This window comes from Loxodonta africana, chromosome 8 (genome assembly GCF_030014295.1).
Source record: "Loxodonta africana isolate mLoxAfr1 chromosome 8, mLoxAfr1.hap2, whole genome shotgun sequence".
NCBI lineage: Eukaryota > Metazoa > Chordata > Mammalia > Proboscidea > Elephantidae > Loxodonta > Loxodonta africana.
Window position 1 is genome coordinate 8,764,898 of NC_087349.1, and position 565,794 is coordinate 9,330,691.

General features: G+C 45.9%; 2 protein-coding genes, 2 long non-coding RNA genes and 1 other non-coding gene across 7 annotated transcripts; 2 read left to right on the plus strand and 3 right to left on the minus strand.

Moving 5' to 3' along the window:
* Window positions 1-37,829: 37,829 nt before the first annotated feature.
* Window positions 37,830-424,336, minus strand: TMEM178B (transmembrane protein 178B). Its single transcript, XM_010599766.3, has 4 exons — window positions 423,431-424,336; window positions 282,705-282,818; window positions 78,753-78,890; window positions 37,830-43,335 (listed from the first exon to the last, which is right to left on the minus strand). The coding sequence occupies exons 1-4, from the start codon at window positions 423,810-423,812 to the stop codon at window positions 43,085-43,087; spliced, it is 885 nt and encodes a 294-aa protein (XP_010598068.2). The 5' UTR covers window positions 423,813-424,336; the 3' UTR covers window positions 37,830-43,084.
* A 55,813-nt stretch (window positions 424,337-480,149) lies between these two features.
* LOC135232216 (uncharacterized) lies at window positions 480,150-487,553 on the minus strand. The gene is made up of 2 exons (XR_010322586.1): window positions 485,264-487,553; window positions 480,150-481,215 (listed from the first exon to the last, which is right to left on the minus strand). It is a non-coding gene; the product is annotated as an uncharacterized LOC135232216 (long non-coding RNA).
* MRPS33 (mitochondrial ribosomal protein S33) lies at window positions 485,345-494,095 on the plus strand. 3 transcript variants are annotated; one of them, XM_003420211.4, is made up of 3 exons: window positions 485,345-485,449; window positions 490,546-490,787; window positions 493,740-494,095. In XM_003420211.4, the coding sequence occupies exons 2-3, from the start codon at window positions 490,573-490,575 to the stop codon at window positions 493,843-493,845; spliced, it is 321 nt and encodes a 106-aa protein (XP_003420259.1). In that variant the 5' UTR covers window positions 485,345-485,449; window positions 490,546-490,572; the 3' UTR covers window positions 493,846-494,095. The 3 variants fall into 3 exon arrangements, with proteins under 3 accessions (XP_003420259.1, XP_023394929.1, XP_023394930.1); XM_023539161.2 differs by lacking the exon at window positions 485,345-485,449 and adding an exon at window positions 487,592-487,713; XM_023539162.2 differs by lacking the exon at window positions 485,345-485,449 and adding an exon at window positions 489,777-489,906.
* An 843-nt stretch (window positions 494,096-494,938) lies between these two features.
* On the plus strand, window positions 494,939-516,419 carry LOC135232215 (uncharacterized). Its single transcript, XR_010322585.1, has 3 exons — window positions 494,939-502,380; window positions 506,718-509,171; window positions 509,537-516,419. It is a non-coding gene; the product is annotated as an uncharacterized LOC135232215 (long non-coding RNA).
* Window positions 499,245-499,351, minus strand: LOC111747731 (U6 spliceosomal RNA). Its single transcript, XR_002783686.2, has one exon. It is a non-coding gene; the product is annotated as a U6 spliceosomal RNA (small nuclear RNA).
* Window positions 516,420-565,794: the final 49,375 nt, after the last annotated feature.

Sequence of the window (565,794 nt, forward strand, 5' to 3'; positions counted from 1 at the left end):
TGGTGTGACCACTTTCATGATGAGATTTGATGTTATGTGACCACCCCCATGATGGGATCTGCTGTGAGCTAATCAGTCGAAACGGAATTTCCTTGGGCATGTGGTCTGCATTGAATAGAAGTGGATATTCTGGCAAACCTTGTGGGCTTTTGTTCGTTCTGGATGCTGCAGCTGGCTCCTGTTCATCTGATTTCCAGTTCCTGGGACTCGAGCTAACAGCTTACCTCTGGTCTTGCCTGCCTATCTTGGGATTCATTGATCTTCACAGCCTGTGAACAAGAGTCCTGCTCTTCGAACCGCTGATCTTGAGTTCGCTGGCTCAGTGGCTACGTGCATTAGTAGAAGCCTCTATTCTGATTTACAGACTTGGGACTTTCCAGTCTCTACAACCACGTGAGCCATTTCCTTGATGTAAATCTCTCTCTCTATATATACATATTTATACGCTTTACTGGTTTTGCTTCTCTAGAGAACCCAGCCTAAGACACTCACTAAAATAGCCATCCTGTGAGCCAGCCTAGAACGTGCTTCTCTTTGCTATACTGTTTTAAAAAAGAATAAGAAAAGGAAAAAGATCTCATTAAACACTAAAGAAAGTTACTGGTTTTGTGACCTGGAATGCGGAGTAATTTAATGACAAGAGAACTGGAGAGCTGTGTTCTAAATTCTATTCCACCTTTTCCAAAGTAGCAAAAAGGAAAATATACGACAAGAGATTTGATCAGACACTTTACAAAAGAGGACATCTTAATGGCCAATTATCATATAAAAAGGTGCTCAACCTCCTTAGTAATCTGAGAATTGCAAATAGAAATAAAGGTGGGGTACCACAACAGAGTGTCTACAGCTAAAAGACAGATGTTACCAAGTGTTGTTGTGGAGCAATGGGAGCACTCAGACATTCCTGGTGCGAGTACAATTTGGAAAACACTTTCCAGCCACTTTGGAAAACCTCTAGCCAATAACTACTAAAGATGAAGTGTTATTGCTGCGTGCCATGAAATCGACTCCAACTCACAGCGACCTTATGTGACAAAGTACAACTTTCTCATGGGGTTTCCTAGGCTGTAATCCTTAAGGGATAGATTGCCAAAAGAATGAACAAATCTGTCTTGGAAGAAGTGCAGCCAGAATGCTCCTTAGAAGCAAGGGTGGTGAGACTATGTCTCACATACTTTGGACATGTTGTCAGGAGGGATCAGTCCCTGGAAAGGATATCATGCTTTGGTAAGGTGGAGGGTCAGCGAAAAAGAGGAAGACCCTCAATGAGATGGATTGACACAGTGGCTGCAACAGTGGGCTCAAGTGTAACGAGGATTGTGAGGATGGCGCAGGACCGGGCAGTGTTTCATTCTGTTGTGCATCGGGTCGCTATGGGTGCGAACTGACTCCACGGCACCTAACAGCAACAACAGTCTTTAAGGAAGCACATCACCAGGTCTTTCTCCCATGGAGGCACTAGGTGGGTTCAAACCACTAACCTTCCAGGTAGCAGCTGAGTGCTTAACCATTGCATCACCAGGGCTGCTTTTAATGATGGACATGTACATACCCAATGATCCTCAACAGAAACGCATGGACACAGGCACAGAAGGCGTATGGAAGAATGCTCAGAGCAGTACATCTTCATTAGCCAAAAGGGGGAACTAGCCCAAATGGACGTCAATGGTAGAATACATTGTGATGTAATGTTCAAAAATGTCACGGTGTTAGAAGTCAAGGTAGGAAGACAGCTGCCCTAAGGCAAGACGAGAAGGCAGGAGGGGACAGGAAAACTGGACAAATGGACACAGGAAAGCCAGGGTGGAAAGGGGGAGAGTGCTGACACATTGCTGGTGTTGCAATCAATGTCACAAAACTTGTGTATGAATTTTTGAACGGGAAACTAATTTGCACTGTAAACTTTCAACTAAAGCACAATAAAGTTAAAAAACAAAAAGAAGTCAGGGTAGTGGCTATATATGAGGGAAAAGGAGAAGGAGGAGAAGGAGAGGAAGGAGAAGGTGGAGGAGGGGAGGGAGGAGAAGGAGGAGAGTGAGGAGGAGGAGGAGGGGAGGAGGCAGAGATGGAAACAGGAGGAAGAAGAAAGGCGATGATTAGGAGGAGGATAGGTTTTCTGCATCACGTTCTGTTACTTACCTGGGTGGCTACATGGGTGTGTTCCCTTTAAGAAACTTCACTGAGCTGTACACTTAAAATATCTACACATTTCTATATCTGAGCTATGCTTCAATAAAATTTTTTTTTTTTTTAATGCCATGGTCCTGGCACTGTCCCTTACTAAAATTTTTTATCCCTCAGTCTCAGCCCAATACGGTAAGCTTCTTGAGGGCAAGAATCTTGCCCTACTTATCTTTGTATCCCCAGAGTGGGTGCTTAGTCAACGGCAAAAAGATTCAGTCCTCACAACCACTTCAATACAGTCAGGTCTGCCACATACAGCTGCTCAGGATGTGCACTGCACAAGCAGAGGTGCCATTCCCATTCTGTGGTCCTGCATAGGTAGTGCAGGTATTACCACCTCCTTACCCAGTGTCGTAGATGAGGAAACTAAGGCTGAAAGCCCAAGAGACATACCCAAGGTCACAGCTGATGACGGAGCCATACCTGGAACCCAAGTTTCTAAACAGTGACTTAACATAGTGGGCTCAGGAATCAGAAAGCCTTGCACTCCTGTCTTGGCTCTGCTACTTATCAGCTGTTTGAACTTGGGCAAGGCTTTGTTCTTATTTGTAAAACAGAGACAATGATATCTATCCCTGAATCTTTTAATTCAAAGTCATAGGATTTGGGGGGCCTTAAGTTTTTTTTTTTTTTTTTAGGCTTTACCAGGTTGCATTATTTTTTAGTCTTTAGCAATCTTAAAGAAAAACTGTTGTTGCCGAGTCCACTCTGACTCATGGCAACCCCACCTGTATCAGGGTAGAACTACACTCCAGAAGGCTTTCAATGGCTAATTTTTCAGAAGTAGATCTCCAGGCCTTTCTTCTGAGGCACCTCCAGATAGACTTCAAGCCGCCAACCTTTTAGTTAGCAGCCAAGCTTTTAACTATTTGCACCACAACTTTACCAGCCATCAAAGCTGCTAACACTCCTCTCATATGGTAAACTAATAAATTGGTTCTAGTTTATCTTTGTTGTTAGATGCCTTCAAGTCAGTTCTGACCCATAGTGACCCTATGGACAACAGAATTAAACACTGCATGGTCCTGTGCCATCCTCTCAATTGTTATGCTTGAGCCCCTTGTTGCAGCCACTGTGTCAATCCATCTTGTTGAGAGTCTTCCTCTTTTTCTCTGACCCTCAAGAAGCATCAAAAGAAATGGAAGGAATACACAGAGTCATTACATCAAAAAGAATTAGTTGATGTTCAACCATTTCAAGGGGTAGCATGTGATCAGGAACCAATGGTACTGAAGGAAGGAGTCCAAACTGCTCTGAAGGCATTGGCGAAAAACAAGGCTCCAGGAATTGATGGAATATCAATTGAGATGTTTCAACAAACACATGCAGCGCTGGAGGTGCTCACTCATCTATGCCAAGAAATATGGAAGACAGATTCCTGGCCAACTAACTGGAAGAGATCCATATTTATGCCTACTCCCAAGAAAGGTGATCCAACTCAATGTGGAAATTATTGAACAATATCATTAATATCACATGGGAGCAAAAGTTTGCTGAAGATAATTCAAAAGCGGCTACAACAGTGTATTGACAGGGAACTGCCAGAAATTCAGGCCAGATTCAGAAGAAGATGTGGAACCAGGGATGTCATTGCTGACGTCAGATGGGTCCTGTCTGAAAGCAGAGAATACCAGAAGGATGTTTACCTGTGTTTTATCGACTATACAAAGGCATTTGACCGTGTGGATCATGAAAAATTATGGATAACACTGCGAAGAATGGGAATTCCAGAACACTTAATTGTGCTCATGAGGACCCTTTACATAGATCAAGAGGGAGTTGTTCAGACAGAACAAGGGGATACTGATTGGTTTAAAGTCAGGAAAGGTGTGCATCAGGGTTGTATCCTTTCACCATAGCTATTCAATCTGTATGCTGAGCAAATAATCCAAGAAGCTGGACTAAATGAAGAAGAACGGGGCATCAGGATTGGAGGAAGACTCATTAACAACCTGCATTATGCAGATGACACAACCTTGCTTGCTGAAAGTGAAGAGGACTTGAAGCACTTACTGATGAAGATCAAAGACCACAGCCTTCAGAATGGATTACACCTCAACATAAAGAAAACAAAAATCCTCACAACTGGACCAATGAGCAACATCATGATAAACGGAGAAAAGACTGAAGTTGTCAAGGATTTCATTTTACTTGGATCCACAATCAACAGCCGTGGAAGCAGCAGTCAAGAAATCGAAAGATGTATTGCATTGAGCAAATCTGCAGCAAAGGACCACTTTAAAGTGTTGAAGAGCAAAGATGTTACCTTGAAGACTAAGGTGCGCCTGACCCAAGCCATGGTATTTTCAATCACATCATATGCATGTGAAAGCTGAACAATGAATAAGGAAGACAGAAGAATTGACGCCTTTGATGCGCTGTTGGCAAAGAATATTTAATATACCGTGGACTGCCAAAAGAATGAACAAATCTGTTTTGGAGGAAGTACAACCAGAATGCTCCTTAGAAGCAAGTATGGTGAGACTGCGTCTTCCATACTTTGGACATGTTGTCAGGAGGGATCAGTCCCTGGAGGACATCAGGCTTGGTAAAGTACAGGGTTAGCAGAAAAAAGGAAGACCCTCAACGAGGTGGATTGACACAGTGGCCACAACAATGGGCTCTGGCATAACAATGATTGGGAAGATGGCACAGGACCGGGCAGTGTTTCCTTCTGTTGTGCATAGGGTCGCTATGAGTCAGATCGCTATGAGTCAGAGCTGACTGGACAGCACCTAACAACCACTTAATCAAGTTTACTGGAATACATACTTGCCCCTTCTGCGACTCCTTTTCCTCAGCTGACAGGAGCAAACAAATGACCAGCTGAAGTGCGCACTCACAGTGGTTCACCCCATCAGAACCCCTGCTCCAACTGATGACAAACAGCACTGACGTTTTCTCACTACACTTCCCAAAGCAAAGACTGCACACTCAGGATGAGATACACATCTGCTCCCGAAGCATCTGCTTTAAAAGGTTGGAGTTTAAACGTCTCAGCCAGCCCCATCCGTTTAATTGGAATGTAACAAGATTCTTAAACAGATAAGGTAATTTCTCCACACACACAGAGATAATCAGATAGAAGCAGGTGTGACTAGAATCATCAAAACCTGGAGAGAGGAAATCTATCCAGTTCGAGGATTTAATCAGAGGCCCCAGTCTGGATCTTCCACCTCCTTTTCTCCTGAGAGCCTGTGGTTGGCTCGTATCTATTCAATTTCATCTTGGTTTTGCCCGTCAGTCCTGCCTGTTGGGAACATTCAGTGTCCTTGTCTTGGCTTCTATCATATTAACTCTTCCCCCAGTTTTGATTTATCTTCCGAGCCGATTCATATGTTCTTCTATTGTGGTGATGAAAACACAGGCCTGGTTGGAGCCATAACTTTGCTGCAACACAATTCGGCTGATTCCAGAAGAAATGCATGCATCCCCCAACACACACGTGGAATCTCAACACGCACCTCTAATCACACAGAAAAAGAGGACTACAATAACACGGTTTATGAAGAAAATGTTCTACATCCCACTTTGGTGAGTGGCCACCTAAGATACATCTATTGGTCCCATCCCACTCAGAGCAAAGGAGAATGAAGAAAACCAAAGACACAAGGAAAATACTAGCCCAAAGGACTAAAGGACCAAATGAGACTTCACTAGCCTGAGACCAGAAGAACTAGATGGTGCCCAGCTGCCACTAATGACCGCCCCAACAGGGAGCCCAACAGGGATTCCCAAACAGCAGGAGAAAAATGTATTCATGTCAAAAGACCAGACTTAATGGCCTGACAGAGACTGGAGGAACCCCTGAAACGATGGACCCCAGACGCTCTGTTAACCCAGGACTGAAACCATTGCCGAAGCCCACTCTTCAGATAAAGATTAGACAGGACTGTAAAACAAAAATAATACATGTGAGGAATGTGCTTCTTAGTTAATCAGATACACGAGACCAAATGGGCAGCTCCTGTCCAAAAACAGGCTGAGAAGGCAGGATGGGACAGGAACTGGTCGAATAGACACAGGCAACCGGCGGTAGAAAGGGGGAGTGTGCTGTTGCATTGTGGGAATTGCAACCAATGTCACAAAACAATATGTGTATAAATTTTTGAAAGAGAAATTGACTTGAGCTTTCACCTAAAGCACAACACAAAAAAGGTGTCAGAGGCTCAGAGTGGGTGTGAGTTGAGGCGGCATTGAGGGGTGGGCAGAAGGCAGGTAGCAGCATGAGGATGGAAAGGGTACAGGACCCTTAGAAGCACCATGAACAACGGCAACAGTGTTAAGCTGCCTTATTGAGCTGCCATGGTTTACCAGCATTGGGAGTGTCTGGGTGGTACAAATGGTTAAGTGCTCGACTCTTGGTGGTTTGAATCCACCCAAAGGTGCCTTGGAAGAAAGGCCTGGAGATCTTCTGAAAGGTCACTACCTTGAAAACCCCATGGAGGGGGGCGGAGCCAAGATGGCGGACTAGGCAGACGTTACCTCGGATCCCTCTTACAACAAAGACACGGAAAAACAAGTGAATCGATCACATACATAACAATCTACGAACCCTGAACAACAAACACAGATTTAGAGACAGAGAACGAACTAATACGGGGAAGCAGCGATAGTTTCCAGAGCCTGGAGCCAGCGTACCAGTCAGGTACGGCACAAGCACAGAGACCTGCTCCACCCCCCTGAACTAACCCCGGGAGGGGGACCAGCCGGTTCCACGGGCGGCGTGGGACGCAGCCGGTAGGAGAAGTCCCCGGGAGGCAGTGACTGATCTTGGAGCAGAAAGAGCAGCATCCGAGCCGGGGAACCGTCCCGCAGGGATTTGGACTGCTCGCAGGTACGCCATAAACACGGAGAGTTGCTCCACCCCCTGAACTAACCCCGGGAAGGGGACCAGCCGGGTCGCGCGGGCGGCGTGGGACGCAGCCGGTAGGAGAAGTCCCCGGGAGGCAGCGACTGGTATTGGAGTGGGGAGAACAGCGTTCCAGCCGGGACACTTGGTCGCGGCACAAGCACAGGGAGCTACTCCACCCATCTGAACTAACCCCGGGAGGGGGCCCACCTGGTTCACGGAGGCGGCACGGCCACGCGGCTGGAGGGACGAGAAGTCCCCGGGAGGCAGCGACTGATTTTGGAGTTGAGAGTGCACCGTCCCAGTAGGGGAGCCTTGACGCTGGGCGTGGGGCTGGAAGCGGAGGATCTGACCGTGACTCCAGCGGGCCAGACCCCCTGGGGGCAATCTCCACACAGCCAGCACACATAGGCGACGCGCCCGCGGGAATCTCAGATATAACAGTCATTCCAAGCAAGACAAGCAACTCTGGCTATATTCTGAGGTGCTACTCTCCTATCTCTCTGTTCCCTCCCCCACCCTCCCCAGGCGGCTTCATTAACATCTGAATAGCCTGAGCCAGAGGGAGAACTCTGATAGGGATCTGACTGCAGTTTTTTTTTAGCGGATTTTCTGGAAAAACTAGTTTCCCAGTGATGGCTCGGAGACAACAATCCATATCAAACCACTTAAAGAAGCAGACCGTGACAGCTTCTCCAACCCCCCAAACAAAAGAATCAAAATCTTTCCCAAATGAAGATACAATTTTGGAATTATCAGATACAGAATATAAAAAACTAATTTACAGAATGCTTAATGATATCACAAATGAAATTAGGATAACTGCAGAAAAAGCCAAGGAACACACTGATAAAACTGTTGAAGAACTCAAAAAGATTATTCAAGAACATACTGGAAAAATTAATAAGTTGCAAGAATCCATAGAGAGACAACATGTAGAAATCCAAAAGATTAACAATAAAATAACAGAATTAGACAACACACTAGGAAGTCAGAGGAGCAGACTCGAGCAATTAGAATGCAGACTGGGACATCTGGAGGACCAGGGAATCAACACCAACATAGCTGAAAAAAAATCAGATAAAAGAATTAAAAAAAATGAAGAAACCCTAAGAATTATGTGGGACTCTATCAAGAAGGATAACCTGCGGGTGATTGGAGTCCCAGAACAGGGAGGGGGGACAGAAAACACAGAGAAAATAGTTGAAGAACTTCTGACAGAAAACTTCCCTGACATCATGAAAGACGAAAGGATATCTATCCAAGATGCTCATCGAACCCCATTTAAGATTGATCCAAAAAGAAAAACACCAAGACATATTATCATCAAACTCACCAAAACCAAAGATAAACAGAAAATTTTAAAAGCAGCCAGGGAGAAAAGAAAGGTTTCCTTCAAGGGAGAATCAGTAAGAATATGTTCTGACTACTCAGCAGAAACCATGCAGGCAAGAAGGGAATGGGACGACATATACAGAACACTGAAGGAGAAAAACTGCCAACCAAGGATCATATATCCAGCAAAACTCTCTCTGAAATATGAAGGCGAAATTAAGATATTTACAGACAAACACAAGTTTAGAGAATTTGCAAAAACCAAACCAAAGCTACAAGAAATACTAAAGGATATTGTTTGGTCACAGAACCAATAATATCAGATATCAGCACAACACAAGGTCACAAAACAGAACGTCCTGATATCAACTCAAATAGGGAAATCACAAAAACAAACAAATTAAGATTAATTAAAAAAAAAAAATACACATAACAGGGAATTATGGAAGTCAATAGGTAAAAGATCACAATAATCAAAAAGAGGGACTAAATACAGGAGGCATTGAACTGCCATATGGAGAGTGATACAAGGCGATATAGAACAATACAAGTTAGGTTTTTACTTAGAAAAATAGGGGTATATAATGAGGTAACCACAAAAAGGCATAACAACTCTATAACTCAAGACAAAAACCAAGAAAAACGTAACGACTCAACTAACATAAAGTCAAACACTATGAAAATGAGGATCTCACAATTTACTAAGAAAAACACCTCAGCACAAAAAAGTGTGTGGAAAAATGAAATTGTCAACAACACACATAAAAAGGCATCAAAATGACAGCACTAAAAACTTATTTATCTATAATTACGCTGAATGTAAATGGACTAAATGCACCAATAAAGAGACAGAGAGTCACAGACTGGATAAAGAAACACGATCCATCTATATGCTGCCTACAAGAGACACACCTTAGACTTAGAGACACAAACAAACTAAAACTCAAAGGATGGAAAAAAGTATATCAAGCAAACAATAAGCAAAAAAGAAGAGGAGTAGCAATATTAATTTCTGACAAAATAGACTTTAGACTTAAATCCACCACAAAGGATAAAGAAGGACACTATATAATGATAAAAGGGACAATTGATCAGGAAGACATAACCATATTAAATATTTACGCACCCAATGACAGGGCTGCAAGATACATAAATCAAATTTTAACAGAACTGAAAAGCGAGATAGATACCTCCACAATTATAGTAGGAGACTTCAACACACCACTTTCGGAGAAGGACAGGACATCCAGTAAGAAGCTAAACAGAGACACGGAAGATCTAATTACAACAATCAACCAACTTGACCTCATTGACTTATACAGAACTCTCCACCCAACTGCTGCAAAATATACTTTTTTTTCCAGCGCACATGGAACATTCTCTAGAATAGATCACATATTAGGTCATAAAACAAACCTTTGCAGAGTCCAAAACATCGAAATATTACAAAGCATCTTCTCAGACCACAAGGCAATAAAACTAGAGATCAATAACAGAAAAACGAGGGAAAAGAAATCAAATACTTGGAAAATGAACAATACCCTCCTGAAAAAAGACTGGGTTATAGAAGACATCAAGGAGGGAATAAGGAAATTCATAGAAAGCAACGAGAATGAAAATACTTCCTATCAAAACCTCTGGGACACAGCAAAAGCAGTGCTCAGAGGCCAATTTATATCAATAAATGCACACATACAAAAAGAAGAAAGAGCCAAAATCAGAGAACTGTCCCTACAACTTGAACAAATAGAAAGTGAGCAACAAAAGAATCCATCAGGCTCCAGAAGAAAACAAATAATAAAAATTAGAGCTGAACTAAATGAATTAGAGAACAGAAAAACAATCGAAAGAATTAACAAAGCCAAAAGCTGGTTCTTTGAAAAAATTGACAAAATTGATAAACCATTGGCTAGACTGACTAAAGAAATACAGGAAAGGAAACAAATAACCCGAATAAGAAATGAGAAGGACCACATCACAACAGAACCAAATGAAATTAAAAGAATCATTTCAGATTATTATGAAAAATTGTACTCTAACAAATTTGAAAACCTAGAAGAAATGGATGAATTCCTGGAAAAACACTACCTACCTAAACTAACACATTCAGAAGTAGAACAACTAAATAGACCCATAACAAAAAAAGAGATTGAAACGGTAATCAAAAAACTCCCAACAAAAAAAAAGTCCTGGCCCGGACGGCTTCACTGCAGAGTTCTACCAAAATTTCAGAGAAGAGTTAACACCACTACTACTAAAGGTATTCCAAAGCATAGAAAATGACGGAATACTACCCAACTCATTCTATGAAGCCACCATCTCCCTGATACCAAAACCAGGTAAAGACATTACAAAAAAAGAAAATTATAGACCTATATCCCTCATGAACATTGATGCAAAAATCCTCAACAAAATTCTAGCCAATAGAATCCAACGACACATCAAAAAAATAATTCACCCTGATCAAGTGGGATTTATACCAGGTATGCAAGGCTGGTTTAATATCAGAAAAACCATTAATGTAATCCATCACATAAATAAAACAAAAGACAAAAACCACATGATCTTATCAATTGATGCAGAAAAGGCATTTGACAAAGTCCAACACCCATTTATGATAAAAACTCTTACCAAAATAGGAATTGAAGGAAAATTCCTCAACATAATAAAGGGCATCTATGCAAAGCCAACAGCCAATATCACTCTAAATGGAGAGAACCTGAAAGCATTTCCCTTGAGAACGGGAACCAGACAAGGATGCCCTTTATCACCACTCTTATTCAACATCGTGTTGGAAGTCTTAGCCAGGGCAATCAGGCTAGACAAAGAAATAAAAGGTATCCGGATTGGCAAGGAAGAAGTAAAGTTATCACTATTTGCAGATGACATGATTATATACACAGAAAACCCTAAGGAATCCTCCAGAAAACTACTGAAACTAATAGAAGAGTTTGGCAGAGTCTCAGGTTATAAAATAAACATACAAAAATCACTTGGATTCCTCTACATCAACAAAAAGAACACCGAAGAGGAAATAACCAAATCAATACCATTCACAGTAGCCCCCAAGAAGATAAGATACTTGGGAATAAATCTTACCAAGGATGTAAAAGACCTATACAAAGAAAACTACAAAGCTCTACTACAAGAAATTCAAAAGGACATACTTAAGTGGAAAAACATACCTTGCTCATGGATAGGAAGACTTAACATAGTAAAAATGTCTATTCTACCAAAAGCCATCTATACATTTAACGCACTTCCGATCCAAATTCCAATGTCATATTTTAAGGGGATAGAGAAACAAATCACCAATTTCATATGGAAGGGAAAGAAGCCCCGGATAAGCAAAGCACTACTGAAAAAGAAGAAGAAAGTGGGAGGCCTCACCTTACCTGACTTCAGAACCTATTATACAGCCACAGTAGTCAAAACAGCCTGGTATTGGTACAACAACAGACACATAGACCAATGGAACAGAATTGAGAACCCAGACATAGATCCATCCACATATGAGCAGCTGATATTTGACAAAGGACCAGTGTCAATTAACTGGGGAAAAGACAGCCTTTTTAACAAATGGTGCTGGCATAACTGGATATCCATTTGCAAAAAAATGAAACAGGACCCATACCTCACACCATGCACAAAAACTAACTCCAAGTGGATCAAAGACCTAAACATAAAGACTAACACGATAAAGATCATGGAAGAAAAAATTGGGACAACCCTAGGAGCCCTAATACAAGGTATAAACAGAATACAAAACATTACCAAAAATGATGAAGAGAAACCCGATAACTGGGAGCTCCTAAAAATCAAACACCTATGCTCATCTAAAGACTTCACCAAAAGAGTAAAAAGACCACCTACAGATTGGGAAAGAATTTTCAGCTATGACATCTCCGACCAGTGCCTGATCTCTAAAATCTACATGATTCTGTCAAAACTCAACCACAAAAAGACAAACAACCCAATCAAGAAGTGGGCAAAGGATATGAACACACATTTCTCTAAAGAAGATATTCAGGCAGCCAACAGATACATGAGAAAATGCTCTCGATCATTAGCCATTAGAGAAATGCAAATTAAAACTACGATGAGATTCCATCTCACACCAGCAAGGCTGGCATTAATCCAAAAGACACAAAATAATAAATGTTGGAGAGGCTGCGGAGAGATTGGAACTCTCATACACTGCTGGTGGGAATGTAAAATGGTCCAACCACTTTGGAAATCTATCTGGCGTTATCTTAAACAGTTAGAAATAGAACTACCATACAACCCAGAAATCCCACTCCTAGGAATATACCCTAGAGATACAAGAGCCTTCATACAAACAGATATATGCACACCCATGTTTATTGCAGCTCTGTTTACAATAGCAAAAAGTTGGAAGCAACCAAGGTGTCCATCAACGGATGAATGGTTAAATAAATTGTGGTATATTCACACAATGGAATACTACGCATCGATAAAGAACAGTGACGAATCTCTGAAACATTTCATAACATGGAGGAACCTGGAAGGCATTATGCTGAGCGAAATTAGTCAGAGGCAAAAGGACAAATATTGTATAAGACCACTATTATAAGATCTTGAGAAACAGTAAACCTGAGAAGAACACATACTTTTGTGGTTACGAGGGGGGGAGGGAGGGAGGGTGGGAGAGGGTTTTTTTATTGATTAATCAGTAGATAAGAACTGCTTTAGGTGAAGGGAAAGACAACACTCAATACATGGAAGGTCAGCTCAATTGGACTGGACCAAAAGCAAAGAAGTTTCCGGGATAAAATGAATGCTTCAAAGGTCAGCGGAGCAAGCGCGGGGGTCTGGGGAGCATGGTTTGCGGGGACTTCTAAGTCAATTGGCAAAATAATTCTATTATGAAATCATTCTGCATCCCACTTTGAAATGTGGCGTCTGGGGTCTTAAATGCTAACAAGCAGCCATCTAAGATGCAGCAATTGGTCTCAACCCACCTGGAGCAAAGAAAAATGAAGAACACCAAGCCCACATGACAACTAAGAGCCCAAGAGACAGAAAGGGCCACATGAACCAGAGACCTACATCATCCTGAGACCAGAAGAACTAGTTGGTGCCCGGCCACAATTGATGACTGCCCTGACAGGGAGCTCAGCAGAGGACCCCTGAGGGAGCAGGAGATCAGTGGGATGCAGACCCCAAATTCTCATAAGAAGACCAAACTTAATGGTCTGACTGAGACTAGAGGAATCCCGGCGGCCATGCTCCCCAGACCTTCAGTTGACACAGGACAGGAACCATCCCCGAAGACAACTCATCAGAAATGAAAGGGACTGGTCAGCGGGTGGGAGAGAGATGCTGATGAAGAGTGAGCTAATTATATCAGGTGGACACTTGAGATTGTGTTGGCAACTCTTGTCTGGAGGGGGGATGGGAGGATAGAGAGAGAGGGAAGCCGGCAAAATTGTCAAGAAAGGAGAGACTGAAAGGGCTGACTCAAGACGGGGAGAGTAAGTGGGAGTAGGGAGTGAGATGTATGTAAACTTATATGTGACAGACTGATTGGATTTGTAAACGTTCACTTGAAGCTTAATAAAAGTTATTATAAAAAAAACAAAAAATACAAAAAAAAAAAAAAAAACCCCATGGAGCAGTTCTACTCTGACACACGTAGGGGCGCTAGGAGCTGGAATTGACTCCATGACAACTGGCGGTGGTGGCGGCATTTAGCACTGACCGAGCGGTGGTCCCCACAGGCCTTGCAGGAGAGAACTGTGGCTACAGGCAGAGGCCTGGGACCACGTGGCTTGGGTTTGCATCCTGACTCCAGCACTTACCTCTCTGCCTGGAGATCCCCATCTGAAAATGCAGGTGGTCCTGGCACCACTCGGGGGTTTGTGGTATGAGGTAGGGAACTCCAGTGGCTATAACAGATAAACCTGCACGTCTGAGTGGCTTAACGTGATAAAGGCTGACCAGGGACAGGGGCCACTTAAGGGCAGGACCGAGGAGCACCTCCTGGGTGTGGCAGCCAGGGTGTCATCGGCAGAGTGGGTTTGCTGGCACGGTGAGGAGTGAAAGGCTGAATGTGGCGGGCTGGAGAGTGAAGGGGAGGTGACAACACGGAAAACAGCCTTGAAGACCTTGGCTTAGGAGGGAAGGAGAGAGATGAGCTACAACTCGAGAGTGACAGAAATGTTATTTTCCTTTCTTCCTAAAACACTGGGAGACATTGGAAAATGTTTTTCGGCCTTGGGGAAGAAGGCAGACACACGGCTGTAAGTGCTGGGGAGAGGTGATGGCTGATGGAGCAGGGCTCCAGCCAAGGGAGATGGGGAGGGATCAGGTCAAGCGCTCAGGGGAGGGGCTGACCTGGAGGATGAAAAACATCATCTTTTCTCCACTTTGAGGATGAGAGGTGAGGGCACTTGCAGGCCCACGTCCCTCCCTGGGTGGTGCAAATGGCTAAGTGCTCAACTGCTAGCCTAAATGTTGGCAGTTCAAACCCACCCAGAGGTACCTCAGAAGACAGGCCTGGCACTCTGCTTGTGAAAGTTCACTGCCTTGAAAACTCTGCACACATGGGGTCGCCACGAGTTGAAATTGACTCAACGGGCACTAACAACAACAACAGGAGTGGAAAGTGGAGGGAGTTCATGTCTGAAGCCTCATTTTCCGCTGCCCAGTGGGGGTGAGGTTATTTCAGGGAGCAGGAGAAAAACTGCCTGCAGACTTTACATAATGCTATTGGCTCTCTAGGTGAAAGAACATGAATAATCTCATTTATATCAATAACGAAAATATGAATGATGTGGATAAGGAGAATAAGTCTCAGAATGTGGATCCTCTGGATTCTAGAAGGTTCTGATGGAAGCAGGCTCTCTGCTGACCGCAGGGTTTCCAGTGGAGCCAGAGCTGAGAAGGTAGCCTGGAAGAGTGACAGCTGACCATACACCATGGGAGCCACCCACCTCCAAGAGGAAGAGCTCTGCATAGATGGATGTCCATCTCAGTATAGGTGGGTGTGAATGCGGACTTTCTAAACGCAATTTCTGACCTTGCAGCCCCATAAACAAAACTGTGGAGCCCTTCCCCTGCCTCACAAACAGTAGGACACAGGTGTTCTAGCAATAGCAAACATCAATAGATAGGTGGATGGATGGATGGATGGATGGATGGATGGATGGATGGATGGATGGATGGATGGATGGATGGATGGATGGATGGGGAGAGAGACAGATAGACAGATACTGCTGAGTCAACGAATTGTTGCCCAGTCCCGTGTCATCCTCACAATCACCAGCATTTTCTGGTCCATTCTTGCAGCTACTGTACCAATTCATCTCACCAAGGGTCTCCCTTGCCCTTGCTGGCCCTCTGCTTCACCAAGTATGATGTCCTCCTCCAGCCACTGAGCCCTTCCGATGATGTGTCTGAAGCAAGCAAGTCAAGCAATGTTCCATTGTGATTTAAAAGTTTTTCATTGGCTAATTCTCAGAAGTAGATCACCAGGTCTTTTTTTTTTTTAAGTCTGTCTTAGTCTGGAAGCTCTGCTGAAACCTGTCCACCATGTGTGGCCCTGCTGGTATTTGAAATACTGTTGGGGTACCTCCCAGCATCACAACAACAGGTAAGCCACCACAGTACAACAAACTGACAGGCAGGAAGTGGAGCAAACAATAGCAACTATCTTTCAATCTTTCTCCTCCCTTTATTTTCGGCATGGATCAAAGGCATGTATATTTACCTCGTTGAGACCAGGATGGTTACTTATTTTCAAGTCTGCCTTTTCTCAATGTCATAGAATATCTGGTGGAGCTTATTCATTCCTTCTCTCCAAAGCCTGAGGTCTTTTCATAGCTACCATGTCCTTGGCCAGAACGCTTGGAGGGGAGCCTTGGGCATACCTAGTGGTAAGCCACCTGCTCTGGGTGGAGGGTGGATCTATTCTAGCCATAGGCTTTGTGATCTGGACAAAAGAATTGAGTTTGAGCCTGTCAAATTGTCAGTCAATACTAAATTTGGCGGGCCAGCTGAATTCTAGCAGAAAATCATGCAAAATAAGGTTTAGCAATTGGGGAAAAATTAGCCCACAGGAAAAAAAAAAATTGGATGAAATTCAGTAGGGCTGTGTGGCCATCGCAACCCCGGTGGCAGAGTGATTAAGAGCTCGGCTGCTAACCAAAAGGTCGGCAGTTTGAATCCACCAGCCGCTCCTTGGAAACCCTATGGGGCAGTTCTACTCTGTCCTGTACGGTTGCGGGTTCTTACTCCAGGGCTGCAACTAGCTATGCAACCTTGGAATCCAGGGGCCACTTCTCAGCCAGAAAAGAGAGAGTTACACCCAGGGCTTCCAACAGATTCATTCCAGTTTGAACCCCTGCTGAGAATTTGCATTTCTAACAAGTTCCCAGGCAATGCTAAGGCTGCTGGTTAGGAACTAATTCTGAGAACCACCAGTAGAGCAGTGGTTCTCAAAATTTATTACATGTAAGAATATTGAATATTCCATGGACTGCCAAAAGAACGAACAAATCTGTCTTGGAAGAAGTACAACCAGAATGCTCATTAGAGGCAAGGATGGCGAGACTTCGTCTTCCATACTTTGGACATGTTGTCAGGAGGGATCAGTCCCTGGAGAAGGACATCATGCTTGGCAAAGTACAGGGTCAGTGGAAAAGAGGAAGACCCTCAACAAGGTGGATTGACACAGTGGCTGCAACAATGAGCTCAAGCATAACAGTGATTGTAAGGATGGCGCAGGACAGGGCAGTGTTTCGTTCTGTTGTGCATAGGGTCGCTATGAGTCGGAGCCTGACTTGAGGGCACCTAACAACAACTACAACAAAGAACCACTTGGGGATCCTGTTAAAATGTAGATTCTGATTCTGTATCTGGGATGGAGATGCAAATTCTCAGCAGGGGTTCAAACTGGAATGAACCAGTTCGAAGACCTGCTTGCACCACACCAAAGAGTTTTCAGCCAGAAGGGGTCTTTGAGAAGAAGAAGCCAATCCTTCATTTTATAAAAAGGTTTCTTCTAACTTTGGGAGCTCTGGTCCTCAAAGTCCACTTCCCCAGAGCTTCCTGACCCTCCAATAAGCTCCCCACCCTCCAATAAGAATCAGTTGCACCTGCCCATCCAGTCCTGCAGGACCAGGCCCACCAATAGACGCAGCTCTGGCTTCATTATGCCTTGCTTGTTCACCTGCTGGGTCCTCTTCCAGATTACCAGCGCCATACAACAGGACCGTGTGTTTTGTGTCTCTGCATTGCCAGGGAGCCCTGGTCGTGCAGTGGCTAAGAGCTTGGCTGCTAACCGAAAGGTCGGCAGTTGTAATCCACCAGCCACTCCTTGGATACCCTATGGGACAGGTCTACTATGTCCTAGTGGGTCACTATCAGTTGGAATCGACTTGATGCCAACAGTTTTGGTTTGTTTTTATTATCGTGTCTGGTACCTAACACGGGTTTAATAAATTCTGGTTGAACAACAATAAGAAGAAACCCTGCATTTTTTTGTGTATTATGGTTATCATATTTCCCTACCCCAGGCACTCTCTTTTATACACAGTCTATCATGGATTGAATTCTGTATGCCAAAAATATCTGTCAACTTGACTAGGCCAAGATTCCCAGTATTGTATAATTGGCTGCCATTTTGTCATCTGATGTGATTTCCCTATTTGTTGTAAATCCTATCACTATGATGTAATGAGATGGATTAGCAGCAGTTATATTGATGAGATCTACAAGATTAGATAGTGTCTTAAGCAAATCTCTTTTGAGATATAAAAGAGAGAAGCGAGCAGAGAGACATGGGGACCTCATATCACCAAGAAAGCAGAGCCAGGAGCAGAGCGTGTCCTTTGGACCTGAGGTTCCTGTGTGGAGAAGCTCCTAGGCCAAGGCAAGATTGATGAGAAGGACCTTCCTCCAGGGCCGACACAGAATGCCTTCCCCTGGAATTGACATCCTGAATTTGGATTTGCAGCCTACTGGATGTGAGAGAATAAATTTCTCTTTGTTAAAGCCATCTACGTGTGGTATTTCTGTTGTAGCAGCACTAGATGACTAAGACATAGTCTTAGGCTGGAGGAGTGGCAGCTGACCATGACCCATGGGAGCCAGCCACCTCCAAGAAGAGCTCCACATCAGCGAATGTCTTAGATTGTGTGTAAATTGAACATAGTAACCAGATCTTTGAGCAGCCCAAGCTATTGCTGTTGTTAGCTGTCTTTGAGTTGGCTGCCAACTCGTGGTGAGCCCGTGCACGATGGAACAAAATGCTGCACTGTCCTGTGCCATCTTCATAATCTATTGTGGATCAGTCCCTTGAGACCCACAGGGTTTCCACTAGCTGATTTTCAGTGGGTCACCAGGCCTTTCCTCCTAGTCCATCTTAGTCTGAAAGGTCCACTGAAACCTGTTCAGCATCACAGCAACGCACGAGCTTCCAGGGACAGACAGGTGGTGGCTGCGCACGAGGTACATTGGCCAGGAATTGAACCTGGGTCTCCTGGGTGGAAGGCGGGGATTCTACCACTGAACCACCACTGCCCCCAGCCCAACTATTAAAAAAAAAACAAGCAAACCCTGTACCCTAGAGTTGGGGATTCTACCACTGAACCACCACTGCCCCCAGCCCAACTATTAAAAAAAACAAACAAACCCTGTACCCTAGAGTTGATTCCGACTCATAGCGATCCTATAGGACAGAGTAGAACTGCCCCATATGGTTTCCAAGGAGCGCCTGGAGGATTCGAACTGCTGACCTTTTTGTTAGCAGCCGTAGCTCTTACCACTACAGCAGCCCAGCTATAGGAAGAAAAAGTCCATCGTGCTTGGACACGTTAGGTCTGGTTAGAGAAACTGAAGATTGCGCTGGCTTGTTTTTAAAGCCACGTCACTTTATGCTTGTGGTCAACCCAGCGAGCTGTTTTCCTGTGGATTTCTGCCACCTGCCCCCCCCGCCCCCGTTCTGCATATGTGCAATTGAACTTGAACCCTAAACATAGGACTTTACGTTCCCTTTGCTTTAGCCCAAGGTTAAATCCAGTCAAAATCACTTTAGCTTTGATGTTGTCAGTGACTGCATTAGCAAGACTTCCTGCCTTCAGGTCTTTGCCTCGATGCTCTTTTCTGGTTCCCTCCCACACTTTGACAATGACATTGAAAGGATCGAGAGCAGGAGCACCGCTGCCATGTCGTCCCCCAGCCATTCATGAAACTTAGGGCTCATCAACCGTAAACTGAAAACGCGCTCCAAAACGTGACCATCCAGCCCTTATTTCACCACCTTATCCACAAAGGTCTTTCATAAGACTTTTTTTTTAAGATTGGCTAAGATGCATAGATGGCACTGGGTTGGGTTAAGATGCATACTGACTTAATATACACTCGTTGTTGTTGTGTGCCTTGGAGTCAATTCTGCCCCATAGCGACCCCATGCGAGAGAGGTGACGGAACAAAACTGCCCCATAGAGTTTCTTAGGCTGTAATCTTTATGGTAGCAGATCTCCTGTGGAGCTGCTGAGTGGGTTTGAACCACCAACCTTTCGATTAGCAGCCTAAGATTTAACTGTTGTGCTTCCAGGGCTAGTCCTCCCATCTGCTAGCCAAGTAATCCATTAAACTACAAATAGAACAAGGCTTGCACGGCACAGCTCCTTAGCAGGCATGTGCTGGCCTGGGTGCCGATGGCCCTCTTTTCTACATTCTCACCATCTCCCTCCCCGTTTAAATAAATCCAGTCTGGACGATGGCCTGGCATTGATATTGAGCTGACTTTCCATGTACCCTATCTAATGGCTATATGCAATTTTATTTATCTCTTTCATGATTACTCAAAAACGACCAACTTTGCCTTCAAGATCATAGTACAAGTTCTTTAAGGATCCCAGGTTAGAGTTATTGAAAATAAACCTTGTTGAGTGTGCCCTTAGTAAGCCTGGGAGAGCTATTCTGGATGCCCACTTAAGTGACCCAAAACCCATTGCTGTCGAGTCAATTCTGACCCATAGTGACCCTATAGGACAGAGTACAACTGCCCTACGGGGTCTTTAAGGGTTTATGGAAGCAGACTGCCACATCTTTCTCTCGCGGAGCAGCTGATGGGTTTAACCACCAATTTTTCAGTTAGCAGCCGAGCACTTAACCACTGTGCCACCAGGACTCCTTACTTAAGTGACAGGGGCCTGTAACTGAAGAGCTTGACTGTCATTTCTTCTGGTTTCTGCCTGATGCCGCAGGGTCAGGCAATAGGACAGGACAATGCTGTGTCACCTGTTAAACACCCACCTGGTTAGGACCTGCTCATCCTCCTCTCAGGACACTTTCAACCTTTCCCTTGTTGACCTGAGAACCTATACGTGTCGGGGTTTTTCTGATCTTTCAGTGCTGAACACATGAAGGACATTAATGACACCCATGGTGCCAAGATACCAAGAACTCAGAAGAATCCTTACAGCTGAAACATGTAGGAATCAGAAGAGCAGGCACAGGGAGGTTGCTCTCTTGAATAGAAGGTTCTGGAACCACGACGTAACTGAAGAAATCTGGATGGGAGAATTTTGCCTCTTTTTCCCGTGAGCCTTGTTCAGAATGCAAGCCTTGGATGTGAGCTATATTTTTGCTGCCATGATGTGTCAGACATAATGTGATCAATAAAACATTCTCAGATTTGGAGAACCGGGCCAAGCTTTGTCTTTCCCACTGACTTCTAGAATTCCCAAAAGCTATAAACATTCAAAAAGGGGCCCAGTAACAGGCTCTTTTTAGGGTAGAGGATCTAAGTTGGAGACTTTAAAAAGTACTTTAAAGATGAAGTAGTCGAATTGCCCCTTTTATAGATAAAGAAATCGAAGCCCAGGAGGCTCAATGCCTTGTCCACGGTCACCTGGTCAGTGTAGAGTGGAGCAGCCATGGACCAGGCCTTGGAGCCCAGTGCTCCTTCACTGTCACCTGCTGCTGCTGCTTTTTTCGCCCCATTCTCCCACCCCTGGTCATCATTTCCCTGACCCTCTACTTCTGTCCTTTCCAATTGGAAGGTGATTTCTCTTCCTGCACCATAGTGAAAGGTAACAGGGTTGGAAGTGTTCCGGCCTCTGCTAATATTCAGCCACATTTTCTACTGGTGGAATGTGTACCAATTGTGGAGTCAACACTGACTCACGGTAGCCCCACGTTAAGTCAGAGTAGAACTGTGCTCCACAGGGTTTTTAATGGCTGATTTTTTTGGAATTAGATCTCCAGGACTCCTCTGAGGCACCTCTGGGTGGATTTGAACCTCTGACCTTTCAATTAGCAACGGGAGGTGTTGATAATTTGCATCACCCAGGGACTCAGCAGAAATATGGAAGGTGGTACATTTAGAGACAGAGAACCCAGTCGTGTGAAAACAGGGTGGGGAGGGCTCTGAGGAGAGGCCAGAGATGTCACAATTGACCACAGATGGAGGGACACAGCCATGGAGTGCGACTGCAGAAAAGCTAGAGAGACACCAGGGTCTATTTATAGAAGGGTGGCATGCGGAGTCCAGGAAGCGAGCATCAGACTACGATCGACATTTGCCAGATCTCCACTGAGTATAACACACAGTGTTTCACACTCTGAAAAGTGTGAGCCCGGGGAGGGGCAGCCCTGCCACGGGAAGTCAGCCATTCCTGAGGGAAAGCACCGTGACCGGAAGTCATTCCTGAGGGAGAGCACCATGACAGGAAGTCATTTCTGGGGGGAAGTACTGTGACAGGAAGTCATTCCTGAGAGTCAGTGTTAAGGAGTTTGGATTACTGAAGGCAGGAGAGAGCTGAAGGCAGCAATTTCCATGGATTCTCCTCCATTGTTTGGGTGCTTGAGCTATTGTTGTTAGGTGCTGTCAAGTAGGTTCTGACTCATAGCAACCCCATGTACAACAAAACAAAATGCTGCCTGGTCCTCTGCCATCCTTAAAATCATTGCTGTGTTTGAACCCATTGTTGCAGCCACTGTGCGAATCCATCTGGCTGAGAGCCTTCCTCTTTTTCGCTGACCCTCTACTTTACCAAGCAAGATGTCCTTCTCCAGGGATTGAACAGGTAGGAGGAAAGGAGAAGGGAGAAAAGGGGAGCTGTAGTAGTCAGAAATTTCCCTCCAGCCCGTTGGCCTCTCAGCAAAGAATTCCAGAAGCCAATTCTGTCCCCTCTCCCTTCAGTCAAGGCTAAGATCCCTGCCTAAGGTCTCTCTCTGGAAGATCTAACCGCCTTCCATAATCAATTCTTATTGATTGAGGATGGCTTCTCCAACTGTGCAGGCCTTCACCGGGTGAGTTCCCACCTCCACACCTGGTCATGGGGGCTTCAGGAGCAAAAAAAGCTGAGCAGTCTCAGGTTCACACTGGAACCCCACACTGACGACAGCAGCCTCATGGCCTCTGCCTGGTTTCTGAGCTTTGTTTCAGCTGTGATGTGGAAGATTTTCTCCCTTAGTCCATAGCAAGTTCCTGTGGGCGTCTAAACCACTGCTACCTTTCCGCCAGACTTGAGCTGCTTTAAACAACAGCACAGTGAGTATGAGGGAAATATATGGGCCAACCAGAGGCTCATTGTTGGCCCAAACAGGATTCTACTGGTTTTCGACATGTATTAGATAGTAATTCCACATTTTGGAGAAAGAAAGTGATGACTTTGAAACAGTTATTCTCTGTCATGTCTTTGTTGCCCTTCTACAGAAATTTTTTAGCTTCTTTTAACTACTTTTTAGAAAAGAAAGAGGGGAAGAGAGGTAGAGAGAAGAGAGGAATGAAGGAAGGATGGAAGGAAAGGAGGAAGAAGGAAAGGAAGGAGGTGTGAGGGAGGGATGGAGGAAGAAAGAAAGGGAGGAAGGGAAGGAGGAAGGAAAAGAGTAAGGAAAGGGAAAAGAAAGGCAACTAGAGGAGAAAGCACCTGATAGGGGTCGCATACTAGGCTCTTCCAAGCCAAAGATAGGATGTGGGAAAGTCCTTGAGCTGGCTCATCTCACCTCAAAAGAAACCGGGGCGGGGGGGCGGGGAGTGGGAAACTAAAGGACATATCATCCCAACTGCAATGGGAGAACTTCAAGAAGAAAAGTCTCAGTGGCTGGCCTTGGGGCCAGGTAGTCCTTGCCTCTTCATAGGAGCATGGGCTTTACTTGCTCTGGTCCCAGAGCTTAGGGGCTCTCTAGAAAGAGTTCTGGGACACACAGTGACAAGGAAATGCTGGAATAGTAGAGAACAACCTAGTCCTCAAGTGGGTGCCACCAGAATTGTAGAAGATCAAGTATGTCAACCAAAGGGGCTATGGATGGCTGGGCACACAGACTGAGTGGTCAACCTCACCTGAGACTGAACATTGGCTCCATCATCTCCCTTCCCTCAACCAGGGTGAACTCAAATGTGTCCAAACACAGGTCCACGTGCGCTCTGGAAACTGCTAGTCTCTCACAGATCTAGCTCCACACCTGGTGCTTTTCCCTTAATACCATAATACCTCAACAAGATGGATTGGCACAATGGCTGCAACAATGGGCTCAAGCATAACCACAATTGTGAGGATGGTGCAGGACCAGGCAGTCTTTTGTTCTGTTGTACATAGGATTACTATGAGTTGGAATCAACTCTACCACACCTAACAATAATAACCTTGTACATCCTTGCACACCAACACACAGAGATGGACCTCAGTTGTTTTAATACCGCATGGTATTCTGCTGTGTGGACATAATTTGTTCCTGCCACTTCCCAAGAATGAATGTCAAGATGTTTACAGTTTTTGCTCTGACAAACACCACTGCAATAAGTATCCTTGTACAAATACTAGTATTGAGTATAACTGTGGGGAAATTCCCAAAAACTACTGCTGGAAGTGCCATTAACATGTTGATATTGTCAAACTGTCCCACCGACATGCCCAAGCAGGCTTCTTTCTGATAAGGAGTCTTGAATAAATGAGGAAGACGCTAAGAACGTCTTTGCTTGTTCTTTAACTCTATATAGAGGCATTGTTGGTGCTATTTTGGGGGTCCTTGGTCACAACTCCACCAGCAATGAGAGCACAGCTGTGCTCCTCACAAAGGGCATCTGTCAGAATCTGCCTTATTTTTGCAACGTGGTTGTATGCTGCCTCCATTTCTAGGCGACTTGCTTCCCTCAACAATGACCCATTTGTACTGAGTATGTAGCTGGTTTCTCAACCCTGACGTCTGTTCTTCAACACATTTTGAGATTTGATATGTTGATTTCCAGCAAAATCTGTGAGATACAAACCAAGAAATTAGGATCTTACACTCTCAGTTATTTGTCTGGGAAGAGTGCTGAGTAAACATGGTTTTTATTTTTATTATTTAGTCTTTAAACATTTATTATGGGAAATTATAGACATACATAAGATGGGAAATAGTGTGATTAACCCCTGTGTACCTGCCACCAGCTTCAATAATTATCCATTCACGACCCCTCAAGTTTATCCATACTCCCCCAGTGCTCTGCCATCTATATTACTTTGACGCAAAACCCAGACGTCGTAAGATTTCATCCATAACTATGTCAGTGTCTACCTCTAAAATGCAAGATCTTCTTTAAAAGACATAGTCACATTATCAGGAACACACCTAAAATAATTAACAATAATTTTTTTTTATTGTGTTTAGGCGAAAGTATACAGAGCAAGTTAATTTCTCATTAAACAGTGTGACAGTTAAGGTTGTGTGTCAACTTGGCTGGGCTGTGATTCTCAATGGTTTGGCAGTAGTATGATTCTGTGATCACTTTCATGATGAGATTTGATATAACGTGATCATCTCCATGATGGGATCTGCCGTGAGTAGCCAAACAGTTGAAAGGGAGTTTCCTTGGGTATGTGGCCTGCATGGACATTCTGTGGAAGGCCTCATGGGCTTTTGCTTGCTCTGGATCCTATAGCTGGCTCCTGTTTGTCTGATTTTCAGTTCTTGGAACTTGAGCTATTCGCTTACCTGCCGTCTTGCCAGCCGATCTTGGAATTCATCGACCTTTGCAGCCCGTAAGCAAGAGCCCTCCTCTATGACATGCTGATTTTGGGTTCATCAGCCCCTGTGGCTACGTGAATCAGGAGCTGCCTCTACCCTGACCCATGGACTTGGAACATTCCAGCCTCTATAACCATGTGAGCCATTGTCTTGATATAAATCTCTCTCTATATGTGTGTATTTATACACTTTACTGGTTTTGCTTCTCTAGAGAAACCAGCCAAAGACAGTTAATACACAAATTATTTTGTGACATTGGTTGCCAACCCCATGATGTGTCAACACTCTCTCCTTCTCCTCCCCAGTTTCCCTGATTCAATTCGTCCAGTTTTCCTGTTCCTTCCTGCCTTCTCATCTTTGCTTTTGGGTTGGTGTTCCCATTAGTCTCACATACATGATTGAACTATGAAGCGTGCTCCTCACGTATGTTATCATTGGAAATAGACCTGTCTAATCTTTGACTGAAGGGTGAACTCAGGAGTGACATCAGTACAGAGTTAAAAGCGTGTATGGGGTCCATACTCTAGCGGTTTCTCTAGTTCCTAGCCTGGTCTTTTTTTCTTTTTTTGTGAATTTAAATTTTGTTCTACATTTTTCTCCCGCTCTGTCAGGAACCTGTATTTTGATTCCTGACAGAGGAGATGGTAGCTGGGCACCATCTAGTTGTTCCGGGCTCAGTGTGGTGGAGGTTGTGGTAGCTGTGGTCCATTAGTCCTGTCTTGGAGGAAGTATAACCAGAATGCTCCTTGGAAGCAAGGATGGTGAGACTATGTCTCACATACTTTGGACATGTTATCAGGAAGGACCAGTCCCCGGAAAAGGACATTATGCTTAGTAGAGTAGAGGGTCAATGAAAAAGAGGAAGACCCTTAATGAGATGGATTGACACAGTGGCTGCAATAATGGGCTTAAGCATAACAATGATTGTGAGGATAGCGCAGAACTGGGCAGTGTTCTGCTCTGTTGCACACAAGGTCTCTATGAGTCGGAACCAACTTGATGGCACCTAACAACAACAGCAACAGTCCTTTGGACTAACCTTTCCATTGCGTCTTTGGTTTTCTTCATTCTCCTTTGTTCCAGCTGGGATGAACCTAGTAGATGTATCTCAGATGGCTGCTCGCAGGCTTTTAAGACCCCAGACGCTACTCACCACAGTCACACGTAGAACATTTTCTTTATAGACTATGTTATGTCGTTTGAGCTGGATGTCCCCCGAGACCACGGTAGCTCGGTCTCTCAGGGCCTTTGGGTTTGTCTATGAAGAAGCTTCTATGACTTTGCCCTGGTCAAGTTGTGCTGATTCCCCAATACTGTGTACCGTCTTACCCTTCACCAGATTCACCACTTATCTAGTGTATTCCCTTCCCCTCCCCCCCTCGTGACAACCAAAGATAACAATAATTTTTTAACATACTCAAAGGACCCAGTTAGTGTTCAAATTTCTAATTGTTTCTAAAAGTTAAAAAAAAAAAAAAAAAGCATGATTATAAAATGTTAGAAAAGCAAATATTTGGGGCAAGGAGAACTGAGTTCAAGTCTCAGACTTGTCTCTTTCTCTCTGGGTGGCTTTAGACAACTCCCCTTTGCTCCTTTTCTTAGAATTGCAGAGCTGGAAGAGACTGATGAATCCACTTCCTTTCTGATGATGCTGCAGATAAGAGGGAGGGAATAGATGAAAGCCACTGCAACAGCTAAAACTAGACTGAAGTTCTGACTTGTGTATAACGTGACCAGATCAATACATGCCCACTGAATTCCATAAAAGTTACGAAATCTGCCTGTCCCATCCCCATGAAAGAGAGATGCTAGGGCCGGCGGGGTCCTTATCTTTTCCTGGTTGCAGACGAGTGCTTTTCAAAATGAAGTAGATACAGGAGCTGCTTTCGGTTTAAGGCACATAATCTTTTTTATACAATTTGTTTAGGTGTTGTTTAAAATATACACAGCAGAATATACACCAATTCAACAATTTCTACATGTACAATTCATTGACATTGGTTACATTTTTTAACTTGGGCAACCATTCTTCACCCTCTTTTTCTGAATTGTCCTTCCCCTGTTAACATAAACTTACTGCCTTCTAAGCTTCCTATCTAACCTTTCAAGTTGTTGTTGTCAGTTTGATCCCATAGTTCTTAAAAGAGCACAAAGCTCAAGGCCAACATTCTTTACTAAGTAAGCTGAACTATTGTTTTGCTTAAAGAAGACTTCAGGGGACATTTTTGAATTAAGGTTTAAAGATTATCTTAGGGCAATAGTTTCAGGGGTTGATCCAGCTTCAATGGCTCCAGAAAGTGTAGTCCATGAGAATTTGAAATTCTGTAGTTTCCCCATTTAGATCAGGATTCCTCTATAGAATCTTTGATGAACACGTTCAGTAATCGTAGCCGTGCACCATCCAGTTCTTCTGGTCTCATTGCAAAGGAGGCAGTTGTTTTTGGAGGCAATTAGCCACACATTCCATATCTCCTTCCTATTCCTGACTCTCCCTCTTCCTCTATTAGGGTACGCAATCTTAATACTGTATTTGTTTAATACCAACAGATACTCCTTTAAAATAACAACACATTAGTTAGGTTACTGGAAATGGAGAAGGGGGAAAGGGAAGAAGAAAGAGGTGCCAACAATGCTGTGAATCAAGCAATGCCATTGGTAGCTCTATGACAAAATAAGACCATGTATGCATATATAAATTATAAAGGGCCTTGAAGGCTGTGAGCAAAATGAGGGTCTCCAGATGGTCCTAAGTCACACTTGCTGTTATTTCCCATTGAGTTTCTGTTAGTAGCAAGCAGACTTCCATTCTAAAGGAAAAAAAAAAAATCTCTATCAAAGCCTAGAAGACAAGGAGAAGGAAGGGAAAATAGTCAAATCAAGACAGGTTGTTAGGTGCCATTGAGTCAGCTCTGCCTTGTGGTGACCTTATGTACAATAGAACAAATGTTGTCTGGTCTGCACCATTTTCACGATCATTGGTATATTTGAGTCCATTGTTGCAGCTCTAGTGTTAATTCATCTCACTGAGACCTGCCCTCATTTTTGTTGGCTCTCTATTTTACCAAACAAGCTCAGAAAGTGAAAGCTAAGGCTATTGGCCGTTGGAAACCCAAGCCAAGCGTCCCAACCTCTGGTCAAGTAAAATTGTGATGGTGTGAGTACAGAGAGTGTTTTCCCTACTCAATAAAAATATGAATCTGTAAAAAAAGATAGAAAAGATTAGGATTTATGGATGGAATCTAAAGGGGCTTCTAAAGGGAGGATTTAAGGAGGTTTAGGGTTTTGGGAAAGGAGCAGTGGTTAAGTGCTTGGCTGTTAATCAAAAGGTTGGCAGTTTGAACCCACGGGAGAAAGATGTGGCAGTCTGTTTCTATTAAGATTTACAGCCTTGGAAACCCTATGGGGCACTTCTATTCTGTCCTGTAGGGTCGCTGTGAGTTGAAATCGACTCGATGGCGATATCTTGGTTTGGTTTTTAGGGTTTTGGAGATATAAGCCACAGGAGAAATGAAAGCACGTGACGGTGGTTAAGAATGCAAGTTTTGGGTCCAGATAGATATGAATTTTGAATCCTGGGTTTGCTACTTGGCAGCTGTGTGGTCCACGGGGGTGTTACCTAACCTCTCTGAGCCCATTTCCTCATCTGCGAAGGTGGCTGGTGCCCATGCTTTCTGTGCGGGGTCGTGGCGAGATGTGGATGAAAGCATGCAGTAAAGGGCCTGGCATGACACCAGCGCAGGCTCAGTAAACAGAGGGTGTTGAGGGAAAAGCACCCTTGTGCTGGTGTGTTAGGAGTTAGGGGATGTGTGTCAAGGCAGCAATTGTACTGAGCTTGATCCTCAGTGCACTTCTGGGCCTGGTGAGCGGAGCTGGGCTCCCTTCAAGCCAAAATTTGTAGATGACTGAAGTAGGAAGACAACGAGAGATCGAAGGATGAAACATTCAGTGCAAGGAGGAGTGTGTTTTTGATTTATTAAGCTGGTATGTAAAAGTACTTAAGTTATCTATGATTATGCAATTTTTACAACATGATTACAATTATTTCAACAAATAGCAGTTAGAAAGGCAATGTGTCAGGATGCTGACAGTGGTTCTCATGAGGTGTTGGGATTACAGAGGATTGCTTCTTCTTTCTCCCCTTTAATATTATTGCGTTTTCCCTCCTTTCTTAAATGGAAATACTACCTAAAGGCAGAATCCCTTGTCTACTGTTGGTCAAGTTCCTCGTGCAGGTAAGATGGCAGGTCAATATTTTTCCTCTATAATGGCTAAAAGTCATTGTTTATTTTAATGTCAGAAAATTCTTCAGTATCGGAGGAGCTGGGCTCTTCTAGAAGAAATTGTCCCTTCCAGAACATGCAATATTCCGTAAGATGAATCCACACTTGGCCTTCAAAATAGCTAAGGATAGATTTTATTTTTGCTTAGTCCTAATTTTAGTGTAGATGAAGCTCAGTCCTTCAGCATTTGAGAGTTATATTAAAAGGTAGACCTCTGGGGCTGGAAACCAAATCTTCAAGCTTGGATAGCTCCAGCACTTTCTGAAGGCCATTTTATTTTCATGGCCATTTGGTTCAGAATTAACGAGAACTTTTTTTTTACTTTGCATAGACATGATTTCATATTCTAAAGAAGCACCTTTTGGGGATTCTTCCCACTCACCTTGTAGATAGAGATTATCAAAGTGAATCTTTTTTTTTTGTTCCCAGCCCATTACTGTTCTAGTCTATGAACCTCAGAGATAATTATCTTTTAAGGCCCATGATGTTAGAACATTTATCAAGTTGTTTATACTACCAATTTATGATGGTAAACACCCAAGGAATTTGGATACCGTGGGAAGGATTAAGAAAACCAAGCTCAAAGACGCCACTGGGAGGAGGGCACATGGAATGAGAAACGCTTCCTTGTTTTCGTTGAACAGTCTTATTTTTCCATCTTTTAAAATGTTTCCATTTTATGTTCAAGCAGAGGTCATCCTCCTTGTGAACAGGGTCCTCAGACAATAACTGCCTACTATGTTTACAATTTCAGCGAGCTCTCAATGTCCCCAAAGTTTTTAAAACCTATGCAAGGACTGCTGATCCCTGAAGTATACAATAGAATCACATTGTCACAGAAGGAAAACCATGTGCTCTAATGCACGTGGCTAAAACCTTTGGTTGGCCTGGCACTCACAGTGCCAGATAAGCTGGCTCCATTCAAAAATGAACATAGATGTCAGTCTCAGTGGTCCATTCTCCAGGCTGAAGGGAGACAAAAAAAAAAAAAAAAAACCCATTGTCGTCGAATTGATTCTGACTCATAGTGACCCTATAGGATAGAGTAGAACTGCCCCATAGAGTTTCCAACGAGTGCCTGATAGATTTGAACTGCTGACCTTTTGGTTAGCAGCTGTAGCTCTTAACCACTACACCACCAGGGTTTCCAAAGGGAGACAAAGCACTCTCGGTTGTATTGCATAGGTCCAACCCTGACCTAGAACTTGAGCAATGGTGAGATTGAGAGTGAACAATGGGACATCAGTGTCACGACGTGGTGAAAACCTAATTTTGGATCCCACAGTTGGTATAAACAGCAAGGCAGGACAAAGTTACAGCGGATACTTAGTGCAGAATGGACTCTGTGGCTTCCTTCCCTGTTCTTCCTCCCTCTACCCGGTGCTCCCTGAAGTCTGGCCCAGGGTCTCCCTTGCCAGACTTTCTGCCCTCCACAACAACCCAGGTCCTGAGGAAACCCCAAGAAAAACACAAAGTCCGTCCAGAAGTGTTGAGGGCCACGGCAGAGACACGGCATGGTGCCAAGGGTCAGGGCAGGCACTTAGTCCAGATGGACATTTAGGAGCGAAAACCTTCCTGGAGGAGAGCGCCCCTTGGCGGACTCCCCCACACAGCATGGGCTTTAGGGGACTTGGCTACGGTTCCTGGAGCTGCCTTCTCCAACCACGTAGCAGCTCTCCCTTTGGGGATTTCTGTGCCTGGAGGTGCTGGCGCTGCGGTGGGGTATGTTTCCCCAGACGTAGCTCTCCTAAACTCAGAGGACTGCAGAGTTCACCACAGACACAGGATCAAAGTCGTGCTTCACTGGGGAAAAGGAGGACCGGCCCTGCGTCTCGTCTCTGCGGGGCATCCAGGCATTCCGCTGGGATCTGCTGGCGACCCACTCACCCCGGGTCTACATGCAGTAGCACAGGATCCACAGTACCTGGCTCGGGCACCTTCCCACGCTCACACACCCCTGCTCCAGCCACAGCCAACCAGTTGCTGTCGAGAGGTGGCTCCACGTGTGTCAGAGTAGACCTGTGCTCCATGCGGCTTTCACTAGCTGATTTTTGGGGAAGTAGATCGCCAGGCCTTTCTTCCAAGGCAACTCTGAGTGGGCTCGAACCACCAACCCTTCAGTTAGCAGCTGAGCACATTAACTGTCAGTACCACCCAGGGACTCCCCGAGCCAGGGCAGGTGTTTAATGCTACCTCCTCCCTTTGAAGGCACAAGGGCTGAATGGCCTTGGCTCACTTCTAAAACCAGTGGTTGTGTTCTTTTATTCTTCCAAGGGACGTTACTACCACGGCGAGGGGGACCCTTAGGTTTTTGGTCTCCTATTTCTTCGAGTTCTTCTTGCCCTATTAAACTCCCCCTTCACCCATCCTATAAGGCACTTACCTTTGACCTGCACTTACCTCTGAAATGCTTTACTGTTTATTTGTATACTAGTGCTCCTGGATCAGACTAGATCTGCGAAGTTCTTCTTTATAGTGCCCAACACTGTCCACGTCCCTGACAAAGACTGCTCCCTATGGCCTGAGCACCATCAGGAAGGCTGTAAGCACACTCCTTGATCACTATCCGAGACCTCAAGAGTTGCAGGGACCTACCTCTCATCTGGGAACCCTCCCCCCACCTCAGAGGTTGTTGTTAGCTGTTATCAAGTCGGCCCCAACTCATGGAGACCCCATAAATGATGGAATGGGTCAAAACCCTGCCCTGCCCCGTGCCCCACAATCAGTTGGGGATCAGACCGTTGTGATCCATAGGGTTTTCACTGGCGGACTTTCAGAAGTAGATCGCTAGGCCTTTTTTTCTAGTCTTAGTCCAGAAGCTCTGCCGAAACCTGTTCATCAGCAAGGAATCGAACTCGTCTCCCACATGGAAGGCGATAACTCTGCCCCTGAACCACCACCATCTCCATCTCCCTCGGGTATCCCACCTCGAATAGAAATGCCCCTTTTAGGCTGCCCAACACCTGTGCTTAGCTTATGCTTGGAAAACTGCCCGCTGTGGTGGACGGCGGAGCATACCGCCCAGGAGAGAGAATAAAGAAGCTCCAACCTGTTTTCTGCACCCACCTGGGATCCTGAGGCAGGGGCTGCAGATGGAAAGAAGCAGGGCCAGAAGGTAGATTCTGGTGGGGGTGATGGTGGGGGAGCATCAGACGGTCTCCAGGGCAACAGCAGAGCCACGTGAGCTGTGGTGTCCAAGCTCAACAGCAGTCAGAAGGGTCCACATTGGACTGGGTGTGCCCGTTCTTTCCTGCCGGTTCTACAGGCTCCTGGCTACCCATGTCCACTCACCGAGTTACTTTTCCACTTAAATCAGGCAGAACTAGTTTCTTCGGCTTGAACTAGGAGCACTAACTGAGGTAGTGCCCTTCAAAGAGCATCTCAGAGCCCCTGGATGGTATAACTGGTTATGCGCTCAACTACTAACAGAAAGGTTGGCAGTTCAAACCCACCCAGAGGCACCTCAGAAGAAAGGCCAGGTGATCTGCTGGAAAATCAACCATTGAGAACCCTCTGGAACATAGTTCTATTGTGCCACACATGGGGTTGTCCTGAGTTGGAACCGACTCCATGAAGCCTCCCATCAGCTTCCCTCCCTCCTGGTTGTACTACCTGGACGTGAGCTGGAAACTTCTAAAGGTACATGAGCAGAAAGGAGCTGTGACTCTGAGTTAGGGACAGAGATGATGAAGACAGAGGAGCACTTCTCTCTTCAATGAGCCCTAAGAAATAGGTCGAGGGGTTAGAATGTAACTAGTAATTTCAGCATCTCTTAAGGAGACAGTCATTAATGCCAGCAATAGGAGAAAAGTAACAGCTTCCCTCTTTTTCTCTTCCGAATCTGTCTCCATTATTTATTTTTTTTCTCTCACCCAACTCAAAAATATGTACCTTTGGCCTGCACATGATTGAAATGTCTTGCCATTTTCTTCAGGACTACGGTTTCCAGCCTGCTATTTTCTTATCTACATAGGAGTTGCACTATTTCTTCCCACAAAACCCGGGGAAAAAAGCCTTGTTCTCCATCAAATCCTGCACAGCCCCGCCCCTCCTTTCCCCAAGCAGACACAATTGCTTAAAACACACAACATGATCTTCTTTATTTAATTGTTTAATCAGTTTACATTCCACAACTGACAGGTTATTTATTTTTATTTTTTTCCATGAACAAGTCATTTAGTTAATTACCAGACACTTTTTTTCCCCTCAATCGATGGAAATACAGTATTTCTGCCAATTTGAAAAACAATATTACAAGATGCAGTCAGTTTCCGCGAAGTCTCCGGTTTGCTCTCTGCTTTCTTGGTCCTTAAAAAGTCACGGGACCCTGGAAATTTCCCTTTTCGTCCCCCTCCTTCTCCCCTCTTGAAGTCGCCTCTCAGGGGATCACCTGTCTGGTGAGGCTCACCTTTCCTGTAATTGATTCATTGTGAGAAGGAACAGACAGTACAGTAGATCTGATAAGATGTAGCATTCTTGTTAGGATTAAACAGCACATTTATTCACATCGTATCAGAACAAATTAACATCGTATTTAATCTTATTTTAGCACCAATAACCACAGGAATGGCTCCCTCAAAGAGCAGAGGATTTGTTACAATCCTGCAGTACACACCACGGCTTGTCTAACCAATCAGAAAGCACTATGCAAATTAAAGGTAAATAAATTCATATTGACTGAGCAATCATCTGGTGGACCATAAACACTCCAGGTGTCTGAGAGTTTTGCCGGCGATGGTCCCTGACTAATGGCCACATATAAAACATAACCAAATCGGCTCATCTTTTTTTTTTTTTCTTTCTTTCTCCCTCTGCAACACGGGGCTCAGAAGGCTATCTTTCATAAGAATGGAATTTTGTCTTACCAGCTTTTTGAAAAGCTTTGAGAATGCCCAGGGGTTGGCTGCTTACATATTATTCTGTTCTTTGCACTAAGATCTCACTTCTTATCTTTTTTTCTCCCAACAAAAGAGACTCCTTCAACCATCAGGAAGGTCTCCAGGCAGGGAGGAGAACTAGGAATGGTGGACAGAGTCCCCGGGTAGGGACAGAACACGTCACAGCCACATCCTAGGAGACCGGATCCACCTGTGGCCACTGCCCTTCCTAGTGTGTCTCCTTTTAACACTCGACTTTAAGATAAAATTTTCAGGAAATCAAGGGATTTCGAAAAAGCACCAAGTACTGATGAGATGTCCCTACCTAGCAGGTGGCTGGACCAGATGATAGAAGGTGGTGGAGACAGTTATTCTTGGCAGAGAGCCCTGGCTGCCCCTCCCCGCTGTGGGTGCCCCTCCCCATCGCGGGATGAAGGGTAGAAGCTCACGTTCCTGTGGATGAAAGGACTCCAGGAAGTCCTTTCAACAGGCAGTCAGGAGCAGGGCCATGTTGGTGTGTGGACACCCCCTGGGGCAGATGGGACATCTAGTTCACTTCTGCCTCCCAACACAAGGTCTTCCCTCCACCTCAGCAGGTGGAGCAGAACCTCTCCTGTAGACCAGCACCAGCCTCCACCCTCCGCCAGCCGTGCAGAGTGGCCCCCGCAGTGAGGAGGCCCTCAGCCAGCCTCCCAGTGAAGCATCTACATGGCAGCCCTGTATGGCAGCCTGCAGCCATGTGCTAATCACCATCACGAAGAACAGAAGACTATAAAGTCCCAACTGAGATGTTTCCTAAGAGTAAAATTCACATTGGACTTTGAAGACTTTGTTGGAAAAATAAAAGAACATAAAATATCTCATGAGTAATTTTTTTATACTGATTACCTGTTAAGGTGATGCAATTTTGAATCTGTTGCATTAAAAAAAATTACTAAAATGACTTTCACCTCTTTTGACTTTTTTTTTTTTTTGAATGTCGCAGCTGGAATACTTAAGATTGCATATATGGCTTGCATCATGCTTCTATTGGATGGGCTGGTCTCAATCGCCTTCCCCAAGCTGGTCACAGAGATTGACCCCTGGGGACGTCAGACGGGGAGTGTCTGGCTGGGTGAGCCCATACCCTGGGGATGTTGGTTCACTGGCCAACTTGGTGGGCTTCCTCCTCTGGGACCTGGGGAGGCAGCTCTTTGTCCTATAGGGTTATCCTTCCTGCTCCCCCCTCCTCCCTCCTGTGACATCAGGGCCAGTGCCTGGGGCCCTGCTCTGCCGCCGAGGGTGTGCTGGTGGTTCCACCATTCCCCCCCGCAAAAGGACCCAGTCCAGATCCCTTTCCTTCTTCACTGTTCCTTTAGCTGACCTGTCCTCCCACCCCGCTGCCCGCCATTGCCTTCCTCATTCTTAGGTGGTGGCAACCCTCAGCCAGGCTCCCTGCTCCTGGCATCCTTGGCCAGTTTGTAGAGCAAGTCAGAGATTCCCAAGCAATCCCCATGCCTCAGCCTCTGGTCCTCTCTCTCCACCCCCTGTCCAGCAAGGCTCTGTCAGCAAAGATCACCCGCTGAGGGCATCCAAGTGAGAGGGAAAAGGCGTGGGAGGGTGAGAAGGTAGATAAAGGCTTTGGGCTCAGAGTGCGAGCTGCCTGTTGACTTGAGGTCAGTTTCTCTGGAGTAAAGAGTGAACGAGAGCAGCAGGGAAGGAAACTCTCTCGATTAGCCTCGATGCAGGGAGTACGCACAGCACAGGCTGGGAGACCCCCTAGAACAGCAGCAGAGTGGACGAGGGGACAAGGTGCCCTTCCGAGCCCCGGGAGCCCCTCCTCCTCCTGTTTGGCTGAGGGACCTGTGAGGCCCGGAGAGTGGTGACTGTGACGGGCTCCTGCTGTGACCCCAGGTCTTGGCACTGACCTTTGCAACATCCTTCACCTTTCAGACTTCCCTGCTTTCACTTTTGGGAAAAGATATTTTACTTTAAAGGCAAAACCCTCTGTAACAGAGAGCTCCAGAGCGGACGCTAGTGATGACCAGAAACAACCAGAAAAATCCCCTGTGCTGATGGCTTTCCTCTCTCCCAGCCTCATCCGGAGTCAGGGTTTCTGAGCAGTCCACATAAGCCCTGAGGAAACTACACAGTCCCTTCTGCTTAGTCTCCATTTCCCTCCCCTTCTAATTTCAGTTTCCACTTCTATTTGTCCATGTTTACAGAGAGTCTCAAATCGCAAAAGAACCACAGGTAGAGATGGGCAAAGAGCCTGGAAATGAGTTCCTGAAGCTCTTTATGTGAAAGCCATCATCACACACACAAGGACACAGACGCAGACACACGCAGACTAGGAGGGGACTTGGAAAGGAATGGCTTAACCAGAGGGCGGAAGGGAGACAGGAGAAGAGAGAGGTTTCCCAAGGAGCAATGCCCATGGTCTTGGGAAGGAAGAGCAGGAGATACAATTGCTGAGGGTGGTGGCTGTCAAGAGGTGGCAGGTTTGGAGGTGCCAGGTTTGGGTGACTCCTGTACCACCCCCTTGCTTCTCAACACTGAACAAGCCCCCTGCAGCTGGGCTGTTCCCAGCACCAGATGGGCTCCATCTACCTAGATAACAATGACTTGGATGGCCCTTGGAGAAGGCACTCCATAGAATTTCCAGTGTCTGTCTGTTTGGAAGCAGACCCTCAGGCCTTTCTTCTGAGGCACCTCTGGGTAGACTAGAACCTCCAATCTTTTGGTTAGCAGCTGAGCACGCTACATGTTTGCACCACCCAGGGACTCCATTTGAAACCTAGGATTCGGTTTATCCCAAACACGATTACACCCAGAACCTGTCCCATTGAACATACCACCCCAAGGTCTTCCTATGGGAAGCCCTCCCCTATGCCTGGGATGAAGCCACCTGCTTTGCCAACTGACAAGGAAGGCCCCAGCTCCTGAAACTTATTCTCAGGGGAAACCTAAAAGTGCACTAAACTCCTTGGGAATATGACTTGCTTCCACCACTTGGGCATGTAAAGCTAGAATAATGTTAGGAGGACGGTGGAAAAATAAGGCATCGGCCACGTGCCCTGGCTAATCGTGAACTGCTTGGGCTCATATTTGCGATTTGCCCCATCCGGTTTACCCATACTATCACCTCTAGGGATAAAATTGAGGGAATAAAAGGACATGCCCTTTGCAAAACGGGCTTTGGACAAAACGAAGGAAACCCGGGGAAGGGTGACATGAATTTAGGAGCTGACTTGTCTGGGGCACCTGAGCCAGAGTGGAACCCCAAGTGCTCAAGCTAGATAGGCACAGTCCCGAGCCAGGGCCAAGACACCCTCTCCCTCGGGATTATCCGTGTAGCAGCGAGGCACAGGAAGGATGTGGAAGAGTCCCGCTCTGGACACGGCCCCGGGCTCTGCGCTGCAGGGTGGTTTGAGAGGTGCGTCATTTCACGACACGCCATGTTTGCACATCGCTTGGCAGTGTCTTTGTCACCCTTCATAGCCGTGAGGTAAAGTGTTAGCATATCCTCATTCTGCAATGAGGAAGTTCAAGTATGGAAAGGACACAACACCCAGGGTTGCGGCAGGTGCGCGCAGAGCTGAGATGCAGTGTGCGGTGACCACGTCGTGTGAGGGTGGCTTACTTAGCAAGTGGTTTGGCTTCAGTGCTCCTCTGCCTATTGTTAGGTTGAGATGGCACCAAAAAAAAAGAAAAAAACAAAAAACCAAGGAGTTGAAAAGAGACCCCAAAGTAGGGATCCTTTAGCCCCACTCCCCACCTGCCCCTAACCTCTAGCATTCAGCTTTCAGGGGCTTCTTGGCTATCCTCGGGGATTCTGAATCCTATCTCCTGCTTCCAAGGACACAGAGTCAATGCCATGTGGACTGTGTGATCTGGGCCATGGACAGCCCTCCTGGCAGCCCAGAGACCCTCACTGATGGAGGACCTTTGGGGTTACGGCCATCATGATCAGCTCCCCCACAGATGCCCACAGTGATAGAATTATGAACAATCTCTTAGGCCTTTTTGTGTTTTATTTTTCTAATTTTTACAATGAGCATGTATTACTCAGGGGAAAAAATGCAATAGCCTGTAAGTACGTCTTCTAAGAGCTAAGGATAATGTTTCAGAAACATTTTGCACCACAGCAGCCTCACCGGGAAGGGGGTAGAGAGACCCCAGGGTTGACCGCTTTGAGGGACATCAGCATCACTTTGTGTACATGAACTGGGGCGGGGGGGGGGGGTTCTTTACAAATTGGTCCCTGACTCAATTGTATACAGCTGGGAGTCAGCAGAGAGGAAAGACAGCCTGGCCGGTATACGTCAATCATCTCCACCTCTGGTTAAGCCTACTCACCCTGACTCAGCATCTTTCCCTGGGAAGGGCAGAGAGTGTCCATTGGGACACTTAGTCCCAGGAGCAGAGGGAGGGGTCTAAGCAGCACAGTGGCCTCAGTTAGCTACAAAGATGAACCAAGCATCCAACACAAACTCCACCAGCAGGGGTGGATTAACCAGTAAGCAAGGTATGCACAGGCTTAATTGTGTTTACTTACTCATCTGCAGTGCATAATCTCACATGATGAAAACAGGTGAAAATGGGCACTATAGATGAGTAAGCACAAATAAGGCCGTGCACACCTTGCTTACCCACTCTTCCCACTTACTTGGGAATCGTTTAATTAACTCAGAATAAGCTAGGCAAAGACAGACCATTCTAAATGCCCTTGAATGAGGTACTTGGCTTCATTACTCTGAATTTGACTCAGGTGGGTAGGTTTAGAGCCTTAGGGAACACATCCTCTCACCAAATCAGGCCAAAAACAGGGGGTGCTTTTAGGCCTCCTGACATTCCTGTGGATGAACATGATGCGGGGCCCAGAGCCCAGTCTCAAACTCTCACCACATCCTCTTCTCCTTCCCAAATGAAAGGCAAGCATTGCCAGATGGAGCTACTCACTGCCTACAGGAGAAAGACCAAGACGGCACCAGGGCCAGCCTGCTGTGTGATTGAGAAAGACTTGGTCTTGGTTTGGTAGAGTGGTCCAGCCCCTGCCTTCATGATCACTGAAGCTGAAAGGGTAGAGTTGTTGGATGGATGGGGCTTATGGGGGGGCTGAAGCTGAAAGGGTAGAGTTGTTGGATGGATGGGGCTTATGGGGGGGCTGAAGCTGAAACAGGCCCATTTTTTAATATTTTGATTCCAGGGAAGCCTCAGACTCCCTTATGAAACCAACAGCTGCAACCAGCAAGGGGGCTACTTGGAGTCCATGGGCCTCTCTAGAGAAGAATGACTTAACTACATTAATGGCCCACAGTTGACGGAAAAGAGAAGTAGATGTGAATGGAGAGAGAGAAGTGAACAGAAGAAATCATAACTCCCCCAATGAGGAGACAAAGAAATGAGACCCCTCTCCAGGCAGACACCCCACTTTCCTGAATTCCCAACCTAGTAGGGAGGGAAGTCAAAGTTGGAATGGGTTCCATACTCAAGTTGGACAACTTGGAGCTCCAAACACAAACATGGTCACAGAGTTCACATGCACACGCCTGTAAGGAACCTGAACTTGACCTGGGGTGGGGCCTGGGTGCTTTGATGAGGTCCTGACCCTAAATTTCTAGAAGGCTGGGTCCTACTTGGGTTTGGAGTTCACAGGGTCTGGCCTAGAGAGCTGCACAAGGTGAGGCCCCTTTCTCTTCTCTCCCTTCCCTCCTTCCTCAGACACTTCACAGCAGGAAAGCCAGAGTAACTGCTTGGGGTGGCATTCCATCTGTGGCCTGGCTCCTCTGCTGGCCAGGGCTCACTTCGCTACAGGGCCTCTATCCTGGCCAGCCAATGGGCAGTGTTTTGGCCCCCAGAGTGGGCATCTGTGTGCCCATCTGGTCTACTATCACAAAGCCCCCCAAGCCCTTCCCTGCTGAGGGTGAGCTGAGCCCAGGTGGCTCCTCTGTCCCTAGGAGGCTCTTCACCCTTCAGGGATGGTCATGTCTGGAAGGGGTGCAGTAGGCTTTGCTGAAGGTCTGCTATAAAGGTAACTTGATCCACCTTTGGCAGGTAGGAATAAAAGAAGAGGGTATTCTTGATGCCTGAGAGCCAGTGTCCACACCTGGTTACTCAAGGAAAGTTTCAACGGTTGATACCAAATTGCCCCGTTTAGATCTTTTTTCACTTTCCTGTAACTGGAAAGAGCTGGAATTTGGGTCTGGGCCCAGACAAGGCCTCTGCCCACAAACAGGTACGTGTGGACAAATGGTTCTCCTCGCCTTGGCAGAGTGCATCCCAAGACACTGAGTGAAAGCACCGGCCTCTCAGTCCGAGATACTTCTTTTCACTCTTCCTCCAGCCTGAGAATGCCTTACCCCTTACGGAGGAAAACTACTTTTCAAAGAAAATAAGAAAGAACAATTTCCTTGTACAATTGAAAAGCCGGGGTTTCCTGAAAATGATTTCCCTTCTTCATAGGATAAATCCATCGTTTACAAACAGCCCCAGGCCCTCAAGTGGAAGCCAAGTGTTGCCACTCTCAATCTCCCAGCCCGCCCACACCTGGCCAGTGTCCCTGGTATGGCAGTCTTGAGTGGTACACCCCCACCTGCATCCAGGTACAAACTTACACAAACAGACATAAGGCACACCTCAGAGGTGCACGTGCCCTGAGCCCTGCATATCCAGTGTGTCTCCCACAGAGCCAGCAGAGAGCAGAGGAGGGGACAGAGGGGCAAGGTGAGCGGTCAGGAGGTGGGCAAAGGTGCGGTGGGTGGGAAGCTACGCTGGGAGACGGGTGGGGGGGAGGAGTGCGGGGTGGTAAGGAAAGCTGTGGGGCTTGTGAGACTTCCTAGAGCGTATTTATTTATGAAGCAGCTGAAGTCCCTGCTACCTGGTTGGTGCATGGCTAGGTCAGCTCGGGGACCTGGCCTCGTCTCTCCGAGGCTTGCTCTCACTGGCCGACCCCGCCCCTAGAGCTGCACAACCCCCTGCCAACGGCTCCGCTCACCAGCACCTGCAGTACCAATTGGCTCCACCAGGCTGAGACCATGTGGGGGAATTCATCCCACCTGTGTTTGGGTCCCAGCCACTGAGACGGCTATTTTGGGATGCATGGCCTTGAACATCAAGAGGAAAAGGCGGAAGATGGAAAGAGTCCGGAATTCTCCATGAATTTACACAATATCATACAAATGCAAGCCCATGGGGAACGGAGTTCCTTTCTCTGTATGTGGCCCATTTTCTTTTACCTGTACAGAAAGGTCACCCAGAGGAAAGGGGTAGCTGTCCAGGGAGAGAGGATGGCTCCCAGTGACGGGGAGCAAGAGGTCTCGTTTGGCATACGTACTTGTACGACAGCAACCAGGGAGACGCGCCTCCTCAACCTTGCACCCCTTCTTCTGTCGTGGTTTTTGTGCCCAGCCGTGTCTTGCATGTCCAAAGTTAGAGCACTCAATCCTGTGGAGTCCCAGAACTGTGACATGAAGAGCCCCAGGGTCCTCAGGCCCAGTGGCTTTTTCCCCCTTGGTTCTGCCCTCTGGAAATTTGAGCTGTACTAAAAATAATAGAAAAATGCAAACCAAACAATAAAACCCCACATCCACCACACGCACACACACACTCACACCAAGGATCCATAGCTGCAGAATTGGCACCCACTTAGGCTTGCCCATCCTGGTACCTCCCAGGTCTCTGAGCCTCCATCTTGGGGCATGAAACCACCTCACATGACAGTGAAAACAGTCCTGATGCAATATTCCATTGAAAAGGTAGAGGAGAAAAGAAGGAAAACCACCCAACGTGGTCACACACATACACACACACACACATACACATATCACAGCATTACTCCAAGGCTCCTATCTGCCCAGGGAGTGCAGGTGGGGGTCGGGGTGGGGCAGCCTCTTGGTGAACCTGGGTGTAAGGCAGCTGGAAGATAAGACGGGGTCTTCTGAGCATCCACTGAGGTGTCCACTTATTGATGTGCATCTTCTCTCACCTCTAAAACTTTGTTGGAAAGTTTGGCAGCAAAGAGAAAACTCCCTTTTCAGTTTGCTTTCTCTTCCAAGTCTTGTTTGTCGCTGGTGGGCCAGGAAGGACATCAGAACAGGAAGAGCAGGAAAAGACGTGGTTCTGAAGTGGCCTCAGAGGTGGGGGCTACGTTCTATGGACTAAGGGCTTTGTTTCTTGGTGACAGGACTGGTGGGGATGGTGTCCTCTCCTGTTGGCTCAATGGATGGCACGTCCTTCTCTACAATTGGGCTGCTTCAGACAACGCCGCACTGTCCCTTCTCAGCCCGCCACCCCATTCCTGTGAGTGACAGGAATGGAGAGGCCATTGAGGGGGTGACGTTCACTCTGTCTTCAAGAAACGATGAAGCCAAAAGTTAAGAATGGGTAGAAGAGCCACACGACGGGAAAGCTTTCCCCATCTCGGTGATGAGTCAGCACAAACTTGGGCGGAGATGCGGGTGCCGGAGCCAACTCAACGCTACCTTGGCCCTGGCATTGTTTTGATTTAGTTTTGTTTTATATATGTATATTATATATATATTTATATATGTGTGTGTGTGTAGTTTGAGCATTCGTTTTTTTTTTTTTTTTTAGCACACTGTCCCATTCTCAGGTCTGGATTTAGGGCAGTTGGTCCTCGGGACAGGTTGGACAGAAGGGGCCAAGGTGCAGAAGAACCCCGAGATGAGAGTGAGGCCCAGGCCCCCCCATGCACAGAACATGGACCATCCGTAGCCGTGGCTGATGTCGTCGGGGAGTCCGTACAGGTAGCGTGGGTAGCGGGAGAGCTCAAAGTTGATCCCAGCCACACAGGTGCACAGTGAGATGATGCAGAAGGTCCCTGCAGGACAAGGGGGTGGGGGACATGGGGGGCAGCAGAGGAGAGGGAGAGAGAGAAGGGAGGACCATTACTTTTTCAATGTATCATATATATGTGTATCATATATACAACTCATATTAACCTCCAATGCAAATACTGCTAAAATAGTTTCTATATGGCATAGAATTATAACCCAGCTCTAACCAACAGATATGGGATGTACTACAATAAGCTTTGGTCAACGTTCGCTGTGGCCTGTGCGCCTTATGTAAACTGATAGGGCAGCAACGACCTAAGGAAGCATGTTTAGTTTGGGAAGGCAGGGCTGGGTAGATGGAAGAAAGAGGAGGGAGAAGAATATTCTTTAAGGAGAGGGAACAAGAGCAGGTCTGTTATGCCACATATTTATTATAAAACCGCTTGCCTCCTAACCGGTGAGTTGCTTTAAGATCCAACCTTCTTTCTTTCAGGCCCAGGCTCAAGAGTGTGTGACAAGTCAAACAGGTAGTGTTATGGATTGAACCATTTTCCCTCAAAAATATCTGTCAATTGGCTAGGCCATGATTCCTAGTATTGTGTGACTGTCCAGCATTTTGTCATCTGATATGATTTTCCTATGTGTTGTAAATCCTATCTCTACGATATTGATGAGATGGGATTGGTGGCAGTTATGTTAATTAGGCAAGATTCAATCTACAAGATTAGGTTGTGTTTTAAGTCAATCTCTTTTGAGGTATAAAAGAGAGAAGTAGAGAGACATGGGGGAACTCATACCACCAAGAAACAAGAGCCAAGAGAATAGTGTGTCCTTTGGAAGCTCCTCGACCGGGGAAGACTGATGACAAGGACCTTCCCCCAGAGCTGACAGAGAGAAAGCCTTCCCCTGGAGCTGGCACCCTGAATTTGGACTTTTAGCCTCCTAGAGTGTGAAAGACTAAATTTCTCTTCGTTAAAGCCATCCACTTGTGGTGTTCCTGTTGTAGCAGCACTAGATGATTAAGGTAGAGTAGCGGCAGATGTGCCTAACATTTATTGACGTCTCTGACCCAGAACTGTGCTAAGTGTTTGACACCCACGGAACCTTTAAATCTCGCAAAAGTTCTGGGAGGTGGGCTGTATTGTTTCCCCCCATTTTACTGATAAGGAATTCGAGGCCCAGAGAGGTTAAGTAATTTGCCTGAGATCTCACAGCTAAGAACTAGTAGAGCCAGGTTACAAACTCAGGCAGGCCGGATCCAGGGTTTGCACTCAGCCACAAAGCTATTTACGGTGGGTGTCAGGCCAGGTGGGTCCTTCAGGGTCTCCTGCTGGACACATGGGTTCACGTTGAATCTGTGATGTCATGAGGTGTGGTGAGAGCAGGGGGTCTCCCACCACAGCCCTGGGGGGCTTGTTAGAGCTGCTGGGCCCCATCCCAGAGTTTTGGATTCTGTTGGTCTGGTACCGGGCTTGAGAATCTGCATTTCTAAGAAGTTCCTGGGTGAGGCCAATGTTGCGGGTTCAATGACTCTCTTTTGGAACAATCTGGTTAGGAAAAAGCCTTTACTAAACAAGAGGAAACTTACCTAGGCCAAGGGTCAGGTCACAGCAGAAGTACAAGCAGGTAATAAATGTGAAAAACACGCCATTTTACAAATAACCAAGAGAAAATAAAACGCACGGTGACACAGCGTAGGCTATCATATCAGCAAAGATTTCTGCTTTGTTTTGTAACCTTCACTTCCAGAACGGGGAAGGGTACAGTATCCGGGCAATCTCAGACACCCAGGGGGAGTGGAAGCTGGCGTTTCCTGACTGGAAGTCATCTTTAAAATATCCCAACCTTATGACCTGGCGATTTCCTTTGGGCTAGGAGAATCAGCCCACCTGGGGACAGAGGTTTAGACACAGAGATGTCTCGTGGTACGTGAGCGGTGGTTGGGCAGAAGCTGGGGTGAGCTTCAGGCTCTGGGCGAGACGGATGAGTCACTGGTGCAAAGACCACTAAGGCCGAGGGTAGAGGGTGGACTGGAGGAGGAGACAGTTAAGAGGCTGCCGCAGCGCCCGCCCAGGGAGATGGAGGAGCACTGCGAATAGTCACCTGGGGCTGCCAGGAGGGGCAGACCTGGGGCTCCTGTGGGCTTAGTCAGCTGTTGTTTGCAGACAATGGAAAGCCAGGGGTCAGGGCTGACCTGGGCCCAGGTGTGGTCTACACAAAAGGTGTGTGTGTGCTTGTGTGAGAGTATGTATGTACTGTGCGTTTGTGTGTGTATGTGTTGGGGTGTATATGTGTGTTGTGTGTGTATGCATATGTGTGTGCACATGTGTGTATAGATGTGTATACTTGTATATGTGTGGGGGATGCATGTATGTGTGTGGGATATTATGTACGTGTGTGTGTATATACATGTGTGTATTGTTTGTATATAGGTGTGTGTGTGGGGGGTATGTGTATACATGTATTGTCTACATGTATGCACATGTGTGTATCGGTGTGTATGGTATGTATACATATGTATATATGTGTGCAGTATGTATATATGTGTGTTGTATGTGTGTGCACTTGTGTGTATAAGTATGCGTACATGTGTATATTGTATGTGTGTGTATATATGTGTGTGGGTATGTATACACGTGTATGTACTATGCATGTCCATGTGTGTGCACATGTGTATGGTGTGTACATGTGTATATTGTGTATGCATGTGTGGGGGTATGTATATATGTGTACATGTATATGCGTGTGGGTATGTATACATGTGTATGTATTATGCATGTTGATGTGTGCATCTGTGTATGGTGTGTACATGTGTATATCATATCTGTGTGTATGTGTGTGGATATGTGTATATGCATGTGTGGGGGTATGTATACATGCGTACATGTATATGCATGTGGGTGTGTATACACGTGTATGTATTATGCATGGGTATGTGCGTGCACATGTGTGTATGGTGTGTACATGTGTGTATGTATATGTGTGGGGTGTGGGTATATATATGCATGCATGTGTATATGTCTGTAGGGTATGTATGTGTGTGTGAGTGTGGCAGTGCGGTGAGCCCAAACTTGAGCTGTCCTTGGGATGCTCAGGGCACTTGGAACGTGGATCTGGAGCCCCATAGAAAGTTCTGAACTAGATATGTGGGTGGGAGCCATCCTTTCAGGATGGGACTGAGGTCCCCCAGGACTTCATGTACATGGTATCTACACAGGATTAAAGAAAATGGAGACATTTCTTCCCATCAAAAGCTGCACTGCCTCCTGGTTCAGCCCAGTGATTTGTTTAGGGAAGGAAGGCTGACCTCAAGGAAGTCTTGATTTCCCAAGCTGCCAGTAGCTGAGAAAGCTTGACTGCCACTATTTTAATGGCAGTATCCTGTAGGGAGGGGACAGGACAAAAAGGATGTGGCTGATAAATGGAGGGTGAAGAGCCAATTGGGAACGGCCCAACTTGTTGGCAACATACATACATCTTGTAATAGGGGATCTTCCTGCCCTAACTTGCTGTCATTTGTTCTATGACTTTGGAGCCCTTTAAGTTTTGTTAGCTCTTGTCAATATTCTCATCGAGGGGAGACAACGCTTATGACTCCCACCTAGTCCTCTATGGAACTTGTCAGGAAGTTCTTATAACAGAGGGAAGAACTGGAAAGGTTTTGCTAATTTCCATGCACACTACTGTTTTCTGTTATGAGCAAGGATTTGTATTTTATTTTCCACTTATTAACTCAAAATTGAAAATATATATTGATAATTGTAAGTATACATGTGCAGGCACTTGGTGGATCCTCAATAAATGGACTAAATGGATGATACGTGTCCGTTGTTGTTGCTGTTGTCAGCTGCCATGGAATTGGCTCCCAACTCATGGTGACCCCATGCACAACAGAACAAAATACGGCCCGGTCCTGTGCCATTCCCATAATCCGTTGCAGACTGGACCATTGTGATCCACAGGGTTTTCATTGGCTGATTGTTGGAAGTAGATGACCAGGCCTTTCTTCCTAGTCCATCACAGTCTGGAAGCTCTGCTGAAACCTGTTCATCACCAAAGCAACACTCAAGCCTCCGATGACAGACGGGTGGTGGCTGTGCATGAGGTACATTGGCCGGGAATCGAACCCAGGTCTTCTGTACAGAAGGTGAGAATCTACCACTGCCTTGTGTCCATTGTTAGGGAGCACCAAATCCTGAGCACTTAAACGGTAATGCACTTTCACAAACATTGCCTGTAGCTGCTTGTGCCAAGCAAAGCCCCAGGTGCTGGGGGTGGGGAGACAGAGAGATGGGCGGGACAAGGACCCTGCCTGACCCAGCTTACTGGCTACAGTGATGAGCCCAACACTCTGACCTGTAGGTTGTCGACTCTCTGGGAAGCGTGAAGGTGTACAGCTGCCCCCACTGACCCTCAGAGGTTCCAGGAATCCTCTGGAAAGTAAATACCTGTTGCAGTCAAGTCAATTCTGACTCATATCAACCCTACAGGACAGAGCAGAATGGCCCCATTGGGTTTCCTAGGCTGTAACCTTTATGGAGGCACACTGCCACATCTTTCTCCCTCAGAGCAACTGCTGGGTTCAAACCACCAACCGTTCTGGTTAGCAGCTGAGCGCTTTAACCACTGTGCAACCAGGGTTCCTTCTGAATACAGCTCCTAAAGGCCCCAGGTGGGCAAGATGTCTCAATGAAAGGGTGGACGTGGGTACCACAGCACTGGGAGTCATCCTCCTCCCATCCACCCAGAGGACACCAACCAGGGTGAGACAGCAAGGCTTGGTAAAGGCTGGTGGGCACCTTCAAGGGGTTACTGCTCAGTCACTGCTGTGACAACCACGAAGTCCTGCCCCCACCGCCATCGGCCGGGCTGCTGGGGACAGGTGTTAGAATCTGCCATTTTGCTCCTCATGAGTCTCACTGATAGACACGTCAGGGTGCCCAGAAGGCAACAGTGAAAATGTATGGTCATAATAACACCCATGGCTTGGGGTTTAGGCCGATCCCAATCAGGTGCCAACACTAATTATGGTCACTGTGTAGCAGTTAGCTGCCCCCAGCCCCTCCCCTGCAGGCGGGAGGCTCCGCTCTGTGCCCCTAGACCCCACGGTGTGGGCTTGGCTATAGTGGTACAGGGGCTGCTGAGGAAGCAGGCTAGGCTTGATGTCATGCAGGGAGGGGGTTCCTGTGGCCGTGCACCCCAACAGGCAGGACAGCTCATGAGCAAATATTTATTGAACTTCTACGTTTGTGCCAAGAATTATGCTAGAAGCTAAGAAGCGAAACGGAAGAACAAGACATGATCCCTGGCCTTAGGAATCTTTAATTAAATCTAAAATAAAAAAGCTAAAAATAAAACCAAGCTGATAACCTAGCAGGGAATATGAGACGTCTGTTGAAGAGAAGATCAGAAGTGAAAATAGCACCAGACTGGGGACAAAGGGGCCTGAGTGCATGACCAGCTCAGAACCACTGGTCTCCCATCTGTGAAATCCAGAGGAGTCAACGGCAAGGTCCCTTCCTAGCTGCATCTTCTCGAGGAAAATAATGAATTATATGAGGTTGTAAAGGTTCTTTCTCTGATACAGACAATAAAGACAACCAGGATTTTGTAGGCAATAAAGAGGAAGGGGTGAGACCCCTGGTCTGGGTACCGCCCTCCTTCCATCTCGGTGCCCACTGTCCTGGGACCCCATGCCAGCGCCGAGAAGGCCCACCACACGCCACCTCCAACTCTGCAACGCCACTGCCACCACCCTCACCTGAGCCGCCCTCACTGCCCACATGAGGCCCATATGGCAGCCAAACCCAGACCAAACCCACTGCTATCAAGCTGAGTCTCACTCACGCTGTTGTTAAAAAAAAAAAACCAAACCAAACCCACTGCTGTCGAGTCGATTCTGACTCAAAGCAACCCTACAGGACAGAGTAGAACTGCCCCATAGAATTTCCAAGGAGCGCCTGGCGGATTCGAACTGCCAACCTTTCGATTAGCAGCCATAGCACTTAAGCACTACACCACCACGGTTCCCATGTTGTTGTTAGGTGCTGTCAAGTTGGTTCTGACTCATAGCAACCCTATGTACAACAGAACAAAACATTGCCCAGTCCTGCACCATCCTCACAATCATTGCTCTGTTTGAGCCCATTGTTGCAGCCACTGTGTCAATCCATCTCATTAAGGGTCTTCCTCTTTTTCACTGACCCTCTACTTTACCAAGCATGATGTCCTTCTCCGGGGACTGATACCTCCTGATAACACGTCCAAAGTATGTGAGATGGAATTTCACCATCCTTGCTTCTAAGGAGCATTCTGTACTTCTTCCAAGGTAGACGTATTCATTCTTATAGCAGTCCGTGGGCCATTCAGTATTCTTTGCCAACACCATAATTCAAAGGCATCGATTCTTCTTCACTCTTCTTTATTCACTGCCCAGCTTTTGCATGCATAAGAGGTGATTGAGAATACCATGGCATGGGTCAGTGGACCAAAGCGACATCTTTGCTTTTTAATACTTCAAAGAGGTCTTTTGGAGCAGATTTGCCCACTGCTGCTTCCATGGGCATTGACTGTAGAGCCGAGTAAAATGAAATCCTTAACGACTTCAATCTTTTCTGTTTATCATGATGTTGCTCATTGGTCCAGTTGTGAGGATTTTTGTTTTCTTTATGTTGAGGTGTAATCCATACTGAAGGCTGTGGTCTTTGATCTTCATTAGTAAGTGCTTCAAGTCCTCTTCACTTTCAGCAAGCAAGGTTGTGTCATCTGCATAACGCAGGTTGTTAATGAGTCTTCCTCCAATCCTGATGTCCTGTTCTTCTTCATATAGTCCAGCTCCTCATATTATTTGTTCAGCATACAGTTTGAATAAGTATGGTGAAAGGATACAATCCTGACGCACACCCTTCCTGATTTTAAACCACACAGTATCCCCTTGCTCTGTTCGAACGACTGCCTCTGATCTACGTACAGGTTCCTCATAAGCACGATTAAGTGTCCTGGAATTCCCATTCTTCACAATGTTAACCATAATTTGTTATGATCCACACAGTCGAATGCCTTCGCATAGTCAACGAAACACAGGTAAACATCTTTGTAATAGTCTCTGCTTGCAGCCAAGATCCATCTGACATCAGCAATATCCCTCGTTCCACGTCCTCTTCGGAATCTGGCTTGAATTTCTGGCAGTTCCCTGTTGATGTACTGCTGCAACCGTTTTTCAATTATCTTCAGCATAATTTTACTTGCACGTGATATTAATGATATTTATTTAATTTCTGAATTCCGTTGGCTCATCCTTCTTTGGAACGTGCACAAATATGGATCTCTTCCAGCTGGTGGGCAGGTAACTATCTTCCAAATTTCTTGGCATAGAGGAGTGAGTGCTTTCTGCATTGCATATGTTTGCATCTGTTTGTTGAAGCATCTCAGTTGGTATTCTGTCAATTCCTGGGCCTTGTTTTCCATCAATACCTATAGCGCAGCTCAAACTTCCTCCTGCAGTACCATCGATTCCTGATCATATGCTACCTCCTGACATGGCTGCACAACAACCAATTCTTTTTGATACAGTGACTCTCTGTATTCCTTCCATCTTTTTTTGATGCTTACTGCATCATTTAATATTTTCCCTGTAGAATCCTTCAACATTGCAATTCGAGGCTTGAATTTTTTTCTTCAGTACTTTCAGCCTGAGAAATACTGAGTGTGTTCTTCCCTTTTGGTTTTCTAACTCTAAGTCTTTGCACCTTTCATTATAATACTTTACTTTGCCTTTTCCAGCTGCCCTTTGAAATCTTCTGTTCAGTTCTTTTACTTCATCATTTCTTCCATTCACTTTAGCTACTTAATTTTTAAGAGCAAGTTTCAGAGTCTCTTCTGACATCCACTTTGGTCTTTTCTTTCTTTCCGACCTTTTTAATGACCTCTTGTTTCTTCAAGTATGATGTCCTTGATGTCATTCCACAACTCGTCTGGTCTTCGGTCATTAGTGTTCAATGAGTCGAATCTATTCTTGATGTGGTCTCTAAATTCAGGTGGGATATACTCAAGGTCGTACTTTGGCTCTCGTGGACTTGCTCTGATTTTCTTCAGTTTCGACTTGAACTTACATATGAGCAACTGATGGTCTGTTCCATAGTTGGCCCCTGGCTTTGCTCTGACTGATGATATTGAGCTTTTCCATCGTGTCTTTCCACAGATGTAGTCGATTTGATTCCTGTGTATTCCATCTAAGAAGGTCCACGTGCATAGTTGCTGTTTATGTTGTTGAAAAAAGGTATTTAATGAATAAGATGTTGGTCTTGCAAAATTCTATCATGCCATCTCCCACATCGTTTCTATCACCAAGGCCATATCTTCCAATTAGTGATCCTTCTTGTTTGTTTCCAACTTTCACATTTCAATCACCAGTAATTATTAATGCATCTTGATTGCTTGTCTGATTCTATAGGACAGAGTAGAACTGCTCCATAGATTTTCCAAGGCTGTAATCTTTAAGGAAGCAGAATGTCACATCTTTCTCTCATGGAGTGGCTGGTGGGTTTTGAACTGCCAACCTTCCAGTTAGCAGCTAAGTGCTTTATTGCTGCACCACCCAGGCTCCTATATGGAAGCCAGTGATATTTACAACTTTAATTAGATCATGTCTGTTCCACTTAGAACCTGTCAGTGGCTTCCTAGTACTCAAATCCAACTCCCTGCCATGGCCATGAGGCCTACAGGTGTGGGGCCTGCCTGCCTCTCTGACCTCAGTCCTCACCTAGACCTCCTCCCTACATGCCAGTCAAGCTAGATGTCATCTATCTCTCAAACACACCAAGCTTGTTCCCACCTCAGGGACTTTGCACATGCTGTTCCTTTTGCCTGCAATGGCCTTTGTTGTCTCACTTGTCTCAAATCTCAGGCAAATGTCATCCTCTTGGAGAGGACCCCACCAATAGTTTCCAAACTATGCTTCAAGGAGGGGTCTCAGAGGCCGCCACAGGGAAAGGAAGAGGAAGAGGAGATGCCGGCCCTCTCTTCTCTCTCAGCCAGATCTGTTCCCCTGTGGTATTCCACAGGAAGGTTGGATTCCATGTTTGGCAACCCTGGTCCGGCCCATCCGGCTGTGGGACCTGGAGGACGTCCCTTGAGGCTGCCCTCTATCTTCTTGCAGGTCCAGGGCTGTGGCAGAATCAGCTCACTGTGCCCAGTAAGCCCTGCTCACCCAGCCACCTCCTTCCTGCTGGTCCTGGAAGGGAACTCGGGCTCCTCAGACCCGGTCTCCAGGCAGCTGCGTCCAGTGAACAGGCTGCAATGAGAGAGGAATGCCCAGAACCCTCCTCCACATGGTCTCCAGCCAGGAAGTCCTGTGGGTGGAGCTGTGACAGCAACCCCGTAGCCACGGACTGGGCGCTCCGACTACAGCATCTGTGTACCCCCAAGCCCCTCGTCTGTAGCAGCTACTGAAAGCCCACCGTGTGGGAAGGCAGGACGGGGTTGGGATGGACTAGATAAATGGAAACGCCTCTGGTCACACACACCTCCTTCTCTGACGATCACACCATGTGAAGCCTGTCAGAAATTACCCCCAGAAGTCACCTTTCAGCCGTCACCTGCTCTGGACCTGGCAGCACACCTGACTGGAGGGTGGCTGTCGCCTTTCCTGGGTGGGCTGCTCCCCTACCTGCCCCCCACTCCAGGGACAGCCAGGATGGAGTGAGGTGAAAGAGAGGTGCTGTTTTCCTGCCCTGTCAGCCAGCTCCTCGCCCTAACGCCAAGCACCCTCCTCCTGCCCTCTCACTAATGCTGCTCCAGGTGCCAAGCATCAGCTCCTCATTCTCTCCCCCGCTGCGGCTGCCTGGCTGCTGGACAGTCTCCTCCCGCATGGATACCCTGTGCCTGGCTGCCTGCTGCCCCTCAACCCGGACTCTCTCCTGCCTCTCGTCTGGAGAAGTCCCCCGTCTGCTGCAGCGGCCTCATCCTGCCCTTCTCCTCCCAGACCCTGTCTGCTCTCCTCACCTCCACCTCTGATCAGAACCACCCCGACGCGCGGCTGATTCACAGCCTGGCTTTCCCCCTAATGCCTCCCTCTCCAGGATGCAGTGCACTCAGGGCGTGCTCGGCTGCACACAGATCTTCAAACCCAAACCCAGACCATGTGTGCAGAGTGGATCTGTGCTCCATAGGGTTTCATAGGAGTGACCTTCAGAAGCAGATCACCGGGCCTTTCTCCCAAGGCGCCACCATCATGGGAGAAGCCACGGCAGTGAGGCCCCAGCTGTGGGCCCAGGGGAGAAACAGCATCAAAATGCAGCCTCGGAGGTGGCAGAAATGCTCTTCTGCTTTCAAGAAGCCATAGCCTAGGAAACAGAGGCCCCACCAGGCTTCTTGTGGGATCCGGGTGGTCACAACTCAGGGCACAGGCATCATCCCAAAGCTCTGCTCCTCATGTGCCGAGTGGTGCCCAAACTGCACCACAGCATCGTTTTCCATGTGGAATTCCACGGGAAGGACGGACTCCATTCTGTGCCCCGGACGTGGCAGCTGTGGGCTTGGCTGTGGCCTGCCTGGTCTGCTGGGGAGGCAGGTTAGCCACAATGGGATGCAGGGAGGGGTAATTCCTGTGGCTGCTCTGCTTGAGGAACCAGGGACAATGTGTCCCCCACCCCCACAGGACGCCCTTCTGTGTCAATGAACGGCTGCAACCATTTTTGAATGATCTTCAGCAAAATTTTACTTGCACATGACATTAATGATATTTATTTAATTTCCACATTCCATTGGATCACGTTTCTTTGGAAGGGGCACAAATACAGACCTCTTCCAGTCAGTGGGCAGGCAGCCATCATTCATATTTCTTGGCATAGATGAGTGAGTGCTTCCAGCATTGCATCCTTTTGTTGAAACATCTCAATTGGTATTCTGTCAATTCCTGGAGCCCAACAGGTCTCTGCTTGGTCAGAGCCCAACAGATGGCTGCAAACTTGTCCCCAAAGAAACGCCCGTGTGGACACACATGGCAGAGACGGCCTCCATCTGACACAGCCCCCTCGCCTGCAGCAGCATCTAGTCGGGGGAGCTGGTCTCAAGCCACATCCGCTTCTGTTGGATTACACACCATTGTATCACCAGCAGTCACCAGGCTGGTGCTTTAGGGGTCAGCGGGCATGAGGCAGGGCGGTGATGTGGTGGGGAGGAGGGACGGGCCCTGGTTTAGAACAAAAACCATCACTTTACAAACTCTGCAAATCCTCCAGGTAGAGATGCTACCACCTTGGAGACCAGAAGCCACACCTCCGGGGCCAACTGTGGCTTGTGTACCAGAGGCTGCATCTGTCCCCTACAAGGCTACTCTACATCTGGACGTGTGGATCCCAGTAACGTAACACCCCAAGTCAGGTACCGGATGGGCAGGTCCAATCAGGCAGGCGGGCATCGGTCCTAAAGAGGATACTTCTAGACCACTACTGCATAATCCAGAGACCCTGGGTGGTGCAAACGCTTAAGCAGATCAGCAGTTTTGAACCCACCCAAAGCTGCCTTTGAAGAAAGACCTGGCAATCTACTTCCAAAAGGTCACGGCCACGAAAATCCTATGGAGAAGTTCTACTCTGCACATGTCAGGTTGCTGTAAGTTGAAATAGACTCCATGGCAACTGGTTTTATGGTATAACCCAGAGTCCTGCCCCTTGGTTTTACATATCCACGGGCTGGCCACCAGCTCTGGAAGTACAGGTGAACACATAGTAAATGGCTTATCAATATTACAGTACCAAAACCAAAAAACCAAACCCAGTGCCGTTAAGTCGATTCCGACTCATAGCGACCCTTTAGGACACAGTAGAATTGCCCCATAGAGTTTCCAAGGAGGGCCTGGTGGATTCGAACTGCCGACCCTTTGGTTAGCAGCAGTAGCACTTAACCACCACGCCACCAGGGTTTCCATTATACTACCATGCACAATAAAGTAAGAATATTGGTGTTCCCAGGCTTGATGGCCCTTGCAGTGCAAACAGGCATCTAAGCTGGGAAACCAGGGCTCCCGGGGGTCCCGAGGTTCTTCTCCACTTGCCCTCTGTCACCTGCATTTCCACGCCCATGCGCACTTGACACCCATCAGACCGTCTATTCTTTGGGGTGCATGTTTGGATTTGATAACAAGATCAGTGACCCTGGCCGCCTCTATGCTAAAGACAGAGGCTTTACAAGCTGGTGGCAACATCCAAAGGGCTGACCAGCTGGAAGAGGGCCTGCTGGTGAGCATCCACTTTCTGTGATGACGGGACTTCACAGAGGCTGAGTGCCACACCCTGTGTCCTCAACAGAGCCTGACGTTTCCGTTTTCCGCCCTGTCCACACAGTCCTCGCAGTTACCCCTGTTGTTAGCCTCAGTTTTCCTTTAGATATCCTTGATGGTCCAGTTCAAGTCCTGAGCCTCCCAAAAGCCCTCCTTGAGGACGACCGGCACCAAAGAAGCCCTACTTTCTCTGAATGCCTGAAATTGTTATGACTGGAAACAGTCAAGCTGACAATGGATTGCTCTCTGTTCGTGTTCACTTTCTCAAGGGCTAGTAGAGCCGTGCTGTCTCTTTTGGTGTTACACAGAGTACTGAGCATTCAACTGACACCTCTTGAAGAAATGGGATTTCTAGGCTCTGGAGGTTTTAAGTGGAAATATAGACTTTGATGGGGAGGAAGGAGTTGGCACGTCTGGTTCTCTCATCCTTCCTTCTTCCCAAACTGCTGTGTGGTTGGGGAAGTGTGTGTGTGCATGTGTGTGTAAGTGTTTACGTGTGCATGTGTGAGCGTTTATGTGTGCATGTGTGTGTGTGTGAGCATGTGTGTGCACGTGTTAGTGTGTATGTGAGCGTATGTGAGAGTTTATGTTGTGTGTGCATGTGTGAGCGTGCATGTGTGCGTGTTTATGTGTGCATGTGTGAGCGTTTATGTGTGCATGTGTGTGTGAGCATGTGTGTGCATGTGTCAGTGTGTATGTGAGTGTATGTGAGCGTGTATGTTGTGTGCGCCTGTTGGAGTGTGCATGTGTGCGTGTATATGTGTGCATGTGTGAGCGTTTATGTGTGCATGTGCATGTGTGAGCATGTGTGTGTGTGCACGTCAGTGCGTATGTGAGTGTATGTGAGTGTGTGCACGTGTGTGTGCATGTGCATGTGTGTGAGCGTGTATGTGTACGTGTGTGAGCATGTACGTGTGCGTATGTGTGTACACACACATGCATACACCCCTTCCTTTTTTATTTGTGCAGAAATTCAGCATTGGAATAACACCCTCTCAATGGCAAGGGGTTTTGGTCTGCAGGGTTATTTTGAAGAGTGATAGTAATAAATGTGAAAAGCCTTAGTGAAGTTAAAATTGCTTTCTATAGGTAAGATATAATATTAGAAATGGAAAGCTTTCAGTGAGGTTGGAGAAAAAATGTTCTTGAGGACAAGAAAAACCGTGGCTGCTATTTTCAACTCCATCAGCCGCTCCACTCTTCCCCAGCCCCTCCTGGGGTGAAGGCTGCTCTAGGGAGCACTTGCTGCCAACAAGGAAGTGCAGATTCAGGTTTCTCCATTCTGTGCGTTTTGTTGGAACCAGAACAATGGAACCTGGAAGGATCTCAGAATACGCTCCCGTGACAGCCCCTCTGTGGCTGGGGAACTCAGGAATGGAACTCAGAGAGGCTCCAGCCTGCAGTGGGGTTATGCTGTGGTCCTGGTGGGTTTATGGAGAAGGCCAGGAGGCCCACAGCTGAGCCAGGAGGGAAGAGGAACTAGCCCGAAGAGAAGGGGTGGGAGTGGCTATGTCAAGTGGCTTGGGGACTCATGAGCGCTACAGAGTCCTGCCTTGGGTTCTTCTGGAAGGTGGAGGCTGCCCGGATGGTTGCCCTGTACTCGTCTACGAAGCACCTCAACCCAGGGGACTGTGATAGCTCTACTTCCATTACTGTTAATCTGTACAGCACACTTTCCCTTCTTTCTTCTTTCCGTTAAAACGCCACCACCATTCCTTCTCATGGGGAAGCCATTCTCGGTCTCCATGATTAGTTCTGGGACAGGTACTGGACTCAAGCTAGCCTCAGTTTCAGCATTTCCTCTACCTCTTGGGTTACTGTGACATGAGATATATGTATTTCAGCAAACCTAACCAGTTGCCATTGAGTCGACTCCGACTCACGATGACGCCATGTGTGTCAGAGTAGAGCTGGGTGCCGCAGGGTTTTCAATCGACGATTTTTCAGGAGAAGACCGTCAGACCTTTCTTCTGAGGTGCCTCTGGGTGGACTAGGACCACCACCCTTTTGGTCTGTAGCTGAGGGCATTAACCATTCGCACCACCCAGGGAATACATATATATATATATATATACACCACAGTTTTATGCAAATAACATGCATGTTATATATATTTTTTGCCAACAGCGCCCACCCACCATGAGGTATTTTCCTAAGCGTGCTATGCCAAATTTTTCACAGCAACATGAAAAAAAAATATTAGCATAATGCACTTACAAAAATACATATGTGCATTCTTTGAGTAAAAATACAGTGTATAAGCTATGACATTTCCAGTCAGCATCTGATCTCTACATGATACCGCAAAAACTCAACTACAAAAAACAAATAACCCAATTAAAAAATGGGCAGAGGATATGAACAGACACTTCACTAAAGAAGACATTCAGGTAGCTAACAGATACAATGAGAAAATGCTCACAATCATTAGCCATTAAAACCCAAAAATCAAACCCACTGACGTCGAGTAAAATTCTGACTCATAGCGACCCTACAGGACAGAGTAGAACTGCCCCACAGGGTTTCCAAGGAGCACCCGGCGGATTCGAACTGCTGACCTTTTGGTTAGTAGCCGTAGCACTTAACCACTTGCCACCAGGTTTTCCTATCAGCCATTAGAAAATGGCAAATCAAAACTACAATGAGATTCCATCTCACTCCAACAAGGCTGGCATTAATCCAAAAACTGCAAAATAATAAATGTTGGAGAGGTTGTGGAGAGACTGGAACACTTGTACACTGCTGGTGGGAATGTAAAATGGTACAACCACTTCGGAAATCGATTTGGTGCTTCCTTAAAAAACTAGAAATAGAACTACCATTTGATCCTACAATCCCACTCCTTGGCATATATCCTAGAGAAATAAGAGCTTTTACATGAACAGATATATGCACACCCATGTTTACTGCAGCACTGTTTACAATAGCAAAAGGATGGAAGCGACCAAGGTGCCCATCAATGGATGAATGGATAAATAAATTATGGTATATTCACACAATGGAATACTACATATCGATTAAGAACAATGATGAATCCATGAAACATTTCACAACATGGAGGAATCTGGAAGGCATTATGCTGAGTAAAATTAGTCAGCTGCAAAAGGACAAATGTTGTATAAGACCACTATTATAAGAACTCGAGAAATAGTTTAAACAGAGAAGAGACTATTCTTTGATGGTTACAAGACGGGGGAGGGAAGGAGGGAAGGGGAAGGGTTTTCACTAATTAGATAGTAGATAAGAACATTTTAGGTGAAGGGAAAGACAACACACAATACAGGCAAGGTCAGCACAACTGGACTAAACAAAAAGCAAAGAAGTTTCCTGAATAAACTGAACGCTTTGAATGCCAGTGTAGCAGGGGAAGGGGCTTGGGGACCATGGTTTCAGGGGGCATCTAAATCAATTGGCATAATAAAATCTATTAAGAAAACATCCTGCATCCCATTTTGGAGAGTGGTATCTGGGGTCTTAAATGCTAGCAAGCACCCATCTAAGATGCATCAATTGGTCTCAACCCACCTGGAGCAAAGAAGAATGAAGAACACATAACACACAAGGTAATTATAAGCCCAAGAGACAGAAAGGGCCACATAAACCAGAGACCAGATGAACTAGATAGTGCCCGGCTACAACCGATGACTGCCCTGACAGAGAACACAACAGAGAACCCCTGAGGGAGCAAAAGAGCAGTGGGATGCAGACCCCAAATTCTCGTAAAAAGTCCAGACTTAATGGTCTGACTGAGACTAGAAGGACCTTGGAGGTCATGGTCCCCAGACTTTCTGTTAGCCCAAGACAGGAACCATTCCCAAAGCCAACTCTTCAGACAGGGATTGGACTGGACTATGGGACAGATGAGGATACTGGTGAAGAATGAGCTTCTTGGATCAAGTAGACACGTGAGACTATGTTGGCATCTCCTGTCTGAAGGGGAGATGGGAAGGTAGAGGGGGTCAGAAGCTGGCGGAATGGACACAAAAAGAGAGAGTAGAGGGAAGGAGTGTGCTGTCTCATTAGGTGGAGAGCAATCAGGAGTATATAGCAAGGTGTTTATAAATTTTTGTGTGAGAGTCTGGCTTGATTTGTAAACTTTCACTTAGAGCACAATAAAAAAAATACAGTGTGTATATTTGTGTGTATACACATACATAATTTTTACGAATCTGCAAGACTTCTTTAAAGTGTTATAAAGCAAAGATGTCACCCTGAGGACTAAGATGTGCCTGACCCAAGCCATGGTGTTTTCAATCACCTCCTGTGCATGTGAAAGCTGGACAGTGAATAAGGAGACTGAAGAACTGGTGCCTTTGAATTGTGGTATTGGTGAAGAATAATGAATATGCCATGGACTACCAGAAAAATGAACAAATCTGTCTTGGAAGAAGTACAACCAGAATGCTCCTTAGAAGGAAGGATGGTGAGACTATGTCTCACATATTTTGGACATGTTATCAGGAGGGACCAGTCCCTGGAGAAGGACATCATGCTTGGTAAGTAGAGGGTCAGTGAAAAAGAGGAAGACCCTCAAGGAGATGGATCGGCACAGTGGCTGCAACAATGGGCTCAAGCATAACAACGATCGCGCAGGACCGGGCGGTGTTTTGTTCTTTGGTCCATGGGGTGGCTGTGAGTTGGAACCAACTGGATGGCATCTAACAACAACAACATGCGAATTATGTATATACACACACACATATGTTTATATATGTGTATATAAATTATATCATTAGAGTAGCAATCCCAAGTAAAGATAAATAATTTGATGACAGTCTCAAAGCTCAAGTGACAGAACAAGTATTTGGTTTAGCTGCAGAGTCTCCAACTATTTCATTGCAGATACATCTGAGAACCATACCTCTACCTGCTTCCATTGGCCTCACTTAAAAAAAATACCCCCGGGGAGGCAACCCTGGCCCAGTGCACTCTTGGCTCCCTGACCTTGGACAGTTCATGCTTTGTAGAACTAGAATTTGGAAAGCTCTGAGGTAGGTGGCCTGCGGTGAGCGATGAGCCGTCTATGTAGGGTGGGAAGGAGAATTCTGGAAAGGACATGAACGAAGGCTGGGGCATCACATCTTTTTCAGTGAGAATCTTTGCAGCTTTCTATCTGTCTGGGCTTTGGCTCAGAGCTGAAGCTCGTGGGATCCAACTGGCATCTCTGAACCGAGGGTGGTGTCTACAGCTGTGCAGAAACCAATGTTCTCAAGCTGTGATTAGTAAGCTTCCAAGAGTGAAGCCGTTAGAGCTGCCGTCTTCCTGCCCCTGCTTCTCTCTTCTCGCCTTCTCTTCCTAGGCCAGCACCTCCTGGTGGACAACAGAGGTCCATGGAACAAACCTGGAGAACCTCGAGGGCAGAGGGCAATCTTGCCTTGGGCTTCTTGCTGGTGAACAACAATGCTTGCTGTAATACCAAACCCACTGCAGACCTTCTCTGCACTTCCACTTCCTGGCTGCCCTGGTCATTATTCTTCCTGGGAGCCATACAAGACTTTTGCAGGAAAAGCCACATCACCCCCCAAGGGCCAGCATGCTGCCAGTATAAGCAGGTTTATCCTGGCATTTGAATTCCTGCCTTGATCGTCACAGGCTCTCCTGGACCAGTGGTGCACCACATTGGTCTGCACCAACTTCCTGAGAGGAGAGCTGCAACAGAAGGGGACGTGGCTTTAGTGGAGCACACACTCCACCAAGGATCAGGGGACCAGTTGTGCTCATCTCCCCTGAGTGCCAGCCATCTCTCGGGGCCCTGATGCCCTCAGCCATAAAATGTAGGGGTAGACCGGATCTTCAAGGTCCTTTCCAGCTAAGTGATTCTGTGACAGTAGGTTTTGAGGTAAGAAGGTGCCATTCTCCCTGAATTGACCCAGAGCAGTGCTATGAATTGAATTACATCCCCCAAAATATGAACTCCAACCCTATCCCCTATGGCTGTGGATGTAATCCCATTCGGGAGTAGGTTGTTCTTTGTTTTGTGAATAAGGCCATGGCAGCGTAGGGTGTGCCTTAGACCTAATCATTTTTGAGATATACAAAGAGCAGGCGAGGCACAGAGGGAAGCAAGCACAAATGGGGGAAAGATGGATGGCGTGCAGGGATCACAAAGGGACAAAGGACACTGGGCTAGAGAAGTTAAGACAAGGATCTTCTCCAGAGTGGACAGAGACACAGTCTTCCCCTAGAGCCGGCACCCTGAATTTGGACTCCTAGCCTCCTAAACTGTGAGAAAATAAATTTCTGTTCATTAAAGCCACCACCTTGTGGTATCTGCTTTACAGCAGCACGTTAAGTGCTTGGCTGCTGACCGAAAAGGTTGGAGGTTTGAACCCACCCAGCGGAGGAAGACCTGATGGCCTGTTCTCATAAAGATGACACCCAAGAAAACCCTACAGGGCAGTTCTACTTTATCACATGGGGTTGCTATGAGTCAAAAATCGATTCGATGGCACCCAAAATCAACAGCACTAGGAAACTAAGACAGGTTGGCTGCCACTTGTCACTCATAAGTCACTTGGCGAGAAGGGTCTGCTCCTCACCTCCTGACCTGCACAGCAGGGCCATCAGATGTCATTATCTAACATCTGTGTGCATGTGAGGCTCAGCTCTAAGGTGCCTGGATTTTAAACATGGAAGGGCTGGGATCCAGCTGTTTAAGCATCTGAAAGAAATTGGCTCTTGAAAGAAATCTCTCCAGCTTCAGCCCTATCTGATGCAAGCCAGTGCCATGTTAATTAGTAGGGGAAGAAGCTTGGGGAGGTAGCCAGAGATCAGGCGAGCCTGCCACCGGTTTGGTTGATGTTTCCATATGGATGGAAACATTTTTCTGCTTGGCCCTGGCCATTCTTTGAGATGGAAACCTGTACCCAAGTGATTGGCTTGTTGTCACCTTGCTGATGGGTCACGGGACACACACACAGCTTATAGGCATCACACACTTATACGTAATGTTTATAATCAGACAGGCATGGTTCCCAATGCTTTACAAAGGTTAACTCTTTTAATCTTCAAAACAGCCTTATGAGGTTTAGATAAGGTGAGAGAGGCACAGAGAGGTAAAGTAAATTGTCCAAGGTCACACAGCTAGAAAGCACTGTAAAACCCATGCTTTACTCACTTGTTGAGCTGTCTCTCCTTACAGCCATTATATAGGCATGCGTCTTGCTTCCTCAGCTGGGCTGAAGCCACATGGGCAGACAGAGTAAGCAGAGAAGCTCTCGTCTGCCCCAGGAGGGTCTGCACACAGATGGTCAGATTGGGAGAAGAGGCCCCATCTTCATCAAATATGGCCCCAATGAGATTCTGGGCATTCTTCTGACTCATGGTCCAGGTAATAAAACCCATGGCTGGCTTTGTCAGAGAATGGGGAGAACCTATCACCACCTGTGCTTGGCTTCTCATCGTTCGTGTCGCCGAGGCAGGTGTCTACCCATGGTGGGACATGAGTTTCCTGGGTGGGGAGGATGGTGAGGTCGAGAGAGGAATGAACCAAGATCAGAACATCAGATCTCTTCAGTGAGAATCACTGTAGCTTCCAGACAAGCCAGACAAGAACCCCAGTGTACAGGGTCAGCCGGGGGTCTGAAGAGGATCTCAGCCTATCAGAGATGTTCCCCCTCCCTTCACCTCCCACCCTAACCCTACCAGCTTGTAACCCTTTCAGCTTCAACTCTTGGGGACTTTGGGGGATGATAGTTATTCACTCCTCTTCCTCTGTTGTTAGTTGTCATTGACTTGGCTCCAACTCATGGTGACTCCATGTACAATGTAACAAAATATTGCCCTGTCCTGGGCCATCTTCACTCCTGAGTCCATTGTTGTGGCCACTGTGTATTTTGAGTAACTTCCAACCTGGGGGGCTCATCTTCCAGAACTGGATCAGACAATATTCCGTTGTGATTCATTGGGTTTTCAATGCCTGGTTTTCCAAAGTAGATCACCAGGCCTTTCTTTCTAATCTGTCTTAGTCTGGAAGCTCTGCTGAAACCTGTCCACCATGAGTGACCTTGCTGGTATTTGAAAAATCAATGACATAGCTTCCAGCATCACAGCAATACACAAGCCACCAGGGTATGACCAAGTGCCAGACAAATGGTGACTACTTCGCTTCCCTTATCCTCCTTCTAAATTCAGAATCTAATGAGAAGAGAGCCAGGGGAGGCAGACAGGGATAGAAAGAAATACCAGCTTTATTACTGACAAGGATGGATTAGCAACTGAGGCTGGGCCCATGGCCACAATGAAGCTCACCAAGACTTCCCCCAGGCTTCCGTTTTAGGACCATTTGCCTAAGGGGACGATGGTTCTGCAGAGCACATCCACTCACCCAGAAGTGTTGGCTCTACTGGTGGGCTGAGAAAGAAGGACAACTGTCCCCAGAGGCCTTGCCTCAGGAATGTTCGCTGCAGGGGCAGGAGAGAGGGCAGGTGGTGCTGGGCCCCAGTGGCTTGCTCCCCACCCAACCTCACCAGCAGTCACTCCTCCTTCCTTAGGAAACAGGACCTTGAGAGGTGGGGTCTGTACCCTCCTGAGAGAGGAGGGACGCTTCCTCCTTGCAGGCCCCACTGGGTGTGCTGAGGGAAGGAGAGAATCGTCTTCCAACTTGCCTGGTCCAGACCAGCTCGGGGACCCAGGAAGCTGTAATCCAGAGGTTTCTGGGAAGCATAACATCAACAGAACTCGTTGGTGAATGTCCAGAGCGCAACTGTGGGGGGTGTTTTAACTAATTAATATTTTTAATAAATTATAACCCAGGAGAGTATCAAGCCTTCAAAGAGAGGCTTCTGGGGTTTTAAGGCGGGGGTAGGAAGGACTCAGCTACTGGGATTCCTTCCGACAAGACCCGGGAGGAGAGCGCACTTGATTCCCATTTTAACTTTCCATAAAACTGCTTCAACAGTTTTTAAATAAAAGAGATTTTTTTCTTTTTTTTGGTTCTTCATTCACAACATAGTTACATAGAGATATATAAAACCCAAAATGTATTAATGGCATGTGAAACCCTAAACTGGCATGAATAAATATAGACTTGGCACACTGCTTCGGGCGAGTCGCCAACTCTTGGCCTAGGAGTCATTTCCCTTGACTTTTTTTTAAGCCAGTCGCCATGGAGCCGACTCCAATCCATGGCAGGCCCCATGTGTCAGAGTAGAAATGTCTCTGTAAGATTTTTTTTTTCCCATCGGGTTTTCAACGGCTGATTTTTCAGAAGCAGATGGCTAGGACTTTCTTCCAAGGCACTTTTGGGTAGACGCGATAAGTAAGGATTACTCTTTTTGCCACATGAGCCCCAAGATACTGCCATCGAGGTGGCCATTGTCATGGTCCAGAGAGATGCCTGTGGGGGAGGAGTTTGGTTTCGGTGGGATGATCGGGAAGCTTCTGGAACACATCAACTGTCATTCGAGCCTTGACGGAGGCCCAGAGCTCCACAGGCTCAGAAGGGGGCACAGAGGGAGAGACGGGGCCATCTGCTGGAGGAGAACACTGTCATGCCGCCATGACTACAGCCTCACTCAACTCCAGGCTGAGGAAAGTGGCCTTTAGCCTGGGAGCAACAGGGGGCACGGACAGTCCTTAATCAGAGAATTCACACGGGAATAAGTACTTTAGAAAGACAGTATGCCGTAAAGGATGAATTCAGTAGAAAGCAAAGAAACTGATGTTGGTGGAATGCCTGTCTCTGCTAGGTGCCGTTCCTATGTTGTTGTTGTTCAGTGCCGTGGGGTCTGCCCTCACTCCTAGTGACTCCATGTACAACAGAACAAAACACTGCCTGGTCCTTCGCCATCCTTACAATCGTCATTATGCTTGAGCCCATTGTTGCAGCCACTGTGTCAATCCATCTCGTTGAGGGTCTTCCTCTTTTTCGATGACCTTCTACTTTACCAAGCATATTTATGACACTGATCATATATATGTTGATAAGTTAATTGTTACTTGGGAGATTGCTCTCCATGACAACTAAAAACCCAGGCTTCAGAGTCAAACAGATTTGAGTTTGCGTCCTGGCTCCAGGAAACCTGTGAGCTTGGTCGAGGTACTTGATTTCTCAGAGGAAGCGCTGGTAATGGCAGAGAAGGTAAGAATCCGTGATAGGCTGGGCACACGTCAATAAAAATGTGTTGTCGTGCATTCTGGGACAGACACTCTTCTAAGCATTTCACCCATCTCCATTCATCGACTTCCCCCACCAACACTGCCAGGCAGGTACTGTTTTACAGATGGTGAAACTGAGGTAAAGGATTAAATAAACCAAAACCAGTTGCCATCAAGTTGCCTCCAACTCATGGGGACCCCATGTGTGTCAGAGTAGAGCTGAGCTCCACAGGGTTTTCAGTAGCTGAGTTCCATAGGGTTTTCAGTGGCTAATTTTTTTCAAAGTAGATAGCCAGTCAGGCTTTCTTATGAGGCACTTCTGAGTGGAGCCGACCTGCCAACCTTTTGGTTAAGTCATTTAGGGATATATTTGCACAAGGTTACAGAAATTTGATTCAGACCCACAAACCCAGGCCTTCTGATTCCAGAGTGGATTTCCTCACATATGGACCTGAGACTGTTGTGAACACGTTGGTGGTAAAAGACACTCTCTTTTTGCCTTCTTGACCCCCCTGTCTCCTGCCTCACCCCAAACAAGCAACCACCTGCTCCCTGCTAGAGGAGAGGAGGAGGACCCTTCTGGCTACAGATATAAATGAGTATGTGTACCCCTGTTGAGAGCTCACGTTTACTTCTTCATCCCAGGTGCCTCCCCCAGTATGCCTTCCTCCCCTCACAGGCCCCAAAACACATGAGAGGGAGTTGGAATTATCCCAAGATCTCAGATGAAAGAGTCACCATTCACTTAACTCCTGACTCCAAGCTTGGTCCCTGGCTCTCTGGGCTTCGTGCATTGTCCACAAAATTAGGGTGGTGCAACGAACCTCAAAGGGTCGCTGAGAGATTAAAGGGAACGATCTTTGCACAGTGTCTCCTGCTGACCCAGCACAGATGCTCTGACATGAATGCTTCCCTTCCTCCCTCCTGCCTCTCCTGCCTGCCCCCTAAGGAGGGTGAAGGTCAAAGGAGGCCTTCACTTTCCTTCAACACCCATAGTGTCCCTACATCATAATTGGCCCCTTTTCCCCCTTGTCCCTGGGTGGTGTAAACAGTTAAGCGCTTGACTACAAGTCGAAAGGTTGGCAGTTCAAACCTACCCAGGGGCACCTTGGTAGACAGGCCTGGTGATCTGCTTCCAAAAGGTCACAGCCTTGAACACCCAATGGAACAATTCTACTGTGCACACACGGGGTTTCCATGAGTTGGAAACTTGATGGCAACCAACGACAACAACGACCGTGCTTGTCTGGTGACGGGCACCTTCCTTCCCCCAATGGCGGAGGGCTAACTGAGGATTTCTCATGTCCTCTCTTCTGCTGAAAAGACGCAGAATTCTTGCTGTTAACAATCTGCATTTTAAGAATATCAGTCATTAAAAGGAAAACAGCTGACTTATCACACTCATGGGTGTGGGTGTCCAACTCTTCTCTGAGATCGTGCTCATCTCTAAGGCAGGGATAGTCTTATTCTACTTCATCCTAGCCCTTCCTTAGCAGGTACTTAACAACCAGTTGTCCATTCACTGGACCACAAGCACTGGGCAGGGTCGACTGGTTCACTGACGTGGTGATGGTCTGGCCTCGGTCACAGCCTTGATCTTGGGATGGCTTCTCCCAAGAAGGCAAGCATATTTTCCAAACCCCAATTCCAGACACGTGGTGATACGGCTTTGACCTAGGAGAGCGTGGCTTAGAGTTGGGAGGACTCTAGACTGTCAGAGGGAGGCAGGGCTTTACATGGGCCCCATTCCCCAATTCCTGTGCACGTGGGGAGAAAACGCAAGGCACTGCCCACTCACACTAGGCGCCCAGATACTGTGAAGACACACAGGTATGTTTGCGCTATGGATTGAATTGTATCCCCCAAAAGTCCTAACCCTGGTACCTGTGAATGTGACCCTGTTTGGAAATGGGGTCTTTGAAGTTATCAGTTAACATGTGTTTATAGGGGATTAGGGTGGGTCCTAAACCTAATCCCTTCTGGGTAGTATTTTATTAAAAGGGAGCACAGACAGACACGGGGAAAACAGACGCCATGCAATGGAGACAGAAGGATCTACAAGATCAGGAACGCCAAGGGTTGCCAGCCACTACTAGAAACTGAAAGAGACAAAGAAGGACCTTCCCCTCGCACTGCTGCTGTGAACTCAGACGTCTAACATCCAAAACCGTGAGAAATAAGTTCCTGTTCTTCAAAGCTACCCACAAGTGATATTTGTGTTATGGGGGCACCAGGTAACTAAGACGACCTCTGGGGCAGAATTCACTGATGCTGCAGACCAGCTGTGTCACCCCTCCAATGTGATGCTCCGAGGCCTCCCCAGAATCCCTGTCCCACAGTACACCCAGGCCTTCGGGACATGGCCAGCCCCATACAGTGCAGACCGCAGACAGCCCAGGCCTGCCGGGCTCCCCACCCCATCCACAGGGCCTTACCCAGAGCTAAGTGCAGAGGCTGCCCTGGGTGCGAGGGTGAACCAGGCTTTCCGATCTGGGCCTTTCTCCCCGTCAGCCCCCTGGCACATTGCGGCACACCTGACTGGCCCTCTGATGCTGCCTTGTCTCTAGGCCCCAGTGCCTGGCCTGGCCTGCTTGGGCTGGTACCGTGTTCCCTGGTCCCACCCCATCCTCCAGGCCATGCGACATGGCCTGGCGAGCCGTGGGGGCACCCAGGAGCCTCTCAGAGACAGAGACACCTCTATTGCCTCAGGTCCCAGGCCACTTCACCTGTCCTCACCCCAGGACATAAGAGGGTCCTCCTCCACACTCAAGCCTGCTCCTCCCTCGTAACCGTTTCCTTGGGAGCAGCTTTTAACCAGATCGGAGGGGCCTTCTCCATTTACTTCAGACACCACTGTTTTGTGTCTTGTGACTCGCTTCAAGGGCCAGAAGCTTGCCCTAAGATTTCCCTCTCTCTAAAGGTGGCAAACCTCTGTGAGAACATCCTAGAAGAGCGGGAAGGAGGGAGGCTTTGGAAGTCGCTTAGGTAGGTTTCCATGGTGCTCAAGGGTGTGGAGGCTCCGCCACATTCTGGGTCTGTTTCCACGGAAAACGCTGCTGGAGAAATGGCTTCTGTCTCCACAGCCAGCCCAGCCGGAGCTGGCCTCCAGTGCCCTGCTCTCCCTCCGCCCTGGCCAGCCCTTCTTCCAACTCCATGGGCTGATGGTCCACGGGGGCAGGGACCCCAACTCTGATGGGGTGTCGTGGCTTCGAGAGGAGGAAGCTTGGGGGTCAGGATCCCAGCCTGAGCCTAGACTGGACTTGGTAGGGGCTGGAAGCTGTGGCGGTGGGTCCGCCACAACGAAACAGGAGCCACTGACGAGTCACACGTGTAGGCTGACAGCCCAGAGCTTCTGTGAACTGGATGGGGCAGGCAGGCCGGATGGACGCCCCTTGCCCCCGCTGTACTGCAGCCTCCCAGGCCCTACAGGATCTGCCTCCTTTCTGATTCCAGCCACCCAGTCCTCGCCTGGCTCTGCTCCTGCCAGCTGTCCTCCAGCTCAGTTCTCAGCCAGACACCTCATTCCAGCCCAGGCCCTGGCACCTGCGGGTCTCTTTCTGGAATGCTCTGCCCCAAATCCTGTGGGTTCATTCAAGTCTGCTCAAAGGCTACCAGCTGGGAGAAGGGAACAGCCTGCCCTGCGCCCACTCCAAAACGGAGCTGCTGAGCACTGTCTCCTCTGCCTTGGTTTTCTCCACAGCTCTCATCACCTGGCATTGCCTCACCTGTCCCTGACCTTTCCTTTTTGTCTGTCTCCCCACTGGTGCGTGAGCTTCACATGAACTTTCTCCTGTTTCCCACACGTCCCCAGGGCTCACACCGTGTCTAGCACTTAACGGGTTCTCGGTATTTATCTATTTCCACCACCATCTGTCAGTGCGCCCTACTGTGGTGGTCGGCATGTCGTTGTGATGCTGGAAGCTCTGCTGCTGGCACAGGGGCGGATTAACCAGGGAGCACCATTTGCACCGGCTTATAGTAAGCCAGGTACACACAGGCTTAATTGTGTTTACTTACCAATCTGTGGTAAACAATTCACAGGGGTTTCACATCTGTGCTGTGATGAACACCAGGTGAAACTGTGCACTATGGATTAGTTGTTGTGGTTAGGTGCCATTGAGTTGGTTCCAACATATAGTGACCCTATGTACAACAGGACAAAACGTTGCCCGGCCCTACAGCATCCTTACAACTGTTATGCTCGAGCCCACTGTTGGAGCCACTGTGTCAATCCTCCTCTTTGAGGGTCTTCCTCTTTTTCGCTGACCCTCTACTTTACCAACCATGATGTCCTTCATCAGAGACTGGTCCCTCCTGATAACATGTGTCCAAAGTATGTGAGATGTAGTCTTGCCATCCTTGCTTCTAAGGAGCACTCTGGCTGTACTTCTTTCAAGACAGATTTGTTCGTTCTTTTGGCAGTCCATGGTACACTCAATATTCTTTGGCAACATCACAATTCAAAGGCATCAATTCTTCGGTCTTATTCATCGTCCAGCTTTTGCATGCACATGAGGCGACTGAAACACCATAGGTTGGGTCAGGCTCACCTTAGTCTTCAAGGTGACATCTTTGCTTTTTAACACTTTAAAGAGGTCTTTTGCAGCGGATTTGCCCAATGCAATGGGTAGTTTGAGTCCATGACAGGTTAGCAAGTAAGTACAATTAAACCCATGCATACTTTGCTTATTGGGTAATCTGTCCCTGCATCAGTTTTTCAACTACCAGCGGGGACATCCATGGTGGACAAGTTTCAACAGAGCTCCCAGACTGAGACAGACTAGGGAGAAAGGCCTGGTGATTTACTTCTAGAAGTCAGCCAGTGAAAACCCCCTGGATCACAATGGTACATTGTCCAATACAGTGCTGGAAGATGAGCCCCCTGGGTTGGAACACACTCAAAATACACAGTAGCCACAATAATGGACTCAAATACGCCAACGATTCTGAAGATGGCCCAGGACTGCTCTATATTTCAATTCTGTTGTACGTGAAGTTGCCAGGAGTAGGAGCTGACTCAAAGGCAGCTAATGGCAACAGCGTTTATCTACTTACTTACTGAATGAGTGAGTGAATGAATGGACAGGGTGGTGATTAACAAAGACAGTCTCAGTTCAGATGACTCCCCATGGCCTGTGGTGTGTAGTGTGTTGTAGGGTGTTGGTAGTGATGGCTGGCACTGCTCAGTGTCACTTAAGGTAGGTCCTGAAAAAAGAGGCATCTCAGTTGCTAAAATAATAGTATTTCAAAGTTCTTGAGTGGGTCCAGGCATTGGTTTAAGCCCTGTACACGAGCTAACTCCATAATTCTCATGACTATGCTTCAGGTGGAGCCCTGGTGGCACAGTGCTTAAGAGCTCGGCTGCTAACCAAAAGGTCAGCAGTTCAAATCCACCAGCCCCTCCTTGGACACCCTATGGGGCAGCTCTACTCTGTCCTATAGGGTCACTATGAGTCAGAATCAACTCAACAGCAACTAGTTTGGTTTTGAGCATGCTTGAGGTAGGCACTATTATTATTCGCTTTACAGGTGAGAAGATAGAGGCAAGGAGTGAAAGGTGGTCAGTAATTTCCAGGGCCCCACAGCCAGGACGCAGCAGAGCTGGGGTTCAGATCTGGTAGCTTGGCTCCAAGTTCTGTGCTCATTACTGCTGCCCAGCTCCGCCTCTTTCTTTCTTGTCTAGAAAACAAGAAGTTAAATATCTCCATTTGACAAAAGGGTTCTTTCTGCTTGGTGACACCTCATTTCCAACAGCATCCCGAAGTAGGAGTGAAACAAGATAGTCATGGCCTCAGAGGCAGTGGGGTTGGAAGGGATGTGGAGGCTCTCCTGCCTCACCCCAAATGTCACAATATAGGATGCTGCACCAAGAGGCTTGTCCAGGGCAGCTCCAGCCTGGGAGTTGGACAGGCTGGGTTGAGGTTGGCTTTTTAGTAGCTGTAGGGATTGACTTGTCCCCCCAAACTGTGTGCCATCTTGGCTAGGCCATGATTCCCAGTGTTGTGTGATTGTCTCCCATTTTGTCATCTGATATATTTCTATGTGTTGTAAATCCTACCTCTATGATGTTAATGAGGTGGGATTCCAAGTAGTCATGTTAATGAGGCAGGACTCAATTTACAAGATTAGACTGTGTCTTAAATCAATCCCTTTTGAGATATAAAAGAGAGACGCAAGCAGAGAGACATGGGGGACCTTCTACCACCAGGAAATAAGAGCCAGAGTGTGAATCTTTTGAACTCAGGGTCCCTGTGCTGAGAAGCTCATTGACCAGAGGAAGATCGATAACAAGGACCTTCCCCCAGAGCTAACAGAGAAAGCCTTCCCCTGGAGCTGGTTTCCTGAATTTGGACTTCTAGCTTCCCGGACCATGAGAGAATAAATAACTCTTGGTTAGAGCCATCCACTTCTGGTATTTCTGTTATAGTAGTACTAGGTAGCTAAGACAGTAGCTATTCGACTTCGGGAAAGTGACTTAGCCTCTCTTGGCTTCAGTTTCCTCAAACGTAAAGATAGAATAGCACTATCTACTTCTTAGAGTTAAATTAAATTAAAAGTAGCCTCAGCAATATTGTTGTTAGGTTCTGTCGAGTCCATTTTGACTCATAGCGACCCCATGTGATAGAGTAGAACTGCCCTATAAGGTTTCTTAGTTTGTCATCATTATGGGAGCTGATCACCAGGTTTTTCTCCTAAGGAGCTACTGGGTGGTTCAAATCATCAATCTTTTCAGTTAGTAGCCGAGCATTTAACTATTGTGCCATCTAGGACTCCTTGGCCAGAGTATTAACGTACAATATGTATTAGAAGGCAGAGATACATAAACTTCTTTCCAAACACACAGCGTGTTAGTGGAAGATTTAGGAAATGTCTGTGGACTTCTTGTCTGCTAGTCCAGAATTTCTTTGGTCCTGGACTAGTTCTCCATGATAAACCCATAACTCCCCTGCCAACTGGATGACTCGACTTCTTGAACATGGGCTTAACCCACCAGTGAGGAGGTGGGGAATGGAATGAGCTCACGGGCACGGATATCAAAGACACGTGGCTGGGCTCTTCCCGAAGGAATGCCCTGGGTGCCTTCACCGCCTCCCTGCTGTCCAACTCCTTCCAGGGTCTTCTCTGTCTTAACATTCCCAGCTGGGGATTCCAGGACAAAGCAGCTCTCTGCTCTGGAGACTACGTGACGCTCTGGCTTTGTGAATCTCGGCTTAGGATTTTGAAATAAAGGTTAAAAGTCAAAAAGTCAAGAGAAGCGTTGTGATGTTCTAGTGAAATCCTCCCTGAAACAACAAAGGCAGGCAATGAGACGAGTTTTATGCACTGTAAATCAGAATCAACTCCACGGCAATGGGTTTGGGATTTTTTTGGTATGTCAGAGTCGCTATTGATGGGTCAGGGTGAGCTGTAGACACTTCTCTGCCTATTAGAACAGACTTCACTTACGGTATCCACATAATAGCAATGTTGTTGTTGTTGTTAGGTGCCGTCGAGTCGGTTCCGACTCATAACGACCCTATGCACAACAGAATGAAACACTGCCTGGTCCTGTGCCATCTTTACAATCGTTGTTATGCCTGAACTCATTGTTGCAGCCACTGTGTCAATCCACCTTGTTGAGGGTCCTTCTCTTTTCTGCTGACCCTGTACTTTGCCAAGCATGATGACCTTCTCCAGGGACTGATCCGTCCTGACAACATGTCCAAAGTATGTGAGACGCAGTCTCGCCATCCTTGCTTCTGAGGAGCATTCCGGTTGTACTTCTTCTAAGACAGATTTTTTTGTTCTTTTGGCAGTCCATGGTATATTCAATATTCTTCGCCAACACCACAATTCAAAGGCATCAATTCTTCTTAGGTCTTCCCTATTCATTGTCCAGCTTTCATATGCATATGATGCGACTGAAAATACCATGGCTTGGGTCAGGTGCACCTTAGTCTTCAAGGTGACATCTTTCCTCTTCAACACTTTGAAGAGGTCCTTTGCAGCACATTTACCCAATGCAGTGCGTCTCTTGATTTCTTGACTGCTGCTCCCATGGCTGTTGATTGTGGACCCAAGTAAAATGAAATCATTGACAACAAGGAATGCCTGGAGCCACTAGGAGCTGGGAGAGAGGCCTGGAACATATTCTCCCTCAGAGCCTCAGAAGGAACCAACACAGCTGACACCCTACTTTGGACTTCCAGCCTCCAGAACTATGAGACAATAAATTTGTTCTTATAAGCCATCCAGCTTGGGGTACTTTGTCACTGAATCAAAGGACAAGCCCCCAGACCAGCCGCCCAATGCCTTGGCCTCTTCATTTCAGGTCACAGGCTTGCTGTCAGTTGTTGCATCTTTGTCAAGGTCTCTGTCCCTCAGAAGGGTGGACGTCATGCTGAGCATTTGGGGTCACCTCCCAGCTGACCTGCTCTCTGGTGCATTTGGCGGTGGTGGGGGGACAGATGCCAGACACCTGGATCTCATCGGTCTGCAAATCACTGCAGCCATCCCAACACAGCAGTCTGAGCTTCTTAGGGTGGTCTCTTCCCTCCCCCGACCCACTGAGGAAGAGTAAAAGGGACACTGGTTGCAGGTGGTCGGAGAAGGAGCTTGAATGGCTTCCTCTTCCCATTACCACCCAGCCCCCAGTCCTGGCCACCTTGCCTACATGTGAGAGGCACAGCAAGGAATGGAGAAGGGGTGGGGTGAGGGTCTGGGACCACAGGCATCTGGCTGGAGGCTGAGAGCCGAGCTTGCTAGTTAGTGTGGGATGCAGTGTGTGTGGCTCAGGGGCTCAGGACACATGGTGCTAGGAGCCAGGGTGGCCAGAACAGCTGACCTAAAAACCCTTGTCTAGAAACATAAGAAGGTCAGCAGGGTGACCTCTGAGGTCCTTTGATTTCTGATGTTCTTTGAGCCCCAAGGTAAAGACAGGCAACTCTTCACCAATTCATGTATAATTCATACACTGCTTCCCAAAGGAACTTGAGACATTTTACAAGCGAACTGCAGAGATGCTAACCAAAACAATAAATAAATAAAATCAAACCTGTTGCCATCAAGTTGATTCCAACTCACAGGACTGTTCAAAAAAGATAAAAAGAGGAAAAGGAATCCCCCGGAAGGGGAGACGATTAGACTTGAAGCAGAAGATACGATACTTCCTTGAAGAACTGCTGCTGTTGAGACAAAACAAGACCCTTTCTCTCTGTTGCACATACTGCACTTTGCTACAGCATTCGTTCAGCAAATGTTTATGGAGAGTGCTTTACACTGGGGGACCTTGGAGAGCCTGGCAGACAAGGTCCTGGAGCTCATCTACATGGGGACAGAGACGATGACCAAGCACAGAATGTTCAGAGCATTTCGGATTTTGGTGTCTCATCCCATTCTCCAATGAAGGGGACTGGGGATCCTTGGGGAAATGCCTGATTCTAGGACTGGGACAGAACAAATACAAGATAAGCCTGGGGCATCTTGTAATGCTAGAAAGTAAGGACTCGTAAAACCCACTGCTGTTGAGTCGATTCCAACTCATAGTGACCCTACAGGACAGAGTAGAACTGCTCCATAGGGTTTCCAGGGAGTGGCTGGTAGATTTGGACTGCTGACGTTGGTTAGCAGCCTGAGCTCAACCACTTCACCACCAGGGCTCCAGGAAGTAAGGAAGCGCTCAAAAAACCCACATTGAAGGGGGTATGTCACAGGGGCACAGTGGTAACTGACAGAGCTCCCAGTGGCCAAAGCTGGGACAATCTGAATGACAAAACAGTATAGTATTCCATTATCACTCAAAGTATAAAATACATATCCATGAGTCCATACTGATACGAATAAATGATTGAATAAATTAATAAATGGAGAAGAGACATATCTCCTGTGTTGAAGGATTCCAAATAAGTTATGTGGCTGCACCACCCTCAAGGTGAGGGGATACCCCCATCCCTCACTGGTGGGCTGCACACAGTGAACCTCCAAAGAGCCCAGTATGGAAAGGAGGGGGAAGAGTAACTTTACAGTGGAGAAACCCGACCAAAGCTACCTCTGCCAGGTGATCAAGGTCAACAACTGCAGTCATAAATCAGGTGGATGGCACATGCCCTTGATATATGATGAAAATGGCACTTTGCTTTTGCCTCCGTGGTTTTCATCCTAAAAACCCGTAATCTCAGTCTAATCATGAGAAAAACATCAGGCCAATCTCAAAAAAAGCATCTTACAAAACGCCTGACCAGTCCTCCTCAAAACTGCCAAGGTCATCACAAACAAGGAAAGTCTGAGAAATTGTCACAGCCAAGAGGAGCCTAAGGAAACATGAAGTCTGCATTTGCAGTCTGTTAGGTGGGATCCGGAGACCAAAACCGGACAGCATGTAAGAACTAACAAAATCTGAATAAACTATGGACTTCAGTTAAAAAAAAAAGTATCGATATTGGTTCATTAATTGTAACAAAGGGAGGCCTGATGGCACCAGGGTTAAGTGCTCAGCTGCTAACTGAAAAGTTGGTAGTTAGAACCCACCAGCGGTTCCACAGAAGAAAAGACCTGGCGATCTGCTCCGGTAGGGATTTCAGCCTAGGAAACCCGATGGGACATTTCTACTCTGTCCTACAGGGTCGTTATGATTCGGAATTGACTTCAAGGCACAGAGCAATTGTATTAAGCATACCATACTAATGTTGGATGTCAACAACAGGGCCAACTGTGTGTGTGTGTGAGGGAGAGAGATATGGGAACTCTGTACAATCGTCTCAATTTTTCTGTAAATCTAAAACTGTTCTAAAAAATAAAGTCTATGAAAAACAACAACAACAAAGAAAGCACTGCCCTAACTCCAGCTGCATAAGGCTTGAAAAAGAGTCACAAGAGGCTGGAGGAAAAAGAAAAATCATCACAAGTAGTCCTGGCTGGGCAAGGTGGGGTAGGACAGGCCAGGACTGGACAAGGCGGATGGGGTGGAGGGGATGGGTACAGGGGGTGGGTTGGAGGTGGTAGGGGCGGAGTGGGCTGGGCAGAGTGGGGCGACCAGGCTGGGCAGGGCTCAGGCCTCAGTATTTTAAAAGCTCTCCAGGTGACTCTGACTACAGTAAGGTTGAGAAAGGTGCCACAGCAAAGATAAGCAAAGCTTTCACCCCAGCCCTGTGGGAAGGGCCTCAGATGCCTGATCAATCCTGGGCTTCCGGAAGGTTCCTCAGCAGTGGGGGGCAGGTCTATCCACACACGCCCTAGGAGAGTTCCATCCAAGGTCTCAGGTGGGTGAGACACACCCCGATGACCCCACTTGCCCAGCGGCTGGCCCAGCAGTGCTCACTGGTCTCTGGGTGCCCTGTATTGTCTGATTAGTGGGGACCAGCCTGGCGGGAGAAGAGTGAGGGCCAATTAGATCATCTCTCTCTGGTTCTCCCAGAGGTGAATTAGCAACCCAGGAGGACACTGTTGGTGGGTGGCTAAGTCCCGGAGACTTAGCACCTGGGCAGGTACGAGCCTTGTCCCCCACCTGAGGAGACAGGAGGGCAGAGAATGTGTGCTGGGAGACGCAAAAGCCTCCAAAGGAGGAGATGAAAGCTGTCAGTCCAGGGCCTCTGGGTTCCTGTTGGCCGGAGGTCTGTTTGCTCACGTGTTCTATCTACAGGCTCACAAAGCCTGGTGGTCTTCGTCAGAACACTGACTACACACCCAGGCCTCCACTTTTATCTTCTTACACTGCAGCCCACGTAAGATTCTGCTTGGGGGCGGGGAGGAGGAAGGGTCTGCTGCTCACGGCCGGTGCCCAACTGGCTGGCCCCGTGTGACCCTTGCCTTCACAGAGGGCACAGAGAAGGCAGGTGCACCTGGAGTCGTGGCCTGTCTCTGAGAGAGGCCAGAAGGAGGGCGTGGGGACCCCCATAAACAGCCCCCTTGCCTTCCTCTGACAGCCTCTGCCAGAACCCCAGTAGTGGGCCCCATGGAAGGCAGCTCCAGCACAGGACATTGACGGAAGGCAGAGAGTCTGGTTGGCCTGGGCATCTCCTTGCAGAGCCCTGCTTGTCTTTGGCTGTGCCTCAGGAGAGTGAGGGTGACCCTCAGGCCCCAGCTGGACCCTGCAATTCTCCGCACTCCCACCTAGGGCTCACTCCTTGCCAGTGATCTTTGTACACCAAGAGCAACGGCTCCTCCCCTCCCCAGTGTGGCCTGGAGATGGAGAAACAGCATTGCCCCCTGCCCACTTCCCACCTCTGCCTCTGCTTGGACCCCAGAGCTGATGCTTCACAGCAGGGCACGTGCCTGTGGCTCTGGTCTAGAGGATATTTATCTCCATGTGTAAGCCTCACTTTTCCTTCTTTCCACAGACACTTCTAATTCCCTCTGTCCTAGCCCTATTCCCCCTGTATCTAGTCCCACACACTTCATCCATCTGCGTTCCCCTGAGGGATGGACTGTGACAGGCACAGCCCAGTGGTTAACTTCAGCTTTGGACCCAGATGCACACCAGGAGACTCTAACCACATGCTCACTCTTCATGGATCAAGGAGGCAATGAAGACTGGATCAGCGTCTCCTCCCACGGCGGCACCTGTTCCCTCAGGGCCCTTTCAATCTTCTATGTTCAGTCCCTGTGTCAGGACTTGGGGGTGGTTCTGTGGCCCTGGCCGTGACAGGGATGAGGGAGGGCCCACTCCTGACCCACCACCTTCACACTGCCTCATGTGAAGATGGCAGTGACCTTGGGCCCTGCATCACAGGGGAAGGCAGGCCTTGAGGGGTACCTGCCAGACACGCCCAAGTGGAGGGCCTGCATGGACCATGGTGGGGCACTTCCTGGGTCGCTACTTCCTCCTCACCAGCCATCTCTGCCAGCACCATAACCAATAGTCACATGGCCATCATCTTTCTTCATAGTGGGCAGTCAGGTCCCAAGAAGTGACCATGTCCATTTTCCTTTGCATCACCAGCAGTGGGCACAGTGTTCAGTGGCTGAGGGGGTGCAGCAATGTTTTTGAGTACATGAATGAGTGAAGGAATGCAGGTGAAGACCCCACTCCAGTCCCGGCCCTCAGGTGTCAGGTCCTCTGGGACCCTCCCCTAACCAACCCACTGAGGAGCCCAGCCTTGGCCTTACCTCCCATGAGGAAGAGCAGTCCCGCCACATACTGCATAAGGCCTCGGTCCCAGCAGCAGCCCAGCACCCCGATGACCCAGCCGAAGAGGATGATGGCCACCGCCATGCCCATAAAGCCAGCCGTCATTCTGCGCAGGTCTGAGGGAAGAGGAGTGGGAGTTAGCATGCAAGCCAGAGACTCTGGTTGGGGATTCAGCCCCGATGGGGGACAGGAGCAGGCGGGCCCACCAGGAGTAGGAGGGCAGCCTCCCAGACGGGTTTATACAACCTGTCTTCCTGTGAAGAGATGATCTCATGGTGACTACATGCCAGTGTGAGAAACACGATGATAATAATAATAGTGGCCATTCACTGGACACTCCCTTTGTGCCGGGCACAGCGTGGCGTCTTTCCCCTGCATGCGTCTCTACTTTTTTTTTTTGATTGTTGTAAAATATACAAAACGTAAAATTTTCCCATTTTAACCATTTCCAGTGTACGATCCAGTGGCATGAATCACCCTTACCACGTTATGCTATCATCGACACTGTTTCTTTCTAAAACTGTTCCGTCACGCCAGGCCCAGTGCCCTGACTCCCATTCCCTCCCTCCCAGCCCTTGGTCACCACTAACAAACCTTGGTCTCTTTGTGTTTGCTTTTTCTAGATATTTCATATAAGTGGGATCATATAGTATTTGTCCTTTCATGTCTGGCTTCTTTCACTCAGCATAATGTTTTCAAGGTTCATTCATGTTGTAGCGTACATTAGGACTTCATTTCTCTTTATAGCTGAGTAATATTCCACATTTGGTTTATTTGTTCATCTGTTGATGGGCATTTCAACCTTTTGAGGCAGATACTGTGGAGAGGGTCTTTATCTCTGATGGTTAATGTTAGGTGTCAACTTGGCTAGGCCATGATTCTCAGTGGTTTGGCAGATATTATGTAATCATCCTCCATTTTGTGATCTGATGTGAACAGCCTGTCAGTTGGAAGGGGAGCTTCTTTGGGGGTGTGGCCTGCATCCAATGTATATGGATGCTCTGGGAAAGCTTGTACTATCTCTCTCGATCCTGCACTCATCTCAGGGTTGACCTCCAGTTCTTTGGGAAGTCTTCCACCTGCCTCCTAACCTGCAACCCTGTGAGCCAGCAGCCTATCGCCTGCTCTGCAAATTTTGGGTTCGTTAGTCCTTGCAACCACGTGAGTCAGGAGAAGCAGTCAGCCTGCCGCCTGACCCACAGATGTGGGATTTGCCGGCCCCCACAATTGTGTGAGCCATTTGCTTGAAGTAAATCTCTCTCTGTATATTTATATGTACGGTTCAGTGGCTTTGCTCCTCTAGAGAACTCCAGCCTGATATAATCTCTATCTGAAAAACGGAGCTCAGAGTATCTTGCTGAAACCCATTCCACTAGTAATTGGTAGAACAGAGATTCACGCCCATGATGCTCCCCAAAAACTGAAGGAGGCTTCAAACCTTCAGTAGGACAGGGTAAATAATGAAGGAATGAGATAGGAAGATGGAGCCAGATATCACATTCACTCAAAATTTGGCTCATGAGGTCCTTAGGAATGCCATTTGAACTTAATAGCGTATCTGAGCTGAAAGCATTAAGTAGGATTTTGTGGGTTTTAAGTCTTTGTCAATTTTTGGTGGCACTTAGGTCAGTTCATACTGCCCCTCTGCATGTCGATGGCCCCTTCCTCCCCATCTGCATTAACCCATGTGCCATTTCAGGAGTAAGAAGCCACCTTCCGTATTCTCTGTGATGGCACACAGTGCTCACAGCAGTATCTTGTACCCAGGAACCTACAAAGCATGTATTTCTTGCCCATCCCTTCCTGCCTCTCTAGAAAAAATAAGAGGGGAGAAGAACCTAACTCGCCTAACTCTGAGGCCTTGGAAAAATACTATTCAGGGTTCGCCTAAGAATAATCCCTTTGAGAAGAACCAGGAACTGAGTCTGACTCTGAGGCAAAGGCCGAGATACAGAAAAATCTCACCACGGTCTCAGGCTTGAGTCCATTATCTTTATTCCACGGCCCCAACACTTAACATTTTAATGTTTGAATTTAGAAAGACGCCTTCTAAACTCTTTTGAAAAAGAAGAGCATTTCATTCCGCGTGGTGGGAAGAGTGGGCAGGAGGGGCTGACACTAACTTGGGGAGGGTGGAGCGGAGACAGGAGGGCCATTAAATAGAACCAGAATGAGCAGCCCTCCCTCGCAGAGAATTCTGATTTTGAAGTTTACCCTCCTATTAACATTTAAATTGCAAGGTATTGCTTGCAAGTCTACACAGGAAACCAGGATATCTGCATTTAAATATACACAAAATGTGTACCTACGGGTCCTGAGTGTCTTTCTCTTTGCTCTTTAAAGACCTTGGCAAAAAAAAAAAAAAAAAAAAAGTGATGATGATTGGAATTTTTTTCCCCATTAAAAAAAAAAAGAAATGGGGAGGGTATGCCTGGATTAGACCTTCCCGGATGGTGAAGACGGTGAGAGGACCAGGCAAACAAGGCGTTGGTGGCCGCACGAGAAGTGCCAGGGCCCCTTCCCCTCAGCCCTGGACACGCGGAGGGAGAGCATCAGTGCCCCGGGAGCTAGCCATAGCTCAGGAGTTCATCCGTCCCTCAGGAGTCCAGGTCACAGGAATGGGAGAACACAGCATGGTGTTGAGGACAGAACCCAAGTGCTTTTGTGCCCAGGGTCAGCCAGCCCGGGAGTGAGAAGCAGAGACACGTGGTCTGCAGCGGCCACGCTGATCATGGGGTCAATTCTGGACAAGTAGATTCACAGAAGGGGGGTGTTCCAGGGACCGGTGACGGTGCTACAACCATCTGACAGTGTTAAGTTTCACCTGAGCCCTGTGGTCCAGGATAGATAGAGAAATTCCCCCACCCTGTCATTTTATGTTCCGGAAAACAGCTGACCAAGATGGCCCTAAATCTCCCCTTAGTTTGACAAAACCTTCAGCAGCTTCTTCCTGGGCCTGATCTCCCCCTCTCCTGGCCCTCCCAGAATCCAGGGGGGCACATTCCATCCGCTCCTAACAGTGAACTCAGGAGCACGCTCAGTCCATGGCGTCGTCGTCGACACACCCCAGTGCTCGCCCTCCCAGCTCCCTCAGTACTGCAGTACTTTTCCACCCACTACTCCAGCTACTCCTGTCCTTAAAAGCCCTCCCGCCCAGGCTCTCCCCCATTGCAATATCTGCCCCACCCCCACCCCCCACCGTTTGCAATAATCCTTTTGAAAAAGTCATCCTTGCTTGTTTTAAGGTCCCTGGGGGGTGCAACAGTTTGCACTGCACTACTAACTTAAAGTCGGAATTGACTTGAAGGCACTGGGTTGCTGGGTACTAACTTAAAGGTTGATGGTCTGAACTCACCCAGCAGCACTGTGCAAGAAAGGCCTGGCAATCTGCTTCTAAAAGACTGCAGCCAAGAAAATGCTATGGCGCTCTTCTACTCTGTGACACATGGGGTCACCATGAGTCTGAGTGGACTTGAGGGCAACGGGGTTAGTTTTGGTTTGCTTGTTTTATCGCGGCCTGGTGCAATTTTCTTTGGAGGAAGTTGGGGTTTGGGGTTTGGGGAACCACAGAGAAATTCAACAGATGAGGATGGAGGCACAGATTCTAGTATCCAGGCTGCCAGCTTTCAGGCCCCAACCCTGGACACACAGGCTGCGTAAAAGAGGGCTGTTTCCTCAAGGTTAAGGAAGAGGAGAGAACAGCAGTACTTACTTCCAAGAGGTATTAAACCCAAAGCCCCAAACCCTTTGCTATGGAGTAGATTCCGACTCCTAGCGGCTCTACAGGACACAGCAGAGCTGCCTCATACGGTTTCCCAGGAGCAGCACGGTGGATTCGAGCTGCCGACCTTTTGGTTAGCAGCCATAGCTCTTAACCACTACACCACCAGAGTTCCCAAGAGTTATTAGGAGGGTAAAATAATTAATACTTGTCAAGCGCTTAGAACACTGCCTGGTAACGCAGCTGTCTTTTTCTCAGACCCCAGATCCTTTGCATTTGCTGGTCACGAGCACGTAGGGGAGTCCCTGTGTGTAGTGAGCAGCTTGGCTGTTAACTGAAAGGCTGGAGGTTTGAATCTACCCAGAGGCCCTCAGGAGAAAGAGCTGGTGATCTCCCAAAAAATCAGTCATTGACAACCCTATGGCACCCAGTTCTACTCTGACACACATGGGGTCTTCAGGAGTCGAAGCTGACTGGAGGACAACTGTTTAAGCATATAAGGAGATGAGTGACCTGTTGGGGTAAGACCGTTCAGTAAAGATTTGGCACCCAGAGGGAGCAGGCTCCTGTGAACTGTTCTTTTGCCCCTCAGGTACTGGGAGAGGCCGGTGGGATGAGGGCGCTGTTTATCTATTTACTGAGACTGAGTTGTGTCCACCCAGGAGTGTTGATGCTTCCTACTCTCCCGGGACCAGAACAGCCGGAGGGGCCAGGGGCTACAGAGGCCGCGGGAACCCTGGGCTCCAGGAGCGAGTGCGGCACCGATCAGGAAGGAGGCGGCCCAGGGGGAGGGGAGCAGGCTGCACTGCAGGGAGGGCGTCCGCCGTTCAGTGAAAACAATGCAGCTGGCGAAGACGCCCGCGGGAGGCTGTGCCTGTGACTTTCCTACTGAGTGTAAGCTGGCTCAGCAGGATAATGTAGTTTTAGTTAAGAACCTATTCTTACGTGAAAAGAGTTCCTAGGTTTCCACGAGAAAGTGCCTGACTTGGGGCTTTGCGGCATTACTAGGTCCTTGGGACCTGTGCTCTGCCTACCCCTCCACCCCTCCACCCCATCTCCCTTCAGGCTCCCGTCCCCCTGGGTGGTCCCCCTCCTCCTCCACAGCCCCATCCCTCTCCACGACCCTCATCCCCCCTCCATGGTCCCCTTTCCCCTCTGCGGCCTCCTCCATGGCCCCCTCCCCGTCACCTTCCTCCTCCATGCCCCCCTCCCCTTCCCCCGTCCAGCTATAACAATCTGCGCTTCCCTGCAGGGGCTCTTGCCTCCCTCTCTGCCCTGAGGACACTGTGATCCCTGCCTGTATGGCTCCCCAGCTCCCCATGCCCCACTTGGCAAGCAATCTCATCATCCTTGAAGATCGCCCAACAAAGCTGGTGTCTTGGTAGCACCGGGAACTTTAGCTGACAGGGACACCGGGGCCTCTCCTGGGCTCCTGTCTCACTGTTGATGTCACCACGCTAGCAGGGACCACATTGCTGTAACTCTTTGTGGACGTCCCCTCCTTTCAGTCCGTGCACACTTTCTCAGGGCTGTGATCACATCTGGTTTCTTGTGTCTTCTCAGCCTCCAGCTCATTGTGCAACACACACACAAACTAAACCTGTTGCCGTGGAGTCCATTCAACTCAAAGCGAGGAGAACTGCCCCATAGGGCTTCCAAGGAGTGGCTGGTGGATTTGAACTGGTGACCTTTTGGTTTGCAGATGAGCCCTTAGCCACTGTGCCAAGCGGTGCTCGATAAACGTTTGGTGAAAGAGACACTTACTACAACGGTGTCCACAACAGCGTCACAAGGGTGATGCAACCTGCCTCAGTGACTCAAATGTCAAAGTGACTTGAAGTCAATTTCTCTCCCCTCTAGCCTGGTACAAACTCCAGGTTCCACAGAGCAGGTACCGTGGGGCCCTTTACTGTAAAGTTTAATGAGCACCTATGAGGCCCCACAGACGAGAACCTTCATTTTCCCCAACAGAGCTGTCTGCACTGGTCCCAAAGTCAGAAAGGTGGTGTGGGAGGCAGTTGCTGCAGAAACCAGAAGTGGTTTCTGGGTCAGAAGACAGACTGGAAGCTTCCGCCTCCTCAAGCCTACCTCCGAATTAGAGAGCCACCATAAATAGGATATTACGTGGTGCCGCCATACACGCATCACAGCCATTGTCAAAACAATGGAAGGCAAATTGCAAAATGTGTATTTGCATGATGAGAGCTAGGTCAGCAGCTAAAGCAAGTGCGCATGGAGAAGAGAAAGAAGACGAGGAGGGTATCAGAACCGAGACGCATAGTCCCAAACCAATAAAACGACAAGAATGGCTCCCTTAGCCTGCTGCCACGTTTCTCGGCCAAGAGCAGAAACTGCAGAGGGCATGGTGAAGAGGAACCACGGCTCAGCCAGCCAAACACACTGGGCAGCCCATCGTGGACCCGCTCTCTGTCCCCAGCTGTCCCTGCTGATCAGAATGAAGGAGCTAGGCCAGTGCAACCTGCTGTCCCATCCTGAGCAGCTTCCATCGCTCCTTCCGTGTCAGGTATTCTCACAGCTGCTCTGAATGCCAAGTGCAGGAATCTGGGGCAGCCTGGGAAGAATGGGCCTGGGGAGTCCACACAAAGCGCTCAGAAGACAGAGCCTCTGACGCCTATGGGTGCCTTATCGGGGATTTTCCTTCCAGAAAAATGCTGCAGGCACCTGGGAATTGGTAGATGGCAAGGAATCAGAGAAGTTTAGGGACCAAAAAGCCAAACCCGTTGCCGTTGAGTCAATTTCGACTCATGGCAACCCCAGGTGTGAAGCGTAGAACTGCTCCGTAGAGTTTTCTTGGCTGTGGTCTTTACAGAAGCTGATTGATTGCCAGGCCTTTCTTTGGCAGTGCTGATGGGTGGGTTCGAATTGCCAACTTCTAGGCTAATAGTCAGAGGTTGGCAGTTCGAATCCACCTGGCGCTCCTTGGAAATCCTATGGGGCACTTCTACTCTGTCCTATAGAGTCGATATGGGTCAGAACGACTCGACGGCAACAGGTTTAGGTTAGTAGTCAAGCACAAACTGTTTGCGTCACTGGGGAGCTTAAGTCTAGGGTCAAAGCCAAAAAAAACCAAAGCCAGTGCCGTTGAGTTGATTCCAACTCATAGCAACCCTATAGGACAAGGTACAACTGCCCCATAGAATTTCCAAGGAGCGCCTGATGGATTCGAAACGCTGACCCTTTGGTTAGCAGCCATAGCACTTAACCACTACGCCACCAGGGTTTCCAAGTCTAGGGTAGCGGGTGATGTATAGGAATGAACATTTATCGTGCATTTACTATGCACCAGACATCGTGCTGGGAGGTTGGCACAGGCCATACCAATCAATCCTGCCACCAGCTCTATCAAGGAAGATGCTTCTCTTGTCATTTTGTAGATCTGGACACTGAGGCTCAGGGCATTTCCGCTGTCCAAGGTCACATGGCCAGTCTGAGGCAGGCCTGGGTCTGCCCTTGCCTTTTCTATTCCTCAGTGTTTTTCAGGGTCCAGGCCACTTCAAACCTCAGGAGGGAACTTTACATTCAATATAATCCAACGGAATATGACTCAGCTGTTAAAATGACTCTTGTGAAGAACGTCAGTAATAGACTATTAGACAGAAAATAATGCAGAAGTCATCACGTTCTACATAACCCTTTCATGGTGGTGGTGTGAATGGTTTGTGCACGGCCACTAACCTAAAGGTTGGCGATTTGAATTCAGCCAGTGAAACCGTGGAATAAAGGCCTGGCAAACGGCTTCAGTACCGATTATAGTCAAGAAAACCCTCTGGAGCAGTTTTACTCTGTAACACAAGTAGTAGTCGCCATGAGTTGGAACTGACTCAACGGCAATGGGCTTGGTTATTTTTGGTAATGTGTGTGTATATATGCACGTCCAGGCACATATACTCATGTAGGAAAAACAAGAAGTACACCCAATGTTAGCAGGGTGCATTTCTGGGTTTTGTTTGTTGTTTCTGCCACGAGAATGTGTTACTGTAACAGTGAGATTCTGAGTTCTCAGGGGATTGGAGCTTTATTGTTTTTAAAAGCTCTATATTTAGAGCTTCCAATCTCCCGAGAACTCAGAATCTGAGTGTAGGTACGAATAAAGACCCTTAGTGATACAGTGGTTAAAGTACTTGGCTGGTAACCGAAAGATCGGCAGTTCAAACCCACCAGCAGCACTGTGGGAGAAAAGACCTGGTGATCTGCTCCCATTAAGATTACAGCCTAGGAAACCCTATGGGGCAGTTCTACCCTGTCCTATAGGGTCGCTATGAGTCAGAATAACTCCACAGCACGGGTTTTGTTGTTGTTGTTGGGTCCTGTGGAGTCCATTGTGATTGACCGAGTAGAGAGAGTAATCTTTATGGAAGCTGACCGCCACATCCTTCTCCCGCAACAGCAACAACAAGGTGTGCAGATGAAGGCAGCTGCCCTGGCCTGCATTGTCATGGAGCTCCGTTCCCGCAGCCTGGCCAGACCCCGTCTAGCCATTTTGCCTTAGTGAGGATATAGTACCACAGCACGCTTTGTGTTTTCTCTTTAACAGTGAACGCTGAAGGCTTGCTTTGTAGGCGGAAGCGGTGCTGCCCTGCTTTCTGGCTGACAGTGTGTACTCCGGAAATGTTTGCCGATGGAGGTAAGATCCTCTCTTAGTTATCTAGTGCTGCTGTAACAGAAGTTCCACAAGTGGATGGCTTGAAGAAAGAGAAATTTATTTTCTCACAGTCTAGGAGGCTAGAAGTCCAAATTCAGGGCGTCAGCTCCAAGGGAAGGCTTTCTCTCTCTGTTAGCTCTGGAAGAAGGTCCTTGTCATCAATCTTCCCCTAGACCAGGAGCTTCTCCTCGCAGGAACCCCGGGTCCAAAGGACGCGTTCTGCTTCCAGCACTGCTTTCTTGGTGGTGTGAAGTCCCCCTGTCTCTCTGCTCGCGTCTCTCTTTTATATCTCAAAGAGATTAGCTTAAGACACTATCTAATCTTACAGACCTCATCGATATAACTGCCACTAATCCATCTTACTCATCATAGTGATAGGATTTACAACACATAGGGAAATCATATCAGATGACAAAAAGCTGACATTTTGTCATACAATACTGGGAATCATGACTTAGCCAAGTTGACAGATATTTTCGGGGGACACAATTCAATCCATGACAGCCTTCTTACCCAGCAACTCCATGGCCTGCCACCCTGGTTGATTGCCAGGAATGGGGCTCGAAGATGCCATTGCCCACAGCTGCTGTTCTTTTTTGCACATGGAGTTTTCAGCTAGAGAGACACAGACCCTCAATACCCGGCCTCCGACTACTCCCCATGCTTATGGGACATGGTGCTTCGGGGCTACCCCAGAACCTCAAATGATTCACACACATGCCCCTACAGTATCTTCTTGGCTGTAATCACTACAAAAGCAGATCACCAGGACCCTTCTTCCAAAGCACTCTTGTGTGGGTTCGAATCACTAACGTGTAGGTTAGCAGCAAATTGCAAAATGCTTGAGCCAATACACTTATGTAATTACACATTATATACACAGACAAATGTGTATGATTATATATTATATGTACGTATTATGACAATGACCAATGCGGGAAGCATGTCCTGAGCATTTCCGGTACTTTATTACATTAATCTTCCCAACAAACTTGTGCGTGTATCATTCCCCTTTTACCGACGTGGTGACAGCTAGTTTGCCCCGAGTCAGGCGGTTTGTCAGCAGCAGGGCTGGGAAGAGGATCTGGGTCTGATTCCCAGACCCAAGACTTCAATCCCTGTGCCCCACAGCCGCCTGCAGTTACTGATCAAACGAAGTCAGTGAAAGCCCTCCGTAAACTGTAAAGTGCTAACACCAGCAACCATTTACGTTTACCTCAAGGCCACAGGGCAGAGGAACAAATAGTGTCCCCGGGGGGTGTTACTGGTGTCACCTGCATGTACTTGGCATTTCAGGGCGGACTAGTCACTCTGAGCAACGTGGGGAATTTAAGGCCAGGGCTCTTCCCCTGAAAAATCTTTTTAAATGTTGCAGTTCTGGCAAAACCTGTTTTCTAATTTAGAAGCAGGACACTGAAGGGGCCTAGAGAGCATGGTGTTCCCTTTGCCCGAATGTGGGCAAAGAGGCTTTCCAAGGCCGTGTGCCCAGGACAAAGGAGTGGGTGATGGGGCGGGAGCAGGGGTGATTTGAAGCAGCTGGACCGCGGCATCCGGGAGAAGGTCTGGCTCTTACCCCTCCACCGTTCTGTCTCCTGAGGGGAGTCACATGATTCTGAGGTCCGTCTGCCTCCTTTCTGAAATGCAGATGAAAGTACCCTTCCTGCCTAGAGGTAGATCAGATGACTCTGCTCTGGTGGCTGGTATTCTCAATTTCTTCTGCAATAGACTGGCCTGTCTTTAATTATCTCAAGAGATGGGGCAAAATTCAAAAACAGAAAGCATGATATTAAAGGACTGATAATGCCTCATGGAGTCATTTTTGAAGGGTGCTGAGTGACTATTCATCAAATCTATGATTAAGAGTTGACGCACCACTCACAAGCTGGGAGTCAGTGTGGGCATTAGCCTCCGAGAGCCGCTGTAACAAAGAATCACACACCAGGTAGCTTAAAACAACAGAGATGTATTGTCTCACAGTTCTGGAGGCCAGAAGTCTAACATCCGGGTGTTGACCATGTTGATTCCCTCTGAGGGCTCTGGCGGAGCATCTGTTCCATGCGTTTCTCTCAGCTTCTGGAGACGGCCGGCTACCCTTGGCTTGTAGGTGCTTCACGCCGATCTCTGCCCCTGTCGTCACTTTGCCGTCTTCTCTCGTGTGTGTCTGTGCCTCTTCTCCTCTCTTATAACCGCTGAATTGCTGTCAAGTTGATTCTGACTCATAGCGACCCTATAGACAGAGTAGAACTGTCCCCTAGGGCTTCCAAGGAGCAGCTAGTGGATTTGGACTACTGACCTTTTGATTAGCAGCCGAGCTCCTCACCGCTGCGCCACCAGGGCTTCTCTCTTTCATAAAGACCCTGATAATAAAGGATTAGAACCCACCCTACTCCAGTATGACCTCATGTTAACTGATAACATTTTCAAAGACCCTATTTCCAAACAAGGTCATACCCACAGGTACCAGGGCTTAGGACTTGGACATATCTTTTGAGGGGACACAATTCAACCCATAACACCTGGACAAGGGATACGAGAGGCTCCTCCTCCTCTTCCTCCTCCATGGCCAATGTTCCCTTCTTCCCGTCGCTGTCCTCTCCCCTGTGAAGGGGATGCTTGCTTGTAACCAGCGGTGAGGGGGTGAGCGTGATTGTCTTCTCCTGCCTGAGGGCCCACCTCTGTGGCTCTGCTGACTTATTTTGGACACTATCTGTGACCAGGCTTCTTTGCAGATGGTCAAAGTTCATTCCAATAGAGATCTTGTCAAGAAAAAAACCTCTGCAGAAGAAAACTAGGAGCCCCTGGTGGTGGACATGGTTAAGATGCTTGGCTGCTAACCGAACGGTTGGAGGTTTGAGTCCACCTGGAGGTGCCTCAGAAGAAAGGCCTGGTACTTCCAAAAAAACAGCCCTTGAGAACCCTGTGGAGCACAATACGACTCTGACACACATGGGGCCGCCATGACTTGGAGTCGACACAACGGCAACTGGTTAGAAGGAAACTCAAGTTTATATACTACCCCTCATTTGAAAAAATTTCATCAGCAGTGATTCCCTCTTTGGATCATCCTATATTCATTTATTCAGTCATTCAATCCAGGTTTATCAAGCAACTGCTATGTGCAGGAGATACTGCCAGGAACAAAACCAAGTCCCTGGCTTCACGAACCTTACCTTCTAAAGGGGGATAAAACCAAAAAACCCAAACCCATTGCTGTCGAGTAGATTCTGACTCATAGCGACCGTATAGGACGGAGTAGAACTGCCCCACAGGGTTTCCGAGGAGTGGCTGGTGGATTCGAACTGCTGACCTTTTTGTTAGCAGTTGAGCTCTTAACCACTATACCACCAGGCCTCTTCTAGGGGGATAACCAAAAAACCAAACCCACTGCCACCAAGTCAATTCCGACTCATAGCGACCCTATAGGTCAGAGTAGAACTGGCCTGTAGAGTTTCCAAGGAGCGCCTGGTGGATTCAAACTGCCGACCTCTTGGTTAAGAGCCATAGCACTTAACCACTAGGTCACCAGGGTTTCCAGGGGGATAGACAGCCTGTATACATATATGTCAGGTCCTGATGAATGCTACGGGGAAAATATAGTAGGTATTATGGATTGAATTGTATACTCCCAAAATATGCGTTGTAAATCCTAACCTCCATACCTGTGGTTACAATCCCATTTGGGAAGGGGCTGTCTTGTTATGTTAATGAGGCTGTATTAGTGTAGGGTGTGTCTTGAGTCAATCTCTTTTGAGATATAAAAGAGCAGATTAGGCAGGGAGTTGGGAGAAGGTAGATGCCAGACCACAGGAAGATCACCGTGATTGCCAAGGAATAGAAGCTGAAAAGAGACAAGGACCTTCCCCCAGAGCCCACAGAGAGAAAGCCTTCCCAAAGAGCCGGGGAAATAGAACTTCTAACCTCTTAAACCCTGAGAAAATAAACCTCTGTTTGTTAAAGCCACCCGCTTGTGGTATTTGTTACAGCAGCACTGGGTAACTAAGACAGTGGGTAAATGGATGAGGAGCAATTGGGTGGAGGTGAGGGGGGCTGCTATTTATACAGGGATGTCGGGAAAGCTTTCTCCACTACGGAGAAGTCTGAGCAGCCACCTGAAGGAAGTGAGGGAATGGCCCTGCAGGTACCACTGGGAACAGCATTCCAGGCAGAGGAAACAGCAGGTGCAAAACACTGAGGCAGGAGGCTGCTTATCATGTGTGGAGATTTTGCACACTTCCTATAATCCTGTGTGGTACTTCCCTGCTCATAATGTTTATCACATGCTGGCCTGAAGGCTCGTGATAAATCTGAGTGATCTTTTGGAATCAGGAAGTACTTGCTGTAACAGCTGAAGTCTCTTCTAGGACGTAAATAAATGCTCTGATTTTCCATTGTGGTAAGAGCAGGGAGATTTCTGCTCAATTCAACTGCCTTTGGGGCTCAACTTACTTGGCTAATCACTCCCCAGGGACTTCTTGCACCATACTTAAGACTGGACCTTCTCCGGAAGGCAGTGGCAAACCACTGAAGGAATCCAAGCAGGGGAATGACTGATTTGGCTTTTGTTTTCTCTAGAAAGGTCATGATGGCTCCTTAGTGGAGGACTTATTGGGAGCGGGGGGTTCTAGAGACCAGTCAACCCCTTTAAAAAAACAAACTCATTGCCATCAAGTAGATTCTGACCCATAGCAACCTATAGGACAGAGTAGAACTGCCCCACAGGGTTTGCAAAGAGCAGCTGTTGAATTTGAACTGCCGACCTTTTGGTTAGAAGCTGAGCTCTTAACCATTGCGCCACCGTGGCTCGTCAACCCCTTAGGGTGGGAAAAATATGATGATCTGTATTATAGCAGGAAGACCAAGATGAGGGCCGGATTTGAGAGGAAAGCTGTAGAATCGACAGGAATTAGCAACCGATTGGATGTAAGAGATAAAGGAGAGGCGTGAGTCACTGATGACTCCCAGGTCCCTGGCTTGGATGATGGGAAAATGGTGATATCATTGACCCAGGTACAGAATAAAAGGGGATACATGGGGTGTTGTTTCTCTGTTTAGGTTTTTTATTTTTAATGTTTTTGGAGGTGGGGTGGGAGGAAGGATGGAAAGGACAGGTCTTAGAAGAGAAAGATGCTAAACTCAGTTTGTTAAGTGGCTAATGAACATTTAGCTGGAGATGTCCATTATGACACTGGCTGTATGGATCTAGAGAGTGGGAAAGAGATTAGTGCTTGAGATACGGTTTGAGAGTCATCTAGCTAAAGCTGTAGGATCGAACGCCTGCTGCTCCAGTGATGGTGTAAAAAGTAAGATGAGGAGAAGACTAAGGAGAACCTGAATGCCAGCATTTAAGGGATGAGAAGAGGAAGAGAGAGACAATAATGCATGACCAAGAAGGGTAGAGCAAGATCCAGGTGTGAGGGTATTGAGGAGTGACAGGAAGAAAGGGTTTCAGTGGTATCTAATGCTGCTGAGCTCCAGTAAGACATAACGTCAAAAAACATTTAACAACGATTTGCTGAGCACTGATTGTGAGCTAGGCATTGTGCTAGCAGTGAGGAACACAGTAGTTAATAAAATCAGCACGGTCCCTTCCCACATGAAGCTTACTAGATTTACAACTAGGAAGTCCCTGGTGACCTTGCCAAGGGCTCCATGGAGGAAGTCAATTTCACTGGTTACTGGGAATGAATGGGAGGTAAGGAAGTGAAGGCAGCTCGAAGTTACAGAAAAGTTTAGCTCCCCCAGGAGATCGCTGGTCTGCGCAGCTTGGGTCCCTGTCATGTTCTCCCCGCTGTTCCACCAGATCTCGGACATCTATGCAGCCTCCTGAAGAACTGAGACCACCGTGTCCTTTTCTGTGTGCCTCTCCCAGCATCTCACAAGTTCTAGGTGTTCCACATTTCCATAGAGTGAATGAAGGCGCCTGCTTCATTTACTGAGTCCTTGAATGACAGGAGCCCACCAGTCTCTCCCAGAAGCTCAGTTCCCAAGGAACAAAGAGCCTTCACTGACTTAGCACTTACAGTGCCAGGCACCTTGGTAACACACAGCTCACTCACTGCTGGGCGATCAGAAAGCCCTTTCTACTCGTTCTGTTGAGAAGTGATGCCTAATGCTTTCATTTTTGTGTTCCTCAACGTTTGCCATTTTGGACGGTTTGCTTTCTCCGCTGCGAGTGTCTTACACAACTGGACACACTTTTTACGCTCCATGTGTAGTCAGCCACTTTTGAATGTGGCTAGTGTTTTGCTGTTGGGTCTTTTGTTAAATGCTTGTTATGTACTTGGTGTCTGGTTCTACAGCAGCCAAGCCCCCCGCCCTTGTACCCCGTGTGCCCCTTTGTCCCTACACCCTCCATCTCCTCTTATTCAAAGCCAGGTTGTCAAGCCTGTTCCAGCAAGGTGCAACTAATGAGGCCAAGGTCAAAGACAAGTAAGTACAAACCCAGAACAAAATGGGAAACACTGTGGCGAAAATGTTTTTGCGTTCTCCCAAAGGAATTGGTGTGTTTGATTTATCTCCTAGTTGGAAAAAATAACTGGATCGTGGATTTTTTTTTTTTAAGCATGATAGGTAAAATATTTAAGGCAAGATGTTTCTCCCAGTGGTTTCTAACGCAACAGTAGACAGGTTGTTTATCTGGAGTTAGCTCGTCAGGTCTTTACCCTCCTACACCCTCATTCCCGGCAACCCAGAACAATTCTCAAGGACAAGCTCATTTCTGCCTTCTGGGGATACTGCCATGGTTGCTAGGGAAGGACAGAAGAGTCAGGGCCTTCTGTGCTCATAGGATTTGGATGTAGAGGTAGGAGGTGTCCGTGGACTCCTGGCTGGACCTCACGGGTCTATCCTGTGAGTTTCAAGAAAACCACTACTGGCCGTGTCACCAAATATTCTTGTAGAGGTTACAACAAGGGAATGCATTATCATCCCTGCTCAAAAGGCTCAGGACCAGAGAAGATAAGGCAAGACTCAAGGTGTTGAAACTGGAGGGAGGTTGAAACCTGGCTCCTTCTGCCTCACCAAGGAAATTAAAGGGAGTGTTATAGACTGGATTGTGTCCTCCTCTCTCCCCCCTCCAAAAGGATCTGCTGAAGTTCTAACCCCTGTACCTGTGAATGTGGCCTTGTTTGGGGAAATCAGTTTTTTTCTTGCAGATGTCATCTGCTAAACTAAAGAGGTCATAGGGTGGGACCTAGTCCTAATCTCTTCTCAGTGGTGTCTTATAAATGGGGAGAGCAGGCTCATGAGGAAGGCGCCATATGAGGTTTCGTCTACAAGCCAAGGAACGCCAAGAAACGCCCTGGGCTGCCAGAGGCTCAATGAGACAAGGAGGGATCTTCCCCTCGAGCAGAGAGCACAGCCCTCCCAATGCCCTGAATGTGGATATCCAGGTTCCAGATCTGTGAGAAAATAAATTTCTATTCCCATAAGCAGCCCACTTTGTGGTATTTTACTGTGGCAGTCTTAGGAAACCAAGACAGAGAGGATCCTCTTATGGAAAGTGGACTGTTTACATTTATCTAAATCTATAATATTAACTTGTACTTCAGCTGCATTCAAATGTATTTGTAACCTATATAAATCAGAACTAAGTTTCTACTAACCGATGTCTATTAAATCTACATCAGTAGGGCAGGGCTTTCTGCGGGGTTCTAGTCCACATTTCTCAAGGCTTTCTGGACATGTCAACAGGGTGTGCTGCTGTAACAGAAATACCACAAGTGGATGGCTTTAACAAAGAGAAATTTATTTTCTCACAGCCTAGGAGGCTAGGAGTCCAAATTCTAGGTGCTAGCTCCAGGGGAAGGCTTTCTCTCTCTGTTGGCTCTGGAGGAAGGTGCTTGTCATAAATCTTCTCAGCACAGGAACCCTGGGTCTAAAGGACACGCTGTTCTCCTGGCTCTTGTTTCTCGGTGGTATGAGGTCCCCATGTCTCTCTAGCTCTCTGCTTGCTTCTCTCTTTTATATTCAAAAGAGATTGGTTTAAAACATAACCTAATCTTGTAGAGTAAGTCCTCCCTCAATAACATAACTGCCTCTAATCCTGCCTGAGTAACGTCATAGCCCATAGAGGTTAGGATGTACAACACATAGGAAAATTACATCAGATACCAAAATGGTAGACAATCACACAATCCTGGGAGTCAGGGCCCAGCCAAGTTGACAGATATTTTGGGGGGACACAGTTCAGTCCATAACATGTATTGATACCCAGCCTTTTCCACTCCCCAGCTGCTTCTGGCTCTGAACCTCCGAAGCTGAATTTCTCACTTCCAACCTCAAAGTGCTGCTTCTGTACTGAGCGGATGGTGTCATCGTCCTCATGGCCACGTGTCCCCAAATCTCATGATGTCTTGAGCCCCACTCCTTTCTTGCCCCTTCATTTCTGATCAGACGCCAGGCGCCCCTAGCTTTGCCTCCAGGATAATTAATGCTTGCCTTCCAAGGGCCTGAAGCCCTGGTGGTGCAGTGGTTAAGAACTCAGGGTGCTAACCAAAAGGTCAGCAGTTTGAATCCACCAGCTGCTCGTTGGAAACACTAGGGGACAGTTCTATTGCTGTGAGTCGGAACTGACTCACTTGAAACGAGTTAGTTTTTTTAATACCTGTGATTATAATCCAATTTGGGAATGGGTTTTCTTTGTCATTTTAATGAGGCATTGTTAGTGTAGAGTATGTCTTGAGTCAGTCTCTTCTGAGACATAAAAGGAGATTAGGGGAGCAGAGATGGGGGAACAGAGATGCCAAGTCACATGAAGATCACGAAGGAGCCAAGGAACAAGGAACTTCCCCTAGAGCAGACAGAGAGAAAGCCTTCCCCTAGTTTGGACTTCTAGCCTCCTAAACTGTGAGAAAATAACTTTCTGCTCGTTACAGCCACCCACTTGTGGTATTTCTGTTACAGCAGCACAAGATGACTAAGACACCATCACTGTTGAATTGATTTTGAATCATGGTGGCCCCAAGTGTGTCAGGGTAGAACTGCAATCCATGTATAATTTACCCAACTTTAGCACTTTGGAAAACTCCACAGGGATCATTTAATTGTCAAAGTTAGATAGTCTTTATGCTGAGATGTCATTACTAAATATATAAATATAAGTTTATAGTAGCATATTGTATTTATGAGTATTGGGGAATGGGATGGATGGATGGATGGATGGATGGATGGATGGGCGGGTGGGCGGATGGGCGGGTGGGCGGATGGGCGGGTGGGCGGGTGGGCGGGTGGGCGGATGGGCGGATGGGTGGATGCGTGGATGCACGCGTGGACAGACAGATATAGATAGATAAAAGCTAGACACTAGCTATGTGTATAGCAATTCTATGTCTCTATATAGCAAATTAGTTTTGAGAAATACAAGTCGTTTGCAAATACTCTCTAGTGAAGTATTAATTTCCAAATGTTATAGGCTGACCAAACGTATCCTTCTGTAAGAAACATATTGCAGGCATTAAACCCCCACTGTGGAAACTGAAACAACCTAAGCTATTTCAATAATTGGGAAATGGTTAAATAAATTATGGTATACTCACATTACGGGCTATTATGTAGTCATAAAAATGATGTTTCTGTAGAAATTAAATGATGTTGAAAAAAAGCAAGGTACAAAATTGTATATTCTGTCTGCTCCCAGATACATAACAAAAATCATTATAAATAACAACAATAATCAAAACCAAGATAAAAACCAAAAGAAAATATACCAAAAGGATAATAGTGAGGGAGAGGGATTATAGGTGACTTTTTTATTCTGCAACCTTTCCTGTAGTTTCCAAATTCCTAGCAATAAGCCTGCATTGCTTTTCAATCAAAGTGTCCTTTAAACACAAACACAGAAACAAACATCCTTGAGCTTAGGTAAATGTGGGGACACAGGAAGTCGGAAGTGTGGGAATATAGAATATCGGGAGTACAGTTATACAGGAAGTCAGGAGTGTGAGAATACAGGAAATTGGGAGTGCAGTTATACAGGAAGTTGGGAGTGTGGGGACACAGGGCGTTCAGAGTACAGGGATACTGGAAGCTCAAGTGGCTCTTTTCAGCTCTCTCCAACCAGAAGTTGTCCTTCCCTTGAGGCATGTGGTTCCCACAGCCTAATCGCAAAGGCTTCCTCATCAACAGCTTCTGTTAACCAAGCACAGTGAGCAGCTGCCTGCTACACACTCTGGATGACTTGACTTACAGGCAAGGTGACCCTAGAATACCAAAGAAAAAGGCACCAAGATCTTGCAAAAGAACAGTGGGTTTTCCTGTAACAACTCTGTCCACGACTGACAATGCGTACTGGTAGACGTCTTTATTTAGTTTTTCAAATTCTAGAGACCATTATATCATTTCTGTGCTAGGCATCTTTGAGTTGGGCTCTTTCAAGAAACGATGCATACACAGGAATCTCTGAAAGACCCATCAGTGTGACAGTTACGGATGTCTGGACAGATGTCGGGAGTCGGGGAGAAAGAAGAGTTGTGATATGAAAAGTGCACCTGCTGTAAAAGTCCAGATGTCAAACAGAGGATTCTAGCAGCAAAAAACTGCTCTGAACCTGGCACCGTGCTTGGCACACAGAAGGTGACAAAAAATATTCTTGGTTGACTGACAGGCAATGTTTGTAACAGGAAAGATCATAATGGCACCATAGAAGGGCGCTACCAGCTGTGCTCCTTTGTGACATTCTGAAGCTGAGCACTTGTCCAGAGATCCAAAGAAGAGCCAAAGACCTCACCAGTTACAGTAACGCTCTGTAATCACAGCTCTAAGCTGAGAACCTGGAGACCCAGAAGGGTCTGGAGACTGACTGCTCTTGCCAGCCATATGACTTTGGTCACCTCAGTTTACCCATCTGTGAAATGGGGTTCATAACAGTACCTCATTCAGACTGTGAGGGTTGGAGGGGTACATGCATGGCCCCTATAGATGCTCCCACGAAGGTGAGCTATTGGAGAAACTTTGCCCTGGGTGAGCTGACTTGCTCTGGGTTCCACGAATCACTCCACTTTGTTGGCAACGCCCTGTCTCTCTCTGTTCTCTTCATCTGAATCTGTCCAAATACTCTTTAGCAAAATGGGCTCAGATAAAATAAAACCCAGAGTTTTCCACACTCTAAATGCATAAGTTAAGTGAATGTCTTTGTCAACAAACAGCATAAATTGTTGTCAACTAACTCATTGTGCTACAAGTCTCGTGGGCCCGTGACTCAGAGGCAGACATGTAAGGGACAATTGTGCTGCTTGGGAATGGCCTTGATTCTAAGTCTGCGGCATGCTCGGAGCCAGATGTGGGCCCATTTATATCTGACTGGGGCTGAAACAGAGCATCCTACCCTGGGTCAGACTTCACGTTGAGTCTCTGTACTGCTCTCCTCCTTAGAGTCTGATCTTGAGTGCTCCTTACCAATAACAGCATTCATTGAGCACTTATTGTACGCCAGGCACTGTTCTAAGTACTCTGCATCAATCACCTCATCTGATCTTCATGACAACTTATGCTTCTGAGAAGGCTGTATGGTCCCCTCTGAAACCACTTCTTACTGAAAGAGGACAAGCTGGCTCAATCAGAGCCTCTTTTGGGGATATAGGGGCCACTCGAGCTAGCCCGAAACCCAAATAACACTGAGGCACTGTTCCTATGTGGTCCACCTCGGAAGCCCTGGGACCAGGGAGCCTGGGTAGCTGAGCACACAACTTCCCTCAATACTTCATCCCCTGCAAACACCCATGATCAAAGACGATCTGGACTGACCTCCTCTTGGCAGCCCAGAAGAGACCCACCAAGGAAACCCACAAAAACCAAGAGATGCCAGATTCTGTAAGTTCAGCAGCTGGTAGAGCCAGTTGTAAGAAAAATGTAGGCCATTTTAAACTAAATTCATTTAGTTAGTTTGCCATGATTGTTTTATTCACCCCTGAGCATTGGTGCCTCCAACACGGGCTCCGCCAACGTGCCTAGTGAATGGGTGAGGTGTCTGAGCCCTACTTTTAAACTGAATACACCAAACACGGTAATTTTGTGAACAACCCAAGTTATGTTGTTGTTAGGTGCCGTTGAGTTGGTTCCGACTCATATCTGCCCTATGCACAACAGAGCGAAACACTACCCGGTCCTAAGCCATCCCTACAATCATTGTTATGCTTGAGCTCATTGCTGCAGCCACTGTGTCAATCCACCTCGTTGAGGGTCTTCCTCTTTTCCAATGACCCCATACTCTGCCAAGCATGATGTCCTTCTCCAGGGACTGATCCCTCCTGACAACATGTCCAAAGTATGTAAGACACGGTCTCACCATTCTTGCTTCTAAGGAGCATTCTGGTTCTACTTCTTCTAAGATGGATTTGTTCATTCTTTTGGCAGTCCATGGTATATTCAATATTCTTCGCCAACACCACAATTCAAAGGCGTCAATTCTTCTTAGGTCTTCCTTATTCATTGTCTGGCTTTCACATGCATATGATGTGATTGAAAATACCATGGCTTAGGGTCAGGTGCACCTTAGTCTTCAAGGTGACATCTTTCCTCTTCAACACTTTAAAGAGGTCCTTTGCAGCATGTTTTTTTTTTTTTTTGCAGCACATTTGCCCAATGCAATGCATCTTTTGATTTCTTGACTGCTGCTTCCATGGCTGTTGATTGTGGATCCAAGTAAAACAACATCCATGACAACTTCAGTCTTTTCTCCGTTTATCATGATATTGCTTATTGGTCCAGTTGTGAGGATTTTTGTTTTCTTTATGTTGAGGTGCAATCCATACTGAAGGCTGTGGTCTTTGATCTTCATTAGCAAGTGCTTCAAGTCCTCTTCACTTTCAGCAAGCAAGGTTCTGTCATCTGCAGGACGCAGATTGTTAATGAGTCTTCCTCCAATCCTGATGCCCCATTCTTCTTCATATAGTCCAGCTTCTCGGATTATTTGCTGAGCATAGAGATTGAATAGGTATGGTGAAAGAATACAACCCTGACGCACACCTTTACTGACTTTAAACCAATCAGTATCCCCTTATTCTGTCTGAACAACTGCCTCTTGATCTATGTAAAGGCTCCTCATGAGCACAATTAAGTGTTCTGGAATTCCCATTCTTTGCAATGTTATCCATAATTTGTTATGATCCACCCAAGTTATACATAAAATATTTTTATCTCCCAAGGCCAAGAGAAGGACTTTGAATCAATACATGGAGCTTCAAATGAGAGCCAAATGATTTTTATATTTTTATTTTTCCACAAATGTTCACTTTGTGCTGAAAAATATTTTCATGGTGGTTCATTTTCAATGTGATAGAAGTAGCAACAGTGATATGCAGATGACACAACCTTGCTTGCTGAAAGTGAAGAGGACTTGAAGCACTTACTGATGAAGATCAAAGACCACAGCCTTCAGTATGGATTACACCTCAACATAAAGAAAACAAAAATCCTCACAACTGGACCAATGAGCAACATCATGATAAACGGAGAAAAGACTGAAGCTGTCAAGGATGTCATTTTACTTGGATTCACAATCAACACCTATGGAAGCAGCAGTCAAGAAATCAAAAGACACACTGCATGGGGCAAATCTGGCACAAAAGACCTCTCAGGATTTCAAAGCAAAGATGTCACTTTGAGGGCTAAGGTGCGCCTTACCCAAGCCATAGTATCTTCAATCACCTCATATGCATGCAAAATCTGGACAATGAATAAAGAAGATCGAAGAAGAATTGATGTCTTTGAGTTACGGTGTTGGCAAAGAATATTGGACATACCACGGACTGCTGGCAGAATGAACAAATCTGCCTTGGAAGAAACACAACCAGAATGCTTCTTAGAAGCGAGGACGGCAGGACTTTGTCTCGTATACTTTGGACATGTTATCAGGAGGGACCAGTCCCTGGAGAAGGACATCATGCTTGGTAAGGCTGAGGGTCAGCAAAAAAGAGGAAGACGCTCAGTGAAGTGGACTGACACAGGGGCTACGACAGTGGGCTCAAGCATAACGACAATTGTGAGGATGGTGCAGGACCAGGCAGTGTTTCATTTTGTTGTACACAGGGTTGCTACGAGTTGCGACTGACCGGATGGCACCTAACAACAACAAGCAACAGCAACGAAGGATGGCATGGTATAGTCCTCTTAACTTTTCAGAGTTTCTCAGAGTTAGTATCGAAAATCAGGTCGGGAGGTCAGGGTTAGGACCTGGCTCAGGGGAGGCCCTCACAGACACCCCCAAACCCCTTCCCATTGGGTGGACTCCGACTCACAGCAACACCGTGTGAGTTAGAGCTGTGCTCTGTAGGGTTCCCAGCGGCTGGTTTTTCAGAAGCAGATCACCGGGCCTTGCTTCTGAGGCACCTCGAGGTGGACTCGAACCTCCAACCTTTCAGTTAGCAGCCGAGCACATTACTGTTTGCACCACCCAGGGACTCCACAAGTCACCTCACCACTCTGCTGTGCCTTGGTCTCTGGTGACTGGGTTCCCGGTCAGAGTGTATGGGTAGATGACTACAACCCATTTCTACCCTGAGTTGACAAAAAGAAAAGTCCCAAGGACACAGTCTCAAGGGCAGCAGTGAGAGTGAGGGCAGCAGACGGGGCGTGGGGTCCTTACTGGGGAGGGCGCCTGTGAGGGCCTCACTGGGGAGGTCTGTCCCATGTACAGGAACAAGTGGGTCCAGGGTGTTAGCAGAGGCACCAAGAGAGAGCTTATAACCCAGACCCAGTCGCCTCTAAAGACCACCGCCAAGTCAAAGCAAGCTGCTCGGGATAGAAATGCATGCCCCCTTCACGCTGGGAGAAGTCAGGACATGTTCCAAAAGGTGGGATGGGGACATGGGATGAGGTGGGAGGAGGAGATCAAGGGTGTCCAAGACAGGCAGGTCAGCAGATGGTGGTGGTCTCCTTCTCGCACTGCTGGGCCCAGGATGGAGCAAGGGCAGGGATGGCCCCGAGGCACACGTGTCCCCAGGGCTCAGAGTTGGAGCTCGACCACAGCTCACACACCACGTGAGCAAGGGTGAGTGAAAGGAGCCAGAGCTGGACTCCCACGTGGTGTTAATTAACAGAATTGTGATTCACCCATAAAGGCCCAGCAGGAGCGATCGTTGGTCTGATGGAATCCCAAGAGCATGAGCTATGGAATCCCTTCTAAAATAGAAATAACACAAGGACACGAAGACAGCAGATGAGGGCAGCATGTGTGTTTGTGGACTGCAGGGGCTCTGTGGTTCTCTTTCTTGAAGAGAACTGTATCACAGCGACCAGAGGTGGAGCAGAAACACCCAGCCCTATCAGCTCTCCTGAGAAAGCTGTCAGTGGCTGCTGAGTCAGGTCCTGACTCCTGGGGACCCCCGCACAACACGATCTTACCACTGCGACTCATAGGGTTTTCACTGGCTGATTTTCAGAAGCAGACCACCAGGCCTTTCTTCCTAGTCTGTCATAGTCTGGAAGCTCTGGTATAACCTGTTCAGCATCATAGCAACACGCAAGCCTCCGCCAACTTACAGGTGGTGACTGCACACAAGGTGCATTGGCTGGGAATCAAACCCGCGTCTCCCTCACGGAAGGGGAGAATTCCACCACTGAACCACCACTGCGCCCCTAAGAAAGCAGAGGGTGCTAATAAGCAAAGAAATTAATAAACCTTCCCAATCTGTGTTGAACATTTACCACGTACTCGGCATTTTCCTTACACTTTCCTGTGTAATCCTCACAACAGCCCTGCTCCAGATGGAATTGTGCCCCCCAAAAGAGATGCTGAAGTTCTAACCCTGGGAACCTGTGAACGTGGGGGTCTTTGAACTGTTATCAGCTAAGTTTACATGCGGCCATACCAGAGTGGGGAGGGGGGTGCCCAGTATGGCTGGTGTCCTTATGCAGGTGGAAGATAGACGCCATGTGACCACAGAGGCAGAGGTGAGTGATGCTGCCACAAGCCAAGGAATGCCTGGGGCCACCAGGAGCCAGAAGAGACAAGGAAGGATCCTCCTCCACAGCCATGGTGAGCCTGGCCCTGCTGATGCCCTGGTTTGGACTTGCAGACAAACTGTGGGAGAATACATGCCTGTCCTTACAAGACACTAGCTTGTGGTGCTTTGCTGCAACAGCCCCAGGGGGCTCACACAAACCCCCATCACCTCATTTCACAAATGAAACAGCAGCACAGAGAGGTTAAGTAACTTGCCCAAGGCCACACAGCTAAGAAGAATCAAAACAAACACTCCATCTTCCTTCCTTAGACACTCAATAGCTATCTTATGGCTAAAAAAGAAAGAAAAGCTCTAAAGCAGAGTTCCCAAGGGGCCAAAATAAAACGCAGCTGAGAGGAGTTAGTTTCCTCTCCTCCCCAGATGTCTGTGGCTCACCCGCGCCCCACACAGTTGTTCTGTGGCAAGGAAGTGTAGTGGTCGATCCAGCTCGCAGCCCTACTCTATGCGCAACTGGCTCGCCATTTCCCAGCTCCATATCCTCAGGCTCCTCGCCTTTGGAGGGAGGCCCCAGCTCTTCTACGCCTCTTTGAGGCCTGAGGTATCCTGGGCCTGTGAAACTCCTCTTTCGTGGTCTCCCCCGACAACTGCCACTCATGCCCAATGGGGAAGTCCCTAGACTCACATATTCTCCAGCCTCTTGCTCTTCTCCCCTGTGCCTTGTCGCTGCTTCTCCTGGGGGGGAAACTACCTCCCCTTCTCCTGGATAACACTGCATTGTCTTCCAGAGCCACCTGCAGGCAGCCAACTCTGCCGAGCCTTGGGGACCAGGCTAGATGCAACAGCCTCCTTTCTCTGCCCCACACGTGCCTCTCTGAGCTCCACTACACTGCTGGGTGATGGGGTCTTCACTGCTTGCCCTACCATGCTCACCCATCCGTCCGTTCATCCATCCATCCATCCGTCCATCCATCCATCCATCCGTCCATCCATCCGTCCATTCACCCACCCACCCATTCACCCACCCACCACTTCCCCCACCCCTACCTCCCCCCTCCCCCTCCCCCTCCCCTCCCCACCCCCCACCCACCCACCCACCCACCCATCCATCCATCCATCCATCCATCCATCCATCCATCCATCCATCCATCCATCCATCCACCCACCCACTTGCTCATATGTGTGACGACGATGTAGAATTTTACCTGAACATTGTGGTCTTGGAAAACTGATGGTTAAAGAAATCCCCACACCCTTTGTTTTCAGGGAAAGTGGCTGACTGCAAAGAACCCATCTGACTTCAGAAAGACTCAGGATGCCCCTTGTTTACCATGACAGGGCCAGACACGGACCCTCCAAATTCCCATGCTTGGCCTCAAAAATGATTAACTGAACTGCTTGTCCCCACTGATCAACTGGAACAAAACGCTTGTCAATCAGACTTTGGAGAAGCTTCTCTCCTTCCCCCAGGTCCCTGAACTGAGCCCACCCTCAGCCTGAGCCAGCACACAGCCCTGCCTTACAGGTCTTTCCTAGAGAGCAGGCTGCCTCAGCATAAAACATGCTGAGTTACTATCTGATGATGCCAACCTCTCATCCCACTCTCCACACCGGGTTCTTTCCAGCCTTGTCTCCTCTCCTCTTTACAAAAGAAAACCCTTTTGCCTAACTCTTGCTAGTCTGATGGTCAGTGCGTTCCCCATTGCAAGAGTTCCTGTCCCCCAGCGATAGCCTGTTTTCCTGAAGACAGCCTCCCCTACTTGACTCCAGATTTGTGCTTTATTTGACAATAAGCTCTGTTGAAGGCGGGAGCTCCCACCACCTGAGGCTTGGTTTCCGTCTCCAGCCTCTGACCCGGGGTTCTCCAGGCGAGGTCCCAGCAGCATCACCATCAGGGAGCTTGTTAGAAGTGCACTTGGGGCCCCATCCAGACCTACTGAATTGGCCCAGCAATCTGCGGCCCTCCCGTTTGGGTACCACTGCTCTGAGACAACTAGACACCAGCCACAGGGGCTTCTGGAGACCTCTGCACTGCATCTTCCTCCCCCAGGGAGGCAGGACCAGACTTCCTGGACCAGCCTCCACTCTGGCTCATCCTATTTTCACCCCTGTCCAGCCCTAGAAACGGTGACAACCAGCGAGGTGACTCTGGAACAAATGAGATCCATGAGCCTTTGGGTCACATGGCAGCTTAAGAAACTCAGGGGTGAGGGCCAGGCTGCCCTCTTCCTGGGCAGTGCCTGTGAACTCTGATCCTCCATCTCTCCTCTGTAAACAGAGACCTCCCTCCCTCCCGGGGTTGGCACACACATCAAATAAGATCATCTATGTGAGTATGTGTACACACACACACACACGTACACCCTGATGGCACCGTGGTTAAGAGCTTGACTGCTAACCCAAAGACCAGTGGTTCAAATCCACCAGCTGCTCCCTGGAGACCCTGTCCTATAGTTCTACTCTGTCCTATAGGGTCAATACCGAGTAGGAAGTGACTTGACAGCAACAGGTTTGCTTTTCGGTTTATGTGAGTATGCTTCTTATGTACGTAGTGGTAGTTACTACTGACAGAATGAGATGTGCTGACCTCAATGAGCACCAAAGTCCCTTCCAGCTCTAAAATTCTATGATTCGGAGAAACTCAACAAAATCCCATTTCAACAAGCAGTACCAAAAAATGTGCCCCTCACAGGGAGCAGGTGGGCCATGATGCAGGTCAAGGCATGAGTTGCCTGGGTTCTAACCAGTCCGGGTGCTTCCACGTGTGTGACATGGGAAAGTTACTTTTTCTGTACCTCAGTTTCCCTATCTGTAAAATGGGTCATTACTAGTACCCACCTCCAGGGTTGTTTGACTATATGTAAGATAATCAACACATACTGCAGCATTCGATAAACGCTGGGAACCATGGCTACTGAGGCATTAATGCGATCGTTAACGAATGGTGCAATTTTCATTCCCGAGGGTCTGAGATTTCCCAACAGTAAACAACCTACAAAAAATAACCTCAGTTAATACAGTTTTGGATTTTGTGACACCTGACTGCACATTTTTGTGCTCTGGACTACGGGGTACTGTTGTATTTGCTTCCGATTTATCCGGCTGGTTCAGACATCAAGAAGGGAGCCCTTTCAAACCCTTCCAGTTAAGCATTTCATGAACCCCACTGTCTTAGAAGCAAGATGGTGAGACTTCATCTCATGTACTTTAGACATGTTATCAGGAAGGTCCAGTCCCTAGAGAAGGACATCATGCTTGGCAAAGCAAAGGTTCAACAAAAAAGAGGGCAACCCTCAGTGAGACGGACTGACTGACACAGTGGCCGCAACGATGGGCTCAAACATACCAGTGACTGTGAGGATGGTGCAGGACCGGGCAGTGTTTAGCTCTGTGGTATACAGGGTAGCGAGGAGTTGGAACCTACCTGACAGCACCTAATAACAACAACTGCCAAAAAGTCCACCCATGGACACTAAATAGCACAGATGTGTCCAGCAGCTTAGAGCAGGGGTCTGGAAGCTTCTTCTGTAAAGGGCCAGGTAGTAAATGTTTTAGGCTTTGCAGGCCATACAGTCTCTGTCGCAGCTTCTCAGCAGTTCCGCTGTAGTAAGAAAGCACCAAGACAATACCTCAAGCCGTAGGTGTGCCTGGGAATGGCTTTCAGGCTACAGTTTGCCCATCTCTGGCTTAGAGAACCAGAGATGAATTCATGAAGTGATGAAATCAAGAGATGATGGAATCATGGTCCCTCCTTTCCCCAGCCCCATTTAAAACACTTCATTTTCTTTGCAAATTCACTATAGCAATCCTAGCTACCAACTCTGATTCATACAGCCTGGGAGTCGTGAATTCTAGAAATACATGCATTGTAACAAAATCCCACTTCGACTTCAGAATTTGAGAGTCATGTGAAGTTCATTCCAGGGTTTTATCTTAACCAGTGCTGTTTGAGGGTTCAGTGCTCTAAAGCGAAACTCTTCTCCGTGTCTGCCTGCACAAAGTACTTTTCTCTCAGCCTCATCAGAACTGGATGCATCTTAGTAAGTGAAAATTTTGGTAAACATCATGCATTTCAGATAATCCTCTATCTTTCTAGGAGTTAATCCAAGCTATGGAAAGGTAACCCTAATACTCCCCAGCATGTTTTCTCCTTTACAGAATGGGAGATTGAGAACTTGACGTAACTAACACCATGATGAACCTGTAAGTTTTGTTTTCTTTTTTTGCCTGCGTTCTCCTTTCTGTATACCTTTGTTAATGACTGTGTTTTGATCTGTCTGGCCACCTGTGACTAACGATACCCCCACATGAAGATTAGAGCCCAGATGTCTGGCAGGTGTATCTTCAGCCTGATAAGGAGATGTCCAGCACCTATCTCTTTAGTCTGATAAAGAGGCTCTTGTAATTATCTTGTAATGAGTAACTCATCCGGCCATGCCATCTGCAGGCTACAAAGACACTTCTAACCTTTGTAAAAACCCTGTACAAGCTCTAATGGAAAACTACCCTTTGGGACTCCATAGAGACAGTCTGTGCTGCTGTCGGGTTTTCTCTTGGTGGATGCCTCCTAGATAAACTTTCTCTCTCCTTCTGACGCGGAGTATGTTTCATGGGCTTGACTGCTCCAGGGCACAGACCCTAATCGGGCAACAGAAACTGGGGCCTTTTGATCTGGTCAGTGTGTACGTGCAGTAATTGTGTGAGCATATTGGGGCAATGACAAATAGTCTTCATAAACCCAGCTGCACCTCTCCAGGTCAGCTGGGGCTGAATGAGCGGTTCCTTTGTTCTGTTGGAAGTCCGTAGGTGGAATTTGTGGGTGGCTGATGGGGTGTCCATTTTCACACCCTGGAGAACGTCGGGGCTTGGTCAAATGCAGGGTCAAGATCGAAGGAAGTTGTTGTTGTTGTTAGTTGCCCCAGAGTCAGTTCTGACTCATGGTGACCCCATGTGTGCAGAGTAGAAGTGTGCTCCATAGGGTTTTCAAGGCATTGACCTTTCAGAAGCAGATCACCAGGCCTCTCTTCCAAGGCATGTCTAGGTGGGTTTGAACTGCCAACCTTTTGGGCAGTTGTTGAGCACGTAACTGTTTGCGCCACGGGAGGACAATAGAAGGCAAGGGAGCCAGATAACGGGTGCAGAGTCAGGGATTTTCGGACACCTTAGGGCAGGAACTTAGCGGGTACAAGCTGGTGAAGAAGATACGGAGACGCAGAGAGATGGAGACCTGAGCCTGGGGCCTTCCTGAGAGTAAGGAGCTGAAAACCTCCGCCTGCAAGGTGTCAGGAAGCCGGACGAGTCTGATTCCAGAGGAGGCCCACTCAGGGCTCTGGCTCTCCTGCAATGTACCGTTAAAAACACAATGTGCAGCGAGCAGATATGGCTAGAAAATGACAGGGTGGAGAGAGGTGGGTGGCACTGTCATCTGCCAACTGAACCTGAACAGCCCCGTTTTAGGAAAACAGATAAAACACAATAAATAATACAGCTGCCTCCTCAGCAACACGCCCCCCCCCGCCAGGCTTCCTTTTAGGAGGACTGAATGCGGCATGGACATGTTGGCACCTGACTCTTCCATTAAGACGTAATCTACCTGTGAGCCTGTCAGCTGCCCGGGACACCGGAAGGCCACCTCACCCCAAAGAGCCCCCGAGGTTTTGGTTTCCACAGCAGCTGTGGGAGGAGGGGCCCCCAACGCTGCCAGTGCTCATGCCTCCCCCTTGAGGAGCGTGGGTCCTGAGGGGTCTGGGGAGCTGCCCTCACCTCTGGGCAGAGGGCAGGTACACACCTGTCACACCTGGGGAAGGATTCTGGCTTCTCAGGAGGCTGACTTTAGTTTGGGGGTGGGTGGGGGTAAAGCTCAATCTAATTATTCTGCACACGGTATCAATCCATTGCCATTGAGTGGATTCCGACTCATAGCGACCCTCTAGGACAGAGCAGAACTGCCCCATAGGGTTTGCAAGGAGCAGCTGGTAGGTTCGAACTGCCGACTTTTGGGTTAGCAGCTGAACTCTTAACCACTGGCACCACCAGGGCTCCACACACGGGTATTAAACAACAACAAAAAAACCCAAACCCACTGCCATCAAGTCGTTTCCAACTCATAGCGACCCTATAAGGTATTAGTCACTTCTGTATAAAGTAGTTCATTTGATCCCCACAGCCTGGGAGACTGACGGAGGGTATGGTTTTCCCGTTCTAAAAACCAGTTGCCATAGAGTTGATTCCGACTCACATGTGGTCCATAGGGTTTTCAATAGCTGATTTTTCAAAAACAGGTCATCAGGCCTTTCTTCTGAGGCACCTCTGGGTGGACTTGAACCTCCAACCTCTTGGTTAGCAGCTGAGCCCCTTAACCGTTTGCACCACTGAGGGACTCCCTTGAGGCAGTTACATATGCTTAGAATTGCTTTTCAAAGCCCTTCTAAAGGCGAGCTGAACCACTGCCTGGCCATTTCAGGTTACAAACTCCTGTACTTTCCTGCCTTGACATGCTCCATTCAATATGTAAATAGCCACACATGGCTGCTGAGCACCTGAAATGTGGCGAGTCCAAACGGAGGTGTGGGCTGAGTGGAAAATACACACAGGACTTCCAAGACGTAGTACAAAGAAAGGAATGTCAATTATCACATTAATATTTTTATATGGATTACATGTCGAAGTGGTAATATTTTGAATATGTTGAGTTGAATGCAATGTATTATTAAATGAATTTCACCTGTTTGCTTTTCAACTGTTTTTAATGTGCTACCAAGAGGTAGCTTCAAGCACTTACTGATGAAGATCAAGAACCATGGACGTCAGTATGGATTCCACCTCAACATAAAGAAAACAAAAGTCCTCACAACTGGACCAATAAGCCACATCACATAAACGGAGAAAAGACTGAAGTTGTCAAGGATTTCCTTTTACTTGGATCCACAATCAACACCCATGGAAACAGCAGTCAAGATATTAAATGACGTATTGCATTGGGCAAACCTCCTGCAAAAGACCTCTTTCAAGTGTTGAAAAACAAAGATGTCACCTTTAGGACTAAGGTGCGCCTGACCCAAGCCATGGTGTTTTCAATCGCCTCCAATACATGTGAAAGCTGGACAATGAATAAGGAAGACTGCAGAAGAACTGATGCCTTTGAATTGTGGTGTTGGCGAAGAATATTGAATATACCAGGGACTGCCAAAAGAAGTATCAAGTCTGTCTTGGAAGAAGTGCAGCCAGAATGCTCCTTAGAAGCAAGGATGGTGAGACTACGTCTCACATACTTCGGACATGTTGTCAGGAGGGATGAGTCCCTGGAGAAGGACATCATGCTTGGTAAAGTTGAGTAGAGGGTCAGCGAAAAAGAGGAAGACCTTCAGTGAGATGGATTAACACAGTGGCTACAACAATGGGCTCATGCATAACAAGGATTGTTAGGATGGCGCTGGACCAGGCAGTGTTTTGTTCTGTTGTACACAGGGTCACTGTGAGTTGGAACTGACTTGAGGGCACCTAACAACAACAACAACAACCTAGAAAATTAAAAATTATACATATAGTTCGTGTTATGTTTCCATTGGGCAAAGCTGGCCTGAAGATACCTGTACGGAACACACAAAAGGATTTCAAATGCAAGTATAGGAAAGCATGCCTGTGTTCCCGTTCTCCGGTTCGGGGTCTTCCCCCCCCCCCGCCCCCGATGATCCCATAAAACAGCACGCTGACAGTGTTCTGCAAGAGCGGTGGGTTCCTCTTTAGGGGGGAAGTGAACACCGAAGGAAACCCCTAAGTGTCTGCTTTCTCCTTTCTGCTCCCCTCTTGCTTGTTGCCCAGAACCCCCACCTGCACTTGCTCATGCTGGTGGTACCTATTCAGTGCCTGCGATACAAGGCTGGCTGGAGATAACTACAGACCCAAACTAGCAGGGCTCAGGTGTCAGTCTCTCTCTGTCCACCTGTCTCCCTCCACACCTGTCCACCTGTCTCTAGGCAACTGCTCATGAATGTCTCTCCCACTCTTTGGTCTCTCCTCCCGTCACTTGCTCTGTCTTGGCGCCTGAGCCGGGCGTCTAATCCCAGCCTGTCGGCACCTGCGCTCCAGGTACGCTGGGCACAAACAAGCAGAGCAGCCTTGATCTCCATCAGACCCAGCTCCAACATGACAGGAGAGACGTCGCAGCAGTGAGAGGCACAGGGACGCGGAGGAGAGGAGTCCCTGCAGGGCACGGGAAGAAAGGAGCCCATGCCCACGCTCCCAGATACACAGACACCCACACCCAGACAGAGGAGACAGGTGAGCGAACAAGCAGGCTCCACGGGAGTCTCCTCCAGAAGCCTTCCTGCCCTTCCGCTTGAGAACTGACTTTTCTGCCCCCAGCATCTGAATGCTGACTCTCCTCTGTGCTACGCCTTGCTTTTAACCCTTCCTTGTCATGCCTTTTTTTTTTTTTTGGAGTGGTCAGCCCTGGAGGGCAGGGCTGTTCCCTATACTTTCTGTGGCTCCCACAGGACGGGAGAATACCTTGCACACAGAAGGTGCTCAATAAATGTTTGCTGTTGTTATTAAGGAACCCCTGGACGGAGTTCCTGGGTAGTGCACACATTTAATGAGTTAACTGAAAGGCTGCAGGTTTGAGTCCATCTGGAGGTGTCTTGGAAGAAAGGCCTGGCAATCTACATCCAAAAAATCAGTCATTAAAAACCCTACAGAGCACAGTTCTACTCTGACACACGTGGGGTCGCTCGTCATGAGTCGGAATCAACTTGATGGTGGCTGTTTTTTGGTTTGGTTGCTCTTAATGAAGGAAAAAGGAGCAAAACTACTACAAGGGAATCCCTAAGGCACTTTACCCGGTGTTACAAAAACTGTCCAAGATTTGGAAATGGATGTACCGTGGAGTCTTCTCCTGCAGTGCTGGGGAGTATCTAGCTGGGTACCTGGGAGAATGGGATCTTTAGGTCTGATCTGCTATGCACTACAGCAAATGATAGAAGCCTTGGTGGCACAGTGATTAAGAGCACAGCAGTTCGAACCCACCAGCTGCTCCTTGGAAACCCTGTGGGGCAGTTATACTCTGTCCAATTGGGTCGCTATTGGGTTGCTATGAGTCAAAATTGACTTGACGGCAAGGGGTTTGGTCTTTTTTTTGGTATAGCAAATGATGGAGCCCTGGTGGTGCAGTGGTTAAGAGATCCGCTGCTAACCAAAAGATCAGCAGTTCGAATCCCCCAGCTGCTCCCTGGAAACCCTATGAGGCAGTCCTATTCTGTCCTATAGGGTCTCGGTGAGTCGGAATCGACTCGTCGGCTATGGGTTTTACAGCAAACGATTAGTATCCCCGTGAGTCAGAATCGCTTCAACGGCAGCATGGATTGGGATATTTTACAACTCTGCCAGGGTAGGTGTTACTGTGTAGAAAACTGGTGACGAAGCAAGTGATACTGCCCAATAACAATGCAAATAAATATTGTCCTGTAGATACAGACAATTTCTGTCCCGGAGAAATGATCACCCCAGTGGTTATTTTTTTTATCGTCCTGTAGTACATTAACCAATTCTGTATCTAACTAGCAGTCCTATTCTCATATATTTTGAATACCTTCCTGCATGGAACGTATGAATATATAAACTGTCCTTTAAAGCTTTTTGAACTAGCTTTACCATCTCACTGGCTCCCTCATTAATTAATGAGCTGAGTGAGCTTTTGAAGCATGTTCAGCCTATTTTGTATGAGAATTGTGTTTTTAACTTTTTGAAAAGTATGCTTGGACATTGTGTAGAATTGAGGGGTGAGGGAGGTCCCCAGTCCATTGCTACCCTAGAAAATTCATTACCTCTTGAGACTTGGATCTTGACTGACTGTTGGCTCACACTTTGGTTCCCCTAACAGTGTTTTCAGGGCCAATGCTAAAGATGGCCTTTCAGGAGGGGGAGGGCCTCGGGCCTTTGGAGAAGCTTTCTTGGAGTAAAAGATGGAAAACAGACCACTGGTACAACTGGTGACCATCCAAGACAAGGCGCAGAGACGATAGGCCAAAGGCAACCACTGTAACACACCATGTCCCTTCACATCCCTGGGCTTAGAATACCTTTTCCTTTTTGCCCTATTGCTCACTCTACAAGGCCCAGCTCAAATGCTACTTGCCCCTGGAGCCCTCCTTGGCGCTCGTGTGCATACACACACACACACACACACACACACACACACACCAAGAAAGAGTTGGCTGCACACTTCTTTGTTAGATGTTGTGGAGGGCCTGGCTCTCCACAAGAACTTAAATGCCTTTTCTCAGAATTGCATGAAAGACCTCACTCCCATGTAGCTGCCAGCTGCCTTAAACAAGAATACGGGTCCAAAAGAGTATTCTGGGAGTGGGTGGGTAGGTTTCCAGCCTTGAACAAAGAGGAGAACAAAGGAAGGTCTAGGAAAGATGAAATGGTCTTGGAAAAGGAGTGACAGAACTGATCCAAGCTAAGGGGACACATATATCTCAAGGCCCAAGTGGAAGCAGTGGGAGAAAGCAGAAACAGGCAGGGGAAGGGCTTCTGGGAGCTCAGGGCAGAGTGGCCAAAGAGACAGGAGGGACACATAGGAATTCCTCTCTAATTCTGTGCCTCGGGTTTCGCTCTCATTATCGGTGAATGGATGCAGGAAGGATCAAAGACGTAAGCAGCGAAGTCTCCCAAGGCTGGTCCTGAAGCTTCAGAACCCCCGGCACATGAGGGTGGCCTGTTCCTCCAGAGTCCTTGCTGAGCGACTTGTAAAGTCACATTATCATCATTGGTGCCCTTGCCTGCCTCGTCCACCATCTATTCCACCCGACAATGGAATCCAGGGAGCAGACACCACCTCCTACATACCTTGGTGTTCCCGGAGCCCAGGCAGGTTTGATCGGGGGAGACAGAGTGCTTTTAGAGTTCCTGAATACGTATTTTTGTTGCCCACTAAGTTTTCTTCCAAATAGAGAAGACCTGTGCGCTTATTTTCAGATGGAGCAAGGAAGGAAGGAGCAGGGAGAATCCCAAGACCCAAAGAAGGATGTAACTTTAAGAAGGAAAATGAAACAGAAAATCCCTGGTTCCTGCAGAAGGGTAGAAGGGGTTCATGGATGCAGATCTGCCCTTGACGCTGGACAGTCTGGAAGCCACCATGCCTCCCTCTCCGGTAGCTCACTGCACACACCAAAGAGGCCACCAGACGACACCTAGAAACCACCTTCCAGGAAATGGCCAAGACACACACCCTAGAAAGGAGGTGTAGACCTAGTCACAGCAGAGGCCCAGGGGACACTGCAAACTCAGTAAAGGACAAGTCATCCTCCTGGGATGTTGTGACTACGGGGACATCTCATTGCCATGGACTCCGAGAGCTGGCCCAGCTCTTTCCCGTGCTGCACTGGGCTAAAAGTTGGGTGGCCTGAGTCCTGTCCTGTTCTGCCCCGACCATTCCAAAAAACCTACACCAAGCCAGCTGCTCCCAAGTTGATTCCAGCTCATGGCGAGCCCATGGGTTATAGAATGGAATTGCTCCACAGGGATTTCTTGGCTGTAATCTTTGTAGGGAGCCCCAGTGGCTCAGTAGTTAAGAGCTCAACTGTTAACCAAAGGTTGGCAGTTCAAATTCACCAGCCGCTCCTTGGAAACCCTAGGGACAGTTCCATGCTGTTCCACAGGGTCGCTATGAGTAGGAATCAACTCTATGGCAACGGGGTTCTTTTTTTTTTTTTTTTTTTTAATCTTTAAAGGAGCAGATCACCAGACCTGTCTCCTGTGGAGCCCGTGGGTGGGTTTCAACCACTATAACCTTTCAGTTAGCAGCTGAGCACTCAACCACTTGCACCACTCAAGGACCTCCACTGATGCGAAACCTTCCCAAAATTAACAAAGAGATCAAAGCCGGGAAGCGGGTGCTGAGCCTGGCTGTCTCGTTCTGAGCATGCTCATTACTGCAGGACGCGTTCTCATTTGGGTGGCTGGGGAGCCAGCATGCTTTCCTCCTGCGGAAAATGCCCTTTGAGCCGCCTCTTCTCAATGCCTCTCCTCTGGAGACGGAGAAGGAGCTTCTACCCAGATACACAGTTGGTGGTAGAGGGAGATGAGCCGTCTAGTCTGCCTCTGGCGCCTCCTAGCTTTGGCACCTGGAGAAGTCAGTTCATCTCTGTCAGCTTACAGAGCCTGAACTGTAAACGGACAGGGCTGGAGTAACGCGATCTGCTCTTGCGTTTACTCAACAGAGGTCAACAGCGCTCTCAGCTACCTCGCAGTGCATTACAGAAGCTGGGAGTCTCCGCTGCGCCACTTCTGAGACCATTCCCCTTGGCAAGGGCGGGGAGGGGGGCACAGCTCACCCTCTCCCAGAGCAACCGCGCCCGCAGCTTCCAGGAAGCGCAGCTTCCAGGAAGCACGGCTTCTCCGTCAAACCACTCTAGCACGTTGCATTTTTGCTCCCCACTTATCGGTCTAATTTGCCTCCCGTGGGCTCTTGCAGATGGCCCCATGGAAAGACCACACGGAGGTAGGAGCAGGCACCCAGCCTTGGAGACCCCGGGCAGGGGAGAAGCATGGGAGAGGAGGGGAGGAGGGGAGCACAGGGGTGGGCTGTTCACACAGCTTCCCGCAGTTAGCCCTGGACTGGCCTCTGGTTCCTGGGAGCATCTGTGGGACCCCAAGGATGGGGCCTGGGTCCCCCTGCCATCCTTGAAGTGCCATAGCACTGGGACCCTGCCTGCGTCCTTGGTGGGCCTAGAAGGCAAACGGTTTGCAGAAGCAACAGGCTGCAAGAGAGCTGGCTCCTCCTTTTCAAAAATGGGCACCCAGAAAGTAAATTTCCACCTCTGGTTGGTTAGGCTCCTGGAGCCCTGGTGGCGCAGTGGTTAAGAGCTCAGCTGCTAAACAAAAGGTCACCACCAGCCGCTCCTTGGAAACCCTATGGGGCAGTTCTACTCCGTGCCATAGGGTTGCTATGAGTCGGAATTGACTGCATTGCAACGGGTTTGGTTTTTTTCCAATGGGTTAAGTCTCCAAGAGTTGCTAGAAAGTTCTAAGCTGTAAGACTCAAGCAAAGGCCTCAACTGTCCTAAAGCTGGCCTCCGACACCACCCTGAGTCCTGGTGGGAGCTTCCCCAGGGAGTCCCCATGTGCTAGAAAACCCGACTGTGAGTCCCCACATGCTAGAAAACCCGACTGTCCACAGTGTGGTGCCTCTCCAGCCTCGCCTTAGTGACCTCTCACCTACCCCCTGCCCCCCTCTACGACCTCCTGACCTGAAGGCGGCCCTGCCTCACATCTGGGGTGTAATGGATTGAATACTGTTCCCCCAAAAATCATGTTAAAGTCCTAGTACTGAAACCTATGCCTGTGACCCTGTTTGGATATAGGGACTTCCTTGTGTTAACGAGGGCATCAGGGAGTAGGGTGGGTCTGAACCTAATCCCTTCTGTGTGGTGTCTTATAAAGAGCAGACCAGACACAGACACACACAGGCGGAGGCAGAGGCGATGTGAAGACCCCTCTACAAGCCATGCACTGCCAAGGAAGGCCTGGGGCTACCCACAAGGACAGACCCTCTCCGAAAGCCAATGCCCTGATTTGGACTCCTAGCCTCTAAAACTGAGACAGTAAATTCCTATTCTTTAAAGCCACCATGTGTGGTATTTGTGTTACGGCAATCCTTGGGGTGGTGGGAGTGTGCCCCCGACCCCCGACCCTGCCCTGAGGCCTGAGAGGCAGGTGTTAGGCTCCCTCTCTTCTCTGCGTTTGCATGGATGGGGAGCCTGCACAGGCTGTGGGAGGCAGGACGGGCAGGGTCGCCCATCCACCCTGAATGTGCAAAGGAGAGGTGTCTGGCACTGCACGTTGGAAACTGGAATGAACCTGCCCACGGGACTCTCTGAAGTGGTGATTAAGTTCTACTTTGTTCAACACAGGGAGACAGCCGTCTTCAGGTGAGGAAAGCTGGGCCGGAGAGACGGAGCCAGAACTGAACCCAGCACCCCTAACACATGCCTCAGCACTGCTTCTGACGTTACCTCGAAGTCACAGGTGGGGTGGAGTCCATCAGTGGTGCAAACAGTTAGGGCTGCTAACCAAAAGGTTGGAGGTTCAAGTTCACCCAGAGGCACCTTGAAAGAAAAGCCTGGCATCTACTTCTGAAAAATCAGCCATTGAAAACCCTATGGAGTGCAGGTCTGCTCCAATACACATGGGGTCGCTGTGAGTCCAAATCCACTTGATGGCAACTGGAAAAATGGACTTTTACCCACTAGCTGGGGAAGCTGGCTACTATTTATAGCATGGTTTCTATCAGAGAACGTGTTGTGAGTGCCAAATCACTGAATTCCAGAGAAAATTTGGAATATGGCTCATTCTAAGTTGGAGACCATTAGGTCTGTATAGGGTTTGCCTGTTTGTCTGAGGGGTGGCTGGGATGGTAGGCTCAGGGAAGGGTCGGTCCTAGAGGTGAGGAGAAAGAAACGTGAGTTCACTTCTCAATGTGATGACACATACAGAGACACTTCAATAGTCGCTGCAATTCAGGGGACTCTGGGACCCCTTCATCAATCCTGTTTGGGGACAATAACATGCTAAGGCATCTGTGATTATTGTCATTTGGGGAGAAAAAGAGAGCCAAGAGGGCAGAGTACCAACAAAACTGAACTTATTTTGTGTTCCCATGAGCACCTTTAGGTACAGGAAAGAGAACAAGAGGGTGGTATCTGTCCCTTGATGCCCCGTTTCTGGGGGGCATCGGAGCCCCTAACAGAGGGGTCTTCTCAGCACAAGGGCCTCCAGGACCCTGACATGAAACCCACGCCAAACCCGTTGCCGTCGAGTCAATTCCAACCCATAGCAACCGTATAGATCAGAGTAGAACTGCCACATAGGGTTTCCAAGAAGCAGCTTGTGGATTTGAGCTGCCGACCTTTCCAGTTAGCAGCCAAGCTCTTAACCACTGTGCCACCAGGCTCCCAAAAATCGCAGTGGGGAAGGGCCTTTTCTAATCTCCTGAAGCCATGCTGACTGTCATTGCCTTCTTCTAAGGGTACTACTTCCAGCGGAAAGTCACTGAAGGGAACAGTAAGTCACTCTGATTTGGGGTAGAAAACTGCATGATCTCTTTACTTCAGTCATCAGTTGAAGTTCCATCTTTCTTACAACCCCCAACCTTCATTGCAGGTGAGCTGACACAATGGTATTCTTGGGGCGAGGGCGAAGGTGATACCACCCCCTTGTTCTCTTTCCCTTACCCAAAAGCGCTCCTGGGAACATGAAATTAGTTCAGTTTTGATGGTACTCCACCCTTTTGGCTCTCTTTTTCTCCCTGAATGACAATAATCGCAGATGTCTTAGTGCGTTGTCCCCAAACAGGATCGATGGAGGGGTCCCAGCGACACCTGAATTGCAGCGACTATTGAAGTGTCTCTGTGTGTGTCATCACATTGAGATGTGAACTCACTTTTCTTTCTCCTCACCCCATTAGCACGTTGTCTCTCGTTTTCCCTCTGCAATGGTGACCTTCAGTCTTGGCATCACATGGACTTCTACTACTAGACTTCTAGGTGGCCACTATGCCAGCTCTCTGGTTAAAAGTTGTTTTGTTCCCCAAGCCCTATCCCACTGTCTCTTCTTTAAGGCCAAATCTAGGGCGGCCTCCTGTCTTTGAACAGATACGGGTATTATGAAGTGAGGAGAAGAGCCCCTGACCAGCCTGGAGGTTGGCTCAACTGTTTCTTGCCTAGTTCTGTCCCTTACTCTGTCTGACGCTCCATCTTCTCTGTTGCATGAGATGCCTGGACCAGGTGAGGTGTTGGTAGGTGCCATTGAGTTGGTTCCAACTTGTAGTGACCCTAGGTACAACAGAACAAAACACTGCCTGGTCCTGCACCATCCTCACAGTCGTTGCTATGCTTGAGCCCATTGTTGCAACCATTGTGTCAGGCCATCTTGTTGAGGGTCCTCCTCTTTTTTGCTGACCCTCCACTTTACCAAGCATGATGTCCTTCTCCAGAGACTGGTCCCTCCTGACAAGATGGCCAAAGTATGTGAGACGAAGTCTCGCCATCCTTGCTTCTAAGGAGCATTCTCGCTGCACTTCTCCCAAGATGGGTGAGTGCTGGAGGCCATTTTGGCTTCAAGAGCTTTGACCTCTAGATCAGCAGGTCTAGTGACTCCCCTCTGGGCAGAGTCGCTGAATCTGTAAGGGGTGCTTGCAGGAGAGAGACTCAGGGGTGGTTGGGTGGGAGTGGGGGTGTCAGTGAGGGAGAGTGGGGGCGTTTGCCTTATCTGACCTTGGAAACAGATTCTCTGTCCTCTTCTTTGGAATGTGGGCTGCAGCCTCCTGGGTGAGGAGGCACACGAGACGACGGGGACAACTGGGTGACAGAGGAGAGGTGTGGGGCTGATAGTGCTGCTCCTTCACTGTGGTGGTGACCCATCTCCCCCACCCCTGCTGCTGTCCATCCCTTGGTGCCCCCTTTCTGGGGGACATCAGAGCCCCCAAGCCTCTCACCTCATCCCATTTGGCAGGGCAAAGCCAGATGCATGGCTGGGAGGACCCCCACACCACCACTGTGACTAGGAGGGTGATGATAATCTATTACCAGTAATGGCGTGTTGTAAATATTCCACCCCCATCTGTTAATTAGCGCACCGCCCCCCCCCCCCTTCTCCAAAATACCAAGCAGCGCTGCGTAATCATGGCCTCTCTCGGGATGCTGCTTACTGCATGTGGTATTTCAGTGCTTTGTGTGGGAGAGGGAATTAATTATAGCTCTCCGGTTCCAACCCGCTCCCAGCCCCCACCCCTGTCTGCTTCTCCCGTTCCCCTGATACCGAAAGCCATGGGTGTCTAAGCCATGTAGACATGTAGTGCTGCTCTGCCCCTTGCAGGGGGAGCAGAGCACGCGGGCCAGGCATTGAACGGGACCTGTAAGATACGGAGTCTGGCTTCAGCCCCATTATAGACTGGCAGAGGGGCTGCTATGGGGTGAATTGTGCCCCCCAAAAGATACATTGAAGTCCTCATCCCCCGTACCTGTGAATGTGACCCTGTTTGGAAGTACAGCCGTTGAAGATGTTACCAGTTAGGTTAATACGAGGTCATGCTGGAGTAGGATGGGTCCTAATCCAGTCTCACTGGCATCCTTAAAAAAGAGAAGAGGTACCAGGGTGCTAAGATGCTGAGATGCCAAGATGCAGAGACGCTGAGACACAGAGAGGCAGAGATGCCGAGACACAGAGACGCTGAGACACCGAGACGCAGAGGGCCATGTGAAGACATAGCCGCAAGCCAAGGAATTCCTGGAGCCACCAGAAGGTGGGAGGGAGGCTTCGGACACATTCTCCCTCAGAGCCCCAGAAGGAATCAATGTGGCTGATGCCCTGATTGGGACTTCTAGCCTCCAGAATGTTAAGACTATAATAAAGTTCTGTTGTTTAAAGCCACCCAGTTTGTGGTAGCTTCTTACAGCAGCTGCAGGAGACTAAGAGAGCCCTTGAGGAAGTCACTGGGTGTCTTCGAACCTCAGCTTCCTCGTCCTCAAATGGGAACAGCACACCAGCTCTGCTCTCATCCAGAGCTTGTGAAGACGATCAAACACAGATCAGGAAACTATGCAACGCTCCGGATGGGTGAGGCTAAATTCTCAAAAACTGCTCCCAGCTTCTGTGGAATTCCTCTGCAGACTGCCCTGGAGAACATCTGTAGCCAGTGCTGGAGACTAAGGACCCAAGCAGAGTTGTTAGATACAAGAAGGCTGATGGTTGTCCCTGCTCAGTCTCGGGACAAACCATGGGAAGCAGGGATGAGGGGCAGCACTGGGTGTGAATGGAGCCGGTAACCGTGATGGACAAGGAGAAGGTTCAAAATAATGAAAGGTCAAAGGCATCTCAGGCAGACCCAGAGCTCGTGGGTAGCACACGTTTAAGACCCAGAGCAAGAAGTTGGAATATGACCAGCATGCTGGAAGAAATTCAGAGTGGAGAGCTGAAGAAGGATTTGGGGTTAGATACGGTGGAGGGGAGAATATATGGAAAAAGGAGCTGTTTATGTAATTCGCCCCGTCCACATCTTGTGGAATCAGAGAATATGTAAAGGAACCAGGCATAGATGCAAAGTGGAAAATGACAGAACCTCCTAAAATACCACAGCCCTCAGGAATGGTGGTGGTGGTGGACAGTAGTAACTGTCGTGGGGGCCGTGTCCCTGAAACAGAGCTGCCATACACGTCATTATTCGGCACAGAGGCGGCGATTTGCCTTGTGTTACCACACAGTGTGGAGAGCGAAGAATTTTATACTAGAAACTATAATCCTCTGCACAGCCCTGAAGCTGGGTATTATTACAACACTTTTACTGGTCAGGAAACTGAGGCTTAGAAGGACGTATCTTGTCCATGACCACACAGGCAACAGGTGGCAGAGTTGGGGTTCCATCCATTCTCTGACTCTCGGGCCACCACGTTGAGCCACCTCTCATGGCAGACAGAAGGGCGCTGCTAAATCCTTTTAGACACAAAGGCTAAGTTTTTCCCAAACAAGTTGCCATTGAATCGACCCCAACGCATGGTGACCCCATGTGTGTCAGAGTAGAACTGTGCTCCCTTGGGTTCTCAATGGCTGATTTTTTGGAAGTAGATTGCCAGGCCTTCTTCCAAGAAGCCTCTGTATGGACTTGAACCCCCAACCTTTCGTTTAGCTGCCAAGTGCATGAACTGTTTGCACCACCAAGGGACTCCAAGTTCTTCCCATCGGCCACATTTCCTCATGGGAAAGCCCAGCCCACCTCCACGTGGCAGCTCTGGAAAAATGCACTCAGCCCAACACTGCCAAGCTGTGGGTCTGCCCTCGTGAGCTGTGGGTCTGCCCTCGTGAGCTGTGGGTCTGCCCTCGTGAGCTGTGGGTCTGCCCTCGTGAGCTGCTCTCTCCTCCTGGATCTCACGGAGGCTCAGGGGACACTATCAGAGGATGCTACCATTCTTACAGGGAACACCCTTGACCTAACTGGGCTGGATCAACCTCACAGTCAAACACCCCAGAAATGCAGCTGCAAGTGACAGAGCCTGCCGATTACCTACTGTTAGAGATTGAATTGTGTCCCCCAAAATGTGTGTCAACTTGGCTAGGCCACCATTCCCAGTGTTGTGTGACTATCTACCATTTTGTCATCTGATGTGATTTTCCTATGTGCTGTAAATCCTATCTCTATAATGTTAATGAGGCAGGATTATCAGCAGTTATGTTAATGAGGCAGGACTCAATCTACAAGATTAGATTGTGTCTTAAGTCAAACTCTTTTGAGATATAAAAGAGAGAAGTGAGCAGAGACATGGGGACCTCACACCACCAAGAAACGAGAGCCAGGAGAATAGTGCGCCCTTTGGACCTGGGGTCCCTGGACTGAGAACCTCCTGGACCTGGGGTCCCTGGACTGAGAACCTCCTAGACCAGGGGAAGATTGATGACAAGGACCTTTCTCCAGAGCCAGCACAGCGAGAAAGACCTCCCCTGAAGCTGGGTCCCTGAATTCAGACTTCTAGCCTCCTAGACTGTGAGAGAATAAATTTCTGTTTGTTAAAGCTATCCACTGTGGCATTCTGTTATAGCAGCACTAGATGACTAAGAGACCTACTGAGACAGAAAGAGGGGTTTCCCCTCCTAGTGTCCTGTCCTCAGAAGGCGGTCAGAACACAAAGTGAGATGGGGTAAATTACTAAGAAGGAAGCTGCCCCTTTGCTAATAAGCTAATAAGCTCTTCCTAAGTCAAGCCAAAAAACCTATCTTTGTACTGTCCCCTAACTGGAGCAGGGCTTCTAACCAGTTTGTTCCTGTTGGAATCCCTGCTGAGAATCTGGATTTCTAACAAGTTCCCGGGTGATGCCCACACCACTGGTTAGGGACCTATTCTGAGAACCACCAGTAGAGCAGTGGTTCTCAAAGTTTCTTATACATGAGAATCACCTGGGGAGCTTGTTAAAACGCAGATTCTGATTCAGTATATCTGGGGTAGAAATGCAAATTCTCAGCAGGGGTTTGAATTGGAACTAACCTGTTTGAAGCCCTAAAGTGGAGCAAGGGCTATAAGCCCGAGGCTGATTTGTCTAGTTAGTCCCATCGCCGCCCAGTTGATTCTGACTCATAGCGGTCCACAGTAGGACTGCCCCATAGGGTTTCCATGGCTGTGATCTTAAGGCAGCAGACTACATCCTTCTTCTGGGGAGCAAAGCTGGTGGGTACAAACTGCTGGCCTTTCGTTAGCAGCTGGGCACTTAACCACTGCGCTGCCAGTGCTCCTTTGTCTAGTTAGACTACCTCAAATTCTCCATACCCAAACAGCTCCCATAAGAGAACAGTACATGTGTCATGTATGTTATACACACACGTTATATATGGATATGTATATATACATCTACACACACATACACACATTACATATATTTATATGCACACACGTTTTATGTATATACAGTGAAACTTGTGAGAGCTGGAAGTCAATGGGGCGGCCTTGTTTTTCCATGTTTGCAAGTTTTCTGCCTTGGACAGGGTACAGTCTTATCACTTTTCTATCATTCTCTATTAGTGGAAAATATTTCAGTTTTCCTTCTCTGACAGGTTTCTACCTTACACAGGTACTGGCTTTTTCAGGTTTTAAAATATATACATACATACAAAATAGATAATATCTTATATAATATTTACCTTATATATTATATATACACACACATTATATAAATATACACACATATATACACACACACATATTTTATGTATATTTACACACACATTATATATATGTTATATATATATAATTTTTATGTATAAGATGTGTATGTTATAGACCACATATAACCACATGCATAAACAACCAGTGGGAATACGAATGAAGGTCCCCTGGGCACATGAGAGCATCTTTTTAGGAGATTTAGACTGTGTGCCTCAGGGACCTCACTACTCTGGAGCACTGGCTGCCGGTATATCCATTAAGCCACTGCAGGAGTGGTTGGTATTGGTGAGGGTGGGTAGAGGCAGAACAAAGTCTGACCCCATGATGCCCAGGACCACAGCGATGGGACACTTTCACATCTTCCAATCCTTCCAGACCCGTCTACGTCAATGTCCACCTTTTCCTGGAAGTCCTCTGGTGCCTTCACTCTTGATCTCTCCCTTCTCTGAGCATCTTCTGCTCTTTGCACTCCTGTTGAATGCACTGACTCTGTAAATAGGATGTTTCTACAGCTCTCCCCAGAAACCCCAGCGGTGCAGTGGTTAAGAGCTACGGCTGCTAACCAGAAGGTCGGCAGTTGGAATCCACCAGCCACGCCTTGGAAACCCTGCGAGGCAGTTCTCCTCTGTCCTGCAGGGTTGCTATGAGTTGGAATCGACTTGATCACTAAGGGTTTTTTATAGCTCTCCCCAGGGGAAAAAGTTCTTGGTATGAATATTTATAACTTTTATAAACAATAAAGCTCCAATCTCTCAAGAACTCAGAACTGGATTGTAGGTATGAATAAGGAGCCCTGGTGTCACAGTGGTTAAGTGCTCGGCTGCTAACTGAAAGGTCGGGGTTAGAACCCACCAGCCGCTCCATGGGAGAAGGATGCGGCAGTCTGCTTCTGGAAAAATTACAGCCATGGAAACTTTATGGGGCAGTTGTACTCTGTCCTGTAGGGTCGCAGTGGGTTAGAATCAACTCAACAGCAGTGGGTTTTGGTTTAATGGCCCTTCCCTTGCGTCTCCTTTAACTCCCCCTTGGTGCTGTTGATACTCTACAAACACCCGGCTGGCTCGGTGACAGGTTAGGGATTGAGGAATTGTTGGTTTCCTGGTTCCCTAAGGATGGAATGAGGGAGAAAAACGTCCCCTTCCCCGCCCAGCATCCAGAAGTGGCCCCTTCCCCAGTGCCCAGAGGCAGAGGAAACGGTGCGAGAGAGCAGGTGTTATCAGCCACACCGAGAGGTCCCGGCACTGACATGCACCACAAAAGTACTGGCTAAACCACTGCCAAAATCCGTCCCCGAGTTTTCCTACCCCCCTGAACAGAAGCTCAGTGTCCCCTAAGCACTCCCCCTCCCTGACACCCACTCCCAGGAACCACTAATGCGCTTTGATCTGTATACATTTGCCTATTCTAGATGTTTCATCTAAGTGGGACCATACCATGCTTGTCCTTTGGTGGCTGACTTATTTCACTCAGCGTGAAGTTTTCAAGGCTCATTCATGTTGTGGCACCCATCAGGACTTCATTCTCTTAATGGCTAAGTTATAGGATATGTTCTTCAAAGGAAACACTATGTGTGTGATATGGGGTTCGGTGCTGAAGGCCAGAGCTGGGAGTTATGCTCCTTACCTCTCAATCCCAAACTATAGGCAGCATCTGTAACCAGTGGCCTTCTGGGGCCATGGAGTTTAAGACTTTTGTTTTGCAACCGACAGGTGTTTATTGTACTTTTCTTTCCACCTTTCTGTATGTTTAAAAACCTTGATCATGAAGAGTTGAATGGAGGACGCTGAGCAGGCAAACAGCGAGCTTCTCCACCTGGCCGGTGAGGCAGCCCCGCCCTTGCCAAGGCGTCCCCCACAACTTGTGCTAAGTGCAGCGCCTGCCACTCCCCAAGCCGCCTGCCTCTCTGCCTTCACCCTTGCAAGGGCTGCCGCCTGAACTCTCTCCTCCTGACCCGCCTCTCAAATCCCATCCATTCTGGAGTCAAGCTCAGCCACCATCTTCCTTTGAAAGCCTCCCCCCACCCACCCCCTGCCACCCAGTTTTCCCAGTCAGATCAAACCTTCCCTTCTCTGACTTCCTGCTGCATTCAGTTTGTATTCTCCGTCAATGTTTGTTTGCTCTTTAAAAAAAAAAAAAAAAATCAATGCCCAGGTACCGGCCAGAGCTGGTACCTGTGTAAACAGCCCACTTGCGATTCTCTTCAGAGGTGTGGGAGCATAAATGTTCTTTCAAGGAAATACGTGCATCAGACAGGTTATGGGAAACGTGGGATTGGGAACTAAAGGTCGTACCTGGGAAATTATGGTCCCAACATTCAGTCCCACACTGTATATACAGTTTCCATCCAAATGGCATTTCAGGATGGGCCGGCGGGGGCCGGGGGGGTGGGAACTTCTGGCTTTGAAGACCCAAAGGCAAGTGAAGCCACACTGTAGGAGCCTGGTGGCCCCGGGAGAGCTGGGGACGCACCCACGCCTCTGGAGGTGAGGGGGCAGGAAGGAGCTTGGATCTCATCCACAGGTAAAAGCATGTGGCTCTGCGGATAGCTGAGGCTCTGCAAACCACAGCAAAGCACTCTGGTGGAAAAGAATACGGTGCTGCTGTTGTTAGTGGCCATCCAGCCTATTCCGACTCACGGCGACGCCGTGAGTGCAGAGTAGGACTGTGCTCCGTAGGGTTTGCAAGGCTGTGACCTTTCAGAAGCAATGACCGGGCCTGTCTTCTGAGGCACCTCTGGGGGGGTTCAAACCACCAACCTTTTGGCTAGTAGTCGAGTGCTTAATCATTTGTGCCACCAAAAAAAAAAGTCTGTATTTGAGAATGGAAACCACCAGAGTTTGTTTATAGCAGCAAAGTGTGGACCTGTGGGTTTGGAGCCCACAGTGTGTGGGGGGCGCTCGCCCCCAAAGCCCAGGAAAGAAGGGAGGGGGCGCAGTGAGGAGAGCTATGCTTCACCTTTAATTCAATTTTGGCTTGCCCTCTCTCAGTCCTTCCTTTAAGCCTAAACGATTTTCTCTTCTTTTTTCTTGAAGGGAATTTTAACTCAAAAGGAAATGGATTTTAGTGCTTGAAGTACTTCTAGGTGAGAAGCACAAATGTCCCTTGGTAGTGATTGCTTGGGCCTAGAACAAGACGTTCCACAGCCATGCGCATGGTCCTTGAAGGCTACCTCTTCGAACTCTGCTCGGTTTCCAAAGCAGCTGCATTTTCAAAAGGAGAAGAAGAATCTCTCATTATTTTCTGGACATCCCACACCAATCTCTGAGGGTTTCCTGCCAGTCCCCTTTGCTAGTCCTGCCTCCTGCAGAAAGACAGAGCTCTCTGGAAATACTCTTTCTCCCCAGAGGCTCTGAATGGTCCCTGCTCAGACCCAAAGGTTTCTGGTAAAACTCCAAACCCCACACAATTGTCTCCACTTTGATTCACCCAGACATCTCCTAAAGACTAATGCCTTTGACGGCAATCAAGGACAATTTTGAAAGTCAAAGGAATTGTCACTATATTGATGACTTTGACAGCGTGGCGCTGGCCGGTGACAGCTGGTGTGATCGGTGCCCTTGTGCATCGTTATTGGCTAATCAGAGCTCTTAAGATCCTGGGACCATTGAGGTATTGCACACCCATCCATCATCCCAGGCCCTAAGTGGTAAATATATTATGGCTCTCACTGTTATGTCTTGCATGCTACTGTGCTAACTTGTGTAGAGAGGTATCCTCTCTTTTCCATTAGGCTGTGTAAATGGAAGGCCAGGCTTGGCTATGACCCAGTTTCAGAACCAATTTAGAAGAAGACCACTCCATGGGTCCAGAGGGGTAATGAGGGGAGTGGATATGACTTATTCAGAAGGGCTAGGTGGTGAGAGAACAGACGCTCTTCCCTTTGAAGCTGTGCATTACCCCTGTGATTGGCAGACGAGGGCCCAGAAACAGATACACATGTTTTTTTACTACGAATTTTCTACTTATACCTCCTGACCCTAGTAAGAGTAGTGGGATCCAGAAAGAAATAGCCACAGCAATGGACTCAAACCTACCAGCTGCGGTGAAGATGACACGGGCCCAGGCAGTGTTTTGTTCTGCTGTACGTGAGGTCGCCATGAGTTCAGGCCGACTCAACGGCAGCTACCAACAGCAACAACCAGAAAGAGTGAGAAACTTGCTGCAAGATCTCAGAGACCGAAGTTCAGAGCGAGGCGTCGGCTCTGGCTGGCTTGAAGGAACCCAGGAGGGCCCTGCTTCTAGACTGTGCTCACCAAGCTGTGGAGACACTACCCTGACTGGGCTCAGTCGGACTGTGGAACCTAGAAACACCTACGGAACCCTGCTGCAGCCAGGAGGAAGGCCACGCAGTCAGCTTGTGTCCCAGAATGCTAACCTGGCTGTGCTTGCGGAACAGGCGGATTTAAAACATCTGTGACCCTTCATATAAATTCTAGGCAACCTGGGACATTTGATTTGACCCGCTTTTGTTTATTTGTGTAGATAATGGGAAGTAAGGGTAAGTGTTCCGGACCCCTACCTCAGGCAGCTCCAAACTGTGTATAAAACCCCCCAGAGCGCAGTTCTACTCTAGCACAAGTGGGGTCCCCACGAGTCAGGGCAGACTCAACAGCAACGGTCCTTTTTATGGGCCATGTATTGTGCCAGGCCCAGGGGGCCAAAGGCAGACATGCGTGAGCTGCGTCTTGCTGTCTAGATTAGTTTCCTGGGCTTACACAACAAAGTACCACAAGCTGGGGGACTGCAACAGCAGAAACAGATTCTCTCACAGTTCTGGAGGCCAGGAGTCTGAAGTCAAGGTGTCGGCAGGGCCGTACTCCCTCTGAAGGCTCTAGGGGAGGATCCTCTATTGCCTCTTCCAGCTTCTGGTAATCCCAGCTCTTCCTTGGCTTGTGGACGCATCACTCTAATCTTGGCCTCTGCCGTCACATGGCATCCTCCCTCTGTGAGCCTTCTGCTCCTTTATAAGGACACCAGGCGTATCAGATCAGGACCCAGCCTGCTCCCGTGGGACCTCGTGCTAACTAACTAACCACATCTCAAAGATCCTATTTCCAAGTAAGGTCACATCTGAGGCTCTGGGGGCTAGGGCTTCAACATATCTTTTTAGGAGGGATATCATTCAACCCCTAACACCGCCCTACAGGAACTTCATCGTCACCTGGTAGCACACCTGAGCTGAAATAATAATGCCACGTGAAGAAACGGCTTCCTGGCTGAAAAGCCCTATATGCCATCTGGGCATACCTCAAGGCCTAACAGACACAACCTCGCCCGACGAGGCACACACCCCAAAGAGTCAGCTGATGAAAGGTGAGCGGGTGTGTGACGTGGGCGGGTACCTGCAGGCGCAGAAGGAGGCAGGTTCCCAGCAGCGGGAGTGAGAGCACGGGCTCCCTGCGGATGGGCGAAGCGGCTGGCAGGACCACCGCGGTGGGGGAATCTGCACGACTTTCTGCTTGTGCGACAGAAGAACAGAGCACGGGTGGGTGGAGAGAGGCCCAGAAACAGAACAGCTGTGGGCAAGACACGTGCTGAGAAACACAAGTGCCAGGCCGCAGGGAACCGGAGCAGGTGGGTGGGTGGGTGGTGGGGTCCACGTGGAGGCCTCTGCTTTCTCTCTACTCAGAGGGGGTCTGCTAAATGTAGCTCCTCTTCGTGGAAACCTTTTCAAAGTCCTAGCTGACCGCAGTGTGAGAAAGACTGGGCATGTGGAGATGACTCCACTTTAGGTGGCAATGGAAGGTTGGCTAACAATTACACGTGACCTCTGTAGACTAACGGAAACCCTGGTGGTGTAGTAGCTAAGAGTTCAGCTGCTAACCAAGAGGTTGGAAGTTCAAATCCACCAGCTGCTCCTTGGAAACTCTATGGGGCAGTTCTATTCTGTCCTACAGGGTCACTGTAAGTCGGAATTAACTCAACAGCAATGGGTTTTTTATTTAGACTAACTAGAAAAAAAACCTGGATACCTAGGAGCCCCCCCTTTCAGAAACGGGTAGAATTTCTTCCCCTGATGGCAGTAAATTATGAGGACTGGGAGGAGCTGATTGATGTTGTTGGGTGCCATGGAGTCAATTCCAACTCACAGGGACCCTATAGGACAGAGCAGAGCTGCCCCACAGGGTTTTCTGGGCTGTAATCTCTATAGAAGCAGATGTCCAGGTCTTTCTCCCACGGAGCCGCTGGGTGTGTTCAAACTGCCAACCTTTCAATTAGCGGCCGAGTGCTTTGACCACTGCACCAGCAGGCACTTAGGTGATCCCAAGCTCTCTTTCTAAGAAGAGTGTCTCAGTTCCCTGAGTTTCCTATGTTTTTCTGTACAATAAAAATAACAGTATGTATTCATCTTATGGTGCTGTTGTAAAAATAAAAGATGGTACCCGTGGAGCGTTTAGCATACAGTTGTAGTTGCTGTGTGCCATTGAGTCAATTCTGACTCATAGTGACCCCATGAGACAGAGTAGAACTGCCCCACAGGGTTTTTTAGGCTGTAATCTTTATGGGAGCAGATAGCAAGGTCTTTCTTTCCTGTGGAGCCACTGGGTGGGTTTGAACTGCCAGCCTTTTGGTTAACAACCAAGTATGTAAGCATTGCACCACCAGGTCTCCTGGCATAAAGTCTGATACCCAGTAAATGCTCGGTAAGACAATATCCATGTTCTTACCTAAGGTTCCTTCCAATCCTGATTTCCTAAGACTCTGTGAAGGCTGTCCAGGCTAGTTTCATCTCCCCCAAAGCAGAGGGGGGCCCCTGGGCGTGCTCAGGAGGACTGGGGATGCCCAAAGTTTCCAGGGAGGTTTAGACTACAGGAACTGACCTGTTCACTCACAGTGTTCTTCCATTGTTGGACACCGCCCCAAGACACAGAACAGACCCCGATGGGCATCTGTTCAACATGACCCACCCTCCTGGTGCAGTTGACCGGCTCTGACTCAAGCTGGGCCATTGCACTTCCTTCTCCTGGGGTTTTGACATTTGGAGCAGATATGGACACTGGGGGCTGCTGGGGCTGAGTTACTGAAGCTGAGCCCTGGGGAGCCCTACACCCCACTGCTGAGTTGGTGGGGACTGCCCTGGCTCCTTCCACCCTTATCCAGGTTGCTTATCTCTCATTCAGCTCCATAAGGGACCCCACACCCTTCATCGGTGCTTAAGTCAGCCAGGGCTGGTGCCCACCGCATGCAAAGGAGACGCTGAGAGATCACGTTTTTGGAAAGAAGATTCCAGAGCTTCCATCATAGTCTCAAGGCGTTCGTGACTTCCTGCCAGGACAGTTAAAATAATAACAGAATATACAATGAAATAGAAGAATGCAGGACCCAGCAGAGTGATAGAGGCAGCTGTATGGACAGTGAGAGTCACAGTTAATTTGACCCAGCGGAGAGCTGAGCTGATGTGAAAGCCTCTGACTTCTCCTGAATTTTAGGGTCCGGGGGATGGTGCTAAGTGTCTGTAGAGCCGCTAAATGACCCTTTGCACTAGAATGCCACCAACAAGTAAATAGGATTTTTAATCAAGGCATTACCAAGAGAGAAGGAAGCTGAAGGAGGACTCAGGGAAGACTAATTAAATCCACTCAGAGCCCAGAAGATGGGGCAAATTTCAGAGCCACTGCAGCCCTTCAAACCCCTATCCAAGTCCTTTCAACCTGCCCATGGGGCCCAGGTCTCAGTCCTGCTGACTTTGATGAATGAATGTTGTCGGAAGTCCAGAGCCACACAGAAAATCTGATTCTCACTTTGCAGTGAAAAGTAGCCCCAGAAAAAGGGTTTGCTCCCTGTATAAGACAGCAGAGCCCAGCTGGGCCCAAAGCAGAGGCGGAATAGTTTTAGCAAGGGTAGTTGCCTTAGAGATCTATAGAGAATAGAACCAGTATATATATAGAACCAGTATACATATGTACGTACATACTCTTGAACATATTTGGCACAGTGGTTAAGAGCTACAGCTGCTAACCAAAAGGTCGGCAATTCAGATCCACCAGGGGCTCCTTGGAAACCCTATGGGGCAGTTCTACTCTGTCCTATAGGGTCACTAGGAGTCAGAATCGACTCAACGGCAATGCGTTTGTTTTGTTCTTTTGTTTGTTTTGGTTTTTGGAACCTAGAAGTTTTTTTCCCCCAACTTCCTCTAATGAGGTGTGAGTTACTTACAAACGAGTTCAAGATTATATATAATGTGTTTCTAAATTTTAACAAATGTCTACTTTTCATAAAGGTACAAATGGTTTGATTGTGTTGGGTATCTCTGCTCATTCCAGCTGTGCTTGGAAAGTCAAGGTCCCACTTGAGGGAACACTCTGATGGCAGAGACCCTAACTAAGCCTATGGAGCCGAAGGGATCTGCTTCAACTTTAAGGGCTGAGTCTTGCAACATGTGATCCCGGTGGAGACAGTGCACGTGCTCAAGAGCTGGCATAATTGGACCCTGAAACATCAGGTATAAGGTCATGAGATTTATCTTTGGTGCAGTGGTTAAGCACTCGGCTGTTAACCAAAAGGTTAGTGGTTGGTACCCACCAGTCGCTCCGTGGGAGAAGGATGTTGCAGTCTGCTCCCGTAAAGATTACAGCCTAGGAAACTCTACAGGGCAGTTCTACTCTGTCCTATAAGGTGGAATCAATTCAATGGCAATGGGCTTAAAGGGTGAAGATTCTCTTTTTGATAGAAAAAAATTGGGGGACCTTCTTGAAAATCCACATAAAGCTAAGTAAGGAGGGCCACTTGGGAGAGAGAATGTTATGCATTCAGCTTTGAACTCAGGGATTCACAAACAAACTTAGAAGGAAGGTTTGGTTTATCTGGGAACAAAGAAATGTGGAAACAGCCACGTAACAGTCCCAACACGCTTCCTAAGGAAAGATAAGGGGACTAATTATGTGTGATGGATTCCCATACCACCTGGATTATCAAAATCCTAGACCATCAGCCAGATCGCAAGCACAACCTGACCAGCAGAAAGTGGAGCTCTGATGACATATTTCAAAACATACAGGGAGATGAGTAACCGTGCTGGTGAACGATCTCCTGCGCACGTTAAAAATAAAAGCAATTCCAAGAGCAATGATTCAATGTCAGTGTGAACGTGAGCCAAGGTGGGGGAGGCATCAGCAACAACCAAGGTCAAGGTTGGGCTGAAGCCTCCTATACTGGCCCCAGCATTGGCACAGCTTGGGGGCACAGAGAAGAGCTTGCTTTCCGAGATCCCAAGTTCCCAAGAGGATGGAGTGGGAGGGTAGGGTGGTGGTGATAAAGACCCCCGAATAGGAAGCAAGAGGGCTTCTGTGGATTCACTTTGGTAGATGTGGGTGTGATTTCTACATTTCTCAAGATACTCGAGATCCATGACATAGAAGAACCTGCCACTTGGCTGAGGCACAATTATGAATTGTGAGTACCATGAGATTTGTGTGTGCGTGTGAGATTCAATGACTTAGCCAGTGAGAAAGGCTAGTCTACTACCTAGCAGAGCCACCTCAGTGCATTGTATTGCTTCCTCTTTGCTATTACACAGGCATTAACACTCATAAAGTGATTATTCTTTTTTAATTGCCTTTCTTGGGAGAAATGGCCCATTAGAGAAATCCAACCGCTAATGCTGGTAACAGATGAGAAGAGGTCTTAGAAAGTGGTATTTTTTATGAAGTAAAAAGTGGGATGTTGAATTTGGCAGCAGATCAGACATGTGCAATAAACAAGCTCACTTTTGCAGAGGAGGAGGGAAATCAGGAAATGTAATTTATGAGTGTTCCAGACAGTGCAAAAAGTGCAATTTACGGAGAACTTTTAATAACAGTGATATTCATAAACTGGTGGCATCTCTAAGGTCTTGAAACATACTCTTTAAGAATCCCGCTATTCAGTCAGCTCCAGGAGGACGACTGTGCCTGGTGCTTCACAAACCCCTAAGCCTGGAGCAGTGCCTGACACACAGTGGGCTGGGACAGCCAGTGGCAAGGGAATGCAGTGGTGGCCAATGGCTCATGATAAGAAATTTGGACATTGATCTAAGTGCAATGGGAAGTCTCTGGACATTTTTACGCATGATGTGACCTCTGTTTTAAAAAGGACACCCTGGCTGCTATGTGGAAACAAATGATAGTGGGAGCACTATAGAAGCAGGTAGACCAGACACCCCTACAAGGAAGGCTACTGAAACAGGCCAAGTAAGGGGTAAGGTTTGGCTGTTGTCAGTTGGTTTGTGATCAGTTGCAGACTGGAGCCAACAGATTAGCTGACGGCCTGGGTGTGGGATGCAGGAGAGAGGAATCAAGAACCGTCTGAACAGAAGGCTGGAGGACAGTGCTATTTACCGAGCTGGCAAGGCTGAGGGAGAACCTACGTTGGGGAGGGGAGTCCAGTTCTGTTGGGGTTTGTTCAGTTTCAGGTAAGTGTTAGACATTGTGTGGCGATGTCAATTAGGCAGAAGACATCTGATCCTGGGGCCCAGAGAGGCAGGTAGGAGATGTAAATCTGTCAAGTCAATTCTGACCCATAGTGACCCTATAGGACAGAGTAGAACCGCAGCATAGGGTTTCCAAGGAGCGGCTGGTGGATTCGAACTACCAATCTTTTGGTTAGAAGCCATATCACTTAACCACTGCACCACCAGGGCTCCTATTTAAAACTAGGATGAATAATACTCGGTTATAGTGAAAAAAAAAAGGAAACCCTGGTGGTGTAGTGATTAAGTGCTATGGCCGATAACCAAAGGATCGGCAGTTTGAATCCACTAGGTGCTCCCTGGAAACTCTACGGGGCAGCTCTACGCTGTCCTGTAGGGTCGCTATGAGTCGGAATTGACTTGATGGCACAGGGTTTGGGTTTTATAGTAAAAATGGAAAATGGTCTAGCCAAGACAGAAGAGAAGCATGTAAAGGTGTTCAGTTTCCCTCAGCTTAAAGAAAAAAATGTATTATCCTCATGGGGAAAAGGAGGAATCTGAATTGTCACTGTCTTAAATGACATGAAAGTCCCTCCGACAGTTGTCAACATACCCAAATTACATAAAACCTCAAAGAGACAGGTGATTTTAAAAATTTGTAGGAAACGTTGGCTACGAAGGCCCTCGTTTCCTTGGTTTCCTCTAAGATATTAGAGGCTCCTGCTGTCTCTAATGAGGCAAGGTTGGAGGGATATCTGGAAGGAAGTAGTGGAAATAGACTTTTAAAATAAAAACTTATAGACAAACGTATTTGAAGCTTGGGAAGAAGAAAAGAAATGTGAAAAATGAGAGTTTCTTCTTCTGAGGAAAAAGCTTATGACAAACTGAGTATGCCACAGGTAAATCAAATGGAAACGACTTCCTCCACCTCCCTAGGGAACCAGTCGACCTCTCTATTCAAGATCAGAGGCTGGAATTGTCTGTTACTTGGCGTAAGGAGGAGCCCGTGGCACAGTGGTTAAGAGCTCGGCTGCTAACCAAAAGGTCAGCAGTTCAAATCCATCAGCCACTGCTTGGAAACCCTATTGGGCAATTCTACTCTGTCCTATAGGGTTGCTAAGAGTTGGAATGGATTTGTCGGCAACAGGTTTGATTTTGGTAGGCTTAAGGATTTGGAGAATTTAAGGGACAGAAGCAAAGCCAAGAGAGAAGAGTCAGCAGGAGCTGATGCCCAATAACCAGAAGACCCAGGTAGGGGCACAGTGCATCACTGCACTGCTTGCAAGGTCATGGTCAACGGTACACTTACCTGCCCAGGCTTCTGGGATCAAGAACACTTCCCTCTGCCTCTTGCACTCCCAGAGGTGTCATGGGATGATGGGATAGCGAAGCGAGTGTACGAATGAAATAGTCCGTGTGGGCATGTGAGATGTGGACTGTGCTTCGGTTCTGGGGGATGGGGAGACAGCGCCAGCTTGGTCATTAGGTCCTCAGCAGGCAGTGTTAGCCTCTGTGACACTCAGCTTCACCATCAGTCTGCCATTGGGTGGTACTATGGTGGTGTGTGTGTTGCTGTGATGCTGGAAACTACATCACCTGTCCTAGTCACCTACTGCTGCTATAACTTTAAAGAGAAATCGAATCTCTCACAGTCTAGGAGGCTAGAAGTCTGAATTCAGGGTACCAACTCCAGCGGAAGGCTTTCTCTCTCTATTGGCCCTGGGGGAAGGTCCTTGTCATCAATCTTCCCCAGTTGAGTAGCTTCTCAGTGCAGGAACCCCAAGTCCAAAGGACGAGCTATTCTCCTGGCTTTTGTTTCTTGGTGGTATGAGCTCTCTCCCCCCACCCTCCTCCTATCTCTCTGCTTCCTTCTCTCTTTCATATCTCAAAAGAGATTGATTTAAGATACAACCTAATCTTGTAGATTGTCCTGCCTCATTAACATAACTGCCTCTAATCCCCCTCATTGACATCACAGAGGTAGGATTTACAACCTAGGAAAATCACATTAGATGACAAATTGGTGGACAATCACACAATCCTGTGAATCATGGCCTAGCCAAGTTGACACATATGTTAGGGGAACACAATTCAGTTTATGACACCACTGGTACTTCCGTTACCAGCAGGGTCACCCATAGTGGATAGGTTTCAATGGAGCATCCAGATTAAGATGGACTAGGAAGGAAAGCCTGGTGATCTACTTCAGAAAATGAGCCAACGAGAACCCTTTGGATCACAACAGAACTGTGTCTGATACCGTGTTGGAAGATGAGCCCGTAGGTTGGAAGGTGGTCAGAATACACAGTGGCTACAACAGTGAACCTGAGCATACTGATGACTGTGACGATGGTGCAGAACCGGCAACATTTCATTACATTATACATGGGGTTGCCATGAGCTGGAGCTGACTCGATGGCAGTTGAAAAGAATACCCAGCTACAGGCCTGTTTTCTTCTAGATATACATTTGAGTCTGAAATTTCCTGGCAAACAGAGAGGTGAAAGTTTCTCTTCACAAATGACACCCGCCTCTAAAAGGCAGAGAGATGACACACTGAGACGACTTGGCTCACAAGGCAAGGATCAGATGAGAAGATCTAATATAGCTGAGACGATTACCACTCATGTGAGAAATTATCTTACGGATCAGGGTGACAAATGCTTTGAATTAATACTTGCTTGTAGAAAGGCATAGAATCCTTACCCCACCCCACTCCCACACACACAACAAAAACAACGTCAACAGTTGGATTTTCACCATTAGAAAGGAAGGGAAGTATCACCCCCCTCCCCGTTTGCTGTTTTTTGTTTTTTAACTTTAATCAAAACACTGGGACCATACATAACACAAAAAAATCTTAGTAGTACTCAGCATACGGCATTGTATTCAACTGAGACACTTGGTAAAATGTGTTTTCAGGTCAAGAAGGCAGAGCACTAATAACAACAAAACATTGTCATGCAAAACCCCCAAGTATAGAATTGAGGGTAGTGAGACTACATCTCATATGCTCTGGACATGTTATCAGAAGGGATCAGTCCCTGGAGGAGGGCATCATGCTTGGTAAATTAGAGGGTTAACGAAAAAGAGGAAGACCCTCAGAGATGGATGGACACATTAGTTGCAACAATGGGCTCAAGCATAATAACAATTGTGGGGATGGCACAGGACCAGGCAGTATTTCCTTCTGTTGTACGTGGGGTCTCTGTGAGTTGGAGGCAACTCAACGGCAACTAACGACAACAACATAGAAATTACACAGACGGGGATGAGGAATATCATTTTCTAAAGGTGCACAAAGGTTCCTACAATTGGATATAAGTAAGATGGGGCCTCCTATTCAATTGTCTTAGAAAGATCTTTACCAAAAAGTAGAACAGGACCAAATGATTCAGTTATTCCAAATGTTTTGCTCTACCATCTACAATATTCAGACTTTTCCTACATCCAGAAGTTTGTGCATCAAAAAACAAAACAAAACAAACCACTGCCATCACCAGGGTTGGAGATTTAAATCTTACCGCCCCCCCCCCCCCCCCCCCCCCCCCCCCGCTGTTGAGTCGATTCCGACTCATAGCAACCCTACAGGACAGGGTAGAATTACAGCATCGGGTTTCTAAGGAGTGGCTGGTGGGTTGGAACTATTGATCTTTTGGTTATCAGCCAAGCTCCTGACCACTACAGTCAGCAAATATCCATAAACTTGACTTTCTTGCTGCCCCCCCATCAGCCACCACAGGACTACAATCAGCTCTAGAGCATCAAAGTCATCAGCACAGACGTGGGGAGATGATGATCACCTATCCCCCCAAATGTGCATTGAAGCCTGAAAATTCTGTCATTGAAACATGCATTTTTAATACTCAACTGAATTTGTTTTCAGGTTCACATCTATGGGTAATGGCAGAGTGCTAAGTATCTTCTTAGCCTATATTTGGAATAGTAAGAACAGATGGGCAGGAAAAGATTTCCAACGTGAAATTCAGTAAAGGGACACTCATTTCCAAATTCGGCAAAAGTAAAAGAATTTTCTAATAGGATCCTAGTACACCTCAACAATCTCCAAATTGATAAAAATAATCTCTCATAGAACTTTCTGTGTTAGTGTGAATCAGAATCTTCACTTCTCACGCGATGATACTGGTAATCAAGAAAGGAAGATAGGGAAAGTGGATGAGAGAAGAAAGGAGACAGACGTAGAGGGCCACATGATCCGCGAAGCTTCACGTGTGTGAAGAAGACCTCATCTGCGTATCACAAGAGAAGTCTCACGCTGCAGAGAACCAGAAGATGACACACAAACCCTCTACTGGGTAAAGAAGTTTTGGGAGACCAGCAAGCCCCTGGGATTAAAACCATAATAAGCTTATGTCATGGATTGAATTATGTCCCCCCAAAAAATGTGTGCATCAATTGGGCTGGGCCATGATTCCTGGTATTGTGTGATTTTCCTATATGCCATAAATTCTGCCTCTGTGATGTTAATGAGGGACAATGGGCAGCAATTGTGTTAGTGAGGCAGGACTCAACTTACAGGATTGGATTGTGTCTTGAGGCAATCTCTTAAGATATAAAAGAGAGAAGCAAGCAGAGACTGGGGACCTCATACCACCAGGAACGCAGCACCAGGAGCAGAGCGTGTTTTTTAGACCCGGGTTCCTGCTCCTGAGAAGCTCCTCAACCAGGGGAAGATTGAGGACAAGGACCTTCCTCCAGAGCTGATAGAGACAGAAAGCCTTCTCCTGGAGCTGATGCCCTGAATTTGGACTTGTAACTGACTAGACTGTGAGAGAATAAATTTCTCTTTGTTAAAGCCATCCGCTTGTGGTATTTCTGTTATAGTAGCACTAGATGACTAAGACAGCTTGTATATCAGTGTTCATCGAAGCACTGTTACCAATAGCCAAAAGGTGGAAACAATCCAAGAGCCCATCAACAGATGAATGGATAAACAAAATGTCATTCATAAATATGGACTACTACTCAGCCATAAAGAGAAATGAAGTCCTGATACATGCTGCGATATAGATGAACCTTGAAAATAGTAAGTTGAGCAAAATGAAGCACACAAAGAACGATATTGTATGGTTCCACTTATATGAAATACTTAGAACAGGCAAATTCATAGAGACAGAAGTAGATAAGAGTTACCAGGGGCTGGGGCGGCGGCGGGGGGGCAGGGGGAGGAGAAATAGGGAGGTATTATTGCTTAACAGGGATGGACTTTCCATGTGGGGTGAAGAAAAAGTTCTGGAAATATACAGTGGTGATGGTTGCCCAAATAATAATGGAGAGAATTTGATGGTTTTGGTTTGCACATTATGAGGCTGCCAGGGGGACTCCATCCAATGCCGAGGATTCTGGGAAGCCTGGCCACGAGGCCCATCCCAGCAGAGGTCTAGTGGGACAGGCTCCCCGCGGCTCTCCAGATTCCAAGTCCTTCCCCTTGGGCTGCCCCTGCCCTGGCAGGGTATGGCGTGCAGCCCCGGGCCTCTGCCTTCGGGTGCCTTGTTTGTGTGCTGTGTGACGGAACGTGGTTCCCTCCTGCACTTGGACGTCCAGGGCTCCCCAGGTGGCAATTCTGAAATGTCACCTGACTGGTGACCCTGTATTCCACTTCCCCGAGTGTGAATGATGCCTGCCAGGCAGGGAACATGGCCAGTGATGTTCTTTCATGTCATCTAATACTTGCACATATTCATATTTTCCCCAAAATGTCCTCACAGCTGGTTTGTCCAAACCAGTATCCAATCCAGGACCATGACATCCGTTGTTATGTCCTTTTAATATTTCAAAATCTAGCGAGTCCCCTTCTTTGACTCTTTGTGAGGACTAGAGGTCCATGGTCCTGCGGAATGCCTCAGGTTCCGGATTCATGTACTCGCTTCCTCACGCTGATGCGTATCCCCTGTATTTCTGATGAACTGCAATACCTAACTAAAGGCCTGAAGGATTAACGGTAAACATTTTTCTCTGGAAAACGTGGAGGTAACGTTGCATAAGTCGGGTTCCTTTACTTTAAACGACATATTAACATCAGACTGGTACACGTCAGTGATGTTACCATGGTTACTAGATTGTTCTCGTTAGGTGCTGTGCAGTCTGTACCAATCACATCGACCCCATGTACAACAGAATGAAACAGTGCCCGGTCCTGCGCCATCCTCACAATCATCGTTATGTTTGAGCCAATTGTTGCAGCCACTGTGTCAATCCATCTCCTTGACGGTCTTCCTCTCTTTTGCTGACCCTCTACTTTACCAAGCATGATGTCCTTCTCCAGGGACTGGTCTCTCTTGACAACATGTCCAAAGTACAGATTAGGCCGATGGTAATCCAATCACTCACTATATGCTAAATTATGTTTTCCTCCCGAGACCAGAAAGTAATCTGTGGAGTGGGTGTAATTCTGGCAGTATAACAAATGTCCTTTTCCCATCAGCTGTGCACACAGTGATCTTCCTACCAACTGCGAATACTTGGCTGAATCAATAATTTCTCTGGGATTTGTGAAATTATTATTTTTTAATTCTTCTACAATTATTAGCTGGCTTTCTTCTGTAAAGTAGAGCACTCCCTAATCATTTGGGGCTCTTTGATTTTATCCTTAAATACGGTTCTTACAGAAGAGACAGAAAGAAAGCTGGCTGAAGCATTTATTAGACTTTATTGAGCGTTAAGGAAGAACAGCCACTACCCACCTGTCCATGTGTCATACTGTGGTGACCTGCGTGTTTCTATGATGCTGGAAGTGATGCCGCCAGTATTTCAAATACCAGCAGGGTCACCCATGGTAGACAGGTTTCACTGGAGCTTCCAGACTAAGACTAGGAAGAAAGACCTGGTAATGTACTTCGGAAAACCAACCAGTGAAAACCGTATGGATCACAACAGAATACTGTCCTATGTAGTGCTGGAAGATAAGTCCTCTAGGCTGGAAGACACTCACAATACACGGTGGCCGCAAGAACGGCCATGAGCAGACCGACGATGGTAAAGATAGCAGAGAACTGGGCAATGTTTCCTTCTGTTGTGCAGAGAGTGGCCATGAGTGGCAGCCAACTTGACGGCAACTAACAATAACAAGAACAAGGAAGAACAAAAGGAAGATACACACTGTATTACAAATATAAGATAGAAACTTGCTTTGGCTCACAAAGGTTAAGACAGGTGCCAAAGACAGTGTGACTTCAGGGCACCTAGCCTTTGGTCCCTGGGTTGTTAGCTCCTGGCTAGTGCCCTGTGGTGGTCTCGTCTGAATTCTTCCAGGTGTGAGGCCAAGAGGGCTGTCCCCTCTGTGGCTCACCCACAGCTTGTCCTCTCTGTTTGCATCCCATGCCTAAGAGTCTTGTCCTTCCCAAGAACTATCTCTTCTCTTAAGCAAGACCCCCTACCCTAATTAATAGAGCAGGGTATTAAACCCATGTAGACCCATCAATACAACATACTAAATAGAGTACAATAACCACAGCCTCTAAGACCCCAGAGTTACACAAACTAACAGGTGCTCATTTCCTCCTGGCTTCCTTCACAGAGCATGTCGGGAGAACCCCTGGAATGTAACTATTGCCTAGTGTAATAAGAAAGAGGATGTAATACAGTTTGCTTCTACCCCGGACCCTTAGTCCTATCTGCTAAAATCAGCATCATAAAAGGTTTCTGCTCTATTTTTAACTCCTTGCCTTTTTCATTTAAAAATAAGGGTCTAACTTTTGACACCCCTTCGCAGGTGCAATCATGATGGACGTGCAACAGGAGGATTTACTCTTTGCAATTCACAAGGCCCATCGCCATGACCCTGAAATTGTGGGCCAGTGTGGAGGGTCCCAGCAGCTTTGAATACGGGCCACGTGGGACGGAGCCTTCCATTGCGTTGGAATCTATCAAGGCTACATAATCGCAGGCATAATTGACACCCATTAATTATTAAAACCACAGGGCGATGGGCGATGGAGCAACATTTAAATATAGAAAGGGGCAAAGAAACTCATCGTACCGCAAAGAAGCTGGGATGCAGCTCGTATATCTGTCTACAGAATCCGGAAGGGAAGTACCTGTCAGACCCACGGAAATGTTAAATTATGAACAAGAAGCAGCACGGAACGATGAAGACAAAGTCCCAAATCCCAGGCCTGGGATTCGGGGACAGGCATCTTAAGACAAACACAAAGTGAATACTGAACGGGACACAGAAGGTGTCAGCATCCTGGGGTTTGTGAATGTGCTCGGTCCACTGCCTCACTCCACTTGGCATGCCGGGAGTCTTAGCAGCAAAAAGTCCCCAGTAATGAGCAGCTGTATCAGGCTAAGTTTTCACAAATTTACTTCAAATACCAGAGAGGAGGACGCAGTCACACAGAGAGGACTGCCTGAAAAGGCAAACACCAGAGTCGAATCAAATGACAGGTTGCTGGTTTGGGAAAGAAGTCCTTGAGATGCCTAAATTGTCATCACAGGAGGTCTTGGGGATAGTGGTCTGCAAGGGGCAGCTGCACAATGGGAGGCGCTCAGGCTCTGTGCCTGGAAAGGCCTCTAGTCTCCATTGTGGGCCCCTCTCACGCTCACACCTCCAGGCCACCTTCCCCCTCACCAGCGCCTGCCCCCACCTCCTCAGCCCACCCTCTCCCTCACCAACACCTGTCTCCTGCCCCCCTCAGCCCACCCTCTCCCTCTCCAACACCTCCTCCCCTCCCCCCCCAGCCCATCTTCTCCCTCACCAGCACCTGCTCCCCACACACACTAATCTCTCCCCCTCTCCCGACAGGGGTACCCCCAGCAGAGCAGATGGAGAAGGCTTGTGTTTGGGAGACAGTATCTAAGAGAGCAGCAGGGTGAGGAACGTGTAGTGTGAGGAACCCTGAAAGGCCCTTAGAAGCAGCACTGAAGTACACCTGAGCTCCACTTTTACACAGAGCAGCTGAGGCTCGCAGAGGCAGAGACAGAGCACCTTGCCCAGAGTCACGGCAGGCTGCCTCGACTCCAAAGTCCGTGCTCTTAGCTGCTTAGTGGTTTCCTTCTCCAACTGCCTCTGAAGGAGGGGACTACCTGCCAAGGTCCTGATGCACAGGCAGCGGCTACAGAAGGGCAGCCAGGAGGCCAGGGTGTTCGGAGCAGAGAGAGGAAGGAGGAGTGGATGACCGGAGATGTCACTGGGGTCACCAGGTGGTGGGACAATCAATGCTGCCCTGTGGTGCTGATGGGTCCAGGGAGAGGAGACAGAGGGCTGGCTGCCAGACTGGTGATGTGGGGTCATTGGATCCTGACTAGGGTGGACGCAGTCAGGTGGGGCGGGTGCGAAAGGCAGATTCTGATGAGTTTAGGAAGGAGAGGATCAGGAGCTGTTAGTCTGAGACAGGCTTCCAGGATCCTTTGCTGCTACAGGGGGGGCAGGTACGGGGATTAGCTGGCAGGGAAAGGTCTCAAGAGGAGACTTTTTTAAGAAGAGAGAAGAAACAGATATTTGTATGCTGCTGAAATGGATTCAGTGGAGAGCTTGAGTGTGTTCCAGGAAATGGGACTGGAGGCGGTGGAGGACAGCGGGGAGGTGGGGGTGGGGAGACAGGCTGATAGGTAGGCAGGTAGGTTGGGCGGGCTTTAGCTGGCAGTCCCGTAGGTAAGTCTACCGCTAATGCGGAGATGTCCACCTGGTCGCACTGAAGAGACCACAGGTGTCTGGGAGACGAAGATCCCTAGCTAGTATCACCTGGTGCCATTAAAGCCCCTCTCCTGCTGACCGTCTGGATGGACTGAGTTGTGTCCCACCAAAATGTGTGTTGAAATCTTAACCCTAGTACCTGTGAATGTGACCTTATTTGGAAACAGGGTCTTTAACGTGAGGTCATGCTGGGTGGGGTGGGGTGGCCCTAATCCTCAAGAGAGGTGTCCTTAGTACAGAGGGGAAGCGGCACAGAGGAAAGGTGCCTCGTAAAGGTGCATCTAAAGGCCGAGGAACGCTTGGGTCTACCTGAAGCTGGGAGAGACGAGGGAGGAAGGGCCTTCCCCTAGAGCCTTTGAAGGGAGCATGGCCTTGCCAACACCCCAAATTCAGACTCCCAGACTCCAGAACCCTGAGACAATACATTTCTGTGCTTAGAAGCCCCCCAGCTTGCAATGTTTTGCTTTAGCACCCCTAGGGAGCTCACGCACCCCCTTTTCTCATTCTCTGTCCTCACGGTCACTTCTGTTGGCCACAGTCTGGCTTGCTCAGCAGTCTGCCACGTGGGGCAAAACAAGAGCTGGTCACAAAAGCAACTGCGTTCCCCATGCACGAAGCAGGTGGTCAGTGTGCCTGCACGGCCTGGCTTTCTAGGCTAACGTGTTAGTTCCTGGACTTGGTGACTGCGTGTCCTCCCAGGGAAGATGGGAAGATGGACCTGCTCCCGGAGGCCTGTGTGAGGGAGCCTGGTCCGGGGGAGAGCAGAGCCCTGGCCCAGGGGAGGCCAGCGTGCACCTCACTGTAGCCACCAAGTGCGGAGAGGGAAACTCCTTTTCTCCTAGAAGACCAATTAACCACCTCTGAGGGGTCACCTGGGCAAGAGCCAGTGAGCGCTATTAAGGTTGGCAAAGGTTATGGAGCCAGGGTCTGCAAGGCCTGCCCTTCCTGTCCAAATCCGTGCACCTCCTTGTCTATTCATGCTGAGCACAAATGTTCGTCATGGGCCCCCCCTTCACTTCAGGTTGACTCAGACAACTTCGTGTGATCCGGGTCCGTCACCGTGACTGGCTAAGGGCTCCTTGAGGGCAGAGGCCACGTGCAGTGTTCCAGGGCTGGAGCATCATCTGGACACCAGCCAGCCCCGCCTCCCCTACTCCAAGCCAACTGCTGCCAGAATAGAAAGCCAGGGGGATGCACCCTCCCAGCCCAGGCATCGCTTCTGAAATGGCTGGCCCTGTGCAAGCCTGACCACTCTCTCCCTTCTCTTGGCTCTCTGGGCCCCCACACTTGGTGTGTCCTACAGTGGGATCTTTCCTTCAGATAAGTCTCTACAAGTCTCAGCTCCCTGGACGTCTCAGTCATCTAGTGCTGCTCTAACAGAAGTACCACAAGTGGATGGCTTTAACAAAGAGAAATTTATTCTCTCACAATTTAGTAGGCTAGAAGTCTGAATTCAGGGCGCCAACTCCAGAGGGAAGCTTTCTCTCTCTGTCAGCTCTGGAGGAAGGTCCTTGTCATCAATCTTCCCTTGGTCTAGGAGCTTCTCCCAGCAGGGACCCCAGGTCCAAAGGATGCGCTCTGCTCCTGGTGCCGCTTTCTTGGTGGTATGAGGTCCCCACTCTCTGCTCGCTTCCCTTTGCTTTTATCCCTTGTAAGATAAAAGGTGGTACAGACCACACACCAGAGAAACTCCCTTTACACTGGATCAGGGATGTGACTTTAAGGGTGCTATATCCCACCCTAATTCTCTTAAACATAATCTAATTTTGAGATTAGATTGAGATTGAGGTGGTCAAGGATTTTGTTTTACTTGGATCCACAATCAACACCCATGGAAGCAGCAGTCAAGAAATCAGAAGAGGCACCGCATTGGGTAAATCAGGCTGCAAAGGACCTCTTTAAAGTGTTGAAAAGCAAATACGTCACCCTGGGGACTAAGGTGCGCCTGACCCAGGTCAAGGTGTTTTCAATCGCCTCGTATGCATGTGAAAGCTGGGCAATGAATAAGGAAGACTGCAGAAGAATTGACGCCTTTGAATTAGGATGTTGGCAAAGAATATTGAATACACCATAGACTGCGAAAAAGAATGAACAAATCTGTCCTGGAGGAAGTACAGCCAGAATGCTTCTTAGAAGCAAGGATGGCGAGAGTACGTCTCATATACTTTGGACATGTTATCAGGAGGGACCAATACCTGGAGACAGACATCACGCTTGGTAAAGTAGAGGGTCAGCAAAAACGAGCATAGCAACAATTGTGAGGATGACACAGGACTGGGCGGTGTTTTGTTCTGTTGTGCATAGGGTTGCTATGAGTTGGAATCAACTCGATGGCACCTAACAACAACAATTTTGCCTCATTAACCACAGGCAGAGATTAGGATTTACAACACATAGGAAAATTACAATCACAAAATGGAGGACAACCACCCAATACTGGTTGACACATATTTCTGGGCGGAGACAATTCAACCCATGACACTGGGCCCCCACACTTGGCATCCTACAATAGGATCTTCCCATGGAACAAGCCTCTCTGGAAGTGCCCCTCTGGCCCTGCTGTGTTCCTGCTGCCCACCCTCCCTTTCTGAGTTTCAGTCATCACCGTAAGCTCCCTCAGGGCTCCACCTTGGCGCAGACCCGTGGAAGACCCGCCACGCCTACCTGGGCTTGCTGTGAGTGCAAAGCCCACCCAGACCCCATTGTTGACTGGGGTGAAGGGAAGTGTGGGCAGCTATGTGCTGGGAGTGGGAGGGACTGAATAAGCACAGGTATGTCCCTTGTTTTGCCTTCACTCAATTTTCTCTGTTCATTTTTTTCAAGCTGTATGATACCATGAGCCTTTTCAGCCCATGGAATATTTCTCCACTTGCCGGCCTATTTCCATTTTATGGTTTATTTAAAAGTCATCTTGAGATGTCAGGTAGGAAGTGATCCTGGCTTCAGGGGACAGATGGGACAGCTCCCTGGGACTCTGCCATGTCTGTTCCCAAGGGAGAAAGGGACAGAATGCATTTGTCTGCACTAAATTTCCATATCCTAGGCTCCCACACAGTCTGCAGGGAGCAAGTCCCATTAGTAACGCACGATGGAAGTGCCTTCCCGCTCAGCAGCGTCTCTCAGGGAAAAAGCAAAACACCTTCCTTCGAATTTTCCGTTTTGCTCAGACACACCAACAGGGAATTAAACAGGAGGTCAGCCATTTTAAACAGCTGGAGAAACCCAGAATCTTCTGGAGCTGCTGCTTTGTGCCAAGGGCAGAGCCAGCAAGGCCAGCAGAACGTCACCTTCGCTGTGGTACTTATTCTCTCTCTCTCTTTCTCTCACACACACACACAAGCACGCACTCACGCACGCACAGAGACTGGCAAGAGAAATGAGATTCCTAGGCAGTATCCCTTTTAGAAATTAAACCTTTCTTTGTTCATCCAACAAACAAATATAGAATGTCTCTTCCTTACAGGGAGTGGGTGGGTCCACTGGGGAAGAAAATGGCAGAGGAGCAACAATTGGTACTTCAAGTTGTGGCTGGAGGGATGTTTACCCCTTTTTACACCTTGACAGGGGGTAATGAATGGTTCAGTGGTAAAATTCTTGCTTTCTATGCAGGTGTCCTGGGTTCGATTCCTGGCCAATGTACCTCATGCGCAGCCGTGACCTGTCTGTCAGTGGAGGCCTGCGTGTTGCTATGATGCAGAACAGATTTCAGCAGATTCCAGACTAAGACAGACTAGGAAGAAAAGCCCAGCCATCTACTTCTGAAAATCAACCAGTGAAAACCCAATGGATCACAACAGTCTTAACCAAAACCGATTATGGGGATGGAGCAGGACCGGGCAGCGTTTCATTCCATTGTGCCTGAGGTCACCCAGAGTTGGGGTCTACTTGGTGGCAGCCAACAACAACCACAGCTTGGAAACCTTAGAGTGCCCAGTCTGGCGAGGGAGGGAGGGAAGGAGGAAGCCTTCCAGGAAGGACAGGAAGTGTCTTCCCCCCTCTCCCCTTCCTCTGCCCTCTGCTGTCTCATGGCACTGCCTGGGGGTGGGGGCCTGGATCGCAGTCATGCAAATCAATCAACAAACACTAAGAGACTTAAGTCAGGAGCTGACCACGGAGGAGCAGCTGCCTACCAGGCTGTAGATTCAATTCCTCGTCAGCAGCCCTCTTCAGGGAACAAGGAGATTGTGCAGTTTTAAGGTCCATAAAACGGATTATGACCCGCCATAGAAGAGTGGCAGAGTCTATTGTGGGCTGGGCAGTTGGAGAGGCAGCTAGAATGAAAATAAAGCAGAGGGAGCCACGGGTCTCATCCAGAGCCCAGAAAGTAGAGGAAGTGAGTGGGAGGGCATCTCTGCTCTGAGAAGGGAGCAGAGGTGAAGCAGGGAAGCGGGAGAGACAGGCAGGAGATACAAGAGGGAAGGAAGAGATGAAGGCAATCAGTGAAGAGCCAAACAAAGTGGTGGCATGAAGAGAAGAGGCAGAAAGCCAGAGTAGCCTGTGGGAGAGTGGCACAGAGAAGAGAAGGGATGGAGGCCCAGAAGGTCTGCACCCACCCCCAGAGCAAACTCTCTCAGTTTATACAGATATGCAGTGCTTGGACCTGCAGAAAAGTAACAGGTCTTAAACACAGTATAACATGCAACCAAGTCAGGAAATGCGCAAGGTTTTAAAAGCAGAACGCCCCAAGAGGAAGGTACTGCGACCTGTGTAGAGTTTATGTTTTGTAGGGGGCGGTGCTGTGGTTTCCCTCTCAGCTGGAACTTGTGGAGGGGCTTCCAGAGCAGGAGAGAAGGGGAGGCAGGAGGAGGAGAGAGGAGATATGTCTCAGGGCTCCATCAGCAGGCTCCCGGGCCTCGGGGGACCAGCAAGCAGGGTATTAATAATAAATGCTACATGCTCTTATTTTACCATGGCTCCAGCAGCACGCACGGCTGGACAGCCATCATTTCTGACCTTACCACGTCCCTTCCCGGTGATGACAAAGGGCCTCCCATTATGAGGCACTCAGAGCTCACAGAAAGGTCCCCCACACAACACTGCATTTGATCTTCAAATGGCTCTGGGAGAGGGGGAGGCAGACGGTGGTTCCATTTGACAAAAGAGGGGAGTGACATCCTGAGAGTTAAATGACATGCCCAAGGTCACACAGGCAGTAGCTGTGGGGTGTGATGGAAACCTGGTCCAGAGACTTCAAACATAGAAGCTTCCGAAAGCTCGGTTCAGAGGTGTATCTCACCACTCCTCCACCATCCTCCACCCCAGCCGCCCTGCTGGGCCACTCTCCCAGGCTGCCAAGCATCTCCCACTGCTCATCAAGCCCCTCCCCCCCACCCCCCACCCCACAGCACTAGTGTCTCTCCCAGCTCCAGACTCTCCCCCCTCTCCTTGACATCCTCCTTAACAAAACTCTATTTCCTTGGGCAGTGATCTCAGTTCTCAGTAAAACTCTGACATAAAGTAGAAACTTCCTGGTGACATTTATTCAGCGCTCCATGTCCAGAACTTTGCACAGGATTCCTCTAAGCCTTAAAATGTTCTTACAAGTTCGGTGATCATCCTTATCCCCATTTTATAGATGATGAAACTGAGGCTGGGGGAGGTTAAGGGAATGTGTCCCAATTTATATAGGTCATAAGGAGCTGGCACTTGAGTCCAGGGAGCTTTACTGTTGCAAGACCATCTGACCAGGACCAGGCATGGGGGCTTTCAAACTGGACTGCCTTGTGTTACAGACGAAGGTATCCTTCATGTCTTCACCAAGGTCACATCCCAACTCAGCTTTCACTCATGTCCTGAGGGAGGGCCCATTTCAACCCAGAATGTCCGTGGGGGAGGTGTAGCCACAGCAATCTATTGTGATGAGGAGGTTCTCCAAGCTACAAGGGACCGTGTTTTACACAGGGCTGAGAAAGTGGCAAATGCCCATCGTAAAGAAGGCAGGGGTGACAGGAGTTCTGAGTTGGGGACTAAAGTCTCCCTGAGTCATCCTCGGCACCATCGCTAGGCCACAGGTGTGTTTTGTTTATTCCTCAGAGTGCTGTAAATGGTTTTTCCATTAGGTACAACCAAGCAGGAGACATTTTCTTCAAATCCTGATTTCTGGCTTCACTGAAAATCAGAACATCTGGTCACAGGAGGCCCTCGAGCTGAAAGGTGGTGAGACGTTACTCTCAGCCTCACTGCCTCTCATCTCCACCCGGGGCTGATGGACAGCTGGCCCTGCACCTGTTGTCCATTGTTCAGGACACTGCCTGGTCGCAGAGCTGTCATCTCAAATGCCATCCCTGGCCCAGCCTTGAATGTGCTCCTGCTTGGGAGAGGTGTTTACCTTGAAAGGGGGTTTTCATGGGTTGGATTGTATCCCCCCAAAAGATACGCTGAAGTCCTAACCCCAGTACCTGTGAACATGACCTTGTTTGGAAGTAGGGTCCTTGAAGATGCTATCAGTTAACATGAGGTCATACTGGACTACTCCAGTATGGGTCCTGATCCAGCCTGAGTAGTGTCCTTGTAAAAAGAAGAATGGGGAAGAGGGCCATGCGAAGAAGCATCTACAAGCCAATGAACACTTGGGGCTACCAGCAGTTGGAGAGACAAGGAAGGATCCCCCCTAGGAATTTCTGAGAGATCATGGCCCTACCAACACATTGAATTCTGACTCCTAGCATCAGGAACTCTGAGACCAAAAATGTCTGTTCTTATGAGCCATCCACTGTGGTATTTTGTTATCGAAGCCTAGGAAACCAAGACAGGGTAGAGCCCCGAAGGCAGGCACGAATGAATTAATCTCTAACAATGCTCAGACACTCAGACAAATTATTTTAGAGCAGGCAAGGAGAGATTACTCTTTGTGGAGCAGTTTTGAAGGTGTTTATAGGACAAATAAAAAGAAGTCACAATTTTTATCGAAGGCAGCAAATATAAATCAATTACTTCTAGAAGATACAAAAAGCATGTAGATACATTGTTGTTGTTGTTGTTAGGTGCTGTTGAGTGACTCATAGCGGCCCTATGCACAACAGACTGAAACACTACCGGGTCCTGCGCTGTCCTTACAATCGTGGTGCTTGAGCCCATTGTTGCAGCCACTGTGTCAATCCATCTCATTGAGGGTCTTCCTCTCCTTTGCAGATTCTTTACTTTACCAAGCATGTTTTCTTCTCCAGGTACTGATCCCTCATGATAACATGTCCAAAGTATGTAAGATGCAGTCTTGCCATCCTTGCTTCTAAGGAGCATTCTGGTTGCACTTCTTTCAAGATAGATTTGTTCATTCTTTTGGCAGTCCATGGTATATTCAATATTCTTCGCGAACACCACAATTCAAAGGTGTCAATTCTTCTTTGGTCTTCCTTATTCATTGTCCAGCTTTCACATGCGTATGATGTGATTGAAAATACCATGACTTGGGTCAGGTGCACCTTAGTCTTCAAGGTGACATCTTTGCTCTTCAACACTTTGAAGAGGTCCTTTGCAGCAGATTTACCCAACGCAGTGCATCTTCTGATTTCTTGACTGCTGCTTCCATGGCTGTTGATTGTGAATACAAGTAAAATGAAATCCTTGACAACTTCGATCTTTTCTCCGTTTATCATGATGTTACTTTTTGGTCCAGTTGTGAGGATTTTTGTTTTCTTTATGTTGAGGTGCAATCCGTACTGAAGGCTGTGGTCTCTGATCTTCATTGGTAAGTGCTTCAAGTCCTCTTCACTTTCAGCAAGCAAGGTTGTGTCATCTGTATAACACAGGTTGTTAATGACTCTGCCTTCAGAAGACTGGCATCATGATTGGAGGAAGACTCATGATACATTAGTGGATGAAAAATACATAAACAGACAGCAGGAGAGAACTGAGGCAACTCATGGTATCTGCTTACCCTTTGGCGGCCCTGGATGGTACAAATGGTTAACACTGTCGAGTCCACCCAAAAAGCACCTCAGAAGAAAGGTCTGGTGATCTCCCTCCAAAAAATCAGCTGCTAGAAACCCTATGGAGCAACAATTGGTCTTTATTCACCTGGAGCAACAGGGGAATCGGAGAGAGAAATGGACTGCAGGTCTAATTGCCTCCATGAACTACTATTTCCTTTGCAATGAGACCAGAAGAAAAGGACGGTGCCCAGCTACCATTACCGAATGTTTTGATCAGGAACCCAATAGATGGATCCTGATCAAAAGGAGGAAAATTGTGGAACAGAACTTCAAATTCTTATTGGAAACCAGACTTACTGGACACAACGAGACTGGAGAGACCCCCCAAATCTTTTGCCTGGAAACAACTTTTGGACTTTGAACCAAAGCTATCCCATGAAGTCATCTTTAAACTAAACTAATTTAGCCCAATAAATAAAGACCGTTTGTGTCTTATCATCTAGTGCTGCTATGACAGAAATATCACAAGCGGATGACTTTAACAAATTTATTTTCTCAAAGTCTAGTAGGCTAGAATTCCAAATTCAGGGCGTCAGCTCCAGGGGAAGGCTTCCTCTCTCTATTTGCTCTGGAGGAAGGTTGTTTTCGTCAATGTTCGCCTGAACTAGAAGCTTCTCTGTGCAGGAACCCCAGGTCCAAAGGACATGCTCTGCTCCCAGTGCTGCTTTCTTGGTGGTATGAGGTCCCCAACCCTCTGGTTGCTTCCCTTGCCTTTTATCTCTTGTAAGATAAAAGCTGGTGCAGGCCACGCCCCAGGGAAACTCCTTTTACATTGGATCAAGCATATGACCTGAGCAAGGGTGTTACACCCCACCCTGATCCTCTTTAACCACAGGCAGAGATTATGGTTTATAACACATAGGAAAATCACAAAATGGACAGCAACCACATAATACTGGGAATCATGGCCTAACCAAGTTGATACATATTTCTGGGAAACACAGTTCAGTCCATGACAGTTTGCCTTAAGCATGGCCCCTACTGAAATGACAACAGTAACTCTAAAGCACAGATGAGAACTCTAAGGGGCAAAGAGTCCAAGTTAAGGGTTGGAAACAGTAGGGTCAGAGAGAGTGAGAATGGTGACACAAGGTGAAGTATGTAACCATTGTCAATGAGCTGGACATGTAAAAATTGTTGAATGGATGTATGTTTTTGTTGTGTTATTAGGAGGGACCAGCCCCTAGAGGAGGACATCATGCTTGGCAAAGAAGAGTGTCAGTGAAAAAGAGGAAGACCATCAATGAAATGGACTGACACGGTGGCTGCAACAGGGAGCTCAAACATACCTATTCTTGAGAGGATGGCGCAGGACCAGGCAGTGTTTTGTTCTGATGTACATAGGATTGCTACGAGCTGGAACCAACTCAATGGCATTAACGACAACAGGGATGTATAATGTCCTGAATAAGTGACCAGCCAGAATGTAGACGCAATAGACTCAGGGAAGAAAGTCATGTCTAATACATTTTGCTCTAAATAATCTGGCACCCAACATCCAGATTCTAGAGGAATCCCTAACTGTTTACAAGCCCAGCGGAGGCAAATCCCATGGGTGTCTCGCCAGCCCGTTCACTGAGTCACAATATTCTGACTCACATTAACATCTGCTCACTCTCTTTCCCAAGCTCTAGTGAGCTGCTTGATTTTGGCCCTTGGGACTCTGCCGATGATTCTGTTGTTGTTGTTGTTAGGTGCCGTCGAGTCGGCTCTGACTCATAGCGACTCTATGCACAACAGAACGAAACACTGCCCGGTCCTGCGCCATCCTTACAACTGTTGTTATGCTTGAGCTCATTGTTGCAGACACTGTGTCAGTCCACCTTGTTGAGGGTCTTCCTCTTTTCCACTGACCCTGTACTCTGCCAAGCATGATGTCCTTCTCCAGGGACTCATCCCTCCTGACAACATGTCCAAAGTATATAAAACGCAGTCTTGCCATCCTTGCCTCTAAGGAGCATTCTGGCCGCACTTCTTCCAAGACAGATTTGTTCGTTCTTTTGGCAGTCCATGGTACATTCAATATCCTTCACCAACACCACAATTCAAAGGCGTCAACTCTTCTTCGGTCTTCCTTATCCATTCTCCAGCTTTCACATGCATATGATGGGATTGAAAATACCATGGCTTGGGTCAGGCGCACCTTAGTCTTCAGGGTGACATCTTTGCTCTTCAACACTTTGAAGAGGTCCTTTGCAGCAGATTGGCCCAATGCAATGCGTCTTTTGATTTATTGTTTTCTGCTTCCATGGCTGTTGATTGTGGATCCAAGGAAAATGAAATCCTTGACAACTTCAATCTTTTCTCCGTTTATCATGATAGCGCTCATTGGTCCAGTTGTGAGGATTTTTGTTCTCTTTATGTTGAGGTGTAATCCATACTGAAGCCTGTGGTCTTTGATCGTCATTAGTAAGTGCTTCAAGTCCTCTTGACTTTCAGCAAGCAAGGTTGTGTCATCTGCATAACACAGGTTGTTAATGAGTCTTCCTCCAATCCTGATACCCCGTTCTTCTTCATGTAGTCCAGCTTCTCGGATTATTTGTTCAGCATACAGATTAAATAGGTATCGTGAAAGAATACAACCCAGACACACACCTTTCCTGAATTTAAACCAATCAGTATCCCCTTGTTCTGTACGAACAACTGCCTCTTGATCTATGTAAAGGTTCCTCATGAGCACAATTAAGTGTTCTGGAATTCCCATTCTTCTCAGTGTTATCCATAGTTTGTTATGATCCACACAGTCGAATGCCTTTGCACAGTCAATAAAACACAGGTAAACATCCTTCTGGTATTCTCTGCTTTCAGCCAGGATCCATCTGACATCAGCGACAATAACCCTCGTTCCACGTTCTCTTCTGAAACCAGCCTGAATTTCTGGCAGTTCCCTGTTGATGTACTGCTGCAGCCGTTTTTGAATGACCTTCAGCAAAATTTTGCTTGCGTGCGATATTAATGATATTGTTCTATAATTTCCAGATTCGGTTGGATCACCTTTCTTGGGAATAGGCATAAATATGGATCTCTTCCAGTCAGTTGGCCAGGAAGCTGTCTTCCATATTTCTTGGCATAGACGAGTGAGCACCTCCAGTGCTGCATCTGCTTGTTGAAACATCTCAATTGATATTCCATCAATTCCTGGGCCCTTGTTTTTTGCCAATGCCTTCAGAGCAGCTTGGACTTCCTTCAGTACCATCGGTTCCTGATCATATGCCACCTCTTGAAATGGTTGAACATCGACTAATTCTTTTTAGTATACTGACTGTGTATTCCTTCCATCTTCTTTTGATGCTTCCTGCATCATTTAATATTTTCCCCATAGAATCCTTCACTATTGCAACTCGAGGCTTGAATTTTTTCTTCAGTTCTTTCAGCTTGAGAAATGCCCAGCGTGTTCTTCCCTTTTGGTTTTCCATCTCCAGCTCTTTGCACATGTAATTATAATACTTTACTTTGTCTTCTCAAGCCACCCTTTGAAATCTTCTGTTCAGTTCTTTTACTTCATGAATTCTTCCTTTTGCTTTAGCTGCTCGACACTCAAGAGCAAGTGTCAGAGTCTCCTCTGACATCCATCTTGGTCTTTTCTTTCTTTCCTCTCTTTTCAGTGACCTCTTACTTTCTTCATGGATGATGTCCTTGATGTCATTCCACATCTCGTCTGGTCTTCGATCACTGGTGTTCAATGCATCAAATCTATTCTTCAGATGGTCTCTAAATTCAGATGGGATATAGTCAAGGTCATATTTTGGCTCTCGTGGACTTGCTCTGATTTTCTTCAGTTTCAGCTTGAACTTGCATATGAGCGATTGATGGTCTGTTCCACAGTCGGCCCCTGGCCTTGTTCTGACTGATGATATTGAGCTTTTCCATCATCTCTTTCCACAGATGTAGTCAATTTGATTTCTGCGTGTTCCATCAGGCGAGGTCCATGTGTGTAGTCACCATTTATGTTGGTGAAAGAAGGTATTTGCAATGAAGAAGTCGTTGGTCTTGCAAAATTTTATCATTCAAATGAATAGCCAATGATTCTGTCTCCTCTAAATGTCCTGCCCGGCCAGTTCCCCAGAACCCAGTGACATGGGGGTTCTAGGCTGTTGGTCCCTGGAGGACAGATACCTTTGCCTTCCCAGCCCTTCTGGGCCTGCTCAAAGGGTTTTCCTCTTAGCCTGAGTCAGTCCTGGTCGTATCTTGACTTCTCCAGGGCTGTTCCAGATGCTGGGAAGACAGTTGCCTGGTTGGGAGGCATGATCTGTCCCTGGTTATTTGTTGGGGGCTCCAGGAGTTAAAAGGTCCCTGGGTGGTACACACAGCTTGTGCTTGTCTGCTGACCCAAAGGTTGGTGGCTCTAACCCACCTAGCAGCACCACAGTAGAAAGTCCTGGTGATCTGCTTCCATAAAGATTACAGTTAAGAAAACCCTATGGCGCCGTTCTGCTCTGTAACACATGGGGGCGCCATGAGTCAGAATGGACTCCACGACAACAGGCTCGGTGGGCTTGACCAGGAGTGGAGGCTACAGCCTGGGTGATTCCCTCCCCACCTCTCCTGTACCTTTCAAACTGTTCCACCCATCGCTGCCAGCTGAGGTGGGGACCTCATGGAGGCTCCCACACTTACTCACTGGTGTCCAGAAGCCGGGCCCAGGCCAGAAGGTCAGGGAAGCTGCTATGATGACCTCACGACACCAAATGGACAACAGAGCCCCCCATCCCAACAAACTGCAGCATCCGTGAACCCCGATACTTGTCCTGATTGAACATTTTGATGGTAAAAGTACCTGGGTGTCTCTGTTCACAGAGCTCTCTTTTTTACTGGACAGACTATTGTCTGGTTAATTAACAGGTCTTTGTAAAAACTGTACACGTGTTATGCTTTCATGCTTATGAGAGAATGGAAGATGAAACAAGCTTTTTCACGGGTGCCATGGGGACAGTGCTTCACTCCAAAGCACAGAGATGATTGGGCTTCAGGCAAAACTGTCTGAACATTTCAAAGGCAGAAGCGTCCCCCTTGTCATTAGTACAGTGTCCTGTGCTTTGTTCTGTGTTCCAAAATTGAGTGGTTTTGTCCCAGCAAATGGATCCCGGCGAGAGTGTCCCCAGCCCCCGGAAAGCTCGTGTCCTGCTGCCAATACCCAAGAATCCTCAGTGTCCCGTTGAGACGGCACATCAGGTCTTAATCAGGGGAGCTGCTGAAAAGCACTCATGGTGATCACCAGACAGAGATGCCTCCCTGGCTTGTGTACTAACTAGCGATGCATTTGTCAGACGCACAGGCACGCAGCAGAGCGGTCTGGGGAGCAGAACTGATTAGGCCATTTCCATGCCCTAAAGAAGCTATGTCTTGTAAGAATCATCAGCCTCCTTGCCTCCCCTTCTCCAAGAAGGATGGGTTTGAAGGTGCCACGAAGACACATCACCATTTGTGGTCTGTACTGTGCTTGTAGTTGGGTTTGCAAATTCCAAGGCCTGTGGGTGCTGCTCGGCAGCTCCATTTGCTGACGAGATGGCCGGACAGGAAGCATGAAGCCTGCTCTGTCTGTGATTCCCAGTCCTGCTGGAGACGCTCAGTGTTACGAGGAAAACAACATGGCGCCGGTGATGATGGCAAACACTCAGCCTCAGTGTCGTGGAGGCAACAAACAGAGGGCGAAGGTGGTGACCCAAAAAGCACACATCAGGCCGAGATGAGACAAGGGCCACACACTCCGGGACACAGGACGCCTTAAGAGAAGCCAGAAACATGGGTATGAAAAACTGCCTGATTTTTAAATACTGACAACTATATATTATATATATTTTTAACCAATAGCCGTCTGTCAGTTCGTCGTATTGTGGTGGCTTGCGTGTTGCTGTGATGTTGGAATCTACACCACCAGTATTTCAAACGCCAGCAGGGTCACCCATGGTGGGCAGGTTTCAGCGGAGTTTCCACACTAAGACAGACTGGGAAGAAAGACCTGGTGATCTGCTTCCAAAAACTGGCCAGTTAATGGCTCACAACAGAACACTGTCTGAGACTTTCTCGCTCCCTTTGAATGCATCATCAGGAGGGACCGATCACTGGAGAAGGACATCATGTTTGGTAAAGTGGATGACCAGCAAGGCCAAGGGAAATGCTCCATGAGATGGAGTGACCCAGTGGCCGCAACGATGGACTCAGACTTACAAATGATGATGAAGATGGTGCAGGACAGGGCAACATTTTGTTCTGTTACACATGGTGTTGTCAAGTAACAAAAATATCTTTTTTAAGTGTAAATGGTGTGTGGACCAAACAAGACATAGCCTGTCCAATCCAGACCCCTGGGACCTGCCATTGTGGCTCAGTCTTTGTTCTCATTCTGCTCGTCCTCAAGGGTGCCATGGACACAGAAAAGTAGGCTTTTCACTTTGAAAGACTGTCCAGGACTGGTTTGCTGGTACACTCTCCAAATGACCTGAAGCTCCATTTGAGTTGCCCATGTACTCCCTGCTTCCTCACCCCAAAACGAGGGGGTGCCAGAGATGAATGGCACCCTAGGGGCTGGCTCTGCTACACCTAAGTAGAGGATGGGCAGAGAAGCCACCCGTCAGGTCACACGGGCAGACGGGGCAGGGCAGTGTGTTGGAGCCCAGCCACTGTTCAGAGCACCCACGTCAGTCATTCTGTCTGCCATGAAATCGTTTCTCATTCTGGAGCATAACCCAGGAAAACGCCCCAGAGTCATCACGCCTTTTGACCTTCTCCTCCCTTCTCTCCGCCTAGAGAAGCTCCACTCTTTGGTTGTTGCCCTTCTTTGAAGACTTTTCCGGCCGAGATGCCCACAGAGATTAATGCTCTCCTTGCTGGCTGCGCTTAGAGCTCCAAAGCATCACCAAATCGTCTTTGCTGTTCTCCTGCACCTTTACCAAGGAGATTAGACAATAACTTGCTCAAAAAAACTGTCCGCTAAAGTGTTCGATTCTGACTTACAGTTACACATAAAAACTGGAACCTAGAACTTGATTCCAACCTAAATTCCAGAAGGAAAAAGTGGTCACGATACTGCACGTTAAGTCCACATCAGTTAAGGATGCTTCTGGCTGCAAGTAACAGGAAAAACTGGCTATAAGTTGTTTGATATCTTACATAACACCACTAAGTCTGGAATGGTTTCTTACTGGGACTTCGAACCAGTTCCTTCCGGTTTAAACCCCTGCTGAGAGTTTGCATTTCTAACAAGTTCCCAGGCGATGCTGCTGGCTAGGGACCAGTTCTGAGAAGCCCTAGTAGAGCAGAGTTTCTCAAACTTTATCATACATAAGAATCACCTGGGGATTTTGTTAAAATGTAGATTCTGATTCAGTATATCTGGGGTGGAAATGCAAATTCTCAGCAGGGGCTCTCACCAGAATGAACTGGTTCCAAGCACCGGTTGTTACAGAATTGGTGCAGGGGCTCAGACACGTAGAATGTTGGCTCAGCATCTGGGGTTTCTCTGCACCATTCTGTCAGGCTTGAGAGTCAGCTGAACAACCGCAGGGATTACATGTGCGCGCTAGCATCCCCAGCAAGAGCCAAGGAGCAGGGGAAAATGCTTTCTTCTTACAGGGTCCTTCTCTCATTTGGAATCAAAGTCCTTTCCAGAAGCCCTCAGAATCTAATTTCTCCTGTTCTCTTGTTAGCTGGAACAGTCACACAGACACCCCCAGATAGCAAGAAGGCGGGAAAGTGAGCATCTGCCAGGGCAGAATGAGGACACCACAGCTGCTGCATACCAATCCCAGTCCATCCCCCACGGCTGTCAGAGGGTCCCTGAGGGTACCCTAACCTCTCCTGAACAGATTCAGGGTTCTGTTAGCTGGGACACCCAAAAACCAAACCCGTTGCCAGTGAGTGGATTCTGACTCAAAACAACACTGTAGGACAGAGTAAAGCTGCTCCCATAGGGTTTCCCAGGCTGTGATCTTTACAGAAACAGACTGTCACATCTTTCTCCCAAGGAGAGGCTGGTGGGTTGGAACCACTGACCATTCAGTTAGCAGCCGAGTACTTAACTACTACACCACCAGGGCTCCCCAGTTAGCAGGGAAGGGATGGTCATATGACTATTAGGTAGGCAAAGCATGCCACGAAGCTAAGTTTACAAAGTAAATATGGTAACCGTCAGTGAGATGGCAAGCACCCAAGAATTCTGAAGGAAATTGGCCCAAACGTGATCTACTAGTATAAATGAGTCCCTGTTCTAGAGATTGGTTTATTGGAAATGCATCCCCTATTCATAAGAAGAACTCCAGGGAGACCTGGAGAATTGGCTGATGGAGCCTAGAAGAAGACGTTAGGAGCCCCTGTGAGTCAAGTTGTTTCAGAAGCCCCCGCAGGAGGAGGTGATCATCACCATTGTTTACCGTCATTACGGCGAGAGTAAGTGAACAACTGAGTAAATGATAATGGATCAATTAGGAGAGACCAGAGCACTGGCAGGGATGGAGTACGTCTGAGAGGTGGGATGAGAGCTGGGCAGTTACTATAGGATAATGGTAAATAGAAATTCAATACGGAGCTTCGACAACACCATCAAGTGAGTTCATTATGCGAGACTCAACCGCATGGAGGGCACCAAGTGGGAAGGCTCCAGGCCCTGGGGCAGAATTGGTAAGATGTACTCTGGAGAGGCAGGAAGAAAGCAGGTCACCAATAAGACAGTGCATGAAAAGCTTTTTATAAGAAGGGATTCTAGTGCAAGATGCCTGGGTTTTGTATGAAAGAGTCTCCCAGACAGAATTTCTTGCAACCATTCCATCCAATCACCAAATGTAGCTACTATTCTTTGAAAAACAGTGGTCACTCTGAGTCAGTAATGGTAGCTGTGACCTGTCTGTGCAGGAGCGTGTACAGAGGTGAGTGTGCACGTGTGTGTGCACGTGTGTGTGTGAGCGTGTACAGAGGTGAGTGTGCATGTGTGTGTGAGTGTGTCTGCATGCATGTGCATTTGCGTGTGTATGGGTGTGTGTGTGCATGTGTGTGCGCGACCATGTGTATGAGCATGTGCCCCTGTGTGCGTGTGTGGATATACGTGTATGCAGGAAAGACTGAACACCTGAGAATGGCTCCTAGTGACTAATAAAGCTCTTCAGGGTCGGAATTCCACATTCATTGATGGCTTTCTAAGCTCCATCTCCCTGAGGTCTAATGTTTATAAAACTATACATTTTAATACAGATCGGAAATCTAAATATTCCCTATCAAGGGAAGAGGAATGTGGCCCCAACAAGGGAAAAATCATGTCTATTGTCTCACTAGAATTCTTTGAGAGAGGAAGTAAAAATGTAAAGAAGGACATAATGTCTTCGTCAATAATAAAAGTTAAGGACAAAAGTCCCCACCCAAAGCGCACCTAACTTATTTAATACTTTTTCATGGGATTGAGGAGATATGGTAGTGTTGGGGTTTCATTTATGAAGAGGTGGTTTAGGGAATAAAGAGTAGAAAGCAAGGGTCTCTGAGTAGACAGGTGGAGTAAAAAGCTGGGTTTCTCAGACAAATACGGGGCCAGTGCTGATTAGGGATATTATAAACAATGTTGAGAGTTTATGTGACACTAGACTCTTCTGGGGAGAGAAGGCCAAGCTACTGAAAACAGATACGGGAAACTCCTAGAAATACCTGTAAAAACCGGAATACACACACACAGGGAAAGATGCATCTTAACGAAGATAAGTAACTAGGTAATGCATTACAATATAAACAGGTACAATAAAACCCTGAGTATCAGTTAAGAAAGGATGGTTTCCTAAGGATACCAGCCCAGGTGCTGCTAAGGACCCAAGTCAATAAAATGTTGGTCGTCATCAAAGCACATACTTGAAATGAGGCAGAAAATCTTGCCTTTCCTTTATGCTCCAGATGCTGTTGTTGTGTGCCATAGAGTCGGTTTCGGCCCACAGTGACCCATGTGACAGAGTAGGACTGCCCTATAGGGTTTTCTAGGCTGTAATCTTTACAGAAAGGAGCCCTGGTGGCACAGCGGGTAAGCGCTTGGCTGCTAACCAAAAGGTTGGTGGTTCAAACTCACCAGCCACTCCATAGGAGAAAGATATGGCAGTCTGCTTCCATAAAGACTGTTGTTGTTGTTGTTGTTATGTGCCATTGAGTCGCTTCCGACTCTTAGTGACCTTGTGTACAACAGAACAAAACACTGTTCGATCCTGTGCCATCCTTACAATTGTTTCTATACTTAGCCCATCATTACAGCCACTGTGTCAGTCCATCTTGTTGAGGGTCTTCCTCTCTTTCGCTGACCCTCTACTTTACCAAGCATGATGTCCTTCTCCAGGGACTGGTCCCTCCTGATAACATATCCAAAATATGTGAGAAGTCTCACCATTCTTGCTTCTAAAGATGACAACTTGGAAACCCTATGGGGCAGTTCTACCCTGTCGTCTAGGGTCGTTATTAGTAGGAATTGACCTGACTGCAATGAGTAATCTTTATGAGAGCAGATCATCAGGACTTTCTCCCACGGAGCCGCTGGGTAAGTTCAGACAACCTTTCAGTTAGCTGCTCAGCATGTAACCATTGTGCCACCAGGGCTCCTTGAAGTTACAGACAAGAACAGTTGAAATGGTTTCCAAGATACACAAGCTGTTGTATGTAGACAGAATTCCAAAAAGGTTGGGAATTTTCAGTCACTAAAACAGAAAATTTTTTCACCCTTTTTTTGTGTCATGGACACCTTTGGGAGCTTGGAGAGCCTATGAGTGTCTTCTCTGTCTTCTCAGGATAACGTTCCTAAATGTATAAGACGGAAGACACCATGTTACCATATCACAAACAAAACCAAGTACAATGCTATCTAGCGATCAAATAATTCTTCCAAAAACAATCTTGTGGTATGGTAATACGTGTACTATTCATAAGGTTTTCACTGGCCAATTTTTTCAGAAGTAGGCCGTCAGGTCCCTCCTAGCCTGTCTTAGTCTGGAAGCTCTGCTGAAACCCACTGTACACAGGGTCGCTCTGAGTCGGAATTGCCTCCACGGCACCCAGCAACAACAATACAGGTACTTCCTTATTAACACAGTAAACAGTAAAAAAAAAAAATTTTTTTAAACAGTAAGGCATGGTGGTATATCCAATAAGTGCCATAATTTCCAAATAATGATGAGTAGAAAGGATGTTTCAACATATCTGCAACAATTATAACATGATAAGAAAATAACTATGATGTCTATTGGTGATATCTGTAAGTGAAGTAAATAGTAACTTTCAACTAGATGTTAGTGAGAATGAAGGGGCAATTTTTCTCATCCCAATTCATGACCCCCGATTCCTCCCACAGGTCCCTTAGGGGCTTGGGGACCCCAGGTTAGGTGCTCCACCCGTAAGAACAAGAGCTGAGAAAAAATATGAGCAATGCTTACAACAAAATGATTAAAGTAGATTTAAAAAAAAAAAAACTTACTTGCTAAGTCCAAAGACACGGAAATGCGTGAGAGAGAACGCATCAGGATCACAAGTGAAGGTGAGTTTAGGACCAAAAGAACAAAAAGAGAAAGAGAGAATTTTACAACCAGCATTATAAAGATGTGTGCCTCATTATTTCAGTAGGTGGTCCCAAAAGCAAATATAAAAAGATCTTTAAAAGGTTTGGACAAATTTGTCAATTTTAGCCATAAAAGGCTCCTAACATGGGAGAGCTGGAGGTGCTTAACTTGTAAGGGTGACTTTAGGAGAGGCAATAGAACCCTCCTTTGAGGATATCATTTGTAGTAGAGGGCAAAGGTGGCGATTCTGGTCTGACCTCGTATGTCAGTATTTCTCCTTAAGAATCAACACTTGCTCTGAATATTTTTTTTCCCAGCTCACCATTGAAACAGATTACAGTATGACCCAAAATAATTGCATAATGTGTATTTCTCCAGATCCCAGTGTCAGCTTCTGAGAACCAAAAACTTGTGCTCCTGTTGTTGACTTAAGGGGTATTTTATGGGCCACAAAATATCACATCTGCAGGCAGCTAGGCAGAGAGCGATTGTAGGGCCCAGAGGAGAAATGAGGGAAGAGGAGGAGTCCTGGTGTCAAGAGTAGCAAGGCTCAAGGGAATCAGGTTCTGAGCCAGAAACTCCGAGAGTAATATCAATGACAGAAAACAAACAAACAAAAAACCCTTTTGCCATCGTGTCGATTCTGGCTCACAGTGACCCTGTAGGACAGAGTAGAACTGCCTTTAGGGTTTTCAAGGAGCAGCCAGTGAATTCAAAATGCCAACCTTTTGGTTAGCAGCCAAGCTCTTAACCACTGCACCAAAGGGCACCTGAAAGCGAGGTGGGAGGCAGATCAGCACCCCAGACAGCTCCGTGGTAGGCAGGTCCTCCCTACAGCCTCTGATCTAACAGGCATGTTCTAACCTGTGCTGGACGTCCTTCTCCCTTGCCCTCTCACCCAGCACAGCCCCACCCCACCTGACTCAAGAATTTAAAGGTCCTGACATTATTAGTCTATTTTTTTTCTCCCCCTCTTAAAGAGAACCATTCAGTGTCATCTGTCCTGGATCTCCGATTCATGTCAGATGCATGACTGATGAAGAGGTTGTTTGTTAGGTGCCGGGGCCCAGTGCTTCTCTGAGGCTCCGTGGTGGGGGAAGACCCTCTGGCCATGGTTCTGTTTTCTCCTCTGATTTTCCATCCCTTTGCCTCCCTTTTCCTCCTGAGTTAGTCACCAAGTCTGAAGAGCAGCCAAAGCCCTGACGATATTGGCAAGGACATTTGATTCCCTGCACTGGGGCTGGAGATGGCCCTGAGAAATGATCAGTATGTACCCTAGGTCTCTCTGCCTTCCCCAGGGACAGCCCTCCATCCCCTCCACCTTCCCCATCAAAGCGCAGACAGCCCGCCAAGGAAGCTCTTTTCCTGCTCTCTGGCTGCGCATGTAGTGTGTGTGTGTTTTTTTTTTCATTAACATCAATAACTTTGTTTCTTCTAAGCAAAACTTAGAAAAAAAAAAACCAAAAACCTCAAAAGGGAAAAGATTTAATCACAAATAGACAGCATCTAGGAGCACAGGATCTCTTAAACCTGTAAAGATATTCAAAATCAGCTCCCAGGAAGGGCGGAGAAGGCAGAGGACCTGGAGTCCCGAGGAGATGAAAGAGGAAGACGCTCAGAGATGTCTCAGGAGGAGGCGGGCACGTGGTAAAGGCACTGAAATAGACAAAGGATGCAGAGACGGGTCTGCAGGAGGTGCACAGGTGAGAACCACAGAAACCACGGAAGTGAAATGGGGAGGAGAGAGAGGGACAAAAGACAGACTGCCGCAGCAGGTCCCTACGGCTGGAGAAGGTTTGACCTTGGGAGCCAGTAAATGGAAGGAAGTGGGTGAATAGGTAGGAAGGGGATACTCAAGAATGCAGGAAACTGCCCCAAAATGAAAGCAACTGAACTCTTGAGTGCACACATACACACACACACACACACACTCACACTCGTGCACTTTCATTTTCCTACCCTAGGATGGAATCGGCCCCTGGGTGGTGCAAATGGCTAACGTGTTTGGCTGCTAATTGAAAGCCTAGAGGTTCGAGTCCACCCAGGGGTGCCTCAGAAGAAAGGTCTGGCGATCTACTTCCAAAAAATCAGCCATTGGAAACCCTGTGGATCACAGTTCTGCTCTGACACTCACGGTCGTCAGGAGTCAGAGCCAACTCCGTGGCAAACTGGTCGGCTGGCTGTCAGTACGATGGGGTTAGTATGTGGATTCCTTACTCCACCCAAACTGTATCACGTTCGAGGCTCTAGGGTTGTGGCACATAGCCACCCACAGACCAAACACAGTCCCATGAAGACAGCCTCCTTCCCTGACACCATAAATGCTTTACCATTCTTTGAGGATAGCTTATTCTAAAACAAACAAAAAAACCCACAGAATTTAGAAGGTTATATTAAACTAAAAACATTATATATGTGCATATGTGTGTGTGTGTATATATATATATACCATTGCTGCTGAGTTGATTCCAACTCATAGCGACCCTATAGGACAGAGTAGAACTGCCCCATAGGGTTTTCAAGGAGCGGCTAGTGGATTTGAACTGCTGACTTTCGCACTAGCAGCCAAGCTCTTAACCACTGCACACCAGGGCTCCAATATATATACAGCACAGACTCATGGAGACTTTATAAACTGTGGAGCAAGAGGGTGGGAAAGAGAGCACTGCCTCCCTGAAGCCTAGAACAGACTGCTCCACGGATTTGGGCTAGTTCCCAGATTCCCTTTGCAAATAATCAGCTGCCCCTACCCTGCTGTGTCACTGGATCCTCCTAACGCTGTGTGGTAGGAAGGGCAGGCTTATTCTTGTTAATGAGGAAACTGAGACTCACAGAGGTAGTGGGACTTCCTCAAGGTTGAACGGCCATGAAGTGGCAAAGCAGCACCTTCTGCATGAAGTCCAAAGGTGCTTGTCCCTCACCGTAACTGAAATGGCTGTAATATCTTCCACGTCTTTCTGGTCTGAGTTCAATCATTCAGTTAATATTTATTAAATGCTAGTTTGAAACAATATGGTACCCAGCTTAAAGGGGGTTGTAGATAACGAACAAAGTGGAGAGCGAACCATGTTGGTGTAGCAAGATTCTCACAGGAGAGGAGCAACGGGCTTACGTGTGAAGTGGGAACAGAAGGCTGAAGAGGCAGCAGTAATAGAGTAACTTCGCATTTAATGTCCAGCTCCTAAATGATATGGGTATCATCTTAAGGATAACCCATCCTGAGGCAAGTTGAAGTACGGAGGCAGACCAGCAGGAAAGAAGAGGATTTATTCTTGCCAAAGGGAATGGCATACGTAAGGCGAAGACCGGAGAAAGACGGATGTGTTCAGGAACTATCAGGATTTCAGTTTTGCTTCAAGATAAAATGTGTGATGAGCCTGCAGAGGTGGCAGGCTGGGGGATGCCAGATCAAAAAGGGGCTCATCTGGCATCAAGAGGTGTGTGGCCACGTCAAACACAAGAAAGTTCCTCCATGGATCCTTGGCCATGTTTGCATGTTAGAGAGCCATTCTGGCAGCAGTGTGGACTCAGCCAACAGCTTGGCAAGGAGGAGGGATTGAGGTGGGAGACCAGCAAGAAGGTTGTGCTATAGCCCCTGGCAACGGATGAAGAAGATGGAGCAGACGCAGTGCGGGGAGGGAGGCAGGGGGCTTTGAGGAGGACACCAGCAGGACTGTGTCTGGGTGCAGGAGTGGGGAGGAGGGTGCCTGGACCACAGTCAATCATTTGAACACCACGGGGAATGCCTCAAGAATAGATGTGGTCTCATACTCATCTTTGATTCTTTTTTCTCACACAGAGCCTGACCCACTTTGGTTGCTCAACAAACTTGTGTTAAATCCTGTTGTTCTCAAGTTTCTTTCTTATTTGCAACTATGCTAGCACCTCGGAGGAGGGACCACCTCGCCTGATTGCTTGTTTTCTATTTCTAGGAACACGAGGCTCAGGATCTAGAGTTTCAGGGTGCTCAAAAAGTTCTTGAATGTAAGAAATTTTCCAGATTAAAAAAAAAAAATGACATGGTAAGGAAAAGTAAAAGGTCCCTGGGTGGTGCGAACAGTTTGCGTTAGACTACTAATCAAAAGGTTGGCAGTTCAAGCCCACCCAGCAGTGCCACAGAAGAAAGGCCTGGTGATCTGTTCCCATAAATATTACAGCCGAGGAAACCCTATGGAGCTCATTTCTACTCTGTCACATGGGGTCGTCTGAATCAGAATTAACTTGATGTAAACTGGTTTGGTTTGGCTTCAGGAAAAGTAAAGCAGACATTTGGACTGACATGAAATGATGCTGGACTTTGAGCAGATTATTTGAAAATAATGGCTAAAATCATTCTCCTCCTTTAAATGTGACTTTGAAGCTCATCCTATCAACAGGTGGAGTCTGTTTCCCCTCCCTTTCAATCTGGGCTGACCTCATGACTGACTTTGAGCCACAGAATGCAGTGAACGTGACCCTGTACTTGACAGCTTCTCCCTTGCACACTTCTGCTCTCTCTGAGCATCCTTGTTCACCGATGAGAACAAGCGGGCTGGCCTGCTGGAGGACCACAGGGAGCAGAAACAAGCCCTCCAGCCTAGGTCATTGAGACCAGCCAGTCCTCAGCCAACCTGGCAGCTGGCTGCAGATGCAGGAGTGAGCCTGTGGAGACCAGAAGAACCACCCAGCTGAGCCCAGCCCACACTGCCAACTTAGAAGCATGTCAGTGAAATAAATGTTTCTGTAAGCCACTAGAGTTTTGGGGGTGTTGGTAACAAAAGCTAAGTATATAGTTTTATTTTAGTGAAAGGAATATGTGAGACACCGTTCCTTGTCTCCTTAAATTGAAGGCAATTTAAAAAGCCGAAACATCAAATCTGTTGCCCGAAGTCCTGATTGTCACCCTCTCTGCTGCATACATTCCACCCACCACCAAAACGGTGAAAAGATTTGCCCAAAAGGATGTCGGCAGGTTAGCAGGACATATGTTACAGTGAAACCCACCTGGAGTTGCACAACTGCCAGAGGGTAGGGCAATTTTTGAGAGACGGACAAGACCCTTGCAGTTTTCAAGTGGCCCGTGGTTAAAGCAATTGGCTGCTAACCAAAAAAGGTTGGCAGTTCAAACCCACCAGGCACTCTGCAGGAGAAAGATGTGGCGGTCTGCTTCCGTAAACATCACAGCCTTGGAAACCCTACAGGACAGCTCTTCTCTCCTACAGCGTTGCTGTGAGTCCGGATCAACTGGACGGCAGTAGGTTTGGTTTTCGTTTAGGGGATGCTTGTTACTAAGCATCGCTCTTTGGGGTCTTGGGACTAGAGCACGTACAAAACTTCCAGGGAATAATCAGAAATGGATAGTGGCAATGAATGGGTAACACTACAAACGTAATCAATGTCACCGAATCGTACATGTAAAAACTGGTGGATTGGCAAATGCTTTGTTATATATTTTTTACCACAATAAAAAAATTTTTTAAATATATGTAATATGTTTCAGCAATCTAAAAACTCGATAAAGACAGATATACGGAGAAAATACAAGCCAGAAATAGAATACTTAAAAAAAAATTCTCGTTTATAAATAAAAGCTAAATTATTTATTTATGAACTAACAACCACATCGATTAGCTATTAAGTAAAGCATATTACTTGTCGACCTTTTCTGTCCCCCGCGTGCCAGTCGCTTTGGGGGCGTGGAAACCCCCGTCCTGTCCATCAGCGATGCCCGCCAGGACGCCCTGCCAGGAACCCACCCATCGCTGTCTGCTCTGGCTTCCGGCAGTTTCCAGAGAGTCACTGCTGCTCCCTAATGCTTGCATTTCTCTGTAACCTAGTTAAGGTTTCATTATCTTAACTAGGCTAAGCATATATATTTTTTCAGACAAAAATCAGCCTTTAGCCCAGGGTTATCGGTCCGTTACGTTGTCTGTAACAGCCCCTTCTATTTCAAATGCCCCCATTCTGATTTCTCTGTAATCTAGTTAAGGTTTCATTAGCTTAACTAGACTGGAGATACGCTTGCCAGTTAAAATGTGCTTCCAGCTGGGAACCACGTACACTCTTGCTGAAACGGCTGCCCTTTCCTCACAGTCTAAATTAGATTAACTCATTTCAGACTGATCTTCCACGCCCCCCCTCCACCCCGAAATTACGATTTGCCAAGATGGCTCAGAAATGCTCTCTTTCTTCCAGAAGCCATTTTTCTTATAACCGTTGCCTTCCCGTCACCACAGCATCCTTCCACGGCTCCCCTGGGAAAAGCCCGGCATTCCTTGCAGGGCCCACGCGCAGCTGCGCATGCTCACAGGTTAAACACGATGTGGTACCTGACTTTTTCGGCTGCGATCTTGGAAAACCAGCACACAATCTGAGCTGTGTGACAAAAGAAACTTTGATTCACTGATTCTCTGATCGTATTTCTATAGTGAAACAAAACAGCCTCAACCTTTAAAAATGAAAAAAAAACAAACAACTCACTATGGCAAAAGCCAAGACTTTAGCTAAGATGAAAAATTAAATTTAAAAACCCGGCTAATAAAAATCTCATGAGGAAGCCCAAAATGCGTGTTGCTGAGGCTAAGTGTGGTTCGATCTGTTGAAATCCCTCCCCTCGCCCCCAACTAGTGCGAATGTTGTTTTTGAAAGTTCTGTGGTAATAGATGCAGACCTTTGGGAATTAGATTTTGAAAGGTTGTGTGACAGAAACTGTTTGTGAAATCATTCTTCCTGGGCAGCTACTGTGACAAAGCAAGATTGTCACAGTGGTTGTGGTGGGGCTGCTTTAATTATGCACATATTTCCCTGGAGTGGGCCTACCATTAGCAGGGGTAGTGGGGTGTGTGTGTGTGTAGGGGGGCACACAAGAAGAGGGAGGGGAGGACGGCAGGAAGGGGAGACCGGGAGACGGCAGATGAGAGAAGGAGGTGTGGGGAGTAGAAGGGAGACAGACGTGCCGGTCTGGTGTGAAGAGCAGAAGGTCTCTTGAGAGCTGGGGGCGGGCCCTCCCTACACACACACACACACACCTGCCTCCTCAGTCACCTTGGCTGTCTCAGGTACAGCATCTTCCTGCACCAAGCGTGATACAGGAGCTTAAAGACAAGTGTTTGTGCACAATGTAGCTCCAAAACACAGGCTGATGTGTCATCTGGTGTTCAACTGGACAAAACGGGATTTCTTCCAACACTGAAGGGAGGACTGGCTCTGTGGGGACACTGAGAGGACAACGTGGCACTGCCCTGAGGGCTCCCGGGGAGCAGTCTTCATCTCATGTGCCATGTTTTCACCTCACAAGCTCACTGCAGAATCCACACACAGCACCGTGCCCTGCCGTGTGTTGTGTTCAAATTCCATGGAAAACCCAGCTAGCACCTGGCCTGGAAGACATCTTTCTTTTTATTATGAGTAATTGACTTTCTAATAGAAATTTATTTTCTAATAGAAAAATATAATGCTATTTGTGTGTGTGCACATATTTTAGTGTGTGTGTATATATATATATACATGACTTTTTCTTCTCTCTTTTTCCACGTGGAAGAGAACACAGTGGACCTCAAAGGAAGAAGGAAACAAAGGGTAGAGGGATGACAGTGTGTGGCTGTGTGTGAGTGTGTGCACAGATACCCATGGCCTATATCTGGGGTGATAAGGACATGGAAGAGATTTAGATAATGACACATGATACCTACTCTTAAAATGCTAATAAACAATATTAATAAGCAATATAGCCTTATACTAAGCTGGTCATCAGTCGAGTCCTGGAGGTGAGTACTATCCTAGGAGAAACTGGGTCTCCAGGTAACGTTTCAATAAATTAGGAAAGGAAAAAGTCTATTGATAACACCAGGATTAATGGATAACTTCCAAGAATTGTTGAAAAAGATATCAAATAGTACCTCGGTCTTTATTTTTAAATACTTCTTTACTGATTTTCTACAGCATGATTTACCCTTTTCCATATTCCTCTATTTTGGTAAATTTAGTTTTAATGAAAATAAATGAATAGAAATTTCACAGGTAAAATATCGGTCATATGCCACAAAACAAAGTGACAGCATGCCCAAATTGCAGATCTTGTTTGGTTAACAACTCTCTTACAGCTTAAAAGTGTCCATCTGATGCAAACAGAGAAAAGACTGAGGTTGTCAATGATTTTATTTTACTTGGATCCACAATCAACGCCCACGGAAGCAGCAGTCAAGAAATCAAACAACACACTGCACTGGGCAAATCTGCTGCAAAAGACCTCTTTAAAATGTTGAAAAGCAAAGATGTCACTTTAAGGACTGACATGTACCTGACCCACGCCATGGTGTTTTCAATCACTTTGTATGCATGCAAAAGCTGGACAATGAATAAGGAAGATGAAGAAGAACCGATGCCTTTGAACTATGATGTGGGTGAAGAATAACGAATATACCACGGACTGCCAGGAGAACGAACAAATCTGTGTTGGAAGAAGTTCAACCAGAATGCTCCTGGGAAGCAAGGATGGTGAGACTTTGTCTCAGGTACCTTAGACATATTATCAGGAGGGAGCAGTCTCTGGAGAAGCACGTCATGCTTGGTAAAGTGGAGGGTCAGCAAAAAAGAGGAAGACCCTTGATGAGATGGATTGACACAGTGGCTGCAACAACGGGCTAAAATACAACGATTGTGAGGATGGCACAGGACAGGGTAGTGTTTCGTTCTGTTGTACTGAGGGTTGCTGTGGGTCAGAGTCAACTCCACGGCACCTAACGACAGCAAATGTAGAAGTGCTGATTAATATAAGACAACCTGTAAGAATACCTCAGTAAATGTTTATAATTCTATTTAGTAATTATTCCCTTCAGTTTTTTTCTTTGCGAGATAAATACTGACTTCCCTATCATGTCAGATCTCTGTTGGCGTTTTCTATGAAACCAAACCCATTCTGAACCAAACCCATTACCTGGTGAGGACAATGACAAAGCTACCTCGTACTAGCAAGATCTAATAGCCTCATCACGGCTCATGCTGTATCAGGGCTACCTTCCCCGCAGCTTGGCAAAAAGAGGACAAGCCCTATAATAGTGCAGCCAGAAAAACAAAGCCACGTCTCTCTGAAGAATCTTTCCTACCAATCTCAAATTGTTGACATTTGGGTTTAAAGAGTTTATCATAGAATTATCAACTCCTTCTCTAAATTTATTTGTTAAGTTTGGGGGATTTTGATAAATAATCTGTTACTTATTCAGGTACTACTGATAATACATTTGTGCCCATTTGACCAGGGTTAGGTTGGAATGTGCCTGACCCAAGCCATGGTCTTCCCAATCTTGTCATTTGCTTGCAAAAGCTGGACAATGAAAAAGGAAGACAGAAGAAGAATTGATGCATTTGAATTGTGGTGTTGGGGAAGAATATTGAATATACCGTTGTCATGCATTGAATTGTGTCCCCAAAAAACATGTGTCAACTTGGCTAGGCCATGGTTGCCAGCACTGGGTGACTGTCCACCATTCTGTCATCTGGTACGATTTTCTGATGTGTTGTAAATCCTGCCTCTATTTTTTCTGATGTTAATGATGGGGATTGGGCAGCAGTTATGTTAATGAGGCAGGACTCAATCTACAAAATTAGACTGTGTCTTAAACCAATCTCTTTTGAAATATAAAAGAGGGAAGTGAGCAGGGAGACATGGGGACTTCATGCCACTGAAGAAAGCAGTGATAGGAGCTGAGCACTTCCTTTGGGCCCACGGTCCTTGTGCCTGAGAAGCTTCTAAACTAGAGGAAAACTGATGACGAGGACCTTCCTCCAGAGCCAACAGAGAAAGAAAGCCCTTCCCTTAGGGCTGGCACTCTGAACCTGGACTTGCAGCCTACTAGACTGTGAAAGAATAAATTTCTCTTTGTTAAAGCCATCCACGGCTGTCTGAGTTATTTTAGATAACTCAGACAATGGTGTACCGCCAGGAGAAGGAACAAATCCGTATTGGAAGAAGTATAGCCAAATACTCACTAAAGGCACGGACGGTGAGACTTGGGCTTACTTACTTTGGACACATTATCAGGAATCAATCTCTAGAAAAGGACAGCACGTTTGGTAAAGTAGAGGGCCCAATAAAATGAGGGAAACCCTCCAAGAGATGGATTAACATAAACAGCCGCAGCAATGGACTCAAACATACCAACGATCATGGAGATGGCACAGGACCGGGCAACGTTTCGTTCTGTTATATATAGGATCGCCATGAGTCGGAGCCAACTCGACGGCTGCTAACCACAGCAACAAGGGCTGAAACGGAGCTCTCTCTTACCTATAAATGGAAAAAAGTGGGGGCGAATTCTAATCAAAGTAGTCCTATAAACTAGAGTGCGTTTGTAATCTTTTACCTACTTCGAGGATGTAGTTTCTTCCCAAGTTCTTTGATGACACATTTGTATGCAATGTGCTAAAGATAACTAGCTCTAATCTCTTCATAAAAGTGGGCCTGCTTCTTTATTGTTAGCCATTAGTTCAAGTCCATTAGTCAGCTAATGGGTCGTAATCAGAGACGTGGCAGGCCTGTCCATCTCTGTAGCTTTACAGCTAAGACCCCTGAGTACTGAAGAGGTGGCTGGCTTCCCAGGCCCTACAGGGGACAGAGTCATGGCTAGAAGCCAGGTGTTCTGATTCCCAAAATCCTGAAATTGTTACCCGCTCTGTGGCTTGCAAACTGGGTTGTGACTCCCAGGTGTCTGAGAGGGTGGGGGCTGGGCCTTCCAGGCCTCTCTTCATTGATCTTACACTTGGGTCTTCCTTCTAAGAGTTTTTTGGGGGGTAGGGGGACTTCATAGATTAAAAAAGTGTTAAAACCACTTTTTTTTCCCTAATTTCAAAGTAAGAAAATAACTTCTAAAATATGCTGAACATATAACTTTTCTTCATAGAGTGAAATTCAAGATGAGGTGAATTCCTTAAAATGCCCTTTAATGAGAACTAGCGATACACGGCCACAACACTGGGGCTCAGAGCTCGGGCCTGGACACCAGAGAGACCCAAGACCAATGCTCTAGACAAGATACTTAACCGCTCTAACACTCAGTGTCCCCATCTGTAAAATGGAGCCATCAAACTCTCTATGTAGGAGCTTAAATGAGATGTCCATGTTGACTCCTGCAGCTATGGATGGGGCTGTTATCAGGCGATGCAAAAACAACCCCCAGACCAAACCCACTGCCCCATAGGGTTTCCCAAGGAGCGGCTGGTGGATTCAAACTGCCGACCTTTTGGTTGGCAGCCAAGTTCTTAACCACTACACCACCAGGGCTCCAGCAAAACCAACCAGTTACCATCAAATTGACCCCTACTCTTGGCGACCCCACGTGTGCAGAGTAGAACTGCTCCTTAGGGTTTTCAAGGCTGTGAACTTCTGGAAGCAGATCACCAGGCCTTTCTTCCAAGGTGCGTATAGGTGGGTTTGAACTGCTAACCTTTCAGTTAGTAGCCCCAAACCGTTTGCATCTCCCAGGGACTCCTCAGGCAATGCCGCCTATATGCTAACGCTAGAGAAGAGGTTTTTAGGCCGGCATCAGAGCGAGCCACTGATATTCTCTGTGTTTGCAAATCTGCTACAACTCAAAGGTTCCTTTCCTCTTGGGATGAATAGGTGAGGTTTTACTCGGCTCCCAAGGAAGTGTGGGAATCCCAGGCCAAGATCGAGGACCCCCTGGGGGGCTAGGGGTCTGGTTGGCGGGGCACAGGGGCGTAGGAAGTGTTCCTGTCACAGCTGCGGCCTAAATCAAGCCTGGTTCCAGGCTGGGCAGCTGTACAAGGTCAGCGGCCTGGGCACCAATCTGGCCTGGTATTCTGTGACTGCAGATGCATCCCACGATGCGCCCGTGGTATCTGGGGACAGCCAGCCCACAGCCTCTGGGGGCCATCTGGCTGTGGAACCCTCCGTGTGTCAGGGCCCAGAGTCAAGTCTGAGGACACAGACACGTCGTTCCGTGTGTCCAGCTCAGCACAGCACATATGTACTGTGCATAGCTTTGACCACACGGCACAGGGCCCAGTGGCCCAGGGAAACATCAGACCCTGGTAGGGGGTGAGGATTGCGCAGTCCAGGGGTCGGGGTAGGGTGCAGGGCAGGGGTTCTGAAAGTGCGTCCCTGCACCAGCAGCCTGAGCACCCCCTGGACGGGCTAGCAATGCAGATTCTCAGGCCTGGCCCCAGACCTGCTGAATGGGACACTCTGGGGGCAGGCCCAGCAACCTGTGTTTTCAGGAGCCCTCCAGGTGATTCCCATGCAGCTAAAGGCTGAGAAGCCATGGCGTAGGGTCTGGTTAGGGGGAGTGATGAAGAACAATCAATAACAGCAAGCGGGCATTCCACCAGGATAGACTGTGGGTATGACAAAAACTCCCTTGCCCTAGAACCCCCCCACCCCGCCACCCCACCCAACGGCGGGCAGATCAATCAAGGTGAGAGAAACTGGAGGCTGACTGGACAAGGAGGGGGCTTTCACACCTCACTGGCTACAGAATGGCAAGTAGGAAAAAGCAGGGCTGATTGAGTCATCCACAGAGAAATGTTCTGTTTAAAGCGGATCCTGAGCTTGCTCCCCTCTCGGTTCAAGAGAGGAAAATTTGCTTAAACCAACCCAGCAGAGATCTGCTTAAATCAACCTAGCGGGGCTGAATGACCAGCTAAGGCCTGTGGAGCAGCCTGGTCTCTGCCCTCCCTGGGATGGTCGGGCAGTCCTGGGCCTTGTCGGAAGGATGAAAGGGGCATCTATAAAACGAGCCCATCCCTCCAGTCCGTCCCAAGAGGTTCTGTACTGGGAAGGTCTAGATGGAGCCCAGGATCATGAATTTTGGATACGCATTTTTAACAAAAGCCTTGTTCTGACTCAGGTGCTCCCTGGAGGACAGCTGGAGAAATTCTGGTTTAACCCTTCCCTTACCCAACAGCAGGGAGGCTGGACCCACGCTACACAACACCCCCATTCCTCTCCTGTGCAAGATTGTTTGGGGTTTTTATTTTTTTTTATTGTGGTGAGTGTACCTAACACCTGTTTGTTTTTACATCCTTGTTCTGACATCCTGTACACCCTGCCACTGGAAGGCACTGGAGAAGTCGGGAGTCACTGCGGAAGCAGAGAGAAGTTCAGGGAAGCCCCAGTATAGGACGGTTCCCAAGGTGGGGTGGAACAGGGTGGTGACAAGGTTCTGGGGCTTCTCAGGGCAGTGGTCTTGCAGTTGTCTGTTTTTCCGAGATAAAAAGGAGGTGTGTGGGAGTTCAGTCCCTGCTCCTCCAGTTGTGACCTAAGTGACTAACAACAGAGCCTCTGGAGGAGGCGAGGGCTGGGAGGGGTCTACACCCAGCCCTGCAGGACCTCTGCCAATGATGGAAAGGGCCCTGCTGGAGGGCAGCCTGCCCACCTGCTGGTCAGAAAAATCCCCCTCACTTGGAGTTGAAGCTCACACTTCCTTCCTTCATGCTTGTAAAGGAGAGAGGAATGAGGGGCTTCCCGAATTCTAGATAGATTCTTTCCTCTTTCAAGAGGAGAGGAGAGATGAGAAATTAAAGAGGAAGCCATAACTGGCTTATCCAGGTAAGGTGGGAGACAGGAGGGGAGGAGACCCTGTCCTTTTTCCGGCTTCCTCTCTCCCTCCTCTACCTCCGGCCCTGGAACCACAGCGTTTACCAAGTTAACATCCCAACGTGGGGAGAAGAGCTGAGAGAAAACCCCATTTTGTTGTGTTTTTTAATTCTTAGATGTCATCTTATTCCTCCATTTTCGTGGCCTTTTGTCTCTGCCAGTTTCCATGGCAACAACAGACAGCAAGCGGTTTGCACCCCTCTCTCCATCTTGTCCACTGACAGCTCTGAATTGGGAGGGACAGCCTGGAAGAGAGAGGGTGGGAGGGGCAGCCTGGGAGGGAGAGGGTGGGAGGGGCAGCCTGGGAGGGAGAGGGTGGGAGGGGCAGCCTGGGAGGGAGAGGGTAGAAGGGCCCTTCCCTCCCTCTACGCTTATGTGTGGACACGTGTAATGTGTGGGTATATGTAATCTGTGGATGCATGCTTGTGTATGGATGTATGTTCGTGTGTGGATGTATGTATGTGTGTGGTTGCATGTTTATGTATGAACGTGTGTTTATGTGTGAGTGTATGTTTATGTGTGGATGTACGTTTATATGTGGGTATATGTTTATGTGTGGTTTTTTATGTATGAATGTGTATTTGTGGTTATGTTTATGTGTAAACACGTTTATGTGTGGATGCATGTTTTATGTGGATGTGTGCTCATGTGTGGGTGTGTGTTTATGTGTGGGTGTGTTCATACGTGGATGGTGCTCATGTGTGGGTGTGTGTTCATGTGTGGGTATGTGTGTTTATGTATTCATGTGTGGATTGTGTTCATGTGTGGATTGTGTTCATGTGTGGATGTGTGTTCATGTGCAGATGTGTGTTTATGTGTGGGTGTGTGTTCACATGTGGGTGTGTGTGTTTATGTGTGGACATGTGTTCATGTGTGGACGTGTGTTTATGCGTGGGTGTGTGTTCATGTGCAGGTGTGTGTTTATGTGCGGGTGTGTGTTTATGTGTGTATGTGTGTTCATGTGTGGATGTGCTCATGTATGGGTGTGTGTTCATGTCTGTTCATGTGTGGATTGTGTTCATGTGTGGAGGTGTGGATATGTATTCATGTGTGGGTGTGTGTTCCTGTGTGGATGTGTGTGTTTATGTGTAAATGTATGTTTATGTGTGAACATACACAGATGTGTCCCTGTGAATTGATCTCCTTCAACACTTACTGGTGCAAGTGGCTTCCTAGGGCTTGTCTTTGTCTCCAATTTGGGGGGAGGGAGCAGTGACTTTCACGTTGAATCACATGTTTGTGAACACACAGATATACAATTCATATGACCTGGAGAAAAAATGAGGAGCATCAAATGATCACTCAGAAGTAACAGTGTCGGGCATCCTGCGTGCCCTGGGAAGGAGAGAAACGGTTTCCTCAGCAGGCACGAGAGGCTCAGGCACTGTCTGTGACCCACCAGCAGCTGCCCGGGCTTCTAGGTGGAGTCCCACGTCAAGGCATGGCATTGCCTTTACTTTATAACTCTAGTGTGTTCTGCTGCATGTGTCTGGTATGTTCTGTGTTTTGTTCAGATATTTCCCCTGGAGTGAAGATGTGCCAACAGGTGGGTATGGCCAGGGTCCTCTGAGCAGCACACCACATCCTTCAACACAGGTGAGTTGTGACTAAGATTAAATATGCGTGATTTTACTCCTTTCGAAAACAGAAATCCTTCTTTAAATAATGATAACGCTACTAATACAGCTACACATACCCAGAATAATAACAGGATTGACAGGTGATATTTCTAGAGCAAACCGTCAAAAGAAGTGAATATCTCAGCGGAAACTGGTGTCCGTGTTAGATTCCTACTGCTGCTATAACAAACTACTGCTAATTTAGGGGCTTAAACAACACAAACCATCTCACAGTCCTGGAGGTCAAAAGTTCGAAATGAGTCTCACCAGGCCAAAATCAAGGGGCCAGCGGGGTCATGCTCCCTCCAGAGGCTCCAGGGGAGAACCTGTCTCCTTGCCTTTTCCAGCTTCTAGAGGCACCTGCATTCCTTGGCTCGTGGCCCCTTCCTCCACCTTCAACACCAGCAGTGTAGCGTCTTCCAGTCTCTGATTCTCTGACCTTTCGTTCCCTTTCCTTCTCTGACTATGAAGCCCTAGTGGATAAGAGCTTGGCTGCTAACCAAAAGGTTGCCAGTTCCAGTCTACCAGCTGCTCCTTGGACACCCTATGGGGCAGTTTTACTCTGTCCTGTGGGGTTGCTATAAGTCTGATCTGATTCGACTCAACAGCAACAGCGTTTCTCTGACTGACCCTCCTGTCCCCTCTTATAAGGGCCCACTTGGATAGAAGCAATATCTCCCCATCTCAAGATCCTTAATTAATCATATCTGCAAAGTTCCTTCTGCCATGAAAGGTAACACTGTTGCGGGTTCCAGGGATTAGGACAGGGACATCTTAGGGGCCATTACTCTGTCTACCATAGCACTTCTCTCATGAAATCATGTCCAGTGATAATCTCATTTTAATTGGATCCTGGGCTTATCCCCAGACTTTGACAGAAAAATCCTTTCCAGCTTGCCCTAAATCCATCTTTGGCCAAAACATCCTGCTTCTAACTTCAAGCCAGGCTGGCAGCAAAGGTCTGGCAGTTCCCACTCGCCTGAGCCTTCACGCCCCAGGGCAGCTCTGGCCAGGCTCTGCAGGCTCCCATGGGTCTGCCCACCTCTCCCCCACCTCACAAGGGGTTCCCCACTTCTGGCTCCACACTTGGAGCATCACAGACAGGTTTCTGCCACAAAGGTGAGGAACCCTTGAAGAAGGGGTGAAGGTCACCTTTCACATTTAAATTTTCTTTCATGAGGCCCACGAATATCCTACTTTTCCATCTGATTGTGTATCTGCGCCTTCTGCTTCAGGAACTTCCAATTTATCTAGGTCTCCTTTGCTAATTTTATCCCTTCTTCCTAGCTCTCTGGCTAAAGTGTAGTCTTGGTTTTCTGACACCCCTACTTGGTCTGAAGGTCCCTGGGTGGCACAGTTTATACTCGGTGACTGATTAAAAGGCTGATGGTTCCAACCCACCCTGTGGTACAACAGAAGGGCCTGTCATCTGCTTCCACTAAGATTAAACCAAAACCCAAACCAAATCTGTTGTCATTGAGTCAATTCTGGCAGGGTTGAACTGCCCCGCATAAAGTTTCCAAAGCTGTAAATCTTTATGGAAGCAGACTGCCACATTGTTCTCCCACAGGGCAGTGGGTAGGTTCGAACCACTGACCTTTTGGTTAGCAGGCAATTGCTTAAGCACTGCACCACCGGGAATCCTCCACTGAGATTTCAGCCAAGAAATCCCTATGGAGCAGCTGTATTCTGTAACTTATGGGGTTGCATCAATGGCAGCAGGTTTGGTTTCTTTGGTTTACTTGGTCTGGTGTCTGAAATCTGTACTTACTCTGGGAGCTGGTTTCCTGGCCCCTTGCTACCTCCAGCACCCTGACTGCTCACCTGGATGCAGGGACCCATCTCCCTGTCCCTTCTCCTTTTTTTTTTTATAAGGACACCACACAGATGCGATCAGGACCCACCCTACAATAGTGTGACCGTGTGATCACAGCTTCAAAGACCCTATTTCTAAACAAGACCACTTTCACGTTAGAGGAGTTAGGACTTCAACGTATCTTTTGGGGTGACACAATCCAATGCCTGACATTCCCCAGAGCACAAATTATTTGTGATGAGCAACAAGTGCCCCCAGAATACACATGCAGTCAAGGACTGCATCTAAAACATAAACAAGTGTGACTTTGTTGATGTACTCCACAAAGTCCCCCCAGAGCTGAGCAGTCCAGACTCCCTGGCCTGAGGCACAGACACCTGGAACCCTGAAAAGGAGTTTTCTTTTTTCTTAACAATATCAGAGAACGGACACTCCCCCTGCCTTCCTTTACTTGCCATCCAATGTCAAGTAGAAGCAGGCGCTCAGGGCTTCAGGTGTTTCCATTATTAATGATTTTAATGAGTTGTTTCTGGCCAGAATCAGAGCATCCTACAACTTGAACCCCAAAGATCACTTTTAGATGCTTCTTTGATTTCTGAGAAGAAAGCAAAGTTGGGAGTGAATACCAGGGAAGGTGGCGAGGAAGCTCAAGTGTGTAACTGACTATTTTACAGCATTTTTCCACAGATGATAATCACCTTTAAACAAAATAGGCCTAGAAGTGAAGGTTTTCACTGCTTCATGACCAAATTCTACTTTCCTTCCCTTTTCTCACGCCTTTAACTCTCCAATTAATTTCTATCACAGAATTAAAAAAATCGGCTTGCATTTTAAAATCTCAAACCATCTTGTGGTGTCTGCTGGATGTCTCCAGAGTACTTCCCACCTCTGTTGTTTGCAATGGAATGATAAGCCTTAATAAGGCCACCAGGGCCTCCTTGTTGTCACAATGACAAAGTGTGCACCAACACGGGAGCACGTATGTACATGGACACACAGAGAGGTATAAAAGCACACACATAAATAACCTGAAAAACGCAGACAGTAACATAGGCTCCACCACCACTCCTTAACTCGGTAACTTTGGGCAAGTTACTATTTCTGAGTCCTATATTTCTCATCTATAAACGGAAGTTAATGATATTGAATACCTCATAGAGTTCCTATGAGAGCTGAGTAAATACATTGCCTGGCAATTAAGTCCAATAAGTGTTTGTTGTTGCTCTTTTTAATGATAATGGTGATGGTGCTGATGGGGTGGTAGCGCTGATGGTGGAGCTGATGATGGTGATGGTCGTGCTGGAGGTGATGACGATGGTGGTGGCGGCGCTGGAGGTGGCGGTAATGGTGGTGGTGGTAGTGATGGCAGAGGAGGTGGTGATGGTGGAGGTGGTGGTGGTGATGGTGCTGGTGGAGGTGGTGGTGGTGATGGTGGTGCTGGTGGAGGTGGTGATGGTGGAAGAGGTGGTGGTGATGGTGGTGGTGGTGGTGATGGTGGAGGTGGTGGTGGTGATGGTGGAGGTGGTGGTGATGGTGGAGGTAGTGGTGGTGATGGTGGAGGTGGTGGTGGTGGTGGAGGTGGAGGTGGTGGTGATGGTGGAGGTGGTGGTGGTGATGGTGGAGGTGGTGGTGGTGGTGGAGGTGGTGGTGGTGGTGGAGGTGGTGGTGGTGATGGTGGAGGTGGTGGTGGTGATGGTGGAGGTGGTGGTGGTGGTGGAGGTGGAGGTGGTGGTGATGGTGGAGGTGGTGGTGGTGATGGTGGAGGTGGTGGTGGTGATGGTGGAGGTGGTGGTGATGGTGGAGGTGGTGGTGATGGTGGAGGTGGTGGTGATGGTGGCAGAGGAGGTGGTGATGGTGGAGGTGGTGGTGATGGTGGAGGTGGTGGTGATGGTGGAGGTGGTGGTGATGGTGGAGGTGGTGGTGATGGTGGAGGTGGTGGTGGTGATGGTGGTGCTGGTGGAGGTGGTGCTGGTGATGGTGGTGCTGGTGGAGGTGGTGATGGTGGAAGAGGTGGTGGTGATGGTGATGGTGGAGGTGGTGATGGTGGAGGTGGTGGTGGTAGAGGTGGTCATGGTGGTAGAGGTGGTGGTGATGGTGGAGGTGGTGGTGGTGATGGTGGTGATGGTGGAGGTGGAGGTGGTGGTGATGGTGGAGGTGGTGGTGATGGTGGCAGAGGAGGTGGTGATGGTGGAGGTGGTGGTGATGGTAGAGGTGGTGGTGGTGATGGTGGTGCTGGTGGAGGTGGTGGTGGTGATGGTGGTGCTGGTGGAGGTGGTGATGGTGGAGGTGGCGGTGGTGATGGTGGTGCTGGTGGAGGTGGTGATGGTGGTGATGGTGGAAGAGGTGGTGGTGATGGTGGAGGTGGTAGTGATGGTGGAGGTGGTGGTGGTGATGGTGGAGGTGGAGGTGGTGGTGATGGTGGAGGTGGAGGTGGTGGTGATGGTGGAGGTGGTGGTGATGGTGGCAGAGGAGGTGGTGATGGTGGAGGTGGTGGTGATGGTGGAGGTGGTGGTGATGGTGGAGGTGGTGGTGATGGTGGAGGTGGTGGTGGTGATGGTGCTGGTGGAGGTGGTGGTGGTGATGGTGGAGGTGGTGGTGGTGATGGTGGAGGTGGTGGTGGTGATGGTGGAGGTGGTGGTGGTGGTAGAGGTGGTGGTGGTGGAGGTGGTGGTGGTGATGGTGGAGGTGGTGGTGGTGATGGTGGTGCTGGTGGAGGTGGTGGTGGTGATGGTGGAGGTGGAGGTGGTGGTGATGGTGGAGGTGGAGGTGGAGGTGGTGGTGATGGTGGAGGTGGTGGTGATGGTGGCAGAGGAGGTGGTGATGGTGGAGGTGGTGGTGGTGATGGTGGTGCTGGTGGAGGTGGTGGTGGTGATGGTGGTGCTGGTGGAGGTGGTGATGGTGGAAGAGGTGGTGGTGATGGTGGTGGTGATGGTGGAAAAGGTAGTGGTGATGGTGGAGGTGGTGGTGATGGTGGAGGTGGTGGTGGTGGTAGAGGTGGTGGTGCTGGTGGAGGTGGTGGTGGTGATGGTGGTGATGGTGGAGGTGGTGATGGTGGAAGAGGTGGTGGTGATGGTGGTGGTGATGGTGGAGGTGGTGGTGGTGATGGTGGAAGAGGTGGTGATGGTGGAGGTGGTGGTGATGGTGAAAGAGGTGGTGGTGATGGTGGAAGAGGTGGTGGTGATGGTGGAAGAGGTGGTGGTGATGGTGGAAGAGGTGGTGGTGATGGTGGAAGAGGTGGTGGTGATGGTAGTAGAGGTGGTGGTGATGGTGGAGGTGGTGGTGGTGATGTTGGTGATGGTGGCAGAGGTGGCAGTGATGCTGGTGATAGTGGTGGTGATGATGGTAGTGATGGTGGCAGAGGTGGTAGTGGTGATGATGGTGGTAGAGGCAGTGATGGTGATAGAGGTGGTGGTGATGATGGTATTAATGGTGATGATGGTGGTAGTAGAAGTAATGGTAGTAGAGTTTTAGAATACGTAGTTCATAGGGCAAGAGAGAGTATCAAAACTGCGCATTTATATAATTTTCATTATTTTTTCAAATACACTGTGCCCTGATATCACCTTCATGATAAAACTGAGATTAACTGTGACAATCATAACTTTACAACACTGGCTCCAAAAATCACAACAGCCCAAGCAGGTAGGTGATAACAGAGACTCACAGTGGTTAACTAGGTGCCCCAGGCCACTCAACTAGAACCAGGCTTCTTTCTGCTCCTGGTCAGCTCCTCCATGGTTTGGCAGTCTATTGCCTGACCCTTCCAGTGAGCTGGCAGGCAGGGGTTCAATTCCCAGTTTTTAACAGATGAGCAAGTGGAGCCTGAGAGCCTCGGCTGTGGAGACAGTACTAGGATGCGAGTTGTGTGGGGGTGGGAGTGGCGGGGTCTAGAGGGGAGAGCAAACCCTGAGGTGGATGAGAAGATGGTGAGGTCAAGGAAGAGAAGCAAACGAAGTGACCACAGGTCCTAGCAAGTGCAGCCCCGGCGAGTCCCCGGGAAAGACAGCTGCATCCTGCCCATCAGCCTCAGCAAGAGTGCCTCACCAGCCTGCCTTTGGCAAGTGATGATTGCTCTTTTTCAGCTGAAAAGACCATCAAACATTTTAAATTACAATTGTCAGCAGTGAGATGGTGTTTCATCATGTGAAATGATCTAAAGCTGAAAAGCATAAAGCCTTCTTTAAAGAGCAAAGTAATGGCTCCCTACAGAGAACTAAACTCGGAGCCCAGAGTGGGGCTCTCCTTTCCTACAGACATCGGGAGGAAGGCAGGGCTTCGAACCAGTTTGAAGCGGTTCAGTCATGGCCAACAGAAACAAGGGCAGCGTACGTGTTGCTAAGCAACCAAATCTCTTACACATCGGCTTTTGACATGAGTAGGCAACAGGCAGCAGTGCCCTGCTCAAAGATGGCAGCTGACCACGCATATTTGTGTGTCACTCTCCAGAGTCCTGCCAATAATCCAATCTCCTGCATTAGACTCCAAAACGTTTCCTGATGCAAATCGAATTATCGGCAGGCCTATGGAGAGTGACACGCAATCAAAGTGGTGCGGTTGGCTGCCATCTTTGAGCGGGGCACTGCTGCCTATTTCCTACTCAGGTCAAAAGCCAAAGCTCAAGAGATTTGGTTGCTTAGCAACATGTACACTGCCCTTGTTTCCGCTGGCCATCGCTGAATTGCTTCAAACTGGTTCGAAGCCCTACCTTGTTTCCGTGGGTCATGATTGAACTGTTTCGAACTGGTTTGAAGCCAAGGAAGAAAGTCACCACAGCTCCCAGCTTTAGAAGAAAGGAGCATGGACTCAGAACCATCTGGTGTACATGTACATACACACGAACACACATGCACACACTCTCAGGCACACACACACGCGATTTTTTCAGCTGTCTCTAACATACTACTTAGAGTACTCTAACATACTCCCCGAAAGGCTAAGCCTACTTGGCAGGAGCAGCCATGCCTCTCTGCTCCGGGCACATCTGTCATGCAGACAGGCTCCCATCACGTTGTGCTAATGGAGGCGAGGTGAGGTCATGGGAAGTTTAAAGGAGAAAAAACAGCAATCCCCAACCACAGGTTGTATTACGCCTGTGCTCACGAGCTTCTCTCACCCAACAGATGTTCCTAATGAGCAGCCGTCTATTTGTGGGTTCCTCTCTTCTGTTCTCCCATAACCACTAAAGGTGCAAATGAGCCACAAATCTGCAAAGTAACAGGCAGCAGGAAGAAAGGAGGCAGGAGTGCCCAAGAATCTGCTTCCAATTGTGCTGGGCCCCACAGACATGCTCAGAACCTTGGGGAAGAGAGGGGTACAGGGGAGGCCAGCAGCTGACCAGTAATGTGGGGACAGAGCCGGGTGGGAGAGAGAGAGAGGGTCAGACATGGGCGTCATATATCTTACTCCCAGCCTGCATCCTCATTCACGTCTCTCCCCAACCACTTTCCCCTGTTTCCAGTTGTTCCTTCTGCCCTGCACCCAGCCGTCAGGAGCTCCTAAATGATGGGAGGTACCTGGGACCCAGGTCCTGCAGCAGTCCTCACTTGATTCCTCAGCACATGGGGCAATGGCATTTTTTGAAAGTCCCAAGCACCAGGAGAACGTGTTCTCCACCCTGCCCTCTACTCCAGCCCTGGGAACCTTCTCAGGATAGTTAGGCCAAGACAAAGAAGGAAGGAGTCATTCATTCATTCATTCATTCATCCAAAAAGTACTTGCTGAAGCACCTACAACGTGTCAGGCAGCATCCCGAGAATAGAGAATGCAGCGGTGTACGAGACAGAGAGGGCGCTGCTTCCATGGAGCTTACACTCTGGAGGAGGAGAGCCCATGAACACAGACAGGAAACAGCTGGCAGGAGTTCCAGAGTTTGGGCAGCCCTCTCCGCTGCCATGCTTGGTCCTTCTGCAGGGTGCCTGTCCAGTGTCACAGAACCAAACCACGAGGAAAGATCTCCTCACCACGCCTTCCCCACATTCCATAGCCATTCTCGAGACCAAACTAACTACCAAAGTCAGCTGACAACCAATGTCATTTCCTGTAGGGCAAAGCACAGCGCCAGAGGCTGAGGAGGAGGGAGGAGGAGTGTCAGGGGTGGTCTGGGTAGAGGCAGGGGGCAGGTGGTGGAGATAGGTGATGATCTCTGTGCCTACCTCAGGAGCTCTTGGAGGATGGGGCTGAGTTGAGGGTTTGGGCAGCATTACCTCCTCCACCTGACTCCTAATAGTACCACTTGTTCCCTCTAGCTGGCCAGACACTCTGGGCCTCCTTGCATTGGCCCCTAATCAGGACTCCGTCCAGGCTGCCCCACCTGAGCACCCAAGCTGACAGGCCTACATCACAGTCCCCAAGGTGGACCAGCCCAGCAGCTCCTGTCACTGTCTGCTATCGATCCCATAGCCACAGAGAAACTGCAGGCATCTCCCGGGAGGCAATGAGAAAGGTGAAACAAAGGGTCCTCCAGACAGTGCGCGTTCCCACCCCTCCTCAGGCCTGCCCTGCAGCGAGAACAATTTTCCAAATCTTCACCAGCTGCCTGGCAGCCTGCCACAGATCAATAAGTCTTCTTAGAGCTCCAACTTGCAAAAATATTTACTGTACCTAATTTAATAGAACCCTCTCCTGGATAAGGAGCTGACACTTTTAATTACCTGGATCAAGAGCTCTCAGTCTGCAGGCCATGGCACATGCGTGGCTCAGAATGCCAAATGGTGCACCTCCCAGGGTGTTTTGCTATTGATGGGTACAGAGCAGGAAGGGGTCCACCGGGTGTGGCCTCTGTGGGGCCAGCTGGGGGTCGGCATAGCCAGAGATGCTGCTAGAGGTTTGTGTCCTAAAGAAACTTCAAAATGCTGTTTCCTTGCTTCCCATCACTCCTCTTCCTCCCTCCTAGAGCTTTAGGAGTGCAGGCTCAGAGCCGTCTAGGGCATACACACACACACACACACACGCACACACACACGTATGCAGACGCAAACACAGACCAACCTTCTCCCCAGTCCAGGAGTTAGCGTGAGCATCTTCTTTGGGACTCTGCCTGGGCGGTGGCCCCCAGGATTTCATCTTCTCCAGCCCCCTGAGGATGCATGACTAAAATAAACTCTCTGGAAAGATGTGACCACAGCCACAGCCACAGTGACAGCAATAATGGCCATTGCTGAGCACCTTCTGAGGGTCAGACATGGCACCAGGCTCTTTGTGTGTTTATTTCTAACCTGCGTGGAGGTGTTACCGTGCCCATTTTTCAGATGAGAAAATGGAGGCTCAGCAACATTATATAACTCACCCAGGGCCATATACCACCGCCAAGCTGCTGAGCCAGGCCTCAGACACAGGTCAGTCTGGCTGAGGCCAAGGTCCACCTCACGTCCACTCTCGCACCCTGAAAAATCCCACACATTCCCAGACAACTCCAGAAATCCGTAATCAGCTCTGTCCTGGGGTTGTGTGGAGGCAGGGTGAACAACTGCCTAGTGGTTTTGGAGACTGCCTCCTTCACCTCTTCCACACCCCTCCCCACCAGCTCTGCTCCTCCCCTACCCTTTCCCCTGTCAGGGGCCCTGGGAGGATATCTGGAGTCCCTGGGTAGAGCAGATGGTTAAATGCTTGACTGCTAATTGAAAGGTTGGAGGTTCGAATCCACTCAGAGGCACTGTGGAAGAAAGGCCTGGGGATCCACCCCCCAAAAATGAGGTCATCATGAGTCAGAAGAGATTCCCACGGCAACTGGTTTGGTTTGCGTGTCTGGGGGGGGCCCACCCAGAACAGCGGATGAGGAGGGTCCCAGCCTTCTCCGGAGGTGTCTGTCGCAGAGCTGGTCCGCATAAGGCATCTTCCGAGGGTCTTCTTGCCAGCACGTCTCCCTATTCCTCCCAGCGGAGTCAGGCCCCTCGGTCACTCTGTAATGTCAGCATTTCTCTCCAATGCTAACTGGCTTCCTTTGGAATCTGAGACGAAAGCAATCCCCTGGCAGGCGTATTCTGCATAACACCCAAAAGTCGGTGGGTATCCAATAAATATTCAGCTCCTACCAACAATTCCCACGCTTGCTAATGACTGTGTGGGCACATTTGGGTTTCACAGGCACAAATGCCAAACAAGGGATTGCTGAGATGAAGAGCTGGTGCTGGGGAGGCAGAGAGGGGTGGAAAAGGGGAACCTCAACTCCTACGGGAATCGTGGGCGTCTGGCCAAGGTCCACCAACTAACACGCGATGGATGGAGCCATCTGAACATGAAGGTTCAAGGCCATTTCCAACACCACAGAAGGGGAGAGCTGGTTGTTCAACCAAGATGGAAAAACGAGGTGCTAGTCCACGGGGGCAGTGGTGGCTCGGTGGTAGAATTCTCACCTTCCATGCGGGAGACTGGGGTTCAATTCCTGGTTAGCACACCTCATCGCAGCCACCATCCGCCTGTCAGTGGAGGCTTGTGTGTCGCTCTGATGCTGAACAGGTTTCAGCAGAGCATCCAGACTATGAGAGACTAGGAAGAAAGTCCTGGGGATCCACTTCCCAAAATCAGCCAGAGAAAACCCTATGGCTCACAACAGTCTGATCTGCAACGGATTGCTCAGACTGGGCAGTGCTTTGTTCCCTTGTGCATGGGGTAGCCATGAATTGGGGGCTGACTGAATGACAGCTAACGACAAATCTGAGCCACCTCTAAGGACTGCTGACCCTCTAGAAGCAGAGGAGGGCAGGGTAGCGAGGAGATGGAGGTAAAGTGACCTGGGAATTTCATAGACGTGGAGGACTTGAAAGGGATGGGGCCCCACAATTCTTCAACCAAGAGCTCTTTGGGGCTCACAGAGGAGATGGCTGCAACTTACTACCACCCAGCGAGGAGGCAGATGGGCAGCAAAGCCCCAACACGGATCAGTTCTCAAATGGTGAATGAAGCACTTGGGCTGGTTACAACAGAATTTAATGTGCAACAATCACTCCAAAGTGGAGACACACTAACTAAACCTGACATGCTTTGCATATCCCAGGTGAGACGGCAGTAGATACATTTCAGTGGGGAAGGACTGTGTTGCAGGCAGGAGACACGCTCTCTGCATTTCACACCTCTACTTCTCCGGGCCAGCTCAGCCACCACCCTCCCTACCACGTACACACTGCTGCTTTACAGACTCTGAAAAGAAAGTCCAGAAGTGGTGCTTGGAAACCCTAACAGACGTTCACCTGTGTTTCTAACTGGATGGTACTTCTCCAAGAGGAGCTAGAAGGGGAGGGGAAGAGAGCCTCTGTGCAGAGGGAAAAAAAACCCAACCCGTTGCCATGGAGTTGATTCCAACTCATAGGGACCCTACAGGACAGAGTGGAACTGCCCCATAAGGTCTCCGAGGCAGTAATCTTTACGGAAACAGGCCATCACATCTTCCTCCCACGGCACGGCTGGTAGGGATCTTTTGGTTAGCAGCCCAGCACTTTCACCACTGCACCACCAAGGCTCCTCCTACCCACCCGCACCCTCCCTCAGTGGATTACATTTCCAGTTTCTTTTGCTCAGCCCGGAAAACCCCAGCCCCATCCTTGACTCTCTTCCTCCCACACCTTCCAGTTAGTCTTTTGGAAAACCCTGCTGGCTCCACCTCCAAACCCTGCACAGGCTCTATCACTCCTCACCCCTCCACTGCTGCCTTCCAGCCAAAGCCCACTCTCTTTTGCCTAGATTATTACAATAGCCATTCCCCCCCTCCCCATTTTATTGTGGCAAAATATATGTAACACAAAATTTGCCATTTTGAACCACTTTTAAGTGTACAATTCAGTGGCATTAATTACATTCAACATGTTGTACAACCATCACTGTTATCTACTTCCAAAACTTTTCCATCACCCCAAAACACACTCTGTACCCCTCAAGAATTAACTCCTCAAGGTCAGCACAACTAGACTAAACCAAAAGCAAAGAAGTTTCCTGAATACAACCAAACACTTCGAAGGCCAGAGTAGCAGGGACAGGGGCCTGGAGAAGATGGTTTCAGGGGACATCTAAGTCAGTTGGCATAACAAAATGCCTTAAGAAAACGTTCTGCATCCCACTTTGGTGAGTGGCATCTGGGGTCTTAAACACTAGCAAGCGGTCATCTAAGATGCATCAATTGGTCTCAACCCACCCAGAGTAAAGGAGAATGAAGAACACCAAAGACACAAGGTAAATATGAGCTCAAGAGACAGAAAGGGCCACATAAACCAGAGACTACATCAGCCTGAGACCAGAAGAACTAGATGGTGCCCAGCTACAAACAATGACTGCCCTGATGGGGAACACAACAGAGGAATCCCTGATGGAGCAGGACAGCAGTGGGATGCAGACTCAAATTCTCATAAAAGGACCAGATTTAATGGTCTGACTGAGACTACAGGGACTCCAGAGGTCATGGTCCCTGGACCCTCTGATAGCCCAAGACTGGAGCCATTCTCGAAGCTAACTCTTCAGACAGGGATTGGACTGGACTATAAGACAGAAGATGATACTGGTGAGGAGTGAGCTTCTTGGCTCAAGTAGACACATAAGACTATGTGGGCAGCTCCTGTCTGGAGGTGAGAAGAGAAGGCAGAGGCGGACAGAAGCTGGCTGAACGGACATGGGGAATACAGGGTGGAGAGGAGGTGTGTGGTATCTCGTTAGGGGAAGAGCAGCTAGGACTACATAGCGAGGTGTGTATAAGTTTTTGTATGAGAGACTGACTTGATTTGTAAACTTTCACTTAAAGCACAATAAATTAAAAAAAAAAGAAGAAAAGAATAACACCCAGCCCCTTGTGACCATTAATCTTCTTATTGTCTCTATAAAATAGCCTTTTAACTGGTCCCTCTGCTACTGACCTCCCATCCCACTCCCCACCCCTCGGTATATACTCAACCCAGGAGCCAGAGTCAGCCTGTTGCCGTTAAGTCAGATTGTGTCTCCCTTCTTCTCAAATCCCTCCAGTGGCAGCCCAATGCAGGTTTGCCCTCAAATCCATCAGTCTCTTTGTATCTTCACTTGCTGATTGATATCCTGACCTCTTATACCAATACCACCCAACCCCCCATTTCACTGTCCTCCCAACACCCAGTGGGCTCTTTCTAAAGGAGAAATCTGTCTGAAGCCCTTCAGTGGGCCTCCTTGCCTCCAGAATGCAGTCAAATTCCTCAGCCCTCCGTGCCTCCTTGGCCCCAGCTCCACCCACCTCGGCCCTGCGGTGCCCTGGTGTCCCCCACCTCGCCCTGCGGTGCCCTGGTATCCCCCACCTGGCCCTGCGGTGCTCTGGTGTCCCCCACCTCGGCCCTGCGGTGCCCTGGTGTCCCCCACCTGGCTCTGCGGTGCCCTGGTGACCCCACCTCGGCCCTGTGGCGCCCTGGTGTCCCCCACCTGGCCCTGCGGCGCCCTGGTGTCCCCCACCTGGCCCTGCGGCGCCCTGGTGTCTCCCACCTGGCCCTGCGGCGCCCTGGTGTCCCCCACCTGGCCCTGCGGTGCCCTGGTGTCCCCCACCTCGGCCCTGAGGTGCCCTGGTGTCCCCCACCTGGCCCTGCGGTGCCCTGGTGTCCTGGAGTCCTCCTGGCCATGGCCTTGGTGAGTGCATTCTGCTTATACCCATTCTGCTTGCACTTTATCGCTTTACCTTGTCAGCCAGAAACAGCCAGAGCCCGGTGCTTCCACCTAAAACCCTGACTTCACTGACATTTTCCAAACCTATATTCTCTTGAGACGTCATCACAGAAAAACCAAGAACCCTTCAACATACTACAAACAAAAGAAAGGACATATAGTCCGGTCACAAACTCTCCCCCACTTCAAAAGGACTGCCTTCGCTTAAATGACAACTTTCCAGAACCTATTCCTTTTTTCCAACTAACTCCCTCAAAAAGCCTCTTACATTAGGAGTCCTGGGTGGTTAACACTGGGCTATTAACTGAAAGGTTGGCAGTTCAAACCCATCCAGAGGCGCCTCAGAAGACAGGCCCGGCCATTTGCTTTGAAAGGTCACAGCCTTGAAAACCCTGTGGAGCAGTTCCACTCCGCACACATGGGGTCGCCATAAGTCGGAACTGACTTGACAGTGATTGGTTTTGGTTTATCTTCCTCAAATCGAAGTCTTTGGCATGTCCTCTTGGGTGCCTGACTTCCTTGCTGCGGCCATTTGGTTTAGTCCCAAAGAAAATCTCTGTCGTCGTTTTTATACCTTGACTCCAGAACCTACCCTTTCGCACCTGTCATTAGGATACTATCTGGTAAGTTACCTTCTTTGTGGAAGTTTGTCTCCCTAACCAGATCGTCTCTGCACTTTCTGAGCTGGGAGCACACCTCCCATTTCATTTCTGTCCCTTTATCAGCTCCCTGCTAAAAGCAGGTCACTTTACACCTGTTTAATTAACGGGGCCAAACAGACCGTGTCGGTGTGAAGGGAAGCCTGTTGAGTACTTCTGGGCCGCAGGCTGGTTTTCTTCGCCCCATGTGTCTGCAGTGGCCATTAGAAAATGTTCTGTAGGATGGGCGGTGTGTTAGCCATTTGGTACAACTAGCTTTTCAATTCCTTTGAACCAAAACACCAAGAACAAATGGCTTCACCTCAATATGCTGCAGGGAGAGAAAAGCTTTATCCCCCAGGACAAGAGTAAAAGGCAGCTCTGCTGACCGGATAAGTATCAGGACAAAGGGAGATGATGTGATACGGTGGTTCCACAGGCTGGCTGATGCTCGTAGAACTATTTCTGAGCGCTGGGAGGAAAGCGGCAACGAAGACAGAGCCACAGGCTGGTGAACCAGAGCCCCAGCTTTCCTCCTCTCGTCTTACGTGGCTGGGTGCCCATGAGGCTGCCCACACCAGGAGAGGATGACTCAACAAGTGAGGTAAGCACAGGGGACTTGTGCTTACTTCCTAATCACATATGAAACTGTTTACTACAGACTAAGATGGAAACCCATGCTTACCTTGCTCACTGGGTAATCTGTCCCTGTCACAGATTGTAAATTTTAAAAGAGGCTTTGATTCTGAAGGAAGGTGCTGTAACGCTGGGAGGGAGACAGGTGTCAGCCATACTTTGAAGCAGAGTCTGTGATGTGGTCTGAAAAAATGTGAAATTGTTCACCACAGACGATCTCGTAAGCAAGGTAAGCACAGGGCTTACCTTGTCTTTTGGATAATCTGCCCCTAGGCCACACCCAGACACTGACACACACCTGAAACCAGGTGAAGAATGGGGAGAGTTTGAGGGGTGCCATTCATCACTCATTTTATCATGGTATGTTTTAACAAAGGAGCCCTGACGGCACAGCAGTTAAGCACTCAGCTGATAACTGAATGGCTGGAAGTTCAAACCTACCCTGCAGCTCTGCAGGAGAGAGACCTGGTGACCTACCTACTCCCATAAGGATTACAGTTTAGGGAGAGGGGAAATCACTAGCTAGATAGTAGACAGGTGTCAACTTCAGTGAAGGGAAAGATAACACACAATACAGGGGAAGTCAGCACAATTGGACCAAAGAAGAAGCATAAAAGTTTCCTAGACACATCCAAACACTTTGAGGGACCGAGTAGCTGGGGCTGGGGCCTGGGGACCATAGTCTCAGGGGACATCTAGGTCAACTGGCATAACATAGTTCATAAAGAAAATGTTCTACATTTCATTTTGGTCTTGGGTCTTAAAAGCTCGCGAGTGGCCATCTAAGATACAACTACTGGTCCCATCCTATCCACAGCAAAGGATAATGAAGAAAACCAAAGACGCAAGGAAGATGTTAGCCCAAAAGACTAAACAACCACATGAACCACAGCCTCCACCAGCCTGAGCCCAAAAGAACTAGACGGTGCCCGGCTACCACCACCAACCGCTCTGACAGGGATCCCAGAAAGAACGGGAGAAAAACATAGAACAGAATTCAAATTCACCAAAAAAGACCAGACTTGCTGGTCTGACAGAGACTGGAGGAACCCCTGAGACTATGGCCCCCAGACACTCTGCTAACTCAGAACTCAAACCACTCCTGAAGCCTACTATTCAGACAAAGATTAAAAGAGAGAGGCCTATAAAACAAAAAATGACACACGTGAGAAACCTGCTTCTTAGTTCAATCAAACATGCAAGACCAGATGGGCAACTCTTGTCCAAAAGCAAGATGAGAAGGCAGGAAGGGAAAGGAACTGGACGAACGGACACAGGGAACCCAGGGTGGAAAGGGGGAGAGTTCTGTCACATTGTGACAATGTCACAAAACAATATGTGTATCAATTTTTGAATGAGAAATTAACTTCAGCTGTAAACTTTCACCTAAAGCACAATAACATTAAAAAAAAATTACAGATACGAAACCCTATGGGTCAGTTCTACTCTGTCACACAGGATGGCTGCAAGTCAGAATCGGCTCAATGGCACCCGATAACAACAACAACATGCTTTCACAAAGCTCCGTGCAAGCTCTTGCTAGATATCTCAGGCTGCAGTGGTTGGAGCAGAGTAACAGATGCTGCGCCCCTCAGGGGAGTTCTAGAATACTCAGCACCAACGCCTCAAGTCCCCAGCCTCCCTATTTCAAGGCTTGGAGGTTGACTGTACAGGCATAATTATAGGCAATGGGCCTAACGACCTCATAGATTGGGGGAACATGTGACTTCATCAAGAGGGAGGGAGTAGAGTAGATAAAATGATCTGAGCATCGGGAGACCTGACTCTAAGCACTAATTCCCTTAGCACCTTGAGCTGCCACAGAACGTCTCGGAGCCTCCATTTTCTCATCTATAGGAGGAAGGGGTGGAAATATCGCTGATCTTGGACAAGCTGGTCTTCAAGGACCTTGGCAGGTCTTTGGGTTCTGTATAGGGAGGGAAGCTAATGCCTCTTGGCCCTACTGTTCAACCTGGGGCTGGTAACTGACGATCGGTGGCCACGTTAGAGAAGATTCATTCACCATAGCAGTTTTAAGCTCTTCTGAACAGAATGGAAACGGCATGCCAGGTATTGCAGCAGGACACAGAGAAAGGTGAAGGTGTGCCTTTTATTACAAAATGTTCGGGCTCACAGGGACTCAAACATGCCCCTCCCCTGGTTCCCAGACCAGGCACCCCCTGCGGGCTCTGGGTTGCTGAGTCCTGACCACGCTAGGTACCCCACCTCCCAGGTCAGAGCTCTTCCTGCTGTGTCCTGGTGGCTTTTATGGGCTTGCAAAACCCTCCCTCAGGACCTAACCTCCCCCAGGAAAAAAAAGAGCCAATTTGTTTCTCTTTCTGTCAGCAGATACTGTGTCTCCCAGCCTCTCTTCAGATTCCCCCACCAAGAAACTCGCATGATGTTTGAAAGGAATCCCACACTGGCATTTCTCTCCACACCAATATGGCAGCTGTGCTTCCAGAACAAAAGCAATGACCAGGAAGGACAATATATCAAAATGTGTTCTCCCTCAGGAACCGACCTCACCCTGCCTTCTCACGGATGGAAGAAATGGGGAGACAGAGGGGGGTCTATGGCATAAATAAACTATAGAAGGTCCAAAGTAGAGACGCAAAATTATCTTCTTGTTTGTATCAGGTCATCCTTCAAGGACTCAGTCTTCCACTTCACAAGCCAGATACATCCTCCCAGTGCTAGGTGGTGCTCAGGTCTGGCCCTGGGATGCACGAGGAAGCCAGTGGAGATGGGGTGACTGGTGTTTCTCCAAAGTGTTATTACCTTTCATTTCAGTGGTCATGCTGAATTATACATACTCTACGTGGGTGTGGTGGGTATTTGGAAACTGTCTTCAGCTAGAACTACAACTTGAATAGAAGGTATCCCTACAAATACAACTGTGCGTTTTAATGAGCTACCAACATTTTGGTCCATTAATTTATGATGTATGTTGTTGTTTGGAGCCCTGGTGGTGGTGGTGGTGGTGGTGGTTAGGCGTTAGGCCGCTAACCAAAAGGTCGGCAGTGCGAGTCCTTCCAGTGGCTCCTTGGAAACCCTATGGGGCAGTTCTACTCTGTCCTATAGGGTTGGTATGAGTCAGAATCAATTTCACGGCAACAGGTTTTTTTTGTTTTTGTTAGGTGCCGTTGGGTTGGTTCTGACTCACAGTGACCACATGTACAACAGAACGAAACACTGCCCAGTCCTGCGCCATCCTCACAATCTTTGCTATGCTTGATCCCATTGTTGCAGCCACTGTGTCAGTCCATCTCATTGAGGGTCTTCCTCTTTTTCACTGGCCCTCCACTTTACCAAGCATGATGACCTTCTCCAGGGACTGGTCCCTCCTGATAATAGGTCCAAAGTATGTGAGACAAAGTCTCACCATCCTTGCTTCCAAGGAGCATTCTGGCTGAACTTCTTCCAAGACAGATTTGTTCATTCTTCTGGCAGTCCATGGTATATTCAATATTCTTCACCAACACCGTAATTCAAAGGCATCAATTCTTCTTCAGTCTTCCTTATTCGTTGCCCAGCTTTCACATGCATATGAGGCGACTGAAAACACCATGCCTTGGGTCAGGCACACCTTAGTCCTCAAAGTGACATCCTTGCTTTTCAACCCTTTAAAGGGGTCTCTTGCGGCAGATTGGCCTGCTGCAACGCATCATTCGGTGGCCTGACTGCTACTTCCATGGGTTATCGATCGTGCATCCAAATCAAAAGAAATCCTTGACAACTTCATGATATTGCTTATTGGTCCAGTTGTGAGGATTTTTGTTTTGTTTATGTTGAGGTGCCATCCATACTGAAGGTCGGCAGTTCAAATCCACCAGACACTCCCTGGAAACCCTACGGAGCAGTTCTACTCTGTCCTATAGGGTCGCTATGAACAGAATTGACTTGACAGCAGTGGGTTGAGTTTGGTTTTTGGTTTGTGAGGATTTTTGTTTTCTTATGTTGAGGTGTAATCCAAACTGAAGGCTGAAGCCTTTGATCTCTTTATTATGTTTCTCTAATTCAAGTATTATATATTTGGTTTAGAAAAATGAAAAAGATAAAAAAAAAAAAGGAAGGAAAAGGTAATTACCTGAGTTTCTGTCCCTCATTAATTTAGCCACTGTTAATATGAAAATGTAAATATTGGGTTCCTTTGTTTACTGACATGTTCCCGGTACCTGGAGGTGCACTTGGCACAGGGGAGGTGAGACAGATGCTCAATACATATTTGTCAAGTGAGTAATGGCTGAACATAACAAACACAGGAGTGTCCATGGATGGACGTCAGGAAGTCTGTAAGCCTTCTGAGTGTGTTGACAGTGCTGGGTGTATGTAAGTGTTTCTGGACAGTTCTACAGTGCTCACTGGGTTGTCAAAGGTATTTGTGACCTACAAAGGTGAAGAATCACTTAGTCATCCCAGGACTGAGCCTCCCAGGCCCTCACATTTCTGATGTTGATGACTGGAGGAGGAGCAGAAATTTTTTCCAGAGCATTCTTCTATGACTAGCCAGCACCACCTACCTGAACCCAAATCAACCCGGGTGGAAAAGCTGCTTGGTTTGAACATAACTCACTTGGGAAAAGAGGAGGAATGGGCACAGCTCTAAGGTCATTTTTCCTGGTAAGGCATTGACCTAGCATGTAGAAAAAATTTCCCATGGCTTTCCCAGGAAGCTCAGGCTTATCCACCCTTCCTCAGGTCCTATCAGGTCAGCTGGCTGGAGGGCAACATTACTGAAGTCACATCAGAAGCCTGGTCCCTGCAAGGACCAGGTAAGGCTGAGGTTCCATTGCTGTTATGTGTCATGGATTACATTGTGTCCCCCAAAACATGTGTTGAAATTCTAACCACTATACTTGTGGATGTAATGTGTTTGGAAGTAGACTTTTCTTTGTTAAGTTAATGAGTCATACCAACGTAGGGTGGGTCCCAAGCCTAATGTCTTCTGAGCTATGTAAAGAGCACATTAGACAGAGACAGGTACCATATGAAGAACACCAAGGAACCAAGAAGGACCAGGGCTACCAACAAGGAGGAAATCAACATGGCCAAGACCCTGATTTGGATTCTTAGACTCCAGAACTGTGAGAAAATAAATTTCTGTTCTTTAAAGCCACCCACCTGTGACATTTCTGTTGTAGCAGCTCTAGGAGACTAAGATGCCTCAGGACAAGTAACCCCCCCCCCCCACAGCAAGGGGGAACGTGAAGAGCTGACTCCGCCCCCTGGGAATGCCCTCCAGTGGATGACAGACAAAGGCACAGCATCCTGCTAGCTGCTGTGAACTGGAAGGGTTAACACGGAGACGAGGGAAAGTTTTCTTCCTCAAGATGCTTCTATCAGCCGGGGGTCGTGCCTTCAGAGTTATGGAAGCCCATTTGGAGTTCTCTCAGGCGTTCCCCTGCATCTGTTTCACAAGATTGCAAGTTGAGGTTTCTTTTCCGGATTTTCATACTTTAGCATAGTCAAGTCAGAGCATTAATTGCTAAGTGTGAAGGGCTTTCTGGTGCCTAATGGAATCTTCAGGAAAGCACACTCTTTAGAGGCAGTTCTATTTATAGGCCATGTGTTCTCCTGGTGTCTCTCATCGTGCAGAACGTGGGTAGGAGGCAGGGATTTTTGCTTCTAAGAAAATGATCACCTGCCTCTTGCACCCACTCCCCACCTGGAGTCCTAATCCCAATTGTGACATCCTAATCATTTCTAAGAGCAATGCTGTGCTGTCACAAAGAGCGGATTAGGACTTCAAATGGACATTCAGGTTGGGAGCTAATCACCATTCCAGAAACAAAAAGCTTGTCTTATGCAAATGGCAGTCATAGAGAATCTGAGAGATAACTGACCACAAACATAATCAACAATAAACAGATTGAAGGCTGAAGCAAGATGGGGGTTTCCAAATTCACAAATTCAAAAAGTGGTGAATGATTTTTTAAGAGGATTTTATATCCTCGCACAATCCTCGCACAAAACGATGATGAGGACATCAACATTTCTCAAAAGTGGGAGCCATCCTGTGCCTTCAATAACACACAGCAGTAAAAATAAAGTGTGTATAGACACACTGCACCTGGAAGGTCATCACGACTGAAGTTGAGCTACTGAGGCCCCCAGCTACTCCCCCTGCATTGGTATTACTCTCCCCAGCATGCCCCTCCACACCACCCTTCAGGTGCTCAGCGAACAGACCCTGAAGGCAGCTCCTTGGCTCCTGGTTTGCTCTCACACTCCACACCCAATCTGTCAGCAGATCTTGTCGGGTCAAAGAACATCCGAAGTCCTCCCACTTCCCATCATCTCCACCACCACCACTCTAATCCAAAACCTGCTGCCGTCAAGTCAACTGCAACTCATAGCAACCCTATAGGACAGAGTAGAACTGCCCCATAGAGTTTCCAAGGAGAAGGTGGTGGATTCAAACTGCTGACCTTTTGGTTAGAAGCCAAGCTCTTAACCACTGTGCCACCAGGACTCTGCCCTAACCCAAGCCACCATCATGCATGAACTCTCACAAGGCTCAGAAACTCTGAGTCACGCTTCTTCTCTCCCAGTGCTCACATCAGCCACAGGCACCATCTTGCCCTGCCCAGCTCACATTCACATACTGCATGAAGATCCTGTAATCCACAAAATCGCCAGCAGGTAATAACTGCACACTTTTTTTTTTGTGCTGAGCCCTTTAATACATTTAATCCTCAAAATAACCCTATGAGTCAGCCTTATCTATCCCCATTTTTCAGATGAGGAAACTGAGGCACTGAGATATGAAGAAATCTGCCTAAGTTTTCACAGCTAGAAAGGTCTTGCTCTAGAGCTTACTGAAGACAAACACAGTGACACAATCAGAAAGACAATCCTTCAATCATGCACTTCAGAAACGGCCTCTGTATTAAGTGTTTTTACCATCAAAAAATACCTAAGTTCCCACTTGTGCTTGACAATGACCTAGACACTAAGCAAATGAGTTCAAACTAATTTGGACACCAAAGGACTAATCAAATGGGCATGAATACTGCAACTGTCAAGCACGTGAGCCTTCCGAGGATTAGAGGTGACATCTGAGTCTTCTGACTTTGGGCCCAAAGCTTAGTGCTACCAATGGCTAGAAGCTTTGGGGGCAAGGATGTCCAATCTGCCAGCGAGGTACTCTCTTCCTCAGGAGAACCTAATGTTAGCCACTGATCTTTGGGATAGGTGCTCAAAAGCGAATTTACTCTTAGGCAACTTGTTCTAAATACGTGGTCCACTAGGGTCGCCAAGTCTCTTGATTTTACGCTATCACTAAGCTTTCTGCTTTGCACTTTGCTTTTGTGGAAATCAGGGAGAATCACATTTTCTGGTGTATTTGACAATTCTCTGCAGTCATCACAGTCACTATTTTTTTTTCCCCTTCAATTGCTTAAAACTTGGTAAAAATTGTTCATTTCTTTTTGGCAGAAAGATCTCAGACTCAAGCTTGGATCCAAGGTAAGCATTTCTGGCACATATGGTTAAAAAAAAAAAAAAAAAAACTCTTTAGCTGAATTAAGACGGCATAGGAGATGCACATTCATTTAGCCCATTTCCAAAAGTTGATTTGTAGCAGTTTAACAATATTTGACAGTATTATTCTTAGCACATGTGGTACAACTGTTGTGTTGCTCTCTATACGGTAACAGCATAAGGCTAAGATGAGCTATGAATCAGACTTAAAATAAAGTAGCAGAATTCTAGGTGTCTCATATAGGCTTCTGAAGGGGAGGACACAGATTTAGTTGTAAAACTACTGGGCAACGTGGACAGACTTGAAGAGAGGAGGGAACATATTTCAGTCCCAGGACGTTTCTATTTCTCATTGAGTGGCTGTTGACGGCTGCCCTACTCCAAGTGAAAATCATAAAATCCAATAAAGCATGTATTCAAGGAAATAAAAACTAAAGAAAAATGCTTCCTCTGAATCCATACATTTGGGGTTTTTTCCCCCCTCCTTCTAAATTCTGTCAAACCAGCTTGGATATGTAGACCCCCAAGATTTCTAGCATGAAAACACTCAATTACTGATTTTTCAGCCCCATTCCCACCCTAAAATGGGCTGTAAGAAAGGAAGGCCAGCCATCATCATAGTTTGTTTATAGACACAACTTTTAATACACTTGGGTATCACTTACACAGGGACTGCCATGCTGTAGGCTCAATGAATTGTTATTGGGTGGATGGATAGGTGGATGAATGGATGAATGGATACATAGGTGGATGGATGAATGGACAGACGGGCAGGCAGGTGGGCGGACAGACGGATGGATGGGTGGACGGACGGATGGGTGGACAGACGGATGGATGGATGGACAGATGGACGGATGGATGGACGGATGGATGTGGATGGATGGATGGACAGATAGATGGACGGATGGACGGACAGACGGGCAGGCAGGCGGGCGGACAGATGGATGGATGGGTGGGTGGGTGGGTGGATGGATGGATGGGTGGGTGGGAAGGTGGGTGCGTGGGAGGGTGGGAGGGTGCGTGGGTGGATGGATGGATGGACAGACGGGCAGGCGGGTGGGCAGACAGACGGATGGATGGATGGGTGGGTGGGTAGATGGATGGGTGGGTGGGTGGGTGGATGGACGGACGGACAGATGGACGGATGGGTACGAATGGATGGATGGACGGATGGATGGATGATGGATGGATGATGGACAGACGGACAGACAGATAGATGGGCAGATAAATGGGTGGGTGGATCGGTGGAAGAATGGATGGACAGGTGGACATCCCATACCACCCCCAGGTTGTGATCTTACTGCTGTCATAATCACAAGATTTGAAAAGAAAGCTTAGTCAAAAAGAGATGTTTTAACTAACATTAAAATATATAGTCGCCTCTCAAACACCCACCCTTTTATTTTAAAGCCAAAATCCAATAAAATAATTAGAAATAAATATTAGGCAGTAGGCAAAACGTTGCTTCTTGGCATTTTGCGCTGTGGATGTTGGCTAGAGTCAGATTCTGCAGCTTTGGACAACCCTATTCAGCCATCCAGTCACCGCTTTTTTCAGTTGCTTGATCTACACCAGGTGAAGTCTGACACTTTGCCGCTAACCCTTAACTGCTGGCAGACACAGATGACCTTCAGTCTTACCCCAGACTCTGGAAAAATGCCCTTTCTAACCCACTTTGAATCATATCTTGGAAGGAAAGAACTCCTAGGACTGGGTTAGGGCTCTGGAGTTTCCAGTCAGCTTGGTGCCAAATGCCTGATGAGAACACGTCTTCCTAAATCACCAAGACTCTTCATCTCGGCATCGAGCATTTCCAGGCAGCTGTCCCGGAACTCTGGCTCCAGGACCAAAGGTCATCCTGGCATTCAGTCCTCCAGGGTCTCCCACGCACCAGCCACCACCGCTCCTGCCACCTGCTCTAGCTGTCCCCGCTAATTAAAGACATGGCCTCAATCTGCCCTGCTTGGCTCCTGTCAGCTAGAAATGGTCCGTTGCTCTCACCAGCTCACCTGCAGCCAAACGAGCAAGCAGGAAAGGTAGGATTACATCCAGGTGGGGCTTTTGTCTGCCCCAGCATGAAGCCCTGTGGCCTCTTTCCTGCTTGGAAGAAGGCAGCTTCCCTGTCTCCTTCTGAAGAAAGAAAATGTCCCCTCCCAATATGTCCTCAGTAATAGCTGTGCTCCAGACCCTGCTTGAAATACACGGGCACTTCTCAAAAACGCTGAGGGAGCAAAATGGGTCTTGTACTGCCTGCCTTGGCCACAGATGGCTTTAACTTGAGCTTCCCCTCACCACGGAGGTGAGCAGGGCAGTCTCTAGAGACGTGGAAGGTACGCACATCACAGTCACTTTGTCTACATCTCTCAAACGCAAGAACACCAAAATTCACTTGGTTTGGAAAGTGGGGTGGACAAGGATCCCCAGCTGAGGGCCCGAGACGCCCACCGCACACACCTTGCTGCTCCTGTACTGGGAAGGTTGCACGAGCCCAGGGGGGCCTACTCACCCCGCAGAGAGCTGTCCAGAACCAGGGGAAAGGCTAGAGTGTGTCACTAACAAAATCAGCCAGCTTATAAACACACAACTGAAGTGCTGGCTTCCATGACAAAGGGAAGGATCACCAGCAGGGAGTCAGGAAAGAAGAGCTGATGAGGAGAGCCTATAACTGCTTCCACAGCACTGCACGAAGGGCAGAGATGGGCCGAGTCCTAGTGCCTGGCACTGTGCTTAGTAGGTGCTCGATAAATATTTGCAGATGACAGAGATGAATATGCAGGCATCTAAAAAATACAAGTGTCTATATATATGTACAGAGCCCTGGTGGCGTAGTGGCTAAGAGCTTGGCTGCTAACCAAAAGGTCAGCAGTATGAATCCACCAGCTCTTCCCTGGAAACCCTACTGGGCAGTTCTACTCTGTCCTATAGGGTCGCTATGAGTTGGAACCAACTCGGCGGCACATAACAACATATATATGTGTGTGTGTGTACACGTGTGTATGCATATATATGTTTGTACATGTATGCATGTGTGTATAGGTATACATGTGTATGTACACGTGTGCATGTGTGTACGTTACGGGTGCACGTGTGTATGTATATGTGTTTATGTATGTATGTGTACATGTGTGGTGGCGTAGTGTTAAGTGCTACAGCTGCTAACCAAAGGGTCGGCAGTTCAAATCCGCCAGGCGCTCCTTGGAAACTCTACGGGGCAGTTCTACTCTGTCCTATAGGGTCGCTATGAGTCGGAATCGACTCGACGGCACTGGGTTTTGGTGTGTATGTGCATATATGTGTATATGCATGTATGTTTGTATATATGCATATGTGTGTATATGTTTATGTGTGTATGTGTGTGTGTATGTGTGTATACATGTACATGTGTACGTATACGAATACATATGTGTATACGTATGTGTTTGTGTTATACGTGTATATGTGTACACACAGATAGCAGACAGAGGCTGTCCTCCAGGCTCTCACAGAATTTGAAAGATCCCCCAGTTCAATGCTCTGGTCCTTGCTCACCATCAATCAACATTCTAACTCAGAGTTAGGTTGCCCAGGTGCCTTGATACCTTCCAAGTATCCCTCTAGGAGGTGGATAACCATCACTAAATATATAAGTTAATAGTAAATTAATACACTGGAAGGCTGATGTTACAACCAGCACTGGTAAGTTTGGTTCATACGAGTTTGCCCTCAGAGCCTGGCCATGCTAGTGAACCAGTAAACAGAGTATCTAGATTTGCCGAGCTGAGACCAGGCCCAGCCTGGGCAGCCAGCCAGTCTCTCCTCTCTTTAATGCCCAGTAATGGCAAAAGCCTGAATTACATATGGCTCTGCTGCGTGCAGTACTGCTATCTCCACCCCTCTCTAGGGTTCAGACGCGACCGCGACCGAGATTCCACCCCGAGCCTCACTCTCCCAGGCCCGTCTGGAAGAGGAGCCGGCGACGCGTCTCCAAAATCAAGGAGCACATTAGTCTGTCTCAGCTGCCAATCACACATCATCAACTCACCAGTGATAAACAGAGCACTTGGCTTTTGATGAGTAAAATTTTATTTTTACATATTGATGACAAGACGGGAGGAATGAACAGGTAATAACTAATTTTGAGGAGGAAAAAATAGTTCTTTTAAAAATAGGTTTTCCTTGATTAAAATAAAGTGAAGGTCCTAGGTAACCTTAAATCTCTCTCTGTACTCAGGTGCTGAGTAACCCCTAGTGCCAAGCTCTGTACCGGTTGACAGGGAGACAGAAGAAACAAATATATGTAAGTATTTGCCTTGAAGAAGCTTACAAGTATGTCAGGACAATAAACATGCAAATGAAAAGGGAAAAAATTTTAATTTAAAAAGAGAATTTAAATGTCAATAAAAGAAAGCAATACAAAGGACATCAAAGAAGTACAGGATTAATTAAATATGAGCTAAGGGCTGAATATCAGATGGTTTTAAGGGCTGAATATCAGATGGTAGGGGGGATGCAGGCTCTGAGGGCCGGGATCGTTACAGAAGGTTTTGTGAGGAAAGTAGACCCTAATCTAGACTGTGAAGAGGGGGAAAGATGTGAAAATGGGAAGAATTGAGTAAGAAGGCATTCTAGATAAGGAAATCAGCACAATCGTGGGTATGGGATAGGGCCTCAAAAGCCCATTTGCTTATAGAGCAGCTCTCCTATACTCTTGTTCTAAATACACAGTCCACTAGGATCACCAAAACTCTTGATTTTCTGCCTGTCACTAAAGCCTTCTGCTTGGCACTTGGCATGTTCTAGGTACATTGAGTCACTTCTCTCAGCTGGAGGTACAGACTGACATTGGCCTGGACTGAGGAGTCCCATAATGGCAGCCTAGAAACTGTAGACTTTGTGCTTCTTGTAATGGCATAGTGTTTGCACAGCAGGTCTGATGGAGGAAAATAGTGTTTGCACGAAATTCATCTGGCTGAGGCATACGAACAGACAGAGTGGGGCAGAAGATGGAGGCCAGGAGATCAACTCAGAGGCACCAGCAAAACCTCAGGTGACTAGACTGAGACTCTGGGGACGAACAGATTGGAGAGATACGTCGGAAACACTAGCAGGCTCAGGCCACTGACTGGACACGCGCCCCAAACAGAGCCTAGCGTCCAAGATGAGCCCTGGCTCTAGAGGCTGAGGAACATCGGAAAGGACTCGGGTTTGAACAGAGAACGGTTTGATCCATTTGAGGCCAACTGAGTCTGAGATCTCAGACAATGTGACACTTAGGTGGAAACAGCCAGCAGTGGTCCATGTTCTGCTGGAACTTATGGAACTGGAGCATGGACTGGGAACATCTGGATGGAGCTGAGAACCTGGCCATGGGGTGTGGCGATCTCCGAGGGAGGATGGTCAGCAGAGGGAAAGTGGACAGACATGAGGCCGTTAATGGAGACATGGAGGGAGAAAGGAAAGCAAGACCAGACAAAGACATGGGGCCAGAGGGACTGCACCCAGCATTGCCAACCAGTGAGGATGCGAGAGGAGGCCCCAGGAAAGGACACATGACCCAAGCCAATCAGTTCCTTGAAGAGGACAGAAGGCAGTCAAAGGGGTCAGGAGGGGTGGTGAATGGAAGAACAGGTACTCAGGGGACCACAATGTAGCAGTGACTGTGACCAGGTAGCAGGCAGCAACAGAGCCAACCAGGGGTCCCAGCCCTGCCCCATCACAAGGGATAACTTCCTGCCCCCAGGACAGGACAAGTGCCCTACAAGCAAGGACCCTGCCTTCTCCCTCTCCTACCAAGCCACGAAGGGGAAGAGGCCTGAAAGCTGCTCCTCTGAGGGTGGGGGCCATATGACGGCTTGCTCTTCCCTGCCATGCTGATTCCAGCTGGCAGGGGTTAAACATTCCAAGACAGGAGAGAAGAGAGAAGGCTCTCCTGGGTTTTCAGGCCTAGAAGCTACGTCTGTGATGTCAGATGGTGGCGATACTCAGTCGAGGAGGAGGCTGGAACGGAAGCACCACAGGCAGCCAAAAGTCTTCTCTTTGTTTGTTTTCACCTCATTGCTCCCAAATCTCACTGGCATCATTTCAGGGACGCTCCATCTAGCTCCCGTCTGCTCCCCATCAGGAAATGGATTGCAACCAGTGAAGTTTGCACTTCCTGATTCTTTGTCTTTTCAGGGGGGTCCTAAGCAAGGGGTGGCCTCTACTTCTTTCTGAAATAAGGCCTTCCCCCTAAGACTCACATCAATAATGCACAACCTGCAACTGAAGACTTTAACACAAAGCATAAAAATATGTCCAGAACCAGGAACTTTAATTTAACGCTGGTGGGAATGCAAAATGGTGCAGCCACTGTGGAAAACAGTTTGGAGGTTTTCCAAAAAGTTAAACATCAAACCACCACATGACCCAGCAATTCCACTTCTCAGTCTACACTCAAGAGACTTGAAAACATGGACTCAAACAGACACATGTACACCAGTGTTCACTGCAGCACTATTCACAACAGCCAAAAGGTGGAAACAACCCACGTGTCCATTAACAGATGAATGGATAAACAAAATGTGGTCTATCCATACAATGGAATATTACTCAGCCATAAAGAGAAATGAAGTCCTATACATGCTATGACATGGATGAACCTTGAAAACATGATGCTGAGCAAAATAAATGAGTCGCAGAGGACATATATTGCTGCAAGTGTGCCAGTGTCCTGGGCAGGATTAGATGTTATGAGGTGAAAGAAGACAGGTAATTAACACAGGGAAGGTCAGGAGAAACATAGGGAAGGAAGGGCCTGACTTCCAGTGAGGGCCCTGTGCTAGAGGGACCACCCCCACCCACCCCTAAGAGCCTAGAGAGTGGACAAAAGGATGTTTCTTTTTCTGGTGAGCTCAGTGGTTGTCAGAAAGAACGTGGTGAGGTCAGAGAAGGAATGAGCCATGGCAAAGCCTTCTATTACTGAAAACATGATGCTGTTTACGTCCTGGTTTTTAAAAAATGACCTCGGTCCCTCCAAATGGACAAAAGGCACTGCGCTTTACTTTGTCTTCTCCCTCAAAGATGCAACCAGCTCGAATTTTGGAGATCTACATTCGAAGCTTTGAAATGCTTATCTACAAAGATCTGGCCCTATTTTGATCAACCTGGTGTGTCTTAATTTTTTTTTTCTTAGTACAATAAGGAGCCAATTCTGCTCAACTGAGACATTTGAGAAGTTTCTAAGAGGCTCCCACCTGCTTCAGAAGCTGCTCGGCCACCCTACGTGGGCCCCCAGGAGAGGATTCAGATTCGCTGTTCCGTTGTTGCTCTACATGACCTGCAGGTGCATCTTCTTAGGGATGCAAATCGTAGGAGCAAATTTAGAAACTGTTTTGGAATATGTGACCTTTGGAGATTGGATCGGCAAGCTGAAGGCAGGGAGGTTATTTACAGAATCCTGATGCTGAAGGAATCCTCAGATGCTCTTGTCTCCAACATGAACTCTCAGGGTTGTTAAAATATCTAGGGGCTGATGCTTGATTGCCTAGCTCAAAGAATTTTTTCTCTCCTATTCTAACTTTCCTCAGGAAACCTGTTCCAGTACTTCCTCACTCTCAGCCACAGGACTATCTTCTTTATGATTGCTCTAAAGTTTCTCACCGAGATCCTACTCTCTCTGATAGCAGAACTCATCAAGAATGGTCCTTAGAAGTGAGGGTGGAGAGACTTGAGCTCCCTTACTTTTGACAGGTCATCAGGAAAAACCAATCCCTAGATCATGTCTGGTAGACTAGAGGGCCAATGAAAACGAAAGAAACTCTCGGAGGGTGGGATTGACACAGTATCTGCAACAATGGGCTCAAACGTACCAACAGTCACGAAGACAGTGCAGATGTGGGCAACGTTTCATGCTATGTTATACACAAGGTTGCCAGGAGTTGGAGCTGACTCAACCACAACTAACAGCAGCCAACATTATGTTAAAGGGCAAAAAGCAAAACCTAAGGTGACTTATAGGACAATCTGGTCCCAGGCAGAGCCATGTGAATGTGTGCAGGAAAAACCATGGAAGGAGAGACACCATTCAAAACCCTTAGTAGCCCTCTCTTGGTTGAGAGATTATGTTGTTGTTAGGTGCTGTCCAGTCGGTTCCGCCTCATAGCGACCCAATGCACAACAGAACGAGACACTGCCTGGTCCTGCGCCATCCTCACGATTGTTGCTATGCTTGATCCCATCGTTGCAGCCACTGTGTCAATCCATCTCGTTGAGGGTTTTCCTCTTTTTTGCTGACCCTCTACTTTACCAAGCATGATGTCCTTCTCCAGGGACCGGTCCCTCCTGATAACATGTCCAAAGTATGTGAGACGTAGTCCACCATCCTTGCTTTTAAGGAGCATTCTGGTTGTATTTTTCCAAGACAGATTTGTTCATTCTTTTGGCAGTCCATGGTATATTCAATATTCTTCACCAACAACACAATTTAAAGGTGTCAATTCTTCTTCAGTCTTCCTTGTTCATCATCCAGCTTTCATATGCATATGAAGCAATCGAAAACACCATGGCTTGGGTCAGGTGCACCTTAGTTCTCAAGGTGACATCTTTGCTGTTCAACACTTTAAAGAGGTCCTTTGCAGCACATTTGCCCAATGCAATGCATCGTTTGATTTCTGGACTGCTGCTTCCATGGCTGTTGATTGTGGATTTAAGTCAGATGAAATCCTTGACAACTTCAATCTTTTCTCCATTTATCATGGTGTTGCTTATTGGTCCACTTGTGGGGAATTTTGTTTTCTTTATGTTGAGGTGTAATCACTACTGAAGGCTGTGGTCTTTGATCTTCATCAGTAAGTGACTCTCACTTTCTTCCTGAATTTTTTCTGTATTCTCCGAGTTATTTTACAATGAAAATGTATTACAGTATTGTTTTAATACAGTAGGTGTTGAACATGCTTGTTCAAATGAACTGAAGTTATTAGGGCTGAATTCACATTCCGATTCCTTGTTGCCATTCATGTAGTCTAGGCCCTTCTCGCTGAAAGACTCTATCAGCCCAGCCAAATCAGGAAGAAAGAAGATGCCAAGCTAAAGTGGGAGACAAGCCCTCTTTCACCTGCTTCTCTGTATTCATCGATGACCTGTGCTCTTTAAGAGGTGAGCAGGGGCGGGGGGGCACAGTGGAAGGATGCCATTTGCTTGAGGGGAAGAAGGGGATGGAGGCTACGTGTAAAGCACTTGATGGATGCTACAGGGATAGAGATCTGGAGGAGACAATCCGTGTCCTGAAGACCCTTCCAAGAAAGCAGACAGGATAACCCAAGTGCATGCATGTCTACAGCACCAGGTGGGAAATGAGGAGTGTAATGAGCGAGAAGCAGAGAGAAAGGGAGCCTGTCTAATGGGAAAGCATCAGGGAAAACAGCAGAGGGCAGGGCACCTGTGATAACCCCAAGAAATGGGTAAGATGTAGACAAGGTGTAGAGAGCACACTTTCTCAGCAGAAGTAACAGTAGGGGAAAGGCCCCATAGGAGAAAAGCACAGGGCGTGATCTGCAAGAGCAAGTGAGGTGTTTACTAGAATGGCAGTGCCTACTCACTGGGTGGTTATGAGACTTGAACGAGTTAATACAGAGGAAGCACACAGAACAGTGCTCTGCACACAGGAAGTGCCCTGCGTGCATAAAGGCAGTGCTACTGCCTTTACGGCTGTTGCTTTACTATGGCTACCATTATTACTACCAGTGGTGTCACCGCAGGGGGTAGGGGGAGACGCAGGGGGTGTGGACCACACTGGGTGACAGCGTCAGGGGGACACCAAAATGACTGTCACATGTATCAGTATACCTATGAGGCTAAAACTCTACGTTAGTTTACCTTCGAATGCCCTCCGGTCATTACTACTCAATTACAACGACGCTTCAATCACGGGGTTCCATCTGCAAGCGCTACCAGAACACACTATTGTTTTCCTCGCTGCTGGTGTTTTTATAGTCACTGACTTTTGTTAAAGTTTCTGGTGTTTCAGCTACAGTATTGTGGTGATTAGTATTTGTGAACCTATATCAATAACCTTCTTGAGAATGAAGCCGTAATTAAAAGAAAAGGGGAAAAAATAAAAAGGCTTCTGCTCAGTTACTAATAATTTAACAAACAATGTTACAATTCAATGTAGAAAGATTTTACAAAACAATTTTGTTGTTAGCATTCACATAATCTAAGAAATATTACATTTAAGCAATTTACAACTATATCACGTTATTCTATGATTAAAACTGATGATAAACTTTACTAAGGATTCTGTATGGTCCAGTACAGAAGGAGGTCCACGGGGGCGGGATGACACCATGAGTTACCACACTGGGTGACACCCACCTTAGTGACACCACTGTTTACCACCATGGCTACTGGCGCTCCTTCTATTATTCCATGCAGACAGAAGACTGGAAAGATGATTTAGGGTCACAGTTTAGAAAGCCCAGTGTGCCATAAAAACCCCAAAACCAAACCCACTGCCATAGGCTCAATTCTGACTCATAGCGACCCTATAGGACAGAGTAGAACTGCCCCATAGGGTTTTCAAGGAGCAGCTGGTGGATTCAAACTGCTGACCTTTTGGTTAGCAGCTGAGCTCTTAACCACTGCACCACCAGGGCTCCAAATGTGCCATATGTGATATTTTTCCAGAAAGCTGATATGATCTGGGTTTTATTTGGGGAACATTAAGCTGGCAATAACATGGGACAGAGTATAGTACAAAGAGACAGGAAGTAGGAAGATCAGATAAATTTTATCATCTGTTGAGAAAGGTAATGAGACTCAGGACCAGGGTGGTGCAGGAGGGCATGGAAGATGCTGACTGCAGTGTTTGGCCCTTAGTGGGAAGCAATCAAGAGGTGCTGAGTGGATAGAAGGAAGAGAGGGGTGCTGGAGACATTGCAATGGTGGAAGGGTTAGGACTTGGCAACAAGTTAGATATGAAAAGTGAGAGGGACGAAGGTGTTGACAAGGACTAGGATGAAGACGAGGGAATAGACGCCTGTGGTTCACAGATGGCCAAGTGGGGGTACTAGAGTAGGGTGGGAAGGGGAGATGATGTCATTGGGAGCATGCTGAATCAAAATGCTGGAGCAGCCCAAGAGGGCTCTGACAGGGAGTTGGAAGAGGGAAGACAACTAGCTGATGAGAGTCCTGGAGAAGACAGTGTGCAAAAAAGAGAACCTAACTTGGAGTAGAACCTAAATTTGGGACTGTCCACCTGTGATGGGCAGAGGTGGGGGGTGGGGTAATGAACAGATCCAGTGGAACAAATTCTCCACCGTCGTCTCCAAAGGGCACAGAACTGCTTCAGAAGAAGGGAGTCCTGCATGCCAGGGCTGCTCTGCCCACCCCAAACACCTGCTCCTACATTCTCCTCCACCTCCATCTTTAACCATCAACACATGGAGTGTGTAAGGTCTGCATAGGTGGGAAGATAAAGAGGCATGTTGTTTCTGCTGCTTACTGGCTGTGTCACCTGGGACAAGTCACTAAACCACTCTGGGCCTCATTTCTTTTATCTATAAAATGGAAACAATGATACCAATACCTCATAGGGCTACTGGAGGATTAAATGGTGAACTATGTCCAACTTACTTAGCAGACTGCTTGGCACATAACAAATGGTAGCTTTTGCCTGCTATTCATATTAAAGGAGACCTTGTCAAGAAATTAGGAGCCCTGGTGGCACAGTGGTTAAAGCACTCAGCTGCCAACTGAAAGGTTGGTGGTTCGAACCCACCAGCCGCTCTGAGGGTCAAAGATGTGGCAGTCTACTCTAGTAAAGATTTATGGCCTTGGAAGCCCCATGGGGCAGTTCTACTCTGTCCTACAGGGTGGCTATGAGTCAGAATCAACCCAATGGCAATGGGTTTGTCAAGAAATATTCTCTTTATTTGGTTTTTACCTCTGCTTTGGGAAGAACATCTCATTTTCTCATCCCCAAGACTTTGTGTCTTAGCTCCCATCAGGTGCTAGGGATGGGTGGAGGCAAAAGAAGAAATCATTGATCTGAAAGCTCTCCACCAAAGACTGGCTGTACATTTTGTATGGCCCAGGGGAAATAACAGAGCAAGGCCAGCCAGGAATTGCTGAGTTCACCTTGCTGCCGAGGGTGGTCTTCTTGTAGAGCCCAGACATACCTCATTGGGGGTGGGTCCTGCCTGGGCTGTAGGATGGCTAGCCAGTCATGTGCACCAAGCTCCCCAAAAAGGTGTCTCGCAAGAACAGGACCTGCATGAGTTCTCAATCTCCCCTTAACTGAAGCACTGTTGTTTGATCCCTACGCATCCCAGGCACAGCGACTCATGGGAGACACTGCAAACACGGTACTTGGCCATGTACCTTCTGGAGGCTACAAGAATTTCGCCCACATAGGCGATAATTCCTGCTAGACACATTTCCAATCCCACAGAAGAGCTACAAGGTCACATGATTGAGGAGGAGGCGGTGTCATGACTGGCAAGGACAAGCTAGCGTTCCGACAACAGTGCTTGCATACATCCAAAGAACAGCCAAGATCTCAGCAGCAGGAGACAGCCGGAATAAAGAGACCACACCTGGAGGAGGAAAAACATGGTTGCAAATTGGTTAGCCATTTAAATGGCCAAATTACCCAAGATATAATTAGAGCAGCATTTCTCTTCCTGGAACTCCTATGTGTGAGTTAATGGACCCTTCTCAGAAAGCCAAGCCTGCACCTATCGCATTTGCTTTCCCCCAGATCATTTAAATCAGGAATCTCTTTTCCGGGCTGGAATTTATGTTGTGTCCTCTGTGCTCTGGGGTCAAGTCTCCATCACGCTGCCTTTGGTCTCTCGGACACACTAATGGCAGGCATCTGTCACGACAGAGAATTGTCTCAAGTCCTTGTGTTCCCAGGGAGGCAGTTAACATTGACCCAGGAAGCACTAGCTGGGAGAGCAGGCAAATGTCACTGGTACCTTGCAGCCTGTCTTAGTTCCCTAGTGCTGCCAGAGCAAAAATACCACAAGTGGGTGGCTTTAAAGGACAGAAATTTATTCTCTTACAGTTCTGGAGGCCAGAAGTCCGAATTCAGGGTATCAGCAGAGCTATGCTTTGTCTCGGTTCTAGAAGATCCTTCTTGTCCCATTCAGGTTCTGTAGCCCTGGGCATTTCTTGGCATTCCTTGGCTTGTAGACCAATCTTCTCATGGTGTCTGTCCGCCCCCTGTGTGTGTGTCTCCACATCTGTTTTCCCTTTTTAGGAGGCACTGCTCAGAAGTGATTAGGTTTAGGACCCACTCTACCCCAGTATGACCTTGTTAACATAAGAAAAAAAGACCCTATTTCCAAACAGGTTCACATTTACAAGTACAGGGGTTAGGACTTCAACAGAACTTTTGTTTCCTTTTTTTCTTTTATTGTACTTTAGATGAAGGTTTACAGAACAAACCAGATTCTCATTAAACAGTTAGTACACATATTATTTTGTGACAGTGGTACCAATCCCACGGCATGTCAACACTCTCCCTTCTCGACCTTGGGTTCCTATTAGCAGCTTTCCTGTCCCTCCTGCCTTCTAGTCCTTGCCCCTGGGCTAGCGTGCCCCTGTAGTCTCATTTTGTTTTATGGACCTGTCTAATCTTTGGCCAAAGGGTGATCCTCAGGAGTGACTTCATTACTGAGCTAAAAAGGTGTCCAGGGGCCGTACTCCTGGGGTTTCTCCAGTCTCTGTCAGGCCAGTAAGTCTGGTCTTTTTTTGTGAGTTAGAGTTTTGTTCTACGTTTTTCTCCAGCTCTGTCTGGGACCCTCTATTGAGACCCCCCAATCAGGACTTTTGGGGGGACACAATTCGATCCATAACACAGTCTGACAAGACTTTTAAGTGTGCCTACCTTCAACTTCTTCATCCGAAAAATGAACATCACAATGCCTGCCTTGGACCCAGGACTCATTTGAGTGCCAACTGAGACACCTTCATTCTGCCCAGGCCTCCCTTCTCTGTGGGGCGATGGCCCCTGGATCCTGTCATGTTCTTTCGGGGCTGGTGCTTACTGGCGGCTTCAGGGCAGCTGTATTTGGAGGAGGACATTGGGGTCCCACCCAGCAAGAGGAAAGGGGCCAACGTGTCCCACACAGTGAGGAGTGGAGCTGTTCCTAGCCTTCACACCCACCCACAAAACATGGCTCCTGGCATAATTAGACACACTTAGCTCGAGGCTGGAAAACCAGGCACAATGGGAACTATCTAAGTTCCCATTTGTTTTTTCATCGCAACCTTTCTGGGCCTGAACAGGAAAAAGAGAAAGTGTTCCTGGCTTTGATTACTCGTTGTTCTCTCCTTTAGGAAAAAAAAATTACAAATATCACCTACCCAGCAGTGAAACACGTATTTGTTTCTCCCATCCCCTTAAAGAGAAGAAAAATAAGCCCCTATTCAAATTAAGAACCTCACTTTTGACACCAGAGCCGGCTTCAACTTTATATACTGTGAGTGTTTATTAGGGTTTAACAAAGAAGAGGAATTTCTTGTAATTAGTCACCGGAGGATACCCACACAACCCCCAAAAATGTAACAGAAGCATATTGACAGTGGCATAAAAGAAAATGCTAATTAAATCCCAGTTTCCTCCAGATCCTGGGAGATCTTTCAGATATAAGCTCACTTCCTGGGTGGCTGGGTATTCAACCACCTGGAGCAAAGCCTTTCGTGTGCAGAGTTCTAGATTCCTCTGCAGCTGCGATCAGCTTGCACAGCCTAGGAAAGTAGAATGGAGCCAACGGTGGATGGGAAGGGGGCTGTGGTCAAGAGCAGTCATGGCCATCTCAGGAATTTTCTAGAAATATAGAATTGTGATACAAGACTAAGAATTGTGGGTTGTAAATAATTAGGAAGAGAGATGAGTAGAGGTGGACAGAGAGAAAAAAGGAGAAGGCTGGGAGAAGGGTCTGGTAGGGGCCGACATGGTGAGGTGGTGCGGGGAGGCACTGGAACCCTGCGTTCTCCTGGCAGACATGGTCAACAACCTTGGTGGGTGTTAGGGATACAAGCTTTGCCCCATCACCTCCAGAATATCAATTAGCACCGGACATTGGGATGGGAGGATCCAAGGAAGTGAGAGATGGAATGAGAAGAAGCAGAAGACGGCCCCCAGGCCTGTGGAGAGGAGGAAACTGGTTCTCACTCTCCTCTAACGGTTCACCAGAGAGGGGGTGGAGGGCAGCCATAGCTGGCTCATCTGTTACAGCCCACTAGGTGGGTGACCCCCTCCTCCCTCACTGCTTCTCATCCATCCCTCGGCGCTTGTTGTTGTATGCCTGAGTCAGTTCCAACTCACAGTGACCCCATGGGACAGAGCTGAACTGACCCATAGGGTTTTCTAGGCCATAATCTTGTAAAAAATTGTTTGTTTTGCATTTTTAAAAAATTTATTTGTTTTGTTGTTGTCATTGTTGAGAATATACACAGCAAAACATATACCATTTCAACAATTTCCACGTGTACAATTCAGTGACACTGATTACATTCTTCAAGTTGTGCAACCATTCTCACCCTCCTTTTCCGAGTTGTTCCTCTCCCATTAACATAAACTCACTGCCCTGTAAGGTACCTAAGTAACCTTTCGAGTTGCTGTTGTCACTTTGATCCCACACAGATAGTTCTTAAAAGAGCATAATGCTCAGGGCAGGCATTTTTTTTTTTTTACTAGTTAAGCTTAACTATTGTTTGGTTTTAAGAAGACTTCAGGGGGTATTTTTAGTTTAAATTTTAAAGATTATCTCAGGGCAATAGTTCTAGGAGGCTGTAATCTTTACAGGGGCAGATTGCCAGGTCTTTTCTCCTAAAGAGCCACTGGTGGGCTCAAATCTATGACCTTCTGGTCAACAGCCAAGTGCTTAATCATTGCACCACCAGGGCTCCTCAGTGCTAGGAGTTGCCAATAAAACAGCCTTTCTTACCGAGGACCACCACTGCCCAGTCAAGGACATACAAGTCCCCTGAGGACACGCCCCATGAGTGGCCGAACAGGATCCAGTGGGGCCACGGCCCACTTAGAGCAGAGGCGGCAGCTCAGAAGTGGCCGGGTGAGGTAGGCAGTGACAACAAAAGCCCGTGTGGGCGACGGTGGTAAACAAGCTAATGAGCATCCATGTGGCTTCTCCGGATCCCTCCAAAAGGAACTGTGGGCTGTGATTTTCAGGTGAAATCTGTTAAATGTTGATACTGCATTTAAAAACAAACAAAAGTAGCCCTCATGTGGACCTCACAGACTTCCAGCTGCCCAGGCTGTGCTGTGGGCGCCATGTGAACAGGACAGGGATTCTTCTGGCTCCTCAGGGCACACCACAGGCTGTTCTCCCCACCACCCCACCTCTTCTCTTTAACCCCAGCTGATCCTGGTCTCGTTATGCAACAGCACCTTACTAAGAACTCTACAAGAGAAGGACATCACACTTGGTAGAGGGTCAGCGAAAAGAGGAAGACCCTCAACGAGATGGACTGACACAGTGGCTGCAACGATGGGCTCCAGCATAACAATGACCGTGAGGATGGCACAGGACGGGGCAGTGTTTCATTCTGTTGTGCACAGGGTCGCTGTGGGTTGGAACTGACTCAACGGCAGCTAACAACCACTACAAGAGCAGCCAAGCAGCAAGAAGGGATCCAGGATAATAACGTGTACAGACCAAAACTGGGTAGATCTTTCTAGGCGTTTATTTTTAAGCTTCTTGAATTTATATTAATGAGTCTCCAAAAGTCTGCATCTCATTAATTTGTTAGGTATGGTGATCAGAATAAAAACAGCAACAACACACACACACACACACAAACTCACGCCAAACCACCTGCGGTGGAGCCAGCTCTAACTCATAGCGACCCCGTGTGTGTCAGAGTAGAACTGTGCTCCATAAGGTTTTTAATGGCTGATTTTTCGAAAATAGATCACCAGGCATTTCTTCCTACGGCACCTCCAGGTGGACTTGAACCACCAACCTTTCAGTTAACAGCTGAGTGTTTAACCATACTACAGTTATGCAAGGCAGTCCCACGGGGGAAATGGAGCGGAGGGCAAACAGGAGCACTCTGCTGCTTCTTACAGCTGTGTGTGAATCTAAAATTATCTCAAAATAAAAATAAGAAGTCTGCCAGAAACTGAGCTTCCTAAAATGCTATCCAAATGAACCTGTGTGCTGTGGAGAGAATGCTCCCTTTCTGTGTCCCTCAGGGCTTCCTGTGTGCAGGCGTTGCTTTGATCTCTGCAGCCCCAGCCCAGCGCTGAGCCTGGCACAGCAGACATTAGGTGCTCGATCAGAGCACCAAAGGATGCATCCTCTCTCCCAAGCCCTGGTCCCTGCAGGCTCATCTAAAGCAGTCTTTCCCCTTGGCTGCAGGGCAAACGTTTAGGGTTTTGTTTCATTTAATTTTTTCTGGGCCTCTGGAAGCCTCAACTGGAAGAAGAGCGGTGTACCCGTCTGTCAGTTGCAGACGCCACGCCAGGAAAGGTTAACGGGAATGCAAACCACCACCATTTGCATCAGGAGGTTAATGGTAACGGGGCTGCAGCTGGACCGACTTCAGATTGCTGGAAATGTGGGACAAAGGTTAACCTCTCTTCTGAGCACGGATTCCCCCTCTGCTCTCTCGTCTGCCTCAGGTCTGGCAGCCAAAATAGCAACTATAATTTCCTCCCACTCTGGCGGCTGCTCTGTGAGTTGGCCCTCTGGACACAAGAGAAAGGGCCAGGGCCGTGTGCTGATAAAACTCTCCCTGCTGGCCACCCACGGCCTGGCGGGCTCCTTCATCACCTCTCCTCTGTCCTCGTAATAGCCCTTGAGCGTCCAGACCCGCCTGCCCTGACTTGAGTGTCCTCCTGATGAAGGAGGCCAGACGTCTCCCTGGGAGCATTGCTGCGGGCCAAGCCATCATGAAAGCCTGGACAAGAGAAACGCAGTGACGGCCAACTGTCCCCAGGGCTGGACACCTCCTTTTCTCCTCTCTGGGGCTGTTGTAAGGAGCCCTGATGGCGCAGCAGTTAAGCACTCAGCTGCTAATGGAAAAGGTCAGCGGTTTGAGCCCAGCAGCCTCTCCGCAGGAATAAGATGTGGCAGTCTGCTTCCATAGAGATTCGCAGCCTTGGAAAGCCTACAGGGCAGTTCTGCTCTGTCCTTTAGGGTCGCTATGAATCAGAATCGACTCAGCAGTAAGATGTGCAGTTTTTGTTTTGGGGGATGACCTCTCTCCTCCACTCTCTGCCCACCTGCTCACACTGATTTCTAGCTGTAATTCCCCTGAGCATGCTGGGGGGCTACTCGTGATTCCCTCCTCCCTCACACCCCGCACACAGGTTTCTGGAGTCTGGGTGCTTTCTTCATGCCAAACGCCTTCTGCAGGGACTGGAGAAGGGCACAAAGCAGGCACCCATCAAGTCCACGCTGGCTCCCAGGAGGGGCTCCTCTGCGCCTTGGGGCTCCCAACCATAGCGTCCCAGTCCGGGTGCAGGACAGCAGGCCTCAAACAGGCCCCCGCCTTCTGGCGCTGCAGCTGCAGAACTAAATGTGCCAGGGGATGGCCGCTAAATCGGGTCAGCGGACAAGGCCCCATGGTTGACTGTTCATAGAGCACCGCTCAGCAGCACCGCCAGGGCGCGTCCCCCAGGATCGGGAATAATTTAGTCAGAGGTGGAATGGGTGGGAATTCACCAGAGGCTCTCTGCAGTCTCCGGGAGAGAAGAAGGGGAAAGCCATCGTGCTTAGCATTTCTTTTTTCTCTTCTCGTTTCTGTGTTCCTTCAAGGAGACTCATCTGCCCCAGGACCCAGCTGGCTCTGCTGTGTCAGGCAGAGGGGAGGGACACTTTGCGAAGGAGTTGACGCAAGTCAGGTGCTGTCCCCACTACAAGGTACTGCACTGTGGTTCTTGGTTAGCAGCTTTGGAAAGCTGGACAGGTGAGAAGGGGAGGCCCTTCCTGAGCCTGAGCTGGTCTCTGCCAACTGCCTGTTTCTTTCTGTCAAGCACCTTTGCATACAGTGTGGCCACGTGGCCAGCCCAGCCTGCAGCACCAGGGGTCCCAGAGGGGTGGTTTCCTACTGCTTCTGGGCTTCGGATCTGAGGTCCTGGCCTCAGGGCAGAAGTTGTGGCTCTCCTCAAAAGGGCGTGTTCTGAATTTTCTGATTCAGGTAGCAGAGAACAGCAGAGTTGTGAAAGGATGGACTCAGACCCCCAAACGACACCTCTGACCTCAGGTTTATCATTGGTTTTATTATTTATTAATAATCATTTCCCAATTATTTCTATGTTATTTGCTTTTATCTTTCCAGTGCCTGGTGGGAAGGCAAGGCCATTACCCACCACATGCAGACCGAGAAGCACTCACCCAAGTCTCTCAACCACCAAGAGCAAGCTCTGGACTCACACCCGGGCACCTGGTCCAGGTCCTCTGTCTGCCCCACTGCATGCAGCCTCCTCCCTTGAGTGGCCTCAAAGTTCACGGGGTATAAAGGCCAAAGGGAAGAATTTGCACCTTCCAAATCAAGGACCGAGAGGGAGAAACAATGTCGTGGCCTCCTGCTCTTGGGATCTCCCACACTTGTGATGGGCAATGTATGCCTGAGTGATCAGAGCCCCGCAAAGGCCTGCTGCTCAGTCTCCACGTGCCAGGCATCACATCACCACAGGTAGCCTGCAGCCACAGGTGTGTGAGCCTGTCAGGCAGCACCTGTGCAAGGCTTCTACTGCTAAAGTAAAACCTGCCCCTGCTCCCCCAGTAACAAACTAGAGAGAAGCAAAGAGGACCTCTGTCATCCACCATGCAAATCAGCCTCGAGCAGCTCTTGGCACGTCAACCGCTAGAGACTGAGTCTGGAAAGCCGACATGTTTGCCCATCTCCACTTCCTGCAACCCACACTGCCACCCCCATAACTATGGGCCCGAAGATTCTGCTGTTGCAGTAAGTGCCTTCTAGTTCCATCCCCAAAGGTGACTGTTTTGCTCAGAAAACCAAACCAAAGTAGAAAACAAGGCAGTCAGGGGTCTTAGGAGCAAAGTAGATTCTTCTAAATGGAAGGGTTGCCAAAGAGTGGAACTCTGAGCAAGGTGTAGTAGAATCCCTGGGGAGGGGAGAGAAGGAGATGAAAATGAGCAGGCAGCTGGGAACCTCTGGGTCTGTCCATGCCTGGGACCACAGAGGACCCCAGGGCAGCCCCTCCTGGGGTTCCCCTCTATAGCAGACCAAGCCCAGGCCTGTTGAAGGCAGAGGGTTCAGTTTAAGATCTATGAGACCACCTTAAGTGTGTGATTCAACCCCAAACCCAAGTGAGTCCTCTGCTCTAGGTAAGAGTCACTTGGGCTCTCCTCATCTTGCCTGCAGAAATTGAACCATCTCTGGGATGGAGGTGGACCTACAGGTCTCTGTAACATTCTCATTTCACAGGACCTTTTTGCCATGACTCTGGACATCTTGGTATTGCAGGATCAACTCTTGCCCAGAGTGGGGTCAGAGAACTCAGTAAAAAGACCTGCAAACAAACCTGGGGGAAAGGGGTACTCAAAGGTGAAACATGGAGTCGGAAGAATATAACCAATGTTATTGTATACGTAGGCATTGATGAATGGATCTATGCTCTGCTGTGTATATTTTCACCAAAATAAAAAAAAGAGGTGCACCACGGTGAAGAAACCAGGAAGGACACTGGTGCATTGGTGATGCAAGGATGCAGGCGCTCGGCAATGACCTTCAGGGCACATGCTTCCTGCCTGAGGCAATGAACAAGCAAGTGTAAGCTCATTTCTCTGCTCCCAAAGATGAAAGGCGCTTGAGGAATGATTCTTCACAGCCTGGTTTCTTAGACAAGATAAAGGGCTCCTGGACAAGAGGCCAAGATGACAGCAGAGAGATAGTCCTGAGAAATTAGAATAAAACCAAAGACGAGGGGATAACGTTGAAGAACGTGACACAGCAGGTCAAGAGAAGGAGGGGAAGCCCAGAAACTTTGTAGCTATGTTCCACATGCAGAAATATTCTGGATCTTCTAAATAAGAACAGAGCTTTGTGCTCCAAAGAACATGTAGGTAGTCTTAATAAATTCTTGCATGGGTGGAGGGAGTCCCATCTGTGCTCTTGGGGAACAGGGACAGCCTGGTGCTAGGAGGCTTCCAGCTGACAGGCTCAGGGGGCTGTTTGCAATCTGATGCAGCAAAGACAGAGAAGGGCTGTCCTTCTGGAATGTTTATCTAAAGAGCTGCTATTGGAAGGGGAAAGGAACAGGTTTTGATAGTTGAAAACACTATCTCTATGAAATGCCAAGGAAAAGACTTTCAGGTGAGGGCAAAAGGAAGTGACCAGAGAATTGTCCAGAGTGGCCGTGATTTTTCTTATGGTAATGGGATGGAACTGTCAGGACTCCAGAGAGAGAGCTTGGCCAAAAGGATTTTTCTGTCCCTGAACTCCCCTCTCCACCACCCTTCTGTCAGTGTGTCATAGTGTGGTGGCTTGCATGGTGCTACAAAGCTGGAAGCTGTGCCACCAGTATTTCAAATATCAATAGGGTCGCCCATGGTGGACAGGTTTCAGCGGAGTGTCTAGACTAAGACAGACTAGGAAGAAAGGTCTGGGAATCTACTTCCAAAAATTAGCCAATGAAAACCCTATGGATTACAACAGAATATTGTCTGATATAGTGCTGGAAGATAGGCCGGAAGGCACTCAAAATACACAATGGCCGTGACAATGGACTTGAACATACCAACGACAGTGCAGGGCCAGCAATGTTTTGTTCTGTTGTAAGTGGGGTTGCCATGAGTCAGAGCGGACTCAACAGCCACTAACAACGACAACAAGTTTCCCACCACCTGGAGGTGGGTTTTCCATTCTCCTAGGGCAGGGCTCTTGCTGCTACCTTGGCGACCAGGAAGAATGACAAAGGGAGTAAGGTGCTCACACGTCTTTTGGTGCCTCCCCTCGGGGCAGGAGTGGGCATTTGAGGTCCATTTTCTTACCTCACTAGAGTGGCACATTCCTCCGTAGTTTCTAGTAGAAACAAAGAAAGCAAGTCAGCATGACTACTACGACTACTCACCCAGGAGAGCTCTCAGAGGAACCTTGTGGTCACATGTGCTCACTCCTTGTGTTACCACCTGGTTTCTCTTCTAGTCAAGGAGAGCACACAGGGAACACACGTGTTGGCTCAATCTACTCAAAAATAACAGACGATAGCCACCGTCTGTTAATTCCAGCTGCTTTAATAAGAAAGGAAGACCTGTCACATGGTGACATCAGAAGGCCTCAGATCACAAAAAGATTTTCCAGAGGGTCTCCTAAAGTCATTTTGGCTGAGGTAATCGAGCACACAACACTCTCCCAGCTGCAGGAGATAAATAGTGCTTTCCCCAAATAGATGATACAACCTTCTTGGAATCCAGCTGGATCAGTAACATTGAGGAGCCTGGGATCTCCTGGAGGTCCACCTCTGTTACCTGTGGAACATCAAATAGATGCCTGACTTATCCTGCTGGCAAGCTGGTCTCCCGAAAGGTAGAGGAAGCAGTTAGGAAAAGTATTATTCTCGACACTATTCGGGCCATGGAGGAGGGGCTGGCGGGCCAGATCTAAGTGGAAGAAATCTCCTGAGTGGGTGCATCTGCATCTCAGGACGTGAACTAGCTGGGTGTTAGAGACTGAATTGCATCCCCCAGAAAGATATGCATAAGTCCTAATCCCTGTATCTGTGAGTGTGACCTTGTTTAAAAACAGGGCTTTTCTTTTGTTATCAGTTAAGTCAAATGAGGTCATATAAGAGTAGGGTGATGGATTGAATTGTGTCCCGAGAAAATGTGTATCAACTTGAATAGGCCACGATTCCCAGTATTGTGTGATTGTCCACCATTTTGTCATTTGATGTGATTATTCTATGTGTTATAAACCCTAAACTCTATGATGTTAATGAGGCAGGATTAGAAGCAGTTATATTAATAACGCAGGACTCAGTCTACATGATTAGGTCGCATCTTGAGTCAATCTAAAAGATAGAATCGAGCAGAGAGGAGAGGGACGTCATACCACCAAGAAAGAAGAGCTGGGAGCAGAGTGTGTCCTTTGGACCCAGGGTCTCTGTGTTGAGAAGGTCCTAGGCCAGGGGAAAATGGATGACAAGGACCTTCCCTCAAAGCTGACAGAGAGAGAAAGCCTATTCCTAGAGCTGGTGCACTGAATTCAGACTTCCAGCCTCCTATACTGTGAGAGAATAAATTTCTGTTTGTTCAAGCCATCCACTTGTGATATTTCTGTTACGGCAGCACTAGAGAACTAAGACAGGTGGGCCCCAGTCCTACTCCTTCTGTGTGGCACTTTATAAAGGAGAAGGACAGGCATGGAAAAAGGAGTCACATATAGGGGGACGAGAGCAGGCGAAGACTGGTCTACAAGCCAAGGAACTCCAAGAAACATCCAGGGCTACAGGAGCTGAGACAAAGAGGGAGCTTCTGCTAGGGTGAACGTGGTCCCGCCAACACGCTGATTTAACTTCTGGCCTTCAGAACTGTGAGAAAATTAATTTCTGTTCTTTAAAGCCACCTACTTTGGTGTTTTGTTACAGCGGCTCTAGGAAACAATGACACTTAGGAAGGGGACACTGCACACAGGTGGGCAGGGTCAGCATTCACAGCCAGTCTACCAACTAAGAAAGCTATGGCTCCTGCCTTCCAAGAACTCTTGGTCTACAAAGAAGGTAAATCAATCTGGGTGTGCTATCAGTGCCATGGGAGAGGCCAAACGGGCCAGAACTGCAGCGGTTTGAGGAAGGGCAAGCAGGCTGTGGGGTGCAATGGCCAGAAAAGTTACGCTAATCCTGAGGTTCACCCTTCAGTCGAAGATTAGACAGACCCATAAAACTAACAATAATACACATAGCTCAACCACGTACATGAGATTAAATGAGCGCACCAGCCCAAGGGCAAGAACGAGAAGGCAGGAGGGGACAGGAAACCCGGGTGAATGGAAATGGGGAACCCAAGATCAAGAAGGGGAGGGTGTTGACGTGTTGAGGGGTTGACAACCAATGTCACAAAACAACATGTGTGTCGATTGTTTAATGAGAAACTAATTTTCCCTGTACGCTTTCATCTAAAGCACAATTAAAAAAAAGAAAGAAACAAAGAAAAGGTAGGCTAGAGAAACGCAACTCGAGCAGACCTGCAGAAGGGGATAAATCAGACAAAGGGTAGAAAAGTATGCGTGAAAGTGAATTGGACATGCCATGCCTGGGTCATGGTTTGAGAATCACAGTGTCAATGTGACAGGGAGGGAACTGAGCTTGGCCCCATGGAGGGTCACATACCAAAAAGAGAAACCAAACCCATTGCCACTGAGTCAATTTCAACTCATAGCGATCCTACAGGACAGAGCAGAACTGCCCCCTAGGATTTCCAAGGAGCACCTGCTAGATTCGAACTGCTGACCTTGTGGTTAGCAGCCACAGCTCTTAACCACTGCACCACCAGGGTTTCCGGAGAGTCATATAGGGGCATAGTCAGCAATGAGAGTGAACCTATAAGGCAGTTCGTACCTTTGAGGAAAAGCCTGTAGGTGGCACAAATGATTTGTGCTCAACTGCTAACCTAAAGGTTGGCCATCTGAACCTCCGGAAGGAAAGGCCTGGTGATCTATTTCTGTAAAGATTACGGCCAGGAAAACCCTACAAAGCCGTTCTACTCTGTAATGCACGGGGTCGCCATGAGTGGGAATCAACTCATAGCAACGACAACACAGCTGTGAGGTATGGGATGAGCCACACCTGCCCTCTCAAAGCACCACTTCCGCCCTCAGGGTGGCCCCCGCAGCCACACCTACTCTAAGTTACCGCCACCCCTCACCTGCCACAGCTGTTGGGACTGCATGATACAGGACAAAAGCTGGACCACACAGATGTTTTCTCCCAGGAATTTGGAAGAGAGTTCTCTGCTGGTCAGCTGCTCCATGGATGCAGAAACTCAGGGGCCATGGGGAGGCCATTTGCCCACAAGAGCAAGAAGAAGCTGGCATCGGCCTACAGAGGGGGAAGAAGGATGAAGCAGATAACAGGGAGAAGCAGAGACGGGCTCTCCAGTCCAGACAGAGGTGCTCACCTGGTCCTCCTGTCCAGGCCGTTCTTCTCTACTGCAGTCCCGTAAAAGCCCTAGCCCAGGTATTCTGCTTCAACTCAAGCCAGACTGACTGAGTTATGTGGCAAGGCCACGGCCACAACAAGGAAAATGGTTAACATTTGACAACGTGCCAGGCACTGGGCCATGTGCTTGTACATCGTTTATCTCATTTCCACCTCAGACTAAACCTGTAGGTAGGTACTGTGGGCTCCTAGTAACCTGCATGAGGCAGTTCAGTTCCTGGGATGATGGCAGGGCCAGAACCAGAACCCAGACACTCTGGTTTGGAAGCCTGAGCTCTCAGTCACACAGCTACACCCCCTGTGCCCTGGAAATGCCAGGCATTGCACAGCCAGAGTGTATGACAAGACTGGAGACCTAGTCCTTCATATAACAGAAGGAACTGAAGATTTCTGAGCAAGGGAAGGCTTGTGCACCAGGTAGACAGGACATGGAAAGGATGATTCTGGGGCTGGGTCCAGTCAGGAGAAGAATGTTCGGAGTTATCTGTGGATGTGTTGAGCCTAACTGGGAAAGAAATACAAACAAGCCTGGGAGGGTAGCCAAGGCCACTGGCCTGGAGGGACGGGCCCGTCAGTCTGCTGGAGTGAGGCGAGGACATGAGGTCAAATGAACAGCTCAGTCAGCTGGCAGGCAAGATAAGGACCAGATGCAGGAGCAAGGCAAGAGCGAAGAGGAGGCCGAATGGGCCAAGAGGCAAAGCCCACCGGCTCCAGTGACAGACAGGCATCACTTTTATGTAGACGCCCTGGGTGGGGCAGCTCTTGGCAAGACCCAACTGGAGCTCATCCCTTCAAAGGCATCAGGAGGCCAAAGGTCAGTCTGCAGAGGGCCAAGGAAAAAGCAGATGGGGAGCAAATGAAGGGGGAGAGAGCTGCCCAGAAATCTGCGGAGAACTGGAAAGAAGGGAGAGCCAGAAGACAGGCGCTGGAGAGGATAACGCAAGCAAAAAAGGTTCCTTCATTCTCCCTGTTACCTTTTTTCCTTTTTAAATATTTTTCTTTTCTTTCTGGGAAAGACAGGAAGCTCTGCTTATCTTTGTAGGCAGAAAGGAAGAGGGTGAAACCGAGGCTGCAACCCACAAGGCATGAAGGGTGGGACAGGGTCGTGGGGAGGGACCTGGACTTCAGAACAGAAGAGTTCAACACGTTATTGGCCAGAATAATACAGAGAATTCCACAGCTAAAAGGTCCAACAGGGTAAACCCTGCGTGTGAGAAAGATAATGAAAGGTGAAATTTCAGCTGAACAACCCCAGTCTCAAAGAAGAACAAGAGTGGGGGACATCATTTAAAGTGAGGGCCGTCTACCTGAGCCCCTGTTGAACAGACAGATACAAATGGGCAAGGGGGCCCTTACCTGGAATAAACACAGCTAGCTAGCTGGCAGGGATCTGGGCTCTCTGTCAGTATGACAAGGGCTCAAAAAATGCTTAACAAAGGATAATGAAGAACACCAAAGACAAAAGGTAAAGATGACCCCAAAACACAGAAAGGGCCACATAAGCCAGAGACTACATCAGGCTGAGACTGGAAGACCTAGATGGTGCCCAGCTACCCCCGATGACTGCCCTGAAATGGAACACGACAGTGAATCCCTGATGGAGCAGGAGACCAGTGGGATGCAGATCACAAATTCTTGTAATAAGACCAGACTTAATGGTCTGAATGAGACTGGAGAGACCCCGGAAGTCATGGTCCCTGGACCCTTTGTTAGCCCAAGACAGGAACCATTCCCGAAGCCAACTCTTCAGACAGCAGTTGGACTGGACTATAAGATAGAAAATGATACTGGTGAGGAGTGAGCTTCTTGGCTCAAGTAGACACATGAGTCTATGTGGACAGCTCCTGTCTGGAGGGAAGATGAGACGCCAGATGGGGACACAAGCTGGATGAATGGACACAGGGAATACAGGGTGGAAAGGAGAAATGTGCTGTCTCATTGGGGGAGAGCAGCTAGGAGAACATAGCAAGGTGTGTATAAGTTTTTGTATGAGAGACTGACTTGATTTGTAAACTTTCACTTAGCGCACAATCAAAAAAAAAAAAAAAAAGCTCAAGACAATTGTAAAAGAGCTTTGGAGCGTTGTTTGGGGGGAAAACAACCAGGAGAAGATGAATCCACTGCTCAAGGCAGATAACTCAGTGCTCACAGACGGCACTAAGAAAGCAAAACTCCTGTTTTGTTTGTCTTTCCTTAGAAAAATGACCTTGGGAGAGAAAAAGGTAAACACCATAAAGAAGTCAGCAAAGCGCAAGAGAGGGGACCGATAATGAGAGAACAGCAGGCTTCCCAGAACAAGTTCAACTCCTCAGGCCCCAGGGAGCCAGCCCCAGGGCAAAGGGTGTAGCTTAGAGGTCTACAGCTGTGCAGTCTTCCAGCGAGCGTGTCCACATTGGGTGGGCGGAGAGGAGGAAGGCACCCCTCAAAATCCCTGACCCCACCATGGGGCTGGCTACTAAACTGGTGATTCATGAGTATTTAGAAGGAAACATGTTGACTGCATTACTAAAAGTTCATAATCGTGCCACGCAACCTCATTTCCCTAATCTCGAGGTTTCCAAATTCATTTATTGATGCGCGTCTCATTCCAAAAAGGATTGAAGACTGATTGAAGGGACACCAAGCACTCGCTGAGACATCACAAGTTACAAGTACGTGAGAAAGAAAAAAGGAAAAACAAGGCTAGGAGAGCTGTAGAAACGGAGCCATAAACCAGACTCACTGCAGCGTGCAGCACGGGGTCTCATCCACGTATTAAAGCGGGTTCCAGTCACTCGCTAAAGACACGCCACTACTTCAGCTCTAAGCTTCCCAGCAGGCAACAACAAAAGAGAAACATGATCAATGATTCTCTTCACACCATCTATGAAATAGAAAAAAGAAGGCAGGAAGGAGGAAGGAAAGCAGTAAAGGAAGAAGGGAGAGAGGTGAGGAGAGACAGAAAGGGGGAAAGAAATAAAGAAAAGAAGTGCAATTACTGCCGAGACTAAACTCAAAAGGAACTTCTCTCGAGGGTCATCATAATGGGACCAGTGCGTAGTCATAATTAACAAAACTTCAAGGACACTCTTGCAAGGAGATGTAATATATTACCTCCAGGAACCCCTCCAACTCGATAGTCTACAATTATTTGTAATTCAAATGTGAGTCAATCTTGTTAAAACAAAAATCATGTGCTATAAAGATAAGGCCATCCCCCAATGTTGGCCTGATTATTTTAAGCAACATTCAGTCCACTGTAGTTGTAGGGCAAGCCAACTACTCATACGAGAAACTCTGGAAGCCTTCCCATCGTTTTCTTCTCAGGGCAGCTCAGGGTCAGACGCTCTCGATCCTGGTCTGCCCAGGGCGCCACACTGGGAAGACTCAGGATCCTTGGGGACAGTGATAAGTGAGATTCCCCGAGGGGGGCACCACAGGGCGCCCGTGAGCCAAGTGGGAAGGGGCTTAGGAAGGTGATGTCCTTGTCTTCAAACAATACTGTACCCAGACCACCCTTGCCAACTCAATGATTACCTTCAGATGGCTCTTCTAAATGATCCCACCACATCCAAGGAATGAAGCTTCATATGTCCTTGTCCATTCTGGTGGAGTCCCTGGGTTGTGCACATGGTTAATGCACTTGGCTGCTAACCAAAAGATTAGAGGTTCGAGTCCATCCAGAGGCTCCTTGGAAGAAAGGCCTGGCAATCTACTTCCAAAAAAATCAGCCATTGACAACCTTATGGGGCACAGTTCTACTCTGGCACCCATATGGTTGTCGTGAGTAGGAGTCGGCTTAACATCAACTGGTCAGAAAGGACAAACTTGACCTTTAATGTCACAGTCAGCCCCGAGAAACACAAGCCCCAAGATCTGTGTCTCTGTTGGGATCCAGTCTCCTTGATGGATCTTATACTCCACTCTCTGAACTATTCTAACCTCCTTGCCTCCCCACTAAATCTCTGCTATAGTCATCTTAGCCCTTTTGGCTACACAGTTTCCAACCACCCTGGACATTTATGAGGAAGTCCTAGAATTAATTAATAGTGACCATTCTGGGCCCTCATGGCTGGTGGCCAGTGTCTTCCAACCCTCATATGAGATTTCAACAGACAGTGGGGTCATTCCTTTATCTAACGGGCCTCCTGACCCCGTATTATGCCTTATGTTGTTCCATCATAAGGTATTTTGGAGTAAGACCATGGCATTCTGTGATAAATACCACTTTCACTTTCAATTCTTGGTAAAGACATAACGGAATGGGAGAAGGTCTAGAGAAGGGCAGCTAACATCATCAGAAGACCAAAAAGGCTGCTTCATAAGGATATATTACAGAAATTAGGAGTCTGCAAGACAGATAAAAACATTAGGAGGAGACAATGTCAAAGTTTTCTAAAAGCCTGGAGAAGGTAAACATGGACTCGTAAACCAAGGTACAGAATGCCAGACCAAGGCACCCTTCCTCGAGCCCTGACACAGACAGATGTAGGACAATTAAAAAGGAATTACCCATAATTGTCAGGAGAGATCAGTCCCTGGAGAAGGACATCATGCTTGGTAAAGTACAGGGTCAGCGGAAGAGAGGAAGACCCTCAGTGAGATGGATCGACGCAGTGGCTGCAACATGGGCTCAAGCATAACAACGATTGTAAAGATGGTGCAGGACAAGGCAGTGTTTCGTTCTGTGATAGACAATGAGTCAGTGTCACCAGTTCCATGGTTATTATGTGTGCTGTTGTTAGGTGCTGTCAAGATGCTTCCAACTCACAGCGACCCTCTGTACCACAGAACGAAACACTGCCTGGTCCTGCACCATCTTTACAATCGTTGTTATGCTTGAGCCCATTGTTGCAGCCACTGCGTCAATCCATCTCATTGAGGGTCTTCCTCTCTTCCGCTGACCCTGTACTTTACCAAGACTGACAATGTAAGTTTAAGAAAGATCTAGACAAAGTCATGGGGAAATCTTTGCAAGAGCCTTAAGAAGAAATTGAACATGTGGTTAAGAGCTACAGCTGCTAACCAAAAGATTGGCAGTTCAAGTCCACCAGGCACTCCTTGGAAACCCTATGGGGCAGTTCTACTCTGTCCTATGGGGTCTGTATGAGTCGGAATTGCCTCAACAGCAGTGGGCAGGAACCTCTGGAGACAAGCTCAACTCTCAAACTGCATGCCACATTGACTACCCACTGCTGAGATCTACTCAGTGTAGGACCCTGGAAGAGTTAGTCATTTTCCTCAAGCCTTCATGTTGTTCATCTATTGTGAGGACTAAATGAGGTCATCTCTGTAAAAATGCCTAACACGGTGCCTGGCACACCAAGACTCAAAGAGTAGCAGCAGCAGCAGAATAGCGGTAATTCTTAGATAATGAGGTTGGATCCAGCTCAACATAACAGTTCTTCCACTCAGTCATTCTGTCATCAATTGATCAACAATTGCCATCTTTCCATAGTCGTGCTCTGCTATCTGGTCCCTCTTGGCCCAACACTTGGGCTTGTCCTTGGGCATTCCAGGTAAGTCCTTTCACACTTAGAAACAGGATCTAGCACTAGAAATTTTCCAATACCAAGATTATTCTGATCACAGAGAAGATCTTTTTGTAAAAAATTAAAATACCTCCACCAATTGCCACGCAATCCCTCACCCATCAGCATCTGGTAAGAAAGCTGTGTGTTGAGAAGAGTGTCAACAAGCTCAGGCTGTGGCTGCCTCAGGAAGGACGTGGAAGGTTTCAACAAATGTTTGGGACATTCCTCTTTGTAATAAGACATGTCAAAAGTGAATGATAGAATGCAAAATGGTACAGCCACTGTGGAAAACAGTTTGGTGGTTCCTCAAGAAGCTAAACATAGAACTGCCATACCAAAAACTGAACCAAACCCATTTGCCATTGAGCCGCTGTGAGAGCTGCCATATGATCCAGCAATCCCAATCCTTGGTATGTATCCAAAAGAACCGAAAGCAGGAATGCAGATAATTGTACACCGATGTTCACTGCAGCACTATTCACAATAGCCAAGAGGTGGAAACAACACAAGTGTCCATCAAGAGATGAATGGATACACAAAATGTGGTAAATCCGTACAATGGAACATTACTCAGCCGTAAAGAGAAATGAAGTCCTGACGCACGCTACAACATGGATGAACCTTGACAACATTATGCTGGGTGAAATAAGTCAGTCAAAAAGGTTTAGCAGCCGAGCATAAGCTGTTTACACCACCTGGGGACCTTGTTTAATAGTCGTAATCTTATGCAAGTAGATCATCAGGCCTTTACTTCACGGCACCGCTGGGTGGATTAGAACCGCCAACGTTTCGGTTAGTAGCAAACCACTTGTACTACCCAAACCAAAAAAAAACCAACCCATTGCCATCAAGTCAATTCTGGCTCAGAGCGACTCTACAGGACAGAGTAGAACCGCTCTATGGGCAGTTATACCCTGTCCTACAGGGTCGCTATGAATCGGAATCAACTCGACGGCACTAGGTTTTTAAGCTAGGCATAGGGTTTCCAAGGAGCAGCTGGTGGATTTGAACCGTTGACCTTTTGGTTAGCAGCTGTAGTTCTTAACCAATGCACGACCACGGTTCTTGCACCATCCAGGGACCTCCTCTGAGTAGAGTCCTTCATTATTAATTCCTTTCCTTCCTTCTCATCCCCATGCAGTTGGAGAGGAAGAATAAGCAATTGGAAATGTTTAGATTATCTGCTGTCTGCCATCCTAAGTGTTCATTTACTTAATAGGCTGTGCCTTGATCACCACCCTAGAAGGGTCTGAGTCTACATTCACAAATATGTTTGAATCTCACTAACATTCCTCCCCAGGGAGTCATGCTAAGTCAATGCCTCTCATCCGATAAGGCTTAAATTGATGCTGTAAACTACCATTTGGACTCCGTAACGGAATTGTAAATGGGGCAGTAATTAATGAATTTCCCAATTATTCTACCCTATTCTGGATTTATTTTTTTTTATTCTGGATTTATCAGGTATTGCATCTTCAGGGCTGTCTTTCACCCTCTGGAATATGGAGCAAAAATCATAGGCAAAGGGGATGAAAAAGGAAAGCCCCATTGATTATAGGCAGGTGGCTTAATACCACAATTTATTCTTCACGATATCCTTGTTTCCATCCACTCTCCAACCCAGGTAGTCTGTTTCTCCCCCTCCATGTGTCCCCACCCCACGCACATACCTTAAATTGCTCTCCTGAGTGCCAGGTCACCAAGGCCCTGACCTTGTCAAACCCAAGGGGCACTTCTCAGGCCTTACATCCACTTCCTTCTTCAAATCCCCTCCTCGGTGCCGAGTTTTCCATCCACTTCTCTGGCTGCTCCATCAAAGCCTAGAGCACCTCACACCCTGCCGTACCTCCTAAACCACTCCTCCACCAGCTCTGCTCCAGCCCAGGGCCGTGGCCAAGTTCCAACCATTCTCATCGCTCCCCTGACCACTGCAATTGTTCCCAAATGGGTGTCCTGGACTCCCAGCTCAACTCACTCGCCCTCCCACCCTCCACTGCAATCTCTCCTCCACCGGCAGGACAGTCAATTGAAAAAGAAAATCTTATCCTATCACTCCCCCACTTGATTTTTTTCACCTACAGAAGAGTACCCCCCACCTGTCATTTTGTTGTACTGGGTGGTTTGTGTGTTGCTGTGATGCTGGAAGCTATGCCTCCAATGTTTCAAATTCCAGCAAGGTCACCGACGGTGGGGAGGTTTCAGCAGAGCTTCCAGACTGAAACAGACTAGGAAGAAAAGCCTGGTGATCTACTTCCAAAAGTCAGCCAATGAAAACCTTATAGATCACAACAGGACACTGTCTGCCTCGCTTGCTCTGTACGTGTCATCAGGAGGGATCAATCACCGGTGAAGACAATCGTGTTTGGCGAAGCAGAGGGCCAACAAGGTCGAGGGAGGCCCTTGGTGAGACGGACTGACAAAACAGCCGCAATGATGGACTCGGACGTGCCAGTGATTGTGAGGATGGCACAGAACCGGGCAACATTTCATTCTGTTGTGCACGGGGTTGCATGAGTCAGAGTCAACGGCAGCTAACAACAACACAGAAGAATATCCAAAGAGGTGCATAGAGCCGACCAGTCCCTCCTGCCTGCCCCATCCCCTCCCCCCAGTTTCCCCAACTCTCTCCTCATTGCCTCCTCACAACACATGCCCTTCCCTCTGCACCAATGCTGTTCCCTGAAGCACCCTTCCCCACCATGCCCACTGACAAGCTCTGACCCATCATTGAAGACTCAGCTCAAGAGTGGCCTCCTGGTAAAGTGACGGACTCCCCAGGTAGAGAGCTCCAAGCACAGAGCACAGCAGGAGCCCTCTGTGACCGTGGGCCACCACTCCTTGAGGGGAGGGTCACCTGTCCCTCTGGGCACCATTCTTCCAACCCCCACCACGGTGGCCCCTGTGCTTCCCAGCAGGCCCTGCGTGCTGGCTGCTCAGACTGAGCTAGGGCTTGGAAAAACACTAGCAAAGACAGACACGTACTCCTTCCAAAAGATCTTTTTAAACTCAAAAGAGAGAGGATGACAAAACCTATCTGCTCACAAGCGTGCTGTTCGTGGAGGCATTCGAAAGGGGAAAAAAAAAAAAAAATCAGCGGGTCTTGTGGATGGCTACAGAACAATCCTACCCTGAGGCGCTATTTAAATTCCACTTGGTGGCTTCCTTTTTTAATTCATTTTTATTCCAGGTGCAACCCTGCAGCTATTTTAAAACTGAGACTTAAAGTTGTACTAACAGCTGAACAACTCAAGCTCTGCAGACCCGGGGCGCTGGCAGTCCCAAAAAGGGGACAATGCACGATGCCTCCTCCCCAGGACAGATTCCCTGAAATAGTTGGCTTTGTGCACTCCACCACTGGGCTTCAAACTATTAACTGTCTGAAGGGTAGACCAAAATGTCAAGGGGACAATGCACCATGCCTCCTCCCCAGGACAGATTCTCCGAAATAGTTGGCTTTGTGCATTCCACCACTTGGTTTCAAACTATTAACTGTCTGAAGGGTAGACCAGAATGTCGAGCAGGGAAACTGGAAAGCAGCAAGCTACAGAAAGTTCTCTGAGTGTAGTCAGCAGACACCTGGGCCGGTTTTCCAGACACCCAGGGGTCTCAGCACAAATGCAAATGCCAGGGCCCACCCCACGCCCCTGAATCACAATCTCTGAGAGCAAAAAAAGTGTAATTTAAAATGCATGGTTTCTGGAAAACTCCATCCTAAAGAAATCTGCCCCAGGAAATTGAGCTTTGTCAGTCCCGGCCTGCCTCTGGCCTGCTTGTCTCAGTAAGAGCCAGGGCTGTTCCTTCTAGCTCACTCATGAAAAAAAAAAAAAACAACCCAAACCGTTGTCATGGACTCGATTCCAGCTGAGCCACCCTATACCACAGAGCAGAAGTTCCGCATAGGGTTTCTAAGGAGCGGCTGGTGGACTTGAACTGTTTGAACTTTTGGTTAGCAGCTGAGCTCTTGACCCGTGCGCCACAAGGGCGCCATTAATTGAAGAAAACGTTGCACTTAGATTACTGGCCTAGCCAGCAGGAGCCCACAGCACCCCAGACAGGGAGCCCCCTAGGCATGGAATCCTGGAAAGCTAGTAGTGTTCAGTCTGCCCACTTCGTTCCCTTGTTCGGGAACAGCACTGAGCCCCTTTGTGAGCGACTCCTTCCTCCTCCTCTCCCCCCCAAATGTCCAGCATCACAAGGACCACCGCTACCTCCTCAGCCACAGTTACGGGTGGAAGGATGGCCATCCAGCTCAGCCCCATAGAGTCCTTCCTTGAGGAGGTGCCCAGGGGGAGGGTGGCCAGGCCCAGGTGCCAAATTTCTTTTTGTTCATCTGCAAAGTCAACGTCCTCTACTGTTATTTGACTCTTCATTATCTTCCTATCTCATCTCTCCAACTAGCTTTTAGGTAGAATTCTCGAGACAGTATCTCACATGTTTATACGTAAAGAATAAGCGTTCAGCATGGTAACAGAGAGCAGACATTTGATAAATACGTGTTGCTTCATTAAGCTCTGTTTTTTTTTTGTTTTTGTTGTTTTTTAAGCTCTGTTTTTATCCTAATATCCCTCTACTCATGATTCTCGACTTCTAATGATCACGTTAAGTCTCCAGGGTGCTAACGTCTGGGGGCTTCTGCCAAATGCCCCCTTTTGCCCACACACTTCCACCTCTGTCACTTGCTAGTCTCCTTGTTGTTCTTGTTAGTTGCTGTTGAGCCAAATCTGACTTGTGGCGACCCCATGTGTGCAGAGTAGAACTGCTCTACGGGGTTTTCAAGGCTGTGACCTTTCAGAAGCAGATTGCCAGGCCTGTCTTCCGAGGCACCCCGGGGGTGGGTTTAAACCTCCAACCTTTCGGCTAGTAGTCAAGCATTTAGCCATTTGCATCACCCAGGGGCTCCACTCTATATGGTGTCCTGGGGCTGTTATATATACTAAAATACTACAAATTAGGGGGCTTACAAGAACAGAAATGTACTCTCTCACAGTTCTGGAGGCAGAGAGTCTGAGACCAGGGTGTCGGCCATGTTGATCCTCCCGAGGCTCTGAGGGAGAATCACCCCCAGGCCTCTCTCCCAGCTCCTGGTGGCTCCAGGTGTTTCCTGGCTTGCAGCTGCCGTGTCACATGGCATCCTTCCTCTGTCTCCCTGTCTGTGTCTCTCCTCTTTTTTAAGGACATCAGTCATAGGATTAGGGCCCACCCCACTCCAGCATGACCTCATGTTAACCTAACTGATAACACTTTCAAAGACCCTATTTCCAAACAAGGTCACTTCTACAGGCACAGGGGTTAAAGCAACGTATCTACTTTATTTAAAGTAACATATCCTCTTGGGGGACACAATTCAATCCACACCAGACTCCTGGGATGCACCCAAGACGGTTGCTTGTGCTCCGCTCCAGTCTGCTTTCCATAAATGATCTTTCCCACACTCCCCACCACTGCCTTCTCCAAACTCACTGCGCCCCTAAGGCCTGGCCCACTGCCATCCCCTCATGTCCCCTTAGCATTTCTAGAACAGTCCACCATGCAGGAAAACACATGGAACATCTGTGAACTTCAGATTCAACCAAACAGAGGAAGAATCATAACTTACTCTAAAACGGGATTCCCTCTACGAAAGCATTGGTCATAGACTTTATCTTTCCGAAAGACCCCTTTAGAGTGTTTGAAATGTGATTTGACGTGCCCACGTGTGGTTTACACACAACTTCCTGTGAACACATCCATCGTGCCTCGAGGACCTTCACAAAGAACTGTTCTCCACAGCCATGCTGTTGCCACACACCAGCCACAGGCCATCATCCACCGAATGACAACAAATTCTGTTCAACAGACAATTAAGTACGGAAGTGCTCTCTCTGGGCTTTCTATATGTTGCAGCTTGTCCATGAACCTTATAATGGAGTTAAAGAAATCGTAGAGTCTTATATATGGAAGGGACACTAATTCAACTATTTGTTGTGTGCCATTGAGTTCATTCCAACTCATAGCGACCCTATAGGACAGAGCAGAACTGCCCCATAGGGTTTTTAAGGAGTGACCGTTGGATTTGAACTGCCGACCTTTTGGTTAGCAGTTAACCTCTTAACCACTGTGCCACCAGGGCTCCGAATTCAACTATTTACATTACGGAAAAGAAGAACCAAACTAAGCAGAGAGGTTTACAACTCCTTTGTCCTATGTCCAAGTCCTAACAATTCTTCAATGAGACCCACCCATGAATGACCCCTCTGGAAGCTGAAGCTGATGCCCCCTTCTTTCCCTGTTGCTGTTGGGTGTCAAGTCAATTCTCAACTCATGGCGACCCCATGTGACAGAGCAGAAATGCCCCATAGGGCTTCCTAGGCTGTAATCTTTACGAGAGCAGATGGTCATGATTTTCTCCCTCGGAGCTGCTGGGTGGGTTTGAACCACCAACCTTTCCGTTAACAGCTGAACTCTTAACCATGGAGCCACCAGAGCTCCTTCCTTCTTTCTGGACAGGGTTCAAAGCACCATCAACTACTGTACTGGAGAGGCGGGGCATAGATCACCTTTTATCAGGTCCACAAGCTCCTGCCCACTAGTGCGGTGTTTCGTGGCAAACTACTCATTTCCTCAACAGTCCATCAAAACAAAGTCATCTGGACGCCCCACAGTCTATATGAGTAAGAACTGTAGCCATATGTACCTTTACTTATTCAAACACTGCTTCCAATGTATCTTCTACTGCGGAGGCATTATGCTTGGACAGGACTCCTTGGATTCTCCGCCATTCCTAGGCCCATATGGACATAGGAAACTTCCAGCAGACCTCCTCGCATGCTTACAATCGGGCAAATAAGTGGATGAAAACAAATGCAGGATCTTTTTCCATTGGCAGTTACTGGTCAATTTGCTGAAATTTTATCTGTCTACATGGCTAAGAATCACTGTTCTATCATTTGTAGAATACTGTAGGTTTTTTAAATTATGCCCTAGGTTGATATTAGAGCCCTGGTGATGCAACGGTTAAGTGCTTGGCTGCTGACCAAAAGATTGGCGGTTCAAACCCACTCAGTGGCTCTGAGGGAGAAAGATGTGGCTATCTGCTCCCATAAAGATTACAGCCCAGGAAACCCTAAGGGGCAGTTCTGCTCTGTCCTACAGGGTCGCTCTGAGTCAGAATCGACATCACACCACAAGAAAGTCAGTCTCAACTTGTTGTTAGGTGCTGTCTAGTCAGTTCTGACTCATAGTGATCCTATGCACAACGGAGCGAGACACTGCCTGGTCCTGCACCACCCTTGCAATTGTTGTTATGCCCATTGTGGCAGCCACTGTGTCAATCCATCTCATTGAGGGTCTTCCTCTTTTTCACTGACCCTCCATTTTACCAAGCATGATGTCCTTCTCCAGGGACTGGTCCCTCCTGGTAACATGTCCAAAGTATGTGAGCCATAGTCTCACCATCCTTGCTTCTAAGGAGCATTCTGACTGTACCTCTTCCAAGACAGACTTGTTCATTCTTCTGGCAGCCCGTGGTATATTCAATATTCTTCACCAACACCATAATCCAAAGGCATCAATTCTTCTTCGGTTTTCCTTATTCACTGTCCAGCCTTCGCATGCATATGAGACGACTGAAAACACCATGGCTTGGGTCAGGCGCACCTCAGTCTTCAAGGTGACATCTTTGCTTTTTAACACTTTAAAAGGGTCTTTCGCAGCAGACTTACATTTGCCTTCATGTCTCTACAAAAATGTCTTGATTTCTCACTCACTTATATCCCAGGAACCCTAAGGGTTTGAAAAGGCTTGTTTCCATAGCATATTTTTGAAATACAAGTTGCTGTCAGCATGTCTGCAAGTCACATTCAAAACTGAAAAAGAGAAGTCAGCCTTCTGCTCAGGGAATGATGACACGGGGAGCCTGCTGGCAGGAGGCCGGGGTAGCTCGCCAGACCACTGGCCTTCAGGGTGCAAAAGAGGCGGTGCCTGCCTAGTGACATCATCCCCACCCCCGTGGCCCTCTCAGGGGCTGCTGGGATGACCCGGAAGTTAGGGTTTCAGAATAGGGGCTTTGTTTTTTCCACTGAGGCAGCGCAGCTGACGTTGAATATAATTTGTAAACTTGACTTCAGCAGGTTTAACCCATTTTTCTTGTTTCCAGGAGCTCAATCCACAGAAATGTCAGCATAATTATTCCTCTATGTTTCAGAACTAAATTACCTATTAAATAAGGGGGGAGGGGGGCTGGAAACGTCAATTATGGCCAGAAAATCCACAAATGGCTTTGTACAAACCTCATTTCAGTGAAAGGCACCCTTGCCTTCACAGGTAAAGGCTGGAATTAAAAGCCACGTAAATCAACATAAAAGTAACAACCTCAGCGACGTTTCTGTGTATCTAACGCCTGGGAAGTGTGGGGGCGTGCGCTAGTCCCTGGGGAGATGTGAGATGCACTACGCATCGCCCTCAGAAAATGGGCCACCAGTTGGGGCGCAGACATGAAATTGAGCTGTCACGTGAGGGTGGATGGTAAGAGGTCAGGGCTGCCTGAGCTACAGGAGTCCATAGGCACCTCACTTGGGTCCGGGGTGTCCTGGGGTGGGGTTGGAGCTGGGTACTGAGCATGGAAGGAAGGAGTTGGGGTGCTGAGCAGGTGGCAGTGTGCCCGAGAACATGAAGGCGATGTGAAATAGGGGCTGTCAAAGGCTGCGATGGAGCAACTCAAAATCCTGCCACTTGCCACCTATGAGACCTTGGGCAAGCTTCTTGAACTTTCTGAGCTTTCACAGCCTAGCTGGACAGTGAGGCTGATGGCTGGGAGCTGCCAGGTCTGGGCAGAGCAGGCCAGCCGAGAGGCCTGGGTGGTCGGCACTGTTCTTTCTGATCCGGGAGCTGTGACAATGCAGTCACTGAAACACAGGGGACACTCAACAGCCAAGGTGGCAGGAGCCACAGCTGTGGTTTAGGAGGCTCGCAGACAGGGTTTCTCTCTCCAGTGTCACGCTGATGCAGCTTCAACTTGAATTTTACTGTGTTTTGGGGAAAAGCCCAGGTTTTAATTAGAAAAGAAGCTTTGAGCAAGGAATCACGAGAGTGGGGAAACGACGTTTGGTGAACATGGAGGCACGATGCTAAATGGCACTCACCTTCACAGCAAAGTGGAACCCACCTTGGCCGTATTCAGATGCTGGGGGCTGGAGGAACACCGTGAGAACCTGCCTCACCTCCAGCTCTGGGTCCCAGGGACGCACCAGGCTTGGAGTCACAGATGTGGGTTCCCTGTGCGTTATGTGGCCTTCTCGGTCACCAAACATCTGTGGACCTCACGTCCTATCTAGTAATATAAAACGTACACAGTGAAACTCAGCTCCCAAAGAAGTTGTGGGGATCAAATGAAATAATGCACATGAACGTGCCTTAAAACTACAAAGGGCCACAAGAACATCGAATATTATTATTTTGAAAGTACTTGGGAGCCTTCTGAAAACAACAAAATGGCCGAAAAGCTGGCCCGCTTCTTCCCGGGAGAGGCACGCCCACTGCAGTCTCAGCGCCCACAGTTTGCTTATACAAACGGCCATCACTCACGGCCCTTTTCTGGGGGGCCAGGCGCCAGACTTGGAGACAGAACAGCACACCAGAGACACTTCCTGAAGGCCTCCAGGTGAAGGCCTCCAGGGTGAAGGTCCCCCTTCAGTGAACCCCCCGCAAGTGAAGCCCCCTCCCAGGGGTGAAGGCCCCCCGAGGTGAAGTCCCCCGGGGTAAAGGAACCCAGGGTGAAGGCCCCACGAGGTGAAGGCCTGAACCGCAGCCATGAAGCCATGGAACTGCCCCTCCTACCCCACCAAAAATGGTGGCCATGGTCTTTTCAGAGCCTCTCACATGGAAACCCCAGGCCTGGTGGGCCCAGCTGCAGTTTTAGCAGATGCACAGTCTTTGGAAACCACTTTTGAAATAAACACTCCCATTAAATGTCAACCCAGTAAACCAGAAGTATGTCTCCACCTCTAGGCCATATTAACCATGACATTAGCAGGTTAAGCACAGACATGGGTGTTAGAAAGACCTGGCTTTGATCCTGGCTTTGGCACTTGTGGAGGAGCCCTGGTGGTGCAGTGGTGAAGTGCTCCGCTGCTAACCAAAGGGTCAGCAGTTTGAATCCACCAACTGCTCCTTGGGAACCCTATGGGGAAGTTCTACTCTGTCCTATAGGGTCGCTATGAGTCAGAATGAACTCGACGGCAGTGGGTTTGGTTGGTTTGAGTTGTCACCTGTAAGACTAAACTAATTGTTTCACCACTCTATGGCTCAACCATTACATTTCAGAACAGTGGTTAAGAGCTTGGCTATTAACCATAAGGCTGGCAGTTTGAATCCACCAGCCGCTCCTTGGAACCTCTATGGACCAGTTCTATTCTGTCCTATAGGGTCACTATGAGTCAGAATTGACTCTATAGCAACGGTATGGGTATACTATAGATGGGTACAAAGAATTGACACCTTTGAATTGTAGCATTGGCAAAGAATATTGAATATACCATGGACTGCCAAAAGAACAAATGAATCTACCTTGGAAGAAATAAAACCAGAATGCTCCTTAGAAGCAAGGATGGTGAGACTTGGTCTCACGTACCTTGGACGTGTTATCAGGAGAGACCAGTCCCTGGAGAAGGACATCATGCTTGGTAAAGTAGAGAGAGAGAAAGTGAAAAAGAGGAAGACCCTCAACAAGATGGTTTGACAAAGTGGCTGCAACCATGGGCTCAAACATGACGACGATTGTGAGGATGGCACAGGACCCAGCAGTGTTTCGTTCTGTTGTACACAGGGTTGCTGTGAGTTGGAACTGATTCGATGGCACCTAATAACAACATAGATAAGGTAGATAGCTGCAGCTGAGTCGACTCTGACTTGTGGTGACATTACGTACAACAGAACAAAACGCTGCCTGGCCCTGCGTCATCCTCACAATCACAGGCATGTTGTCCAGAACAACATTGTGACTACTGTGCCAATGCACCTCCCCGAGGGTCTCTCTCGCCCTCGTTGGCCCTCTACTTCATCAAACATGATGTCCTCTTCTAGCAGTGGATCCCTCCTGATGATGTGTCCAAGGCAATAGTCTGCTATGACCCAAGAGGCTTTCATTGGCTGATTTTCAGAAATAGATTGCCTGGCCTTTCTTCCTAGTCTGTCTTAGTCTGGACACTCTGCTGAAACCTGTCCAGCATGGGTGACCCTGCTGGTATTTGAAATACCAGTGGCAAAGCTTCCAGCATCACAGCAACATGCAAGCCACCACAGTACGACTGACAGATGGGTGGCATAGTGATATCAAATAATTGCGTATAATAATGTTGGTAAATAATTGAACAATGCTTGGCAGTTGGAAGCACACTATAAATGGCAGCTGTTATTATTTACAACAGTTACTACTGTTGACTTGCTCTCATCCACGGCCATCATCCCAGGCCCTCCATACCTCTGCTGCCTGGACGTACGACGGAGGAAGAGACCCGTCAGTGGCTCCTGAGCAAACCTCTTTTAACCGGGGACCCCAATTCATCTTGCCTCTTTGGCAAAACTGGTTCTCAGCCCCCAAGGGTAAGAGATCTTTATCCTTGGCTCAACACCCACCTGATGAACAAAGTGAAAGAATAAATCACAACCTGGACAGGACTTCGCTTGCCTGTCTCCCACATACAACGTCGCAGCACGCGGCTTCACACAGGGATGCCTTCCCTCCCAACTCAGGCTTGTCCTCGCCCGCTGTCTCTTTTGTTGCTTTTCACCTCCATCTGCACTTTGGCCACCTGCCCCCAACAGGTCCTGGCCCCCAGCCTTCAGGAACGCATCCCACTGCCTGCTTGGGTGGCCCCAAGGATGATGCGGGCAGGTCAAGGGAGGCTGCTGGGACAATCCCAGCAGGCAGGCAGTCCATGCAGTGTGCACCAGGGACGTGTCAGGAGGCTGAGCCACCAAATTCTTGGATGGTTCCCCATCATGTTAAAGGGTACCCCACAGCTGAGAGGGGCGCTCTGCCTCCACCTCCAAGCTCTTGTGGTCCTGGTGACCCACAGTCCCTGAGCTCGTCAGGCTGGACTGTGCCCCTAGACCCTTTTCTGACCCCCAGCCCCATACACACATGGGAGAGCCCTGTGCTGGAGCACCACAGGAGGTGGGAGAAGGCTAGGGTGTTACCTGGAAGAATACACCTGTGTCCATGTGTCCGCCTGCTTGGAGGACATCACGGCCACATTCCACAGTCCTGGCCCCACGCCCGATGGAGGAAAAGGTGGAGACAGTGGATGCTTGGGGAGGCCAGGTCAGCAAGTGACCTTCGGGACCCCAGTTAGGACAACTCCCCGCCTGCCGGACCCCCTCTCTCAGAGACAAAGCCCCTTCTCAAGGCCACACTGCTATCTGCACTTGTCCAGGTAACCGGGAGGCAAGGGGACACGATCACGCCAAGGCTACTGGGAAAATACAGGAAGAAGCAATGTCAGCATCCAGATACCAACGGAAATGGAAAATCCCAAAAGACCAGGAGGGAAGGATTATGTATTTTGGTGATATAGGGCCTGCAAGGAGCTGAGGCTGGCTGGAAGCTACCTGGAGTCTCATCTCCAGCCCCACAACGTCTGTCTTTGCTCACCATGAGTCCTGGCCGACTGCCCCAAGGATGGGGAGTGAAAAGGAGCGAGTAAGCTGGACCCCACAGATTTCAGATGAAGAGGTTTCGGAGCTGCATCACTCATGTAAGCCTAATATTTGGATTTCCTTGAAATCGCACGGTCGTCCGCTGCTGTTGAGGCTGAGTTGCTTAGGCAGTCAATTCTGGTTCTAGCTGCCATTTCACATTATGCTAATATAGGAGAGAAGCCGTCCCCCTGGATACCGGAGCAAACTGCCAGCTGAATCGTAGAAATGCTGTCAACTTCTTTTTTTTTTTTTTTCCCAAGTTTTCTGTTTTTGCCTTGCCATTGTGTGTAGCCAAGTGAAACCACAGTAGAAACAAATTATATATATATATATACACACCAAGCATCCATTGGTGGGGCTGGCCTTGCGTCTTTGAGAAAACACTGCAGCTTTCTTCCTTGTTTCTAAAACGGCCCACACGCGTGCCTCCATTTTATTTGAAGTCATTTTATTCATTTCTTTGCTCAAATATGTGTCAGTTTCAGGGAAGCAGCCCTGAGACCAGCAGAGGGAGACAGAGAGCACCCAGCCCTGTTTTTCTACAGATTCCACTTAAAATCACAGCCTGAACCAGAGGACTTTTGCTGAGCCCAAAAGAGAAATATGCAAATTAAGCAGATCCACCAGGCGAGGCCCCTTTTAGAGGATGGCTGGGGAGCCTTGGCTTGCAAACTGGTCTTGGTTTGGGCTCTCCTCTCTTCTCTAAGGCCCCTGGGTGGTGAAAACGGTTTGCACTTGACTACTAACATAGAGGTTGGCAGTTCGAGCCCACCCAGTGGCACTATGGAAGAAAGGCCTAGCTATCTGGTCCCATAAAGATTACAGCAGAGAAAACCCTAGCAGCTCAGTTCTACTCTCGCACGGGGTCGCCAGGAGTCAGGATCTACTCCACAGCTGGGTTACCCTCTCCCCTTGGGTCAGTACCCATGCTGGGGATAGGTTCTCATCTGTAAATTAGGAGAGTGCACTGGATGGCCTCTAAGGTCCTGCTGGGCACGGGCCTTCGTTCGAGGGCTCCAGGCTCTTCTCTGGCCTTAGCTACCTGTGGGACTGAAGATACTACCTTATTTTGCTGGAATCAGGGACATAGCAAGGTTCCTTCCGGAGCAAAGATTTTCTGCGAAGCTTGGGATGCAAAATAATTTCCCATATTGTCAGATGAAGGAGCTCTGGTGGCACAACAGTTAAACGCTTGGCTGCTAACTGAAAGGTTGATGGTTCAAACCCATCCAGGGGCTCCATGGGAGAAAGACATGGCAGCCTGCTTCCATAAAGGTTACAGCCTTGGAAACTCTACAGGGCAATTCTCCTCTGTCCTATAGGGTCGCTATGAATCGGAATCAACTTGACAGTACCCAATAACAACAGCAACATTGTCAAATGGCAGAAGTGACTTTTATGTGCAAGAGTTCAAGGAGACTGGAATGGGCCAGTGCACACACCCTCTCTGCCCTGCCTTTCGGTCTGGAGCTCCCGCCTTGGACTCCACTTTCCCACTAGCTAGCTGGTCCTCACTGGGTCTCCCAGAGTGGGTGAGGACTGGCAGAGAGGCAGAGCCAAGCGAGAGCTCAATCCATTGGCGTTGTGATGATGATCACGGCCACTCAGCTCTTAGCCGCTCGTTTCGCTCTTCCCCGAGGGTTTGGGATTTCCTGTCCCAGTGTTCTGTTAGCTGTGGGACCCTATCTGATAAACAACCCCTGCACGTGGGGCCCTCCTACACACCTACAGTTTCTCTACCTAGTATGGCCTGAGTCCCTGGGTTGTGCAAATGGTGAATGAGCTTGACAACTAACCACAAGGTGGGAAGTTTGAGTCCACCCAGAGGCTCCTCAGAAGAAAGACCGAGTGACCTCCTTCTGAAAAATCGGCCATGAAAACCGTGCAGAGCACAGTTCCACTCCGACACACACGGGAACGCTGTGAGTTGGGATCGACTCAACAGTAACTGGTAAGTCTGTCCTGTTTCCAATCATACTGAAGTTCCATTCATGCGCCAACACCCACTTTTCCTGCAGACAAAGATTCTAATTTCTGCCCCTGCTTCATGCTGGCCCTGTTTGTTTATTTCAAGGGTTGTTGTTGTTTGTCGTTAGGTGCCATCAAGTCGGTCCTGACACATAGTGACCCATGTACAACAGAACAAAACACTGCCCGGTTCTGTGCCATCCTCGCAATCGTTATGCTTGAGCCCATTGTTGCAGCCACTGTGTCAATCCATCTCGTTGCTGGTCTTCCTCCTTTCCGCTGACCCTCTACTTGACCATGCATGATGTCCTTCTCCAGGGATTGATCCTTCCTGATAACATGTCCAAAGTATGTGAGACGTAGTCTCGCCATCCTTGCTTCTAGGGAGCATTCTGGCTGTACTTCCTCCAACTACAAGGGTAGTAAACTCAAAATGCCTTTGGGGGACAATCCAGAAGCCTGAAAGAGTAAGGCTGGCCAAATTGAAGCCAAGAGGGAAGAGTAGGACTGGGGCTTTACACAAGAGAACATGCCCCGCCCCCGCCCCATAAACAAGGCATTCCAGTGAAATTTTTTAAAATTTTGTGCCCCAAGCAAGACGTTTGTGCAGAAATCAGGCCCCCATTCCATCAGCTTTTGACTGCATGTAATTTGTTCATTAAATTTGGATTTCTTTTTAAGTACAGGAATATCCCCACATTGAGAATTTACAATTCTTTTCAAGGCTGGGGCTGAACTGGGATTACTACTTACACTATTACAAAATAATAATCTTTTAAGTTTACTAAATCCTAAACCTTCCTTACCGTAAAGCCTATGTTATCTTTTATTAACTGTTTTAAGCCTAATCTCTACAGCACTTCTCTAATTTTTCAGTGGAAATACTCCTGAGAGTAAAATTATACCTCCAGGGGTAGCCCAACAGGGCCAGGGAGAGTGTAAAAGTTCTCTGATGTCGCATGGATTTATCTAAATATATATATATATTTGTGAATTTTGTATTTTACTGTATATCTTTGTGTTTATTAATTTGAAAATAATGATTTTAAATTACTTACCACCTACTTAACACTTCAAATCTTCACATAAAATGGACACTTTCTAGAAGACACACCCCCTTCCATTTCCCTAGGCTCCCAGTGGGGCCTGGGTCTCCCTCCTGTTTTAGTCGTCTAGTGTCGCTATAACAGAAATACAAGCGAGTGGCTTCAACCACCTGAAATTTATCCTCTCACAGTTTAGGAGACTAGATGTCCAAATTCAGGGCACCGGGTCTAGGGAAGCCTCTCTTTCTCTGTCCGCTCTGGGGGAAGCTCCTTGTTCTTCGGTTTCCTGGAGATGTCCCTGTGGCTGGGCATCTATCTTTCCCCATCTCTGCTTACTCAATCTCCTTTTCTATCTCAAAAGAGACTGACTCAAGACACAGCCTACATAATACTGCCTCATTAGCATAACAAAGAAAACCCATTCCCAAATGGGATTATAACAGAGGTATATAAAAAAAAAAAAAAAAAAAAAGACCATTGCTGTCAAGTAGATTCTGACTCATAGTGACCCTATAAGACAGGGTAGAACTGCTCCATAGAGTTTCCAAGGAGTGCCTGGTCGATTGGAACTGATGACCTTTTGGTTAGTAGTCGTAGCTCTTAACCACTATGCCACCAGGGTTTCCAAACAGCAGGTATAGAGGTTAGGATTAACAACACATATTTCTGGGGAACACAATTCAACCCACAACACCTCCGCTGCATGAATGCTAAGATCACTTGCCTTTTAGCTGCTCTCCAAGAATGAGGTGCAGGGCTGGGTACACACAATGTGGCAGGGTCAAAGGTGACCAAAAGACAAGGAGAGGCAACTTCTGGAATGGCAGAGAATAGAGCTTGGCAAATCCTCACCCCAACAAACAGAGATAAAACTGGGCAAAAGTGTCAAAGCAAACGATATGAGCATCGACATACAATAAACTGAAAAACGTTTATCCGAGAAGAGTGGGGATCTGCAGTGTTTTAGCCTGGGAGGCCCCCGCTCTCAGCCAGCTTGATGATGCAGTCCTTCTGTCAGGGTGAGACAGGATGTGAAAACCAGCAGCTGTGCTGGGGAAGTGGCCCACTTGATGTGGAGCAGACTGCAAAAGCAGCTCTGATGGTACAGTGGTTAAAGGCTTGGCTACTAACCAAAGAGGTCAGGAGTTCGAACTCACTAGCCGCTCCAAAGGAGAAAGATGTGGCAGTCTGCTTCTGTAAAGATTTACAGCCTTGGAAACCCTGTGGGGCAGTTCTACGCTGTCCTACAGGGTCACTATGAGTTGGAATCTACTCAATGGCAATGGGTTATGGGCAAAAGAACCAGTGCCCTGGGGATTGTCAGAAACAAGCAGGATCTTGGTGCCAGACATATGAGGAAAGTCAGTGTCACAACCAGCCTGGCCTTGGGATCCTGGTTGTGGCAAGCAACCAGTCAGCAGAAGAGCCAGAAACTTAACATCTTTTCCTCTGTGGATGTCACCAGCCATGCCAGTCTCTCAGAGAGCAGGGTCACTCTCTGTGCCTTCTAATGGTGACACTGCACTCTCTCCCATGTTTTTGCAGTCACTCCTAGGATTTCCAGCTCCACAGCTTTCCAAAATCTCTCTCTTGTTATCTCAAAGCAGTTTGGGAAGAGGTACCGATAAGTGGTAAAATCCCATTTTTTTGAGCCTTGAGCAAATAGAGATCTTGGAGAAATTCTTTTTTCCCTTAAGAGAAAAGAATTACTAGAAATGATAAAAGGACACCAAGTTGATTGAAATTTCAGAGAGTGGCTTCCCTTGCCACCCAGGAAGAGTAAAAGGTGCTGATCAGCTCCTCGTGTGAGCCCCAGGGTGCTGCTGAGACCCTCAGGTGAAAAGACCAAGAAGCCACCTGAGAGATAATGTGATGTGAAGGCCAAGACCATTAGTAAGTTAAAGAAACCAGAACCGTTAGCCTTGCACAGAGGACTGTGGGCTGGGAAGCATGATAACCAATAGTTAACTACAGTTCAGGGTAGACAAATTAAATTACATCCAGCATAATCAAAGCTCTAATTTTGTTTTATGAGTTTGCTCTGGAGTTTTACTGTCATTATTTTACTGAATAATTATGGCTTAATATGTTAATAGCTTTTACTTAAGCAATAAAATTGCAGGCTAAGTAGTTACTTGGGAACATGCACCTAGTATTGTTGTTGTTAGGTGCCGTTGAGTTGATTCCAACTCAGAGCAACCCCATGTACAACAGAACGAAACACTGCCTGGTCTTGCACCATCCTCACAATCCTTGTTATGCTTGAGTCCATTGTCGCAGCCGCTGTGTCAATCCATCTCATTGAGGGTCTTCCTCTTTTTCCCTGACCCTCGACTTTACAAAGCATGACATCCTTCTCCAGGGATTGATCCACCCTGATAACATGTCCAAAGTACATGAGACAAAGTCTAGCCATCCTTGCTTCTAAGGAGCATTCTAGCTGTACTTCTTCCAGGACAGATTTGTTCCTTCTTCCAGCAGTCCACGGTATATTCGACATTCTTCGCCAACACCGTAATTCAAAGGCATCAATTCTTCTTTGGTCTTTCTTATTAATTGTCCAGCTTTTGCATGCTTATGAGGTGATTGAAAACAGCATGGTTTATTCTTCAAGGAGAACATCTTTGCTTTTTAAAACTTTAAATAGGTCTTTTGCAGCAGATTTGCCCAATGCAATGTGTCATTTGATTTCTTTACTGCTGCTCCCATGGGTGTTGATTGTGGATCCAAGTAAAGTGAAATCCTTGACAACTTCAATGTTTTCTCCATTTATCATAATGTTGCTTATTGATGCACCTAGTAAGTTGTGTCAATAAATGTACATTGCAATGTCTCCAGCTGCAGAGCTTGTGAGGCTATGAAAGCACCCCCTCTCCTCACCCTCTAGAGCTCCTCTGAACTCTTTCTGGTAACATCTTTCATCGTTTCCCTCTGCCCAAATCCCAGATGCACACGTTACATGTTTCCCTTGCACACCTGGCCATGAGTCTTGTCCAAGCCCTCCATCTGTCATTTCTGAATGCATCTCTGCAAGTCCTGTGGGGTGGGTGGCTGGCTGGCTGGCTGGCTGGCTGGCTCGCTCTTTGGTTGTTTGGTTGGTTGTTGGTTTGTTTGGTTGGTTGGTTGGTTCGCTTGATGGATGGTTTGTTGATGGGTTGATTGGTTGGTTAATTGGTTGGTTGGTTGGCTGGCGGATTGATCGGTTGCTTGGTTGGCTGTTTGACTGTTTGTGTGTGTGTGCGGCTGGCTGACTGGCTGGCTGGTTGGTTGGTTTTACTTCTGGTATAGAAGTTTCTGACAAAGAAACTGTATCCTCTTGGTGATAGAGGAGAAGCCCTTCAAGTTAGACTGTGAGTTTCTTGAAATGAAGAACTCATCTTTCCCTGTTGTTGTTCACTGCTTTCGGGCCAGCTCTGACTCATGGTGACCCATATACAACAGAACGAAACACTGCCTGGTCCTATGCCATCTTCAGGGTTGTTGGGATGCTGAAGTACGTTGGTGTGGTTGCCGTGTGTTTTGAGTGTCTCCCAACCTAGGGGGCTCATCTTCCAGCACCAATATCGGACAATGTTGTGTTGTGATCTATAAGGTTTTCATTGGCTACTTTTTAGAAATAGATCACCAGACCTTCCTTCCTAGTCTGTCCTCATCTGGAAGGTCCACTGAAACGTGTCCACCATGGGTGACCCTGCTGGTATCTAAGATACTGGCGGCCTAGCTTCCAGCATCACAGCAACACCCAAGCCCACGCTACACAACAAGCTCACAGGTGGGTGGTGGCCGGCACTCAGCCTTCTACCTAAACTGACAGAAGCAGTGGATGTTTTGGGAAGTATTTCCTGTAGTTCAATCTTATTAAAACTTCCCCAGTGTTTATTGTGTGTCTGTTATTTGTTTACGCTTATACTTTTAATCTCTTATTATGTGCCACACCCCAAGAGAAGCCCTCGGCTGCTAACTGAAAGGTTGTCAGGCTGACTCCACCTAGGGGCACTTCGGAAGGACGGCCTGGCGATCTACTTGTGAAAAATCACCCATTGAAAACTCTATGGAGCACAGTTCCCCTCGGACACACATGGGGTCACCATGAGTTGGAATCGACTCATCAGCAATGGGTGGATAAAAGCCAACATCCCCACTTCCCCCAGACCTTGCCAGAGCCATGGTAGCCCAGGAGTCAGGGAAATTCTAATTCATCTGCAAGGATGGCTCCTGGGATGAGACAAGCCAGGAGAAGTGCGGGCTTCTTCAGAACAAAAAAGGAGCCGAAAGGAAGTGACAATGTTCTGAGCTGAGGGAGAGGGCTTCAGAAGGCTTCCCTACCTAGAGAAACCACTAAAAAAAACTGGGAGCCAAGAAAGCCCAAAAGTACAGCCTCTCCAGCACATACCTTCCAGAGAACTTACCAAAAGCAGGCAGATGCCAAATCACAAGGAGGAGGACAGAGACAGAGGTGTGGAGAAGTAAAAGGAACACAAACAAACTCAGAGAAAGGGAGATGAAAAAGCCATTTGCTTTATGTAAATAATTGCAAAACACGGAGCACAGCAGTGCGCTTGTAGCTGGGAAAGCCATCACTGCGTTTGACAAAGGCAGAGAGATGGAGATCTAACTCACTTACGAGAATGCCCTTACTGGGCATAGAAATGCAATCTCATCAATCAAAAAGTCTGGCCAAAAATACCCTTGAAAGTAAAATTTGTAATCACAGAAATTCTCATCCCGCTTTGCAGTAGAGAACATCGTTAGCTTTCTACTTTGGGAAGGTGAAATGTACGTGACCCACGGAACAGAGAAGTATATCTTCCACTTCTGTCACCTAGTATCTCAGTATCTTGTGACTCTTTAAGGTATTGATGCTACTAACATTGTTAAATCCAGGTTGCTCCCAGGTTGTTTGTTTGTTTGTTTGTTTTTGCCATTAATCACAAACTATATCATTCAAGAGCTAACCTACCCAGCAGCTGGAGCCCTTTGCTAATAAGTCCAAAGAGGCAGGCTTCAGTTCTCCCAAGGGGACCAATTAAATTCATTCCGCTCCTTGGCCATAAACTGTACCACTAACCCCACAGATCCCTGGCCACCCACTCACTGTTGTTTTCAGGGAGGTTGAGTGGAAACACAGACCTAGATTGACACAAAGAATGAGCCCATCAGGTCCCTCACAAAGGCACACCAGGCGGGAGGCTGCCCCAGCCACATTGCTGCTTCCGTCACAGGACGAAAAGCAGAGGAATTTTTCTTCCAGAGATGCTTCTTCTGAATTCCTGGTCTTTCTACATTTTCTATTTTTTTCTGGACTATTACCTCCATATCTGGTCCACTGTCGGAATCGACTCAACGGCATTGGGTGGTTTTTTTTTGTTTTTTTTTTTTGGATAGCCCTGATTCTTTGGTTCAATAGCACAGGTATTTTTTTCTACAATATGGAGGATCTGTGGGTGCAGGTTATACACCATCGAGGTACATCAGAAGCATGGCCTTTTATTACATGCTAAGTCAGGCCCAGGGAAGGACAGGTGACAGTATTTCAGAGGCTTCTTTATGGCCTCTTTCCCCAGGCCTTAAGTCCCCTATTCTCACCCATTAGGACACTGACCACCACCTCCAGCTGCACCTGGTGGTGGCGAAGCTGACTCCTTTGCCTCCATAAAGAAGTACGATATTTTTACACAAGTAACGCGTGCTTCCTATGTTTGTTTGCCAACTGCTCCCTCTCCCTGTGAGGTATTTTGGTAAGTGCACTATGCTAATTTTTTACAGCAACATGTTAAAAAAAAAAATTGGCATAGCAGCACTTGTGAAAATACATTGTGAGGGGAGGGAGTGGTTGGCAAACAAATGTAGAAGGTGCGTGTTATTTGCATAAAAATACAGAAGAAAATTTTCCACTATAGGTTCAGGTCTGATTCCTGGGCTTCAGGTTAAGACGTGGCACCTTTCAACACCCTCACCTCTTACTGGGCTCTGGCCCTGGGTGTTATGGGTTAAGCTGTGTCCTCCACCCCCCAACCCAAAAAAATATGTGTTGGAGTCCTAACCCCTATACCTGTGGATGTAATCTTGTTTGGAAATAGTGTTTTATTTGTTAAGTAGATCATACCCGATGTAGGGTGGTATCTTAGTCATCTAGTGCCGCTATAACAGAAATACCAAAAGTGGGTGGCTTTAGCAAAGAGAAATTTATTTCCTCACAGTACAGTAGGCTAAAAGTCCAAATTCAGGGTGTCAGCTCCAGTGGAAGGCTTTCACTCTCTGTCGGCTCTGGAGGAAGGTCCTTGTCCTCAAACTCCCTCTCGTTGAAGAGCTTCTCAGGAGCAGGGACCCCGTGTCCAAAGGTGCGTTCTGCTCCCGGTGCTGCTTTCTTGGTGGTATGAGGTCTCCCACTTTCCGCTTGCTTTCCTTTCCTTTCCTTTTATCTTTTGAGAGATAAAAGGTGGTGCAGGCCATACCCCCAGGGAAACTTCCTTTACATCGGATCAGGGGGTGTTACAATCCCACCCTAATCCTCTTAACATAAAATTACAATAACAAAATGGAGGACAACCACACAGATGACCAGGAATCATGGCCTAACCAAGTTAATACACACATTTTTGGGGGGACATAATTCAATCCACAATGGGTGGGTTCTAAATCTAATGACTTCTGGGTTATAAAAAGAGCAGAACAGACAGTGAGACACACCTGGGAGAAGACAGAACCATGCAAGGATCACCTACAAGCCCAGAAACACCCCAGGCAACCGACAAGGAAGGAATCAACATGGCTAAGACGCTGATTTGGACGTTGAGTCTCCAAAACTGTAAGAAAATAAATTCTGTTCTTTAAAGCTACCCACTGTGGGTATTTTGTTATTACAGCGGCACTAGGTAACTGAGACACTGAGCATAGCTCTAACTCAGCTTCATTCAACACTTATGCCCCACCTGAAATTGTCCTGTTTCCAAGCCCGGTGGCTACTGCACCCTGTAGATTTCCCCCACCTCCTACCCCCATCCTGACCTTCAAAACATATTTGCTTTGTTGTTCTTGCTGTTACAATTCAATGAGCTGCACATGCTTATGGAATCAAATACAAAAATAACTTTATTTTTCAAAAACCACATTAATATAATTTAAAAGAATTAATTCATTACTTTTCTCTTTTGTACTGTAATTTTTTGAGAATGATTACACATACAAAGTTCAATAAAAGAAATTATTTTCACTATAAAAAAAAACCCTAAAAAAAAAAAATCACTCATAACCCTGCCACCCAGACGTAACCAAGGTTACCATTTTGGTTTATTTCCCTGCAGGCATTTACCATGTGTATATGTATATACTTCCTTATAAAATTCTAATTGAAATGATAATCTACATATAATTTTGTATTCTGCTTCTTTCAATTAACATTCCTTATGTAAGCATTTCTTCATGTCTTTAAAAATTCTGCACAGACATCCCATTTAATGGTTACAGCATAATCTATTATGTGGCTGAACCATGATTTGTTTAACTGCCACCCCCATATTTGAGCATTAAGATGACTGCTGATTTTTAGTGATGAACAATTTGAATAGAAAGCTTTATGTGTATTTTAGATTATTTCCTTAGGATGTTATTGTTGTTAAGTGCTATCAAGTCTGTTCTGACTCACAGCAATCCTATGTACAACAGAATGAAACATTGCCCGGTTCTGCACCATCCTTACAATCATTGCTATGCTTCTTGCAGTCACTGTGACAATCTATCTCATTGACAGTCTTTCTCTTTCTCGCTGACTCTTTACTTTACCACCCCCACACATCTGTCAGTCTGTCATACTTTTGGGCTTGTGTGTTGCTGTGATGCTGGAAGCTATGCCACCAGTATTCAAATACCAGCAGGGTCACCCATAGTGGATAGGTTTCAGCTGAGATTCCAGACTAAGACAGAATAGGAAGAAGGACCCAGCGGTCTACTTCTGAAAAGAATTAGCCAATGAAAACGTTATGAATAGCAACTGAACAGTGTCTGATACGGTGCAGGAAGATGAGCCCCTCAGGTTGGAAGGCACTCAAAATATGACTGGGGAAGACCTGCTTCCTCAAAGGTGAGTCAACCTTAATGGCATGGATGGAGTCAAGCTTTCAGGACCTTCATTTCCTGATATGGTATGACTCAGAATGAGAAGAAACAGCTGCAAACATCCATTAATAATCAGAAGCTGGAACATAGAAAGTATGAATCTAGGAAAATTGGAATCATCAAAAATGAAATGGGACACGTAAGCATCTATATCCTAGGCATTAGTGAGCTGAAATGGCCTGGTCTTGGCCATTTTGAATCAGATAATTATATGGTCTACTGTGCTCGGAATGACAACTTGAAGAGGAATGACATTGCATTCATTGTTAAAAAGAACATTTCCAGATCTATCCTGAAGTACAATGCAGTCAGTGATAGCATAATATCCAATGCCTACAAGGAAGACCAATTAATACGACTATTACTCAAATTTACCCACCAACCACTAAGGCCAAAGATGAAGAAACTGAAGATTTTTACCAACTTCTGCAGTCTGAAATTGATAGAACATGAAATCAGGATACGTTGATAAATTACTGGTGATTGGAATGCAAAAGTTGGAAACAAGGAAGAAGGACTGGTAGTTGGAAAATATGGCCTTCATGATAGAAATGATGCCAGAGTTTGCATGACTGAATTTTGTGAGACCAACAACTTCTTCAATGCAAATACCTTTTTTCATTAACATAAACGGCAACTACACACATTAATGTCAGCAGATGGAATACACAGGAATCAAATCAACTGTATCTGTGGAAAGAGATGATGGAAAAGCTCAACATCTTCAGTCAGAACAAAGCCAGGGGCTAACTTTGGGTCAGACCATCAGTTGCTCATATGCAAGTTCAAATTGAAAACGAAGAAAATTAGAACAAGTCTACAAGAGCCAAAGTATGACCTTGAGGATATCCCACCTGAATTTAGAGACCATCTCAAAAATAGATTTGACGTGTTGAACACTAATGTCTGAAGACTTGATGAGTTGTGAAATGGTGTCAAGGACATCATACATGAAGAAAGCAAGAGGTCATTAAAAACACAGAAGAGAAAGAAAAGACCTAAATGGATGTCAGAAGAGACTCTGAAACTTGTTCTTGAAAGTCAAATAGCTAAAGGAAAAGGAATAAATGATGAAGTAAAAGAGCTGAACAGAAGATCTCAAAGGGCACCTTGAGAAGACAAAGTATTACGCTGACATGTGCAAAGACCTGCAGATAGAAAACCAAAAGGGAAGAACATGCTCAGCATTTCTCAATCTGAAAGAATTGAAACCTCCAGTTGCAATAGTGAAGGATTCCATGGGGAAAATATGAAACGATGCAGGTAGCATCAAAACAGATGGAAGGAATATACGGAGTCACTATACCAAAAAGAAATGGTTGGTATTCAACCATTTCAGGAGAAAGAATACGATCAGGAACCAATGCTACTGAAGGAAGAGGTCCAAGCCTCACTGAAAGCATTGGCAAAAAATAAGGATCCAGTAATCTACAGAATTCCAACTGAGATGTTTCAACAAACTGAAGCAGCACTGGAAGTGCTCATGCATCTATGCCAAGAAATATGGTAGACAGCTACCTAGCCAACTGATTGGAAGAGATCTATATTTATGCCTATTCCCAAGAAAGGTGATCCAACCAAATGCAGACATTATTGAATAATCACATTAATATCACATGCAAGTAAAATTTTGCTGAAGATCATTCAAAAGCTGCTGCACTAGTATTATCGACAGGGAACTGTCTTTACAAGAAGATATGGAACCAGGGATATCATAGCAGATGTCAGATGAATTCTAGCTGAAAGCAGAAAATACCAGAAAGATGTTTACCTGTGTTTTATTGACTACGCAAAGGCATTCGACAGTGTGGATCATAACAAATTATGGATAATGTTGCAGAGAATGGGAATTCCGGAACATTTAATTGTGCTCACGGAGCAAGAGGCAGTCATTCAAACAGAACAAGGGGACACTGCATGGTTTAAAGTCAGGAAGGGTGTGCGTCAGAGTTGTATCCTTTCACCATACCTATTCAATCTGTATGCTGAACAAATAATCCGAGAAACTGGACTATATGAAGAACAGGGCATCAGGATTGGAGGAAGACTCATTAAACCTGTGTTATGCAGATGACACAACCTTTGTTGCTGAAAGTGAAGAGAGCTTGAAGCACTTACTGAAGACCACAGCCTTCAGTATGGATTACACCTCAACATAAAGAAAACAAAAATCCTTACACCCAGACCCATAGGCAACATCATGATAAATGGAGAAAAGACTGAAGTTGTCAAGGATTTCAATTTACTTGGACCCACAATTAACACCCATGGAAGCAGCAGTCAAGAAATCAAAAGGCAAATTACATTGGGCAAATCTCCTGCAAAAGACCTCTTTAAAGTGTTGAAAAGCAAAGACGTCACCTTGAGATCTAAGGTGCTCCTGACCCAAGCCCTGGTATTTTCCATCACTTCCTATGCACGCAAAAGCTGGATGATGAATAAGCAAGACGGAAGAAGAATTGACATCTTTTATTGTGGTGTTGGCAAAGAATATTGAATATACCATGGACTTCCAAAAGAGCAGACAAATGTGTCTTGGAAGAAGTACAACCAAAGGCTCCTTGGTAGCAAGGATGGTGAGACTATGTCTCACATACTTTGGACATGTTATAAGGAAGGACCAATCCCTAGAGAAGTACATCATGCTTTGGTAAAGTGGCGGGTCAGCAAAAAAGACCCCCCCAAAAAAACCCAAGACACTCAATAAGATGGATTGACACAGTGGCTGCAACAATGGGCTCAAGCATAGCAACAATTGTGAGGATGATGCAGGGCCAGGCAATGTTTCATTCTGTTGTGCATAGGGTCGCTATGAGTTGGAACCAACTGGATGGCACCTAACAATAACAACTACTAAGCATGACGCCCTTCTCCAGGGACTGGTCCCTCCCGATAATGTGTCTGAAGTACTTGAGACGAAGTCTCACCATCCTCCCTTCTAAAGAGCATTCTGGCTGTGCTTCTTCCAAGACAGATATGTTCATTCTTTTGGCAATCCATGGTATACTCACTATTCTTCAGCAACGCCATAATTCAAAGACATCAATTCTTCTTCACTGTTATTTACTTATTGTCCAGCTTTCCCATGTATATGAGGTGATTGAAAATACCATGGGTTGGGTCAGGCGTGCTTTTGTCTTCAAGGTGATATCTTCGCTTAGAATAAAACAAACAACATCAACAAAAACCCATTGCCATCCAATCAATTCTGACTCATAGCAACCCTACAGGACAGAATAGAACTGCCCCATAGGGTTTCAAAGGAAAGGTTGGTGGATCTGAACTGCTGACCTTTTGGTTAGCAGCCGAGCTCTTAACCACTGGGCCACCAGGGCTTAGGATACACACATACCTGTTGCTATCGAGTTGATTTCGACACACAGTGACCTTAGTCAAAGAGTATCTAAGACTCCTGGTAAATACAGCCAAATTGATTTCAAGTAAGGCTGTATCAAAGGAAGTCTGGTGGCACGGTGTTTAAACTGTTTGGCTGCTAACCAACAGGTTGGCAATTAGAACCCACCAGCTGCTCCGCGGGAGAAAACTGTGGCAGTCTGCTTCTGTAAATATTATGGCCTTGGAAACCCTATGGGGCAATTCTACTCTGTCCTACAGGGTTGCTGTAGGTCGGAATTGACTCAACAGCAGTAGTTTTTGTTTTTTTAATCTCAGTTTAACCTCCCATCAACACACCAACATGAATCAGAGTTTTCTAATCTTGTTAGGCAAAACATTGATAAGCTGTTACTGTATTAATGTGCATCTGGGATTACCTGGTGAAACTGAGCATCCTCCATGTTTGTTATAAATATATTATTTGTCTTGGGCACCCTGTACAGCGCCCTTTATACATTTATTTACTGGGCTCTGAATCAATTTGCATGACTTGTTACTACATTAAGGAAGTTAATATCTCGTCTGTCATATTTGTGGCAAGTATTGTCCCAGTTTTCTTTCTTTCTTTTTTTTTTTTAATTAATGTCTGGCCTGCACAGTTTTTAATTTCTATGTAAACAACCCTATCAGTCTTCTTTGTGATTTCTCTTAAGCTCAGAAAACCTTTTCCCCCATCAGGGCATCAGATGATATTTACTTCTTTCTTTCTACTTTGTCTAATAGTTTTCCAGTTCCCTGTCCCCACGCCAAAGGCACTTCTAATCACCTTATTTCCAGGCCTTCTAGTACCTGGATTATTTTATCCAAGCTCCTCACTCATCGTGTGCATTCCAATTGTTCTTGCAGGAGGGACAGGGAAGCCCCTTTTAAATGACCTTATACATTTAGGGGAAGATGCAGGCAGCTGGTGTGGCTCCACCGTTAGGTCATATTCTTCCCATTTTGTGCATGGGGTAAGGGCACAGTGCCCAGGTACACACTGTCTTAGTTACCTAGAGCCGCCATAACAAAAAGTACAGTGTGTGCTGTTAAAGAACAGAAATTTATTTTCTCACAGTCTTGGGGGCTAGAAGTTCAAATTCAAGGGCATCAACTGGAAGGGAAGGTCCTTCTTTGTCTCCTTCAGCTTCTAGGAGCTGCTGGCAACTCTTGGTGTTCTGGGCTTGTAGATGCATCTGTCTTAGCCCTGGACATGTCCTTCTGTGTCTGGTCTGCTCTTTTATAAGACACAGCTCAGAAGTGATTAGGTTTAGGACCCACCCTATTCTGGTAATAACTATGTTAATATACCAAAAGAAAAAGTCTTATTTCCAAGCAGGTCACAGTCACAGGAGGTAGGATTTCACCACATAATCTGAGGAAGACACAATTCAATCCACAGCACACACAGACCCCTGCTTCCCCTCTCTCTTTCCCACCCTTCCATTTTTCTGCCTTTCTCACCTAACCTCTGTTGTTGTTAGGCGCCATTGAATCGGCTCCAACTCATAATGACCCTACATGTAACAGCCTAGAAGAGCGCTTGGTCCTAAAAAAAAAAAAAACCCAAACTAAACCCATTGCTATCGAGTCATTCTGACTCATTCCTTAGTAAGTTTCTTAGCAATTTTCTTTTCTCAACTCTAACTTTCTTGTTGTTCTCATTAACTGCTGTTGAGTTGGACACAACTCATGGTGACCCCCCACACACACAGGGATCATACTGCTGTAATCCACAGGGGCTTTGTTGGCTGATTTTCGAAAGTAGAGAGCCAGGCCTTTCTTCCTACTCTGTCATAGTCTGGACGCTCCGCTGAAACCTGTTCAACATCCTACCAACATACAAGTCTCTACCAACAAATAGGTGCTGGTTACGCAGGTGGTGCACTGGAATCGAACCCAGGTCTCCTGCACGGAAGGCAAGGGTTCTACCACTGGACCACCACTGCCCCCCTAAACTTCTTAGGGTTCAGTAAATAATTGTTAACAAATGCCTAGAGGACCCTCTCCCACATGTACCCCTAGGAAGGAAAGAGTTCCTAAAATCTACATAGGCAATTAACCTAGAATTATCCACAGAAGGTATTTTAGTTTGTTTTGTCATGACAACCAATCCACACTTTTCTAGCCTTCAGAGCCCAAGCCTCATGTACACATTTTTTCCTACTGCATCTTCAAGTTCCTTAACTTGCTCTGGGCCTCATCGCTAAAATGATAAAGTTTGATTAGATGATCTCAGATGCCACTTCTGGCTATAAAATTCCCTGATTAGATTATTAACTTAAAGATGTATGCTTTTATTGGAGTGATAAATTCTGCTGTCTCCACATGGGCTTGGAGGACCTGCCATAATTCATATCTGACTGTGCTTTATTAGAAACCAAAGTTCAAAAGGGAATTTGAATCAGGAATGGCTTTTCCTAGCCTACTGTTTACACAGTGAATATGGAAGACTGAAGAAGAATTGATGCATTTAAATTATGGTGTTGGTGAAGAATATGGAATATACCATGGACTGCCAAAAGAAAGAACAAATCCATCTTGGAAGAAGTACAGCCTGAATGCTCCTTAGAAAGGAGGATGGTGAGATTTCATCTCACATACTTTGAACATGTTATCAGGAGGGACCAGTCCCTAGAGAAAGACATCCTGCTTGGTAGAGTAAAGGGTCAGGGAAAAAGAGGAAGACCCTCAAGGAGATGGACTGACACAGTGGCTGCAACAATGGGTTCAAACATAGCAACAATTGTGAGGATAGTGCAGGACAGGGCAGTGTTTCATTCTGTTGTATGTGGGGTTGCTATGGGTTGGAAGGAACATTATGGCACCTGATAACAACAACCATATGACCTAGCAATTCCACTACTAGGTGTATATCTATAAAAACTAAAAGCGGGGACTCAAACAAATACATGTATACACATACTCATAGGAGCACGATTCACAACAGCCAAAAGGTAGAAACAACCCGAATGTCTGTCAAAAGATGAATGGGTAAACAAAATGTGGTACAAAAATACAATGGAATATTACTCAGCCATAAAAAGTAACCAGCACACATCTGTCAGTTTGTCATACCATGGCAGCTTGTGTGTTGTTGTGATGCTGGAAGCTCTGCCATTGGTATTCAAATAACAGCAGGGTCAACCACAGCAGACAGGTTTCAGCTGAGCTTCCAGACTAAGACAGACTAGGGAGAAGGATCCAGGGGTCTACTTCCAAAAAGCATTAGCCAGTGAAAACCTTATAAACAGCAGCAGAACATTGTCTGATACAGTGTAGGAAGATGAGACCCTCAGTTTGGAAGGCACTCAAAAGATGACTGGGGAAGAGCTGCCTCCTCAAAGTAGAGTTGACCTTAATGACGTGGATGAAGTCAAGCTTTCGGGACCTTCATCTGCTGATGTAGTAGGACTGAAAATGAGAAGAAGCAACTGCAAACATCCCTTAATAATCAGAACCTGGAATGTAGTAAGTATGAATCTAGGAAAATTGGAAATGATCAAAAATGAAATGGAATGCATAAACATCGATATCCTAGGCATTAGTGAGCTGAAATGGACTGGTATTGGCCATGTGGAGTCAGACAATCATATGGTTTACTATGCCGGGAACGACAACTTGAACAAAAATGGCGTCGCATTCATTATCAAAAAGAACATTTCAAGCTCTATCCTGAAGTATAGTGCTGTCAGTGATAGGATAATATCCAACACCTAAAAGAAGACCAGTTAATATGACTATTATTCAAATTTATGCACCAACCACTAAGGCCAAAGATGAAGAAGCTGAAGATTTTTACCAACTTCTGCAGTTCAAAATTGATAGAACGTGCAACGAGGATGCACTGATAATTACTGGTGATTGAAATGCAAAAGGCGAAAACAAAGTAGAAGGATCGGTAGTTGGAAAATACGGCCTTGGTGATAGAAAAGATGCTGGAGATCACATAATTGAATTTTTCAAGACCAATGACTTCTTCATTGCAAATACCTTTTTTCAACAAAATAAACGGCGACTCACATGGAATACGCAGGAATCAAATCAACTACATCTGTGGAAGGAAACGATGGAAAAGGTCAATATCATCAGTCAGAACAAGGCCAGGGGCTGACTTCAGATCAGATCATTAATTGCTCATATGCAAGTTCAAGATGAAACTGAAGAAATTTAGAACAAGTCCACAAGTGCCAAAGTACAACCTTGAGGATATCCCACCTAAATTTAGAGACCACTTCGAGAATAGATTTGATGTGTTGAACACTAATGATCAAAGACCAGGTGAGCTGTGGAATGACATCAAGGGCATCGTACATGAACAAAACAAGAGATCATTAAAAATGCATGAGAGAAAGAAAAGACCTAAATGGATGTCAGAAGAGACTCTGAAACTTGCTCTTAAACGTTGAGCAGCTAAAGCAAAAGGTAAAAATGATGAAGTAAAAGCGCTGAACAGAAGATTTCAAAGGGTGGCTCAAGAAGACAAAGTAAAGTATTATAATGACACATGCAAAGAGCTGGAGATAGAAAACCAAAAGGGAAGAACATGTTCAGCATTTTTCAATCTGAAAGAACTGAAGAAAAAATTCAAGCCTCGAGTTGCAATATTGAAGGATTTTACGGGGAAAATATTAAACGACACAGGAAGCATCAGATGAAGATGGAAGGAATACACTGAGTTACTGTATCAAACAGAACTGGTCGAAATTCAACCATTTCAGGAGGCAACATATTATCAGGAACTCATGGTACCGAAGGAAGAAGTCCAAGCTGCACTGAACGCATTGGCGATAAACAAGGCTCCAGGAATCAATGGAATATATCAATTGAGATGTTTCAATAAGTGGATGCATCCTTGGAAGTGCTCACTTGTCTATGCCAAGAAATTTGGAAGACAGCTACCTGACCAACAGACTGGAAGACATCTATATTTACGTCTATTCTCAATAAAGGCAATCCAACCAAATGCGGAAATAATCAAATAATATCATTAATATCACATGCAAGCAAAAGGTTGCTGAAGATCATACAAAAGCAGCTGCAGCAGTGTATCAACAGGGAACTGCCAGAAATTCAAGTCAGATTTAGAAGAGAACATGGAACCAGGGATATCATTGCTGATGTCAGATGGATCCTGAATGAAAGCAGAGACTACCAGAAAGATGTTTACCTGTGTTTTCTTGACTATGCAAAGGCATTGTGTGGATCAAAATGAATTATGGATAACATTGCAGGGAATGGGAATTCCGGAACACTTAACTGTGCTCATGAGGAATCTGTACATGGATCAAGAGGCAGACATTCAAATAGAACAAGGGGATACTGCATGGTTTAAAGTCAGGAAGGGTGTGCATCAGGGTTGTACCCTTTCGCCATACCTATTAGATCTGTATGTTGAGCAAATAATCAGAGAAGCTGGACTATATGCAGAAAAACATAGCATCGGCATTGGAAGAAGACTCATTAACAACCTGCATCATGCATGTGACACAACCTTGGTTACTGAAAGTGAAGAGGACTTGAAGCACTTACTAATGAAGATCAAAGACCATAGCCTTCAGTATGGATTACACCTCTACATAAAGAAAACAAAAATCCTCACAACTGGACCAATAAGCAACATCGTGATAAAGAGAGAAAAGACTGAGGTTGTCAAGGATTTCAATTTGCTTGGATCCACAATCAGCACCAATGGGAGCAGTAGTCGAGAAATCAAAAGACACATTAAAAACATTGCATTGGGCAAATCAGCTGCAAAAGATCTCTTTAAAGTGTTGAAAAGCAAAGATGTTACCTTGAAGACTAAGGTGTGCCTGACTCAAGCCATGATATTTTCAATCACATCATATGCATGTGAAAGCTGGACAACGAATAAGGAAGACCTAAGAAGAATTGATGTCTTTGAATTGTGGTGTTGGCGAAGAATATTGGATATACCATGGACTGCCAACAAAACTAACAAATCTGCCTTTGAAGAAGTACAACCAGAATGCCTCTTAGGAACGTGGATGGCAAGACTACGTCTCACATACTTTGGGCTGTTATCAGGAGGGATCAGTCCCTGAAGAAGGACATCATGCTTGGTTAAGCAGAGGGTCAGCGAAACAGAGGAAGACCCTCAATAAGATGGGTTGACACAGTGGCTGCAACAATGGGCTCAAGCATAGCAACAATTGTGAGGATGGTGCAGGACCAGGCAGTGTTTCTTTCTGCTGTGCATACGGTCACTATGAGTAGGAACCGACTCGACGGCACCTAACAACAACATAAAAAGGAATGAAACACTAACCCATATTACAACATGGATGAACTCAGAAAACCTCAGGCTTAAGTGAAAGCAGCCAGATACAAAAGGCCAGTGTGTATGATTCCATTCATATGAAATGTCCAGAATAGGCAAATCCACAGAGAAAGGAAGTAGACCGTTGATTGCCAGGGGCTCGGGAGAGGAGATGGGGAGCCCCTGCTTAATGGATATGGAGCTTGGTTTGGAGGGGGGTGAAAACGTTCAGGAACTAGATGGAGGGGGTGGTTGCACAATATCGTGAATGTACTAGATGCCACCGAGTTGTTCACTTTAAAGTGGTTAATTTTATGTTCTGAGAATTTCACCTCAATGAATTTTTTATTTTTAAGAGCTACTCTATAAGCTGTGTGGACAAAGTACCGCTGACTAGATCACGTGGTCAGTCGGTTATCTGAGCCGCTAGCTAGCCAACTGTAGAGGTCACCCAGCTGTGGAGGCCAGGCCCTCATGGCTCCCAGAAGCAGCAGAAGCCCCCATGCTGGCCTGGTGTCTGAGGGCCCCACCAGGCCCCCACGCAGGCCTGGCTCCTGCCCCTAAGAGGGAAAGCTGCAGAAGAGATACTATCTCTCACACAGAGAGGAAAGTGAGAAATGCCTGGTACTGAGCGCAGATGGATTTTACTAAGCAAGTGTTTATTTCATGAGGCATCAGCAACACTTTAAGGTTATGTACTGAGTAACTGCAACCGTTGATTACATTAATGGATCACCCCTGGAGAAGGAATCTAATTACACTTTTGAACAAATTGCAAAATGGAGATTAATTTCAAACTTTCCTGGCAGCCCTGTTATTTTTTTCTTGAGCTCGGTGATGGAGCTCCGGGCTACAAGACCCAGATCATTGCAATGAAGCTAGAAACTGGAAAAGGGTTTTGTTCATTCATTCAACCAGCACGCACGGAGTGCCTTTTCCGCGTGTGCCTGCTCTGTTCCAGGTGGTGCGGACACACACACACATACACACGAGTCTCATTCCTCCTGGCGTTTCCCAAAGCATTCATCAACATCAAGGGCCATAAACCCCAAATGTTCCGGAACCTATTTAAGTAGCTGCTAAGCTTCATTTTCTGACGCCGGTTTGAGCTTGTGCCTCCAAGTCTGGAGTGATCAACCCCTTTAGCCCTGAGAGGGAAACCTGAGAGAGGAGGCCAAGGATTAAATGGGGGGAAAGGGGAGGAAAACCAGAGAAGGAGCCTCTGGCCTTCCTGGAGATGGACTGATGTTCCAAGAGGGAAAAGGGAAAGTAAAGGCAGAGGAAATGAAGAGAGACTTTAAAAAGAAGTGCAAATGCTTAATCACTGTTTTTTTCAAATTCAACAACTTTTCTCGTAACCATAAAATGAAAATCTCAAAACCGAGTAATTCTTCTTCGTCAATCAAATTGGCACATATTTGGGGAAAAAGTGGCTTTTCAATGTAGGTGAAATAGAGTCTAAGTGAGTCTTCTCATGTGTTGTCAGTAGAGTTACAAACTGGCTCAACTTTTCTGGGAAGCAATTCGGCAATTTATGTTTAAAAAAAAAAAGTTCATATCCTTTGAGCCATAATTCCTATTGTAGGAATTAACCCCAAACAAATGATCAGAAACATGGCCAAAGGTTTCTGCACGATGACTACCATGAAAACATTACAGTAATAGCCTAAAAGTAGTGTAACGTAAACATTTAACTTTAAAGGAAATTACATATATCCACACAGTAGAATATTATGGAGCCATTAAAATCATGTTTATGGAAAGTTTTGATGACAAGGGGAAATGCTTATGATATAATTATAAACAAAATCAGGGTACAAACATATACGAGGTATGGTTTAAACCTATAAAGAAATGCACAGGAAAACTCCAACACTCTAGGCCTCAATAGGAAGAAGGTATTTTTTGGTGGTGGAATTTTAGGTGATTTTTTTTTTCCAGCTCTTTTATACTTTCATGTTGAATTTTTCTATAATAATCGTGTCCTATTTTGATTATGAGGAGAAAATAAATAAGCTAGGAGAAAAAAAAAGAGAGATAAAATAGGAAGGAAGAGTCCCTGGGTGATAGAAAATGTTTAGCAGTTGGCTGCTAACTGAAAGGTTGGTGGTTCAAGTTCACCCAGAGGTGCCTCCGAAGAAAGGTCTGGCAATCTGCTTCTGAAAAAGCAGCCAAATAGAAAAGCCTACAGAGCACAGTTCTACTCCGACACCCACGGAGTTGCCACGAGTTGGGAGTGAGTTGACGGCACCTGGTTTACTGGGTAATAAGGAAGACAAAGGATGTCTCTCCCCGACTCCATGGGACTGGGGTTGGGTTAAGTAGATGGGCATGGATTGCCATCAGAGACTTCAGGTCTGCAGATGGGCAAAAGCTCGCTGTCCAGAGCAGCCCTCGGTGACAGTGTTGCCCCTCAGACTTCCTCCCTCCTTTCAAGATTAACACGATTGAAGGTTAGGTTTCAATCTCCCTGACAAGTCTTAAATAAACTGCCTGCATCCTCTCTAGGATTTCAAACATCTCTGCCTCCGAGTTGAACCCTGGCTAGTCCTAGATACTTTACACATGGACCCATGAAAATTTTTTTCAAAAACACCATCATACTATAATCAGTTTTTTCCCAAAAAAAATCCATAGGATTGACTGTCATCAATTGACTCTTCTATTTGAGTCTTTCTCTGGAGAGCCCACCCACCGCAGGAGATGAATGAGATCACCTTGCCAGGCTTCTAGAAAGGGTAGCCCGCCCTGCAGCACTTGAGCACATCGACTATAAATACTTAATAACCAGGCGGACAACCATGGCTAACTGATCGATCAATAGTCAGCCTGCAGATGGGATTCCATTTCCAGGCCCTGCCGGGATGGGGTCAGGGGAGTGGAGGAAAACCACAGAGTCTTCCTCCCTCACCTTCTCCGTCCCCCATGGTCACTCTCAGCTGATGGAACCTCAGGGTCCCCAGAGCACGGGCCGAGGCCACGGTGAGACGGTGCTGGAGACATTTTGACCACTGACGTGGAGGGCGCCAACATTTCCTCACTGCTGGGCTTTGGCCGTGAAATTTTAATAAGCTCAATCCCAAAACAGGAAGAGGCGCCCTGGACCATACTGAATTATTCACAGCCGCAGCCGGGGAAGGCTGAGGAATCCCTCTCCCGAGAGTTAGTGATAGTCGAGCATTGGCTATTCCCCCCCTTCACGATTCCCTAGGCGAGGATCCAGTTTAAAAATTAGAAGACAGAGGAAAATCTATCTTCTTAACTCTGAGCTCCTGAATAGTGAGATTTCGAGTTACGTTTCAGTTGACATTTCTATTCTCAAGGAAAATTTTGAGACTTCGGGATTTGAATTGTTGTCGTTGTGTGCTTTGAGTAGATTCCAACTCACAGCAACCCCACGGGACGGAGCAGAACTGTCCCACAGTGTTTCCTAGGCTGTAATCTTTACGGGTCATCACTCATTTCTCAGTTTGTCATACTGTGCTGGCTAGTGGGTTGCTGCAATGCTGAAAGCTATGCCACCCTCATTTCAAACATTATCAGGGTAACTCATGGGGCAAGGGTTTCAGCAGAACTTCCAGATTAGGAAGAAGGACCTGACGATCTACTTCTAAAACACTGGCCTGTGAAAACCTGTGGACAGCGGTAGTTCACTGTCTGTATTGTGCCAGAAGATGAGTCCCCCAGGTTGGAAGGCACTCAAAGTATGACTGGGGAAGGGCTGCCTCCTCAAAGGAGACTCAATCGACTTTAATGACTGGGATGGAGTAAAGTTTTGGGGACTTTCATTTGATGATGTGGCATGACTCAAAATGAGAAGCAGCAGCTGCAAATCCATTAATAATCAGAACACGGAACATACGAGGTATGAATCTAGGAAAACTGAAGTTGCCAAAAATGAGATGGAACACTTGAAGGTAGATATTCTAGGCATTAGTGAGCTGAAGTGGACTAGTGTTGGCCGTTGTGAATGTGTTCTACTATGCCAGGAATGCCAAATTGAAGAGGAAGGAAACCCTGGTGGCATAGTGGTTAAGAGCTATGGCTGCTAACCAAAAGGTCGCCAGTTCGAATCCACCAGGGACTCCTTGGAAACCCTATGGGGCAGTTCTGCTCTGTCCTATAGAGTTACTATAGGGTCACTATGAGTCGGAATTGACTCGACAGCAATGGGTTTTTTACTTTTTTGGGAGGGAGGCATCCTGTTCATTATCAAAAAGAACATTTCAAGATCTATCCTGAGGTGCAACGCTGTCAGTGATAGGATAATATCCATATACCTAAAAGGAACACCAGTTAATATGACTATTATTCAAATTTATGAACCAACCACTAATCCCAAACATGAGGAAATTGAAGATGTTTACCAACTTCTGCAGTCTGAAATTGATCAAACATGCAATTAAGACGCACTGATAATTACTGGTGAGTGGAATTCTAAAGCTGCAAACAAAGGGTTGGTAGTTGGAAAATATGATCTTGGTGAAAGAAACAATGGTGGAGATTGCATGAGAGAATTCTGCAAGATCAACGACCTATTCATTGCAAATAACTTTTTTTCAACAACATAAACTGCAACTATATACGTGGACCTCACCAGATGGAACACACAGGAATCAACTCAACTATATCTGTGGAAAGAGATGATGAAAAAGCTCAATATCATCAGTTAGAACAAGGCCAGGAACCGACCGTGGAACATACCATCAATTGTTCATATGCAAGTTTAAGTTGAGGCTAAAGAAAATTAGAACAAGTCCATGAGAGCCAAAGTATGACCTTGAGTATATCCCGCATGAATTTAGAGACCATCTCAAGAATAGATTTGATGTGTTGAACACTGATGACCTAAGACCAGACAAGTTGTGGGATGACATCAAGGACATCATACATGAAGAAAGCAAAACATCATTAAAAAGACAGGAAAGAAAGAAAAGACCAAAATGGATGTCAAAAGAGATTCTGAAAATTGCTCTTGAACATAGAGCAGCTAAAGAGAATGGAAGAAATGATGAAGTAAAAGAGATGAAGAGAAGATTTCAAAGGGTGGCTCGAGAAGACAAAGCAGTTTTGTAATGGAAATGTGCAAAGACCTAGGTTAGAAAACCAAAAGGGAGGAACACCCTTGGCATTTCTCAAGCTGAAAGAACTGAAGAAAAAAACTCGAACCTCAAGTTGCAATACTGAAGAAATGGAGCCCTGGTGGTGCAGTGGTTAAGAGCTCAGCTGCTAACCAAAAGATCAGCAATATAGAATAGCACAGGAAGTATGAAAGGAATACACAGTCACTGTACCAAAAAGCATTGGTTGATGTTCAACCATTTCAGGAGGCAGCATACGATTAAGACCCGATGGCACTGAAGGGAGAAGTCCAAGCTGCACCAAAAGCACTGGTGGAAAACAAGGCTCCAGGAATTGAGCAAATACCAACTGAGATGTTTCAACAAATGGATGCAGAGTTGGAAGAACTCATTCTTCTATGCCAAGAAATTTGGAAATTTACCAAGCCAATCAACTAGAAGAGATCCTTATTCGTGTATATTCCCAAGGAAGGTGATCCAACAGAATGAGGAAATCAAACAATATCATTAATATCACACATAAGTAGAATTTTGCTGAAGATCATTCAAAAGCAGTTGCAGCAGTACGGGAAACTGTCAGAAATTCAAGCCCAATTCAGAAGAGGGCGTGGAACAAGGGATATCATTGTGATGTCAGATGGATCCTGGCTGAAAGCAGAAAATACCAGAAGAATGTTCACTTGTGTTCTATAGACTCTGAAAAGGCATTTGATTGTGTGGGTTATAACAAATTATAGATGACATCGCAAAGAATGCTTAATTGTGCTCATGAGGAACCTGTACATGTATGGTTTAAAGTCAGGAAAGGTATGCATCAGGGTTGTATTCTTTCACCATACTTATTCCATCTGTATGCTGAGCAAATAATCCGAGATGGACTACATAAAGAAGAATGGGGCATCAGGATTGGAGGAAGACTCACTAACAACCTGCACTATGCAGATGACACAACCTTGCTTGCTGAAAGCAAGGAGGATTTGAAGCACTTACTGATGAAGATCAAAGATTACAACCTTCAGTATGGATTATACCTCCACATAAAGAAAACAAAAATCCTCTCATCTGGGCCAATAAGCAACATTATGATAAACAGAATAAAGATTGAAGTTGTCAAGGATTTCATTTTACTTGGATCCACAATCAACACCCATGGAAGCGGCAGTCAAGAAATCAAACGACGTATTGCATTAGGCAAATCTGCTGCAAAGGACCTCTTTAAAGTGTTAAAAAAAAAAAAAAAAAAAGCAAAGATGTCATCTTGAGGACTAAAGTGTGCCTGACCCAAGCCATGGTATTGTCAATCTCCTCATATAAATGCAAAAGTTGGGCAATGAGTAAGGAAGACCAAAGAAGAATTGATGCCTTTGATTAATGGTGTTAGCAGAGAATATTGAATATACTGTGGACCGCCAGGGGAATGGACAAACCTGCCTTGGAAGAAGTACAGCCAGAGTGCTCCTTAAAAGTGAGGATGGCGAGACTTTGTCTCACATACTTTGGACATGTTACCAGGAAGGACCAGTCCCTGGAGAAGGACATCATGCTTGGCAAAGTAGAGGGTCAGCAAAAAACAGGAAGACCGTCAACAAGATGGATTGACACAGTGGCTGCAACAACGGGCTCAAACATAGCAACGATTGTGAGGATGGCACAGGACTGGGCAGTGTTTCCTTCTGTTGTACATAGGGGTCACTATGAGTCGGAACCAATTGACAGCACTTAACAACAACAAAATCTTGATAGGAGTAGATTGCCAGGTCTTTTCTCCAGCAGTGGCTGGTTGGTTCAAAGAGCTGAACTTTCGGTTAGTAGCCAAGCACTTAACCACTGGGCCACCAGGGCTCCTCATACTAGTTGTGACTATTTCCATCAAGCTGATCCTGACTCATGGAGACCCATGTGTGTCAGAGTAGAACTGTGCTTTGTAGGGTTTTCAGTGGCTGATTTTTCAGAAGTGGGTTGCCCGGCATTTCTTATGCAACATCTCTGGGTAAACTGGAACCATTAGCCTTTCTGTTAGCAGCTGAGCACATTATGACACTAGAAAGCAAGCCCGCAGGCAGGGCTCGCCTTGACTGCCCAGGACCAGAACAGCTCCTGGTAGCAGAAGGAACTCAGTAAACACTATCTGAGTACATGGCTGATACATTGGGGGCTCACTGCAAAGGCTGCTGCTCTCCCAGGCTAGGTGTCTCTTCCTCCTTGGGACATAACCAGTAGCATGGTGTCTACCTTGTCTTGTGGCTCCAGCCTGCCATCCCAAGTTCATGTCCCTGCTCTGTGTGGTCTGCAGACTAAGGGCTCTCGAAGACGCCTCCCTCATTGCTGGGCTCAGCCCCATGCACCCCAAGGAACAACGGACTGGCCCCATGAGGCCATTCCAAGAACCACCAAAGACAACTCCGGCTACCTAGATCCACAGAGCTCTGCCCACTGAGGATCCAGCCCCCCACCCCAATTCCACAGAAACAGAGCCAGGTATGAACCAAACATGCACTGGAGCTCAAACTTTAACCACAGACCTGAGGGTCCTGCTCTTTTCAGTGTAGAGGATTGGCTTTTATTTCCTGGAAATGACAAGATCCCTTGAGGGTAGGGATCAGTGACAACATGGGATGGGGAGAAGGCTAGAGCGGTGATGTGAGACACTGACAATATCTGGGGGTGGGGGTGACAACGAGGGTGCTGGCTCAGAGCTGTCCCCCAGGGATGGTGTTTCCAACCCCTACACTCACAGACAACCTTCTGAAGGAAGAGTGTCAGTTGGCAGCTGTCTGTGCCAACCCACCTCCTTCTCCACCCCCACCTCAAGGGGACACGCCCTGAGCTGCAGGGAGGAGGCAGCGATGTTTCTCTGGAAACGGTGCCACATCCAGAGGCAGATCTAGAAGCCAGGGGTGAGGTAGCAGGATGACACAGGGAATGCAAACGCTGACGTCATCAGCCACTACACCTCCACACCCGTGCAGGCTCCTCACACACAGCACACACCCTCCGACCACACACCTCTCACGGGATGACACAGGGAATGCAAACGCTGACGTCATCAGCCACTACACCTCCACACCCATGCAGGCTCACGCACAGCACACACCCTCCGGCCGCACACCTCTCACGGGATGACACAGGGAATGTGAGTGCTGATGTCATCAGCCACTACACCTCCACACCTGTGCAGGCGCACACACAGCACACACCCTTCGGCCACACATCTCTTATGGATGACATAACCATGTGGATGCTGATGTCATCAGCCACTACACCTCCGCACCTGTGCAGGCTCACGCACAGCACACACCCTCTGGCCGCACACCTCTCACTGGGTGTGAGGCACCCAAGTGAAGAGGCTCGGGGAGCTGTTTCACGGGTGGTCTCATTCCCCCAAGCGAACCCAGAGGTAGGCCTGCGACTGATCACACCGGCACCTGGCCACACCCCAGGAATGCCGGAAGGTCCCAGGTTCCTGGATTTCAGATACGAGTCACCCAGGACACACCAAGGGGTGAGTCATATCACAAAGGGCGCAAAGGAGAAACAATTCACTGAGAAATCTGCTGTAGACAAAGGAAACCCCCCAAGTCCCCTTCAATATCCTTCTCACAGAACCTCTGAATAACCATTAATTTTAACACTGTAGAAGTCTGTTCTATAAGTCTTCTGTTCTCCTGGTGAAGGTTATTTGAAGTATAAGGCGCTTCCTCCAGAGAGGGTGATACTAACCATGTGTCAACTGTCTGAAGCTCACCAAGGATACGAACAATAGAAGTTTCCTAAAAAAAAATTAAATTAATTTTGTATCAGCAGCTGGTTCTGGACTGAGAGCAGAGGGCCAGGGAGTCTGGGCTTTCACCACAGGGTTTAGGGTGTCAGGTTTGGGGGTCCAGTCTAGGAATGACAGATGGAGCCCAGAGGATACCAAGGCCGTTAAGAGGTAAAACTGCCTCGAAAGTAGAGAGATGTGAGCGTCCAGCTTTAAATGAACTCTGATCTACAACCTCATTTGTAAGCTGGTTATTTCAGATTCAGAACCCACTTCCCGGAGAAGTCGCATCTGTTAGAAACAGTGATTGGGCTTCTAGGCTGGTCCACAAAAGCCTATTTAACTCATAATGTAGATGAAATACTATACATTTGCAACAAAATGAAATAACGGAAAAAAATCCTGTTGTGACAACAGCCATTAAATGAAACAGAGAAGCAGGGAAGTGGAGAACAAGTGGTCTTCTTTCTTTTGAACCCTCATGGACTCGTGGATGGAGGGCTGGGTTAACCTGATGGCTGCCAGCAAGTGAGCAAGCCAGGCTTTTCATTTACTTCCGATAAAGAGATGGAGGGTGCTGGCCTCCTGGGGAGAGGAGGATGTAGTCAGAGTCCTTGGGCATAATGAAAAGAAAAAGGGCAGATTAGGGAAGAGAGACACCACAGAACGTGGAGGGAGAAGGGAAAGTAAGGGAGAAGGGAAAGTAAGGAGGCTCACCTGCCAGGTATGAGGGCTCCCTGGGGTGAGGAGAGAGCAGGAATCTTGCTACTGCGAAGGCCTGGGTTCCAGTTCCACCTCTCTCTGTTATTGGCTCTGTGGCTGTGGCTGTGGTACTTGACTTCTCTGAGCCTCTGTTACCTCATAGGCAACCTCAAATGTGTCAGACAGATGCCTTCCTGAGAGACACCAGGGTGCAACACTCAGGCCCCCCACAGAGGGCCTGCTGCTCAGGTTCCTGGAGACCCATGGGCCTTCAGTGGTCAGTCCTCCAGGGATGGTCACCCCTCTAGGGACAGTCACCCCTCCAAGAACAGTCACCCCTCCAGGGATGGTCAGCCCCCCAGGGACAGTCACTCCTCTGAGGACAGTCTCCCCTCTGGGGACGGTCGCCCTTCCAGGGACGGTCAGCCCCTACAGGGACAGTCAGCCCTCCAGGGATGGTCAGCCCCTCCAGGAATGGTCACCCCTCTAGGTATGGTCACCCCTCCAGGGATGGTCACACCTCCAGAGATGGTCACACCTCCAGGGACAGTCACTCCTCTGGGGACAGTCTCCCCTCCAGGGATGGTCGCCCTTCCAGGGACGGCTCAGGTGCAGAGGGCCACCTGCCCATAGTCATGCCCCTTCCTGTATGGGTGTGAAGACCTGGTCATCTTGGCCTGACTCTGAAAGGTCACTCTGGGACCAGAGCACTCTGGGGTGGGGGGTCAGTGGGCTGTCACTGGCCTGTATCACAGTCTGGCCTCTCCTTCTGCCGAGCCTGCTCTGCCCTCCCCTCCCATAGGTGTGGGCCCTCAGGGTGCTCCTCAGCAAACAGCCTCCTATTAAATTCACCTGAGTCTGCATCCCCAAGAGCCCACCCGTGCCAGCCTGGCCCAGAGCAGGTACAGGTACATGATGGGACCCTTCTCTGCTGTCTCTCCTCACCTGCACGGCCCCAGTCAGCTGAGAAGCCTAGTGACTCCACAGGTAGCTCTGGACAGGGCTGCTGAGAGCCCCAGGGCAGAGTGGCAAGGAAGGACGCAAGTGATCGAGGAAACATGCACGTTCCCAACCCCTGAGAATGGCCGGGCATACAAATAACCTACAGGGTTTGGCGTTTAATGTATAAGTGTTTGTAATCAAGAGTTTATCATTTAGAGAGAGTCTGTAAGAAATATGAAGGTTTGTTTGGAACGGCTCTGTCCAACATGGTGGCCAAGAGCCACATGAGGCTATTTAAACTATTTAACATTAAGTAATATTAGAAGCTCACTTCCTTAGTTGCACTAGTCACATGCCAAGTACTCAATCGCCACACACAGCTTGCGGCTACCATACTGGGCAGGGTAGATTTACAGAACAGCTCCATCACGGAAGTTCTGTTAGGTGGCCCTGGTGCGAATGTTGGATCATAAAAGAGGTAAGAACATTTGAGTTGTATTCTACACCAAGCTTCCATGGATGGTTCCTGCGATAAATATGCATGGAGAGTGAAGCAAGACAAGCAGCACTGTATTTCTGGCCAGCGTGTGGCTCCATCCCCCTCACAGAACTCCAACGGGCAAGACTGAGTTCCACGGAGAACTACTGCAGCTAACTTAGCGTGGCCCATAACCATGCAGGCGCTGAGTCCACTATGACCACCAAGCTCGAACAGAGTCAAACGTCAAAGAAAGGCAAAGGAGAGCGTAAAAGGCAGACAGCATCAGCCCCAAAGCCTGGGTAGGGCAGCAACAGCTCCCAGAATCATCTGAAGGGGCCCTTAGCATGCACCCCAGACACTTGCCCAGCCTGGGAACTCGTCACTAAGACCGGACCTGTTGCCGTCGAATCGATTCCAACTCATGGCGACCCTATAGGACACAGTAGAACTGCCCCATAGGGTTTCCAAGGAGTGGCTGGTGGATTCGAACTGCTGACCTTTTGGTTAGCAGCCAAGCTCTTAACCACTGCACCACCAGGGCTCCTGCAGATCAAGAGATTTTGAACTTGAGTGTGCCGAGAATCACACAAGTTCCTGGGACCCACCCCAAACTTTCTGGTTTAATTATTAGGTCTGGGGGGAGGGGCCAAGAATATGCATTCCTGGCAAGCCCCCAGGAAACACTGATGCTGCCTGTCCTTGGCCACACTGTTCTGGGCCCTGAGGGGAGGGACCTTGACCACACACCGCAGAGCTAGACTGCTGTCTCTGTGAAACCATCCTGATTTCTGGCCACCTCACCCCGCCCCTCCCCCATTCTTCAGAAGTAGCCCCACCCTAAACCCAGGGTGAACCCAGACCTCAGTTTCAGATGCAGCACTGAGTGAGATGATCTCCTGTCTTGTTCCAGGCAGAGTGCCCCGTCCCACATACCCCATTCTTACAACAGAGCTTCTTTCTTAGCTCAAATCCAAAACCAAACTCCTTGTTGTCGAGTCGATCCCGACTCACAGCAGCCCTATAGGACAGACTAGAACTGCCCCATAGGGTTTCCAAGGCTGTGACCTTTACGGAAGCAGATGACCACATAGTTCACCCTCGAAGCGGCTGGTGGATTCGAACCACCGACCTTTCGGTCAGTAGCTGAGTGTTAAACCACCACGCCACCAGGCTTCCTCTCTCTCAGCTACTGCTCTCTATTTCTTATTCTAGCTCCCTAACGACATTCCAGATTTCTTGCAGAGCTGGGGCCAGCCTGCCTTTGGCCCCGTTTCCTCGCTGGGAGCTGCATGATCTGAATTTTGTGCTGGGAAGGAGTTGGGAGTCTGGCCGGAAGGCATTCTCTCAGTGCCTGCAGATTAGAAGTTGTTTTCTTCTGGCTGCACATGCCGACGCGGACACCACGAAGGGACCTGGGCACAGCCCCACTGCGTCACTTAGGCGTTCAGTATTCATGGAGTGCCTGTTCTCAGAGAAACCATGCTAGGTGCTGGAGGGCATATTAAAGGGTATTCTGCTTTCCAAATTGGATGAAATAGTTCCAGGTGCCAACCAGGCAACGGCCCGCACTGCTTGTTGCTTAAGTTCATTGAACACAGAACGCAGGCTGGAGCTGCTGGCACGCACCCTCACGGATCCCCACCTCAATGCTTAAGTCAGCTTGCATTCATTGTGGAGGAGAAAAAAGGAAAACAGCCAAACCGCGGTGTCACAGAGGCGTGGCCAGCAATGTAGAGCGAGGGCACGGTGGTGGTGGTGATGATGGTTTGGGACTGGCCACTTCTTGGCCCTCGGTGGGGGTGGGGGGCTGCCCCAGGTGCTGAAAAGCAGGCTAAGTCTGCTAGGGGATTCTCTTCCCAGTCAGTAGCTAAGACTCTCAGAGCTCCCAGCAGGCAGGGGAGGCACAGACCAGGAGCTGAGGGTCCCAGCACACAGGACAGTGCAGCCACAGGGCATCCGGGCACATTCAGATAAACGGGGTCTTGAAGACTGGCTCTAACCACCCCTCTCCCCGGCTCCATCCCAAAGAAGCATCTGCTCTGGTGACAACCTCTTCCCAGAGCCCCGCTCTCCCGGCCTCTTCTCTGCCCGGTGGCTACAGAGGCTGCCCAGGCTCCCCTCCTAGCCTGTGCCCCTCCCACCACCAGGCCAGTGTCCAGGCCCCCAGCTGTGCTGACTGGGCCAGCCAGGGCACTGGGGAGTGCAGTGAGAGAGAGAGAGGGCCAAGTCCCTGAGACAGCCTCGGGGCCCTGGGGCTATGTGAGGACTAAACCTCAGACTCAACTAAGAGTAGGAAAGCCTTTGGGACATCTTCAAGCAGAGAGAGTCGGCACCCAGTAGAATGTCCCTGCCAGGCCGCCAGCTGCCTTGGTCACTGTCTCCGTGATCCTGCCATGTCCAAAACATCCAAGCCAGACACCTGTCCAAGAGGGCCACCTGCCCAGTGATGCCTGCCCAGCCTGCCCAGCCGTGGAGGTGGCATCAAACCTGGGTCAGGAGCAGGGTGCCCAGAGTGTGTAGATGGCGACTTCGCCCACCCTGGAGACCAACTGTGGGCAGGAACGCAGGTGGCAGCACTGGTGGGCCAGGCCTGGGGGACCCAGGGCAGAAGCCCAACTCAGAGTGAGTTCTGCTTTTCAGAACCAGGGAGCTCTGCAGGGGCAGGAAGGAGACCCACACATGGGACACCCCACCCCAATCTCCACCCGAGTCACGGCTCACCAACACAGCTCAGCATCAGAACCTTGCACACAAAGACAATGCACACACACTGTGTGCATGTGCACACACATGCTCACACACACAATACACTCATGTGTAGGCACACATGCTCACACATGTACGCTCGTGTGCATGCATACACACGATCACATGTACACACTTGTTTGCATGTACACATACACTCACACATGTACACACTTGTTTGCATGCACACACATGCTCACACATGTACACACATTTGTTTGCATGTACACACATGCTCACGAGTGTGCACATACACTCATGTGCATGCAAACACATGATTACATGTACAAGCTTGTTTGCATGCACACACATGCTCACACGTACACACTCGTGTGCATACACACACATGCTCACACATGCACACACTCGTGTGCATGAACACACGTTCACACACACACACACACACACACTCGTATGCATGCACGACATGCATAAACACACACCCCCAATGAGGAGTCTCTGGCCTTTGCTCACATGCTGTTTGTTATCTCTTTACCCAGGGACCCCCAGATAACGTTATTCTGTCGCCTGCTCGTCACCGTGCCATGAGGTGAGTGAGCTCGTGGCCAGGTAGGCCTCCCATGGGTGGTGCTAACTCTTCAAAGCCATAGCACAGGTTTACACCAAATTATGCTTTTCCTATTTGAAAAAATATACGGTTTTCTACCCCAGTGGTTGATGATGAGACCACAGTGCGAATTCCTGAGAAATGCATAACCCGAGTTTAACCAAGGTCCAAACATCTGCCAGAAGTTGATACAGGGAAAAAAGGGAAATCAAATTCCCTTCCTTTGGCAATAATTATCTGCTGAGAAAAAATACAGAAATTAAGATATTAGGCCCAAATGATAAAGCCATAACCAATGAGTGTAAAATGAATTTACTTGATCCCATTCACATATTAAGGAGTCCGAGACTCTCAAATCAAGTAAAAAAATCAAGAGTCTGAATTTTTTTTTTAAATCTAATTTCCTAAGTTTGACCATGTTGTTGTTGTTGTTGTTGTTGTTGTTAGGTGCCGTTGAGCTGATTCTGACTCATAGCAACCCCATGTGATAAAGCAGAACTGCCCCACAAGGTTTTCTTGGCTGTGATCTCTAGGGGAACAGATCGCCAGGTCTTTCTCCCACGGAGCCACTCCTGGGTGGGTTCAAACTGCCAAACTTTCAGTTAGCAGCCGAGAGCTTATCCAAAGGTGAGCCACCAGGGTTCCTTAGTCTGACCATTCAAAAAACCAAAGGCCAAACATGCTGCGGTTGAGTAGATTCTGACTCATAGCGGCCCTACAGGACAGGGTGGTGGATTCGAATTGCTGACCTTTTTTGGTTAGCAGCTGAGCTCTTAACCACTGTGCCATCAGGGCTTCAGTTTGACTATAGGAGTTTGCAAATCTCTACTCATTTCTACCTTATTCCCAAAGGGGGTTACGTGCCTACCCCTCCCCCATGTCGTCAATATCTGATCTCAGAAAATTAAAATTCGCATTGACTGTACTTCCCATTATGCCAGCACCCCCACGACACGTGGTACCAGCTTTAGACACAACAGACGCTCACCTGCCCTCTGGCTAAAAATAGCTGTCACCCTTGTCAGGAGTGGCAAACGCATTCCATCTCCTTAATAGTCCATTAGGTGATTTCGAGAAAGAGGCACATGAGTCCCTCACCAATGGCAACCTCAACCTCACCCAGCACCTTGTACCTGAAACCTTCTCATAAGCCAATAGTGGGGAGGGTGTTTATCAGTTACAAATACATCTTCGAGCACCCCAATTCACAGCATAAGCAGCACAATTTGGGGACAAGGACACCGGAGACACATAGGCTCAAGATGCAACAAACATCCCTTCACGTCTTTGCTGATGGTGCTGTGATGGGGCAATCCAACTGAATTCCAGTTATCTACGGCATGTACAAGCAGCCCTCGTGGTGCAGCAGTTAAACACTGCCAGAAGGTTGGCAGTTTGAACCCACCAGCCGCTCAGTAGGAGGTAAGACCTGGCGAACTGCTCCCATAAAGATTACAGCCTAGGAAACCCTGTAGGGCAGTTCTACTCCATCACACAGGGTTGCTGTCTTAGTTATCTAGTGCTGCTATAACAGAAATATTACAAGTGGCTGTCTTTAACAAAGAGAATTTTATCTTCTCACAGTGAAATAGGCTTGAAGTTCAAATTCAGGGTGTCAGCATCAAGGGAAGGCTTCCTCTCTCTGTCAGCCTTCTCATCAATCTTCCCCCAGACTAGGAACTTCTCTGTGCAGGGACCCCAGGTCCAAAGGATGGGCTCTGCTCCTGGCACTGCTTTCTTGGTGGTATGAGGTCCCTAACTCTCTGCTTGCTTCCCTTTCTTTTTATCTCTTGAGAGAGAAAAGGTGGTGCAGGCCACACCCCAGGGAAACTCCCTTTACCTTGGATCAGGGAAGTGACCTGAGTAAGGGTGGTGTTACAATCCCACCCTAATCCTCTTTAACATAAAATTACAATCACAAGATGGAGGACAATCACACAATACTGGGAATCACAGCCTAACCAAGTTGACACATATTTTGAGCGGACACAATTCAATCCATGACAGTCACTATGAATCGATGACCCCCAGCAACAACAAAGAGTTCTACCATGCTTCCCCCAAAGGCAGCCATGCAGTTTATACTGAAATGGTTCTCCCTCTTGCTGAAAAAATGCTCATAAACTCTCTTAATTGTTTGAAGCAATTATACTATATTGTAATTATCGCATTGCCTTGTAATTACTTGCTTTGTGAATGTATCTGTCCACCCCCCACTCTTCTACTCCCCATACTTGAGCTCCTTGAAAGAGCTCCCCGTGGCTTCTCTACCCACTACGAGCCTGGTAGAGAGAGAAACTCATTTGGTTGAACCCAGTTCATTTGAATCGCAGCTGCTGCGCCAATAATGTCTTCCTTCTTAGGCTGTGAATCCTATTATGACCCCCATAGCTTAAGTTAGAGGCATCTTTGAGTGGTGAAATGGTTAATGCGCTCAGCCGTTAACTGCAGGGTTGAAGGTTTGAGTCCACCCAGAGATGACTCAGAAGAAAGGACTGGAGAAAGTTCCTGGAGAGGCCGAGCAGGTTCACCCCGTCTATCTGTGATGCCCACCCTGTCAGGTAGCAATAATCAGCAGGCGACCTGGCCACAGTTATTTTTTTCTGAAATCAATGAACAGTTTTTTGTCGTCGTTGGTTGAATTCTGCTTGTCTCGCTCACACCTAGCCCCATGCTGTGGATGCTTGACTAAAGTCAAACCAAAAAGTCGTCCATCCTGGGAAGGCCCAGTGTATGTAAAAGATAGCTAGGCAACAGTGAGGAGAAGAAAAACGTCTTCAGCCTGAAGAGCCGCCTTCTTCAGAGTTTACCAATTAAGATATCCTGACTATCAGGAAATTATTAAATAACATTTTTTTTAAAAACCTATTTGGCATGTAAGTCTGAACTGAATCTTAAACTTGCAACATGATAAGGAAAAGCTGGACTCTGGTGGTCATGCCGAAGGCAGCAGAGACAACACGGGGCTCAGGACAGTCGGAAAGCGCTAGAGGAAGCAAGTGCAGCCCCAGGGGGTGTCTTCCGGACACAGTCGGGTAGCTGTATCCCCGTGGAGAGAGGAGTAAAAAAAGCCAGCTGACTCCGTGTGCCCATTATTCACCCTCTCGTCATAATTTAAGTCTCTTAGGATCCCTGGCCAAGAAATTCCCTAACCAGTAGACACAGCTCTTTGCTGGGCTGTCACAGGTGAGCCAGGCACCATACTTATCGCCCTAGGGCATGTAGACCAGACCCTACCCCTTAGCCATCCAGCCAGATGCAAATTCCCCATGACACAGCCTGCAGCCTCCAGCTGGTCTCACCCCATACAAATGACATCACCAGGGACTCACAGGTTGCCACAACACTATTCCAAGCTACTTGGAGACATGCTGGAGTCAAATCCCAAGAGCTGGCTCAGACAGGCAGGTGAAACCTTACCTGCCTCCCAGACTAGTGAAATGAAATCATGGTCTACCTGCTAGGTATTTTTTTTGTAAGAAGCAAACTCCTCAAATCTTTGACACAATCAAAGACAACGAAGGCAATTCTGACCCACAGACACTGGCCCTTGAGGGAAATGCCACTCTGTTCTAAGACTGTCCCCAGATCTCAAGAGGCGGCGCCCCGCCTCGGTCCAGACCTAGTGTCAATGGGCACCTCCATCCCCACAAAGGCCGAAGCCGCAGCACGGTCACTGCCGGCGCAGGGGACACGCTGTACTTACGCAGGGCGTGCCACTCATCCTGGCGGATGGTCTTCGTGATGTTGAAGGTGAGGTTCCTGGGGATGGTGGCTGAGGAGTAGTGGTACTTGATGTATGTACACCGCTCAATCTCTCCTGCAAAGAGAGACAAGAAACCAAATAGTTATGAGTTGAACTGTGTCCCTCAGAAAAGGTATCTTAAAGTCTTAACCCCTAGTACCTATAAAGATGGCCTTGATTGGAAACGGAATCTTTGAGGGTGTTATCTGTTAACATGAAGTCATAATGGAGTGGGGTGAGCCCTAATTACATCTGAGTGGTGTCCTTATAAAAGAGGAGAAGAGACCCAGAGAGACACAGAGGGAAGATGGCCATGTGAAGATGCATCTACAAGCCAAGGAAAGCCTGGGCCACCAGAAACTGGACGAGACAAGGAAGGATCCTCCCCTAGAGCCTTCAGAGAGAGCATGGCTCTGCTGACTTCCTGAATTCAGACTCCCAGCCTCCACAGCTATGAGACAATAAATTCCTCATGTGTTAAGCCACTCACTTTACGATGCTTTGTCATGGTAGCCCCAGAATACTAACAAATGGCAATAAGGCAGCACCCAGGGCCGGAGAGTCCCGGATCCATGTTTCTGCCCCAGGAGAAGGGACTTGTTTCACCTTGGGTCTGGGACATCTACACAGTTCATTCAAGGCAGTAACTTAGTCTCAAAAAAGAGCAAGAGAGCAGAACAAAAACCAAAGAGCATCGGTTTCGACAGACAGATACACTCCTGGGATCATTCCAAAGTTGACGATGACAGGAGCTTGCTAGGAAAGTAGGGCCATGTTTGCTCCACCATCTTAAGAAAGTCAAGTTTCAATCAAGAAAGGAAGTTTGGCATTGAAAGGCGTCTACTTTGCACCCATGGACACAGAGAGCCAGCTCCAGCTGCAATCCTGGCATTGTGCCTTTAGCCATGCTGTCTTCTGGAATGGGGGAGAGGGGACTTCTCCCTTTTCTCTGTCCTACCCTCATTCCCAAGGAGCCCTGGTGGTGCAACGGTTAAGCACTTGGCTGCTAACTAAAAGGTCGGTAGTTTGAACCCATCCAGGGGCTCCGTGGGAGAAAAACCAGGCCATCCACCCTTTTGTTTTTTTCTTAATCTTACAGCCTAGAAAATCCCATGGGGCAATTCTACTCTGTCACACGGGGTCACTGTGAATCAAAAAATTGACTCAACGGCACTCAACAACATCATCCTCATTCCCACCCCAACCTGACCTCCGAATACAAAATACTCAAATAATCCCTCATCTCTTTGAACCAATCTCTTCCAAGGTTTCTTGGGGGAAATCGAGGCCACTATCCAATAGGGCCTCTACTGATTCCCTGTTATCAGGCCACATACGTTTCTCTGCTTGTATTTCTAAGACTTCTGTGGCAATGATGAAACTATTGAAACAGTCAATGAATGACAAGTTTCACGAGTTTAGACTCGGCTTTGCTGGTCAGACAATCAAAATGCTCCTGTATCAGAGCAACGAAAAAAAAAAAAAACCAAACCTGTTGCCGTCGAGTCAATTCTGACACCTAATGACCCTATAGGACAGGGTAGAACTGCCCCATAGAGTTTCCAAGGAGTGCCTAGTGGATTCGAACCGCCGAGCTTTTGGTTAGCAGCCATAGCTCTTAACCACTATGCCACCAGGGTTTCATAAGTGTAGTCCCGAACCAGCATAGCATCCCGTGGGAACGTGCTAGAAACGCAACTTCTTAGGCTCCACCCCCAACCTACTGAATCAGAAATGTGGAGGTGGGGCCCAGCAATCTGAGTTTTAATAAGCCCACCAGGTGATTCTGACGCACACTTACATTTGAGAACCGCTGCCTTCAAGAATATAAAGAAATTGTCAATATAGTCACCCATAAACACACCATGTTTACAAACTCCTACAGGAACGCAGGATTAGAAGTTCTCCCCCGGTCATTTCTGGTCTCATGCAGGCATTTCTATCTTAGCTGTCAGATTTTAAAACTCAATGGCAGGGCATCATGGAGAATCGGAAAAGGAGCAATTTTTAAAGTTGGTGTTGTTTTTTGGAGGAGTGAAACACTGCCCAGTCCTGTGCCATCCTCACAATCGTTGCTATGTTTGAACACATTGCTGCAGCCACTGTGTCAATCCATCTTGTTGAGGGTTTTCCTCTTTTTCCCTGAACCCCTACTTTACCAAGCATGATGTCCGCCAGGGACTGGTCCCTCCTGATAACGTGTTCAAAGTACATGAGACAAACTCTCTCCAATCTTTCTTCTAGGGAGCATTCTGGTTGTACCTCTTTCAAGACAGATTTGTTCGTTCTTCTGGTAGTCCATGATATATTCAATATTCTTGGCCACTATAATTCAAATGCATCAATTTTTCTTCAGTCTTCCTTACTCATTGTCCAGCTTTGCCACATAAATGAGGCAACTGAAAACACCACGGCTTTGGTCAGGCATACCTTAGTCTTCGAGGTGACATCTTTGCTTTTTAACACTTTAAAGAGGTCTTTTGCAGCAGATTTGCCCAATGCAATACATTGTTTGATTTCCTGACTGCTACTTCCATGGGTGTTGATTGTGGATCCAAATAAAATGAAATCCTTGACAACTTCAACCTTTCCTCCATTTATCATGATGTTGCTTATTGGTCCAGGTGTAAGGATTTTTGTTTTCTTTATGTTGAGGTATAGTTCATACCGAAGGATGCAGTCTTTGATCTTCATCAGTAAGTGCTTCAAGCCCTCTTCACTTTCAGCAAGCAAGGTTGTATCATCTGCATAAGGCAGGTTGTTAATGAGTCTTCCTCCAACTCTAATACAGCATTGTTCTTCATATAGTCCAGCTTCTCAGATTATTTGCTCAGCATGCAGATTGAATAAGTATGGTGAAAGGATACAACCCTGACACACACCCTTCCTGATTTTAAACCTTGCAGCATCCCCTCATTCTGTTAGAATGACTGCCTCTGAGTCTATTACAGGTTCCTCACGAGCACAATTAAGTGTTTTAGAACTCCTATTCATCGCAATGTTATCCATAATTTGTTATGATCCCCACAGTCAAATGCCTTTGCATAGTCAATAAAACACACGTAAGCATCTTTCTGGTGTTCTCTGCTTTCAGCCAGGATTCATCTGGCGTCAGCTATGACATCCCTGGTTCCACATCCTCTTCTGAATCTGGCCTGAATCCCTGGCAGTTTCCTATTGATGTGCTGCTGCAGCCGTACATTATCTTCAGCATAACTTCACTTGCCTGCAATATTAATGATATTGTTGGATAATTTCTGCATTCCATTGGATTGCCTTTCTTCGGAATGGGCACGAATATGGGTCTCTTCCAGTCTGTTGGCCAGGTAGCCAGCCACCTTCCAAATTTCTTGGCATGGAGGAGTGAGCGTAGATAAGGTGAGTGGTTTTTAAATCTGATTTTGCACCTAAATGGATTTTGATGGTAATCCCTTTTGCACCCCACTGGTTTTCCATTTATAACTGGTGGCCCCTGACTGAATTGTGTAACCCCGGGCTCCCTGTCACTAGGGAGCCCACAATTGGTGGATCATGATGATTTAGACAGTGCCTCCTGAAACTGATGCCGGATTGTAAACCACCTCAGGAAAACTGCCCAATTGCCAGTTATTGGTGGACACTCTTCTGATAGGACAGATACCGTCCAAAGGAAGGGGCAAACTTCTGGGAAAGCACTGTGCTCCATTCTCCTCCGCCCCCGTCCCCTGAGCTAACAAACATACTGACCCCTCTCCCACCACACCTCCTCCTCACTCTCCTACCTGCCAGACCTCCTCCCACCACACCTCCTCCTCATTCCCCTACCTGCCAGACCTCCCCCACCACACCTCCTCCTCATTCCCCTACCTGCCAGACCTCCCCCACCACAACCCCTCCCCACATCTCCACCGGTCCTTCTCCTGCCCTAAATGCTCAACATCTTGAAAAGATCACCTACCAGACAGTCCCCACTTTCTTGGCACACATTCTCACATCAAACCCGTAAGCTTGATTTCCTTCAATTTCCATAATAGCACCACCTCCCATACAGTCTGTTGTTGTGTGCCATACAGTCCATTCCGACTCATAGCGACCCTACAGCACAGAGTAGCACGACCCTATAGGACAGAATAGAACTGCCCCATAAGGTTTCCAAGTAGCGGCTGGTGGATTCAAACTATCGACCTTTCGGTTAGCAGCCTGAGCTCTTAACTACTACACCACCAAGGCTCCATCCCCTCCCCCCATCCAGTCTACAATCTCATGAACTCTCAGCCATCCTGGCTCCTCCCTGGTGTTTCCCTCCTCCTGACACTCATCTGGTCACCAGTAAAAGTACCTGTTCTACTTCAGAAATGCCCCTGGAATCCAGCCTCTCCTTTCCGCGCCCCCCCCGCATAGTCATTGCGCCGATGTTGTTGTTAGCTGCCCTCAAGCTGGCCCCCAGCTCATGGCGACACCATGCACAAGGCAAGGAAACGCTGCCTGGGCCTGTGCTATGCCCATGATCAGTTGTGGATCAGGTCATTGTGATCCACAGGGTTTTCACTGGCTTATTTTTAGATCACAAGGCCTTTCTTCCTAGTCCATCTTAGTCTAGAAGCTCCACTGAGACCTGTTCAGTATGGTAACAACATGCAAGCCTTCACTAACAGGTGGGTAGTGGCTGCGCATGAGATGCACTGGCCGGGGATCAAACCTGGGTCTCCTGCACAGAAGGTGAGGACTCTACCACTGAGCCACCCCTGCCTCATAGCTGCTCTGACACCGATCAGCATTAACAAACAACCGCATGGACTGAGGACTCACTAGGACGGACAGGCTGCGCCAGGGGCTTTGCAGACCTCACGCCATGGCACACACAGAAGGCAAGCTTGTAAGGCGCCCTGCGGTCAGCAGATAAGGCTGAAGGAACCAGCACGTCCAGCACGCCGGTATCCTGCTCCTGGGTTCTGGGTCCACCTCACCAGCTGGAACTCTGTTGTGGATACTGTCTCATCCAGTCCTTCATACAGCCCAGTTAAGTGTACATCGTAACGACCGTCACCCCCGTTTACAAATGAGAAACCAAGCCAGTTGCCATCAGTCAACTCCAACCCTTGGTGACCCCATGTACGCAGGGTAGAACTGCTCCATAGGGTTTTCAGGGTGGTGGCCTTTCAGGACGTTCTTCTTAGGTGCCTCTGGTTGATTCAAACTATCAACCTTTTGGTTTGGTTAGTAGCTGCGTGCTTGAGTGCTTGACCATCTGTGCCACCTAGGGACTCCACAAATGAGAAAACGGGGGCCAAGGAGGGCTGAGAGGCTTGCCCAGGGAAGTGCAGTGCTGGGCAGGACCCAGAACTGTCTGGCTCCAGGGCCTCCTACCAGGAGAGCCTCCCTCTCCAGTCCATCCTCCACACCACAGCTTGCGATCGTTTCCAGAAGAAAGTGAGATTGCGTCCTCAGTCTGCCCGATGCCCCCTGTGGCGCTTATACACAGGCCAACCCCACACTCTTCAGCATGAAGTCCCAGCCAGCTCTCCAACGTCCCTTCTCAGCACCAGCCAGGCGGCTGCACACTTTGCCCCGAATGTGCCTCACCCTTCCTGGACCCTGTGCCTCTTCTCCAACCTGCCTCTGTTTCCCATAAGCTCCTATTCCTCCTGTGTCAGCTCTAAAGACTGCCCTCCCCCAAGCCTCCCCTGCACCGAGGCACCCAGCAGGCATCCTCCCCACACTCCTCACTGCTCCACCCTCAGAGCAGCACACACACCAGTGGGCAGTGACTTATCTATTTACCGCCTCTCCCACCAGATGGCATGTTTCTCCAGGGAGGGGTGGTCCTCCTCACCCGTCTTCACCTCCCCAGCCCTAGCACAGGTGAGCACCAGGAAATGAGCTCTGAAGGAAGGAGGACCGACATGCAGTGCCCTGCTAAGACCAGAGTGGTTAGGAATCCCCCTGCTCAGAGCACATGCAGCAAATAAAAGGAGGTGGCCGCTGCCTAACTCTGCAAGTGACAGCTAACAACTTTCCCCGGTCTGGACAAGGTAAACCAAGAGAGCCAACCAGCTGCTGTGAAGTCAGTTCTGACTCGCAGCGCCCCTGCGTGTGTCAGAGTAGAACTGTGCTCCACAGAGTTTTCAGTGGTTGAGTTTTCAGTAGAATGCCAGGCCTTTCTTCCAAGGTGCCTTGAGTGGACTTGAACCTCCAACCTTTTGCTTAGCAGCCAAGCACTTAGCCGTGGTAAGAAGAGGTTCATCCCCCATAGTGAGGAGAAGAAAAGCCATGTGATCACGGAGCTGCCCCTCTCTGCACTTGGAAAACATAATCCAAGGGCCCCCAGGTCAGTGGTCTTTGAATAAGAGGGAAGGAAGAAAGAGGAGAGGAAGGCAGGGGGAGGATTGTAACATTAAGACCATCAGCAACTGCTGAGACTTGGGCGAGGCAGGGTGCACCCTGGGCACCTGACACTGAGACCCAACTGCCCTTGGTGGCCGAGTCTGCCCCCAGTGGGCACGGGGCTGCCCTGCCAGGGGCACCTTTCCTAACTGGCACAAAGTTGTCATTCGAGCGAGCAGCAGCCCTCCACCCAGCAATTTCAGGATCCAACAAACACGCCCCTGGACCAGCCATGGCAACACTGAAGGAGGCCCCACTGGTGAGGCCAGGTTGGTACTGCACTCATGTTGGGGAAACTCCCTGATTTCTCTCAGCTTCCACCCGAGTGCCACTAGGTGTCACAGGTCCTGGGGTGCAGCTGGCTCCCTTAGCCTCCTCCAACCTGCTCATCCACCTGGGAGGGCAGAGGCCACTGGACACAGACACCAGAGCAGGTGGCCGCCTGGAGTGGTGGACCCTGGCTCTTCACTTTGCTGCAGGGGCTGAACATATTCTGTCTTTGACAGCAATTGACATGAAAGACTGAAATATCACCTAAGAAGGAAGCAAAATATTTACCCGCATACCTGCAGGTCTCGCAGGGGTGTGGGGTTTGGGAAACGCAGGTACCACTTGGGCCTCAAATCCTTACTGCCAGGAGACCTTCCCAACACAGACAGGATTTCTTTCATTGTACAGTGCGGGGACTACCTGACAGCAGCCCACTCCATGGGCCCCTGGCCCAACTAGAGAAGGGGCTTCCCCCCAGAACACCTCACCAGGAGACAGGGGGCGCTCCTCTTGTTTCCATGGCGCACTGTAACCCCTCCCCCACACCCTGCCCCACACTGGTTGCTGGTTAGGGTCCAGCAGGAGGCAGACCTTTCACCCAAGCTGGGGGGCGGGGGAAATCCAGAAATGGACTGCTGACATGCTGTGTGCAGGTGCAGAGGGCCAGCAAAGACGGGGCAGGGGCCCAGGTGACGGAGCTGGAGAGCTGGCTGGAGGGTGGAGGAGGGGTGCTTCCCCGTACCTGGAGAGGGTCACACCTGGAGAGAGACGGTCGCCACCTGGAGAGAGCCATGTGATGGAACCATGGCTTCCCACGAGGGGCACAGCCGACCTGGGCAAAGCACCCCAACCTCTCACTGCTCCCACTTCCACCCTCCTGCCAGACCCCTGTAAGCTGACCCCCACGGGAAGCCAGAGGCCAGGGGAGGCCAGGAACCAGAGCAGGTGGAGTAGGCAGAGATAGAGCAAAGGACAGCCAGGGGTGTTCCGCCCACTGTGCACTTCTGTCCTCCCTTTCTCAGGCCCTTGGCCCGCTCCTGCTTCTCAGAGCCCAACCCTGGCCTGTTCTCAGCCCAGAGATAACACATTCTTCCTTCTCCCTCCACCTTCAAAGTCCACAGGGGCAACAGGAAACCAGGGACAGGACCCGGGAGCAGCTGCTCCAGGCTTGCATCCACTTCTTGGGGCCCAGGCACCAGCAACACAACTCTCACACAGGCCTCAGTGTGGTCCCAGACATAGTAAGTGCTCAGCACATAGCCAGTGTTGTTACCAGTCACTGCTCTGAGACCACTCTACAGGGGCAGGACCCTAGGAACCCAGAAACGACACTAGAAGTAATGTCAGGCCATGCTACAGACACACGTCCACAGCTTCTGAAGCGTACCACACAGCGCTCCAGTGCACGTGGAGGGAGAGTTCTGGGGAGCAGGTAACAGAGGAGACTGAGGCGGGGAGAGAGTGGCAGAGGGGCACCCCGCGTGCTGACGCTACTCCACCTGCGGCTTCCTTCATGGGGACCCACCAACGACTGTACGCACTGCTGAGCCCTCAGGAAAGGACCCGTTATTGGGGGCATGTGTGTGATGCGGAAACCTCCCCTGGAGAGGATGCAGAGGACTGGGGCCCACCCACACACCCTGGCCAGGTGCAGAGGCCTGGGACTCCCTCACCACCCCTCCCCAAGGCTGCAGAGGCCTGGGACCCACCCACCCCCCCCCCCACAGCCAGGATGCAAAGGCCTAGGACCCACTCACCACCCCCCTCAAGGATGCAGAGGCCTGGGACCCACGCACCCCATCTGCAACGATCTCTCCTGCACGGGGACCACAGCATTCCAAAGGTTTCCATTAGAGTGGTTCCTGTGGGCCAAGCCACTGCTCTCAGGCATTCGGGCTTAAAGCTCTTTTAAATGAGGCCCGAGGGGTAGCAACCTAAGTGCACATGAGACCCCAGAGGTGGCGGGTCAGTAACAGAGAGCCCGGAGGAAGCACACACTGTGAGGGAGGTGCAGGGGGCTTCAAAGGCTACCCCGAAACTTCGCCACAGTGCCTGCTGCCAACCCAGAACAGGGAAAGCACCACACACACACACATTAAAGTGTTGAGAGGGAGGCTGGGTATGTGAGGGTCAAATCCATTTAGGAAAAGCTGGCTTGAACAGAGTTAAAAGGAGTCATTGCTGCAGGACTTATAAGAGCCTTTTATGCACACGGTGACTGGTGGAAAGGAGCAGGTTCATCTGCAGATTGTCCCAACCTGCTTTCACCCCGACTGCTTTCTCAATCAAGTGGCCATCTCTGCACTGGCCCGTGCGTTTATCAGCACCAGAAGCCCAGACTCCTGTTTGTATGTTGGTCCCCAGCCCCAGGCCCAGCGGCTGAAGCACAGCAAGCTGGGAGCGTGTTTGGATGAGTCAAGAACAGACCCTAAGACGTTGTTCCAACTGTGATCTACAGGGTGAGTGAAGCACTGGCCCAGGTCTTGCTGGGCTCTTCTCCAAAGGTATGCTCAGGAGTGACGCTGCCCCGGAGCCATGTCTCACATGCCTTGAGTCTGGAATTTTTTGGGTCACAGGAGCCATCACCTTGCCACCCTGCACCCACCTATGGTCCTGATTCCAGCTGTGGGGATGGCTTGGAAAGACTCAGCCTCCCAGGTCAGCTCCCACAGTCACAGAACCTTGCACAGCCCAGAGTACAGGAGAACTAACTCCAGGTGCAGCCTCAGCCAAGGGAGTAAGTCAGAGACCAGATGCCCCTGCCTCTGGAGAGGGGGCTGCAGGGAGCATCCCCTGGACTTGACCTCGAGGCCCCCATCAGCGGAGCCACCCCACACCCTCCATCTGCTCCTCCACTCTGCCCCTGGAAACCCTCCCTAAGGCCCTGCCCCCACCTCTACTTTCAGGGAACCCAACTAAGAGCAACACAGCAGAGAGGCGTGAGCAGAGCTCGTAGTCTAAGAACAGTAAGGACGCCGGTAAGGAACAGGACTTGCCCAACTTCACCCTGAGGCTACTCTGAAGGGGCATGTGGGTACCAACGGCACAGGCAGGTTCTTCTTTCTCTTCCGGCTTCCTGGCTGTTTGCTTTTCCTCTTGACTTCCAGCATCCTGGAGACCCAGGAGACGCCCTGGACCACTTCTGAGAGTGGATGCATACCTTTCCCCCGAGCCCTCAGAATAGTGAGTGTCTGTCCACTCACATCTCACCCCACACACTCCTCACATAGCCAGGAGGTGAAGAGGTTAGTGACAGCCTCGTGTGTCTGAGAGAAGGACGGCTTGGACAGATGGAGGCCCCATTGCCACTCGGCTGTGGGGGGAAGCCAACACAGACCTCCACCCCGTCTCAGGTCCCAGGTCTCAGGTCTCAGATCTCAGGCCCTGAGTCCTGGATCTCAGGTCTTGGGACTCAGGTCATGGATCTCAGGTTCCAAGTCCCAGGTCTCGGGTCCCGGGTCCCAGGTCTTGGGTCCCAAGTCTCGGGTCTCTGGTCTCAAGTCCTGGGTCCCGCATCTCAGGTCCCAGATCCCAGGTCCTGGGTCCTCCAACTCAGTTCCCAGATCCTGGGTCCCAGCTCTGTCTGCACAAACACCGGGGTTTTGGACACCACAGATGTCAGGATTCGCTGCCACGTTGCAGACTTTTTGGGAACAAGGAATATTTTTCCAGCCACAGAGCCTTGGACACGAAAAGAGCTCCAAAAACCCACTGATGGCAAGAGAAAGTGAGGGCGGGGGCCGAGGAGGGGAGAGACATTACCAGTGTCTGTTTATCTCCCTCCTCTTCCCGCTGTTTCAATGGCGTGAGTGCCCTGGGCCACTGGGTCCCTCCCGCTGACGCTGACGGTGAGTTTATCCCTCAGGGTGCTGCCCTCCAAAGGTGCAATCGCCTTGATTCAAAGAGAAGAGTTCACAAGGCCTCGCTAAGGCACCATTCAGGCAGGGGCAGAACTGCCTCATCGCCTGACCAGATCCTACAGCGCCATGCTTACAAAAGTGATGTCCCGATGTGGCCCTGGGACACCACACGGGCACCCGTGCAGACCTGCAGGGAACAGGAAGTCAGCCAGTGGCCTTCTCACACCTCCCAAATGAAGCAGGGCCAGGGTATCGGAGAGCTAGTTCTGTGTGCACACAAACATACACACACGTATACACACACACGTTCCCATATACACACGCAAGCATGCACATATACACACACAGTAGCTGAATCTAATCACATAGCCTGTTGTTTTGAAAATTGGGAACTGTTTTGGAAACAGCAATCATTTTAAGATAATCACCTCTTTCAAAGAATTAGGCTGAACAAGACCATTGGCAGACACTGCCTGGGCCCACCTTGTCTCTAAATCAGAGGCCTATGGCCTGAGGTCCAGGAAGAGCCACACCAATGGTGCTAAAGGGGAGGCCTGGTCTGAGGGGGTCTCACAGATTTGTAGACAGTCACACAATTCACACGTGAAAAAAATTTCAAAGCAGCATTTTCCTCTCTTTGTGCAGATACAGTTCAGGAAGTCTGCATTTAAGGAGATATGGACAACATTCTTGTGAATAAAACACTTGTTTTCACACCCCTAGGTACTTAAATGGCGTCCCATAGGGTCGCTATGAGTCGGAATCAACTCGGCGGCACTGGGGTTTTAGGTACTTAAAAAACTGCAAGTCTTTAAAAACCACAACTGTTCAGGGTGCAACCACTTTGGAAAACAGTTTGACATTATTTTTTTAAAGCTCAACATAAATTATCATGTGAACAAGCAACTCCATCCCTCAGTGAAAACATATGTCCACATAAAGTTGTGTATGCAGACTTAGGAACGCTGTAATACCAGTCAGAGTAGAAGCAACCCAAAGGTCCACCAACCGATGAATGGATAAATAAAATGTGGTACGTCCATACAAGGGAATATTTCTCAGCCATAAAAAGGAATGAAGCACGGACATGCTACAACATGGATGCACCTTATAAACATTACAGTAAGCGAAATAAGCCAGTCACAAAAGACCACGTATCAGATGGTCCCATTTATATGAAATATCCAGACAAACCAAATCTATAGAGGCAGAAGGGGTATTGGGGATTTCCAGGAACTGGAGGTGGGAAGGGGAAGTGAGTACCTGTGGGCATGAGAAATCTTTTGAAGGTGATGGAATGTTCTAAAATTGTATTGTGGGAATGGTTGCACAACTCTGTAAATTTACTAAAAACCTTTGAATTGTACATTTAAAATGGGTGGATTATAAGTAGATTATATGGTATATAAATTATACTTCAATAAACCTATCTTTTTTTAAGTTTTTTAAAAGTTAACTAAAAACAAAAAAACTACAAGTGTCAAGTTCCAATCGGGGTAGAACATAAAAAGAAGGTTAATGACAAAGGAGGCATTAGTAAGTCCCAACAGTCCTTTATCATGATTTATGCATTTTTCATTCAACAAACACATACTGAGAAGCTACTATATGGCAAGTTTTACTTGGCCTCATCCTTTATGCTGCCAACATTGATTGTGCACAACTGACAACCTCAGGGATTCACCCTCATGGTATTAACTGTAAAGCTCTCTTGGTTGCAAGAACCCTACTAGCTCCTTCCATCTGTGAGGCCTTCTAGAGGTTACACAGTCTCTTCTCTCCTATCATGTCATTTGGTCTTCTCGACAGCCCTGTGAGGTAAGCAAAGCAGCAATTATCCCTATTCTACAGATGAGAACACTGAGGCTTAGAGAGCTTACCTGACTCACCCAGACTAAGTCCAGCGTTGAACCCAGGCTTCCTGTATCTCAGGCCCTCTTCCTGAGGGCAATACTTAAGGCTTCCTGATGAAACTGTTTTCCCTCAATTCTCTAGTGCCTGCCCACATAGAAGCCCCCTCTTCCCATGTGCTGCCCCCATTCCTTGCCGTGTTAGCCCTGGTGGTGCACACTATCATACTATGAATCTCACTTTCTCGCCCACTGGGCTGACCGTTCTTAGTCATCTTTCTAGCCTGAGGCCTGGCTAGGCCTCTGTGCTTGCAAATATTTCTTAAGTAAATGAAAGATTAAATAGAAAGTAGAACAAATTTTAAAAAAAATTGAAGACCAACATTAGAACAAACAAAAAGACAACATCAGTTAAAGCTTTAGGACTGGGACTTTGTCTCCTCTTTGAGGGCATTTTCTCAAAGAAAAATTTAAATGAAATTAAAATTACATCATAGCAGGGAGATTTTTCCTTTAGGAAAAAAAATAAAAAATAAATTAGCAAAGTCATTTATCAGATTTATTAGCATCATTATCTTGACTTTTTTGGAAGGCCACAGGATGGGGGTGCTGGGGGGTACAGCAGAGTTCAGGGGGTTAAGTGGTTGAGATTAGGAACAAAAAGGAGCAAGAAGCAAAGCAGGAATATTCCAGGCACCACAGTTGGGCAGGCTTGGGGGTAGAGTCCCCACTCCCCCAGCCCTGTCCCCAAGGGGGGCGGAAATGGGTGGGGAGCGTGCACCTTCGGCAGACCCCACGATTCGCAATGTTGACAAGTGCGCTCCTGCTGAAGACACAACCCCTCACAAAAGCTTATTTCAAGAACGCCCCCACCCCGCCTCCCCTGTCTTCTCCTTAGCGCCTTCTGCTACTTCCAGATGTTTTAGCCCAAGGATTTGCAAGGCTTACAGCGGCTGCAGACCCAGCCAGAAAGAATGTTTTATTTTCTTCACACTGAGGAAAAGCGTCATCTACGTTTTTATTTTTAATGCTTTCAAAAGCATCCCATTTCGCGTGCTTTGTTTTTTGTGCTCGTGGCATCAGCGTGGACTTTAAATGTTGCTTTGTATGCACTACACAGACACAACCCTAAATATTTCATTCTTTTCTGCTCCGTGCTACATAAACTTTTGTTATGAGCAGTGATCAGGGGAGCTTCCCGATTCCCACGCATGGGGAATTTCACGCTCAACAAGGGTCACCTGTTCCTGAATGCCAGCCCCCTCACCCCCACCACGTTCCTGACCCCTCCCCAAACACCTTTGTGGCTGCTGTTATAACAGAGTTATTTGTATACTAGTCATGTATTTCTACCTGTAGCAAAAGTTTGGAGAAAGGAGAGCTTGCGTTTCTCACCTGTGTACTCCCGATGGCCAGAGTGGTACTTTGAATACCGTTATTTATTTTAATAGCTGTGTTTAACCAGAATGGCACAGGACCAGGCAGTGTTTTGTTCTGTTGTACACAGGGTCACTATCAGTTGGAACCGACTCGACAGCACCTAACAACAACAGGTTTAATGAGAGGGGCAGTGATGGTTCAGTGGTAGAATTCTTGCCTTCCACACTGGAGGCCTGGGTTCCATTCCTGGCCCGTGTACCTCAGGCACAGCTACCACCCGTCCCTCAGTGGAAGCCTGTGTGTTGCTATGATGCTGAACAGGCTGCAGCAGAGCTTCTACAGTAAGACAGACTAGGAAGAAAGGTCTGGCAGTCTACTTCCAAAAATCAGCCAATGAAGACCCTGTGGATCACAATGGTCCAATCCACGACCAATCACGGGGATGGCGCATGTTGCACACGGGGTCACCACGAGTCGGGGCCAACTCCAAGGCAGCTACCGACAACGTGTTTAATGAATACTATCAGCATGGCGAGTACCATACAGAGTACTCAGATACACACTATCTCATTCAATCCTAAAAGTAAGGCACCATATCACCCCCACTTCTCAGATGAGGATATAGAGGCCAGAGAGGCCCCCTGCACAAGCACACACGGTTATGACGTAACAGAGGTAAACTCCAACCAGCAGAACACTGCTAAGCACCCCACTACACACACACACTACACACACACACACACACACTACACACACACACACACACCACACACACACACACACACGCAAAGAAATCTGGAAAAATCAAGCTCTTCCAAAAGAATGTCAAAGACCCTCCAAGGGTTTATAACGACATCAAACAGAGCAAAACTTTTCCATCTGCAAGGGCTTCAAGCATCTCTGGGCTTCGAGGCTCTCATCAGAGTAAGACAAACTGTTTGCCTCCATGGTGCCCCCAACGGGGGGAGGAAGGAGGTAGCACTGATGGAAGTTCAGCATTGATGGGTGAGTCCCCACACCCTCACCAACTGGGGCCCTTCGACAAGGTACTCAGCGTCTCAGAGAGCAGTGATAACAGCGCTCACCTCCTAGGACTGACGCGGGCTAACTGAGCTAACCCTTGAGACCGACTCCACGGTAAGCATGCAGTAAGTGCTAGCTAGCATCGGTTGTTAGGCCTCTGGGGACACGCATCCCCCTAGATCAACCCATAAATATCTCTTCCCTCCAGCAGAACACTCCCAGGTCCCCCAGCCGAGCTGTCACAAAGCCCACCACTGCACTGGCGTTCTCCAGATTCCGTCCGTGTGCTTGGAGGCCACAGCTCAGTCCATGTGGCCGCCATGCTGCAGGGCTGGCTGCTCGACCGCTGGGGTATTTCCCTCCTGTGACGCTGTCATGGCAACTTTCCCCATGGTGTGGCTGGGCACCGGTCTTTTCCTATTTTTTGGCTGGTTTTTTGTATTCTGGTTGTTACCTCAGCATGGGATCTTCATTTTGTTCCAGCCCCTGAAGAAATTCTTGGATCTCGATTCTGTCATTCCGCAAATTGCCAACCAGCCCCCCATACTTCCTCAGCAGGCCATCCGCTCCTCGGCCAGGCTGTGACAGAAGCCCTCCAGCAGGGCAGTGCTGACACAGAGCGGGGCCCAAGCACAAAGGGTTTCCTTTGGACAAGAAACCAAACCCTCCCGAGGGCTCTTCAGGTGTGAGCACTCTGCCTATCATGAATTTTCCTGTCTGATACGCCTCCCCAGGCCTGCATCTCCATCTTATCCACTTGGATGTCACCAGGGGCCCCGCCTACGGCATCACCCCTCATCCTGTTCCAACCTGAGCTCAATCCAAGCAGGGAACGAGGTCACTTGGCCTGCTGGCTCTGTCTCTCAGCCATGGCCACTCCCTCCCAAGTGCTCACCCACCATCTGCTTAATAAACCCTCTGGACCGCTGTCAAGAGTTCCCTCTACCCAGGCTGCTGGTCTGTGGTGGCGGAATCCTGGGCCGTCTTCTCCTAGGTGAAAATCGGGACACGTCCTCACCTCAGCTCACAGAACACCCCTCCAGGACTCTGCAAGGTACCACGCTCCTTCAGGCCATCTGCCCGTCTTCACTCACAGGGTAGACCCACTCGGAAACCACCTCTCGGGCCCCCCCACCCCACCCCCAACTTTGGGTATCAGCTGGTGTCAACATACAGTTAGGAAGTAGAATCGCGCGGTCTCGTGGCTGGGTCACCACGGTGCCCTCTCCTTCTGCACCCGAGGGAGGTGTTCCTCCCTCCGTGTCCTCATCAGTTGACGCTTTTCCTTGACCTAACACCACAGAATCTAACGTTTCACAACCTTCTGTGCTACAGGTCTCCCCATCTTTTGTGGGATCTACCACCTTTTTACCCTCATTGCCTCATCCCTGGAGTCTGGATGCCTCGTCCCCATTTCTGAGTCTTTCTGGCATGTTCTAACCAAGGTGTTTTCAATGTCATTATATAGTGTTGTTAGCAGCCGTCGAGTCGGTCCCTGACTCACGGCGACCCCACACACAATGGAACAAAACACTGCCCGGTCCTACACAATCCCCACAACTGTTTTGATCCACAGGGTTTTCACTGGATGGTTTTAAGAAGTGTACCACCAGGCCTTTCTTCCTGGTCTTAGTCTAGAAGCTCTGCTGAAACCTGTTCAGCATCACAGCAACACACAGGCCTGCACTGACGGATGGGTGGCGTTGCATGAGGTGCACTGGCCGAGAATCGAACCTGGGTCTCCCACACGGAAGGCGAGGATCCTACCACTGAGCCACTGCTGCCCCAGCACATAGTGGCTCCCTCACAGCAGGAATCTAGAACAGGCTTTGCTGTGCTTACCTACACCTTCCCTCTCCCCTGCTAGTTTCGGCTGCCTCCTTCCCACTTTGCTCACGTATTTTCCAGTTGGAAACAGACTACTTGGGAGAGAACAAGAGGGTGAGGTGTGGCTGTAAATTACCGTTTGGGGTACAGAAAAGAAACTGTTCCCTTATTCCCATCACATCCCTAATGACCTTCCAGAAAGTTCAGAGCCCAGAGCTGCTGCTGGCCTCCCCATGGCCGTCCCCCCGGCACAGAGACCACCGCAGGTGCCTATGACTCCTTCAGCCTTTGGCTGTGGAGCAGCCATCCATCTGCAGCTGACAGACAAGACGGGCCGGCAGGAGAGGGATTGGGGCTTTCACTGGAAAACAATGAGCTCACGGGCTCTCCCATGGGACCAGAGGTGGAGACGGATCAGAGATGGGGAGACAGTGACAGAGACAGGCAGGAGCGATGAGGGATGGCGCGAAGGGACAGAGGCCATCTGGCACTTTTTTAATGTCACTTTTGATAAGAATCCCCACTCCCAGGCCAGAGGGAAATATCCATTTTCTTTGAATTAAGGATTCAGCATGAGGCAGTTGTCCTGAAGGGGAGGGACGGTGAGAAGATAAACAGTATAGAAGATAAACAGTGTAGAAATTCTTCATCCCAGCTTCTACAGAGGGGAGTGAAATGATGGCCCATGAGTCACCAGACAGCGGTGCACGATGGGGATGCTGCCAGGCTCCAAGAGGCCCCACAGTGCACAGCTCAAGACGGCATCGCAGATGAACACCTGACCAACTTCTCACACTGTGGTTCTGCCGCCCTCGGGGGTACAAGATAGCATCGTGGACAAACACCTGGCTGGCTTCTCACACTGTGGTTCTGCTGCCCTCGGGGTTATAAGATGGCATTGTGGGCAAACACCTGGCCAATTTCTCACACTGTGGTTCTGCCACCCTCAGGGGTGTAAGATGGCATTGTGGGCAAACACCTGGCCAATTTCTCACACCGCGGTTCTGCCACTCTCAAGGGTATAAGATGGCATTGTGGGCCAACACCTGGTCAATTTCTCACACTGTGGTTCTGCCACTCTCAAGGGTATAAGATGGCATTGTGGACAAACACCTGGCCAATTTCTCACACTGTGGTTCTGCCACTCTCAAGGGTATAAGATGGCATTGTGGGCACACACCTGGCCATCTTCTCACACTGTGGTTCTGCCACCCTCAAGGGTATAAGATGGCATTGTGGGCAAACACCTGGCCAATTTCTCACACTGTGGTTCTGCCACCCTCAGGGGTGTAAGATGGCATTGTGGGCAAACACCTGGCCAATTTCTCACACTGTGGTTCTGCCACCCTCGGGGGTATAAGATGGCATCGTGGGCAAACACCTGGCCAACTTCTCACACTGTGGTTCTGCCACCCTCAGGGGTGTAAGATGGCATCGTGGACAAACACCTGGCCATCTTCTCACACTGTGGTTCTGCCACCCTCAGGGGTGTAAGATGGCATCGTGGACAAACGCCTGGCCAACTTCTCACACTGTGGTTCTGCCACCCTCAGGGGTATAAGATGACATTGTGGACAAACACCTGGCCATCTTCTCACACTGTGGTTCTGCCACCCTCAGGGGTATAAGATGGCATCGTGGACAAACACCTGGCCAACTTCTCACACTGTGGTTCTGCCACTCTCAAGGGTATAAGATGGCATTGTGGGCACACACCTGGCCATCTTCTCACACTGTGGTTCTGCCACTCTCAAGGGTATAAGATGGCATCATGGGCAAACACCTGGCCAACTTCTCACACTGTGGTTCTGCCACCCTCAGGGGTGTAAGACGGCATCGTGGACAAACACCTGGCCAACTTCTCACACTGTGGTTCTGCCACCCTCAGGGGTATAAGATGACATCGTGGACAAACACCTGGCCATCTTCTCACACTGTGGTTCTGCCACCCTCAGGGGTATAAGATGGCATCGTGGACAAACACCTGGCCAACTTCTCACACTGTGGTTCTGCCACCCTCAGGGGTATAAGATGGCATTGTGGACAAACACCTGGCCATCTTCTCACACTGTGGTTCTGCCACTCTCAAGGGTATAAGATGGCATCATGGGCAAACACCTGGCCAACTTCTCACACTGTGGTTCTGCCACCCTCAGGGGTGTAAGACGGCATCGTGGACAAACACCTGGCCAACTTCTCACACTGTGGTTCTGCCACCCTCAGGGGTATAAGATGACATCGTGGACAAACACCTGGCCATCTTCTCACACTGTGGTTCTGCCACCCTCAGGGGTATAAGATGGCATCGTGGACAAACACCTGGCCAACTTCTCACACTGTGGTTCTGCCACCCTCAGGGGTATAAGATGGCATTGTGGACAAACACCTGGCCAACTTCTCACACTGTGGTTCTGCCACCCTCAGGGGTATAAGATGGCATTGTGGACAAACACCTGGCCAATTTCTCACACTGTGGTTCTGCCACCCTCGGGGGTGTAAGATGGCATTGTGGGCAAACACCTGGCCAACTTCTCACACTGTGGTTCTGCCACTCTCAAGGGTATAAGATGGCATTGTGGACAAACACCTGGCCAACTTCTCACACTGTGGTTCTGCCACCCTCAGGGGTATAAGATGGCATTGTGGACAAACACCTGGCCAACTTCTCACACTGTGGTTCTGCCACCCTCAGGGGTATAAGATGGCATTGTGGACAAACACCTGGCCAACTTCTCACACTGTAGGTCTGCTGCCCTTGGGGGTACAAGATAGCATCGGGGACAAACATCTGGCCAACTTCTGGAGCCCTCAGGGGTTCGTCTCCACGAGGCCAGGTCAGCCAGTTTACACACACAGGCTAACCCAGGTAAAAACGAGGGCTCAGGCCATTGCCCAGGTGCTTCCAAATAGCTGGATGAATGTTTGGTTTCCACTAAAAACAAATTCAGATTACTAAGCTTTCCATTAAAAAAAAAAGTTATATAATGCTGATTTTCCTTTTTATTGGCCAGTTAATTAGAGAGAGAGGAAGTGAAAGAGAGAAAAAGAGTGGGTGGGGGGAGTGGGGTGTGAGGGGTTGTCATGTGTGTGTATGTGGTATGCATGAGTGGTGTGTGTGTACGTGTGGTGTGTGTGTATGTGTGGTGTGTGCATGGGGTGTGTGTATGTCTGTGTGCGGTGTGTGTTTGGGGCAGGAATAGGGAGGCTGGATTGTATAAAGACCCTAAACTCAGATGATTAATTATTTTACTTTTCAATGTGTCCTGTGCCTTAGCTAAAAATAGAATGAAAAATAAGATCACAAAAAGAAATCAAAGTCCAAATAAATGAATTATTATTCTTTCTCCCTCTCTTCACAAAATTGGCTATTTTCTCATTTGTTTGCCTACATTAAAGATGTCAACTAAAGGGTTATCTCATCCTGACTCCCTAATGGAAAAGTGTTGTTGTTGTTGTTGTTGTTAGATGCCGTAGAGTCAGTTCTGACTCATGGAGGCCCCATGTACAACAGAACGAAACACTGCCCAGTCCTGAGCCACGCTCCCAATCGTTACGCTTGAGCCCACTGTTGCAGGAGAGGGTACAAGCTGGCATCATGAACAAACGCCTGGCCAGCTTCTTCCACTGTGGGTCTGCCACCCGCAGGGGTACAAGATAGCTGCGTCAACCCATCTAACTGAGGGTCTTCCTCTTCTTTGCTGACCCTCTACTTTACCAAGCATGATGTCCTTCTTCAGGGACTGGTCCTTCCTGATAACACGTCCAAAGTACGTGAGATGAAGTCACGCCATCCTGGCTTCCAAGAACCATCCTGGTTGTACTTCTTCCAAGACAGATTTGTTCATTCTTTTGGCAGTCCACGTTATTCAGTATTCTTCACCAACACTACAATTCAAAGGTGTCAATTATTCTTTGGTCTTCCTTATTCACTGTTCAGTTTTCCCATGCATATGAGGTGACTGAAAATCCCATGGCTTGGGTCGGGCACACCTAGTGGACATGTGAGACTTATGAAATTCAAAACCAGAAATGAAGACATTTCCCTGCTGTGGCCAACAGCACTGTACAGGCTCAGGGCGTGGGTGATGCGGCCTGCTGGCAGAGGTTCAAATTCCGACTCTGAGGCCTTCTGGGTGTGTGGTCTTGGCCAAGTCAACAAAGCCCTCTGAGCCTCAGTGTCTTCACCTTAAAGGGCATAGGATAAAATTAGCTAACCCCTGAAAATGCAAAACAGAATCACAAATTCTCATGAAATCTAGACTTTCTGGAGCCATGGAGGCTGGATGAACCCCTGAAACTACGGCCTTGAGATAATCTTTAAATCTTAAACCAAATATATCCCCTGAAGTCTTCTTTAAACCAAACAATAGTTTAGCTTAATTAGTAAAGACTGTCTGCCCTGAACACTATGCTCTTTTAAAGACCTATCTATATGGGATAAAATTGACAACAGCAACTCAAAAGGTTAGATAGGAAGCTTGGGACGTGAGTTTATGTTAACGGGGGAGGAACAAAACCAAAAGAGAGGGTGAGAGCGTTTGCGCAACTTAAAGAACGTAGTCAATATCACTGAATTGTACATGCAGAAGCTATCGACTTGATGGATGTTTTGCTATGTATATTCTAAACAACCACAACAAAAAGAGTAGCTTTCCCCTTAGGGCAGACCGAAGAATTGATGCCTTTGAATTATGATGTTGAATATGGTTTGAATATTCATTTAAGAATACTGAATATGCCATGGACTGTCAGAAGAACAAACAAACCTGTCTTAGAAGAAGTACTGCCAGAATGTTCCTAAGAAGTGAGAACGGCCAGACTTCGTCTCACATACTTGGGACGTGTTATCAGGAGGGATCAATCCCTAGAGAAGAACACCGTGCTTGGTAAGGCAGAGCGTCAGCGCAAAAGAGGCATATCCTCAATGAGATGGATTGACACAGTGGCTACAACGATGGGCTCAAACATGGCAACGAGTATGAGGATGGCACAGGACTGGACAATGTTTTGTAATGTTGTACACAGGGTTGCAGTGAGTCGGAACCAACTCGCCAGCACCTAACAACAGCAACAACACCATCCCCTTAGGAGTGCTGTGAGAATTCAGTAAACTGATACAGGTAAGCACTTAGTGCCTGGCCTGTGCGAGGACTCCATATTATTAATGCTATCGTTGCTGTTATTTGTCTTCAGCCATACTCTATCACCACAGAGAGTACAGATTTACTACACGTGTCAGACACCATCTGAGTCCTTTAAGACACGCAGCGAGCATGTATCGGGCATAGTTTAGCAAGAGAAATGGATATGCTACAGATGGTTTCCTGTTATCCCATCTTCTTGCCTCACGTACTGCTCCTCAGTTGGTTTCTATCTCAGGCACATTTCTGGAACCTTCTCCCACCCACCTCCTAGCTCGGGCATCTCCATGACTAGTCTACCACCAGCATCCTGGCTCCAGGGCTGAGCCCACCACCCTTCAAGGCATCTCTGGTCCTGACCTTGCCAATGCCCTCTTATATCAGTTACACCAGTGAGTTTCTGGAATGCGTCTCCCACCATTCTAAGTCCCTCACAGACATAAGAACAGAAGCATTGATGCAACTGCCCAATAGAGTCTGAGGTACCCAGGAAAGTCACGACTCAGGACTCCCCTATAACCTATGATGCTGGCACTTGGTAGTTGGGCAAGTATCTCCCGGACCCCAGCCCCTAATTCTAACCCGATGAAACACTGGTGGAACCCAAGATGGTATTTCTAATTTTTTTAACTTTCCACCTCCCCGTTAGAACAAAAAACCTAAAAGACTCAGATAACGTCAAGGTTTCGTAAAGATAGGGAAAAAAGAAACTTTCAGACACTGCTGACGGGAGCGTAAATTGTTACAAACTTGACAAAATCACGTTTGCCCTCCTCGTCCACTCTGTGGTGCCTGGACAACGGCAGCACTTGCCATGGCCTCCCCTCAGGGGGTCCTGCTACCAGCACACACTGCCCCCTGCTGGACCAGTTCCTTCAGAGTTAGGCCCTCATGGCCTCAAGGGCAGGCCCCAGACTACTTCTTCCCCATTTCCACATCCCTGCCACTGAAGTAGGGTCTTCCTTCCTCCACAGGCCTCCCTGATTTACTTGGCTATCTGGAACTGTCTCCACTCAGCTCCTACAGCACCATGTGGCACTTACCAGAACTCACCAGAACTTACCAGCACTTACTAGAACTTACCAGAACTCACCAGAAATGTATATGAGGTAGAAATGTATATTCCCTAAGGGCCAAAATGACACAGGAAGAGGAGACATGTACAAAGATGTTCGGTACAACACTGATCGCAAAAGAAAAAAAAAAATTAGAAAAACAAAATGTCCATCAATTAGGAAATAGAACAATAAAATGCGGTTGTATTCACATGATGGAATATTGACCTAGATCTTTTCATGTTACTGTAGATACAGGTCTCAAAATACAATGTTGAGTGAAACAGAAAACTGCGGATTGGTAGGTATAGTATCATATGATTGTGTAAATTTACTGTGTAAATTTCCAAACCACATAAAGGAACTCTAGGCACAGCTTAAGAAGACATCTCTACGTAAGTAAGGTGTGTAAGCTGGAACACAGCTGAGACCCACACGCTCAGGAAAGTGCTTGCCCAAGGAGGACCCAGAGGGGGCACAAAGAAAGCGTCCACTGCATCTCCACGTTCTCTTGAGAGACACTGAGAAGCTCTGGCATTTGATCACTCTAGGCCATGAGTACCTGATATTTGTTACAGTATTCTTTCTACTTTTCTGCATTTTACTTTTTTTTCTCCCAGAAAACACAGTCCTTTGGGACCCATAGAGAAAGAACCCAATCACTCCTCAAAAAAGGAACCTACTCATTAATGAAATCAGAGCCACATTCTCCGTGTTTACACGGCAGGAGAAGTTCTATGTGGGGAGAGTGGACGGCCCATCCCACCATCTCCCCTTGGCCCTCCCCTGGGGGTCTCCTGCTAACCACGACCCACACCGAACCTTGGGCACGGCTCCCGTGTCGACCCTAAGGGAGAGGAAAACAAAGGGGGACCCCTGGCACAGAGACCCAGGCAGGCATAAAGGAACACCTGCATTCTGGTAAGTTCTAGTAAGTGCTGGTAAGTTCTGGTGCGTTCTGGTAAGTGCCACATGGTGCTGTAGGAGCTGAGTGGAGACAGTTGCAGATAGCCAAGTAAATCAGGGAGGCCTGTGGAGGAAGGAAGACCCTACTTCAGTGAGGGGGATGTGGAAATGGGGAAGAAGTAGTCTGGGGCCTGCCCTTGAGGCCATGAGGGCCTAACTCTGAAGGAACTGGTCCAGCAGGGGGCAGTGTGTGCTGGTAGCAGGACCCCTGAGGGGAGGCCATGGCAAGCGCTGCCATCATCCAGGCACCATAGAGTAGACAGGGAGGGTACCTGTGGAGCATTTCAGTGGACACTTGGTATCCTTGTTGTGGTTAGGTGCCATTAAGCCGGCTCCAACCCACGGTGACCTCATATATAACAGAACAAAACATGGCCTGGTCCTGCGCCATCCTCACAATCTTTACTATGTTTGAGCCCACCGTTGCAGCCACCATGTCAATCCATCTCATTAAGGATCTCCATGTATGCAGCTCTCTGGTAGACACTTGGTGTCCTGGCTGCTGTGAGTTTTTCTGCTCCTGGGCAGGGGCAGGCAGCTGCCATGAAGCAAATGGCTGCTCTGACTCTCAGAGCACAGGAAGCAAAGAGGAGATGCGCAGTCTCCTCTAGGACCAGAGGTGATGAGGTATCCCGTGTGGGACGCACAGTTCCCCTGGGAAGAGAGATGGTGAGGGGTCCTTGCTGGGCCCCAGGTACCCACACTGCGAGAGAAGAGGAGTGAATCACATGACTGGGTAGCCACTCCTGGCAGGACTGCCCCGTCCTCCTGCACACGGTCACCACTGTCACCAATTCCCAGGTCTGCATTCAGGTCATCCCTAAAACCAGCCGCAGGGTGAGATAAAACAGACAGACAGAAAGACGGTGGTCTCTCTCCAGTTTTCCAAGGCCTCAGGGAACCACCCCACTGCTGCAGTGAAGCAGAACTGGGCAGCGTCCACCTGGGCCAGAGGCCTCTAGAAAAAAATAAAACCTTAGACCCAGATACTCTCCAAATGGATCAAATATTTATTTGAAAATAGTTAATCCATACAAAATCAGACACAAAAGGACACATAGTGTACGACCCCATTTACGTGAGATATCTAGAACAGTCAAGTGCATAGAGACCAGCGCTTATTAGTGGTGACCAAGGGCTGGTGGTGGGCAGGGGATGGGAGGTATTGTTCAAGGGGTACAGAGTTTCTCTTTGGGGAGATGTAAAATTTTTGGAAATGGATAGCAGCAGTAATGTAACACAACACGGTGAAAGTAATTAATGCCACTGAATTGTACCCACAAAAATGGCAAACTTTTTGTTATATATATATATACACATACATATACTAAAAAACCAAACCTGGTGCCATGGAGTCGATTCTGACTCATAGCAACCGTACAGGCCAGAGCAGAACTGGCCCACAGGGTTTCAAAGGAGCACCTGGTGGATTTGAACTGCCAACCTTTTGGTTAGCAGCCATAGCTCTTCAACCACTATGCCACCAGTGTTTCTACATATATTACATATACACATTTACCATAATATGATGAATACAAAGCCCTCCCCCACAAAAAGGTTAAATCATTAAAGTACTAGAAGAAACCATGAGAAAACTCTTTAATAACCTCAGAAGGGAGAAATCCATTCCAACTGTGGCCCAAAATCCGTAAAAGAATACACTGATAAATTTGACTACATAAAGATACAAATAAGCCCTGATGGCGCAGTGGTTAAAGGTTTATCTGCTCACCGACAGGTCGGCGGTTTGAACCCACTAGCCGCTCCGAGGGAGAAAGATGTGGCAGTCTGCTTCTGTAAAGATTTATAGCCTTGGGAGCCCTACGGGGCAATTCTACTCCATCCTATAGGGTTGCTATGAGTTGGAATTGACTCAATGGCAATGGGAAAGATAGAAAATGTCAGCATAGCAAAATCCACCGTAAGCAAAATCAAAAGATAAACTGAGGGAAATATGTGCAACTCCTACAGGGTTGCTGTAAGTCAGAAACGACTTGACTGCACACAACAACAACAGAACAGACAAAGCACTGATTTTCCCCACACACAGAAGCACCTACACATTGGTAAGAAAAAAACCAACCATCCGATTAAGAAATGAGCAAAGACTATGAACAGACAGTTCAATGAAAGGAAGCACAAATGTCTGTTGAACACAGGAAAAGATGCTCAACAGCACCATAACAAAGAACTACAGGTTAAACCTGCATTGAAATACCATTTTCAACTACCATTTTGGTAAAGGTTCACACATTTGATAGCACACCACGTGGGGAGGTTGTGGTGAAAAAGGCACCCTCAGAACCAAATGCAGTTGGAGTGTAAACTTTGGAAATATGTAGCCCCTCTCTGGAAGGGAAGCGATTTGTCAATATCTATCAATATTACAAAGGCTCCTACTTTTGACCAAGAAATCCCACTTCCTGTAATTAATCCAAGAGCTACGACCTCACAGATGTGAAATGACACCGTTCAAGGTTACCCCTTGCCACTTTGCTTACAATAGCGACCTAGATTTCCATCACGAGGAGACTGGTTTAAAAAATCGTGATAGATCCACACAATGAAAGGCAATGCAACCATTTTCTAAAAAGACAAAATTATTTATGAACTGACATGGAAAACTTTACAGGATGAATTAAGTGGAAATAAGCAAGGTTCAAGCCATTGTAAAAAATATACTACATGTATGTACAACGGAGAAAGGAGAGGACAGATATAGAGGTAAGTATATAAATAGATGTGTGGGTAGATGCCTGCACAAATATCTCTGAATGGAAACACAAGGAAACTAACTCATCATAACCTTATGGGAAGGAACTGGGGGGTTGGGAAAATGAGTGAGAAAGACACATTTCCTTGTAGACTCTTTCATACTTGCAAAATTTTCAACCATGAGAATGTATTCTCTACACAACTAAAAAATAAAAAGCCATTGCCATGACATGGATGAAACTTGAAAGGATTAAACATTATGCTGAGCAAAATAAATCAGAAACAAAAGGAAAAATTGTGCACGAGCTCACTTGAAGGAAGTATCTAGATACCAATGATCATGAAGATGGTGCAGGACTGCGCAATGGCTTGTTCTGTTACAAATAAGGCCACCATGAGGCAGAGCCTATTCTAGGCAGCTAACAATGACAGAATAGACGAGACAAAAGTTTATTAGTGGTTACTAAGGACTGAACCCCATGCGTCTGTCAGTTTGTCATACTGTAGTGGCTTGTGTGTTGCTGTGATGCTGGAAGCTATGCCACCAGTACTACAAACACTAGTAGGTTCACCCATGGTGGACAGGTTTCAGCTGAGCTTCCAGACTAAGACAGGTTAGGAAGAAGGACCCGGAAGTCTACTTCTGAAAAGCATTAGCCAGTGAAAACCTTATGAATAGCAGCAGAACATTAACTGGTACAGTGCCGGAAGATGAGCCCCTCAGGCTGGAAGGCAGTCAGAAGAGGACTGGGGAAGAGCTGCCTCCTCGAAGTAGAGTCTACCTTAATGATGTGGATGGAGTAAAACTTTAAGGGCCTTCACTTGCTCACGTGGCCTGACTGAAAATGAGAACAGCTGCAAACAACCGTCAATAATCGGAACCTGGAATATACGAAGTATGACTCTAGGGAATTCAGAAATCATCAGAAATGAAATGGAATGCATAAACATCGATATCCTAGGCATTAGTGAGCTGAAACGGACTGGTACTGGCCATTCTGAATTGGACAACCATATGGTCTACTATGTCGGGAATGACAATTCGAAGAGGAAGGGCATCGCATTCATCGTCAGAAAGAACATTTCAAGAGGAGGGCCTCGCAGGTTGGGCTGGCATGTCCGTCCTGGCTCCAGCCTGCCCTGGAAGTCTTCCATCTCCTCATTGTGTCCCTCTGGGTACCAGAGGCCTCTGGCTTCCTGGGGAGCCCCCACCATGGGCCTCTCCTGGCCAACACTCACAGCTTGAGCCTTGCCTTCCGCTACGTCCTGGAACGCTGCAGGGAGGGGCCTTCTCGGGTCACTGGGGGTTCATCCCAAGCCATGCTGAAACGGCTCAGCAAAGCCTCCTGTGATGCCCTCTGCATGGGGACACTGGTGATTCAGGGGCAGAATTCTCGCCTTCCACGCGGGAGACCCAGGTTTGATTCCCGGTCAATGCACCTCACGTGCAGCCACCCTCCGTCTGTCAGTGGAGGCTTGTCTGTTGCCATGAACAGGCTTCAGCGAACCTTCATGACTAAGAGGGACTAGGAAGAAAGGCCTGGTGATCTACTGCTGAAAAATCAGCCACTGAAAACCCTGTGGACCACAGCAGTCTGATCTGCCACCCATCACGGGGATGGTGCAGGCCTGGGCAGTGTTTTGTTCCCTTGTGCATGGGGTCACCGTGAGTCGGGGGCTGGCCCGACAGCAGTTAACAACTGTCCTCGGCAGGCTTGGGCGCCACGGCACCCTAAAGGCAGAGCCACATCTCAGTGCCAGGATGCACCCGGCTGCCCTACCGCCCTGCTTCCCAAGGACACTCTGGCTTCCTTGGTCTGGGCTTCAGATTCCTACAATCAACGCAGCACACAGGCCTGAGGCTGGGATCTTTCTCCCTCCACCAGCAGGATCCAGGGACACCTTCCAGGTCAGTATTGCCAACAAGTCACATGGCAAGCTGTTTTCAGAGGTTCCCAGGCCTGGGCGAGCTCGTGACCTGGCTTCTCTGCTGGCTTATCTTCAATCCACAGTGCCACCCAGGCATTGCGAAGCAGCCAGTAATTTCTGAGTCCTCTTGTGTGAGCACTTCAAGGTCACAATCACTGACGCAGAGCAATCAGCTCTCAAATGACTGTCTTAATGGATGCTGTTTGCAGCTTATCCTAACTAGAATGTAAGTTTATTTCTTCTTTATCTCCATGTGACACCTAGGGAGGCTCCACGCTCTGCATGTAGATGAGGCTATTGGGACAGGAAGTCAGAGGTCCAGGCTGCAGTACCAACTCTTCCACTTACTCGTCGGGAAACCCTGGGCAAGTCTCTCCACCCTGCCTGACTCAGTTTCCTCGTATGTAAAAGGAGGGCAATGATACCCACCTCTCAGGGCTGTCCTGAAGATCCCAGGAGTGCCGGTACTTGAACTGGTGTGCTCGCCACCACACACCACACATACCAGCTGTCACCAAGCCGACTCCAACTCATGGTGACTCATGTGTGTCAGCCAGAGGCGCAGCAAGGGGAGCAGAAGGGGGTGCCTGCCCCCAAGCGCAAGACCAAGGGGACACCAGACGAGGCTCAGAATGACATTCCAAGGCACCACAAGTATGAAAGGCAGCCGGACAAGAGGGGGGAAGGAGTATCTGCGGACACATGGCCGTCATCAACATTTATTCATCTTGAAATTGGGGAGGGGGCGCAACTTAAAGATTGCCCTGGATGCTCAAATCGGTTGTGGCGGGGCGGGGGGGAGATGCAACTTAGAGACTGTCCCTGGATTCTCAAATGGGGGGGTGCAACTTAGAGACTGTCCCTGGATGCTCAAATGGGGGGGTGCAACTTAGAGATTGCCCCTGGGCGCTCACTACCCTCACTAAGCCCCTGGTGTCAGAGCTGAGCTGTGCTCCACAGGGTTTTCAGTGACTGACTTTTTGGAAGCAGATCACCAGGCCTCTCTTCTGAGGCACCTCTGGTGGACTCAAACCTCCAACTTTCAGAGAGCACGTTAACCCTGTGCATCACCTGGGACTCCCACACCACACGTAACAACAAATGCACCAAGCATCATTTCCTGAGCTTCCCCTCAGAGAAGCGAAGCAAAGACGCACGGGCTCCACGCTAACCAAATGACTCAAAGTGCAGATGCCAGATGGCAGGGGAGGGCATCCCAGGGCTCCAGCCCCTGGTGAGGCTGCCGACTGTGCAGGGATCGCAGAAACCACTTTGGCCCCAGTCTGCAGGGTTCCACCTCCTGAAACCAGAGAAATCGCGCCTGGGAAAGCCTCGCCACCCAAACCCCTCCTGGGAGGCGGTGCTTCACTCACTTTCCTGCTGCTTCCGAAGCCACAGGCTGAACTCTGGGAGCCTCTGCCCATCCTGGGACTGGCCAACCCAGTGTCCTGCAGCATCCTGGGACATGTGGCCCAGCACAAGCCTGAGCCAGGCCAGTCCAACCCTCCTGCAAGAACGGCACCAGAAACCCTGCAGAAGGCACTGCAGTGCAGAGGGGCGTGAGACTGGGCTGGAATCCGGGAAAGCACAAAAAATACACAAAGAAGATGAGATGCAGGTGGGAGCTATGGGGAGGCAGGAGGGGGGAAGCTGGGTAGACCGAGCAGATGGGGAAAGAGAGGCTCCCGGGGGAGGGCAGGATAGGGCGCTTCTGTTCTCAGCTCCCCAGTGTAGAACCCTGTCAGGTGACCCCTCCAACAAACCCTTTCCCTGTGGTAAGAAGCCCTGGTGGCACAGTGGTTAAGTGCTTGGCAGCTAACCCAAAGGTCAAGGGTTCAAATCTACCAGCTGCTCCTCAGAAGAAAGATGTAGCAGTCTGCTTCTGTAGAGATTAAAAACCACCCAGTGCCATCGAGTCGAATCCAACTCATAGCAACCCTATAGAACAGAATAGAACTGCCGCATAGAGTTTCCAAGGAGCACCTGGCGGATTTGAACTGCCGACCCTTTGGTTAGCAGCCGTAGCACTTAACCACTACGTCACTAGAGATTACAGCCTTGGAAACCCTGCGGGGTGGTTCTACTCTGTCCTATAGGGTCGTTATGAGTCGGAATCGACTCAACGGCAACAGCAACAAGTTTCTGAGGTAAGACTCATGGGTCCTTGAAGTCAAGCCAGTCAGATAGAGAAAACCCCTGATCCCCCAAAGGTCCCCTTTGGACTATGGCTCTGGACACCCACTTGGATCCTCTAGGACCAGTACTGGGTTCCTCCCCATGGCCCTGAACTTGGGTCACAAGCTGAGCCTGTCACCTGACTCACTGATAGCGCTTTCTCCCCACCCCCCACCGACACACAGACCCCACACCAACCCTATCTCTCTCTGTTCATGGCACCGGATCCCCATGGGCAGGAAAGAGACCCAATGACGAAGGATCTAAAAGAACTCAAGAAACGGAAGTTTTGTGAATGAAGAACTCTGAGAAAACACTACCAAGGACCAAAGTCCCCACCAGCATGACAACGAAGACCGTGGTGGGGCCCTGCTCTGTGTGGGTTCCCAGGAACCACCGCCTCCCCACCCGCTGTCTGCCTGCTTCTTCCTTCGGCCGAGTCTGGGCACGTCTGGGGGTCAGGAGGGCAGCCTCAGCATAGAGCAGGAAGGCACTGCTTGGAAACCAGAGCAGCTGCAGTTGGGCCGGGATACCTGTCTTCATCTCCTGGACCTTCCCAAGGTTTACATGCATGGGACCAGAGAAGCTGCTGGGAAAACGTTCATGTAGGTGCACAAGGGTGGGGGTGCACAAGCTCGGAGCCAGGACAGCAGACAGCAGGAGAGATGGCTCCTTCCAAACAAAGGGGCAGTGATGCTCACAGAGGCCCCAAGCACCTGGCTGGGGCTTGTGCTGGATCCTGGGGAAGAAAGATTTCACAAACACCGGAAAGAGCCAACGCCCCCAAGTCCTTGTAGGACATGGCCACGCTAAACAGCAGCATGGCTAGCACTCTTCTCTGGCGGAGGGAGCACGGGCCAGGAGGCTGGGCCACAGCAGCAGCTGGACAGCCCCACATGAAGCAGAGTGGGCAAGCAGACGCTCTCACACAGCAGACTTGGGAGCAGGGTGAGCAGAAGGTGATGCTGGTGGAGAAGATGGGGTCTTGGCACATTCGGGAGTAAACATAAGAGCCCTCCAGGTAGCCTAGAGCCGGGAACCTTTAGGGGTACACACAAGACATCCCTGGAGACTTCCCAAATCCACTGGAAGGGATTTGAGGGTCCCTAGAGGACAAGTGTGTCTTGAAAGAAGTACAGCCAAGAGTGCATCTTAGAAACAAGGATGGCAAGACTTTGTCTCATGCACTTTGGACATGTTATCAGGAGGGACCAGTCCCTGGAGAAGGACATCACATTTGGTAGAGTGTCAGGAAAAAAGAGGAAGACCCTCAATTAGATGGAATGACACAGTGGCTGCAACGATGGGTTCAGTCATAGCAATGATTGTGAGGATGGCACAGGACTGGGCAGTGTTTTGTTCTGTTGTACATAGGGCTGCTATGAGTCAGAACCAACTAGATGGCACCTAACAACAACAAGACCTGCTTGTCAGTTTCTTGCACTGTGGTGGCTGGTGTGTTGCTGTCATGCTGGAAGCTATGCCACCAGGATTTCAAATACCAGCTCAGGGTCACCATGGTGGACAAGCTTCAGCAGAGCTTCCAGACTAAGACAGACTAAGAAGAAAGGCCTGGTGATCCATTTCTGAAAATCAGCCAATAAACACCTTATGGATTATGATGAGCATGGTCTGATAATAGTGCTAGAAGCTGAGCCTCCTAGGTTGGAAGGCACTCAATATACACAGTGGTCACGACAACAGACTCGAGCATATCAATGATTGTGAAGATGGTGCAGGACTGGGCAACATTTTGTTCTGTTATATATGGGGTTGCCACAAGTTGGAGCCAACTCCATGGCAGCTCACAATAACAGGACAACAGAGGGGGAGGAAGGACAGTGAAAACTAGGACAATCCTCCAGGCTTAGAACCTGAACCAAGTAGATGAAGTACCTGCAGATCCGTCACTCACTCCAGTCACATGACAGTCAGTCAACAAACGCTTACTGAGCAACACATGCAAAATACCAGGGAGGAAGGGGCGGTGGGTGCCCCCAGAACCCCGCTGCAGAACCTGGGCCCCTGTGTTGTCCTCAGGCTTGAGGAGCAGGTGCTGTGCTACTGGAAATGGTTATCATTGGGCTCCTCCACAGAGAACCCTGGGAGAGTGAGGAGCCTGAGAGAAAGCCACAAAGAATTCTCTTCTCCTTGGGTAAGAACCCTCAAGGTAGTGTGGAAGACTTTCCAAGAAGCAGCACAAACGGAAAAAAATTCTATCTCCATGCTCTAGCAGAAGAAAGGTCTACTGCCATAAAGATCACAGCCAAGAAAACCCTACAGAGCAATTCCACTCTGTAACACATGGGGTCGCTATAAGTTGGAATCAACTTGAGAGCAACAGGTTTGAGGGTTTTTGGTTTTGTTTTCTTTATACTCTTTCAAAGGCTGTACTTTACAGAGATTTAAGGACCACCAGCCGTTTAGACCTAGTTCTTGTTTAATACCATCAAGTCAATTCCAACTCACGGCGACTCCATGTGTTACAGAGTAGAACTGCCCCAGAGGGTTTTCATAGCTGTATGTCAGAGTGATCTAAAATCTGAGGTGCTTCACTGACTAAAATGGCTGACTCAAGTCTGAAATCAAACTCCATTTTGTCCCCACTTCTGCTTCCCATAAGTACATGACCCTTGACTGACTTTGCTAGAAGAATTTAAAGGTTAGTGGTAAAAGTATGTGGCTTTTTTTTTTAGGTATATGGAATGCTACTTCCCTAGAATGTCTTGAGAAAGTATGTGTTTAGACTGTCCCAGAACCTTGTGTAAGAAATATCTGATGTTAAAAAGGGTAAGTGTGTGGTCTTGTTTGTGACTGTCTTATGACTGACAAGCTGGATTTGTTTTAATGTCAACCAATTAGAAATTTTCTTCAGAAGTTCCTGAAATTTCTGTAAAAAATCCTTTCTCTTTCCCAGAAATTTGGAGTACTTTTTATTTTTGTCTTGTGTTCCCCAACTCAAGTTGTACTATTCCCTCAATAAAACTCATTTCTTTTCTACTCCTAATACAGCAAGAATTTTATTCTTTAACATATTTTGGTGTCAGAAGCAGGAGACCAAAGGTGCATTATCTTTTGTGACCCCAAGATACGGAGGACCTTGGGCTCTGGTACCAGCTGAGCTGCTTGGACTGTATTGCCCCCACAGAATCTCAGGAGTCATCCTAAGGTAAATAATCTCTCAGACCCAAGCTCCACTTTTTTTTTCTTTTCTTTTCTTTTCTTTGTTGCTAGGATTTGTTGCTTTGTGCCTACAAGCTTGTTTCACTATCTGTTTGAAACATGAGAAATGCCCACTCCAGATATAGGTCAGAGCCACCCTCTGGAACTCTTGTTTATCATATAAACCAGTATTTTGGCCCCATAACATGCTTGTTTCTGTCTGTTTGGCATAACCTCACCAAAATAAAAAACAAAAAAACCTCACCAAAATACAATTTGTTAAATTAGTGGCCACTTTGGGGACCATTCGATCTTCTGGTTCTTCTGCACAGTTAATTAGTAAACAGAGGCTCCTGTAGTAACCTCAGTGGGATGCCTATTTTTCGTTTGTTTGTTTGTATTTAGATTTTTTTATTTGCGCTCCCTAACAACAGTTTGTTAAATCGGTGGCCATTTTTAAGTAGTTTCCAATTAGAAGGACTGGTACATTTCAAATAATAGACTCGGTCTCTAGCAAAATGAATTAGGTTCAGAAAGAACGAAACCAGGTTTTGTATGGTTGTTACAAAGGAATCCCAGAGTCATTAGAGCCACGAGACAGCTCTCATGCAACAAAGTCACACTGTGAAACAAAACACTGACCAACCCTGCGGCAGACCCCTGCTAAGAATTTTATTTGACTCTGGGAGACTTAAGTTTTGACCCTATTCTTAACATCCTTGATAAATGAGCCTAGATTTCCCCCCTACTGGGACACTGATTTGAGGTTCATGCTCAAAAATACTATAAGCTGAACATAGTAGAAATAATTTAGAATTTCAGTGATCACATTAGGAAATCAGATTTCTAGCTACTCTCTTCCCTTCCCTTTTGGGAAAATGAGTTCCTATTTGCGTTGTCTTTTCTTCCTCTGAGGAACTTTTGTTTGATGTTCAGTTTTTGTCAAAGGGGCTGGTATCCCTCCATCTGAGACTCTGGCAAATTAAGTTTATCTAGGACCTGTTTTTCTGTTGAATTGAGTCAGTATCATCCAAGAATTGCTACATACATTTTAAGAAGCTAGATTCCCCACATATTTGTCTTATGGTATTGTATAAATTGGTTTTTGAGCTAGCCTCACAGATTGGTGAAATTATGTGCTTTTCTGTTTTTATTTTGTTCTGAGAGCTTGCCTCTAGCCTAGAGTGCTTGTGCCTAGGCTTCTTTTGTCTTGTATCAGGTTAAAAGTCCTGGCTAGTGCTTCTCATGGAGCTGTCTAAAATCTCAGTTCTTCCAAGAAACACTGTTTCTTGCATCCAGGTTTCTAGCACCTACTCTGAGAAACTTTGATATAAACCAGACTATATGAAAAGTGCACTGAAAAGGATAGATTGTCTATTTCGATTGATAAAACAAGGCCTTAAAAAGGGAGAAATTATTCTAAATTGCTTTTCTAAAAGATCCTATAAAGCATGCAGAAGATAGGGTTATGAAGATATGATAATTTCCTACCTCTGGACGGTATTGTTGAATTAGATTACAATATTTTTACTAAGAGCTTACTCTGTTTAGTTTAATAATAAATAAGTACTTTGTCAAGAAGATAAAGTAAAGTATCAATGAAACTGGCAAAGACTTGGAGTTAGGAAACCAAAAGGGAAGAACACACTTGGCATTTCTCAAGCTGAAGAAGAACTGAAGAAAAAATTCAAGCCTCAAGTTGCAATACTAAAGGATTCTATGGGGAAAACATCGAACGACGCAGGAAGCATCAAAATAAGATGGAGGGAATTCACAGAGTCGCTGTACCGAAAGGAGCTGGTTGGCATTCAACCATTTCAGGAGGCAGCATATGATAAAGAATGGATGGTGTTGAAGGAAGAAGTCCAAGCTGCACTGAAGGCATTGGTAAAAAATAAAATAAAATAAAAAATAAGGCTCCAGAAATAAGCAGAATACCAATTGAGATGCTTCAACAAACAGATGCAGCACTGGAAGTGCTCACTCGTCTATGCCAAGAAATTTGAAAGGCAGCTACCTACCCAACTGATTGGAAGAAATCCCTTTTTGTTCCCATTCCATAGAAAGGAGATCCAACAGAATGTGGAAATTATCAAATAATATCATTAATATCACACTCAAGTAAAATTTTTGTTGAAGATCATTCAAAAGTGCTTACAGCAGTACATCCACAGGGAACTGCCAAAAATTCAAGCTGGATTCACAAAAGGATGTAGACCAGGGATGGCTGAAGGCAGAGAATACCAGGAAGATGCTTACCTGTGTTTTACTGACTATGCAAAGGCATTTGACTGTGTGGATCACAACAAATTATGGATACCATTGCGAAGAATGGGAATTCCAGAACACTTAATTGTGCTTATGAGGAACCTGTATATAGACCAAGAGGCAGTTGTTCAAACAGAACAAGGGGATACTGTGTGGTTTAAAGTCAAGAAAGTTGTGCCTCAAGGTTGTATCCTTTCACCATGCTTATTCAATCTGTATGCTGAGCAAATAATCTGAGAAGCTGGATTATACGGAGAAGAATGTGACATCAGGATTGGAGGAAGACTCATTAACAACCTGAGATATGCAAATGACACAACTTTGCTTTCGGAAGATGAAGAGGACTTGAAGCACTTACCAATGAAGATCAAAGACTACGGCCTTCAGTATGGATTGCACCTCAACACAAAGAAAACAAAAATCCTCACAACTGGATCAATAAGGAACATCACGATAAACGGAGAAAAGACTGAAGTTGTCAAGGATTTCATTTTACTTGGAACCACAATCAACGCTCATGGGAGCAACAGTCAAGAAATCAAATGACGTATTGCACTGGGCAAATCTGCTGCAAAAGACCTCTTTAAAATGTAAAAAAGCAAAGATGTCACTTTAAGGACTAAGGTGCGCCTGACGGAAGTCATCGCATTTTCAATCACCTCAAACGCATGCAAAAGCTGGACAACGAATAAGGAAGACCAAAGAAGAACTGACATATTTGAATTACAGTGTTGGCGAAGAATACTGAATATACCATGACTGCCAGAAGAATGAACAAATCTGTCTTGGAAGAAGTACGGCCAGAACGCTCATCAGAAGCAAGGTTGGTGAGATTTCGTCTCACTTACTTTGGACACGTTATCAGGAGGAACCAGTCCCTGGTGAAGGACATCACGCTTAGTAAAGTAGAGGGTCAGCAAAAAAGAGGAAGACCCTCTACGAGATGGACTGACACAGTGGCTGCAACAGTGGGCTCGAGCATAACAAGGACTGTGCGAACGACACAGGACCGGGCGGTGTTTTGTGCTGTTATACACGAGGTCACTGTGAGTCGGAGCTGACTCAGCGGCACCTAACAGCAACAAGAAGCACTTATATAAATTAACTAGTCTTGATATTCCCAGGAATTACTGAAAATAAATTCGTTCTGACAAAGGTTTTTATGGCTATGTTAACTTTGAAAGAAAAACCTCGCTATTATATGAAATGTGTTTTATTTAGGCAAAAAAATAATATTTATGAATTCTAGAATGAGCAAAAATAGAAGGCTCATGGGACTGGGAAAACTTGGACTCCACGTAACAGCTTTCTGAGTCCCCTACAAGGCAAGAGAAACAGTAAAAAGCCTTCAAGTCAGGCTTGTGTTGAGAGGCCTTGAAGAGCCCTTAGAAGCTCCCTATAGAACGTGCTGACAACTGTCTCTGCCAAGATAACCGAATAGCAACATAGTTGGCAGCTGCAATAGTGAGAAGAAGAAAACTAACATAAGAGGGGCTGCCTCCATGTTGCCAGGCAACCAGGCTGAACTCAAGCTGCCAGCACAGGAAATGGTGGAGGCGTGGCTGCACAAATGACTGAAGGCTCTGCCCACTTGCCCAGACCTTCTGACTTTCAGATATAATTAAGTCTGAAGAAATTAAGGGAAACCACCTTGCGGACAAGGCAGCTAAATAAGCTGCTTATTAAATTACTCTTGCCCTTAATAGTAAGAAAAGAGATTTCCCAAATTTGTTTATTGATTACTCTAATTTTTGGTCAATTAACTTTAGAAAGACTTTTAAAACATCAATAATTAGCTCCAACAGAAGAAATTGGAACATGAGAAAAGGCTTAACTGCTTATCCAGAAAATAATAAAAATTAGAGAGAAAGAACTTAATTATGTCTTGTCTTTCAAAATACCTAGGCCAGCTAAAACATACGTAAACGAATTAAGATTAATCAAATCTTCCAAAAGACTAATGGACCACAATGACCACAACCTCCACCAGACTGAGTGCAGTACAACTAGATGGTGCCCAGCTACTACCATCAACTGCTCTGGCAGGGATCACAAGAGAGGGTCCCAGACAGAGCTGGAGAAGAATGTATAACAAAATTCTGACTCACAAAAAAAGACCAGACTTACTGACGTGACAGAGACTGGAGAAACCACAAGGGTATGGCTCCTGGACATCCTTTTATCATAGTAATGAAGTCACTCCTGAGCTCTACCCTTCAGCCAAAGATTAGACAGGCCCATAAACAAAATGAGCCTAAAGGGGCACACCAGCCCAGAGGCAAGGACTAGAAGGCAGGAGGGGACAGGAAAGCTGGTTATAGGGAACCCAACGTGGAGAAGGGGAGAGTGTTGACATGTCATGGTTTTGGTAACCAATGTCACAAAACAATATGTGTACTAATTGTTTAATGAGAAGCTAGTCTGTTCTATAAACCTTCATCTAAGCACAATAAAAAAAAAAAAGATTAACCAATTCTTTTCTTAATGATGAGCCTCTGAGACACACGCTACTCCACAAAAAGTTCTGAAAAGACCCCTCCTGACTAAATGAAAACCCTTTTAAAATAAAGGAAAATAATGCAGATATTAACATACAACAAAATCCACTGCCGTCAAGTTGATTCCAACTCATAGCAACTAGACATTAATGAGGTCTAAATAAGAAAAATACCGTCTTAATACAGTTACTGGAAAGTACATGCAACACTAAAAAAAAAAAAAAAACTTGGACAAATCTAGGGGTAGATTGAGAAAATACATGAAATGGTAAAAATGAATAGAAATATAGACTATTTAAACAAACTGTACTTCAACAGTAATTATGTTTTGTAATATATAGGCTTAATTTCCAACATTTTAAGGTAACTTACTGACATCAAACTGAGTTAATAGATATTCATTATAATTGAACTTTATAAGCTCTTGCTTTTTATGCCACAGATAAAAGAAATATATATATATATATATAAATTTAGTTCTGGTAATGAATGTGTTCATTTTTACCACTTAAAAGTTTGTACTATAAGAGATATGCAGCAAAGAGAAGAAATTTTAAAGGTTTATTAAAAGGGAATTTATTTGATATAGTCAAAGTTCCTATTTTCTGCAGCTAAAAGTTTGATAGGTTAATTTATAGGAATTTTTAAGAGCTTTAATGTCAAACAGCAAGTAATTGAGTTTCTCACTGTTAAGATATCAAAATTTTCTTTAATTACTAGGTTGAAGAGTTAATTTTATTCTTTGTCCAATCTGCCTTGAAGGCAAGGGTTCAACAGAATAAATTTCTGAGTTGAAAACCAAGTTGTTGGCATTGGAAAAAGCTAACTAAGATTTTTACATTTATGATTTTTAGTTAAATAACTCAAGTACTGTTTATCAATGACCTATGATAAACTCCTGACAACTTTGAAACTTCTTGGAAAACCACCTTAAGATCTAAGTTGAAAGTTTTAGCATGGCCTGAAAAGCAAGAGAGAATGGAAGCAAAATGATTGGTAATAAGTTGGGGTTTTTCTTTTTTTTTAAGAGAGAAAAACAAAGTAGTTTTGTTGTAAAGTAGAATATCTGGTTATGCCAGAATGTGAAAGATAATAAAAGATAAACTTCATGATATATAGTAAGTCATACACAGGCTTGAGAGGAAGTGAACTTTATAACTTTGGTCTATAATACCTATCCTGAGTACAATGCTGTCTATGATAGGATAATATCCATATACCTTCAAGGAAGACCTCTTAATATGGCTATTATTCAAATTTATGCACCAACCGCTAATGCCAAAGATGAAGAAACTGAAGATTTTTACCAACTCCAGAAGTCTGAAATTGATTTAAAAAAAAATGCAATCAAGATGCATTGATAATTACTGGTGATTGGAATGAGAAAGCTAGAAGCAAAGAAGAAGGATAGGTAGTTAGAAAATATGGCCATGGTGATAGAAACAATGCCAGAGTTCATATGATAGAATTTTGCAAGACCAACGACTTCTTCACTGCAAATATCTTTTCTCAACAACATAAACAGACACTATACACATGCACCTCAACACATGGAATGCACAGGAATCAACTCAACTAAGTCTGTGGAAAGAGATGATGGAGAAACTCAATATTATCTGTCAGAAAAAGGCCAGAGGCCAACTGTGGAACAGACCATCAATTGCCCATATGTAAGTTTAAGTTGAAGCTAAAGAAATTTTTAAAAGGTCCATGAAAGCCAAAGCACAACCTTGAGTATATTGCACCCAAATTTAGAGACCATCTCAAGAACAGATTTGATGCACTGAACACTAATGATCGAAGACTAGACAAGTTGTGGGATGACATCAAGGACATCATACATGAAGAAAGCAAAAGGTCATTACAATACAAAGACAGGAAAAAAAGAAAAGGCCAAAATGGATGTCAGAAGAAGCTCTGAAACTTGCTCCTGAACATAAAGTAGCTAAAGTGAATGGAAAAAATGATGAAGGAAAAGAGCCAAACCTAAGATTTCAAAGAGTGGCTCAGGAAGACAAAAGGAAATTATAATGAAATTTGCAAAGACCTTGAGTTAGAAAACCAAAAGGGAAGAATACACACAGCATTTCTCAAGCTGAAAGAACTGAAGAAAAAATTCAAGCCTTGAGTTGCAATATTGAAGGATTCTATGAGCGAAATATTGAATGACACAGGAAGTATCAAAAGAAGATGGAAGGAATACAGAGTCTCTGTACCAAAAAGAATTGGTCAACATTCAACCATTTCAGGAGGTAGCATATGATCAAGAACTGATGATACTGAAGGAAAAGTCCAAGCTGCATTGAAGGCATTAGCAAAAAAAAAAAAGGCTCCAGAAATTGACGGAATACCACTTGAGATGTTTTTTCAACAAACAAATGTAACACTTAAAGTGCTCACTCGTCTAAGCCAAGAAATTTGGAAGACAGTTACCTGGCCAACCAACTGGAAGATATCCATATCTGAGCCCATTTCAAAGAAAGGTGATTCAATAGAATGCGGAAATTATCAAGTAATATCATTAATATTCAACAGCATCTAATGACAACAACGACACAGACTGAGTAAGTATGATGAACGGATACAACCCCGACCCACATTATTCTTGACTTTAAATCACACAGAATCCCCTAGTTCTGTTTGAATGACTGCCTCCTGATCTATGTACAGGTTCCTCATGACCACAATTAAGTGTTCTGGAATTCCCATTCTTCTCAATGTCATCTATAATTTGTTACGATCCACACAGTCAAATGCCTTTGCATAGTCAATAAAACAGAGGTAAACATCTTTCTGATATTCTGTGCTTTCAGCCAAGATCCATCAGATGTCAGCAATGATATCCCTCATTCCACATCCTCTTCTGAATCTGGCTTGAATTTCTGGCAGTTCCCTGTCAAGGTACTGCTGCAAGCACTTTTGAATGATCTTCAGAAAAATTTTAATTGTGTGTGATATTAATGATACTGTTCAATAATTTCCACATTCTGTTGGATCACCTATCTTTGGAATGGGTTCATATATGGATCTCTTCCAGTCAGTTAGCCAGGTAGCTGTCTTCCAAATTTCTTGGCATAGATGATCGATCACCTCCAGCACTGCACCTATTTGTTGAAACTTCTCAATTGGTATTCCATCAAATCCTGGAGCCTTGTTTTTCACCAATGTTTTCAGTGCAACTTGGACTTCTTCCTTTAGTACCATTGGTTCTTAATTGTATCTTACCTCCTGAAATAGTTGAACGTCAACCTGTGTGCTGTATTCAGGCTTTACGCTGAGCAAATAATCTGATAAACTGAACCACATGAAGAAGAACACTGCATCAGGATTGGAGGAAGACTCGCTAACAACTTGCAATATGCAGATGACACAACCTTGCTTGCTGAAAGTGAAGAGGATTTGTAGGACTTACTGATAAAGATCAAAGACTACAATCTTCAGTATGGATTACACCTCAACATAAAACAAAAATCCTCACAACTGGACTAATAAACAACATCATGTTAAACAAGAAAATATTGATGTTGTCAAGGATTTCATTTTACTTGGGTCCATCATCAACACTCATGCCAACAGCAGTCAAGAAATTAAATGACATATTGATGAAGGCAAATCTGCAGCAAAAGACTTCTTTAAAGTGTTAGAAAGCAAAGATGTCACTTCGAAGACCAAGGTGCACCTGACCCAAGCCACGGTATTTTCAATCATCTCTTATGCATGAGAAAGTTGGAGAAAGAATAAGGAAGGCCAAAATAGAATTGATGCTTTTGAATTATGGTGTTAGCGAAGAATATTGAATATACTGTGGATTGCCAGAAGAATGAACAAATCTGTCTCGGGAGATGAATAGCCAGAATGCTCCTTAGAAGTAAGGATGGCAAGATTTCATATTGTGTACGTTAAACATGTTATCATGAGGGACCAGTTCCTGGAGAAGGACATCATGCTTGGTAAAGTAGAGGTCAGCGAAAAAGAGGAATACCCTCAACATGATGGACTGACACAGTGGCTGCAACAATGGGCTCAAACATAGAAACAATTGTGAGGATGGCGCAGGACCAGGCAGTGTGTCGCTTTGTTGTGCATGGGGTCACTCAGTCAGAACCAACTCAAAGGCACCTAAGAACAACATAACACTTGAAAATAACGAATTTTAAATGAAACAATGAAATGTCCTGAAATTTTTACAATATTAGATCACTTTTAGTAGATTTATTCATTTTGTTATTCATTTATTCATAAGATAGAAAAAATTGGTGAATCTTTTATTGCAAAACGTTACGTAGATGATAAACTTTCTTTTAAAATAGCAATAAGATCACAGTCTCTAAAAGGGGTTAAATGGAGTGGACCAAAAGCTCTATATCTTGACAGGGTTAGATGAACAATTCACGTAAATGTTGACAATTATATGAGATATATTTGGCCAATGGAAATGTGTACCAGAAAAGACATCAATTAAAAGTCTTGTTGGAAGGGGCCATACCTAGTTCTCCTCACCAATCCCTGTGCTTCCAAACAAAAAGAGCCAAGCCTTGGATTCATTTGTCACAGCTAAAAAGGGCTAAGACACTTTTGTGGACTTGTCAACCCTCTAGAGAACTAAAAATCACTTTAAAACACCCTTGTTGCCAGAAGCAGATGACATCTGAGGTAGAGAGATGATCCCAACATCCCGGAACAAGATTTCATGCATCTGTCTGAATTTTGTGGACTTTGCTTTATAATCATAACTATTCTTGTTTTTAGCTTTACTTCATTCTTGTGGTCTGTTCCCTTAGTAACTGACTCAGTATGAGCATCTATTTGAGCTTAATTCTTCTCTTTTTGGTCTTTCCTCTCAGGCACAGGATAAAAATGCATTGGTCAGGTTAGCCCAATCAATGACAAGCACTAGCAGTTTGACTGAGTGTTGAGTCTGCCACCTTCACCCATGATCTGGAAACAAAATTCAGATTCACCAGTGTTTCTTATATTAAATTATAGCCTGGTACCTGAAGTTAACATTAACTTTAATGTTACCTTTTAACAAGCCATATGTGTAAGCCTACAGCACCTTCCTAGATTATTGGCTCGACCTCAGATACTTTGCTTTAATCTGACTTGAGCTGTAGAACAGATACTAAATTGTTCCAGCTTTAAGAATTTATCTAGTCCCTGGCACAGTTTTAGTCGACTGCTGCGATACTGCCAAGAAGATCTTCCAATCCCAAATGCTGATCCCTTTAGATTTTTTGACGGTTTGTCTCCAAAGGCAACCCAATTACCATATTGCTTAAAAGGAACCAAGACAGATTTTAACAAATTGTCCCCTCTCTGTACCAAGTTCTAGAGCCCTATAAAATTAGGATGATTATTCATTTGTAACAATTCTCTTATTGAAAGCTGATTTGAGCAGGTCAGTAGATCTATTCCCTTCCGGAACAATTAAATAGTATGGTGTGTGCTCCCCAGGGTTATGTATTCTTATGTGGATGATCCAGTTACGTCACAGTGAAGGAACCAACCCCTGATGATAAGCCCGATGCTTGGGCGTTTCCCTGCTTGAACGTATGGAGAATGAAGGGTCAATGTACATCATGTTTATTAAGAATGACCCTGGATAGCCATTCTTGCAATGAAAGTATTCAATGGACTAATGATCTGAACATCCTTACTCATCATAAAAGATATGTAGACTCTTTAAAATGAGCAGACCAGATAAAATATCAGAATCCTATAGCTGAAAAATCCAAATTAGGGTGAGTATTCCAAAAAAAATTTTTTTTTTAATTCCCTAGAGCCTTTCTACCCTGGTATGGTGACCTTAAAATCAACTAGTACTTGCAATCTATCTATTAGTATGGTTCAACTGGAGCCCTGGTAGCACAGTGGTTAAGACCTACAGCTGCTAACCAAAAGGTCGGCAGTTCAAACCCCCCAGCCGCTCCTTGGAAACCCTATGGGGCAGTTCTGCTCTGTCCTTTAGGGTCGCCATGAATCAGAAGCGACTCGATGGCAATGGGTTTGGTTTTGGTTTTACGGTTCAACTTTCTAATGATATTGCAGATAGAATGGTTGCTCAGGAGAAGTCTCCAGATTTCCCTGGTAAGGTTGTGTTGGATTATAGAATAGCTCTTGATTTCATCTTTGCTCAACAAGGATTCCATCACTGGTACTTCTTGTTGTACTGGGCCAATGCTACAGGAGAAATAGAACAAAATATAGGAAAAATTCACCAAAAAGGTACTTAGCTTCATTCAATACCTCCTATGCGTGGCACTCCTTTTCTTAATAATTTTAGCTGGTTGCCAAATAGTATTGGCTCTTGGTCATGTTCTGTACTACAAGCTGAGTTAGTTCTTTTGATTGCTATAATCATCATTACAGGACTTGTTAAATGTTATACGAATTGCTTATCTAATGCTTGCAATTGAACAGTGACTCTTGTGGCTTTGTGTGTCTTGAAAGTTCACTGATTTCACACCTTAAGGTTGGCCCTTTTTTGAATGACAAGTTATTCCTCTGATGTGACTTAGCCCTACACATACCCCAACTAAGAATCAAGGAATCAGTGTGTTCAAGCAATAGCATGATGAAGAACCCTGAACTAGATGGTGCCCAGCTACCATTTTTGAGTGGTGCCTGGGTCTTAAAAGCTTTCAGACAACAAGCAGCCATATGCTTCCCATAAGTACAGGACCCTTGACTTTGCTAGAAAAATTCTGAAGGTTAATGGTAAAAGCATGTGGTTTTGTTTAAGTACATGGAACGCTGCTTGCACCGAATGTCCTCAGAAAATATTTGTTTAGACTGTCCCAGAGCCTTACGTAAGAAATAGTTGATGTTAAAAAGGACAAATGTGTGGTCTTACTTTACAACTGTCTTATGACTGACTAGTTAAGATTTCTTTTCTTAAATGTCAACCAATCGGAAATTTTGTTCAGGAGTTCCTGAAATCTCTGCATGAAAATCTTTTCTCTTTCCCAGAAATTTGGAGCACTTTTTACTTTCGTTTTGTGTTGCCCAACTTGAATTGTACTATTCCCTCAATAAAACTCATTTCTAATCCTAACAGAGTAAGAATTTTGTTCTTTTACAGCTGTAATCTCTGCGGAAGCAGGTAAGCAGCCCTTTTCTTCTGTAGTGCCCCTGGGTGAGTTCAAACTGCCAACGTTTTGGTGACCAGCTGTCACTGATTGAATTGTGCCCCCCCCCACAATATCTGTCAACTTGGCTGGGTCATGGCTCCCAGGATTGTGTGGCTGTCCTCCATTTTGTAATTGATATAATTTTCGTATATGTTGTAAATCTTAATCTCTTCCTGTGGTTAATGAGGCAAGATTGGATTATGTTGAAGAGGATTAGGGTGGGATATAACACCCTTGCTCAGGTCACATCCCTGATCCAATGTAAAGGGAGCTTCCCTGGGGTGTGGCCTGCACCACGTTTTATCTTACAAGAGATAAAAGGAAAGGGAAGTGAGCAGAGAGTTGGGGACCTCATACCACCAAGAAAGAAGCACCCATCTGGACCTGGGTCTCCTGTGCAAAGAAGTTGCTAGTCCAGAGGAAGACTGATGAGAAGGACCTTCCTCCAGAGCTGACAGAGAAAGAAAGCCTTCCCTTGGAGCTGATGCCCTGAATTTGGGCTTCTATCTACTAGACTGTGAGAAAACAAATTTCTCTTTGTTAAAGCCATCCGCTTGTGGTATTTCTGATATAGCAGCATTAATGACTAAGACACCAGCTGAGCGCGTAACCATTTGTGCCACCAGGGACCTGTGTATGCCTTAAATTCATTTAATCAGACTGCTTTCCTTTGAAAATGAGCTGGGGGGGCACCAATGGAATGGTTTGGGAACCTAGGCGCCTGGAAAAAGTGCAGGCCCAGGGGACCATTCAGGACAATGAGAGCTCTGGACAAGACCGGTGAGGCCCAGAGAGACAGGAGGGACAGGTGGGGGAGGTTAAGGAAGGGAGAGCAAGGTGCATTAAAGACACAGCAAAGTCAAACTTCATCTCTTTGGCAGTGTAGCCCAGGGTTGGCCTGGCCCTGGCCTCGGACATGCCCCAGGTACCAAGAACATGTGTACTGGGTGGCCTGCCCTGACCCTGGTGCCAGATAATTGTTCCCTCCACCTCGCTCTTAACACCGAGTCCTATTCCTGACCACTTAAGCCTACTCTACGCAGCCCTTCCTCCTTTAAAGGTTGTTTTAAATTCTGAATATTGTCAAACAGAACCTGAACTGCAACTAATTCTCTAGACCTAATCTTTTGCTGTCAGCAAGTTCAGAGAGAAAAAAAATCAATAAAAGGATTAACTGCGAGTGACATTGAATATTATGGCAGCGGCACAGGGCACCCGCACTGAAGGACTTGCCGGCTGGTTAACACTATGCAGCCATTCCCAATGATGACAGTTTTTCAGAAGGTTACTACTCATTCTCTGTGCCTCTTAAGAAAAAGGAAAAAAAAAATTCCAATTAGTCAAAAACGATTTTTTTTTTTAATGTATCCATTTGGCAAATTTTGCCACTACCTTGCCTAAATTATCATTAACTCTTTCAAGAAGTATTGAGTTGTATAATTTTCTGATATTGACACAGCCCTTTCTCCAAGAAACTAAATTCTTAAATTACTAGGAGTTGGGCTGGAGGACAGCATTTTTTTTCCAGATTTCAGAGACGTTAAGGCACCGAATGTGAGGCAGCGATAGCTCAGTGGTAAAATTCTCACCTTCCATGTGGGAGACCCAGGTTCGATTCCTGGCCAATGCACCTCACGTGCAGCCACAATCCATCTGTCAGTGGAGGGCTGCATGTTGCTGTGATGATGAGCAGGCTTCGGCAGAGCTTCTAGACTGAGATGAACAGGAAGGAAGTCCTAGCAATCTGCTTCTGAAAAACCAGCCAATGAAAACCCTGTGGATCCCCTCAAGTCTTCTTAAAACCAAACAATAGTTTAGCTTACCTAGTAAAAAACCTCTGCCTTGAGAACTGTGCTCTTTTAAGATCTATCTATGTGGGATCAAACTGGCAAAAGTAACTCAAAGATTAGACAGGAAACTTAGGAGGTGGTGAGTTTATGTTAACGGAGAAGGAACAACTCACAAAAGGAGGGTGAGAATGGTTGCACAACTCAAAGAATGTAATCAATGTCACTGAACTGTACGTGCACAAGCTGTTGAACTGGGGTATGTCTGCTGTGATATTCTCAACAACAACAACAACAAAATAAATTAAAAAAAAAAAAAACCCTACGTATCACAATGGCCTGACCCCCATCCGATCATGGGGACAGTGCAGGACCGGGCAGCATTTCCTTCCATCATGTATGAAATTATCATGAGTCGGGGCTGACTCACAGCAGCTCACAACAACAACAAAGGCACTGGTGGCAAGCACACCCAGGTCCTCCTCTCTCCAGTGTGGAGTCCTGTTCTCTAGATCACTGGTTTTAAGTTTGACCTCAGAGATGCTTCATGAAATCCAGAGATCTCAGCCATCAGAAGCCAGCTGGGAGCCCAGGGTGCGTGGAAAGAGACTGTAGACCAAGCAGACACACTCGTACGCAGAGAGCCCTGTTCTTCACTCGCCGGGAAGCCCCCAGATCCTCAACCAGGGCCTACTGCTGCTTCCTGGAGACAAAAATCTACCAAGCTTAACACCACAGAAAATTAGAAAGCAAAGAGGGCCAAAAAAACCAAACCCATTGCCCTCGAGCTGATTCCGACTTATAGCGACATGACAAGACAGGGTAGAATTGCCCCATAGGGTCTCCAAGGCCATAATCTTTACGGAACCAGACTGCCACATCTTTCTCCCACGTAACGGCTGGTGGGCTCGAACCGCCAACTTTTCAGTTGGCAGCAGAGAGCTTTAACCACTGTGCCACCAGGGCTCCTAAGTGAAGAGCAGTGTTGCTAAAAGCAGACAACCCGACAGTGCCAAGAGGGTGTCAGCTGATGCCCTAGCAGGACACAGGTGAGCCTTAAAATGAAGTCACAGAGCTCAAAGGCCATTTAGGGCAGGGAAGGGCAGAGCAGGCAGCCCCATGGCCTGCGGGGGATATAACCAAATTGCAGCAAAACGCAATGCTGGACCTTGTGATGATGACAGTGTGTCACCAACAGTATTTTAAATAATGACTGGTGCAAGCCATTTAAGAAGGAAGAAAACCCTGCCACCAACGCTATACTGATTTCCATTAAAATTGTCTGAAGCTTTTTTAAGCTTTAACACGAAGCCTAAGAAATCTGGAAATTTAACCGTTGCAGTTCAGTTCATGCCTCAACAATTCTAGAAAATACAAGTAGGCATTATTATATTAAAGCTGTCTGAGTCTCAGTCTGGGAGCTCCACTGAAACCTGTCCACCATGGGTGACTCTGCTGGTATCTGAAATACTGGTGCCATGGTTTCCAATATCACAGCAACACACGAGCCGCTACAGCAGGAAAAAGTGACAGATGGGTAGTGGTAACCACACTAACACAGACAAGGAAGAAAGGCCTGGAGATCTACTTCCCAAAATTACCCACTGAAACCCCTATGGATACAAGAGAAGACTGGCTGATACAGTGCTGGAGATGCCCCCTAGGATGGATGGCGCTCAAAATGCACACTGGCCACATCAACGGGCTCAAATATGCCAACAATTGTGAAGATGGTACAGGATCAGGCAAATTTTCCTTCTGTTGTGCACGGGGTCACCACAGGTTGGTGCCAACTCAACAGACACTAGCAACGACAACAGTATTAAAGCTCAAAAAACCAAACCCATTGCTGTCAAGTCAATTCTGACTCATAGTGACCCTACAGGACAGAGTAGAACCTCCCCACAGGGTTTCCAAAGAGTGGCTAGTGGATTCTAGCTGCCGACCTTTTGGTTAGCAGCTGAGGTCTTCACCACTGCGCCACCAGGGCTAACAGCACCCAAATACCTGTGCTTCCGTGGCTGCCCAGGTGCAAATTTCTTTCTGATAATTAATGTTTTCAAAGAAAACCTCGGCTAGAATCTCTGAACAGCCAGTCTACCCATCCAGTCTGACAGGAAGCTTTTCTATGGCGGACGACTTGTCTGACCAGAAAGGTAGAGACCACCCCTCCCCTGCATGGTCCTCCCTGGGATGAGTGGGTGCCAAACACATTTCCAGGCCCTGTTAGCCATAAACCTACTTTTCCCTATATGTGAACATCAAGCAAAAGAAAGGCCTGGGGTTATTTTTAAAGCCTGGAGGCCTCATATGGGAATGGCCAGTGTTACGGATTGAATTATGTCCCCTCAAAAACATGTGCGTCAACTTGGCTAGGCCATGATTCCCAGTATTGTGTGATTGTCCACCACTTTTCATCCACGTGATTTTCCTCTGCGTTGCAAATCCTACTTCTTTGATGTTAATGAGGTGGGATTAGAGGCAGTTATGTTAATGAGGCAGGACTCAATCTACAAGATTAGATTGTATCTTAATCTCTTTTGAGACATAAAAGACAGAAGCAAACAGAGAGACATGGGAACCTCACACCACCAAGAAACAAGAGCCAGAAGAATAGTACGTCCTTTGAACGTGGGGTCCCTGTGATAAGAAACTCCTTGACCAGGGGATAACTGATGACAAGGGCCTTCCCCCAGAGCCAACACAGAGAGAAAGCCGTCCCCTGAAGCTGACACCCTGAATTCAGACTTCTAGCCTCCTAGACTGTGAGAGAATAAATTTCTCTTTGTTAAAGCCATCCGCTTGTGGTATTTCTTAGCACTAGATGACTAAGACACCCAGGGTGTGACAGAAATGCCACCAGCACCTCCACCCACCCATGGCAAGCGTGAGTATGAGGCTCCAGAATCCTCCCTCCAAATTCAGGCAACCACCGCGGGCCAGCTGGAGTCAGCACACAGAAGGAGACTATTCCAGGCCTAAAGCATCCTTACATGGCCTCAAATGAGATTTCTATGCTGCCAGAGTTTTAAGTTTCTCCCGTAAGATAGGCTATCTTCTTTGGTACCTCTACCTCCTCAATCTTGACCATAAGCCAGTCCTGTCCCCAAAACACTTTGTATATTACTCATTTGATCAAATCAGGAAACATCAAAGGCACTGGTGGCAAGCATACCCAGGTCCTCCTCTCTCCAGTGTGGAGTTCTGTTCTCTAGATTGCTGGTTTTAAGTTTGACCTCAGAGACACTTCATGAAATCCGGAGATCTCAGCCATCAGAAGCCCGCTGGGAGCCCAGGAAACATTTATTGAGTGTCGATTTCGTCCCAGGCATGTTGCTAGGTGCTGGGGAACAAATTCATATAAGACACACTCCCGCCTTCAACGAGCTTACCGTCTCCCTCACAGTTGTTACCTGTTATGAGTTCCTTCAGGGGCAGGGCTGGGCCTATTCATCTCCTGGTTCCCAGGGCCAAGTGTCATGTGCAAACTCGTGGAGAGACTTAGCAGGTCAGCCACACCCAGCCTCACAATCAAGACTTCCACAGCCATTCTCTCTCTCTCTCTCTCTCTCTCACACACACACACACACACACACACACACGCTCCACAATACATGTGCAGATCTCGCCTTTAACAATACCTCGAGGAATATTTTAACTAGGATTTAATGAGGAGAACAAAAGAATTAATCGAGAATGACTATTTTTGCTTTGGGATGGAACTTACGAGTAATTACGAACAGCAAACTAGAAGAAATACACCTTAAGCATGCAAGGATCGCTAATTCCTCATCCCTCAGCTGATGGGGCTAGGGGATTGTCTCTGCTCCATCCCTTCTCCTCACATCCCTGAGTGGCCTGTGGGGAGCAGGGTCCTCACAAGTTATCTCTGGAGAGGCTCGGTGGCCTGGCCTCCCTGCTCTGCGTGCTGGGTGCACCCCCCGTTTCCCCTGGTACACCCCATTCTCTCCCATTGCGAGTCTCCACCCAGGGCATGGAGCCCTCCGTCCACACCGGCTCACTGTGTTCTCTGCTGCGTGCAGTGCTCCCATCGGTTTTGTTGTCTTCCTTTTTGGTGAGGAAAATAACTTCTGGCTAAAGTTCAGGCTAAAAAATCACACCCTCCCGGCCCCCACCGCAGGCAGAGACGTGGACTCCGGCCCCTTCCATGTAACATTATCAATACCCTCCCTGGCGGCAGCAGATCTAACCTCGGGGCTTTCCACTGCTTGGTTGCTGCTCACACTGGATCACAAAATGGAGGATGATTACACCAAAACCAAAAAACCAAACCCAGTGCCGTCGAGTCGATTCCAACTCATAGCGACCCTATATAATTACACAGTACCTGCCAAATCCCTGAGAATCATGGCCTAGCCAAGCTGACACACAACGCCTAACATTGGGCTGGCACACAACGAGCTCTCAGGCATCATTTGTGAACAAACGAATGAAAAGAAAAGCCGTGTCACGTCCACCATCCTGCGGGTTGGAATCCACATCCGGCCACTTAACAGCTCTGCAACCTTGAAGGAAGTATTTAACCTCCATGAGGCTCGGTTTCCTCATCTGTACACCAGCATTAAGTCCCACACGGTATCACTGGGAGGAACAGGGAACGGTGTAGAAAGGGCCCACCCCAGGGCCCCATGCACAGTAAGCACACTACCCATGTTGCCCTCGTTTCCGCACCCCTACACAGTAAGTGCTCAGCCAGTGTTTGTTAACCCCCAATGCGCAGAGGCGTGGCTTTGTCCCACCAGCCTCACCACATCCAGAAGGAGCTGCCGTCCTCAGCTGCTGCACCCCTTGGATGTCTGAAATCCGAGTGTGCTGGGCCCCCAGGACAGCACCTTGCCTGGGGATCCAGGAGAGTGTGGATAGAGAGAGACCACTGTTCAATGAAGGCCTGGCCAGTAGGGGCTGGTTGCACCTACAGCCCGGGATCCAGCCTGCCTTAGGCACTTCCAGGCCCATCTCCATCAGCACACAGCCTGCCCACCCACACGCTCCGCCCCACGTTGTAGTTGCTGTGTGCTGTCAAGGTGATTCTGACCCTTCGGCCCTGCATTGCAGAGGCCTCGCCAGCTGGTAGGAAATGGCGGTGGCCATCCTTCCCTCTTGGGGAGGGCTGTTCAGAGCTGATAAAGGGAAGATTCCTGAGAAAGCCACGCAATTACATTGTCAGTAACAGCATACAGAGAAATTCCACAATTACACTGTTTGACCCCAGAAATGACGGATTATCCCCATTCTACAGATGAACAATAAAAGGGATACTCTTATTACCCATGATCTCATCCCTGGTCGCATCACAGTAAACAATTGGGAAGAACCGAAATTAAAGAAATAAGGGTCACTCTCCTACTAGACCATTACTGCCAGGGGCCCCAAGAATAACTCGTTACAATTGGAAGGTGCTCCATCCGGGGTTGACTCACACTCAGTTGGTGACGGGTAAATTAATACAACCATTTGTATAACAGTAAAATGACACCTATCAAGAATCAGGAACCATTCAATCTCTGACCTCGTAATTACACTTCAGGAAACCTAGACTCAGGAAACAACCCAAAACAGTTTTAAAGTTACCTGCAAAAAAAAATGTTTATTGCAGTAATATAAAGTGAAAAATTTGGAAACCTAAATATTCAATGTTAAAGAAAGCTTAAGTACGTGAAACGTTCACTTGATTGCTAAATGAAAAAGCTAGGTAGCAATATGAAAAAAAAAATTACACAATACTGAAGAGAAATCACAGTTACAAATGCAAACAAAATTATGTATTCACATGGACAAAAAGTAGAAGAGAACACAGATCATTGAAAATAGCTTGATTTACAGGGGTGGTAGGTTGTTTCGTCAATACCGCTGAACACTGCTGGTATACCATGTAGGAGTCTAAAATCATAACATCAGGGAAGTTTTGCTAGAATCTTCAAGGTCTCTAAAAGCTCCAAAACCCTCTGTGAGCATCTTGAGGGCATGGCCAGTGTCTTTTTCATCCCTGTGTTCTCAGAGTTTTCTAGATGTGAACAGAGCCCATGTTTCAGGCAGCCACGTGCTAAGCTTGGGACCAAATGATTAATCACATCCTTCGTCATCCCAGAGCCAAGTGTCTAGATATTAACTAGATGAATTTGGGATGGTCGAGAAAATACCCAGGAAGAACCACTTTTAAAAAGAAGAGATCTGAGTAAAATATGGAGAAAAGAGTGCTTGGTTGAAAATTCCTAAATTTGGCCTCTTCAATGCAATTCCACAAACTGCAGCCCCAGGGCAAGTGCAGAAGTACAGGGAGCTGGGGCTCCCACTCCCCTAGGCCTGGAAACCTTCTCCCCGGCAGGGCCATCTCTGGTCAGAGAGGCCCTGAAGCTTGCATCAAATGGAATGCCTCCAGGAGAGTGACTTGAAGCCAGAAGCCAACCAAAGTATACTAATCAAAGGCACGGAACATCAGAAGGCCAGTTAGAGGAGAGAGGGCCAGCCTGGGGTGCAGTCACCAAAGGGTGCTCAGGGCTTGAGCTTCTGGCCTCTGTCCTGCCCACCTCTCTGGGATGTTATGAAAATCAAGTGAGAAAATGGTCATGAGAAAGATCTGTATAAGGGCTCAGCCACAATGCATTATTTCTACGAAATACCTGACACACACTCTCTGAGTCACAGATGAGGGTCATGGGCTGGGGTCAGGGGAGGAGAGGACATCAAAGAAGTGACAAGGAGAAGAAAGAGGTTGGAGGCAGCTCTGCATGGGGCAGCAGAGTCTAGTCTCCTAGCGACGCGGTCCCTGGCCCACAGCATGGAGATGGGGAGTCGCCAGGCTAAGGGGCAGGGGAACCCCTGGCCCACAGCATGGAGATGGGGAGACACCAGGCTAATGGGCAGGGGGGTCCTCAAAGTTTAAGTACTCTTAAAAAAAAAAAAAAAAAAACTTTCCAGGTCATGGGAAACAAGAAAAGATGAAGAGACTGTCACAATTGGAGGAGACTAAGGAGACATGACAACTAAATGCAATATGGTGTCAGGATTGGTTCCCGGGACAGAAAAAGGACATCAGTACAAAAATGGGCAAAACTCAAACAAAGACCGGAGTTAGCTTAATAGTACTGTCCCAATGTGAATTTCTTGATTTTGACAAAGGTAGCTCGGTTATGTAAGATGAGGGAAAGATGCGCGAAGGGCACAGGGGAACTATCTTGGTAACTTTTCTGTAAATTAAATCTAAAACTATTCCGAAATAAAAAGGTTTTCACAAGCAAGGGAGCAAGCGCCTTTTCCCCCGTCCCCATTTCTCCCTATTGCTGGCTTGTAAGATGATGGCAATTGCTGGGGCTCCAGCAGCCATTCTGATCCATGAGGTGTCCTTGAAGTCACCTTGAGGATAGAAGTCGTGCCCTGTGGATGGCAGAGCAGAAAGATGGAAGCCTGGATCCCTGATGACACTCAGTGCTGCCTTATCAGCCCTGGACTCCTTACTCCAAACCCTTTTTTCAACGAGAAAGAGAAATTAACCTCTATCTTAATATAAGCCATTTGGGGGTTTTTGGGTAAATGCAGTGGGACCTAATCCTTATTAAAAAATAACAGCAATAACAGTGGAAACCTGTATCATTTCCATTACTGAGATAAAAATGAGAATCTTATCCTTGGAATGGGCCTTAGTCCCTAGATGACCCAAACACTTAAGCACTCGGCTACTAACCAAATGCTTAGAGGTTCGAACCCACCTAGAGGCACCTTGGAAGAATGGCCTGAAGATCTACTCTGCACACATGGGGTCGCCATGAGTTGGAATCAACATGATGGCACCTGGCTTAGTTTTGGTTCTATTTCCACCCAGTCCAACCTGTCATTTTTCAAGTAGGCAAAAGAAGGACCAATGAGGTGAAATGTGTCCCCATCACAGCAGAGCGAACAGGAACCCAAGTCCTGTCTCGGCCCACGCTCCCCCACTGTGTCTCACCTCTTGGTGAGCATCCAAACACCAGCGCTGCAGTGCTCATCAAGCCTCCCACATAGAAGTCACGCCAAAGCCCTGCACTGCAGGTGTCTTCTGACTGCCAGACTGACAGGCCCACCTCCCTCTAATGACAACACTCTTGGATGTTTCATTCCTCAGTCAATTACTGAGGGCAGCTACACGTCTGCTGATTACATTGTGATTCCACGAGGCTCATATTTTGAGTCTGTGAACAGAAGACTCTAATATTAAAAATAATGCGATCGTTATATTTCCTTGGTTTTCATTAAAGGGAGAAGGGAGGAAGGAAAACGCACAGTAATATACTCAGAAAAAAGACAAGGTTTCAACAGCTATAGTCGTTGAGGAGCTAAAAAACCCTGAGAAGCCGCTTCCCCAATCTAGGTTGCCGTGGAGTTGACTCCAACTCATGGCGCCCATGTGTGTCAGAGTAGAACTGTGCTCCATAAGGTTTTCAATGGCTGACTACTCAGAAGTAGATTGCCAGGCCTTTCTTCCAAGGAGCCTCTGAACCTCCAACCTTTTGTTTAGCAGTTAAGCGCTTAACTGTTTGCACCACCCAGGGACTCTCCCTGTCTATCTCTGTCTCTGTCTTTCTCTCTCGCTATACATATATATATACACACATATATATATGTATACATATATATATACACACACACACACACATATATATATATACACCCATTGCATCGTGTCAATTCTGACTCATAGTGACTCTACAGGACAGAGCAGAACTGCCCCATGGGGTTCCCAAGGCTGTAATCTTTATACAAAGAATACCCGAAGGATGTTTACCTGTGTTTTATTGGCTATGCAAAGGCACTCAACTGTATGAATCATAACAAATTATGGATACCACTGTGAAGAATAGGGATTCCAGAACACTTCATTGTGTGTATAGGTTCATGGGGAACCTATACATAGACCAAGAGGCAATGGTTCAAATAGAACCAGGGAATACGGCATGGTTTAAAGTTAGGAGGTGTGTGTCAGGGTTGTGTCCTTTCACCATACCTATTCAATCTGTATGCTGAGCAAATAATCCGAGAAGCTGGACTATATGAAGAAGAACAGGGCATCAGGATTGGAGGAAGACTCATTAACAACCTGCGTTATGCAGATGAGACAATCTTGCTTGTTGAAAGTGAAGAAGAAGCACTTGCTGATGAAGATCAAAGACCACAGCCTTCAGTATAGATTACACCTCAACATAAAGAAAACAAAAATCCTCACAACTAGACCAATAAGCAATATCAGGATAAAAAGGGAAAAGACTGAAGTTGTCGAGGATTTCACTTTACCTGGATCCACAACCAACATCCATGGAAGCAGCAGTCAAGAAATCAAACAATGCATTGCACTGGGAAAATCTGCTGCAAAAGAACTCTTTAAAGTGTTAAAAAGCAAAGATGTCACCTTGAAGACTAAGGTGCGCCAGACCCAAGCCATGGTATTTTCAATCACATCATACGCATGTGAAAGCTGGACAATGAATAAGGAAGACCGAAGAAGAATTGATGCCTTCGAATTCTGGTGTTGGCGAAGAATATTGAATGTACCATGGACTGCCAAAAGAATGAACCAATCTGTCTTGGAAGAAATACAACCAGAATGCTCCTTAGAAGCAAGGATGTTAAGTCTACGTCTCATATACTTTGGTCATGTAATCAGGAGGCTCAGTTCCTGGAGAAGGACATCATGCTTGGTAAGGTAGAGCATCAGAGAAAAAGAGGAAGACCCTCTAAGAGACGGATTGACACAGTGGGTGTACAACGGGCTCGAGCACAACAATGATTGTGAGGACGGCGCAGGACCAGACAGCATTTCATTCGGTTGTATACAGGGCCGCTCTGGGTTGGAACCAACTTAATGGCACCAAACAACAATTTTTATGGAAGCCGACTGCCACATCTTCCAGAGCAGCTACTGGGTTCGAACCGCCGATCATTTGGCTAGAAGCCGAGCACTTAACCACTGCACCCCCGTGGCTCCTCTGCATGAACTACTTAGGGATGAACAGACATATGCACATATCCCTTTGCTTTCATTGTCACATCTGCTTAAGGCGCGCTGCTTGCTAAGCAGAGAACACCCATCAGTGGTGGGTGCGCCCACGGCCCCGTTCCTTGCCCCTCCCTGGGCCCATGCCTTGGCCATGCGACTCTGCAGCGTCTCCCAGTAACGAGGCAGAGTCCATCTCCCCACCCCCTGAGTCTGGGCTCAGTCCTGTGACCACTTTTGACCAGAGGAATCCGGGGTGGGGTGGGGTGACGGCAGCCTGTTCCAAGCCCCCCTACATGTCTCTGCATGCACTCTTGGTGCCCCCACCACTGCAAGAATGGCATGCCGAGGCAGGCTTGCTGGTCCTGGGAGGAGAAACACCTGAAGAACTGCCCCCGCTAAGGCACCCCAGACAGGCCCTGCCACCCGCCAGGTGCATGAGTGGCCAGCCACGCAGCAAACCGCATAGCAGAGCCCAGAACACACCAAGTGCGTCCAGAAGACCCACGAAAAGGACGTTCACTGTGTGAGCCTCTGGCCCTCTGGGGTTGTTTGTACACAGCAGAAGCTAACTGATACGCTCCCTAAAACCTCACCTTGAGAGGAAGTCTTTTCTTGACAGGAATTGGGCAGGCACATCTGCCATAAGACACTCTGCATCCAGAAACAGGCTTGGTTTGCTCGTGAAGTGAAGGATTCCCAGCAGCTCGCACACAAATGGCTAAGGAAGCCCCCCGCCCCCCATGCACACTTGGCCGAGCTGTGTCCTCCACTTCCATGGAGATGCTGAGTTACCTACACACGTCACCCTGTAAATCACAACCCACTCGCACCCATCCCATCTTTTGTGCTGGAATTCAACCAAGTGCTGCCCATTTTGATTAATGAAATGAAATGCAAGAACTGGTACCAGGGGAATGATATGATTCTTTTCCAAGTACACATTGGTAAGAAACTAAATTAGATGTCAACATCCTATAATGGGTTGACTATTCCTTTTATCCCTTTAGGCAGTGGTGCTTAAAGGCAAATGTATTTAGCTAAGCCCATTTTGCTTGTTTTTAAATCATTCCACAAATACTTATTAAGCATCAACTTGCTCTCTGCAGGCGCTGCCCGGGTGTCAGCCCTCAGGGTGTGGGCAGCGGCTGGAACCGGAAAAGCCCAGCAAAGCTCTTTTTGGCAAGAACTGGTAGGTACACTTGCCAAAAAATGGTAGGGGGTATCACAGGCCAGCGATGACATAGCGCGGTCAGGAGGCCCTGCGGATGATGGGCCACAGAGCCAACAGCAGAGGGGTGTTCTACACTGGGGGGCCACGGGAGCAAGGGCTGGAAAGAGGAGGAGCTGGGCACACTGTCAATGCCAGACTCCACACTGTTCTGGGCTTCTCTGTGGTTCCGAGGGAAAAAGGGGAGCTGGGGAAACCAGGCCAGCCCTGTACGTGGGAAGAAGTGAGGCTGTCCCCGGCCTGGGCTATCTGGGAAAGTAGCTCCGGAGGCCTGGCCAGGATTCTTCCCCTCCTGCCTGCACACACACACACACACACACACACACACCCCAACACGCACGCACGCACACATGCACACACACACTGGCACACGCACACACATGCACACACGAACACACACATACTGGCACACGCACACATGTGCACACACGAACACACACATACTGGCACACACGAACACACACATACTGGCACACGCACACACATGCACACACGAACACACACATACTGGCACACGCACACACATGCACACACGAACACACACATACTGGCACACCCACACACGTGCACACACGAACACACACATACTGGCACACCCACACGCACACACACGAACACACATAGTGGCACACCCACACATGTGCACACATGAACACAGATACTGGCACATGCACACATGTGCATACATGAACACACATACTGGTACACACGTGCACACATGAACACACACATACTGGCACATGCACACACAAACACACCCCCGTCATCAAGTCCTGTCTGTCACTCAGAACTGTCCCGGCGCTCCTCCTGGTCCCGACTACAGCCTTCACTGTCTCTCCTCTCTCCCTGGAGGGGCCTCTCGCTCTAACTGCCCCCAGCTGCCAGACTCCCTGCCCACTAGGCCATCCTACCCATGGTTACCAAGTCACGGATAAAGCTCACTCTGATCTTGTCGCTGGTCTGCTAAGAAGCCATCAGTTCCCTAGGTCACAGAGCAGTGTCCCCACAAACACCACCCCAAGGCCCTCTGCCAGTAGCCTGGTGTAATGGGATACATGCTTCAGCTGACCAGAAAGCGGGTGTTGCTCCACAGGGGCCTCAACCTCCTGCCTGGTGAACCCACACTGGCCACAGCCCGCCCAGCCCACATTCTCTTCTCCACCGTGTGCCGGTGTCCCAGCCTCCCCACTCCTGTCAGACCCCCACCTTCCAGACCTGCCCCCACAAAACCTTGGTGGTATCTTCTGGAGCCCTGTGCCAACATCTGTCACCTCCTGTCACCTCCACACCCCGGTTCCACACGTCTTCTCAGTCCTGTCAGAGAGAAGTTCTCTGGGGCAGACCCTCTCTCTTCCCCAGCACTGTGAGCACACAAGGGACCCAACAAAAGTGTGGAATTCCAGTCTAATACTCAGCCCCTACCTGGGCCGTTAATTCTCTTAATCCCACACCCAGCCAGCTTCCTTCACTGAACACAGAGGCTGGACCAGAGACCCTGGTTCAGTGGGAGCCACACCCACCACAAGGAACATGGCGTAGAGCAATGTTCTCTTACTGGTCAGCCGAAGCACGTGTCCCAAAACACCACTCCACTGGCCGTTAACCTGTTGCCGACTCCAACTCACAGCACCCCCACGAGTATCAGAGTAAAACTGTGCCCTGTAGGATTTTCAATGGCAAGTTTTCTGAAATAGATCACCAGGCCTTTCTTCCAAGGCACCTCTCGGCGGACTTGAACCTCCAACTTCCAGTCAGCACATTTACCATCTCCACCAGCCAGGGGCTCCCAAATGGCAGCTCCCGAGCCCCTATCACGGGCAAGCATGCTCTGGCCACTGGGGAGCCCAGCAGACAAGTCAAACAACAGGGGAGGGAGGATGCAGGTTCGAAACCCACCTCAGAGAGTGAGGAGACAGTAAAGGCTAAAGGAAGGGTGAGGTTACTGGAGGGGGAAGTGCCGGCCAGGCAACAGCAAATACGGACAAGCCCGGCATCTCCCAGGGAGAAAGAGAAGCTGGCCTGGGGATACATGTGTGAGGGGCTGTAGGTGAAGCTGAAGAGCCAGCCACAGCTGGACAGCGTGGGGACTCACAGACCGCGCGAGGGCGCTGGATTTCAGTCCAAGTGAAGTCAGGAGCCACCTGAGGGCTTTGAGGTGAAGTCAGGAGCCACCTGAGGGCTTTGAGGTGAAGTCAGGAGCCACCTGAGGGCTTTGAGGAGACTGGCATGGTTTGGCTTCAGTTTCAGGACCACCACCTGGCTGCTGGTGGAGAGGGGACAGCAGGGGCAGGCAGGCTGCAGGGAGGCCAGGCAGTCAGAGGGCATCACAGGGGGCCTGGGAGATGCTGGGGGGCAGGGACATGACAGCAGCGATCGCCGAGGGACAGGCTGCGGAGGGGAGGTGGGCAGGCTGGACACAGACACAGGAGGGAAAGAGGGAGAAAGAGGACTCATGGGTTTTGGCCCAAGCGCCGAAGTAAATGGTGACATCGTTTCCTGAGATGGAAAAGCACAAGGGATGTGAACAACTTTAGACAGGTCATGAATGGTGGAAAACCACTGCCAAGCTCTCTCCTCCCTCGCTGGCACCTTGTCCCTCTACAATTCTAAATCCCCATCTGGCCTTTGCTCTGGGGCTCCCTGCCTGCTCCTCAGGAGGACAGACAAGGATTAAGCCAGAGGCCACCCCCAGGACCAAAGGCTCCAAAGCAGGAAAGAACTGTCACCCCAGTGAGCCTAGCAGGGACCTCGCTTCTGAGTCGACACCTCGAGGTGCTCTGGTTGGTGCCTCAGGGGTGCGGCTGGCAGGGAGTCAGAGCATGTCGCCAAACGGCGGCTGGGAGCTGGCCAGGCAGAGAAGCCCAGAAGCTTATCGGCAGCCCTGGTGCCCAAGGGACCTCCCGAGACCATATAATCCAGGCTGGCTCCAGGCAGAAAGTGACCCTCTCCAAAGGCTTGGCCTCTTAGGGTCCCCGTGAGTCCTTTTCTCCCTGCCAGACTTCTGCCCCTGTCATTTCTCACAGATGTTTTTTAATTACTCAAATATTCGCTGAACCCCACCATGTTCCTAGCACTATACTGGCAGAAGGGAGACGGGATGGATCGGATGTGGGTTTCACCCTTGGAGAACCTGCAGCACAGATATCAACTGGGGACAGGAGACCACATGGGTTCCACGCCAAGTGGCAAAGAGGAGACCGCTCTGTGGGTGGATGTCTGTCAGCAAAAGAAGGTAGGACTTGAGCTGACCTTGAGGGGAAAGAGCTGGATCAAAGACCCAAGGGCAGGAAAAGCAAAGCGTTTGGGAGGGGAGCTAGAGGCGGCTGGTGGGGCATCAAGGCGGCTGACATCATCCCAGCCAGAGGAGGGACAGGTCTTTAAGATGGACGAGAAGGGAAAACGAATGTCTTCTTAATTCCTATCATGTGGCAAGCGCCAAGCCTGGGGCTTCACCGGTGAGGGAGGAGAGAGAGATTATGATCCCATTTCACAGACATGGAACTGAGGCTTTGCTGCAACTAAAAGTACCTTCCAGTGAGACTGACAGCTGCAGGACCTGGCCTGTAGCTTCTCCAGCCACGGAGGTAACTGTTTGTGTTTACCCTATATACCATGGACTGCCTCGCTCTGTTGTTCCTGGTCCTGATGAGTACTTAAGAGTTGGTTGGTGGGTGCGTGGGTGGGTTGGTTGGTGGGTGCGTGGGTGGGTTGGTTGGTGGGTGCGTGGGTGGGTGGGTCAGTCGGTCGGTGGGTTGGTGGGTCGGTGGGTCGGCCGGCTGGCAGTCCGGCTAGCTGGCTGGTTGGCATGTGTATATGGAGTGACAGGGGAGAGGAGGTCTGGTTTTCTTTGCCTTATTTCTTGCCTTGAAGCTGTTCTGTAGAAGGAGAAGGTCTCCTCTCCTAGGACATGGACTGAGAGGAAGAAGAGTGTGGTCTGCTCTGGTAACTGCACTATTGTTTCCAATTCCTCATCCCTTTCTCTGCCCAAAGCTACCACGGGACTCTGTGGTTCGTCCCATGAGAGATGGAGTACTCGCCCCACCCCAGGGATGTCCAGCTTGCCCTGTGACCCGTTGGCAAATGGAATGTGATCAGAAGTGACAGTGAGCCCCAACTCAGCCCAGGCCTTCAGGAGCACTGCGAAGAGAAGAACGTGCTCAGAGTAGTCCACTGGTCCGGAAAAACGAGAGCCAGGAGGCAAAGCCTGACCACCTCTGCAGCTGGGGCCACGCCTAGCCTAGATGAGGACCATTCTAAAATACCTCTGATTACAAGTCACAGATCTGTCCCAACCCCTCATCTTTCAGTAGATGCCTCCAAGGCCCAGACGGGAGAAATGAACTGTTGGAGTCCTACAGCCAGTTGGTAGAAGTAGGTCTCCTGATTTCTCACCACTGCTTCTCAGACACCACGCTGTCTCCTCCAAGGGACTCCCTGCAGGCTCCAGGAAAATGGGAGAATCTGAGGTGCCACCCAGTGAGTAATTAAGCAGAATCAATGCAGCCAAAAAGCATGTAAGCAAGATTTAACCTGGATAATCCCTCCATAATTTAGGGTTGATCTGTCTGAAAGAGTTACTGTTGATTTCCCAGGAGGGATTTTCTTCACAAGCTGGAGCCACAGGGAACATCACAGCCGAATCTATTAACCCCAACATCTTTTAAGGCATCAGTCTTTTGTACCTAAGAAATGTTGCCCAATCTTCTCATCTTTAAATTTGTGTTTTATTACTAGGATCTATGGTACTCAAAAATAACATTTCTTCCCCAAATGGCTCCACGAGTTCTTCTCTGCCTCACATAGGCAGTAAGCCAACCTGGACATGACCTTAGTAATATCACTGCCTATCAGTATTGCTATCATCCCAAAGTCATATAATCACGGCAGGCTTGCGTTGGAAGAGACCCTGGAACTCATCAGTTCCAGCCCCATCATTCACAGGTAAAGACATGGAGGCCCACAGCAGGTAAGTGGTATTGCCAAGGTCACACAGCTAAGTACCAAAACCAAACCAATTTGCATTTGTGGTGACCCCACGTGTGCAGCGTAGAACCATGCTCCATAGGATTTTTAAGGCTGTGACCTTTCAGAAACAGATCTCCAGGCCTTTCTTCCAAGGCACCTCTGGGTGGTTCAAACCACCAACCTGTTGATGAGTAGTCAAGCGCTTTACAGCTTGCACCACACCCAGGGATTCCACACAGATAGCTAGTGGTAGAGCAATCAGTGTCATGAGTGAGATTAGCAGGACCCTTCTAGAAATAGTAAGCTCCATTATCTAAGGGAGTCACTGGAAATGGGCCATCTTGTATTCTAAAGATGCCCAATTCCAGGGCTCATGCCCCAAGGCTGTGAAGGGGCTGAATCACAGGAGAAAAGGACCCTGACTGAGAAGAAATGAGGCCTCAGGTAGGGCCAGCAGGCTGTCAGGGCTACTGGTGCTTCAGGCAGCAGGCTAAGCTCTCTGTGTGCTGAAGAGACATAGCCTTCCCACACATGTGGACTCCAGAGTGAGAGAGTGAGGAGGCTGCCAGCAGTGTGCGGGGGGCCAGCTCATACCAGCTTGAACCGTTGGTAGCTTGAACCGTTGGTAGCTTGAAACGAGCCACAGTGGGAGTATTTACACCATGGAAATTGGCAGGTGCTACAAATCAAGGGTTTCTTGTTGTTGTTGTTTCTAGAGAGCCAGTTGGCCTGCCCCAGAGGTACCAAACCTGGGAAACTGAGAACGCCTTTCCCCGTAGACAGGGATACTTAAAACCAAAAAACCAAACCAAACCCGTTGCCATTGAGTCAATTCCAACTCATAGCAACCCTATAGGATAGAGTAGAACTGCCCCATAGAGTTTCTAAGGAAAGGCTGGTGAATTCGAACTGCCAACCTTTTAGTTAGCAGTCAAGAGCTTGACCACTCTGCTACCTGGGCTCCAAACCCCCCAAAACACATAACTACCAAGGTTGAAAAAGCTCTTAACGCAAAGTGAAAAAAAGGAAGTCCCTAGATCGGTGCTAACAGTAGCTCCAGTTTTAAATGACACACATGTGCATAGAAAAAAAAAAAAAATGACAGTGGTCGTCTGTGGTTAGAGAGACTGTGGATGATTCGCTTTTCTTCCAATGTCTTGGGAACTCTTTTTCCTTGAGTGTTTTTCTTTTGCAGTTGGAGGCAGCAAGTGAAGTGCACAGGCCTCAGTTTCACCCCTGGCTCCAGGACAAGTCATGGACTTTCTCAGCACCTCAGTTTCACCGTCTGTGAAAAATGAATTCTGGCAGTATCCACCTCATCATGTTGTGAGAATTAAATGAAATAACCTCTGTAATGGGCTTAGCACAATCCTTGACAAATAGTAAACATCTGGCAACTACTAAAGAAAATGAGTAGTAAATATTATGTAAAAAAGGAAAAGAATATATTTTGAGGTCTGGTCTTGGCCTCTACTGGAGAGAAACAGTACCTCTGGTAGGAGGTTCCCACTGGGCCACTGGGCTGAGGGCCCATCCTTCCACACTTAACCTTCCTGCTTACTGTCTAGCTCCTAAACCCACAATGCTTGGATCCAACACAGAAGTGACCTCAGGAATTTTTTTGTGAAACTTCAAAACTCTCCTAAGTATCCCAGTCAGGACAAAGCCTGGTCCAGTCAGTAGACATGATATATGGCCACAGTCCGCCCTCAAGCCCCAGGACTCACGGAACCACAAGCTATCAGTGAACCCCAGGAAGCGAGAAGAGGCCACTGTCTCTGAGGTAACTCCATTGTGTGAGGTCTGGGAGCTGAGTCAGCAGGACTTGTGGGGATCCCAGGGCGCCCCTCTCTGAGACTGTGCCTGAACACAGCCACCAGCTGAGTCCCCAAGGGGGTGCCCCCATGGCCAGCAGTCTGCACCAGGTCCAGAAGAGCACCCGTTCCAGGACTGAGCGTCGTCCACGGCCTCCTATTGTGTGGTCTGAGATGCTGGCTTTTTTCCCCTGCTGGGAACTTTCCCTCAGCCTAGGTCCACCAAGAGCCTGACCCTCAGGACAGTAGCTGCCACTGGCCCCTCAACCTGCAAAGTGCCCCGTCTCCCCGACAGTCACGGTGATATGCCAGCTCTCTTTCCATCTGAGCTCAGAGCCCTACAGCAGCTGCCTGAAGCTGCGACAGTGCATACCAGGCTCTGCTGGTGGAAGCTTGCTGCCACGGGACACTGCTGGCAGGGCCTGTGGGGCACCGGCCTTAACAGCTGTCCTTCCTTCTTGCGGCTGACACCACCACCCTCCACGCTTGCTTGTGCCAAGAATCCCCTCCAATGAGAAAACGGCTCCCTGTTAGAGTCAACTGGAAGGGGGGTGTCTTTCAAGATTTCACAGGTTCAAATCCCCATGGTACAGGCTCACCTGGCCTTCCCCTCCCTATTGGGGTCCTGACTCTGCTTGTGCAGAAAGAGAGGTAGGGGCTATATTTCCACCATGGTTACCACCACCCAGCATCAATCCTCCCGATGCTAACTGCCAACCAAGCAGACAAATGCTGGCTGACCACAGGACACACAAATAGTGATAATCCAGACTCTCTGGATGGAACTGTGTCCCTCAAAAAGATATGCTGAAGTCCTAACCTCCGTCCTTGAGAAGCTGACCACATTTGGAAATACGGTTTGTGAAGATGTTATCAGTTAATGTCAGTTTATGCTGGAGTAGGGTGGCTCCTAATACAATGAGTGTTGTCCTTATAAAAGAGGAGAAGAGACACACAGACAAAGGCAAATGGTCATGTGACATGGCAGCTGCAAGCCAAGGAATGGCTGGAGCCCCTAGGACCTGGGAGAGAGGCCTGGAGCAGAGTCTCGCTCAGAGCCTCAGAAGGAATCAATGTGGCCGACACCCTGATCTTGGACTCCTGGCCCCCAGAACTGCGAGATGGTAAATTTCTGTCCTTATAAGCCACCCGCTTGGCAGTACTTTGCTACAAAGCCCTAGGAAACTAAGGTGCGGACCTATATGGCCTGCCTTCCAGCCAAGTGAGGGACTGATGGAAAATTAAGATACCCTGGTAGAAAGAATATGAACTTGAGAGTTAGGCATTGATGGTGGGACTCCAGCACTTCCCAGCTACGTAATCCTAGACAAGCTCAACGAGGCCCAGCTTCTCCATCCGTAAAGTGGGGAGGAATGATCCCACCATGTAGGGGTACCGTGAGGGCTAAATAAGACCCAAATGTCAAGTGCACAGGGCCTAGTGAGAGGCCAGTCAAGGACAGCCATTATCATCATTAACCCCATCCGTACATCCATGGCCATGCCCAGCACACAGGGATACTACACGCCCAGCAACTCACTCTGTGAAGCCCATAGCGGCATCATCCCATTCACCCGTGCATCCCACACCAACCGCCCTGCCTGGCACATGGAGACAGCAGACCCTTAAATATTTGTTAAATGAATGATCTAATAAATGCCATCTGGTCTCTGAAATGTGCCTGCCATATTTCATCATTTCATGAATGATGTATTATTCTGTGACCTTTCAGATTTACATTTAATCATGCATCTAGATTATATCCTGATTTATTCCCAGGACCCTGAAGAGCATGCGGCTCCTTCTCTCCATATTCTCCGTGTCTACATGGATACAAGCTCTATGCCAAGGGTATCGGGCTGGGTAACAAACCACACCAACCCCACGTGGCTTAAAACAAAAGTAATGTATGACTTCCCCCAGTCTGTGGGCTGACCAGGTGCTTCTTCTGCCAGCCGTGCTTAGACTCACTCACTTGGCTGTGGTCAGATGACAGCTGAGATGACTGGCCCAAGATGGCGTCACTCACATCCCTGAAGCCTTGCTGCTGGCTTTTGGCTGGGCCTCTCTCTCGGGCTTTAGTGGTCTGGTCTAGCTCAGGCTTCCTTATGTGACAGTGGGCGTAATCCAAGAGGGTGAAGTCCAAAGCTGCAAGGCCTCTCGAGGCCAAGCTCTGGAACTCTCAGCATCACCTGCACCACACCATCCACCACCAAATCCCATTGCCACTGGGACAGAGCAGAACTGCCCCATAGTGTTTCCAAAGAGCAGCTGGTAGATTCAAACTGCTAACCTTCTGGTTAGCAGCCAATCTCTTAACCACTGTGCCACCGGAGTTCCCCATCCACACCACCGATCAAAGCAAGCCCCAAGTTCAACACAGCTTTGAGGGAAAGAGGCAGTAAAAACACCCCCCCCACCCCACGTAAGACACTTGCAAACATACACATCAGCTCTCCTACATACACCCAAAAAATGCAAATTCACACCCAAAATTCAAATTTATGCAAATATCCACTCACTTGTAAATCTGCCCACCCACAGAAATGCACACCCCACAGCTGATACAGACAGATGCCCTCCGGATGCACCTGTCTCCCGTAATTGCCCTCACAACCCCTAGTCCTGTGATCCTGGAAGACAGTGGTGGCTAAAATCTCCCACCCTTTGGCGTTCTGGAAAACAGCTGAGAACTGACGAAGAACTGGCCATAGGGATCTCCTCCGCTTGGACAGACTTCAAACAGGCTCCTTCCTTCCGTCTCCCTTCCCCAGACCTCCCAGGACCCAGGCAGCGTTACCACAAGAGAGCATTTGGAGCCCAACTGCAGGCTCAGGTAAGTCCCTCACCTATCCCAGCGACCAATGGGGTCCAACTGTAGGCTCAGGTAAGTCCTTCACCCATCCCAGCGACCAACCTCCCTTAATCTTCTTCAGTGTCTCCCACTCGCCCACCCTAGTCTTTCAAACCCTTGCAGGGCGTTGCATCGTCCACAGAGATGAACTCGCACTTGGGTCTGTTTTGCTCCCACCGCAATGGTATCCCTCCCTCCATTGCAGTGTTTCTTCCCCCTTCCAGTGGCCCCCTCTCCACCCCTTCATTTTAAAAAAGTATAGTTTCCAACTTATTTTCTTTCAGCTTAGGTTTTCCTCAATCTTTAAGGGCTCAAATCCTTACATAGGCTTTGGTGGAGGTCGTGGGGCAGCACCTGCAGGTCTAAATTGGGGTTCCCCACCTCTTCCTGCAATAATCCTTTAGAAGAGAGCCGTCCCACCTGATTGACACTGGCCGATGCAATACTTTCGTTTTCCCTCTCACTCAGGCCCAGCTGCACCCTAGAGACACAAAGGTCCAAAGGGGAAGCAGATGGTTTGTGGGCTTGGGGAGTGAGAGGTAGGCAGAGGGGAGGGTGGAGAAGGATGGTGGAAGGGCTGGTTGGAGGAAATGGAAGACAAGAGCATCATGGGAGAGGCAAATGGGACAGGTACGCTCCACGGCATTCCCGGCGCAAACAGTGTGCTGCTAAGCAGGAAGGATACAAAGGACCACAGTAAGAGTCATAATAGTAATATTTGTAGTGGTAATAGTTGTAGTAGTAATATTTCTAGTAGTAATAGTCATAGTAGCAGTAGTAATGGTAGTAGAAGTTATAGTTGTAGTAGTAAGTCATAGCTGTAATAATTCCAGTAGTAAGTCATAGTAGTAGCAGTATTAATAGTTGTATTTATAGTTGCAGTAGTAATAGTCATTAATAGTAATAGTCACAGTAGTAATATTGCCAGGAGTAATAATAGCAGCCATAATAGTAGTAATGGTAGTAGTATAGTTGTACTGGTCATAATAGTAATAGTCACTGCAGTAATATTTCTTGTAGTAATAGTAATGGTAGTAGTAGTTTTAGTTGGTCCTGCGCCCTCCTCACGATCGTTGTTATGCTTGAGCCCGTTGTTGCAGCCACTGTGTCAATCCATCTCCTTGAGGGTCTTCCTCTTTTTCTCTGACCTTCTACTTTACCAAGCATGATGTCCTTTTCCAGGGGCTGGTCCCTCCTGATAACATGTCCAAAGTATATGAGACAAAGTCTCGCCATCCTTGCTTCTGAGGAGTATTCTGGTTGTACTTCTTCCAAGACAGATTTGTTCGCTCTTTTGGCAGTCCGTGGTATATTCAGTATTCTTTGCCAACGCCTCAATTCAAAGGCATCCATTTTTCTTCAGTCTTCCTTATTTGGTGTCCAGCTTTCACATGCATAGGAGGCGAATAAAAACACCACGGCTTGGGTCAGGCGCACCTTAGTCTTCAAGGTGATATCTTTGCTTTTTAACACTTTAAAGAGGTCTTTTGCAGCAGATTTGCCCAATGCAATACTAGTTTGATTTCTTGACTGCTGCTTCCATGGGTGTTGACAGTGGATCCAAGTAAAATGAAATCCTTTGCAACCTCAATCTTTTCTTCATTTATTGTGATGTTGCTTATTGGTCCAGTTGTGAGGATTTCTGTTTTCTTTCTGTTGAGATGTAATCCATACTGAAGGCTGTGGTCTTTGATCTTCATCAGTAAGTGCTTCAAGTCGTCTTCACTTTCAGCAAGCAAGGTTGTATCATCTGTATACCAAAGGTTGTTAATGAGTCTTCCTCCAACCCTAATGCCCCATTCTTCTTCATATAGTTCAGCTTCTCAGATTATCTGCTCAGCATACAGATCGAATAGGTATAGTGAAAGGATACAACCCTGATCTACACCTTTCCTGACTAAATCACGAAGTATCTCGCTCTATTCAAACGATTGTCTCTTGATCTCTGTATACAGGTTCCTCATGAGCACAATTAAGTGTTCTGGAAGTCCCCTTCTTCTCAATGTTATCCATAATTTGTCATGACCCATACAGTCGAATGCCTTTGCATATTCAATAAAACACAGATAAACGTCTTTCCGGTCTGTGCGTTCAGCCAGGATTCATCTGAAATCAGCAATGATATCCCTCCTTCCACATCCTCTTCTGAACCCAGCTTGAATTTCTGGCAGTTCCCTGTCGATGTACTGCTGCAGCCAGGTTTGAATGATCTTCAGCAAAATTTTACCTGTGTGTGATATTAATGATATTGTTTGATAATTTCCATATTTGGCTGAATCACCTTTCTTCAGAACAGGCATAAATATGGATCTCTTCCAGAGATCTTTGGATAGTCATTGGATTTAGGCTAACTGACTACATGACTAATTGTGAAATAAAAGAACAAAATTAAATAATACATATAAAAGGTTGAAAATGTTTCATCGAAGGTTATGTTTAAAAGATAAAGTTCACCTTATTGTTGTTATGTGCCTCTGAATCAACTCATAGTGACCCTACAGGACAGAACAGAACTGCCCCACAGGTTTCCAAGGAGCAGCTGGTGGATTCCAACTGCCAACCTTTTGGTTAGTAGCCCAGCTCTTAACCATTGTGCTACCAGGGCTCTAAAGTTCACCGTAGGCTTTCATAATATGTTTTATCTCTGAGAATAAAACATGTAAGTCTTAAAGCATGTGAATCTATTGTTCATCTTTTGTACATGATTTTAGGAATAAAAGAAAATAGGGAACTTTTTTTATACTTTCTACATGTAAGGCTTCCAGTTGCCATAAAGTCAATTCCAATTTATGCGATTGACCCTAAGCCTGTGAGAGTAGAACTGCGCTCCATAGGGTTTTCAGCAGCTGATTTTTTGGACCTGCAATATGCAGATGATACAACCGTGCTTGCCGAAAACAAAGATAACATGAAGTACTTACTGATGAAGGTAAAGACCACAGCCTTCAGTATGGATTAAAACTGAATGTAAAGAAAACGATAATCCTCACAACTGGACTGATAAACAACATCTTGATAAATGAAGAAGAAACTGCAGTTGTTGACGATTTCATTCTACTTTGATCTATAATCAACACCTATGGAAGTAGCAGTCAAGAAATCAAATGACGTATTGCATCAGACAAATCTGCTGCAAAGGACCTCTTTAAAGTTTTAAAAATTAAACAGACATGTCTCTTTGATGACTAAGGTACACCTGACTCTACCCATACCTATACCCATTGCTGTCGGGTCAATTCTGACTCATAGTGACCCTATAGGACAGAGGAGGACTGCCCCACAGGGTTTGCAAGGAGCATCTGGTAGATTCAAACTGCCGACCTTTTGGTTAGTAGCTGTAGCACTTAACCACTGCACCGTCAGGGTCTCCCCCCTGACTCTAGCCATGGCCTTTTCGGTGGCCTCATGTGCAAGCGAAAGCTGGACAATGAAAAAGGAAGACAGAAGAACTGATGCATTTGAACTGTGATATTGGGAAAAAATATTGAGTATAACTTGGACTGTCAGAAGAACAAATTAATCTTAGAAGAACTACAACCAGACTGCTCCTTAGAAGCAAGGGCGGCAAGACTTCAGCTCGCTTACTTTGCGCACGTCATCTGGAAAGACCAAACTCTAGAAAAGGACATCATGATTGGTAAAACTGAGGGTCAACGAAGACGAGGGAAACCCTCGATGATACGCACTGACACAACGGCCTCCAAAATGGAATCAAACATGCTGAGGATTACGAAGACGGCACGGGACCGAGAAACACTCCACCCCGTTATACATGAGGCCGCCGTGCGCTGGAGCCGCCTCAACGGCAACTACCAACCACCCGTAAGTCTGCTCTTTAACAGCCTGTCTGCCTTTAGAAGAAAATTTTAACAGGTCGTGTTTACTTTTTTCAAAACATTCCTTACTGTATTCTGCTTCCCAAGTTCAACATTAACTCCACACTCACACCCAAAACACACCCCGATTCATCACCCACCCCGCTACCTCCCAGCCCCCCCCACCCCCCCCAACCTCCACCCTCACAGAAGCCAAAGCCCTGGGCTGAACCCAGCTGGGCCTGCCTCCTCCCTTCCTGAATCTCCTTGCCCCGGAGGGTGGGGGAGTCGGGGGTGGCCTTGGGAAGGAACTGGCAATGCAATCTGTTAAAGGAAGTCTCCATAAAGATACAAATGGATCTTCCTTAAAAATCTGAATTTTAAAAGAAAGCTAATGAAAATAAGAATATCTTAAACCAAAGAACAAATCTCTACTGGTAGACATTTTAGGTTTTCTGCCAATCTGGTGGGAGAGATGTTTTGTAGAATGAAAACTTTTAACAGCCCCCTCCATCATTATGCCACATGGACAACCAAATACTGTGCCAACACAGAAGATATGTTTAATCGTTAACAATTTCAGTCTATTTCCTTTGGTTATTTCCATACCGTTTTCACCAAACCATGTTGCATTTTGTTTCTAAGGCAGAAAAATGTATTGATTTTGGCATTATCAGAAACTCCAAATGAATAAATTGCTAAATGCTGATTAAAGTGTTTACTTTCACAGTTTTAAAACATATTCACTAAACAAGTGCTTACGAAGGACTTATTATGTGCCAGCACTGTTCTGGGAGCTAGGGATATAACCATGACCAAGTCAGAAAATGTCCCTGCCCTTGAAGAGTTTACATTCTAGGTTAGTTAAAGCCAAAAATCTAATAGAAAATTGTGATCTGGCCTTAGAAGCCCAACAGGAACCTAAGACTTACCAAAAAAAGACAGGGAAAGCTGGGAGGAGCTAAGGGGCTTCTTTTCACAAGCAGGGAACATTGACTGCAAAGTAAGTGTTCAGAGCTGGGAAAAGCTAAGGAAACCCTCAGCCACATCACTCAAAAAAAGGAACAAGGTAAACAGGCCTAGGGCTGTGAATAAGGGTGCAAAGTCTGTGTTGAGAAAGAAAAGTGGGGCAGCACAACCACAAGTGTTAGGGGAAAAGCAGAGTTTATTAAAACAGCACTGCATGACATCACCAAATGTTGATAAAGGTGTGGAGCAATGGGAACTTCCATACATTGCTGGTGGGGTTCAACCACTTTGGAGAACTGTAAGTTTCTCACAAAAGTAAACATACACTTACCAAATAATCCCACCATTCCTAGGTCTTACTCAAGAGAAATGAAAAACCTACATCCACAAAAAGACTTGTATAAGAATGTTCATAAGAGATGTGTTCAAAATAGCCAAAACCTGGAAACAATACAAATGTCCATCAACAGGACAGTATATAAAGAAATTATGAAATTGTCATACAATGGAATACACTCAGCAATAAAAACGCACACAACAAGGGTGAATCTTAAAACATCATGATAAACAAAAGAAGCAAAACAAAAGCGTCCATACTGTATGTTTTCGTGTATATGTAGTACAAGAACAAGCAAACCTAATCTATACTAAAAGAAATCAGATCCATGATTATTTGGGTGCCTGGAGCTAGGGGAAGGTGAGGAATTGATGAGGAAATTTCTGGGGTTATAGAAATGTTCTGTGCCATACTTGGGATGAAGGTTAGACCCAATTGTCCACATACACCAAAAAGAACACTTAAGATCTGACAATTGTATTGTATGTTACTTAAGACTCAATTTTTCAGGGAAAAAAAAAAAATCAAGCTGCTTAACATTACGTTACCAGTGAAAAGGGCACAGAAACACCAGGAAACAACTAAGTTGAGAGAGTTGTGTTCTTAGAAGTTAAAAGTATATGAAGTCTTGACAGCACGGCTTTGCCCATTCTCGAACTTCATATAAATGAAATTATATAGTATGTGGTCTTTTGTGTCTAGCTTCTTTCAGTCAACATTATGCCTGTAAGGTTCATCCAAGTTCAACTCTAGTTCAGTAACAACAGCTTGGGTTAGAACAGTCTAACACAATTTTGTGGCAAAACGTCTGAGATTCAAAAACAACTTGGTCACAAATAATCTTTTAGAAAATAGCTCCCTAGTATGTAAGAATATTTACTGAGAGTCTGCCAGGGCCAGCACAGAACTGGGTGCTGGGAATTCAGCCCCAGATCTGATGAGCTCCCATTCTAATGGGGAGTGAGATGGCAGTGGGGGAGGGGGACAGCTATAAAATAAGCCAAAAATTTAATTAGATAATTTTAGATGCTGTATATTTCCATGTATTCAATTTCTACCTAAAAGGTTGTCTTGCTTTTAGGTTTTTTCTGATTAAAGTACTAAGCAGGGGACACAGAATAGGAGAGCTATAAAAACCATGCACAGGTTGTGGATACACAGCATTTGGTTAATTGTTTACCGTAATTCCTGGCACATGGTAAGCATTCAATAAGTGTCAGTTGTTATTATCATCATTATTATTTCCCTCCTCTCTTTTTCTTCTTATAAGAAAAACATGAACTTTTGAAAATATATGTGCAATTAAAGACATGTACAGAAATATTCATAACAGTTTTTCATTCATAATAGCCCAAACTGAAAACTACCCAAACGGTAGAACAGATAAATAAATTGTGGTATATTCACATAATGGAATGCCTCCCTGCAATAAAAAGAACAAACTGCTACTATGCAGCAATTAACAACACGGATGAATCTTAGAGACGTAATTGTGAGTGAAAGAAACCAGACACAAAAGACCACATACTATATAATTCCACTTATATGAAGTTCAAGAACCGGCAACGCGCGATAACAGAAGTCAGAAGGGTGGTGGCCTTCAGCAGGAGTTGTTGACTGGAAGGAGGCACGAAGGGGCCTTCCTGGGTTCAGAAATGCTCTTGACCTTGATCTGAGCGGTGGCGACATGGTCCACACAGACGTGAACGTTCACTGAGCTTACGGTGCAGATCTGAGCATGTTACTGTACGTTGGTTATACCCCACCCAATTTTTTTTTAAAGAATATAAGTGCTAAGTAAAAAACACATTTGGAGTACGAATATTTCTTACGCAGTATCTCAGATGGGAGGACATTCATGGTTCAGTGGCAGAGTTCTCGCCTTCTGTGCAGGAAGTCTGGGTTTGATTCCCGTCCAATGCACCTCGTGTGCAGCCAGCACCCATCCATCGGTGGAGGATTCCATGTTGCTACAACGCTGAACAGGTTTCAGCGAAGCTTGCAAAAGGAGACAAACTAGAAACACAGGCCTGGTTATCTACCTACAAAAATCAGCCAATGAAAACCCCACGGATCACAATCTGTTGTGCACAGGTCACCATGAGTCAGGGCCAATTCGACGGCAGCTGACGACAGCAACAACATCTCAGGTACTTTCAGGCACTGACTGCGCAGTGAATGCAAACGTGGACCTCTTTTATTGTGAAGAGTTCATTCATTCGAGACACATTTCCCAAGCTTCCGCTGCTGTGAGGCATCATGCTTGGTGCCCAGGACACATGAGTAAACATGACAATAAAATCCTACCCTCAAGGGTGTCCCTGAAATGGGCACTCAGCCATGTGACCCACTCCCCTGGGGCAGCTGGGGCAACTTCTCTGAATGCAGCCACGGGGTCTTGCAGGAGGTCGCTGGCTTCCATAGAAGGAGCCTTGGACACGAATTCTAACTCGGTAACTGAGACATCAGCCATGGTCATCTGTTCCTCCGAGGAGCAACATGGTTAATACAGCTCAGAGCAGGGTGTTTAATTGCACCTGACACTTCTAGGTCATTGGGGGCGATGGCAGATATCTTACTGGACAGCTCCCCAACTGTGTGCAACAGAGGAAAAGAGGCTAATTTTAGAGAACATGACCCAGCTTCCACCCTGCAGAGGGACGTCCAACAGGCGACTCTTTGTTCTCCCTGCAGTGCCATGGCACGGGAATCATGAAAGGACTTCAGCAGCAGCTTCCAGCCTTCTCATGGGCCCCGGGATCCACTCTCCAGAAGGTCTCAGTCTCCAGAAGTTCCCAGCCCCAGGCAGTAGTCGTGTATGGAACAAAAGATCTCTTTGCTTTTGTTTCTAACATGAATTAATAATTTAACATGTTTTGGGTTTGTTTTTTTTTTTTAAGGATCAGAGTTAATTAATGTTGCATCTGAAACAGCCCTGATCTTCTTGCTCACAGTAGAGAAGCATCTTTGCAACGCTGAGCAGGGAAGGCAGGGACATGGAAGATGTCCTGGGACCATTTTGCCAGCGAGGGCTGAAGAGCAAACAAGTTGACAGTCCCTGAGCTGAGAAGAGCCCTGGTGGTGCAGTGGTTGAGGGCTTGGCTGCTAACCAAAAGGTCAGCAGTTCAAACCCACCAGGTACTCCTTCTACTCTGTCCTATAGGGTTGCTATGAGTCAGAATAGACTGGATGGCAACAGGTTTGGGTTTTTCTTTTTTTTTTTAGTTGAAAAGAAATCAAGTCAGCCCCCATAGAGAACATGAGAGCAGGGACTGGGGGAGCAGGGAGAAGGATACCAGGCTCTGAGGGCGTTGAGCTTCTGTTAAGGACAATGGAAAAATTGGTAACAGTGAATGGTGACATATTTAACCTCACTGAACTGTACAATGAAGGTTGTTGAAACGACAAACGCTCTGCTACCTACATATTTACCAAAAATTTTTAAATGTATTAAAAAAAGAAAGAAAACAGAAAAAATAAAATGAGAGCACAAGACTGGACAGGCTAATGACTCTGTCGCTCTCATTGCTGCTGAGGTCGAGAAGCAATCATTCCCGACTTGAATGCCGACAAGACCACAGAGGAGGCCCAGAGGGACTAGTATGACCAATAAGAAGGGTGACCAGATGTCCCAGTTTGCTTGGGACAAAACCAAACCAAACTCCCCGCTGTTGAGTTGATTCCGACTCACGGTGACTCTATAGGATAGAGTAGAATGGCCCCACAGGGCTTCCAAGGCTATAAATCTTTGTGAAAGCAGGCTGCCACATCTTTCTCCTGTGGAGAGGCTGGTAGGTTTGAACTGCTGACCTTTTCAGTTAACAGCCAAGAGCTTAATTAACCAGTGCACCACCAGGGCTCCTTTGCTTGGGACAGTCCCTGTTCATATTTGTTATAAATATCAATAGTGCCACCTGTGACTATCAAAAGAGTCCCACCCAGTTTGAATAGGTTACACGGTTACCGTCTCAGTAAGGGAAGCAAGAGCTGGTGAACTGGAGGTGACACAGACTTTGGGGGTGAGCAGCCAGGCCCCCTTGTAGCCAGTGTTCGCCTCAGCCCACTTGGAAAGGTGCAGACCCCAGCCACCAGACCCTGAGACCAGGAACCACAGTCACAGGAAGTGCGCTAAAAGATGAAATTCTAAGTCTGCAAGCAGGAAAACCCCACCAAGAAAGAAAGTGAAACAGAAGCAAAGATGACCTCTGAGAAGGGTCAGAGGGGCCTGGACCACAAGGGGGAAGGGCATCACCCTGTGGGCACTGTGTTAGCGCCCGGTATTGCCCTAGCAAAGCGCCACAAACTGGATGGCTTACAACTGGAGAAATGTATTCTCTCCCAGTTCTGGAGGCCAGAATCCGAAATCAAGGTGTCAGCAGGCTGGGTTCTTCCTGCCTCTCCCCGGGCCTCTGGTAGTTCCTGGTGCCCCTTGGCCTTGCTCGTCTTGTGGCAGCATCTCTCCAGTCTCCACCCATCTGCACATGGCTGCCTCCCCTCTGTCTGTCTCTGTCTCCAAATTTCCCTCTTCTTACAAACACACCACTCACACGCTAGCCCACACTTATCACCTCATCTTAACTAACTCTGCAAAGATCGTGTTTCCAAATAAGGTCGACGTTCACAGGTCCCAAAGGCTTCAGACTTAGACATATCTTTTTTTTGAGGGGCCATGATTTAACCCACTAGAGACATGCACAAAATAGCACCTATACCTGAGTCGAAGTTCATCAAATATTCTTAAAAAACCAAAAAGGCCTTTCTCAGCTAAGTTCGGAGTAAGAGGAAGAAAGAGGGCTAGGCCCCTCGCAGGAGAGAGGGTGGAAATAAATGAAATGCCTGAGGGTGGAGACACCCGAGGTGCCGACCTGCAGCAGCTGTGTCCGGCCAGGAGAGGCTAGGCAGGCAGCAGGCATCCCCCAACCACAGGCCTCTCCCTGGTGGTCACTGTCGATGGCCGGTGAAGTTCTGGCCACCCCCAGGCCCCAGGCTGCATCTGGCACAAATCTGCCTGGTCCTGAAATGTCCCCTTTTTGGTCACCAGATATCTTGGCTGCCCCTACCTCACTTTAGGGGGTGCAGGGAGGAAAGTGGGCTCCTTCGCAGCCCACAGCCATCAGGAAGGACAGCTGTCTTCAGGCTCAAAATCCCCCCAGATCATGTGACATAAACACCATCCAACTTAGCCTGTCCCCCTACCCGCACACTCCTGAGGCTATAAACAAAACATAAAACCAGATAAAGCTGAAGTTAAAAAAAAAAAAAAAAACCATTGCCATCAAGTCGATTCCAACTCATAATGACCCTGCAGGACAGAGCAGAACTGCCCCATAGGGTTGCCAAGGCTGTATGTAATCTTTACAAAAGCAGACGGACACATCTTTCTCCTGCAGGGGGGCTGGTAGATTTGAACTGCCGACCTTTAGGTTAGCAGCTGAGCGCTTTAACCACTGTGCCACCAGGGCTCCTTAATTAAAAAGAAACTATCTTGTAATCCTCTCTCTGATGGAAAGCACCACTGACTGTCTAGCGCCACAGCACTGTCTCCCTGCCAGTGTCCCATTTCCTCGAGGGTCAGGAGAGGGTGCAGGGCCGGCTTCTCTTTCTCCCGGCCTCCACAGACACCTCCACCTCTACCCATTTTATACGCTGGCCAACCATGTCAGATTCCACTTTAAGGAGAGGTTTTGAGGCTGAAAAGTAAATAAATAAAGGAGGAAACCACTGGTCTACAGCATCGGGCCACCACCCATCTGTCAGTGTGTCCTACTGTGATGGCTTGTATGTTGCTGTGATGCTGGAAGCTATGCCACCAGCATTTCAAATACCAGCAGGGTCACCAATGGTGAACAGGTTTCAGTGGAGCTTCCAGACTAAGACAGACTAGGAAGAAAGGCCTGGTGATCTATTTCTGAAAATCAGCCAATAAAAACCCTATGGAGCACAAGAGAGTACTGTCCACTACAGTGCTGAAAAATGAGCCCCCTAGGTTGGAAGGTGCTCAGTACGTACATGGCCACAACAACAGACTTAAGCACACCAATGATCCTGAAGAAGGTACAACACTGTGCAACGTCTTGTTCTATTGTACACGGAGTCACCATGAGTACATGACTCAACAGCAACTAGCAACAGGGCATCAAGACCATAGCCCACAAGACAAGGCTTCTCACAAACTGGCCCCTGCCCACCCCTCCTGCCTCTACTTTGATTAGTCCCTGCCACGCCCCCCGCACCCCTCCACCCAGGCGTCTATGCACAGCTGGTCTTCAAGCACTGGCTGATGCTATCCCCCCCGACTCCTGCCTACCCACCTGCAAACCAGGTGTCCTACCAGGCACCCCTCCTCCGTGAAGTCAGCTTTCTTGACCCGAATTCAAGATGGCCCCCCTTTCTCTAGCGCACTGGCAACCGGATCACTATTTCAAAATATCTGATCATCTCTGAGGGCCTTCCTGCCTGTCCAATGAGCCTGAAGCCCTCAATTTAGGGACACCCAGCACGGTGGCCTCCCCTTTGCAGTCCCTCAGTAATGCCCACTAACTGACAAGGCCACCTGAGGGCCCATGAGACATACCAGAATCAGCCTTTCATAGGTCCATACCCCTTTGTCTTTGGTTCATTCCTGAGCTTCCAGTGCCAAAAAGAACTTTCCAGCAAACTGACTCCCCCCACCTGGAGAGTGCCAAATGCCAACTGTAATTAAAAGAGTAACTATTTTCTGGGAGATTTCAGATGTGGTGTGGCACTGGGCTTCACGCCCCTCTAAGCCATGACCACTGGGGACCTGGGTTGGTTGGTTTGTTTAATTGTTTGCCAGATTTCACAACAGCCTCTACCTCCTGAAGGATGTCAAGCCTATCTGTCTTAAACCAAAGCAAACTGAAATCTATTTTGCTTTGAGAATTTTTTTTTAATGCCTCTTGAGCTAATTGGAGACACCTGAAAATGTCAAAAACAAAACTGGGGTTGGAACAAGAGAACTGTGGTCTTCTAAATCAAACAAAGACCTTCTCTCAGAAGCCTGTCGTAAAAACCCCTTGGACAAGAAATAACCAATTAGCATCTTGACAGGGGGCCTCAGATATTTCTTCTATCCTCAGCTAACTTCCACCCATCCGAAGTACAAAAAGGACAGGAAAAGGCGGTGGGAGTAGGCAGTTTAGGTAATTCTGAAAGCTTCTTTTTTATATTTTCCTCTTTTGACTGTTTGGCGAGACAAGAGAACTCAGAATTCAGGGGAAAAGTGTTGAGTCATGAGAAAGAAACCAGCTCTGTAGTCTTCTCTGAAAGGTTTTTATTTCATGCAGCACATTTTTTTTTCCTCAGAAAAAAGTAAATATGATACTCATATTCCTACCCTGCTTATGTTGCGATTTCAAACGTCCACAGCACTGAGAATACCGTACGTCAGGCATTCAAGTCAACAAATGTTTACGACCCGCCTGCCAGTGTGCTAGGGAACAAAGACAGGTAAAGACGACAGGCCTCCCTGTCAGCGATGTGGAAAGGAAGATGCCCAGACGGAATCTCCCACCATGAACCGAGGTATCCAGGGGACCTGCCCTCGGGGAGCTTACAGTCTAGGGGACAAAGCTGGCCAATATTAAAAGGAGGAAGGGGGCTCGCTGCTTCTTACTGTTTAATAGTCTTTATCACGTAAACTAAACTGTGTCCATTGAGGCGGAAGTTCATTCATTTGAAACTTTAAAACGGAATGCTTAATGTCACTCTAAGGAAGAAGGGTCTCCAGGAGCCATGAGTTGGAATCAACTCGAAGGCAACTAACAACGACGAAGAAAGAAGGAGAGTCCCTGGGTGGTGCAAACGGTTAAGCACTTGGCTGCTCACCGAAAGGTTGGCAGTTCAAGTCCACCCAGAGGCATCTGGGAAGAAAGGCCTGGTGAGCTGCTTCCGAAAAATCAGCCTCTGAAAACCCTGCAGAGCACAGCTCTACCCTGACACACATGGGGCCGCCATCAGCGGACTCAGCAGCACCTGGTGTTTAAAAAAGGAGCCAGTACACATTCTGGCATCTCCATCTAACACTAGCGTCCCGCGCCCTCGTCACACGGAAAGAAGGCCAAACCCACCAAGCTCAGGGTCGGACTGTGTTCCCAGAGGTCCCAGTGTGCACAAGGGTTGGACCACATGTCTCCTGGCTGCCACACAGCTTCCCACTTCTGTGCATGCCTTGAGCGTCCCTCCTGTGGGTGCCCCGGGCACTGAAGGGGTGATGGGATGAGGGGAGAGGGAAAGGACATGGGGTGCCACCCTTGTTCCTCTTGTTTGCTACATCGACTTCTGAAGGATGCTGAGTAGTGCAGTCCTCAGTGACACCAGTCCTGACACCCATCACTGGACGGTGACAGGGAGCCTCGCGCCCACTCTGACGCCCGCTCCACTAAAGCTCCGTGTGCTCTCCCTGCCTTAAAACCAAAAACCAAACCCGTTGCCATCAATTCCACTCATAGTGACCCTATAGGACAGAGCAGAACTGCCCCATAGGGTGTCCAAGGAGCAGCTGGTGGATTGAAACTGCCTACCTTTCAGTTAGCAGCCGAGCCATTAACCACTGCACCACCAAGGTTCCCTCCCTGCCTCACCTGATTTTAAAATTCTTCCTTCCTGCACCGTGGGCATAATTCCCATTTTCCTGTATGTCCCTGACCGAGCACCAAGGGACAGAGAAAAGACAGGCAGAGGGGGACATTCAGCACACTGAGAAGACCGTTACAACAAAGAGACAAGAATAAAATAACTAAAGGGACACAGCCTGGGGCGCCACCATAATGCTGGGCATAAAACAAGGCAGTGGATGGAGGCTGAGACTCAGACCCGGCTCCTGGCGGACCCAGCCCAGAATTTTCAAAGTTTACATTTTTCTCCTTATTCTGACCAGCTGCCTTGATCCACCTGCAAATGGGTAAGAAATGATGTATTTGGCTGTGGAGACAAACAAGCTATAACATAATTACCCGTGGTTCTCTTTCATCCAGAGCCTTCGGATTTATAAAGAAGAAAAGTGGGAAGGAAAATGATGGAGAAGATGAAAAGGAAGAAGCCCTTCTCCGTAATTTTCTGCCTCCCATCATGATACAGGAGGGTCTCGCGATCACATCTGAAGTTGAATCCGCACCCCCCACACGGCGCTTTCAGGTGCCCAGGCCCTGCATGTCATCTTGTATGATGCCCGCGGCATCCACAGACGGGGGTGAGGCTCCTTCCCCACCACAGCCTGGGGTCTGTGTTTCACAATCACTGCGTTGATTTCACCATCTTGTGTTCTCAAGACCCTCTGGGGCCAACCAGCATAACTTTCTTAGCTGTGACAGCACTTGAAAAAGATGCTGTGATCATAAAAGAGCTCAGGCTGCTAACCAAAAGGCTGGCAGTTTGAATCCACCATCTGCTCCTTGGAAACCCTATGGGGCAGTTCTACTCTGTCCTATATGAGTCGGAACCAACTTGGCAGCACACAACAACAACTACGGCTACCATAACAAAATACCACGATTTGGTGGTTTCTGAAAACAGAAATGTTTTCTCCCACAGTTCTGGAGGCTGGGAGATCAGGATGTTGGCTGTCCCCATACCTCTGTCCCAGGCCTCTCTCCCGGCTCCTGGCATTCCTTGTTTTGCAGCAGCAGGATCACAACGCATCCTTCCTCTGTCTCCCTGTCTCTGTGTCTCTTCCCTTTCATAAAGACCCACTCAGACTGCCTTAGGACCCACCCAATTCAGTATGATCTCACATCACCTTAACTGATGACATCTTCAAAGATCCTATTGCCAAACAGCATATGCGAATATGCCAAACATATTCATAGGTACAGGAGTTAAGACTTCAGTGTGTCCTTTTGGGGGGACACATTTCAATCTGTAACACCCATCAGAGCCCACCGTTGCTGCTGCCTCTGTTCTAAACCAGCCCCTCAAATCTAATACTCCAAATTTGGCCTACAAATACTTAGGAAGGTACTGTCCTTCCCAAAACTATAGTTATGATCCATCTCTACCCTACCTCACCTCGCCTCCCACCCCTGTCTAAAATCTATCCACTTTATCATTACAACTGGGCTAGCTCATAAGAGCAGCCTGGGCCCCACTAACCTTTCTCATCCCACAGTGATGCCGTGCCCGGCCATCCATCTACCAGGAGGAGAGAGAAGACACAAGATCTCTGGAGCCCCTGCCCACGACCTGGCAGCCACATCTGAACAAGAGGAGACCCCACCCAGGCTCCTCAGAACCAGCCTGTATGGCCCTGGCTGGTTTCACCAGCTCCTGCTCCATCCCTCCCTGCCCTTCTCTACTCTAAGAAAAAAAGAAAAGTTCCCCTGAATTGACTCCAACTCATGGCACCCCCATGTGTGTTGGAGTAGAACTGTGCTGCATAGGGTTTTCAATGGCCAAGTTTTCAGAAGCAGATCGCCAGGCCTTCCTTCCAAGGCACCTCTGGGTGAACTCAAACTGCCAACCTTTTGGTTAGCACCCAAGCACGTTAACCACTTGCCCCATCAGGGACTCCTGGATCGAAATGGAAAATAAGAATTCCCCACTGACGAAGCTGAGCAAATATATTTGCATAATGTATCCAAACATGCTACTAAAGATGTCTGCTGGGTCCTGACCTAAGGTGCAGGTGCTACACAGAGCAGAAAATGCAGCCATCTCTGTTTACGTTTGTTGTTAAGTGAGTACCGTGAAGTCAGTTTCCACTCATAGTGACCCTATAGGACAGAGTAGAACTGCTCCATAGGGTTTCCAAGAAGCAGCTGGTGGATTCAAACTGCCGACCTCTTGGTTAGCAGCCATGGCTCTTAAGCACTAGGCCACCAGGGTTTCCAGGATCGTAAAGGCAAACTAAATCACAAAATCATTCCTGCCACATCCTGCCTCATCGCCCCTCGTTGGACCTCCTGCGTCCTCCACCTACTGTACCTGAGGGCTCTCTCTAGCCACCAGAGCCCGCTGGGACCACGAGGGACAGACCAGGAGTGCCAGACAGTGACTGAGGAGAATCAGAGGAAATGCAGCTGCAGCCTTACAGTCCAGCTGGAGAGACCAGGAAGTCCTCTGCACTGTCTTCCCACGTTCCCACGTTCCCTGGCAGGACAGAGCCCCACCTGCCCACAACATGTCACAGGATAACTCCCCCTTTGCCGGCTTCCTTCCTTTTCCTGGTTCGCATCCCCACTCCCCTCCATGGGTGTCCCCACACCTTGTCTCAGTGGCTACTTCTGGGGGAACTCAAGCGACTACAAGGTCTGCCTGACTCAGCAAGAGGTCTTAACAGAGCCCAGTGTTGCCCAAGTATTATCCCTGGGGACCTGCTATACTAAACAGATAAGGCTCACACGTCATTAGCACAACTGGTTTTTAATGCAAAATAAACATTGTTAGAAAGTACGATTTTCTGAAGTGCCAAGACCACAGCCCTTTTAATTTCATTTACACTGTTGTTTTCACACACTATTTCTTCATCCCCCTTTCTTCACAGGACAAAGGCACGCTTCCACTGACCACAAGGTCCAAACAGGCAAATTAGCAAGGGCCGAAACGTGGAGGGTTATCCATCATTTGCCTGTTTATATTCTGGTGTTGCCTCTTTAACCAACAGTCTTTCCAACTGTCAGCCATTCATTCCTCCTACAACGGCTAACCAAAAGGTTGGCAGTTCAAATCCACCCAGCAGCTTCTTAGGTGAACGATCTGGCAATCTGCTCTTGTAAAGATTACAACCAAGAAAACCCTATGGGGCAGTTGTGCTCTGTCACGTGGGGTGGCCATGAGTCGAAATCAATTCCGTTCATAGGAACAACAACAGAACCCGTGCAGGCTCCTCAGAGAACGCTCAGAGCAGCCCCCTGGGCAAGCAGGATCCAGCTGACCGTCACCACCATCATCATTAACCACTGTACTGCACAGATTGTATGCTGAACGTTCTAAGCACTTCGCATACGTTAACTCAGTTCATCCTGGAGGCAGGCACTATTACTGTCTCCATTTTACAGATGAAGAAACTGAGGCACAAAGAGTTTTAGTAACTTGTCTAATGGAACAATGGAGAACTGAGAAGGAACGCAGACCCTGGGTCTAACAGGCTCTGCCCTGGGGTGAGGGCAGAGGTTCCTTCCAGAGTCCAGTGTGAGCTGGAGGCACCCCCAGTCTCTCAGATGGCGGGGGTGGAGGCGAGCCCAGAAATGGGCCACAGAGGAAGGTCTGCAGAGCCAGACAGAGGCCCGTCAGCCAAACTTTGCAACTACACTTCCCTCTATCAAAGGAGTTCCTTGCAGTACAATAATCTCACAAAAGTATACAAGAGATGGCAAGTAACACAATAGTTCACAAACATTCTTCTCCACCATGGAAGCCATAGAGAGGTTCCCTTGATCCAGAAAAAAAAAACAAAACAAAACTCTGAGTCCAAATCCCACCGTATTGAGATTCAACAGTCAGAGAGATGGACTTCAATCCCCCGGTCCCTGTCGCACGACCTTTGATTCTTGCATCCATCCTGGCCTCACATACGGGATGCTGCCACGGGCTCTCTGCGGGGCTCTGTGCCGCCAGCTCGTTCCCCACCTTCCTGCCCTTCTACCCTGCGCCGTGAGATGTCAGCACGGCCTTCGCTTCATGCTTGTGACTGTGTTAGCACAAACAACACGACTCTAACTGTCTCTGCTCAACTACCGACCAGAAGCCTGGTGGCTCAAAGCTGCCCAGAGGCACCTTGCAAGAAGGGCCTGGCAATCTGCTTCTGAAAAATCAGCCACTGAAGTCCCTGTGGGGCGCAGCCCCATTCTGACAGACATGTGGTCACCACGAGTGGGAGTCAACTCAATGGCAACCGGTTTAATCCCAAGGAAAAGTCCGTGGGTGGTACCAATAACGCACTCAACCGTTCACTGAAAAGTTGGAAGTTTGAGTCCGCTCAGAGGTGCCTTGGAAGAAAGTCCTGGCAATCTACTTTTCAAAAATCAGTCATTGAAAACACTACGGAGCACAGGTCTACTCTGACACACCTGGGGTCAGCATGAGTGGGAGTCAACTGGACAGCAACTGGTTTTAAGGAGAGGAGAACAGAGCTGGTCTGGACAGGTAAGTCCTGCCTCCAATCCCAGCCAGCCGTTCAAACAAAGACTTCCTGGTGGTTCCAACAGAGATGCCCGTGTTGGAATCAAGTAACATTGCAGACACACAACGGACTGAACTCACAGTAGGACTGAAGCCACCTGCGCCATCCTATCTGACAGCAGCAATGTCATTTTCGCGAGAAAACAGCATCCATCACATGAGATTAACGCTGCTCATTGGGATTTCACTGGCTGTGTCACTTTGTTTGTAATGTGTAAATCTCTTTTGTTTACGGACAGATAAGGGCTTTACGTAATGGGAGTTTATACCTTGTCTTATTTTATACATATTTAAACAATGCTGTAATGAAAATGGGGCCTGGTGTCACAGTGGATAAGAGCTTGGCTGCTACCCAAAAGGTCGGCAGTGCGAATCCACCAGCTACTCCTTGAAAACCCTATGGAGCAGTTCTACTCTGTCCTATAGGGTTGCTATGAGTCGGAATCAACTCGACAGCAATGGGTTTGGTTTTTTGGTTTATAATAAAAATAATCTAAGTTGACTTTGGGAGTTCCTGAGAACTGTTTTTCCTTTAACCACTGCACTAAACCTGAGGGGTATGCCTCGTCCTCAGTGTGGGCACCCTGGCCAAGGTTATTCTTCACGCTCCCTACCCAGCCTTGCTCGTCACAGACACTCAGTAAAGTTTCCAAGTGACTGGGTCACTGGACCCCGTCCCTCCTTCACCTGAGCCCCACTCTTACCTCCCAACAGTCCCTAATCCTTTCTCCTCCTCCTCCAGCCAACATTGTTGTTGGTGGTGTGTTCCATCATAGCACGTGTCATAGTGACTCCATGTGACAGAGCAGAGCTGTCCCATAGAGTTTCCAAGGCTGTAATCTTCACAGGGACAGATCAAGTCTTTCTCCTGCAGAGCCACTGGTGGGTTCAAACCACCAACTTTCGGTTAGCAGCCAGCCAGGCACTTAACCACTGCCCCACCAGAGCTCCTTCCTCCACCCAGTACCCTCTCCATCTTACTCAAATGTCCATAAACCATTTCTCACATCGCATCGAAGTCAAGTCCTGAATCCCGTGCCTGACTTCCAAGGGTCTACACCACCTGATAACTCTAACTCTAAATGTGCTCCTTCCCCCCTCTCTCTTACTGTCACACGACCTGGAACCTTCTGCTCCGCCCACTTGTTACAGACTGAATTATGCCCACCCCAAAACAATATTTACTGAAGTCCTGGCCCCTGTATCTCTGACTACGATCCTGTTTGGAAATAGATGGGGTTTTCTTTTGTTATGTTAATGAGGTCATACCAGAGTAGGGTGAGTCCTAAACCTAATCACTCCCGAGTCATAAAAAGAGCAGAACAGACACACACAGACACCAGCTCTAAATGTCTCCAGCTGTCCCACCATCTTTGCATTGCTAGGTGCTTCAGGGAGCCTACATAACTGTTTTAGTGCTGGTGGCATGGTGGTTAAGTGCTACAGCTGCTAACCAAAAGGCTGGCAGTTTGAATCTGCCAGGCACTCCTTGGAAACTCTATGGGGCAGTTCTAGGCTGTCCTATAGGGTCGCTATGAGTCGGAATGGACCCATCAGCAGTGGGTTTGGTTATTTTTTTTTTTTTTTGGTAACAGAATTACCACAAGGAGGTGGCTTTAACAAACAGGTATTAACTTCTCACCGTTTAGGAGGTTAGAAGTCCAAATTCAGGGCGCCAGCTCTAGAGGAGGGGTCTCTGCTTCTGTTGGCTCTGGGGGAATGTCTTTGTCTCTTTGCAGCTTCTATTCCTTGGTGATCTTCACGTGGCATGTGTCTTCCATTCCTCGGAGATCTTCACGTGGCACGTGTCTTCCGTTCCTCAGAGATCTTCACATGGCACGTGTCTTCCGTTCCTCGGAGATCTTCACATGGCATGTGTGTTCCATTCCTGAGATCTTCACGTGGCACATGTCTTCCGTTCCTCGGAGATCTTCACGTGGCATGTGTTTTCCGTTCCTTGGCAATCTTCATGTGGCACGTGTCTTCCGTTCCTCGGCGATCTTCACATGGCATGTGTCTTCCATTCCTTGGAGATCTTCACGTGGCACGTGTCTTCTGCTCCTCGGCGATCTTCACGTGACATGTGTCTTCCATTCCTGAGATCTTCACGTGGCACGTGTCTTCCATTCCTGAGATCTTCACGTGGCACGTATCTTCCGTTCCTTGGCAATCTTCACGTGGCATGTGTCTTCCATTCCTTGGAGATCTTCACGTGGCATGTGTCTTCCGTTCCTTGGAGATCTTCACGTGGCATCTGTCTTCTGTTCCTTGGAGATCTTCACATGGCATCTGTCTTCTGTTCCTTGGAGATCTTCACGTGGCATCTGTCTTCTGTTCCTTGGAGATCTTCACGTGGCATGTGTCTTCCATTCCTGAGATCTTCACGTGGCATGTATCTTCCATTCCTGAGATCTTCACGTGGCACATGTCTTCCGTTCCTCGGAGATCTTCACGTGGCACGGGTCTTCCGTTCCTCGGCGATCTTCACATGGCATGTGTCTTCCGTTCCTTGGAGATCTTCACGTGGCATGTGTCTTCTACGTTTGTGCTTGCTGGCTTCTGTACCTAATCTGATCTTTGCATATCTCAAAAGTGATTGGTTTCAGACACATCCTACACTGATATAACCTCATTAACATAACAAAGAAAACCCTATTTCCAGATGGGATGACATCCGCATGTATAGGGATTAGGATTTACAGCACATGTTTTGGGGGCACACAGTTCTGTCCATACCAGTAACCTTTAGAAGTCTGTTACAGTATTTGCTGAAAACCAGTGCTGTGCCTTCTGCCTCAAATGCAAAGCAAGTCACCAGGGATGTCACATCCTTGTCCTCTTCCTCACATAAGGGGCTGAGGCAACAGCATAAACCAAATACATGTCTTGGCCACTGGATGGGTGAGGGCCAGGTGGGTGAGGGTCAATCGCAAAGCAGAGGGTACAGTTGTTCAAGTGTCCAGATGCCCTCTCCCTTCCCTGACAAATAGGAGAAGGGCCTCCCTTTACTGTCCCTGCTCTTGCCCCTAAATGTCCTAGAGTCATGTGTTGGAGGTGTGGGGGAACATGTGTGCTTAGGTATGTGGGGACAGCAAAGCAGGAAGAGGGGAAATCATTGGGATACATCAGCCTAGCAAATATCATTAGCTTTTTTCATCCTGATCCAGCAATACCCAAGTCCAGGGGCGGGGGAGGGGGATGCAAATGGTTAATGCGATCAGCTGCCAACTAAAAGGCTGCAGATTCAAACCCACCTAGAAGTGGCTTTGAGGTGCCTCGGAAGAAAGGCCTGGTGATCTACTTCCAGAAAAACTGCCACTGAAAACCGTGAGGAGCACTGTTCTACTCTGACACATGTGGGCTCACCATGAGCCGGAACTGATTGGAGGATGGCTTCACAGCTCTGGCTCTGGCAGGTGCTTACACCTGACTTTCTCTCTCACGGGACTCTTCTTGCTTGGTTCTGTGGAAGCTGCCGCTGAGAACATTTGGCTGCATGGCCGACTCAACGGCAACTGGTGAGTAGGATAGCTAGAGAGGTCATCTCTGCAAATAAACTGCTCTGAGGTGAACAGAACCTCCAGAACAGAATTAGCCCAAAAATGCATTTGAAAATGTGTGCCCCGACCTACATCGGTGTTTACAGAGAAGGGCGAGAAACAAGATCAAATATCTGCAAAGAGCAGGAAAAATAATTATTGACTTCGCAAATGGTGCATCTCTTAACCACCGTAGTCTAGGGACGAATGGTTTTGGCTTTGTCATGAAATGTCAAAACTGTTAGCATCAATGACTTTTATACATTAGTACACACGCTTTCATTTATTGAGGGGTGTAATCGAAACGAAGATACTGATTTAAGCCAATTCTCCTTTCTGGCAATAGGAAAATAAACAGAAACACAACTCACAACAGCTTAAATTTGCTCTACGTTTTTTCCTCAAAGGCTTTTTTTGTTTTGTTTTCTTCTTTTAAATAGTTTTCCAGCACTCTGATATCTGGGTAAAAGACTGGAAGTCTTTTCAGCTCTGACCCTCTCTCTCTTTGTTTCTCTTTTATCCGTAATTAACCCCAGCAAATCCCCTAACCTTTACATTTGTGTTCTCAGGTTCTAGGCAAGCTGGTTTCTCCATAGCTGAGGCAAGAAAGCAATCTGTATTTAAGGAAGAGTCTAGACCAACGAGTCATCAGCAAAAATGAATCATCTGAAGCAATCCCGAATAAAAATGGAAAATTAATATATTAGATAAACAAAGGTTACCGATTGTCATGAAGTAAATTCTGATTCACAGTGGCCCCATGTGACAAAGTAGAGCTGCCCCCATAGGGTTTTCTAGGCTGTACTCTTTAGGAGATATGGAATGTGGAATATCATTGCTGATGTCAGATGGATCCTGGCTGAAAGCAGAGAATACCAGAAAGATGTTGATTTTTTTTTTTTTTGACTATGCAAAGGTGTTCAGCTGTGTGAATCATAACAAATTATGGACAACACTGCAAAGAATAGGAATTCCAAAACCCTTAATTATGTCCATGAGAACCTGTATACAGACCAAGAGGCAGTCGTTCAACTAGGACAAGGGGATACTGTGTGGTTTAAAATCAGGAAAGGTGTGCATCAGGGTTGTATCCTTTCACCATACCCATTCAATCTGTATGCTGAGCAAATACTCCGAGTAGCTAGACTGTATGAAGAAGAATGGGGCATCAGGATTGGAGGGAGACTCAACAACCTGTGTTATGTAGATGACACACGTTGCTTGCTGAAAGTGAAGAGGACTTGAAGCACTTACTGATGAAGATCAAAGACCACAGCCTTCAGTATGGATTGCACCTCAACATAAAGAACACAAAAGTTCTCACAACCGGACCAATAAGCAACATCACGGTAAACAGAGAAAAGACTGAAGTTGTCAAGGATTTCATTTTACTTGAATCCACAATCAACACCCATGGAAGCAGCAGTCAAGATATCAAACTATGTATTGTATTGGGCAAATATGCTGCAAACAACCCCTTTAAAGTGTTGAAAAGCAAAGATGTCACTTGGAAGACTAAGGTGTGCCTGACCTAAGTCATGATATTTTCAATTGCCTTCTATGCATGCAAAATCTGGACAATGAATAAGGAGGACTGAAGAATTGATGCCTTTGAATTATGGTGTTGGTGAAGAATACTGACCATACCATGGACTGCCAGAAGAACGAACAAGTGTCTTAGCAGAAGTACAGCCAGAGTGCTCCTTGGAAGCGAGGATGGCGAGACTTTGTCTCACGTATTTTTGACATGTTATCAGGAGGGACCAGTTCCTGGAGAAGGAGACGATGCTTGGTAAAGTAGAGGGTCAGATAAAAAGAGGAAGACCCTCAATGAGATGGACTGATACAGTAGCTACAACAATGGGCTCAAACATAGCAACGATTGTGAGGATGGAGCACACCCGGGCAGTGTTTCATTCTGTCGTACATAGGGTTGCTATGAGTCGGAACTGACTGGAGTTGGAAATGACTGGATGGTACCTAACAATAACAACAACTCTTTATGGGAGCCGATCGCCAGGTCTTTCTCCCTCAAAGCCTCTGGGTGGGTTCAAACCTCCAACCTTCTGGTTAGCACCTGAGTGTTTAACCATTATGACGCCAGGGCTCCTCAGACAGAAGTAGTATTATTTACATCAGTCTTTGTGTTCTTCCCGAGTTTTGATGTAACTGAATATTCTTAATTATGTGAGTAAATTTCTACTACTTATTTCTCAAAAAAGCTCTTTCTCTAGGCAGTTATCATATTCCTTCAGCCTTCGAGAGCAGGGTTATATCTTGTTCCATTGAAACCTACAGCTACATAATGTCCGATACATTATGAACAAGTAAATAAAAAGAAACCAAGTATATATTAAAAGATATTGTTTTAAATAAATTTTATTAAAGAAATAAGCTCCTAAAATTCAATCACTGTCTTTTTTTACCATGTGCCTCCTTTTTCTATTAATTAGCACTAAAAAGTGGCATAGGATTTTAATTTGTTTTTAATCAACAGACCAGAGATTTGGTAAAATCATATTAGATTTTTGCTAAAGATTCAATTTGTGATCCCCACTGTGTGGTAATAGAAAACAATTTTGGCCTTTGAACTTGATTCCGGTGAAGTGACCCTGGCAGTAAGTAAGGTGCCTATATCTGAAACCTCCAGACCACACCTGAAAATTAATGCTAAAAAGTGGGAGCTGGCCAGACCAAAAAAGACTCACCTAGTAAGGTCCATGTTAACTAACCTTTATGCAATGGGGCTCAGTCACGACTGGCTGATAAAAGCTCTGAACATGGTGACTCAGAGAGCTTCCTGGTTGGTGAAAGATATCCACGCATCTGAAAGAGTAGCGCATCCTTTGGGGCACAGAAGCTCCATGTTGGAGACCATTTCAGACCTTGCCCATGCGTCTCTGCTTTATGGTGCTGATTTGTATCCTTCTACTATAATATCCTTTTACTATAATAGGTTTATAATCGCAAGTATAGCACACTCTGTGAGTTCTGTGAGTCATTCCAGCAAATTATTGAACCCAAAGGAGAAGGGGGAGCCAGCAGGTGAGAGTGAGGATGTCGTGTGAACTCCCAAACTTGTAGCTCGTGTCTGCCTATTTGGCATCTGAAGGACCACGTCCTGTTAACCTGTGAGATCTTCCCAGGTGGCTACTGTTAGAGAGAGAGTGTGTGTGCTGTGTGGACAGCTGGTGTCAGAAATGACTGAGAAGTGGGAAAGTGGAGACTTGATCATTCCCCACATTCTGGAGAGTGGATTCATGCTGATTCTCACCCACAGAATTATCCATGACCCTGTGCTGGCATCATCAAAAGCCAACAAAGACCTACAGTGTACCCAGTGAAGGGTGTCTACCCCATTTTCTGCCCCAGGTTCACCCCAGATTAACTCCCACCAAGGTCAGGTCTTACTTTCCTCCAACAACTATTTATTGAGCTCCTACAACTTGCCAGGCCCCATCCTAGATGCAGGTTGCTATGGGTCAGAATTGACTCTACAGCAAAGGGCAGAGTGAGGAGAAACAGACAAGGCCCCTGCCCTTGTAACGTTTATTCACCAACCTGACAAAGGAAGCAATCACACCAACAAGTGCACAATTTCAAACTGGATTAAGTGTACTGAAGGAAAGGAACACAGGCCCTTGAAAACTGGTCTAGAAAGAGTACCAGTAAGAATCCAATGGCTTGTCCTTACCAATAACGGATGCCTCCATAACCACATTACTGCATCACACTGTGTCCGCCCCTCCAGCTCACCTCCTCATCACCCATCTCTACACTCCTCCAAACTCACCAGGTCTTGTGGTCCATTGATGCCAATACCTTCCAGCGTCCTTCACCCCACATATCCCAGCTTATATTCCATGGCCAATCAGTGCATCACTCCTGTGCCCGTGTCCTGCATTTCAATGTGCTCTCTCACTTCCTCACACTCCATCTAGCAAACTCCTGGTTAACAACAGCTCTCTGCCTTCTCCATGCTTTCAGCCACACAACAGAACACTGCCAGAGAAAAACACACAATCATGCAAAACTGGTCTCCATTAAACTCAGGACCATGCACCTGGAGTGAGCCCTTAACGCTGCCTGCGAACATACCATATGTTCCAAGTCTGGTCATTCGCTCACATCCCTAGGAAATTGCTTCGCACCTTTTCCTTTGTCTTCACCCCTCCATCATCTGCCTACCCATCCTCACTCTCAGGTGATGAGTTTGCTTCCCACAACTCTAAGAATCAATGCAACCAATAGAATTTCCACTGACTTTCACTGCCCTACGCGCAGCTACCAGCATCTCCACCCACACACTCTGCCATCCCTCCTTCACTATAGGTGAGCTGTCAGTGCACCCATAAGATGCAAACCTGTGCACAGTGTCCCATCCGTTTGCAGCTACTCAATGGCATCACTCTACCAATTCTCCCCTCTCTCTCTCTCACATCATCAAATTTGCCTTCTCTATTGGACCACAGGGAAGTTTTGGCGAAGAATATCGAATAGACTGTGGACTGCTAGAAGAATAAACAAATCAGTCTCAGAAGAAATACAGCCAGAACGCTCCTTGAAAGTGAGGATGGTGACACCTCAACTTGCTTACTCTGGACACATCATCAGCAAAGACCAATCGCTAGAAAAGGACATGATGTTTGGTAAAGTAGAGGGTCAGTGAAAACAAGAGAAACCCTCAAGGAGATGGACTGACACAATAGCCTCAACGATGGACTCAAACATACCAATGATCATGAAGATGGTGCAGGACAGGGTGACGTTCCATTCTGTTATATGTAAGGTCACCATGAGTCAGAGCCAGCTCGAGAGCAACTGACAACAACAACGTTGGACCATTGTCATTATCATTCAAACATGCTATCTCTCCCATCTTTAAAAATCCCTCCCTTGGACCCCCTTGTCTCTCTAGCTAATGCTCTATCTCTCTTAGTCGTCTAGTGCTGCTATCACAGAAATACCACAAGTGGATGGCTTTAACAAACAGTTTATTCTCTCACAGTTCAGGAGGCTACAATTCTGAATTCAGGGTGCCAACCCCCAGGGAACACTTTCGCTCTCTGTTCTTTCTGGGGGAAAGTCCTTGTCATCAGTCTCCCCCTGGTCTAGGAGCTTCTCAGCGCAGGGATCCCAGGCCCAAAGGATGCACCCTGCTCCCAGCACTTCTTTCTTGGTGGCATGAGGTCCCTGTGCTCTCTGCTCCATTCTCTCTTTTATGTCTCAAGAGAGAGGCTCAAGATACAACCTAATCCTGTAGATGGAATCCCACCTCATTAACATAACTGCCTCTAATCCTGCCTAATTAACATCATAGAGATTAGGGTTTATAACACATAGGATAATCACCTCAGATCACAAAATGGTGGACAACCACACAATACTGGGAATCATGATCTAGCCAAATTGACACACATTTTGGGGAGATGCAATTCAACACATAGCACCACCTTTATGACAAATCACCTGGAAAGCGTTCTCTCTGCTCACAGTCCCCCTTACTTCTCCTCCAGCCTCTCACCCACCTACTCCCATTGGGCTTCTGCTCCTCCACCAACCACCACTACCACCAACAACTTCCAAATGGCCAAATCCAGTGGTGAGCTCTCACTCTGTATTTCATGCCATCTCCCAGTAGGGACTGACAGGGATGATCACTCCCTCCTCCTGGAAACACGTTCTTCACTTGGCCTCCAAGACACCGCAAACCCTAGGACATCACTGACCACTCCTTCTCAGTCTTCTTTACTGTGCCTTTTCTTCTCCAGGACCTCTTTAGGCCCTAGTCTTGGTCCATGGGCCTTTAATCTCCTCTGGCCCGTTGCCCTGATGATCTCATCTAATCTCAGATCTAACTACCGTCTAGGCTGACAGCTCTCAAATTTACATCTCTAGCCCAGACCAATCTGCTGAACTCCAGACGCATATATCTAAAGGCTACTTGTTCATGTCTAACAGCCATCTCCAAGTTAATACGCCCCAACCAAAGCCCTGTCTTCCCAAAGCCTGCTCCCCGCATCAGGGTCCCCATCTTGGTCGATGGCAACTACATCCCTGCCGGGGCAGACACTGTGAAGTCATCCTGAGCCCTGTCTTGCTCGCACATCCCTTTTATGCCCAACCTATCAGGAAATCCCATTCCAAAGTCTTTAAAACGTCTCCAGAAACTCCACTTCTTACTTCTAACACTCTGGCCCAAGCCACCATCGGCCCTTGCCTAGACTGTGATAACAGCCTTCTAACTGAGCTCCCTGCTTCCGCCCTTCCCCTGCTGCTGCCTGTTGTCACCCAGCAACCAGAATAATGCTTCAGAAGCATAAACTAGACTCTGTCATTGGTCTGCTCAAAATTGTCCACTGGCATCTTCTCTCAGAGTCAAAGCCGAAGCGCTTACAGAGGCCCTCCCTGAGCCCTTCTGTATGGGTTCTCTTCCCACTCTGCCCCTTCCTCCTCCTCACCCCTCCACAGACGGCCTGCTGTTTCCCAACAAGCCTGGCTGACTCCAGCCTGAAAGACTCTGCACGGGGCTGCTTCCGTCCTTTCCCACCTCTTTCCACAGAAATCTGTCTCACCCCTTCACTCCCTCAGGTCTTTGTTCAAACGTCATCTTCTCAGTGAGGTCTTCCCTGTCTGGCCTGCTTAAAATTGCAAAACACTGCCTGACTCCACATTCCCTCTGCCCTTTGCTTTGCTCCACTTTTCCCCAAACACTCCTCAGCTTCTAAGGCAGTATGTAATCTACTTATTCTGAGTACTGTCTCCCCATTAGAATGCAGGCTCAACCAGAGCTGGGACTTTTATTGTTTACTCATGTATTTGAGGTACCTTGATAGGGGAGGAAACCCTGGTTGGTGGCCCAGTAGTCAAGCACTATGGCTGCTAACCAGGCGCTCCTTGGAAACTCTGTGAGGCACTTCTACCCTGTCCTATAGGGTCACTTTGAGTCAGAATTGACTCCATGGCAATGGGTCTGGTTTGGGTTTAGATAAATAGGTGTTGAGTGAGCACGTGACATGAGAGGCAGACATTACCAACAAAAGGCCACAACTGAACCAGGCATCGTTTATCTGGGGGTGAAGATGGAGATGCTGAGGAAGGCCCCCGTGCTGGATTCATTGATTCCACATTGATTAACACATTGACACCAATGTGTTTATTATCTAGTTGTCACTTTGGAAAGTGGCCTAAGGCAGAAGGAAGTATTTCTAAAACTTTCCTACCAACCCACCACAACAAAACAACACACAACCCATTGCCTTCCAGTCAATTCTGACTCATAGCAACCCTATAGGACAAAGTAGAACTGTCCCATAGGGTTTCCAAGGAGTGGCTGGTGGATTCGAACTGCTGACCTTTGGTTAGCAGCTGTAGCTCTTAACCACTGCGCCACCAGGACTCCAACCTACCCCAAAGGGTAAATGACTGTGATGGTGTCCTCCTAGAGGGGCTGAGGGGTGTGTGCAGCCCACCAAAACCCTAAGTATCTTTAAAATCTCATGTTACAGCTTTGCAAGTCACACACAAATGTTGCATACCTCTCTGTAATAAATCCGTTAATTACTTGATTTTCCAAACAATCCTGAAGTAAAATTCACAAGCCAGGGAGGCAGCCATGTCTGACCTGGGACTTCACAAAGCACTTGGGGAGTTTGGGAACCCCAGTGTGAGTTTCACAGGGTTCTCTGGAACTACAGAGCTACCAAGCCAATTGCCATGGAGTCGGCTCCGACTCTTGGCGACCCCACACGGGTCAGAGTAGAAGTGTGCCCCACAGGGTTTCGATGGCTGATTTTTTGGCAGTAAATCACCAGGCCTTTCGTCCAAGGCACCTCTGGGTGGACTCGAACCTCCAACCTTTCAGTTGGCAGTTGAGTGCATTCACTGTTTGACCACTAAGGGGACTCCACAGAACAACAAACGGAAAATGCAAAGCCAAACTGAAGCATCGATACAAATTCATCTACTTCATGATTTTGCCTTGGCCAGCCCTAACTGACCCTTTTTAAAAGTTCTACTAAAAGGGTCCCTCGAGTTAAATGAAGGCTGTGTAAACTGTTGGCTTTGCCTCCCAAGCTGACCCGACACTTTGTTCGAGAGCTATTCGGAGCAGCTGCACGCCACATCTGACGTTTCCCTCTAACGTCCTTATCAGCTCTAAGTTGGGAGAAGCCATTACGACTGATGAGAGAAATTAAGGAGAAGAGTATTTGTAATGAAAATGATATTAATGTGCATTTCCATTTGTGGCGAAATAAAGAAAACGAAATAAGATGTTCCATCTTTTAGATGAAATCTCGGGTGGGGAGGTGGAGTTCAGACAAGGACGGCTTAGCCAGCTACCCCTCCCTCCCCCATGCTGATTCCTGCTCTTGTTGCTGTTAGTTGTCGTCCAGTGGGCTCTGACCCATGGCGAACCACGTACAGCAGAACGAAAGGCTGCCCAATCCTGTACCGTCCTCATGATTGTTGGTATGCTCAAGTCCATCATTGAGGCCACTGTGTATTTTGAGTGCCTTCCAACCTAGGGGGTTCATCTTCTAGCATCATATTGAACAATCTTCTGTTGTGATGCATAGGGTTTTCACTGGCTGATTTTTGGAAGGAGATTGCCAGGCCTTTCTTCCTAGTCTGTCTTACCTACTCTTAGCCCCTTTCTCTTCTCTCCACCCTTCCTCCTCATCATGCCTTAGCTTTTGGACAGAAGACCACATGGGTGGGGGTGATTCTCTGCTATGGTGGTTTAGGTCAGACCTCTGCAGGTCTGCCAGCGAACTGGCCTTAAAGCCCCTACAGGGTTCTGACTTGTAGCCCATCAGTCGTGACAAGGAGAGGGTCTAGTGGGGGTGCCAGGGGTTGATGCCAGGGCAGCAGCAGCAGAAATGGAGCAGCAGGTAGAGGGAGAACAAAATTCAGAAGACCAGGCTGCGTGTTTAGACCCAGAAAGGACCCTGGCTTTGGTAACTGTGTTCCTCCGTCACGTCCACTCCCCTGTCCTGGCACCTGGAGAGAATCTCACCTCTCTTGTGGCAGTGGAAGGCGTCCAGGGGCCAGAGGAGCCTAGGTCACCTCTCACAGGTACATGAAATCCAGGGCTGCAAACCGGGCCCCTCACCCCGACTGCAGCAGCCAGGCCAGCCACCTGTTGTGCCCCTCCAGGGAGGCAGAGGTTGTGCACCTGCCCACGAAGCCAGCCTGTCACGAGGCCAGGAAAATGCAAGCCCTGTTTGTTTTGTGTTCAAAACCAGTAGGATTTCTGACCTGGCTCAGATTCGGCTAAGACACAGGTAGCAGGAGTACGACAGGTGCCAGGCTGGGCTCTCAGGTATGCCCGGGAAGGGTGAAGGGAAGGAAAGGGAACAGTTCCTAATTTCCTAATTTTCCAGATGATACCCAGCTTTTTTTTTTTTTTTTTACCCAGCTGCCCAAGGGAAGGCTCTCTTCTCTCTGGGGGACTATGCAGAGGAATGGGTCCCAGGGGGACCTGGAATCCAATCACCTCATTTTCCCCGGTAATGACAAGGGCTTCCCAGGGAAAACCCGTAATACCAGTACAAATACAGTCTTAGTTAAAAAAAAGTTGCCCTCAAGGTGCCAATTCCTGGTGACCTCCTGGGTCTCAGAGTTGAACTGCGGGTGTTCAATGGCTATTTTTGGGGAAATAGATCACCAGGCCTTTCTTCTGAGGCACGTCTGGGTAGACTCAAACAGTCAACATTTCAGTTAGTACTCAAGTACTTAATCATCTGTGTTAAGCCTTGAAAGAACACTAGGTAGCAGGAAAATGGCAGGTACAGCAGTAGACGTCCTGTCCTGGTTTCTCTGGGCTCCTGGATGGATTTAATGGACCTTTGGTGCACAGGCCATGGGACATCAGTGAGGTGATGGCTGTAACACGTCCAGAGACTTGGCCTCACCTGCTTCAACCACATAACTGGAAACGTTTTGTTTCATCTCCTAAGCTTTGACTTTCCTATCTGTAAAATGGGGTCATACCAGCCACCCTGCGTACCTCACAGGAAGCTTGGAAAATCGAAGCAACAGCAGTAAGTGAAAACCGAAACCCGCTGCCATCGAGTCGATTCTGACTCACAGAGACCCTGTAGGACAGAGTAGAACTGCCCCATAGGGTTTCCAAAGCTGTAAATCTTTACAGAAGCAGACTGCCACATCTTTCTCCCGTGGGGCAGTTGGCGGGTTCGAACTGCCAACCTTTTGGTGAACAGCCAAGTGCTTAACCACTGCGCCGTCAGGGCTCTTTTATAAGTGAAAAGCACTGTACAAATATAATCGAGGGTTATAATCAACCTAGCCACAAAGCTGCCTTTAAACCAAAAAATGACACCCTTTGCCATTGAGTCGATTCCGACTCATAGCAAGCCCATACGACAGAGTAGAACTGTCCCATGGGGTTTCGAAGGAGCGGCTGGTAGATTCGAACCGCTGACAGTTTGGTTAGCAACCGAGCTCTTAACAACTGTGCCACCAGGGCTCCTGTACAAACATAAGTGAGGGTTATAATTAACCTAGCCACAAAGCTGCCTTAGGGCTTGATTAAAATACACTGTACCCCTCTGGAACAGCAAAGTGTGAACGTGGTTAAAAAAAAAAAAAACAGGGCCAGAGACTCCTCAACAGAGACAGGTGGTGTGTGGGCAAAGCCCACCAGCACTCACCGTGCCAGGGAGCTCGCATATGCTTCATCGCTAGCGCGTTTCTGCTGGCCTTATAGCAGCACTGTAGGAGAGCCCTCAAAATTAAATCTGTAACCGGCATCACCATTGCCAAGTACACCCGTCCCAACACCCAGGAAACGTGGTGAACACCAACCTCTATCAATGACAGAAAGTCTACTGCACACTGTTAGGGGAACCCCACACTGAACACGTAATTCTCTGCTGTTGTCGTCGAGTCGGTTAGGACTCATAGTGACCCCATGAGACAGAGTACAGCTGCTCCATAGGGTTTGCTTGGCTGAAATCCTTATGGAAGCAGATCACCAGGCCTTTCTTGCTTGGCACCACTGGGTAGTTCAAACCACCCACCTTTCAGTTAGTAGTTGAGCACAGACCGGTTGTGCCACCAACCAACAAAAAAAAAAACCTGTTGCCGTTGAATTGATTTCGACTCATAGGCACCCTATAGGACAAAGTAGAACTGCCCCAGGGGGTTTCCAAGGAGCGCCTGGTAGATCTGAACTGCCGATCTTTTGGTCAGCAGCCATAGCTCTTAACCACTACACCACCAGGGTTTCCCCAGGACTGCCAGCTACCTTAAATTCAAACCTGGTTTTCCAGGTCATTTCTACTTGCCATTGAGTCGATTCTGACTCACAGTGACCCCATGTGGTTCAGAATAGAACTGCACATAAGGTTTTCAATGGCCGTAACCTTTTGGAAATAGATCACCAGGCCTTTCTTCCGAGGTGCTTCTAGTTGGATTTGAACTGCCAACCTCTCGGTTAGTAGCCCAGTGTTTAACCACCTGTGTCACCCAGGGGACTCATCTGCATGACAAATGCAACAGGGCCTCTATCACAGTGACCAAGTTTTGAAAACTGCCCTTTGCATTTCAATACCTCTGAGTAAAAAACCCTCGTTTATAAGGAAGGGTTCCAGATAGCAAAACTCTTCCCATGTCTGACAAATGAGTCACAAAAACAGTACTTTCGCTATCTGATTACAGTAAATTTTCCAAGACAATGAATGCTTTGTTTGGCTGAACCATGTAATAGTCGTTTCCACTCTCTAATGAAACTACTAATTACAAAATCTCCGCATTGCGGGCAGTGAAAAAGGGCCGCTAACCTCCTCACAGCTCCGGGGTTCTGCCATGAAGAAGCGGCCTCGCCCCTTCCCCCGGATCCTCACCTCCAACATCCCAACTGAACCGACTTAAAAAGCTAAAACTCACCCAGACATCTAAGCCAGCCCACAGCATCACGCGCACACACTACCCAGGATTCAAGGAAGAAAAACAGGGAGTAGTGACAAAGATCCTACAAGACCCCACATTCAGACTATTCCTTCGTGCTGCCTAACTCAGAAAGAGCAGGGCTTCGGCTCTCAGAAAGGAGCTCTGGTGACGCGGTGGTTAAGCACTTGGCTGCTAACCCAAACGTCAGCAGTTCGAACCCACCAGCTGCTCAACAGGAGTAAGATGCGGCAGTCCGTCTCTGTAGAGCAGACTTGGAAACCCTACGGGGAGTCCTACCCTGTCCTACGGGGTCGTTCGGAGTTGGGATCGACTTGAGGGCAATGGGAATGGGTCATTCATCAGTCTCTCCAGCTGCTGTCTCCAGACAAAAGAGAAGAAAACACCACAGCATCCTTCAGACACGTTCACTGAGGCTTGTGACTACTACAGCAGCACCCGAACCACCAGGGCCACCTCCAAGTAACCAACACGCCCTTCGCCCCAAGCTACAAGAGCACCTCCACCCGTGCCAGAGAACACAGGCGCCGATCACGTCAACCATTTCCACGCAGGCCCTTCAGTCAGCAGCAGGGTTTGCAGAGGACAAAATCAATGCTTGCCACAGGAACACAGGCAAAGGACACAAAGGGGTAAAAAAGAAACCCATCACTCCAATTCTTCAAAGCCTACCGGGAAACGCAGAGTGCGTGAATGAAACACTTTACTGTAGTTCATTAATTAATTGATCAAGAGTTAGACAACAGGCAACAGATTTCAAGTAACTTTTGCCAAGCCCAATTGAGGTTGAAAAGAACCAAATACTTTCTCCCAGACTTGCAGGTTACAGATTGGAATTTGGTGACTTAAAGAAGATATCCCAGAGGGGCATTTTAACAACTGAGAAAAGTAGTCAGCTCAAGGCTTTGGAAACTGTCTCCTTTCCAAAGATCCACGGACTGGAGTAAGAGGCTGGAAGACATTTAAGTCAGAAGCTGTCATCTACAGAGAAACCAAGCTACTGGAACAAGCAACCCAATGCATACACTCAGTTGAGTGTCCCTCAAAGCCCTTCAAAGTCTTTACCTTTGAAGTCTATATAGTTTTTCCATTGCTCAGAACACATTTGGAATGCCTCTGGGATAATTTGGGGAATTCGTTTATGAGCCACACAAGAAAATCAGCTCATTGTCATGCCCTATATACATGTCTACAGGCATGAAACACAGTCAACCTTTCTTTATAGCCACAGAAGAGCTTCAGAGTGGACAGTCCCAATTGGGCTTATATTTGATTTGAGCATGCTTTTGTACTTATGTTAGGATATACGTGTTTTGCAACTTCTATAAATTCACGTCAATTAAAATAACACATTCACATGGCCATCAGAGAACGAGATTGAGTCAGGAATATTGGGGAGTTTGGCCAGTTTCCCTTTCTCTACCCTGCAAACTCCAGTCTGTGATCTACTCCAAGCCGGTTACAAAAAACACTTTCCAGTTGCCGTGCAGTCGATTCCAACTCATGGCAACCCCATGTTTGTCAGAGTAGAACTGTGCTTCGTAGGGTTTTCAGTGGCAGTTTTTTCAGAAGTATATCACCAGTCTTCCTTCCAAGGAGCCTCCAGGGAGACTCGAACCAACAACCTTTCAGCTAGCAGCAAGCACATTAACTATACCACCCAGAAAACACTAAAAACCAAAACCCCATTGCCATTGAATCAATTCCAACTCATAGCCACCCTATAGGACAGAGTAGAACCATCCCATAGGGTGTCCAAGGAGCGGCTGGCGGATTCGAAGTGCCGACCTTCTGGTTAGCAGCCGAGCTCTTAACCACTGTACCACCAGGGCTCCAAAAAACACTAGCACCTCTCATACATCCCAGTCTATAGGTCTTTGTACTTATACAAAATGCAAAGTGAAAACTTCCAGGGAAAAAGTGACCACTCATTCAAGAAGATTCCAAGGACTTCAAAGATGGACTCTCCCAGGGATTCCCAATTCAGCCTCATCACAGAACCCCCAGCCCACCCCAAACACACACAATTAGAATTACAGCGTTGGTGTCTGAGGAGCTATATCATATTAAGCTGCTCAGCTGACCAAGCTTGCAGCCCGAATTAAAAAAACACAGCTCTCCTCGTACAGATAAAGCCCCAAAGTGGGCAGCGACCCCAGGTAAAAGGCAGAGCTGGAAGTAGAAGCCAGAGCTTTGACTTGCCCTAGCACAGTGCTCTTCCGCTGAAACGTCACCAGTAGCTGCGATTCGGGACACTCACCCAGTAGCTGCGATCCGGGACGCTCACCCGGTAGCTGCGATCCGGGACGCTCACCCGGTAGCTGCGATCCGGGACGCTCACCCGGTAGCTGCGATCCGGGACGCTCACCCAGTAGCTGCGATTTGGGACGCTCACCCAGTAGCTGTGATTCGGGACAATCACCTACCAGTACAGTGGATGCATCTGGTATTGTGATTCGCTGTAGAGCCATACAGTCAAACCAAGCTCCTGTGTCCAGTCAAGAGAGGGGAACTTTACCAAGTGCAGGAGCTCTGTTCTGAGCTGCATCCCTCTTTGAGAAACCCTGGCATATTGTTCTCTAACAATAAATTGCCAGCCACATTTAAGTCGATTCAGCGATTTGACGATTGAACTCAGAATTAATGCATGAACATTTAATCCAAGCCAGGAGGTTAAGAAAGTGGAATAAACCAAAAAACCAAACCCATTGCCATCGAGTTGGTTCCAACTCATAGCGACCCTATAGAACAGAGAACTGCCCCATAGGTTTTCCAAGGAGCAGCTGGTAGATTGGAACTGCCGACTTTTGGTTAGCAGCTGAGCTCTTTAACCACTATACCTACTTATAATAATGTTAGGAAGGAATCTGTGGCCACAAAATACTCATCCCACCTAATGGCTTAAATTTCATATTAGAAATGTATTCCTTTGGATTAAAATTTAGTCTCCGTATCTGTTGCAAGCTCCTCTGAGAAGGGCCAGGCATTGAACCTTCTTGATCATTCACGACTGAAGGCAGAGGAGCTGCTCAGCTTCCTTCCTGAGATGAAGAGCCAGGACAGGAAGGGAGGTAGGAGATGGAGTCTATCAATGGAAGAAAAGATACAGAAGGGGTGCCTGGGGTGTCCAAAGACAGACTTCATAGCTAACTGAAGGTCCAGCTCTGCCACAGATGAAGAGATTGGTTAAACTGGCATGAGCAAAGGCTGGAGGGCTTTGTTTTGGGTGTTTTAAGAAGAACTTACAGGGTCCAAGGTAGAGCCAAAGATGGATGATTAAAAAAGCAAACTTCATCTGAAAGGTGAAAACAATGCCCCAAAGAAATTACAGAACTAGGGACTTTCAGATGTTTACTTGACCATAAGGCACATCTGACAACAGAGGCGATCATTCAGGCAATTATCTCATACAGAGACTTGGGTATTGTCATAGATTGAGTGTCCCCAAAAAATATCTGTCAACTTGGCTAGGTCATGATTCCCAGTATTGTACGATTGCCTACCATTTTGTCATCTGATGTAATTTCCCTATGTGTTGTAAATTCTATCACTATGAGGTAATACAGTGGATTCGTGGCAGTTATATTGATGAAATCTACAAGATTAGATAGTGCCTTAATCCAATCTCTTTTGAGATAAAAAAAAATTGAGACCAAGCAGACAGACATGGGAAACTCACACCACCGAGAAAGCACTGCCAGGAGCAGAGCACTTCTTTGGACCTGGGGTTTCTGCACAGAGAAGCTCCTAGACCAGGGGAAGATCGATGAGAAGGACCTTCCTCCAGAGTTGACAGAGAGAGAAAGCATTCCGATGGAGCTGACACCCTGAATTTGGACCTATTACTACTGTGAGAAAACTAGTCTACTAGACTGTGAGGAAATAAATTTGTTTGTTAAAGCCGCCCACTAGTGGTATTTCTGTTGCAGCAGCACGAGATGACTAAGACAGGGGTGAACAATCCTGTTCAGTCCATTCTATTTCCTGACCCATTCTGAAGGTGATAGTAACAGCCAACGCTTGCACGTGCAGGAGCAGTTCTAAGGGCTCTACTTATATGAACTCATTCAATCCTCACAGTAACTCCACAAGGCAGGTTACAGTTATAGCCTCCATTTCACAGATGAGAAACTGAGGCACACAAATGTTAAGTAACCCACGCAGGGTCACACAGATAGGGAACAGTGAAGCCGGCGTTTAGATGCAGTATAACTCCAGTGTCTACATTCTTAACTATTTACACTCTACTGAGGGTATTTAAAAGAGTAGCTGCCATGGATTGAATTGTGTCCCCCAAAGATATGTGTCAACTTGGTTAGGCCATGGTTTCCAGTATTGTGTGATTGTCCTCCATTTTGTGGATGTAATTTTATGTTAAGGGGGATTAGAGTGGGATTGTAACACCCTTACCCAGGCCACATCCCTGATCCAATGTAAAGAGAATTTCCCTGGGGTGTGGCCTGCACAGTCTTTTATCTCCCAAGAGGTAGAAAAAAAAAAAGAGGGCAAGGAGGCAGACAGGGGGACCTCATACCACCAAGGGTCCCGGGGCAGAGAAGCTCCTAGTCCAGGCGAGCATTGATGAGTTAGGACTTTTAGCCTACTTTACTGTGAGGAAATAAATTTCTCTTTGTTAAAGCCATCCACTTGTGGTATTTCTGTTATAGCAGCAGTAGATGACTAAAACAGTAACCTAAACAAGCCGCTTTACACATATACATATTTTTTAACTGGATTGATATTCTGATGAAGAATATTTTTTAAACTGTGTTCTGATAAACTTTGGATTTAAAGCTTTAAGCTCTTTAAGAAAGATTTCTGTATTTAACCTGGCATGGGTGGTTAGGGTTCAAAGACCATTCTCCCGCTGGCAATGGGGAAATTTTTCAATGCCAAAAGTTTCAAGCGGCGCAGACTCTAACTTCAAGGAAGTGAGTAAAACAGGTGATACAGTGAAGAGATACCTTGTGACTGGGAAGGTCCTAGAGATTCACATTGCTGGGAAGGGAACATGTTAGCATGGTTCTCTTTTTTTGGTAGCATCATGAATCAGAAGAGAAAATTCTGTAAAGCTGAGATAAAAGGAAAGGCTGCTCTTTTAAGGGATAAAAATAAGTATCTGAGGATTAAGGTCTACAAGAAGAAATACTGTCACACCGAGGGTGATGAGGTTTGAGAAGTTTGCAAATGTAACAGTTGCTTAAAATGGGAAACATTTCAGGACCATGGAGAGGTCCTGCGGTCTCCATACATCAAGGTTAGCACAGCTTACATGTTATCTCAGTGATGCCTGTAATATGTTGTTATTGTTAGGTGCCATCGAGTCAGTTCCGACTCATAGCAACCCTATAGTATAGAGTAAAACTATAGAGTTTCCAAAGAGTGTCTGGTGGATTTGACCTGTAATATAGGTTTCCATATTAGCACTGAAAAGGGATAAAAAATATATATACCCATAAATGTGGATAACTAATTACAACATGTTAGAAACTATTTACAAAAACCAGTTGCCACTGAATTGACTTTGAGTCATGACGACCCCACATGTGTGTCACAGTGGTACTGTGCTCCACAGGGTTTTCAGTGGCTGATTTTTCAGAAGTAGACCACCAAGCCTTTCTTTCAAAGCACCTTTTGGTGGGCTTGAACCTCCAACCTTTCAGTTAGCATCCAAGAAATTAACCATTTGCAACACCCAGGGACTTGAGATACTATGATAGAGAAACTTTAAAACCTCAGTGGCTGTCTTAGTCATCTAGTGCTGCTATAACAGAAATACCATAAGTGGATGGCTTTAACAAAGAGAAATTTATGTCCGCACAGCAAAGTAGGCTAAAAGTCCAAATTCAGGGTGTCAGCTCCAGGGCAAGGCTTTCTCTCTCTGTTGGCTCTGGAGGAAGGTCCTTGTCCTCAATCTTCCCCTGGTCGAGTTGCTTCTCAGGTGCAGGGATCCCAGGTCCAAAGGTGCTGCTTTCTTGGTGGTATGAGGTCCCCAACTCTCTGCTTGCTTCTCTTTCCTTTTATCTCTTAAGAGAGAAAAGGTAGTGCAGGCCACACCCCAGGGAAACTCCCTTTACCTCAGATCAGGGAGGTGACCTGAGTAGGGTGGTATTACAATCCCACCCTACTCCTCTTAACATAAAATTACAATCACAAAATGGAGGACAACCATACTATACTGGGAATCATGGCCTAACCAAGTTGATACACACATTTTTTGGGGGACATAATTCAATTCACGACAGTATCTTAACTAAAAAGCTTATTTCTTGCTCACTAAAGTCCAATGGGCCAGCAAGTTGGGGGAGGCCACCATGTTGTATCATTCAGGGACTCAGACGTCCTGAGGCTCTGACATCTTCAACCTGTAGCTTCCAATGTCACCCAGGGTGTCAAAATCAGGCCAGTAGATGGAGGAAGAGAGAGAAAGCAGTGGATCACACAGGAGGACTGTATGAGGCAGGCATGGAAGTGGCAGGTACCACTCCTACTCACCGGCCAGAATTCAGCCACATGGCCACACCTAACTACAGACCATGCTGGGGGAAGTAGTCTGGCTGTGCACCCAAAGGAAAGGGAAATGAGTTTGGTGAACAGACAGCCACTCTCTGAGCAATGCACAATTATTTGCCCCGTAATGTAATTTAAAGCATAATGTAACAAATTGAGTATACTGGAATATGCCCCTACCAAACTATTGCCCCTCCAATCTGCAGAAAGGCAGTTAAGAAGAGCCCGGTGGCTACCACTGAACATTTTTATCAAAGATTCTACAGAAGAATCTTGATCAAAGAGGGGAGGGGAGGAGAATGGAGAACAGAATTTCAAATTCTCACGGAATCCAGACTTTCTGGATCCACTGAGGCTGGATGGACCCCCAAAACTATCGCCCTGAGATAATCTTTAAACTTTAAACTAAAAATACCCCTGAAATGTTCTTTAAACTGAACAATAGTTTAGCTTAATTAGTAAAGAATATCTGCCTTGAGCATTGTGCTCTTTTAAAAAACTATCCATATGAGATCAAACTGACAACTTAGACAGGAACCTTAGCGGGCAGTAAGTTTATGTTATTGGAGGAAGAGCAACTTAGAAAACGAGGGTGAGAACAACTAGAAGGATGTAATCAATGTCACTGAATTGTACATGTAGAAATGGTTGCACTGGTGAATGTTCTGTTGATAAATTTTTAACAACAACAACCAAAAAAAATTATTTATCAAAGAAGAAGAACAGAGCAAGAGTCTGTCCAAGGGACTTACCATGTTCTGCGGGACGCGGTTCTGAGTTTCTTCCCCTTCAGACACCAGGCCTGAGGCCATCAGGGCCAGCAGAGAGGTGTGCCTTTGTTGCCCGAGGTCCTCATCAGCACTTGTACCTCCCTCCACCCACCTAGTCCCTCCTATGGATAAAGGATGTAGAAGGAGAGGTGGGAGTAGAAGCAAGAGGATACCACGAGCACAACCCCAAACCAACCTAGACTGTAAGGCAGTATCCTGGAGCACGATGGGAAAGAAAACCGCAAAGGGCAGTAGTCCTGGTGTGGTTTCACTACTTTACCAGCCAGGCACCAGATGAGGAATGTTTAGAGTCTCAGGCCTCCCATCTGAAAAATGGGAATAATCCTATCTGCTTTATATGCCTTACATCTTGGGGAGATGGCTCAGGGTTTGATTGATGGGGGAAAAAATACTGACGAACAGCTATGACTGAGAAAATGAGCAGTTACTGATAAGGGAAAAGCAGGGGACAGAAGACTGAGGAGGAGAGTGATTTTTGAATAAGTCTTTGTACTGTGATTGTTCTGGAAGAAAGAGGCAATAATCTAATGGGGAAAATCAAAAGCCAAAAAAATTTCCAAGAACTTGAGAAAATAAGATGAGTCATGACACACACCCTTCAAGACATTCTAAGGAAATTTGGAACCTACTTGCTCAGAAATGGAGCCAAACATACCCCCGCGCCCCCGCCACAAAGAGTCAAAAGTTGGGTGCGATTACAGGTAGCAGCGAATGGTGTTTCTCACGCGGTTTCCAAACTGGGCCCGAGCTCCCCACCTGCTTCTGAGTAGAAGGCAAAGGTGAAATTATACAGCACCTGCTCCACTAACTCACACCTGTTATTCTTTGCCTCCAGAATTTAGCAGATAGCTTTTTCTTAGAATTTTGAGTCCTTACAATCTCCAGGGAAGAAACAAAAGAGTGTAATAACATCCACGCCTTCTCCAGAAACACCCAGACAAGCCACCGCCTGTAAGGGAGGCTCCTCATGGTGCACCTTAGCCAGGCTTTTTTTTTTTTTCTTCCCCCCAAGAAAGGGAGGTTTTTTGACATTAATTCCTACACCAGTCGTAGAAAATATTTGTTGCTGAGAGGAAACCAGAGTTCCTTGGGCTTTGGTTTCCAGAGAAACTTAAAAACAGTTACTTGACAAAGAAGAAGTTTGTGCCGCCGTGGGTCTTCAGTCAGTTCTTCAGAGGCTGGAAATGCAAACACGGTGCAGCTATTTTAGGGTGACAAGGCAAGAATATGGCTACTCAGACCTGAAAATAAAGCAGCGTTTCCTCAAAATCGACCTGAACGTCATGAGAGCCAAAGCACCCTAGATTCTCATCAGAGCGATGACGCCACTAAGTGAAAAAAGGCAGGAAGCGGTGGTTGAAGGATCCCTATGGGAGGCAGCAGCTGGTAGGCGGGGTTTGAGGATGAGCAGTCCTATCTTCACAAATGAATCCTCTCCAGGCTTTTCAGAGCACGTTACATCCCAACTAACACCAGAGGGCAAATGTCCCAGAGTGTCCGACCAATCTCCAGCCTGAGAAGAGCTAGGCTCCCATCCAAGCACAGAGCAAAGCCCTCATGCGCACCAGAATGCAAGTTACATTTGCTCTCTCTTATGGATTGAATCGTGTGCTCAAAAACAAAGAAGTTTCCTGAATAAACTGAACGCTTTGAAGGCCAGTGTAGCAGGGGCGGGGGTCTGGGGACCATGGTTTCAGTGGACATCTAAGTCAATTGGCATAATAAAATCTATTAAGTAAACGTTCTGCATCCCACTTTGGAGAGTGGCGTCTGGGGTCTTAAACACTAGCAAGCAGCCATCTGAGATGCATCAATTGGTCTCAATCCACCTGGAGCAAGGGAGAATGAAGAACACCAACGACACAAGGTAATTATGAGCCCAAGAGACAGAAAGGACCACATAAACCAGAGACTACATCAGCCTGAGACCAGAAGAACTAAATGGTGCCCAGTTACAACTGATGACTGCCCTGACAGGAAACACAACAGAGAACCCCTGAGGGAGCAGGAGAGCAGTGGCATGCAAACCTCAAATTCTCATAAAAAGACCAGACTTAATGGTCTGACCGAGACTAAAAGGACCCCGGAGGTCATGGTCCCCAGATGCTCTGTTAGCCCAAGGCAGGAACCATTCCCAAAGCCAACTCTTCAGACAGGGATTGGACTGGACTATAGGATAGAAGGAAACCCCGGTGGCGTAGTGGTTAAGTGCTATGTCTGCTAACCAAAAGGTCTGCAGTTCAGATCCATCAGGTGCTCCTTGGAAATTCAATGGGGCAGTTCTACTCTGTCCTACAGGGTCGCTATGAGTCAGAATCAACTCGATGGCAACGGGGTGTTTATAGGATAGAAAATGATATTGGTGAGAAATGAGCTTCTTGGATCAAGTAGACACATAAGACTATGTGGTCAGCTCCTGTCTAGAAGGGAAGTGAGAAGGCAGAGGGGGACAGAAGCTGGCTGAATGGACATGAAAATACAGGGTGAAGAAGAGGAGTTTGCAGTCTCATTAGGAGGACAGCAACTAAGAGTACACAGCAAATTGTATATAAATTTTTATATGAGAGACTGACTTGATTTGTAAACTTTCACTTAAAGCTCAATAAAAGTTTAAAAATATATATATGTATATATATATATACATATGTTGTAAATCCTAACCTGTGGTTATAATCCTATTTGGGAATGGGTTTTCTTTGTTATGTTAAGAGGCCATATCAGTGCAGGGTGTGTTTTAAGCCAATCACCTTTGACAGAGAAGAAAGCAGTGATGGGGGAAGAGAGACGCCATGCTACAGGAAGATCACCAAGGAGCCATGGAGAAGATGCTGAAGAGACAAGGACCTTCCCTCAGAGCAGACAGAGAGGGAAAGCCTTCCCCTAGAGCTGGTGCCCTGTATCCAGACTTCTAGCCTCCTAAACTGTGAGAAAATAAATTTCTTTGTGTTAAAGCCACCCACTTGTGGTATTCCTGTTACAGCAGCATTAGAGAACTAAGACATTCTCCTATCCTGCTTTCTTCAAAGAACACCCATTAAATACTCAATGATGATAAGATGCTGAAATGTTATGGAAACTGTCTTCTAAGAAGCTGAAAGCTCTTTGTTCAAACTATCCCACAAGCCTGCTGCGTGAGGAAGATGTTTGACAACTTACATCAAGAAAGATATTCCACCTCCTGCCTCACAGGAAGCATGTTTCTTCCTGGGCCACTTCCTTCTCCTTCTACCTTCTTTCACGCCTCGTCCCTGTCTCTTCTCTGTTCTCTTAGTCAGGGTTGTCCCTGTCTACTGGGTCATTCCAGCACTTACAGATATGCTGTTATTTCTCCAATTTTTAAAAAAAAAAAAAAGTTTTACGTAGCTCTTGACTACCTTTCTCAGCCCGGATATCACTTCCCTCCTTACTTTTACACCAAAACTTCTTTAAAGGGTTGTCTAAACTCATTGACTCCAATGCTTCCCCCTCTCATTCACTTTTATTTCAATTGTTTTTATTATGGTGGAATATATATAGCAGAACATTTGCCGTTTCCATCATTTTTACGTGTGCAACTCAGTGACATTAATTGCGTCCCCCGTGTTACACAACCACCACCATATCCCATTCACTCTTGAACCCACTCTGGTTAAGTGTCCTCAACGCCAAAATCAGTGACCTCCAGGTTGTGAAATCCAAAGATGAAGTCCCAGCTCTCCTCTTCCTTGGCCCAGGCAAGCAGTGCACACAGGTGATCCATCGCTTCCCCTCCTTAAGACACTTTCCGGGAGGCGGAGCCAAGATGGCGGAATAGACAGACGCTTCCGTGGAGCCCTCTTTACAACAAAGACCCGAAAAAACAAGTGAAAGGAGTATATTTGTGACAAGCTGGGAGCCCTGAGCATCAAAGGCAAGCTTAGACAACGAACTGAGGGGCAGGCGAAGGAAGAGACCGTTCAGAAGTGGAGAGGATTTGCCAGACCTGCATCGCAGAGAGCCCTCAGGCACCATTCCCGGAGCGGCAGCGGCGATGGCAGCAGCGGCGGCGGGCTGGTCCTAGGGTTTGGCCGCAGTTTCCTCAGACAGAATCAGCAGCCACACAGCCCACTCACACCTCCGGGACCTGAGCAGAATGGCACTCTCGGCAAAAGCTAAGTACTTGCCTATATTTTACCACGCTCACCCCCCACCCCCAAGCCAGCTTCAGCGGCTGAATCCCTAGGCCTGAGATAGACCCTGGTGAGCACCTGGAGCCGTCCTCCCGGCCTTGGGGAAGGAAAAAATTTGCAACTGGGGGAAAAGATAATTTGCTAGCTCCACTAACTGGGGGAGCTCAGAACAGAAGCAGCTCCTGTCCAGGCATAAACCGCCGGTGGACCTTGAGCACCTTTCCCTTCTGCATGGACCTGTGTGGGCCTATTTCGGGAGAATAGGCCCTTGTTGGTAAACTCCAACCATTTCAGCTGTGCAGTGGGGAGGTGAGTGTTTGACGTTTGACATTGCTTTGCCTATTAAACAAGGTCCTCACCTACCCACATCAGGGACCTAAGGACTGGTGCCTCCACTTGGGTCGCCCAGCCACCTGCAACAGGGGCCCAGAGATAACGGGTACCTCTCAGTCCTTACAACAAAATCTTTGGGTGCCCATGGTCCCTCTGCAGAGCCCACCCACCAGCACGCTCTAGGGAACAGAGACGCGTTTTCCTCAGAGACATTTGGGGGTCGGTTCTCAGCCCCCTGCCTTGTTCAGAGCATGACCGCCTGCTGCATACAGATACGGGTATATACGCCAATCACCCCTGCCCCTCTAAGACTGTAGGACAGAGCCTGAACCACACACTTGATATTAGCTACCTGGAAACCTGAGCTGAATTCATACAAGAAAACTGAATGGACTCCTAGACTGATATACCTGATAACAGCTCTAGCCAGCTGGGGACAGGACACCAGAGCTCCAAAGGCGAAAATAATCAAGCTAGCTCACTCAAGCAACCCATAGGGGTATACCAAAACAAAACAAAGCAAGCAGCTACAACACAGTAAGCAAGCATAAACTAATACAATAACTTCTAGATGGCTCAGAGACAGCCGTCAATATCAAGTCACATAAAGAAACAGGCCATGATCATCTCAACAGGCTCTCATAACAAAGAATCCAGGGATCTTTTAGATGAAAGTGCATTCCTGGAATTACCAGATGCAGAATACAAAAGTTTAATATACAGAACCCTTCAAGACATCAGAAAGGAAATAAGGCAATACACAGAACAAGCCAAGGAACACACAGATAAAGCAACTGAAGAACTCAGAAAGATTATTCAGGAACATAATGAAAAGTTTAATAAGCTGGAAAAATCCATAGATAGGCAGCAATCAGAAATTCAGAAGATTAACACTAAAATTACAGAATTAGATAACTCAATAGAAAGTCAGAGGAGCAGAATTGAGCAAGTAGAAGCTAGAATTTCTGAACTTGAAGATGAATCACTTGGCACTAATATATTTGAAGAAAAATCAGATAAAAGAATTTTAAAAAATGAAGAGACCTGAAGAATCATGTGGGACTCTATCAAGAGAAATAACCTATGAGTGATTGGAGTACCAGAACAGGGAGAGATAACAGAAAATACAGAGAAAATCGTTAAGGATTTGTTGGCAGAAAACTTCCCTAATATCGTGAAAGATTAGAAGATATCTATCCAAAATGCTCATCGAACTTCACATAAGGTAGATCTTAAAAGAAAGTCACCAAGACATAGCATAATCAAGCTTGCCAAAACCAAAGATAAAGAGACAATTATAAGAGCAGCGAGAGATAAAAGAAAAGTCACCTACAAGGGAGAGCCAATAAGAATAAGCTCGGATTACTCAGCAGAAACCATGCAGGCAAGAAGGCAATGGGATGACATATTTAAAAAATTGAAGGAAAAAAATTGCCTGCCAAGATCATGTATCCATCAAAACTGTCTCTTAAATATGAAGGTGAAATTAAGACATTTCCAGATAAACACAAGTTGAGGGAATTCGTAAAAACCAAACCAAAACTACAAGAAATACTAAAGGGAGTTCTTTGGTTAGAAAATCAATAATATCAGGTATTGACCCAAGACTAGAACACTGGGCACAGCAATCAGAAGTCAACCCAGACAGGGAAATAAAAAAAAAAAAAAAAAGCCGAACACAGGGTAACAGCCATGTTATTATATAAAAGAAGACAACATTAAAATAATAAAGAGGGACTAAGAAATGTAATCATACACTTTCCATATGGAGGGGAAGACACAGCGATACAAAGAAATAAAAGTTATAAAAAAATTTTTTTTTTTTTTAAGTTATAGATTTAGAAAAATAGGGGTAAATAATAAGGTAACCACAAAGGAGACAAACCATCCTACTCATCAAAATAAAATACAAAGGAAAAATACAGACTCAGCAGAAACAAAATCAACAACAACAAATATGAGGAAAGGACAATATATAAAGAAAATCTCAGCACATATAATCAAGTGGGAAAAGGAAGCTGTCAACACACAAAAAAAGACATCAAAATGATAGCACTAAATTCATACCTATCCATAATTACCCTGAATGTAAATGGACTAAATGCACCAATAAAGAGACAGAGAGTGGCAGAATGGATTAAAAAACAAGATCTCTCTATATGCTGCCTATAAGAGACACACCTTAGACTTAGAGACACAAACAAACAAAAACTCAAAGGATGGAAAAAAATATATCAAGTAAACAATCAAAAAGAGCAGGAGTGGCAATATTAATTTCTGACAAAATAGACTTTAAAATTAAATCTGTCAGAAAGGATAAGGAAGGACACTATATAATGATTAAAGGGACAATACACCAAGAAGATATAACCATATTAAATATTTATGCACCCAATGACAGGGCTGCAGGATACATAAAACAAACTCTATTGGCATTAAAAAGTGAGATAGACAGCTCTACAATAATAGTAGGAGACTTCAACACACCACTTTTGGTGAAGGACAGGACATCCAGAAAGAAGCTCAATAAAGATACGAAAGATCTAAATGCCACAATCAAACAACTTGACCTTGTAGACATATATAGAACACTTCACCCAACAGCGACCAACTGTACTTTCTTTTCTAGTGCACATGGAACATTCTCTAGAATAGACCACATTAAAAAAAAAAAAAAAAAGACCACATATTAGGTCATAAAGCAAGCCTTAGCAGAATCCAAAACACTGAAATATTTACAAAGCATCTTCTCTGACCATAAGGCCATAAAAGTGGAAATCAATAACGGGAAAAGAAATCAGACACTTGAAAACTGAACAATACCCTGCTCAAAAAAGACTGGATTATAGAAGACATTAAGGATGGAATAAAGAAATTCATAGAATCCAATGAGAATGAAAACACTTCCTATCAGAACCCTTGGCACACAGCAAAAGCGGTGCTCAGAGGCCAATTTATATCAATAAATGCACACATCCAGAAAGAAAAAAAAAAAAATGAAAGAAGAAAGGGCCAAAATCAAAGAACTATCCCTACAACTTGAACAAATAGAAAGGGAGCAACAAAAGAAACCCACAGGCACCAGAAGAAAACAAATAATAAAAATTAGAGCAGAACTAAATGAAATAGAAAACAGAAAAACAAATGAAAGAATTAACAAGACTAAAAGCTGGTTTTTTGAAAAACTCAACAAAATTGATAAACCACTGGCCAAATTGGCAAAAGAAAAACAGGAGAGGAAGCAAATAACCCAAATAAGAAATGAGATGGACGATATTACAACTGACCCAACTGAAATTAAAAGAATCATATTAGATTACTATGAAAAGCTATACTCAAACAACTTTGAAAACCTAGAAGAAATGAATTCCTAGAAACACACTACCTACCTAAACTAACACAAACAGAGGTAGAACAACTAAATAGACCCGTAACAAAAGAAGAGATTGAAAAGGTAGTTTAAAAACTCCCAACAAAAAAAAAGCCCTGGTCTGGACTGCTTCACTGCAGAGTTCTACCAAACTTTCAGAGAAGAGAACACCACTACTACTACAGGTATTTCAGAGCATAGAAAAGGATGGAATACTACCAAATTCATTCTATGAAGCCAGCATATCCCTGATACCAAAACCAGGGAAAGACACCACAAGAAAAGAACATTATAGACCTATATCCCTCATGAATGTAGATGCAAAAATCCTCAACAAAATTCTAACCAATAGAATTCAATAACACATCAAAAAAATAATTCACCATGACCAAGTGGGATTCATACCAGGTATGCAGGGATGGTTCAACATTACAAAAACAATTAATGTAATCCACCAAGTAAATAAAACAAAGACAAGAATCACATGATTTTATCAATTGATACAGAAAATGCACTTGACAAAGTTCAACACTCATTCTTGATAAAAACTCTCAGCAAAAGAGGAATAGAAGGAAAATTTCTCAACATAAGAAAGGGCATTTATACAAAGCCAACAGCCAACATCACCCTAAATGGAGAGAGCCTGAAAACATTCCCATTGAGATCAGGCACCAGACAAGGATGCCCTTTATCACCACTCTTATTCAGCATTGTGCTGGATGTCCTAGCCAGAGCAATTAGGCCAGATAAAGAAATAAAGGGCATCCAGATTGGCAAGGAAGAAGTCAAAGTATCACTATTTGCAGATGACATGACTATATACACAGAAAACCCTAAGGAATCCTCCAGAAAACTACTGAAACTAATAGAAGAGTTTGGCAGAGTCTCAGGTTATAAAATAAACATACAAAAATCACTTGGATTCCTCTACACCAACAAAAAGAACATCGAAGAGGAAATCACCAAATCAATGCTATTTACAGTAGCCCCCAAGAAGATAAAATACTTAGGAATAAATCTTACCAGAGATGTAAAAGACTTACACAAAGAAAACTACAGTACACTTCTGCAAGAAACCAAAAGAGACTTACATAAGTGGAAGAACACACCTTGTTCGTGGACAGGAAGACTTAACATTATAAAAATGTCTATTCTACCAAAAGCGATCTATACATTTAATGCAATTCCGATCCAAATGCCAACGAAATCCTTTTTTTTTTTTATTAACTTTTATTGAGCTTCAAGTGAACGTTTACAAATCAAGTCAAACTGTCACATATAAGTTTATATACACCTTACTCCGTACTCCCACTTACTCTCCCCCTAATGAGTCAGTCCTTCCAGTCTCTCCTTTCGTGACAATTTTGCCAGCTTCCAACTCTCTCTATCCTCCCATCCCCCCTCCAGACAGGAGATGCCAACACAGTCTCAAGTGTCCACCTGATACAAATAGCTCACTCTTCATCAGCATCTCTCTCCTACCCACTGTCCAGTCCCTTTCATGTCTGATGAGTTGTCTTCGGGAATGGTTCCTGTCCTGGGCCAACAGAAGGTTTGGGGACCATGACCGCCGGGATTCCTCTAGTCTCAGTCAGGCCATTAAGTATGGTCTTTTTGTGAGAATTTGGGGCCTGCACCCCACTGATCTCCTGCTCTCTCAGGGGTTCTCTGTTGTGCTCCCTGTCAGGGCAGTCATCGGTTGTGGCCAGGCACCAACTAGTTCTTCTGGTCTCAGGATGATGTAGGTCTCTGGTTCATGTGGCCCTTTCTGCAACGACATTCTTTAATGAGATGGAGAAACAAATCACCAATTTTATATGGAAGGGAAAGAGGCCTCGGATAAATAAGGCATTACTGCAAAAGAAGAATAAAGTGGAAGGCCTTACTTTACCTGATTTTAGAACCTATTATACCTCCACAGTAGTCAAAACAGCCAGGTACTGGTACAACAACAGATACATGGACCAGTAGAACAGAATTGAGAATCCAGACATAAATCTATCCACATAGGAGCAGTTGATATTTGACAAAGGCCCCAAAACAGTTAAATGGGGAAAAGACAGTCTTTTTAACAAATGGTGCTGGAATAACTGGATATCCATCTGCAAAAAAATGAAACAAGACCCATACCTCACTCCATGCACAAAAACGAACTCAAAATGGATCAAAGACCTAAATATAAAATCTAAAACGATAAAGATCATGGAAGAAAAAATAGGGACAACATTAGGAGCCCTAATACATGGCATAAACAGTATAGAAAACATTATAAAGAACGTAGAAGAAAAACTAGATAACTGGGAGCTCCTAAAAATCAAATACTTATGTTCATCCAAAGACTTCACCAAAAGAGTAAAAAGACTCCCTACAGACTGGGAAAAAGTTTTTAGCTATGACATTTCTGATCAGCGCCTGATCTCTAAAATCTACATAATACTGCAAAAACTCAACTGCAAAAAGACAAATAACCCAATTAAAAAACGAGCAAAAGATATGAATAGACACTTCACTAAAGAAGACATTCAGGTAGCTAACAGATATATGAGGAAATGTTCACAATCATTAGCCGTTAGAGAAATGCAGATCAAAACTACAATGAGATTTCATCTCACTCCAACAAGACTGGCATTAATCCAAAAAACACAAAATAATAAATGTTGGAGAGGCTGCAGAGAGACTGGAACACTTCTACACTGCTGGTGGGAATGTCAAACGGTACAACCACTTTGGAAATCGATTTGGCACTTCCTTAAAAAGCTAGAAATAGAACTACCACACGATCCAGCAATCCCACTCCTTGGAATATATCCTAGAGAAATAAGAGCCTTTACACGAACAGATATATGCACACCCATGCTTACTGCAGCACTGTTTACAATAGCAAAAACATGGAAGTAACCCAGGTGCCCATCAACGGATGAATGGATAAATAAATTATGGTATATTCACACAATGGAATACTACGCATCGATAAAGAACAGTGAGGAATCTGTGAAACATGGAGGAACCTGGAAGGCATTATGCTGAGTGAAATTAGTCAGTTGCAAAAGGACAAATATTGTATAAGACCACTATTATAAGAACTTGAGAAATAGTTTAAACTGAGAAGAAAACATTCTTTTGTGGTTACGAGAGGGGGGAGGGAGGGAGGGTGAGAGAGGGGTACTCACTAATTAGACAGTAGATAAGAACTACTTTAGGTGAAGGGAAAGACAGTACACGATACGGGGGAGGTCAGCACAATTGGACTAAACCAAAAGCAAAGAAGTTGCCTGAATAAACTGAATGCTTCGAAGGCCACCGTAGCAGGGGCAGGGGTCTGGGGACCATGGTTTCAGGGGACATCTAAGTCAATTGGCATAATAAAATCTATTAACAAAACATTCTGCATCCCACTTTGAAGAGTGGCGTCTGGGGTCTTAAGCGCTAGCAAGCAGCCATCTAAGATGCATCAATTGGTCTCAACCCACACGGATCAAAGAAGAATGAAGAACACCAAGGACACAAGGTGATTATGAGCCCAGGAGACAGAAAGGGCCACATGAACCAGCGACTACATCATCCTGAGACCAGAAGAGCTAGATGGTGCCCGGCTACAACCGATGACTGCCCTGACAGGGAACACAGCAGAGAACCCCTGAGGGAGCAGGAGAGCAGTGGGATGCAGACCCCAAATTCTCATAAAAAGACCAGACTTAATGATCTGACTGAGACTGGAAGGACCCTGGTGGTCATGGCCCCCAGACCTTCTGTTGGCCCAGGACAGGAACCATTCCCGAAGCCAACTCTTCAGACATGGATTGGGCTGGACAATGGGTTGAAGAGGGATGCTGGTGAGGAGTGAGCTTCTTGGATCAGGTGGACACTTGAGACTATGTTGGCATCTCCTGCCTGGAGGGGAGATGAGAGCGTGGAGGGGGTTAGAAGCTGCCAAAATGGACACAAAAAGAGAGAGTGCAGGGAGGGAGTGGGCTGTCTCATTAGGGGGAGAGTATTTGGGAGTGTGTAGCAAGGTATATGTGGGCTTTTGTGTGAGAGACTGACTTAATTTGTAAACTTTCACTTAAACACAATAAAAATTATTAAAAAAAAAAAAAACACTTTCTGAATTTGAACACTAAAACCAAAACCATTGCCATCAAGTCCACTGCGAATCATAGTGACCCTTTAGGACAGAGTAGAAATGTACCATAGGGTTTCCAAGGCTGTAATCTTTACAGGAGGGGACTGCTACATCTTTCTCCCACGGAGTAGCTGGTGGATTCGAACTGGCAACTTTTCGGTTATCACAGCAGCCGAGTGCTTAATCACTGTGCCACCACGGCTCCTGCTTGGGCATTACACTTCCCTGATTTTCCTTGTAGGGCACTGGCTGTTCCTTCTCAGTCTCTCTGCTGAGTGCTCCTCATCCCCCTGACCTCTGCTGAGTCAGGGTGACCCGACACTTAATCCTTAGTCTTTTCTCTATTTACACTCACTCTCCAGGTGGACTTTTCTCTATTTACAGTCACTTGCTGTGGTGGCTTATGTGTTGCTGTGATGCTGGAAGCTTATACCACCTGTATTCGAATACCAGCAGTGTCACTCACAGTGGACTGGTTTCAGAGGAGCTTCCAGACTAAGACAGACTAGAAAGAAGGACCTGGTGAGCTACTTTGGAAAAAAAAAAAAATTACCAGTGAAAACCTTATGAATAGCAGCAGAACATTGTCTGAGACATAGTGCTGAAAGATGAGCTCCTCAGATTGGAAGGCACTTAAAATATGACTGGGGAAGAGCTGCCCCTCAAAGTAGAGTCAACCTTAAAGATGTAGATGGACTAAAGCTTTTGGGGTATTCATTTGCTGCTGTGGCATGAATCAAAATGAGAAGAAACAGCTGCAAACATCCATTAATAATCAGAACATGGAATGTATGATGTATGATCCTAGGAAAATTGGAAGTCATCAAAAATGAAATGGAATGCATAAAGATCAATATCCTAGGCATTAGTGAGCTGAAATGGACTGGGTTTGGCCATTTTGAATCAGACGATCATCTGGTCCACCATGACAAATGAAGAGGAATGGCATCGCGTTCATCATAAAATGAACATCCCAAGATCTATCTTGAAGTACAATGCTGTCAGTGATAGGATAATACCCATATACCTACAAGGAAGGCCAGTTAATAAGACTATGAAGACTCAAATTTACACACCAACCACTAAGGCCAGAGATGAAGAAATTGAAGATTTTTACCAACTTCTGCAGTCTGAGATTGATCAAGCATGCGATCAAGATGCATTGATAATTGTGACTGAAATCCAAAAGTTAGAAACAAAGAAAAAGGATCGGTACTTTAAACATGACATTCTTGATAGAAACGATGCCAGAGATCACATGATAGAATTTTGCAAGAGCAACGACTTCTTCACTGCAAATACCTTTTTCAACAACAGAAATGACGACTGTACAAGTGAACCTCACTGGATGGAATATACAGAAATCAAATCGACTACATCTGTGGAAGGAGTTAATAGAGAAGTTCAATATAATCAGTCAGAACAAGGCCAGGGACCGACTACAGAACAGACCATCAATTGCTAATACGCAAGTTCTAGCTGAAACTAAAGAAAAATAAAACAAGTCTAGCTGAAGAAAATTAAAACAAGTCCACAAGAACCAAAGTACAACCTTGAGTATATCTCGCATGAATTTAGAGACCAATCTCAAGAATAGATTTGATGCATTGAACACTAATGGCTGAAGACCAGACGAGTTGTGGGATGACATCGAGGACATCATATGTGAAGAAAACAAAATGTCATTAAAAAGATAGGAAAGAAAGAAAAGACCAAAATGGATGTCAGAAGAGACTCTGAAACTTGTCCTTGAACGTAGAGCAGCTAAATCAAACAGAAGAAATGATTACATAAAAGAGCTAAACAGATTTCAAAGGGCACTCGAGAAGAAAAAGTAAAGCATTATAATGAAATGTTCAAAGATCAAAGACCTGGAGTTAGAAAACCAAAAGGGAAGAACATGCTCAGCATTTCTCAAGCTGAAATAATTGAAGAAAAAATCCAACCCTCGAGTTGCAATATTGAAGGATTCCATGGCAAAAAACTGAACAATGCAGGAAGCATCAAAAGAAGATGGAAAGAATACGCAGAGTCACCATATCAAAAAGAACTGGTCAATGTTCAGGAGGTAGCATATGATCAAGAGCCAATGCTACTGAAGAAAGAAGTCCAAGCTGCATTACAGACACTGGTGAAAAAGTAGGCTCCAGGAATTCACAGAATATCAATTGAGATGTTTCAACAAAGAGATGCAATGCTGGATGTGCCCACTAATCTATGCCGAGAAATCTGGAAGATGGCTACCTGGCCAACAACTGGAAGAGATCCATATTTGTGCCCACTCCACAGAAAGGCAATCCAACAGAATTGAGACATTATTGAACAATATCATTAATATCACATGCAAGTAACATTTTGCTGAAGACAATTCAAAAAGGGTGTAGCAGTACAGTGACAGGGAAGTGCCAGAAATTTAAGCTGGATTCTCAAGAGGACATGGAATGAGAGATACCATTGCTGATATCAGATGGATCTTGGCTGAAAGCAGAGAATACCAGAAAGATGTTTACCTGTGTTTTATTGACTATGCAAAGGCATTTAACTGTGTGGATCATAACAAATTATGGATAACATTGCAAAGAATGAGAATTCCAGAACATTTAATTGTGCTGATGAGGAACCTTTACATAGACCAAGGGGCAGTCGTTCAAACAGAACAAGGGGATACTACGTGGTTTAACGTCAGGGAAGGTATGCATCAGGGTTGTATCCTTTCACCATACTTATTCAATCTGTTTGCTGAGCAAATGCTCCAGGAAACTGGACTATATGAAGAAGAACGCATTGTCAAGATTGGAGAAAGACTCATTAACAACCTGCAGTATGCAGATGACGCAACCTTGCTTGCTGAAAGCAAAGAGGGCTTGAAGCACTTACTGATGAAGATGAGATTATAGCCTTCAGTATGGACTACACCTCAAAACAAAGAAAACAAAAATCCTCACAAATGGACCAAAAAGTAACATCATGATAAACAGGAAAATATTGAAGTTGTCAACGATTTCATTGTACTTGGATCCACAATCAACACCCATGGAAGCCACAGTCAAGAAACCAAACAATGTATTTCATTGGGCAAATCGGCAGCAAAAGACCTCTTTAAAGAGTTGAAAAGCAAAGATGTCATCTTGAGGACTAAGGTATGCCTGACCCAAGCCATGGTATTTTCAATTGCCTCGTATGCATGCAAAAGCTGGACAATGAATATGGAAGACCAAAGAATTGATGCCTTTGAATTATAGTGTTGGTGAAGAATATTGAATATAAATCTGTCTTTGAAGAAGTACAACCAGAATGTTCCTTAGAAGCCACAATGGCAGGATATCATCTCATGTACTTTGGATATGGTATCAGGATGGGTCAGTTCCTAGAAAGGGACATCATGCTTGGTAAAGTGGAGGGTCAGTAAAAAAGAGGAAAACCTTCAACAAGATGAATTGACACAGTGGCTGCAACAATGGGCTCAAACATAGCAACAGCTGTGAGAATGGCACAGGACCCAGCACTGTTTCATTCTGTTATACATAGGTTCACTATGAGTTGGAACCTACTCAACAGCATCTAACAAGAACTCCAGGTGGTCACATTCAGTCTTATGACTTTAAATACCAGAAGTTAATGGCTCCTAGGATTACCTTTCCAAGCAGACTTCTCCATTGACCTCCAGGACTATATATAAATAGAGAGAGAGCTAACTACTTGACATCTCCATTTGAGCATCTAAAAGACATCTTAAAGGTTACCATGTTGAAACACGGATCTCCCAAACAAGGTTCTCCTGCAATTCCACCCATCATATTTAATGTCAGCCCCACTCTACTAGATCCTTATAGTGACCCTATAGGACAGAAAAGAACTGCCCCACAGAGTTTCCAAGGAGTGCCTGGTAGATTCGAACTGCTGGCCTTTTGGTTAGCAGCCGTAGCTCTTAACCACTACACCAACACGGTTTCCTACTCTACTAGATCCTCAAGCTGAAAGCCCGGCTCCATCTTTGACAAATCTTTCTCTCACCCACCCTGCACCCGATTCGTCAGCCAATCCTGAGAGCTATCCATTCAAGATGCATCCAGAATCCAACCTCTTCTCCCACCACTCTAGTCCTAGCCACCATCTATGTTGTCTGGTCTCCTGCTTCTCTTCATGCCCCAGTGTAACCTATTATCAACCCAGCAACCTGAGTGATCTTTTTAAAACATAAATCTAATCCCATCGCTCTGCTCAGAACCACACAAAGCCTTCCCATCTCTCATCTGCCTATGACCCTCAAACTCTACATGAGGTGGTCCCCACAGCCTCTCTAATTTCATGTCCTATTACATGCACCCTCATGCAGTCCACTCCAGCTGTTCCACCATCTTTGTTGTTTCTCCAACATGCTAGCCACTCTCCCATATCAGGGCCCTGCCCTTGCTAGTCCCTCTGCCTGAAATTCTCTTCCCCAGATGCCCACAGAGCTAGTTCCTTCACGTCCTTCAGCTTTTTACCGAAAGTCACCTTCTCAATGAGGTCCTCAGGCCACCCCATCTACAGTTTCAATCCTACCCCCTCATATTTCACATTCCTTTTCCATTCTTTGTTTTATTGCCTTAGCACTAATCATTGTCTAATATATTACGAATCTTATTTATTTACCTTTTTATTGTCTGATTTCTCTTACTGGAATGTAAGCTCCATGCAAGCAGGGGTGTTGGCTATTTACTGAATTCCTGTATTTGAAGCCTCTAGTACAAAGTCTGACATGTGTGTTGTGTGCCACCACAATGTAGTAAGGATTAAACATTTTTTGAATAAATTTATATATAATCTGTGTAATTTACTCCTGCATCATGAAGGAAAAGCACAGAGTAGAAAAGGTCACCCCACTAAAAAAAGGTCACCATCCTCTCTCATATCCCAAGGACCTCACCTGTACAGAAGTACGCCCAACACAGGTATAATCTGAACTCTGTATCCCCAGCCTCCAAGTCAAGAACCTGAGCCAAGGACCTCTGTGCTGTCTTCTGTAAGTTTCCACCATCGCCCAGCTCCACCCATACCACCTGTTCTCAGGGCCTCTATCTTTTCCAGTTCCTCACAGCTGGGGCCACCAATGCCGTACCCAAGCCCACCCAAGGCTGTTAATAATCAATGCTCGGATTGCAAGAGGATTTTTTTAATTACAAGGACAACCAAGAACATACAACCAAGTAGTTTGCAACCAACGTAATTAAGTCCATCTTTCTTCCATCTAGGAATTAATTCTTCCATTAAAACAAACTGAATTTGTTTTTGTTACAGTACTCAATACCTTGAGAAGGTCTATCCCTGTCTTCTATATAATCAGGATCTCCATATAGGATATAGTTGTTGCTGTTCCCAAATGCACCTCACTACGTAGAGGCAGTCTATCTTCTTTGAAGAAGCCATTATGATCTCTGATGCGTCTCCCTTTTTAGCAGCCTATTGATCTACCAGCTCCCAGCCAGCCACTACACCACTATGGACCACTATGGATGTGTATAACAAAAGCTGATCCAGGCATGCTGCTGGTGTAGAGGCATAAAAGTCCTTCTTTGGAATGGTAACGACTCTGCCAACCCAGAGAGATTAAACACCGCTTTCTAGTTTGAAAAAAAACCCTGAGAAACTATAGGGCTTAAAATAAACACATACAGCAAGAGACAATTATTCACAGTAAGGGTTATCCACCATTTCATGGGACTCACATGACTCCGTAATTCATCAATACTTAAATTTGAACAATTAAAGCCAGTATTTCGAAACACAAGTTTAATCAGAACGCCTACCCAATGGTTACTACTGAATGTGCTATATTGAACTTTGACCTTTAGATAACCTGGGCAAAAGATGCTAGAAGTCAGCATAGGTTTAACTGATGTAAACAGGGAAATGTTTCTTTGATAGCAATCATTATTCAACCTCATTTAAAGCCAAAAAAATGGCAGCATTTATAATCATCTGCTGAAAGCACAAAAATTACTCTACTTATCCCAACGAGATAGCAATAGGCTAGCCTCTTATCAGATCTTAGGACTCACGGGGCAGTCCTGAAGGCTTGACTGACTGTGAGATGGCCCAGCCTGAAAAAGAGCAGCTTGTCATTTCCAAAGAGAGCTGGCTCCTCTGAGGGTCTCTGCAGAGTAGCCATCTCTCACAGCCGGTTCTGAGGGACCCTCAGAGTAGCCATCTCTCATGGCCGGTTCTGAGGGACCCTCAGAGTAGCCATCTCTCATGGCCAGTGCTGAGGGACCCTCAGAGTAGCCATCTCTCATGGCCGGTTCTGAGGGACCCTCAGAGTAGCCATCTCTCATGGTCAGTGCTGAGGGACCCTGTGGAGTAGCCATCTCTCACGGTTGGTTCTGAGGGACCCTCAGAGTAGCCATCTCTCATGGTCAGTGCTGAGGGACCCTGTGGAGTAGCCATCTCTCACGGCCAGTGCTGAGGGACCCAGTGGAGTAGCCATCTCTCATGGCCAGTGCTGAGGGACCCTGTGGAGTAGCCATCTCTCATGGTCAGTTCTCAGGGACCCTCTGAGTAGCCATCTCTCACAGCCAGTGCTGACCTGGATGTGGTGATCTTCATAAGCAAAATGTGACGCCAGGACGTCTTTCTGTCCCTGAATTCCCCTGCAGGGAAGGCTGCTTTCTGAAAGTAATGTTGTCCAGCCACAACGGAGCCAACTGTGCCAGAGAACCGGAAACAGGACACTCAGCACATTTCCCCAAACATCACTGTCAACTTCTGAAAGTCACGAAAAGGGAACTGAGGTAAAAACCAGAGAGGAGGCGGTTACAGACAGCTTGGCCTCTGCTTTCCAGTCATTGTCTGACTGAAATCACTCCCGAGGAGATCGGAGGAGGCTTCAATGAGACAACCCAAAAGAACTCCTGATGATAAATATCGTCAAACCTGGAAGGGGATCCTGAGGGAATGGTCAGAGCATTTGGAATTCAGATATGCCCACAAAGGGCCTAGGGCAAATCTGGAAATTCTATCCATGATTTGTTGTTGTTCGGTGTTTTGGAGTTCATTCGCACTCATAGCGACCTCACGTGATGGATTAGAACAGCCCCACAGGGTTAGCCCTGGTGGCGCAGTGGTTAAGCACTCAGTTGCTAACCGAAAGGTCAGAGGTTTGAATCCACCAGTCACTCTGCAGGAGAAAGATGTGGCAGTCTGCTTCCATAAAGAGTCAAAAAAAAAAAAAAAACCAAGTCATCAAGTCAATCTCAACTCAGAGTGACCCTATAGGACAGAGCAGAACTGCCCCATAGGGTTTCCAAGGCTGTAATCCTTACAAAAGCAGACTGCCACATCTTTCTCCCACAGAGTGGCTGGTGAACCACTGACATTTTGGTTAGCAGCCAAGCGCTTAACTACTGTGCCACCAGGCTCCTTCTGTAAAGATTACAACCTTGGAAACCCTATAGGGCAGTTCTACTCTGTCCTTGGTCGCTATGAATCAGAATCTACTCCGGGGCAATGGATTTGGCTTTGTTTGTTTTTTAATCTTTACAGGAGCAGTTCACCAGGTCTTCCCCCACCCCAGAAGAAATGGGGGTAGCCTTCTCATAACCTAGTGATGCTACGGGTGGGAGGACCTCTCTAGCAGAGACATGAAGAGCTAGACAGAAAGTGAGCAAGATCATAAAGAAGAGCCCTGATCCAGACAGCCAGGCTTGGAATTTTCCGCCGTGAATCAGAAGGTGCTTTAAGTAAACACAGACCTTAACAAAGGAAATCACTTGAAGTTTACCAGCTGTATTACCAAACAATTCACAGCAGGGTTCCTTTTCATAGTGAGTCTCCCTAATCCGATGAAATGATGAGTCTTTGAAACTGAGATTCCCAGGTCTACCCCGTTAACCTAGATAAACCTTCACACGTTCAACAAAATACTAAATACCTATTACGGCCCATACATCACACCCATGTATTATGCAATACATGAGGGATAAAAAGATGGATAAGAAATAGTTCCTGGTCTCACAAAAGGAGAGAAACATGTGGGTGACCCAATGAATACGACGGGCATCACAAGTGCAGGGAAGGAAGCAGGCTGGTGTGTGATGGAGACCTAAAAGGAGGTGAGAGGACATCAGGGAAGGCTAGGAGATGGGTCCTTAAGCTGGTTCCCGGAGGATAAGCAGGTGCTGGCCAGGCCACCTGGCGGCAGGGGCAAGGAGGGAAGGAGGTCTCCAGGCAAAGGAAGTATCGTGGGCAAAGGTTCCCAAGGTATACACAGCACAACCCATGCGGGAGCCTGGGAGTCCTTCCCGGCTGGAGCAGGGTGTGCTGGTGTGGAGAGAGGCAGGGAGAAGAACTCCATGAGAAATAAGGAAATGCCGAGATGGGGGTGGACTGCACTGTAGATCTGTGAGTCCTGTGAACCGTAGTGAGGGCCCTGGACCTTGTCCTGATGGGTAGTCCATGGGAGCCAGTGTGCCTTTTAAGCAAAGTGATGGCATGATTAGATTTACGTGCAAAAAAAAAAAAAAAACACTAGCAAGAGATGGGATTAACCGTAGAATGCTCCAAGAGTCCAGGCAAGAGGGCTGAGCCCTAAGGGCAGAGGCCCTGTTAGAATAGCATGGGGAAGGGCATAAAAGTCTCCTGCATGGAGACTGGATAGGAGGCAAGCAGCCCTAACGATGATGCTCAAGTTTTTGGCTTGGGCAGGGGGGAGGCAGTGATGCCATTCCCCTGGTTGGGGGAAAGTGAAGGAGGAACGTGTCTGTGGGAAATGAGGGGACTGGCAGGGATGTCCAAGTGCAGATGTCCAATAGGCAAGACATTTGGATGGGAAGTCTGGGCAAGAGAGTCCCAGCGTAGCGGATCATCAGCATAAAGGGGTGAGACCCACCCAGGATAGGACTGAGATTGCTCAAGGGGAATATGACCAGTGAGAAAAAGGGAAGTCCTGGGGCACACCCACACAGGCTGAGAAAGAGGTGGTCCCGAGGGAGGGGAATAAAGCTAGACAGGAGCCATCCAGGGTCGGGCTGGTGAGGAAGATCGATGGCAGGGACCTCTGAGTACCCTGGAGGCCAAGGGGAGGAAGGGAAGCATGGTAGGCCAGGACTGTTGACAGAATTGTGACCACCTTCCATACAGCTTGTGCGTGGGGCGGGGTGGGGGAGCGCAGGGGACATGTTTGTTTCAGATCTTGTGTTTTGTTTCATTGTTTGAGACATAAAACGTCACAGATGCTTCTGCCACCCAAGTGCTCTTCCCAATGCCATTTCTTTCTGCTTCTTAACAAAGACAAACATCATCCTTCATTTTGTGTCTAGCAGTCCAGTGCATTTTTTCTATACAAAATGCAAATATGTTTCCACAAACAATATCCAATATTGTTCCACTTGTCTTTGAACTTTATGTAAATAGCAACATACTCTACGTCATTCGGCACCTTGCTTTTTTCATTTAAGTTTCACGTGTATTCATTTGGAAACATAGATTCATTACGTTTATTTTAAATACTGTGATAGTCTCCATTGTATCCGTTCATTTTCCGTTTTCCCATTAGTAGACACTTGTTAGTTGCCACCAAGTCAGTCCCAACCCCATGTACAACAGAACAAAATGCTACCCTGTCCCATACCACGCTCATGATCATCAGTACGCTTGAGTCCACTGTTGCCTCCCAACCTAGGGGGCTCACCTCCCAGCACTATATCAGACAATATTCTGTTGTGATCCACAGGGTTCTTCATTGGCTAATTTTTAGATATAGATTGCCAGGCCTTTCTTCCTAGCCTGTCTTAGTCTGTAAGTTCTGCCAAAACCTGTCCCTCATGGGTGACCTTGCTGGTATTTGAAACATCAATGACAGAGCTTCCAGCATCAGACCGACATTCAAGTCACCACAGCATGAGAAACTGACAGACAGGAGGTGGTAGAGTGGATGCTTAGGTTTTTCCCTTTTGTTTGTTTATTTATTATACTGTTACAAACGTAAGGAGCCCTGGTGGCGCAGTGGTTAAGTGCCCGGCTGCTAACTGAAAGGTCGACAGTTCGAACCTACCAGCTGCTCAGCGGGTGAAAGATGTGGCAGCCCGCTTCCATAAAGATTACAGAACCAGCTCAACAACAATGGGTTTTTATTATGAACGGTGGTGCAAGGCCATTCCTGAGCGTGTTTCGTGCACTTGTGAGCACAGAGCCAGGAGCAGAGGTGCCAGGCTGCCAGGTGTGTGTGTCCAACCTCAGCAGACAGTGCCCTGCTGCTGGCCAATAGTGGCGCCATTCCCACACACAGAGCTTCTTGAGGGCACCCACAATCCAGCCCATGGGGCCCGCAGAACACTCCAAGGCCTTGGGGAATAGAAGCCATGCTGCCTCAATAGAAGAGCTATTACAAAGACAAGAGAAAGCCAGGGGGAAGCCGACTGAGAGGACCGTGGGAGCAGATCACGTGTCCCGCGGAGTGAGGGTCAGAATACACAACAGCAGGGCGGCTTAAGACACAGGAAATGATATAAATTTATGAAGCTGACCCAATATAAATTAAATTGCCTTTTCTTGGCCAAATACTTTGATGCCAAAATAAAATCAATTGAAATAATTCAGATACTGCAGTCTCCCTTAAAAGCAGCAAATCCGTTGAGCCTCTTTGAATGCCAAGAGCAGCTTTCACTTTTGATCATCACCTATAGGCCACCGCTGGCAACTCCGGTAACGGCCCTTTCAACACCCTCTCAGTGCACACAAATTTGTAGAACAGAAACCTTTTTCATCTTTGAGCTGCCTCCTCCCTGACACCACGTGCTCCTCAAGGACAAAACCCAAAACCCATGGCCGTGGAGTTGATTCTGACTCATAGCAACCGTACAGAACAGACTAGAACTGCCCCCATAGGGTTTCCAAGGAGTGGCTGGTGGATTTGAACTGCCGACCTTTTGGTTAGCAGCCGAATGCCTAACCACTGCGCGACTGGGACTCCCCTTGAGGGCAGGAACTATGGATTTCACACAGGAGCCTCTGCCCCGAGTGAAGTGCCTCAGAGAGGGGCAGCTGGACAGACATTTATAGAATAAATACAACAAGGTACTCTTCATCATACAGTGACTTTAAATGACCCGAGAAACGTGCTTATTACTTATAGATCGGTGCTCTTTAAAAGCTTTGTTTATAAAAATTTTACAAAGATCTCATGTTTCCATGTAAGCCCCAAGAATGCAGGAATTGCGCCTGTCCTGGTAACTGCTGTATCCCCAGCACACCCCGACGAGTGCCTGGCACCAAGTAAGTGCTCAGCGAGTGTCCTGAATGAATGAAGGCCTTGGCTAGAACGTATCTTCTACCTACTGACCAGGAATTCAGTTCCTCTTCTGGTAACTTTTTTAAATTTGTTAACCCCAGTATAAACCAGCGGTCGCCGTCTGGTGGACTCTGACCCACAGCAACCCCGTGTGTGTCACAGTAGAACTGTGCTCCGCAGGGTCTTCCATGGCTGATTTTTTGGAAGTAGATTGCCAGACCTTTCTCCCAAGGCACCTCTGGGTGGACTCCAACTTCTAACCTTTGGTTAGCAGGCGAGCCTGTTAGCCGCTTGCACCAGCCAAACCAGAAACCAAACCCATTGCCGTCAATTCCGATGCATGGCTACCCTACAGGACACAGTAGAACTGCCCCATGGAGTTTCCAAGGCTATAAGTCTTTACAAAAGCAGACCGCCTCATCTCTCTCCCGTGAGGCAACTGGTGGGTTTGAACCACTGACCTTCTGGTTAGCAGCCAAGCACTTAACCACGTCATCTTGTATACTGGTCAGAAAGTCGTTGCTTTAGTTTCCCATATCTTCCTATTACAAACTGGCACCCAGGGATCACTTCAGGAATGTCTATCTACTTTTCTCTCTCTAGATCTTGCTTGCTTTTCCTCTTTCTTTGCTGCTCTCTCTCTCCCTGCACCAGTTCAACCTTTCTCAACAATGTTATCTATTACTCTTCATCATCTCAGTCTGACTTTCTCATCAAATGTTAAAGTGAAAGGACTTGGAGTCTATACAACTTAAACCCATAATTTCCCAGAGAAGGAAACCAGCCCTTTAAAATAATGTATGCACTCTCTCAAAAGCAGTTAACATCCAAGCAAGTTAGAATAAAATCAAATCGCCCTCGAAATCATACATTCCCCCCACCTCCATATTCATTGTTTGGGGTCAGCAGTTATAAAAACATCTGTAGCAGAACTATATGTGGGGGATGGGGAGAGGGTAAAGGATCAGACTAACCCAGACATGTTTGGGCTTCTGCCTGAAGTCGCAGGATTGCCCGTTAACAGCAGAGAGAGCAAAACTAAATTTTTACCTGCTAGTCCAAAGTGGAACATACAAAACTGACCCTCTAATTGATCCCGACAGACCCTTCTATAAAAGAATGAGACAGCTGACCTTCTGGAACGGAAATACGGCTCTCGACTGTGTGGACCAAATAAAGGGGCTCACCTGGATTCTCTGACGAGTTGATTCTGGTGCAGCTGACACAGATGTGGCACCTAGAGGAAGAATTCGAGCCAAACACACGTGATAACGGACCAGGAAGCCAGGGCCAAGTGTAAGCTCCTTTAGGCCAAGGACCCCGTTATGCCTCTGTTCTCTCACAACACCCAGCCAAGGGCTCTGCACACAACAGGGACTCAAAACACATCCCCTGGCCCTGCCTCTCGCTCTCCCCCGCCCCTGCATCTGCCCCCCGGGGTACTCCCTCATCAGGGATACCTCAGGATGACAGGGCGAGGGGTGGGTGTTAGCAGTGTGACTCAGTACATCAACACGTGGACACACAAACATACATATAGCCTAGGGGCCTGGGGATGCTCACTCTACACAAAACACCGGGGGTGTTTGCCAGCGAGCAGGTATGCCTGAGGTTTAAGATTTTCAGTCAATCTGCAGTTTTTCAGGACCTACTAAGTACAGAATGCCGTATATATACCAGAAGTTGAACAGTCCCTGCCCTCAGGAGCCTTTCAGTGAACAGTCAAGTGCATTCACCATTAACACCACCCAGGGACTCAACTCTATGGCAGCTGATTTTAGGAGTCCCTGGGTGGTGCACACAATTAACCACTCCGCTGTTAAGAGAAAGGTTGAAGGTTCGAGTCCACCCAGAGGTGCCTCAGGAGAAACGGCTGGTGATCTACTTCTGAGAGACCAGCCACTGAGAACCGTATGGGGCACGTTCTGCTCTGACACACCTGGGGTGGCCATGAGTCAGAAGGTGGTGGCGGCGGTGGCCCTTGGTAAACCCCCAAAACCCTCGTCTGCTTTGGGGTCTCCTCCTCTCCCCACAACACCCAGCGCCATCCCGTGTTACAAAACTATGGCGAGTGGAGCTATTTCGCTTCTGTCGTGCTTGTCCCTCTTCCTCTCTGTGCTTCCCAAGGGCAAAGATTCTTCACAGCTCTCTACCTCCCAATACGTCGACGCCGATTTGTTTATTGGGTATTATTTCTACTCCGCGTGTATTTATGCATCGTCTGTCTCTCCCTCCTGGAATGGAAGGGTCTCCATCTTCTGGAACGCTGGGCCTGATGCCTGGCACGTCGTAGGCCCTCGATCAATATCTGTTTAATAAATAAACGTGTCCCGCCTACCCCTAAAGGGGCAGTGGCAGTTCAGTGGTGGAATTCTCACCTTCCGTGGCAGAGACCGAGGTTGTATCCCCACTAACGCACCTCATGCACAGACGCCACCTGTCTGCAGTGGAGGCTTGTGTGTTGCTATGATGCTGAGCTTCCAGACTAAGATGGGCTAGGAAGAAAGGCCTGGCAACTGACTTCCAAATATCAGCCAATGAAAACCCCATGGAGCATAGCAGTCAGATCCTGTTGTGCATGAAGTCATGAGTCAGAGGCTGGCCCGAACGCCATAATAACAACAGCACCGCTATGACCTCAACATCTACCACAGCGAACAGAGAAAATGCTCCCAAAGTACATGGCAAAAGGCACGTGAGGTTCTGTCGGAGGGGGGCATGGAAGGGGGCCTCAAAATGAGGAGGGCGAGCACCCTAAAATCCTCTTCTTCCTTGGTGCTCCTTTCTGTCTGAGCACGGCCCAACTTGGTGAGATTCTAAAATGATTACTTCCTATTCTTTTTAAATGTGGGGACCCCACCCCACCCCACCCCAACAGATCCTAGGGTGACAGAGAGCGCAGCGGGTGAGTTCCCACACCTGGAGTGAAGACCCAAATCCTGACACCTTCGGCTCCTAACCAGGGGACTCAGCAAGTTATTTGACCTCTGTGTGCCTCAGTTTCCTCACTGCAGAGTAGGAATAAAAGTAATAACAATACGGCTACTAACCAAAAGGTCAGCAGTTCGAAACCACCAGCCACTCCTTGGAAACCCTATGAGGCAGTCCTACTCTGTCCTATAGGGTTGCTACGAGTCGGAATCAACTCGATAGCAACAAGTTTGGTTTGCTTTGGTTGTTATGGAGGATAACACCTCATGGGGTTGTTATGAAGAATAAATTAGCTAATGTATATAAAACTCTCAGAACAGTGCCTGGCATAAAGCATTGGCTCTTATTGATCTTTTTGACACCTGGTCAACTTTGTGAGTTATTTTTAATGGAGTTGAGAAGAGGGAAAGGGGAGAAGGGAGAGAGGCATGTGAGAATTCCGTGAGTCAATGGCGGGAAATGAAGAAAATACAGATTTATAGTAATTTATCATGAACAAATACTGGGTTTATCATGAACAAATACTGGGTTTATCATGAACAAATACCTTCTCCCCAAGACATTCAAATAGTAAAGTTTCTTGAAGTGTGGGATAATCTGGTTGAAATTAAGCCCAGGTTACCATGTTTGATTATTCTCATCTGAAACAAAGTATGTGCTTGGCAGGTTGGTTGGTTGGCTGGTTGGTTGGTTTGTTGGTTGGCTGGCTGGCTGGCTGGTTCACTGGTTGGTTGGTTGGTTTGTTGGCTTGCTGGCTGGCTGGTTGGTTCACTGGTTGGTTCGTTGGTTTGTTGGCTGGTTGTCTCGTTGACTGGCTGACTGGTTGGATGGTTGGTTGGCTGGCTGGCTGGCTGATTTGTTCAAAGACCATGGAGTCTCTATAGTGCCGGCCAATAGAACTTTCCATGATAAAGTGAATGTTCTATAATCTGCACAAGCCATACATGGCTATTGAGCATTTGTAATGTGGCCAGTGAGATTAAGGAACTGAATTAATCTTATTTAATTTTGCTTAGGTTTGTTTAAACAGCCACATGTGACTAGTGGCAGTCCCACTGAACGGTGTATCTACAAGGGATCTGAGTTCATGAGATCCATGGCCTGGCCCTTACCTGCTCTCCAGCTCCTCCTCTGCCCCGCAGCCAGAATCAGCACTCACAGGGGAACTGCCAGCTCTTACCCCAAGACTTAGGTACCTGCAGGCCCCTGCATCTGTAATAACCTCCCCGTAGCCCTCCACCTCCAAATTGCATCAAAATCTTATTCCCATTTCCTTTTCTCAGGGCAACTTTCCCTAGCTCCCTCCTACTCCCGTGACCCCAGTGGTTCCTACACTTCCCTGACTCTGTTTCTGTCCCTCTCTCATCTTCCTGCAGTCTCATTTACTTGCTGGCATCCCTATGACACTTCCAGACCCTAACAACTGTGAGGGCAAGGTCTTCCTCACCCTTTCATCCCAGCGCTGTGCTCATCACACAATACACAGGCAGTAAATATTGGCTCATTGTGTGATTAATGTTTAAATATGGGCAGTGCTTTCTTAAAATAACTTTCAGAATAGTGATAAACACTGTATGATTATGAACACTATTTAAGTCAAATTCTATTATCACGCAAATATTCAAATAACAGAAAAGTTCTTGGAGTCCCAGTTGAAGGTGTAGTGGTTCCAGGCAATATTAATGTACCATTTCAGTACAAACCAAAGACCATAAATGTTCCCTTAGAGTTCCCCTGGAACAAAATCCTAGGTGCAGCTCCTCCCTTTAAGGGCCTGGAAGGCACCTGTATTTCAGAAATTGATCCTGTCCCTGTTCTGTCCCCAGAGCTTGCAGTGACTAAGGAGGGAGTAGTCACAGATAAGGTTTAAAGGCAAGACAACATGAGGACCTGGTTGAAGACTCTTCATGGAAACAGTGAAATGGGAATTCAGGGGTCATTTGCCCTTGCTGCACCCCCTACCCAATCCAACCTCCAAGAAGCAGGTAATGAAAATCTTTTCTAACGTGAAAAATAACGGCTGTGGGTGATACCCATCTGTTCATGGCACATGTCATCCAAAAAAGGACTGGGTGCCTCCCTTCTTCTTTGGCAGAGGTTTTGCTCAAGAAATCTTCCTTTGGTCTCTTATGTAGCATCTGTTGCAATGTTAACCTGGCCTGACAGCCACACTGGTTCAATTTTTTTAATCTCAATTTTCTCACTAATCTTTTGTCTGGATGCCTACACCAAGACTCCTATGATTAAAATAAGCTCTTGACGGATACGTATCAGTGACCCTAACTGGTACGAGATATTTCCCAAGTACCAAGCGCCTGGTAGAAGTACGTGACAAACAACTGTCTTTCCTGCCCTCCAGGAATTTACAGCTCAATAAGGCGCACAGATAAATGCACAGTAAGCAGAACTGCGTCCTGGTGGGCACAGCCATCACAGCAGGACACGGAAGGAAGCGGACTTCAGAAAGAACTCGAATCCTAAGGGAGACTTGGCTATTGCTTTCTTATTAATTATGGGATTTTGTTTTGATTTTAAAATGCATAAACGGCACTTTCTAAGGTCAAGAACACTGATTTCACAAATGACTGAGTTCTCTGGGGCTACCTGGTCCCTGAGATAAGCCTCTAATTTTCCCATAGTATTGACAGATTTTAAACAGTCTCTCCTCTGGTTCTTTTCCCCTTGCCCATCACAACACATACACCCCAGAATTTTAATCTAAGAAGGTGTTTCCAAAAAGACAAAGGCCAAGATATCTTTTGAGGCTGCTAATGAATAAGGTAAGACAAATATCTTCCCCTAAAATGCCCTAAACTGGAATATAGAGATATCCGTTTCTTTTTTAACTTTTTTATAAAAATCCGCTCACCTAGAAAGAACACTGATTAATCTAGAAATTATGTTCTCTGTGCTACTAGAGTTGCTTGTGAATTCTGCTAGAATAAGATGTACTGATTTCCAAAACGTGTCTCTGGCTGCTTAGGAAAGGAAGGTGTGTTTTTCAAAAGATCATGTTTTGAGATTAAAAAATGAAGAGTGTGGCCTCAAGTCCCTTGAGATTTGTAAACCTGGCATGTCATCCATCTCAATAATACCTAAAAAGGATGTCAAATGGACAGAAATGGCCGTGGTAACCGGGTGCTGGCAGCTGACAGTGATCGCTGTATTTGGGGTGATGGGGAGCAGCATTTCCATTAGTTCAAGTGAAACACAATAGCCTGCCAACGCTAGGTAGTCGGGGATTCAATCCCCCCACTGGGCCGTGTCCATTTTCTTTGGCTGCAATTAAAAATCAGTCGATACAAAGTCAAAATGTTGTACATTCTTCTCCTATTCTTTTCCCCGTCACTGCGTTTCCAGCATCACCGGAAGAACATGTCACTATGGCAACCAATCCCTCTGGCACACAGACCAAGGCAACCTCTCTAGTCGGATCGCCAGGCAGAGCAACATGGAATCAAAGCCCTGAGTGGAACCCCCGGAAGCCATGAGCTCCAGCCCCCTGTCGCTAAGTTAACAGAGAATATTAACCAACACCAGATGGAAGGGCAGACACCTCTCTCGTTCTAGAAGACGTTCAAGGAAGAAAATTAAAGAAGCTCTTTCGGCAAACCCTGCCAGCGTTCATCAGTCAACATTAACACTAATTCTCCCTCACATTTCGACTCACTTCCTACCCTTTCTATTTTAAGGGAAGCAGAAAACGGAGGGTAAGACAGCACTATATAAATCTGAGAACCTGAAAACCGTCACAAAGTCACCTACTGTCAAAACGCTACTCCCGTTTCTCTCTTTCTAAGCCCAAACCCAGGCTGCTCTCTCCTGCAATCCTCCAGCATCTTGTTCACAAAGTTGTGGGGCTGCACATGGATCACCCTTCTCCTGAAAGAGCCTAATCATGAAACAGATGTGACTTGTGGCAGGTCAACACCCCCACAGCTCAATGGCTAAAATCCCTAGTCATTCTACAGACCTACAAAGCAAACATAAAGGTGGATTTTCTCTCTGGACCCACCTCACCTACATCTGAACTGGTCACCCAGACCAGAAGCATGGCTCGTTGCTCTTAAACAATCCACTTTTTTTTTTCTCAACAATTTTTTTCTGACCCATTTCAGCATCTTTATCAATCAAAGAATGAAATCGGTTTTCACGACTATTTTTAAAAAGCAGCAGCAAACCTCACTACATTATAATATGAAGAGACCCGAAGAACTGTTTTTCATGGGGGCCTGAAGGCACGCTGCAGATAACAGGGTTGTTTTCACCTTGGCATCACCACTGAATACTGGAAAAGAAGCCCGGGGAGAAACTGACTCAGAAAATGTGTTTGCACCTCATCTTCCCAGGATGCAGCTACCGAAGAAGGGCAACGTTCACACACATCCCAACAACACTGCAACGGAACAACATGTCTGGTGCCCAAAGTACGCATCAGTTAAGAATGACAAACTGCATCAGAGAAGAAGTTTTTAAAAATTAGCTCTGTGACGATATTCAAGTACCAGATAAAATGTTATCATTAAGCAAAGGCAGCTTGCTTTCTGTTTAGGTATAATTTGGATATTTTCTATATAAATCTTCTGAAACTTTGGTGTTAACCCAGACTTTTTTGTGTTTATTAGGCCCTGCTAATATTCTGTGCACACCAGTCGCTTTTGATAACCACTTTCTTTTTTTCCTCAAAAGGCAAAGTAAAGAACTGTGTTGGGTGCTGCTGGCCGGCAGCGGGCTTTGAGCCGCTACAGGGCAGAGGCCGTGATGTATGGCTGTTCATATGACCCGCCTGCACCGTGCCTGGTACGCGCGGCACCGAGCACGAACACCGCCTTCCGTCTCAAGCGTTTCGCCCAATACTTCTTGCTGAATCAGTTCAACATTCAAAACAAAGGTTCGGTTTAAGAGCCTGTCTACCCTTACCCTTCACTCTTAAAGGGTGTCCTCCTCTGCTAACAGCACGCTGTTAAAAGGTCCCCTTCCTTGCACAGGCTGACGAAGCGTTATGCCGGATAAGACCCCGGGACCCTGAGATTCTTTGGGGACCCCAGATCAGAGGCCTGGGGTAGAGAGGCCAGCCTCGGCCGCCCCGCATGGCCAGCGACCGGGAGGCAAGCTCCGGCCACCCCAAGGCTCAGCCGGGCCTGTGGAACAGGACGCAGGAGCCCCGAAGTCCACGGCCCCGCTGTGCCAGGGGGAGAAAGGCGCGGCCGCAGGGCCGCTCGCGCCCGATGCTTACCTTTGCGGATGAGCGCGGCGATGTCGGGGTCGAAGCCCTGGCGGTGGCACTTCCGCCAGAGGCCCATGTTGGTGGAGTTGTACTGGCGGCTGCACTCGTCCGCTGGGCTCATGGCGAAGAGCTGGCGGCGGTTGCGGGCGCGCAGGAGCTTGCCCTCCCAGCGGTCTAGGCGCGCGCGGCTGGCCCGCAGCGGCAGGTTGTTGTTGTTGTTATAGATGAACCCCGGGTCCACGCGGCGCGTGGTAAAGGCCTTGCACCGGTCCCGGTGCTTGCGCGCGTCCGTCTCGTACCAGTGGTCGGAGCAGATGGCCACGGCCAGCATGCCCAGGGCGCAGAGCGCCAGCGAGAGGCCGGTGTAGAGCAGCAGCCTGCCGGCAGCCATACCTCCGCCGGGCTACGCCAGGGGCATGTCCCGCGCGGCCTCGCCTTCCTCGGCGCCAACGAGCGGCGGGCGGCCGTCCCGAGACTGGCACCCTACAAAGTCCCGCTGCGCAGAGGCCCCGGCACGAGCCTGGGCATCCTCCGGTGCCGCTTCCCTCCGCGGTCGGTGGGCCCGGCGCTCCGCTGCCTCGGGCGGAGCCGCTCAGCGTCCGCAGTGGGGGCTCCTCTGTGCGGTGGCGGCGTGGTCCGCTCACCCGACCTCGTGGCGAGCGGCGCGGTCAGAAGGGCCCCCGACGACTGGAAGCGAGGATCCCGATGCGGCGGCCGCGAGGGCGACGTCCAGAAGCCGAGCAGCTGCCCGCGTCCTGCCTCTAGCCCGGCGCGCCCCCAAGTTGTGGCCCCTCCGAGACGGGTCTCTGGCAAATCTGTCCTCTGTCACTGCAGTCCCGGCTCCGTCGGCCCGGGCAGCGCTCAGACACGGGCGGCCCACGGGCGCGCGGCCCCCGTCGACCTTCCCCAGCGAGCTCCCGGGCCGCCGGCCACGGGTCTCGCCATGCAGGCGGCCCCTCGGGCCCACGGCGCGGACACCGGGCAGCGTTTGCGGGCGCGCCCCGGCCGGGCTGTGCGGCGACAGGCGCAAGGAATCCGGTGGGTGCGCGGAGCCGGCGCCTTCACCACCGCGAGTAGGTCGCGCGGACCCGGCGCGCAGCCGGACGGGCCGCGGGCCCCCGGGCCGTCATGCCGCTGTCCCCCGCGCCGTCTTCGTCTCGGAGTGTCCCCTAGCCGCTGCCGCCGCAGCCGCCTCACTTCGTCTGTTCCCGGCCGCCCGGGAACGTCCTGCCAGGCGCAGAGAAGGGCTGCGGGCCGGCCTTGCGCACCGTCCGCCGGGTCACTGCACTGTCGGCGCCGCCCAGCGGGTCAGCGGCTCGCTGGCTGCACCATTGTCGCCGCCGCCCGCGCGAGAGACCGCTGCACCCGCCGCTCCGCGAAGCCGGGCCCGGCGTCCCAATCCGGCTCCAGTGCCGGGCGCGCCGAGGGCGGGGCGCGGGGGGCGGCCCCGGGCGCGGCTGCCGGTCCGGTCTCCTGCTTCTGCCCACCCGGCTGGCTGGTGCCCGCAGCTGCGAGGGGACAGCTGCGACCGCGGGCTCGGAGCTTGGCTGCCGGGGCGGTGCCGAGAAACCGCTGCCCTGCGCTGAGGCGGGCGCTCGCCGGGCGCCGGGCGCTGCAGCCTTGGCTAAAGCCCACAGCCGCGACCACGAAGCGCGCAGCCCGAAGCTAGTGATGTCATCCGTGCAACGTGAGCCTCATCTCTTATTTTTCTAGGCTCCTTAAAGATAAACTGCACCATTTCCCAGGCACAGTATGTCTTCGGCCGTATTCTTGGAGCAGGCAAGTCAATGGTGTCTAGCTAGGTGTGTGCCCACCACATCCATATTCATGTACATATACATACGTGTGGCATGTAGCATGTTTACATGCCTTCTTATAAATACAGGCTGTCTCCTGCTTCTCCTGCCTCCCTCTTTTCACCCGTGCAAAATTCCCTGAATCGACCCCCGCTCTTGGGGCGCGCGGGCTCCCGCGTCCCTGCTCTGCCGCGGGTGTCCTGGGTGGATGTCGCCTATCTTTGTTTTTCCTGGGAAGCCACAGGCGTCACTGTGCAGGCGACAGGCGCTTCCAGCCTGGGCTGAGCGCGTCTACCGGGTTAGAGCGGGCACCCAACCACCTGGCGCGCACCCTACTACCACCTGTCCCCCTTCCTCTCTCCTAGGAAGAAAAACAGATCTAGCTGAGAGGGTCAAGACGAAAGGAGAGGATCTTAAGGGGGAAGGGGTGCAGGTAAACATATTCTGAAAATGCTCAGTGCACGCGCTCTGAGGCGCCGAGTGGGGAGACATGGGACCTGGGTGCGGGGTTTGTCCTTATCTGAGTGTGGCGACCGGATCTGGGCTTTGGGAGAGGGGTCTCAGGGAGGGGGCGCGGACCCCAGGCCTTACGTGGGCGGGCCCCAGGAGAGCCCCGCTTCATCCCAACCCCCTCCCCACCTTCGCCCACGTGAGACGGCGCCGCAAAGGCTGGGTGCCTCCCTCCCAGGTTCAAACCCTCGGCCTGCCCCCCAAACGCCCACCCCTCACTTTCACCCTCACCCCGAAGCCTAGGACCCGCGCTGCCGCGTACAGAGAGTGACGGCACCCTGCTTTGCAGAGCCGGCCTTGTGAACCCAAACGCGCGCATCTCCACCATATTCTTTTGTCCGTTTTCCTCCTCCCTGCGTTTCGAAAAGCGCGAAAAAAGGGTTTCAGTGCCACCTAGTGGGGGAGGGGCGTGCCTCTCTTTTCTTCCCGGATTCGGCCCTGGGATTTGCCGGAGCGACTCGGGGCCGGAGGAGGCCGCTCGCTGCCCGGCCAGGCTGGTGGAGCGCCTGCAGGCATGTGCCCTCTGCCAGGTTCCTACGCCCAGGGTCCCCTATGATGATGAGGCGGAGCCAAGTGACTATGGCCATAGTGGCTTTGCACCTTCCCTCTACCTTCCTCTGACCCATCCCCTTCCCGCAACCATAAAAATAGGGAAACATAGGTGCGAACACTTCCCACCAGTGCAGACAATGTCTTAGATATCTGGAGCTGTTTTCTCCCCTGAAGCCCAGAGCGCTTTTAGGGGAACAGGGTGCCTGCCTTGGATAGCAGGGAGGAGGCAGAGAGGTAAGGTGACATCCACAAGGGCACTTGACTGGTGAAACGGATTGCCACCTCTCCTTTCCTTGGAACCTGTGGAAGGAGGTGACCCCGGCCTAGGCCAGCCCAGCACTCCCCTCTGTTCATTTTGTCCTCGTCTTTCCTCCCTCTTCCATGCCTCCACCCCCTTTCTTGTTCTCATGTTTTAGCTGTTTTTCCTGGCCTGTGCCTTAGACCTGCTTCCAAGGATGTGCCTCACCACCCAGCTGCCCAGCCACTCACCCCACCATGCTCCTCAGCAACCCTGTGAGTCTGGCCTTGCTTGAGAAAGGGGCCCAAATGGTACACTGCCCTCCTCTTTACGGAACATCATTAAAATTCTATTTTGAAAGTTTTGTCTTCAATGATTGTCATGGATTGAATTGTGTCCCTCCAAAATATGTGTCAACTTGATTAGGCCATGATTCCCAGTATTGTGTGTTTGTCTTCCATTTTGTGATGTGTCGTAAATCCTAGCCTCTATGCCGGGGATTATGGTCCCTTTGGGAGTGAGTTGTCCCTTTTGTTAATGAGGCAGATTTAGTTTATGTTAATGAGGATTAGGTTATATTTGTTCAGGATTAGGGTGGGATGGCATCACCGTTGTCTGAGTCACACCTTTTATCTTACAAGTGATAAAAAGGGGAGAGTAGCGAGCAAAGCAGGGGGACCTTGCTACCACCGAGAAAGAAGAGCCAGGAGCAGAGCGCATCCTTTGGACCCAGGGTACCTGCACTGAGAACCTCCTAGAGCCATGGGGAGATTGATGCCAAGACAAATGACATCTCCAAGGAATGCCAGGCTCACAGATGTTGAAAGAAGACAAGGACCTTCCTCCAGAGCAGACAGAGAGAGAAAGCCTTCCCCTAGAGCCAACACCCTGAATTCAGACTTCTAGCCTCCTAAATGGTGAGAGAATATATTTCTGTTTGTTAAAACCATCCCACTTGTAGTACTTCTGTTATAGCAGCACCAAATAGCTAAAACAATGATATCCTAAGAGATACGTGAAACATGTGGATTTGCAGCCCCCTTTGAAGTGAAGTGCAGTTTTCTTAGGCAGCTCCACACCATTTGGAGGATGACCCTGGTCCTCAGGGTTGAGAAGATGGTGGACTCTTCCTCTAGACTACATGACTGTGTGACCATGTTTCTTCATTGGGTGACCTAGGCTTCTTCCCTCTATCTTTTTACAATTCCTTCCACCCCAGTTAACTACATCATCACTGTCTCCAGATGTCCAACCCATCCCTCCTTATTTGCACCAACACTGTCCTGGGATTGTAGAATCTCAAAATTGACAAGACTTCAGAATCACCCACACGATAAGAAGGAACTTCTCCTGGAATGTTTCCGAAAAAGTGGTAGACCAGCTTCTGCTTGCACGCTCGCGGTGATGGGCAGTCCTTCTCCCTTCAAGCAGCCCACTCCACTCTCGGACAAACACATGATTAGACAGTTCTTCCTGGTACTGAGCCTTATCCAGGTCCCTGTGACTCCTACCCACTGGCCTTTGTCTTTGCCTTTGAGAGGCCCACGGATGATGTCTGATCCCTCTCCGGTATAATGGTCCTTCTTGTACTTGGCATCAGCCATCATGTTCTCCCTATGTCTTCTTCCCTCCAGGCCAAAATTCCCTTGTCTTAACTCTTCTCTGGTTTCTGATACCTCCCAGTTGTTGGTGCTCTTTTTACGCAACACCTCCATGATCATGCAAACCTATGAAGAAGAAAATTTGGTCCTTTTGTCCAGTTTTTAACATGACCTATGTAGAAACACTGCGAGCCCCACTTCCTCTTCTGGGAGCCCACAAGTCACCTCTTTTCATAAGCTATCGTGGGATGGCATTAAGATCATTGATTTTCAGTTTGTGAAATCTACCTTTTGAGAATTTGGAGTTCCATTCGGAGCACACCCCTTCCCTTTATTTGGCAACTTTCATGTTGTTGTTAGTTGCCATCAAGTAGATTCCGACTCACAGCGCCCTGACGTACAAGAGAATGAAACACTGCCCGGTCCTGCGCCATCCTCATGATCATTGTTATGCTTGAGCCCATTATTGCAGCCACTGTGTCAATCCATCTCGCTGAGGGTCTTCCTTTATTTTTTCCTGACCCTCTGCTTTAACTAGCATGACGTCCTTCTCCAGGAACAGGTCCCTCCTCATAACATGTCCAAAGTACATAAGATGAAGTCTTCCCATCCTCACTTCTAAGGAGCATTCTGTCTGTACTTCCAAGACAGATTTGTTTGTTCTTCTGGCACTCCATGGTATAGTCAATTGAAAGGCATCAATTCTTCTTCAGTCCTCCTTATTCATTGTCCAGCTTTTGCACGAATATGCAGCAATTGAAAAGACCATGGCTTGGGTCAGGCACACCTTAGTCCTCAAAGTGACGTCTTTGCTTTTCAACACTTAAAAGAGGTCTTTTGCAGCAGATTTGCCAAATGCAATGCATTGTTTGGTTTCTTGCCTGCTGCTTCCATGGGCGTTGATTGTGGATCCAAGCAAAATGAAATCCTTGACAACTTCAGTATTTCCTCCATTTATTATAATGTTGTTTATTGGTCCAGTTGTGAGGATTTTTGCTTTCTTTATGTTGAGACCTAATCCATACTACCTAATCCATACTGAAGGCTGTAAGTATGTAAGTGCTTCAAGTCCTCTTCACTTTCAGCAAGCAAGGTTGTGTCATCTGCATATTACAGGTTGTTAATGAGTCTTCTTCCAATCCTGATGCTGTGTTCTTCATACAGTCCAGCTTCTGGGATTATCTGCTCAGCAGACAGGTTGAATAAGTACGTTGAAAGGATACAACTCCGACACATACCTTTCCTGATTTTAAACCACGCAGTATCCCTCATTCCGTTTGAACCACTGCCTCAGGAATACAATTAAGTACTCTGCAATTCCCATTCTTTGCAATGTTATCCATAATTTGTTATGATCCACACAGTGGAATGCCAGCAACTTTCGTGTCTCCAAGATTTCTCTAAGGTCAACACAGCAGTTCAGAGGCATCACTGATGGTTCTCTCAGCTTCCTGGAATACAATGCCCACAGGGAGCTTTCTTGCCATTTCTTCACCCATCGTGAGCTGTCTTCAGTTACTAGCCATCATACTGGTTTGCCCTGCACCCTGCCTTCAGTCTGAGAATCACTGTCCTTGACTTCATCAATTGGAAGCAAAAAGTAAGTTGATGAGCTGTGCTTTCTCTTTGTCCTCTATCAGTGTTACACCATTTGTCCAGAAAAAAGCCCCCATATGTATTCTATTATTATTATTATTGTGCTGTAGGTGTAAGTTTACAAATTAGTTGCTCATTAAACAATTAATGCACAAATTGTTTTGTGGCATTGGTTGCCAACCCCACGATGTGGAGACACTCTCATTCTCCACCTCAGGTTTCCCAGTTCCATTTGTCCAGTTTTCCTCTCCTTTCCTGCCTTCTCATCTTTGCTTTTGGGCTGGTGTGCCCATTTAGTCTCGTACACATGGTTAAACTACACGTGTCATTATTTGTTTTATACCAAACCCGTTGCTGTTGAGTTGATTCTGACTCATAGCGACCCTATAGGACTGAGCAGAACTGCCCCATATTGTTTCCAAGGAGCACCTGGTGGATTTGAACTGCCGACCTGGCTAGCAGCCTAGCTTTTAACCACTACGCCACCAGGGTTTCCAGCGACATTATAGGCCTGTCTAATCTTTGGCTGAAGGTTGACCATGTATATTCCTATTCCTGTTGTCATAATTAAAAGTTTCACTTGTACAGTTTGGCCATTATTTGTAACCCCAAAGTCATTTTTAACATTAGCATTCCTTACATAATTCCCCAAGCCTGTGTTTATGCTTCAGTAGGTATCCTTCGTTCTTCCATTTTGAACATGTTCTAAATCTCAGCTCGTCAGAGAGTTGCACTGGTTTGCTTACTCCCTTCCTTCTTTTCTTCTCCATTACCGTCATGATAGCAACAGTCTGCTTCAGGCTCTTTTCATCTCACCCCTGGGCATCTAAGTCCTTCCCTTATTTTTATTTTCTTCTTCCTCCACCACTATTGTTGTTAGTCGTTAGTCAAGTCTGCTCCAACTTATAGCGACCTTATGTATAACAGAACAAAATGTTGCCAGGACCTACACCATCTTCATGATGGTTGGTATGTTTGGGTTCATCTTTAGCACTACATCAGATAATATCCTGTTGTGATCCACAGGATTTTCATTGGTTAACTTTCAGAAGTAGATCAGTAGGCCTTTCTTCCTAGTCTGTCTTAGTCTGGAAGCTCCACTGGAGCCTGTCCACCATAGGTAGCCTGTCCACCATAGGTGGCCCTACTGATATTTGAAATATGGGTGGCATAGCATCACAGCAACATGCGAGCCAATGCAGTACGACAACCTGACAGATGGGTAGTAGTCCTCCACCACACCACCATATTAATCCTCTTAAATTCTACGGTTAGCCTTTACTCTACATTCTGTGGTAGTTCTAGCTTGCCTGTACAGTAAAGCTCAAACCCTTTAGTTCCGCATCCCCACAAGGCCCACAAGGCTTGAGCCCGCTTCCTAAAACCAGCCTCCACGCTCTTTCAGACACACCCTCCGTTCTAAGCAGGGAGCCCTCTAAACACATCTCGAAAGCCCCCACCTTGGCTCCATTCCTCTTGCCCATAAAATATTTAACTCTCTGCTTTTTAAACGTCTTACAATTACAGGTGCCTCCCATCAATAGGTCAAATAAATAGCATTTGATCGCCTCACTAGGAGCTGAAAAGGCAGCCAATTAAAGCCAACAAACATGCTTGATGTTTAAAAGCTCTCCCCGAACTAGGAATAGTTTAAAATGAATGAGATCATCTAGTTCATAAAGAAATATTTCAAACGAGTAGGGGAAAAAAATTAACGCAACAGAAAAATGGGCAAAGGGCATTGAAAGACCCTTTTCGAAGAAGAAAATCAAATGGGAAATTAACATATGAAAAAACTTCAACCCCACTGGTAATCTGGGGAATGCAAATTTCAAAGAAAATAAAATACCGCTTTCCACCCATCGGATCAGAACAAAATTTACAAGTCTGTTAATGTCAGATGTTGGCCAGGCTAGGGAAACATGCTCTCAGGACTCTGGTGACTGTACTGCCGTTTCTGAGAAACTTGGCATAGCTTCTACGTGAAAAATACGGATTTCTCATGACCCAGCAGATGTACCGCCTTGACGGCACACAACAATGAAAGCTAGAAACCGTTGCACTAAAGGGAAAAGAGTGTTTTTAGTATCCTCCAATTCATGTAAAAAAAGAAGGGGCTTGTATAGGGTTTCCAGAGAAACAGAACCAATAGGAGATACAGATACAGGTAGATATAGGTACAAAAATAAAAAATAAATTGCTGTTGAGTCAATTCCAACTCATAGTGACTTTGTAGGGCAAAGCAGAACTGCCCCATAGAGTTTCCAAGACTGTAATCTTTATAGAAGCAGGGAAGCAGACTGCCACATCTTTCTCCCACAAAGCAACTGGTGGATTCGAGCCGCCAACATTTCAGTTAGCAGCCAAGTGCTTAACCACTGCACCCAGGGTTCCTTAGGTATAGGTATGGGTATGGTATAGGTACAGGTACAGGTATAGATATAGACACAGATTTATTTTCAAGAACTGTCTCACATAATTATGGGGGCAATGGGCTGGAAATTCCAGTGGGATTTCTAGGTTACATTCCTGAGGCAGAATCTTTCTCCCTCAAGACACTTCAGTTCTTAAGGCCTTCAACTTATTGGATAAGGCCCACCCACATTACTGAGAGTAATCTTCACTTCCCCAGTCGTCTTTTGAGTGCCTTCCAACCCGAGGGGCTCATCTTGCGGCACTATATCAGACAATGTTCTGCTGCTATTCTTAAGGTTTTCATTGGCTAATTTTTTTTTTTTTTTTCAGAAGTAAACCACCAGGTCCTTCCTCCTAACCCGTCTTAGCCCGGAAGCTCAGCTGAAACCTGTCCGCCATGGGTGACCCTGCTGGTATTTGAATACCGGTGGTATTTCCAGCATCACAGCAACACACAAGCCCCCACAGTACAACAAGCTGACACACGGGTGAGAGTACTTAGAGTCAGCTGATGGTAAATGTTAATCACACCAACAAAAATACCTTCACAGCAACATTTAGAGTAGAATTTGACCAGGGTTGGGCACCACAGCCCAGCCACGTTGACACATAGCATTAACCATCACAGAAATATAAGGGAATATATGTGTCTGCCCCCTTGTACAAAATGGAAGAATGAGGGAAGAACCAAGAAGCCAAGCAGACAACAGAAAGCCATCACCAACCTGTGGCTGGAGCCAGGCTTACTCCTACATTCCAAGGGCCCGGGGCAAGAGTACAGACGGAGACCCACTCTAAAAAAAAAGTCTAAATGTTCAAAAGTTGTAAGTCGAGCTGACCAATTTTGAAATAAAAATACGTTCTCTCCTTCTATCTTGACAAACACCTTTAAGGTGACAAAAGTTTCAATTAAGTGTAAAATTCAACATGATAAAGGCAATTAATGACACTGAATTGCACAGGTAAAAATATTGAAATGGCAAATGTTTTTTTAATATATATACTTAACACAATTAAAAAATGTGAGTGTAAAATTGTTTTTTGTCTGAATTTTGTATGTCAGCAAAATATTGAAGACCACTGAATTAATTATTACGGCTCATGTCTGGGTGTTTTGTTGACAGGTCAGTGACAGTCTGATGAGGAATACAATAAAGGTATTTATAACTTATAAATTATTATACATACATTTCATGAGACTTTTCTTGCCTTTAATTTCAGAAAAATCAGTAATTCTGTTATAATCAAGGTTTTCTCAAAATGTATATGCTCGGGGGGCGGAGCCAAGATGGCGGACTAGGCAGACGCTACCTCGGATCCCTCTTACAAAAAAGACATGGAAAAACAAGTGAATCGATCACATACATAACAATCTACGAACCCTGAACAACAAACACGGATTTAGAGACGGAGAACGAACTAATACGGGGAAGCAGCGATTGTTTTCAGAGCCTGGAGCCAGCGTACCAGTCAGGTACGGCACAAGCACAGAGAGCTGCTCCACCCCCTTGAACTAACCCCAGGAGGAGGACCAGCCGGTTCCGCGGCGGCCTGGGATTCAGCCGGTAGGAGAAGTCCCCAGGAGGCAGTGACTGGTCTTGGAACCGGGAGAGCAGCGTCCCAGCCAGGGAACCATTCCGCCGGGATTTGGACTGGACGCAGGTACGGCATAAACACTGAGAGCTGCTCCACCCCCCTGAACTAACCCCAGGAGGGGGCCCAGTTGGGTCCCGCGGGCGGCGTGGGACGCAGCCCGGGAGGCAGTAACTGGTATTGGAGGGGGGAGCACAGCGTCCCAGCCGTGACACTCGGTCACGGCACAAGCACGGGGAGCTGCTCCACCCACCTGAACTAACCCCGGGAGGCGGCCCAACTGGTTCGCGGGGGCGGCAAGGCAACGCGGCTGGAGGGACGAGAAGTCCCCGGGAGGCAGCGACTGATTTTGGAGTCGAGAGTGCACCATCCCAGTAGGGGAGGCTTGACGCTGGGCGTGGGGCTGGAAGCGGAGGATCTGACCGTGACTCCAGCGGGCCAGACCCCCCGGGGGCAATCTCCACACAGCCAGCACGCATAGGCGACGTGCCCCACGGGAATCTCAGATATAATAGTCATTCCAAGCAAGACAAGCAACTCTGGCTATATTCTGAGGTGCTACACTCCTAGCTCTCTGATCCCTCCCCCACCCTTCCCAGGCGGCTCCATTAACATCCGAATAGCCTGAGCCAGAGGGAGAACTCTGATAGGGATCTGACTGCAGTTTTTTTTTAGCGGATTTTCTGGAAAAACTAGTTTCCCAGTGATGGCTCGGAGACAACAATCCATATCAAACCACTTAAAGAAGCACACCATGACAGCTTCTCCAAGCCCCCAAACAAAAGAATCAAAATCTTTCCTAAATGAAGATAGAATCCTGGAATTATCAGATACAGAATATAAAAAACTAATTTACAGAATGCTTCAAGAGATCACAAATGAAATAAGGCAAACTGCAGAAAAAGCCAAGGAACACACTGTTAAAACTGTTGAAGAACTCAAAAAGATTATTCAAGAACATAGTGGAAAAATTAATAAGTTGCAAGAATCCATAGAGAGACAGCATGTAGAAATCCAAAAGATTAACAATAAAATTACAGAATTAGACAACGCACTAGGAAGTCAGAGGAGTAGACTCGAGCAATTAGAATGCAGACTGGGACATCTGGAGGACCAAGGAATCAACACCAACATAGCGGAAAAAAAATCAGATAAAAGAATTTAAAAAAATGAAGAAACCCTAAGAATCATGTGGGACTCTATCAAGAAGGATAACCTGCGGGTGATTGGAGTCCCAGAACAGGGAGGGGGGACAGAAAATACAGAGAAAATAGTTGAAGAACTCCTGACAGAAAACTTCCCTGACATCATGAAAGACGAAAGGATATCTATCCAAGATGCTCATCGAACCCCATTTAAGATTGATCCAAAAAGAAAAACACCAAGACATATTATCATCAAACTCGCCAAAACCAAAGATAAACAGAAAATTTTAAAAGCAGCCAGGGAGAAAAGAAAGGTTTCCTTCAAGGGAGAATCAGTAAGAATAAGTTCAGACTACTCAGCAGAAACCATGCAGGCAAGAAGGGAATGGGACGACATATACAGAATACTGAAGGAGAAAAACTGCCAGCCAAGGATCATATATCCAGCAAAACTCTCTCTGAAATATGAAGGCGAAATTAAGATATTTACAGATAAACACAAGTGTAGAGAATTTGCAAAAACCAAACCAAAGCTACAAGAAATACTAAAGGATATTGTTTGGTCAGAGAACCAATAATATCAGATATCAGCACAACACCAGGTCACAAAACAGAACGTCCTGATATCAACTCAAATAGGGAAATCACAAAAACAAACAAATTAAGATTAATTAAAAAAAAAAATACACATAACAGGGAATCATGGAAGTCAATAGGTAAAAGATCACAATAATCAAAAAGAGGGACTAAATACAGGAGGCATTGAACTGCCATATGGAGAGTGATACAAGGCGATATAGAACAATACAAGTTAGGTTTTTACTTAGAAAAATAGGGGTAAATAATAAAGTAACCACAAAAAGGTATAACAACTCTATAACTCAAGATAATAGCCAAGAAAAACGTAACGACTCAACTAACATAAAGTCAAGCACTATGAAAATGAGGATCTCACAATTTACTAAGAAAAACGCCTCAGCACAAAAAAGTATGTGGAAAAATGAAATTGTCAACAACACACACAAAAAGGCATCAAAATGACAGCACTAAAAACTTATTTATCTATAATTGCGCTGAATGTAAATGGACTAAATGCACCAACAAAGAGACAGAGAGTCACAGACTGGATAAAGAAACACGATCCATCTATATGCTGCCTACAAGAGACACACCTTAAACTTAGAGACACAAGCAAACTAAAACTCAAAGGATGGAAAAAAGTATATCAAGCAAACAATAAGCAAAAAAGAAGAGGAGTAGCAATATTAATTTCTGACAAAGTAGACTTTAGACTTAAATCCACCACAAAGGATAAAGAAGGACACTATATAATGATAAAAGGGACAATTGATCAGGAAGACATAACCATATTAAATATTTATGCACCCAATGACAGGGCTGCAAGATACATAAGTCAAATTTTAACGGAATTGAAAAGTGAGATAGATACCTCCACAATTATAGTAGGAGACTTCAACACACCACTTTCGGAGAAGGACGGGACATCCAGTAAGAAGCTCAATAGAGACACGAAGATCGAATTACAACAATTAACCAACTTGACCTCATTGACTTATACAGAACTCTCCACCCAACTGCTGCAAAATATACTTTTTTTTCTAGTGCACATGGAACATTCTCTAGAATAGACCACATATTAGGTCATAAAACAAACCTTTGCAGAGTCCAAAACATCGAAATATTACAAAGTATCTTCTCAGATCACAAGGCAATAAAACTAGAGATCAATAACAGAAAAACTAGGGAAAAGAAATCAAATACTTGGAAAATGAACAATACCCTCCTGAAAAAAGACTGGGTTATAGAAGACATTAAGGAGGGAATAAGGAAATTCTTAGAAAGCAACGAGAATGAAAATACTTCCTATCAAAACCTCTGGGACACAGCAAAAGCAGCGCTCAGAGGCCAATTTATATCGATAAATGCACACATACAAAAAGAAGAAAGAGCCAAAATCAGAGAACTGTCCCTACAACTTGAACAAATAGAAACTGAGCAACAAAAGAATCCATCAGGCACCAGAAGAAAACAAATAATAAAAATTAGAGCTGAACTAAATGAATTAGAGAACAGAAAAACAATTGAAAGAATTAACAAAGCCAAAAGCTGGTTCTTTGAAAAAATTAACAAAATTGATAAACCATTGGCTAGACTGACTAAAGAAATACAGGAAAGGAAACAAATAACCCGAATAAGAAACGAGAAGGACCACATCACAACAGAACCAAATGAAATTAAAAGAATCATTTCAGATTATTATGAAAAATTGTACTCTAACAAATCTGAAAATCTAGAAGAAATGGAAGAATTCCTGGAAAAACACTACCTACCTATACTAACACATTCAGAAGTAGAACAACTAAATAGACCCATAACAAAAAAAGAGATTGAAACGGTAATCAAAAGCTCCCAAAAAAAAAAAGCCCTGGCCTGGACGGCTTCACTGCAGAGTTCTACCAAACTTTCAGAGAAGAGTTAACACCACTACTTCTGAAGGTATTCCAAAGCATAGAAAATGACAGAATACTACCCAACTCATTCTATGAAGCCACCATCTCCCTGATACCAAAACCAGGTAAAGACATTACAAAAAAAGAAAATTATAGACCTATATCCCTCATGAACATAGATACAAAAATCCTCAACAAAATTCTAGCCAAAAGAATCCAACAACACATCAAAAAAATAATTCACCCTGATCAAGTGGGATTTATACCAGGTATGCAAGGCTGGTTTAATATCAGAAAAACCATTAATGTACTCCATCACATAAATAAAACAAAAGACAAAAACCACATGATCTTATCAATTGATGCAGAAAAGGCATTTGACAAAGTCCAACACCCATTTATGATAAAAACTCTTACCAAAATAGGAATTGCAGGAAAATTCCTCAACATAATAAAGGGCATCTATGCAAAGTCAACAGCCAATATCACTCTAAATGGAGAGAACCTGAAAGCATTTCCCTTGAGAACGGGAACCAGACAAGGATGCCCTTTATCACCGCTCTTATTCAACATCGTGCTGGAAGTCCTAGCCAGGGTAATCAGGCTAGACAAAGAAATAAAAGGTATCCGGATTGGCAAGGAAGAAGTAAAGTTATCACTATTTGCAGATGACATGATTATATACACAGAAAACCCTAAGGAATCCTCCAGAAAACTACTGAAACTAATAGAAGAGTTTGGCAGAGTCTCAGGTTATAAAATAAACATACAAAAATCACTTGGATTCCTCTACATCAACAAAAAGAACACCGAAGAGGAAATAACCAAATCAATACCATTCACAGTAGCCCCCAAGAAGATAAGATACTTAGGAATAAATCTTACCAAGGATGTAAAAGACCTATACAAAGAAAACTACAAAGCTCTACTACAAGAAATTCAAAAGGATATACTTAAGTGGAAAAACATACCTTGCTCGTGGATAGGAAGACTTAACATAGTAAAAATGTCTATTCTACCCAAAGCCATCTATACATTTAACGCACTTCCGATCCAAATTCCAATGTCATATTTTAAGGGGATAGAGAAACAAATCACCAATTTCATATGGAAGGGAAAGAAGCCCCGGATAAGCAAAGCACTACTGAAAAAGAAGAAGAAAGTGGGAGGCCTCACTTTACCTGATTTCAGAACCTATTATACAGCCACAGTAGTCAAAACAGCCTGGTACTGGTACAACAACAGGCACATAGACCAATGGAACAGAATTGAGAACCCAGACATAGATCCATCCACATATGAGCAGCTGATATTTGACAAAGGACCAGTGTCAATTAATTGGGGAAAAGAAAGCCTTTTTAACAAATGGTGCTGGCATAACTGGATATTCATTTGCAAAAAAATGAAACAGGACCCATACCTTACACCATGCACAAAAACTAACTCCAAGTGGATCAAAGACCTAAACATAAAGACTAAAACGATAAAGATCATGGAAGAAAAAATTGGGACAACCCTAGGAGCCCTAATACAGGGCATAAACAGAATACAAAACATTACCAAAAATGATGAAGAGAAACCCGATAATTGGGAGCTCCTAAAAATCAAACACCTATGCTCATCTAAAGACTTCACCAAAAGAGTAAAAAGACCACCTACAGACTGGGAAAGAATTTTCAGCTATGACATCTCCGACCAGCGCCTGATCTCTAAAATCTACATGATTCTGTCAAAACTCAACCACAAAAAGACAAACAACCCAATCAAGAAGTGGGCAAAGGATATGAACACACATTTCACTAAAGACGATATTCAGGCAGCCAACAGATACATGAGAAAATGCTCTCGATCATTAGCCATTAGAGAAATGCAAATTAAAGCTACGATGAGATTCCATCTCACACCAGCAAGGCTGGCATTAATCCAAAAAACACAAAATAATAAATGTTGGAGAGGCTGCGGAGAGATTGGAACTCTTATACACTGCTGGTGGGAATGTAAAATGGTACAACCACTTTGGAAATCTATCTGGCGTTATCTTAAACAGTTAGAAATAGAACTACCATACAACCCAGAAATCCCACTCCTGGGAATATACCCTAGAGATACAAGAGCCTTCATAGAAACAGATATATGCATACCCATGTTTATTGCAGCTCTGTTTACAATACCAAAAAGCTGGAAGCAACCAAGGTGTCCATCAACGGATGAATGGGTAAATAAATTGTGGTATATTCACACAATGGAATACTACGCATCGATAAAGAACAATGACGAATCTGTGAAACATTTCATAACATGGAGGAACCTGGAAGGCATTATGCTGAGCGAAATTAGTCAGAGGCAAAAGGACAAATATTGTATAAGACCACTATTATAAGATCTTGAGTAATAGTAAACCTGAGAAGAACACATACTTTTGTGGTTACTAAGGGGGGAGGGAGGGAGGGTGGGAGAGGGTTTTTTATTGATTAATCAGTAGATAAGAAATGCTTTAGGTGAAGGGAAAGACAACACTCAATACATGGAAGGTCAGCTCAATTGGACTGGACCAAAAGCAAAGAAGTTTCCGGGATAAAATGAAGGCTTCAAAGGTCAGCGGAGCAAGGGCGGGGGTCTGGGGAACATGGTTTGCGGGGACTTCTAAGTCAATTGGCAAAATAATTCTATTATGAAATCATTCTGCATCCCACTTAGAAATGTGGCGTCTGGGGTCTTAAATGCTAACAAGCGGCCATCTAAGATGCATCAATTGGTCTCAACCCACCTGGAGCAAAGGAAAATGAAGAACACCAAGGCCACACGACAACTAAGAGCCCAAGAGACAGAAAGGGCCACATGAACCAGAGACCTACATCATCCTGAGACCAGAAGAACTAGTTGGTGCCCGGCCACAATCGATGACTGCCCTGACAGGGAGCACAACAGAGAACCCCTGAGGGAGCAGGAGATCAGTGGGATGCAGACCCCAAATTCTCACAAAAAGACCAAACTTAATGGTCTGACTGAGACTAGAGGAATCCCGGCGGCCATGGTCCCCAGACCTTCTGTTGGCACAGGACAGGAACCATCCCCGAAGACAACTCATCAGGCATGAAGGGGACTGGTCAGCGGGTGGGAGAGAGATGCTGATGAAGAGTGAACTAATTATATCAGGTGGACACTGGAGATTGTGTTGGCAACTCTTGTCTGGAGGGGGGATGGGAGGATAGAGAGAGAGGGAAGCCGGCAAAATTGTCACGAAAGGAGAGACTGAAAGGGCTGACTCAAGAGGGGGAGAGCAAGTGGGAGTAGGGAGTGAGATGTATGTAAACTTATATGTGACAGACTGATTGGATTTGTAAACGTTCACTTGAAGCTTAATAAAAGTTAATAAAAAAAAATGTATATTCTCTTGATAGCAATGCCAAATTAAACAACTTTTTCGTTTTTTTGCTTTGCTTTTGTGGTAAAACGTACACAACATAAAATTTGCCATTTTAACCATTTTCAAGTGTACAGTCCAGTGGTGTTAATCACACTCACTTCTATTTGTTTCCAAAACTTTTTCATTACTCCAGACGGAAACTTTACCCATCAAGCAATAACCCCCATCCTTCCCTGCCCTCCAGCCCATGACAACCACTAATCTACTTCCTGTCTGTATGCATTTGCCTATTCTAGATATTTCATATAAATGGCATCATACAAGAACGGTTTAGATAACCATTTTTGATTCATGATAGTCTTAGGTCTTTTTTTTTTTTTAATTAATTTCAATTTGAAGACACTTCACTCTACTTGAGAAAATAACACTTCTACTGGAAGTAATAAAATTCTTAAAGCAATACTTATACTTGGAAATAAAACATGAATTTTACATATTATGCTCAAATATTGTAATGGTCCCATCTGATCAGTTATTGTTAACACATAAAATGCTATATTTTACTTTGATCATAGAAGTCATTATGACTCATATCATAATTTCCATTATCTCTTATAGTAATATTTCGATCCATATAGTATTTCTTAAGTTCTTTCAAGTTTTCCAATGCTAGGATAAAGAATACCAAAAATCATGATATATTATTTAATTTGTTCAACTCTCTCTCCAATCAAGACCATATCTTGACCGACAATGACTGGAAAATCGTCTCAATCAACATTATTTTGAGATTATTTGTGCCTGAATCTCTTCCTTAGAGGTCATCAAAACATTTTCATTTCTTTGCTCTGATTTCCTTATATTTTATTGGCATATCACATTTCATTTCACATGAAGTTTATTTCTATTTGGCAAAACAACTTTTCTTAAAATTTAAAAGAATGTATTTTAATCCCTTTAAGTTAAAAATTGTCACACTTAGATCTGTTTTTTGCTTACAAGCAGCAGTTCATACAAGGAATTATGGATAGCACAAATCCAGAATTGATTTCATTTTTCCACCAAAGACCACATTTAGCTGAGCGCTTAACCACTGTGCCACCAGGACTCCTCCTGTAAAGATTATAGGCAACCTGATGGGGCAGTTCTACTCTGTCACGTGGTGTTATAGATTGAATTGTGTCCCCAAAAAATGTGTGTCAGTTTGTCTAGGCCATGATTCCCAGTATTGTGAGTTTGTCCTCCATATTGTCATCTGATAATCCTATGTGTTGTAAATCTAACCTGTATGATGTTAATGATGCAGGATTAGGGGCAGTTATGTTAATGAGGCAGGATACAATCTACAGGATTAGGTTGTATCCTGAGTCAATCTTTTTTGAGATATAAAAGAGAGAAGCAAGCAGAGAGTAGAGGGACCTCATACCACCAAGACAGAAGAGTCAGGAGCAGAGTGTGTCCTTGGAACATGGGGTCCTTGCGCTGAAAAACTTCTAGATCCAGGGGAAGAATGATGACAAGGTCCTTCCCCCAGAGCCGCCTGAGAGAGAAAGACTTCCCCCGGGGCTGGCGTCAACTATTATTCAAATATATGCACCAAGCACTAGGGCCAAAGAAGAAGAAATAGAAGAATTTTATCAGCTGCTGCAGTCTGAAATTGATTGAACATGCGGTCAAGATGCATTGATAATTACTGGTGATTTTAGTGAGAAAGCTGGAAACAAAGAAGAAGGATCAGTAGTTGGAAAATATGGCCTTGGTGATAGAAACAATGCTGGAGATAGAATGATAGAATTTTGCAAGACCAACAACTTCCTCATTGCAAATACCTTCTTTCACCAACATTAACAGCGACTATACATATGGACCTTGCCAGATGGAACACACAGAAATCAAATTGACTACACCTGTGGTAAGAGACGATGGAAAAGCTCAATATCATCAGTCAGAACAAGGCCAGGAGCCAACTGTGGAACAGACCATCAATTGTTCATTTGCAAGTTCAAGCTGAAACTGAAGAAAATCAGAGCAAGTCCACGAGAGCCAAAATATGACCTTGAGTATATCCCACCTGAATTTAGAGACCATTTGAAGAATAGACTTGACTCATTGAACACTGGTGACCGAAGACCGGATGATTTGTGGAATGACATCAAGGACATCATACATGAAGAAAGCAAGAGGTCATTGAAAAGACAGGAAAGAAAGAAAAGACCATGATAGATGTCGGATGAGACTCTGAAACTTGCTCTCAAACGTCTAGCAGCTAAAGCAAAAGGAAGAATTGATGAAGTAAAAGAACTGAACAGAAGATTTCAAAGGGCATCTCAAGACCAAGTAAAGGATTATAATGACATGTGCAAAGAGCTGGAGATGGAAAACCAAAAGGGAAGAACACGCTCGGCGTTTCTCAAGCTGAAAGAACTGAAGAAAAAATTCAAGCCTTGAGTTGCAATAGTGAAGGATTCCATGGGGGAAAATATTAAATGACGCAGGGAGCATCAAGAAAAGATGGAAGGAATACGCAAAGTCATTATGCCAAGAAAGAATTAGTTGACGTTCAACCATTTCAAGAGGTGGCATATGATCAGGAACCGATGGTACTGAAGGAAGAAGTCCAAGCTGCTCTGAAGGCATTGGCGAAAAACAAGGCTGCCGGAGTTGATGGAATATCAATTGAAATATTTCAACAAATGGATGCAGCACTGGAGGTGCTCACTCATCTATGCCAAGAAATATGGAAGAGAGCTTCCTGGCCAACTGACTGGAAGAGATCCATATTTATGCCTATTCCCAAAAAAGGTGATCCAACCGAATGTGGAAATTATAGAACAATATCATTAACATCACACACAAGCAAAATTTTGCTGAAGATCATTCAAAAATGGCTGCAGCAGTATATTAACAGGGAACTGCCAGAAATTCAGGCCGGTTTCAGAAGAGGATGTGGAACCAGGGATATCATTGCTGATGTCAGATGGATCCTGGCTGAAAGCAGAGAATATCAGAAGGATGTTTGCCTCTGTTTTATTGACTATGCAAAGGCATTCGACTGTGTGGATCATAACAAATTATGGATAACGTTGCAAAGAATGGGAATTCCAGAACACGTAGTTGTGCTCATGAGGAACCTTTACATAGATCAAGAGGCAGTTGTTTGTACAGAACAAGGGGATACTGATTGGTTTAAAGTCAGGAAAGGTGTGTGCCAGGGTTGTATTCTTTCACCATACCTATTCATTGTGTATGCTGAGCAAATAATCCGAGAAGCTGGACTATATGAAGAAGAACGGGGCATCAGGATTGGAGGACGGCTCATTAACAACCTGCGTCCTGCAGATGACACAACCTTGCTTGCTGAAAGTGAAGAGGAATTGAAGCACTTACTAATGAAGATCAGAGACCAAAACCTTTGGATCTCACCTCAACATAAAGAAAACAAAAATCCTCACAACTGGACCAATGAGCAACATCATGATAAACGGAGAAAAGACTGAAGTTTTCAAGGATTTCATTTTACTTGGATCCACAATCAACAGCCATGGAAGCAGCAGTCAAGAAATCAAAAGACGCATTGCATTGGGCAAATGTGCTTCAAAGGACCTCTTTAAAGTGTTAAAGAGTGAAGATGTCACCTTGAAATCTAAGGTGCACCTGACCCAAGCCATGGTATTTTCAATCACATCATATGCATGTGAAAGCTGGACAATGAATAAGGAAGACCGAAGAAGAGTTGACGTCTTTGAATTGTGGTGTTGGCGAAGAATATTGAATATACCACGGACTGTCAAAAGAACGAACAAATCTGTCTTGGAGGAAGCACAACCAGAATGCTCCTTAGAAGCAAGGATGGCGAGACTGTGTCTTACATACTTTGGACATGTTGTCAGGAGGGATCAGGCTCTGGAGAAGGACATCATGCTTGGCGGAGTACAGGGTCAGCAGAAAAGAGGAAGACCCTCAATGATGTGGATTGACACAGTGGCTGCAACAATGGGCTCAAGCATAACAATGATTGTAAGGATGGCTCAGGACCGGGCACTGTTTCGTTCTCTTGTGCATAGGGTCGCTATGAGTCCGAACTGACTCGACGGCACCTAACAACAACCTCCTAAACTGTGAGAGAATAAACTTCTGTTTGTTAAAGCCATCCACTTGTATTTCTGTAATAGCAGCATTACATAAGTAAGACTCATGGGGTCGTCATGAGTCAAAAATCAACTCCAGGGCCCCAACAACAACAGTACATCGTATCGCCTCTAAATTAAATTTAATTACTTTAACAGCATTTAGGCAGCACTTCCATCAAGTGCCTTAAAGCTGTTGTAAAGTAAAATTTTTATATTTCAGAATGTATCATAAATAATCTTTGAATTTCTCCAAAGAATTTCATGACTATTGGCACAGTTAAGGCCACATCTCTAGTAACAAATTCAAACTGTGTGCCATACGGGCTGTGAAGAATATTTCTGGATTTCACACCAAAATTCAGGTTAGGGCTAGAAATACACTTACAGTTTAAGAGCAACACGGATTTCCTAAAATTACAAAATGTTCCTCACTGTGTGCAACCGCTGCAAAATCGCACCCTCATTCATGCGTAACTCCAGAACCTTGAGAACTGGAACACAAAGAGAAACAAGAAAACAGATATTCCTCTCTGCTGGGAGATGATACTTCCTTATTCCAGAATCTACTGCAGGCAGGCAATCTCAGAGGAAGGATTTGATAAGTTAATTGTTTCGTCTTTTCTTTTGTCTAAGTGCCTCCGCCCTCAAGTCTTCTCAGCACTCCACAGCCTTATCTCCCTGCAACACCAGCAGGAACAGAGCCCACAAAACTTAACAGCATTCAGACGCCCTTGCCTTTGTTTTGAGGACTCAGGGCAAGCGCTGTGGAGAAGCATTTCCCTGGGGTCTGTGCTAATCAGAGAAGCAGATGTTTAGGGTTACAGGCCATGCCGCACCAGCAATGACCCAGGATCCCAGGATACAGGGGCAACCTCAAGTTAGTTCTTAACGCAATTATTGTGTGTGTGTATTGGTGACATACAGGGCCCTCAAAAACATGGGTTTCCAGGGACTGAGAACAACTTGGTTGAGGGACAAAAAGAGGAAATGACGTTTCCTGAGCCCAGGAGCCATGTTCACCCAGTAGAAGCAGAAACCACGGGGACACCTGTCTGGCAGAGGAGGGCCATGGCTCAGATGCAGCTGCTGCTGAAGACGCTCCCTGTGGCAGAGAGAATGGGGGAGAAATACTCTGACTTCTCCCTTTCTTCTGTTCACCAACCTCTTGCCCTGACTTCCCAGTGGTTAAGCCCAGCCAGAAGCCAGCTGTCATTGGAGCCCTGGGACATGCAGCCTGCAGATGGCAGCCTCCTGCAGTAGAACAGAGCAGGAAAAGTCAAGGAGCAAATCCAAGGACTAACAGGCCAAGACTGGCACACAGGGAAACTCTAGAGATGTTCCCATGAAATCAGGACCAAGGCAAACAGGCCCTGTCTACCATCATCAAAAAAAAAAAATTTTTTTTTTTTTAACTACCATCATCACTGAATATCTTGGAGGTCAAGAATAAGGCTGGAAACAGAAACATGAGTTAGAACCATTGAAAAGGGGGATGTAAAACTGTTATTATATGTAGGTAATATACTGAAAAACTCAGAAGAATAAACTAAAAAAAAAAAAAAATACATCTGTGGTTGTTGTTAGGTGCCATTAGTTGATTCTGACTCATAGCAACCCCATGTAACAGGGAGAATGGCCCCCATAGGGTTTTCTGGGCTGTAATCTTTACGGGGAGCCCTGGAGGTGCAGCAGTTAAGAGCTACACCTGCTAACGAAAAGGTTGACAGTTTGAATCTACCAGCTGCTCCTTGGAAACCGTATGGGGCAGTTCTACTCTGTCCTATAGGGTTGCGATGAGTCGGAATCAACTCAACAGCAATGGGTTTGGTTTTTGTTCTTTTGCTTAATCTTTATGGAAGCAGATTGCTAGGTCTTTCTCCCTTGGAGCAGCTGGGTGGGTTTGAACTGCCAACCCTTCCGTTAGCAGCTGAGCACCTAACCATTGAGCCACCAGGGCTCCTCCCATTAGCTCTAATGAGAGTTTAATAAGAAATCTTAATGTAGGAAAAAATACAAAAATCAATACTTTCCAATATAATAGGAATTAATTGTTAGAAAATATACTGGAAAACTATCCTATCATAAGAATAATAGGAATGAAGAAGGTGAAGGATTTATATGAAGAAAACTACAAAACTTTATGGAGAAATGTAAATGAGTTGAAAAAAAAGTAGAAACCTATTTCTGAATGAAGCAACTCAATACTGGAAAAATGCCAATGTTTTACAAAGTAATTTGTACATTTTTTCGCAGTTCCGGTCAGAATCTCAGTAAGTTTTATTTGGAACTCAGAAAATAATTCCAAAGTTCATCTGAAAAAATATCCTAGTGAGAATAGCTAAGATCTTTTTAAGAGGTACTTTCTTCTAAATATTGAAATATTTTAAAGAGCCATTGTATTAGTCTCCTCCAGCTGCTGTAACAAAGTACCACAAATCCATTTGGCTTAAGACAACATAATTGTATTCTCTTAGAGTTCTGGAGACCAGAAGTCCAGAATCAGAGTGTCTGCAGGACCATGCTCTCTCTGAAGGTGCTTGGAGGAATTCTTCCTTGCCCGCTCCTAGCTGGTGGAAGTTAACAGCAATCCTTGGTGTTCCTTGGCTTGTAGCTGCATCACTCAAGCCTCTATTTGGTGTTCTCCCTGTGTGCCTGTGTCTCGGTGCCCAGATTTCCCTCTTTTTATAAGGACATGAGTCACTGGGTATCTTGGTTGTCTAATGCTGCTAAAACAGAAATACCACAAGTGAATGCCTTTAGCAAAGAGAAATTTATTTTCTCACAGTCTAGTAGGCTAGAAGTCCAAATTCAGGTTGTCAGCTCCAGGGGAAGTCTTTCTCTCCCTGTTGGCTCTGGAGGAAGGTCCTTGTCATCAATCTTCCCCTGGACTAGGAGCTTCTCCATGCAGGAACCAGGTCCAAAGGATGCGCTCTGCTCCCAACACTGCTTTCTTGGTGGTATAAGGTCCCCCACTCTCTGCTGGTCTCCCTCTCTTTTTAACTCTTGTAAGATAAAACGTGGTGCAGGCCACACCCCAGGGAAACTCCCTTTACATTGGATCAGGGATGTAACCTGAGCAAGGGTGGTACATTACTTCCCACCCTAATCCTCTTCAACCACAGGCAGAGATTATGATTTATAACACACAGGAAAATCACAAAATGGAAGACAACCACACAATACTGGGAATCATGGCCTAACCAAGTTGACACATATTTTGGGGGACACTACTCAATCCATAACACAGGATTAGTGCTCATCCTAATCCAGCATGACTTCACCTAATTCAGCCAATTACATCTGCAAACACCCTATTTCCAAGGAAGGTCACATTCTGAGGTACCAGGCAGACACAAATTTTGGTGGGACATGATTCCACCCAGTTCAGCCACAGTATTTAAAACGGTGTGATGCCCACTTCTCAGGCCCTGCACTTCCTTCCAGGAGCCCCGGTATTCTTTACAAGTAAGAAGAACAAGGGCCCCAACTAACCACCCACTAAAACTCAGGGATCACATGGTTGGTGTAAAATTAGACCTGTTGGTGACTACAATTCTATCAGACGTGGAAATGTGATGAGTGGACACTGCCCCCAGACAGATGGTGACCTGTATGAGTGCACTGGGATGCCACTTGGTCTGGGTGATCCCCCCACAGCTTCCAGGCATGGCATTACAGCATGCTTACATAGCCACACCTGTAAGAGTGACACAGACCCAGAAACACAGCTCATGCTTACAGGCAGCTAAGGCCACTGGGAGGAGACCCCTCCTAGGAGCTGGCGGAAATAGCCCTGCCCAAGGAAAACCTCCACCCGAAGGCTTTTTGGTCATTTTGCCCCACAGTCCCTGGGTAGTGCAAATGGTTAATGTGCTCGGCTGCTAACCACTAGGTTGGAGGTTCGAGTCCACACACAGGCACCTCAGAAGAAAGTCGTTGTGATCTACTTCCCAAAAACCAGCCACTGAAAACCCTGTGCAGCACAGTTCTACTCTGACACACATGCGGTCACCATGCATTGAGGTCAACTCAATGGCAACCGGCTCTGGTTGGTTCTGGTAGTTCGCTACCACGAGCAGCACGAACAGCCGCTGGAGTACCGGGGCAGCCAGAGGACCTTGGAAGTGGTCGCGCGTTGGAAAGGGTCTATTTTCAGGGTATAATTGGGTAAGTGCTCAAAAACGAAGGCTCAAATATTTACACTGAAGCATTATTTGCAGTAGGATTCTCACAAATGTCCAACAATAGGGTCTAGTTGAATAATTCACAACACAATCATTCAACAGAATGAGAAGTAGCCATTGGAATAATACTGTCCATGACGGATGTAATTACTGCCACTGAACCATGCATGTGGAGACCGTAGAAATGGCAAATGTTCTGCTGCTTATATACTTACCACAACCTTAGAAAATAAAACTAAAATACAGACAAAAAAATAATAACGTTGGAAAAAATGGCATAGGGGCAGTGTATGACCTCCTATAACTTCACAAGAAGGAAGGAGAGTCAAGATCAACGGCCCAAGGTTGATTCCTATGAGGTGGAGGTCAGACATGCCTCCTCTCTCTGCTGTCTTTACCAATTCTGACACCAACCGTCCCTCCCACAGCACTCTCTACTTCTCTGCTGAGTTCGATAATTCCTTGCAATGGCCACACAGAACTCACAGACAATACTCACAGTTACGAGGTCTATTAGGGAAGTAACAGTTCAGGTTCAGGAATGTTCAGGATACAGTTGGTTCTTCCATCAGGACAGCCTCTTCCCAGCCATACTCGTAGGCAGGCCTCTCTCTGGCCCTCAGCCTCTGCCCTGCTCAAGCAAGTGTTACTAAGCTCTTTTAGCTCTGCGAGTTAGGCAGCTCACTCCACAGTAAGCTTCGACCCAAACGCACTCAGCTTTCTGGCTCCAAGGTTCAGGAAGCCTGCTGCACTGCCTCCTGCTGGTCTCTCCTGTCACCGTTTCTCTGCCACAGCTTCCCACCATCTTGTGTTACAGCTCTCTCCCTTTCTACCTCTCTCTCTCTCCCTCTCTCTCAGTCTCATGGTTCCAGGAGCTTCTCAGCACGTGGATCCCCAGTCCAAAGAACACACTCCACTCTTGGCTCTCCTTCTTTGGTGGTGGTGGAATCCTCTCCTTCCCACCTCTAGGATGGCTTATTTCAAGCCCAATGGGACGGCAAAACTAACCAATCCCCTTGGTGGGCCACAATTACCCTATTTGCACAGTCCCACCCAATCAGTTGGGTGAGAGTTACAAAACCGTGGTGAGAAAGGCCATACAAAAACAATCCATTGCGCCACAAATGTTACTGAGGAGTATTTAAGAACATGGAAAGACTCTCAAGTGGTACTGGGAAGTGAAAAGAGTGGGATCTAAAACTGTGGGTGAAATCTGATCCAAGCTTCATAAAGAAAAATAAATGACAAGGAAATACACCAAAATGTTATTTCTGGGTTTTCTCTTCAAAGGGTTGTGTATTTTCCAGATTTTCTATCCTGAGTGTGCATTCCTTCATTGTCTGAAAACAATGGCCATATTAAAGTAACAAAGGTGCTTGCACTTGGAATTTTATATGTATGATTAATTCACCATGCAGTTAGGCTTTCAAAAGTTCCAACTGAATGAATCCATTCAGCAGTGCAGAGCCTATAAAAGAGCCACTGGCACCCAAGATTAAAAGGGTCCTCCTTAGAGATAATTCTGGCACTAAATGCTTTGCACTGAATATTTTTAGCCTTACTCTTTTTGACAGTGTAGAGTCCTGGTGGTGTGGTCGTTAAGCACTTGGCTGCTCACCAAAGGTTGGCAGTTTGAACCCACCAGCCTCCCCACGGGGAGAAAGATGAAGCGGTCTGCTTCTGTAAAGATTACAGATTTGGAAACTCTACTCTGTCCTCTGTCCTATAGAGTCACTAGGAGTCAGAAGCAACTCAAGGACAACACATCTGTTTTTTTGTTTGTTTCCATTTGTTTTCTAGAGCCTTTTCCAGGGGGAAGAAAAAGTTCTTCCTGCCTTAAATTTTCCATCCGTTTATGATATCTGTAAGGGCAGGCCTTCTCACCACGCACCCACTCCCCCAAGCTGGATCATTATGACCCTGCTTCCATCCGGGGTTTCCTTACCGTGTGCCAGACACTGCACTAAGAAGGGACTTCTCATTTGTCCTCACAACAATTCTATAAATCCATGTTACTCTCCTTTATCAGATAATAAGGATGTATGCACCTAGATGGTCCCTGGGCGGTGCAAATGGTCTCCACTTAACTGCTGTTGTTGTATTGTCAGGTGCTGTCGAGTCGGTTCCAACTCGTAGTGGCCCTGTGTACAACAGAACAAAACACTGCCCAGTCCTGTGCCACCCTCACAATCCTTGTTATGCTAAAGCCCATTGTTGCAGCCACTGTGTCAATTCATCTCTTTGAGAGTCTTCCTCTTCTTCGCTGTGACCATCTGCTTTACCAAGCATGATGTCCTTCTCCAGGGACTGATCCCTCCTGACAACATGTCCAAAGTATGTGAGATGTATTCACGCCATTCTTCCTTCCAAGGAGCATTCCGATTGTACTTCTTCCAAGACAGATTTGTTCACTCCTTTGGCAGTCCATGGTATATTCAATATTCTTCACCAACACCACAATACAAAGGCCTCAATTCTTCTTAGGTATTCCTTTCATTGTCCAGCTTTTGTATGCATATGAGGCGATTGAAAACACCATGGCTTGAGTCAGGCACACCGTAGTCTTCAAGGTGACATCTTTGCTTTTCAAAAGTTTAAAGGGGTCTTTTGCAGCAGATTTGCCCAGTGCAATGCATCTTTTGATTTCTTGACTGCTGCTTCCATGGGTGTTGATTGTGGATCCAAGTAAAATGAAATCCTTGACAACTTCAATCTTTTCTCTGTTTATCATGATGTTGCTGATTGGTCTAGTTGTGAGGATTTTTGTCTTCTTATGTTAAGGCGTAATTCATACTGAAGGCTGTGATCCTTGATTTTAAGCAAGGTTGTGTCATCTGCATATCACAGGTTATATTAATGCATCTTCCCCTAGTCTTGATGCTGTGTTCTTCTTCATAGACTTCAGGTTCTCAGATTATTTGCTCAGCATACAGATTGAATAGGTATGGTGAAAGGATACAACCCTGACACACACATTTCCTGACTTTAAACCATGCCGTATCCCCTTGTTCTATTTGAACGACTGCCTCTTGATCTATGTACAGGTTCCTCATGAGCACAATTAAGTGTTTTAGAATTCCCATTCTCTGCAGTGTTATCCATAATTTGTATGATCCACATAGTCGAATGCTTTTGCATAGTCAATAAAACACAGGCATACATTTTTCTGGTATTCTTTCTCTGCCATCTTTACCAATTCTGACACCAACCATCCCTCCCACAGCATTCTCTGCTGAGTCATATAATTGCAATGGCCACACAGAACTCACAGACAAAACTCACAGTTATGGGGTCTATTAGGGAAGTAACACTCACAACTCAGGTTCAGGAATGCTCAGGATATAGTTGGTTCTTCCATCAGGACAGCCTCTTCCCCGCTAGGATTCATCTGACAGCAGCAAAGATATCCCTGGCTCCACATCCTCTTCTAAATCTGGCTTGAATTTCTGGCAGTTCCCTGTTGATATACTGCTGCAGCCACTTTTGAATGATCTTCAACAAAATTTTGCTCACTTGTGATATTAATGATATTATTTCATAATTTCTGCATTTGGTTGGATCACCTTTCTTGGGACTAGCCAAAAATATGGATCTCTTCCTGTATCTTGGCCAGGAAGCTGCGTTCCAAATTTCTTGGCATAGATGAGCAAGCACTTCCAGCACTGCATCTGTTTGTCGAAACATCTCAATTGGTATTCTGTTAATTCCTGAAGCCTTGTTGGTTCTGGGTTGTTTTTCCCCAGTGCCTTCAGTGCAGCTTGTACTTTTTCCTTCGGTACCATAGGTTCCTGATTATATGTCACTTCCTGAAATGGTTGAACATCAACCAATTCTTTTACGTATAGAGACTCCGTGTATTCCTTCCATCTTCTTTTGATGCTCCCTGTGGCGTTTAATATTTTCCCCATTGAATCCTTCACTATTGCAACTCGAGGCTTGAATTTTTTCTTCAGTTCTTTTGACTTGGGAAATGCTGAGCATGTTCTTCCCTTTTGGTTTTCTATCTCCAGGTATTTGCAGATGCCATAACACTTTGTCTTCTTGAGCCGCCCTTTGAAATCTTCCGTTCAGTTCTTTTACTTCATCATTTCTTCCATTTGCTTTAGCTACTCAACATTCAAGAACAAGTTTCAGAGTCTTTTCAGACATCCATTTTGGTCTTTTCTTTCTTTCCTGTCTTTTTAATGACCTCTTGCTTTCTTCATGTATAATGTCCTTGATGTCATTCCACAACTCATCTGGTCTTTGGTCATTAGTGTTCAACGCGTCAAATTTATTCTTCAGATGGTCTCTAATTCAGGTGGGACTTGTTCTAATTTTCTTCAGTTTCAACTTGAACTTGCATATGAGCGGTTAATGGCCTGTTCCACAGTTGGCCTCTAGCCGTGTTCTGACTGATGATATTGAGCTTTTCCACCGTCTCTCTCCACAGATGTAGTCAATTTGATTCCTGTGCATCCCATCTGACGAGGTCCACATGTATAGTCACCATTTATGTTGGTGAAAGAAGGTATTTGCCATGAAAAAGTTGTTGGTCTTGCAAAATTCTACCATGCGGTATTTGGCATAGTTTCTGTCACCAAGGCCATATTTTCCAATTACTAGTCCTTCTTCTTTGTTTCCAGCTTTCACATTCCAATCACCAGTAATTATCAATGTATCTTGTTTGCATGTTCAATCCATTTCATATTGCAGAAGCTGGTAAAAATCTTCCATTTCTTCATCTTTGGCCTTAGTAATTGGTGCATAAATTTGAATAACAGTCGTATTAACTGGTCTTCTTTGTAGGTGTATGGATATTGTCCTATCACTGACAGTGTTGTACTCCAGGATAGATCTCGAAATGTTCTTTTTGATGATGAATGCAACACCATTCCTCTTCAAATTGTCTCCTAAAGAAAAGGAGCCCTGGCAGTACGGTGGTTAAGTGCTCAGCTGCTAACCAGAAGGTTGATGTTTCAAACCCACCAGCCACTCTTTGGAAGAAAGGCCTGGCGATCTGTTTCTGTAAAGATCACAACCTTGGAAAGCCTATGGGGCCATTCTACTCTATAAAGTTGCTATTAGTTGGAATTGACTCAACAGCACACAACAACAACACTAATGCAAAGGTTGGCAGTCTGAACCCACCCAGCAGAACCCCAGAAGGAAGGCCCGATGATCTGCTTCCATAGAGAAAACCCTACGGAACACAGCTGTGTTCTGTAACACGAGTCAGGACTGACTCGTCGGCAGCAAGCTTGGTTTTGGGGGTTTATGCACCTAGAATTTGGGATTACAAATGTAGCACATGAAATATTGTTTATGTAATATACATGTATGTAGCACTGTGAGTTGAGAAGAGACTGTTATTAAATACTTGACTGATTTGGATTTATTTAGTCATCATAATAATCCCGTGAGATAGGTTCTATTATTATCCTTACTTTATAGATGAGGAAACTGAGGCACAGAGATGTTAAGTAACTTGCTCAAGGTCACATGGCCAGTAAACACCAAATTCAGGGTTTGAACCCAGACTCTTCGGTTCCCAGGTCCGGGCCCTTCACCACTTGGCCATTTTTTTTTTTTTCCATTTTTGCTGTCCAGTTGATGGAGAATGAAGGGTTGGAAAAGAGAGAGGGAATAATGAATCATCTACTCCTGACATTTATTCAGCACCTACTATGCTTAGGTTTTCACTCTCCATTAATACTTTAATCTCTTTAATACTTTTAAGAACAATGATCATTTAAAGATTTTTGTGGCGCACTTAAGTGCCAGGAATTACAAATTCATTGACTCCCCACAGAACCAGCCCTATGAAGTAGACACTATTATTATTGCCATTTTACAGATGAAGAAACTAGACCTTAAAAAGGTTCAGTAACTTGCCCAAAGTGCCAGGGTAGGAAGTGGTAAAGCTGAGCTTCGGACCCAGGCTGTCTGGCTCTAAAATCCTTGCGTGTAATCACAGCCCTTTCCTGTCTCCCGGGCCCTGTGGGGTAGTACGTATTGTGATGCTATTAGAATTAATGAACCAAATGAATATTTATTCAGAGTCCATTCAGAGGACAGTGACCACTGACACTATTCTCTATCACTTTGGAGATGGGGAACGAAACCACAGAGAGTAAATGGATCCTACCAGTTGCTGTCTAGTCGACTTTGGCTCTTAGTGACATCATGTATGTCACAGTAGAACTGTGCTCCACAGGGTTTTCAATGGCTGATTTTTCAGAAGTAAATCACCAGCCCTTTCTTCTGAGGTGCCTCGGCGGGGGGGGGGACTTAAACCACCAGCCTTTTGGTTAGCAGCTGAGCAGTTTAATTGTTTGCACTACCCAGGGGCTCCAAATGGAGGCTAAAAAAAAAACAAAAAAAAACAAACCCATTTATGTCAAGTTGATTCTGACTCATAGCTACCATTTAGGACAGAGTGGAACTGCCCCATAGAGTTTCCAAGGAGCACCTGGTGGATTTGAGCTGCTGACCTTTTGGTTAGTAGCAGTAGCACTTAACTACTACGCCACCAGGGTTTCCTAAATGGAGACTAGACTGCCCCAATCAAGCGTCAGTCTAATCTTTGGAAAAACTAACTGCAGGCAAATTTGTGAAGCAAATAAGTATTTCCTTTGGATTTTCCAAAGTCACCTTCAAACCCCTTTTTCTCGTCCTGGTAACTCTGATTCTCCGTGGTGCTACTAGAAAATAACATTCTCTCCAAATTATTATGACTCCATGAAGAACTCCAGACGGGTTGAGGGGATCTGATGAGATAAGAAGGTGGGTTCTGAGGATACTAGGGCTGTCCCGGACAGTTCAGGGGCAGGAGGTCTCACTGAAGTCAGAATTTCCAGCACGCCAGTATGTATCTGAGGACAAGCACTCCCTGCCACCCAGGGCAGAACTGTGCAGAAGCTGGCAACTTCGAGAGAACTTTTAGATTCAGAAATTAAGAAATAGGGAGGGGCTCATATACTCACATGTATAATAAAGCACACAGGGGGCACAGTTATGGATACTTCCTAAATAACAAAGTGACTCAAAAATAATGAATATTACCTGTAAGGATCATGAGCCTTTAAAAAACCACCTATATAAGGTCAAACGATCAACAATTACTTTTAAACAAAGATAAGACTATAAGGGGGCAGGGAAACTAGATTAATGGAAATGGAACAACCAGAACTGAAATAATGGCAATGTTCATACATTGGGAAGAATGTAAACCAATGTCACTGAATAAAAAATAGAAATTGTTAAATGGAAAATAACTGCTGTGTAATGTTCACTGAAAACACAATAAAATATCATCAAAAAAAGAAGTATAGAGAACGTTTTAGGGGCAAACAACTCAGAGAGTCTGATCTAATGGTAAAGACCCCAGACAGAGTCTAATTTACGGAATCTCTGTGGACCGTGTCCAGAGATATTAAGATTCAGATACCTCTCCTTGAAAGGCAGTTGCAACCTGAAATCAGGAGCATGACCACAAGTAAACATGCATTTCGTGTATTTTCTTTTTAATTTTCACAATTGTCCTACTAGGGAGTCACTAAAACTCATTGCTGTTGACTCGATTCCCACTCATGGGGACCCCACGTGTTACAGAGTAGAACCGGCCTGTAAATTTTTCTGGGCCGTCATCTTTACTATTGCCAGGCTCTTCTTCCACAACGCCACTTGGTGGGTTCACACTGCCAACTTTTACGTTAGCAGTCCAGTGCAAACCATTTGCGTGACCCAGGGACAAAGGTTACCACTACCACTTGCTTTATTGATGACGGAAAAGGATAAGAGAGTATCTGGCCCTAACTCTTTGGTAGGGGAGACAGAACTCAACCCGAGTGCTACCTGGTTCCAAAGACCCTGTGTTGCTACCACGCTGGAGCTCCGGAGCACAGAAGGAGCATGCATCCCTAGGATCACAAGGCCCAGCCTGGGCCAAGGCACAAGGTGGAGTACCGGGGCCAGGACAGGGAAGGAGCCAGTCATCACAGAGGAAGTGAGACCAGAAGGTCTGGGAGCCTACATACGCCACACTGACATGAGAGCAGGGGCATGCGACTCCCATATGGCAGCATGCCCTCAGCAGGAGCCAGGCCCTTCTCAGTGGCCCATTGGCTGCACTAGGCTGTGCTGATGTTGTTCTCTGCGCACTGCCTCCTACCCCAGTGATTCAAGCAATCAGATTCCTGGAACTGATGGAGACATGCTTTCTAAGATTGCACTCGAGGCAGTATACTCTGGGTCGGCATGTCAGGCCAGGTCTTTTGCCTCTGTTGTCAGCAGGTGCGACTTCTTGTTCCATTAGAGTGGTAAGTTCTAAGGTTTGTGTTTGCGTTAGGACTCAGAAGGTCACCTAGACCCTGATTTGCATATTCATGATACAATTCACGATAAAAAAAAAAAACTAGTAAAATCTAACAAAAGATGTGTAAGCCTTACACAAAAATTTATAAAACATCATTAATAAAAACTAAAGAAATAAATGGAGGAAAAATGCCTATTTATTGTAAGCTCAATATAATAAAGATATCGATTTTCCACACACAATTCTATAGAGCCCTCAAGCCCGCAAAATCTTGCCCCAAACCCCTCCAGAGTCCCCCCAAAATTTTTCCCCCAAAATCCTCCCTAAAATCCCAAAAATGTGTGTATGTGTACCTTGACAAGCTGATTATAAAATTTATATGAAAACGAAAGGTTTAAAAACTTACACCCTTGAAGAAGAACAAGTATAGGGTACTTCCACTATAGGATATCAAGATATAAATTTAGAGTAATTAAGACAGTGTGGTATCCGTGTAGGAATGAACTGAGAGACCAATTGTGAAGGATTGAATTGTGTCCCCCGAAAATGTGTGTCAACTTGGCTAGGCCATGATTCCCAGTATTGTGTGGTTTCCACCATTTTGTGATCTGATGTGATTATCTTATGTGTTGTAAATCCTAAACACTATGAAGTTAATAAGGCAGGATTAGAGGTAGTTATGTTAATGGGCAGGACTCAGTCTGCAATATCAGGTTGTATTTTGAGTTAATCTCTTTTGAGATATAAAAAAGACAGGGGGACCTCCTACCACCAAGAATGATGAAACAGGAGGGTACTGTGTCCTTTGGACCCAGTGTCCCTGCACTGAGAAGCTCCCAGACCAGAGGGAGACTGATGACAAGGACCTTCCCTGAGAGCTGACAGAGAGAGAAAGCTTTCCCCTGATCTGGCACCCTGAATTCAGACTTCCAGCCTCCTAAACTGTGAGAAATAAATTTCTCTTTGCTAAAGCCACCCACGCGTGGTATTTCTGTTAAAGCAGCACTAGATAACTAAGACACCGATGTAATAAAATACAGAGCTCAGGATCAAAGCCACGCATACTGGGACGTTTGACTTACAATAAAGGTGTATGCAGTAGAGGAGAACGGACGCTGTTTTCTAGAAACAGTTCTGGGACAAATGGATATCTATATGGGAGGAAAAAAAAATATGGGAGAGGGGAGGGAAATTTGACCTTTACCACACATTGTTCACAAAAAACTCATTCCAGGTGGGTTGTAGATCTGAAAGTTAAGGTAAAATGATAAAGCTAGAAGACAATATTTTCATTACAAAGAAGGATTTCTTAAGCAAGACACGAAAAGCACTAACCTCAACGCACTAACCGCAAACATTGACATACTTGACTACTTCAAAATTAAGAATCTCTGTTCATCAAACAAACTAATAAGAAAAGTAAAAATACAACACAAAAAGTGGGAGAAGATATTTTCAATACATGCAACCAATAATACATGCTTGTGTCCAGAATTTATAAAGAACTCTCACAAATCAAAACTCCTACAAGAAAAAAACAAACAACTCAATAGGCGAGAGACCCAAATAGTCATAGGACAAAAGAAGATATTCAGATGTCCATAAATACATGTCCCCCACGTGTCTGTCAGCTTGTCACACTGTGGGGGCTTGTGTGTTGCTGTGATGCTAGAAGCTATGCCACCAGTATTCAAATACCAGCAGGGTCACCCATGCCGAACAGGTTTCAGCTGAGCTTCCAGACTAAGAAAGACAAGGAAGAAGGACCAGGCGATCTACTTCTGAAAAGAACTAGCCAGTGAAAACCTTAAGAATAGCAGCTATTATTCAAATTTACACACCCACCACTAAGGCCAAAGAAAAAGAAATTGAAGGTTTTTACCAATGCCTGCAGTCCGAAATTGATCAAACATGAAATCAGGATGCACTGATAATTACTAGTGATTGGAATGTAGAAGTTGGAAACAAAGCAGGAGGATCAGTAGTTGGAAAATATGACATTGGTGATAGAAACAATGCTGGAGATTGCATGACTGAATTTTGCAAGGCCAACGAATTCTTCATTGCAAATACCTTTGGCTATACACATGGACCTCACCGGATGAAATACGCAGGAATCAAATCAACTACATCTGTGGAAAGAGACTATGCATCAGTCAGAACAAGGCCAGAGGCCGATTGTGGGACAGACCATCAACTGCTCATATGCAAGCTCAAGTTGAAACTGAAGAAAATGAGAACAAGTCCACAAGAGCCAAAGTACGACCTTGAGTATATCCCACCTGAATTAGAGACCATCTCAAGAACAGATTTGACGGACTGAATGCTAATGACTGAAAACCAGATGACTTATGGTAGGACATCATACTTGAAGAAAGCAAAAGGTCATTAAAGAGACAGGGAAGAAAGAAAAGACCCAAATGGATGTCAGAAGAGACTCTGAAACTTGCTCTTGAATGTCCAGTAGCTAAAGCAAAAGGAAAAAATGATGAAGTAACAGAGCTGAACAGGAGATTTCAAAGGGTGACTGGAAAAGACAAAGTATTATAATGACATGTGCAAAGACCTGGAGTTAGAAAACCAAAAATGAAGAACACATTCAGCATTTCTCAAGCTGAAAGAACTGAAGAAAAAATTCAAGCCTCAAGTCACAATACTGAAGGATTCTACAGGGAAAATATTAAATGATGCAGGAAGCATCAAAAGAAGATGGAAAGAATACATAGAGTCACCATACCAAAAAGAATCGGTCGACACTCAGCCATTTCAGGAGGTAACATATGATCAGGAGCTGGTAGTACTGAAGGAAGAAGTCCAAGCTGCACTGAAGGCATTGGGGAAAACAAGGCTCCAGGAATTGACGGAATATCGATTGAAATCTTTCAACAATCAGATGCAGCGCTGCAAGGGCTCACTTGTCTATGCTAAAAAATTTGGAAGACAGCTACCCGGCCACCCGAATGAAAGAGATCCATGTTTATGCCTATTCCCAAGAAAAACCTTTCAACCAAATACAGAAATTATCAAACAATATCATTAATATCACATGCAAGCAAAATTTTGTTGAAGATCATTCAAAAGCAGCTGCAGCAGTATATCGACAGGGAACTGCCAGAAATTCAGGCTGGATTCAGAAGAGGACGTGGAACCAGGGATATCATTGCTGATGTCAGACTGATCCTGGCTGAAAGCACAGAATACCAGAAGGATGTTTACCTGTGTTTTATTGACTATTGACTGTGCGGATCATAACAAATTATGGATTACATTGCAGAGAATGGGAATTCCGGAACACTTAATTGTGCTCATGCGGAATCTGTACATGGATCAAGAGGCAGTTGTTTGAATAGAAGAAGGGGGTGCTGCATGGTTTAAAGTCAGGAAATGCGTGTGTCAGGGTTGTATCCTTTCACCATACCGATTCAATCTATATGCTGAGCAAATAATCCAAGAAGCTGGACTATATGAAGACGTATGCAGCATCAGGATCGGTGGAAATCTCAACAACAACAACAGAAATACATGAGAATGTGCTCAGCCTCACTGGTCATCAAGAAAATGCAAATTAAAATCACAATGAGATATCACTCCTCACCCACCAAAATGGCTGTCATTTAAGACAAGAATAATAATACCTAAGGATGGGTGAGCATATGAAGCAAGAAGGGCTCTCCTGGATTGTTGGTGGGACAGGACATTGAAGCAATCACTTTGGAAGACAGTTTGGTGATATCTACTAAACCTGACTCATAGCGACCCCACGAACAACAGAACGAAACACTACCCGGTCCTGCGCCATCCTCACAATCCTAGTTATGCTTGAGCTTATTGTTGGAGCCGCTGTGCCAATCCATCTCGTTGAGGGTCTTCCACTTCTTTGCTGACCGTCTACTTTACCAAGCATCATGTCCTTCTCCAGGGACTGATCCCTCCTGATAACGTGTCCAAAGTATATGAGACGCAGTCTCACCATCCTTGCTTCTAAGGAGTATTCTGGTTGTACTTCTTCCAGGACAGATTTGTTCGGTCTTTTGGCAGTCCATGGTATATTCAGTATTCTTCGCCAACACCACAATTCAAAGGCGTCAATTCTTTTTCAGTCTTCCTTGTTCATTGTCCAGCTCTCGCATGCAATTGAGGTGATTGAAAACACCATGAATTGGGTCTAGGCTTACCTTAGTCTTCAAGGTGACATCTTTGCTTTTTAGCACTTTAAAGAGGTCTTTTGCTGCAGATTTGCCCAATGTAATGCGTCGTTTGATTTCTTGACTGCTGCTTCTATGGGCACTGATTGTGGATCCAAGGAAAATGAAATCCTTGACAACTTCAATCTTTTCTCCGTTTATCGTGATGTTGCTTATTGAACCAGTTGTAAGAATTTATGTTCCCTTTATGTGGAGGTATAATGCATAGAGAAGGCTGTTGCCTTTGATCTTCATCAGTAAGTACTTAAAGTCTTTTTCACTTTCAGCAAGGAAGGTTGTGTCATTTGCATAATGCAGGTTGTTAATGAGTCTTCCTCCAATCCTGATGCCGCATTCTTCTTCCTATAGTCCAGCTTCTCAAATTATTTGCTCAGCATACAGATTCAATAGGTATGGTGAAAGGATAAAACCCTGACACACACCTTTCTTGATATTAAACCATGAAGTATTCCCTTGTTCTGCTTGAACGACTGCCTCTTGATCTATGTACAGGTTCCTCACGAGCATAATTAAGTGTTCTAGAATTCCCATTTTTTACAATGTTATGCATAATTTGCTATGATCCACACAGTCGAATGCCTTTGCACAGTCAATTAAAAAAAAATTTTTTTTTTTTTAAACATCTTTCTGGTATTCTCTACTTTCAGCCAGGATCCATCTGATATCAATGATATTCCTGGTTCCCATGTCCTCTTCTGAACCTGGCTTGAATTTTTGGCAGTTCCCTGTTGACGAACTGCTGCAGCTGCTTCTGAATGATCTTCAGCAAAATTTCACTTGTGTGTGATATTAACAGTATTATTTGATAATTTCTGCATTCGGTTGGAGCACCTTTTTTGGGAATAGGCATATATATGGATCTCTTCCAGTCAGTTGGCCAGACAGCTGTCTTCCAAATTTCTGGGCATAGACAAGTGGGCACTTCCAGCGCTGCATCCGATTCTTGAAACATCTCAATTGGTATTCTGGAGCCTTGTTTTTCCCCAATGCCTTCAGTGTAGCTTGGACCTCTTCCTTTAGTACAATCAGTTCCTGATCATGTGCTATGTCCTGAAATGATCGAACATCAACCTTTTGGTGTAGTGACTCTGTGTATTTCTTCCATCTTCTTTTGATGCTTCCTGCATCGTTTAATATTTTCTGTGTAGAATCCTTCAGTATTGCAACTCAAATCTTGGATTTTTTCTTCAGTTCTTTCTGCTTGAGAAATGCTGAGCATGTTCATCCCTTTTGGTTTTCTAGCTCCAGGTCTTGGCACATGTCATTGTAATACTTTCCTTCATCTCCTCCGGCCACTCTTTGAAATCTTCTGTACAGCTCTTTTCTTCATTTGCTTTAGCCACTCGACATTCAAGAGCAAGTTTCAGAGTCTCTTCTGACATCCATTTTGGTCTTTTTTTTTTTTTTTCCTGCCTTTTTAATGACCTCTTGCTTGCTTCATGTATGATGTCCTTGATGTCGTTCCACGACTTGTCTAGTCTTCAGTTTAACGCATCAAATCTATTCTTGAGAAAAAACAAGAGAACCAAACCCATTGCCATCGAGTCAATTCCAACTCATAGAGACCCTATAAGCCAGAGTAGAATTGCCTTATAGAGTTTCCAAGGAGTACCTGGTGGATTTGAACTGCCAACGTTGCCTGGCTAGCAGCTGTAGCTCTTAACCACTACACCCCAAGGGTTTCCATTCTTGAGATGGTCTCTAAATTCGGGTGGGATATACTCAAGATTGTACTTTGGCTGTCATAAACTTGTTCTAATTTTCTTCAGCTTCAACTTGAACTTGCATATGAGCAATTGATGGTCTGCTCTGCAGTCAGCCCCTGGCCTTTTTCTGACTGATGATATTGAGATTTTCCATCATCTCTTTCCACAATGTAGTAGATTTGATTTCTGTGTATTCCATATGGCAAGGTCCACATGTATGTCGCCATTTATGTTGGTGAAAAAAGGTATTTGCAGTGAAGAAGTCATCGGTCTTGCAAAATTCTATCATGCGATCTTTGGCATCATTTCTATCACCAAGCCTGTATTTTCCAACTATCAATCCTTCTTCATTTCCACCTTTCATATTCCAAGCACCAGTAATTATCAATGTATTCTGACTGCATGGTCGATCAACTCCAGACTGCAGAAGTTGGTCAAAATCTTCAATTTCTTCATCTTTGGCCTTAGTGGTCAGCACATAAATTTGAATAATAGTCGTGTTAACTGGTCTTCCTTGTAGGCGTATGGGTTTTATCCTATCACTGACAGGATCTATTCTTCAGGATAGATCTTGAAATGTTCATTTTGATGATGAATGTAACACCATTCCTCTTCAAGTTACCATCTCCAGCATGGTAGACCACATGATTGTCCAGTTCAAAATGGCCAATACCAGTCCTTCTCCAGATGGATGGTTTAATTAAATAGAAGGGTCACATCACAAGAGTCACTGAAAAACATGAGTGTTATGGATTGAATTGTGTTGCCCCAAAACATGTGTGTCAGCTTGGCTAGTCAATGATTCCTAGTATTATGTGATTGTCCACCATTTTGTCATCTGATGTGGTTTTTATGTGTTGTAAATCCTACTTCTGTGATGCTGATGAGGTGGGATTAACAGCAGTTATGTTAATAAGGCAGGACTCAATCTACAAGATTAGGTTGTGTCCTCAATCAATCTCTTTTAAGATATAAAAGAGAAATATGGGAACCTCATAACACCAAGAAAGCAGTGCCAGGAGCAGAACACACCCTTTGGACCTGAGGTTCCTGCGTGGGAGAATCTCCTAGACCAGGGGAAAATTGACGACAAGGACTTTCCTCCAGAACCTACAGAAAGAGAAAGACTTCCCTTAAAACTGGCTCCCTGAATTCGGACTTTTAGCCTACCAGACTGTGAGAGAATAAACTTCTGTTTATTAAAGTCATCCACTTGTGGTATTTATGTTATAGCAGCAGTAGATAACCATGACGATGAGGAAAGGCACAGAGTTGGGAGTGAGATTATTTTGGAACAGTAAAAAAGGTCTGCTAACACTAAATTATGTGATACCCATCCTGTTTCAGATGGGTAATAGATGGAATGGCAAAAAGTACCTTAAGGAACCGTGACAATGGTGATGATGATGATGTCAACAGTGATGATGCTGATGATGATGGTGTTGATGATGATGACGTCAACAGTGATGATCACGATGATGATGGTGATGTTGATAGAGTGAGAAGGAGAGATGATGAATGATGCACAACTTCACTAGTAACCCAGAATATGCATGTTAGATGCTATTTCTCACCAAGATTAATAAATTTGGTCATATCAAGTATTAGATGTGAGGAAACAGGAGCATTTATACATTGCAAACCAGTCACCATTGAGTCGATTTCAACTCACGGAAAACCCCTGTGTGCCAGTAGAATTGTGCTCATAGGATTTTCAGTGGCTGATTTTTCTGAAGTAAATCTCCAGGCCTTTCTTCTGAGGCATCTCTGGGCGGATTCAAACTGCCAACCTCTCAGTTAGCAGATGAGCTCATTAACCATTTACACCACCCAGGGACTCCTATACATTGCTAGTGGGAATGAAATTGGTACAAATACTTGGGGGATCAATTTGGTAATGCCTAATAAAGTTGACAATGTTCTGCTGCTATTCATAAGGTTTTCACTGGCCAATTTCTTCAGAAGTAGACTGCCGGGTCCTTCTTTCTAGTCTGTCTTAGTTTGGAAGCTCTACTGCAACCTGTCTGCTATGGGTGTCACTGTTGGTATTTGAAATACCTGTGGCATAGCTTCCAGCATCTCAGCAACACGCAAGCCACCACAGTATGACAAACTGACAGATGCATGGTGGACCTTGCTTGAAAGCAGAGAACATCAGAAAGATGTTTATCTGTGTTTTATTGACTATGCAAAGGCTTTCGACTGTGTGGATCATAACAAATTATAGATAACATTTCAAAGAATAAGAATTCCAGAACACTTAATTGTGTTCATGAGGAACCTGTACATAAACCAAGAGCATTCGCTTGAACAGAATAAGGGGATACTTTGTGGTTTAAAGTCAGGAAAGGTGTGCATCAGGGTTGTATCCTAACATCATACTTATTTAATCTATACGCTGAGCAAGTAACCCGAGAAGCTAGACTATATTAAGAACACAGCATCAGGATTGGAGGAAGACTCATTAACAACCTGCAATATGCAGATGACACAACCTTGCTTGCTGAAAGTGAAGAGGACTTGAAGCACTTATTGGTAAAAATGAAAGACTACAACCTTCAGTATGGATTACATCTCAACGTAAAGAAAACAAAAATCCTCACAACTGAACCAATAAGTAACATCATTGTAAACAGAGAAAAGATTAAAGTTGTCAAGGGTTTCATTTTACTTGGACCCATAATCAACGCCTGTCTTAGTCATCTAGTGTAGCCATAAGAGAAATACCAGAAGTGGATGGTTTTAACACAGAGAAGTTTATTCTCTCACAATCCAGTAGGCTAGAAGTCTGAATTCAGGGTGCCGGCTCCAGGGGAAGCCTTTCTCTCTCTGTTGGCTCTGGAGGAAAGTCCTTCCCTTCGTCTGGGAGCATCTCAGTGCAGGAACCACAGGTCCAAAGGACGTTCTCTGCTCCCGGCACTGCCTTCTTGGTGATATGAGGTTCCCAACTCTCTGCTTCCCTTTCCTTTTATCTCTTGAGAGAGAAAAGTTGGTGTGGGCCACACCCCAGGGAAACTCCCTTTACCTTGGATCAGGCAGGTGACCTGAGTAACGGTGGTGTTCCAATTCCACCTAATGCTCTCAAGATAAAATTACAATCACAAAATGGAGGACAACCACACAATACTGGGAATCATGGCCTAACCAAGTTGACACATATTTTGCGGGGGACACAATTCAATCCACGACAACGCCCACGGAAGCAGCAGTCAGGAAATCAAACAATGTATTGCATTGGACAAATTGGCTGCAAAAGACCTCTTTAAAGTGTTGAAAAGCAAAGATGTCACTTTGAGGACTAAGGTGCACCTGGCCGAAGCCATGATATTTTGAATTGCCTCCTATGCACGAGAAAGCTGGTCAATGAATAAGGAAGATCAAAGAAGAATCGATGCTTTTGAATTGTGGTGTTGGTGAAGAATACTGAATATACCATGGGCTGCCAGGAGAACAAACAAGTCTGTCTTAGAAGAAGTACAGCCAGAGTGCTCTTTGGAAGTGAGGATGGGGAGACTTTGTCTCACGTACTTTGGACATGTTATCAGGAAGGACCAGTCCCTGGAGAAAGACATCGCACTTGGTTAAGTAGAGGGTCAGCAAAAAAGAGAAAGACTGTCAAGGAGATGGACTGACACAGTGGTTGCAAATGTGTGGCTCAAGCATAACAAGGATTGTGAGGGTGGCACAGAACCAGACAGTGTTTTGTTCTGTTGTATATAAGGCCACTAATAACAACAATAAAGTTGATTACAATGATGATAAGGATTTCAATGATGATGACTGAATATTTTTAAAAGCCAAGTTTGTTAACTATACTTATCTCTGAGGAATTGGGGTTTAGGGTTAGGGGACAGCAAAGGAACGTATACTGATCTTATGCAGTTCTAATTTATTTTATTTTTTTCCTCAATGAGCACATTGTATTACTTAGATCACGTTTGGCTGCATATAATAGAGGGAAGAAATGGAATAACAGTGGCTTAAATTTTTTTTTTTCTTATATAAGGTAGAAGTTCATTTCTCTTTCGTGTAAAAGAAGTCCAGGGTACAGTCGAGGCTGGGTAGGACAGGTCCATGAAGTGATCAGGGTTCCAGTCTCCTTCCAGCTTATCAATCTACATCTTTCGGTTGCCCTCATCCTCGTTGTCTAAGATTAACTTCAAGTGCTCCAGCCATCAATTCTACCTTCCAGGAAGCCGAATAGAGGAAGAGTAAAAAAGGGTACAACCCCCCCTTTAAAAAGACTTCCTGAAAATGCTACACCATCTTCTACTTGTATGTTGTTGGCCACAACTGAGATAAGCTGCTATGCTTTACGGCAAAAGAGACTGGGAAATTTCAGCTTCATAGCTGGGCAGCAATGTGCCCAATAAAGAAATGAAGATCCTGATACTAATGAGGAAGTAGACACTGGTTTTAGCGGTAGACAACCAGAAGTCTCTGCCCCCGCTATTACCCTTGCAGTTTTTCGATATTTTTTACTTTTTCCTGTTTATTTGAAAAGACCAAAAAAGTTTAGGGAATAAAAAAAGGCAGAAGAACAATTGTAATCTGAATCCTATGTACAAAAATAAATCAATATAAAAGACATTTTTGGAGAAATTAGGGAAATTTTAATACGGGCTATATATATATGTATATGTATTAGGTGAAATTATTGAATCCACGTTAATGACTAATGATATCAATGTTAATGATAACAGTATCATGATTACGTAGGAGAACATCCTTATTCTTAGGAGACACCTGCTGAAATATTTATGAGGGAAACGTCATGATGCCTGCAATTTGTTTTCAAATGATTCAGCCAGCAGAAGTGGTATAAATATAGATTTCTCTGTACGGATAGAGACAGAAATAGAAACAAAGATAAGGAAAGCAAACGTGATTATAAAACAAACATTGGACGATCTAAATAAAGGCTCTGGTATTGTCCTATGTTTACAACTTTCTGTAGATTTGAATATTTTCCAAATAGAAAGTTGGAAGAAAAGCTTTTTTTTAAAGGTGTTTGTAGAGGAACAGGTAAAGGAACAGACAGAGAAGCAGAGGGAAATATGAGGTACTTTACGGTGCTGGTCACTGGGTGGCATAAATGGTTATGCACCTGACTAGTAAGCAGAAGGATGGAGGTTCGGAGCCACCCAGAGATGCCTTGGGAAACAGGCCTGGTGATCTGCTTCCAAAAGGTCACAGCCTTGAAAACCCTATAGAGCAATTCTACTGTATACATATAGGGTCGTCATGAGTCAGAACCCTCTCAACGGCAGCTAACAACGACAACATGGTGCTGGCCAAGATGGAATAGCCCACTACAGCCTAATTTTCCCATTACAATTATAATTTAAAATTCTGGACAAGTCAATAAGGTGTACACCTGTATAAAGTTGAATTGGCAAAAGGTTGTGTGATAGATGTATTTACAATGATGACCACCCCTCCCCCGGAAAAAAAAGAATAGATGCTAAGGCTGCTTATGTATACCCAAACACCTCAGGGGATTTGGTTCCTTGGTTTGGAGGTTTCGGGCCCTGTTTTCATGGGAAATCCCAGTTAATTGGCCTAATTACATGTTTAGTGCCTCTGTTCTACCTTCTAGTTTGTTGCATAGCGCCTGGGGTCATAAAAGCTAGCAAGCAGCCATTCAAGACCTAACAATGGGTCTCTGTGCACCTGGAGCAACAGAGGAAGAAGGAGCATCAGGACCAGGAGGAGGATATGGAATGTGTGCCTAACTGCCTCCATGAACAACTGCCTCCTTTGCCAGAAGAACTAGATGGTGACCAGCTACTATTATTGAACATTTTGATCAAAATTCCATAGATGAATCCTGATCAAAGAGGGGAAAATGTAGAACAGATATTAAAATTCTTAGACTCTAGACTTTCTGGAGCCATGGAGGGTGGAAAAACCCCTGAAATTATTGCCCTGAGATAATCTTTAAACCTTAAACCAAAATATTCCTGAAGTCATCTGAAAACCGAACAATTCTCAGGTCTGCCTTGAGCATTATGCTCCTTTTAAGAACTATCTATATGGGATCAAACCGACAACAGCAACTCAAGAACCTCGGGGGGCTGTGGGTTTATGTTAATGAGGGAGGAACAACTCAGAAAAGGAGGATGAGAATGGATGCCCAACTCAAAGAATGTAACCAATGTCACTGAATTGTACATGTAGAAACTGTTAATTGGTGTATATTTTGCTATGTATATTGTCAACAACAAGATAAATAAAATTTAGGGCGAAACTCTGGGTGAAACACAGACAGCACCTACTTGGGGACTCTGAAAAGTTAATAATAGCAGGCAGATCTGGGAGAGGATACCAAACCTGTAAGGTGACCCATGTGGGGATGGGTCCCTTTTGTTTTCCTCTTTTCGCTCTCAGCTTTGCCCGAGGGTAGCCCGGGAGAGGGCCTGTGCAGCAGGCACAGCGGCAAACACTCCCAGGGGAGCCTTATCTTCCTGCCCTGAGGACCAGGGAACACAGGCACCTACGAGCCAGAAGGTGAGGGGCATAGAATCCTCTTTTTTCCTTTTCCTTTTCCAGCCCTGCTCCAAGCTCTCCCCGACCACAGAGTTGCCCTAAGGTGATTATAGTGGAGCAGGCACCTAAACTTTGAGAGAAAACCATCTTTCTGAACAGAGAAGACAGTAAAAGAGGCCTTCTCATCTAACATCTGTGGGGGCATCGCGTTACCTTTTCTCCTCCTCCTTGGCCCCATGGGCAGCCCCAGTCATAGGGAACTGCTTGGCAGCACAAGTGACTAAAACTCTAAGAGGAACCCTATCTTTATGGCTGTAGGATCAGGAACAGAGGCCCCTGGAAGCCAGAGAGTGACGGAAATGTTGGAGTGCAGAGATGGAGATAGGGAACCCTTAGTTATATGTATTGTTAAAAACAATCAAAACTTACCAGAATTTGAACACACGGTTTATTCTGAGAAGTTATCCTATATGCATATGTTGTTGTTAGGTGCCGTCTAGCCGGTTCCAACTCATAGTGACCCTGGGCACAACAGAATGAAACACTGCCTGGTCCTGAGCCATACTTACAAACATTGTTATGCTTGAGCTCATTGTTGCAGCCACTGTGTCAATCCACCTCACTGAAGGTCTTCCTCTTTTCAGCTGACCCTGTACTCTGCCAAGCATGATGTCTTTCTCCAGGGACTAATCCCTCCTGAAAACATGTCCAAAGTATATGCATATAGGGAGGCCATTTTGATTCCAGAAAAAGCAAATGGCCGGAAGAAGCTAGGTCAATGGGGTTTATAAGGAAAAAAAAAAAAAAAAACCAAACCTGTTGCCATCAAATCAATTCTGACTCATAGTGACCCTATAGGACAGAGTAGAACTGTCCTATAGAGTTTCCGATGAGTGCCTGGTGGATTTGAACTGCCGACCTTTTGGTTAGCAGCCGTAGCACTTACCCACTATGCCACCAGGGTTTCTAAAAAGACAAAAGGAGGGAAAAATATGGATCAACCATTGACTAATCTTAACATGATTGATTCAACCCTGCCGTCCCCCTTTGCTGAGATCAACTGATATCAGTTTATTTCTGTCCTGGCACTAGTAATTTGGCCCTCCACCCACCTGCAGCCATGAGCCTTTTTGAGATTTAAATCAGAAGGTAATGGTTTGACAACTATCCTTTTCTAGCAGGATAGACACATTTACATTGTTACAGAGAAAATTTTGGTAAGGTTTTTAATGGTTAATATTTGGTTTTGTTGATAAGAAAAGATGTAAAATCAAAGTAAGATGTCTGTTATAATTTTCCTATTCAACAGTATGAACCGCCCCATTCCTAAGCCTCCGCTGTCTGCACATGCTTGGAACTGGCTGAGCACGGCATTGAAAGGCTCTGAAAACTGAATTGACTTAGAAGGCAACACAGAACTTGCAGTCTGAATCTAGCTAAGCTGATTGCCAACTGAAACAAATGAAAAATTTTAACACATCATAATACTCAAAATGTCCAGGATATGACATACAAAAAACAAAACCGTTGCCTTAGAGTCGATTCCGACTCCTAGCGACCCTATAGGACAGAGCAGAACTGCTCCACAGGGTTTCCAAGGAGCAGCTGGTGGATTTGAACTGCCGACCTTATAGTTAGCACCCAAGCTCTTAACTACTATGCCACCAGGGTTCCAATTCTCAAAGGAAAAGAAAATCAAAGGACACCAACTCCAAGATGACCCAGATGTTGGAACTATCAAACACTAAAGCAGCTATAAGGATCCCAGCTGGCACAATGGTTAAGCACCCAGCTCTATTCAAAAGGTCAGCAGTTAGAATCCAGGAGCCACTTCAGGGGAGAAAAGCCCTGGTGATCTGCTCCCATAAATATTACAGCCTGTTGTTGTTAGGTGCCGTCAAGTTGGTTCCAACTCCCAGCAACTCCAGGCACAACAGAATGAAATGCTGCCGATCCTGCACCATCCTCACAATTGTTGCCAAGTTTGAGCCCATTGTTGCAGCCACTGTGTAAATCCATCTCCTTGAGGGTCTTCCTCTTGTTCACTGACCCTCTACTTTACCAAGCATGATGTCCTTCTCCAGGGACTGGTCCCTCCTGACAACATGTCCAAAGTAAGCAAGATGAATTCTCACTATCTTTGCTTCTAAGGAGCATTCCGGCTATATTTCTTCCAAGACAGATTTGTTCATTCTTCTGGCAGTCCAAGGTATATTCAATATTCTTCACCAACACCATAATTCAAAGGCACCAATTCTTCTTCTGTCTTCCTTATTTATTGTCCAACTTTCACGTGAATATTAGGTAATTGAAAATGTCTTGGGTCAGGCACATCTTAGTCCTCAAGGTGGTATCTTTGCTTCTGAACACTTTAAGGAAGTCTTTTGCTGCAGATCTGCCCAATGCAATGAATGCATTGTTTGATTTCTTGAGTGCTGCTTCCATGGGCATTGATTGTGGATCCAAGTAAAATGAAATGCTTGACAACTTCAATCTTTTCTCTGTTTATCAGGATGTTGCTTATTGGTCCACTTGTGAGGATTTTTGTTTTCTTTGTGTTAAGGTGTAAACCATACCAAAGGCTGTGGTCTTTGATCTTCCTTAGTAAGTGCTTCAAGTCCTCTTCACTTTCAGCAAGCAAGGTTGTGTCATCTGCATAATGCAGGTTGTTAATGAGTCTTTCTGTAATCGTGATACTGCATTCTTCTTCATATAGTCCAGCTTCTTGAATTATTTACTCAACATATAGACTGAGTATGGTGAAAGGATACAACCCTGACACACACCTTTCCTGACTTTAAACTATGCGGTATTCTCTTATTCTTTTCGAACCACTGCTTCCTGGCATATGGACAGGTTCCACATGAGCACAATTAAGTGTTCTGGAATTCCCATTCTTTGCAATGTTATCCATAATTTGTTATGATCCACACAGTCGAATGCCTTTGCATAGTCAATAAAACACAGGTAAACATCTTTCTGCTACTCTCTGCTTTCAGCCAAGACCAGCTGACATCAGCAATGATATCCCTGGTTCCAGGTCCTCTTCTGAATCTGGCTTGAATTTCTGGCAGTTCTCGTCGATGTACTGCCACAGCCATTTCTGAATTATCTTCAGCAAAATTTTACTTGCGTGTGATACCGATGATATTGTTGGATAATTTCCTCATTCTGTTCGATCACCTTCCCTTGGGATGGCCAGACTTTAGATCTCTTCCAGTCTGTTAGGCAGGTAGCTGTCTTCCAAATTTCTTGGCATGAGTGAGTGCTTCCAGTGTTGCATTTGTTTGTTGAAATGTCTCAATTGGTATTCCGTCAATTCCTGAAGCCTTGCTTCTTGCCAATGCCTTCAGTGCAGCTTGGACTTCTTCCTTTAGTGCCAACAGTTCTTGATCATATGCTACCTCCTAAAACGGCTGAATGTTGACCAATTCTTTTTGGTACAATGACTCTAGTATTCCTTCCATCTTCTTTTGATGCTCCCTGTGTCCTTCAATTTTTTGCCCATAGGATCCTCCAATACTGCAATTTGAGACTTGAATTTTTTCTTCAGCTCTTTCAGCTTGAGAAATGCTCAATGTGTTCTCCCCTTTTGGCTTTCTAACTCCAGGTCTTTGCACATTTCATTATAATACTTTACCTTGTCTTCTGGAGCTGCTCTTTGAAATCTTCTGTTCGGCTCTTTTACTTCATCATTTCTTCCTTTTGCTTTAGCTACTCTACGCTCAAGAGCACATTTCAGTGTCCCTTCTGACATCCATTTTGGCCTTTTCTTTACGGCCTAGGAAACCCTAAACACATGGGGTTGCCATGAGTTCGAACTGACTCAATGGCACACAACAACAACAAAGCAGCTAATATATCCATATTTCATGAGGTTAAGATAAATACTCCTAAGTGAATAGAAATAATAGAATCAATAACAAAGAATTAAATGGAAATTTTAAGACTGAGAAATTTTTTAATTTTATTTTTTATTGTGTTTTAACTGAAAGTTTATAGCTCACATTAGTTTCTCATACAAAAATTTATACACACATTGTTATGTGGCCCTAGTTGCTCTCTCTATAATGTGACAGCACACTCCTCCTTTCCACCCTGGATTTCCTGTGTACATTCAACCAGCTCCTGTTCCTTTCTGCCTTCTCATCTCGCCTCTGGACAGGAACTGCCCATTTAGTCTCAAGTATCTACTTGAGCTAAGAAACACACTGTTCACAAGTATCATTTTATGTCTTACAGTCCACTCTAATCTTTGTCTGAAGAGTTGGCTTCAGGAATGGTTTTATTTCTGGGTTAACAGAGAGTCTGGGGGCCATATCTTCTGGGATTTCTCCAGTCTCAGTCAGACCATTAAGTCTGGCCTTTTTACTAGAATTTGAGTTCTTTTCTCCTGGTCCATCAGGGGCTCTCTGTTATGTTCCCTGACGGGGCAGTTATTGGTGGTAGCCAAGCACCATCTAGTTATTCTGGTCTCACGTGGATGGAGTTTCTGGTTTACATGGCCATTTCTATCTCTTGGGCTAATATTTTCCTTGAGTCTTTGGTGTTCTTCATTCTCCTTTGCTCCAGGTGGATTGGGACCAATCGATGCATCTTAGATGGCCACTTGCTAGCTTTTAAGACCCTAGACACCACTCAACAAAGTGGGATGCAAAACATTTTCTTAATAAACTTTGTTATGCCAATTGACCCAGATGTCCCCTGAAACCATAGTCCCCAGATCTCCAACCCTGCTACTCTGTCCCTTGAAGAGTTTGGTTGTGTTCAGGAAACTTCTTAGCTTTTGGTTTAGACCAGTTGTGCTGACTTCCCCTGTATTGTGTGTTGTCCTTCCCTTCACCTAAAATAATTCTTGTCTACTATCAGACAGAACAAGCGGATACTAAGTGGTTTAAAGTCAGGGTTTAAAGAAAGGTGTGCATCAGGGTTGTATCCTTTCACCATACCTATTCAATCTGTATGCTGAGCAAATAATCCAAGAAGCTGGACTATATGAAGAAGAACAGGGCATCAGGATTGGAGGAAGACTTATTAACAACCTGCATTATGCACACGACAAAACCTTGCTTGCTGAAAGTGAAGAGGATTTGAAGCACTTACTAATGAAGATCAAAGACCACAGCCTTCAGTATAGCTTACACCTCAAGATAAAGAAAACAAAAATCCTCACAACTGGGCCAATAAGCCACATCATGACAAATGGAGAAAAGATTGAAGTTGTCAAGGATTTTATTTTACTTGGATCCACAATCAATACCCATGGAAGCAGCAGTCAAGAAATCAAAAGATGCATTGCATTGGGCAAATCTGCTTCAAAGGACCTCTTTAAAGTGTTGAAAAGCAAAGATGTCACCTTGAAGACTAAGGTACACCTGAACCAAGCCGTGGTATTTTCAATCACATTATATGCATGTAAAAGCTGGGCAATGAATAGGAAAGATCGAAGAAGAATTGACACCTTTGAATTGTGGTGTTGGTAAAGAATATTGAATATACCATGGACTGCCAAAAGAATGAACAAATCTGTCTTGGAAGAAGTACAACCAGAATGCTCCTTAGAAGCAAGGATGGCGAGACTGCGTCCTACGTACTTTGGACATGTTATCAGGAGAGATTAGTCCCTGGAGAAGGACGTTACGCTTGGTAAAGTACAGGGTCAGTGGAAAAGAGGAAGACCCTCAACGAGATGGACTGACACAGTAGCTGCAACAATGGGCTCAAGCATAACAACGATTGTAAGGATGGCTCAGGAACAGGCAGTGATTCGTTCTCTGGTACATAGGGTCACTATGAGTCAGAACCGACAACAGCACCTAACAACAACACAACTATCTAGTTAGTGAATACCCCTCTCCCTCCCTCCCCAACCTTGTAACCATCAAAGAAAGTTCTCTTCTGTGCTTAAACCTTTCCTTGAGTTCTTATAATAGTGGTCTCATACAATATTTGTCCTTTTGCAACTGACTTATTTCACTCAGCATAATGCCTTCCAGATTCATTCATGTTATGTTTCTTGGATTCATTGTTGTTCGTTATCGTTGCATAGTATTCCATTGTGTGAGTATACCATAACTTGCTTATCCATTCATCCTCTAATGGGCACCTAGGTTGTTTCTATCTTTTTACTATTGTGAATAGCGCTGCAATGAACATGAGTGTGCATATATCTATTCACGTGACAGGTCTTATTTCTCTAGGCTATATTCCAAGGAGTGGGATTGCTAAATCATACGGTACTTCTACTTCTAACTTTTTAAGGAAGCACCAAATCTATTTCCAAAGTGGTTGTACCACTTTACATTCCCACCAGCAGGGTAGAAGTGTTCCAGTCCCTCTACAACCTCTCCAATATTTATTATTTTGTGTTTTGTGGATTAATGCTAGCCTTGTTGGGGTGAGATGGTATCTCATTGTAGTTTTGATTTGCATTTCTCTAATGGCTTATGATCGTGAGCATTTCCTCACGTATCTGTTAGCTGCTTGAATGTCCACTTTGGTGAAGTGCCTCTTCATATCCTTTGCCCATTTTTTAATTGGATTATTTGTCTTTTTGTTGTTGAAGTTTTGCAGTATCTTGTAAACTTTAGAGATTAGACCATGATTGGACATTTTGTAGCCAAAAATTTTTTCCCAGTCTGTAGGTTTTCTTTTTGCTCTTTTGTTGATGTCTTTTGATGAACATAAGTGTTTGATTTTTAGGAGCTCCCAGTTATCTAGTTGCTCTTCTGGTGTTTGTGCATTGTTAGTATGTTTTGTATTCTGTTTAAGCTATTTATTAGGGCTTCTAGTGTTGTCCCTATTTTTTCTTCCATGATCTTTGTCATTTTAGATTTTATATTTAGATCTTTGATCCATTTTGAGTTAGTTTTTGTGCATGGTGTGAGGTATGGGTCTTGTTTCCTTTTTTTTGCAGATGGATATCCAGTTATGCCAGCTCTGTTTGTTAAAGAGACTGTCTTTTCCCCATTTAATGGACTTTGGGCCTTTGTTAAATACAAGCTGCTCATAGGTGGATGAATTTATGTTTGGATTCTCAATTCTGTTCCACTGGTATATGTATCTGTTGTTGCACCAGTACCAGGCTGTTCTGACTACTGTGGCAGTATAATAGGTTCTAAAATCAGGTTGTGTGAGGCCTCCCACTTTGTCCTTCTTCTTCAGTAATGCTTTACTTACCCAGGGCCTCTTCCCTTTCCCTATGAAGTTGGTGATTTATTTCTATATCTCATTAAAAAATGTCATTGGACTTTGGATCGGAATTTCATTGTATCTGTTGATTGCTTTGGGTAGAATTGACATTTTCACAATGTGGAGTCTTCTTATCCATGAGCAGGGTATGTTTTTCCACTTAAGTAGGTCTCGTTTGGTTTCTTGAAATAGCGTAAGACCGAAAAATTCTATTTCTGAAATTAAAAGGTTACTGGATGGGCTCAATAGCAGAATGGAAATAATGACAAAGGAGAGTCAGTGAATTTGAGGATAGATTAATAGAAGTCAAGCAGTCAAAAGCAGAGAAGGCAAATATGAACAGACATTATCAAATGATCTAACATCCACGTCATTGAAGAGGAGAAACAAATTGATCCACAAAGAATATTTGAAGACATAATGGACAAAACTTCCCTAAGTTGGTGAAAAACAGAAATCCACAGATTTAAGCAGCTCAGGGAACCCAAAACAGAATAAATGCAAAGAAAACCATGCCCCGATACATCAAGCTGTTGAACACCAAAGATTTATTTAAAAAAAAAAAAAAAACTCAAAAGCAGCCAGAAAAAAAAAATGACACATTATACATAGGTGAACAACCATTTGAATGATTGCTGATTTTTCATCAGAAACCATGGAAACCAGAAGGCAGTGGAACAGCATCTTGAAAGAGCTGAAAGAAAAGAAATATTAACACAGAATTCTATATCCATAAATCTATATCACATGATGGAAAAAACAGAATTTGTTACTTGCAGACTTGCTCAAAAAGAAGTGCTAAAGGAAGTTCTTCTGGCTGAAGAGAAATTATACCAGAGGGACACTATAGGAATGAAGGAAGAACAACAGAAATGGTAACTACTGGGTAAATAGAATATTTTCTCCTTCAGTTTCTTTAAAATATGTATGGTTGTTGAAAGCAAAAATTACAACATTGTCTGGTGGGGTAGTCCATATTTGTAGATGTAATACTGATGACAATTATAACATAAGGGTAGAGAGTAAGAGCAACCCAGGAAATAAAGGATCTGGGGGTGCAAAGACTGTTTGATAATGCGTTTTCACGTAATACCTACATTCTTTTACAAAAATTAGACATCTTGAAATGTACTGATGTGAGGGAAGATGTATTTAAATTCATTTGATAAAAAGATCATTTTTTCCTACATTGCTAAGTTTTCTTTCTTTATTTATCAACTTCTTTGCCTGACATGACATGCAACACGCATATGAGAATGGTGTAATGCAAACAACAAGGGCAGGTGAAAGTCATTTGTAGTAGTATGCGCCACCAGAAGAGAACTTTGCCTTCCTGTATCCATAACTTAGATCAAAACTACTTCAGTATTTACGACACAATTATGCAGATAAATGACAGGTACATAACTCTTTTTCGTCAATTATTTCCCATCCTCCCCCCCCCAAGATATAACTGCTTTAATTCTTCAGTTAGCACTTGTGGAAACATTCTCAGAAAATGTTAGTGTAAAATCTATAAAACCAGTGGCCTTAAAACTTCTTGCTTATGAATCACCATAAAGGATTTGGCAAACCTAGTGCTCCCTTGCACATTTTTAGTTAACATCTGAAACTTTTCATCGTAAGTTTAAAGAGTGGCAAAAGGAGTAATTTCCAAAGCATCGCCAACATTGAAAATTTTATATAAAGCTGTCACATCACTTTTTAAAGAATGATTTCATACTCATCATCAACTGTTTTAAAATATATGAACAAGCCCTTATTTGGTCATGGGAAAGTTTACATCACTTCTTTTATCCTTGAAGTTACAGTCTATTGGGTCATTTTATTTTACCCTAATATTTATGCTTGAAAGTCTTTTATTGCTTATCTACCATATTTGTTTGCAACAAAATGTCTGTAAATTTAATTTTAATATTTTTTAATCTCTGTGACTAAATGGCTCTGTGTGTTAAAAATACTTTTCCTCTGAGTTATCATTACAATTTTTTGTATACAAATGCTCCAAACAACTTAAATATGTCATGCATTTTGATGAATATTTATAAATAAAACATTTTTAACACCTCTCTTAACAAATGGGGTTTCCTCCCCCCCATTTAGTTAATGTACCCATGCATGAGTATTACTTATTGCTAGAACGAGACAGCATCAATTCCACTCCTGTTTTCATTTATATGGATGTAAGGACTGAGAAACCACTTACATGATTAAGTACATGGGAATAAAAAAGCTACGTTATAGCAATATCACCCAATTCTTTGAAGTCTTTGAGTTACATACCCAAAATTACATAGAAATCTATCAAAAAATAAATTTTGTAATGATCTATATTATCTGATAACTAGTTCCTCCTTTAATTTTTCTGAAAACAAAGATTGGAAACCACCTGTCTTTCAGCTGACAACTAGTTCCTCTTTTAATCTTTCTGAAAACAAAGAATTGGAATCCACCTGACTTTCAAAAGAATTCGTTATCTAGTCATTGTACTCGTTCCTTTTCACCATGTCTGGGGTATATACCAAAAAGGTAATGCTAGGAATTACCGTATTTATAGGTATATATATGTATTTTTTTTAATATGTATTTTTCATTTAGAAGCATCTTCTTTAACCTGAAATAACCCTAGGTTAGCAAAATAGAAATACTGTCAGTTTTGATATATCTTCCCTGTAAAATATTACTGATAAAATGTTTTTATCTCATCATGTGCTCTGTATATTTTTGTCAAACCCTGCAGCTGCAGATACAGCTTCTTCAATTTACAAAAATAATATCCTGTTGGCCATATAATCTAATTAGTCAAGCCAATCCTCACTGTCAAAACAATCATCTAAGTCAGATTCACTTGGAGAAATAGTCTGACTTCATTTTCAACTCAAATAAATATGTTAATATATGTGTTTTGAGGTTTTTTTTAAATTGAGAAATAAATACCAAATGCATTTCAAAAACTCAATTATTAAAAGCAGTCAAGATTAAAATGACGTAGGAACTAACAGAATTAGTTTACCCATTTTTATAATAAGCCATAAAACCAAGAAAAAATCTATATGGTGTTTTTCATTCCTTAGTCCATAACAATAACACATAACGTGTAGCTAAAATAGATATGACTTACAAAATAACAACTATGAATCAGAATGTGGTAAAAGGCACAGAATCCCCTCAGTAAGTCTATCTACGTGTGTATTGAACTCTAGTTTTCAGCTTTCGAGAACAACTGAATAAGAAACATACATGAAGATTCTGGAATAACTCTACTCAGTTTTTTTTTTTTATCATAATCATAATTTTCCTGTACGTTTAATGACAAATAAAGGTATATACTGTTAAAAAATTAATCGGTCCAGTAGCTAGCACATAATTTTATTTTTTAAGAAGAAAGTGTTAAACATTTTAAAAGATGAAATAGGATCAGAATTGGAATAAATATTTTTGATAGAATTTGATATATTAAGTGTATCAGGCAGGATAGGGTAGGTTACATTGTAGTAATAACCAAGTTACGTGACTCAGAATGACAAAGGCTAGTTTCTAGCCTAGATATGCACATCTGTTGTGGCTGGCAGGGCAGTCGCCTTTGTGGCAGGGGGCCAGAACGTTTTGGAGACCTTCACGCTGGCGATGAACTTCCCTGGCCAGGAGGTAATACTTCTCTTCTGCTCATAAATGACTCGTCAGTAATAGTCACATGGTGTTACCCAACCACAACACTGTTACGAAATGTAGTCCAGCCACATGCCTAGAAGTGGGTATGGGGAACTTGGGTGAACTGTGTCAATGAGGTTCATAATGTTTTAACCTAATTAAACAACACATACCAAATCTAAACAAAATTATGTACAATATGTGGCAGGTTTTTCCAGTGTAATATGAAAAATGTGTTGTTATTACTAGGTGCCATTGAGTCTATTCGGACCCATAGCGACCTCGTGTACAACAGAGCAAAACACTGCCCGGTCTTACGCCATCCTCACAATCATTGCTATGCTTGAGCCCATTGTTGCAGCTACTGTGTCTATCTATCTTGCTGAGGGCCTTCCTCTTTTTGGCTGACCCGCTCCTTTACCAAGCATGATGTCCTTCTCCAGAAACTGATCCTTCCTGATAACATGCCCAAAGTGTTTGAGACAAAGTCTCTCCATCCTCGCTTCTAAGGAGCATTCTGGCTGTACTTCGTCCGAGACAGATTTGTTCATTCTTCTGGCAGTCCATGGTATGTTCAATCTTCATCGTCAACACCATAATTTAAATGCATGAATTCTTCTTTGGTCTTACTTATTCATTGGACAGCTTTTGCTGATACCTGAAAATAATCCGTTTCATATTTAAAATAATTAGTGTCACTAACATCTGTTGTTGTTGTTATTGTGTGCCATAGCTGATTCCAACTCACGGTGACCCCACATGACAGAGTAGAACTGCACCATAGAGCTTCCTAGGCTGTCGTCTTTACAGAAGAGGAGCTCTGATGGTACAGTCGTTAAGTGACAGCTGCTTAGTGGAAGAAAGATGTGGCAGTCTGCTTCCGGAAAGATGATAGCCTTGGAAACCCTATGGGGCAGTTTTACTCTGTCCTATAGGGTCGCTATGAATTGAAATCAACTCAGTAGCAACGGGTTTGGGTTTTTTCTAGTTAATCTTTACAGCAGGGGATCACTAGGTCCTTCTCCCGCAGGGTGGGTTTGAACCCACAACCTTTCTGTTAGCAGTCAGGTGCTTAACCGTTTGCGCCACCAGGGCTCCTTGCTAACCTCTACTACACGGCTGTTCAAAGTTACTTTTCCTTCCAGTTAATGACACACCCCATGGTAAGTACTGAGAATAGCTGAAAAGGATTGGTTATGTTTAGATATGTGAGAAACGACCTTTTTAGGGTTCGGTGTTTTCTTCAATACTGCCATTGCACTATCACAACAGACGATGGAAGAGAGGCAACCTTTAAAGAAAAATACCACCACTCCCACCACTCACAATCTATAGTATACCTGACTCAGAAAATCCCAACAATATCAGAATACCGTATTTCTAATACCCATATCTCACCCTTAACTGGGATATATGTAAGGCAGGAAAATACAGGAAGCCAAAGAAGTTTATGGTATCTTACTGATCACTAAAGTAAAAAAAAAAAACACCATTGCCCTCAAGTTGATTCTGACTCATGGTGACCCCATGTGTTACAGAGCACCCACAGGGTAATCTTAATGGAAGCACCACCAGGCCTATCTTCCACAGCACCACTGGGTGGGTTCAAATCACCAAGCTTTAGGTTGGTAACTGAGCAGAAACTGTTTATACTACCCAAGGACCTTGATAATTAAAGGAAACCAAAAAAACCAAACCTACTGCTGTTGAGTTGATTCCGGCTCACAGCGACCCTATAGGACAGAGTAGAACTGCCCCGTAGAGTTTCCAAGGAGTGCCTGGTGGATTCAAACTGCCAACCTTTTGGTTAGCAGTCATGGCACTTAACCACCACACCACGAGGGTTTCCCAACTAAAGGAACCTTCCCCCAAAACATTCTGAATTGTCATTTTGACATCTGGAGGGTTTTATACCCTGCGTAAGGGATATACCTTTCTTTTGTAAAGTGAGAAGAATCATTGTAAATACATGAATAGGGAAGGAGGCGCTACATGAGGCTAGGGAAGACTACTTGTGGAAACGGGGTATCCTGTACATTGATTTGCTCAAAGCAGTTAAATGCCCACCTGACCTCGGACTAAGCCACACAATAAGAACTTGAAGCTGACGTAAGCTTTAATCTTGCTCTGCCCAATGGCATGGAACATTTGACATAAAGTATGATGCATAATGAAATCACTTATAGCAGTGGCTTTCAATTTTATCACAACCTGCAGTAACAAGTATACTTTACATCACGACGTACAAACACATACATTGTATCATGAAACGATAATTACCCCTGCTACTCATGATGTGCTCTGATATTTCTTACTCTAATGTCTTTTAGTGCTGGTTTCAATCCACTAAATTGATTTCACATCCAGCTAATGAGTCACAGCCCACCATGTGGAAACACTGGGCTATAGAAAATAGAAACGTGTAACGCCCCAGTACTGGCAATTCTGATTATAAGAAGCATTCTTAAAGACACCTTAGCTTGGAGGCACAAGAGGGTAAGTGAAGCTCTGGGGAAGCCAGTGTGCACAAGAGGGTCGATTTTATTCTATTATCTTAATTTGATCACCCTTAATATTCCAACATTGGGCACATATCATAGGCTCGCTGCTTCCAACCATTTTTTTTCCAGTTGCCATCGTGTGGACTCCGACTCATGGCAACCCCATGGATGTCAGAGTAGAATTGTGCTCCACAGGGTTTTCAATGGCTGGTTTTTCGGAAGTCAGTCTCCACGCCTTTTTTCCATGGCACTTTGGTGGACTCAGACTGCCAATCTTTGCAGATGTGATTCAGTTAAGGCTCTTGTCATGGGGAGATTATCCAGCAGAGCCAACATAACCACAAGTGTCCCTGTGGGAGGGAGGCAGCAGGAGATTTGACACACACAGAGGGGAAGGCTATTGGTGGACTGAGCAGAGAGGGATTTCAAGATGCTGACCTTGAAGACTAGATTGCAGAAGCTGGAAGGGCCAGGACAGACTTTCCTCTAGAGGCTTCTGAGGAAGCACAGCTCTGCTGACCGACACCCTGATTTCCACTCAGCCATACCAATTTTGGACTTGTGGCCTCCAGAGCTGTGAGGGAATAAACTTCTTTTGTTCTCAGCCTCATTTGTGGTAATTTGTAACAGCAGGCTCGGAAGACTAACACAAACCCCATGAACTTGACTTAATGGCGGTCACAGTGCAAAGTGCCCAGAGTACACAGCCACCTGTAACTCTTCATACCTTAGTATGTTTCAAGAAATATTTACAGGGATTCACAAAACATAGTGATAACACAATAGGTAAAAATAGAAAAACTAAGGGTGGTGTACAAAATGGTGCCAAGAACAAGGCTTATGCAGAAATACATACAGTTCTTGCCATGAGTCAACTACAGTTTGGCTCTAAACATTCTAACAGTCAACATACAAAAGAAATCTTGTTTACACGATTCAGTAGCCATAAGATAAAAACAAGCCAGGTGCACAAAAACACAAAAGTGAAATTTCTTCCAGTTTTGCTACCTGAGACATTTTTTTTGGACTGTAGCTGTGCATGGTGTACTCATTACACCCTGTGTAAATGTAACCGTCACCAACTTTTTTACACCAGACCCAAGCTTATGAGGCTACTTACCATATATATTATAAGCTGATAACACACCAAAACTTAATAAAAGCAACTTCTACTGCATATATAAGAAGCTCTGACAGTACAATGGTTAAGGGCACCATTGCTAGCCTACAGGTTGGCAGTTTGAACCCACCCAGCCATTGCCTGGAGAAAAACCTGACCATCCGCTCTGGTAAAGATTACAGCCTAGAAAACTCCATGGCGCAGTTCTACTGTCACATGGGGTCGCTATGAGTAGAAATCAACTCAAAGGCACCTAACAACTGTAGCATATATTGAGGTGTCAAAACAATACAAGCAAATTCTATCAGAGAGAAGAGGATACCATTAGAATACCATCTAGGTATGTATTTCAGGCCACATTTTGGAGTATTTATGACCAAGGCTCAGAAAATAAGCTGAACGATTATTAAGTATTCGGTAACTGCTTCCTACAACGTCTATGACAGCATACTTAGCATGGAGTGAGATGACATTAACTCAGTAGTAAATACTTATAGGGTCGCTATGAGTCGGAATCGACTCAACAGCAATGGGGCATAGCCCTTCTGCTACCTGCCATGTGAGGGCTAGATAAGTGCCGGGGAGACAGGCCAATGTCCCACCTCTACTTCCTGAATAAGCTTCCCAGCCAGGCTTCCGGGCGAGTGGGGGACAGAGACACAGACAACCCCCAAGAGCGCCCTCACCCAGGCCAGGAGTGTCAAGGCGGGCCTCCTGCATGATGCTAACTGATAAAGAGAGGGTGAATGGACAGACGAAGAGGAGGCACCCGAGGTCGGGGGTCGGGGGGGGTGTCAGAAGACTCTGCAGCCCCTAGGAGGAAGCAATGCCCTTGGAATGCATACGCCCTAAGCGGGTCGAAAAAAAGAAAATAAGGGAAGGGGACAGAGCACGGGAAGTAAAAAAGTGGTTTCATCCTCCCATCACACGGCAACAGCCGCAGCTTCAGAGCCTTGGGGGCAGCTCTGTAGCTAACCCAAACGAAACACAGGTGCGAGACTGTGCACGAAACTCCAGGTAAGCCGGCGCCACCCGGCTCCCCGAACCCACAACCACCCGCTCCTCCGCCCACCCGGGGCGTTGACCTCACTGCGCAGGCGCCACCGTGACCTCTGAGGCCTCCAGGAGAGGGCGCGAGGAGTTCCGGGTCATCGCGGCACGCCCCTCTAGCCGCCAGCTTCCGTTTCTTCACTGCTCTCCGCGATCGCGGCGGGGGCGGAGCAGGGCTTGCGGGGCGGGACTTCCGGTAGCGGGCGTGGAGGTCGGACCAGGTGAGAGGTCTGGGGAGTTTCGGGGTCTCAGTAGGGTACGGGCGTTTCTGGGGGCCACGGAGTCTCCGACCTCGCAGAGTCGTGGACTAGGACGAGGTCATCCCATTAGTTGTCTCTCGGAGGCATCCGCACACCCCACAGGCACGGGCCTTTCCCGGCGCAAAGTGGGGGCTCCGTGCGGCCCTCTCCCCCCAGACGGCCCCCGCTCGGGGCCTTGACTGGGCCATGCAGGTGGATCTTCATGCCAGCTGAAGAAAAACATAACAAGGTCATAGTTGAGAGAGCTGTTCGCGTGGTGCCTTGGCGATTCACAGGTCGGGGGTTCCGGCTGAGCCGAGTCAGGCTAACACCCGTTCGCTGCTGTCCTGACTTCCCGGCTCTGAGCAGTCGGGACGAGGCTTTAGGAACCGTAACGCAGGCTGTAGAGATGGTTTCTCTGTGACACCACGTGCGCAGCGTGGGTGGAGTCCAGATCAGTCACTGCGCCCTCACAGTGAGGGAGTGTAACTGTTCTCATCTAATCGATGTGAAAACGGAGGTGCAGAATAAGGACTGCTACAAAGAGAGAGCCCTAGTGGCACAAGGGCTAAGCCCTTGGCTGCTAACCATAAGATTGGAGGTTCAAACCCACCCAGTGTCTCGGAGACAGAAACCTGTCACTCTGTGGTAAAGATTAAAACCCAAAACCAAACCCATTGCTGTGGGGTCCATCCCAACTCATAGCGACCCTATAGGACAGAGTAGGACGGTCCCATAAGGTTTCTAAGGCTGTAAATCTATGGAAGCCGACTGCCACATCTTTCTCCTGAGGAGCGGCTTGTGCGTTCCAACCGCTAACCTTTCCATCTCTTGGTTAGCAGCTGGGCACTTAACCACCCAAGACACGCTATGAGGTAGTTCTGGTCTGTTACATGGGGTCGCTAAAAACCCAGTGCTGTCAAGTCGATTCCAACTCATAGCGACCCTGTAGGACAGAGTAGAACTGCCCCATAGAGTTTCCAAGGAGTGCCTGGCGGATTCGAACTGCCGACCTTTTGGTTAGCAGCCATAGCACTTAACCTCTACGCCACCAGAGTTTCACTAGGAGTCAAAAATCAACTGATGGCACACAGCAATAAGGACGACGTGGCCATTGAAGGGCAGAGCAAGATTTCAACCAAGTTTTCTGCTCCAAAACTTGGTGCTCCTTCTGCTAGCCAGTGGTATTTGCGAAACTGGAGACAGCTCTCATCCCAGCAGAATTCACACGCGCATATACATGTCCGTTTCATCGCAGTTTCAAAGAAGATTCTAGATGCTGAGGCATACCCGGGAGCTGCATTTCATCTGCACCTTTTAAAAAGCAGGAAAAACGAATCCAAAACTAACTGGAAATAAACAGAAGGATCAAAGAAATGACCCTTTTAAGCCAAAGTAAAAACATGGGTATTTTCTTATGTGTGCTTAGCTTGTTTTGCTTAGCACTTTTGAGTAATTTATGTTTTTGCTTAGTGTATTCAACTCCCCTTAATTTTTCCTCATGGCACTATAGTCTTCTTTAGTACCTTTCTTCTTTCTTTCCCACTTAAAGAAAAGTGGCATTTGTAGTGAAGATTTCATATTCTTTAGAATGGTTTTATGTGAGTAAAAATCTAATTGACGTGCAAATTATCTATTTTTAAAATGTCATCAACAGGATCTTTTTTTTTTTTTAATAAAATTGAAAAGTCTATAAGGAGGTACACCAGTGTCCTGTGAAGTCCTAAGTAAGGCTTTCAAATTTTTTTTAATTTAAAGCTAGTAAAAATTGGCAGTTAGCCAGTCTTAAGACCACTTTTATGGACAACAGGTTTTAGCTAGAGTAGCAGTAGTATACTAGGTAGGAGTCGGAATCAACTTGATGGCAACAGGTTTTTTTTTTTTTTTTTAATGCCATCGTCATTTTCCATCAGAGATGTGTCTGCCCTCTGTGGAAGGGACAATCCTGTTGGTAATTATAACCGTTCTCAGTTCCATTCTGCTTAGCAAGTGGTCCTTTGTTCGTAGTAAGGGATTCGGGTTTGAAGAGGCTTATTCCCTTTCTCTGTTACGAGTTTTTTTAGGACTCAGAATTTTGTGTTACAACCATGTTCCTGTGGGTTCTAACGAGATCTGATTACTGAAGGGTCCTGTGTCCCAGGAATCTGCATGTTCCAAAATGGGCCTCGAGATAACTTAGCATCCTGTGACGGCTCCAGTGACCACTGTCCTAGTGACTTCCTTCCTCCACCTCACTGCCTGTCCAGGTACCAGGCTGCCCACCCTCTGCCCTGGGAGGGTATCGTTCCGGGGTGGGCAGGTCTGACAGGATGGATCATCTGTCTCTTCAGTGAGGACAAGGAATAAACAAATGAATGTGTCTGTGTAGAACATATGAGACCTTACAAACAGATGTAAGGGTTTGTTTTGCTTTTTGTACGCTACCATTTACTGAGTGCCACTGTCTTATTTCTCACAGTAGTCTTGCAGGCTTTGTTTACAGAAAAGGAAACACATTTAGAGGGGAAGGTAGTATCCAAAATAGCACAGGTAATCAATGGCAGAGCCAGTACTCAGGTCGAGGCCTGCCTCCACGCTGCCTCTTCATTTAAAAATAAGGTGATTTGGAATTCAGAACATGTTTTGCTGAAAATGTTATAACAAAATGACAGTTCCCAGACCAGCTAACTGTGGAAATACTGCGCAATCGCAGTAGAAATCTGTTCTGATGCCTTAGTGGTAGTTAAGCAACACGTAGCAAAGCTGATTAGGAGCAGGTTTTTTGTTTTAATCTGATGTTTGTTGTTGTTAGGTGCCATCAAGTCAGTTCTGACTCATAGCAACCCTATGTACAACAGAAGGAAACACTGCCTGGTCCTGCGCCACCCTCGCGGTCATTGTTATGCTTGAGCCCATTGCTGCAGCCACCATGACCTTCCATCTCATTGAGGGGTCTTCCTCTTTTCTGATGACCCTCTACCAAGTGTGATGTCCTTCTCCAGGGACTGGTCCCTCCTAATAACATGTCCAAAGATTGTGAGACATAGTCTCCCCATCCTTGCTTCTAAGGAGCATTCTGGTTGTACTTCATTCAAGAGAGATTTGTTTGCTCTTTTGACAGTCCATGGTATATTCAGTATTCTGCACCAACACAATTCAAAGGCATCAGTTCTTCCTCGGTCTTATTCATTGTCCAGCTTTCACATGCATATGAGGCAACTGAAAATACCATGGCTTGGGTCAGGTGTACCTCAGTCTCCAAGGTGACATCTTTGCCTTTCAGCACTTTAAAGGGGTCCTCTGCAGCAGATTTCCCCAGTGCAGTGTGTCTTTTGATTTCTTAACTGCTGCTTCCATGGGTGTTGATTGTGGATCCAAGTAAAATGAAATCCTTGACAACTTCAGTCCTTTCTCCTTTTATCATGATGTTTATTGGCCTAGTTGTGGGGGTTCTGTTTCCTTTATGTTCAAGTCTAATCCATACTGAAGGCTGTGGTCTTTGATCTTCATCAGTAAGTGCTTCAAGTTCTCTTCACTTTCAGCAAGCAAGGTTGTGCAGTCTGCATATTGCAGGTTGTTAATGAGTCTTCTTCCAATCCTGATGTCCCGTTCTTCCTGTAGTCCGGCTTCTGGGATTATTTACTCTACCCATTGACAATTCCAATGCAGCCATATTCACCTAATGGAGCAAGAGTTGGAAGTGAATATGGGAACTGAGAGAGTGCTGAAAGGAAACAGAAGGGAAGAGCAAAGCTGGTACCTGATTCCAGGGTTGTGGGGGATGGGGAAGAGACCTTGGATCAGATAGTTCTCCCATCTCTGGCCCTCAGGTGGCACTCTTGGCCCAACATTGCTTGGTTAGCGTACAGAACAGTAAATATTTTGAGGTTGACGTTCTACCGTTGGTTTGAGGTCAGCCTCTGCTCTTTTAATGGATCTTGAAATGGGAATGAAAACTTCCTCAATTTAAACACTGGGTTTGGTTTGGTTTGGTTTGGTTTCTGTCTTTCTCGCAAGAGCTATTTTGAAATTTACTTGGCACCATTTCTATTTAGAAGGGTTTTGTTTTTGTTTTTAATTTCTCCCGTTGGCTTTTCAAGATAGGTTTATGCCTTTTTTATGTTTGGAAATCATCTTCTTTTCACCGAGCTGAGCAGGGGATATAATGTCTCTTAGTCACCAGAAGCTCTCGTTTCACTATTGAAATGTCACGTAAGCTGCATAGTCTGCCAACAGTAACCCTACAACTGATCTGGAATTGCCGCTCCACCAGCATTCTGGATTTTTCTGTACCACCTACACAATCTCTGATGAATGTCATGGACATCATTCTTATACCTATTTCAACATTCTGTGCCTCTGAAGAAAAAGTTATTGTTTTCAGCTAATAAGAACTTGGCTAATTCTTTGTTAAGGCAGGATATACAAGATGGAAGAGAAAACAAGCAACATCGCAATTCGTAAGTGCCTTCTGTTCAGGAATAAAATGAACCTTTTGACCTGTTAAGCTGATTTCTATAGGACGACTCTCTCTTTGTTTTTCCCAAGTGGCTCCCAGTCTCTCTGCAGAATTCAGTCCATTAGCCCAGAGGCTAAATGACCTCATAACTCATTAGCAGTTCTCAGAGCCATCTGGAGCCCTTGAGGAGAACAGTGTTCAAAGGGCTGATAATAAAGACAACAGCATAATTATTTCTGTGCCATGATTAAGCCTTTAGATGGCAAGCAGTCAGCGTATTTACTGTGTAGACTGCTGAGGAGGGTGTTTTCTGAAAGGATAATGCTGTGGTGGGACAACTGGTTTTCCTGTGCCGTTCACCCAGCCTGCTACACAGGTGAACTGAGCATCAGTCACTCACCTGTTGAATCACAAAATGGTTAGTTGAGAAAATGGCGGTCTAGCAGGAGAGCAGTCTGTGAGCACAAAATGTGGAGGTACCGCGTGCAGAGGGCAGCGGACATTTCTCCGACGCAGGAGCCACCAACAACGTGCTCAGATTCATGTTTGGCTTTCTGTGTGTTCATTTTCTAAAGTGGTCACTTGATAATCTTGGCGTTTCTTATACTCACCTGTTTGTTTTTCTTTTCCTTTCCACTAGGCACTCTGGCCCTGCGCTGCTCAGGAAATGCCTTCGCTTTCAGAATATGCCATGCGCATGAGTCGGCTGAGTGCCCGGCTGTTCGGGGAAGTTGCCAGGCCTACCGACTCCAAATCCATGAGAGTAGTGCAACTGTTTAGTGAACAGCCTCTGGCCAGGAGGAAGGAGACCTATGACTGGTACCCAAATCACAACACATACTTTGCCCTCATGGGGATCCTGCGTCATCTCGGTCTCTACAGGTGAGACAGAAAGCACAAAGAGGAACTTGTGAGAGTTTTTTTTTTTTAGTAGATCAGAAAAGGAAAAAATTAGTCTTTGTATCCTCGTAGTTCTATGGTTCTTACAGTAGTGCCCAGGTAGTTCAAAAGGTAGTTTTGGGGTGAAACGCTCCTTTCAAAATATCTACAATGGGCAAACCAAAAAAAAAGGAAGCATGTGCTTACTGGGAGATATATTTTAATTCTGTCTAAAACGTGACTGAGCTGTAGAGAGATATTTAGTTTTCTCTCAATCTAAGAGCACGCTAAAAAGGAAGCAGGGGAAGCTGAGGTTGGCGTGGACCGCAGGCTCGTGGCCGTTGGGTGACCAGAGTCTCTGCCCCACAACTGCGTTGTGGGAGCCTCCTTGTTCTGGGGGTGGTCCTGTTGGCACGTTTGTTTCCTCCCACCTCGTTCCGGCTTTTTTACCTTATACCCCTTCTGAGACATTAATTTGGTCTGAATAGGCCGTGGTTCACCTTTAAGAGCCCTAGGAAATAGCGCTGAATCGTATAGGCTCTTATTACAGGCTTGGAGTGCTCGTGTGTGTACAGGAAGTGGATGCTTAGGGCCAGGCACTTCTCTGGAAAGAGAAAAGAGCAGAGCCCTCTGGGGCTGCCTTCTTCACCTTTTTTAATCACCAAACTAATGTGTGTCCATTATAAAAGAATTCAAACTGAGTGATTATATAAAGTTAAAATAACTACCTTTTTTGTACGTATGTGTGTCTGTACATATATATATGTACAGACACACAGACACACATATGTTTTTGGTTTGTTCCTGGGTTTCAGCACAAAGAAAAATAAGCACAATTTAATTTGACTTGTCTTAAGGCAATAATACAAAGATTAATTTGGGACTGTTTGTTCTATTTGATAAAATTAATAGTGTAGCATGATACTCATGCCAGGTAGCTAACAGTGGTGCATTCCGTCACCCAGCAGGTGTGTTTTAAGTACCTGCCCTGCACAGACACTAAGATGGGTACCAGAGGGCCAGCAGTGAGCTAAGAAGCTAAGCTTCTTGTAGTCATGTATCATTAGAGGTTATAACCCATGGCATGGTCTGCATTTCTGGAATTGCTCTGGTCTCAGAAACTACAAACTGATTTTATTATGACCTGAAATAAAGTGTCTGTAGAAGGCAGCCTGAGTAGAAATGACAGCCCACAGCAGAGTCACAGTCAGCTGTTTGTATTGCTACCACCCTCCGTTTGTTTGCAAACTAAACATGTGACTCTCTTTGGGGACAGGAAAAAATTACCAGTATTTAGTTATCTGTGGAAAAGCAAAATTATTTTCCTGCATTTAGTCACTAGCAGTGCCTCTAATGTGGACCTCCTGTGGCATCAGGCAGGCAGAATCAACACAGCCTTCAATAAAGAAAATCACTCGGGAAGCTCTACAGAGGCATGAGGGATGACAGGTTCTCAAAAGTACTTGATCCATTCATTCAGCCAGGTGCTCAGGACGTATCACCCACAGGGACCAAGACCGCTGCCTCTGTGGGGCTTTCTTTCTCGTAGGGGTTGGACCAGAAGCCAGGGTGGGGAGAGAGGGGATTAAGCGTAATAAATAAGTCAATCATGTGGCATCTTACTAAGTTGTAGGTGCTCTGGAATAAAACAGTGGAGCTGACTGAGCAGGACCCAGAGTGCTGATAGGCAAAGTGGTAGATAGAGCAGTTGGGGTAAGCCTCACGGAGAAGGGGAGGTAAGTGGAGAGTTAGCCAAGTGGGTGTCTGGGCAGGAGACTTCAAGGCAGAGGGGACGGCCTGAGCAAAGGTCTCAAGGTGGGAGTGTGCCTAGTATGTTCCAGAAAGAGAACAAGCCACAGGGAGAGAGATGGGATAGAAGGCAGCCCGTGAAGGCCCTGTCGGCCAAGGTAAGGCTGTTCTGCTGAGAATAAATTGTCATTTGGGGGCCTTCATAGCGAGTCCCAGAGAACTGTTGTATACCGTCCACTGCTCATGGAATGAAGCGTTGTACCCTAGAAAGCCAGTCTGTTTCAGAGGTAAAATCCAGGCTCAGCAAACCCCTCTCTCACATTTAATTCATATACCATTATTCTCCACATCTTACAGAAAAGAAAACTAAGGTGCAGAGAGGTAAGGTAACTTACCAAGGGCACACAGCTAGTAAGTGGAGCAACTGGGGTGAACCCAGGTTCAAATGGGTTCCAGAGCCCACACTGTTGTTGAGGCATTTGATCTTGAGATGTGGACGTTTTATACAGGCTTAGCTGTCAACTTCACAGCATCCACATGTCCGTATACGTACATCTACACACACACACATATTTACACGCATATACGCACAGCTGCCTGTAGTAGCTGACTTTTGAGTTGGCTCCCTTCTGCCAGAGCCTTTCCCCAACACCTCTTTTGTGTGAATTACCATTTACGGCAGCTTCCTCCAGACTGCTCCTGTTGTCAGGAGATGCTAATTCCCAGGCCCGCAGTGTCACCATGCAGCCATTGCACTGATACACACTTCCTGCTTCTCATGGTGTTTAGTCTTCGTGTTTTAGGGAAATTTGGGGTGATTGTTAGTAATGAGTTCAAGCATAACAACGATTGTAAGGATGGCGCAAGACGGCAATGTTTTGTTCTGTTGTGCGTAGGGGCGCTATGAGTCGGAACCGACTCGAGGGCACCTAACAACAACAGCAGCAGTAGTATTGTATCACAGTTAAATAGGCATGCAGTGGCTGGACTGGGCATGTCTAGTGAGGGGAAGCAGGCTTCTAAGTGGACTTGGAACACAGTCCTTCTGTATGCCAGGGACTCCCTGTTCTTTCAGATGTCCATCAAGCTGCGTGTGTGCCCATAAGAGTCAAGGGTTGGTAGCTGGACTACCGGAGTATCAGTGCTAGGCGGTGTCCTTTTCCAGCCTGGTGGGAACAGCTGGGTAATTGTCCTTTCTCTGTTCAGAGATGAGCATCAGGATTTTAAGGAGGAGCAGTTGCGTGTAAAGAAGCTCCGTGGAAAGGGGAAACCAAGGAAAGGAGAAGGAAGACGATCAGGAAAGAAGAAGTAGTGCTGGTCCATCACAGAGAACATTTCTTGCTTGGTGACTGAGAGCAGAAGAAGCGTGTTTATTGTTTTTCCACTTAGATAATCTTCCTAAATGAAGGTCACTTGGAGGAGCACAACCCGCTCCGTGTTGACATCTAACCCAGTTAAATCATGACTGGTTTCTTGAACACATTCTAATTCTGCAAAATTATTTTGGCCTTGGTTTTGTAATCTGAAGTTTACCTAATTCTGTAAAGAAGTGAACCCATAAATTACTGTTTAATGGTTGTTTGGGGTGGGGTTGGGATGCTGGGGGGTTTGGGGTGGAAAACTCATTAAGTGAGTGCCCTGTGGTTTCCTCATGACTCCTTCTTGCTTCCCCATTCAGCCTGCCCTCACCTCCTTTCATCTCTGGCCACTCCGCCACTGTCTCCAGCCACCAAGCTCACAAACTTTGTGTGCCTCTCTACCTACTCCTTTGAGAATCTCTCATAAGATGGATTTGTGGGATAAAAGGCTGCACCTACTAAGGGAGGGCCTGCTATATACAAGGTACCTCCGGGCCCTGGAAAGCCCACCATCAGTAAAAGAAACAGCCCCTACCCTCATGGAACTTTCAGTCTCATGGGAGAGATTAACATTACATTCATATAAATATAATTATATGAAATGCTGCAAAGCAGGAGTCCAGAGTTCGAGTGGGTGGGTGGATGGATGGACGGGTGGGTAGATGGGTGGGTAGGTGGATAGATGGATGGGTGAGTGGGTGGATGGATGTGTGGGTGGATGGGTGGGTGGGTAGGTGGATGGATGGATGGGCGAGTGGGTGGGTGGATGGGTGGGTAGGTGGATAGATGGATGGGTGAGTGAGTAGATGGGTGGATGGACGGATGTGTGGGTAGGTGGATAGATGGATGGGTGAGTGGGTGGATGGACAGATGGGTGGATAGATGGATGGGTAGATGGATGGATAGGTGGGTGGGTAGGTGGATAGATGGATGGGTGGGTGGGTGGATGGATGGGTGGGTGGACAGGTGGGCGGGTGGATGGATGGGCGGGTGGGTGGGTGGACGGATGGGTGGGTGAGTGAGAGTGGGTAGGTGGGTGGATGGATGGATGGGTGGGTGGGTGGATGGATGGATGGATGGATGGGTGAGTGAGAGAGTGGGTAGGTAGGTGGATGGATGGATAGATGGATGGGTGGGTGGGTGGACCGGATAGATTGGATGGATGGATGGATCTAGAGCCCAAACCTCTATTAGGGAGTTTAAAGAAGGCCTCCCTAAGGAAATGATGTTTAACTGAGCCCTGAAGGGTAAATATAAGTTAGCCAGAGGAAAAATGGTGATAAGAAGTTTGAGGCACGGAGAACACCATTTGTAGTATCCTGTAGAGAGAAGAAATTGTCATGTTGAAAGAACTGAAAAGACACCACCGTGACAGTGCCTGGTTGGCCACAGGAAACCAGAGGCCAGACCCCGAACTGTGCATGTTCTATGAAAAAGTGGGGACCTCCCCAGAGGCCAGTGGTGCAAAACGTTACTTGTATGAAGATGACTGTGTATTCTTCACTGTGTATTCAGGTCGCTGGCTGCTCATTTTAGTGTATTCTGACAGTGAGTTTCCAGGGAGATTGTGAGGGCTTCCCAGGTTTTTCTTCAACAGGAGTTGTTCAGAAGACCTCTGGTACTGTCCAGTACAATAGCTAAAGTACTTCTTAACTCCTCTGTCAGCCCCTCTCGGGTAGGAGAGCAAAATGCACAGGCGATGGCATAGCAGCTGTCCCAGCCGAGGGCTTTCCCTGCAACATTACAAGTATCGGCAGTGGTAATCACCCTGAACTAGTAAGAATCCCATTATATAGGTTTGGGTAAGTAAAATTTTGAAAGATACATAATCCAGATATTATGGCTAGGGCTTATATTAGAGCCTGAAGTTGAGTGGTTTGTATTCGAAAGACATTCCAGCAGAAGGCTGAGGATTCATTCCTTCAAAACCTTTACCAGTTACCTGCCGTGCCTGGCGCCACACTAGTTGCAGAGGAAATGGAGATGAATATGACCTTGCCCCTGAGTCGTACGTGTATGTGTGTATGTAAGTAAAAGTATTGGCAAGAGCTCGGGTCTGCTGAGAAAAGTGCAGATGCAATATTCTTGGGCAATGCAGCCAAGCAGCTGTGGGTGGATGATGACTCCAGGATGCTGGGCTGAGAAGCAGGCTCTCAGCCTGGTATTTTGAAGAGGGTAACTGCATTAAATACCAACAGCAGACCTCAGCCAGCAAATAAGTAAAGAATCTGTGTATTGGTGAGTGTGCCACTGCGCCATGCTGCAGATCAGAAACTAAAGATTTACTTGTCTGTACCCTGAGACTCAGCTGTCCCAGTAAATGTTGTGTGACAGAACAGCCCACGCTGAATGGTGATGGACAGATGGAAGGTTGAGGATAAGAAGGAAGTCACGTCTTGGCGTCACAGAGGCAACACAGTTCAGGACACACGCAACCAAGGGTCGAGGCAAGGACCAGTTGTAACTGGAAAAAAAAACACAACTCCAAGTTTAGACTAGCCAGATTGCTTAATTGATTTCTCAGATCAAAACCAAAAGCGTGTGCTTTTCCTCTGATGTGGTATTTTGTGTGTGTGTGGAGGATTCTGCCCTTGGTTTCAAAATGGCATAATGACGAGAGGCTGGGCTTGCGATCCTTAAGTTACTTATCTCTGAGCCTTTCTTCATGTGTAAAGTCATGATGGTAACTTCTCACTGGATTAATGAAATATGAAGGTATTGTAAAAAAGACTGTAAATTGGGAGAGATTAAATGTTTTCTCCTGTTTGACTAGTGAGGATTGATAGGTCTTACTAGCAGATTTTTCCAGGCAGCTTTGACAAGTACCTGCTGAAAAATACAAATGTTCTCCACGTGTGCTAAGTTTGGGAAGGTTCCAGAAAGGGGAGGGGAGACACATTTTATTATTCATTGTCATTACGGGTTCCAGCAATTCATTTTTTAAAAGCATCATCTATGTATCTCTATTTGATTGGTTTTATTTGGCCTAGACACTGGGGAGTAGCAAGCAAACTACCAGTTCAGTTACCCTGCCCACCCTCCGTTCATTCTGTCTGCTCGCAGCAGCTCGCAGTCCTGGAATAGGCTCTACTTCATGTGCTTCTTTAGCCTCCTATTCATAAAGCTGCTTCCAAGAAAGAGTTAATCAAAATTAAAAAAAAAAAAAAAATCCACCCTCTTTTCTCATATTTCCCCCCAAAGCTTCTAAGTGCCTAATTTTAGAGTTAAGAAGAGTGAACAAACTGCATGAGCAGTATATGAGGGAAGATGTCTTTTAACCTGCCAACCTTATCTTCCTGGCCTCATTCCTTAAGTACTCATCAAGTTCAAAGGAAAGCATTTCCCTAAAAAAAAGTTCATTAAGGGCTCAGCTGCTAACTAACAGGTCGGTGGCACTTCGAACCCACCAAGCTGCTCCTTGGAAACTCTGTGGGGGAGTTTTCTGTCCTATAGGGTCACTATGCATCCGAACCGACTCAACAACAGGTTTTATATGTACCACCAGGCAGGGAATGGTTAAATAAACCACCAGACTCCAAAGCCTGTTCCTTTAACCACCAAACTGTAATAGGATTTTCACAAGCAGAAAAGGTTAAAGCAAATAGCATAAGCACAGACCCACAAACGATAAAATAAAAACTCGGTGGCCAGAGCTACAATGGACACGGCTTGCCACCCTCCAAGCCATCAGCTGCACGAATCGGTATGGGGACCTGACGTCCAGGTGAGCTTTGGTGACCTGATGGTGCACCTCTCCTCACCTCCTCTGAGCCTGAGGGGTGTTGTAACAACAGCGAAAACCACCTGTTGGGTGCTTTACCAGCGCTGTTGCTTAATGCCTATTACACCCCTCTGAGGTAAGTACCCCGAGTTTATACACAAACTTAGAGCCTTAGACCTGTGCTTCTCGACTTTAATGTGATTCATTAGAATCACCTGGGGAGTTTAAAACAGACCTGTCCCTAGTCCCGCTCCAGACCAATCCAGAGTTGGAGTGGAAAGGGAGAGACAGCTTCAGCATCGGTGGCTCTGCCGAGCCACCAAGGCTAACACTGGTTTGAGGCAGTGATTCCCCAGTGCTAGTATTCATCAGTGGCGTCCCCAGAGCTTGTTCAAACGCAGAAGACCGGGCCACACAGCCAGAGTTTCTTCTTCAGTAGGTCTCAGGTGGGGCCCAAGACTTGGCATTTCTAATTAGGCGAAAATATTTAGGAACAATCTCTGTAACCAATTTAAGCAATTGTTTGAATGTAAAGAGGAGAGCAAAGTCACAGCTATGTTAATTTATTCAGTCAACATTTATTATGCACCAACTCTGTGCCAGGCACTTAAATGGCAGATAGGCAGAAATGACAAGACATAGCAGAGGCAGCTTTGTTTTACCAAACTTTGTGAGTTCAGAATCTCTTGAAAACGTGAGGGAGCTGTTACATAATCTTACTAGTATTTCCTGAAAGGGTAGTTTGCGATGTTGGTAAGGAGAAAGCCGTTTGAGTTACCTAGTGCTGCTGTAATGGAAATAACACAAGAGGGTGGCTGGCAAAAAGAGAAATTTGTTTTCTGAGTTCTCGGTGCTAAAAGCCCAAATCAGCATCTTACTTGTGTTGATCTCTCCATTGCCTGTAGCCCCAGGTGGTCCTTGATTCCTTGGCATTTCTTGGCCTGTAGGTAGGCCTCTCATGGTGTCTGTCTTCCTCCGAGGTTGTGTGTCTCTGTGTCTATTCTGTTCTTTTTAAAATTCAGAAGTGGTTAGGTTTAGGACCCACCCTACTCAGGTATGGCCTCATTGACATAACAAAGAAAACGTATTTTCAAACGGCATTACATCTACAGGTACAGGGTCTAGGACTTCAGTATGTATTTTTGGGAGAAACAATTCAATCGGTAACACCCTCTCACAAGAACAACAAAAAAGCAATGAAGAATTACGATTCTCCCAGACACCCTTCCAAAGAGAAATTAGCTTAGTAAATGAACTTTTCTTCAAAAGGCAAACGTCTTCTGGAAAGTGTCATTCACAGTTTTTGTATTAAGAATTATTTTAATTTTTATTGTGCTTTAAGTGAAAGTTTACAAATCAAGTCAGCCTCTCCCACAAAAACTTACATGCACCTTGCAACATACTCCCAATTGCTCTCCCCCAAATAAGAGAGTTTGCTCCCTCCCTCTACTCTCGTTTTCATGTCCATGTCGCCAGCTTCTAACCCCCTTCACCCTCTCATCTCCCCTCCAGGGAGGAGATGCCAACATAGTCTCAAGTGTCCACCTGATCCAAGAAGCTCATTCCTCACCAGCATCCCTCTCCATCCCATTGTCCAGTCCAATCCCAGTCTGAAGAATTGGCTTTGGGAATAAAAATATGGAATGTTTCACGAATTTGCGTGTCATCCTTGCACAGAGGCCATGCTAATCTTCCCTGTATCGTTCCAATTTTAGTATATGTGCTGCCGAAGTGGGCACTGAATCACGAATTTTGACCAACTTAATATGCAGCTGAGGTACCTTCAAGGAATGGGCACAGGAGGAGACTCTGAACCAGAGAAAGTAACAGGAAGATGTTTTCACATCACAGACCGGCCCCAAACACTCGGGAGCACAAAGTCAGCAGCCCCTCCCCCTGCCAACAATTTGAGAGCAGACGCAAAGGGCCCTGCCCTCAGATGTAAGACCCTGAGATTTAATAACCTCTCTGCCCGGCTTTCTCATCCACATGACCTGGGCTCTTACCTTGTGCTGGAGAACATATCAAAGATGGCTTGACTCAACTTGTCATCATGATGTCCTCATCACCTCACCTCCTTCAGCCACTACCCATTGAAAACCCATTGCCATCGAGTCAATTCTGACTCATAGCAACCCTATAGGACAGAGTAAAACTGCCCCATAGGGTTTCCAAGAAGTGCCTGGTGGATTTGAACTGCCGACCTTTTGGTTAGCAGTTGTAGCTAACCAAAAGGTAGCTAACCGCTAGTTGTATAAATCTCCAACAAGCTCACGTGTCTGCCTGCCTGCGTTTATTCTTAGCACTGGTGTTAATAATCACTTATCACTAGTGTGGCCTCGCCTTTGCAGGGGTCTTAGGATGTGAGATGCTTGGGGATACAGAGGTGGTAAGGACATCCCCATTCCTGGGGGCTAAATTCCAGCTCTGTGCTCTGTTCTGGACCATCTGTGCAGTGACTAGCTTTGTCAGGGAAAGGAAGGCATAACCAGAATTATTTTCTTGGTGAAAAATAACCACTTGATCTTTGCTTCTCCTTCATTAGTCCTATGAAGTCTCTGGACTGCGTTGCACAGCCAGCATCACTAACAGGGAAGATGAGAGAGTCAAAGCTCAGGGATCTCATCTTGAGATCCCAGTTGGTCTTGAGCGTAACAGGCGAGGCCCTCCAGCCCTTCTCAGATCTCGGGCTCCCTTTGCACAAACCGGCGCCAGCTCCTCAAAGACAGCAAGGCCACTGGGTGGTACGTGGGCGATAGAAATAAGAGAATATTAGTCCAGAGCAGCTTCTCGTTTAGGGCCACCCCAAAACACGGTTTATTGCCAGATGTCCTGCTGACAACAAGTGTTACTTCTATGAGCCAGGAAAAAAGGTTATTTTTTTTTTTAAAGAACGTTGCCATGAATTCAAAGCAGCGCATCCCATGTACTGCAGCTTTTCCTAGTGAAAAATTAAACACCTGAGAAAGGTTGTCACAATGACCCAAAATGGTGACTTGGGTTGTTTGTGTGTACGTGTGTGTGTGTGCACACGCGCATGCGGTAAATATATATATCACAAAACACTTGCCATTTCAACATTCTTCACATACAATTCAGTGACACTGTGTTTATCATGTTGCTCAACCATCAGATTTGAGTTAATTATTGTTCAGAGGGAGCCCCAACCAATTTAAAACTTTTGAAAATTGCCTGGGTCCTGAGTTCTCTTCGACCCCCCAGCCCAGACCTTCAGACCAAGGATCTCACCTCGCCCAGCTTCCTTGATCCACAGGAACTGGCCTGGCCTGTCTGGGCCGCTCCCTTACATTTCCTCTGGGTCTTGCTTCCATGTGACCCAGGCAGATGACCTCCAGGATTGTCCCCCCACCTTACACCGCTGGTGGGCTCGGGTACTGAACACAGAGGGTATCACTGAAATGCCGTAGTCACAAGAAGAGAGCCTTCTAGTACTTTTTATTCATTCGCTCACAGAAAAAGACAAATCTGTGCAGCTCCATCCTCAGCCCAGCTGAAGCCGACAATCGTTCAGGGTGCTCGAAGGCTTGCTACTCAAAGTGTGGTCCATGGACCACCTGGGAGCTTGGAAGAAATACAGAATCTTTGGCCTGCCCAGACCTTCTAAATCAGAGTCCACAGCTCAACAGGACCTGCGGGTGATTGAAAGGATGTTTGAGGAGCACTGATTTAGGATTGGCATTAATCTTCAGGGTTGTCACAGGCCACAGGTGTACTGTGCATCCAAATGAAGTGCGTTTCATTATTCTCCCTGACAGAAGGGTGCTCCTCCATGTCTCATCAACCTAGCGAACTCCTACTCATCCTTCAAGGCCCAGCCAGATACCACGTCCTCATAAAACCTTTCTGCTGGGGGTTAGAAGCTGGCAAAATGGACACGAAAAGAGAGAGAAGAGGGAGAGAGTGGGCTGTCTCAATAGGGGGAGAGTAATTGGGAGTGTGTAGCAAGGTGTATATGGGTTTTTGTGTGAGAGACTGACTTGCTTTGTAAACTTTCACTTAAAGCACAATAAAAACTACATATATAGAGAGAGAAAAAAAAAAACCTTTCTGCTGCCCTGAGTCAAAATGAATCATTCCCCTTCTTGTGCTCCCTTGATAGTTGCATCTCTCTCCAGTATATACCACTATTGTACAGTCTTCATGCTCTAGTGTGGCTGAGCTTATGTGTCTGTCTGTCTCACAAGAGTTGAGTTATTCAAGGACAAGGAACATCCATCTTTGTTCCCCAGCACCCAGCCCAGGGCTTGGAGCAGAGGCTCAATAAATGTTACATGAAAATAGCCTTTTCATGTTTCATTCCACTATTTTATATTTATGTAAACCTTATGTCCCTTGAAAATTTTCACATTTTAACCTTCTATTCTCTAAAAACTATTCTTACATCTTTCCTACGCTAATTTCCAGTCACAATTAAAAAACATTTCCATTGGCCAGGCAACAACCTCTAAGCCCGCTTTTCATTGGGGTAAATATTCCTGCCCCTTTCCCCTACACAGATAACACCAAAACATAACACACCCATCGCTGATGAAAAGCTAGCTTGCAGAGCAGAGAGTTTTAGGGGGACAGTGGTGGTATAACAAAAGAAATTATTTTCTGTATCCATTTAGGTTCAACCTTTTATGGTAGCACTAATACCTTCTTGCAGATACATAACTGACAAGCTGAATCGGTTGTGAGTGAAAGACAAAAAAACAGTGAAGAGAAGAGAGTTGAGTAGACAGCAAGTAGTGATGCGAGAGTCACAGTAAGTAGCCGTATTTTGTGTGTGTGTGTGTTTTAGGTGAAAGCTAACAGCAAATTCATTTCCCATTTAACAATTTTTATACTAACTATTCCGTGAATTTGGTTACAATTTTCACAATGTGTTAGCATTCTCATTATTTCCATTGATCTAGCTTCCCTTTCCCTCCTTGCCTTCTCATCGTTGCTTTTGGGTAAATGTTGACTGTTTGGTCTCCTATAGTTGATTAAGGAAGCACACTCCTCACAGGTGATACTGATTATTGTATGAACCAATCTATTATTTGGCTGAAAGGTAACCTCCAGGAGTAGCTTCAGTGCCAAGTTCAAAGAGCATCTTAGGGCAATAGTCTCAGGGGTTCCTCTAGTCTCTGTCAGTCCAGTAGGTCTGGCCCTTTCTAAGAACTTGAATTTTGTTCTACATTTTTCTCCCATTCTGTCTGGGACCTTCTACTGTGTCCCTGGTAAGAATGGCTGGTAGTGGTAGCCAGGCACCGTCATAGCTGCATTCTTAAATCAGGCACACCAGAAAACGTGCAGGTAATTACGGGGTACTCAGCAGAGTTAGCACAACACCTCAGGGTAACAACGGACTCTTGAAAGGCCGGAGTCATGTACCAGCTTGCATGAGCAACATACAGCCATAGATGTTCACTGCTAACATGCAAAGGGCAACTGCCCTGCCCTACTCTGCTCTGGTCAGTGATACACAGAGGTGCGGGACACGGCAACTGTGGCCGTCTCTGCTGGTCAGGAACACACAGTAAGGAGCAGCTTATGGTCCGCGAGACTGTCCAAATGACCCCAAATTGCTCTTAGTCATTGTTCACATCTGTCCTGAACACGTGTTCACATACGGTTCCGGCGGCCGCCAATAAGAGAAGCTGTCTGAATGAGCGTCTGCTTTCTGAAGTGTACCTTGCAGTATTTATCAACAGGTTAAAGACTCAGGAATACCCTTGGACTCAGGAATTCTGCACGTCTGTATTATAGAAAGGAAACCCTGGTGGCGCAGTGGTTAAGTGCTACGGCTGCTAACCAGAGGGCTGGCAGTTGGAACCGTGGGAGAAAGATGTGGCAGTCTGCTTCCGTCAACACTGCAGCCTGGGAAGCCCTGTGGGGCAGTTCTCCTCCGTCCTGCAGGGTCACTAGGAGTTGGAATCCACTCGATGGCACTGGGTTTTGTTTTGCTCTTGGTTATACTATAGAAGTACAGGTACAAATGCACAAAAATATTAATTGTATATTTTTAATAGAAAAAATAGGGAACAATCTGCCTGTTCATTAATAAGAAAATTATTAAATAAGTTGTACTATATCCATACCCTGGAATATTCTTTGACTAATTTTCTTTTTTTTCTTTAAGAGGTATACGTACTGACATGGAAAGATGTCAATGATATATTGTTAATTGAAAAACTCAAGTAGCAGAACATTCTATTACAGTATTACAGCATGAGCTTACTTTCAAATAATGTATAGGAACACATATACAGGCACATATGTGCACATACTTGCATATGCATGACAAAAGTGGGAAAGGCCACCCACCAAACTGTTCAGTGTTTCTATCTCTGAGGAAGAGGACTGAAAGAATAAGAAATCATCTTTTTTTATAGTATGTTTTTGTATCGTTTAAATTTTTTTTAACATTTATCTTGACAGAATTTCATATTTACACAGAGCTGCAAAAACAGTCACTGAACTGTACATGTAAAAAGTGGTGGATTGGCATATGTCTGTTATATATAGAGAGAGAGAGAGATATTTTACCACAATAAAACACAAAAGAAAAAGTCATCATTGAGACAATTGGGGAAATTTAAATATGATCTGTAGATTAGCTAATAGTATTTATCAATATTAATTTTCTGATTATCCCAATTTTGTTAATTGTGCTATGGTTATGTAACAGAATGTTTTGTTTTTAGAAAATACATATATTTAGAGATAAAGGGGAATTCTGTCTGCAACTTACTCTCAAACAGTTTTAAAAATTTACATACATACGTATATGGGAGGAAGAAAGAAAGAGAAAGAGAAATAAAACAAACATGATAGTTGTTAACATTCGGGGAATCTAGGTGAAATTTATAAAGAACTCTTTGAACTATTTTTGCAGCTTTATGTAAATATGAAATTTTGTCAAGATAATTATATTGGTCAACTATCACCACTATTCATTCCCAAATTATTCCACTACCATCAATAATGACTCTTATATGAAAAGAAAGTCCCAAATAATGAGGTGCATTCAGTTGTTGTGTTTCTTGGGTCTCTAATTAGAAATAGGTCCTCAGTCTTTCCTTGTTTTTCATGACCTTGCTATTTCTTATGAATACAGTCCAGTTATTGTGAAGAATGTCCCTCAATTTGGGTCTCTCTGATGTTTCTTCATGAGTTAAGCCAGGTTATCATTTCTGGCAGGTTATCACAGGCACGATGTGTTCTTCTCAAGGCTTCATGTCAGGAGTCACTCGATGTCCCATTACTGGTGATGTTAACTTTGAACATTTGTTAAGATGACGTCTGTCAGGCTTTTCCACTGCAAGTTTACTACTTTTTCCTCGGTAATGGTGGTTTTCTAATTCAATCATTGTTTCTCCATTAATTAGTTGGGATTCTACTATGAAGGAAACCTTGCCCTTTCCCCCATTCATCCCTTCATTTATTCATATCAGTATGGACTCGTAGATTCTTTACCGTAATGATTTATTTTGGTGCTCAAATTGTCCCAGGTTTGGCCAGTGGGAGCCCCTATGAGCTGGCTCCAATGTCCTTTTGACAAGTTCCCTTTTTCTTTGAGCACTTCCTTGCTTGCTGACCCAAAAGGATGTTTCAGGCTCATCTTGAACTTTCCCAGCCCCACCCTTGAAATCAGCCATTTCCCAAGTCCTTTTTAATGAAGAATGGCATTTAGAAGCCAAGATCTCGATACAGGGTGTGCTCATTGCTTTAGATCTTCTCAGCAGACAAAACTAGGATACAAATATATGTATACCTCTACACACACATATCTACATCTGTTTCCATATTTACCTATCTAAATATCTAAAAAATACCATAAGTTCATGTCCATACCTCCAATTCCAATCCAATAACAGAGGTTCACTTTAGCCTTCTCCTTTCTATATCTGTAACACCGTTCTTCAACAGTGGGAAACCTGTATTTACATAGTTGCTCAGTCCTAGGATACACAAAAAGTACCATTAGAATTGTTGGTTGAATTTTTACAATAAGAATTTATGACTTTGGCAATTAAAAAATAGACATAATAAAACAGCAGCCTTGTTCCTAGAAGTGTAGATTGGCACAACCTTGACATGTTCCCTCTTACTTTGAGCACTTCCTTGCTTTCCAACATGAGACAATTAGATAATGAACTTAAAAATGCGGATTTTATTCTACACTCAGTTTTACTTCTAAGAATTTAGCCTAATGGTAGAACTATATATGTTTGCAAAAATGCAGCTACAAATATGCCCATCATGTCATTGTTTATAATAACGATAGATTAGAAACTATCTAAATGTCCAACGATCAGTAATTTGCTAAATAAATTCAAGTGTATCCATGCAACAGAATACTGAGAAGTGATAGTGGGCAGTGGTTAGGAGCTGATTCTAGATTCAAACAGACTAGCTTTGAATCCCAGCTCTACCACTTGATTGCTTGTCTGACACTGGGCAAATTACTTGTCTTCTATATGCTTCCGTTTCCTGGTGTATAACATGAAGATAATAATGGTACCTTCTTAGGGCAGCCAAAAGGATTAAATGAGGTACTTATTCAAAGCCCTTAGAACCGTGCATGGCATATAGTAAAATGCAAAATAAGCCTTACCTGTTATTGTGACTACTAGCCCAGGTGGCACAGTGGTTAAAGTGCTCAGCTGCAGTTCGAACTCACCAGCCACTCCACAGGAGAAAGATGTGGCAGTATGTTTCTGTAAAGATCACAGCCTTGGAAAGCCTGTCAGGCAGTTCTACTCTGTCATATAGGGTCGCAATGAATCAGAATCAACGCAAGGGCAGTGGGTATTATTATGACTATTATCATGCTACCATCAAAAACCATACAGAAGAAGTAGTGTGATAGTTAACATTGTGTGTCACCTTGGCTGGGCCATGATTCTCAGTGGTTTGGCAGTTATGTTATAATTTGGCAGTTATGTAATGATGTAGTCATCCTCCATGCTGTTATCTGATGTGATCACCAATCAGCTGTAAGGGGAGTTTCCTCAAGTGTGTAGCCTACATCCAATATATATGTGGACATTGTGGCAAAGCTTGCTCGATTGTTCTGGATCCTGCATCTGGCTCATCATCATCTGACCTCAGGTTCTTGGGACGTGAGCCAGCAGCCTGCCGTACTGCCTGCTGATCTTGGGATTCATTGGTCTCCACCTCCACAACCTGTGAGCCAGCGGCCTGCCATCTGACCTGCTGATATTGAGTTCTTTGGCCCCCGCAACTACATGAGTCAGAAGAAACATCTAGCCTGATGCCTAACCCACAGACTTGGGAATTGCCAGCCTCTACAACTGCGTGAGCCATTTTCTTGAGATAAATCTCTCTCTCTCTCTCTCTCTCTATATATATACATATTAATTAAAATTGTTCTAAAGACAGTAAATAAATAAATGCTTTTGGAGAAATTGAAATAACTTTTTTTTTTCCTCCCCAAGGGCACAGAATGCAAGAATGTAAGAGTCAATGTTACATGACATCAGCTTTCATGGCCCCAACTTGGTCACTACTAGCTTATAATATCTCTGTCTATGAAGTTATTTCCTTAGTAGATATAAATTTCAAATGCTCCTTTCAAGCTATAGCGTTTGCTGTCACTTTTAAATTTCACACATTCAAAAAGCTGACTTTTCTTTAGATACTTTTCCTGTAATTAGGGTATGTACCACCAGGTGGAGGCACATACCCTAATTACATGCCTGGATTATCTGAGCAATAAGCATTTTACTGGATGGAGTAAGGCGTTGTAAGATATTGAGATATGTATGTTTTTATTCTTTGCAGTATTTTAATTCTTTGTTAAAATCTTTGAACTTAATCGACTATGGTAGATATTTGTTATATACCAATATTAGCGTAGAAAGAAGAAAAAAGAAACAACCAGTAAAATCAAAGACAGCCTGGTGATGCTATTAGTCAATGAGAGTTACTTAAAAAGATACCATGAGTTTGTCTTTCTAGTTTGTCTTTCCCAATGAGCTAGAAAATTCTGTGCTGCTTCCTATGCTCTCCTGAATTTTTTTTTCCATATGGTTAAAGAATGGCAAGAAAGCTAATTCTCCTAATTACTGAATGAAAAAATCCAGGTGTTAGAGCTGAGAGGGTCCTTAGAGACTTAGACAAACTCTGATATTATATCTGAAGAAACTGGCATGTCAAGAGCTAGGCGTTTTGCCTGAAGTTCTTTGGAGGTGGAGAACTAGACCCCAGGTGATATAATGACCCTTGACAAATGTGCTAAAACAGGGCATTAATGTAGACTCATGAAATTTGTCGTCACTTTCTAAGGCTGCGCTGGGGAGAGGGCGGGGCCTGGTGGCGCAATGGTTAAGAGCTACAGCGTCCAACGCTGCTAACCATAAAGTCCGCTGTTCAAATCTACCAGCTGCTCCATGGAAACCTTCCGGAACACTTCTCTGTGCTGTTGGATCGCTGTGAGTCAGAATCGACGGCAACAGGTTTGGGTTTTTTGCTTTTTCTAAGGCTCGGTTTCCAAAGCCAGTTCCTTATAACCAAGTAGTCAGGTGCCTGCAGTTAGATAGGTTAAAGAATTAACACCTAGTTAGTAGCTGTTAGATCACATTCACTTAGGCTTTTCCCAAGTGGAAACGATTGAAAGGACATACAATTTCAACTGAAAAATAAGTGTGATTGCTGAACCGATAGCCAAAAGAAATATTTAGATAATCCATAATGGCAAAATAAAAATAAACAAGTACACAGTGTAGGTAAAATTCTGTGAAATACAAATATCAACCTCTCTCACACTGAATTTCAAGTTTTGTGAACGCTTGATAGAATTCTGGTATTCCTTATTTTCTGTCAAAAGGGACACTTTGAACTTCTGCTCGCTTGAGCTTCACATACTGGCAAGGCTGATGTCTGTACATGGAGACCCACTGTTACATTAACTTCCTGCTTCCGGCTGTGTCCGGAAGAGGGCAACGAGGATCGAAGGGGTCTCAGGCAGCCTCTCACTCTGTGGGTTATCTCAGTTTCTACTGAAACATGAGGAAATGTGCATTCTTCATCCTATAGCTGTCAGCCTTAGGAAAGGTCTTAAGCCACCATCCCTTGAGTCCATGGTTGCTACAAATTTAGAATCAGAAGAGAATGGGGGAACACGAGAGGGCCTCAAGACCCCTCCAGTACCCAGTGCCCTAGATGAGTGTTAATGTCCATGAGTCTTTTTCCAGTAAGCAGAAGGATTCTCTAGCAACCTCCTCCCAGTCACCACCCACATTTCACAATCTTCACCTCTCTGAGATTAGCAGCTGTTCCTTTCAAATAGTCTTACTAAGTTTGCAGTCCAGCGTTGCCTTCTTAATGAATCATTACATTTGCTTTCTTTGAATTGATTCGTACTTCCCCAGACTCTACTCCCATCCCGCATTTAAAAGAGAATGTGCATATACAACAAAAGAAAATATAAGGAAAAAAAATTAAATAACTTTGTAAGTTTGAAAATAATAAAAGAAAGGATTGAAAAGTTGAATTACATCAAATAATGGACAAAATGTGAACGGACAATATACATGCTAACAGGTAATGAACATTTGGGAAAATGATCAACTGGACTGATAATCAAATAACTGAGAATTAAAACTGCAAATATATGATACTTTATATACCAATTTAGCAAACATGTATTGCCCCAGACTGATGGAAGTGTGGTAGTAGGAATAAAAATTAATGCAACCCTTCTGAACAGCAATTTCATAATATGTATAAAGAAACTTAAAACTGTTCTACTTTCTGACCCTGTAATTACACTTTTAGTAGTCTGTACTAAAGAAGTAATCCAAAATATGCACAAATATTTTGACATTAAGGCGATCTTAACCCAGCATTTTTAATATTAGTGAAAAATTAGATATTAACTTAGCATCTAATAATGTTGTTGTTTTTAGGTGCCGTCGAGTTGGTTCCGACTCAGAGCGACCCTATACACAACAGAACGAAACACTGCCCGGTCCTGCGCCATCCTTAAAATCGTTGTTATGCTTGAGCTCATTGTTGCAGCCACTGTGTCAATCTACCTCATTGAAGGTCTTCCTCTTTTCGGCTGACCCTGTACTCTGCCAAGCATGATGTCCTTCTCCAGGGACTGATCCCTCCTGACAACATGTCCAAAGTATGTAAGATGCAGTCTTGCCATCCTTGCCTCTAAGGAGCATTCTGGCTGCACTTCTTCCAAGACGGATTTGTTCGTTCTTTTGGCAGTCCATGGTATATTCAATGTTGTTCACCAACACCACAATTCAAAAGCGTCAACTCTTCTTCGGTCTTCCTTATTCATTGTCCAGCTTTCACATGCATATGATGTGATTGAAAATACCATGGCTTGGGTCAGGCTCACCTTAGTCTTCAGGGTGACATCTTTGCTCTTCAACGCTTTGAAGAGGTCTTTTGCAGCAGCTTTACCCAATGCAATGCGTCTTTTGATTTCTTGACTGCTGCTTCCATGGCTGTTGATTGTGGATCCAAGTAAAATGAAATCCTTGACAACTTCAATCTTTTCTCCATTTATCATGATGTTGCTCATTGGTCCAGTTGTGAGGATTTTTGTTTTCTTTATGTTGTGCTATAATCCATACTGAAGACTATGGTCTTTGATCCTCATTAGTAAGTGCTTCAAGTCCTCTTCACTTTCGGCAAGCAAAGTTGTGTGATCTGCATATCACAGGTTGTTAATGAGTCTTCCTCCAATCCTGATGCCCTGTTCTTCATATAGTCCAGCTTCTCAGATTATTTGTTCAGCATACAGATTAAATAGGTATGGTGAAAGAATACAACCCTGACGCACATCTAACAATAGGAGACTGTTTAGGTGAATTTCATAAATAAAACACTAGGTTGCCATTTAAAATGATGGCTATAAATACTTTTTTAAAATATGAGAAATGCCTATCCTTTACTATTACGTATAAGAAGCAGGACATAAAATTACTTTTTTTTTTTTAATGCATGCGAAAAAAGGACTGGTAGAGAGCATTTCCAAAGGTTAATGGTGATTGCAACTGGGAGGTGGGACTTCAATCAATTGTATTTCTGCTTCTTTTTATCTTTATGCTTATGTATCTTTATGATTATAAACTTTTTATAATCAACATGTACTGCTGTTCTAGTTAGAAAAAAGAAAAAAGACTGCTATAGGAGAATTGAAGGAAAATTGCTGGAAAGCCAAAGAACAAAATAAGAATTAAAGTAATTGTGATTTCCCTACCTCCAGCAACAAAAAAGTTCTCTACAGAAGAACCTACAGGTCCACCCTCCAGGTAGATCCCCCTAGCTTGATGTTTACAGAGAAGGGTTGGCTGATTGCAATGTGGTAAATTGAGAAATGCCCTAGTTCCTGCCACATGACTTTGTAGGGTGCTGGGTTCTCTGCAGTAACATGCATACTAATCTTTTTAGCAATCCCTGCAATAAGAGGGTTGCCAAACTGGAATTTGTTGCTTTATTTGAGACAGGTACACACACATATGCATGCACACGCAATACAAGAAATTCAGAATCAACTACCCCCTTGAAGAAAAACGGTGTAATTAGCTCTACTTTAGATGGGAAGATATTCTCCAAAACCTAAATATAAAAAGATTTTATAAAACTGTTTTTCAAAAACTACAGATCATCAATTTCCACCCCACATTAGTCAGAAGTCCAGTAGATGATTGCATTGCTCAGTAGTATCATGGTATTTGGATCTTATGACAACTACATTGGTGACTAGTCAGATGCACAGACGCACTCAGCTTCAGAGTTGAAAGAGCCATGAAGAAAGTTCTCGGGTTGCACCATGAGAACCAATTTTCTCAAGCATAACTTAATTCCAGCTGTAAAATTATCAAAACATTTGTGGAGAAGGCTAACCCTACAATCACTGCTGGGTTTCTGTTAAGCTGATCTCCTTTAACTGAAATGTCCCCATACAGTGTTTGTGAAGGAGAGAGGGAGAAAAAAAAGAGCAAAAAGGAGAGGAAGAAGTAGACAGAAGGAGAGAAAAAGAAAGCAAGGGAGACAGAGAAGGAGAGAAAAGGGCACAGACAGCGAGGCAGAGGAATGGAGACAGAGAGGAAATTGAAGGGGGGTTGCAATTACTACTGTTTCTGCCCAGTATCAACAATGTGTCTCCCCTCATCTAGCTTGTAGGGTCAAATATTTTCTCTCTTCATGAAAAGTATTCAAGTGGGACGGTATCTCAGAGGGCACCTAACACCAGTCCAACACTGCTGTCTTACACAGAAGAAAACCACTTTTCCACAGTTATACAGCTGAGTAGTGGCAGTGGTTTTGCTGGAACCCGGTCTTGTGGGCTTGTTTCAATCGTTCCCTTGCCTTAGCAGTGTGGAATCCTTGATTGCATTTGCCAAAGGGAAAAACTAAGATATGAATATTAAGATTATGTTTTTCAATGCAAAGAAATCTAGAATATGGAGACAATTTACCAAACAATTTAGTGGGAGGAACAACCACTGTTTGTGACGTGGAGTTGCTGTTCTTGGGACTGACTCACAGTTGTCTCCACACTAAGTGTTAATGCCCATGTAGATGAGGAGATCATACCCACCCAGGGTCAGGAAAGAAAAGGAGTCAGAACCAGGTAGACACCAACCATCAAGGACAGTTGAAGAATTTGGGGGGAGAATGGGAGAGGGTGCACGGGACAGAGCATGCAGAGATAGAAGTCTGCTTCAGCCTAATGCGTTATTTGGAAATAGGGTTGTGGGCCTTCAGAGGAACCATGGGAGGAAAGTGAGTGAGCCCAGTTGGCCTTTTCATCATAGCCTGTGCACACACACATTCACACACACACCACACACATACCATGTACCAAACACACACCCCACACTCACCATGTCATACACACCACAGACACCAACACATACAAACACCTACACACACCACACCACACACATACCACATGCCACACAAACATCCCCCACACACACCACACCATTATATTACCATATACCACACGTACCACATAACACACACACACCACACATGTGAGGGCACCCCTATACTCTTTCTTGCACAAAGCACTACTGATACACAAACATACCCTTTGGCCTTCCCTCGAACATGCAATTTCCTCTTTACTGCTCTAACAGGGCTAACTTTTACTTGTCCTTAAACACTTAATTGCCAGAAATTCAAGCTAGATTCAGAAGAGGATGTGTTATGAGGGATATCATTACTGATGTCAGATGGATCTTGGCTAAAAGCAGAGAATACCAGAAAGATGTTTACCTGTGTTTTATTGACTATGCAAAGGCATTTGACTGTGCCTTTGACACACAGTTATGGATGACATTGCAAGGAATGGGAATGCCAGAACACTTAATTGTGCTTATGAGGAAACTGTACATAGGTCAAGAGGTAGTTGTTGAATAGAACAAGGAGATACTGCATGGTTTAAAACCATACTTATTCAATCTGTATGCTGAGCAAATAATCCGAGAAGCTGGAGTATATGGAGAAGAATGCATCATCAAGATTGGAGGAAGACTTATTAACAACCTGCAATATGCAAATAACACAACCTTGCTTGCTGAAAATGAAGAGGACTTGAAGTACCAACTGATGAAGATCAAAGACTACAGCCACGGTATGGATTACACCTCAACATAGAGAAAACAAAATCCTCTCAACTGGACCAATAAGCAACGTCATGATAAATTAAGAAAATATCGAAGTTGTCAAGGATTTCATTTTACTTGGATCCACAATAAATGTCCATGGGAGCAACAGTCAAGTAATCAAAAAACATATTGCATGGGGCAAGTCTGCTGCATAAGGTCTCTTTAAAGTGTTAAAAAGCAAAGGTGTCACCTTGAGTACTAAGGTGCAACTGACCCAAGCCATGGTAATGCCAACCACCATATATACATGTGAAAGCTGGACAGTGAATGAAGAAGATCAAAGAAGAGTTCATGCCTTTGAATTATGGTATTGGCGAAGAGTAGTGATTATACCATTGACTGCCAGAAAAATGAACAAATACATCTTGGAAGAAGTATAGCTAGAGTGCTCCTTAGAAACAAGGATGGCAAGACTTTGTCTCATGTACTTTGGATATATTATCAGGAGAAACCACTCCCTGGAGAAGGATATCATGCTCGATAAAATAGAGGATGTCATGGATTGAACTGTGTCCTGCAAAAGTATCTGTCAACTTGGCTAGGTCGTGATTCCCTTGTATGATTGTATGATTGTCTACCATTTTATCGTCTGATGTGATATCCCTATGTGTTGTAAATCCCATCACTATGATGTAATAAGATGGATTAGTGGCAATTATATTGATCAGGTCTACAAGGTTAGGTAGTGTCTTCAACCAATCTCTTCTGAGATATAAAAGAGAGAAGCAAGCAGAGAGACATGGGGATCTCATACCACCACGAACACAGTGCTGGGAGCAGAGCATATCCTTTGGACCTGAGGTTCCTGCGCTGAGATTCTTCCATACCAAGGGAAGACTGATGCATCACAAAGACCTTCCCCCGGAGCCGACAGGGAGGGAAAGCCTTCCGCCGGAGCTGACGCCCTGAATTTGGACTTGTAGCCTACTGGACTGTGAGAGAATAAACTTCTCTTTGTTAAAGCCATCCACTTCTGGTATTTCTGTTATAGCAGCACTGGATGACTAAGACGGGGTCAGGGAAGACCCTCAACAAGATGCATTGGCACCGTGGCTGCAACAGTGGGCTCAAACATTGTGAGGATGGGGTAAGACCAGGCAGTGTTTCATTCTATTGTACCTACAGTCACTATGAGTCAGAACTGACTTTACAGCACCTAACAACAACAACAAACACTTAATTCAAGCAATACTCCTCTAAAACGCTTTCTCTCAGCTACTCCCCCATTCCTTCTGTCCTGATGCAGGCTCGTTTACATGCCCCTCCTCTGTGCTCCTGTAATGACTTAGATGTATTTCTTATACTGTGTGGCAACAATTAACACATTTGTTGGCCTTCTCTAAAGGGACCATAAGGTGTTCAAGAGCTGGGACCTCATATTTCACCATTTTATTCCAGTATGGAGCACTAACCAGATAAGTTGTTCAAGGACATCATACATGAAGAATGCAAGAGGTCATTGAAAAGACAGGAAAGATAGAAAAAACCAGAATGGATGTCAGAGGAGACTCTGAAAATTGCTCTTGAATGTTAAGTAGCTAAAGCAAAAGGAAGAAATGACTAAGTGAAAGAATTGAACAGATGATTTCAAAGGGTGACTTGAGAAGACACAGTAAACTATTATAATGACATGTGCAAAGAGCTGGAAATAGAAAACAAAAATGGAAGATCATGCTCAGCATTTCTCAAGCTGAAAGAACTAAAGAAAAAATTCAAGCCTCGAGTTGCAAAAGAAGATGGAAGGAATGCACACAGCCATTATACCCAAAAGAATTAGACAACATTCAACCATTTCAGGAGGTAACATATGTTAAGGAACTGATGGTACTGAAGGAAGGTGTCTAAGCTGCGCTGAAGGCATTGGTGAAAAACAAGGCTTCAGGAACTGACAGAACATCAATTGAGATGTTTCAACAAATGGATGCAGAACTGGAAGTGCTCACATGTCTATGCCAAGAAATATGGATGACAGCTTCCTAGCCAATCGACTGGAAGGGATCCATATTTATGCCTATTCCCAAGAAAAGTGATGCAACCAAATGTGGAAATTATTGAACAATATCGTTAATATCACGCACGAGTAAAATTTTGCTGAAGATCATTCAAAAATGGCTGCAGCAGTATATTGACAGGGAAATGCCAGAAATCAAGGCTGATTTCAGAAGAGGACGTGGACCAGGGATATCTTTGCTGATGTCAGATGGATCCTGGCTAAAAGCAGAGAATACCAAAATATTTTATTGGCTATGCAAAGGCATTCATCTGTGTGGATCATAACAAATTATGCATAACATTGTGAAGGATGGGAATTCCAAAACACTTAATTGTGCTCATGAGGAACCTGTACATAGATCGAGAGGCAGTCATTCAATGAAAACTAGGGGATACTGCATGATTTAAAGTCAAGAAAGGTGTGCATCAGGGTTGTATTCTTTCACTATACCTATTCAATCTGTATGCTGAGCAAATAATCCGAGAAGCTGGACTATATGAAGAAGGACAGGGCATCAGGACTGGAGGAAGACTCATTAACAACCTGAGTTATGCAGGTGATGCAACCTTGCTAGCTGAAATTGAAGAGGACTTGAAGCACTTACTAATGAAGATCAAAGATCACAGCCTTCAGTATGGACTACAGCACAACATAAAGAAAACAAAAATCCTCACAACTGGACCAATGAGCAAGTGAAATCTGTACAATGAATAAGGAAGAGGAAAGAAGAATTGACACCCTTGAATTGTGGTGTTAGAGAAGAATATTAAATATACTATGAAGTGCCGAAAGAATGAACAAATCCATCTTGGAAGAAGTACGACCAGAATGCTTCTTAGAAGCAACGATGGCAAGACTGTGTCTGACAAACTTTGGACATGTTGTCAGGAGGGATCAGTCCCTGGAGAAGGACATCATGCTTGGTAAAGTACAGGGTCAGCAGAAAAGAGGAAGACCCTCAACAAGATGGATTAACACAGTGGCTGCAACAATGGGCTCAAGCATAACAACGATTGTAAGGATGGCTCAGGACTGGGCATTGTTTCATTCTGTTGTACACAGTGTCACTGTGAGTCCGAACTGACTTGACAGCACCTAACAACAATAACGACATGGAGCACTGGGTCTGTCATCAATTATTAATGAATTCATTCACTCAGCCAATCATGACTGAGCACCTACTTTGTTCTAGCACTGTCCTGGGCCCTGGGAATACAACACATGGCCTCTGCCCTCGGGAATCTTATATTCTATGAAGGGACCTTGACACCCCAAAGGCTTCTTGGAAGACTTTAAATTTAACATGATGGGTGAATGTCAGGTCTGTGTGACTGTAAAGCCACAAATATTATTTAAACAAATTGCCAGGCCTTGTCTTCTGAGGTACCAGTGGATGGGTTCAAACCGCCAACCATTAGATTAGTAGTTGAGAGCAAACCGTTGTGTCACCTAGGGTCTTCCATCCATGGATAAAGGGGTTAGGATTTCAACATATATTTTGAGGGGGACACAATTAAATTCATAACAGAGACAAAAATGGAAATTCTGGGAAGTTCTGGAAAAGAGTTTCACTAATGACACAGATAGTGCCCTTCCTCCCTTTGTCCTGCATGTGATGTGGATACAAAGCATGGAGAGACAGCAATCATTCTGTGTCTCATTGGTAACAAGCCAGAGAACAGAGGCTGGTCCACACACCTAGGAAAGTGCGGGAAAATACAAGAAACTGGGGCCCAGAGGACCCATTTGACCAAGCCTGGACCACCCACCAGTCCCCAAACTTCTTGTTGCTTGAGAGAAATAATCCTCTTTCAGTCTGACTACCATATTGAAGATTTTGATTATTTGCAGCTAAAAGTATTCCTAATTAATTAAGAATTTTTCCTGAAATAAGAAGCTGCAAGAAAAAAGTAAGTAAATTGTGGAATTAGCTTAAAAGAAGTAAGCCAGAGGATAGCAAGTAATCAATCATTTCAGGCTGAAAAGTTATTGAAATTTGATGTCTCATGAAATATTTGGGCAGATTGTCACCTGCTGTACCTTGGAATATATACCACATGCTTTTCAGGGATTTGTCTTTGAGGGAATATTGGGGAAATTGTAGAAGGTTGATGTATGCAGGGTTTTTTTTTTTAAAGTTAATATATGCATTTCTATTATTAAAACAAAAATTATATTAAGCCATAATCTACAAAACCAGAAGTTGGTTCTTTGAAATAACCAACGAAATCAACAAACCATTAGCCAAATTGACAAATTGAAAAACAGGAGAGGACACAAATAAGAAATGAAATGAGGGACATTACAACAGACCCGACTGAAATAAAAAGGATCATAACAGAATACTATGAAAAACTATACTCCAACAAATTAGAAAATCTAGAAGAAATGGACAAATTTCTAGAAACACACTACCTACTTAAACTAACAAAAGCTGAGGTCAAAAATCTGAACAGACTCATAACAAGACAAGAGATGGAAAAGGTTAAAAAAAAAAAAAAAACTCTCAACAAAAAAAAGTCCTGGCCTAAATGGCTTCACTGGAAAATTCTACCACACATTCAGAGAATAACTTGCACCAGTACTACTCAAACTATTTCAGAATATACAAAAGGAAGAGATACTTCCGAATTCATTCTATGAGGCCAGCATAACCCTGATACCAAAACCAAAGACACCACAAAAAAAGAAAATTACAGACAATATCTCTCATGAATATAGATGTAAAACACTCAACAGAATTCTGGCCAATAGAATTCAGCATCATATCAAAAAAAATAATATACCACAACCAAGTGGGATTCATACCAGGTATGCAAGGATGGTTCAACATTAGAAAATCAATCAACATAATCCACACATAAATAAAAAGAATAATATGCTATCTTAATCGATGCAGAAAAGGTATTTGACAAAGTCCAACAACCATTCCCAATAAAAGCTCTCAATAAAATAGGTAGAGAAGGGAAATTCCTCAATATAATAAAGGGCATCTATACAAAACCAACAGCCAACATCATTCTTAATGGAGAGAGGCTTAAATCATTCCCCCTGATAACAGGAACAAGACAAGGATGCCCTTTGTCACCACTCCTATTTAGTATTGTGCTGGAAATCTTTGCTAGAGCAATAAGGCTAGAAAAAGAAATAAAGGGCATCCAAATTGGTAAGGAAGAAGTAAAACTATCCCTATTTGTGGATGATATGATACTATGCATACCTACCCACTGCCGTCGAGTCGATTTCAACTCATAGTAACCCTATAGTTCAGAGTAGAACTGCCCCATAGAGTTTCCAAAGAGCACCTGGCGGATTTGAACTGCTAACCTCTTGATTAGCTGCTGTAGCACTTAACCACTACACCACCAGGGTTTCCCAAATGGCTCCATAAGAAAACTACTAGAACTAAAAGAAAGATTAAGCAGAGGAGCAGGATACAAGATAAACGTACAAAAATCAGTTAGATTCCTATACACCATCAAAGAGAACTATGAAAAGGAAGTCAATAACGCAATAACATTTATAATAGCCACTAAAAAAAAAAAGGGATAAATCTAACCGGGGATGTAAAAGACTACAAAGATATCTACAAAACACTACTGCAAGAAACCAAATGAGACGTACATAAATGGAAAAAACATACCATGCTCATGGATAGGTAGACTCAACATTGTCAAAACGTCAATTCTAAAAATTGCAATCTACAAATACAATGCAAACCTGATCCAAATACCAACAGCATTCTTTAACGAGATGGAAAAACTAATCATTAACTTCGTACAGAAAGAGGCCCCGGATAAGTAAAGTACTACTGAAGAAAAATAAAGTAGGAGGACTCCCACTACCTGACTTCAGAACCTACTATACAGCTATGATAATCAAAACAGCTGATACTGGTATGAGAGACACATTGACCAATGGAACAGAATCAAGAACCAAGATGTAAATCAATCCACCTACAGTCACCTGATCTTTGACAAAGCCCCAAAGTTCATTAAATGGAGGAAAAGACAGTCTTTTTAACAAATGGTGCTGGCAAAACTGAATGTCCATCTGTAAAAAAATGAAACAGGACCCATACACAAAAATTAATTCAAAATGGAACAAAGACCTAAATACAAAACAAAAAATTATATAGATCAAAGAAGAGAGGGGCAATGCTACAGGTCCGAATACACAGCATAAATAGGATACAAACCATAACTAACAATACATAAGCACCAGAAGATTAGCTAGATAACTGGGATCTTCTAAAAATTAAACATTTATGCTCATCAAAAGACTTCACCAGGCAGGGCCAAGATGACAGAGTAGTCAGATGCTTCCTGTAGTCCCTCTTACAACATAGATCTGAAAAAACAAGTGAATCGATTATATATGACATTCTAGGAGCCCTGAACATTAAACACAAAGTTGGGGGATTGTATTGAGTGGCAGGGGGAGGGAGAGACAGTTCAGAAGCAGCAAGGAGTTGCCAGAACTGACCCAGTGGGAACCACCAGGCTGGATCCACTGGCGTGAGTGCAGCGAAGCAAGCAGTGGTATTTGGGATGCATTTTCCACATCGGGAGAGACTGAGCAGCAGAGAGACCACTCACACCTCCAGAATCAGTGAAAAGCATAGCGCAATTGGCAAAAGGTAAGTATGTGTGTCTAATCTACCATGCAGAGCAAAAAACACCCCTTTGGGAAAAAACTCTCTCTCATTTAACTGACCCCTCCCAACTCTGCACCGGGTTCAGAGCTGGCTTCAGTGATAGCTGCTTTCCCTGAACCAAAAGTAGGATGTGTCACACACTCTGAGCCATTCTCCTGGCCTTGGAGAAGGAAAAAATTAACAAACTGGGAAAAAGTTATCTGTCGGCTCCCCTAAGCCAGGAACTCAGGGCAGAAACAGCTCCTTTGCCTAGGCACAGGTATAAGGGGTCCACAGATTTTGAATGCCTTTCACCCCTGCATAGACCTGTGTGGGCCCATTTCAACAGTATAGCCCTCCATTAGCATAGTACAACAGGGTATATACCTGAAGCTTAACTTCAACTGTTTCAGCTACATGGTGGAGAGGCAGGTTTGTGACATTTGACACCACTCTGCCTATTAAGCAGGGACCTCACCTACCCACATCAGGGGCCTGAGGACTGATGGCTCCACCCATGCCACCTGGCCAACTGCAACAGGGGTCCAAGGATAAGTGGTGCCTCCCAGGCCTTACAGTCAACAGCATTGGGTGCCCATAGTCCAACGGCAAAACCCACCCACCTACGTGCTCTAGGGAACAAGAACACGCTTTCCTCACTCACTCTCAGGGGTGGTTGTCAGCCCCCTGCCTTGTTCAACATGTAACCCCCCATACTGCACCCAGATACCTATGCCTACGCCAATCATCCCTGCTGGTCTAACACTGTAGGTGAAAGCCTGCATCACACACTTGGTGACTGACTACATAGACACCTAAGCTGAATCCATATAAGAAAAGTAAATGGACTCCTGGGCTCAAATACCTAGTAACAACTCTTAACAACCTGGTGACAGGATGTTAGAGCTTCAAAGGTGCCAATAATCAAATTAGCTCACTTGGGCAGCATATTTGGGCATATCAGAACAAAACAAATAAGAAGCTAGGACACAGTAAGCAAACATAAAATAAATAAATAGAATAACTTATTGATGGCTCGGAGACAACAGCCAATATCAAATCACATAAAGAGGCAGACCATGATGTCTTCAGTAAGCTCCCTAAACAAAGAATAAAGAAATCTTCTGGATGAAGAGAGCTTTCTGAAATTACCAGAGGTAGAATACAAAAGATTACTATACAGAACTCTTCAAGAGTTCAGGAAGGAGACCAGGCAAAACAAAGAACAAGCCAAGCAACACACAGACAAAGCATCAGAGGAACTTAAGAAGATTAGAGAAGAACATAATGATAAATTTAATAGGCTGCAAGAATCCACAGACAGACAGCAAAAAGAAATCCAGAAGATTAACAATAAATTTTCAGAATTAGACTACTCAATACAAAGTCATAGGAGCAGAATTGAGGCAATGGAAGTCAGAATTAGTGAGATTGAAGATAAACCACTTGACACCAACATATTGGAGGGAAAATCAGATAAAATAATTCTAAAAAAATGAAGAAACCCTAAAAATTATGTGTGGTTCAATCAAGAGGAATAACCTACTAATGACTGGAGTACCAGAATAGGGGAGGATAACAGAAAATACAGAGAGAATTATTGAAGATTTGTTGGCAGAAAATTGCCCTGATATTCTGAAAGATGAGATCATATCTATCCAAGATGCTCATCGAACCCCACACAAGGTAGATCCCAAAAGAAAGTCACCAAGACATTATAATCAAACTTGCCAAAACCAAAGATAAAGAGAGAATTTTAAGAACAATTAGGCATAAACGAAAAGTCACCTACAAAGGAGAGTCAATAAGACTAAGCTCGGACTACTCAGCAGAAACCATGCAGGCAAGAAGGCAACGGGTTGATATATATAAAGCCTTGATGGAGAAAAATTGCCAGCCAAGAATTATACATCCAGCAAAACTATCTCAAATATGAAGGCAAAATTAGGGCATTTGCAGATAAACAGAAATTTAGGGAATTTGCAAAAACCAAACCAGAATTACAAGAAATACTAAAGGAAGTCCTCCTGTTAGAAAATCAGTAACATCAGACAGCAACGCAAGACTAGAACACAGGACAGAGCAACCAGATATCAACCCAGATAGGGAAACCACAAAAATAAAGCTAAAATGCTCAAAACAGGAAAACACAGACATCATTATGTAAAAGATGACAACATTAAAACAAAAAAGGACTGAAAAATGTAGTCATAGATCTTTCATGTGGAGAGGAAGTCAAGGAGATATAACGAAATAAAATATTGGTTTAAACTTAGAAAAATAGGGGTAAGTATTAAGGTACCCACAAAGGAAACTAACAATCCTATGTGTCAAAATTAAAATCAAGAAAAACATAGACTCAGCAAATACAACAGCAACAATGAAAAATAGGAAAAGAAAGTATATTAAGAAAAATGACTCAGCACAGAAAATTAAATGGAAAAAAGAAACTGTCGGTAACAAAAAGACATCAAAACGATAGCACTAAACTCATACCTATCAATAATTATGCTGAATGTAAATGGAGTAAATGCACCAGTAAAGAGACAGAGTGGCAGAATGGATTAAAAAAAAATGAGCCATCTATATGCCACCTACAAGAGACACACCTTAGACTTAAAAGACACAAACTAAAACTCAAACGATGGAAAAAAATGTATTAAGCAAACGACAATCAAAAAAGAACAAGAGTGGCAATATTAATTCCTGACAAAATAGACTTTAAAGTAAAATCCACCACAAAGGATAAGCAAGGACCACATAATGATTAAAGGGTCAATATATCAGGAGGATATAACCATAATAAATATTTATGCACCAAACAACAGGGCTCCAAAATACGTAAAACAAACTCTAACAGCATTGAAAAGTGAGATAGACAGCTCCACAATAATAGTAGGAGACTTCAACCCACCACTTTCAGTGAAGGACAGAACATCCAGAAAGAAGCCCAATAAAGATATGGAAAATCTAAATGCTGCAATCAACCAACTTGACCTCATAGACACATACAGAACACTTCACCCAACAGTAGCCAAATGTACTTTCCTTTCCAATGCATATGGAACATTCTCCAGAATAGACCACATATTAGGCCGTAAAGCAAACTTGAACAGAATCCAAAACATTGAAATATTACAAAGCATCTTTTCTGACCATAAAGCCATGAAAGTAGAAATCAGCAACAGAAAAAGCAAGGGAAAAAAAATTAAACACATGGAAACTGAACAACGGTTTGCTCAAAAACTACTGAGTTATAGAAGAAATTAAGGACAGAATACAGAAATTCATAGAATTAAGTGAGAATGAAAACACTTCCTACCAGAACTTTTGGAGCACAGCAAAAGCAATGCTCAGAGGTCAATTTATAGCAATAAATGCAGACTTCACGAAGGGCCAAAATCAAAGAAAATAACTCAAACAAATAGGAAGAGAGCAGCAAAAGAAGTCCTCTGGCACCAGAAGAAAGAAAATAATAAAAATTAGAGCGGAATTAAATGAAATAGAGAGCAGAGAAACAATTGAAAGAGTTAACAATATCAAAAGCTGATTCTTTGAAAAGATCAACAAAATTGATAAACCACTGGCCAAACTGACAAAAGAAAAACAGGAGAGGAAGCAAATAACTCAAATAAGAAATGAGATGGGTGATATCACAACAGACCTAACTGAAATTAAAAGAATCATAACAGAATACTATGAAAAATTATACTCCAACAAATTTGAAAACCTGGAGGAAACGGACACCTAAACTAACACAAACAGAAGTAGAACAACTAAATAAACCTATAACAAAAGAAGAGATTGGAAAGGTAATTAAAAATTTCCCAACAAGAAAAAAAAAGCCCTGGCCCTGACAGCTTCACTGGAGAATTCTACCAAACTTTCAGAGAAGAGTTAGCGCCACTACTACTAAAGATATTTCAGAGCATAGAAAGGATGGAATACTTCCAAACTCATTCTATGAAGCCAGCATAACCCTGATACCAAAACCAGGTAAAGACACCACAAAAAAAGAGAATTACAGACCAATATCTCTCATGAACCTAGATGAAAAAACCTTCAACAAAATTCTAGCCAATAGAATTCAACAACACATCAAGAAAATAATTCACCATGACCAAGTGGGATTCATACCAGGTATGCAGGGATGGGTCAACATTAGAAAAACAATTAATGTAATCCACCACATAAATAAAACAAAAGACAAGAACCACATGATCTTAGCAATCGATGCAGAAAAGCCATTTGACAAAGTCCAACACACTTTCATGATAAAAACTCCCGGCAAAATAGGAATAGAAGGGGGAAATTCCTCAACATAATAAAGGGCATTTATACAAAGCCAACGGCCAACATCATTCTAAATGGAGAGAGGCTGAAAGCATTCCCCTTGAGAACAGGAACCAGACAAGGATGCCCTTTATCCCCACTCTTATTCAACATTGTGCTGGAGGTCCTAGACAGAGCAATTAGGCTAGAAAAAGAAATAAAGGGCATCCATATTGGTAACGAAGAAGTAAAAGTATCTCTATTTGCAGATGATATGATCTCATAAACAGAAAACACCAAAGAATTCACAAGAAAACTACTGGAACTAATAGAATATTTCAACAAAGTATCAGGATACAAGATAAACATACAAAAATCAGTTGGATTCCTCTACACCAACAAAGAAAACATCGAAGAGGAAATCACAAATCAATATAATTTACAATAGCCCCCAAGAAGATAAAATACTTAAGAATAAGTGTAACCAGAGATGTAAAAGACCTATACAAAGAAAACTACGAGGCGCTATTGCGAGAAACCAAAAGAGACCTACTTAAGCTGGAAAATATACCTTGCTCATGGACAGGAAGACTCAACATTGTGAAAAATCTGTCCTACCCAAAGCAATCTATAGATATAATGCAATCCCAATGCAGATTCCAATGACAGTTTTTAACGAGATGGAGAAACAAATCACCAACTTCATATGGAAAGGGAAGAGGCCTGGGGTAAGTAAAGCATTACTGAAGAAGAACAAAGTGGGAGGCCTTACACTACCTGATTTTAGAACCTAGTATACCACTACAGTAGTCAAAACAGCCTGGAACTGGTACAACAACAGATACATAGACCAATGGGACAGAATTGAAAGTCCAGATGTAAATTCATCAATTTATGAGCAGCTGATATCTGACAAAGGCCCAAAGTCCATTAACTGGGGAAAAGACAGTCTCTTTAACAAATGGTGCTGGCATAACTGCATATCCATCTACAAAAAAAAAAGGGAAACTAGACTCGTACCTCACACCGTGCACAAAAACTAACTCAAAATGAATCAAAGACCTAAATATAAAACCTAAAATAATAAAGATCATGGAAGAAAAAATAGGGACAATGCTAGGAGCCCTAATACATGGCACAAACAGTATAAAAAACATTACTAACAATGCACAAATACCAGAGAAGCAACTAGATAACTGGGAGCTCCTAAAAATCAAACACTTATGCTCATCAAAAAACTTTACCAAAAGAGTGAAAAAACAACCTACAGACTTGAAAAACAATTTTGGCTACAACAAATCTGATCAGTGTCTAATCTCTACAAGATACTGCAAAACCTCAACAACAAAAAGACAAATAAACCAATTTAAAAAATGGGCAAAGGATATGAACAGGCACTTCACCAAAGAAGGCATTCAGGTGGCTAACAGATACATGAGGAAATGCTCACGATCATAAGCCATTAGAGAAATGCAAATCAAAACTGCAATGAGATACCATCTCACTCCAACAAGGCTGGCATTAATCCAAAAAACACAAAATAGTAAATGTTGGAGAGGTTGTGGAGAGACTGGAACCCTAATACACTTTGGAAATCCATTTGGCACTTTTTTAAAAAGCTAGAAATAGAAGTACCATACGATCCAGCAATCCCACTCCTTGGAATATATCCTAGAGAAATAAGAGCCCTCACACAAATAGATATATGCACACCTATGTTCATTGCAGCACTGTTTATAATAGCAAAAAGATGGAAACAACCGAGGTGCCCATCAATGGATAAATGGATAATCAAATTATGGTATGTTCACACAATGAAATACTATGCAACAATAAAGAACAACAACGAATCTGTGAAACATCTCATAACATGGATGAATCCAGAAGGCACCATGCTGAGTGAAATTAGTCAGTTGCAAAAGGACAAATATTGTATGAGACCACTATTATAAGAACTGAAGAAAAGGTTGAAACATAGAAGAAAACATTCTCTGATGGTTACAAGGGTGGGGAGGGAGGGAAAAGGGTATCCACTAGTAGATGAGAATTATTTTAGGCGAGGGGAAGTCAACACACAATACAGGGAAAGTCAGCACAACTGGACTAAACCAAAAGCTAAGAAGTTTCCTGAATGCAACCAAACACTTCAAGGGACAGAGTAGCAGTGGCACAGGTCTGGGGACCATGGTTTCCGGGAACATCTAGGTCAATTGGCATAACAAAGTGTATTAAAAAAATGTTCTGCATCCCATTTTGGTGAGTGGTGTCTGGAGTCTTAAAAGCTAGAAAGCAGCCATCTAAGATGCATCAATTAGTCCCAACCCACCTGGAGCAAAGGAGAATGAAGAACACCAAAGACACAAGGAAAATATGATCCTAAAAGATAGAAAGGGCCACATAAATCAGAGTCTCCATCAGCCTGAGACCAGAAAAACTAGATAGTGCCCAGCTACCACCGATGACTGCCCTGACAACAAACACAACAGAGAATCCCTGATGGAGCAGGAGAAAAGTAGGATGCAGAACTCAAATTCTAGTAAAAAGACCAGACTTAACGGTCTGACTGAGACTGGAGGAATCCCACAGGACATGGCCCCCGAACTCTCTGTTCCCCCAACACTGAAACCATTCCTGAAGCCACCTCTTCCGACAAAGATTAGGCTGGACTATAAGACATAAAATTGTACTGGTGAGGAGTGTGCTTCTTAGCTAAAATAGACGCACGAAACTACGTCGGCAGGTGCTGTCCAGAGGTGAGATGAGAAGGCAGAGGAGCTGGTTGAATGGACACAAGAAATACAGGGTGGAGAGGAGGTATGTGCTGTCACATTATAAGGAGAGCAACTAGGGTCACATAACAATGTGTGTATAAGTTTTTGTATGAGTAACTGACTTGAATTGTAAACTTTCACTCAAAGCACAATAAAAAAAAAAAAAAAGAAAGACTTCACCAACAGAGCAAAAAGAGAACCTACTGACTGGGAAAAAATTTTTGGCTATGACAAATCTGACAAACGTCTAATCTCTAAAATCTGTAGGAAAATCCAACACCCCTACAACAAAAAGGCAAATTATCCAATTAAAAAATGAGCAAAGGACATGAACAGACACTTCACCAAAGAAGACATTCAGGTAGCTAACAGACACAAGAGGAAATGATCACAATCACTAGCCATTAGAGAAATTTAAATCAAAACAACAATGAGGTTATCATCACACCCCAACATTACAGGCATGAATCAAAAAAACAGAAAATAACAAATGTTGGAGAAGCTGCAGGGAGACTGGGACTCTTAGCTCTGCTGGTGGGAATGTAAAATGTTACAACCATTTTGGAAAACCATATGGTGCTTCCTTAAAAAGCTAGAAATAAGAATAAAATATGATTCAGCAATCCCACTCCTAGGAATATATTCTAGAGAAATAAGAGCCATCACACAAATACAGATATGCACACCAATGTGCGTTGCAGCATTATTCACAATAGCAAAATGATGGAAACAACCTGAGTACCCACTAAGAGATGCAAGGATAAACTATAGTACATACACACAATGGAATACTACACAACAATAAAAAACAATGATGAATCGGGGAAACATCTCAGGACATGAATGAATCTGGAGGGCATTACGCTGAGTGAAATACATCAATCACAAAAAGACAAATACTTTATGAGACCACTGTTATAAAAACTCACAAAGAAGTTTACACACAGAAAAAAACAATCTTTGATGCTTACTAGGGAGGGGAGAGGTGAGGAGGTAAAAACACTAACAAGACAATAAATATGGTGAATGGTAACACAGTACACAATACTGAGGAAGCCAGCATAACTTGACTAAAGGTCATGTTGTTGTTGTTAGGCGCCATCGAGTTGGTTCTGACTTACAGCGATCCTATGTACGACAGAATGAAACACTGACGGATCCTGCGCCATAACAATCGCTGTTATGCTTAAGCCCATTGTTGCAACCACTGTGTCAGTCTATCTCATTGAGGGTCTTCCTTTTCTTCGCTGACCCTCTACCAAGCATGATGTGCTTCTCCAGGGACTGATCCCTCCTGATAACACGTCCAAAGTATGTGAGAGTAGTCTCGCCATGCTTGCTTCTAAGGAACATCGTGGTTGTACTTCTTCCAAGACAGATTTGTTCCTTTTTTTGGCGATCTGTGGTATATTCGATATTCTTTGCCAACACCGCAATTCAAAGGCATCAATTCTTCTTTGGTCCTCCTTATTCATCGTCCAGCTTTCACATGCATAGGAGGCAATTGAAAACACCACGGCTTGGGTCAGGTCCACCCCAGTCCTCAAGGTGACATCTTTGTTTTTCAACGCTTTAAAGAGGTCTTTCGCAGCAGATTTACCCAATGCAATGCGTCTTTTGATCTCTTGACTGCTGCTTCCATGGCTGTTGCTTGTGGATCCAAGTAAAATGACATCCTTGACAACTTCAATCTTTTCTCCGTTTATCATGATGTTGCTCATTGGTCCAGTTGTGAGGATTTTTGTTTTCTTTATGTTGAGGTGCAATCCATACTGAAGGCTGTGGTCTTTGATCTTCATCAGTAAGTGCTTCAAGTCCTCTTCACTTTCAGCAAGCAAGGTTCTGTCATCTGCATAACGAGGGTTGTTAATGAGCCTTCTTCCAAGTCATGATGCCCTGTTCTTTTTCATGTAGTCCAGCTTCTCAGATTATTTGCTCAGGATACAGATTGAATAGGTGCGGTGAAAGGATACAATCTTGATGAACACCTTTCCTGACTTTAAACTATCCAGTATCCCCTTGTTCTGTTTGAACAACTGCCTCTTGATCTATATACAGGTTCCTTATGAGTACGATTAAGTGTTCCAGAATTCCTATTCTTCACAATGTTACCCATAATTTAAGATCCATACAGTCGAATGCCTTTGCATAGTCAATAAAACACAGGTAAACATCTTTCTGGTATTCTGTTTTCAGCCAGAATCCATCTGACATCAGCAATGATATCCCTGGTTCCACGTCCTCTTCTGAATCTGACTTGAATTTCTGGCAGTTCCCTGTCAATTAGAATAATCTTCAGCAAAATTTTACTTGTGTGTGATTTTAATGATGTTGTTCGATAATTTCTGCATTCGAGTGGATCACCTTTCTTGCAAATAGGCATAAATATGGATCTCTTCCAGTTAATGGGCCAGGTAGCTATCTTCCAAAGTTCTTGGCGTAGATGGGTGACCACTTCCAGCACTGCATCCGCTTGTTGAAACATCTCATTTGATATTCCGTCAATTTCTACAGCCTTGTTTTTCAACAATGCCTTCAGTGCAGCTTGAACTTCCTCCTTCAGTACCATTGGTTCCTGATCGTATGCTACCTCCTGAAATGGTTGAACATCAACCAATTCTTTTTGGTATAGTGACTCTGTATATTCCTTCCATCTTCTTTTGAGACTTCCTGTGTTGTTTAATATTTTCCCCATAGAATTCTTCACTGTTGCAACTCAAGGCTTGAATTTTTTCTTCAGTTCTTTCAGCTTGAGAAATGCCAAGCGTGTTCTTCCCTTTTGATTTTCTGTCTCTAGGTCTTTGCACATGTCATTATAATACTTTACTTTGTCTTCTTGGCCACCCTTTGAAATCTTCTGTTCAGCTCTTTGACTTCATCATTTCCAGCTTTTGCTTTAGCTACTTGACATTCAAGTGCAAGTTTCAGAGTCTCTTCTGACAACCATTTTGGTCTTTCCTTTCTTTCCTGTCTTTTAATGACCTCTTACTTTCTTCAAGTATGATGTCCTTGATGTCATTTCACAACTCACCTGGTCTTCATTCTTTAGTATTCAACGTGTCAAATCTATTCTTGAGATGGTCTCTAAATTCAGGTGGGATATACTCAAGGTCATACTTTGGCTCTTGTGGACTTGTTCTAATTTTCTTTAGTTTCAACTTGAATTTGCATATGAGCAATTGAGGATTGGTTCCTCAGTCGGCCCCTGGCCTTGCTCTGACTGATGATATTGAGCTTTTCCATCGTCTCTCTCCACAGATGTTGTTAATTTGATTCCTGTATATTCCATACGGTGAAGTCCAAGTGTATAGTCGCCGTTTATGTTGTTGAAAAAAAGTATTTGCAATGAAGAAATCATTGGTCTTGCAAAAGTCTTTCATGCCATCTCTGGCATGGTTTCTATCACAAGGCCGTATTTTCCAACTACCAATCCTTCTTCTTTCTTTGCAGTTTTTGCATTCCAATTACCAGTAACTATCAATGCATCCTGACTGCACGTTCAGTCAATTTCAGACTGCAGAAGTTCATAAAAGTCTTCAATTTCTTCATCTTTGGCCTTAGTGGTTGGTGTGTAGATTTGAATAATAGTCGTATTAACTGGTCTTCCTGGTAGGCGTATCGATAATATCCTATCACTGACAGCGTTGTACTTCAGGATAGATCTTGAAATGTTCTTTTTAATGATGAATGCAACGCCATTCCTCTTCAAGTTGTCATTCCTGGCATATTAGACCATATGATTGTCTGATTCAAAATGGCCAGTTCCAGTCCATTTCAGCTCACTAATGCCTAGGATATCGATGTTTATATGTTCCATTTAATTTTTGACAATTTCCAATTTTCCTAGATTCATACGTCGTACATTCCACGTTCCAATTATTAATGGATGTTTGCATTTGTTTCATCTCATTTTGAGCTGTGTCACATCAGCAAATGAAGGTCCTGAAAGATTGACTCCATCCACGTCATTAAGGTCAACCCTACCTTGAGGAGGCAGCTCTTCCCCAGCTGTCTTTTGAGTACCTTCCAATCTGAGGTGCTCATCTTCTGGCACTGTATCAGACAATCTTCAACTGCTATTCATAAGGTTTTCACTGGCTAATTCTTTTCAGAAGTGGACTGCCCGGTCCTTCTTCTCAGCTTGTCTTTGTCTGGAAGCTCAGCTGAAACCTGTCCACCATGGGTGACCCTGCTGGTATTTGAATATTAGTGGCGTAACTTCCAGCATCACAGCAACACACAAGGCCCCACAAACTGGCAGTCCCTCCCTGAGGGACCGAATTACTGGACTGAGGGCTGGGGACCATGATCTTGGGGGACATCTGACTCAATTGGCATAGCATAGCTTATAAAGAAAAAGTTCTACATCCTAGTTTGATGACTAGCATCTGGGGTCTTAAAAGCTAGAAAGCGCCCATCTAAGATACTTCACTGGTCTCACCCTGTCTGATTAAAGGGAGAATGAAGAAAACCGAAGACACAAGGGAAAGATTAGTTCAAAGGACTAATGGACCACAACTACCACAGCCTCTACCAGACTGAGACCAGCACAAGTAGATGGTGCCTGGCTACCACCACCGAGTGCTATGACAAGGATCACAATACAGGGTCCTGAACAGAGGTGAAGAGAAATGTAGAACAAAATTCTAATTCACCAAAAAAGACTAGACTTACTGGTCTGACAGAGACTGGAGAAACTCTGAGATTATGGCCCCCAGGCACCCTTTTAAGTCAGTACTGATGTGACTCCTGTAGTTCTTCCTTCAGTCAAAGATTAGACAGGCCCATAAAACAAAATGAGACTAAATGGGCACACCAGTCCAAGGGCAAGGACTAGAAGGCAGTAGAGGTCAAGAAAGCTGGTAACGGGGAACCCAAGGTTGAGAGTGTCAACACGTTATGAGGTTGGCTATCGATGTCACCAAACAATATGCATATTAATTTTTTTTATTGTGCTTTAAGTGAAAGTTTACAAATCAAGTCAGTCTCTCACACAAAAACTTATATACACCTTGCTACATACTCCCAATTGCTCTCTCCCTGATGAGACAGCCCACTCCCTCCCTCTACTCTCGTTTTCGTGTCCATTTCGCCAGCTTCTAACCCCCTCTACCCTCTCATCTCCCTTCCAAGGCGGAGATGCAACCGTAGTCTCAAGTGTCCACCTGATCCAAAAAGCTTACTCCTCACCAGCATCCCTCTCCATCCCATCATCCAGTCCAATCCCTGTCTGAAGAGTTGGCTTTGGGAATGGTTCCTGTCCTGGGCCAACAGAAGGTCTGGGGGCCATGACTATCAGGGTCCTTCTAGCCTCAGTCAGACCATTAAGTCTGGTCTTTTTACGAGAATTTGGAGTCTGCATCCCACTGCTCTCCTGCTCCCCCAGGAGTTCTCTGTTGTGTTCCCGGTTAGGGCAGTCATCAGTTGTAGCCGGGCACCATCTAGCTCTTCTGGTCTCTGGCTGATGTAGTCTCTGGTTTATGTGGCCCTTTCTGTCTCTTGGGCTTGTAATTACCTTGTGTCCTTGGTATTCTTCATTCTCCTTTGATCCAGGTGGGTTGAGACCAATTGATGCATCTTAGATGGCCTCTTGCTAGTGTTTAAGACTCCAGATGCCTCTCTCCAAAGTGGGATGCAGAATGTTTTCTTAATAGATTTTATTATGCCAATTGACTTAGATGTCCCCTGTAACCATGGTCCCCAAACCCCTGCCTCTGCTACACTGGCCTTCGAAGCATTCCGTTTATTCTGGAAACTTCTTTGCTTTTGGTTTAGTCCAGTTGTGCTGACCTCCCTGTATTGTGTGTTGTCTTTCCCGTCACCTAAAGTAGTTCTTATCTACTATCTAATTAGTGAATACCCCAACCCACCCTCCTTCCCTCCCCCCTCTCATTTATACAGAGAAGAATATTTTCTTCTCTGTATAAACTATTTCTTGAATTCTTATAATAGTGGTCTTATACAGTATTTGTCCTTTTGCAACTAATTTCACTCAGCATAATGCCTTCCAGATTCCTCCATGTTATGAAATGTTTCACACATTTATCACTGTTCTTTATCGATGTGTAGTATTCCATTGTGTGAATGTACCATAATTTATTTATCCATTCATCCATTGATGGGCACTTCGGTTGCTTCCATCTTTTTGCTATTGTAAACAGTGCCGCAGTGAACATGGGTGTGCATCTATCTGTTAGCATAAAGGCTCTTATTTCCCTAGGATATATTCCAAGGAGTGGGATTGCTGGATCATGTGGTAGTTCTATTTCTACCTTTTTAAGGAAGTACCAAATGGATTTCCAAAGTAATTGTACCATTTTACATTCCCACCAGCAGTGTATAAGTGTTCCAATCTCTCCACAGCCTCTCCAACATTTATTGTTTTGTGTTTTTTGGATTAATGCCAGCCTTGTTGGTGTGAGATGGAATCTCATTGTAGGTTTGATTTGCATTTCTGTAATGGCTGATGATCATGAGCATTTCCTCATGTATCTGTTAGCTACCTGAATGTCCTCTTTAGTGAAGTGTCTGTTCATATCTTTTGCCCATTTTTTAATTGGATTATTTGTCTTTTTGCGGTATCATGTAGATTTTAGAGATCAGATGCTGATCAGAAATGTCATAGCTAAAAGCTTTTTCCCAGGCTGTAGGTAATCTTTTTATTCTTTTGGTGAAGTCTTTGGATGAGCATAGTTGTTTGATTTTTAGGAGCTCCCAGTTATCTAGTTTTTCTTCTGCATTGTTTGTAATGTTTTGTATACTGTTTATGCCGTGTATTAGGGCTCCTAACATTGTCCCTATTTTTTTCTTCCTGCATATTAATTTTTAAGGAGAAACTAATTTGCTCTGTAAACCTTCATCTCAAGTACAATTTTAAAAAATGAATATCCAAAAAAAAACATATTAAGCCATTAATAGAAACTGATTGACGTTTACTTCATATACGATTTGCAAATTGGGGTAACATGCCCAACTAAACCAAAAAAACAAATCTGTTGCCATCAAGTCAATTCGGACTCATAGCTACCCCATAGGACAGAGTAGAACTGCCCCACAGAGTTTCCAAGGAGCGCCTGGTAGATTCGAACTGCCTACCTTTTGGTTAGCAGCCGTAGCACTTAACTCCTACGCCACCAGGATTTCCTAGAGAGTCAAAAATGTCCCAGAGAGGAAAGAACTTCCAAAGATTCTTATAATCTGTCTTATCTACGTTGTCATGGAAATGGGACCAGAACAATGTTTATATAATAACCAAACCCGAACCCATTGTGGTTGAGTTGATTCCAACACACAGCGACCCTATAGGACAGAATAGAACTGGTTCATAGAGTTTTCAAGTCTGTAAACTTTATGGAAGCAGACTGCCACGCCTTTCTACCATGGAGTAGCTGGGGGTTTGAACCACAGACCTTGCAGTTAGCAGCAGAACACTTAATCAGTGTGCAACCAGTGCACCTTTTATATAATAACAATTTACCCTAAAACACAGCTTCTAGTCTGACCTTGGAGTTTCTGTTTCATGAAACTAACTGTTGTCAGGTACCATTGAGTCAACTCTGACCCATAGGGACCTTATGTACAATAGAATGAAACACTGCCTGGCCCTATACTATCTTCAAAATCATTACTACATTTGAGCCTACTGTTGCAGCCACAGTGTCAATCCATCTCATTGAGGGTCTTCCTCTTTTTTGCTGATCGTCTACTTTACCAAGCATGATATCTGTCTTATTATCTAGTGCTGCTGTAAGAGAAATACCACAAGTCGATGGCTTTAACAAACAGAAATTTATTCTCTCAGAGTTTAGGTTGAATGTACAGGAATCAAATCAACTACATCTATGGAAGGAGAAGATGGAAAACTCAATATCATCAGTCAGAATGAGGCCAGGGGCCAATTGCAAAACAGACCATCAGTTGCTCATATGCAAGTTGAAGCTGAAGAAAATTAGAACAAGTCCGTGAGAGCCAAGTACAACCTTTAGCCTATCCCACCTGAATTTAGAGACTGTCTCAAGAATAGATTTGTGACATTGAACTAACAACCGAAGGCCAGACGAGTTGTGGAAGGACATCGTACATAAAGAAAGCAAAACCAAAAAAACCAAAGCCACTGCTGTCGAGTCGATTCCGACTCATAGCGACCCTATAGGACAGAGTAGAACTGCCCCATAGAGTTTCCAAGGAGTGCCTGTCGGATTCAAACTGCCGACCTTTTGGTTAACACCCATAGCACTTAACCACTATGCCACCAGGGTTTCTGACAACCACACAATACCAGGAATTATGGCCTAGCGAAGTTGATACACATTTTGGGGGGACACAATTCAATCCAAAACAATGTCCTTCTCCAGGGACTGGTCCCTCCTGATGATATATCCAAAGTACATGAGACAAAGTCTCACCGTCCTCAATTCTAGGGAGCATTCTGGATGTACTTCTTCCAAGACAGATTTGTTCTTTCTCCTGGCTGTCCATGGTATATTCAATATTCTTTGCCAGCACCATAATTCAAAAGCATCAATTCTTTTTGGTTTTCCTTATTTATTGTCCAGCTTTTGCGTGCATATGAGGTGATTGAAAGTACCATGGCTTGGGTCAGGTGCACCTTAGTCCTCAAAGTGACAACTTTGCTCTTTAACACTTTAAGAAGCCCTTTTGCAGCAGATTTGCCCAATGCAATGCATCCTTTGATTTCTTGACTGCTGCTTCCATGGGTGTTGTTTGTGGATCCAAGTAAAATGAAATCCTTGACAACTCCAGTATTTTCTCCGTTTATCACGATGTCGTTTATCAGTCCAGTTGTGAGGATTTTTGTTTTCTTTATGTTGAGGTGTAATCCCTATGAGAGCTATAGTCTATCAAGTCCTCTTCAACAGTGAAGAGGACTTGAAGCAACTTAACTGAAACTAACTACACATAGATAATTCTTTAGAACAGAACAACGCCTAAGACAAAATGGTCTTTACTTATTCATCTAGACTATTGTTTAACTCAAAGTTTTACTTGTCTCAAGACTCTAGGTCTGAAGATCATCTTGGGGAGATAGCTTGGGCGGGTCACCCCAATCTTCGTGGAACCCAGAAACCCGTTCCTCACTACCATATGCTGCCACTACTACATGCCAGGCATTATTCTAGAAACCTGAGATACATCAGTGAGTAAAACTAAAAAAGTCCCTGCCCTCATGGAATTTCTATTCTAGTAGGAGATCATATAATAAATGAATAAACATGCAATGTGTAATCTAGTAATTGCTTTGGGGAAAAAATAGTAGCTTAAGTGGGGTAGGTAATTCCAAGGTTGGGGGCTGATATTTTGTATAAGGTGATCAGAAGCTTTCTCTGATCATATGACAGATGAACAGAGACTTGGAGGAAGGGAGGAGGAAGCCATGAGGCCACCTGGGAGACACTGCCTGAGCATTGGACGTGGCATGAGTATGCTTGGAGTATGCATGGATGGTCTAAGTGAAGTAGAGGTGAACTGTGGAGGGCAGGGGAATCAAGCAACGTAAGGTCTTTGGCCACCACATGTTTGTCAGTTTGTCATACTGTGGTGGCTTTTGTGTTGCTGTGATGTTGGAACTATGCCACTAGTATTTCAAACACCAGGGGGGTCATCCATGGCAGACAGGTTCCAGCAGAAATTCCAGACTCAGACAGACAAGGAAGAAGGACCTGACAATCTATACCTGAAAAAACTGGCTAGTGAAAATCTTATGAATGGCAGTGGAACATTGTTTGATATAGTGTCGAAAGATGAGCTCTACAGGTTGGAAGGCATTCCCAAACATGACTTGGGAAGAGCTGCCTCCTCTAAATAGAGTCGACCTTAATGACATGGATGGGGTAAAGTTTTCGGGACCCATTTGCTGAGATGGCACAACTCAAAATGAGAAGAAACAGCTGCAAACATCCATTAATAATCAGAACATGGAACGTATGAATTATGATTCTGGGAAAATTGGAAGTCTTCAGAAATTATATGGAATGCATAAAGATGGATATCCTTGGCACTAGTGAGCCGAAATGGACTGGTATTGGCCATTTTGAATCAGACAATCATATCGTCTCCTATGCCAGGAATGACAAATTGAAGAGGAATTGTGTTGCATTCATTGTCAAAAAGAACATTTCAAGATCAGTCCTGAAGTACAACACTGTCAGTGATAAGATGATATCCATATACCTACAAGGAAGACCAGTTAATACGACTATTATTCCAATGTACACACCAACCACTAATGCCAAAGATGAAGATACTGAAGTTCTACCAACTTCTGTAGTGTGAAAGTGATAAAATATGCAATCAAGATACATTGATAATACTGGTAATTGGAAGGCAAAAGTTGGAAATAAAGAAGAAGGATCTATAGTTGGAAAATATGGCCTTGGTCATAGAAAAGATGCCACAGTCCGTATGGTAGAATTTTGCAAGACCAACGGCTTCTTCATTGCAAATGCCTTTTTTCAGCAACTTTGATGGCAACTACACACATGAATCTTACCAGATGGAAAACACAGGAATCAAATCAACTACATCTGTGGAAAGAGACAATGGAAAAGCTCAGTATCATCAGTCAGAACAAGGCCAGGGGCCAACTGGGGAACAGATCGTCAATTGCTCATATGCAAATTTAAGTTGAAACTGAAGAAAATTCAAACAAGTCCATGAGAGCCAAAGTATGACCTTGAGTATATCCCACTAAAATTTAGAGACCATCTCGAGAATAGATTTGACGTATTGAACGGTAATGATCAAAGACCAGAAGAGTTGGGGGAAGATATCAAGGACGTCATACGTGAAGAAAGCAAGAGGTCACTAAAAGGACAGAAAATAAAGAAAAGATCAGAATAGATGTTGGTAGTGACTCTGAAACTTGTTCTCGAACATTGAGTAGCTAAAGCATACGGAAGAAATGATAAAGTAAAGAGATGAACAGATTTCAAGGGGCAGCTTGAGAAGACAAAGTATTATAATGAAATGTGCAAAGACCTGGAGTTAGAAAACTAAAAGGGAAGAACACGCTAGGCATTTCTGAAGCTGGAAGAACTGAAGTAAAAATTCAAGCCTCAATTTGCAATATTGAAGGATTCTATGGACAAAAAATTGAATAATTCAGAAAGCATCAAAAGAAGATGGAAGGAATACACAGAGTCACTGTACCAAAAAGAATTGATCACAGTTCAACTATTTCAGGAGATAGCATATGATCAAGAACTGACAGCATTGAAGGAATAGTTCCAAGCTGCACTGAAGGCATTGATGAAAAAACGAGGCTCCAGAAACTGATGGAACACCAATTGAGATGTTTCGACAAACGGACGCAGCACTGGAGGTGCTCACTTGTCTAAGCCAAGAAATTTGGAAGACAACTACCTGGTCAACCAACTGGAAGAGAAAAGTATTTGTGCCCATTCCAAAGAAAGGTTATTCAACAGACTGCAAAAATTATTGAACAATATCATTAGTATCACATTCAAGTAAAATTTTGCAGAAGATTATTCAAAAATGGTTGCAGCAGTATATCAATAGGGAGCTGCCAGAAGTTCAGGCTGGATTCAGAAGAGGACGTGGAACCAGGGGTATCAATGCTGATATCAGATGAATCGTGGCTGAAAGCAGAGAACACTCAAAAGATGTTTACGTGCATTTTTTTGACTATGAAAAAGCATTTGACTATGGGGACCATAACAAATTGTGGATAACATTGCAAAGGATGGGAATTTCAGAACACTTAATTGTGATCATGAGGAACCTGTATGTAGATCAAGAGGCAGTCGTTCAAACAGAACAAGGGGATACTGTGTGTTTTAATATCAGAAAAGGTGTGCATCAGGGTTGTACCTGTAAGGGGGAGGGGGAGAGCTTGCACTTGGGAAGAGGAAGAGGCAGGGCGTGGTGACATACCTCAATAAGACAATCCCTACAAAGGAAGAGCTGGGGATGGTGACGTTCCTCAATAAGACACTCCCTACAAAGGAAGAGACAGGAGGTGGTGACATTCCTCAATAAGATGGTCCCTACATAAATTCACCAAGGAAATGATCTTTACAGGGGTCTTTGATTTGATAAAGTCCTTAACTTGGTAAAGTCCCTAACTTGGTAATTAAGCCTTAAGCCAAGGAAATAGTCTTCATAGAGGGGTCTTGTCCTGGCTTTTAAATGTCAACAGAGACAGATAAAGAGACAAAAAGGGTATAAAACCTTAAGAAAACAACTATCAGAGGCCCTCAGATTCTTCCTCTACCTAAGTAGCCCACTGGACGCTTCCTAGTCAAGTATACTTTTACTACTAACCTTCCGCTTGCTAATAAACCTCTGCTCGCTTGGCGCTATTTGTCTCAGTGTTTGAATTCTTTCCTACACCGAAGACAAGAACCGAGGCCATTCTCCGGTAACATATCCTTTCACCATACTTATTCAATCTGTTTGCTGAACAAATAATCCGAGAAGCTGGACTATATGAGGAAGAATGTGGCATCAGTGTTGGAGGAAGACTCATTAACAACCTGTGATATGCAGATAACACAACTTTGCTTGCTGAAAGTGAAGAGGATTTGAAGTACTTAAATGGATGAAAATCACAGACCACAGCTTTCAGTATGGATTACACCTCAACATAAAGAAAACAAAAGTCCTCACAACTGGACCAATAAGCAACATCATGATAAATAGAGAAAAGATTAAGGTTGTCAAGGATTTCATTTTCCTTGGATCCACAAACAATACTCATGGAAGCAGCAGCCAAGAAATCAAAGGATGCATTGCATTGGGCCTCAGCAAGAAATCAAAGGATGCATTGCATTGGGCAAATCTGCAGCAAAAGACCTCTGTAAAGTGTTAAAAAGCAAAGATGTCACCTTGAAGACTAAGGTGCGCCTGACCCAAGCCATGGTGTTTTCAATGACCTCATATACATGTGAAAGCTGGACAATGAATAAGGAGGACCAAAGAAGAATTGATGCTTTTGAATTATGGTGCTAGCAAAGACTATTGAATACACCATGGACTGCCAGAAGAATGAACAAGCCTATCTTGGAAGAAGTACAGCTGGAGTGCTCGTTGGAATTGACAATGGCTAGACTTCGTCTTATGTATTTTGAACACGTTATCAGGAGGGATCAGCCTCTAGTGAAGGACATCATCCTTGGTAAAGTAGAGTGTCAGCGAAAAAGATGAAGACCCTCAATGTGATGGACTGACAAAGTGGCTACAACATTGGGCTCAAGCATGGCAATGATTGAGGATGGTACAGGACAGGGCAGTTCTTCGTTCTGTTGTACACAGGGTCACTCTGAGTCAGAACCAGCTCTATGGCACTTAACAACAACAGCAAGACCTTTGAGGCCGTTGTAAAGACTTTGACTTTTAACCTGTGTGTACTGAGAAGCCATTACTTCCCACTTTCAACAAGTCTCCAAAAGAGGAAGAAACTGAGACTAGAGTTAGCCATTGTGCCTGCTGAGATGCAAGGGACTATGGAAAACTAAGATAGTTATGGGTTGAATTGTGTCTCCCAAAAAGATATGTTGAAGTCCTAAGCCCCAGTACCTGTATATGTGACGTTGTTTGGAAATAGGGTCTTTGAAGATGTTATCAGTTAAATTCACGTGAGATTATACTGGAGCAGGGTGGGTCTTAATCCAATCTGAGTGCTGTCCTTATAAATAGAGAAGAGACAGAGACAAAGAGGGAGGATGGCCATGTGAAGAGAGCATCAGTAATGATGCTGTCACAAGCCAAGGAACTCTGGGGCACCAGAAGACGGTCTAGATCTTTTAGGAAGTCTCTTCATCTCTACACCTCTTTCCTAGCACTTCTTCATTCTGTGATTCTTTGTCCTGTTTCCTCAGCTTATCTCATGAATTTAGAACATCCTTTTTTTTTTTTCAAATCAGAGTGTGAGATAACTCCTCTCTGTTCAAATGAAAAAGTTTTAGTTCAGCTCATGGGTCCTGGATCTTTGCCTCCCCTAGTCCAATAGGTATGACCAGGGTGATCGTGTAGTCTTTGGGACTGTGGGTAAGAAAATTCCTGCAACAAGGAAGCATCTTCTCCTAGAGCCTTCAAAGAGAGTATGGCCCTGCTGACACCCTCAATTCAGACTCCTAGACTGCAGCACTGTGCGCCTACACATTTCTGTTCTTGTAAGCCACCCAGTGTGTTACAGTAGCCCGGGGACACTCACAGAGGTACACTGGAGCCGAACTGAACCAGCGGCCTTGAGTTGGGACTGAAGAGTCGATTACCTTGGTGCCTCATGCAGTGGTTATTAGCTTAGCTGCTGACCAAAAGGTCAGCAGTTCGAATCCACCAGCCATTCTCTGGAAACCCTATGGGGCAGTTCTACTCTGTCATATAGGGTTGGGGTCACTATGAGTCAGAATCAACTCTGCATGAGAGGATTTGGTTTTTTGGGGGGGGCTGCCAGGCAAAGAAAGAATGTGCTGAAGAAGATGAAATTAAGGGTGTGGCTGTCCTGTGTATTGTTACCAACAGCCTGGAGGCAGAGGCCATTAAATTCTGGGAGTAGGGGATTGGCAGGGCTCTAAAGCCAGGCTAAGAGCCAAAATTCGCAGGCTTGAAGGCAGTCTAGAAAAAAATCTTGGCAGTGCTTACTTGCATGTAGAGTTAGTTGGAAATAATTTAAAAAATCTACTAGGTTTGAAAGAGAACTGTATTAATTTAAAAACAAAAACAATATCCGGTAACATCCTGGGACTATTCAACTCTAAGGCAATCTCTGGACCCAGGCAGTCCTGGCAGGAAGAGAAGGGCATCATCCACGGTGGAGCGATGGTGGACACAAGTTCACCCCAGGAAGACTGAGAACTGCCAGATGGGTACTCAAGGAAATTACTCCTCGACCCAGACAGGAAGTTCTCGCTGTTTCTTTCTGATAGGATCGATTACTGCTGGAATTTCCCAGTCTCCTATTTCTCCAAGTGGGAATTTTAATTGTAGTTTTCCTGGTTCTCCCCATCTTTGTATATTAGGTCTTCTGGGCACTGTAACTCTTCGTTAAGCTTGTGCGTTGCAGGACTGTGAGAAGCCAAGTTCATTTCTAGTGGAGAGGATGGCACACACCCAGAGATCCTGAATACTAAGCCAGATGCATCCGTGGATGAGACTTTGGGATTAGCTCCCTTAGGAGGCAATCAATGGACTCCATATAAAGGGGAGAAGGGAGTGTACAGGAAGATGTGAGGTAGCAATGGGTGGTGGCCTTACCCAGTTGCAATCTAACCCCCTTCTCTCTTTTCAGCACACACTGCAGAGTCTGTAAAGCTATTCCCAGCCTTCCTTGAAGTTAAGGGTGGCCATATAACAAAAATCTGACCAGGGAATGAGTAGAAATCTGCTGGGGACTTGATAAAGTGTTTACTTTCTTGATACGGGCTTCATTCCTTCCTGTTCCCCTTTCTTCCAGTCTAGAACCGACATGAAGCTGGAGATGGAGTAGCCATCTTCCAACCATGTGCAACTAGATGAGGGTAAAAGCCAACCCACAAGGAAGGGAGAGAAGGAAACACAATGACTAAAAAAAGAAAGAGCAAATGGAGTCCGAGTCTCCACCACATTATGAAAGAGTTGCACCCGCCCAGGACCACTTGCCTGTGAACATGTTACATGAAAATACAACAATACACCTATGTGTTTAAACTTCATACACCTACATTTTTGGCACTGATAATCAGGGAAATGCAAATGAAAATAGTGAGATACTATTTTGTGTTCATTAGATCTGAGGGCAAAACTTGTAAAGTCCTGACGCATCAAGTGTGCAGAAACAAGTATTTTCATACATTGCCGGTTGAAGGATAAATTGGTGCAGCCACTTTGGAGAGCAACTTGGACAAAGCTAGTACAGTTGAGGAGACCTGGTTGCATAGTGGTCAAGCGCTACGGCTGCTAACCGAGAGGCCAGCAGTTTGAATCCACCAGCCGCTCCTTGGAAACCCTGTGGGGCAGTTCTACTCTGTCCTATAGGGTCGCTATGAGTCAGAATTGACTCAACGGCAATGGGAGTATAGTTGAAGATGGATATAACAATCGCACTTTTAGATATTAATCCTAGGCCCTTGCTATTTAATGTTTGGCCTGTGGAGTCCAAGAATCCTTTGCACTTGCCTGCAAGGAAATATAGATAAGGATGTTCATGGCAGTGTTGTTTGTAGTAGGAGAAAAAGGACAGGGAGGCTTAAATGCCTATTGGCTGTGGAGCTGCAATTCAAACCTGACCATTTGCTTCCACTGGCACAGCTCTTAACCACCATGCCACGTGCAAGGCACTGTTAGGTTCCCAGGGTGCAGGACACCATAGATTGCAAGCAAAAAATAACTTTATTGACATGTCCGATTCTACATCATGGAGTCCTGCTTGTTGAATGGAATTGTTACACAAAGTTTAAAAACATGCAAAACAATATCATGATGTTTAACAATGCATATGTGGGCACAATACAAATAAATGTAGGGAAGTTAATTTCATTTAAGTTAAAATTTCTCTTTTCCCTCAGTTGATAGAGTGCAGTGGGAAAAGTGGATCCTCGTCTTCTTCCTTATTTCTCCACTTTGTGCTTCTCTTTTTTGCCTCCTACTCAACTAGACACAGCTTCTGACCCTTCCAAGTTTGGGGAAAGAGGGAGGAAGCGAGAAGTGGTAAGGGACAGGGAAGAGCTTATGAAGTACTATGTGATCTGGGGTTGGTAGTTGTAACCTTTACTTTCTATCTGTTACAATGATCATATGGATTTTTTTTCTCCTTTATCTGGTTAATGTAGTAAATTACATTAATAGATCTCCACCTTATATTCCTAGAATAAACCCAGGTTGGTTATGATGTATTTTTTAATGATACATAGCTCAATAAAATTTACCGATATTTTGTTTAGGGTGTTTGCATTTATTTTCATAAGTGAGATTAACCTATAATTTTCCTTTCTTGTGCTGTCCTGTACTGCTTATGAAGTTATACAAGCTTCATAAAAACAAGCTGTGAAGTCCTTCCTCTTTTTCCATTCTCCGAAAGAGTTTTTATGAGATTGGAATGATCTGTTTCTTACATGTTTGGTAGAATTTTCCTATAAAACTGTCTGGATGCATCAGTTTTACCCATGTGGGTGTGTATTGTGAGTGGGTGTGTATTGTGAGTGTGTGTGTGTGTATTATTTTAACTACTGATTTCATTTAGATAATGGTTTACAGGTTTAGAATTTCTATTTCTTCTTGAGTCAGTTTTGGTAATTTCCATTTAGAAAATTGCCTAAGCTTCCTAATTTATCAGCATAAACCTGTTTGGAATAGTTTCTTAATATTTTTAAATTCTCTTATCTGTCTGTAGTTATATCATTCCTACCATTACTTATTTGAGCATTTTTAATTTTTTCATGATTCCTCTTGCCAGAGGTTTGTCAGTTTTATTCGTGTGCTCAAAAATTTATCTACTGTGCTCATTGAGGCTCTTTATTGTTTCTTGGATTTATCTTTATTATTTCCCCATCTTGTCTCTCCTTCTCTTTCTTCTTCTCTCTTTCGTTCCTTCCAATCCATGAATATGGTCCATTTCTCCATTTATTAGGTTTTCTTTAATTTTTCGCAGCAATATTTTGCCATTTTCAATGTAGAGGATTTACGCATCTTTTGTTAAATTTATTTCTAAGTATTTTACATTTTTTAACATTATAATAAATGGAATGTTTTTAAATTTTCATTTTCTAGTTGTTTGCTTTAGTATGTAAATAAAAACTGACATTGTATGTGACCTTATATTCTAGGATCTTACTAATTTCACTTATTAGCTCTAGGAGTTGCTTTGTGGAGTCCATAGAATTTTCCTCCTAATCAATCATATTGTCTGCAAGTACAGCCACAGGCTCAAGGCTTTACATACCACCAGCATTCCAAGCTCTCCTAAACTTATCTTTCAAGTGTGACCCCTCCCCTGGGCCCCAGACTTGTGTGCATACCAAATTCTTGACATTTCCCTTAGTTTTTTTTTTTTTGCAATTTTTTGAGACAAAATTCATGTAACAAAACTCATCATTTTAATAATTTTAAAGTACACAATTCAGTTGCTTTTAGTATATTTGCAAAGTTGTGAAACCATCCCGTAACCCATTGCTGTCAAATCAATTCCATGGCGACCCTATAGGACAGAGTAGAACTGCCTCATAGAGTTTCCAAGGAGCAGCTGGTGAATTTGAACTGCTGACCTTTTGGTTAGCAGCCAAGGTCTTAACCACTGTGCCACGAGGGCATCACCATTATTTAATTCCAGAACATCTCCACCCTAAAAAGATACCTCATACCTAGCAGCCATTGCACATTCTCTCCTCCCCTCCGTCCCTGACAACCACTAATCTACTTGGTCTCTATGGGTTTACCTGTTCTGAACATTTTACATAAATGGAATCATATAGTATGTGACCTCATAGAATCACAAAATACGTGTCTGGCTTCTTTCACTTAGCATACCATCTTCTAGGTTCATCCATGTTACAGCATGTATGAGGACTTCATTCCTTCTCGTGGCTGAGCAGTGTTCTATTGCATGGACACATCACACTTTGTTTATCTAGTCATCAGTTGATGGACGTTGGGTTGTTTCCACTTTTTGCTATTATGAGTAATGCTGCTATGAAAATTCATATACAAGTTTTCACGTAGATACATGTTTTCAACTCTCTTGGGTAATACCTACAAGTAGAATTGCTGAGCGATATGGTAACTCTGGAGCCCTGGTGGCATAGTGGCTAAGCGTTCGGCTGCTAACGAAAAGTTGGCAGTCCAAGTCCACCAGCCGTTCCTTGGAAGCCCTATCGGGCAGTTCTACTCTGTCCTATAGAACCTCTACAAGTCGGAAGCAACTCGACAGCAATGGCTTTTTCAAATTTTTTTTCTTTTATGGTAACTCTATGCTTAATTTTTTTAGGAACTGCCCAATTGCTTTTCATGGCTGCTGAACCATTTTACCATTCCCACCAACAGTATATGAAGGTTCCAATTTCTCCATATTCTTGTCAACACTTCTTCTTTTTCTTTTTTTTTTTTTTAAGTGTTTATTGTAGCCATCCTAGTGTGTTTGATTTGGTATGACGCTGTGGTTTTAACTTGCTTTTTCCTAGTGATTAATGATGTTGAGTATATTTTCATGTGCTTATTGACCATTTGTAGGTCGTTGGAGAAATTTCTTCTAGAATCCTTTACTCATAGTAGTTGGGTTGTTTGTCTCATAGTAGTTGGGTTTTTTGTCTTTTTGTTGTTGAGTTGTAATAGTTCTTTTTTAAAAAATATTTTATTGTATTTTTGGTAAAAGTATACACAATGAAACAGGTTCCCATTGAACAATTTCTACACATAATACGTAGTGACATTGGTTACATTCTTCAGTTTGTGTTAACAGTCTCATTATTTCCATTTTAGTTATTCCACTCCTATTAATTTAGCCTGACTGCCCCCTAACCTTCTCATCTATGCTTTAGAGTAACTGTTGGTCATTTGGTCTCATATGGATAACTTTTAAAAGAGCACAGCTCTCAAGAGTGAAATTCTTTACTTTTTGATCTAACATGTTATTTAGTTAAAAGGTAATTTCAGGGGATTGTTTCTGTTCAAGGTTTAAAGAATATCTCAAGGCAATAGTCTTGGGGATTCCTCCAAAGTCAACGCAGAGATGTAGCAAGGGTAACGAGCACGGGGGGGTGATTTGCCTGCCAGCCTTGTCTGGTGCCCCCTTGGGCTTGTGCCCAGGGGGCAAATGCACCCCTCTAACTTCCTCTTGCTATGCCTCTGTATCAATAAGTCTGAATTCTTTGAGAATGTGAAGTTCTCGTCTACATTTTTTTTCTTTTCTATTATCATCCATCTATTGTGACCCTAATCAGAAAGTTCAGTAGTGGTAGTTGTGCACTATCTAGTTCTTCTGGTCTCAAGGTAGAGGAGACCATAGTTACTGGAGGCAATCAGTCCCGTGTTCTGGTTCCTTCTGTGATCCTTGGATTTTCTTCTTTCTCTTTTGCTCCAGGCAAATAGTATCTTAAATGACCACACGCAAGCTTTTAAGACCCCAGATGCTACTCACTAAACTAGGATGTAAAACATGAACTTTATGAATTATGTTATGCCAATTGACCAAATTAGCCCACAAGACTGTGACCCTAAGTTTTCAAGCCAAGAAAACTAATCCTCTGAGGTGATCAGTTATGTCTAAAAAGTATCTGCATTTGTAGCTCCTATTTGGTGTATTATATCTCTCTGTACACATATTTTTGGTTGTTGTTGTTATTGTTGCAAAATTATATATATTGTAGCTTTTACCAATGCATCCTTTTTCCTATGGACAGCTTAGTGGCATCAATTACACTAGCCGTGCTGTGCAAACTTCACCCACATTTGCTACCTTTCCTGTCACCATAAACAAAAAGTGACTACTACCTAGAGAATGATTCCCTCTCCCCCCACCACCACCCCTGTTGTTGTTGTTAGGTGTGGTAGAGTTGATTCTGACTCATAGCTACCCTACGTACCACAGAACGAAATACTGCCCGGTCCTGCGCCATCCTCACAATCATTGTTATGCTTGAGCCCATTGTTGCAGCCACTGTGCCAATCCATCTCGTTGAGGGTCTTCCTCTTTTCTGCTGACCCTCCACTTTACCAAGTGTGATGTCCTTCTCCAGGGACTAATCCCTCATGACAACGTGTCCAAAGTATGTGAGACACAATCTTGCCATCCTGGCTTTTAAGGAGCATTCTGGTTGTACTTCTTCCAAGACAGATACGTTGTTTCTTTTGGCTGTCCACGGTACATTCGATATTCTTCACCAAAACCACAATTCAAAGGCATCAATTCTTCTTCAGCCTTCCTTATTCATTGTCCAGCTTTCGCAAGCATATGATGCAATTGAAAATACCATGGCTCAGGTCAGGTGCACCTTAGTTTTCAAGGTGACATCTTTGCTTTTCAACACTTTAAAGAGGTCCTTTGCAGCAGATTTGTCCAATGCAATGCATTTTTTGATTTTTGACTGCTGCTTCCATGGATGTTGATTGTGGATCCAAGTAAAATGGCACCCTGATAACCACCAAAGAATATTGTTTTCTGTATATATACGTATTCTTGTCATTTCGTAAAAGTGAGATCATACATATTTTTTCTTCTGTGATTGACTCATTTCACCTCCAGGTTTATCCAAGATGACTTGAGAACTCATGTTTCTTTATGACTATGTAGTATCCCATTGTGTGTATGTACCATATTTTGTTTATCCATTCATCCATTGATGGACTCTTACGTTGTTTCTTTTTGCTGTTGTGAATAGAGCTGCAAAGAACATAAGTGTGCATGTGTCTGTTTGTCTCTTTTATTAGATTCCTAGAGTATATACCTAGGAGTGGAATTGCTAGATCATATGGTAGCTTTACAGTTTTTTGAGAAACTGTCACACTGTCTTCCACAGCGGTTGTACCATTTTGCATTCCCACCAGCAGTAGATAAGGGTTCCAATCTCCCCACATCCTCTCCAACATTTGTTGTTTCTTTTTTTTTAATCTCTCTAATGGCTAATGACAGTGAGCATCTTTTCATCTATTTGCTGGCCGTTTAATTGTCCTTTTTGGTGAAGTGTCTGTTTGTGTCCTTTGCCCATGTTTTAATTGGGTTGTCTTTTGTTATTGAGTTGTAGAAGCTTTATATATATTTTTTGATATTAGACTCTTATTGTAATGTTGTTAGGTGCCATCGAGCTGGTTCTGACTGATAGCGACCCCATTACAACAGAATGAAGCACTGCCTGGTCCTGCTCCATCCTTACAATCTTTGTTATGTTTGAGCCCGTTGCAAATACTTTCTCCTCTTCCATGTTCTATTTTCTCACTTTCTTGGTAGTGTCCTTTGAGGTGCAAAAGTTTTTAATTTTGTTGACATTCAATTTACTTATTTTCTCTTTGGTTTCTTGTGTTTGGGTGTTGTATTTAAGAAACCATTGCTTAATCCAAGGTCATGAACATTTACACTCACGTTTCTTTCTAAGAGCTTTATAGTTTTAGCTCTTACATTTAGGTCTTTAAGCCATTTTGAGTTAAATTTTGTATATGATATGAGGGGGGTTCAAATTACAAATTCATTCTTTTGCATGTGGAGATCCAGTTGTCCTAGCATCATTTGTTGAAAAGACTGACCTTTCCCACTGGATGGTCTTGGCACCTTTGTTAAAAATCAATTGACTGGGGATCAAATTGACAACAGCAACTCTAAAGATTAGATGAGAAGCTTAGGGGAGCAGTGAGTTTATCTTAACGGTGGTGGAATAATTTGGAAAAGGATAGCAAGAATGGTTGCACAACTCGAAGAATGTTATCAATATACATTCTTGTACATGTAGAATTGTTGAATAGGTGTATGTTTTGCTGTGTATATTTTCACTCCCAAAAATTTTTATGAAAAGAAAAAAATCAATTGACCGTAGACACGTGGGTTTCCCCCAGGCTTTACAGGAGTAAGTGTCCAAAGAAGAAGTCCTGATTTTCCGTCGGAAAAAAAAAAAAAAATTTTTTTTTTTTTTTTTTAACAGATAGGTACAGGTCTGGTTCATTAGACGGTACACAAATCATCAAGCTCACACACGTCTTAGCACAAACAACAAGTGAAAAGAGCTATGAAGAAAATACACCAGAGAATGGGATAGAGAGTCTGGGGACTGTGATAGATTGAGTGGCCAGGGAGAATCTTTTTGAAAAAATAATTTTAAAGTCGAGACCTGCATAACAGAGAATAGTCAGTCACATGGAAGCCTGGAGGAAGAACATTCAAGACAGAATAGAAAGCCAGTGCAAAGGCCGTACTGTGAGAAAGAGCTTGGTGAGTTTGGGAAACACAAGCATGGCCAGCGTGGCTGAGTAGTAGTGAGGGGAGAGTTGTCAAAGACAAGATGGGAGAGGAAAGCAGGGCTGGCCCCTATGGGGCCTTTTAGTCCAGGACAGGCAACATGGGTTTTATCTAAATGCATTAGGAAACCATTGGATGGTTTTAAGCAGGGCAATGAGATGAAATTATTTACATTTTTTAGAAGATCATCTAGCTGCCAAGTGGACTCTAGAGCATAAGGCAACAAGAGTGGAAGCAGGGAGGTCATAAGGATATTATTTTCCAGGCAAGAGACGTTGATCATTTACACAAGTGTGGTGGTAGTGACAATGAGGAGGAGCAGATTCAGGATATGTTTTGGTGGTAAAGGCTGGAGGTAAATATGATAGTTGGAAGTCCTGTGGAGAGGGAAAAAGAAGAATCAAGGGTGATTTAAGTTTATGGCTTGAATAGCTAGGTGGATGATTGCTCAATTACCTCCCTCCATTTGCTGAGATGTGTAAAACTAGGAGAGGAACCAGTTTGGGGCGCTGAGTGAGCTTCCTGGGAATTTCTGTATAGGACAGGCCTAGACCTTGACCTCCACAGAGCAGTCATCACAGGGGTAATTAAGTTGAATCTGCTCAGATGTGTCTTGGATGTTGGTAAGCATCATATGTGAGTCTCAAGCTGAGCAAGTAAACAAAAGGTGACTTCAAGGATGGGAGAAAGGCTTCCAGGGAATGGGAGCAGAGAAAGAGGTGAAGGACAGGACATGAGCGGTAAGGACGCTGGAGGAGATGGTATGTGTATCCTTGGAAAAAGATAGCAAGAACGGTTGCACGACTTGAAGAAAGCAATCAATGTGACTGAATTGTACATGTGGAAATTTTTCAATTGGTATATGTTTTCTGGTGTATATTTTTACCCAAAAAAAAAATTATAAAAAGGAAAAAAATCAATTGTAGAAAGGATTGTGTGCTTTTCTCAATTCTGCGTTAGAAATATAGAAAAGTACACTGCTGCATAGCCTAATCAAGGTAGTCCTTAGGAGCAAAGCATGCATGTTTAACGTGAATGGACACTGAATTGGTTCCACTAATCCACTGGGACTCATACCTGTGAAATGTTACAGGTTTTCTGATCAACGATATAAATAGATCTTGGTAAAGATACTTATAATACATAGCCAATGTGGTTGGGAAAATTAAATAAGAATATATAAAAAACAGAATAAACAATATAGAATATTAATAATAAAATTAATATCAACAATAAATCAATGTCATTAATATTAATAATAAAATAACATTGATATTTAATATAGAATAAAGAATATAAGAGAATTAAATAAGAATACACACTATATATACATAATTTTTATTTTACCACCTGGCATATATTAAATATTAAGAACATATATTAATATAAATATAAATTAATATAAAATGAGTTCATTAATGATAATAAAGACTGAATTATACTTAACTCATATTTGTTTCTCACCTTTATCCCCATTATTTTCTCTCTGCCTATAATTGCCTGCTTTGTTCATTCTGTGGCTTTTTAAAAAAAGCTTCTTTGATATTTCTTACGAAGAAAGACATTATAAATTTCTTCATCATCAAAGACAACTGAAAGACGTATGATGTCTTGTAACTTCAATTGTTCTCTCTTAATAAAATTAAAAACATGTTCTTTATAAAGACTAACAATATTGATAAATCCTTATGAGTCTAATTAAGGAAAAGTAAAGGGAATAAAATACCATTCATCTGTCAGTTTGTCACACTGTAGTGACGTCTGTGTTGCTGTGATGCTGGAAGCTATGCCACCAGTATTTCAAATACTAGTGGGTGCATCCATGGTGGACAGGTTTCAGCGGAGCTTCTAGACTAAGACAGACTGGGAAGAAGGACCTGGTAGTCTATTTCTGAAAAAACTGGCTAATGAAAAACTTATGGATAGCAGTAGAATATTGTCTTATATAGTGCTGAAAGATGAGCCCCGCAGGTTGGAAGGCACTCAAAATACGGGTGGGAAAGAGCTGTCTCCTCAAGGTAGAATCGACCTTAATGATGGGGATGGAGTAAAGCTTCCGGGACCTTCATTAGCTGATTTGGCATGACTCAAAATGAGAACAAACAGCCACAAACATTCATCAATAATTGGAATGTGGAATGTACGAAGTATGAAGCAAGGAAAATTAGAAGTTGTCAAAAATGAAATGGAACACTTGAAGATGGATATCCTAGGCATTAGTGCCCTGAAATGGACTGGTACTGACCATTTTGAATTGGACAATCATAATGTCTACTATGCCAGGAGTGATAAATTGAAGAGGAATGGCATCACACTCATCATCAAAAAGAACATTTCAACATCTATCCTGAAATACACTGCTGTCAGTGATAGTATAATATCCATACGTCTACAAGGAAGATCAGTGAATACCGCTATTATTCAAATTTATGCATCAACCACTAATGCCTAAGATGAAAAACTTGAAGATTTTTACCAACTTCTTGCAGTCCGAAATTGATCAAATATGCAATCTAAATGCATTGATAATTACTGGTGATTGGAATGGGAAAGTTGGCGTGATGGTTAAAATTGGGTGTCAACTTGGCTGGGCCACGATTCTCTGTTTTGGCAGTTGTATAATGTTATGATCACTTCCCTGTTGAAATGTGATATGTGATCACCCCCAGGATGCAATCTGCTGAGTGGTACTGGCGGGGTGGGGCCTGTGGCAGCTCACCGCCCCCTCAGCCTTCATCTCTCTGCCGTCCACTGCCTACTTCCTTCCTGCTTGCCTTGCCAAGGTTTTTGGCTTGTTCTGGATCCTGCAGCTGCCTCTTGTTCATCTGACCTCTGGTTCTTGGGACTTGAGCTAGCAGCTTACCTGCGATCTTGGGTTTGCCAGCCCCTGCAGCTATGTGAATCAGGAGAAGACTTGTGGTCTTGCCTAACAACCTTGGGATTCATCTATCTTCACAGCCTGTGAGCAAGAGTCCTGCTTTCTGACCTGCCAATCTTGGGCTCACCGGCCCCTGCAGTTGTGGGAATCAGGAGAAGCCCTATCCTGATCCAAGGATTTGGGAAGTTCCAGCCAACTATAGTCACATGAGTTTTTTCCTTGATATAAATCTCTCTCTCTCTATATATATATATATACATATATTTATATGCTTTACTGGTTTTGACTGTCTAGAGAACCCAGCCTTAGACAGTTGGGAACAAAGAAGAAGGATAAGTAGTTGGAAGATACGGCCTTGGTGATAGAAGTGACACCAGAGATTGAATGATAGAACTTTGCAAGACCAATGACTTATACATTGGAAATACCTTTTTTTCAACAACATAAACGGAGTCTATACACATGGACCTTGCCAGATGGAATACACAGGAATCAAATCAACTACATCTGTGGAAAGAGACGATGAAGAAGCTTAATATTATCAGTCGGAAAAAGGACAGGGGCTGACTGCGGAACAGACCCTCAATTGCTCATATGCAAGTTCAAGTTGAAGCTGAAGAAAATTAGAACAAGTCCACGAGAGCCAAAGTACGACCTTCAGTATATCCCATCTGAATTTAGAGACCATCTCAAGAATAGATTTCACACATCATAACACTAATGATCAAAGACCAGATGAGTTGTGGAATGACATCAAGGACATCATACATGAAGAAGCAAAAGGTCATTAAAAAGACAGGAAAAAAAAACGAAAATGGATGTCAGTAGAGACTCTGAAACTTGCTCTTGAACATAGAGTAGCTAAAGTGAATGGAAGAAATGATGAAGTAAAAGTGCCGAACAGAAGATTTCAAAGGGTGATTTGAGAAGACAAAGTAAAATAATGAAATGTGCAAAGACCTGGAATTAGAAAATTGAAAGGGAAGAACATGGTCAGCATTTCTCAAGCTGAAAGAACTGAAGAAAAAATTCAAGCCTCAAGTTGCAATATTGAAGGATTCTATGGGCAATATACTGAACAACAAAGGAAGCATCAAAAGCAGATGGAACAAGGCTGGCATTAATCCAAAAAACACAAAATAATAAATGTTGGAGAGGCTGCGGAGAGATTGGAACTCTTATACACTGCTGGTGGGAACGTAAAATGGTACAACCACTTTGGAAATCTATCTGGCGTTATCTTAAACAGTTAGAAATAGAACTACCATACAACCCAGAAATCCCACTCCTCGGAATATACCCTAGAGAAATAAGAGCCTTCACACAAACAGATATATGCACACCCATGTTTATTGCAGCTCTGTTTACAATAGCAAAAAGTTGGAAGCAACCAAGGTGTCCATCAACGGATGAATGGGTAAATAAATTGTGGTATATTCACACAATGGAATACTACGCATCGATAAAGAACAGTGATGAATCTGTGAAACATTTCATAACATGGAGGAACCTGGAAGGCATTATGCTGAGCAAAATTAGAGGCAAAAGGACAAATATTGTATAAGACCACTATTATAAGATCTTGAGAAATAGTATAAACTGAGAAGAACACATACTTTTGTGGTTATGAGGCGGGGAGGGAGGGTGGGAGAAGGTTTTTTACTGATTAATTAGTAGATAAGAACTGCTTTTGGTGAAGGGAAGGACAGTACTCAATACATGGAAGGTCAGCTCAACTGGACTGGACCAAAAGCAAAGAAGTTTTCCGGGATAAACTGAATGCTTCAAAGGTCAGCGGAGCAAGGGCGGGGGTTTGGGGACCATGGTTTAAGGGGACTTCTAAGTCAATCGGCAAAATAATTCTATTATGAAAACATTCTGCATCCCACTTTGAAATGTGGCGTCTGGGGTCTTAAATGCTAACAAGCGGCCATCTAAGATGCATCAATTGGTCTCAACCCACCTGGATAAAAGGAGAATGAAGAACACCAAGGTCACACGACAACTAAGAGCCCAGGAGACAGAAAGGGCCACATGAACTAGAGACTTACATCATCCTGAGACCAGAAGAACTAGATGGTGCCCGGCTACAACCGATGACTGCCCTGGCAGGGAGCACAACAGAGAACCCCTGAGGGAGCAGGAGATCAGTGGGATGCAGACCCCAAATTCTCACAAAAAGACCATACTTAATAGTCTGACTGAGACTAGAGGAATCCCGGCGGTCATGGTCCCCAAACCTTCTGTTGGCACAGGACAGGAACCATTCCTGAAGACAACTCATCAGACATGAAAGGCACTGGACAGTGGGTAGGAGAGAGATGCTGGTGAAGAGTGAGCTAATTATATCAGGTAGACACTTGAGACTGTGTTGGCATCTCCTGTCTGGAGGGGGGATGGGAGGATAGAGAGAGTTGGAAGCTGGCAAAATTGTCACGAAAGGAGAGACTGGAAGGGCTGACCCATTAGGGGGAGAGCAAGTGGGAGTACAGAGTAAGGTGTATATAAACTTATATGTGACAGTCTGACTTGATTTGTAAACGTTCACTTGAAGCTCAATAAAAGTTAATAAAAAAAAATACAAAAAAAAAAAGATGGAAGGAATGCTCAGAGTCGCTGAAACAAAAAGAATTGATTGACGGTCAACCATTTCAGAAGGTAACATATGATTAAGAACTGATGACACTGAAGGAAAAAGTCCAAGCCAAAACTTTTTTTTTTACTTTGTACTGAATGCAATAGTGAAAAACAAGTCTCCAGGAATTGGCAGAATACCGAATGAGATGTTTCAACAAACAGATACAACGCTGGGAGCGCTCACTTATTTATGCCAAGAAATTTGGAAGATACCTCCCTGGCCAACCAACTGGAATAGGTTCATATTTGCGCCCATTCCAAAGAAAGGTGGTACAACAGAAAGCAGAAATTATCAAATGATAACATTAATACAACACACAAGTAAAATTATGCTAAAGATAATTCAAAAATGGTTGCAGCAGTACATTGACACGGAACTACCAGAAATTCAAGTCAGATTCAGGAGAGAACATGGAATGAGCGATATCACTGCTGATGTCAGAGGGAGCTTGTCTAAAAGCAGAGAATACCAGAAAGATGTTTACCTATGTTTTATTGACTATGAAAAGGCATTCGACTGTGTGCATCATAACAAGTTATGGCTAACAGTGAAAAGAACGGGAATTCCAGAACACTTAACTTAATTGTGCTCATGCAGAATCTGTACACAGACCAAGATGCAGTCATTCGAACAGAACAAGGTGATACTTCATGGTTTAAAATAGAAAGGCGTGCATCAGAGTTATATCCTTTCACCATACTTATTCAATCTGTATGCTGAGCAAATAATGCAAGAAGCTGGACTATATGAAGAAGAATGTGGCATCAGGATTAGAGGGAGACTCGTTAACTACCTGCACAACCTTGCTTCCTGAAAGTGAAGAGGACTTGAAGCACTTATTGATAAAGATCAAAGACCACAGCCTTCGGTATGGATTATACCTCAACACAAAGAAAACAAAAATCGTCACAACTGGACCAATAAGCAACATCTTGATAAACAGAGAAAATATTACAGTTGTCAAGGATTTCATTTTACTTGGATCTACAATCAATGCCCATGGAATACGGACCGTATTGCATTAGGCAATTCTGCTGCAAAAGACTTCTTTAAAATGTTAAAAAGCAAAGACGTCACTTTGAGGACTACGGTGTGCCTGACCTAAGCCATGGTGTTTTCATATGCCTGCAAAAGCTGGACAGTGAGTAAAGAAGACCAAGGAAGAATTGATGCCATTGAATTATGGTATTGGTGAAGAATATTGAATATACCATGGACTGCCAGAAGAATGAACAACTCTGTCTTGGAAGGAGTACAGTCAGAATGCTCCTTAGAACTGAGGAAGGTGAGAATTTGTTTCATGTACTTTGGACATGTCATCAAGAGGGACCAGTGCCCAGAGAAGGACATGATGCTTGGTAAAGTAGAATAGCCAAACCAAACCAAACCTATTGCCATTGAATTGATTCCAACTCACAGTGACCCTATAGGACAGAGTAGAACTGCCCCATATGGGTTTCAAGGAGCAGCTGGTGGATTCAACCTGATGACCTTTTGGTTAGCAGCAGAGCTCTTAACCATCGTGCCACCAGGTATCCTGGTAAAGTGGAGAGTCAGTGAAAAAGAGACAGACTCTCAGTGAGATGGATTGGCACAGTGGCTGTAACAACGGGCTCAAACATAACAACAACTGTGAGGATGACATGGGACCGGGCAGTGTGTTGTTCACTTGTACACAGGGTCACTATGAGTTGGAACTGACTGGAGGGCACCTAATGACAACCAGAAAAGGGAGTAAAAATATATGGGATTAGGAATGAGAAAGGAGCTATAACCAGAGATACATGAGTGATTAAAAGAGTCATAAAAAAATACCACTGACATCTTTATGTCAATAAATCTGAAAACTGGGCATAAATAGATTATTTTCTTGCAATATATAAACAAAACTGATCCAAGAAAAATAAATGTGAATAGAGTAATTACCATAGGCTAGACTGGAAGAGGGTTAACCTCTAACATTGCACAATGCCCCAGAACAGGATGGGTTCCCAGCTGAGTCTCGGCTATTAAAAACATACCTAGAAAGCTCTCCATTTCGTTTTATGAAGTCAGACAACTTTAAATCTAAAGACAGTATTACAAAAGAGGAAACTGTAGACTCATTTGTGAGTATAGATGCACATTTCCAAATTTATGAATATGGATGTACAATTCCCAAGTTACACAGCTACGTAATACAGTAGTGCTCTTCTGAGGTGGTTCGAGTATAGGACATCTACCAATACAATCCATGAAATCAACAGATTTAAGGAGGAAAACTATATGATCATGTCTGTAAAAGCTACATAATGTAATTATTAACATTTGCTAAGACAAGACATAAAACCCCATTGCCATCGAGTCGATTCCGACAAGACAGATGGTATAAATATTAGCAATAAAAGGGGATAAAACTCAAGACATGCTGGTTAAAAAAAAAAAAAAAATGGCTGGAATTAATAGGAGAATTTGGTAGGATGAGTGAAGACACGATATTTATACAACAAAAGGGCTTTTCTCGATTATAATAAGCATCTAAAAAAGGAAATGAGGTAAAATATCCCTTTCATCACTGGAGAAAAGCATCTAAATTAAATAGAGATAAATCTGACAAGAAAGGCACAATTTAAATGAAGAAAAAACAACATCTTAGGACAGAAAGCAAACTCTGAAAAAAAGGAAAACATCCATATTCTTGGATGAGAGGATTAAAATAAAACAGTCAATTCTCCCCAAACTGATGCATAAATTTAATGAAATTCCAATTAGAACTCTAATGGGGTGGGGGTAGGAAATTGGAATTAAATAAAACATCTTTAAAATTAGGTGGAAACATAAATGACCGGGAATGGTAGAGCAAGCAGTGAAGGGAGACTTCCCAGATGCTGTTGTTGTTCGTTGCCATCGAGTCGGCTCTGACCCCTGGTGACCTTACCTACAACAGAATGAAGTGCTGCCTGGCCCTGCGCACCTGCACCGTCGTTGGCGTGTTCGGGTCCATACTGAGTCCATATTGCAGCTATCGTGTCAGTCCATCTCACTGAGAGCTTCTCTCATTTTTGTTGGCCCTCCACTTTGCCAGGTTCGGTGCCACATATTACAACACACTAAAAAGATTTATCAGATATTAGAACTCGCTGGTAACTTATCATTATTGAACTCTATAAGATTAGACAAACATATCAATGAAATGGAATAAAAATCCAGAAAGAGATCTCAGTATTTATACATGGAAACTGACACGTGGTAGAAAGGTGGTAGTTTGAATCTCCTGGAAAAATATAAACTATTTAATAACAGGTGCTGGCACAACTAGCTATGTATTTAAAAGAAAATAAGCTTAGATCTCTATGTTATACCAGATAGAAAAATAAATTACAGATGGATAACAAACTTAAAAGTCAATCAGTCAAATAAACAAAAACCTTGGGAAAAACACCTAGGAAAACATGTACTTAATCTATAGGGAAGGGAGACTGGAAAGCCAGAAACTATAAAAGAAAAAAATAGACATAAATGACTATATCTAATATTTACACTTTTGTACATATAAATATTGAATAGATATCATAAGCAAAATCAATAGAAGGTAGATTGAGAGAAAATATAATACAGCAGAAAGACATTAATAACTATAATATATAATAGTTATATATAATAAACTGAGACAAGAGAGCATAAAAGACTAAAAGAAAAGTGGTAAAAGATGTAAACAGATAATTCAAAGAAGAGAAATTAAAATGACCAATAAACATATAAAAAGCACAGTAAACTCACCACAGGGTAATATAAATTAAAGTAACAATGAGATATCACTTTAAATCTATCAAAATTAGAAAGAGCAGTAATGTCTACTTTTGGCAGCAATGTGGGGAGAAGGAGATTTTCATACATGACCGGTGGAAATGGGGAGTATTAGAGCCTTTTTGGAAAACACTCTGGCCATATCTATTCAAATTACATTTATTTGTTACCCTTTTTCAAGCAAGGCCAGACCTGCTTTATATCCTGAGGAGTAAAGCATCAAGAAGTAAGACTATACCTCTAAGGTTGTTTTCTTCAGTTTTGTTCATCATACGAAAAAACAAATAAATTAGAGCTTTACCAGTTGACTCTGAGGGATTACCACACGCATTACTGAGTTAGAAAAACAAGATTGCCTGTTGTAGTCAACTTGCTACCAAGTGGCCAACTGGTCTCCCCAATAAATGGTGCCGTATCCTCTGTAGCTGGCAGGTTGGATGTTCAGTGGTAGCAGGATCAAGAGCCACCTTGGAAAGTGGGAGCCCATGCTGTTGGGCCCATGCGTAACCTCAGTCTCTGCCATCATAGCCAATTCGACCATGCATCCATTGGCTAACTGCTGAGACAGCCTGGGGCAGGCTGGCTGACGTCAACAGGCAGAATCACTTTGTTTATTTGGTTGTTTAGTGCCTTATCCACGGTGGATGCACTCAGGTGGGTGTTAGCATTCGATAGGAAGATTTGCACACTCTATGTCAACTCTCGTATGTCTGTCCGCATGCCTCTACCCAAGACCTCCTCGTCTCTGACCTGTCAGCCCCTTTCCTTCTAGGCTCCGGATCATTGACCATGGCCCAGGAATCTGCATCTGTTTTCAACTTGGGCTCCTTCCACACAGAGTAGACGACCAGTTGGACGACTCACAACCTTGCTTATTGAGAAGATCTTCCCTCTTCCATATTATTCAAGGCCACCCCTAAATGTGAATATAATGCAGCTGCACCCCATTCAGCTTGTACCTGTGTACCCAGCTGACATGCTGGTGACCCAAGCTTGAGTTTTCCTTCCTCCTTTAGCTCAGTTTACAGGACACCCCTCTCCCCTGCCCAATACAGCCACAGAACTTGTGCAATGTGGTCGGTGATGCGGGGGTCTCGGCTGCCTGTTCCTCCAGCTTCCTTAAGCCCTTGGGCCGTGCTCAGGTTTGATCCCAAATGTACCACTTCCACCTTATGATGGACGCTGCCTGGCCTGTGTGACTTTATGACATGGCAGGTCTGACAAAACCCGGAAAGGGCATTTCTGGACCCATAGCCCCTGGTTCCCCATCGTCCAGCGTTCTGTTTCTGTCAGGACCCAGTGATGCTCCAGGAAAGGTTTCTCAGGAGTGTCCTCTGCTGCAGATGACCTGGCCGTGCTCCAGAATGGCCTGTACTGTGACTCTCTACTGGGGCTTGCCGTAAGCTCCCTACTGAACAGATTTAAGTTAAATCTGCCCTTTTTGCAGATTTACTTCCAGACCTGGGTACAAATGAGGGCTGTTATAACAGAGGCCAATCTCGATGATCCATGCTTTGCTATTCTGAGAATCACTCTGTTCAACGCTGGTTCATGGTTGTCGAATCACCTTACGAGGTGGTTCAAGCCATCATGCAAATAAGCTGCTGGCAGGTGTGTCCCACCAGTCCTCCAAATTCACTTGATTCCGGAACACTGCTAGGACTTCAGCCTGGCCCTTGCCATAAGACAACACAACAGTCTCTGACAGGGGTGGCATAGCACCAAGTGCCAGGATGCCCGGGTGATTGATATCAGGCCATATGTGTGCAATGAGGCTACATCAACTGAAAACTCAGCAGCCATGGAAAGCAGCCTCTGATTATTTACGGGAGTTTACAAAAGGGATAGTTCCCAGGACAGGAAGCCGTATTGCCCATCTCCATGGGGCATGACTGTCACCCCTTTGAGCACAGCTGATATTCACAATGAGTAAAATCCTGTCAATTTGTCACTGGTATTTCAAATACCAGCAGGGTCACCCATGGTGGACAGGCTTCCGTGGAGCTTTCAGACAAAGACAGACTAGGACGGAAGACCTGGCCAATATAAACCTTATGGATTGCAACAGGATATTGCCCAATCTAGTCAGAAGATGAGCTGCCCTGGATTGGAAGGCAACAATGAACTCAAACATATCAACAATCATGGAGATGGTGCAGGACCTGGCAACGTTTTCTTCTGCTGTACAGACTCAATGGCAACTAACAAAAACGCCATTCAACCAAGTGTGAACGGTGTCCCTGGAATCGTGTGCCCTGCACCCCAGGTATTCACTAGATCCACCACGGTCTTCCTCTGCCATGTCAGCTGCCCTTGGCCTTTGTTCACTGCCCTTGAACCTGTTTGAAGATCAGGAATGCTCATGCTGAGACCACCTCTCATGCTTCCCACGTGGAATGCAGCCTCTGCTGTGCCCAGAGCTGCTGTCTGCACAAGGCCAGAGTAGGGGTGGGTTCCATACAGGTGCGGGGACAAAGGCTCTCTCACTAAACCCAGGACACTTTTTTTCACAGGTACTCAAGCCCAGACCTCACAGGGTCTGTCACCAAAGTGTCTCATGAGCTTCTCCTCTCCATTGGTTCTCAACACTGGGCCCCCTGCAACAAAAGGATCTGCCTTTGCCACAGAAATAAGCAGCTGTTATAGTTTTTTTTTTCATAGTTTAGTCTGTCTCACTACATAGTATACGAACATCTCCATATTCTCTTTCCAACTCATCCAAAAAAAGACAAGGAAGCAAACATCTAAGCCAGAACACTTATTATCTGTGATTATTTTTATGGTGATTTTATTTATTTATATGGGGTGGGGGAGAGAGTTGGGTACTTGTTTTATACCTAGGTCCATTCTAGAAACAGATAATGGTTTATAATTTTTAATTAAAAAAAAAAAAACTTTAGGCTCCTAGGCATATTTAATATCTCCCAAACTACTTTCTTATGACCCATTTTCCCATGGAGAGTCATTAAATAAATCACATTCAAAGATGTGCAGTTACCTGTATGCTGAAAACTTGACAAGGCAATAGGTCTTCAGGAACAGAGAAAAAAAAGTTAGCTTCATGACAGCTCCCATCATTCTGCAAAGTTCCGTCTGGTGATGTCAGATTTCAAGGACAAGTTGTAGTGGTCTGGAAGTAATTGTTCCAGTTCTGCGTTGTCCACGATGTTCCCCGGTATTAAAGAAAACTTTAATGTTGTTTCCAGCTCACAAACACCTGGTAACAGGCATGTCACTTATGAGCGGAATAAACAAATGTCTTCAGACTTAGTAAAAACAAGTAAGTTCAAAAGGTGGAGGATCCTCCTCTCAGGTGCTCAGGTACTCGGGTACTCAGCCACGTCAGTTATTGAAGCAAGAGACTTACTTTACTGTGTCGGCTTTACATTTAGCTTGTTCATTTTTAGCTGGAGCCCTCTCTATGCTTCCATGTAGGTTTGGGAGTTTTGACCTTGATCTCTATACTAAGAGACCTGTAATATCACGAAGCTGCGGTACGTACTTATCAAGACCCTGTAGACCAGCAATTGTGACATTCCGCTTCTGGCTGAGCCCAGCCTGGTTGGCTGCCATGGCCACAGCCTCCTGCTGAGAACTTCTAAATGACAACATTGGCCTTGTCTTGTCGTCACCATTTCACAGCCTTTGGGCCCAGCCTCATCCAGAACCACTACGTGTCTCAGTAAGGTGAAATACAAAATGATAGACTATTCAGTCTTCTTGTTAAAGTCACAGCGTTCCTGGCTCCTTAATTTCCCAACATCTAACTGCTTACACTATTCTAGCAGTTAATAACCTTTCTTAGAGAGTGAATGGTTGTCCCATATGAAATCAGGGAGGGTAAGTTTATGTTCTTGCAAGAGAAGTTCTTATGTGAAAAGTGCCACCTGCAAAACCACACAGGAGAGACATGCTCATATATACACATGTTGTTGTAGTTATTGTTAGGTGCTGTCGAGTCGGTTCTGACTCATAGCGACTCTGTGTACAACAGAATGAAACACTGCCCGGTCCTGCACCATCCTAACAGTCCTTACTATGCTTAAGTACATTGTTGCAGCCACTGTGTCAATAATAAACCAAAAAACCAAACCCGTTGCCCCCGAGTCAGTTCTAACTCATAGGGACCCTATAGGTAGAACTGCGCCATAGGATTTCCAAGGCTGTAAATCTTTGTGGGAGCAGACTCCCACATCTTTCTCCCGTGGAGTAGCTGGCGGGTTTGAACCACCAATCTTTTAGTTAGCAGCCGAGCTCTTAACCACTGCACCACCAGGGCTCCATTCATACATGATAAAAAGCCTGAATAACTAGGATATTTGACCCCAAATGCTATTATTATGTTACTCTAATATACAAAATACATAATTGTGATCAACACATACTCCAGTAACCTAAAGTGGGTATTTATTTATTAAAACGTTAAATTAACAGTGGACTTCTGTCATCTAAAATTGAGTCATTGAAATAAAAGCAAAGAGAAGTTGATTATTGGTCATGGCAGATGCTGAAACTCGAACTTCAGATCCAAGAGGAAAAAAGATGGTGGAAGAAGTAGCCAACAAGTAAATTAATAAAAGAGTTTTAAAAGCAGGAAAATCCAGATTTTTCCTTCAGAGGATGGCACCAAATATGGAAAAGATGGGAAGGTGAAGAGAGATATATGTCCATTTACCAACCTGTTGTTGAAAAACTTCAGAAGCAGCTGAATTCAATCATTAAAAAAGATTACAGGGATCAACGCAAAGATTTTTGTTTTTTGCAACAGAGAATTAAATATGGAATTAGTATTTATCCTTAAATAAGGAAATCCAAAGGTGGTGCCACCCATCTTTGCAACAATAAAAACATGACAAACAAGAAAGGAGGTGCCACCAAGTGAGAAAAAAATCCAGGATGAGCAGCTGTTGGGCCAGCAGTGGGGCTTGCAGACCTTGGCTGGGACGTGTCAAGTTATCATGACTGTGATATTCAGGGGTGGGCACTTAGCATAGTAGTTGGATACTGAAGGTTGAGGCCAGGTGGAGACGCCTAGACTGTTATACAGATCTAGGAGTCATCACTGCAGGTAACCATTACCTATGTGTCTTCTGACTGTGGTGGCTTGCATGTCACTATGATGCTGGAAGCTATGCCAATACTAGCAGTCACCCATGGTGCACAGATTTCAGCAGAGCTTCCAAACTAGGACAGACTAGGAAGAAAGACCTGGTGCTTTACTTCTGAAAATCAGCCAATAAAAACCCTATGGAATATTGTCCAATATAGTGCTGGAAGATGAGTCCTCTAGGTTGGAAGGCGCTCAAAATACACACTGGTCACAACAATGGACAGGAGCTGCCAACAATCTTGAAGACAGCACAGGACTGGGCAATGGTTTGCTCCCTTGTATGTGGGGTTGCCATGAGTTAAAACCGACTCAACAGCAACTAAGAACAACGATTTCTCAACGTGGAGGAATAGTCATATTCTGATCAATCAATCAGCCTCACCCCAGAAGTAAGGATCAGCTCCTGGCTTCGTGGTGACCCTATCAATATGCAGGTATCGAGCTTCAGAAGTCAACAGGTTGGTTTTCTATCTCCTCAGTCATCTTGAACACATTAAGGAAGTCACTGGTGAACTCCCCCCTCACAAAAAGTACAAAAAGGCAGAGTCCACTCAAGCTTCCTTTGACATCTTCTTCAATTATATGCTTAGGCTACTTCAGTGATTATTTGCACACCATTGAGAGCCCACAGTAACTTCTACTGTGTTTCTCACTCCTGTTTCTCCCTTTCTTAAAACATTTTTTAAAACTAATTGGTCCTCCTTTTTAAAAAAAAACATTATTGTGGCAAAATATATAACACATAAAATTAGCCATTTTAGTGTACAGTTCAATGACATTAGCTACTTTCGCTGTGCTGTGCAACCACTATTTGCAAACCTTTTTCATCATCTCCTTGGTAGCCATTAAGCAATACCTGCCCATTCCCCTCCCCCGTCCCCTGGTATCCAATAACCTGCTTTGGTCTCCATGCATCTGCCTGTTGTAGCTATGGACTCAAGCATGATAATGATTGTGAGGGTGACACAGGACCGGGCAATGTTTCCTTCTGTTGTATATGGGGTCGCTATGGATTAGAACCTACTCAACAGCACCTAGCAACAATAATAAGCTATTCCCTATAAGGGGGACCATGCAGTATTTGTCCTTTGGTGTTTGATTTTTTCCATTCAGCATGTTTTTTCCAAGGTTCATCCGGATCACAGCATGTAACAAAACTTCGCTTCTCTTAAAGGCTGAATAATATTCTTTTATATCGGATATACCACATTTTGTTCATCCACTCATCTGTTGATGGACACTTGGGTTGTTTTCACCTTTTGGCTCTTGTAAATAACGCTGCAATGAACACTGATGATCCCCCTTCCTTTTCAATAAAGGCACTTTTAGTAATGAATTGGACTTAACTGATTCCATTCTCTAGCTGGTCTTCTCAACGGGATTTTACCTCTTCCCTCCCAGATGTTTTCACAATTGGCACAGACTGCCTTAGTATATATTCTGTTCATAACAGGCACAAAAGCACAGAAAATACTTTGAATGATTTTCTTCAAAATAAAAATGATTAAAGCTTTCATGCTTCAGATGTCCACGTGTCGCAGAGGC

Bases quoted from the DNA above. Each gene is read 5' to 3' on its own strand.
- TMEM178B (XM_010599766.3), bottom strand. From the start codon at position 423,812: ATGGCTGCCGGCAGGCTGCTGCTCTACACCGGCCTCTCGCTGGCGCTC. The intron at 282,819-423,430 runs GTAAGCATCGGG...CTCTCTTTGCAG, and splicing joins CGCCGCGCTCATCCGCAAAG to GAGAGATTGAGCGGTGTACA. The intron at 78,891-282,704 runs GTAAGTACAGCG...CTCTTCCCTCAG, and splicing joins GGATGAGTGGCACGCCCTGC to ACCTGCGCAGAATGACGGCT.
- MRPS33 (XM_003420211.4), top strand. From the start codon at position 490,573: ATGCCTTCGCTTTCAGAATATGCCATGCGCATGAGTCGGCTGAGTGCC. The intron at 490,788-493,739 runs GTGAGACAGAAA...TTCTCTGTTCAG, and splicing joins CGTCATCTCGGTCTCTACAG to AGATGAGCATCAGGATTTTA.